This window comes from Canis lupus, chromosome 13 (assembly GCF_048164855.1).
Source record: "Canis lupus baileyi chromosome 13, mCanLup2.hap1, whole genome shotgun sequence".
Classification (NCBI taxonomy): Eukaryota; Metazoa; Chordata; class Mammalia; order Carnivora; family Canidae; genus Canis; species Canis lupus.
In genome coordinates, this window is record NC_132850.1 from 4,042,740 (window position 1) to 4,615,238 (window position 572,499).

Here is a 572,499-nt window from a genome sequence, read left to right on the forward strand (position 1 = left end):
AGTATTTCTTGGCACTGCATCTATGAAAAGAGAAAATTGAAACTGAACCCTGTTAATGTAGCAGCAAGAAATAGTCATTTAGATACATGCATTAATTAGTGGGGAAACCCCATCCATCTCACTGAGAGATGCATTTCCAGTAGAATTTTACCTTTTATATTTATGTATCATCAAAATTTATAATCGTGTCATTTTAAAGAGTGGCTGTATATTAAAGATAATTGTAATGATTACTCAACTTGGAAGAATTCTAATACATAGAGCTATGCAATTACAGGGGAAAAAATTTAATTCCCTTAACCTATATTTTATCTCGAGTAAGTGATCAACAAAAGGTTTTTGAAACATAAAAATTATTACCTTTGGATACCATTTTATGGGGGAGTAGAACACAAATATAATTTAGGGATGATAAAATATTCAATTCACCGAATATTGTTCACCGAAATTCATTCGGTGAATGTTAAAGAGCTCATTTGTGTAATTTTATTTTATTTTTTTTCACTTGTGTAATTTTAAATGGATGATGATGGTCAGTCATTGTTATGTAGAATCTGTTCGATATGTTATAAAAAGTGATTTAATAGTTTTATCTTACATTGTCCTTATTTACAGCTTGTCAGAGTTTACATTGATTGCAACTATTTAAATTTATGATGAAAACTTTTTATTTTTACAGAAAGAGCGCCCATACATACAAGAGTGTGCAGGAGTTGGACAGGGGGGCAGAGAAGAGGGAGAGGGAGAGAGAGAATCCCAAGCAGGTTCACACCCAGCAGGGCACTATCTCACAACCCTGAGGTCCTGACCTGAGCTGAAATGGAGAGTTGGAGGCTTAACAGACTCAGCTACTCTCAGATACCCCTATGATGAAGACTTTTAGGTATCAACTTTAAAATATGAGGAGATAAACACTTTTTCAAAATGCTTTCTCCCTTGGGCTGGGCTGTCATTGCCATACCCTCTTTGTTTTTTTTTTGTTTTTTTTTGTTTTTTTTGTTTTTGTCTTCATCTGTCTGGATTCATTCAGCTCCATCCTGCTGCAGTTTGTCCAAAAGCCTCAGAGAAACTCCTGCCAACCAAACTTTGTGGCTAAGAGCACAGATTTAGATTAAGCTGGTTGAGTGCCAGTCAAGGTTGCACCACATATTAGCAAGTTACCTAATCTCTCTGTGCATCAGTTTCTCATCAGCAAACTGAGAATAATAGTACTTACCACCTCCTATGGTGAGGAACAAACTACACAAAAATCGTGTAGTTTTTAGTTACGTATCTGGCTCTAAACAAGTACCCTATGAAGACTAGCTACTAGCTCCCCATACTTGGGAGAACCACATCATAGTGTTGATCTGTCACCATGTGTCTGAAGACATAGGAGAACAGGAAGCTGATAAAGGGTTTCTAAGTGTGAAGACTGGAATTCACTCATTCATTCGGTGAAGATGGAATATCTGCTAAGTGCCAGGCATTGTTCTGGATGCCTGGGATATAGCAGCGAATTAGACAAAACCTCTTTCTCCCCTAAAGCTTACATTCTTAGTAGGCAGAGGTAAAGGGAGGGGAAGATAGATAATAGGAAGATAGGTGCTGTGCAGAAAAAGCAGGGAGAGGGGGGATACAGCATGTTCCTTATATAGTCAAGGAAGGGGCGCCTGGATGGCTCAGTCTGTTGGGCATCCAACTCTTGATTTCAGCTTGGGTTGTGGTCTCAGGGTCGTGTATGGAGCCCTGTATTGGGCTCCAGGCTTAGCGGCGAGTTGGCTTGGGATTCTGTTTCCTTCTGCCTTTCCCTCTGCTCTTGCTCTCTTGCTCTCTCTCTCAAATAAATAAATAAATAAAACCTTTTTAAAAAGTTTAAAATAGTCAAGGAAGACCTCTCAGATTGATGTTTGAGCATAAACTCAAAGAAAGTAAGAGAAGAAGCTACATGGGTATCTGGGGAAAGTGTGAGGCAGTGAATGGCAAATGTAAAGGCCCTAAGGCCAGTCTATGGTTAGCATATTTGAGGAATAAGAAGGTGTGGGATGAAGAGTGTAAGAAGGAAGGAAGACAGATCATGTCATCATACACAGTCCTTTAGTTAATAACTTTTTTACTCAGAGTGAAATAAGAAGTCCTTGGAAATTTTGAGAAGTAACATCTCTGCTAACTGTGGGGAGAATAAATTGAATGGGGACACAGATGGGGGCAGGGAGTCCAGTTAGGATGCCATTTTGAGAATCAAGGTGAGAAATGATGGGGGCTAAGACTAGGGTGGGATCAGCAGAGGCAGAAGCAAAGTCTGGAAAGTTAATTATTTGTTCCCCTTGTACAGAAAGCTAGTGTTTATAAATAGAGGGGCTCATGTGTGTGAAGACCTAAATGAGAGCCTCAAAGGAGGCTATTGTTAGGGTTTTGCCAAAGGAGAGAAATTGTATTTGGAAGATAAGGATTCTCATCTCTAAAGCGGTGGACACTGGGGTAGCGTAGTTCATCTACCCCTTCTAACCTGAATGGTAAAGTAGCTCTCAAGCCCTTTTTCCATTTTGCCTTGAATCTCTGCTTGCTACACATCAGTTTTCTTAACTGATGCCCTGGACATAAGTGCTCTGGTCTCAAGAATGGCTTACTCTCCACACTGGGAATGTGACTGTCGTGTAAATTACACACCCTTCCTGGGGAGCTGAGAGCCAGAAACAAGGTGACTTCCTCAGTTTCTACCACACTGTACATCCTCATAGAAGTAACCAGCTGTTTTATCTTTAACATCTATCTCATTCTATTCTGTCTCCCAGATTACCTTATCTCTGTTACTCCCCTATCTAAAAACCTACAATGAGGGATGCCTGGGTGGCTCAGTGGTTGAGTGTCTGCCTTTGGCTCAGGGTGTGACCCCGGGGTCCTGGGATCGAGTCCCACGTCGGGTTCCCCGCAGGGAGCCTGCTTCTCCCTCTGCCTGTGTCTCTGCCTCTCTGTGTGTCTCTCATGAATAAATAAATAAAATCTTAAAAAAAAAAAAAAGTAATCTCTGTACCCAGTGTGGGACTCAAACTCATGACCCCAAAATCAAGAGTCCCATGAGCCAGGTGCTCTGAGACATTGACTATAAAAGATTGCATGGCACTCCTTCAGCAGCATAGTTAACAAACTTCTCACCTACACTATCAGATAATGCACATCATGAATTAAAGCTGATCTGAAGATGAGATTAGTGTGTCTTACCCTGAAGCCAAAATTCTTCATTGTAGCTTAGGAAATAGCCAGTGCTCCAGCCACCCTGAAATTGTCCTTGTTTTCCAGCCAAGCCACCCTCTTTTATTTGGCTCCATACTAATTCCACAGGCATGAATACCTTCCAATTCGTTGTCTGCCTATGTAACCCCTTATGGGACTACTCTGTGTCACTTCCTTGAGAAAGCCTTTCCTGGTCCTGCCTTGTATTCACTGACCTGTTTTTACGCTGAGGACACTACACTACACAGAGGTTGCATTTTAAAGCCAGTACACTGGAAAAAAAGTATGATCAAAATTGCCCTCGTTGATCCCTTAGGAAGATGCCACTAGGGAGATTATTTTTTCTTCCTGTTGAATAACACAGCCAGTTTTTGCTCCAGCATGGCAATAAATCACTGCTTCTTTGCAGAGTTTCATTTGGGTGTCAGATGGTTACGAAGTATTTCAATGACTGTTTAATCACCTTTATTGTGGCAAGAATGCACACACTAGGCTTGTGGGATCTGAGACCCATCCACTGAGGGGATCATCTGCTACCATGTGTCCTCCCCCTTCCCATCAGAGCACACACTCATCAGGTGAAATGACAGGTGGGTACCTCCTTCTCTCCCTGCCCACCTGGGATTCACATAGGAGAATTCAGCTAAGTTCAAGATGATGGGATCCCACTATATTTTATATTACTACTTGTTCTAAAATTACCTGCCCAACAGCCGAACTGGCTGCTCCTAAAGCACTCAGGACAGATTCCCAAGGATTGTCATAATGCTTTAGCCTGGAGTATCAATAAAAGTTGGATAAAATTCAAGTATCCTTGTCCATCTCTGAGTAATTAATGCAGACAAACTCATGGGCTACATATTTACCTTTAGATTGAAGACCAGCACAAGAGCCAGCCCACCTCTACGGGACAGTCCACAGCACTTTCTGGGATGTCTGGGTGGCTCAGTGGCTGAGTGTCTGCCTTTGGCTCAGGGCGTGATCCCGGGGTCCTGGGATCAAGTCCCGCACGGGGCTCCCTGCATGGAGCCTGCTTCTCCCTCTGCCTATGTCTCTGCTTCTCTCTCTGTCTCTCATGAATAAATAAAATCTTTATTAAAAAACCTCAGCACTTTCTTGCTGTTTTCATTACATCTAATCCAACCTGTTCAGCATGGAGCTCAAGGCCATATCACTGACTCACTTTCCCTTCTTTCCCATGGATTCCAGTTGGGCTCTCCTTTTCTATATGGCTGTTTAGGGTCTCCAGCCTACCAAGCGGCATCATTATCTCAGAAACATTTTTGACACTACTACACCCCACATAACCCCACCACATACATAAGTAGAAGCTGGGCCCCACCAAAGAGAGGGCCAGTCCTTACAGGGTCATTTCAATATAGTTCTCTATCTTTATTGTTACAGCATCACACACATGAGGGGAAAACAGTGCTTTTCTGGAAAAGATTGGAGTCCATCACATTTCAGATGTGGAAGTAAACCCTGATGTGGGTAAGGGACTCTGGCAGTCAGAGCAGCTGCAGTAGGGCTCAGAGGAGCACTCCCTCTTTGTGGCAGGTTTGTGGGAAATGATCATCCCCTCCAGGTCCTTCACTTTGTTTTCCACCGTCTGAAGTTTTTTCAAAATTCTCTCTTGCAGACCCAAGGACAGGAAGAGATTATTGTCTTGAATTGGGAGAAGATTCCCATCTGGGCTGACCAGCAAAGCCTGAAAAAAATCTGAGCCCTTCTTGTAAAGTTTGTAGAGTGTGATTATAAACAACAATATTTTCTAAAATAAAACAACAGAAGTTGAACGTTACTAGTTTATTCATGTGACTGCCTCAGATTCAAAACGAAACAAAAGCCTAATAGTAACAATAATCCCTCATTACTATGCCAAAGCTTCTGTTTAACAAAACATCTTCATATCTATTTTGTCTTTTGATCTTCATCACAAAACAGAGTGATACGCAGGTCAGGGATTATTATTTGTGTTTAATTAATAAAGATGATAATAATAGATACCATTTGCTAAAAATTTGCCACATGCAGGGGTCTGTGCTAGGAGGCTGTTTTCCCTATGAAGGACCTATTTGTGTAGAAAAACCTCAGAACTAGGTAGCATTTGAATAACTTCCAGTTTGGATCCTTACATTGTCCAAGGTCATATACTTGGAAATGATAGAGCCAAGACTGAAATCCAGGAATACTGACTTTCATGTAAGTTCCCTCAGGACACAGTGGTCTGAAAAATTAGATTTTCTGGTCATGGGGAAAAAAAATTTTTTTAATGATGTAGGACAGATTCCTGTCAGGATAAAAATTAGAAACCAATCATCTTTCTTCCTTATTATGATCATTGGCACTGTTTATTGAGTATTCATTGTGTGCTGAGCTTTATACACACAATATCTCCTTTACCCTCATGACCACCCTAAGGGAGATGCTGTTGGCAAACCCATCTTACAGATAAGGAAAGTGGGGTTTTGGAGGCTGGTTGCTCTCAGCTCACACAGCAAGTGATGGGACCAAGGTTTGAGCCCCAGCAGTCCAATTCCAGAGCCCAGGCTATTAACCACCTGTTCTACTACCTCTTTCTTGGCTGAGGTGTCTGGAGGTCTGCAAATTTATCTAATTGAGCCGAACATTAACCAAACAAGAGCAGAACCCAGAATTATAGATAATAGTTTGGGTTTTTTTTTCTTATATTCTTCTACTAGCTAATTGAAATGCATGTATGCCCACATATCCCTGTTGGGGATTTAGGTTAGTTGGATTATATTAAATTAAACTTTGGAGAAGATTTGATTTTGGAATTCTAAAAATTGGGTTCGAATCTCAGATTTGCAAGTTTTTACAATCTATGTCAACTTGACTCAGTGATAACCAAGTTACCTTGCCCACAAGATGGACATGATAATCCCTGCCATGACTACCATGCAGGGTTTTGAAAAGTTAAGAGAATGCATGTGACCATGATTCCTTGACAGTAGTGATATATGAAAAAAGTGAAAGCTACAAAATGATCTGGTTATAACTTCTCTCAGCATTTACCAAGTAAACCTTAAGAATGACCTTTTAGAACCCTACCCCCTTAGATTTCCACTGAACCTCAATGCACCTCAGTTTCCTTGTTTGTCATATGAAAATAACCTCTATCCATTTCATGGAACTGTTCGGATTCTAAAAGCATTTTGACTATATTGTAAATAGAACTATTTTTTGGTGATTAAACTATGAAGTTATAATCATTGGTAATTAGATGAAAAACCTTATGTTTCTTACAATCCCAGCCAATTATACTTCTATTCCCCCAAAAGAACCCTTGTATATTTATTGAGCGTGATATTTGTTAAAACAATAATGAGAATATTGTGATGCCTAAATGAATATATATGCGTTGGCATCAGTTACAGAACAATGTCATAGTAGGGACAGAAAGGCCAAACCCAAGATCCCAATTATATTTGCAATGCTTATACTTTTAAAAGGTATCCCTCACTGTGTCTGGCACATAGCAGGAAATCAAAGATGAATATGTGATCAAATAAATTTGGGGTTAGGCTGCCTTCTCAGTTTATGAACTCGTTTGATCTATTTTATTCTAAAACAAGCCAAAGACCACTGTGAGGAAGAGCATTTTATGCTCAAAACCTAATTGGCAAAAGTTTTTAAGGTTAATCTAGTTTCAACTGATGTCACAGACTAGGGTTCATCTTTGCTCATCTGCAGGGTCTTAAAACTGGGTAGCAGGAATACAGGAGAGGACTAACCAAATTTCAATTTAGAATTATTTAAATTCCTCTGTAACAAAAGAGTATAACCTGAATTGACTGAACACTTCGTTTCCACATGGCATACACTCCTATTCCCAACAAAAGCAAAAAGGAAATCCCCAGGATAACTTGCACAGTTGGACCAAGATTATCTAGTAGACCCAAATTTGTTTGCTGAGGTGGACTAGTCTCTCCCAGAAGAGTTGCTTGTAGCCAATTCCATATTGAGCTCAGAGAAAGGTAATCTACGACGTTGTCCCAGACAGATGAAGATGAAGAAAAATATGTTGACATTTTAATAAGACAGCAGCTCCAGGAACTACATGTACAGAGGCTTCAGGAACCTAGATATGCATTAGGAAGAGTGGCCTGGGAGCCCAGGTGTTCTGGAGCCACTGTGAACTGTGCATTGTGATGTCACTGTTCTAAAGGTCAGCTTGCTTCCCACTCACCCAGTGAACTTTCTCACTCAATCAGACACTCGCCTAGATTTTCAGTTCAGTAATATTGCTTTCTTCGATTTTTGGCAAGTTTTAGCTGTAGCACAGCACTGTCCAAATAGAACTTTCTGCAATGATGGGAATATGCTATATCTGCTCTGTCCAATATAGTAGCCAGTCGTCACTTGGAATGTGAATAGTGTGGCCAAGACATTGAATTTTACATTCTATTTAATTGTAATTACATTTAAGTTAGCCAATATGGCTTGGAGAGTGTAGATACAGAACATTTCCAATGATACATGGAAGGGACAGCAATTATTTTTACATGGCAAATGAGAAAACTGAGGTTAAGTGGAGACTTGAGAGGATTTAAAGAAAGCTTTCCTAAAGAGTGAATAGTTTACTTGGTAAATGTGGAAGGAGATTATTACTGGATTATTTTGCAGCATTCGTTTTTTTCACATGTCACTATTATGTAGAAATTGTGATCTTTGGGAAGACTATTTAAACATATTTGAGCCTCATTTTGCTCATCTGTTTACAGATGGGGATTCCACATCCTTTACAAAGTTTATATTAGAAACAGATGGTATAATTTTCTAAACACTTTGTAAACTGTAGCGTATTGTGCAGTAACTTATATGACATGTTATCAAATCAATTATTTGCTGACTGGTACCTATCTACATTCAGCGTGGAGGTATGAAAATATGTACCATCTGTATGCAAAAACCTTATGAGAAGAGTTCACACACATGTATATTCTAAACTGTGAGGTCAATTGTGAAGACAGCAAGAATCCAAAAGAGAGTTTGCACCAATAGGAGGGGAGAGGCACAAAAAGGAAGGGGCGAAAGGGTCAGTTATGACAATTTTTAGAAAAGTACTGCCTGATTGTATTTCAATTTGTTCATTCAGGTTGAAAGAACAGTAATAGGGAGGCTTGTAATAGGAGGAATAATTGTTTCGTTCTTGCAGGAAGGGGAGGTATGGCAGGTAGCTTCAGGTATCAGAGACACATCCAGAAAATGGAGTCTCAAGTGTTGTTGGAAATGTAGTACTGGGATGCCTGGGTGGCTCAGCAGTTGAGCGTCTGCCTTGGGCTCAGGGCATGGTCCCAGGCCCTGGGATCGAGTCCCACATCGGGCTCCCTGCATGGAGCCTACTTCTCCCTCTGCCTGTGTCTCTGCCTCTCTCTCTCTGTCTCTCATGAATAAATAAATAAATCTTAAAAAAAAAGAAAAAGGAAATGTAGTACTTATGTCAGGGTGAAATGACCTACCGATTTATGAGTGACTGCTATTGATGTTAAATCCACAGTCGGCTAGAGGCTGACAACACTGAGAATTCTTTCTAGCAAGGAATAAAAGTGACTCAGATAAGACTTTGGATTTGGCTATTATAGATTAGACATAGGTCAGAAACCATTAAAGAATGGTAACCAGAAACTTTTTGGAGAAAGATAGGGCTGTGACAACTAAATCATTACTTGAGACTCTCCTTACTACATTAGAGCCCCCTGTTACACGGCACCTTACCCCTTACTTTCAAAGCACTTGACATAATTATAGTTATTTGTGCAATTTATGGTTTAACATTGGCCTTCCCTGTTGTAAACTTTAAATTTTTTTTAAATTTACTTATTCATGAGAGACAGAGAGAGAGGCAGAGACACAGGCAGAGGGAGAAGCAGGCTCCATGTAGGAGCCTGAAGTGGACTCGATCCCCAGGCCCAGGATCACGCCCTGAGCCGAAGGCAGAGGATCAACCACTGAGCCACCCAGGTGTTCCCGTGACTGTTGTAAACTTAAGGAAGACAAGGACCATGCCCCTTTTATTGACTACTGTATCCCTAGGGCTTGGCACATAACAGGCATTAAACAAAATATTAGGTGAATGCAAAGTCCCCGGAAAGAATCCTAAATATCCTTATGGCCTAAACTGTTAATTCATCAAGTGCCTATTACCGTATTTGTGTACTTGTTTGGACAGAATCTTTATAGAGTAGCTGTTAGGAGGGTAGGCTTTTGGGAGTACAATGAATCTGGGTTAAAAGTTTTGGCTCTCCCATTCACTGACCTTGTTCCCTTGAGCAAATCACTAAACCTGAGCCCTAATATCTATCTTCATTTGTGAAGTGGGAGTAATTCCTTACCTTGTAGGCCTGTAATGGGAATTTGATAATTTGTATAAAAGAAGAAGCTAGGGTGCCTGGGTGGCTCAGTGATTGAGCATCTGCCTTTGGCTCAGGTCGTGATCCCAAGGTCCTAGGATTGAGTCACACATTGGGCTCCCTGCAGGGAGCCTGCTTCTCCCTCTGCCTATGTCTCTGCCTCTCTCTGTCTCTCATGAATAAATACAAATCTTAAAAAAAACAAAAACAAAAAACCCCAAGCTACCCATATAGGTAAGTGCAACTATTATTTGTAGTGACATTTATGACAAAATACACAGTATTGTAAATCTCAATAGTGTAAGGTGCCTTAAAAGAATCTAGTCCAAAAAAAAAAAACCCCATTTATAGTTTGACTCCCTTCTTAGACACCTGAAAACGCCCAACAACGAAGATTTATCAATATGCAAGGCATCTCAGCCTACCTTTAGATAGTCATCTATCCATCTATCCAGCCAGTCCACCCAGTAATCTTCCACATCGGACCCTATTAGGATGGAACTTCGGACTCATGCAATGCTTACTTTATGCCTTATATGTTCTTCATTGCCTTTCAAACAAAATAAAAAATCTAGAAGCTGGTTACATAGCCCTAAAATACCTGGTTGCTGTTTACCTATCCAGCTTTCTCTCATTTCCTTTTCCCATTTTTACTCTCAGCACCAGCTATACCAGACTCATCAATGTCATGAACACACCACAAAGCCTTTCCACACAATACGATTATACTCTCTGGCTAATTCCTACTGGTTCTTTGGGTTTCAATTCAAACATCCCTTCCTCAAAGCAGCTTTTCCTGGCCTTTTTGGGGGGTCCTGTCACAGCCACAGCTCTCATGTAGCACTTCATTTGTATTGTTTTGTTTATTGTGTATCTTCTTTACTAGACTCTCATCTCCACGATGCAGGAAACTGTGAAGTTCGACACCCAGGAGTTGGCAGATAGTGTTGCTTCGTGAATATTTGGCTGTAGCTTTCCTGTGCCTTCAGGCGCCTGGAATACAGGTGAAACCTGTCAAATACAGGTTGACAGGTTAAGTCTGAGTATCCTGGTTCCTGTTCTCAAAGTGGTTCCGACTTCCAAATGCAGTCTATCACAGAATCTATTCCTGCAGGTGTAGACCAAGGAAGTCAGATTAGAGCGAGTCCCTCTTTCCAGTCTCAGCTCTACATAACAGAAGGCTTTGCCCCTGAGTCAGCAGGATAAAGCGAGAGGCATCACAGTCTATCGTGAGGGTGAGAGGTGGGGAGAAGGGACTGAGAAACCTTTCTTTTATAAATTCCTCTCAGAAAGAGAAACAGACTCACAGAAACAGTATGAGCCAGTTTTCCTCTTTCCTCAAATGAGAAAACGTCAACAGATGTAGAATTAGAATTGGATCTGCATGACCTGGCTTATACTTACACTTCAAACTTTATATCCCATTATTCACTCCCACAAACAATATACTGTTTCATTACAGAACTATGTTTTTTTTGGCACTAATTTAAACACCACTTGCAACTTTTTGATGTACTTTCTTCACATGAAGTTTCCCTCCCTGATATCCTTCCAGTCAGAAGAAATTGGAAACGAGGCTCCACCTATCCCCAGCTTCTAACAGCTAGGGAAAACACTCCATCCTTAAGTCTGTATGTCAAATGAAGGGAAAAGTACCTACTTCCTGAAGTTATGAAAATTCAACAAGATAATTTTATGTAAAGTGCTTTTTTTTTTATGTAAAGTGCTTTTAAGAAAGTGTAGCTATCCTGAATTCTCACAGTACTTTCCACTATGTTCTAGGCCATTGCTTCAGGAATTTTTCTGTGCCTATGGATCATCTAGAGATCTTACTAAAATGTAGATTTTGGGCCAGAAGTTTTGGAGTGGGGCCTGGCCTGACATTCTACATTTCTAACAAGCTCCAAGGTGATGCCCATGCTGCAGGTCCACTGCCACACTATGATTAACAATGTTTAAGCTATCCTAGCCCTCACATGAAGGCTCCACACTGGCAGATGCCTTGACAAATTTATTTTGGGATTTTTATCTCCCTAAGCATCTGAAACTGCCTCTAAATACGTGTACACTTGAATATTTGGTTAATGACTAATTCCATCTTCCAATGACTATGTTCTTGGCAATGCAAGTCAGAAGTAGGCAACCCAGGACAAACAGAGGATAGATTTGGGATTAATAAAAGGTTTCTTCTCCATGATTCCCCACCCTCTCTTTCACACATGTTCATGAACAAGGGGAAACACTGAAACAAGTGAATTCTGGGTAAAAGGATAGAATGAAAGTGGCACTCTCAACTTCTGTCAGTTACAGAGCAGATCTTGAATTTAAAAAGACTCTGAGGGGCACCTGGGTGGCTCACGGAGATAAGCGTCCAACTCTTGGGTTTCAGTTCAGGTTGTGATCTCATGGTCATAGGATAGAACCCTTTGTGGGGCTCTGTGCTCAGTGTGTGGTCTGCTTGTTCCTTTCCCTCTGTTCCTCCACCCACTCTCTCTCAAATAAATAAAATCTTTAAAAGTAAAAATAAAAATAAATAAAAAATAAAAGGACTTTGAAAACAAAGTCATTGCTTCCAGGTTCATACCAGCATTGGGGATAAATCCTAAAGACACATCAAATAAAAACGATAGTACTAAAAGCTACAAAACTCTGACCTTCTATATTGTCATGTAACTTCACATGCTGGGTTTGACATAAAACATGGTCGTTAGTAAGTCCACAAAATGAAACAAGATCTCCAACTGGAATAGAAAGTGATTTAGGATAAATCATTTAGGCTTGTACTTGAAGCAAACTTTCAATAGGTTTCTGAAATTTAGGGTTTGGCTCCCCTACAAATGGACTAACTATATCCTTTCAGAGGGTATAAGTCAGGAGTGGATGAATGGATGTAGTTCAGTCTTAAGACAATTAGCAACTTTTTCTTGTTCTGGGCCAAAAAGTCTCTAGTATAAGGAGTCTTAAGAATGAATCCACCAGGTGTCTCATATCATACTAAAGTGACCTACAAATTGTTACTGACTTAACATTATTACAATGAACTTCATCATGTTATTTTGTTCAAATCCTTCAAAGGGTCTCAGCTGCCTGTGGCTTCAAGTCCAAACTCCTTAGCATTCATGGTTGGGTTCCTGCCACCTATCTCTACAATAATCTCATCCACCTCAGTGCTTCTCTTTCATTGCAGCCTACCAAATTACTTGTAGTTCCCTGGAAACATGACTGCACACAACTATGCCCTTCATGTTCTGCTTGGTATTTTCTCCTTCTACCCAGGCAACTCCTGGACATCCTTTTTTGGGAGCTATCTTGACTCTTGGGACTAATTATTCAATTTTAGATTTTTCTTTGCACAAAAATTTTAAGACAATATATTGTCATTCAGAAAGAAGCTGGATCGAAATGGTTTGGTTAACAAGAAAAACTATTGGGGCAAATACAAGTGCACATTCCAGAAAATATTAAGTGCAGTTTATGTATGGTATGAAAACTCATTATGAGTAAACAAGAAATGGGTGAAAAATTGTAATTTATTGAAACTCAACTCAAAAAATATAAGATGCTGTAGTGTACAATATATTACACAAAGCACCCTCAGGTGCACATTCAAGTCAAGTAAGAACTCCATATCCCTTTCCCTAGCCCTCCCACCCTGGGATCTTTGTATTTGTTCCATATACAATCATGCACACTTAATTTGAAAAAGGAAGCCCCAATATATTTTGATGTATTAATTAGCACCAAACAAGAGTACAGTTCCATTTTTTTAATAAACAAACAAACAAAAAAAACAAACCCAATCAATAAACCAACTGGAGAGCTAATGGACTCAGCCAATACTGCTGACATAGATATTATACATTCATGTAAATACACAGCCTATTCTACCCTAAACAACAGTGTGGCTGGTTCTCAGCCTTTGTTCAAGTTGGCAATTGTCCCCATGTTGCAGTGTTGGAGCCAGTCTGTTTCTAAAACAAAATTGCTATTTAGGAACTTCCTACACAAAGCTCATCGGTCTTTTTTGTTGGAAACAAGTCTAAAATTGGTGTGGAAAACTTAGATCTTTCAAGGACAACCACTGGCCGTAGATAATGAAGCTGTTTTAAGGCAAGCTCTCCACAGTCTGTTAATGCTTTGTCCAATACAACCCTCAGGTTCTCCAAGGAAGGAACTGCTGCTGTCTCAGCTACTATCAAAGGTGGGATTGCAGTCAGGTTCTCATGAATTGCAGAGTCACTGGAAGAATGAGGTATGTCAACTTCAGGGTCATTGTCATTCACCATATTATTTGCCATAACACTCCCTGTTAAGTCATTACTGGGTTGTGAAGAACTACTTAATGTTAAGTGCTCCGAAGGCTCCCAATCATCAAAATCGTCTTCTTTCTCTTCACTTTCCTGAATAAATTTCAGAAATGAAGATTCAAATCCCATAGGTTTGTAAGTCTTCAAATCAAATGACCTAGGCTGTGGATGCTTCCTAAAATTCTCTTTTGGGACATGGGTTGAATTTTTTACAGTGTTTTCTTGCCCTGAACTTTGCTGCCCAGTTTCTGAGTCTTTGATCCTTGGTAAAGGCAGCTGGAAACTTGTGAAGTAAGTCCCACTTTCAGTCCCACTAGGATTAGGTATGGAATTTTCTATTTTACAAGGAGGAGGCTGAACTATATTACATTGTTCCAAAGAAGTGGTTTCCGAACTATGGTTACATTTCAAAGTTCCTCTGTAGAGCAGAGTATCTGCATCAAACGCTGGTTTGCTTTCTGTACATCCTTTCTGACCTCCCTCCCTTTCGCCTGGATGAAGGGAATCAGTGCTCTGGGCAGGGACGCTACTGTCACCTGGGGAATGGCTGTGCTTCGTGCGCTCTGATTCACAGCTATTTTCTTCTTTCTTTATATAGGGGTCTGCTTCAGAAGGGGGCTCTTCCTTAATTTTGGTACCATACTTAACACAGACGACAAGATTTTCCATCTGTTGCTCTAAATAGGCACTACTCATCTGATGGGTGCGTTTATAATGCCTCACTATGCTGCTCTCCAACTTCACCACAGATAAGCATCCTTGAACCATGCAGGGATACTGTGTGTGCTCAGACTGCTCCACACACATATGGAGGGCTTCAGCTCTTGTTTTAAAACTAATCGGAGCCTTCTTTTCTTTGATTAAACTACATTTTTTAGCTTTAGCATTAAATGATCTCCTGGTAGTCTGATGTTCATGCCCCTGAGTAAGCGCTGTAGGACACACCTTTTCACTCCTTAGTAGCCTTTCATTTGCCACTTTCTGGCTTCTAAACAGATCATCGTAATAGTCTTTATGTCGGTAATATACATGTTGAGAATAATTACTGCGATGGGTGAAAATCTGGCCACAGCCATTAAGATCGCAATGAATTTCATAATCTGAATGTATTTCTCCTTCAATATTATGCTGTTCCATCAAGTGGTGCTTCAACTTGCTGAATGTATAAAAAACAGCAGGGCACTGAGGCTGGTTACAGGAAAACCTTGCTGCAGATTCAGCTTCAGAAAGCACTTTAGGCTCTTCAATATGGTCTAGGTTATGAGAGTCACTACAGTGCTTAGCAAGAGCTTTGGAACACAGGAAGCGTTTGTTACATTCCTTATATTTGCAAGCAAATATCTTTTTACATTTGACAAGTTCCCTTTTGGTTCTTGCTTTGTCTTTCTCTAAACATAATTGTTCTTTGTTGTACTGATGTACAGTTCTGTAATGACGAATCAAGCCTTTTAGATTGGTGAATGAGGAGTTGCAAGTTTTATGGATACAATGGAATGGTTTGTGGTATTTATTCAAAATATAGCAGAGATTTCCTTTAGCAACAGTTCTCCTGCTACCTCGTCCCTCTCTTCCTTCTCCTTCTTCTCTATGGCTACCTATTGGTGATGAAATATCAGATGTTTTACTTTCTGTTTCTTCGCAGGATGACTCCAAATCTGTTTCTGAACTGCATTCATCCTTTTTAGAGTGACAGTGTGGCTTCTCAGAGTTACTGCTGGGATCACGGCCAAGTTCTGTAGGGCAATCACCTTTCAATCTGTCTACTGAGCATGGGCCTTCATGATCACATTTTTCATTATCTAACAGTTTGTGAGTTACTCTGTCACTGCCAATCTGATGTTTATTTTTATAATGAATCCTAAGATGTGTTTTTCTTGTAAATGACCTTTGGCAAATATGACACTGGAATGGGGAATACCGATGTTGAAACATGGTTAACTGAAGGACTTTTTCTTTTGAATAATTATGTTTTTTAAGATAATGCATTAACAAAGCCTCTCTGGTCACAAATTCATATTTGCATCCTTGAAGCTCACAGAAAAAAGGCTTAGCTGCCAACTGTGCAAGGTACTGACTTGGCATATTCTCATCTTGATTCTGAAAATTAAGGTCTGATATAGGTGAAACCGATTGAAGAGACTTAGCACCACTGGATGGGTACCCCTGCAACGACCCTGAGAAAGATCCATGTGTCATTGAGTTTTTCAAGCTTAAATGTTTCAAGCGTAACAAAAGTTCCAACATGGTATCCTCTGTACACGGCCTTTTAGAAGCACAAATGGAAGCTTCTGTGGAATAACCTTGATATTCTCGTTTGCATTTAGTATGAATATTGTGATCTAGACCTTCATCGGGGGAGTCACTGTTTGTATCTGAGCTGGGTTTAGGTTCTGCATCAAACTTTTCAGTTGTTTGATTATGTTCATTACCCAAACAGGGAAAGAGATCTTTTGTCTTTATCTTTTTGGGTTTGAAATGGTATGGGTGAACCTTCCGTAAATGCTTTTGCATCCCTCTTGCATTTTTGTATGTGGAACCACAGCCATCAAAACCACAGGTAAACTTAGTCCCATCAAAACAAACTGCCACACTGGAACATTTTTCTTTTAAACTGGAGGGCACAAAGACCTTCTCATGAGATAATAATATATCCTGCATGGTTTCAGAGTGATCCAGTGTATCAATTAACTCTTCATTCAAGGAAGCTGAAGAGCTATGACTTAACTGATCACTAGAATTACTGTCACTGTTTTCTTTCAGATTTTCTGCAGTTTCTATTTGAGAATTAGCTGATCCTGCACAGAAAAGAAGATCCTCAGGTAAACGTGATTTATCAGTTTGGTCAAGTAGATGGGGCTGATTGATACTATCTTGCTTTTCACCTGGTGCAGCCTCCTCAAGTTTCACTGATTTTTTCACATCTCCATTTGAACTTTCAACATTATGCATTGAGAGGTGATCTTGGTATTCAATTTTGGAATAATAGAACTTTTTACAGCCAACAAAGTTGCATGTGTAAGATGCATCCCTAAAGTGTTGTGCTTCATGGTGGTAAAGCTGTCCCAAGTCACTGAAAACAATATTACAGCCATTTAATTCACATTTATAACGCAGATCATCATGTTTTTGTTTATGGTTAAGTAGTTCATTCACTGATCCAAACCTTGCATAGCAATCTATAGATACACACATATAAGGTTGAGGACCACAATGCACTTGTTCATGCTCCCGCAGGTGAAAAGCAGACATGAAATGTCGTCGACAATAAGTACACTTCTCTCTTCTGTTTTTCATATCCAAGTAGTGCTTGGCATTTTCATCATTATTTTGGTGTTCAGCTTTAAGATGCACACTTAAGTATTTAAATTGTTTAAATACACGGGAACAGTCTGTGCCAGGACATGGGTACAGATCTCTGTCTTGCAGGTGGCAATCTTCTAGTTTGCTGAATGTGACATATTCATGAGACTCTCCTTTGGCTTGTTCATCCAAGGACTGGTTTTGCTCCAGGGTTGCAGAGGGGCTCTTGGGACAAATTCCCTTTTGAGAGCCTTTCAACAGTAATTTCTTTCTAGAGCGGTCCCTTCTGCTTGGTGGCATTTTAACATGTTCCATCACATGAGGAACAAATATTTCTTTTCTCTTGAATTTTTTAATACAAACTGGACAGGTGTAAATTCCATCTTCCATATGCATCTTAGAATGATGAAGAATCCTGGCCTCTATACATTCCCGCTTACATAACAAACAGAAAAATTTATACTGAAGCCACCTCTGGTATCTTTCAGAAGAACCAATAGGTTTTTTGTCTCTTTTCTCTTTATGCTGATCTGTTAAATCTCTTCTTCTGTATTGTTTATCTTCTTTACCTTCCTCATAATCACTGAGAAATGATTCTAAAACATCTGTGTCATTAATAGACATTTCATAGCCACTTAGATCATCATCAGAATCGGAGGCTTCTTGTCCTAGCAGTTGGTGACAGTGTCGTTTTAAAGTTTTCCAGTCCCAAAATTCAGGATCAAAAGGCCAATGGGCCTTTAAAGCTAGTAAGAGCTCACATCGGAGAGAATTTGGAACTGGTGCATTTTCTTCATCAAATTTTTGATCTGGCTGCAAATACAGTTCTTCCAACATATTAAATCCATCCAAACTGGGTTCAATTAAGAATTCTGTAAGCTGACAGGCTCGTCTGACCTCTAAATCTTCTGGTAAAAGACAAGCAATTGTTTTACAAACTGATGCCTTCATTTCTTCATCTTCGCTTGATCTGAGTTGAAGAGCTCTGACACATAGTAAAATTGACACCCCAAGACCAGCATCTTGAGCCTATAAGAAAAATAGGGGGGAAAGTCATTATTCTTTTTCATATTAAATATTACATAACTTTCATTGGTAAGATATATACTTCTCAGAACTTTTAGAGTTCTTAAATTTATGTTTACTCTCTCTTCCTGCAACTGACATTTAGATCCTGCTTACATGTTACAACCATGAATAACAATGAACATTTATAGAGTGTCCAACTTTATAAGGCACTACATATTAAAGCAATCTCTAACCCTCAAAGAATTTGCTTATATGCCAAATGTATATAAACAATAAAGGTATATGAATTCAAAGGAATTCAGGATAAATAAGGTCATTGAAGTTGATTCAAAAAAGAATTGTCTTAAGCTGGTTAGAAGGACAGGGCTTAAATAAATGGGTATAAAAGGAAACACCTGTATAAAAGTGAGTCTAGGATTGAATTCAATTGAAGAAACACATGGGTCATGAGAAGCTGGGTGTTTTCAAAATCTTAAGGCTAAAATAAATGATGCTCCATTGCCCCCAAAGCCTTTTTTTAGAGGTGGGAGGGGCAGAAGGAGAGAATCTCAAGCAAGCCTGAACCAAAGCTGGATCTCACAACCCTGAAATCATAACCTGAGCTGAAATCAGGAGTCTGATACTTAACTGACTGAGCCACCCAAGTGCCCTGCCCTATTTTCTCATAAAATAATTAGTACTTTATGGGAAAGTACTTCCCATGGGAAAAACAACAGAGTCTTTAAATCTCTATATAGCAAGAGGTTCTCAGAAACTAGTCAAAAATCAGGAAAAAGATCTGGTCATTATGTGATAAAAGGCTAGTGCATACAAAATGATTTATGTGAGAGACTGAAATGGAATGTGAAAATATGAGCAAAGTAAAGTGGGATTGATTATATGGCAGAGTGGCCTAAAATTCGGTACTTAAGAGCATAAAGGTTTTTAAAAAGTTTTACCTCCGCCCAACATGGGGCTCTATTCATGACTCTGAGACAAGAGTCACATGGTCTACAAACTGAGCCAGCCAGGTCCCCAAGAGCATAGAATTTTGAATCAGATTTTGACTACCTTTGAATACCAGGCTTCACTACAGTGACAAGTTCTTAAATCCTAAGTTGTTGCTGCCTCATCTATAAAATGATAACAGTAGTGGTAATGTTAGATTTTCCTCCTAGTATTGTTATGAAAATGAAGATAATATAAAGTGATTACTATGTTGCTGGCACATCATAAGTATTCAACAGAATACCATGTAAAATAACTGAGGATAAATTCTGTTGTTCACACTGGTAATCAATTTGTTAAGCAATTCTTCTGTGTTGGGCACCATTCTAATTCTAGGAACACAAAGAAACAACTACCATCAATTTACAGAACCCTTACTACATTCTAGGCACTACTCCAAATACTCTTTTCATACATTATCCTCATTTTATAGATGAAGAAACCACAGCTCAGTAGGTTAACTGCCCAAAGTCACCAGCTAATAAGCAGAGGAACAAGGATTTAAACTTAAAGCGATCTTTGTACATAACCCGAGTTCTTAACCACTTTACACAGCCAATAAAAATTCCAAAGCTTATCTGACATGGCTATATCCCATGTGCCCTGGATATAATGTATCTCACCACTTTCATTCCTTCAGCTACCTGGTTTAAAATCAATTTAGTTTTATCTATCAATGTCTTCAAAATTTATTTCCATATTCCATATCCTAATTCTAATATATTCACCATCTTTTAACAAGTAACTTCTTGGTATACTTGTTTAGAATGTATAATGGTATTTTCAGTCTGTTTTTTGAAAAGTGCTTAGTAATTTCATCAGTTTTACCCTTTTAACCAGATTTGACTATTTAAGAAAGAATGGACATTCTCTGCTGTTTATCTCAGTCTTCCAAAATGGAGTTTAAGTAATCATAATTTGTTGAGAACAAATTATTTATGACTTATTTTAAAACTTATCAGATCCTCCAAGTTCTCTGTGCTCTAATTTATAAATGATAATCAATCACATTATGCAATTTGTCAAGATACCCATGGTCTAGTCCTGACTCTGCTGCAAAACAGGTTTATGATCCTTACAAGTCACATAACTTTATGTGACTTCTATGATGATGTACTCTGGCTTAAGCTATTTATATAAAATGGAAGCCCAGAAGATAAAAGGTACTGTTATAAGGCCCTCTCCATTATATACTCATTGTTGCCTTCTTTTTTTTTTAAAGATTTTATTTATTTATTCATTCATTCATTCATTCATTCATTCATTCATTCATTCATAAGAGACACAGAGAGAGAGGCAGAGACACAGGCAGAGGGAGAAGCAGGCTCCATGTAGGGAGCCCAATGTGGAACTTGATCCCGGAACTCCAGGATCACGCCCTGAGCCACAGGCAGACTCTCAACCAGTGAGCCACCCAGGCGTCCCCACTATTGCCGTAAGAGGCCTAAAGCCCACACAAGCTTTTCAGCATCATTAACCTGTTCCATCCCAAGGTTTATGTCACTTTTTACTAGTTGCCTCCCAATATCTTTTTCCCTCTTTTACTCTAAGAACAGAATACCTGATTTCTATTGGTTATAAAGTAACCTGAAATAATGAATATATCTCGTCTCCCTTGCAGCTAGATATGGATGGCCCTGTGTCTGTCTGTCTGTCTCTGTGTGTGTGTGTTTGTGTGTATATATACTGGAGGGAGTGAGGAAAAGGTGTATCATAGTGTGGTTCCTGTGGTTTTTCCACTCCCCTCGCCCCCGCCACCTTGCTATCTGGAATGGAGACATGATACCTAGGATTGGAATAGTTAGGTTTTAGAATATGAGATCAAACTATATATTGACTGTAGACAGACAAAAGGTACCTGGGTTTCCATTAAGTGGAGCCACTATAAGCCACCTTCGCCTGTCTGCCTGGATTATTTATCTATATGAGAGAGGGAGAAAACTTCCATCTTCTTTAGACCACTACTATTGCAGGATATCTACCATTCATAGAACTAGATCCTAACTGAAATAGGTCAGATCATCTCTCTTTAAAAACCTAGAAGTGAGTCTCTCAGTTTGAAAGGAATTCTACCTCACTTCCTTTCCACCCACCAGTCCACATCTTTTCTACCCTTCAGGCCAATTATCATGAATGATTATAGTAGAAAGTACCCTAGACTAGGCTTAAAGAGAAATGGGTCTGGTTATGCAAATGGACAGAAATTCCTTAGTCTGTGTCAGAAACCCATTTTCCCTAGTCCTCTAGCAGCTTTCTCATTTTCTGTGGTTTCTCATGGTAAGTAGAATTCTAAAGTGACCCCCCCCCCAGTGACTCTCACCTTTGTATAATCTCCTCCCCTCAAGTGTAAAGGGATCCTGTAAATACAGTATCATTCCTATGATTATGTCATATAGCAAAAAGTAATTTTTAAAAAATAAAGTAAGGTTTAACTAAATAAGTTAAATATAACTTTATTATATTTATAATAAGTTAAATAAATATAAATAAGTAATATAAATAAATATAAAAATAAATATAAGTTATATTTAACTTAGTTAGTTAGGTGACTAAATAATTATCACCTAAGTTATCTATCTGACCATGAATTTACATTTATTTATTTATTTATTTATTTATTTATTTATTTAATTTACTTTTAATAAAATGTTTTGCTTCTTCCTGTCTTTATTAGAAAAGACCAGAATAACATATTTCAAAAAAAAGTATAGGATATAGACGGTTACAACATTAGAAGAGACAGGATGTATCAAAGATACAACTGTGCCTTGACTTTGGTATAAACAATTCTTGGATGTTGTCAAAGAAGTAACCCATAAAACATACCCATTTGCCATTATAGATACGGGTATACTAAGAGCTCACTCATGAGCAGATACTAAAAACAACACAAAAATAGAGCAAAAATAGAGTTAAGATTCATCCTGAATCTCTAGGCTGGTAGGCTTAGCATATATATAGGGCTGAACTCAAAACACAAGGCTTTATATATGGTGCTTCCTCTCATTTTAGCAAATATTTATTTCCTGAAAATATCTAACTTGCTTCCGATTGGTTTTCACAGAGGTTTACAATTTATATACAGTTGATTCTGGAACTGTTCTACTCTTTCAACACTTAGAAAATGTATCATTCCATTCTTAAGGAAAATATAAAAACAGAAAATTATTCTAGTAAAAGTAGATATAGAGTAGTTGAAGTGACAGCTCAGAAACATAATTGTTCTTTACTCCAATGGCCTGTCCCTTCAAATTACTATTTTTCCATTAAGAAAAGCTATGGATTCCAGAAGGTCAATCCGTAGAAACTGCTAGATATGTCCAGTTCCATAATCTTATTAAAGCCCATTATTTCTCATTTTCCCTCATCTAAGAGGAGTTGCCTGAGAAGTTATCTCCCCACTCATTCCTCCATTTCAGGACAATTATCATAAAAAAGCAAAATTACTCACTTCAGTTTGTATAACTCTAATCAGGCAAAATAAATGCTGCTGTGTTTTAGCTATGACACCAAACTGACGACAGCGCTCCAAAAAAGTGTCTAAAGAAGGGTCAATTCTTCTTTGTAGTTTACTCCAAAAGAGAGTCAATTCCCTATAAAAAGAAAGATTAAGGTAAAACATTTAAAGCAACTGGTATTTGCTATCCACCTCCCCACCCCATTTTGGTGTTTTGTTTGATTGTATTTAATAGTAAGCAAAAACTAGAGGAAAAAAAAAGCTATCTATATTCCTTATTGTGTCCTTTCAAACTGGTAATATTGTTAAGAATCCTCTCTGAAAATTCCACCACTTTTCTTCTTTGTGGAGAAAAGTTAAAAACAACAGATTACTTCCTTTAATTATTTTTTAATTATTTTTTGACTACTTCCTTTATATTGACTTTTTTTTTTTAATGCTCGGATCTAATGAAGGACCCGAATTCACAACCCTGAGATCAAGACCTGAGCTGAGACCAAGAGTTAGACATTCAACACTCCCATCGTGTTCCAAAAGGTTTTATCCCTTACACTGGTAATTATATTGACTGAATTAAACCTGATCCAGTAGGCAGGGATCATCTGACATTCCTAAACTGCTAGCAAAATGTACACAACTAATAAATATTCTAACAGCATACTTCTCCACACTAAATCTGCTCTTTTCCAGCTCTATTAAATTTGATGATGCTACTTAGGCATGTATTTTGGAATGTTTAGATATTACTAATAAAACTAGTAAAATGGCATTCTTGGAAATGCCTAAAATATGAGAATCCTATAAATATTCATTATGGAAACAAAGAAAAGTTTGGAAATAAGTTAATTAAAAGCATTGAATGGGTTAAGAGAAAACTCTTAAGGAAAAGCACTAGAAAAGCACTAAAAAATACCTAGGATAAAAATGCTAATATGAACGTGAAATGTGAATGCAAGGTAAGTCACTGAGTAAAACTAAAGAGAGAATGTTATCACTTAAAAGTGACTTGGGGGATCCCTGGGTGGCGCAGCGGTTTGGCGCCTGCCTTTGGCCCAGGGCGCGATCCTGGAGACCCGGGATTGAATCCCACGTCGGGCTCCCGGTGCATGGAGCCTGCTTCTCCCTCTGCCTGTGTCTGTCTGTCTGTCTGTCTCTCTGTGACTATCATAAATTAAAAAAAAAAAAAAAAAAAAAGTGACTTTTTTCTGTACATTCCAACACTTGGGATCAAGTCCCGAGCTGGGCTGCCTGAGTGGAGGAGCCTGCTTCTCCCTCTGCCTGTGTCTGCCTCTTGCTCTCTCTGTGTCTCTCATGAATAAATAAATAAAATTAAAAAAAAAAAAAGTGACTTTCTTCTGTACATTCCAACACATATTGTAATATTTGTTAAATAACTTTCATAAAGAAGTACTATTTCACAAGCCAGTTTTAGAACACTAATATCTATTGCTGGGATCCCTGGGTGGCGCAGCAGTTTGGCGCCTGCATTTGGCCCAGGGCACCATCCCGGAGACCCGGGATCGAATCCCACATCGGGCTCCCGGTGCATGGAGCCTGCTTCTCCCTCTGCCTGTGTCTCTGCCTCTCTCTCTCTCTCTCTCTCTCTGTGACTATCATAAATAAATAAAAAAAATTAAAAAAAAATCTATTGCTATTAACAGACTGTTATAAGGAAGATATGCACAAATACAAGGCTTAATGAATGAACCTATCTTTTTTATAATAGAAAATAAACATATTTAACAGAACTTATTTTATTATACTTTTAAAAGCTTATAATCATTTTGTGATGGAACATTTGATCTATAATAAATAAAATGAACTTAAAATGCCTTTAAATATTTGTCTTGGTGACTAGGGTTGCTTTCCTAACCAGAAAAAGTAAAAATTGAGACAAGTCACCTTTCAGAATAGCTAGTGGCCAGGCAAGTAACTGGGACCACTGTTAGTTTTCAAACTCACAAGACTGCTTCTTATAGATGTTAAGATCTTAGCAATAAAAAATTTTGAGAATAATGCAAAATTCAGAATAACAAAGGAAGTGGAGACTTATATATGCTCAGAGATAAAAAGGAGTTCTACCAAAATATATGTGCGAAAAAAATCTATCCTATTTGAAAAGAACAAAATTATCCTATTTGAAAAGAAAACCAGTAAAACCTCATTATGAAGAGAAAAGGGTAAGGAATATCTACTATCTAAAATTATTATGAAGAGAAAAGGGTAAGGAATATCTACTATCTAAAATTCATCAACTAGAGGTGCCTGGGTGGCTCAGTCAGTTAAGTGTCTGCCTTTGGCTCATTGGGTTCTCTGCTGAATAGGGAGCCTGCTTCATCCACTCACTCTGCCTGCCGTTACCCTGCTTGTGCTCTCTGTCAAAAAAATAAAATAAAATAAAATTCATCAACTGGCTAGAAGTTCAAAGTCAGGCAAATCTGATAAAGTGATAAGTTGAGAATTAAAGTCTCTCAAATAATTTTTTTATAGATTTATTTATTTTAGAGGGAGAGGTGCAGAGAGAGACGGAGAGAGAGAATCTCAAGCAGAGTGAAGATTTCTGCTAAGCACCACCTCGGGGGGGGGGGGGGCCTCAACCTCATGGCCCCAATATCATAACCTGAGTCAAAATCACAAGTTAAGTGCTTAACCAACTGAGCCACTCGGGCACCCCTTAAGTAATTTTTAAAAAATAAACCAGAATGTTTAGGGCTTGATTTATTCCAAACTAAGTATTTCAAGCTATAGTTATTTTAAATCCAAATAATCATGACCAAAAAAGGGTCATTTTTATCATGTATTTTTTGTTTTTATACATACTTACACAATTACAATTCAATAATTTAAAACTGCCATTACCCACCCAAACATATAAACTTGACTAAATGAAACTAAAACAGTATATTACTTATGACAATGCCATGATGCCATCCATTCAAATCTGCACACTGGAAAACTGAAACCACCAATAAATAGTAACTCAGAGCCTGCTGGATCATATAAATAGTGCTAGGAAGGACAAATGCTTCTTCATTACTACAATGATGATTTTAAAAGATAAATAGCCATTAATTTTAAAAGATGAATAGCCATTAAAAGATATATTGAAAATGATTCTATTGTACAGATGCTTCCAGTATTCAGATAATTTATTGCACCCTCAAACTAGCCCGATCCATACCTCAAAAGTCAAAAAATTACATACAAATTCAAACAGTCTGGAAAGGACATTTAGTTCTATTAATAGTGGGAAACACAGGGCACCTGGATGGTTCAGTTGGTTAAGTATCTGCTATGGGCTCAGGTCATGATCCCAGGGTCCGGAGATAGAGCCCCCACACACCCCTCCCCCAGCCTCCCCTTGCCCCACATCTCAGCTCCCTGCTCAGTGGTGAGTCTCCTCCTCCCTCTTCCTCCTTGTGCTCCTTCTCTTGCTCATTCTCTCTCTCAAAGTCTTAAAAAAAAAAAGTGGGAAACATATTTTGGCAGAGAGCTAGCTACCAAGCAGGAACTTTAAATTACACTGTGTTATGGCATTGCAGAAAGCTTGTGGAATCTAGCTAGTATGTCACACTGATATCTGGAATTTAGGCATTTTGGAAATGAGGCAAAGAAAACTTCGTGCAATTAAGGAGTGACCATCCTTAAAGATGGCTCCTACAAATATAGTGGTTGATTCTCATGACTACTTTTTTTTTTTTTTTTAACTTTTTATTTCTGACAAAGTTGGGTTAAATAAAACACATATGGATATCTGGTCTTTGACAGGTACTGAGAATAACATTCACGTTGTCCCTGATATATCATAGTCTAGGCTGAGAAAGAACAAGCAAGAAATTACATCTGAGGAAACACAAATGTGCAATATATAAGATTTAAATTCAGATCCAAGAAAGCAACAATCATCTAGCAAATACTTGTTGAAAGCTCTGTGTGGAAGTTTAAGTTTCACCTGTATTAACTCTATTTTAAAAGTAGTAAAAAAAAAAAATAAATAAAAGTAGTAAAAATAAGATAAAAACAGAGATGGAGGCAAACCATAAGAGACTCTAACTACAGGGAATAAACTGAGGGTTGCTGGAAGGGAGGCGGGTGACAGGATGGAATAATTGATGATGGACATTAAGGAAGGCACAATGTGTTATATACAACTGATGAATCACTAAATTCTACCCCTAAAACTAATAATATACTATAAGTTAATTAACTTGAATTTAAGTAAAGCCATAATATATAAAAAATAAAAGTAGCAATACTAATTACACATCTATGTGTATACTGTCCCATTCAAAAATGGTTATCTTTCTCATTTGCCTGACTACTCTATTACCACTGCAGACATCTATAGGAAACTCATTCCTCCAGTACAACTTTGATTTTTGCAGAGAACCAAAACTCTTTTGGGGCCAGGATTAATGAATAAGTTAAGCGATATACCTTTCGTTGATAAAAAAAAAAGTGGCGACTGCTATAAAGTATTATGACATGTTTTATTGTGGTTTGTAAATATCTCTGAAGATTTCTAAGAAAATAAACTGTTTTGGGTGATAGTTACATAGTTTATATACTTCAAGTATTATCTTCTGTAGTGATCACATTCAAGAATGAGACTTCTGGGACACCTGGGTGGCTCCACAGTTGAGTGACTGCCTTTGGCCCAGGGCATGATCCTGGAGTCCTGGGATAGAGTCCCACGTTAGGCTCCCTGTAAGGAGCCTGCTTCTCCCTCTGTCTGTGTCTCTGCCTCTCTCTCTCTCTCTCTCTCTCTCTCTGTGTGTGTGTCTCTCATGAATAAATAAATAAAATCTTAAAAAAAAAAAAGTGACTGCTTTTTTTCAGATTCCAACTCTGTCACAGTTTTACAAACATGTTACAAAAACTACCACTTAAAATTTTTTTTCTCTTCTCCACAAATATTCCATATAGCCCACTATTTTCAACACAGGAAATTTCTACCACAACAAAAGAATCTATCCTACCTATTTGAAAAGAATTCCTGAGTTTCATTTTCCTTAAATTCACTGTTTTACATTATAGTTATTCTAAGCAAACACGTATGAAAACAACAAAAGGGTAAAAAAAAAAAAAAAAGTCTCCAAATTTGAAAATTGTAGATCCTGTTTCTCTATGAATTGCCTGGAAGTAGCTCACTTTTAACAAAGTGTGATGTGACTTAATATTTTCTTTCATCTACTCATTATAGCTCCTCAGGAGGCCAACAAGAGGGAAATCCCTCTTAATCCCTTCCTGTTGCAGGGGAGCAGCATTAATCCCAGAGCCACTAATATCCTTGGAAGGGCTATAATGTGGCTGAGTGAAGAAAGAAAGAAAAAAAAGTTATAGGTCATTCTAAAAGGGAAGCGTTATCAGGAATATTAAAAGAACTGTGTAACTATAGTTTTACAATTACTTTGTAATGAAGAAAAATCTCAAACAACCTAAACTTATAGCTAAAGGAGCTAGAAAAAGAAAAACAGAGCCCAAAGCCAGAAGACAGAAGAAAATAAAAACGATTAGAGAAGAAATAAATGAAATAGAAACTAAAGAAAACAGATCAATGAAACCAGGAGCCGGTTCTTTAAAAAGATAACAAAACTGATAAACCTTTAGCCAGACTAAGAAAAAAAAAAGTGCAAATAAATAAATCCGAATTTAAAGAGGAGAAATAACTGACATCACAGATATACAAAGGATTATAAAAGAGTATTATGAAAAATTATACGCCAGTAAATTTGACAACCTGGAAGAAATGGATAAATTCCTAGAAACATATAACCTTCTAAACTGAATCAGGAAGAAATAGAGAGTTTGAATAGACCAACATTAGTTGGTAGCAGTGAAACTGAATCAGTAATCAAAAAAGTCCCAAAAGTCCAAGACCAGATGATTTAACAAGTGAATTCTGAAAAACATTTAGAGAATAGTTAATATCTATTCTTCTCAAACTATTCCAAAAATAGAAGAGGATGGAAAGATTACAAATCCATTGTACAAGGCCAGCATCACCCCAATACCAAAACCAGGTAAAGACACTACACAAAAGGGAAAATTTAAGACAGTATCTCTTATGAACACGGATGCAAATATCCTCAATAAAATATTAGCAAACCAAATCTAACAATATATTAAAAAAAACTACTCATCATGATCAAGTGGTATTTATTCCAGGGATGCAGTCACAAATCGATCAACGTGGTATGTCACATAAACAAGTGGAAGGATAAACCATACAATCCTCTCAAAGCAGAAGCAGAAAAAGGATGTGACAAAGTACAACATCCATTCATGATAAACATTCTCAAGGAAGTAGGTTTTGTGGGAATATACCTCAACATAATAAAGACCATATATGAAAAACCCAGAGTGAACATCATACTTGATGGTGAAAAACAACTTTTCCTCTAAGATCAGGAGCAAGACAAGGATGTCCACTCTCACCACCTTTTTTTTTTTTTAAAGATTTATTTATTTATTTATGATAGACATAGAGAGGGAGAGAGGGGCAGAGACACAGGCAGAGGGAGAAGCAGGCTCCATGCCGGGAGCCTGACGCGGAACTCAATCCCGGGACTTCAGGATCGCACCCTGGGCCAAAGGCAGGCGCCAAACCGCTGAGCCACCCAGGGATCCCCCACTCTCACCACCTTTTTTTTTTTTTTTTTTTTTTTTTTTACTCTCACCACTTTTATTCAACACAGTACTGGGAGTTCTAGCCACAGCAATCAGACAACAAAAGAAATAAAAGGCGTCAAATCATTAAGGAAGAAGTAAAACTTTCACTATTTACAGATGACAGGATACTATATATAGAAAACCCTAAAGATGCCACTAAAAAACTAGAACTGAGCAATGAACTCAGTAAATTCACAGGACACAAAATTAATATACAGCAATCTGTTACATTTCTATGCATTAATAAAGCAGTGGAAGGGGGGTGCCCGGTTGGCTCAGTCAGTTAAGCGTCACAACTCTTGGTTTCAGCTCAGGTCATGATCTTGCAGTTAAGAGATCAATCCCCACATTGGGCTCTGTGCTCAGCACGGAGTCTGCTTCAGATTCTCTCTCCCTCTCTCCCCTACTTGTGCTCTCTCAAAAAAATAAATAAAATCCTAAAAAAAAAAAAAAATAGTGGAAAGAAAAATTAAGAAAACAATCCCATTTAACTCGTGCACCAAAAATAATAAAATAACTAGGAATAAACTTAACCAAGGAAGTAAAAGACCATTACTCTTGTTAAAATATCTACACTACCTGGGGCACGTTGGTGGCTCAGTCAATGCGTGACTCGATGTTGGCTCAGGTCAGGATCTCAGGGTTCTGAGACTGAGCTCTGTGTTGAGCTCCATGCTTGGCATGCAGCCTGTTTTGGATTCTCTGTCCTTCTCCCTCTGCACTCCCCATTCCCCTCCCACTCTCTTAAAAAAAAAAAAGTCCACCCTACCCAAAGCAATCCACACATTCAATGCAATCCCTATCAAAATACCGACAGCATTTTTCACAGAACTAGAACAAACAATCCTAAGATTTGCATGAAACCGCAAAAAGACCCCAGATAGCTAAAGCAGTCTTGAAAAAGAACAAAGCTAGAGGTATTACAATCTCAGATTTCAAGATCGTATTACAAAACTATAGTAATCAAATCAAAACTGTATAATACTGGCACAAAAACCGACACACAGATCAATTCAATGAACACAATAAAGAATCCAGAAATAATCCCATACTTTTATGGTCAATTAATCTACAGTGAAGGAGACAAGAATATATATACAATTGGAAAAAGACAATCTCTTCAACAAAGGGTGTTGAGAAAACCAGACAGGACCACTTTCTTGGACCATACACAAAAATAAACTCAGAATTATATTAAAAGACCTAAAAGTGAAACCTGAAACCATAAAATTCCTAGAAGCAAACAAAGGCAGTAATCTCTTTGATATCAGTCATAGAAACATTTTTCTAGATATGTCTCCTTTGGCAAGGAAAACAAAAGCAAAATTAAAACTATTCAAACTATACCAAAGTAAAAAGCTTTTGCACAGTAAAGGAAACCATCAACAAAATGAAAAGACAAGCTACTGATGGGAGAGATATTTGTAAATGATGTATCTCACAGGGGTTAATACCCAAAAACATATAAAAAAATTATACAATGGAATAGACACAAAAACAAACAATTCAATTTAAAAATGGGCAGAGGACACAAAAAGACATTTTTCCAAAGATATACAGATGACCAACAGACATATGAAAAGATGGTCAACATCAATAATCATTAGGGAAATGCAAATCAAAACTTCAATGAGGGGATCCTCATTGGCTCAGTTGAGCTTTGGACTCCTTTTTTTTTTTTTTTTTAAAGATTTTATTTATTTATTGATGAGAGACACACACAGAGAGGCAGAGACACAGGCAGAGGGAGGAGAAGCAGGCTCCATGCAAGGAGGATGTGGGACTCGATCCAGGGAATCCAGGATTAGGCCCTGAGCCAAAGGCAGATGCTCAACTGCTTGAGCCACTCAGGCATCTGGAGCTTTGGACTCTTGATTTTGGCTCAGGTCCTGAGATGGAGCCCTCTATCAGGCTATCACTGGGTGTGAGCCTGCTTAAGATTCTCTTCCCCCCCCCGCCCCTCCCCCAATTCATTCTCTCTAAAACAAACTTTCACGGATCTTATTTATTTATTTATTTATTTATTTATTTTTTTTTTTATTTGCAGGGGGGGGGCGGAGAGAGAGAGATAATGACAGGGCAGGGGCAGAGGGAGAGGAAGAAGCAGACTCCTTGCTAAGCAGAGAGCCTGACGCAGGGCTCGATCCCAGGATCCTGGGATCATGACCTGAGCCGAGGCAGATGCTTAACCAACTGAGCCAGCCAGGTGCCCCCCTTAAAAACAAAACAAAACCAGTAACAAAAACCCCAAAAAACCACAATAAGATACCACCTCACACTTGTCAGAATGGCCAATATAAAAAAATTAAAGAAATAACCAGCATGAGCCAGGATGTAGAGAAAAAGGAAACCTCATGCACTGTTGGTAGGAATGCAGGCTGGTGCAACCACTCTGGAAAACAATATGGAGGTTCCTCAAAAAATTAAAAATAGAATTACCATATGATCCAGTAGTTCCATTACTGGGAATTCACCCAAAAACCACAAAAACACTTCAAAAAGATATATGCACCCCTATGTTTATTACAGCATTATTTACAAGAGCCAAGATATGGAGGCAGCCCAAGTATCAACATAATCAACAGATGAATGGATAAAAAGATACTACACACACACACACCCCTTAGTCATAAAGAGATTTTGCCATTTGTAACAAACATGGATGGATCTAGAGGGTACCATATTAAGTGAAATAAGTCAGGCAGAGAAAGACAAATACCATATGATTTAATTCATTTGTGGAATTTAAGAAACAAAGCAAATAAAAAAAAGAGACAAATGAAAAAACTCTTAAAAACAGGACAAACGACAAACCGGTGGTTACTAGAGGGGAGGTGGGTGGGGAGATAAGTGAAATAGGTGAAAGGGATTAAAAGCACACTTATTGTGATGAGCACTAAGTAATGTACAGAAATGTTGAATCATATGTTGTACATCTGAAACAAAACAAAAAACTGTAATCTACAAACATCCCATATGTGATTTAATACATTTCTTAGTCCTGAAAATCTAGCTATCACTAGCAGATACTTTTTCATTATAAGCAAAGAAATTAACGGTCACAAGAAAAATTTAAATTGGGGTTTGCTTCTCAAGAAACACATCTGTTTTCTAAAGCTAAAATCTCTAATCTGTAATGTATGAAAAAAACCCTCAATTTAATGATCAAAACCCTCATTGCTACATAATTCTTTCTATTTATATCACCTATTTTTTATTTTCCTTACAAAATGTCCATAATGAGTATTACAAAATATATTTAACTCTCTATTCCACTATCTACTTTCTTATAGGAGATATAACTCTGGACTAGTGGACCCAGTGGTAGAAGGCTACAATCTGAATTCTGGTGCCTGTGCCAAGAAAACCACCATAGGAGAAGAAAAGTACTGGATTAGCAGTCCAAAACCCTGGATGTGAATCCAGTTCTATCACTTTAGCCTTAGGATCCTGGGCAATCACAAAACTTCCTCTGGACCTCCACTGCCTCATCTGCACAATGACAATTATGAGAGTTGGGTGAGATGATTGATAGTACATAAATAATATTTCTATATAAAATAATAAAAAGAAATATAGTGGTATATAATGCTAATAATAATAAAATTGTACTAATACACACAGATCCTCCAAAAAGAGATTGATGAAGGTTAAAGTAAACAAAGGGCTTTACTGGGTTTTAAAATGCTCATTTTCAACTTTAAACCATCCTAAGGTTCTAAAATGCTCAAGGTTCCTCTTATCAAGATCATGCAAATCCAACTTTTTCTTTGAATTAAAGCTCATCAGAGATTTACCTCCGCCTTGAAACTTTTCTTAAACATACAGTGAGAGCACCTTTCTTTAATATCCTATAGCATTATCCGTATTACTAATCTGATACTCATTTACAGTCTTACATTCTGGGTTTCCTGTGTACCAAGTCTGCCTCTTTGTACTAAATAGATTCCATACAGTTAGAATGAAAGAACAGTGGGTTACACTTATTGTTTCCTTTTTTAGCAACTAAGTACTCTGTAGGCAAACAAGATATAAACTGAATTAAAACCAAATTGTGTAATTCTGCTATATAGTACCAAAGTTGCAAGAGATTCTTATTCAAATGGATATCCTTCTCTAGGGCAAAGTTGACCTAGAAACCTATATTATTAGTGGGTTTCCAAACAAGAGGGGGAAAAAACTATCAGAGGATACATTAAGTGTAAAAGAAAACGACCTAACACCAATTTGTTTCATGTTGCTATAATTTTATCCTCAAAGATATATCTTAAATTTAACAGACAATCCTCTATAGGATGATCAAGAAGAGCTCAAACTTTTTACCTTCTCTTTATTTCTGGACTCTTCTGGAAAATATCAAACCAATAATATTTTTAATTAAATGGTTTAGCTTCTAAGCAAGATTTAATTCACATGTCATCAGGCTTTAAATTTGAAACAAACCAATGTTTACATAAACTCTAAATGCCATACTCTGTACTAAACAAATAAGGAGAATAAAAAGTAAATATACTTACCAAGAACAATATACACTTGCAGTTTGGAGTTGCTGGGTAAGGTAAGTCGTACAAAGAACAAATGCTGTGTTATCCTGACCCTCAGATTCCAGATTACATATGATGTCTAGTATTTCCTTGCAGTCGACCTTTGCAATCTATCAAAAATGAGAAGATGGAGTCAAAAAGAAAATGGTGACTTTCCTACATATTTTGTTATGTAATATGAAGCTTCTTTTAACTTTTTAGGTATTTATTTATTCATTCATGCATGCATTCATGAGAGAGAGAGAGAGAGAGAGACAGAGGGGCAGAGACATAGGCAGAGAAGGAGGCCTCCCACGGGGAGCCCAATGTGGGACTCAATCCTGGAACTCCAGGATCACACTCAACCGGTGAGCCACCCAGGTGTCCCTAACATTTTCTATTTTGATAACTGATGAAGCAATTAGAAGGATTTAATTTTTTTCTATTAACTCATGGCCAACTGTTCTGGAATATTTCATATAAGAAAATATTAAAGAGAGTAGACACTGTAAGGAAGTCCCCCTCTAGTCCCAAGGCAGATAAAAACATTTTTGTACAGTTAAAAAAAAATTATTCATGGGGCACCTGGCTGGCTCAGTCAGTACAGCATTCCAACTTGATCTCAGCGTTTTGAGTTCAAGCCCCACACTGGGCGTGGAATCTAATTTAAAAAAATTATTCATGAATACCGCCACCATATAAATGAAATAACTTCAGATTATTTTCACCTGAAGCACCATCTTTTTTTTTTTTTTTTTTTTTTTTTTAAGATTTTGTTTTTAAGTAATCTCCACATTCAACATAGGGCTCAAACTCATGATCCCAAAATCAAGAGTTGCATACTCCTCCAACTGAGCCAACAGGTACTCCTATTTCTTTTTCAATTTTATTCAAGTCACTCTAGTTACAGATAGAAAAACACAAAGTTTATCCTCACTGCCAGTAAAGCTAAAGGAGGCGGGATGAGAAACTGTTAAATTCAAATACTGTAGTAACTTATCACTTTTTCATAGAGTTAAGGAAAAAAAAAACTTTGGTATAAGGGAGTTTTCAAACAACTAAAACACTTAGATATATATCTTTTTCATTTATATTATTTATAGAAATCTTAAAACTACCTCTGGGCAAATCAAGAATTTTCTGGGGCTTAGTTATTTTACATACTAATAAAACGGGGAAAAGACCTCAAAAGATCCTTTCTCAACTGTGTTTTATCATTCCTTATCTTAATAAAGAAGATGAAGAATAATCTTTGTCATTTGTCTATGTGTTAGCATTATAAATCTTAATTATGCCAGACACTAAATGTATAAAACAATGTTAAATTTCAGGATAAATGAAGCATATGTCAGGGCAAATAAGGTATATAAGAGCTCATCTCTTCCAAAGTGCTATACAGTTCCAATAGGTGGTTTCTAAGTCTCTTAATTTTAGTCAGACCCTCAGAAAGGCTTCTTTCAAAGTTTAGATCAAATACCATTTTCTCACAGAATCATTTTACTTCTAAGATCATGTCAGAATATTCATCAAAAACTCTATTCCCATCAATTAAAAAACTAAAAAACAACTCCTCCAAAAGTCAACTATACTTCAATTTTAAAAAAGGACAAACCCACATACAAAAACTGTACTCTTAATTCTTCCTTTGTAACATCCATCACAATTGCTATTCAATCATTAGATGAAGAACTTACTAGGATCTGTCTTCTCTACTATAATGTAAAATGAATGAGGTCGGGCTATGTATATATATACCTTGTTCAAAACTCAGCACCTAACAGTGTCTGCAACACATAAAAAAAGTAAATGCTGATGAATGGAGTAAATGAATCAAATTTAATCAGGGTAAAATGTTCGTGTTTACAAAGTGAAACGCATACAATTGTGTTTTCTAATGTTTTCAAAGACAATGCAATGAAATAATAAGCAGTGTGGTACAGTGATTAAAAGTAAATATTTTATTTTTTAAAAGATTTTATTTATTTATTCATGAGAGATGGGGGGGGCGAGAGAGAGAGAGAGAGAGGCAGAGACACAACACAGGCAGAGGGAGAAGCAGACCCCATGCAGAGGGCCCGATGTGGGACTTGATCCGCATTCTGGGATCATGCCCTGAGCAGAAGGCAGACACCCAACCACTGAGCCACTCAGGAGTCCCTAAGAGTAATTATTTTATTTTTTAAGTAATTATTTTAAAACCAGATTGTATATTCTCTTCCCAGCTCTATAGCTGCTAGCTGTGTGACCCTGGATACATCACATAACTTCTCAGTAATTCAATGTATCAGTTTCCTATCTATAAAATGGAAATAATAGAACCCCCCTCATGGAGTTATTATAAGAAGTTACTATATTTTTTTTAAGTTTTTTTTTTAATTTTTATTTATTTATGATAGTCACAGAGAGAGAGAGAGAGAGAGAGGCAGAGACACAGGCAGAGGGAGAAGCAGGCTCCATGCACCAGGAGTCCGACGTGGGATTCGATCCCAGGTCTCCAGGACCACGCCCTGGGCCAAAGGCAGGAGCTAAACTGCTGCGCCACCCAGGGATCCCCAGAAGTTACTATATTTTAGTACATCATAGTGACTCTAGTTAGTAATCTGAAAGCTGTTACGAGAGTATATCATAAAAGTTCTCATGAAAAGAAAAAAAATTTGTGACCATGAATGATGACAGACATCAACTAAAATTATTTTCGTTACCATTAGACAACATATAAAACATCAAATTTTATGCTGTACACCTGAAATAATATAATGTTAATATGTCAATTATACATCAATAAAAAATGTGATATCTGTGCCTATTAGAGCTAAGTCTTAAAAAATAAGTTCTAACAGGGATTGGCTAATAGGGATCAAGTTAGAAGAGCTATTAAAAACTGTTTTCAGGGCAGCCCCGGTGGCGTGGTGGTTTAGCGCTGCCTACAACCCAGGGCGTGATCCTGGAGACCCTGGATCGAGTCCCACATCGGGCTCTCTGCACGGAGCCTGCTTCCCCCTCTGCCTATGTCTCTGCCTCTCATTCTCTCTCTGTGTCTCTATGAATAAATACATAAAAAATCTTTAAAAAAATAAATAAAAATAAAAATAAAAACTGTTTTCAGGACAGCCCATGTGTCTCAGCGGTTTACCACCGCCTTTGGCCCAGGGCCTGATCCGGGGGACCTGGGGTTGAGTCCCGCGTTGGGCTCCCTGTGTGAAGCCTGCTTCTCCCTCTGCCTATGTCTCTGCCTCTCTCTCTCTCTCTCTCTCTCCCTGTCTTTCATTAATAAATAAATAAATAAATAAATAAATAAATAAATAAATAAATAAATAAATAAAATCTTTAAAAAAGAAGAAAACTGTTTTCATGGGGACACCGGGGTGGCTCAGCAGTTGAGCATCTTCCTTTGGCTCAGGGCACGATCCTGGTGTGGGGATCAAGTCCCATATCAAGCTCCTCGCAGGGAGCCTCTTCTCCCTCTGCCTAGGTTTCTGCCTCTCTCTGCGTCCCTCGTGAATAAATAAATAAAATCTTTAAATAAAACTGTGTTTATGAAATATGTAAATTTTAAAAATAGGAAATAGGAAAAGTCATTCCAAAAGATCACTCTCAGATGCGAGACCACACTTGATGCAAATTTATATTTAAGGAGTACTGGGAGGTAAAGTTAAGTTGTTAAAACCTAAAACATAATTAAAATAAATTTTCAGCTAAGAGAAAAAAGACCTCATCATATTTAATGAAGATGGAATTTTACTGATGCCCTAAACAATCATGTCCTCATTCATAGCTCAATGAATCAGAAGGGTCATCCAGAGACAAAAGCCATAGGGCATTTAAAATCTAAGTGACTAAGGGACCAAAATGAGAATTCTACAGCAAGTGAAAACAGCTGTTCCAGAGCAGCTACTATCCAGGTGTGTTCAAGCTCCTGTCTAAAACCAAGAATTAAAAAAAAAAAAAAAAAAAAAAAAAAAAAAAAAAAAAAAAAAAAAAAAAAAAAAAAAAACAAACCAAGAATTATTCATGAGAGACACACAGAGACAGAAAGAGAGCGGCAGAGACACAGGCAGAGAAGCAGGCTCTACGCAGGAAGCCCGATGTGGGACTCGATCCTGGGACTCCAGGATCATGCCCTGAGCCGAAGGCAGGCGCTAAACAGCTGAGCCACCCAGGGTTCCCTGTCAACTTGCATTTCTAGAACATTTTTTATCTGTTTCAAGTAACTTGAATGAGATAATTGTATTATCTCATTTTATCAACATGATAAATAGTAAGATCGACAAGGCAGGCAATATTTCTATTCACAAGTAAAAGATGAGCCTAAGAAGAGACTGTTTCTCGTCTCCAGTCAACTGTGGCTAATAATCAGAAGTAACAGTAAACTAAATGAAAACTGAATCTCACTTCATTTTATTCCTACAGGGAAGCCCTTACATTTTAAAGGGGTATAATTCAGAGGTATAGGAGCTTTCACCTTGGAACCAGTGTCAAGAAAAACTGGACAAAAGTGAAGTAAACTAGAAATAGAGATTTCAAGTCAAAATTTCCTAACCTAAAATGATGGGGGGAGGAGGAAATGATATGAAAAATCCATATTAGTAGTTTATAAGGCATATATATATTATTTCCATTTATTACAAATATTCTACAGATGAACACTGCTAGTGTATTATAAACCTGTTTGTTTAGGTCTTTTTACAGCCCTCCTCCCCTTGCATGCTGAGCCGATCCTCCCCATCCTTCAACATTCAGTGGAAACTTCTTTCATCATGAAGTCTCCTTTATAGATTATTCTAATGTCCAAGATCTCCTGTCTTGCTGTGAATTCACAGCATCTTACCAACATTTTTTTTTTTTTAAGATTTAGTTATTTATTCAGAGAAAGAGAGAGAGGCAGAGACACAGGCAGAGGGAGAAGCAGGCTCCATGCAGAGAGCCCGACGTGGGACTCGATCCCGGGTCTCCAGGATCACACCCCGGGCTGCAAGCGGCGCTAAACCACTGCGCCACCGGGGCTGCCCTCTTATCAACATTTTTAATTGGGCTTTTATTTCACCTTGGGTCAACTTCTGAACTAGTAACTCATACTGGCCTTTTTATTTATTACTTTCCTGTTTTGAGGTTTTAACTTATGCTCTTCAACTAGACTATGAATTCTTTGAAGACAAGAGCACAGTCTTATAAATGATATCCAAAATCCTCTGTGCAAAAAAATCCACAGGAAAAAAAAAAGCCACGTTAAAATTAAAATGTACGTATCTTTCAAAATCAGTGATGGGGATACAAGCCAACCTGATTTTTGCCTTCATGGAACTCATAGTTGAGTTACAGATAATAAATGAGGAAGCAGGTAATTGCTGAGAATTACAATGTATGTTAACTGCTACAATGGGGATGTAAGGAGTATTTTAAAACTACCTTTGGGGGCACCCGGGTGGTTCAGTCAGTTAAGCATCTGCCTTTGGCTCAGGTCATGATCTCAGTGTCCTGGGATGGAGCTCTGCATCAGGCTCCCTGTTCAGTAGGGAGTCTGCTTGGCCCTCTCCCTCTGTCCCCACCCCCACCCTTGCTCATGCTCCCTCTCTCAAATAAATAAAATCCTAAAAATAAAACAAACTACCTTTGGCAAGAAAAATCTAACCCAAACCTGGGAGCTCAAAAACAACTTCCTCGATGAAGTCACAAATAAGATGAGAATTAAAGAATGAGTAGAAATAAGCTATGGGAAAGGGTAAAATGAAATAAAATTGTTCCAGGAAGGAAGAAAAACACATTGCAAGAGCCAAAGGGTAAAAATGAGCATGATATTGGAGAAATAGAAATAAATTATTTCTGTAGAGCTAAAGGTAATACAGCACTAGTGTTGGAACATCATATCTAGTGAGTTCTTAAAGAGTGGACACTTTCTGCTCTTCTGGTATCTCAGTGTCTTCTGACACTACCACAGTGAATGCTGGTAACCATGCATGCTCCTGCACCAACCTAACCTCTACCAACTTCTCCTATCCTCAACTCTCTCCAATGTTATACATTTTCTAACAAATTTCAAATACTAGCATCCTTTTAGTTCATGTCTAATATTACGGTTTACCTGACATTTTAGAACTCAATTATATGCCTGATCGTGAAGTTTCTGAGAGGTCCGTAACATCTAAGCATGGTAACATACATACATTTTTATTATCCATTACTTCTATCTAAGTTACTATTGAGAAAACAGGACTAGCATACAGTGGGGTTTTGGTACAACCTTCCAGTTCAAGAACTCATTTGCCTCACACATACTTACTGATGCTACTAATACAGGGGCATCCTTCAATACTTTTTCACTTTCCTTTAAATAATGAAAAAAATCTGATCATTCTTACAAATGAAGAAACTGGGGATGCCTGGGTGGCTCAGCGGTTGAGTGTCTGCCTTTGGCTCAGGGCTTAATCCTGGAGTTCTGGGATCAAGTCCCACATTGAGCTCCCTGCATGGAGCCTGCTTCTCCTTCTGCATGTGTCTCTGCCTCTCTGTGTGTCTCTCTTGAATAAATAAATAAAATCTTTAAAAATATAATAAAATAAAATTTATTAAAAAAAAAAAAACGAAGAAACAGAATTCTTCAATCTGTTACCTACTCTCCCTGATTCTAAATCCTTTAAAAGCTGATACCAATCTCATTTCATGCTTTTATCTCACTTAGTGCCTACTTTAGGATCTGTATGTGACAAGTAAGCATTTAGTTAACATTTTTAGTCAAAAAAATTATCAGTATTTTGCCCCAAACACCTGTATTTTCTTGAAACAGAGGAAAAAAGAATTATGATAAAGAAATAAAATAAGATGAAAAAAATAGAAAAATCCAGGTAAATTAAAATGATATACTTTTAAAATGCTTCATTAATAAGTATGGTATACTATTGGTCCCCAACCTTTTCTAAAAAATACCTTAAGACCACACACTAAAAACCATATATGCCATAAAATACTTTTCAGTTACCATAAATTAAAATGAGATTACTAACAAGTTTCTGAGGGCAGCCCCGGTGGCGCAGCGGTTTAGCGCCGCCTGCAGCCCAGGGCGTGATCCTGGAGACCCTGGATCGAGTCCCACGTCAGGCTCTCTGTATGATGCCTGCTTTTCCCTCTGCCTGTCTCTGCCTCTCCCTCTCTCTATGAATAAATAAATAAAAATCTTGAAAAAAAAAAAAGATAAAAAAAAAACAAGTTTCTGAGAATTTTTTTTTAAGATTTTATTTATTTGACAGAGAGTGAGTGAACCTGAGAGCACAAGCAGGGGGAACTACAGGCAGAGGGAGAGGGAGAAGCAGGCCCCTGCTCAGCAAGGAGCCTGATGTGGGGCTCAATCTGAGGACCCCAGGATCATGACCTGACTGAAGGCTGATGCTTAACCGACTAAGCTATGCAGGTGCCCCGCTTCTGAGAATTTCAATCAGTAACCAGGAAATACCTGCACTAGGTACTGAAAGAATTTTTTTGTTCTTATTTTTATTTATTTATTTTTTTAAATTTTTATTTATTTTTATTTATTTATGATAGTCACAGAGAGAGAGAGGCGCAGAGACACAGGCAGAGGGAGAAGCAGGCTCCATGCACCGGGAGCCCGATGTGGGATTCGATCCCGGGTCTCCAGGATCACGCCCTGGGCCAAAGGCAGGCGCCAAACCTCTGCGCCACCCAGGGATCCCTTGTTCTTAAATATGATTCATATCCCTGTGGTTTACATTCTATAATTAAGATGAGTCGGATAACATGCATCAAATGATTCTTTGTTTACTTTCCATCTTGCCTAGTAGAATATATGTTCCATCAGGGCACGAATTTCTTTTTATTCATCACTGTATCTTCAGTGCCTACAATGATATCAGGCACCTGGGGGAATATCAATAAATATTTGTTGGAATAAAAGATAACCACAAGATAAATAACATAGTGGCCACAGGATAAATAAGTGGAACAGACTTAAGACAAAAATAACATGGACTAGAGTAAGCAAAGGTGGCTTTAAGGAAAATAGGTCTTTTTTTTTTTATTTTTTTTTATTTTTTTATTTATTTATTTTTTTTATGATAGTCACAGAGAGAGAGAGAGAGGCGCAGAGACACAGGCAGAGGGAGAAGCAGGCTCCATGCACCGGGAGCCCGATGTGGGACTCGATCCCGGGTCTCCAGGATTGCGCCCTGGGCCAAAGGCAGGCGCCGAACCGCTGCGCCACCCAGGGATCCCAGGAAAATAGGTCTTGGGGGGAGTATCAGGGTCTAGATACATTTGGGTGGGGATGGCTTAAAAAAAAACAATGTTGAGTGAAGTAAGTCAATCAGAGAAGGACAAACATTATATGGTCTCATTCATTTGGGGAATATAAAAAATAGTGAAAGGGAATAAAGGGGAAAGGAGAAAAAATAAGTGGGAAATATCAGAAAGAGAGACAGAACATTAAAGACTCCTAACTCTGGGAAATGAACTAGGGGTGGTAGAAGGGGAGGTAGGCGAGGGGTGGGGGTGACTGGGTGACGGGCACTGAGGTGGGCACTTGACGGGATGAGCACTGGGTGTTATTCTATATGTTGGCAAATTGAACACCAATAAAAAATAAATTTATTTAAAAAATAATAAAAATATTATGCAAATTAAAAAAATGGAAAAAAAAAACGATGCTAGAATGAGGAAGCTGATAAATGTGAGAGTAACTATGGCTTAGGAGGAGGGAAAAGGTTACAAGATAGAACTGTAAAGAATGATATCTACCACTAAAGCTAGCATTCAGTGAATGAAAGGTTGGATTTAAAAAAGTTAGAGATTTTGGACAGAGCTCAATCTGACATCAGAAGACATCCTAAATAAGGCCATACCCTAGAGTTGTGTAGTTTCATACTACACAAAGCTAAGGAAGTTAACGGAGGCTGAAATTCAGTCAGCTTGCCAAACCCTAAGTTTTGGCATGAGGCTCTTCCTTACAGAAGGGAGACCTATGGAAGGCAACCATGTGAAAGAGAAGGTACTTTCTGCCAATTCCCATAAAGGTACCATATAGGCTAACAATAGCGGGAGACTGGAGGACATGTGATTGTTTTGTTTCTAAGGGTAGTCAATAAACATTTACTGAACTGAAAGGACAGTAAGCAGAGCCAGTCAAGAACTTAAAAGCACCTGAAAGACTAGTTAGGAACCTTCATTCTACACATTAAGCCTCCTCAAGATCGTAACTAGCTCCTCATATTCTTCTTATCAGAATCTACTCCCTAACAAAGTCTGATAAACTTAATGATACAAAAACATAAATCATGCTTAAGCATTGTTAATTGCATTTGTAATTGGAAGTATCAAAACGTTCAACATAAGGAATAAAGTGGCTAATGCTGGAAAACTCTGGGGGCAAAGATGAAAATGTATACCACCTTACCCCATGAATTTTATATCTAAAAAACCATATATATATATGTATATATAGGAATAAGGAGTGCTTTATCTCTGAGAATTCTAATAGGCCTTAGCATTGTGTCTCTATAAATTAGTTTTATGTTTGCTTCGGCCAGGGGATTCAGAGGTTACTAGCCAGGACCTTCTTTTTATTGCTTTTTTCTCAGTTTTATATGTATAAAAACCAAATATATATATTTACATACCTTCCTGCCAGTCCTGATGCTGAATAAGGAATAAAGAGTCAGACCTGACAAGAGTAAAGCCTGAAAGTTCTCTGATGGCAAAGCACTTAGAAATCCGGGTAAAATAGAAATGCTTTTTATTTTTTTTAAAATTTTTTAAAGATTTTATTTATTTATTCATGAGAATACACAGAGAGGAGAGAGAGAGAGGTAGAGACACAGGCAGAGGAAGAAGCAGGCTCCATGCAGGGAGCCTGATATGGGACTGATATGGGACTTGATCCCGGTCTCCAGGATCACGTCCCCGGCTGTAGGCGGTGCTAAACCGCTGAGCCACCGGGGCTGCCCTAGAAATGCTTTTTATAGAATGCACAGCCAAACATTCAAGAAATAAAATAAATCGCTAAAGGGAAAAAGTGTTTATTAAATGTGACTGGACAACTGCCCTAACTTGCTGGATCATTGTTAATTTCGCTAAGAAGCTTAAGTTTTACAACTCCTGGATGGGAGATGGTAAAGCTTGGACTGAGGCATAGGAAGGTGGCAGTGAGACCTTCTGCATAAAGTTATAACTCCTAAAGAACTAAAAACTGAGAGAAAGGGAGATGGCAATCTCAACCTGGATTCTGCTGGGATAAAAAAGTATTTGAGAATTTATAACCTGTCCTTGGCTATAACACTACTCTGTTGTCTAAAATCTTCAAACTGAGAAAAAAGAAAGAAAATAAAAATAAGGTCCTGGCTGGTAACCTCTGAATCACCTGGCAGAAGCAAACATAAAACAGATTTATAGAGACACATGCTAAGGCCTATTAGAATTCTTAGAAATAAAGCATTCCTTATTCCTACCCACGCACCCGAAACTGAGTTCACAATCCGAAACTATAAAAAGTATAAATACGCCAGTCATTCCAGAAAGTGCAACATACACAATAAGCAGCAGAACTAGACTCCCAAGAACTTGAGATAATAGAATTACAACACAACATGAAGACTGAACCCTAAACGTGGAATTAAAAAAAAAAAAAAAAAAGGCAGAGGGGCGCCTGGGTGGCTCTGTCGGTTAAACATCAGACAGCTTAATTTCAGCTCAGTTCAGGATTTCAGGGTCATGGGATCAAGCCTAGCTTCGAGCTCTGCATGAGCATAGAGCCTGCTTGGGATTCTCTCTCCCTCTCCTTCTGCCTGTCCCCTCAGTGCATACTCACTCTCTCTTTTTGAGAGAGAGAGAAAAAAGAAAAAAGAAAGGCAGAGAGCAACATGAGTAATGAAGGGAGGGAGGGAGGGAGGAAAGGGAGGAACGGAAGGAGGAAGGAGGCATAAAATCACAAAATGATGCACCTGAAGTGCATATTGCTAAATGAAAGAAGTCAATCTGGAAAGGCTACATACTACATAATTCCAACCCTACGACATTCTGGAAAAGGCAAAACTGTAGAGGCAGTAAAAAGATTAGAGAATGCCAGGGGCTTGAGGGGAGAGGGTAAACGATGAAGAGGTGGAGCACAAGACATTTTTAGGGCAGTAAAACTATTCGGTATGATACTGTGATGCTAGACACATGTCATTATACGTTTGTCAAAACCCACAGAATGTTTAACATAACCAAGACTGAACCTTAATGGAAACTATAGATTTTATAGTTCACCAATTATAACAAATATAACACACTAATAGCAAGATGTTAATAGATAAAACTGGGAACTCTGTACTTTGCACTCAATTTTTCTTAAACTGCTTCTGCTTTTTATTTATTTTTTATTTTTGGTTTACCTAATGCCATTTTTTAAAAATTTTTATTTATTTATGATAGTCACACAGAGAGAGAGATAGAGAGAGAGGCAGAGACATAGGCAGAGGGAGAAGCAGGCTCCATGCACCGGAAGCCCGACGTGGGATTCGATCCCGGGTCTCCAGGATCACGCCCTGAGCCAAAGGCAGGCGCTAAACCGCTGCACCACCCAGGGATCCCCCTAATGCCATTTTTTAATTGGAGTTTGATTTGCCAACATATAGCATAACACCCAGTGGTCATCCCGTCAAGTACCTCCCTCAGTGCCTATCACCCAGTCACCTCATCCCCTCGCCCCTCGCCCACCTCCCCTTCCACCACCCCTTGTTCATTTCCCAGAGTTAGGAGTCTCTGAGGTTCTGTCTCCCTCTCTGATATTTCCCACTCATTTTCTCTCCTTTCCCCTTTATTCTCTTTCACTATTTTTTATATTCCCCGAATGAATGAAACCATATGTTTGTCCTTCTCTGCTGTTTCTGCTTTTTAAAAAAAAAAAGTCTATTCATTTAACAAAAAAACCTTTAAACATTTTAAAAACTGGATTCTTTTTTTTAAGATTTTATTTATTTATTCATGAGAGACACAGAGAGAGAGGCAGAGACACAGGCAGAGGGAGAAGCAGGCGCCATGCAGGGAGCCCGACTCAGGACTTGATCCCAGGTCTCCAGGACCACACCCTGGGCAGCAGGCTGCGCTAAATCACTGCACCACCAGGGCTGCCCTAAAACTGGATTCTTTTTATTGTTGATTTCTAAGAGTTCTTCATATATTCTAGACGAAAGGCTTTATAAAAAGCCTTATAAGTTTACAAATATTTTCTCCCACTCTGTGCATTAATTTTTCAGTTTCTTGATGTTCTTTCACAAAGCTGGATGAAATTTTATTTTTGTCACTTGTGTTTCGGTGTCAAATATAAAAAAACAATTACTTAATCCAAGGCCTTAAATACTTGTTCCTGTATTTCCTCCTAAGATGTTACATTTTTAGCTATTATATTTATAAAGTCTATGATTCATTTAGAGTTAATTTTTATATATAGTATTAGTGGTCAAACTTTATTCTTTTGCAAGTGGATATCCAGTTGTCCAAGACTCCTTAATTGAAAAGATTATTCTTCCCACTAATGAATTATCTTGAAATTCATATAAATGTATCATTTGACCATAAGTGTAATGGCTTATTTCCAGATTCTAGTCCATTGATCTTTCTGCCTATATTTTGCCAGCACCACACTGACTTGATTACTGTTACCTTTTAATGAAGTGTGAGTCCTTCAACTAACTAACTTTCTTTCTTTCTTTCTTTCTTTCTTTCTTTCTTTCTTTCTTTCTTTCTTTCTTTCTTCTTTCTTTCTTTTTGAGAGAGAGAAAAGGGGCATGAGTGGGGTGGGTGTGGGGGGCAAAGGGAGAAGGAAAAAGAATCTTAAGCAGGATCCAGTGTGGAGCCCAATGTGGGGCTTGATCTCACTATCCTAAAATCATGACCTGAGCCAAAATCAAGAGTTGGATGCTTAACCAACTGAGCCATTCAAGTGCCCTTCCAACTCAGTTCTTTTACAAGATTGTTTTTGTTATCCTGGGTCCCTTAAATTTCCACAGGAATTTTAGGATCAGTCTCTCAATTATTCCAAAAGAGGAAGGTAGGATTTTGACAGAGATAGCATTGAATCTGTAGATCAATTTAGAGAATATTTCCATCTTAACAATACTAAGTCTTTTGATCCAAGAAAACAGGATGTTGATCCATTTATTTACTTTCTTTCAACAACATTTTATGTCTTCAGTGGATAAGTCTTACACATTCTAAAAACTTGTTCCTAAACATTTTATTCTTTATAATGTTATTGTCCATGAAATTGTTTCCTTAACTTCATTTTCGTGTTGTTTACTGTCATATGTATATAAATAAGTAACTTTTGTATACTGGTCTTACTAGGATTATTTATATACATGATAGTATGTTCATGAAAACAGAGACAGTTCCAATCTGGATGCTGGAACAGAGACAGTTCCAATCTGGATGCTTTCTCCCCTCCCTTTTCTTGCCTAATTGTCCTGGCTAAAACTTCCAGTACAATAGTGAATAGAAGCGGCAAAAGCACACATTCTTGTCTTGTCTCTCCTCTTAGGGGAAAACCACTGAATTTTTTATCATTAAATATGTCACCCATGGATTTTCAGATACCCTTTATCAGGCTGAGGAAGTTCCTTGCTATTCCTAATTTGTTTAGTGTTTTTAACGTGGTGTAGGACCTTGTTAAATGCTTTTTCTGCCTCTCTTTGATGAACATGTGGCTTTTGTCCTTTATTCTATTAACGTGGTGTATTACACTGACGGATTTAAGCCAACTTTGCATTCCTGTGATAAAACCTACTTGATCCGTGGCTTATTTGGGAAGATGTTTAATTTTTACGTTTGTGAATTTCCCAAAAAAATTTTTTTTAAGATTTTTTATTTTATTTATTCATGAGAGGCACAGAGAGAGAGAGACAGAGACACAGGCAGAGAGAGAAGCAGGCTCCATGCAGGGAGCCCGACGTGGGACTTGATCCCAGGTCTCCAGGATCACGCCCCAGGCTAAACCTAAACCGCTGGGCCACTGGGGCTGCCCTCCCAAATTTCCTTTTTTTGTTTTAATAATAAATTTATTTTTTATTGGTTTTCAATTTGCCAACATACAGAATAACACCCAGTGCTCATCCCGTCAAGTGCCCCCCTCAGTGCCCGTCACCCATTCACCCCCAGCCCTGCCCTTCTCCCTGATTTCTGATTTCATTCCACTGTGACTGAAGAACATAGTGTATTATTTCAGTTCTTTTAAAGTTTTCAAGATTTTATATGTGGTGTAATATATATTCTTTCCCAGAGAATCATCCCTGTGATTTGAGAAAAACGTATAATCTGCTGCTGTTGGGTACTCTATAGATGTCTGCTAGGCCTAGTTGGTTTAGTGTTGTTCAAGCCTCCATTTCTTTGTTGTCTAGTTGGTTTGTCCATTAATTAAAAGTAGGGTATTAAAGTCTCCAACTATTATATTTGAATTGTCTATTTCCCCTTTCAATTTTGTCAGCTCATATATATTTTTGGGCTTGGTTGTTCCTCAGATTGGATAATCTCAATTAACCTCTTTCACTCAAAGTTTGTGGATTCCTTCTTCTGCTAATTCAAATGTGATGTTGAACCTCTTTAACAATTTAATCTCTCTAGCAATTATTGTACTTTCCCACTCTAGATTTTTTTTGGTTTTTATAATTTGAATTTATTTCTTTATTCACTACTTGTTGAGACACTGTTCTCATATTCTCCCTTAATTTTCTATTTTTAAAAATATTTTATTTATTTGAGAGAGAGAGAGCAAGAACAAGGGCAGAGAGAGAAGCAGACTCTCTGCTGAGCAGGGAGCCCACTTTTGGGCTTGATCCCAGGACTCTGGAATCATGACCTGAGCTGAAGGCAGATGGTTAACTGACTGAGCCACTTGGGCACCCTTCTCTTAATTTTTTAGACATGGTTCCTTTGGTTTTTTGAATACATAGTTGATCTTCATTATTCACAGATTCTACAATCACAAATTTGACTATGTGCTTAAATTTATTTTTGACTCTCAAAGTCATGATGCTTTCATAGTCATTCATAAACATGCAAAGAGTGGTGAAAAATTTGAGTCCTCTGGTGTACACACTATATAGTGGCACTTTTTTACATTTTTGTGCTTTTCATTGGGATTTTGCTGTTTAAAATAGCCCACCAGTGTCGTGAAGTGCTGTTTAGTGCTAAGTGCAAGAGGCTTTGATGTGCCTCATGGAGAAAATACATGTGTTAGATAAGCTTCATTCAGGCTTGAGTTACCATGCTGCTGGTTGTGAGTTCAATGTTAAGAAATCAACAACATATCCTAAAATAAGGTGTCTAACAGAAGCACGCATAGAATAAAGTTATGTATTGTTCAGTTGACAAAAATGTCATGACCAGAGCCTTGCAGGAACCTAACCACATATTTCCCCTTATAGGAATGGTTTCAGTATTTGGTAATTTGGTGTTTGCAATCACTATATAGAACATAACTACCACAAGTGACAAAATTGACTATATTTGTAATAGCTGATTTATAATTTTTTGTCTAGTAAATCCAATACCTGGGTGTACTTAGGAAAAGTTTCTACTGGCTACTATTTTCCCTTTGTATGGCCTATCATGTTTCTTTACATGGTAAGTGGATATTTTAAGTAATATGTTGTGGCAACTATGGATATCAGATTCTTCCACCTTTTTAGGGTTTGTTATTAATACTATTTGGTTATTGACTTTCTGAGAATAATTCTGTAAATAAAATCTGTATTCTTTGTCATGTGTGGCCACTGGAGTCTCGGCTTGGTTAGCTTAATGGTCAGCTTACAAGTTCAACATATTCAAGAGATTTACTTAACTGAATAATTCTCTGCTTTTGCCAAGTGGCTCTGTGTGTTGGGGCATACTTTCACTATTTCAGGAAGCAGCTTAAAATTCTCTCTTGCTTTTCATTTCCTACTTGTGCAGAGCCTAAAGGTATATAAAAAGTGGGGATCCCTGGGTGGCGCAGCGGTTTGGCGCCTGCCTTTGGCCCAGGGCGTGATCCTGAAGACCCGGGATCGAATCCCACGTCGGGCTCCCGGTGCATGGAGCCTGCTTCTCCCTCTGCCTGTGTCTCTGCCTCTCTCTCTCTCTCTCTCTCTGTGACTATTATAAATAAATAAAAATTAAAAAAAAAAAAGGTATATAAAAAGTGAGGGATTAGGGCTATCCTGGGTCAATCCTCATCAGACACACAGCCCTGTACATGCATGTTACTTTACAGAATTCTAGGAATGTATCAGAGCTTTTCAAAATCCCCTATGGACATCCCATATCCCAGTTTTTCTCTTTTTTAATCTTTTTGGCCAATTTCTTATTAGCCTGACTGGTAATGCCTCCTCAATTGTCACGTTAAACAATTACCACTGATTGTTTCTGATAAATACACTGAGGATAGAGCTTTTGGCATTGTGAGCTGTGAGTCAAATAAAGAAGTCTTGAGGGGGACGCCTGGGCAGTTCAGCAGTTGAGTGTCTGCCTTTGGCTAGGGTGCAATCCCAGAGCCCCAGGATCGAGTCCCACATTGGGTCTCCTGCATGGAGCCTCCTTCACCCTCCGCCTGTGTCTGCCTGTCTCTCTCTGTGTCTCTCATGAATGAATAAATAAAATCTTAAAGAAGAAGAAGACGACAAATCTTGAGAATGGAGCTTTTCAGAAAAGTTGCCAGAAAAATCAAATAGTGACAATTCTCTGGGGATAGGCTTTTGCAGAATTCCAAAATCCATTCTGCTTCCTCAGTTGGCTGCTAGGCTGCTGGTTTTCACGACTGTAATTTTGTTTTGTTTTTTTAATTTTATTTATTTATTTATTTATGATAGTCACATATGGGGGGGGGGCGCAGAGACATAGGCAGAGGGAGAAGCAGGCTCCATGCACCGGGAGCCTGATGTGGGATTCGATCCCGGGTCTCCAGGATTGCGCCCTGGGCCAAAGGCAGGCGCCAAACTGCTGCGCCACCCAGGGATCCACGACTGTAGTTTTTAGGCTGTTTTCAAGGTTACTGTGAAGCCAGGGAGAAGCTGGGAAGTAGTGCAAGCTGAATGCCACCGACTTCACTGTTCTTAGTGAGACTCATCTGTTTTGCTTGAATAAAACCTTCTTGAGTTGTACTAAGCCTTTATTAACTTCTGGGGTTCTGAAAAATTTAATCTTATTCACTCTCTGGTTATAAATGCTGATAACTTGGATCTCTAAATTTCCAACTCAGATCTCTCTCCTTCAGTCTCACAGTGTGTGAATTCTGTTTGCTGTTCCTCTCCCTTGTGTCTTGTTCATCTTTGTATCCCTAGTGCCTAACAGAGTCTTCCAATGAAAACATGTTAAATGACTGGAAAATATGCCTATACTATTTCTTACAATAATATGCGAATCTAAAATGATCTTAAAACAAAATGTCAGGATGCCTGGGTAGCTCAGTGGTTGAGCATCTGCTTTCAGCTCAGGGCGTGATCCTGGGTCCTGGGATCGAGTGCTGCATTGGGCTCCCTGTGGGGAGTCAGCTTCTCCCTCTGCCTATGTCTCTGCCTGTGTGTGTCTCTCATGAATAAATAAATACAATCTTAAAAAAAAAAAGCCTACATTTTTTTTTTTTTTTTTTTTTTTAAGATTTACTTATTTGAGAGAGTGAGTGTGAGCATGCACAAGCATGGGTGGGGAGGGGCAGAGGGAAAAAGAATCTTAAACTCTGTGCTGAGCATGGACCCAGACTCAGGGCTCAATCTCATGACCCTGATATCACGACCTGAGCTGAAACCAAGAGTTGGATGTTTAATCAACTGTGCCACCCAGGTGCCCCAATATCTACTTGTATCTTAAAAAGAAAAGAAAAAAGATAACCTTGGATATTGTAGGAAATGAACTGTGGGGACAAGAGCAGATGCAATTAGAAGACTTTCATAATAAACAGCCAATTAAACACCAACGGTATATATAACCGGTAGCCAAATGGCATAAGAGAAGGTGAGCAGAGGCAGCGTATGTGGCTCATTTTCACAATTAGGCTACCAAGGTGAACTAGTATTCTGGTCAGTGCCATTGTTGAAATATTTTACCATTTTTTTCCTCTAGACTAGCAGTTTTCAATCTAGTATTTTCCTGATCAGTTCTGAGGCATAATGCAAATAATCTGTTCCTCATAACAGACTTTTAAAACTGGGGCACCTGGAAAGATATCTCTTCAAAGCTACTTACAAGAACTCTGCCTCAAGAGAGAAAATATTTATTAGGCAAATCCTCAATTCTTCATACAGCCTTTTGACCTTTAATCTATTTTTTGAGTGTACCATTCATTTCCCATATAATGCAGTAAAATTATTTAGATTTTAATTTTTAATTTAATCATGCACTCTGTTATTATTCCTTGTTCAGGATCCATCTTAATCTTGATTTTTATTTAAACTACACCTGGAATTTCTATGCTCCTGTTTACTTTTTCTTCTACTCCCAAACAGAATTCCCAATGGATCCTGTTTAAATGTATTTGCTCTGTTTATCATCTACACCTAGTGACTATGTCAATTCCCAACAGTGTTAGACTAGTGAGTAAATTAAGTCCTGTTTGTCTTTTCATTTCCCCATCAAGAGAAGAAACAAGCCTCTCCTGCTGTATCTATTAACATTGGACACCAAAGATATAGTTCATTCAGGGATTAAAACTGAAATGGACTCCTATCTTAACTGTGCCAAGAATTCTACTGACAGATTCCTTGCCTCTTCATAACAATAGAAATGTTTTGTGTTTAAAACATCATTATCCTCATATGTGTGGAAAACTTGATCTTTGCAAAGATTTCTTCTTTCAGTAATAAAAAAATAGAGGAGACATCCACTTGGGACACTAGGCCATGGCTGAATCTGTAACTTTCATTAAAAACCTTTCAAAAAAAAAAAAAAAAAAAAACCTTTCATATGCTTTGAGGGGGGCATTTGACGGGATGAGCACTAGGTGATATGCTATATGTTGGCAAATTGAACTCCAAAAAAAATTTTTTTTAAAAACCCTTCTTATTTAAAATTAATAGCAATATTATCTCATTCAATTGTAAATGAAACTAGAACTTAAGGATCCACTGAGTTCTGAATGTGGGGTTCTGAATTTTGACTTTCAAGATGATCCCCTCAATTAATCTTAATTGTATGTGTCTGGCTAAATCTTCCCCAGCAGAGGTATCCTGTTACACACATCCATTATGGTGATACCCACAGGAGCCAACATACAAGTAGTTTTATTCCCAGCTGTTGCTCAAGTTAATTTGATTCTTCTCCTGAATTCTGCTCAAGTAGATGGCAAATGTGTATAGAGCCCTGTTACCTTACAACATATGCTGATTTTAAACTCCAATTAATGAACATCTAGTGATTCATTAGTACTTTTCCAAAGTTAAATTCAAAGATTCTCTTTAATTCTGTTGTCAGTTGCAAAAGAAAGCATCACTGGAGAAGAGACTAATTATGATGGTTAGTAGTGTTCCTTTCAAAATAATTTTATGATGTGTGCTACATGTTTTTGCATAGATTTATTTAATTCCAATAATCATAAAACTGTTTTAAATCACACCTATACATAAGTATATAAATATGAACAAAATGAATTACCACTAAGATGTTTCCTATTTTAACATGGCTCATCATGTTTACCAACTGGAGATAAGTTATACTGCACTGCGAGGAAGCAAGATCTGTGTTCAAGCCTGAGCTTGAACTCTCTAATTTAATGCAGGCTGGACCTTGGAAACATTATGATCTTGGCCTTAGTTTCATCACTGGTAAACCATGGAGGGTTAGACTAAATGATATTTAATGTTTGCTATACACTGGAATATCTGATTCTTGTAAAGCAAAGGCTAGCCAACACTCTTTTATAAAGTGCCAGATATAAAATATTGTCAGCTTCTAACGCCAGGTAGTTTCTCTTACAGCTATTCAACTCTCCTATTGTAAAGTAAAAACAGCCATAAACATAAACAAATGAGTATGACTGTGTTCCAGTTAAACTTTACTTACAAAACATGCAGTTGGGTGGATTTGGTCCACAGGCCATGGTTTGATAACCGCTGTTGTAGAGAATCAAATCATATTTCCTCTAATTCCCTTCCTTACAAACTCAACAAATTTGTTGAAAGGAATTAATTATATACCTTTAGGAAAAAATTCTGTTTTGTTGCCTTGTTACTAATAAACCAGAGAAGGTCATGAATACAAACAAGGGCAATTATTCTTCCAATCTCTCTCTGTTGTCCATACCTTCTCCAACAGTCTAGTCAATTAGCAGAACGCCGCCATTCTTCTGGTCTCCCAGGCCTTAGGAGTCTCTTGACAGCATCTCTGCACATTATCCTCTATTTCTGTCCTGTCAGCAAGTCCTGTTCTTTCTCCTCTTGCTAACTCTAACCTCTTCTAAACCTAATACATTCTCCTTCTGTCTAAGCTTCCTAAAACAGTTTCAGTCATTTCCCTTTCTACCTTTAAAACCTTCCTAATTTCTACTGCATCTACTCTGCCACAGCAAGGTGTGCTCTAGTGGGCCCCTATAACATACACGTTCATTTTTCTGCCTTTACTATAATAGGCAGTTATCCCAAAACCATTTCTTTCTACCCATCCAAACACTACCATCGTTTCAAGGTCCAACTCAAGGATCAATTTTTTTTTCAAGGATGAATTTTTATAAAGCTTTATATTATAGTTTAGGGGCAGCAGTATACACCTTAGTACTTATCTCCGTATAATTGTTTCTAGCAACCAAACTAGGCAATATACACTCTTCTGTTTTTGCCAATGCTTCATACAATGCTACAAACAAAATAAGTTTTAAATAAACAAAGACTGAGACATTAAAGGAAAAACTGTTAACTTATAGAATGAAAAGGAATCAAATTCATAGTCTAGCTTTTCTGCTTCTTCTGAATGAATTCTTCTGGTATATATCAGGTGCTGAATATAACCATTACTATAATTTAAAAACTCTAATCAATTTTCCCAAACACAGTTCCCAGCTGTTACTAGAGGTAAGCACTCTCCTGTCTCCTTACCCTTCCCAATAATGCAAATAAATAAATTAGCATACAGGCTTAAAGTCAGTCCCTCATGAATGACTATTATGCTGCTAAGTATTCTAGAATGCAGAGATACACCTAAACAAACCTGTCCTCATCCTTCCAAAATTTTCAATCTAGTGGGTGGAAGGAGAAGCAGCAAATATGATGTCTAGTGGCAACAGTAATGTAAACATAAAGAAAAAACAGGTAGGTAAGGGAACGGGATATGAAGGGGGCCATTTTAGATGTATCTGTATTTGTTTATAATAATGACAACAGGTATTACTTGAAGAAAAATAGGGCAGAGTAGAGGGATGGGATTTTTTAAAAAATATTTTATTCATTTATTCACGAGAGACACAGAGAAAGAGGTAGTGACATAGGTAGAGGAAGAAGCAGGCTCCCTGCAGTGAGCCTGATGCAGAACTTGATCCCAGGACCCCAGGATCACGACATGAGCCGAAGGCAGATGCTCCATTGCTGAGCCACCCCGTTATTCCGGGATACTATTTTAGATGGGACAAGGAGGAAGGTCTCTCTGATATGGCAATATTGAGGAAGGTTGTGAATGATGTTAAGGGGAACAAGCCATCCAGAAGATCTTGCAGAAGGGCATTCCATGCAGAGGAAATGGCAATTACAAAGCTCTAAGTTAGGAATATAATTAGTTTGTTCAAACAACAGCAAAGACAAGGCAGCTAGAGAGCAGTGACCATTAAGTTGTATAAGATACTATCAGAGATATTTATAGAAATAGCCAGGGGCCATAACACACAGAATAAAGACTTCTGATTTATTCTGAAGAAGACAGAAAGCTATTGAATGGTTTTGATCGAAGGGATGTAATGGCTCCATTTAAGTTTTAAAGAGATTATTCTAGTTACTTTTGGGAAGAATGTAGAGGGCAAGAGTGAAAACAAGTAGGCCAGTTCAGAGGCTTATAGATTCATCTTTGCAACCCCAATGCCTAAGGCAGCATTTGTCATATAAACCCTATATATCCCATATATATCACCTAGGATATTTATTATCCTGTGTCTTTAATATAGTATTAGTGATAGTATACCAAACTCAGGTTTGTTTGTTTTTAAGGTATTTATTTATTTGTTTGTTTATGAGAGAGAGAGAGAGAGAGAGAGACGCACAGGCAGAGGGAGAAGCAGGCTCTATGCAGGGAGTCCAACGTGGGACTCGATCCTGGGTCTCCAAGATCAGGCCCTGGGACGAAGGCAGTGCTAAATCGTCGACCACCTGGGCTGCCCTCAAACTCAGGTTTGAATCTCAGCTTAACCACTTTCATGTAAGCATGAACATATTATTTGATCTGAGCCTCAGTTTCCTCACCAATAAAATGGAGCTACTCATGAGTCGTTGTGAGAAGTGAATGTGACAATCTGTATAAAGCATTTGGCATAGTGCTTAACATATAGTAAGGACTCAAACATTGAGTCTGGACAGCAACAGACTTCATTCAGAAGAAAGCTCATAAAAACAAAGCCCTAATGTCAGGAAGATCAGGAGCTTAGTTATGGACATGTGAAGTCTAAACTGCTATTAGCCATACCAGTAGAGACAGTGATCAAGCAGTTGGATCAAGCCCTACCAGGAGAGGTTTGGGCTGGAGATAAAATATTTTGGATTCAGATTACAGTTGGTATTTAAAGCCATGAATCAAAAAGAGGTCACTGAGGGGATATGTATAGGTAGAAAATAAAGGACACTCAAGGAAGGACAGAGTCCTAGGGTACTGAGGAGGAAGAGCTAGGTAGAACTAAGAAAGACTAATCAGTCAAGTGCATAGAAAACCAAGAGGGCGCGATACCTAGAATCCAAGTGGGAAAACTGTTAAAGTTTAAAAGACGTCAGATTGAGTTAGATGAAAACTGAGAAATCATCATTGGATTTAGTGATGTGGTGGACTGGCAGGGTGAATGCCATATTGCAATGGACAATGTGCTCAGGAAAAGGGGGGACACCTGGGTGGCTCAGTAGTTGAGTGTCTGCCTTCGGCTCAGGTCATGATCCTGGGGTCCTCGGATTGAGTCTTGAGTCAGGACTCCTGCAGGAAGCCTGCTTCTCCCTCTGCCTACATCTCTGCCTCTCTTTCTGTGTCTCTCATGAATAAATAAGATCTTTAAAAAGCAATCTTTAAAACAATGTGTTCAAAGAGAAAAATGTTAGAACAATAAATTCACACAATTCATTTAAGAAATTAGGCTGAAAGACCAGGAGAAAAATGCGGGGAGGGGGAGGAATCACTGGAAGGGAAGTGGAATCTAAAAATTTCCTTTTTAAAGATAAAAGAAATAACAGCATAAATGCTGACAGGATGGTTACAGCAGAGGGGCAACTTATGATGCAGTAGAGAAAAGAAGTACTGTAGCATTACCTCTGAGAGGGTGAGAGCAGATGGGATGTGATAGTGAAGTCAAGGGGATTGCTTAGGTGGGAGAACAGATACCATTATCCTTAGTAATGGAAGCAAAGGAGTGCATGCACTGATACAAATAGATGAACAGATGTCATGGAAGCAGCTTACAGAAATTCTCTCCTAACTGCCTGAATTTCCTCAGAGAAATAGGGAGAAAGTTCATCAGTAGATAGGGCGATAGGGCACAAGACATTGTAAGTTTGAAGAGAAAGGACAAACTATGAAATAGTAATCTACAAAAGTGGAAAGTGAAAGGCCTAAAAAAAAATTTAGTGTGACTGATTTCAAGTGAAATCGGTAGGCTGGTTTCCTCCACCCAAGTTTGACCCTACTGGTGCAGGTAAAGATATGGAGTAGGTAAAGATTCAGGGATAATCAGGATGCTGATTAGTCAAGTAAGTACAATTAAGGGAGAGACAGTAGAGAAACTAAAGAAGTGATAATATTGATTATGGAAAAGCAAAGTAAGGAGGGAAATGAATACATGAGAAGGATGAGGGAGAGTGAAAAGGTGATAGGATCAACAGATTCTTGGTCCTGCAGTGAGAGAGGTAGAAAGACAGAGTTGCATTTGGAGTAGGAAACTATAAATAAAACTGTAAATTGAAATTGTCATTAAAGTTTAAGAATTATTACAGCATAAAACCAAATCCTTGGGATTCTTACCTTCATAAGAAAAGGTCAGTGTAGAGGTAAAATGAAAATCCATGTACCAGATGGATTTTCTTAGAGATTACAATCTTAGAGATTACAGGTAGATGATGGAATATACTAGGAATTCCTCATCTTTCTCTGTATAATTTATCAAAAACTATTAGAGAAAGCAAGCTCCAACTTTTTTAAAGAAAAAACACATTTTTGACTCATAAAATAGTTTTTAAAAAAGACTCAACTGCTTTATTATTTTCCAGGGTGTCCAGCTTATCCATTTAATAAGAGTTCAAAATGTATTTCTGGGTTCTAAAGCTCTGTACTTCTCTGCTTACAGTATGTATGACAGTATGTATGAAGTAACTTAAGCTAAGTGCCATTCTCTTTAGTTTATCTCTTGATGTCAGTATTAATAATTCCTGCGTTTCCCAAATACAAGAAAGCATTACTTAAAAACAAAAGCTTTCACATTTGAAGATTTCAAAGCAAACCATTGCCCAAACACATAAATACCCATCTGTATATTTTTTAATTATCTACTTTTCAAATCCACCTACAGGACAACTTTATACTCAATCTGTTGAACAGCTATATGCAATTAAAATGGTACTTTTCAGTAGTCAGAAAAAAAAAGTCTTGGTTTTCATCCTGCCATATGACATTTATAAAAATCTATTAAATTCATAGTAATTTGCTTTACTCACCTCCTTAATAGCATCTTCATTAGGGAGAATGGAACATAAGCATGTGATATAGGCTTGCTGAAAAGACGACACATTTGAAATTTCTTTAGATTCTGCACATAGTTTTGATAAAGCAGTGGCCTGAGGAATGCAGTTAGATTTCAACAAATGTTTTATTCGCATTTGTAGAAAGGAAGGTCCTTCTTGTGCAATCAATTTATTGACTAGAAAAGAAGAAAAATAAAAATCTGGTAACATACCTCATAACATGTCAAGGTTAAAATGCAAGTTTGGTATCTTTTGTTGTTGGTTCGTTTTTAGTGAATAAACATTCAGTTGATATAACTTGGGAAGTTTATTCTGATCTCAATATTCATCTAATAGAGCAGAGAGCAAAATAAACTAAATTTGCTAATGATTCCCACATTACTTTAGTAGTTTTATTCTGAACACCAAACCTCTTCATAAAACTACTAACATTTTATCAAAATTAATTATTTGACTTTCTCTTCCCTCACTTTCTGATAAGGATATTAAGGAATACAGAAATGAACCATAAGCGTTAAGTGCAAGAAAAAGACGTAACCTATGTAATATTAACAACTACCACTTGAACACTTTTATGAGGTACCAAGCTTTAGGCTGAGTGTTTCTAATATACCTTTCATTTATTCTTCACACCACCACCAAGGCAAGTATTATTATCCCCACTTTAAGGTTAGGAAAATTAATATTCAGAGAAATTAGGTAACTTGCCAAGGATTCCAAAGCCAGTGGTGTTCTTTCCTCTAAACCAGGAATTTCTCAAAGTGTGTTCCACCGACCAAAAGACCTGAGAGATAGTCCTAGAAAAAAAAAGGATTCCTTGGTCAAATCTCTGAACAGTCCTGCAATAAAGAAAACTGTTCACTTTTATTTAACCCAATGTCTCCCAAACTGATTTGACCAGAGAACCCTTTTACACATATTATTAGTACAATGTAAAATATATGTTCCTGGTTCAGTACACACTTTGGAAAATGCTGCTCTGAGCACTACTAAATATTAAGCACCCAAGCACTGACTTTTACAGTGTTCCAGACAATCCCTAGATTTACGAATAACAGATACTCAATATGTGACGTCATTATATACCATTATTTAAAAAACAGAGGTGAGAATACTGTATGCTAAGACAAGTCATGAACAAACAAACTGCTTTAAGTGTTTCATCTAAAAGAGTGTTTCTCAAACTTGAAAGTGCCTTCTAAATAACCATGAGTATCCTTTTAAAATGCAGGTTCTAATTCAGTAGGTCTGAAATGGGACCTGAGATTTTGCTTTTCTAACAAGCCTCTCAGATGATGCCCACGCTGCTATGTCTACAGGCTATACATGGAGTAGAAATCATTAATATTAATAATAAATCACTGAACTCAGGGAGGATAAACCATTGGCTCAGTCTTAATTGCAGAACTGTACAGTTTTTCATTTTTTCAAAAAATTTAAATTCTAGCTAGTTAACATACAGTGCAATATTGATTTCAAGAGAATTCAGTGGTTCATCACTTATATACAACACCCAGTGCTCCTCATAAGTGCCCTCCTTAAAACTCATCACCCATTTAGCCCATCTTCCACCCACCTCCCTCCATCAATCCTCATTTTGTTCTCTATGGTTAAGTCTCTTATGGTTTGATAGCCCCCGTTACCCCCCACCCTCAGATTGATATGTTTTGTTTCTTAAATTTCACACATGAATGAATGGTATTTGTCTTCTCTGACTTATTTTGCTTAGCAGAGTACACTAGTTCCATCCACATTGTTGCAAATGGCAAGATTTCAATCTTTTTGATGGCTGAGTAATATTTCATTTTACACACACACACACAATCTTCTTTATCCATTCTTCAGTCGGTGGACAGCTGGGCTCATTCCACAGTTTGGCTATTGTTTATAAAGCTTTTAAAATTTTTTCAAAAACAGGTAATACTGCATATGCTCATGACACAAAATGCAAAAAGCCCAAAAAGGTGTACAATTACATTGTCTCCTTTCTGCCCTAACTCCATTCTTCCAGTCTTCCTCTTAAAAAACAGTAACTTTCCAATTTCTTATTTATCATTCCAGAAATATTTTGAGTACAGAGGACCTATTTTTTCCCCCACTAAATATAATTCATTCTATATAGGCAAGAAGGTGCTCATTTCCTGTGGTACTTCAAAGGGTCTAGATTCTAGAGCTTCAACTCTGCAGATTTTGGTTTAGCAGGTGAAGCCTGGAGCTGGAATGGGGGGAGGGAGTGAATGTGTGTGTTGGTTTTAAGTTCCATAGATACTCTAGGGGTGCCTGGGTAGCTCAGATGGTTAAGTGTCTGCCTTCGGCTTAGGTCGGATCTCCACGTCCTGGAATCGATCCCCATGTTGGGCTCCTGGCTCAGCAGGGAGTCTGCTTCTCTCTCTGCCACTCTTCCCTGCTAATGCTGTGTGTGTGCGCGCACGCATGTATCTCAAATGAATAAATAAAATCTTTTAAAAAATAAAATAAATTCCATAGGTACTCTAATAGCTAGTCAAGGTCAAAAAGTATGTACAGAAAACAGATCACTTTCACTTAGATTTTTCTATTTTAGTCCCACAGACCCTAAATTCCACAAAATGAACTCATAATCATATCTCCCACTCAAATATCTCCTTATTCCTTACTTCTATTTTCAGTAATGGTATTCTCTTAATCATACAGAAAAATTTTGGCATTATACTTCCTTGCCAACTCTGTCCCTCAATTATTATTATATCCTTATTGTATCCTAGCGATTCTTTAAACTCTCCAATCTAATTCTTCCATCCTACTTCCTGCCACATCTGTCACCCCAATATCCTATCCTACCCAACATCAGATTCTGCTGTTTATCTGTCCTACCAGGTTAAGCAGAGTCACAAATCCCACCATAAGTACAGGTATGTATCTATACAAGCCACTCTCTTCTAAATTTTCACAGCATTTTACTTCTTTCACCACACTTATTTTCTCTTTAACCATAGGAATAAAGGATTACAGTTTAAAGAGGTTAAGATCTCAGGTTTTGGAATCACTAATATGAGGCTGAATTATGACTGGCACATACTAGCTGTGAGACCCTTGGGCAAATTAACTGACCTCTCTGAGCCTCAAGTTTCTTTATCTATAAAAAAAAAAAAAGTTAGTAATATCCACCTCACAGAGCTGAAGGAATCATAAATGAAATACCAGTAATGCAGATAAGATACTTAGTACAGAGCCAGGCACAGAGTAAATGCTCAATACTAGCTGCTGCTATTTGTTTCTGTCATCTCCCTTACTACACCATCAACAATTTGTAAACAAATACCACATCTTGTTAACTTCTGTGTTCCCTACAGCAGTAAGCACGATGCCTTACATATTAGAAGGGTTTAATAAAACCATATATTTAGCAGCTGAGTGGTTATCACTCTTCAGTCAAAAATTTTTAGTATCTCAGGACACTTAGGTGGCTCAGCAGTTGAGCTCTGCCTTCAGCTCAGGGCATAATCCTGGAGTCCCAGGATTGGGTCCCACATCGGGCTCCCTGCATGGAGCCTGCTTCTCCCTCTGCCTCTTTCTCTGTGTCCCTCATGAATAAATAAATAAAAGCTTAAAAAAAAATTTTAAAACCTCTTCACCTGGGCTCAAATTCTGCCTCCCTATTTTAACTATGTGGCCTTGGGCATGTGTAATCTCTTCCTGGTTTATGGACTAAATGAGATATGAAAAGCATTAACATGGTGGTTACAACATAATGAACTCTAAATTGTAGCTATTATTTCTACTTTACCCAATATACTAGAACAAGTTACACAACTCTATCAACTTTTATTTTTTTAATTACTATTATTTTTTAAAATATTTATTTATTTATTCATGAGACACAGACTGAGAGAGATGCAGAGACACAGGCAGAGGGAGAAGCAGGCTCCTCGCAGGGAGCCCGATATGGGACTCGATCCTGGATCCCAGGATCACGACCTGTGCCGCAGGCAGGTGCCCAACCACTGAGCCACCCAGGTGTCCCTGTATCAATTAACACACAAACCAATCTTGCATTTCATTTATTTTTTAAGATTTATTTGAGAGAGGACGAGAAAGACTGCACATAGAGGGAGGGGCAGGGGAAGAAAGAGTCTCAAGCAGACTCCTCGCTGAGCACAGAGCCCAATGCAGGGCTCAATATCATGACCCTGAGGTCAAGACCTCAGCTGAAACAAGAGTTGGACACTTAACTAACTGTGCCACCAGGCGCCCCAATCTTGCATTTTATTTTATTTTTTTAAAGATTTTATTTATTTATTCATGAGAGACACAGAAGCAGAGAGAGAGAGGCCGAGACACAGGCAGAGGGAGAAGTAGGCTCCACTCAGGGAGCCTGACATGGGAATCGATTCTGGGTCTCCAGGATCACAACCTGGGCTGAAGGAGGCACTAAACCACTGAGCCACCCGGGCTGCCCCCAATCTTGAATTTTAAAATTCATTTCAAGTTATGTATCTTAACTTTGTTTTTTATTTATTCAATTTTTGAAAGATTTATTTTATTTATTTTAGAAATAAAGAAGCGCAAGCAGAAGGGGCAGAGGAAGAGGGAGAGAAAAATCTCAAGTAGACTCTGCAGTAAGCATGGAACTCAATGTGGGTTCATCTTACAACTCTGAGACCACAACCTGAGTTGAAACCAAGAGTGAGATGCTTAACTGACTGTGACACTCAGGTGCCCCTCAACTTTGTTTTTAAAAAGGAAATCCTGGGCAGGAAATCCTGTATCCTTTCTGTCATTTTAGTACTTTAAAATTTTTTTTCATTTATTTATTTTAGAGAGAAAGAGTATGTACAAGTGGGAGGGGCAAAGGGAGAGAGAGAGAGAGAAGCCCAAGCCCATGCTGCTAAGCATGGGGCCCTATGCAGGGCTCAATTCCATGACCCCAAGATCACCACCTGAGCCAAAACCAAGAGTCAGATGCTCAACTGACTGTGCCACCCAGGCACCCCACTACAAAATAATTTTTAATTATATATTCTTTCTTCCATCTAGATTCAACAATTGAACCGTTTTTGTCCTTTTACTTAGCTTTTCTTTTCCTGAGCTATTTAAAAATAAATTGCAAACATCACAACAGTTTACCTTGTGTATACTACATTGTATAAAAAATGGTAACATTTAAGGTCCAGTTAAAAACAGCCCTTTTGGGGATCCCTGGTGGCTCAGCAGTTTGGTGCCCACCTTTGGCCCGGGGCATGATCCTGGAGACCCGGGATCGAGTCCCACACTGGGCTCCCTCCATGAGGCCTGCTTCTCCCTCTGTCTGTGTCTCTGCCTCTCTCTCTCTCCATGTCTCCTGAATAAATAAAATCTTTTTTTTTTTTTAAAGCCCTTTTTCTTTCTTTTTTAATAGGAAAGCCCATTTTTGTTTTTACTAGAGGGTCAAGTGGCACATGACAAGCCACAAAATGGCTTCAGAGGTAGATGGTTTAAGGGACACAAAAAACAAACTGGAGTGGGAAATAAAAACAACTGGAAGGAGGTATAGGAGCTGGTTCCTTGTCAGCCTCATTTAGGGAAAGGAGTTAGTGACTCTAAACAAGGATGGAACTCTCTTACAACCATTGGTAGGGGAGAGAGGGAAAAGAAAAAAGCAAAAAAAAAAAAGGCTATGGCTTTGGCCCTCCTGAGTCTCAAGGAAAAGGGGGGAAAAGCCATTGTTTTGATGTCACAAGTTATGGCAAAGTAAGGGGAGAAGGGTGCTGGAAGGGGTAGAGGTCAATTGGAAAAACTAGCAGATACCAAATGGTAGCTCTGGGTGTTTTTGAGTTGGAGTTAGAATCACTCTATAATGGCATGTGGGGAGGGTCCCCACTGTTGTCAGTGGGCTGAAGTCTCCTGGTCTGTGAGCTGCCTGGATCCAGGTGGCTACTGCCATCACTACTGTGGGGAGGAGTGGTTCCGTGAGTCATGGGGGTCAGGATGGGAACCACCAGTGTAGCCTTAGCTGGGCTTGGTCTCACCATCCCCATCTTCTGTGATAGGATGCTGGGGTGGCCTGAGGTGGAAAGGCCTTCAGTATCTGGGCTAAAACCTGGGTGGGAGAACCTACTATTTCCTGCTGACTATGCCCAGCAGAAATGCCCCAAAACACTCATCAATAAGACGATGGTCACTGCTTTCTAGTTTCAAATATATGTTAAAACCTGGGCTATAAGGGCAGTGGAGCCATAAAGGAAGTTTCCTAATCTCCTGACCTGAAATTAGGGTAAGAATAACTGAGAAAATAGGCAGACTATATAGGCTACCCATCACTTATATGATAGTTCACAGAATAATCCCTTAGATATGTAGGTGTTCTGTACCCATTCAGAATCTTATAGATAGTGGGGCCTTAATTAATCTTTGAATAGACAGAATACCACAAGGTTATCAGGTGAAGGGTGCTTCTCCTCATCTCTTGATATTTTTCTATGTAAAAAGAAATTGCGGTTTACTCCTGAGGTAGGGTGATGTATTTGATTAGTACATCATGAGAAAATAAAGTGGGGACCTTTAATGCCACTCTATCCTTTTTTGTCTTGAGTTTATTTAGGCCTGCCTCTAGAAAGTATGAGAGTTAAGTGTTCTTCTTGGCCCTAGTCAAGCCCTATCTGGACTGGGATCTGCCTAATTCTGGGATTCTTCTGAAACTATTTGGCTCTATCCTCTAAGCAACTTTTATTAATAAGAAAGGTGGTTTTAGCCTCCATCTGCTTATATCTACAAAGGGATGACATTTACTGGAACCTCAACAGAAAACAATAAAATCAATCGTTTTCTATTAAATAGCTCTTTCTCTTATTCTTTTTTCCCCTTTGTCAGTGTGACTAATAAGCAGTAGATAGCAGAGAGAAGGAACCAAGAATAAGTACTCTTATTGCCAATCTTCTCACTATACAGAAAAACCAAACAGTGTGAATACAGTAGGCTGTCAAACCTGATGAATGAATAAGCTAACTGGGATATTTTAAGGCATCAATATTCAAATGGTCTGTTTAAGACCTAAATTAAAGACATACCAAAAGTATAAAAACTCTTCTCAATCTCATTTTTATTCCAGAAATATATATTTAACAGAATGTGATCCTTTTAATTTTCTACTACCTTAAAGCAAATGAAATCATAATTGGTGGTATCAAATGAGATAATTTTTTGTGTCTAAAATGCAAGTATCAATTCAAACCCACAAATCTTCTGGTCTTAAACTGACAATTTTGCAAATAAAAGTTTCCATTCTTTGCATTTCTTTACAAAATGCTAAATTCCAATATTTCATAAGTTTAAATCAAAAAGCAATTTTTTTCATGGTCCTTAGTTGTAGTAACCAGTGAACAACATATGGGCAATAAAGTTCTATCATATAAGGAAGACTAGAAACAGATTACTCATTTGTATCTCAGGAACTTTGAACATTGTTACTCAATGCAACATTTTAAAGTAAGTACAAGGGATATTTAAAACACTACCTAAAAATGCAAGAATCCTCAGGCAAAACATTAAATGCTTAAGGTTAGTGTTTACTATTTAAAGGAGAGGGGTATAGATACACAGGTGATATTCACAAATTTTTATTCCATTAATCAATTCTAACTCTCTAAGAGCTAAACCTTCCTTCAATATAGTCAGTCAAGTTTTGAGGCTTACCTTCTTCTGTTTCTACTGGCTGTTGAGACAGAATTTTAAGAAGAACTGGGTTTTTCCACACCCCTTCCTTGGTAACGTGAACCAATATTTGTAGGTTATTATTCCCAAATTCCAATAATGCATCATGTGACTCCTAAAACAAAAATAGCACATCCACAAACAGGCTAGTAAGCAATATATAAAATAGTTTTGCCTTTTCAATGTATCTGAACGTCCACAGAAAGGACCATTACCTTGGATTTTCTAAGAAGAAATAAGGGTTAAAAAAAAAACCTATCCTCAAAGCTTTGTGAATTGTTAGTTTTTTCTTAAAAAAATGAAACTAGAGTGATTCCACTAAATTAAAGGGCACCTTTAAAATGTTTTCCTAAATTCTCCTTAGGTAAAATTATCACAATTCAATTTACAATTTCACATTACTAGACTATTTTAAGCCCACCGTTCAACTTTCTTTTAAAGGATTCTGAAGTATTCACAAAGGCAAGCTATTCCTTCTAATAGGAATATTATGTAATGATGCCAATTGATATATTTTTTGTTTAAATTCTTCTAACAAAGGACTTTTTTTAAAAAAAGATATTATTTACTCGAGAGAGAGAGAGAGAGAAAGAGAGAGAGAGAGATGGGCAGAGGGAGAAGCAGGCTCCATGCAGGGAGCCCAATGTGAACTCCGGGATCATGCCCTGGGCCAAAGCCAGATACTCAAACCACTGGGCTACCCATGCGTCCCACAAATGACTTTTTAAATGAAAAGTGGCTATACATAAAATATCATGGAAAGTCTAGGTTAGTAGCTATCATTCTATCTCCTCAGAAACAAAATATATTGCCAATAATTTGTTCTTTAAAATATTTATGTACACAAAGGATCAGGAGAAAGGGGTCAGAAATACAAGTTGACATAAATGATTTAAGTATATGTCACTGTCCTCTATTACTAGTGAATGTTATTGGTTATTCCCATATTCTAAAATTTTAATGTTTTCTCTATTTTAGACTGCCGAAATTCTCAAAAAACATAAGCTTCCATTTATAGCAATATTCTTTGGAAATAAAAGTTAATGATGTTCACAGACCTAAGTATATAATCTTATATTCACATAAGTGAAATATAAGAAATAAAATTAATTTGTCTCCTAATGTCAAAATGATAGGTTTTTAACACATGCATTCCCAATATGCTGAGTTACTTTCTGTAGAGAAAGGGTTTAAAATTTAGAATTGACACAGAAAGTGATATTTCTAATTAACAGTTTACTAATAGCAATATTGAATCAATGCTGCAATTTTTCCTTTAAGGGCTTGAACTGTACTCAGGCTTCTTTCTCCTTAACTTAGGATAAGAGACATTTATCCTACAGTGAAGAATAAGATTCCATATACAAATTTCAGAATTTGCAAGGTCTGGTCACCTTATATACAATATCTAACAGACCTGTATCATCACACTTTGGCAGAAATAATACCATCTACAGCAACTAAAATAAACAGCCACAGTCTGGGTTAAAAAAATAAAAACAACTTTCTATTTTTCATCTGTTCAAACTACAGTGTATTCTGCATAAGAATGATGTGTATAATCCTCTACTATAGCAAAGTTACTTTTAAAAAGTAATATTAGGGGGCAGCCCAGGTGACTCAGCGGTTTAGCACCGCCTTCAGCCCAGGGCGTGATCCTGGAGACCCAGGATCGAGTCCCACACTGAGCTCCCTGCATGGAGCCTGCTTCTCCCTCTGCCTGTGTCTCTGCCTCTCTCTCTCTCTCTCCCTGCATGGAGCCTGCTTCTCCCTCTGCCTGTGTCTCTGCCTCTCTCTCTCTCTCTCTCTGTCTCTCATGACTAAATAAATAAAATCTTTTTTAAAAAAGTAATATTAAAGTCTTTAAAAACTATGGCAGAATTTAAAAATCATTTTAAAACTTAAATTTGTTAAGGTAAAAAATATACTAGTCCACAGTTTAAAATCTACAATACAGAAGTACTAGCACAAGAAGTTCACTCTAGCATGATTTATAATAACAGAGATGTGGCCAAATAATTTATGGTGTAATCACCTAACAGAATCACAGGCAATCATAAAATAAGGGAGACCTATATATACAAACCTAGACATACAACCATGATAAAATTAGGTTTAAAAAAGTTGCAAAAAATGAGATCTCATTTTTATTAGAAGACTTATTTCAGGGTATATTTTCATATCCGTAGGCAAAACATCTGGAAGGGTTCTACAAGCTGAAAACAGTGAAATGAGTGTGTTATGTTTGTGGCCTGCTCTGATAAAACTATTCTTTTACCAAAACTTTCTTCAAAACTATCTGCTGCTTTGTCCATTTAACACTGAAATAAGGAAACTTCAGGGTTTTACCTTTCAGATTTTAATAAGGACCACGTCTTATATCTATCTGTACCTCTACTGCATTGATTTTATTGAACATATATTCAAAAATATATCCTGTGGAAAAAGTTATGCAGGTAGAGGGAAAAGGCAACGATTTTATGCAGGCATACACTCTAAGAAAATAATAAAGAAATAGGACAGTATTCTCTCTACAAAGGATACTACTATAAATAACAGTAACAGCTCTAAGAAGAGTAATGAGATTTGCCCTTCTGGACTGTCATATGCCGGGACAAAACTACTAGCAAGCCTCAAAACATAGTATGACAAAATCAGTGTGTTATGTATGAAAGATGATTTTAGCAGCTGTATGAATATGTGAAATTAGGATTGCATTGCAGGGATTAAAATAGGCCAAGGACGTGACCCAAAAAATCCTCTTCTCCCCCAAAAGAGAAAGATTAACATTATCATCATCTCATTTTGGGTTATATATCCCAAAGGAAAGAAATTTCCAGATAATGAAGTATGTCTGTTAATATGCAGATCTTTACTTGTGCCTACATGAAACACATCCAGGCTACCACAGAGTTTGTGTTCTTGAGGAGCAGCTAGCAAAAAGCAAGCTGTGGTTATAAATCGAAGTATAACTTTGGGCAGCTAATTAACACTCTATGCCTGTCTCCCCATTTGTAGATGGAGATTCAAATGATCCCTACATTGTAAAGTTTGTAACTTGATTAAAAGACACAAAACATGGACGTCTGGGTGGCTCAGTGGTTGAGCGTCTGCCTTTGGCTCAGGGCGTGATCCTGGGATCGAGTCCTGCATTAGGATCCCTGCAGGGAGCCTGCTTCCCCCTCTGCCTTTCTCTCTGTGTCTCTCATGAATAAATAAATAAAATCTTAAAAAAAAAAAGATATAAAACAGTAGAGCAGTATTTAGTATACAGTGGTAACAAATGATGATAGTTATTACTATTGCGTCTATTTTTTGGAATAGTTTTACTGTCTCTATCAGTAACAAGCAAATTTTCCTCCTATCCTATTCTACCCTCCGTAACTTGCTACTTTCTGATGTGCTCACCTATAAGCAAGCTGATAATCAAGTCAATATGAGAGCCAATGTAGCTCTCCTGCAAGTAAAATGCATGAACAGAATCTATGATGACTATTCTGGTTGTCTGAGAGACTTAAAATGCTAGACATAATCCCTGAAATGTTAGGGGAAATTACTAGACAAGTATACTAAGAATGATCCAAATATTGCTACTTTGTAACCAAATATAATTTTACATTTTTTAATAGCTTTATTCTGTCTAAAACTTTGTTTTTGAATAATGAAAACATGCGCTGATTTCTAAGCTATATAAAGGCTAACAAAACCAAATGAAAGACAAAAACAATTTTTTAACACACCTCTTTCATTTGGAAGACCTCTTTCTCAAAATCTCATGAACTTAATACAAATATACAATACACTTGTTTTTCTTCCAAGCTTTCAATTTCAGTTTGCTAGGAGAAATTAACCAGGTATCTTGGGTATCTAAACAGAGATCTTTTTTGAGTCCAAATCAACTCACCTGTAGAGACTGTAGGAAGAGTACCCAGACTTCACATGGCAGTTCACTTTCAGACACTGAAAGCAGTAATTCAAAACAACTCCTATAATGTAAAATAATGAAGTCAGTATATAAATGTGGTTATAAGCATAATAAAATATAGTATGACAGGAATACTGAATACACATTTTACATTTGTTTAGATTATTTGAAATTTGTTTCTTATTCTTTACATTTTTCCTCAACATTGTTATATTGGCTTTTCAACTTTAAAAAAGAGAAAAAAGAAAAACCAGGAGGCTTTATAATTACATTGGGCTTTAAAACATCTGGTAATATATTCTTTTTAGAAATCACATTCCAAGCAGTTTTATTTAGTTTATTAGGATGTAGGAGGGTACCCAAATAGGAACCATTCTGAGTCCAGAAGACAAAATCAGGAGCTCATGCTATTGTTAATTCAGCTGATAAAGATAAATATATATAACTGTCATCTATGTAGGTTCTTGTCACTTGCAGAGGAAACAGAAAGACTAGCAAGGCCAAATCTTTACCTCTAACAAATCAAGACCACCTAGACTAGAAGTTACCCTCCCAAACAATCTGTAAGCTAACCCAATCTAAAAGCTGAATAGCTATTGTGCCTTTTCAGTTTACAGATGAAAATTAAATGAAAGCTATAATTTTATCTGCCACTAGGCCGTCAAATATTAAAACAGCAGCTAGATTATCATGGACTCAGGGTGGTAATCTTATATATATACCCTGTTATTTTCTGCTAGTAAAATTATTCTTAGTTCAAATAATATAGCTGAATGGCACAATGTCACAGTATTTCCCCCCCAAAATGATCCTCAAAGACCACTACAGTTTCCAGGCACTCTGTCACTCATATTGATCTATACCTAAGGACAGGAAGAAAATGTATCATTCTTGGATGCTAAGCCTGAGGAAGAGATTCTGGAGGCAATTAAAGATTATGTTGTTTGGCTGGAACTTCACTTGTACTTTATCTCCTGGGAACCAGAGTATGAAGGCTCAAAGCAAAGGAAATTTCATTCAAAGGTATGACTTTAATGGTGCTCTGAATAACGTGATATCACAGTAAAGAGAAGTCAGGCAAACATCGCAACCGAAAGTACTCAACTTTATCAGCGACTTAAGTACTTAAACTTACAGTACTAATCTGCCAAGCACTAACAGGACATCTTCACATTCAGTAGTTAAATATGGGCGTGCACTGGCAAAGCTTTGGATGGCAAGTCGATACACCTCCAGAAGATACACCATATGTTCTGAGGCATTCTTGTTGTTTGCATATTGCAATAATGTCTAAAAAAAAAATAAAATTAAAGTATCAATTAAAAAATAAAAATAATGAAGCAGATTTCTTTCTCAAATGCATGGTCCCTCTTCTTTTTTCGAATAAATGCATACACCTTTTATTTGCCTTTTTAGGCTCTGGTTTATTTAGAGGATTCTATTTTCATCACTTACTGAATTGTTTCTGCTGAGTTACAGAAAAGCCAGAACTGCTCTTTTGACATGAGAATAAATCTAAAGAGTAGAGCCATAAAATGTCTGTAGTTGTTCTCACAGACAGTTGGTCTGGAGTTTTGATCTCTGAATTTCAATAATGAGTTTCATTAATACATTAAACTAAGCACTAACCATGTGCCAAGCACTGGGTATCCAAGAATAAGACTATGATCCCCCGCCTTCTACAAAAAGAGACTTATTCCTGAGTATGGATCCTCAGCTCTATAGCTCCATCAAATTCACTTTTTCCTGCACCCATAGAACTGATTAGGCTTGATTTACACTCACTAACCAATTTGTGAAAGAATGATGTTATATATTTTTAACTAAGTTTTTAAAAATTAACATACAGACCAAATACTAATTTATGTTTATAATATAGTCATACTACCCTCCAGAGTACCCTGTTACCCATACTATGATTTTCTAAGAGAGTATCTGGTGAGTATGAAATCTAAAACAAAGGAAAATGAAATACAATCAAGCCTGATAAACTACATGTGTTCAACACAATAATTTGTTTAAATGATGGTGGAAAGCTGGCTTATGTTCTCTTTGGACAATTCTACAAAATGACTACTAAATTCTTGTTTGGGGACACTCCAGGTTCCTCAGAGTTGTACTCTCTTCTATTATATAGAGATACCTTCTTCTAACAATTGATTAGGTTTTGCTTATGGTCAATTGATATTATCAAGTTAGGTTACCACTTGAATTATGCATAGGCAGGATACAAGTTTTTTCCTCTAGAATACATATTCTGACTGAGCTAGTCCTAATTCCTTGGTTGGGGCTACTTCTATAGTAAAGTCTTATTTTTAGAGGGTAGCTTTATCCTGAGTGAATTACATATGATTTGAATTTATTACCCCTCCAATAATTTCTTCAAAAAGTTGTGACTTCCTGTCTTTTATTTTTCTGCTTGAAGAACCACAAGTAGCTGTGGTAGCACGGCAGGATTCCACTGGATTTTCTGCAGTTTTAGTTCCCAAAGTAACAGTCCCTATCTATATCTATTCTGATAATTAAGAACTGAATAATCTGGATTACTTAAAAAAAATACCTTAAAGGAACTACATGATAAACAATCATACCATATACAGTAAAAACTCTCTTAGCTAACACATTAGATTATCTGGTCTTTGCATATCTGAAGATCAAGCCATTTATTTTAGTATATCAATTCAAATAAGTGTCTTGCTGCTGTACCACACTTTAGAAATGTGAGTTCCTTCTGTATTTTTGGAAGAGTATTTTGTCCTTATTTAATCAAGTCCCAAATTTTAATAAAAGCAAAAACTTAGTAACAGAGGATCAAGGGCGCCTGGGTGGCTCAGTCCGTTGAGCACCTTGAGCTCAGTTCATGTTCCCAAAGTCCTGGGATAGAGCCCTGCATCTGGGCTCCCTGGTCAGCAGGGTGTCCACCTCTCCCTCCCCATCTGCCTCTCCCTCTGTTCATTCTCTCTCTTGCTCTCTCCCTCTCTCTCTCAAATAAATAAAATCTTAAAAAAGAAAAACCCAAAACCCAAAGGATCATAAAACCAACCCCATAACAATCCTTTTTCTGCAGCTGAATGAGTACGGAGAAGGAATGCAGAATATGTACTTATCTGTTATGTAAATAAGAGTTCACACAATCTCTCAAGAAATTTATTAAAATCTTTGTTACAAACAAAGTCTGTTTCAGGTCAGCAAATTAATTATTGTCTGTACTGGTTAATCTAAATCCAGAGAGCTTGACAAATTTATACTCAATACCAGATTTTATGCTCCCTGAGGTCAGATATTATGTTATCAATCTTTACAGGCCTAACAATTTACTCACTTCCACTGCCACAGGACATTCTCAAGTCTCACTAAATGTTTGCTGATTCATTCACCATTTTATCCACTGGACAAATATTTACGGATAGCTTACTCTAACCTAGACTGCAAGGTGCTGGGGAAAAAGACATGGGGGGCCTATCCTCATGGAGCTTTCAGAATGAGTCAACACAGTGTGACAGTTGAAACCACACATGCAAATTAACCAACTGCTGCCTGAAGTATATACAAAGAGAAGGGCAGAGTGCATATAGATGAGGTAGGTCTTTTCAGTCCACCTTCCCACTCAGAATGCTCCTGACACTAATCTAGTACTTTCTGACACTGACATTCCATTAAGACTTCCACAAGTAACACAATTTCAAATATTCAATGCCCCATGGGTATTTTTGTTTACAGCGTGCCCTATACTGATTTATACATTTTTATATTCCTGAATCTTCACCCTCATGTGTTAGTCCAATTAAATAGGTCTCTTTAGGACAGCCTGGGTGGCTCAGCAGTTTAGCGCCACCATCAGCTCAGGGCGTGATCCTGGAGACCCGGGATCGAGTCCCACGTCGGGCTCCCTGCATGAAGCCTGCTTCTCCCTCCGCCTGTGTCTCTGCACCACCACCCACCCCCGTCTCTCATGAATAAATAAAATTTTTAAAAATAAAAATTAAATTACATTAAATTAAAAAATAAATAGGTCTCTTTAACATATCCATTATGACATACCCTGAGCATTTGAACAATCACTGGAACAATCTTCCTCACTATCACCTGTTTTTAAAAAATCCAAGAATGGAGTGCTTAAGTGGCTCAGTCAGTTGAGCATCTGCCTTCAGCTCAGTTCATAATCCCGGGGTCCTGGGATTTAGCCCCACATCAGGCTCAGCAGGGAGCCTGCTTTTCCCTCTGCTCCTCCCCCCTGCTCATGCTTTCTCTAAATAAATAAAATCTTTTTAAAAATTCAAGATTAAGTTGAATGAATTATAGCCATCCAAATAACATTTTAAGTATCTCATGTAAACAAAATTCCATCAGAAGCAGTAAAGAAAAATAGAGTTCTTACTTTTCCTTAGAAATTTAAATTTTAGACACCAACAAAACTGAAAGAGAAAGGGAAGATAAATAATAAATATGACTCCCTCAAGTTCATTAGGATTCGACAGAGACCAAATTAATGGCCCCTCTCTTTGTTTCAGTTAACTCCTTTATTCCACAAACGCCTACTATGTGGGCAATACTATGGCTAACTACCTGCCCTTAAAAAGCAAGGTATACTGAAAGATCAAATACATCTGTATCTCTATAGGCGCTATCTTTGATAATTTTCAACATTTTAATGGCATTTTTATGGCATGCCTGGGTGCTCTCATTCGCATCCCAGGCAGATTACTTCTCAAGTCTTTGTTATATTAGACAACTGCCTATTAGACATTTCCATCTGAATGTCCTACTCAATTCTCAAACTCAACATGTCCAAAACATCTTCCCGAGCAAATATGCTCTTCCTCCTATGTTCCATCTGCCTCTTTTTTCAAGAGCTAGAGCTAAAAAAACCTATCTTTGACACCATTGCCCCAAAGTTTGTTGATTCAAATTGATCAACCTCAGAAATACCTGTTTCCTGCCCCTACACTTTACTTATTTCTATAGACCGTGACCCTAACCAGGCCTCCAACATAGTTTACTATGGACTCACCTGGATTTCTACAATAGTTTCTTCTCTAGGCTATATACTCTCCAGTTCTATATATGTGGTATAATCACAATGTATTTGTACATAAAAAAAGGTAATGTACAGAGAAAAAAAAAAACAGAAGGAACTCAACTAAAATGCTAATGTGGCTAGCACAGGGACAGTAGTAGCATTATGAACACGTTTGTGTTGTCTTTATATTTTTCTAAACTGGGGATCCCTGGGTGGCGCAGCGGTTTGGCGCCTGCCTTTGGCCCAGGGCACGATCCTGGAGACCCGGGATCAAATCCCACGTCGGGCTCCCAGTGCATGGAGCCTGCTTCTCCCTCTGCCTGTGTCTCTGCCTCATTCTCTCTCTCTCTCTGTGACTATCACAAATAAATAAAAAATTAAAAAAAAAATTTATAAAAAAAAATATTTTTCTAAACTTCTCCAATTTTTTTTTAAAGATTTTATTTATTCATGAGAGACAGAGACATAGGTAGAGGGAGAAGCAAGCTCCCTGGGGGAGCCCAATGCAGGACTCAATCCCATGACCAGAGCCAAAAGGCAGACGCTCAATCACTGAGCTACCCAGGTGCCCCTAAACTTCCCAAATTTTAATGAACATTACCATGTTTTTGATGAAGAAGAAAAAAAAAAAATCTACCCTCATCTGAATTCTACCTACACTCCTCACTACATGGTTCCAAAGAGATTGGAAGCATCCTATTTTCTGAAACTACCAAAGAGGGATTTTTTTTTCTTTTTTTTTTAAGTTTATTTATTTATTTAAAGTAACTTCTACACCCAACATGCTCGAACTCACGACCTCAAGATCAAGAGTTGTGTGTTCTTCCAATTGAGCCAGCCAGGTACCCCAAAAAGGGAGCATTTCTTACAGAATGGCCATATTTTATGCAGAGATGTATTACAATTTAAAACTCAAATGATGGGGTGCTTGGGTGGCTCAGTAGGTTAAGCAAAGTGTCCAACTCTTGATTTCAATTCAGATCATGATCTCGAGGTTGTGGGATTTTTCAGGCTCCATATTCAGCAGGGAATCTGTACGAGATTCTCTCTCCCTCTCTCTCTGCTCCTCCCCCTGCTCTCATGGCTGTGTGTGCATGCACTCTCTCTCAAATAAATAAATCTTTGGGGTGTCTAGGTGGCTCAGTCAGTAAGTGTCTGCCTTTGGTTCAGGTCCTGATCTCAGAGTCCTAAGATCAAGCCCTGCATTGGGCTCCCTGCTCTGAGGGGAGCCTGCTTCTTCCTTTCCTTCTGCCCACTGCTCCCTCTGTCAGATAAATAAATAAAATCTTAATCAATCAATTTCAAATGGTTCTAGACTAGGGGATCCCTGGGTGGCGCAGCGGTTTGGCGGCTGGCTTTGGCCCAGGGCGCGATCCTGGAGACCCGGGATCGAATCCCACATCGGGCTCCCAGTGCATGGAGCCTGCTTCTCCCTCTGCCTATGTCTCTGCCTCTCTCTCTCTCTCTGTGCGACTATCATAAATAAATAAAAAATAAAAAAAAAAAAACAAATGGTTCTAGACTAATATTCCCAAAGGAATACTCATAGTATTTTTGAACACATAGTATAAGCTAGGCATTCTCCTAGGAGTTTTACATGCTACTAACACAATTTACAACAACCCTGTGAAGTAGGTGATTTATCATGAGCCCATTTTAAAATAGAGGAAACAGAGGGGTGCCTGGCTGGCTCAGTTGGTAGAGCATGCAAGTCTTGATCTCGGGGTTGTAAATTCAAGCCCCACATTGAGTGTAGACAATACTTAATAAAATATTTTCTTTTTTTTTTTTTTTTAATGAGGAAACAGACACAGAGAGATTAAGTTATTCACCCTAAGTCATCCAGTAGGTAAGTGTTGGATTCAGGATTTAAATTTGAATTCAGGGTCATCAGGCTAAAGAGCCCACACTTCATTGCTTTGCTTCATGTCTTCTCAGAATGCACAATTCTACAACTATTTTAAGCATACTTTTAAATTCTGCTTTTTTCACCTATACACTATCTTTAACATTTTGTTGCAAGTAGTGTCATTAAAAGACTGCTTCTGGGAAGGTTTTTGAGGCAATGGTGCTGACAACCCACACTTTAGAATGCTGGTGGTTCACAAAGACATGATAAAAGGTATCTGGTAGTTATCATTAAATCTGCATGTCGTATGGCAAAAGGAAATTATGTCACTTTTTTATGTCACTTTTAATTATAGAAGGGGATTTGCATTATTTCAGATTTTGCACATAAAGTGAGAAACCTTATTGATTTGTATATCTCGACACATGGAATTCCCAGAATTAAATAAATCTGAGTAAAATGTGATTGCACTATGACAAAAAGGCTTCTAGCAAGCCTAAGTCTGATTTCTGAAGTACAGGTCAAGTTTGAAAAAGCAAAAGTGAGAGGAACAGGAGGACTCCAAATAGACAGCAACGTTGAACAAAGTCAGAAATGACTAAAACAAATGGGGGCAAATGGTGACAAGACTGAGTATCACTCAGTGAGAAATACTGGAGGTTTCCCATGAAGAGACTAAGCTGGGTGTGCAATGCAATAGAAGAGTAGGAAAACTGCTGGCTGCTCACATAGAGAAGGTGTTTGGTATCCACTAAAACCTTTAAGTTTTTTATATATGCTGCTATTAGGACCCACCTCACACTTTGCATACTTGTTATAGTTGGTTTTTTAAACTCAGAAATATGAGTTGCTTATTACTCTATCTCATCTAATTCACCCATCCTGATTAAATTTCACTGGATTCAGTCCATCATCCCAGCCTACCAAGATTATTTTTAGATACTGATTCTGCCATAAGATTTAACTACGCTTTCTTGCATCATTTCATTTTCAATTCTAATAGAATACCTTTTCCTATTTTATCATAAAAGTAGTATCATTTACTGTTTAAAAAACAGAGAGAGAAGTAGTAGAAATAAAAATGTCAAAAATCCACACTACCACTATCCAGAAAGAGACCACTGTTAACAGGTAATATTGAGAGGTTTTCATAATGCATCAATAGAAGTATATTAATGGGATTATACTACACAATGTTTTGTAAAATTTTCTCCAACATCAGTATGTTATAGCTGTACAGCTGTGTGTGTATACCACAATTTATTACTGAATTCTGTTTCTGGATATTATGGTTTTTAACTTTGCATTATTATAATGATGAAAGCACTGCTAACTTCTTTCATGTATCCATGACAATTTTCTCAGGATAATATACTATAAATGGAATTGCTGGGTCAAAGGATGCATTATTTTTAAGGCTTTACATAGACTCAAATTCTGCTCCAGAAAATGTGTTCCAATTTACATTCCTATTATTAGTGTTAAGACAGTGACAGATTGGGAGCTGTCAAAGTTATTGTATATTACAACCTAAATACAATTTTTTTTTTCCTAAATACAATTTTTGAGGGTCAACTGGATAGGGGAAATATAATTATCATGTTTATTCAATTTATAATCCTTTCATTACTGGTGAAGTTGAATAAAATCTTCATATATTTCTTTTATGAGATAATCTTAAAAATCACCATAGCATCTGTAAGGTATCTTCATCTGAGTTATCAATAACAGTAAGGCAGAGAGCTTGGATGAGGATAACTCCAACAGTTAACTTTAATCTTCCAAAAAATCAAAGAGGAGGAAATACACTCTAATTCATCCTATAATGCCAATATTATTGATATCAAAGCCAGACAAAGATTACAAGTAAACTATGTATTATCATTTATAAGCATTGATTTTTTAAAAATCAACAAATTACTAGTAAACTAGTATCAATGGCATAGTAAAATGGATCAGATACCACAACCAAGTGGGATTTATTCCTGGAATGCAAAGATGGTTCAGTGTATGAAAATCATATAACTTAAAAAAAGAAAAGAAAAGAAAATCATATAATGTAATAATTACAATAACAATAAAGGGAAAAAAAAAAAACAATAAAGGGAAACACCCTCACAAGAACGTATCAACTAATGCAGAAAGAGCATTTAAAAAACTTAACAACTTTTCATGATAAACAGTCAACAAACAAGGAATAGAAGAAAACTATCTTGGGGCACCTGGGTGGCTCAGTGGTTGATCATCTGCCTTTGGTTCAGGTCGTGATCCCAGGATCGAGTCCTGCATAGGGCTTCCTGCAGGGAAGCCTGCTTCCCCTCTGCCTAGGTCTCTGCCTCTCTGTGTGTCTCTCATGAATAAATAAATAAAAGCTATTAAAGAAGAAAACTATCTCAACATAATATAGATTCATGGATGAAAAACCCATAACTAATATTATACTCAATGGTAAGACTGAAAGCTTTTCCTTTACCATCAGAAAAAAGATGCCAACTTTCACCACTTCTATTCAACACAATACTGGAAGTCCTAGTGAGAGCAATTAGGCAAGAAAAAGAAATAGAAGCTATCCAAATTTGAGAGAAAATAAAAATATCACTGTTTGCAAATAATATGATTGTGTATGTAGAAAATGATAAAGACTCCACATTTAAAATAAACAAGCAGAATTAAATTCACTGAACTTGCAGGACACAAAATTAACACACAAAATCAGCTGATTTTATATACTAACAAATGAATAATCTGAAAAGGAAGTTAACTATTCCATTTGTAGTAACATCAGAAATATAGTTGGGAATAAACTTAATCAGAGGTGCCAGGTGGCTCAGTTAAGTGTCTGCCTTCAGCTCAGGTCAGGATTTCAGGGTCCTGGGATGGAGTCCCACACAGTGCTCCCTGCTCAGCAGAATCTGCTTCTTCTTCTCCCTGCCCCCGCCTGTGCTTTCTCTTCTCTCTTTCTCTCTCAAATAAATAAAATCTTAAAAAAAAAAAAAAAAAAGGAGTGAAAGACCAGACTTACACACTGAAAACTACCGACCTTTGCTGAAAGAAATGAAAGAAGACACAAATCAAAGACATGACATGGAAATGTTCACAGATTGGAAGACTTCTATTGTTAAGATGTCAATACTATCCAAAGCAGTCTAAAGATACAATGCAATCCCTAGCAAAATCCCAATTACTTATTTTGAAGAATTAGAAAAATTCACCCTAAAATTGTTAGGGAATCTCAAAGGACCCTGAATTGCCAAAAACAGTGTTGAAAAGGAGAACAAAGCTGTAGATCTCACATTTCCTGATTTCAAAATTTACTACAGAGGCACAATAATCAAACTGGCATGAAGGCAGACATACAGACCAATGGAATAGAGCCCGGAAATAAACCTTACATGTATGGTCATTGAATTTCCACAAGAGTGCAAAGATCATTCAGTGAGAGAAAGAGCAGTCTTCTCAATAAACAGTGCTGGGAAAACTAGGTATCCATATGCAAAAGAATTAGACTCTTACCCTATACAAATGAACTCAATACAGATATAAGTGTTAAAACTTCTTAGAAGAAAACACAGGGGAAAAGCTGGATTTGACAATGATATTCTTGAATAAGATCCAAAACCATGGGTGACAAAAGTAAAAATAGACAAACTGAACTATATCAAAATTTAAAACTTTTGCACACCAAAGGACACAATCAGCATGGTAAAAAGACATCCAAAGAACAGGAGAAAATATTTGTACATCATATATCTGTTAAGGAACTGACAGCCAGAATATATAAAGAAGTCTTGAAATTCATCAACAAAAAACGAAACCACCCAACTAAAAATTGGCAAAGGACTTAAATAGGCATTTCTCCAAAGAAGATACACAAACAGCAAAAAAGCACATTAAAAACATGCTTAACATCATTAATTAAGAAACGCCAATTGGGGAAGGAGGGCACCTGGGTGGCTCAGTTGGTTGAACACCTGACTCATGATTTTGATTCAGGTCATCATTTCATTTTTGAGACCAAGCCCCACATCGGGATTCATACTCAGTGGAAGAATCTGCTTGAGATTCTTTCCCTCTCCCTCTCTGCCCTTCTCTCAAATAAATAATTTTTTTTCCAAAAAAAGAAGAAATGCAAATCAGAGGCATCTGGGTGGCTCAGTTGGTTAGGCACCTGCTCTTGGTTTTGGCTCAGGTCATGATCTCAGGGTCATGAGATTGAGCTCTGCATCAGGAGCTCCATGTTCAATGCCAAGTCTCCTTGAGATGCTCTTTCTCCCTCTGCTCTTCCCCCTACTTGAGCTCTCTAAATAAAATCTTTAAAAAAATGCAAATCAAAATCACAATGAGATAATCACTTCATACCCATTAGGATGGCTATTCTCAAGCAACAAAACAAACCAAAATCAGAAAATAACAAGCACTGACAAGGATATGGAGATGTGGAACTCCTGTGTATAGGTGGTGGAAATGTAAAAATGGTGCAGCCACTGTGGAAAATGTCACGGTGGTTCCTCCAAAAATTAAACACTACCACTTCTGGACATACACCCAAAACAATCAAAAGCAGGACCTAATAAGGTATTTGTGCTTTGCACCCATGTTCATGGCAGCATTATTTACAATAGCCAAAAGGTTGAAGCAACCCAAGAACCCATCAATGTATGAATGAACAAACAAATTGTAATATGAACACACAATTGACTATTATTCCGCCTTAAAAGAGAACAGAAATTTCGGGGGCCTGGTTGGCTCAGTCAGTTAAGCGTCCAATTCTTGGTTTAGGCTCAGGTTATGATCTCACAGTTGTGAGATCTGAGCTCCGCATGTCAGGCTCTGTGCTCAGTGTGAAATCTGCTTAAGTTCCCCTCCCTCTGCCCCTCCCCCAACTTACATGTTCGCACACTCATGCTCTCTTGCTCTCTCTCTCAAATAAATAAATAAATCTTTAAGAAAAAGGATATTTGACACATGCTACATGGATGAATCTTGAAGCCATTATGCTAAGTAAAATTAGCAAATCACAAAGAGACAAATAATGTATGTTTCCACTCACATGTGGTACCATGGTCAAATTCTTAGGGACCAAAAGTAGAAGTGTAGTTGTCAGAGACTGGAGAGGGAGGAATGGGGAATTAGTGTCTAATGGGTTCAGAGTTTTGGCTTGAGATGAAAATGTTCTGAATATCAATAGTGGTGATGGTTTCATATCAATGGAATATACTTAACACTAGCAAATGTATACTTAAAAATGCTTGAAATGGGGCAGCCCCGGTGGCTCAGCGGTTTAGCGCTGCCTTCAGCCCAGGGCCTGATCCTGGAGACCTGGGATATCAAGTCCCACGTTGGGCTTCCTGCATGGAGCCTGCTTCTCCCTCTGCCTGTGTCTCTGCCCCTCTCTCTCTCTCTCTTCTCTCTCTCTGTATCTCTCATTAATAAATAATTTTCTTTAAATGCTTAAAATGGTAAATTTTATATTATGCATACTTCACTACAATTTTAGAAACACCTCAAAAAGAGAGTCAACCTTATGCCTTGAGATTTTAGATTACCAACTTTCAAGAAGCATAGGTGGGTGAGTGTGCAACAGGAAGATGGGGAGAAGATAAATTCAAATATCCCCCATTTCTGCTTTAGTGAGTCATTATTACTAAAAGGATTGATCTAGAATACTAAGTTTAGAGACTTTAAAATCCAAGCTTTATCACACTGGGGAAAAGTATTAAAATTCAAGTGTAGCTGTGTAATAGAGTGAAATAATATGCCTTGTGGCTGTGGATTCAAACGTCTTACCCTCATCATTTGTTAACCTCTCTGGGTTTTGTTTTTTGTGGGTTTGTTTTTTTTTTTAAACAATCAACTGAAACTGAGTACTCATTTTGCCCCAGACATTGTACAATATAACTCTTAATAAAAGAAAAAACCCACACAACAAAATTTATCATCTTAACCATTTTTAAAAGTACAGTTCCGTGGCATTAAGTATATTTATTAAGTTATCGTGCTACCATCACCAACATCCATCCATAGAATTCTCACCTTGCAAAACTGAAACTGAGCCTATTAAACAATAACTCCCTATTACTCCCTCATTTCAGTCCCCTGGCAACCACTATTCTACTTCCTGCCTCTATGTGCAATATTGCTTTCAAACTATATTTTGTTTGAAAAAGCAACACAAGAGTATGATAATGGCATCAGAGGAGACGAATAGCTCAATGAACAGAAAAGAGTCCAGAAATACACCTACATACATATGGCTAATTGATTTTCAACAAGGTGCAAAGGCAATTTCTTAATTCAATGAGAAAGCAGTCTTTTCAACAAATGATGTGGAACATTTAGCTATTCATTTTAAAAAACACAAAAAATTAAAAATTATAAACAAAAACCAAAAAATTTCCATCCACCCTTACTCATATAATACAAAAATTAACTCCAAATGGATCACAGATCTCAATGTAAAACCTCAAACAAATTTCTAGAAGGGAACCCTGCAGAAAATCTTTGTGGTCTTGAATTAGGCAGATTTCTTACATATGAAAACATAATCCATAAAAGAGAAAGTTGATAAACTGAACTTTATCAAAATTAAGAACTTCTGTTCTTCAGGAGATACTGTTAAGAGAATAAAAAGAAAAGCCACAGCCTAGGAGATCTTTGCAGAGAATATATTTGATTCAGTTTTTTTCCCCCTGACTCCATCAACTCTGTGGTTATAGAAGGGATCAATTTAATGAAATAAACCATGTGCTTGCTGCTCATGTGCCCATCTAGTTATGTAGGACTTTCTTTCCTGTCTTACCCAGTATTTTCTAGTAGTTCTTAATGGTATCTCACGAATTCACCAACAGTTCTTTCCAGAATGTGTGACGTTCACCATACTGTTCTGCCTAAGTTCATCCTTGTAATTTGCTCCCTATAAACAGCAGAAGCACCTCAGGCTTTCCCCATGGCCACATCACCACAATGGAATCTGTGTCATGACCAAGAGTGTTCCCTCCAGAGAGTCCCAAGTGAACCAGAGTCAGAACATGTATAACCTTAGAAGTGATACAAATCACCATTGCCATTCTGCCCATTCTTTGCCAACTAAGCCTCGAAAGAAAGAAAAAGAAAAAGAAAAAGAGAAAGAGAAAGAGAAAGAGAAAGAGAAAGAGAAAAAGAAAAAGAAAAAGAAAAAGAAAAAGAAAAAGAAAAAGAAAAAGAAAAAGAGGGGATCCCTGGGTGGCGCAGCGGTTTGGTGCCTGCCTTTGGCCCAGGGCGCGATCCTGGAGACCCGGGATCGAATCCCACGTCGGGCTCCCGGTGCATGGAGCCTGCTTCTCCCTCTGCCTGTGTCTCTGCCTCTCTCTCTCTCTCTCTCTGATAAGGCATTTCACCAAAAAGATGTAAGGATGGCAAACAAGCACATGAAAAGGTATTCAACATAGTTAAGTCATTAGTGGGGCATCTGGCTGGCTCAGCTGGTGAAGCATCCAACTCTTGATTTCAGTTCAGGTCACAATCTCGGGGTCGTGAGATCAAGCCGTATCAGGTTCCACATTCAGCAGGGAGTCTGATGAAAGATTCTCTCTCCCATTCCCTCTCCCTCTCTCCCCACTCACGCATGCACACATGCACATGCTCTCTCACTCTCTCATAAACAGATAAAACTTTTAAAAAAAAATAAAGGGCACCTAGGCGGCACACTTAGTTAAGCATCCAGCTTTGGTTCTGGCTCAAGTCAAAGTCTTGGGGTAATGAGATCAGCCTTGAGTTGGGCTTTGCCAAGCTCAGCAGGAATCTGCTTGAGATTCTCTCTCTCCCTCTGCCCTTCCTGCCACCCTACTCAGCCCCTCTCTCAAATGAATAAATAAATCTTTAAATAAAATAAACTGCAAATTAGAGCCACAAAGAACTACCACTAATTTTAAAATGGCTAAGATGAAAAAGAATAGCCATACCTAGTGTTGATCAGGAGGTGGAAAACTAGAACTCTCATACATTGTTAGTAGTAATGTAAAATGATACAACTATTGTGAAAAGCCTGTCATGTGACCCAGCCATTCTACCTAGGTATTTACCCGAGAGAGCATCTGTCCATACAAAGACTTATACACAAATGTTCAAATCAACTTTACTTGCAATAGTCAAAAACTAGAAATAAGCCAAATGTCTATCAATAGGTGAATGAGCAAATCATGATAGAACCATACAACGAATAACCAGCAACAAAGCATATTAACTAGTAATATATACAACATGAATTTCAAAATAATTATACTGAGTGAAAGAAGCCAAAGACACTGCAGAGTTTTATTTATATAAAATTCTTTAAAACGCAATCTAATCTATATAGACAACAAGTAAATCAATAGTTGAGTGAAGGTGGAAAGATGGCAGGGAAAGAGGAAACGCAATGAAGCGAGAAGGAACTTCTAGGAGTGATGGATATATTCATTATCTTGATTATGGTGATGATTTCATGGGTGTTTGGATATGCCAAAGCTTATCAAATCTCACATTTTAACTAGAAACAGTTTACTATAAGTCAATTATACTTCAATAAAGCTGTTTTAAAAAATATATCAGCCTTGGGGCACCCGGCTGGCTCAGTCAGTGGTATGTGTGACTTTTGATCTAGGGTTGTGAGTTCAAGCCCCACGTTGGGCGTGAAGCTTTCTTTTAAAGGAAGCTTAAGTGGGGCTTTGAACTCATAATCCTGGGATCCCTGGGTGGCGCAGCGGTTTGGCGCCTGCCTTTGGCCCAGGGCGCGATCCTGGGGACCCGGGATTGAATCCCACGTCAGGCTCTCGGTGCATGGAGCCTGCTTCTCCCTCTGTCTGTGTCTCTGCCTCTCTCTCTCTCTCTCTGTGTGTGACTGTCATAAATAAATAAATAAATAAATAAATAAATAAATAAATAAATAAAATATTGAACTCATAATCCTGAGATCAAGAGTGGGACACTCAATCAACTGAGGCAATCAGGCACACCAAAAAAAAAAAAAAAAAAAAAGACACATGGGTCAAAAGTACACATCATGTTTCAATTGCCAGATTTATAATTTACATTGCAAAAAATAAAACTGTGCAGAAAGATAACACAAAAAATGAAAGATAAGCTGGAGAGAAGAAAATTCTAAGATACATGACCTGCAAAGATTCATGTCTAGCATACATAATTTCATAAAAAACTGTAAAGAAAAAGTTGCAGAGCCTGGGTGGCTCAGTTGGTTAAGTGGCTGACTGATTTCAGCTTAGATCATGATCTCAGGGTTGTGAGATCAAGCCCTGCATTGGGCTGTGTGCTCAGCATGGAGTCTGCTTGACCCTCTCCTTCCGGTGCTCATGTGTGTTCTCTCTCAAATAAATAAATAAAATCTAAAAAAAAAAAAAAAAAAACCAAGAAAACAACAACAACAAAAAACTATAAAGAAAAAGACAGGGGATCCCTGGGTGGCTCAGCGGTTTAGTGCCTGCCTTTGGCCCAGGGCGCAATCCTGGGGTCCTGGGATCGAGTCCCATGTCAGGCTCCCGGGATGGAGCCTGCTTCTCCCTCTGCCTGTGTCTCTGCACCTCTCTCTCTGTGTCTATCACAAATAAATAAATAAAATCTTAGGAAAAAAAAGAAAAAGACAAATAAGGGGTGCCTGACCAGTTCAGTCAGTAGAGTATGCAAAACCTGATCGTAGAGTTGTGAGTTCAAGATCCATGTTGGGTGTTGAGATTACTTAAAAATAAAATCCAAAATAAAAATAAATAATAATCTAAATCTAAATTAAAAATAAAATGAAATGACAAATAACCCAACTAAAAAATGAGCAAAAAATAAGAAAAAGCAATTCACAGAAGAGGAAATATGAAAACAAAAACAAATTAAAACCAAAATGAGATACCACGTCCAATGAGAATAGCTAAAATTTAAGTACATGGAGTATTGGCAAGAATGTGCGACATTAACTTCCATACACTGAAAACTGAAATAAACTGCTATAGATACTTTGGAGAGTAACCCGGCAGTATTTATTATAGTTGAAGGCAGGCCTATATATGTACCTAGCAGCTCCACTTTAAGTATACATCCTCAAGAAATTCTTGTACCCATGTATCAAGATATACTGGAAAGATGTCTATTCCAACAGTTAATATATGCTTCTAAGCATATATATTAATAACTTAACTAAATAAACAAAATATACATCAACTATTAAACTTCTAAAGTTAATAAATGTTTCTAAATCCATTAACAATAACAAATGAATTATAACATATGCACATAAAACACTACGTCACTGAAAATGAATGTACCAAAGCTATTCATAGCAATATAGACAAATCTTAGAAATGTTATGTTGAATTTATTTTTCCATTACATTGAATTTAAAAAGCTTCAGAAGAATACATACAGTACACTATTTAAGTAAAGCTGAAAACACATAAAATAATACTATAGACTGTATTAAAATGCACAAATATTAAGTAAAGTGATGCAGGAGAATGATTAAATACCAAAATCAGGATGGTGGTGGGAGGTAAAAGAATTTGTGAAAGGGTACATTCAATCATCTTATTTGTTAGGTGATTTTTTTTTTTAAAGATTTATTTATTTATTTATTCCTGATAGAGAGAGAGAGAGAGAGGCAGAGACACAGGAGGAGGGAGAAGCAGGCTCCATGCCGGGAGCCCGACGTGGGACTCGATCCTGGGACTCCAGGATCGCGCCCTGGGCCAAAGGCAGGCGTTAAACCGCTGAGCCACCCAGGGATCCCCAGGTCATGTTTATTTTATACATTCTTTACTGCTTTGTATGTTGGAGATATCTGACTTGTAACATATGCTTCAAAGTTCTAAGCAAAACTGATTTTAAACCTAGATTCTTACACCCAGCCTAACACAAACAAGAGACAGGAAAGATCTCAGGAAGCTACCAGAGGGTATTCCTTCAGATCTCAAGTAAGGGAGTAAAAGGAAAAAAAGACACAAGGGGGCTAGGACACAGAGAGAATGGAGAGAAGCAAAGACAAGTACTGAAACAACAGCTGATAAAATGAAAACTAATTTAAAAGGGTAACAGGTGGAGCACCTGGCTGGCTCAGTTGGTGGAGAATGCAACTCTTGATCTTGGGTTCTTAAGTCTGCGCCCCATGGTGGATGTAGAGATTACTTAAAAATGAAATATTTTTAAAAATAAAATAAAAATAAAAGGGTAACAGATTAAGTACAAACCATATAAAAACACAAGAAACAAAGTGATGTCCCACTAATTCATGCAACACATAACATTTTAGTAATTCTTTCAAAACTTCTTCATACATCACTTCTTTATAAAAGAGGATAATATGATTTTTTTCTTAGGAAAAAAAAAAGACATCTTGGATATCGTTTCATACTAATACATATAGCCCTAACTTATCATCTGCTTAAGTTTTATTCCAAAAACTACTAAAACACAACAAAAAAGTAAAATTCACCTACAATCCCACCACTTTAAAATTTTGCATGCAATAAAGAAGGGAAAAATCATACTTGTATTCCATCTAATTCCAGTCCCATTCCCCACCTCCAAATAATTCCTATAAATAATTTCGTACAAGCTTTCTAATTCTTTGTAATAATCTCCAGGGCTCAAATGTCTTATGGTTTTGGGATGTTCAAAGGAGTACTTATTTTTGGCATTTCCGAACCTAAAATATAGATTTCTGCCAATCCTACTCTCCCTCATATTAGTAAGGTCTTCCCTTCTTAACCATACACTTTCCTCAATTTTTTAGTTTGACAACCAATATCAATGAAGCTGACTACAGATAAGTGGCATGGAAAATCATTTCTTGGGGCACCTGGTTGGCTCAATGGTTGAGTGTCTACCTTTGACTCAGGTCATGATCTCAGGGTCCTGGGATCGAGTCCCACATCAGGCTCCCCTGTGGGAGAATGATTCTCCCTCTGCCTGTGTCTCTGCCTATCTCTCATGAATAATTAAAAATCTCAATAATGAAAAGAAAATCATTCCTTATAATCTACACAAGTTGGAAAAAAACAATAATGTTTATTCAAAACCATTCATATTAGACCTAAAAATAATTATGTAATAATTAAGCATGGAATTGTTTCTCTTACACTTCTCTTACCAAAGGACAAACTAATTGGAAGGTGGATAAAAACAGAAGATCATCAAATACTGACTACTATTCTATTGTATCAATAAGCAAACTAACATAAAAATTGTTTAATATTTACCTTCTCCACTAGACAATAAACAAGGAGGGCAAGAATCAAATCTGTTTTTTTCATCACTATAGACCAGAACCCTGCATAATACATAGAATGTAGCAGGTATTCTGTAATTACTTATTTTTGATGCTTTGTACTATTATTAAAGGATTCACTAACTTATTTTTGAAGTTTAAGATAATTTTTCAGGGAGATCCCTAGGTGGCTCAGCGGTTAAGCGCCTGTCTTTGGCTCAGGGCGTGATTCTGGAGACCCAGGATCGAGTCCCATGTAGGGATCCCTGCATGGAGCCTGCTTCTCCCTCTGCCTGTGTCTCTGCCTCTCTCTCTCTCTCTCTCTCTCTCTCTCTGTCTCTCATGAATAAATAAAATCTTTAAAAAAAAAGATAATTTTTCAGATATGTATCTTTGATGAGAGTACAATATGACTGTATACTAAAATTCAGGGGCATCTCCATGGCTCAGTAGGTTAAGCTTCTGCCTTCAGGTCATATCCCAGGGTCCTGGCATTGAGCCCCGTGTCAGGCTCCCTGCTGAGCAGGAAGTCTGCTTCTCCCTCTCTCCCCTCTGTCCTTCCTCTGTTCATTCTCTCTCAAATACTTTTTAAAATTCCAAGCAAATAAAAATTAAAAAATTCAACCAAGTAGATTTGGTTCCAAATTCTCACTGCTTCTTTCAAATTCTGTAAAGGAGAGCAGCATAATGTTGACCAAACTGAACTTCTGGGAATTTTTTAAAGGAAATACTTAGATTCTATTTTTTAGATGGGTATTCACATCAGATTAATGATACACTAGTCATTAATTTTGTTTGATGGGTAAATAGATATGTCAATGTTCAGAATTTTATTTAATATTATTGCGTATTCTTGATCCTCAATCTACATCCCAGACTGAGGAGTTCCCCCCTTAAATTTTTTTTTTTTTTTTTTATGATAGTCACAGAGAGAGAGAGAGAGAGAGAAGCCAAGACACAGGCAGAGGGAGAAGCAGGCTCCATGCACCAGGAGCCTGATGTAGAATTCGATCCCGGGTCTCCAGGATCACGCCCTGGGCCAAAGGCAGGAGCTAAATCGCTGCGCCACCCAGGGATCAGGAGTTCCCCCCTTAAAAGTTGTAAGCTGTAGGGATGCCTGGGTAGCTCATTGGTTGATCAAGTCGTGATCCCGGACTCCTGGGATCAAGTCCCGCATCAGGCTCCCAGGAGGGAGCCTGCTTCTCTCTCCGCCTGTGTATCTGCCTCTCTCTGTGCCTCTCACAAATAAATAAAATCTTAAAAAAAAAAAAAAAAAAAAAAGTTGCAAGCTGAAAAGGGAGTGAATTAGATAACTTTCTAAGTTCCTCCCTCAAACATAGGATTATGAAAACACGGCCACATTTACCCAGGGACTCAAATCCAATGTATTACAAATTCAAATCACTTTTGATATGTTCAGATTTCAATAAAATGAAATACATAATTTAAGTGCCAAACAATAAACCAAGTTAAAACCAATGGTCAAATGAATTAAAAAAACTTTATAAGGCAGCCAGGGTGGGTGGCGGTTTAGTATTGCCTTTGGCCCAGGGCATGATCCTGAAGACCCAGGATCGAGTCCCACATCGGGCTCCCTGCATGGAGCCTGCTTCTCCCTCTGCATGTGTCTGTCTCTCTCTCTCTTTCTTTGGGTCTCTCATGAATTAAAAAAAAAAAAAAAAAAAAAAAAAAAAATCTAAAAAAAAATAAAACCTTTATATAGAATGATCAGTTAGTTGGGACAGGTCAAATTTAGGTATCTACCATATATGGATCCCAAAGAACATCTATATTGTTTCAATGTAAAAAAAAATTTACTGTAAATTACACTTCCAATCTACATAGTTCCATCACAGGCTCTCTGAATCTAAAACCATATTTGTAAATCCTCTATAAAGATCTAGGAAACTTTTTTCTCTTAATGGGCTGTACATACTGACAGGAAAATGGTGGAAAGCTGCTCTACATGACATACTTCTTTAAAACAGTATTCAGAATGGAGAGGAAATAAAGAAATGGACACACTGCATAGTATCTGATACCAAAAGCTATGCTAATGGCAATGTTATACTGTCCCACTTGATATTCACAACCACCTACTGGGGAGCTATTATCCCCAATTTTATAGACAAGAATAGAGATCCAAGGCAGAATGTAAGGTCCCAAGAATGCTAGAATGAAGATTTAGAGTAAAATCTCCTAACGTCAAATCTACTTCCTATTGGATATGTTATCCATTTCAAAAGACAATAAAACACAAGACTGACTGAATTTGATGGGGTATTCACATTTACTGCGAGAACTTTATGGGATAATTTGTTCTAGATTTAACATTTTCATTTAAATCCCTTAAACACTGAAATAAAGATTTCACTCTTAAGGAAAAAGTCAATTAAGGATAATAAACGTAACTAATGTAACAAATAACTTCAGTTCAAAATAGTAGAGTGGTTTCCACTGGGATGGGCATTTACCCTAGAGGGGTAAGTAATAACCCATTATAGGCAGAACTATAACATCAACACTTTTATTTAAATGATTTTCAAAAATTTCACTCACTTCTATATTTTTCTGTGATTGCTTATGACATAGGTACTGCATAAATAAAACATTTATTATTCATTTATTTCAATAAGGATACACAAGACAAATGTTTGGGGACTTAGAAAATAATCCTTAGCAAATGTTTTTCAATGTAATTATATAATTTTGAAGGAGAATCACACTTAAAGCCCCTAAAACAAACTGATCTGGCTCAAGGTCATACATCCATTCAGTAGCACCTTATTTGAAAACATATAAAAATAACAATATAAGAAGACGTTATCTAGGGTCTTTCCAGTTATGACTTAGTCTTCCTAAGGTCTAGTAGCCCTGATATGCAAAACATCATGAATGTTTGTTGGAATGGAGTACACTGACATTTCTCACAGCAACAATCAATCACGAATTTGTATCATATATTACAATGGCTTCAGGTTAGGCTGCAACTAACTATGCTTCTTGAGAACCTCAAAGCAGCATGCAGTCTTAGGATTAAATGATCATACTCCATGATCAGACACAATCGAGTTTTAATGACCTTCTAGTAATAACATTTTAAAATATAGGTATGTTAAAAATTAATTAATTAATAATAAAATATAGGTATGTTAAAGAAAAAGTAAAGACAAACCTCACAGGAAAAAAAAAATCAAATATCTAATATGCATGAAAAAAACATGCAGGGATCCCTGGGTGGTGCAGCGGTATGGCGCCTGCCTTTGGCCCAGGGCGCGATCCTGGAGATCCAGGATCGAATCCCACGTCAGGCTCCCGGTGCATGGAGCCTGCTTCTCCCTCTGCCTGTGTCTCTGCCTCTCTCTCTCTCCGTGACTATCATAAATAAATAAATAAAAATTAAAAAAAAAAAGAACTGCTAAAAAAAGAAAAGAAAAAAACATGCAGGGATCCCTGGGTGGCGCAGCGGTTTGGCGCCTGCCTTTGGCCCAGGGCGCGATCCTGGAGACCCGGGATCGAATCCCACGTCGGGCTCCCGGTGCATGGAGCCTGCTTCTCCCTCTGCCTGTGTCTCTGCCTCATTCTCTCTCTCTCTCTGTGACTATCACAAATAATAAATAAAAAAAAAAAAAAATTAAAAAAAAAAAAAAAAAAAAAAAAGAAAAAAACATGCAAATGCTGTTAAAATGAAAATTAGTAAAAATGGTATAAGAGTAATCATTTGCCACTATCAGACTGGCCAATATTAAAAAGTTTAATAACATCAAGGTTAGCAAAAATATAGTCAAACAGAAACTCCCAGGGATGCCTGGGTGGCTTAGCGGTTAATTGCCTGCCTTCAGCCCAGGACGTGATCCCGTGGTCCCCAGACCGAGTCCTACATCAGGCTCCCTGCATGGAACCTGCTTCTCTGCTTGTGTCTCTACCACTCTCTATGTGTCTTTCATGAATAAATAAATAAAATCTTTAAAAAACAACCCAACAAACAAACAGGAACTCCCAAACACTACTGAAGGAAGTACATATTAAACTTTTTATAGGGGATCCCTGGGTGGCTCAGCGGTTTAGCGCCTGCCTTTGGCCCAGGGCGTGATCCTGGAGTCCCAGGAGAGAGTCCCACCTCGGGCTCCCAGCACGGAGCCTGCTTCTCTCCCTCCTCCTGTGTCTCTGCCCCTCTCTCTCTCTCTCTCTCTCTCATAAATAAATAAATAAATAAATAAATAAATAAATAAATAAATAAATAAATAAAGATTTTTTGAAAACAAACAAACTTTTTATAGGCCAGTATCCAGCAAAATTTAAAATAAACATTCTCACGGGATCCCTGGGTGGCGCAGCGGTTTGGCGCCTGCCTTTGGCCCAGGGCGCGATCCTGGAGACCCGGGATCGAATCCCACATCGGGCTCCCGGTGCATGGAGCCTGCTTCTCCCTCTGCCTGTGTCTCTGCCTCTCTCTCTCTCTGTAACTATCATAAATAAAAAAAAAAAATAAATAAAATTAAATAAAATAAAATAAACATTCTCTTTAATACAGTAACTTCAATTCCAAGAATTTATGCTATAGGTATAAATAACCAGTTCTTAATGTTTAAGGACACTCACTACAACTTTACTTATGATAATGAAGACAACAGTAGTTTAATTATGGTACATGCTCAACATGTTTTCTTTTTTTTTTTTTTTTTTTTTTTTTTTTAAATTTTTATTTATTTATGATAGTCACAGAGAGAGAGAGGCAGAGACATAGGCAGAGGGAGAAGCAGGCTCCATGCACCGGGAGCCCGACGTGGGATTCGATCCCGGGTCTCCAGGATCGCGCCCTGGGCCAAAGGCAGGCGCTAAACCGCTGCGCCACCCAGGGATCCCAACATGTTTTCATATAGAAAACTGTTCTCAATAAATTAAAATCAAATTGCAGAATTGAGTTTTTACGAATATACAAAAGATTTACTTAACCCTTCTGGGGACTGACTGGAGGGACTGAGGGCAAAAGAGAGCTTTTACTTTTTTCGGTAAGCCTTCCTGTAACATTATACATATTGAGCACGGCTTTTACAACAAGTTAAAAATTTTCAGTTCAGTGTTGAAGGTTGTGCTACCTGCAGAATTTAAAATCAAACAACAAAAATAAAATAAAATAAAATAAAATAAATAAAATAAAATAAAATAAAATAAAATAAAATAAAATAAAATAAAACAATTTTCAATGAAATACTATGCAGTTATTTTTTCAAAGTAGTAAACATGTGTTTTCCACAAGAAAGATACCTTTGGTATATTAAGCTTTAATATATAAGTGACCCTATTTTTCTAAAAACATGTACATACATAGAAAAATTCTGTAAGTATACATTCCCAAACTGTTAACCTAAGAAAACCATTAACCTAAAAAAACACAGAACTGAAGTATAAGGGTATATGTGACAGTTTTCATCTTTTATTCTCTCTTCTTTTACATTGTTCTAATTTTTTAAATTAGAATGTATTCATGAATTGTTTGGACTATTAAAAATTCCAATATTTAAGCAATCGTGAGAAAGAAAAACAAAGCTGGAGATACTGTAATTCCAGATTTCAAGATATACTACAAAGCTGTAGTAATCAAAACAGTATGATGCTGGCACAATTATAGACATGTAGATGAATGGAACAGAATAAAGAGCCCAGAAATAAACCCACATTTACGTGGCCAAGTAATCTATGATGAAGGGGGGCAGGAATATGCAATAGGGAAAAGACAGTCTCTTTTTTTTTTTTTTTAAAGATTGATTGATTGATTGATTGATGATAGTAAGAGAGAGGCAGAGACACAGGAGGAGGGAGAAGCAGGCTCCATGCTGGGAGCCTGACGCGGGACTCGATCCCAGGACTCCAGGATCGCGCCCTGGGCCAAAGGCAGGTGCTAAACTGCTGAGCCACCCAGGGATCCCCAGACAGTCTCTTCAATAAACGGTGCTGGGAAAACTGGACAGCTGTATATAAAAGAATGAAAACGGATCACTCTTCAACATTATACACAAAAATAAACTCAAAATGGATTAAGGACCTAAATATGAGGCCTGAAACCATAACAATCCTAGAAAAAAAACACAGGCGTTAATTTCTCTAACACCTGCCATACCAACATTTTTCTACATATATCTCTTGCGGCAAGGGAAATGAAAGCAAAAATCAACTACTGGTACTACATCCTTTTACACTGCAAAGGAAACAACAAAATAAAAAGACAACCTACTGAATGGGAGAAGATATTTGCAAATGATGATCTGATACGGGGTTAATATTCCAAATATATAAAGAACTTATACAACTCAACATCAAAAATACAAACGATGTAATTAAAAAATGGGTAGAGGACCTGAAGAGACATTTCTCCAAAGAAAACATACAGATGGTCAGACACATGAAAAATTGCTCAACAGCTCTAATCAAGGAAAACAAATCAAAATCACAAGGAGGTATCACCTTACATCTATTAGAATGGCTAAAATAAAAAAGACAAGAAATAACAAGTGTTGGTGAGGATGTGGAAAAACAGAAACACTTGTACACAGTGATAATGTAAATTGGCACAACCAATTTTTTCCATACTGTGGAAAACAGTATGGGGGCTCCTCAAACAGTAAAAATAGGGGAAAAAAAAAGTAAAAAGAGAAATACGTAACACCCAATAATTCCACTTCTGGGTATCTACCCAAAGAGAACAAAAACACAAACTCAAAAAGATAAATATACCCCTATGCTTATTGCAGCATTATTTACAATAACCAATATGTGGAAGCAACTTAAGTGTCCATTAACAGGGACACCTGGGTGGCTCAGCAGTTGAGTGTCTGCCTTTGGCTCAGAGTGTGATCCTGGCGTTCCGGGATCCAGTCCCACATTGGGCTCCCTGCATGGAGCCTGCTTCTCCCTCTGCCTGTGTCTCTGCTTCTCTCTGTGTGTCTCTCATGAATAAATAAATAAAATCTTAAAGATTTTATATAAAGAAGTGTCCATTAACAGACAAATGCATATCTATCCATATAATGGAATATTACACAGCTATAAAAAGAGATAAGCTCTTGCTATCTGCAACAACATGGTTGGACCTAGAAGGTACTATGCTAATAAGTGAAATAGAGACTGAGAAACACAAATACCATAGGATTTCACTCATATGTGGATTCTAAAAAACAAAACAAATAAAAAGCAGAATCAGATCCATAAATACAGAGAACAAGCAGGTGGCTGCCAGAGGGAAGGGGGATAGCATGATGGAAAAAAAGGGTGAGGGTGAGTAGAAGATACAGGCTTCCAGTTACAGAACGGTAAGTCACAAGAATAAAAGGCACTACACAGGGAATATAGTCAGTGACACTGTTATAGCTTATATGGTGACAGATGGTAGCTACAATTGTGGTGAGCATAGCATAGCATACAGAGAAACTGAATCACTACTTGTACATCTGAAACTAACGTAACATTTTGTGTCAACTATACTCAAATTTTTAAATTTTAAAATTTATGTAATACTTATATTATACACACATACTGTATACATATTTTTCCAAAAAATCACAGTTATACACCAAGCTATTAACAATGGGAATACATGGTGGTTTCACTTTCTGCATCTATACATCTTGTTGTAAGCTTTTAGAATGAGTACATATTAGGTAAGAGTCACAAAAATTTTTAAATGTATATATTTAGTTTTATTATTTTAAGATACCTTATGTATTTCAAGTACATATATTAAAAAAAGCAATTAAAGAAAATGAAACCAAAATTAAAAATACGCCTATTTTATACAACCATATATCAAAAAAATGCAATTTCCAAGCTAGGCCATTTAATCTATCATATCTGGTAATAATTCCTACATGTGTCCATATTAAAGAGGCATTATTGGTTGGCTAATGTGACACAGTCTATTTCCTTGGGAGTAAAAATACTATGTAATCAAATGTCAGCACAATAAGCTAATAGAGTTCCCCAAAAAGGAGAAGGCATTAAAAAAATATTAAAGAATTCAGACAGCCCAAAAGTGAGAAGAAATAGACAAATATTCGTAGTTCCCAAGCTAGCTATATTGCAAAAATACAGGTAAAACTAAGTGAATAACCTTGAACTCAAGATATGTCTGAAATAGAATTCAATCTCAATTTCCAAAAAAATCACAATACATTGAAATATTTTTCATATGGGACAGTAAGTATAATTCAAAACCTGCAAAAACTTTGGAGGGGAATTCTTTTCATAAAAAGCTCACAGTCATGTTTTAGGCTGAAACTGGGGAATCAAAATTCAGTAGTATGCAGACACAAAGCAATCCACTCTTCCCCAGTGATTCGCTTTACTAGAATGAAAAAAATAAATAAATAAAACAACCATGTGATTTGGGGGTGATATCAGGTTTAGAACATGGGGAAACGTTCTGGACCTGCTGTTTGGCAAATGTTGCACAACACTTAATGTCTCTCTAGGAGACTCACAATGCATCTCAAAGTATACAAGAAGACACATTTAAAAAAAATTTATCCCAACATTATCCCAATTTACAGGAGCATAGAATCCTTAGTTCAAGAAGTACTTACTAATACATATAACTCATGGAACAAAACAGTTTAGGAATGCTGATATAGGAAAAAGAGCATGGACTTAGGAGTCTGAAGACCGCCAGAGCTTGCTAGTTGTGTGACCCTGGGAAAGTTATTTAATTTCCCTGAGCCTCAGTTTTCTAGCTGTTAAATGAAAATAACACCATCTACCTGAGTGCTTGGCACATAAAAAAGGATTGATAAGTAAATATATAGTCCCTCTAATTTTCATATAACAGTTTATGTTGGCTTTAGTGAACAAAGAAAATTTTAGGAATCTGTATATTTTACACCATCTTGCTCAATCCCTTATCTATGTTCAAGTTTTCCAGTTTGATGTCAATCATATCCAAAATAAATGTTTCAATCTGGCTAAGCAAACCCTGTTATAAAAAAGAAAAATCTTTACTTTAAATATTGTGGAATATGGACAACCAAAGAAATTCTTAAAAAGCATAAATAAAATTAAGTTCTACTCTTTAGTAATCAAGATACAAAGAACAATAAGACCGGATGGATCCCTGCTGGGAAGCAGCATAAACTCGCTGACCAAAAAATGTCCCTATTTCTTAAGAAACACAGGTAAGAATTGCTACTCTCAAGGTCTAGTCTGTGATTTAAGGAAGGGAGGAGATAAAAGATCAACAAATATTGACTGAGTACCCATTAAGTGACAGGGACATATTTCTAGGCACTGGGTAAACAAAATAGTCAACACTCTCATGATACTTACATTACAGATGCAGAGAGAGACAAATAGATATATTTCTCATAGACATCAGATAATAGTCGGTGACTTAAAGAAATGGAAAGCAGTGTTAAGGAGATGGAAGATGAAGAAGCGTTGTTTTAAATAAAGACAGTCAAGGGAAGGCCTCCTGGAGAGGTAACAGGTGTTTAGAACTAAGTGAAAACCAAAACACACTTTAGTTTACCAATGCCTTTGTAGGCTTGAAATAAATGTTTTCTATTAGACTTATTAACATTGTTGGGAAGAGTGTGATCCATAGGTAGACACAGAAACTACAAATATAGGGCAGCCCGGGTGGCTCAGCGGTTTAGCACCGCCTTCAGCTCAGGGCCTGATCCTGGAGACCTGGGATCGAGTCCCCCACGTCAGGCTCCCTGCATGGAGCCTGCTTCTCCCTCTGCCTTTGTCTCTGCCTCTCTCTCTCTCATGAATAAATAAATAATATCTTTAAAAAAAAAAAAAAAAAAGAAACTACTAATATAAAAGAGACTGGCTGGTACCAACTAAATGACAGCATCCAAAGTTCCCATTGCTTCACAAGTCACATTTATAATCACATTTTGGTCGTATGTAGTGCAATGCTAGCTTTTGCCACTATAACTGCCTGTCATCTAGTTTCTATTTAGATATCTCCCAAGAGAAGGAAGCACAAAAAAGAAAAAATAAAGTATTAAAAATCCTTTAAAATAAAGAATTCAAAAAAAAAATAAAATAAAATAAAGAATTCAAGAGCTCAAGAGGTTTCATGGCCACCAATCTCAAGGAGTCAGGAAGACCGATCCTCTCCATCTCAACATCTTCAAACTACTGTCTTGTTTTTTTTTTTTTTAAGATTTTATTTATTTATTCCTCAGAGACAAAGAGGCAGAGAAATAAGCAAAGGGAGAAGTTGGCTCTCCTCAGGGAGCCCGATGCAGGAGTCGATCCCCGGACCTGAGGATCACATCCTGAGCCGAAGGCAGATACTCAATCGCTGAGACATCCAGGCATCCCCAAACTGTTGTCTTATTAGGCTGCTAACTCTTCCTCAATAATATAATGCCTCCAATTTTCTCCCTTCAACAACCATTACTCCTCATTCCACACATGTAAATCTGTACAATATTATATTAATTTAGGCTAAGTTGACATGTTATGTCTTTAAAAAATTAGCAGTGTCCTATCCTATTCCTTTACAGTTATTTCTTATGATAAAGTTGCTTTTTAATATATCAGATTTTACAACAAGTGTTCCTTTTGAAGTACTCACCTCTTGAGTGTATCATGAAGTTCTACAATATAATTCATTCAACAAATTAGTTTTGTTTGCCAGGCATTATATTAATTGCTAGGTACCAAGCATACAAAAAAGACTAAACAAGACCCCTGCTCATGTTGGTTTACTAGTCAATACAAGAGACAAACATAGAAACAACTCTTCAAGTACCACACTTATGTAAAAGATGCTACTAGAGGACGTTAAGTGAAAGAATCACCTCATTCTGTCTGCTAAGATCAGAAAACACTTCTGAAAGACTTTAATATGTGAACCTGGTCTTAAAGGTCTTAAAGGCAGATGGAGAAGGAAGGACCCTGAGGTTAATCAGGCAAACTGAGATGGATACTGTAATGAAGGTAGACCCACACACACTCACCTATCAAAAAAGAAGCTGGAAAGCTGGGAGCTAGGAGCTGGGAAAAGGGGAGGCAGTATCCAGATTCTAAGAGGCTTTGTCTGCCAGGCTAGGCTAATAAGTCTGAATTTTATCTTGTCTTTGGGGTAAGAAATCATTTAAGAATTTTAAGAAATAAAATGACTAATGAGATTATATTTATAATTTAGAATACCAAAATGGACTGTAGATAAATCCAGTCAGAGAGCAAGAGATTAGTGAAGACATTGCTGCAATAGGACATTATGAAGCCTGAACTAAAACAGTGACAGCAAGAAAAACAAGAATTAAAAGCACAGGTATGTACAAAGTGTCAAAAGAATACAAACATTTAAGAGGAAATCTATCTAGTGAATTCAGAGAAGGCTTCACAGGGGAGGCGGTGTTTCCAGTGGGCCCTAGACAAGGAATTTGCCATAGAGAAATTGAGAGGGGAGCCTAGGTGACTCAGTCAGTTGAGTGTCTGCCTTCAGCTCAGGTCAGGTCGTGACCCCAAGATCCTGGGATTGAACCCTTGCATCAGGCTCTGCTCAGCAGGGAGTCTGCTTCTCCCTCTCACTCTGTGCTTGTGTGCACCGGCATGCTCCCTCGCTTGCTCTTTCTCACATATATACATGCATACATACGTACATACATAAATGAAAATGAGAGAAAAAGGGAAAAGAAAGGGAAGATAATGCTTAATGACCTGAGATCTTGTAAAAGTAGGAATTCTATCCTTCTGGAGATCAATCATTTGGTAAATATTTACTGATAGCTTAATATGCTTAATATTTACTGATAAGTAATATCAGTATTAATATTTACTTAATATTTAGTGATATTAATAGCTTAATATTTACTGATAGCTTAATATGTGTCTTGGATCTTGAAGAATTAAGTGAAAATTACGATCACCTTACCCAAAATAATGCGCTTGGAAATGTACAGGCAAAATTTTAATCACAGGGGTAACTGAGATCACATTTGGTTCAAGAACTCCAAGTATAGTACTCCTAAATAAGAGTAGGATTATGCGACAGAATTGGCTAAGGTAGGAGCTGATAAGTAAACTAGGGGTAAGGTGGTGAAGACTTTTTATTCTAAGGCTAAGAAATCTGAGTAACTCAGACAATTCTGGGAACACTTTTTTTTACAGATTATTTAGTCCATACAATAATACATTCACATGGAAATAGTAAGTACTATTAGTATTCCATTTGCCAATGAGAAAACTAAGGGTTAAAGGAAAGTACATTCCAAAGTTATATTTCTAGTTTAAATGATGAAGCCAGTATGCCCATCTGCTTAGATCCTTTGTATTCAATCACTAATCTAGGAGAAACTTAAATATATGCCATAATTACTTATTTTACCATTGAAAAATCTAAAGGCACTATTAGTCTAGAACCTAAAAGTGTTTCATATAAACAAGGTTTACTCATAAAACTACTTTGTCTGGTATTCTCAAAGTATAATCATTACCCAATAATTTAAAGTTTGTTAATGTTACTTTAAAAGCCTTCAAAAAAAATAAAAATAAAAATAAAATAAAAGCCTTCAAAATTTGTATTGCAAAGAAAACTTGAAGTTGTAAAACTTCAGAAATCATGATTCCCAAAATATAGCAAAAACTTGAGAGGATACCATCAATTTTTCAACAAAACAAAGAAGAAATGTCTTCTGGAGTTAATCTTATCCACACGGTTTGGAAGACAATGTTTTCAAAAGAGGAATTGAGGGAAAGGAGGGAAAAGCCACATCCCATAGTCACTGAATACTGAATACAAATGTTCACTGAATACAAGTTGATCTAAGTATCATTTTCTTAGTAACTATTACTTCTGAAGTTTCATTTTTATCATCTTCACAAACTTCTCAAAATTGAAAACATGCCCAGAATGAGACAAGCTTCTCTATCCTTTCATATGTTAGTTTATTTCTTGACTTGGTGCAATTCCAAAGATAGAGCCATACTGCAAGAGCTGGAGAGAATATGGTCCCAGCCTGTCTACTTGGTATAATCTAAGTCTCTAGAACAACACTTCTTAACTAAATACCTGATGGGGCGCCTGGGTGGCTCAGTTGGTTGAGCATCTGCCTTTGGCTCAGGGCATGATCCTTGGGTTCTGGGATGGAGCCCCAAGTCAGGCAACCTGCTCAGCAGGGAGTCTGTTTATCACTCTCTCTTTCCCCCTCCACCTTCTTGTGCTCACACTCCCTCTCTCTTTCAAATAAATAAACAAAATCTAAAAACAAAAAAACTAAATACCTGATAAAAACACTTCTGTGGCAGTTCAATATCCCAGAGAGCACAAGTCAGGTTACCTATCTTTACATATTAAGTGTTCCTAGAGGGCATGCTCCATCACCAGCGCTTAGTGCAATGTCAGACATACAGTGAGTGGATGAATAAATCTTATTCTGTCTTTCAAATGTGAAACCAAGAGCTATTCAACCAAATTTGAATGGCGAAATTGTTCCTCCTTCATCATAAAACTAGGAATTTTTTTCTGTATTTGGTGAACAGGATACCCTGATTTTATCTGGGCTACTGGAAAAAAAGTGACAAAAATACTGTGAAGAATTGTATATAAACTTTCTATTCTACTGTTTATATAAAGCATTATAAGGAAATAAAAGCCAGAAAACAAAATAAATTCTACAAGCACAATTTACCCAAGGGTATTAGCTAATAAGTAGTAGAGTCACAACTGGGGCAACTCGTTCCCAATCCAATGTGCTTCCTATTATAACATATTGTCATCACAGGAACATCTTATTTCATTTACTAGTCAAAAAAAATATTTTTGAAAAAAATTTAGGCTAAAAGAAAATCTCATAGAAAAGACAAATTACAAAAAGTACTTTCTTTTTTAAATTCTTCTTTGTCCTTACATTTCTAGGTGTCACCAAGACTCAAGACATTAAAACATTCAGTTAAAATGAGATGAGAAGTGCAAGCACTAGGCATAAAGAAAAAATATATATATGGTACCTTCTAAGAAGCTTCAATTTAACTAGTTACATCCATTCTTTTAGCTAAGATGAAAACACAAGCTTAGAAGGCTTCCACCAAACCCACATTTCTTCTCCTGTCCTCCTCCTCACTCCTCCTCCTTGTCCAATTAGCTCCCCATTCTCCCAAAGCTTGAATCCTTCTCATAATCTCTACCTTTGGCACTGAAATGCTCCCCTCCCCTCCCCCAACATTCCCATGACTCATTTTTAAGCTTTCAGCCATAGGGCCTTGCTAGACCACCCTATCTAAAGTAGCCTCTCCTAGTTACTTCTAGGTACAATCCACAGTTAAAGTTTTAATTTATTTTTACTAGTAATTGTTCCCATTAGGATGTCCCATGATGGCTTTCCCCTCCCCAATGTCTCTACAACACCTCCATCTCAGTCATTACCAAAACTGTTTTTGGAGATACTGTTATGTCTACCATGTCCTCCAAACTGTAAGCTCATCACAGGTAAGGGCTGTCTTATTTCCTCAGCACTTGGTAAAGTGCCTGGCACCATCCAATGCAGTCAATAGAAGTTTGTAGAATAAACGTGTGCATAAGTACAAATGTTCGTTAAGAGCCAAGAAGCAAAGGATAATTACACCTCAGCGCTTCCTAGTAGGGAAATGCTGCGGGGTGTACACACAAAAACTGTAATAATACAAGTGTAGAAAAGATTAGCACGGACAAAATTCCATTTGAAGAGATGAGGTGTCTTTGGCTCAGCAGGGAGAGGAAGAAAAGCAATCAAGCAGGTCTACTTTTTTATTTTCCACTGGACCAACAGAGCAAATTGTCCCCTAAAATTACAACTTTGGAACACTGCAATTTATTCGGCACACTCAACTACTCATCAAGAGTCCGAGTACCAACATACTACTATTATTTTGCATTCTCTAAGATACACCAGGTGAGGAGCAAAGGGTTGGCCCTGAAACCTGATAGAACGAACAGCCTAAGTATAAGCAATAATGGCATATCTTTAAATTCAGAGAGAGAGAAAAAAATCTCGAGGTAACCATGGAGACTAAACTAAACATACCAATAAATATGTAATCACAGGTTAGGACCCACCGTAGCATGGAAATGGTGACACCACTGCCAAGAGGGACCACTGAGACCACACTCCACATCTCCCTCAATCCTCTTCTACTCAAAGACCGTTAATAGCCACTACAAGGCTCGCTAGCCTCATTCCTGGTAGCACAATCCTCAGAGGAATACAGAAGAGGCGAAAAGAACAGCTTAACAGTCTCCCCCCCGCCCTCGAAAAAAAAAATAAAATAAGAAAAAAGACAAAACCAAACGACCAATGGGCTCCACAATCCCTAGTGAGAAGCCCTAGACGCCTTTCAAAGCCAACTGTCAGACCTTTTAGGGGCCCAGATGACGTTGACTCCAAAGAGAAGTCTCTGGCCCCAACGCATATCTCCGGATTTTTTCAGGAAAACCCAGGTTTTCCAGTTTGGAGATCTGCACTCAAAAAAAAAAAAGAAAGAAAGAAAAAAAAGAAAGAAAGAAAGAAAAGAAAAAGAAAAAAAAAAAAAAAAAGGCTCTCCCAGCAGGAACGAGCAATCAATCTCTCAGGAGGCAATGGCGATCCAGCCACCCGGCAGGGGGACAGGCAACGGCGACAGGGCACAGCCCTTCCCGGGAGCCGCCGGCGCCCTCCAGGCTCTCAGTCTGGCCCAGCGCAACCCGCCCAGGCGGTGGCCAAAGTCGGGCAGTGGAGAAGGGGGGCCAGCGGTCGAGCTTCCCGAGCTGGGCCTGCCCGGCCCCGGGGGCGCGGCGAGACACGGAGGTGGCGCCTTTCAGTCCGGCCCCGGCTGCGGCAACGGATCCGGGGCCTCTCCCCCTGGCCTCCCCGCCCCGCCGCCCTCAGCCCCCCAGTCAGCCCCTCACCTGGCAGAAGCTCCGGCAGTAGTTCAAAGATGAGACCTCCGACACCTCCTGCTCCCTCAGCTCTGTCTCCAGCTGCCACAGACACGGTCGCAGTCCCGGGGCTCCCGGCGCCGGAGAAGCAGGGCGATGACCCCGAGCCATGGACTCAGTCTCGGGTCCGTCTCCGGCTCCCGTTCCCGCCGGAGCCTCAGCCCCGGCCCCGGCGGCGACGGCGGCGTCTCCCTTTCCGTCCGCCATCTTCCCACGGCCCAGCAGCGCGTAGGCAACCAAGCCACGTGATTCAGCCCTGGCCCCGCCCCCGGCCGACCGCACGTGGTGACGCAGTCCTTGGCGACGCGGGCGCCGGCCCGATTGCGTCGCTGAGACTCAGGGCGCTCCTCCTCTCGGCGGCCTTCCCGACGGCCGCCCTGGCAACAGCCTGGAGGTTACCTGCCCCTGCGCTCCTACGTGCCTCAGCCTCCCGGACTCTGGAGTCGCGGAGGCACCGGGCCTGACGTACCTGTAGACAAAACCTAGGTATGAGGGGGCTGACGCTTGAGCTGCGGTCGGAAGCGCGACAGGAACGCATCCCCCAGTAGAAAGAACAGAAGCACAGGTTGGGAAGCGGAAATGAAGACCTGCTCCGTGGAAAGGTGCTTTATAACGGTGGGCATTACGAATCGGTAGGGCAAGGATGAACTCTTCAAGAAGTGGTGCTGAAATTTTTTTTCTCCCGATAGGAAACAAATAAAAATTAGATTTCTACTTTAAACCATATCCCAAGATAAATCCCAGATGGATGAAAGGCCTCGAAATATTTTTTTTTTTTCGGGGAAGATATCTTTCTGGTACTAGGATAAGGAAGAATTTCTTAAATAGGATCCAGAAAGCACAAACCATGTGGGAAAATACTGTTAGATTTGACTGCACCAAAATGTGTTGATTCTCTACCAAGATATATTTAAAAAGGTGCAACACAAAGACCAGCCAAAAACTAGATGGTATTCAGATAAACAAAACCATCAAAAGATATGTTTCCGAACACATTCCGAACCAAAATCGAAAGGATAAAAGCGTTCAATACAGTAGAAAAGTAAATAAAGGATATGCAGAGCTAGCTCACCAAAAAGAAACAAAATCACCAACAACAACCAACTCCACAAAAAAACACGAACGGCCAATAAACCCATGAAAAGATGTTTAGCTTCGCTGTAACTATCAAAGTACAAATTAAAACAATGGGGCACCTGGCTGGCTTAGTCAGAAAAGCATGTGGTGCTTGATCTAGGGGGTGGCCAGTTCCAGCCCCATGTTGGGTGTAGAAATTAAATAAGTAAACTTGAGATATATGTAGATATAATTTCATACTCATTCGATTGGCAGAAGTTTTAAATTAGTGCCATGTTTTAGGATTTAGGAATATGGAATTTATATATTGCCGGTGGAGGCGTTTATTGGTACATCACCTAGAAGAATGTATAATATTTAATAAAATTGAAGATACTCATGTCCTGTGACTCAGCAATTCCTAATAATAAGAGTTGATATTTGTTGAAATTTGATATGTGTCAGGCACTTTTTAAGGTTCCTTGCATATTTCAACTCATTTAACCCTACTAACAGTACTATGGAAAGCTACTGTTATTACTTACATTTTATAATTCAGGAAACAGACACAGAGAATTTAAATAACTTGACCAAAGTAACAGAACTAATAAATTATGGTGCCCAGAATTCAATCCCAACTAGTCTACTCCAAAATCTGACCTCTTTTTTTTTTTTTTTTTTTTTTTTTTTATAGATTGGGGCAGGGTCAGAGGAAGAGAGAGAATCTCTCTGGCGCTAAGCCAGACTAGATTGATCTCACAACCATGAGATCATGACCTGAACTGAAATCAAGAGTCTAACATTAAACCGACTAAGTCACCCAGACACCCCCAAAATCTGACCCCTTGGGTATCACTGGGTGGCTCAGTAGTTTAGCTCCTGACTTCGGCTAGGGTGTGATCCTGGAGTCCCGGAATCGAGTCCCGCATCGGACTCCCTGCATGCAGCCTGCTTCTCCCTCTACTTGTGTCTCTGCCTCTGTCTCCATGAATAAATAAATAAAATCTTAAAAAAAAAAGTATCTGACCTCTTAACCACTATGTTGCTGATGTTCATTGCAATACTATTATAAGGATAAAATATCAGAAACAGCCTAAATGTTCAAAAGTGGAGAGATGGATAAATAAATTATGGTATATTCACACACGGAAGTATATAGCCAGTAAATGAATGAATGAAAATTTCAGATATTAGCATAGTGAACATTGATAAGCATAGTGAACATCAACATTGATTGATTAGCACCTATTTTGTGCTGAGCATTTTCCCAGGTAATAGAGATTAAGAGAACAATGGTATTTTATTATTTTTAAGATGTATTTATTTATTTATTTATGATAGAGAGACAGAGATAGAGGCAGAGACACAGGGGGAGGGAGAAGCAGGCTCCATGCCGGGAGCCCGACGTGGGACTCGATCCCGGGACTCCAGGATCGGGGCCTGGGCCAAAGGCAGGCGCCAAACTGCTGAGCCACCAGGGATCCCCGAGAACTACGGTATTTTAATGGACAAATGTGACTAGATATTAATGTGTTAGATCTAAGTAGTGGACACATGATTTTCTATAATATTCTCTGTACTTTTTTTGTATCTTTAGAATATAAATAATTAGGTTTTTAAAAAGGCAGGATTGAGTAGGGTGGGGAGAAGGTCAATGTATCTGTAATGTAATGAGAGACAGGGAAGGTGGTAGAGATGAGGTTGGAGGAGAAAGGGACAAGATAATATAGGATTTTATAGTTCAAGGTAGGCAGTGGGGATTTTAGGGGTGATAGGATAGGTAGGGGTGCCTCAGTGGCTCAGTCAGTTAAGCATCTGACTCTAGATTTTGGTTCAGGTCATGATCTCAGGTTGTGAGATCTAGCGTCACCTCTGGCCCCACGCTCAGCAGGAAATCTACTGGAGGTTCTCTCCCTCGCCCTCTGCCCTACCCCCAACTCATGCTCTCTTTCTCTCAAATAAGTAAATCTTTTAAAATGTGACAGGTAACCCCTGGAAAGTGTTAAGTGGTCGTATGATATCATCTGATTTACACTCTTGCTACCACCACACGCAGAATTAGGTGGTAGGAGGCAAGAATGAAGCTATTGTAGCAGTCCCAATAGTAAATAGATTAAGGATATATTTTGGGGGCAGAACCAACAGGCTGGTGCACTGGTTATGAGGAGTGAGGGAAAGAGAGGAAGAAAGAGAGGAATCTGAAATCACTGCATGGCTTTTGGGCTGAATGGTTGGCAATGATGCTTACTGAGGAAAATGAAGACTTAGGAAAGAACAGATTGGGAAGAAGGGGAGAGAGAACCAAGAGTTCTGCTTGGGACAGGTTAATTTTAATTTTCCTATGAGACATCCAAATGGATGCACTTGGAAGTATGTCTTTGGAACTTCAGGGAGGGCAGGGCTCTAGATGCAGAGCCATCAGTTGTGATATCCCTGCTATAAGACAACAACAAGGGAGAAAAACCACAACACTTCTTTGACTCCCCACATCCTCCTCTAGTTTCCGCCCCGTTTCTCTGCTCTTTCTTATAGAAAAACTCCTATAAGAGCTGGCCAAACCCTCTGTTTGCACTTTCTTCTCATTCTGTCTTGAACACTTTTCAGCCAGGCATTCATCCTCGCTTCTAACTGAAACTGCTTTTTTTTTTTTTTTTAATGTTGCCAGTAATTTCCACTTTTGTTGTATCAAATGTCAAATTATCAGTCCTTTATCTAGTCCCTTGACAGTGTTCTAGCTTGTGGATCATTCCTCAACATTGGATATCACTTGGCTTCCAAGTCTCCATACTCTCCTGGTGTTTCTTCTTGGTTTCTTTTCTTGCTCTCCCTTCTTTTTCTGACCTCCAAACGTCTCAAGCACAGCCCTTCAACCTTTCTTTTTTTAAGATTTTATTTATTTATTTGTGAGAGAGAGAGAGAGAACATGAGCAGGGAGAAGAGCAGAGGGACAGGGACAAGCAGACTCCATGCTGAGCACAGAGCTCAACTCGGGGCTTGATCCCACAACCCTGAGATCATGATCTGAGCTGAAATTGAGTCGCACACTAACTGACTGAGCCCCCCAGGTGCCCCAACCTCTTTTCTATCTACACTTACTGCTATACTCACCCAGTTCTAATACCATTTATGTACTTATGCCCATTAATCCCATTAATACAATGCGAAGATACCCTGTCCTCGCAAAAATCTATCTCTGCACACACACACACACACACACACACACACTCTATAGCTATATTAAATAACACAAGTTTCTTTCAAGATCTAGCACTCACCACAAAGAACAACCCTAAATATTTGCTTTTGTAACTACCACTATTCAAGCTCAGGAACCTCTTTCCCATATCTTTTGCTCTATGTCCTCCTTCACTAAAAGGCACCAAAAGAATTGAAAGCAAGGACTTGAGCAGATATTTGTATACCCATGTTTACAACAGTATTATTTAGGGATCCCTGGGTGGCTCAGCAGTTGAGTGTCTGCCTTTGGCTCAGGGCCTGATCCTGGAGTCCTGGGATCGAGTCCCACATCGGGCTCCCTGCATGGTGCCTGCTTCTCCCTCTGCCTATGTCTTTGCCTCTCTCTTTCTGTGTCTTTCATGAATAAATAAATAAAATCTTTTTAAAAACAGTATTATTTATAATCACCAAAAGGTGGAAGCAACCCAAGCATTCGTTGAGAGATGAATGGATCAGCAAAATGTGGCATATACATATAATGGAAGATTGCCTTAAAAAGGAAAGAAATTAGGACACATGCTACACAATAGATGAATCTCGAATACATTATACTAAGTGAAATATGTAAATCACAGAGACAACTACACTGTGCTACTACCTGTGTGAGGTACCTAAAGGATTTAAAATCAGAGACAAAAAGAACAGTGGTTGCAAGGGGCTGGGGGAAATAACAATAGGGAGTTGGTATTTAATAGGTACTGAGTTTCAATTTAGGAAGATAAAAAAGCTCTGGAGATGGATGGTGGTGATGGTGGCACAACAATGTAAGTATACTTTTCTTTTTAAGATTTATTTATTTATTCATGAGAGACAGAGACATAGGCAGAGGGAGAAGCAGGCTCCCCATCAAGGAGCTCAATGTGGAACTCGATCCCAGGCCCCCAGAACCACACCTGAGCTGAAGACAGATGCTCAACCCCTGAGCCACCGAGGCATCCCCAATGTGAGTATACTTAATGCCACAGAACCATATATTTAAAATGATTGAATGGTGGGTGCCTGGGTGATATAGTCCATTAAGCATCTGACTCTTGGTTTCTCTCAGGTCCTGAGATCAGGGTCATGAGATCAAGCCCTGCATCCGGCTCAGTGCTCAGTGTGGAGTTGGGTTGGGTTTCTCTCTCCCTCTGCCCCTCCCCCCATCAAATAAAGAAATAGATCTTTAAAAAAAAAAAATGGTTAAATAGGGCAGCCCGGGGGCTCAGCGGCTTAGCGCTGACTTTGGCCCAGGGCCTGATCCTGGAGACCCAGGATCGAGTCCTATGTCGGGCTCCCTGCATGGAGCCTGCTTCTCCCTCTGCCTGTGTCTGCCTTTGTCTCTGTATGTCTCTCTAATGAATAAATAAATAAAATCTTAAAAAAAAAAGGTTAAATAGTGAATTTTATGTGTATTTTTTCATGATATAAAAAACTGAGGAGCTCCTCAGTGACTCAGTAGGTTAAGCGTTTGCCTTCGACTCAGGTCATAAGCCCAAGGTCCTAAGGTTGGGCTCCTTGCTCAGCAGTGAGTTGGCTTCTCCCTCTCCCTCTGCTCCTCCCTCCACTCGTGCTCTCTCCCTCTCTCCCTCTCAAATAAATACAATCTTAAAAATAAAAAAAAAAAACTGAAAGGCAACTGCATCCTAAGGCCTTTACAGTTTTAGGTGGAGCCACTTAAGAGAAACAGGCACTGCTTTGCAGTGCGAAGAGAATTTGAACAGCAGAAGTACTTAGATAAGAAAACACAGATTAACTTGTCATAGTCTTCCTCTTAGATAGCACAAATGCAACATATTCTTGCATAACCAAGTATTATTTCCCAGTAGTAGTGAATGTCCCTTTTTTAAAATTACCTTTCACATTCTAATTCATAGTTTGGAAACAATTAATGAATTAGCACAATTTCCCATAGTGACTGAAGAAAATTTTTGCAATACTAAACAATTCTTTTGACCCCTAAATTTTATGGTCATATGTATATTTGTCTACTCATAACATGGGTTGAGAGATTGATTCTTTACATCATCAATAGATATCAATAAATCTATTGACCCTACAAATAATAAGAATGAACCTAACTATCACCACTGTCCTGACATCCAGACTCTGCCTCCTGCCTCCTCTGCATATCTAGCAGGCATCTCACACAAAATATGCCCCCCAAACTTTTCCTTTCCCAGTAAACCACCATGTATTCATTCAGCTACTTAAGCCAAAGACTTTGGAGTCATGCTCATCTCCATTCTCTCACACTCCATGTCTAATCCAAGCTCTAAACTGAAAATATGGGCAGCCCAGGTGGCTCAGCAGTTCAACGCTGCCTTCAGCCTAGGGCCTGATCCTGGAGACCTGGGATCGAGTCCCACGTCGGGCTCCCTGCACGGAGCCTGCTTCTCCCTCTGCCTGTGTCTCTGCCTCTCTCTCTCTCTGTGTCTCTCATGAATAAATAAAATCTTTTAAAAAAATAAACTGAAAATATATTCTCAAATCTAATCCATTCTTACCTCCTCAGCAATACCCCCTAGGCCTCTTCACTAATATCGTGTCCCCCCGCCCCATCTAAATATAGGTAATAAACCTTCTGGTAAGCTAGCTGTTTCTATTCTTGTCCTTCTACAGTCAATTCTCTATATCATGGCCACATTAATACTTGTAAGACATAATTCATATTGCATCCCTGTGCTCAAAATATTCCAGGGGCTTCCCATTATCCTTACCAGAGTCCACAAAGTCCTACCTTATTGGGCCCTGCTACCTCTCCACATTCACTTCCCCATCACTTCATCTCATTTGCTCCATTGTGGCTCTAAACACAGTGGCCTTAGCATGCTTAAACAAGGCCCATGACTTTCATACCTACTGTTTCCTTTCTCTGATGTACTTTTACTTTTCTCATTTTCAATTAGCAATAATAGCGCCTTGGATAAACCTCATTGGCTACGATACTGCCACTGCGCAAAGCTTGCTTTTCTCATTTTATTCAAGTTCAAGTATCACCTCAGAGACGTTTTCTCATGACCCTATCTGAAATAGCTTTCTCTATCCCCTTGCTCTTCTGTAATATTTTCATATTAATTGGCTTTACCTTATTATTTTTCTTTTCTTTTTTCAAGATTATTATTTATTTATTTGATAGAGAGAGAGAGAGAGAGAGAGAACAAGCAGACAGAATGGCAGGCTGAGGGAGAGGGAGAAGCAGGCTCCCTGATGAGCAGAAAGCCCAAGATGGGGCTCTATCCCAGGACCCTGAGACCCTGACCTGAGCCAAAGGCAGATGCTCAAACACTGAGCCACCCAGATGCCCCAAGTTTTTTTTTTTTTTCTGATTGAAATAAAACTGATGTATAACAGTAGGTAGGGTCTTTGAAAGCAGGATGACTTGCTTTATCAATGCTGTAACCCTAGTGTCTCTGGTACAATAGGTCCTGGCATATTGTGGGCAATCAACTTGTTAAATGAAAGAAGAAACTTTAAAAGCTTATAGTGTTTAAATGGAATTGAAGGAGGGACACCTGGGTGGCTCAGTATTTGAGCACCTGCCTTTGGCTCAGGGCCTGATCCAAGGGTCCCAGGATCAAGTCCTGCGTTGGGATCCCTTCAGGGAGCCTGCTTTTCCCTCTGCCTATGTCTCTGCCTCTCTGTGTGTTTCTCTCATGAATAAATAAGTAAAATCTTAAAACAAATAAGTGGAATTGGAGGATCTCTTCTAGGGAAAGTGGGAATCAAGGGTCACAAAACTCATATTCCTATAAACCTTTGGCAAATAACCTAAATGAGTGAAACAGGCTGGATATCAGATGTTTGAAATAGCAAACTGATTAAGAAATGACCCAGGCAGGGCAGCCCGGGTGGCTCAGAGGTTTAGTGCCAGGGCATGATCCTGGAGACCTGGGATCGAGTCCCATGTCAGGCTCCCTGCATGGAGCCTGCTTCTCTCTCTGCCTGTGTCTCTGCCTCTCTCTCTCTCTCCTCTCTGTGTATTCTCATGAATAAATAAATAAAATCTTAAAAAAAAAAAAAAAAGAGAAATGACCCAGGCAGCAGGTACTCAGCTCCAGCCAATTATTGCTATGGGGGAATGTAGATCCTATTTTGTTAGATCTTCTAATCCTCAAACATAAAAAAGGAGGAGGGTCCAGGATCACCCAATATTGACACACAAGACTAGTATCTAACTAGTAAAAATGTTGAGAAGGAGCTACCAAAGAGGTGGAGGGTAAATCAGAAGGGTGGAATATTCCTGAAGACAAAAGAAGAAAGTGGCAGGAAGAGAGCAGTTAGTTATGCAGACTGCTAACAAGAGTTTGGGTAAGATGAGGACAGAAAAGTGACCATTTGATATGATGTCATAGATATTGTCAATAGCCTTGACTAGAGAAGTTTCTGTGGATCTCTGGTATGGAAGCCTGTTGGAGAGAGTTGAAGAATTAACTGGAGGTAAGGAAGTAAAAAAGGTAGGATGGGAAGGGGAGGAAGTTTATACTTTGGAGAAGTTTTTTCTTTGTTGTTTTTTTTTGGGGGGGTTGTGAAAGAAGAACATAAAAATGGGGCTGTGCTATAAGGGGATGTGAGATTTTGGAAGGAATTCTTGAAGATAAGGATATTCTTATCTTACTTCAAAGCAGAATGGTTGTATGCATATGGAAATGGTACAAGAAAACAGGAAAAAAGTGTGATGTAGAAAAGAGGACAAACTGCAAGAGAAAAGTCCTTGAGAAGGCAAGAAGATATGGCATCCAGATAACAGGGAAAGGTTTGGTCTAGGGTAGAAATTAGAGACACATTTCTACTTTGACAGGAGGGAAGCTGCTGAATATGGGTGTCGATGCGGGGAAGTGTGTAAATGTGGCAACGAGAGACTCTGGAGTCTCTTCCTGAGTGCTTCTTCCTCCATGAAGTATGAGATAAAGTGTTGAGCTGACATGACAGTAAGGAAGGAGGTGGGGAGAGACAGTGTTGAACATTGGAAGAGAGAAGAAACTTTAGAGATAGAGTTGTTTCAGAGTGAGAAAGAAAAGAATACTTATCATATGTGTGTGCGAAGACTGAAGGGCAGTGTTGAGTGGCATTCTTCATTTGTTTAACAAATACTCATGGCCGGTCTGCTATGTTTCAGGTACTGTTCTAAGTGCAGAAATAGGTCATTAAATGGGGGTGCCTGGCTGGCTCAGCCAGTAAAGCATGTGACTCCTGATCTCAGGGTCATGAGCTCAAGGCCCATATTGGGTGTGGAGCCTACTGAAAACAAAACAAAACAAAAAGTCATGAATAAAGGATGTCCCTGTGTTTTGTATTGTTTTCTTGCCAGAAGTTACACTACAGTTAACTTACCTGCAACTTTCAGGAGTCATATTCTAGTTCTACAGATACTCCCAGTTCTCCTTGATGAAGCTGGTATTTCTCTCTCTCTCTCTTTTTTTTTAAGATTTTATTAATTTATTCATGAGAGACACAGAGAAAGGCAGACACAGGCAGAAGGAGAAGCAGGTTCCCTGCGGGGAGCCTGATGTGGGACTCGATCCAATTCTGGAACTCCAGGATCACGCCCTGAGCCACCCAGGCATCCTTAATGCTTTTTTTTTTTTTTAAGATTTTGAAGCTGGGTATTTCTCAATACACCATCAGCAATACATTTACAAGTGATGATTTAGGGTAGTTTCATTTTGCAGATTCATCTTTTCAGATTCAAAAAACATGTGGACATCTACCACAGTAGTGGTAACTTCTTTTCCAAATAGGTGAAAAGCAGAGGGTTCTGGAGTTAAGTTTGCCGAGTTTGGATCCCAGCCCCACTGCATATTAGTTGTATGCCTTTAGATCATTTAATTTCTTTGAGCCTCAGGTTCTTTATCTTAGGATAGACATAATATTAGAATGTATCTAAAGAGTTACCATTAAAAAAAACGGGGGGGAGGATGCCTGAGTGGCTCAGTGGTCGAGCATCTGCCTTCAGCTCGGGTCATGATCCCAGGGTCCTGGGATCGAGTTCCACATCGGGCTCCTCATAGGGAGCCTGCTTCTCCTTCTGCCTGTGTCTCTGCCTCTCTCTGTGTCTCTCATGAATAAATAAATAAATTCTTAAAAAAAATAAATAAAGACCTATCATTAGGGGTACCTGAGTGGCTCAGGTGGTTAAGCATCCAACTCTTGATTTTGGCTCAGGTCATGATCTCAGGGTTGTGAGACTGACCCTGTGTTGGGCTCTGCACTGGGTGTGGAGCCTTCTTAAGATTCTCCTTCACCCTCCCCTCCCCACCTCTTAAAGGATAAAAATAAAACAAAATTTAAAAAGAGAGAGGGGGATTGTTAAAGTGTCCAGAAGAGGGCTGGGCACATACTAAGTGCTCAATAAATGTTATTACTGTTTCTATGAGGTTGAGTCTCAGAGAATAACTTTAGCTTCCCTTATTGTAGACTCCCACACGTAGTGACTATGGAAACAGTCTATTTTTATGACTATTGTGTGAGACACAAAATGATCAGAGGACAGACCTATATTGTGGATCATTAAAGGTGTTGATTAGGCTAGAATTTCCGATTTGCAAGTTCAAGAACTCAACTCTATCATTTCACCGAGGTGGTGATTAAGTCACAAGAGCCCAATTTATTAATTCACCCTGAGAAATATAATGGCATCCCTACAGAAAAGTCGACTTGGGAAACAAAATTAGCATCACAAGTTTGCTTAGGGCAGGTGGGATCAGTGTAAAGGGACCTAGAGGATCTTAAATCACTCCATTCCACACTCAGCCTTCTTTATAATTATCTTCTATTCTCTCTTTCATTTCCTCAAGATCTAATCAGGTTTGATTCCAAATCCTATCCATTTGTCCTCAGGAAACTTTCTTCCATCTGTCTTTTCTGTGGCCGATTCCCACTTATCCATGCCCTGGGATTGGGAACATGTATAGAACACAGCGTAATGTCCTCTAAAAGTCTGAGAAGAGCAGGGAGGGGAAGAGTAGCTGCAAGGTGAGGAAGCAAGGTCTATACTCCACAACCTCCTTTAAATGCTGAGCTCCCAGGACTGTCACCACGTCTTCCCAATCTCTCTCCTTTGGACTCATCACCGCCCTGGGCTCCCAGGAGCCTAGTGTTCCATTCTAGGATACTTTGTTGCTATGTTTTGATGAAGGGTCGGGGGTCCCAAAGGCAGAGAACCCTCAGAGGAGATGCAAACTAGAAAACCTCACAGATGCTGCTTCAGTCTTCCTGCCAGAAGTTCTCCCAGGGAGAGAACCTTTGCTCTTTGCAAGAGAATTCTTTGCTCTTCTTTTTGGAGGATTTTACATTAGATTTATGGAAGGATTGGTTCCTTTTCTGTACCACCACCATTAGACAAAGTCCTACTTTTCTCTTGCTTGGGCTATTGCAAGAGGGTCTGAACAGTAATCCCTGCTTCTAGGTCATCCCCCTTGCTCCCTGAAATTCATCTCCCTAAATTCACCAACATTGCTGAAACATGCTTAGCCCCTTCTTGCTTCAAGTAGAATAAAAATCCAACCACTTGGGCAGCCCCGGTGGCTCAGTGGTTTAGCGCCACCTTCAGCCCAGGGTGTGATCCTAGAGACCCGGGATTGAGTCCTTGTCGCGCTCCCCGAATGGAGCCTGTTTCTCCCTCTGCCTGTGTCTCTGCCTCTCTATGTGTCTTTCATGAATAAATAAATAAAAATCTTTTTAAAATTTTTTAAAAATAAAATAAATCCAACCACTTACCACCTGCAGTTCCTAAGAGCACGGAGTTCTTTGTCAGCTCCCCAAACATGTCACTACCACCACCCTCCCTTATACAGTTTTCCTACCTTTGTGTCTTTGCCCAATTTGTCACCTCTTCCTGGAATTCCCAGCCATTTATACTAAATGGCATGAAGAGGAATGTCTGGGTGGCTCAGTGGTTGAGCTTCTCTGCCTTTGGCCCAGGGCATGATCCTGGGGTCCTGGGATCAAGTCCCATATCGGGTTTCCTGCATGGAGCCTTCTCCCTCTGCTGTGTCTCTGCCTCTCTGTGTGTCTCTCATGAATAAATAAATAAAATCTTAAAAAAAAAACAAAAAACAAAAAAAACCCTAAATGGCATGAAGAGATAGTATTAACCATTCATGGTGGATTGGCCCTTCCTTCAGCCCTTCAAATCCTAATCTTTTTCTTACCTCAAGGGCTTTGTTTTCTACCTATCCAGCTCCTCAATCCTCAAGATTCTTCTCTTAAAGTAGGTCCCTTGCTTTTCTCTATTCTAGCAGCCTGTTCTTTATTCTTCCTAGTACTTAGCAAAATCTGTGATTATGTATGTAAGTATTAGCGTATTTGTTTAACATCCCCTACCACCACCTCACTAGATCATAAACACGCAGGCCTGTTTGTTCTCCACTCTATTTCAGTGCCTAACTCAGAGGCCACAGCAAGCATGAACATTTGCTGGATGCCTGAGTGACTGAATAGGTTACAATGCATGGAATTCATGGTCTATCATCAGCAAAACCACCTAGATTCTCAGTCTCTTCTCTGCTTTAACTTACACCTGGCTCTCCCCAAAGAACATTTCTTCCCTCACCTGCTGTCCTTCCTCTTTTGCTCACTTCATGGGTTGGGGCCTGGCACGGAGTGGTTGCCACACACATATTTGTTTAATTGCTTCTTGCTGTGTGCTTTTCTCTTCAGTCTGATGGATGGTCCGGAAAGATAGTCCAACAAGAGGGGAGAGCCTTTACTGTCTTGAAGTCAGAAGGGCTAAGATCGAATCCCAGTCTTGCTGCTGACTGATCAGGCAAGCTTGACCATTTTACTTCTCTGAGTCTCAAGCTTTGTCCTTCATATAGAACAGAATTTTAAGCGGTCAGAGGTTACCTTGGTTAGGTTGGGCCAAGGTGTTAATCTACACTGCCCCCTAGAGGGCTTTTGTTTCTGGACTACTGGACTCAAGCCCAGGAATGTTTGAAGATCTTTGCCAGCTACTCTGACCCCCTGGAGAGAAGGGCCGGCTGGCAACAGACAGTGAGCCACAGATGAAAAGTTCAGCAGCCTGGAAGAGGGCAGCAGTCCTTGGGCAGCAGAGTAAGAGTGGTCATTCTAGTTATTCTTGAGAACTGGGCAGGGGACCTGGTTGAAAGACCAGATTTACTGCCAGTTAAGCATTGGGTGGGTTGCTTAGAGCTTAGAAATTTGGGTTATTGCTAAATGTGTGGTACATTTGTTAACCACGATTGGGTGAGGTTAGGGATATTTCTGAGCTATACATTAAATTAGGATATTAATAAATACCCACCTTTCAGGGTTGTTGTGAGGATCAAATGAGAAGATGGATTTGTGTGAAGTGTGAATATGGTGCCTGGTACACAATAGATGCTCAATAATTGGCAACTGGTACTATTGTTTTTGAAAATTAGGCAGCCTTTCCACTTTTCTTTCTTATGCCAAATGACAAATTTATTCTCTAAAAATAAAGAGAAAATCAGAAAAAAATTAAAACAAGAATATGGTCAAACTAGGTACTTTTTTGTAGGTAGTACTTTGCTTTTTAGTTTAATAAGGAAACAGGCATTCTGTTAATTATGTGTAACTGAATATACTTAAAATCCATTAATAAATATAATTATTAAGTTGTCAGTGGCCAGGGATAGGGAATAGAAATTGATTGAAAGCGACAAACAGAACCTTTTGGGATAACAAAAATGTTTTATATCTTGATTGTGATCATTGTTACATGTGTATATACATTTGTCAAGGTTCATTGAACTATACATTTATGTGGGTATTTTACTGTATGTTATACCTCAATAGAGCTAATTTTTTTAAAGATTTTATTTATTTATTTGAGAGAGACAGAGATAGCAAGAGAAAGCATGAGCAGCGAGGAGAGGGAGAAGTAGGGAGGAGAGGGAGAATCAGACTCCTTGCTGAATAGGGAGCCCAATGCTGGACTTGATCCCAGGGCCCTGGGATCTTGACCTGAGCCTTAGGCAGATGCCTAACTGACTGAGCTACCAGGTGCCCCGAGCTAATTCTTTTTAAAAGGAATTTCTAGGGGATCCCTGGGTGGTGCAGCGGTTTGGCACCTGCCTTTGGCCCAGGGCGCGATCCTGGAGACCCGGGATCGAATCCCACATCGGGCTCCCGGTGCATGGAGCCTGCTTCTCCCTCTGCCTGTGTCTCTGCCTCTCTCTCTCTCTCTCTCTGTGACTATCCTAAATAAATAAATAAAAATATTTAAAAAAAATAAAAAATAAAAGGAATTTCTAAAAATCTAATCTTTTCATAGGTTTTATTATTTTAATACTTCTTTTATTTAAATTCAAGTAGCAATTGAATTTGAAATTATTTTTATTATTCACTAACCTACACTTGACATTAAATAATTTAATAAATATTAATTTATCTTAATATCACGATAATATGCTGTCAGTGATAGTAATGGAAATGAATCAGTGAGAAGAAATGCTGTTTTTATTATACATATGAACATCCCAGATAATGACCCTGCCCTGGAGACAATGTTGGGCTCTTGGCATTCAAATTGAAATAGACAGGATCCCTCACCTCAAGCAGCAGTTTACTGTGTAGTGAGGGACCCACACATAAACAGATCATTTCTCTTTTTAAAAAGTGAATAGTTTTTAAGAATTAAAATATGCTTTTGATTTTTTAAAAAATCTGCACAGAAGAATACATAGTAAAAGTAAGTCTCTCTGTGATCCCTATCTCCATCCCCCCTTTCAATATGGTATTTGTATACAGTAGCTTTGTATATAGTAGCTTTGCCCTTTCTTTATTCTGGTTCTTCTCCTTGCCTTTTTTTTCTTTCTTTCTTTCTTTTTTTTTAACTTAACACTTCTACTCTGGAGATAATTCCATAACAAAACATATCAAACAGATACTTTTTCCCCCCCTCTCCCACCCTCTGTAAACAGTTAGTTTTCAATATATAAGGAGGTAAAAATCACGGTAGAGGGATAAAAAGAATGCAGTGGATTGGGTGCCTGGGTGACTCAGTCGGCTAAGCCTCTGCCTTCAGCTCAGGTTATGATCCCAGGATCCTGGGACCCAGTCCCACAGGGAGTCTGCTTCTCTCTCTGCCCCTCCCCCACTCATTCTCTCTCTCATTTGTGCTCTCTCTCTCAAATAAATAGATAAAATCTTAAAAAAAAAAAAAAAGAATGCAGTGGGTTCTGTGGAATACTACAGACTTCTAGCTAGCTTAGGTAAAGCTTCCTGGAGATTAATGGGGCAGCCTCATCTCTTTTATGTGTATTCCAGGATAAAAAAACACTAATTAGTAAACAAAACCCTCTAGTTGTGTACTAAACTGTGTGATTCTGTCTGCAACTCTGATATTTGTTTGGCAGGGAGCAAAAGCAGTATGTGCAGACCAAGGATGGAGAAAAGATGCTGTTCAGAAAGTGAGACTGGGGAGGGGGGACTTACCTGTGCCCTTCAAGCAGGGGTATAAGTTGGATGGTACTTGGTACAGGACAAGCTAGAAGCCCAGTGTGTGCAGGAACACACTGGAGTTACAGATCATGTTCAGTTGACCCAGGGGCTGACTAGGATTAAAGGACGTTTATTTGTAGTTCTCTCTAACTAGGATTGCCAGATTCAGCAAATTAAAATGCAGTACATCTAGTTGAATTTCCAATTTAGATAAATAAAAAATACTTTTTTAGTATAAGTATGTCCCAGATTCAAACATAACTGGGCTTCCTGTATTTTATCTGGCAACCCTTACGAATGAATTAAATTAACTACTCAAAACCATGAGCTCAAAAACAATAGGGAAACAAGCATGTTTAATGGAAAGGGATACCCCAAAAAAAGAAAATGTGAAAAGCTAAAGTCAAGATTTAGCTGATGAGTTTAGGGCTGATGGGCCCAGGCTAAGAAAGCAACTCTGGTGGTCTGGGCTGGCAGGGCTAGGGCTGAAGTGCGGCTTGGAAACCTCAGGACTAGGAGGCCCTCAAGGCCAAGGATCCAGCTCTCTCAATCAGAATCAGTGGGAATGGAGCCAAGCAGATGGCTCCTGGGGTTAGGAGGTTGAGTAAAAAGTGAATATATCAAGAATAATGGGAGCCAAGTTTCTCACTGTTGAAGAAGACAGTTACAAATATGGAAATGGAAACAACTAGAACAAACTCTGATGTTAATATAGAATTAAAGATAGAAATGGAGAGAGTGTGTGTGTGTGTAGGTAGAGTTAATATTAACTATCATATATAAAGAAAGAGAAGAGAAGATGCATGTGTGTGATATATATGTAGTGGTGTGCTGGTAAAGTGGCTTTCTGATTTAAAAAAACCACACTGATATTTAGCATTTGCTGATTTCCATGGTATAAATACTCCTACTATGGCCAATTTCAAACCACCACCAGTGTAACAGCTGCTTGCAGAATTCCTGAATATTCAACATTGGGCTTTTGCAAGCCCATATGAGCTGACTGCAGCCCAACGCTTCAGAATCCACACAATATCTATGTTTGTGTGGATATGTGTCCATAAGTCTATTTCCTAGCTGATGTCCTATTTTCTAGTTCTACTGAAAGGACCTGCAAGAATATGTGACATCTAAAAACTAAAAGAAATGAACAAGCAAAATAAACAGAAACAGACCCATAAACACAAACTGGTGGTTGCCAGTTTGGGAGGGAAGGGGTTGTGGAGATGGGCAAAATAGGTGAAGGGGATTCAGAAGTACAGGCTTCCAGTTATCAAATAAATAAATCATAGGGATGAAAGCACAGCACAGGGACTATAGTCAATGATATTGTAACAACTTTGTATGGTGACAAATTGTAACTACACTTATTATTGGTAATGTATATAAACACTGGTACACCTGAAAGTAATATAAAATTTGTGTCAATTATATTTCAATTAAAACAAAGGTCAAAAAAATAATTTGATTGTATATGCAAGAGTTTTTTTTTTTTTCCAGGCTTTTAGGCTATGTCTGTGTTTGTGCCAGGACCAAACTGTTTTGACTTCTGCAGGGTAGGATTAAGTTTTGAAATTAGCTGGGATGCCTGGGTGGCTCAGCGGTTGAGTGTCCACCTTTGGCTTAGGTTGTGATCCTGGGATCTGGGATCAAGTCTTGCATCTGGCTCCCAGTGGGAGCCTGCTTCTCCCTCTGCTTATGTCTCTGCCTCTCTCTCTCTCTCTGTGTCTCATTAATAAATAAATAAATCTTGAAAAAAAAAGTTTTGAAATTAGGAATTGTGAGACATACAATATTGTTCTTTTTAAAATTGTTTTTGGCTATTTGGGGTCCCTTGCGATTCAATATGAATTTTAGGATGGATTTTTCTATAAAACCGAATAGGTTGAAAAATATTTTTCTTTTTTTTTTTGTTAAGATTTTATTTACTTATTCATGAGACACACACACAGGAGAGAGAGAGAGAGAAACACAGGCAGAGGGAGAAGCAGGCTCCACGCAGGGAGCCGGACAGGGGACTCAATCCCAGGTCTCCAGGATCATGCCCTGGGCTGAAGGGGGCGCTAAACCTCTGACCCACCCAGGCTGCCCGAAAAATATTTTTCTATGGAAGAAATGCTACACATTCTTTTTTTAATTATTATTATTTTTTATTTATTTTTATTTTTATTTTTTTAATTTAACTTTTTATTTATTTATGATAGTCACAGAGAGAGAGAGGCGCAGAGACACAGGCAGAGGGAGAAGCAGGCTCCATGCATCCGGAGCCCGACGTGGGATTCGATCCCGGATCTCCGGGATCGCGCCCTGGGCCAAAGGCAGGCGCCAAACTGCTGCGCCACCCAGGGTTCCCTATTTATTTTTTATTTTTTATTTTTACACATTCTTATAATTCAAAGTTTTCCCTAAAATGGTCATGACTGGCTGGCTCAGTCAGTAGAGCATGTGACTCTTGATCTAGGGGTGGTAAGTTTGAGCTCCACATCGGATGTAGAGATTACACAAAAATAAAATCTTTAAAAAAAAGTATTGTGAACTGACCACAGATGTGAAATTAGGGACCCTTTTGAGACATGTCATAATGGCACTGGATCCCTGTATAGGAAAAGTTGAAAAGCCCAAGCATTTTATGAGATCTCCCTTCCCTGGTTTCCACCCATAAGAAAGCAGGCTCAGTAACACTTTGGGTCTATTTTCCTAAGGCTATTAGAACAGAAAAGACAGCTTACCTCTCATTGGTTTATTTGTTTCAAAGGCCTTTTCAGAGCTATGAGGAATTTAGTGGTTCTTGATAGGATTGCTTTTATCTTGCCTCTGGAGAAAACTTTTTTTTTTTTTTTTGAGAAAACTTTTAACTCCTACTACAAAATCACATCTTTTGTGGCCTAGTATCACTTAGCAGTATAAAGTGATCTCAGATTAATTTGTGCAAACAATGCATTTGATATGCATTCGCCGTGACCTTTCTCTTTCTAAGACAAGAAAAATAATAAATAATGTATATTTTACAAATAGGCTTACACAGATTCTAGTTCTGCACCTACTTGATAAGGCTCTTAATCTCTTCATCTTAGGTCTTCAAAATGGAATATTAATAGAAACTACATCATCAGGTTGCCTAAGATCAAATGCATTCATAGATGCAAAATGTTTAGAACAATGTTCTATCAATGTCAGTAATTACTTTATCAGGTGTTGTGAGGATTAAGATGAATGAGATAACCCTTGTGAAGGTCTTGGTACGGATCTGGCACAAGGAAAGTGCTAAATAAGGGTTGATTATCATTATAAACAGATGTTTTTATGATTTTCTATGAAGCCTACCCTTTTATTAGGTACATTTTCACAGTTTGGACATATGAGGAATTTATTATCATAACAAGCATTGGGGATCCCTGGGTGGTGCAGCGGTTTGGTGCCTACCTTTGGCCCAGGGCACGATCCTGGAGACCTTGGATCAAATCCCATGTCAGGCTCCTGGTGCATGGAGCCTACTTCTCCCTCTGCCTATGTCTCTGCCCCCCTCTCTCTCTCTCTCTCTCTCTCTCTGTGACTATTATAAATAAATAAAAATTAAAATAATAAGCATTGTTTTTTTTTAAATAATTTAAAAAAAAGATTTTCTTTATTTATTCATGAGAGACACACAGAGAAAGAGAGAGAGAGGCAGAGACACAGGCAGAGGGAGAAGCAGGCTCCATGCAGGGAGCCCGATGTGGGACTCGATCCCGGGTCTCCAGGATCACACCCTGGGCCAAAGGTGGTACCAAACCACTGGGCCACTGGGACTGCCCAAATATAAACATTTTCCATCTTGGTCACATAAAAGTAGACATACAAATGATAGAAGTTGGGAGATAAATGTGGAGAAGAACACTGAAGGAAAGGGAAGATAGCTGATATTTGTGTTTCACAAAAATGTGGAGTCTAGAGATGTTTCTATTGTTGCCTATACATAAAACAAATATGTAAAATATTAATTAGAATTACTAATTAAGAAGATAGCAGGAGATGGGATGTGTTTAAGTAAGCTAAACCCCTATCTATCATAGCAGGAAGCCAAAAATAGATAATAAATCAAGAAATAGTGACACAGGGGTACCTGGGTGGTTTAGTGGTTGAGTGTTTGCCTTTAGCTCAGGTCGTGATCCTAGGGTCCTGGGATGGAGTCCCACATGGGGCTCCCCACAGAGAGCTTGCTTCTCCCTCTGCCTGTGTCTCTGCCTCTCTCTGTGTGTCTTTCATGAATAAATAAAATCTTTAAAACAAATCTCAGCCAGAGTCTGCAGAAATTGATGAACTCATCTTAAAATTCATATGAAAATGCAAGAGATCTCAGAGCGCCTGGGTGGCTCAGTCATTTGAGTGTCTGACTCTTGGTTTTGGCTCAGGTCATGATCTAAGCATTGTGAGATCAAGCCCCCATCAGGCTCTGCACTCAGTGAGGAATCTGCTTGAGATTCTCTCCGTCTCCTTCTGCCCCTCCCCCACTTGCACTCTTTCTCTCAAATAAATAAATAAATAAATAAATAAATAAATAAATATTTTTTTAAAATGCAAGCAATCTAGAATAGCCAAGACAATCTTGAAAAGGGAGAACAAAGTTGGAAGACTCACACTTTTTGATTTCAAAACTTTTTTTTTTTAATTTTTAAAATATTTTATTTATTTATTCATGAGGGACACACAGAGAGAGGCAGAGTGAGAAGCAGGCTCCATGCAGGGAGCCCGATGTGGGACTCAATCCTGGGACTCTGGGATCATGCTCTAAGCTGAAGGCAGAAGCTCAACCACTGAGCCACCAGGCCTCCCTCTGATTTCAAAACTTACTACAAAGCTACAGTAATGAAAACGCTGTGGTAGTGACATGAGGATGGACATGGAGATCAATGGAATTGAAGTGAGAGCTCAGAAATAAGCTCTTACATTTATAATCAATTGATTTCAACAAGGGTGTGAAAACAAATCAGAAAGAATGGTCTCTTCGAGAAGTAGTTTGACTATATAACTATATACTAAAGTGTTGAAATGTACATTTTAAATAGGTGAATTTTATGATACGTAACTATATGACAATAAAGCTATTTAAAAATATGTAAGACATCAACTCCTTTGCTTACAATCCTCCAGTGGCTTCCCATAGCATCTACAATAGTGGTTCTTGACCAGGGAGAGAAAGAAGGTTTTGTTCCAGGGGACATTTGACATTGTCTGAAGACCTTTTTGGTTGTCTCATTGTCAGGGTACTGCTGGCATCTAGTGGGGAGAAGCCAAGGGTGCTGCTTAATATCTTAGAATGCACAGGCTAGTCCTCCACAACAAAGAATTGTCCAGCCCAAAGTGTCAACAGTGCTAAGACTGAGCCACTTGGATCTAGAGCAAAAAAGGCGAAGTCCTTACAATGGCCTATGAAGCTCTCCTTGATCTGGTCCTGGATGCCCCTACTGTCAGCTCCCTGTTCCTTCAGACACACTGGCCTATTCACTGTTTCTCAAACTCTAGTGGGCACACTTCTGCTTTGCAGGTTTCACACAAATTAGTTCTTTTGCTTAAGAGACTGTTCCCCTGAGAATCATATGGCTAAATTCCCTCCTTATAAAGTCTTTGAAAAAATGTCCCTTCTTAACAAGACCTACCTTGACCATCCTATTTAAAATTATGACACTCAGGGAACCCGGGTGGCTCTGCGGTTTAGCATTGCCTTCAGCCCGGGGTGTGATCCTGGAGACCCGGGATCAGGTCCCATGTCGGGCTTCCTGCGTGGAGCCTGCTTCTGTCTCTGCCTCTCTCTCTCTCTCTCTCTCTCTCTCTCTCTGTCTCTTATGAATGAATAAATAAAATCTTACAAAAAAAAAGATAAAATTATGACACCCTTGCAGGGCCTAGCAATCTTTCCTGCCCTTTTCTATTTTATTTTTATTTATCTTAAAGATTTTATTTATTGATTTGAGAGAGAGAGCAAACAAGCAGGGTGAGCGGCAGAGGGAGAGGGTAAAGCAGACTCCCCACTGAGCAAGGGGCCCAATGAAGGGCTTGATCCAGGACCCTGAGACCATGATCTGAGCTGAAGATAGACGCTTACCCAACTGAGTCACCCAGGCGCCCCTCTCCCATTCTATTTTTTAAAATTCCATTTTACTTATCAGCCTCCAACATACTATTGAATTTGCTTATTTATTATATTGATTGCTGTTGTCCATTTCCCCTACTAGAAGCACCACAAGAATCTTTGTCCTGTGTGCTCACTGACCTATTCCAAGTGCCTGGAATAATGCCTGACATATAATAGCTGTCAATAAATATTAGTTGAATATTAGTGGAATGGATTACAAGGACAAACTGGATAATTTCCAAAGCCCACCCCTGCTTTTTTTTGAGAAAGAGAAAGAACAAGAGGAAGGGGGGCCGAAGGAGAGAAAGAAAGAGAATCTTTTTTTTTTAAAGATTTTGTTTGTTTATTTATTTATTTATTTATTTATTTATGAATGAGAGAAAGTGTGTGTCCATGTGCACACACAGAAGCAGCAGGAGAGGGGCAGAGGGAGAGAGAGGATCTCAAGCTGACTCCTGTGCTGATGGCAGAACCACCACTGGGCTGGATCTAATGACCCTGAGATCATGACTCGACTGGAAACCAAGAGTCCAATGCTTAACTGACTGAACCACCCAGGTACCCCAAGAGGGAACCTTAAGCAAGCTTCACACCCAGAGGGGAGCCCTTGGCAGGGCTTGATCTTACGACCCTGAGATCATGACCTGAGCCAAAATCAGAAGTTGGACATTTAACTGACTGAGCCACCCAGGTGCCCTGAAAGCCTTTTAAAACTGATACTTTATTTTTTTTAAATATTTTACTTATTTATTCGTGAAAGACACACACAGAGAGAGGCAGAGATACAGGTAGGGGGAGAAGCAGGCTCCATGCAGGGAGCCCGATGTGGGACTCAATCCCTGGACTCCAGGATCACGCCCTGGGCTGAAGGCAGGCATTCAACCACTGAGCCACCCAGGCATCCCTAAAACAGATATTTTCTACTCATTACCCATCCCCAATTTCCAAAAGACTTTTAAAACTCAAGAATTGTTCTAAAAATCCAGTTACATATCACAAATTATATGCAACAATACACTTTCACCTGCAGACAAAATTTTCTAAAAGTCCATAGACTATTCTCTTACTTCACTATGCTGGTCTGCAGGAAATAAAAACTACATAAATTAAACTTTTACTGTGTTCCCAGAATCTCATTGCCTCCATATTGAGGATTCAAGACAAAATTACATTCTGGGCCAGCCTATTTACTTGAGTTCTGTCCATTGCATTCTAACAACATGTTGCATTTAAGATATTAAGAAAATTAATTAAATCAATCTCTGTTCATTTTTTGTTTTGCCCCCAAATTTTCCAAATAACTGCAGACACAGAAAGCACTCCCCCCGTACAAACATACATACCCATGTGCACAAATTACAGCAATGATTTATCTAAAAACAATATTTTTGTTAAATGTTAAATGTTCATTTTGTAAAATGTCTGAAATTAGAATTTAGAAAAACTCCAAATTATTCCCGTGAGTCAGGCAGCTCTTACTTGGCAATCAACAACCCCGCCACATACAATCAGGCAATTCTTAATCTTTAACCATAGTAACTTAAAAATTGGTCAGGAAGTCAACTTTTATTTATTTTTCACTTTGTAATATTTTTGGTCCACAAACATAACATATCATTCTGAAATTTATGTTGAAAATTATGAATTTTTTTAACCACTTAAGTTGTCAAATTGGAAAAAGTCTAAATTTATCTTTCCATATTATAAATGTAATCAAGGATTGCATTAAAAATGAACTTTATGAAACATGGGATCCCTGGGTGGCGCAGCGGTTTGGCGCCTGCCTTTGGCCCAGGGCGCAATCCTGGAGACCTGGGATCGAATCCCACGTCGGGCTCCCGGTGCATGGAGCCTGCTTCTCCCTCTGCCTATGTCTCTGCCTCTCTCTCTGTGTGACTATCATAAATAAATAATTTTTTTAAAAAAAGAAATTATATAAAAATGAACTTTATAAAACAAAAAAAATGAACTTTATAATAGCATATTTAGAAATACCCTTAGCTGGGGTACCTAGCTGGCCAAGTTGGTACAGATCTCAGGGTTATAAATTTGAGCCCCACATCGGGTATAGAGATTACTTAAAAATAAAATCTTAGGGCAGCCCGGGTGGCTCAGTGGTTTAGCGCCACCTTCAGCCCAGGGTGTGATCCTGGAGACCCAGGATCAAGTCCCATGTCAGGCTCCCTGCATGGAGCCTGCCCCTCTCCCTCTGCCTGTGTCTCTGCCTCTCTGTGTGTGTGTCTCTCATGAATAAATAAATAAAAATTCTAAAAAAAAAAAAAAAAGAAAAAGAAATACTGAATAAATATTTTTTGAAAAAATAAAATCTTAAAAAAAATACTCTTACCTAAAATAAAATATGCTTTACTAAAACTCACTTTATTACTATATGTACAAAGTTGATGAATTGATTACTCAGGTGGTTCACAAGAGTACGGATTACATTGAAAGACATTAAAGAATTTTAAAAATGTGCTAAATATTGGGATCCCTGGGTGGCGCAGCGGTTTGGCGCCTGCCTTTGGCCCAGGGCGCGATCCTGGAGACCCAGGATCGAATCCCACGTCGGGCTCCCGGTGCATGGAGCCTGCTTCTCCCTCTGCCTGTGTCTCTGCCTCTCTCTCTCTCTCTCTGTGACTATCATAAATAAATAAAAAAAATTAAAAAAAAAATTAAAAAAAAAATGTGCTAAATATTGATCTCTAGCATGGGTATTTTAAAATATTTAAGATTATTTTATTCTACTGCTTTGCTTAGTACATGGCTTGTAACCTAGCTTAATACAGTTGTATTGTGTTGAACTTATATTTAAGAGTATTTTATTTTCAGTATCTAAATATGGAGCTGTTGCTTACAACAGAATTTGACTTCAATTCTTAGATGCAGTACAACTTTCTTTGCCTTCCTCTTTATCGGTTCTCCTTAAAAAAATGAAATAGGGAACTATTAAATTAAGCTTTACTGATAAATCTAACACCATAGAAGCACAGAATCTTGGGGTTGAAAGAATTAAAGATAATTTAGTCCAGTTTTATAATGAAAACAGTCTGATAATGGTCTGGCTCCTGCTCTTGCTCTCATGGTACCACGTCTATTTCTCATAAGTGATCAGAAGTTTCTGTATCAACAGTGAATGGCTTTTTAAACAGATTTGTGTCCAAACTCATAAAAAATAAAAATGTTTGAAGCAACTTACAGCAAGAACTCATGAAATAAACTAGAAATTGAAATGGAGCACCATATTCACCTTACCAAGCACCCAACTTTGGGTGTAGAGGCCTGCAGTTCTTGGACACCCTGAACCTGATTTCTCTTCCTTTTGTTTGTTTCTCTTTCAATAGTGTATTTTACAAATGTCTTTGTATGGAGAATAGTTAGAAAATGTTCTCAGAATTTACCTTTTCTTGGTGTATTGCTGGACACTGGGGAAGGAATAGACCTGTTGCAAAAGTATCAGACATTTTTTAAAAGATTTTATTTATTTATTTGAGAGAGAGAGAGAGAGAGAGAGAATGAGCAGGGGGCAGGGAGAAGGGAGAGGGAGAAGCAGACTCCCTGCTGAGCAGGAAGCCCAAGGCTGGACTTGATCTTAGCACCCTGGGATCATGACCTGACTCTAAGGCAGAGCCTAACCAACTGAGCCACCCAGGCGCCCAGTATCAGGCATTCTTAGGAGGTACATGTGAGAACTTTACTAAGGCTTATATGGGAAGGAGCTATATGTTACAATATTCCAAGATACCACAAGAAAAACCAGATATCTCCCCAGGAAAACATTTCTTAATCTGGGACAAATGGCTTCTTTTTTCTATCTCTCCTGGTCAAAAATATCTTCCACCCACCACTGTTTATATGCTACTGGTATATAGGGCTTGCTGGTGACAGAGGATGGGAGCTGGACTACAGAGAATGGTTTAGCATGTGTAGAGTTAGATCATACAACTCTTCGTAAAACTTGGTTCCTTAGAACAGACTACAGGATGCCACTGTGCCTTGAGAGTTCTTTTTTTTTTTTTTTTATTCATGAGAGACACAGAGAGAGAGAGAGAGAGAGAGACATACAGACAGACACAGAGGGAGAAGCAGGCTCCAAGCAGGGAGCCCGACGTGGGACTCAATCCGGGGTCTCCAGGATCACTCCCTGGGCTGAAGGTGGCGCTAAGCAACTGAGCCACCTGGGCTGCCCTTCGGGTTTGTTTTTTTTTTTTTTTTTAAGATTTTATTTATTCATGAGAGACACAGAGAGAGGCTCAGACATAGGCAGATGTAGGGCTCATCCCAGGATTCCAGGATCACGCCCTAAACTGAAGGTCGATGCTCAACCCCTGAGCCACCCGGGCGTCCCTGCCTTGTGAGTTCATAAATCTCCTGAGAACTTGCAAATTCTAGGTGGCAGTGAGGTTAAATATTAGGGCTCTGCAGTTAGAATTGCTAGCTTCAAATTCTATTTCTTACATGCTGTCTCACGTTGGCCCTAACTTCATGTCTCAGTTTCTTCATCTGCAAGTTGGGGTTGATTGAGCTCACTTCATTGGGTTGTTGTTGTTGGCTTAAATGAGGTCATTTTTTATTCTGGTCCCTAACACAGAGCTCCTAAATCTCTTAGAACTCCCCCAGGCAGAAGGAATGTCTTTTGTTCTAAGGAGGTGACTTTTGGTAGATTCCTAGACAGCTTCAGGATGGGGCTGGTCACCAGAAAAACCAAGCCATGATTAGGTACTTGGAAGTTCCAGCTCCATGCCACATCCTTTGGGAAGGCTAAAGGGGCTGGAAATTGAGCTAATGATTGATCATGTCTTGGGGGCACCTGAGTGGCTCAGTCAGTGAAGTAACTGCCTTCAGCTCACGTCATGATCTCAGGGTCCTGGGATTGAGCCCCAAGTAGGGCTCCCTGCTGAGTGAAGGGAGCCCTCTCTCTCTGCTGCTCCTCTTGCTTGTGCTTTCTCTCTCTCTGTCAAATAAATAAATAAATAAATAAAATATTTTTAAAAATTATGTCTCTGCAATGAAGCCTCCTAAAAATCCTAAAAGTATAGGGTTCAGAAAGCTTCTGGGTTAGTGAACACATTTATGAACCAGAATGGTGGTGCATCCCAACTCCATGGACCTTGCCCTATGTCTCTCTATCTGGCTGGTGATTCTTTATTATGTAATCAACCATTTATAATAAACCTTTATAAACCTTTATAATCAACCATTTAACATAAGTGTTTCCCTGAGGGCACCTGGGTGGCTCAGTGGTTAAGCATCTGCCTTTGGTTCAGGTCGAGATCCTGAGATCAGTCCCGAGTCAGTCTCACCACAGGGAGCCTGCTTCTCCCTCTGCCTGTGTCTCTGCCTCTCACTCTCTCTCTCTGCCTCTCATGAATAAATACATAAAATCTTTAAAAAAAGAGAAAAATATGCTTTACACTTATTACAATAGAGTTAATGTGTGTTGGCAGCCTAGAGTTGAAGCTTGGTAAAATCCTAGTACTCTGACCTTCTGATTTGTTGGTAGCACTGACCTTAAAAATAATGAGTCCCAAATAGAAATTATATTTGAGACAAGCTACATTCTCCACGCTTCCTGCCGGGATAACCCTGAGGGCAACCAGTAGGCAATCAGGGATTGCTGACCTCTGCATAGTCTGCGAAATTTTGGTAACTGCTTTTAAGATAAAATAATCTTGTGTGCATTTTCTATTTCAGTTAAAATAACAATTTTTTTTAAAGATTTTATTTATTTATTTATTTATTTATTTATTTGAGAAACACACACACACACACACAGAGAGAGAGAGAGAGAGAGAGGCAGGGATACAGGCAGAGGGAGAAGCAGGTCCCATGCAGGGAGCCTGACGTGGGAATCGATCCCAGGTCTCTAGGGTCACGACCTGGGCTGAAGGCGGCGCTAAACCGCCCAGCCACCCGGGCTGCCCAGAAATAACAATTTTAATTTGTTCTCAGGAAAGCGCTATGTCCACGCCAGTAGACTCGGTTTACTCTGATGGCCTAGCGCTCCTGGCTGATCTCCAATATAGCTGAGCCTGAAGCATCCCGGTGCTTTTCAGGACTAAGTGGCTAGTCTTTTATTTTGCTTCTCAGCAGACAAGATTATCTCATCAAAGAGAACATTTATTAATAAATTGGCATTTGTATTGTTCTAAACGGCTCCCGACTGAGCCAAGAGAATTAAAGATAGAAGAACTTCCGATTCTTTCTGATTCACCACAAGGGACAATAGAATGGATCCCTCCCAACATGAGGTTATTAATACGAGGGGGAAGGGTGCTTATTTACTGGGTACCAGTAGACAAAGGAATAAGGAAGAGCATCAATTCCTCATTCTCCCTAATTGCTTATGCTTCGCCCAACAGTGTTCTCCCTAGGGAGGGGAGAGGGGGTGGTGACTAGAAGTACTGACAGGAGTCCCTCCTGAACTACAGACTATTCCTGGCCTATTTTTAAAAGGAACAAAGCCACTGAGTTATCTATGGTTTCAGGATATCATCTAACAAGCAGGATGCACCAACAGGAGCCCACCCCCGGAGCACCCAGTCTCCTCTGCCACTGAGCCATCTCCCTTTTCCATATAAATAAGCTAACACCTGTCTTCCCCTTCTCATCTCTGAGGGCATGACTGTCACAACTTTCAGAATTCCTTTATGAAGGCTTAGACTCTTGTGAATTTGGTTATTTTGAGTCAACTCTCTGATCCTGATCCTCTTGGGTACACCGACCAAGCTCAGACTGTGGACTAGGAGGCCCCTGTTGGGGCATGTAACCAACTCCTCTGCATGTCACCCTCAGTTTATTTAGATGCAACCATGACAATTACAACAACATTCCATATATTTTAATAAACACTGTCCTGCTAGGAAGAGGTGGTAATGGTTTCTTTCCAGTTGGAGCTTTATTGTCTCTAAAGTGGAGGTCATGTCAACCCGAAGCTCTCCCGGGAGCATGCTGTTGGAACTGTTACCTGGAGTAGGCCCCTCAAAGATGGTTAAGAGCCTTGCTCTTAAAAACAAACAAACAAACAAACAAACAAGCAAACAAAAACAAAAACAAAAACAAAACCTTGCTCTTCCCTGAAAGGAGGAGATGTTTGCTTTTACATACAGAATTCCCAGGCCCAATCAGCAGTTGCAAAGATCAAGAAGAAAGGGTGTATTCAAAGAATTTTCTTGTTCTGTCTTTAGAGTACATGCCCCAGATAAAATGCTGTGGGCCATTCATGATAGTAGGACTATGCTGGGAGAAGCTCTAGTTAATAGGAAGATCCTTGTTTAATGAGGAAAATGGGTCCAGGGGAGCACTGAGGCGTCCTCTGCAGAGAAACAATGGGCCTCTTTGAAGCGCCCCTTGTTAGAGACCAACCCACTCCTGGGACTGAATTAGAGGTATTAAGGAATAGATTGTTAAAAAAAAGGATTCAGTTGCAGTAATTACATGGGCAAAGAGTTTGAAGAAGAAAAACAAATAGGAAACAATATGTACGACAATATTCCTCCTTGCTAGTAATCAGGGGGTAAAAATTCCAAAGAAAGTGCCTTCAGGATTCTGTTTGACCCTTCTCAAAAAAAGCAAGCAAAAAATAATATCCTCTATTACTGATGTGATTGTGATAAAATTGAGGTGAGAATACAGATGAAAACAAGAATACCATTTGGAGGAGCACCTGGGTAGTTTAGTCGGTTGAGTGTCTGACTCTTGATTTCAGTTCAGGTCATGATCTCTGGGTCGTGGGATTGAGCTCCACATTGGGTTCTGTGCTGAGCTTGAAGCCTGCTTGGGATTTTCTCTCTTGCTCTCCCTCTGCCCCTCCCCTCTCACTCTCCCCTCAAAATAAATAAATCTTTAAAAAAAAATACCATTTGGAAAAGCAGAATGGTCATAATTAGCCATAATCTTTCCTTTAGTATACAATTCAATGGCTTTTAATATATTTACTGTGTATTTAACATATTTATTTTGTATAACCATTGCAACAATCTTGAAAGTCTGGAAGATATTAATATCCTTGAAGTTATTCCTGTGTCAATAAGTAATAGTACTAGTAGTTATAACTCTTGAGTTCTAACTCAGGACCAAGCATTTTTCTTTTTTTAAAGATTTTATTTATTTATTCATTCGACAGAGAGAGAGAGAGAGACAGTGCACAAGCAGGGAGAGCAGCAGAGGGAAAGGGAGAAAAGCAGACTTCCTGCTCAGCAGGGAACCTGATGTGGGGCTGGATTCCAGGATTCCAGGACATGACCTGAGCCGAAGGCAGACACTCAGGCGCCCTGGACCAAGCATTTTTCAAGTGAAGTATCTCACAATTCTCTTAACAATCCTATGAGGAAGGTAGTATTAGTGACCTGATTTTATAAAGGAAATATTGAGACAGAAGAAATTTGCCCAACGTACACAGACAGTCATAAAACTAGTGTTAAAAAACGACATTCTCTTTCCAGAACCTGCACTTTTAACTACAACACTATAAGGCAATGGTACAATTAATGTAAAAAAGCTCCATGTAGGAAGAATCAACTGCAAAGTTCTGTAAGGTCCAAAAAGGAATACATAATAAGTTTAATAAATTGTGGTAGGTCTACTAGCCAGGCACAATAAGGAAAAAAAGTAGAGCCCGTAGAATCAAAGAAAATAGGAGATTCTTGTAGTGGCTATTGGATGAATGAATAAACCAGCCCCTGCCGTAGTCCATTTCTGGCCCCAAATGATCATCAGTTGTTGTATACCCAGGGCCAAGCCCCATGTCTCCACTCACAGGGCTTGCCCAATGCCTGTGGGAAGTGAAGGCTCCTCCTCCCTGGGTGAGCCATAGGCAAGTGACTCTGGAATCAGGCTCCATCTGAGCCGGGAGCCTTGGCCGTGGAGTTGGTCCCCACAACAAAATTTTGATGGTGTCTTCTGCGTATGCAAAAGATTGAAAAGACACCTGCATGTAGACAAAACTTGGCAGATGGGATGCAAAAATATAAATAGTTGCAATGTTTGTTGGGAGAATTATAGTTACTTGTTTAAAACAATTTTTTTTTCCATATTATTATACTGACTTTTCAGCAACATTTGTTTTTAAGAAAGGGGATCTTGACCTTCATCTTGATGTTCTTAAGACAAAAATCCAATCAGGGACGCTTGGTTTGAGCGTCTACCTTCAGCTCAGGGCCTGATCCCGGGGTCCAGATTCAAGTCCCACATCGGGCTCCCTGCGGGGAGCCTGCTTCTCCCTCTGCCTCTGTGTTTCTCATGGATAAATAAATAAAATATTTTTATTTTTTTTTAAGATTATTTATTTATTTATTTATTTATTTCTTCATTAGAGAGAGAGAGAGAGAGAGAGGCGGAGACACAGGCAGAGGGAGAAGCAGGCTCCAATGTGGGACTCAATCCTGGGACTCCAATACCACGTCCTGGGCCAAAGGCAGGTGCTAAACTGCTAAGCTACCCAGGGATCCCCAAATCTTTTTTTTAATTTTTTTTAAGAATTCAATGCTCGCTTTGGTAGCACATATACTAAAATTGAAACGATACAGAGAAGATTAGCATGCCCCTGCACAAGAATGACACGCAAATCCGTGAAGTATTCCATATTTAAAAAGAAAATAAAAAGTAAAAAGAATTCATTTTCTAAGGAATATCTTACTCAGGACTATTTAACTGTTCTAATTTCTGGGGTTATACCTGCTTAGTTCCACCTTACGGAAAAAGCCTTTTGGATGTTATAGGGTCTGAGCATGGTTCAGGTGAGCACAGAAGCTGGGAGTGGGGAAGGGAAGAGTCACATCCCCTCAACCTGGAGCATCCAAATGCAGGGCTATCTTCTACCCTTATCTGAGACCCGTTCATCCAATCATCTATTCTCTCAACAAATTACTTACACTACTTGTGCTATGAATTATTTTGGGTATTAGGGTTATAGCAGTAAACAAGACAAAGTTCTTGTTCTTACCTAGCTTACAAAGCAAGTAACTAATGGATATATAAAATAATAGGAAAATCAAACAGGAAGGGAGATAGACAGTGAAAGCAGCATTTGTTTTACATAAATTGTTTGAGGAAAGCTCTACCTAAGTTAATGACTGATTGGAGCTTGGAATGGAGAGTTTAAGCCAGGCAAATGCTTGGGGGGAAAGCATTCCAGGCAGAAGGAACAGTAGGTCTCTGGAGGTGAGAGTCTGCTTCTTGCGCTCATGAAACAGCAGGAGGCCAGTTCACTAGACTGTAGTAAAGACAGAGAGCCGGAGAGCCTCAACCCTGGACGTGAGTGAGGCTGGAGGCTGGAGGCTGGGTATATCAACAGAAAGGATGGTAACACGGAAGGTAGTGAATTGTCAGAAATTGAGTGTGTTTTGGCAATGGGATTGGATGTGGATTATAAGTGAAAGAGAGGAGGGAAGGATGACTCCAAAGTTTTTGGTCTGAACAATTGGGTAAATGTAATGTAATTTACAGAGACAGGAAACCCTGGGAGATGCAGTTTTTTTTGTTTTGTTTTGTTTTGTTTTGTTTTTTGTGGGGCAAGGAGGGTTTGGTAGGTGGTTCATTTTAGACATGTTAAATTTGCAATGACTGTTGAACAATCGAGTAGAAATGTTGAGGAGGCAGTTGCAAATACATGTTTGGAGTTTAGGAAAAAAAGGCTTGAAAGCCTTTTTAATAATATATATATATTTTATATAAATATAGAAGTGTTCAGTATACAGATTTTATTTATTATATTATGGAAAAATTTTAAGCATATACAAAAGTAGAGAGAATAATATGATGGATATCTGTGTACCCATCACTTAGCTTTATCAATAATTAATATTTTATTAGTCTTGTCCCATCTTTCCTCATTCCTCCCTAGGCTGGAGTATTTTATTTTATTTTATTTTATTTTATTTTATTTTTATTTTTATTTTTATTTATTTATTTAAGTAATCTCTAACCCCAGTGTTGGGCTCTAATTCATGACCCTGAGATCAAGAGTCACACACACCCTCCTAACAAGCCAGCCAGGTGCCCCCAAGCCTGGAATATTTTAAAGCAAATTCTGGATATTTACTGTTCTTCCCGTAAATACTTCAGTAGGTAATAGACCATTTTTGAAGTCATGGGGCCAGATGATATTACCCAGGGAACATGCATAGAAAAGAGTTATGAAGACCAACTCATGACACTCTGCCTTTAGAAGTGAGAAAGAACAAGCTAAGGGAACTGAGGAGCAGCAGGTGAGGTGCAGGGAAAGTGTTAGGAGTGTGAGGTCTTAGAAGCCTAGTGAAAAATGGGTTTTAATAAGGAGGGTCTGATCAATTGTGCCAAATGCTGTTGAAAAGCTGAGAGACATGAGGACTGAGAGGTAACCCTTGGATTTCAGCAAAGTGGCAATTATCAGTGACCTTGATGAGAGCACTCTAGGGAGTTCTAGGAATATGAGCTTGATTAAAATGTGTTCAAGAGCAAATGAGAGGAGAGGCAACAGAGACTTGAAGTAAATACAACTTTACAAGGGATCTTTTTTTCTGCAAAGAGGAGCTGGGAAATAGGGGAAGGTACAAAGTGCCAAGGAGGTATGTTTTTATGATAGGGGAAATTACAGCATTATTTATATGCTCATGGAAACACTCAAGTAGGGAGGGACATTCTGATGATAAGCAAGTGAGAGGGAATAAATTAATGAGCTAAGTCATGGAGTAGATAAGAGAAGTGGGATCTAGGGTTTTAGACCACTCAATTCAATAGCTAAAGGAAATTCTAAAGACCCCAGGCCTTGACTCTTGTGGCCGGGTCCTAGACAGAGGCATACCTTCTTTCTTATCAACACTGGTTCTGAGGAATGAACATCTTCACCCAGAAAATGTCTGGGGCTTATTGTTGAGATAGACAGGCTCTTCTCCCACTAACTGGAGTCATTTGGCTATGTCTTATCCACTGTAGAATCTACATCTATCTAGTGACTCCTTGTGTAAATAGTTCCTGTGCCCAGCTTCAGGTAGCCAGAGATGAAGGTCTCCCCAAGAATTGGCAATACAGGGATCCCTGGGTGGCACAGCAGTTTAGCGCCTGCCTTTGGCCCAGGGCACAATCCTGGAGACCCGGGATCGAATCCTACATCAGGCTCCCGGTGCATGGAGCCTGCTTCTCCCTCTGCCTATGTCTCTGCCTCTCTTTCTCTCTGTGTGTGACTATCATAAAAAAAAAAAGAAAAGAATTGGCAATACAGTAGATCACATATTAAGAACAGAAAGTATTTTTGTTTCCCTTTATAGCATTCATTTTGTCCAAGGAAGCTGACTGTAAATCACAGGTTATTTGGCCACAGTGATAGTCCAGGGGTGGGCATGCAATCTAATACAACCCCATCATATGATTTTTAGGAATGCTAGGATCAAACACTCCCTGTTTTCTGTAAGACGTGAAAGATAAAGTGTGTAACCCTGAAAGTATGGACATCAATCTTGGGATAACAAAAGAAATTGTGGGTTTTGTTGTTGTTGTTTTTAAAGATTCTTTTTTTTTTTAAGATTTTATTTATTCATGAGAGACAGAAAGAGAGAGAGAGAGTGAGGACAGACACAGGCAGAGGGAAAAGCAGGCTCCATGTAGGGAGCCTGATATGGGATTCGATCCCGGGTGTCCAGGATCACGCCTTGGGCTGAAGGCGACACTAAACCACTGAGCCACCCGGGCTGCCCAAAATTATTATTCTTCTCCTTCTTCTTCTTCTTCTTCTTCTTCTTCTTCTTCTTCTTCTTCTTCTTCTTCTTCTTCTTCTTCTTCTTCTTCTTCTTCCTTTCTTTCTTTCTTTCTTTCTTCTTTTTTTTTTAAAGTAATCTCTACACCCAACATGGGGCATGAACTCATGACCCTGAGATCAAGAATTGCATGCTCTGCTGAGGGAGCCAGCCAGGCGCCCCCAAAAGAAGGTAGTTTTAATGAAGTCGGCATTTTAGAAGGCAGGGACTAAGGGATTAAATGAAATTAGATCCTCGTTGAGTTGTTGCAAAAAGCTGTCAGCATATCTCTAAAAATCTAGATACGTGGAATAATAAATTTCCTTTACTGCTCAAGCCAATTCAAGTTGGATTTTTCATTACTTGCAACCAAAAGCATTCCAACTGAAGCACAAAGAAAGGCACAGTTCCTTACTGGGTTATTCACTTATTAAACATGTTCAGTTTTAGTATATGTGCTGGTGAAGCAAGCACAAACATGTTCATATTACAATTTTGTGTGCCATGCACTAGGGATACAGTAGTAAACAAAGAAAATTGTGTCCTCACAGTCTGAAAACCCTAACCGTCCCAGCTACCTTTTCCTTGAAGAGCTTTGGCCCTTAGTTCTTAGTGTGAGCTCTAGTGATCAGCTCTTGTCTCTTCCTACAGCTACCTGCCTTCACCGCATGGGACTTTTTCCAGCCAATTTTGTCTCAAAGTAGGCTTACGTTCCCAGCTTTCCTTGTTTTTGTCACTGTGTCAGTTGGGGATCAATCAGAGTAACAGAAACTACTCTAGATATTTTAAGCAGGAAGGAGTTTATTTCAGGAAAGTAGCTGTTTTACCAAACCATTAGAAGAGCTGGAGGATTGAAAGTCAGGAAAAGTCATCCTTTGCTCTCAGATTCCCCACTAGATTCCAGAGTCAGAATTGGGCAGTTTGTGGGAAAATACCTAGAAGCCACTGCAAAACCTCTTACCTTCTTGTTGCTGCCTGAGCAACAATAATGTATGGCTGCTGCTGCTGCTTCTTTTTTTTTTTTTTTTTTTGCTTCTATCCATATCTTCTGAATGATTGGCTGGCACTAACCTGAACTTCACTGGGAAGGGATTTTGGAAAATATAGATCCCAAATTTCCAGTCCTTGTGATATGGGATAGCACAGAGGAGGGTGAATTTCCAATAGATAATCTGGCAAAAGAAGACAATCCACAAAAGGAGGAACCTAACTGCTTCCTTTTAAAGGTCTATCTGCTAATCACAGCCTAGATGTTTTCTGAAGACATTGAGGATTTGCCTGGAGCAGGCTCCTGGAGGGAATATTTAGGCTCAAAAAAAAAGCAGATCAGATCTGCATAAAAGGTAGTGTGGGTGGGGGAACAACAGCTTTATTCTGGGGTGATTCATGTTGTGTACTCCACCTTCATGATGGAGTTAGTTATAGAGGTCCTTGGACGGCCTGCCTACTCCCCAGGAAACTTCTGAGGAAGCCTGCCTGATGATAATGATGCATACCTCCTGTTCACATAGAATTCAAGGTTAAGGGATAGGTCTATTGAAAAAACACACAGGCAGAGAAAACTCGGGCTAGCTCTCCCTATAGGAATATGAGTGGGCAACCAGGCATCCACAAAATAAAAAAAAGCAAGCAAACAAAGCAATTTCTCCATAAAGGAATGAGACTTGTCATCATTAGTAATGAATGTCTTCAAAGTTTTGAGGGAATAATTATTTGAACCCAGAATTGTTAAGGAGCAATAGAGCCAGACATTAGTTAAAATCAGTAAAGGCAGATTTCATTCAGTACTATTGCAATAGAGCAGAAAGGCTTCAGTAAAACTGAGCTGAACTCCAAATACAGGAAAGACAGCTGGTGATTTAAAAGCAATGTGCAAAGTGGGGGTGGGGGAAAGTGGGAACAGAGTCAATGGAGTGAAAATTATTAAGAGAACTCAGGAATAAGGAGATTCTTTATTCTTTTTATTTTCTTAAGATTTTATTTTTGAGGGATACTTAAGTGGCTCAGCAGTTGAGCACCTGCTTTTGGCTCAGGGTGTGAAGCCGGGGTCCTAGGATTGAGTCCCACGTTGGGCTTCCTGCATGGAGTCTACTTCTCCTTCTGCTGTATCTCTGCCTCTCTCTCTGTCTTTCATGAATAAGTAAATAAAATCTTTAAAAAAATTTTATTTTTGAGTAATCTCTATATCCAACATGGGGCTCAAACTTTATCCTGAGATCAAGAGTCTCTGACTGAGCCAGCCATGGCACCTGGGGCTCCTTTATAAACTTGTCTAACAGGATTCTAGCTAAAAGTAGGCCAAGAACTTAGACATCAAGGGTGTGGAATCAATGATCACCATTGATTAAGTATCAATGGTGATCAGATATCAATGGAATTTTTTTAAAGATATCAATGGAATTCTTGCCAAACTGATTTATCAGGATTCTTGCTAAAACGGGACTGTACAGGCTGAGGACAGATCCTAAGAATGCGGCAAATAATTGCATAGGTTGTATTTCCAAAGTTGTGTTAAAACACATGCATTTGGGCCCTAGTACTCGTCCTAGGTAGGATTGTCATGTTCAAAAACAGTGATAAAAATGGCCATTCAGAACTCAGTAGGATGTCAGAAACCCCTTAAAAATTACAGATAGGGGACTCCTGGGTGGCTCAGTGGTTGAGTGTCTGCCTTTGGCTCAGGTCATAATCCCAGGGCCCTGAGATTGAGTCCCGCATCGGGTTCCCCACAGGGAGCCTGCTTCTCCCTCTGCCTGTGTCTCTGCCTATCTCTGTGTCTCTAATGAATAAATAAATAAAATCTTAAAACAACAAACAAATTCCTTAGAGACTTAGGCTATCCCTAAGGCACTCCCAACTTAAAAGGACATAATCAGTCACTCTTCATAAATCCCAGTGCAACTCTCTTCTGCCCAGAGGTCCTGTCCCCATGCTTCAATAAAACCACCTTTTTTGCACTGAAGATGTCTCAAGAATTTTTTCTTAACCGTTTACTCCTGAACCCACCAACACTTCACATCAATAGATATACCCCTTTGTTAGATACCATCTAACAAAGAGGACCATGTAGGATTTAAGTAATAGAAGTGTAAGACAAGACCAGACAAAATTTAAAAAGCTTGGGAGAAAAAAAAAACTTGGAGAAAAAATAAAAGATCCATAAGGTCCTGATACATGGAAGGCTCCCTTGTGAGTTGCAAAGTTTTAATGACCTGGGAATATATTTTCATCATGAAAGGTCTAATCACACTACTTGGTTCTCCTGTTAATATTTGTAGAATTATAATATGGTAAGTGTTGGGTTTTGGTGTTTTATTTTTAGTCAATCTATATACAAATTAATTTAGTATTTAATTTAGTAACAAAAATAATATAAATGTTATATTTACAATAAGTAATAAAAATTTAGAGGTGGAGAGAAGTAAAAGAAGGGGAAATTTGTTAATTTCTTTATCTTTTACTGTGGAGAGATACAGTTTAAAATCAACAAACCAATAAATTAAACTGATTGAAGAAATCATGATAAATATCAGGAAAATGAAACAGCAGAAAATGCTAACAGAATTGCCTCTAGGGAGTAAAATCTAATAAATGGGGAGGAAGAAAGGCCTTATTTTCTTTTTCATGCCTTTCTTAGAATTTCAACATTGTGTGTGTGTCTGTATCTGATAAGAAATATCAAAAGCTTTAAAAGTTGTCTCAATGTTACAAAGAAAAAAAAAGGGATGATATTCCTTTCCATTGGGCAAGAAGAAAGCATTTTTCTCAAAAGTTTTCTAACGTAGACAGCATGTCTAATAAAACTTTTTCATTTTTATGAATCATTTTTGTAGCTCCCAATAGTTAATAGACCAATAAAATTTTTTTTAAGATTTCATTTATTCATCTGAGAGAGAAAACAAACACAAGGGGTGAGGAGGGGCAAAGGGCAAGGGAGAGCCAAACTCCCCACTGAGCAGGGAGCCTGAGCCAAAGGCAGATGCCCAACTGAGCCACCCAGGTGCCCTTTTTTTTTTTTTTTTTTTAAGTAATCTCTTCACCCGACATGGGGCTTGAACTCACAACCCCAAGATCCCTCAAGAGTTGCATGCTTTATGGGCTGAGCCAGGCAGGTGTCCCCAAACCAAGAAATCTCGGTATTACTTTTATCCATTGCTGCCATCAGGTAATGGTATCGTGATCTTTTTTCATGGCTCAAATAATGGAAATCGGTTATTTCTCAGTCTGAGAGAATTCACTGTAAGTGGCCACTTGGTAAATTCTCTGTTCATTTTATTGAAAAGCCAGTATGTTCTAAATCTGGATTATTAATACGTATGATGTGTTTTTAATAGCAGGCAACTTGGGGTGCCTTGAGTGGCTCATTCAGCTAAATGCTTTGAGTCCTTTGGCTCAAGTCATGACCCCAGGGGCCTGGGATCAAGCCCCGCATCGGGCTCCCTGATCTGTGGGGAGCCTGCTTCTCCTTATCCCTCTGCCTGCCGCTCCCCCTTCTTGTGCTCTTTCTCTTTCTGTGTCAGGTAAATAAGTAAAATCTTTAAGATAATAGCAAGCAACCTAATTAAAAAATTTTCATTTACATAAAGCAGTTTCATTTCTTGTGTGCAATAATAATAATAACAACACACAACTGAAACCTATGAGCAATTCAGGTTCTACTCCATGTTCCCACTGTTCCTTGTCTGTTCAGGGAATGGATATGTATCTTACTAACTTTCAGTACTCTTTGAGGTCACACTGAATTTCAGGCTCTGTAAGTTCTCACTTACTGTTACAATATTAATAAGCTTCAGAGGCTGTTTATTAAAATAACAATCTGGTGTTGACTTAAATTGGAAGAATTCTACTTGTCTCTTACTGAATGGTTCCTCCTAAAACCAAATCCAGAGGAAGTAAGAACTCTATTGGTGCCTTTCTACATGGATACTTTGAACTATTTGATTAAAAAGTGTTTGGGTCGGGGATGATCGTTTTAATCTCTTTGTGGTTTTCATTTGCCTTTATTGTGATTATTTCAAGCCATCTTTCCACATTAATAATTCCATTTACAGCCATGTCTACTCTACTCCTTGCTTTTTTGATGTATTTATTAGCTCTATAATGATATTGTTTCGGTCTTGGCTTTGTTGGATGTGCAATTTCTCTATTCATCTCTTTCAGTTGTTTATCTCATTTTTGAGTTTTTAAAATTATTTACTTATTATTATTTTCATTTTTGAGTTCTTTTTTATATATATTTTTTTAAGACTTTATTTATTTATTCATAGAGATGCAGAGAGAGAGAGAGGCAGAGGCACAGGCAGAGGGAGAAGCAGGCTCCACGCAGAGAGCCTGACGTGGGACTCGATCCCGCGACTCCAGGATCATGCCCTGGGCTGCAGGAGGCGCTAAACCGCTGCACCACTGGGGCTGCCCTATTTTTGAGTTCTTAATCGAGCTCATTTTCTTCGTAGGTTATCCTAGAATTCAAAGCACTTGGGGTGAACGCCTTTGATTTCTCTCCTTGCCTCCTAAATTCCTTGCCACTTTATCTGGTTTTTTTTTTTAATTTTTTATTTATATATAATAGTCACAGAGACAGAGAGAGAGAGAGAGAGAGAGAGAGGCAGAGACACAGGCAGAGGGAGAAGCAGGCTCCATGCACCGGAAGCCCGACGTGGGATTCGATCCCGGGTCTCCAGGATCGCGCCCTGGGCCAAAGGCAGGCGCCAAACCGCTGCGCCACCCAGGGGTCCCCTTGCCACTTTATCTGAAACCAACTTGGTTTTCCTAATGAACTGCAGCTTGAAGGCTGTTATTTTATGCCGTATGCACTTTTTCTTTCCTTTTTTTAAAATTTATTTATTCATAGAGATGGAGAGAGAGAGAGAGACAGAGAGAGAGAGAGAGAGGCAGAGGGAGAAGCAGGCTCCATGCAGAGAGCCTGACGTGGGACTCAATCCCGGGGCTTCAGGATCACGCCCTGGGCTGCAGGCGGCGCTAAACCGCTGCGCCACCGGGGCTGCCCTGCACTTTTTCTATGATTTATAAGCTTGTCTGAAAGAGAGGAGGGCAGAACTCAGGGGCAACGGTAGGCACCCTTTATTAGAATACCTACATTCCTCTATGTCTTCCATGTTTTCTGAAATTTTAGAAGTCTGTTTCAGAGTTCACTCTACTAGAGGTTGTTGTATCCCATTCCAACATGAAAGAGCCTCAGTCCTTGGAACCCTCTCTCTCAATTAAGTATTAGCTCTCCTGCACTCATCACAGCCACCTAAAACACCTAGCCTGCTCTCCACTTCTCATTGCACCTTCTCCTGGATAGTCATTTTCACTTCTCTGGAGAGAAGAGGTTGAAGATAAAGACACTACTTAATTCTCTTCTCTCTTGGAATAGACGTGCATATGTATGTATTGATTCCAAAGATTTTGTGAACCTAGCAATATGGATTTTGATGGAATGGAGGCAGGACTGGAAGCCTTAATTTACTCCAGACCAGAATATTCTATTTCTTTCTTTCACTGTTGACATTTAAGATACTGAGTTGTGGCCCTTTGTTCCCTGTGGATGAAATTTTAACTTTCTTAGGTATTGGCGGAAACAGAGCCTATGAGAAAGCTTTATTTCGTTATCTTAATCAAAAAGTATAATAATTTTTAAAGAGATTTTATTTATTTATTTATTCATGAGAGACACAGGGAGAGAGGCAGAGACATAGAGGGAGAAGCAGGCTCCATGCAGGGAGCTCAAGGTGGGACTCGATCCTGGGACCATGTCCTGGCCCAAAGGCAGACACTCAACCGCTGAGCCACCCAGGCGTCCCAAACAGTATAATAATTTTTGATGTATATATACATTATACACTTTTTAATTATATCTTTGATGTATGTACATCTTATTTTTTTTCTGACTATAAAAGTTAAGGTATCTCTATCAAACCATTATGATGTACACCTTAAGCTAATGCTGTGTCGTATGTCAATTATATCAATAAAACCGGGGGGGGGCGGGGAGAAAATAAAAGTTATGTATCTTTTGTTGTAAAAATTCAAGCCATACTTATGTATAAAAAGTCAAAAGTGGTGGGGCACCTGGATAGCTCAGTGAAGCGGCTGACTATTGGTTTCAGCTCAGGTCATGATCTCAATTGTGAGATCAAGTCCCGAGTCAGGTTCCATGCTCAGCACAGAGTCTGCTTCTCTCCTTCCTCTTCCCCTGCTAGCATGCACGTGTGTTCTCTCCCTCTCTCTCAAATAAATAAATAAATACACATTAAAAAAAAAAAAAGGTAAAACGTGGTGCTTACTTCTGTAGCACATATGCTAAAATTGGAACAATACGGAGATTAGCATGGCCCCTGCACAATGACTCACGAATTGGTGAAGCGTTCCTCCCCTCCCAAAAGTGAATAGTGAAAACTCTGTTGCCTTGCCAGCGCTTTAGCAATTCAGTGAAAATTAGAAATTCAGTGAAAAATCTAGACATACGTGAATAGATGTTTTTTTTTAATTTTTTTTTGTGAATAGATGTTTTAAGAACAGCTTTATTATGGTAGGTTTTACATACAATAAAATTCACCCATTTCATGTGTATGATCCAATGATTTAAAAAAAAATTTTTTAATTTATTTATGATAGTCACACAGAGAGAGAGAGAGAGAGAATGGCAGAGACATAGGCAGAGGGAGAAGCAGGCTCCATGCACCGGGAACCCGATGTGGGATTCGATCCCGGGTCTCCAGGATCGCACCCTGGGCCAAAGGCAGGCGCTAAACCGCTGTGCCACCCAGGGATCCCTGATCCAATGATTTTTAAAAAGATTTTATTTATTTATTCATGAGAGACACATAGAGAGAAGCAGAGACATAGGCAGAGGAAGAAGCAGGCACCTCGAAGGGAGCCCAATGTGGGACTCAATCCTCAGACCCGGGATCAGGACCTGAGTGGAAGGTAGAAGCTCAACCGCTGAGCTACTCAGGCGTCACTGATCCAATGATTTTAATAAACATAGAGTGGTACAAATGCAACCATCACTGTAACATATATACTTTTTGCAAAAATAAATAGTAACTTTCTTTGTTCCTAATCTATTCTCCCAATCTAATAAAGGGGCACCTGGTTGGCTCAGTTGGTGAAGCATTTGACTCTTGATCTCAGGGTCATGAGTTCAAGCCCCACATTGGGTGTAGATTACTTAAGAAAAAAAAAAAAAACTTTAAAACGTACTTACCAATGCCCCCAGGATGCTAAACAGGGTTAGGAGTCTACTTTTTTATGTTTTTATTTTTTATTTATTTTTTTTTAGGAGGCTACTTTTTTAATTTGTAGATTTTATTTATTTATTTGACAGAGAGAGAGAGAAAACACAAGCAGGGGGAGGTGCAGGCAGAGGGAGAAGCAGACTTTTTGCTTAAGCAGGGTGAGAGCCCAATGCAGGGCTTTGATCCCAGAACCCTGGGATCATGACCTGAGCTGAAGGCATATGCTTAACTGAATGAGCCACACAGGTGCTCAGGGAGGCTATTGTTGAGAGCTTTGGGGTAGATCTGTTCTTGCCAGTTGAGCTACCTGACTTCCAAATATCAGCTGGGTTTATTCCACTTTCTTATATCAGTGAAATTTGCTATTGTAATTTAATTAAATTTTTGAAAATGTAAGCATAAAAAGATGTTTCTATGAAAACTAAGTTGAATGCTTTGGAAAGACTAGTTAAAAGCAAAATGATGAGGGACTCCTGGGTGGCTCAGAGGTTTAGCACCTGCTTTTGGCCCAGGGCGTGATCCTGGAGTCTAGGGATCAAATCCCATGTTGGGCTCCCTGCATGGAGCCTGCTTCTCCCTCTGCCTGTGTGTGTGTGTGTGTCTCTCTCATGAATAAACAAAATCTTTTTAAAAAAAGAAAGCAAAGTGGTGAAAACTTCTAAGTTAGGTATTGATGAGAATTCTGTGATTGTAAGAACTACACACGTCTAGAAGAACTTTGCATTCAGATTGCTTTACCAGTGCCCTCCAGTTAATGCCCCATTTTAAAGAAGCATTGAAAAAAATGATGGGTGATTTGTTAAAGGCAAGAAGTACAAATCATCTAAGAAACACTTCAGCCAGTGGCCCCATAATCACAGAAAAAGCCTGAGGCTATTTCAAAAGATTGATGAAGCAATTTACATTCACAAGTCTTTCCACCCCCCCCCCCAAGTCTTAAATTTAAGGAAAACAGAGTGGCTTATATCTTAAAGTTACTTTTTTTTAAATTACATTAAAAAAAATAAACACAACTGTATACTGTATAATGCTTTACAATTCTGCATTTCTATGTATTTTTATCAAGTAACAACCAACCACCAGGCCCAACAGCATCAGATAAAAAGGGCTTCAGGTGGGTGTGCAACCACTTTTTCCTTTACCCTGTACAGAGGACTTTTTCATGTAGCTATATAAAAGTCTATCTTATCCTTTATAAAATTCACCTCACTGCATTCCATTGTATGGTGGTGGATACATCCTAATTTACTTGCCAAATTATGTATGACTATTCGGATAATTCTCGGAAAAAAATATTGTGAATGGGGAATTGAGAAGATGAAAATGGATTTAGATAACGAATTGGGCAATAGAACATGAAGTGGATTAAAGGGGGGGGGGTGATGCAAAAGGGAGAAACGGTGAAGGAGAGGCTCCTGCTCATTCAGCTCTGAGGTTAAGCCAGAAAGCAGCTGTGGTTTAAACATCCAACAGATGGGCACCTGGCGGGCTCAGCGGTTGAGCGTCTGTCTGCCTTTGGCCCAGGGCGTGATCCTGGGGTCCTGGGATCGAGTCCCACGTCGGGCTCCCTGCATGAAGCCTGCTTCTCTCTCTGCCTGTGTCTCTGCCCCTCTCTCTTTCTGTGTCTCATTAATAAATAAATAAAAACTTTAAAAAATAATAAAAATCCAACAGATATTCGTGTCAGTCTAGAAGCCCTGCCCTTTCTTGCAAAACATCCCATTCCTGTCCACCTCTCCGTCTTGGCTCATTCCAGTCCTCCTGCATTTCATCTCTGCCTGTTGAAATCCCACATTTCCTTCACATCCAAGACAAATACCCCACACCAGGTCATTCGTAGCGCTGGCTGGAAATGACCTCTCTCCTTCCATTTTCTTTTCTTTTTAAAGATTTTATTTATTCATTCATGATAGATACGGGTGGGGGGAGCAGAGACACAGGCAGAGAGAGAAGCGGCTCCAATCAGGGAGCCCGAAGTGGGACTCGATCCCAGGACCCTTGGGTCACGCCCTGAGCCAAAGACAGATGCTCACTTACTGAGCCACCCAGGTGCCCCACGTATGTCTAGGCATTTATTTATTTTTTGTCTTTTTAAAGATCTTATTTATTCATGAGACACACAGAGAGAGAGGCAGAGACACAGGCAGAGGGAGAAGCAGGCTCCATGCAGGGAGCCCGATGGGGGACTCAACCCCGGGTCCCCAGGATCACGCCCTGGGCCGGAAGCAGGCGCTAACCCGCTGCCCCACTCGGGCTACCCCCTTCATTTTCTAATAGGGAGCCGGATGCCCCCTTCCTACCTTCCTTGCACGGAGCATGTTTCTCTCCAAGGCGCTACAGCGCAGGGGCTGCGCAACACCTGCCAGCAACTTGCTAGCCCTGCCAACTTTGCACCTGTCTCACATTCTCGGCTGCCTCAGTGTCCAGACCTGTAAAGTGGGGAGAAGGGCGTCCAGCGCTGTCAGGAGGCCGGAGGCCGCGGCGAGGATGCGCCGACGCAACCCGCGCCTCGGTGGGGCAGGAGCGCGGCGGGAGGCGAGGCGCGGACGGGCGGCCCCCGCGGGCGCCGAGGCCAGGCCCGGCCGCTGGGGGGGGGGGGGGGGGGTGCCGCGGCGGCGGTCACGTGATCGGGCCAAGATGGCGTCGCCCAGCTGCCTGTGGCTCCTGGCCGTCGCCCTCCTGCCGGGGTCCGGCGCTGCCCGGGCGCCCTGGCGTCTGGACCCGGCCGCGCCGCTGCCGCTGGTGATCTGGCATGGGATGGGTGAGCGAGAGCGGCGGGGTCGGAGGGGCCTGGCGCCTGCCCCGCTCGCCCCGACCTGGGTTCGCGTCTGCAGGGCGCGGGCGTGCCGGGCGAGGGCCGTGGTCGCGCGGCCCCCAGCTGGCCCGGCGTCTGCAGGATTTGGGGGGGCTGCTCTGCGGTGGAAGGGGGAGACGGGAGCGGGGACTGGCTTTCGGGAGGGCTCGCCGGGAGCCGTGCGTCGCGCTGGGGGGTTCGGGCTGTTCGCGGGGAATCCTCAGGGCCGGGGCGTCCGGGTGCGGCGGCGGCGGAGGCTGCGGGACCCGGACGGACATCCTCCCTTGAACGGAGATTTGTTAGGCACCTAGGGTTCTTTTTTTTTTTTTTTTTTTTTTTACATTTAACGCGTCTTTATTGAGCACCTACGAGATGGTACGACAACCAACAGAGCAAATTTTTTGCTCTTTCGGAACTTACTCCCCCCGGGGGGTGGAGGCCGGGGTGGGGGAGACAGACTATTAAAAAATGGCGGGTCTCTGGTTTTTTTTTTTTTTAAGACTTTATTTATTTATTCTTGAAAGACACAGAGGGAGAAGCAGGCTCCATGCAGGGAGCCCGATGTGGGACTCGATCCCGGGACTCCAAGGATCACGCCCTGGGCCGAAGGCGGTGCTCAACCGCTGAGCCACCCAGGGATCCCCAAAATGACAGGTCTTAAAGTAAAATGGTGATAAGTGCAATGGAGAAAAATAAAGCAGGGAGGGGGCTACATATGGGAGGTGGGGGCTTGCAGTTTTATAAGCAAGGTCAGGAAAGGATTCATTGAGAAAGTGACATCTGTGCGGAGATGTGAAGTGGGTGAGGGAAGATGCCATGTGGATAGTTGGTAGAAGGAACAGTAAATGCAAAGGCCGGGAGGTGGAAATATGTCTGATATGTTGAAGAAACAACATTTAGGTCCGTGGGGCTGGAACTGAATGAGCAAGGAGAAAAAAATAGGGGTTTAGGTTAGGGGGGTGCCAACGTTGGGCCTGCCAACGGAGTTGGCTACAAAGAGATGGCTGGGTAGTCCTTGAGGCGTTTTGAGCACATGAGTGACCTGATATAACTTACATTTTTTTTTTTTTTTATAACTTACATTTTAAAAGCACCAGTCTGGTTGCTATATTTTTTTTTTAAAGATTTTATTTATTTATTCATGATAGACACAGAGAGAAAGAGAGGCAGAGGGAGAAGCAGGCTCCATGCCGGGAGCCCGATGCGGGACTAGATCCGGGGACTCCAGGATCATGCCCTGGACCAAAGGCAGGCCCAAACCACTGAGCCACCCAGGGAATCCCCGTCTGGTTGCTATATTAAGAATGGGGGATCCCTGGGTGGCGCAGTGGTTTAGCGCCTGCCTTTGGCCCAGGGCGCGATCCTGGAGACCCGGGATCGAATCCCACGTCAGGCTCCCTGTGCATGGAGCCTGCTTCTCCCTCTACCCGTGTCTCTGCCTCTCTCTCTCTCTCTCTCTCTCTCTCTCTCTCTCTGTGACTATCATAAATAAATGAAAAAAAAATGTTTAAAAAAAAAAAAAAAGAATGGATTGGGGAAACCTGGGTGGCTCAGTTCCTTAAGCATCTGACTCTTGATATCAGCTCTGGTCTTCATCTCAGGGTAGTGAGATCAAGCCCCGCGTTGGGCTCCAAGCCCAGTGTGGAGCCTACTTAAAAAAAAAAAAAAAAAAAAAAGACTACAGTGGGTTACAGACATTTGCAGGGAGACAAGTTAGGAAGCTATTCTAGCAATTTAAACAAGAGATGGTGGTGACATGAAATAGTATAGTAAAAGAGGAGATGCTGAGAAGTGGTCAAAGTGTGATTATCTTCTGAAGGCAGAACGAACGGAATTTGTTAATGCATTAGATTCAGGATGAGAGAGAGAGAAAGGAGCCAAGGATGATTCCCATGGGTTTAGGGCTGGACAAGTAGAAGGTTGAAGTTGTCATTATACCCAAATGGGGAAGTCTGCAGGGTCAGCAAATTTGGGGTGGGGAGATCAAGAGCCTGCTTTGGGACTTTCTAGATGTGAGATGCCTGTTAAGACATCCAGGAGACATTGGAGGGGCGTTTGGAGTTCAGAGTCCAGGACAGATACACAGGTTGGAGATTTAGGTTGGGGGCCTTCAACATATGGCTGACGTTTAAAGCCCCAAGACTGGGCAGGATCATGGGCTTGAGTGTACACAGGAGGGAAGAGATCTGAAGATTGAGCCCTCCAACATGTGGAGGTTGAGGAGATGAGGTGGAGCTAGCTGAGGAGACAGTGATGGTGGAGGGACATCTGGAGAGTGTAACGTCCAGGAAGGCCAGTCCATACAGAGGGAGTAATCAGTTATATAGAGTTTTATCAGTGGGTCAGCTGAGAACGGGTCATTGGGTTTAGCAATGTGAAGACCACTAATGACCCTAATAAAGGCAGTTTGCGGAGCATGAAGAGGATGACAGTTTTGTTAAAGAACACCGTTCAAAGAGAAATTAGAAAAAAAAAAAAAGAGAGAGAGAGAGAGAGAAATTTGAGTCCACAAATCTAGACAGAGCTCTGTGCTGGGCCCTGGGGCTATTGCAGCAGAGTTAAGTCACTACCGGAGAAATAAGAAGATGCTCTAAGCCTTAGCTTTTCTTTCAAAAATGAATTCTTCAGGTTCCCCTTAGGTTCGAAATGTGATGATTAAGCTCAGAATGGGAAATGACCTCAGCCTATTTCTCTTTGCTTCCCGTTTTTAAGTTTGGTTCCATGGAACAGGAAGCAGGGCTGGGAGTGGGATGAGGCAAGGAGGCCCCCATGGTGCAAAATTTAAGACGGCATTCTGTCTCCAGTTTGTAGAAGTTTAGGGTCAGCGCTTGCACGGACCTCAATTTTGGTGTCCCAGGTGCTTCACTTGCCTTTCTCTGGTCCTAGCCTTGAGTCTGACCCTTTTTTTTTTTTTTTTTTGAGTCTGACTCTTAAGTGCTTTTGAGTCTGTTAACCCCAAGTGTTCCAGATGATAAGGGAGCATAATGTGCACCTCTGCTTATTTTTCAATTGTGAATCTGGTGTCCCAATTATATTGTGTGGGCTTTTGAAGTTTGTTATTACTTGATAAACATGAGCCAAGCAAAAAATGTTCTTTTTTTAAATTGGGGTGGAACTCAACATATGATTGGTTAACCATATTAAAATATATAATTAGTGGGATTTAGTGTATTCACAGTGTTGTACAACCACCAATTCTCTCCAATTTCAGAACTTTTTCATTACCCCAGGAAACACCTGGGATACTCCTTAAGTAATCACTCTATTCCGCACTCCCAATACCCTGTAGAAATGTCCAATCTGCTTTCTGCCTCTATAGGTTTGCCTATTCTGGATGAAGGTAATCATACATTATGTGATTTTTTTTGTGTGTTTGGCATATTTCACTTACAATAATGTTTCTTAAGTTCATCCATATTGTAGCACCTGAGTGTTTCATTCTTTTTTTATGGCTGAATAATATTCCACTATGTATATACCACAGTTTATCCACTTACTCCTTGATGGACATTTGGGTCATTTCCACCCTTTAGCTCTTATGAATAATGCTGCCATAAACATTAATGTACAAGTTTCTGTTGGGCATGTTTTAATTTATGTGGGGTAGGTATCTAGAGGTGAAATTGCTGTGTCATATGGTAATTGTTAGGTTTACCTTTTTTTGAAGAACCACCAAACTTGTCACAGTGGTTGGTTGCATCATATTACATTCCCACCAGCAATGTACAAGGGTTCCTGTTTCTCTACATCCCTATTAATACATGTTACTTTCCATTTTTTAATTAAAAAAATTTTTTTTATTAAAGCCATCCTAGTAAGTATGAAATAGTCTCTCATTTAAGTTTTGATTTTCATTATCTTAATGACCAGTGATGTTGGGCATGTTTTCATGTGCTTGTTGGCCATCTGTATATCTTTTCTGGAGAGAGGTCTGTTGAAATTCTTTTTCCATTTTTTAATTAGATTAACTTCTTGTCGAGTTGTAAGAGTTCTTTGTATATCCTTGGTATAAATATGGGTTTACCCATATTGGATATGTATTTTGCAAATATTTTTTCCCATTATGTATGTTTCATGTTCTTAATAATGCCCTTTGGAACATAGAACTTTCACTTTATTTTTAAAGATTTTTTTTTTAAAGATTTTATTCATTTATTCATGATAGACATAGAGGGAGAAAGAGGCAGAGACACAGGCAGAGAGAGAAGCAGGCTCCATGCAGGAAGCCTGATGTGGGACCTGATCCCGGGACTCCAGGATCACGCCCTAGGCCAAAGGCAGGCGCCAAGCCGCTGAGCCACCCAGGGATCCCCTATTTTTAAAGATTTTATTTATTTATTCATGAGAGACACAGGGGGAGAGAGAGGCAGAAACATAGGCAGAGGGAGAAGCAGGCTCTCTGTGTGGAGTCTGGTGCGGGACTTGATTGATCCCAGGGCTCCGGGATCACGACCTGAGCCAAAGGCAGATACTCAACCATTGAGCCACCCAGGTGCCCCTGAAGCATAGAACTTTAAAAAAATGTGTAATATTTTGGTTCACGAGTATCCACTGTTGTCTTTGTTGTCTAGGAGACAGCTGTTGTAATCCCTTAAGCATGGGAGCTATTAAAAAAATGGTTGAGGAGAAAATACCTGGAATTTACGTCTTATCTTTAGAGATTGGGAAGACCCTGATGGAGGTAAGGCCTTTCACAGTTTTGACCCTTTGAAGGTTTGCTGACTGATTTCATACAATGTACTATTTTTTTAAAAGATTTTATTTATTTATTTAAGAGAGAGACAGAGAGCGTGTGCATGCATAAATAGTGGGAGGGGCAGAGGGAGAAGGAGAAGCAGACTGCCCACTGAGCAGGGAGCCCAGCACCTGAGATCATGGCCTGAGCTGAAGGCAGACACTTAACCACCCACGCGCCCCATAGAATGTACTATTCAAATACTTTGCCTTGCATTTTTAGCAGCGGATCATACAATGATACTTTAGCTCTTGAGTAGTGGGAGCTACTGGGAATTCCAACCTAACCAGGTTTGGCCTCTTAGGGAAGATGCATGGTTTTCATCCCGTCCTTTCTCTGTGGCTTCTCTTTTAGGATGTGGAGAACAGCTTCTTCTTGAATGTCAATTCCCAAGTAACAACTGTGTGTCAGATTCTTGCTAAGGATCCTAAATTGCATCAAGGCTACAATGCTATGGGATTCTCTCAGGGAGGCCAATTTCTGTAAGTCCCTTTCTTGTTGTATCACTTACATGGAATTCATTTTTTTCTTTTATTCAGATAGATCCATTCCTCGAATTCTTTTGAGCTCTTCATCTATCTTGGAAGGAAAGCTATTCTAAAATGTCTCCATGTGAAAAGCTTTATGGAACTTAATTTCTTTTTTTTTTTTTTTTTTTAAGATTTTATTTATTCATGAGAGACAGAGAGAGAGAGAGAGAGAGAGAGAGAGGCAGAGACACAGGCAGAGGGAGAAGCAGGCTCCATGCAGGGAGCCCAATGTGGGACTCGATCCTGGATCTCCAGGATCAGGCCCTGGCTGAAGGCAGCGCTAAACCACTGAGCCACCTCGGCTGCCCAGAACTTAATTTATTTTCTATGAAAGAAGAAGGATTTGTGTTTGGCCATATTGGGGGAAATCCTGACATCCCATGGCTTTGGGGAATCACAGAGGATGAAGTAGCTTAATCTGGGAAGTTGGTTGTTGATGATACATTTTTATCTGACAGTCAGCTGATAATTTTTTTTCCCACAGGAGGGCAGTGGCTCAGAGATGCCCATCACCTCCCATGATCAATCTAATCTCGATTGGGGGACAACATCAAGGTAACTTTGGCCTCCTTGCCTCCTTTTTTTCTCTGTTCTAATCCACGTAACTTGATTTAAAAACATTCCAGTAGCTCTATTTGTACAAAAAGCCAGTGATCCTTGGAAAATCCTGTTTTCCCAGCTTATAACAAAGTAGCCAGAATTAAAGAAATAGGAAGAGACTCCGGATTCTAGAGTCTCTAGACTAGAAGACTATCTAGTTCTTGGCTGCTGCCAAGAACACAGGTGAAATCAGTAGGTTGCTGTCTGCTTCTCTCCAGCTTGATGTGGAGGTGAGGTGAAATGGTTGCAGCTTCTTGGCAGGTAGGGGTTGAGTCAGGGAAGGCCAACAGCCTTTCCTGTTCTCTTTCTTTTCTTTTTTCTTTTAATATTTTTATTTATTTATTTGAAAGAGAGAGAAAGAAAGCGTGCATGAGTGGGGGCGGGGCAGAGGGAGAAGGAGAGGCATAGTCCCCGCTCAGCAGGGAGCCCCACACAGGGCTTGATCCCAGGACTCTGGGATCATGACCTGAGCTGAAGGCAGATGCTTAACTGAGTGAGCCACCCAGGTGCCCTGCCTTTCCTGTTTTCTGACATTGGTGATGTCCTATTGAATCTATGCTCAGGCAAATGATAGCATGTAAGCTTTTTTGTTTGTAAAGTAAAAGTGGAAATTAAATCCTTTGAAAAATAGTAAGTCTTCTTTTTAGGCAGAATAATACACTTTTGGGGAAGGATGTGTCTTTGGGATAGAACTTTATCTCTGTTTTCATGGATATAGCTATCAGCTGGCATGGGGTAGGGGCAGAAGGGTTCTCCTGATAATCAAGAAATTGATCCACTCAGCTAACTGTTGCTGATGGGCAAGTAATTTAGTACCTTAGGTCCTTTTTATTTTATTTTTATTTTTTAAAAAAGATTTTATTTATTCATGAGAGACACACAGAGAGAGAGGCAGAGACATAGCAGAGGGAGAAGCAGGCTCCATGCAGGGAGCCCAATGCAGGACTCGATCCCCCGACCCAGGATCACAACCTGAGCTGAAGGCAGACGCTCAACCACTGAGCCACCCAGGTGTCCCCCTTAGGTCCCTTTTGCAGCTAAGGGAAAGTGATAGAAGCCCCTGCCCATCTTTTGGGAATTTTTCAGAGGATGAAGTGAGATAATAAGTAGAAAAATACTTTTTTAAAAACACAAGTATTATTCAAATGCAAGTTGATAAAAAGAACTTTATCATTCACTCATTCAATCAACAAATATTTACTGAAAATCTATAAATAAGACAGACAAGATCCCTGTCTTCAGGAAACTTCCATTCTAGTGAGGGGATTTAGGAAATAGACGATGAAGCAAGTTAATAAATACAGATAGTGGGAACTATGATCAAGAAAAAAATAGGGTATGAGGCACCTGGGGGGCTCAGTTGGCTAAGCATCCGACTCTTGATCTCAGCTCAAGATGAACTCAGGGTGGTGAGTTTAAGCCCTGCATTGGGCTCTACGCTGGGCCTGGAGCATATTTAAAGAAAAAAACAGGATAATACTTGAAGGACAGAATAGATATGGACTCTGGGGGTGCCTTAGTGGCTCAGTTGGTTGAACATCTGACTCTTGTTCTCTCTCAGGGTCTTGATCTTAGGGTTGTGAGTTCAAGTCCCCTGTTGGGCTCCACACTGGGAGTGGAGCCTACTTTAAAAAAAAAAGAAAAAGAAAGATGTGGGCTCTGGAGCCAAGCTACCTATGTTTATATCTTGTCTCTATACTTACTGTTGAATCTTGGACAAAGTATTTAACCTCTCTGTTTTGAAGTTTCTTATCTGCAATATGGAGCAAATACTGATTTCTACTCCACTTGGTGGCTGTGAGGATTAAATGAATTACTGGCAATATATGCTTTGAACTATGCCTGGTACCCCTGAAAATATTGCTGAGGATGATGAGGATAGGATGGAAGGTGTAACTGAGGGAGGGGAGGGAAGGGGGGTGGATACCACTTGAATTAGGGTTGTCAGATGTGACCTCCCTAGGCTAAGACCTGAGAGCTGAAATGAGTGCAACCACTGAAGCAGAGAGAAGCACATCTCCCAGGGAAGAGCTGGTGCCAAGGCCTTGGGCAGAAAAGAGTGTAGGAGCACTAGGAGGAAACCGGGCATGGTGTGGCTTCTCAGCCCATTATTTTCTTGAAGAATAAATGAATGAGACCAGAGGCAGCTGTTCCTCACAGTGCCTTGTACATAGTAGGTATTTGATACACAACTATTGAAGGGATGAATGGATTTTGTCTTCTGCTGCTCTAGGTGTTTATGGACTCCCTCGGTGCCCAGGGGAGAGCTCTCACATCTGTGACTTGATCAGAAAAACACTGAATGCTGGGGCTTACAACAAAGCTATTCAAGAACGGTACGTATGGTTGGCTGAAAAGGATGCAGAACTGTCACTGTGTGAAAATATGCTGACTTTCTCTCCAGCAGTGATTCCAGGCCACGGATACTCACATGAGAGGCTTTTTGTAAATACCTCTGTGCTGTCTAGAGAAGCCTAATTTTAAAAAGACAGGGAGGGTTTTTTTTTTTAAGATTTTATTTATCTATGAGAGAGAGAGAATGTGAGAGAGAGAGAGAGAGAGAGAGAGAGAGAGTGCATGAGCAGGGGGAGGGGCTGAGGGAGAAGGAGAAGCAGGCTCCCCGCTGATCTGAGAACCTGATGTGGGGCTCCGCTGTCCCAGGACCATGAGATTATGACCTGAGCCAAAGGCAGATGCGTAACTGACTAAGCCACCCAGGCGCCCCTAGAAGGTTTTGTTTTGGTTTTGAGGGTACTTTAAAAAAAATACAGAATATAATTACAACAGAATAAGTTTCCATCTTTAAAAAAAAAAAACAAACAAAAGAGCCTTTAGAAAGTACCAAGCCTAAGGAATTACTGTGCATATTTGGAGGACAGATTCTTTGGGTTGTTACCAGTGAGAGGTTACCCTCCTACATCATTAGTCCCAACATTCAGATGTGTTCAGATATTTAAAAATATACAGAATCACAGGGCGCTTTGGTGGCTCAGTTGGTTAAAGCATCCGACTTTTGATTTTGGCTCAGGTCGTGAGATTGAGCCCCTCATTGGAATCTCTGGGTTTAAGATTCTCTCTCTCCCTTTGCTCCTCTTGACCTTCCTCTAAAAATATCCAAACACACACATGTACAGTATTACTTTTGGCGTGTGTTCTTTTCAGTTGTTTCCAAACTTAAATTCTACATCAGAACCTCTGGGAAATTCATTGGAAATGGATCCTGGTGCTCTATCCCTGGGCTCAGAGATTTGATTTGGATTCCATGGGTCTGGAGTAGATGATTACTGAGATTTGGGATCCACTAGTATGGCTACAGCAGCTAGCCTATGGGTTTTCCAAGCATATCGTTCCTGTCTAATAACAGTTCTTCATCACAGCACTTCCTTGAAGCCATCTTCCTAGGTTCAGTCTTGCCAGTGACTCATACATGGAAGCAACCTGCAGCTGGAACTTTCTTCCTTTCTTACCCATTGGCCATGCGCAGGGCCACAAAGCTGCCCACAAAGGAACCCCTTTGGAAGCCCCAGTAGAGCCACTTGATGGTCAGTGAAGGAAACTAAGAATTTTATTTTTTAAAGTAAGCTCTATACCTAGTGTGGGGTTTGAACTTAGGACCCCAAGATCAAAATTTGCATGCTCTACTGACTGAGACACCCAGGCGCCTCCATTTTTTTTTAATTCTTTACTCAGTATTCTTATCTTTCCAGATGCTTCAGAAAAATTCATCCTTTTCTTTCTTTGTGTTTCTTTTGTGAACCAAACACAGCCCCTGGCCCTCAGAATTATTAGTGACTATAAATGAGCAGTCGTGGGTGGGAGGGAGACGGTAACATCTAAGTACTGATTAAAAGTGGTAGGTTGACGTGTTTATCTTCACTTCCTCCTTAAACTGTAGCAATAACCTGGTAGCAAAATAATAAGAAGTGATAAACCCACAAGGGCCAAGAGAATAGTAGAGAGAGGAGACCATAAAAGACGTCAACATGTCTTTGAAAGATAGAAAGTGGATGAATAAATGATAACTTTCAGCAGAGCAGAAAAAGCTGAAACCTTTATGTCTGTAGAAGGATGCACTGACAAGAAGGAAGCAGATTCACTTTTTATAGCTCCAGAGAGGGCCAGGAATTAGATGCATAAGATCCTTTGGAAGGTAGAGATAAGTGCATGGAGCTAAAAACAGGACTTTTTGTTGGAAAAAAAAAAAAGAATCATTTCTATATAAGGAATGATCAAACTCCCAGTTCCCGTAAGTGCACATCCAAATGACTGTTCCTCACTGTGACAAGAGAAGCAAAATTTATTCTCCGGAGCAATTTAGCTAGAGAATTAGCAGACTGAGATACCAAGCACAGGATGGTGGTGAGACACCACTTTGAAACCCCGTTCCCTCCCACTCTGCTTTCCTCCCACTCAGCTCCCAGAATGAGAGCAATGAGGCCTAGTACCTGCTAGGCTGATATTTGGTGGACCCGTCTCTGGAAAACCTGACTGGCCCCAGAGAAAAGATCTACAGGTTGATGTTTCAGAGTCCTCCAAGAAATCAGGATTCCTGTGGACCACTGTGAGGTGACGCCCCCAGGAGGTAAGCTCTGTTGTCGCATGAGGAGCCTCCCGTCAGCTTTGTAGCACCTCGCTTCCATATGAACTATGGGCCAGGCATGCCCAGCCAGACGTCTGAGGGAAGCTTCTAGCATGAAAAACAGACTGAAACCAATAAAAAGTCAAAAGCCACTTGGAAGGAAAGGACGGCAATTCAAGGAGCCAAAGAAAACCTTAAAAAAAGAAAAAGCCTACATTTAAATTATCTTTAGAGATGAGCAATTGCATCTGTCACACCAGAAAAGAATGTGAATAAAACCAACAATCGGAGAGTAAGAGAGCTCCTGGCAATTAAAAATAAGATGACCAAAGTAAATAACAGGTGAGCGATATGGGAATATAAACTTGAGGAAATCTCCTACTAGAAATTAGAACAAAAACTCAAAGAGGTTTATAAAAGGGGAGAGAACTGATAAAATTAAAGGAACCCCTTTGGAAGCCCCAGATCTGCCGGAGAGGAGCTCCGAAAAGAGCCCGGAGGAGAAGGCTGGATTGGAGTTGGCTGAGAAGCCAACGCAAGGAAGTTTCTCAGAACGACAGGACAGGACGTGTTTCCAGATTGAAAGGGCTCATTGAGTGGTCAGGGCAGGGAATGAGAAAATCCTCACCCTGGGGCACACTCCTGGGAGCCTTCGGAACAGCACCCTAGAGAGTAGACCCCAGGGAGGCCGCCCACAGGTCTGTTCCTAACAGCCACGGAAGAAGGGAAAGTGATTTCCATCCTAGAGTTCTGCGCCAAACCTATAAGTAGCAGCCACACGTGAAGGCAAAATAAAGGCCTCTTCAGGTGCGTGCACACACACACACACACACACACACACACACAGAATGACCCTCTTTCTGGACGGGTGTGGGCTGTGGGCCCACCGTGTGGCCCGATGTGGCTTTGAACCTCGTCCTCACCCCTAGCATCCTCAGTTCCTACTAAGTAGGCAGGTTGGGCTGTCAGCCACTAGTGGTGCTGTGTTTAAAATATTTATTCAACTTGAGCTTCCTGTTTCCTTTGTTTATAAGCATTACAGGGGTTTTGTTTGCTATTTTTAGTTGCAGCTCTAAAGTATTTCATTCATAATTTTTTAAAAGATTTTATTTATTCATTCATGAGAGACGCACAGAGAGGCAGGCTCCCTGTGGGGAGCCCGACGTGGGACTCGATCCCGGGACCCCAGGATCAAGCCCTGAGCCCAAGGCAGGCACTTAACCACTGAGCCACCCAGGCACCCCTTCATTCATAATTTCATCATGTGTGTCAGATGCAGCGGAGAAGAAGACAGGCTCCCTGCGCTCCTGAAGGAACGTAGCAGTGGGAAAAGAGGAGTGCCAAGTAAACAGAGGCCCTGGGTCACCTCATGGTGCTAGACCGTGGTGGGAGTGAGCAGCACGCTGAGGAGAGGAGGAGGTGCCTCTTCTGGACAGAATGGCCTTCGGAGAAGTGGTCTTCACGCAGGGGTCTGAAGGATGAAGAGGTGGGAGGACTAAGGAGAGAGCCATCAGGCCAAGGGAACAGTAGGCCCCAAGGCCTGATCCTCAGACACGTTTGGCTTGTTCTAGGCTCTGATGACAGGTTGAGTGATAGATAGGAGTTGACGGGGCTCTACCAGCAAGGACGTGCAGGTCACATCGGTAGTTCGGGAGGTTTGAAGCCAGGGAATAATATGGCCTGATTTCTGTGTTTGGAAGGTCTCCACTGCCTTGTGGAGAGGGATTGGAAAGTGGGTCGAGGAAAAGCACAGGCTGCCGCAGTGTCTTGGTAAGAGGTGATGATGGCGTGGACACTGGGGCGGCCACAGTGAGGTGGAAGGAACTGGAAGGACCTGAGATACTTTTTTTTCCCTTTTTTAAAGATTTTATTTATTTGAGAGACAGAGATAGTGAGAACATGAGCAGGGAAGAGGGAGAGGGAGAGGCAGGCTCCCCGCAGAGCAGGGGGCCCGATGCGGGGCTCGATCCCAGGACCTCGGGATCATGACCTGAGCCGAAGGCAGATGCTTGGCACCCCGAGATACTTTTCAGAGCATCGTAGCTGAACGAGCCAGGATACAGCTCAGCATTTATACCACGGTTTCCCTGGGAAATGCTGTCTGAGTTCCCAGTGGCTCAATTACAGATTGATACTTTTCTAATTTCATGGAGTTCCTTTTTCTTTTTTGAAATTTCTTTGTATTTCTATGTATATCTCTTTTTAGCAGATGGCCAACATGAGACTTAAAGAAGCGGGTGGCCCCAGCAGAGGCGGGAAGTGGGTGGTGAGGGCAGAAAGGGACAGAAGGAGACCGCGTTCCAGCAGGATGGTCCTCGGCTGTCCTTTGTACCAGGGAGGGTTCTGGCTGCAGGACAATAACCAAAGCAAACCAAAGTAAAATTTTATTTTATTTTATTTTTCTAAAGATTTTATTTATTTATTCATGAGAGACACGGAGAGATATATATATAGAAAGAGAGGCAGAGACACAGGCAGAGGGAGAAGCAGGCTCCATGCAGGGAGCCCGACGTGGGACTCAATCCTGGGTCTCCAGGATCATGCCCTGGACTGAAGGCGGTGTTAAACTGCTCAGCCACCGGGGCTGTCCCCTGAGTAAAATTTTAAATAAATTCATAGTCTTTTGGTGCCCAAGGTTTCAGAGGGAATCAAGAAATGGGAGCCACCGAGAGCTGGGTCCATCTCTCCAGCTGGCTCTGCTGCTGCCTCTGTGTCTGTGCACACCAGCCTCTCCGGCCACCCACGTGGTAAAAGGTGGCCTTGCCCAGGTTCCAAATTTGTTTTTTTTGTTGTTGTTGTTCTGTTTTTAAAGATTTATTTATTTATTTTGAAGAGAAAGAGAGTGCACGCACCTGCAGGAGCAGAGGAGGGGCAGAGGGAGAGAGACTCCTCAAGCAGACTCCCTGCTGAGCATAGAGCCCACCTTGGGGTCCATCCCATAACCCCCGAGATCATGACCTGAACCGAAATCTAGAGTTTGACACTCAACCAACTGAGCCACCCAGGTACCCCCAGCTTCCAAGTTTTTCATGATCTCTGCTTAGGATATTATCTGGGGAGCGGGGTGCTGGAATCTCTAAGGCCCGATCCAGATTCCTGGGGGAGGGACCGTGTCCCAGCTCAGGTCAGATCTCCATCACTGGCTGCGGCCAGAAAAGTGAGACCACATGGTACAACTGTGCCTGCCCCTGTGACCAGAAGGGGGGCCCCGGAAGGGTGTGGTTTCCAGCCAGGGGAGAGTTAATTTTGATTTCAGCAGAGACCCCCGAAGTCTTCTGCCCTGTTCAGATCATTCAACCTTAACAAAGCAAGTTTGATCTAGTCCCTGGGAAGCCTGTGAGGAGGGTCTCCTCGAGCCCCCGCCCCTGGCTCGGTGGGGGCAGCAGTGAGGATGGTGAGTGGGACTGTTCTCTCTCGCTTCGTGGGTGTGAAATCCGCCCTCTGGTTCCGCTTTGAGCTGCTGGTGGCCCTTCCTGGGTTTCTCCTCCCTTCGGTTTCCTCCTTCATAACCCTGCCCATGGCACCCATGCCAGCCGCGGCGGGTGCTGCAGCGTCGCTCTGGCCTTGGCCTCTCCTCTTCCCCTGTGCCAGCCCTGTCCTCCCAGGTGGCCCTCAGCCCTGCGGCCCCGAGGCTCCCACCGTGTGCTTATCCACAGGTGTCCCACTCTCATCACACCTCCGCCCTCAACTTGCCACTTCCCTTTCTGGAAGTACTGAGGCATCCACTTAGGCACGTTTCAGCGGTTCAGAAAAGTCTAGAGAGTGACATCATCTAAGACCTGAAATTAATATTTTGCCATATTTGCCTCCAATATTTTAAGAACAGAAACATTTCAGATAATACTGAATTCTACATATCTCTGCCAGGTTCCATTCCCTGCCCTCCCTCCATAGTGACAACCACTGTCAAGAAATTAGAGTATTAGATCCTTTCTGCCCATTAAGAAAAAAAAAATTATATTTAAATACATATATATCCTTCATACATAGCCTTATTTTGTATATTTAAAATGTTATATAATAGGGGCATCTGGGTGGCTCAGTGGTTGAGCATCTGTCTTGGGCTCAGGACGTGACCCCGGGGCTCTAGGGTCGAGTCCCCCATCAGGGTCCCCGCAGGGAGCCTGCTTTTCCCTCTGCCTGTGTCTCTGCCTCTCTCTGTGTGTCTCTCATGAATAAACAAATAAATTTTTTTTTTAAATGTTATGTAACAGATATCGTGGGCACTTCATTCTGCACATGAGTTTTTCACTCAATAATATTTGTTTAATAACATGTTATATATACATCTAGTTCATTCCTCTTGACTGCTACGTGGCATTCTGTATTCTGACTTCATCACAGTGTATTGATTTCCATATTGCAAACATTTTGGCATTTCTAGTTTCTCATTGTAACAAACAACTTTGAGGGAACATCCTTTTCTTTTTAAGATTTTATTTATTTATTAGAGAGCGTGCAAGTGCATGAGCAGGGTGGAGGAGCAGAGGGAGAAGCCGGCTCCCTGCCAGGCAGGGAGCTCGATGTGGGGCTCCATCCCAGGACCCTGGGATCATGACCTGAGCCGAAGGCGGATGCCTAACTGACTGAGCCCCCCAGGTACCCCGAGGGAGCATCCTTGTGTTGGAAAGCCCAGTGTGTGTTCCCGCATGTCAGCTTTACTCTTACGCTGCTACCGTACTCACACAGGACACTCCAAATGTGTGGAGGTTTTCCCCACACCAAGGAATTCTCTGTGACACCAGCTGGGTGTCCTACAATTTCTCAGTCTGACACTGCGTACCTGGAGAGGGCATCAGATCCCACAGATTAAGTGCCCAGTCCTGCAAGCCTGCCCTCTCCCCACATGCCTGTCGCCAGTGGTATGTGTCCAGGTTACCCCACAACCTCTGATGACTGATTTGCTGGAGCATCTCACCGAACTCAAGGAAACATGTTTACCAGTTTGTTGAAGGGTGTGATAAAGGACACAGATGAAGGGCACCTCCTCCGTGGTTCAGCCCGTTAAGCATTGGCTCAGGTCATGATCTCAGAGTCCTGGGATACAGCCCCCCCCATCAGGCTCTGCTCAGCGGGGAACCTGCTTCTCCCTCTCCCTCTGCTCCTTCCCCTCTCACTGTTGCTGTTTCTCTCAAGTAAATAAATACATTTTTTTTTTTTTTAAAGACACAGAGGAACAGCCAGATTGAAGAGATACATTGGTGAGGTCTGGGAGGGTCCCGAGTGCAGGAGGTGGGGTGCACACCCTTCTAATGTGGGTGTGTCTGCCAACCTGGAAGCTCTCTGAACCCCTACTATTGGGATTTTATGGAGGCTTCTTCATGTAACCATGATCAGTCACTAACTCCACTTCTAACCCCCCTCCACTCTCTGGAGCATAGGAAGCAGGGCAGAAAATTCCGAGCTTCAGGTGGAGGCTTGGTCTTTCTGGTGAGCTGCTCCATTCAGGAGCCACCCAGGAGCCCACCCGCGGCCACCTCCACAGAACAAAAGATGTTCCTCGTATTCTTTTTTTTTTTTTTTTTAAGATTTTATTTATGTATTAGAGACACAGAAAGAGAGACACAGGCAGAGGGAGGAGCAGGCTCCACGCAGGGAGCCTGACGTGGGACTCAATCCAGGGTCTCCAGGATCAGGCCCTGGGCTGGAGGCAGCACTAAACCGCTGAGCCACCTGGGCTGCCCTGTTCCTCATATTCTTACCACTTAGGAAATTACAAGGGTTTTAGGAGCTCTCTGCCAGGAACCAGGGCTGGAGACCATTCATTATATGTATTTTCTTTTCTCTTTAAAAGATCTTATTTTATTCATGAGAGACACAGAAGCAGAGATACAGGCAGAGGGAGAAGCAGGCTCCCTGCAAGGAGCCTGATGCAGGACTCGATCCCGGAACCCCGGGATCACGCCCTGAGCCAAAGGCAGACACTCAACCGCTGAGACCCCCCAGGCACCCCTCATAATACGTATTTTCTATTACCTAACAATCCCAAGGAACAAGAATTTATCTACTAGTGGAATTCACGACTGTGGACTCGCAGTTATTTATGGGGTAATTTGGGGAATGCTCCTTAACCTCAGTGCCTTAGTTTCATCATCTGTAAAGTAGAACAAATTCTATGTCCTGGCTTGTAGAGAAGGTTAAATGAGTCAATAAGTGTAGAGCGCTGAGAACGGTACTTCGTAGACGGTGCATGTTAACTGCTGTGATTACAGTGATGAGTGTGTGCACTTTAGACTTGACTCCGGATTGCCAAGGTGGATGTGCTGGTTTCTGTTCCCACCAACAGAGTGCGAGCATTCCTGCTTTCCCCAGTCTTTTAATCCTGTGCCTGTTGCACGTCTGCCAGTCAGAGATGCATGTGGGAAGGTTCCACATTCCAACCCGCGCGTCCTCTTAGGCAGCTTGAACATCTGTTCCTGTTTGTTGGCTACTCAGGTCTCTCTTCTCTGTGAATTGCCTATTCTAGTCTTCGCCTGTTTTTCTGCTGGGTGCTGTCTTTTTCTTACTGATTTATTTTTTTTAAGATTTTATTTATTTATTCATGGGAGACAGAGAGACGCAGAGACACAGGCAGAGGGAGAAGCAGGCTCCATGCAGGGAGCCCGATGTGGGACTCGATCCCAGGACTCCAGGATCACACCCTGAGCCAAAGGCAGGCGCTAAACCACTGAGCCACCCACTGAGCAACCACTGAGCCACTGAGTCTCCCCCTTTCTTGCTGATTTTAAGTATTATATACACACACATGCATATATATTATTATTAAGCCTTTTCTTTGTTACATATATTACACTTCTCTTAGCCTGTGGCTTATCTTTTAGTCTTATTTATGGTGTCGTCTTTTTTTTTTTTTTCCTGAAGATTTTATTTATTCATGAGACACAGAGAGAGAAGCAGAGACACAGGCAGACAGAGAAGCAGGCTCCCTGTGGGGAGCCCGATGCAGGACTTGATCCTAGGACTCCGGGATCACACCCTGAGCCAAAGGCAGACCCTCAACCACTGAGCCACCAAGATGCCCTATAGTGTCTTCATTTGGTACAGCAGATTTTTTTTTTTAGATGGTTCTATTGAGATCTAATTCATATGCCATATAATTCTGTCACTTAGAGCATATAATTAATTGGTTTGGCCATTCTACATTATTAATTTTTTTATGTTGCGGTAAAACATATATATGTTATATATAAAACAAAATTTGCCATTTTGTTTTAAGTGTGCAGTTCAGGGGCCTTAAGTACATTCACAGTGTCTTACCACCAGCATCAGATGCAGCAGCTTCTAATTTGGATTCAGGCCACTTCATCATCCTTAGGACTGAAGCACAAAGCTATTCCTATCCCATATTTTCGTCTGATTTTTTTTTTTTTTTAAGGTTTTGTTTTGATTCTCATGTTTTCATCTACCTGGGGTTTTCTATGCTTGAGTCTCTTTCTGGGCTGCTGTTCTGTTCCACTCATTTATCTGTCTCTCTCCACCCTGCACGCACACTGCTTTAGTTACTATAGCAACTTGTACCCAGCTCTTCTTTAAGTCTTGGCTGGTCTTGGACTTTTATTGTTTCATCTGGAGTTTAAAATTAGTTTGTCAAATAAAATAAAATCAAATCAGGTTGTCAGATTCTACCAAAAATTGTCTTGTGATTTAGATTAGAATTCCTTAGGGCTTGGCCATCTCCTCAACACTTCTGCTTCTGCTTTCCTTTCCTCTGCTTCAGGCTCTTGTTCCTCTGGCGTCAGGACTTGGACCAGCATCTCCCTGTGCAGAGGGTCCTGGCTGCTGGACTTAGAGCGGTGGTGGGGGTGGGGGGACACCGAGCAGGTGGCAGGTCTGAGAGCACCACCTTTTGTGGAATTTGTGCCATGAGTGGACACCTTAGTGAGCTTTACAGTTCTGTGTTTTTTTTTTTTTTAAGATTTTATTTATTTGACAGCACGAGCAGGGGAGGCAGAGGGAGAGGCGGACTCCTCGCTGAGCAGGGAGCCCCACACGAGGCTCCATCCCAGGACCCTGGGACCATGACCTGAGCTGAAGGCAGACGCTTAACCAGCTGAGCCGCCCAGGCGCCCAAGCTTTACAGTTATTTAATTTTCATGACAACCCTGTAAAGAGTCCGGCTCCAAGAGGCGAAGACCGGTGATTGGAGGCCAGGTCTGTGCGGTTACCAAGTGGTGTTGTCCGCATCTCCAGGCTGCATGGGCGTGGGCTGCATGCAGGCCCTTCTGGCTCCGTTACCTCCCCACTGTAGACCCAGGGCAAGCTGCATAAGCACTCTGGGTATCGCTGCCTCGTTTGTAAACAGGAGGCTGGTAATAGTGCTGCCCCATGGAATTCTTGTCAGGATTAAATAGGCTACTGTATGTCAGTGCATAGGATAGGCCCAGGGTCTGGTAAGTGCCCCTCTCCACCCCACAGTGGCTAGAGCAGGCCTCGGGCAACAGCTCCGTGTCTGGGGGGTGACTGCCTCTTGAGTGGGCTGCGTTGGAAAGAGTGTGGACTTGGGCAGATTTAGGCTCCCATCCCACCTTGTCTATGACTATGTAGGTTTTTTTAAAAAAGATTGTTTTAAGTTATTTAGAGAACGCATGCGCACGTGAGCGAGCAGGGTGGGGGGGTCCGAGAGAGAATCCTCAGGCTGACTCTGCTGAGCCTGGAGCCCGACGCGGGGCTCGATCCCACGACCCTGAGATCACCGCCTGAGCCAAAGCCAAGAGCCTGCCGCTTAACCAGCTGAGCCCCCCAGGCCCCCCCGCAATACGCCTATGTGGTTTTGCGAGGGTCACTTGACCTCTGACCTTGGCCCTTCCCAGGGCGACAAGGAGAGAAGAACAGCCCAGGATTGCTCTCTGGGTCTCCCCGGCTCCTCCGCCTCGTGCAGCACGTGCGGCTACTGCTCATCCCCAGGTCCCTTGGCCGCCCTGTGCCCCGGGCTTCTGCCCGGTGCCCCTTCTCAGCTGGTTCCCTTTCACGCAGAAGAGTGACCGGTGACGACTGCCTGCCTTTGTCAGCCCCTGGGCTCCGGAACCCGGGCTGGCAACATCCAGAGACCTTTGTATTTATTCACTTAAATTTTTTTTTTTCTCCAGGTATTTTATTTACTCATGAGAGACACAGAGAGAGAGAGAGAGGCAGAGACACAGGCAGAGAGAGGGAGAAGCAGGCTCCATGCAGGGAGCCCAATGCGGGACTCGATCCCAGGACCCCAGGATCACGCCCTGGGCCGAAGGCAGGTGCTAAACCACTGAGCCACCCGGGCTGCCTACACTTAACATTTTTTGGAGGAACTTCGATGGGCCTCCCATGTGAGCGCGTGGGCGCCCTGAACTCCCCGCTTCTGAGCAGGTGACACTGTTGGCCACCCACTCCCGAAGTGTCTTCCTGCGGTCGCCTAACCGTGCTGCCCTCCCTTCTGCTCACAGCTGAAGTCCCGCCCCTCCCTCAGTGCCCGCCGACTTCCCAGCTTGCCCGGCATCCCCGGCTTGGCCCCTGGCACCCGGCGGAGGCCTCCCGCCACGCATCTGCCGTGTGCAGGCAGGTCCTGCGGGTTGCTGCTGAGGGAGACCGGGGAGCCGCAGCGCTACGATGCAAGGACCAGAGCAGGGCTGCTGTCAGTATTTTACAAATGGGCAGTTCAGGGGTGCCCGGCTGACTCAGCCGGTTAGCACCCGTGTTCTTCAGCTCAGGTCATGATCCTGGGGTCCTGGGATCGAGCCCCACATCAGGCCCCTGCCCCAGGGGGTGGGGGGTGGGGTGTGTGTGCTTCTGCCTCTGCCCCTCCCCCTGCCCCTGTGCACATGCCCTCTCTCTCTCAAATAGATAAAATCTTAAAAAAAAAAAAAAAAAAGGGTTCATCACATTTTAAAAAAATCAGTCCTTTTCCCAAACCGGTGGGCCCGGGTCCGGAGCTAAGTAGCACTTCCACGCCTCGGGTATGTGTTACTGAACCGTTTCATGAGTGGAAGTCCCCTCTGCTGTATTTCGGGGCAGGGCCTGTGCCCCGGTGGCCCTGCTCTCGGTCCTTCTGAAGTCACCGGGTACACAGTCGGCCGTGCACCCCCCACCCCTGTGTCCTGCCTGCCGCGGGCTGGGCTGCCTTCACTCGTTCCTCCTCCTCCCCGCAGCCTGGTGCAAGCAGAGTACTGGCACGACCCCATAAAGGAGGACACGTACCGCAACCACAGCATCTTCCTGGCCGATATTAATCAGGAGCGGGTAAGCACCCAGCCCCGGTGCCTCGGCGCTGCATTCGGTTCGCTTTGGGGGCATTAGACAGGTGGGCCGTGAGCGTTCGCCCAGAACGCCCTGGACAGACTGGGAGGCACAAGGTCTGCTCTCGGAGGCTGTGCTTCTGAGCGGCAGTTCTTTCAGGAAGGCTGCCATTCATCTGGCTCTCCCCCCGAGTCCTTTTCCTTTCCTTGTGAAGCAGCAGGGAAGCTCAGTCGGGTGCCGCTGGCCTCGGTGGACCAGCACTGCTGCTGTCCTCACTGAGGGAGGCCTTCCTAGTGGGTCCCTTGGGGGTCCGATTTTCTCAGAAGTGAGATTTACTTAGAAGAGAGACTGCAGAGGGCACCGAGTATGGCCCAGGCACAAGCTTGGTTTGGGAGATTCTGGTAAACTCCGTGGCTCAATTTGTACTGTGCCTGCCTAGAGGTTTTTGTTTTTTATTTTTTTAAATTAATTAATTTATTTTAAATTATTTATTAGAGACAGAGAGAGAGAGAGACAGGCAGAGGGAGAATCAGGCTCCATGCAGGGAGCCCGACGTGGGACTCGATCCCGGGTCTCCAGAATCACACCCTGGGCTGAAGGCAGCACTAAACCGCTAAGCCATTGGGGCTGCCCAGGTTTTTGTTTTTTAAAACAAAATTTGAGGGCTAGCGGGGAAGAAACAGAACAGCCTCGCAGAACCACCGAGAATGTGTAGTTTCTCCTTGTGCCTTGGCTTTCTCGGTGGCCTTTAACCTTTGTGACGGATGCCCAGGGAGTGTGGTGACGAACTCATGGTGGCATCTGAGTGCTGTGGTAGGTGGGGGCATTGCCAGTCAGCTAGGACGGTGAGAAAGGCCTGTACAAGGTATATTCTGGGCGGGAAGCTGGAGAGTGGCCCTTGATCACGGGGAGGAAATCCGGTGGCCCAGGGCTGGGGAGGCCGGAGCGCTGGGCAGGCTTTAGCATCCCTGCTGGAACCTGGCTTTTCCCCCAGGGCGTCAATGAGTCCTACAAGAGAAACCTGATGGCCTTGAAGAAGTTTGTGATGGTGAAATTTCTCAACGATTCCATTGTGGATCCTGTGGACTCTGAGGTGAGATGCTGTGTCGGCGGGCCACGCCCAGAGACCCAAGGAGTAGATGGCATTAAGATAGAGCCACCTGCTGGGGAAAATCCTTCAGTCCCTTCCACCACCTTTGTGTAGAGCAGGGCTTCTTCACCCGAGGTCTACAAATGAGACACTGGGGGGTATTATTCCCCCACCACCCGAAATTATTTGCAAGAGTATGTAGTTGCATTCTCTGAGGAAGGGTCTGTAACTTTTACATTTTCCAAGGGGACCTGGGACCCAGACCAGGAGCCCAAAGTCTAGAAATCCCTGAGGTTGGCATTCAAGGCCTGCCTTGACCTGTCTTTCCAACCTAAGCTTCCTTCATTAGCGACTCCATACACTGCGCCCAAAGCCATGTTGTACTTGTTGAAATGCCCTGGGCTTAGCACAAATTTTTTCTTACGTGTCTTTGTTCATGCTTCTCAGCCTCTGGAGTGCCCTTCCGTGGGCTCCACCTGACAAGCTCCTGCTCATCTCGCAAGGCCAAGCGCCACAGTCACTTCTTCCATCCAGGATGCTATCGCTGTTCCAAGCAGAGTTTGCTCCCTCTTTTATGTCTAGCCACCAGGGACTAGCAAACTGCAGCCTGCCGGCCAGATCCACCCTGCCATCCACCTTTGCATGGCCTGTGAACCATTTTTTTCATGGTTAGGAAAAAAAATCAGAAGAATATCTGATGACATAAAAATTATATAAATCCAAATTTCAATGTCCATAAACAGAATTTCTTGGCAAAACAGCCATATTCATTTTTACTTTTTTTTTTTTTAAGCCATGTCCATTTAAAAAATCTTGTTCCATGGCTGCTTTTGTTTGGAATGGCGGGCACTGGGTAATTGCACCCATGTGGCCCTTAAAGGCTAAAATATTTTGTATCTGGCCTTCACAGAAAAGTTGGTTGATCCCTGTGCCCAACGGTTGTTTCCGTGCCTCACTAGACCGGAGCTGTAGAAAACAGGGACCCATATATATATATTCACCTTCAAATGTCAAATTTAGCACAAGGGTTTTCACAGCGTAGGTGCTCGATAATTGTAGGAAACCGGAATTCCGGGGAATTGGAAAGCTCTTTGGAAAGATTAACTCATCCCATCAGGATCCACCCTTCAAAAGACATGACTCAAGACCTAACTCTATTTTTACTCTTTGCTGCAGCTTTTTGATACTTTGGGTGGTAGTCTTAGGTGCCGGCCAGTCCTAGCTTAACACTGCGTGTGTGCGGTGTGTGTGATCATCTTCCTTCTTGCTCCTTCTCCTGCAGTGGTTTGGATTCTACAGAAGTGGCCAAGCCAAGGAAACCATTCCCTTGCAGGAGACCGCTCTGTACACACAGGTAACCAGAGGGGAGCGAGGTGCTGTCTTACTCAGCTCCTGGTTCCTGCAGCTGCCCGTCCTGTGCACCCCTGAGCAGTAGGTGCACAGAGGCGTCTGGCTTGTGCCTGCTACGGGTGAGGCTGGTGAGGGTGCTGTTAGGCCAGCGCTGGTTTACAGAAACGTACACCCTGAAGGACGCAGGACCTGTACCTCATGGTTTCCAAGTATGTACAAAGGTCGCATCATCTCCAGTTTCCTCCTCCTGATAGAAAGGGTTCGAACTGGCTTCCTTTGCTGATGTGCACACTGCAAGTCCAAGCAGCCCCCGCGCATCGTGAGAACATGGGAGAGGTGTTAACTTTATTATTATTATTATTATTATTTATTTTATTCATTTATCCATGAGAGACAGAAGAGGCAGAGACACGGGCAGAGGGAGAAGTGGGCTCCATGCAGGGAGCCCGACGCTGGACTCAATCCCAAGTTTCCAGGATCACACCTTGGGCCGCAGGTGGTGCTAAACTGCTGCGCCACTGGGGCTGCCCAAGGTGTTAACTTTAAAACACGAGTGGATGTGAGGTTCTGTTTTTAAATTAGAGCACTGAGGAGGGGAGCTCCCCCTGCAGGAGCCTGAAGAGGAAACACAGCAGGCTCTGTTTCTCAAGCAGAGGGTGCACCATTCCCCTACCTCTAGTTCTGGGGCCTTCCACACTCTAAGGAATATATACTGGAGGTGGACCCTGGCCCCAAGGGCGCGAGTGCTCTCTGCACCACTTGCCTTCTACTGGAATTCCTCCGATTAACTTTGCAGGCCGAGTTGTCTCCTCTCTTGGTGCCCCAGCTTGGGTGTGATCAAAGGATAGGGAAGCTGGGGGTGGGGGGGGGTCTTTTGAGTTTGGGAAATTACAACTAAGAACGTCCCTATCGTGAAAGTCAAACCATCAGTAGCTGCAGCAGAAGCAGTGCTCCGGGGCCGTCACTGCACGTCCTCCCAGCCGTATTTGTCGTGTGGCACTGCCCGGAAGGCCTTTTTCAACTGCAGGATGCGAAAAGCGTCTGAGTTACCGAAGGGCTGGGTACATTTTAAGCTAACGCTTTCCTGTCTTTGGCTCAGTCTCACTTGACTGACATTTTGAGCCAGTTTTGTTGGTGGCTGGCCCACCCACATAAGTGGTCCTCCAGAAGCTTTAGGAAACTTTCCAGAAAGCAGAATATAGAACTCTGTAGACAACAATCTCAATTAAATATATGTTTTGAATGCTCAGGAAGCAAACTGGGAGGCATCCTTTTTGGTACTTTCAACAATACACCTCAATTTTACTACTGAGGGAAAGACTACACTTTTGAGCATGTATCCCAAATGAACATCCTGTTTCTTTACTTTTTTAACTGTGAAACTTTTCATTAAGGCTCTTGATTAATTATGGTCTTTGTCTCTGCAGGACCGCCTGGGGCTAAAGGAAATGGATAATGCAGGACAGCTAGTGTTCCTGGCTGTAGAAGGGGACCATCTTCAACTGTCTCAGGAATGGTTTTATGCCCACATCATACCCTTCCTTGAGTAAAACCCTTATAGTCTACACCAGAGCTCAGGGAGCCCCGAGCGCTTCTAAACCAGTAGGAGACCATTCCCCTCATGCCTAAGCCTGAGCTCCCATCCAGCTTGCAACTAATCCTTCCCTCTAGTTATCACCTAACATGCCCTGCTCAGAAAGATCTAAGATTCAGATCTTATCCTTTGCTTCATCCTATTAGCATATGGTGTTGAATGCAAGTTTAATTAGTTAATAACCATGCATGGAGATTATTTTACAACCCCTTGATGTGGTCAGGCTGTCTTAGGAAAACCGAGTCCGCTGCAGATCAGTGTCAGAACTGTGCCCAGATGAGGCTGAAACAGTTAGAGTCTAGGGGCAGACACCTTTTCCAGGAAAGCCTTGCCACATTTCAAACCCAAGAGGCGGCCAGTATCCAGGGTTGTGACCATAAATGCTTTCTCGGTTTTGCTGGTAGAGATAGAACCAGTGCTTGTGAAAGTATTGCTTAGAGAGTGTTTCTGCAGTATTTGACGTTGCCCTTTGCACAATATGTGGTCTTCTGTGGTGTGCAGCGTTTGGCCCGTCCTGCTGGGCCATCATCTTTGTCTCAGCAGCACTCTTTTGGTCTCTTCAGGTAGTGATGACTTAGTTGCTCTGTCACAAAAGAGGGGAAGTAGTGCCCAATTGGATTACTTAAAGTAGGGGCACAGGGGTGGGGGGTACATCTTGCTTAACTTAGGGGAGTGAAGAAAAATGTACAACTGTATGTCAGCTATACTTCAGTTGAGCAAGCAGAAATGGAAAGTGAGGACGCAGCTGGTCCCTTTCACTCCATCCTTGATTAACCTGTCCCCTTCTCAGTGTGGCCAGTGGTCTGCATTCTAGAATCACTCCGCTGCTGGTTTTAGCAGATGATGGGAAGAAATCAGGCTTTCTAACTCCCATCTCCAAAGACTGTATTTATAGTACACTCTAAACTACTTCTGATGTATTTAATGAAAAAAAAAAAGATTATTCAAAAAGCTTCGGAGTATTGCACATTCCTTTTCTCCTATTGGAGATCAGTTCACATTAGGATACTAAAGATTGAGAATTCCAGTTACAATAAAGAAAACTAACCTTTATCTACTGTTTGCTGACACTATTAGAGCATGGAAATCTTAGCCTCTACTCCCCCACCTGAGAAAACCTATCAGCACTTTCTGGAAGACTGTTCTGCGGAATGCCAGTGTGGGCCCACTGCTGTGCTGGAGGGAAGCATCTTGTTAGTGCTGCTAAGTTTACCCTTTATGATTTTCCCTCACCTCCTCAAGCTTTATTTCTCAACAAAAAGATGAGGATTAAGGCTAATAAGTGGGGGGATGTGAAAAAAATTTTATGATGTTGTCTAAAATAAAGAATAGTTTCTTATCCCTGGTGGCCTTTTTCTTTTCAATCAATACACCTCTCGGCACCGGACCGGCTCGGTCAGTAGAGCATGCGACTCTTGATCCCGGGGTTGGCTGTAAGTTCTGAGCCCCAAGTTAGAGGTAGAGTTTACTTTAAAAAGAAAAAATTCGGGATCCCTGGGTGGCGCAGCGGTTTGGCGCCTGCCTTTGGCCCAGGGCGCGATCCTGGAGACCCGGGATCGAATCCCACATCGGGCTCCCTGCATGGAGCCCGCTTCTCTCTCTGCCTGTGTCTCTGCCTCTCTCTCTCTCTCTCTGTGACTATCATGAATAAATAAATAAAAAATCTTTAAAAAAAAAAAAAAATAAAAAAATAAAAAGAAAAAGAAAAAATTCTTAACATCTCTATACAGTAAACATCATAGGTAAATACTAAGCAAGTTTGGTATTAATTTTATTCTATTTTCTGTATAACTTTAAGTACATAAAGGTTTATTTCCACAGGCCTCAGGAAATGGGTAGAAGTCAACAGGACAATCTCTCTTCCCACCAAAAGAGTTGCATATTTTGGTAAGTGTCCTAGAGAGAAAAACTGTAATTTACATCAGCAGTGCTGTGCGAGATTCTTATGTAAGACCTAAGACCAGGCTGCAGTGGAGACTTTAGTCCTTTGATCAGGTGCCCGGACAGAAACCAAAAGCAGTTGAGCATGACAGGGCAAAGGAGGCAATGAAGGTGGACAGGCACCTAGCACGGAAGGAGGAAGGAATTCCAGATTCCTCGGAATGGTGGGTTTTCCTCTTTTTTTTTTTTTTTTTTAAGTTGTCTCTATAGGAAGGTGCTGGGCAGGGACCCCAGTGAAAGGAAGGGGCCAAGACTCCTTTAACTGGCCTGGGTGCAGGGCACTGCCAGCAGCTGATACAGGAGAACCTGCACTCCCAGGTTCAGGCCCACCCAGGGTGGAATACAGAATAAAAGGAATGCTTAGAAGAAACCATGTTGCTTGGAATGCTAGATGGCCAAGCTTCAGCCTTTGGTCCAGTGCAACCCCTGCCTCACTGGTCAGCAGTGAAAAAATTAGTTTGGTTAGAAGAACAGCCTAGAATCACACCAGCCTCTGCTACCTTCATGCTCAGTGTTAGAAAAAGATGAAGTTGTGTGAACATTCTGATCTGTTAATCCCTGGGGACTGCTTTATTCTTCCGGAAAGACTGTTTGTTGGTCAAATAACCCCAAAGGCTGAAAGCTAAAACACACCAGTCCTGGTGTGCGGTTCCCTAAGAATGGACTGGCGGTGTGGTTGGGGTGATAGGGAAAAGCCGTACCTTCCTACAGAAGATCAGCTGACCTGCTCTCCCGCCCCAAATCTCAGCCTGAGGTATATTTCAGTGAAGGCAGGTAGCTGGGCTTCTCAGAGCAGAGAAGCAGTTTAAGAGCAGAAAGGTAAAGGAAATCTAGAAAAGAACCGTCCTGATAGATTTATCCCATGGTGTGAGGGGGAGGGCAAAGAACCCAGTGGCACTTCGCTTATCCAGCAATTTCTGTCACTGTGGTGACCAACTTCTGCCCATTCCATAGGGTCTTGAACTGCTCAGGGACTGGGAATTCATTCTGCAAATAAAAAAACACATTTAAATCGAAGCTACAAAAACAAGTCGGGGTTCAATCTTACACTTTCCTCCCAATGCCTGCTTCCACTAAACTCTTAGAGCAAGGAGGATGTAGTGAGAGCAAAACCCAACATCTCGTACTACCCACCTCCCCTGCCACTGACCTAACAAAGGAGCAGTGTGGTGTAGGAATGAGAACAAAGGCCCCAAAGCCAGAGGGACAGGTTTGAGTCTGTTTCCTATTGTTCCAGGATCAGTGATCTTGGACAAACCTGTGAGGCACAGATAAGTATGATATGGCTTCACGGCACCAGTCCAACAGGGGGCTATGACTCAACCCCAGTCTTTTTTACTACCCTGAGCATCTGCTCAACCTAAGAAAGGAAAAGCTTCCTTTGGAGCGCTCCTTCATGAGGTTGTCTCACATTCATGGGTGCGTGAGATGTGAGGCTGGACCGACTCAGTGCAGAATGGCCATAACGAGAAATCTTAGTCCCTCCTGTTTTTAGATCACACCACCAAAGAGATCAAGGGACTTACATAGTCACCGCCTTCAGTAGGAATGAGGACATTCATCTCAGAAGATTTGGCACTGACTATTTCGCAATCCAGGGAATTCTTGCTCAGGTAAACATGGCAGCCATCTGTTTTGTTGATGGAAATGGTTGGCACTTTACCCATTACCTGCAGAGAAAACAAGCACCTGAGTCCCAGCAGCAGAGGAGAGCAACAGTAAGCTTCAGGAACAAGCTTTCACTGTTTCATGTGATTCAGCAACTACATGAAAAGCTCACAGGTATACGGCAGATACTAGATACTAGAGTAGAGGTGAGCTGGGATGGGTGCTGGAAAGGCCTCAATGTAAGAGCCAACTCCTTTCATGCCACCAAAGCAGCTCAGCTTACAGACTCAGTAGAATCAGATTCCCACCATAGCAACATCTGTGGGTCAGCCGTGTCTTTCAATTAATTCCTCAGGGACCAAAGGAAGGAGCCAAGATATCAAGTTACCTGAACTTTGACATCCCTACTATTGATTATCTCCACAATGCCCACGACGTCATCGAACACCAGACCGAGTTTCTTACAGTTATCTAGGAGAAAGGGAGCAGATCAACAGTATAACTTTTTCACGAGGATTGAACTCGCCACCCCGAGATCAGGTCCTAGCTGAAATCAAGAGTCAGATGTTTAACTGAGCCACCCAGGTGCCCTATCAACAGTGTAACTTTAAAGGAAACTACTATAATAAATTTAAGAATCTTTAGGAATAGGTAGGTAAGTTCCAGCCCTCTCAGACTCTAGGACAAAGCCTGCCAAGACAGTGATTAAAACTCACCTACTGTAATGGAGTTTATTTTGCCCTTGATTTGCAATGTTGTGTTGACACATTTGTATATGTAAGCCACCTGCTTCAGCTCTGTGTCATCAATCACGAGGTTGGAAACATTTTCCTGATTTTCCTGTTAAAGAGATACCCCTTTTAAGGAATCTCATGCAATCTACACACTATCCCCCAACACAAATTGTCCCAATCTTTCGTTCCTATAATCTTAAGTCAGAACCCTGAACTCATTTGGCTGTGCTGTTTAAAGCCCCTGTCCCCACTTCTTGTTCCCTCAGTCCTGGTATTTTTAACTCACCACTCTCCACTTCTTGCCCTCTAGTTCAAGTACAGCTGGCTCCTTCTTTGCGGTTGGCTTGGGGGATGGGCTGACTCCTGGTTTAGGTGCAGAGAACGGTTTGGGGCCACTTCGTACTGGACCACTCTGAGCCTTCAGGGCGGGGTTCTTGTGAGTCTTCATGTCATCAGATACATGTTTCAGGGCTGTAGGAACAACAGCTACCTTGTGCCTCTCCTTCATACCACGGCTTTAGGCTGAAGCAGTAACTAACTTCTGCTCTCAGAAGTTAAACTGCCTTAAAACTTTCAAGCCAAAAGCTAAGGCCTTTTAAGGTGTTCTTTCATGAGCAGTTTTTGGAGAAAGTCTAAGAATTTCCCCTCCAACTCAAGGTTCATTTAAACAGTTCCATTTAAAAAAAAAAAAAAAAGGAATGTGTGTGTATGAAAGGAATGGTATGTGAATGCACAGAAAAAGATCTTGAAAAACACATACCAAATATATATTCATCAAATACAGTTTTTAAAGCAACAGAAGAAAAAGTAATACGTGATAGTAAAGAAAATTTGGTAAAAGGAAAGAAACCTCACCCACAGCTGACCTACCATGCCCCCTAGACAGTGTTTGCGTTTGAAATCGCATTCCATGAGTTTTCCTACTGATAGAGTTTTGTATTTGGTTTAACCATACACACTGTTAACAAGTTTGGTTTAAACCAGTTAATATTTTAAAATTTTCTCATGTTAATCTACAGTTTCTAAAAAGGTTTTTTTTTTCCTTTTTAAGGAAAAGATTCCATAATCACCTGCTGCAGGCTGATACACTTTTTGCTTTTGATTATGGCCCAATCTGTATAACCAATACTGACTGGCCCTTTCAGCTCCACCACTCCTTGTGGCTGTAGTATAAATACTAGATTTCTTCTTAAACACCGCATGATTCACTGTAGAAAGACTTCATGGCTGCATAGTATATCTCACTAGGAGGATATACCACAGTTAGCCATTTCTCTTACTGGGTATCTAGGCTGCTGGATATATATATGTTGTTATACCATTTTTTAGCTACCACAAGTAATACTATGTAACACTTGGTCTTTATTTTAGATGTGTTTACAGGTAGATTCCTAGAAGAGAGCTGTATCACTTAAATGTCCTACTTGCTGTGTACAAGGATGTCTACTTTCTATAAGCCAACATTGGTGAATCTTATGCAAAATGTCCACAACTAACAGACATCCTCTGAAGTAGTGAACCGTCCCCACCCCCCCCCAACCCTCCACACCAAAAAGACTTCCCAAAGAGACCATGTGGTAACAGAAAAGGCTCTAGGGTAAACTGCCAGCATCACGCCTTGGTTCAACAGGGTACTCTACATATGCCACTTAATACTAAATAACTTTCCTATGGGGCAGAGGGCTTCCCCCCAACTATAATCACCCATTTCAATTTCCATTTAAGCCAGCTTTGATGTCCCTTTGGGCAAACCTGAAGGACAGAGACACCCCAAATGAATTCTCCCATATACATACCAGGGTTCTGGTTCAGACCGTCAGGTCTCTAGTTGATAAGATCTGGCCCAAACAACTTTTTGTACCAACTCTTCTTGCTAAAGTATTCACTTACCATGTGTGATGCTCTCCCCCTGATTAATCTGCGCAAACAGTGCTGAGCGGGAAGCAGACTCATCTGAGCCTGAACTGGTGGGGACTGGTGGGGGAGGGGGGCCTGGTGGGGGAGGAGGAGGACCCGATCCAGCAGAGGGTCCAGATGGCAATCCACTCAATTCTTGTGCCACAGGCCCCTGGAACAATAAAACGCAGGTAACAGCCATCCTCTTCTCCCCTCTGTACCATTCCCAATAGAGCCCTACATGTATTCAGGGACATGGGGTACCCATCGTAGCCTTTGATGCTATGATTCATGCTCTCTATCCACATCCAACTTGGCTTTATTCCCTCTCTCATCCTTTCCCAAGGATCCTACCCAGTTCCATTTTGAGGCTTTTGTATCATTCCTATGGCCTCTACCCAACTCCAGCTCTAACCCACATTTCTGTAAATTGACTTAGTGTGCCATCAGTACCTCAGCCTCAACGAGTCCAAGACTGATGTCCTCTCCTGCCTGCTTGTCTACCTGTACAATCACGCCCTTCTTCCTATTTCAGTAAAAGATGTCACCATCCCAGCTTGACTGTTCAATCTTAAGTCTTCCAACCCCCTCAATTTCATCAAACTCCTTGCTTCTGCAAATTCTTTTGTACCAGCCCCCAGCACAAGAGCACTTCCATTGTCTGACCACGAGCCCTTATCCCTAACCTATAAACTGAGAACTCTCTTAAGGACAAGTCTGATCATTATCACTCTTGCTCAAATACCTATGACTGGTTTTTATCACTTATCATTGTCTAAAAGTCGCAATCAACCTTCCCTTCCAGCCTTTTCTCCAAAAAATCTGACTTTCTCCTTACTGAAGCCAGAGCTGACCAATCTGTAGCTGACCAATCTGTATTTATTCTACACATTACACGTACTCTGTTTAAGCTTTGCTGTTTGCTAGCATCCCTGTTTCTCTCACTTCTCACTGTTCTATTCTTGAAAAAAGTCTCAGAGCAGAGTACACCTGTTAAAAGTACAATCTCTTCCAGTGAGACTCACTCTCCCTTTTACTCTGTAATCTATATCTTAAGCATAGCATTTAGTTTGGTGATTTGTACTCAGGGGTCTTATATTCCTATTTTTAATCTTCCGGAGGGTTGGGATAATGTAACTCATTCTTCTGACTCCCCTCCAGCCCAATCATGGTCTTTGACCCATGTGTACTAAAACTGAGTATTTCTCTGACCCTTGCTTTCTATACTCTCTCCTCTTTCTACTCTTCACTGAAAAGACAAGCATTCTTTCTTGGACCTTGGTAGCAATGAAGTCTAAGAAACTTGTGGACCCTGTCTTGGAGGGACAGAAAGAGGGAGGAAAGACTTACTAACCGTTTTGCTCCAGGCCAGTCCGGTGGTATGGAACTCCTTAATGTAAGCCTGTAGCTCTGTCCATATACTCAAGTAAGCTTTGACCCAATCCACATGCTTCTTATCGCTGGGAGAATTAAAGAAGAACGCATCACAGACAGCCAGGGTATATTACAATAGGGATTTCAGAGCCCCTCCTATCTGTGAGCTTGTACCCTCCTGGCTGTGGTATGGCTCTGCTCAATGCTAGCTTTCCTATCATAATTGTGCTTTACTATTCTTTTTAACCTATTCTGTTAACCTAATTAGACTAAAATACATTAGGACAAGAACTGCAGATTTTATCTCTTTCTTAAAAAAAGACTTTATTTGACAGAGAGAGTACGCACAAGTAGGCAGACGAAGAGGGAGAAGCAGGCTCCCCACTGAGCAGAGAGCCCAATGCGAGGCTCGATCCCAGGACCTTGGGATCAGGACCTGAGCTGAAGGCAGATGCTTAAATGACTGAACCACCCAGGCACTCCTCTTTCTATTTCTTATAGCAGTATTCCTCAAACTTTTTGTAATATAGCAAAATCATTTTTTCTACGTAGACCTTAGGCAGAACATAATATACAAAACTAATAAAACTAAAACTAATAAAATTCTGTGCATGAAGCTATGCTGGAGAAGGTCCCTCGGACATCACTGTGGAACTCCAGGACTTTAAGAAACTCAACTGCCTTATAGCACAATGCCTTATGTCAAAATATGCCCCTCCCACCAAAAATTTAAAACTTCTGTGGAAGAAATAATCATTATTTGGTTATAGAGAGAGTACTGCACTATGGTTCAAGTCTCTCCTCTTACATATTTTTTTTAATTTATTCATGAGAATACACAGAGAGGAGAGAGAGAAGTAGAGACACAGGCAGAGGGAGAAGCAGGCTCCATGCAGGGGGCCTGATGTGGGACTCGATCCTGGGTCTCCAGGATCACACCCTGGGCTGCAGGCAGCGCTAAACCACTGAGCCACCAGGGCTGCCCTCCTCTTACATATTAGCTGGAAGACTTTATGGCTATTTAGGATAAGACCTCATTTGCTCAACTCTAAGGTGTGGAGTTTAATAGTGGTGTAAATCAAAACACTGCAATGCTTAACTTTAGGTTGCAGGAAGGATCAAGGAAATGCCTGGTGTTCTGAGACATATATCACAGACATGAAGGCTATTCCTTCAAAGTAGTTACTCAACAAATGTTGGTTGACTACTGATTGATGGAAGAAAGGAAGGGTGTGGGTAATTATGCAGCTGAGTGATAGCTGCCTACAGTCATTCCAGCTCAAAACTAACAATGGAGAAGTCAGTTAGGACTGGCCAACATATGTGGTTAGACATACAATGACCCACCCCCGCATCCTCCTGCTTACTTGATACCTGTGCTTTGCCAACATAGCCTTCCTCTCACTTTACCTGACTATATGAATAGTCAGGGTAATTTCCTAGTAAATATTACTGAACCTTTTGTCAAGGAGCCACTTAGAAATTCTCAACAAAGGAACAAAATCCATCGTGTTCAAACAGGCAAATTAAAGGGCATTTGTAAAACCTCCTCAACCAGCAAGGGTAAGGATTAGAAGACTAAAAGGGACTCTACAAACCCTGGAGAAAAAGCAGAAGTGAAAGCTGAAACACTTCCTGCTTACAAATGCAGCCTCTATGCACCAGTATCTATCAAACTTTCCAGAAAGCAGCCCTAGGGTACAGAACCAACGCAACAGCCTTAACCCCAAAGTGCTACTCCAGCAAGTAACCACCTGACTTGTCCTTTACCCCTTGAGAAAAAGCTGGACTTACACATCTTTGTACTCCTTGAGGACTCGGTTTGTGTAAAACATGGCAGCATCATTCATTTCTTTCACATAGGGACCGGGCTTGGGAGCCTAGAGAAAAGAGAAACCTTTAGTGACTCAGAGCCTCTCCAGCCTTATCTCCTGACCTCTTTCATTCCATCCCTTCCCTTCCATAGAAGCTGCATTGCTCACCATAGCTACCCAACCCAGGGCCTGGATACTTTCGCTGACAGCTGACAGGTGATTGAACAACTTGCTGCCTCGGTTCTTCTCCCGGTAGGTTATCACTTCTTGGATCTGCTCTGAGATGGGTGCCAACAAGTCAGAAAGTTTATTCTAGGGAAAGATGCAGGAAAAGATTCAGGTTAGTCTTTCTCCAAAAACTTTATGTGTTGGTCAATTCTGATCCTATGGGTAAGAATTCTTTATGGGCTATAATGAACACCCAAATAAACTCTGTATTCAATCCTGCACAGATTCCTATAGCTAAACTATTGTTCATCATCTCACTCTCCTCAGGGTAGATTTAGTGGCTCTTCAATGATCAGGACCCATGCTCCAGCTACACCATAAAATTCTACCATTTTAGCCACTTGTCTCTTTTCTGTCCCACTAATAAGAGATACTAGCTCATTTCTGAGCCTTAACTCAGGATGGTCTCTTCTCTTCCCATGAGGAACAGCCCTCCAGCTTCAGCCCCACTGGCCTCTTACAGTGTCTACTGTCTGCATAACCAATTCTGGCACCTTATCACACATTAGCACAAACTATTAATGGACCCATGTGAGTAGGTTTTTTTAAATTTCTCATTAATTTTTCAAAGACAAGAGCTTTGTCTCAGCCCTCTTTTATAATCCTTATAGCCCTCAATACATTGCTAGTATGTAGCAGCTGCTGAATAGAGATCTGCTGAATCAAATGCAATTAGGGGGCTTGGCATTTGAACAGGCAGCTCAGCAAAATGGACAAATCTTGTGTTTCCATGCTTTGTCCTTCCAGCTCAGTTTCCTGAACATCTCAATTCTCAGACCTTAGCATGAAAACAGTCTAAAGCAGGAGTCGGCAAATTTTCTCTAAAGAGCCACGCAGTAAATATTTCAGTCTGCTGCAATTTCTCAACTCTGCCATTATAGTTCATGAAGCAGCAGTAGACAATACTTGAAAGAATGGGCATGGCCGTATTCCAAAAATCTTTCATTTACAAAATAGATGGCAGACCAGATCTGGCCTGGAGACTGTAGTTTATCAACCCTTAGTCTAAAGCACAGGAAATATTAACAGTGTCTCAGCTGCCTGATTTTTATGGAAAGTGTGGGTTTGGAGAAAAGATTTAGACAAAATGCTCTAACCATTCAAGACCAATTAAGAATTAGAGTCTAATATATTTAACATTATATTATTTTTACATTATTTAGGCATGCTGAAGGTCCAGAGGTTTTAAAACAGCATTCACAGCATTTTATTAACTCTGCCTAGGAAAACCAAATGCAGAAAGAACAAACAGAACAAAACTAAAATCTCCAGGAGAAACCTGTTTTCTCTAATTGATTTCCATACCTATACAGCATAAAATTTTTAAGTAGAAGTAAACATAAGGGAGATCCCAACCACAGAAGGACAAGGGGAGAAGCAATACCTTAGGGGTTTTAGGATCTCCACAGCTGCACTACTAAAGCCCAGTCACAGTGAAGCAAGAGAACCATTCTCTATGACCTAAAGGGCCATGATGAATTTGGCCTCCGCCAAGAGGTTAAAAAAGGCTGTCTACTGAGAGAAGCACCAAGTCCAGGAGTAACCATGGTCCTAAGTAAAATGACAGAAGAAAAAAGCAAAAAAAAAAAAAAAAAAAAAAAAAAAAGGAACAAACAAAAAACCCCAAACCAGCAGAGTCCAATAAATACTCACTGGCACGTTCTCATGCATTTTATGTCTATTTCTGGGACTTGGTGTGAACGTACATGAGCCTGGAAGGTGTGTTTTAGTATGTTGTGATACTTAGCATAAACCTCTCAACTTGTCCTGAGCAGAAACCTCTCAATTCAAACCACAAGGAAACCGATTAGTGGTGAACTTACGCCTGCTGGCTGCTGACACTGAGACGCTGTAACCAAGAGAGCTCGCTCCAACTTCAGACCTGTGTGGACCATCTCCGCCTGCCAGAAAGGAGAAGAATTGCTTATCAGCAACACATAGTCGGAGAGGGTCCTGATAAGAATAACCTGAAACCTCCACTTCCACGTACTCTGGTAGCAACCCAGGCACTTCATGCTGCTTTCCTCAGGTACTCCAGATTCCAGGGAGTGACAGCAGAATGACATATACCACTGTTCCTGTTGCAACTAATCAGGGATATATATCCAGGAAATGAAGATAATCAGGGTTAGCCTTAGATGCAATCAGTTAGCAAATGTACATGCAGTGTCATACAAAGTGCACTAAAAAACCCCCCATCTCTCATTACCAAAAAAGCTCTTTTTTTCCTCCCAAAAAAACCTGAGGCAGAAGTAAAGGCAAAGGCCAAATTTATGCCTAAATTCTCAAGGTATTTACTCCTTTAGGTTAAAGCTATTTCTCAAAGTTTGGGTCATAACCCATTCACAGATTAAAAAAAAAAAAGAGTGCAGTGCAAGTAGGTTAAGCATTGCTTTGTGAAACTTATGACAGTTACAAATACATATTTCTTTTTTTTTTCAATTTCTTTTTTAATTTTTATTTATTTATGATAGTCACAGAGAGAGAGGCAGAGACACAGGCAGAGGGAGAAGCAGGCTCCATGCACCGGGAGCCCGACGTGGGATTCGATCCCGGGTCTCCAGGATCGCGCCCTGGGCCAAAGGCAGGCGCCAAACCGCTGCGCCACCCAGGGATCCCACAAATACATATTTCTTACTGACAGTCATAGTCAACAGAGTTTAAGAAACATAAGGCTATAAGTACTCTCTAATACAAAAATTCAAATAAGGTAACCTATTTTTTTTAGATTTGCATTTTGAGAACATACAAAGTGATACATGTTTTTAAATCTTTGCAAATGTTACACCCTGTATAAAATAAAAATGCAAGCCCTCACTCTTGTATCTAAGTTCCAGTCCCACTCACTAGAGCTAACACCACTGCCAACAGATGGCATATGAAAGCTCAAAATAGATCTTCCAAAGATCAAGCAACCAGTCTTACTGAAGGGTCAAGAAGATCCTAAACATGGTTACTGCTTACAGAGGACCACTCAGAGAACCAGCAGGAAGATTTTGGATCCTAAAGAGAGATTCAGAATATATATTTGAGTGTGGGGGTGGTGACAATGTAGGTGGTAGCACATGAAGCAAGGTGGGTGGAGAGGCACCTGTCACTGCCTACTTCACATTCTTGCTGTGAGCTAAGTGTGAAAATAACTCATATTAGCATAACTAATAACTATCATGCCTAGTTTTATAAATGCTAAGTCATGACTATGACTCCTTTGAATAAGCCACCCTAGGCTTGGTTATATAACATGTTGGGATCAGAACAGTAGAATGTTCTCACTATAAAGATGAACCAAGCCATCTTATATACATATATATATATATATATAATTTTTTTTAAGTTGATTATTTATTTAGAGTGTGCATACAGGGGGTGGGGGAGAGGAAGACTCTCCAACAGACTCCTTGCTAAACATGGAGCCTGATGCAGGGCTTGATCACGAGACCCTGAGATCATGACCTGAGCCGAAATCAAGAGTTGGATGCTTAGGGGGATCCCTGGGTGGCTCAGTGGTTTGGCGCCTGCCTTTGGCCCAGGGCATGATCCTGGAGTCCTGGAATAGAGTCCCACGTCAGGCTCCCGGCATGGAGCCTGCTTCTCCCTCCTCCTGTGTCTCTGCCTCTCTTTCTCTCTATGTCTATCATAAATAAATAGATAAATCTTAAAAAAAAAAAAAAAAAAAGAGTTGGATGCTTAACCGAACCTTCCAGATGACCTCCAAGCCATAGTTTATGCACCAAACAGTTATCAGTATAAAAGTCCACACAGAAAATATGATAAAAAGCAGAGGGCCTGGAAAAATTTGAGGAACTGCTCCAGTGCCTGGAGTGAGCCCCTCAGTTAAAGTAACAGAGAAGGAGCCAGGAGCCTCTCAAGGGGCTCTTAAATCAGAAGGAGTAGGATTTGAAGACAGCCACCAGTCCTTAAAAGAGGGGGAAAAAGGGCCAAAACATCCTTACATGTTTTTGCACATCTCCCCCAATCTCTTTACTGATCTTCAGGTACTCTGCCACAGGACCAGCAAGGAGTGAGTCAAATGCTTGCACATATGGAGCTGCTCCTGCTAAAGAAAGACATACCACAGAGAATCAGTCATGCACCAGTAAGATGATCTGTTAAAAAGCACTTCCACATGAAAGCAGAAAAGAAAGGTAATACAGTAAACAGAATACTGGAACATGAGTCCAGAAAGCTGAGTGCTAGTTCCAGTACCACCATTAACTGGTTGTGTGACCCTGACTAGGTTCCTTTTCCTCTCTGAGCTTAATTTCCTTTAATCTATAAAATGAAAATGAAAAAAAAAAAAAAATCCCCTGAGCTCCCTTTTAGCTCTAACATCCTACAATTCATTTAGTGCGTATGCAAAATGGCTAATTTGCCAATCATTTGGCCAGAGGAAATTTTAGTATCACTTGTCACTCAACTTATGCTAGAGTCGTTTTGCTAAAGAACAGGAAGTATCACACAAGCAGGAAGTTCTTATGTTAAAATAACCACAGGCCTCCCTGCATAAGTCACTTCCTCCCTGATCTGTTCACAGGCGATGAACTTAGCAGATTAAGCATTTTGGGAAGTTAACTCCAAAGGAGAGAATACACTGTGGTAGAACGATTTCAGGCCAAGACACTGAGTCTTCAAAGTATTCTGCTGTGCTAGATACTGCTTACCTTTTGGAGCGCTGTCTCCATACCCACAGTGCATGTCAGAAGCATGGGATACTGCCTCCAGGCGGCCCACTGCCCTCTCCAATCTTTCCACCAGCTTTTGCATGTCGGCCATAATGTACCACCTGCTGAAAGAGATCGTATGTCACTTGTTATTTTAATAGTACATAGCACTTAAGAAATAACAGAATACTCATGGGGCGAGGAGGATGCTAATTTTGAGGAACAGAATCAGTTAACAAATAAAACAAGATGAAAAACAGACTAACATATTTGCAAAATCATGAAGACCTCATTAAACAAGAGAGCTACCCAGAAAAAAGTGTTCACTGAAAGCAAACTTTTACTCATTCAAATTCTTACTGGATATCTACTATGACATCACCAAATATCTGTGCCAGAATTTAGAATTTACAAAGTACAGTCACATATATGATCTCAATTTGTGCCTCCCAACAACTATTCAGGAATGGGAGGTTAATTACTACAGTCTGCAGAGAGAGGAAACTTAATTACAGCGAAGTTAAATGACTTGCCTACAGTCACACAGCTAATTAATTAACAAGAAAGCCAGCACTCAAGTTTAATCTTCTGGCTCTAAGTTCAGTGTTTTTTCCTACAACATCCTGCTGCCTACATATGGAATGCTCCAAACCAAATTGAATAGGATATTCTTTTTTTTTTTTTTTTTAAGATTTTATTTATTTATTCATAAGAGACAAAGAGAGAGAGAGGCAGAGACACAGACAGACGGAGAAAAGCAGGCTCCCTGCGGGGAGAGCCCAACGTGGAACTCGATCCCAGGACCCCAGGGATCATGCCCTGGGCTGAAGGCAGACCCTCAACCTCTGAGCCACCCAGGCGTCCCTAGGATATTTATTCTGCCCTCAAAAACTTAGTCTAATAGTGGGTACTGGACATGTACACCAACAACTACAAACAGAAAAAAATGTTAAGGTAATAAAGTTGCAGACAGAGTAACAATTTCAGGAAGAAGAGTGTATCAGCTGAAAGAGTCAGGTAAGGATAGCATGGACATGCTGCCATTTGAACCAGGCTTCACAAATGAAGATGGGTATGATCTGGACTTGTAGTACGGAAGACAGATGCATCCAGAAGAGCTTTCTTTCAGATCTTTTACAAGTATTAATTTATCTCAAATTAGTCTCACTCACTGTCTAAATCCTAAAGAAAGCAAGCTCTACCAGAGAAAGGAACTTCTCTGGCTTGCTCCCTATTATACTCTACCATTTAGACCACTACTTGGCAAGAAGGTATTCAGTAAATATTTATGAAGTTAATGAACCTGAAGCACAGCATCCCAAAACTCCAAAGAAAAAGTGTTCTGAAAGTTGTCTATACTATACACGTAAATAATAATGTTTTCAATATACATCCACATGAAATGTTTGAGACCATAAATGATTAAAAAAAATCACTCAATGAGGGACGTCTGGGTGGCTCAGTGGTTGAGCGTCTGCCTTCGGCTCTGGGCATGATCCCGGATCGAGTCTGGGACCCCAGGATCATGCCCTGAGCTGAAGGCAGACGCTTAACCACTGAGCCACCCAGGTGTCCCTGAAAATATATATTTTAAAAAATATTTATTTATTTGAGAGAGAGAGCATGAGAGGGGATAGGGGGAGGGGCAGAGGGAGATTTTTAAGATTATTTATTTATTTGAGAGAGCACAGCAGGGGGAGTAGCAGAGGGAAAGGGAGAAGCAGACTCCTCGCTCAGCAGGGAGACCGATGTGGAACTTGATCCTAGGACCTTGAGATCATGACCCAAGCCTAAGGCAGTTGTTTAACTGACTAAGCCGCCCAGGTGCCCTCCCTGTTCATGCTTTTCTGTGTATAGGCTCTGGTCTCTCTGGGCCCAGTGACTTACAAGAGATTTCTTTTTAAAGTTATTTAAGTAATCTCTACACCTAATGTGGGGCTCAAACTCACAACCCTGAGGATCAAGAGTCGGATACTCTTCTGACTGAGTCAGCTAGGCACCCCAAGAATGTCATTTAAAAGAGAATCAGAGAAAAAGGTGAAAATGTGAACCAAATAAAACTTTTCATTGCCTGGCCTGGTGAAGTAGCAGAAGCCTCCAAGTCTCTGCTCTGCTCACAAATGGAGCAGACTAGAAGCAACCAATATATTCTCCCTTACATTATACCATCATCACCCAAGTACCCAAATTACTGACCATTCTGGAAACTGCCCAGGAAGATACTCATATACAATTCACCACAGTCTATAAATCCCAGGGGAAAAGACAAGAAATGCAATAAACTCCTAAACTATCTTCCATTAATAGATACCACCCATTCCAGGGTGTACAACTCTTAATTCAGGGTTGTGAGTTCAAGCTCCACACTGGGTATAGAGATTACTTAAAAATAAAATCTTTTTCCCCCTTCCTTTAAAGAGAGAGAGAGGGTAGCCCTGGTGGCGCAGCAGTTTAGCGCCGCCTGCAGCCCAGTGTGTGATCCTGGAGACCCTGGATCGAGTCCCACGTCAGGCTCTCTGTATGATGCCTGCTTCTCCCTCTGCCTGTGTCTCTGCCTCTCTCTCTCTGTCTCTCTGAATAAATAAATAAAATCTTAAAAAAAATAAAATAGAGAGAGAGAGAGAGAGAGAGAGAGAGAGAGAATGTTCCCAAGCAGCAGGGGGTGGGGTAGGAGCAGGAAGCAGAGGGACACAGAGAATCCTAAGTAGGCTCCATGCTCAGTGTAGAGCCTGATACAGGGTTTGATCTCATGACCCTGAGCCAAAATCAAGAGTCAGACATTTAAACAACTAAGGCACCTAGGTGCCCTGTTAAAAATAAAATCTTAAAAAAGAGAAAAGATACCACCCATTCTGTTAAAAAACACATTCCTTCATATGCAATGGATACTATAGGTTGGCCAGTGTTAACATGGAAAATATGAGTACAAGTGTCTCTAATGGCTGCCAGGGTTGGTGAATACTTACCTATCTTAAAAGCTTAGTAATAGAGGTTATGAGATTTTGCATCCTTCCCCCCTGTATTTCACTTGTACTTGTAAGCTTTAAATTGCTAAGCAAGCTACAGTTCTGCTGTCTAACTTAAACAGAATATAAAAGGATAATATGGCTATCATTTACAGTAATCTCAATCTACCATTAACCAAACAGGAGAACAGTACTTAGTTTTTTTGTTTTTAAGTAGAGGCAGGGTGACACTTGAGATGTTTTGGAAAAGAAAATCCGACTTGGGATCCCTGGGTGGCGCAGCAGTTTAGCGCCTGCCTTTGGCCCAGGGCGTGATCCTGGAGACCCGGGATCGAATCCCACGTCGGGCTCCCGGTGCATGGAGCCTGCTTCTCCCTCTGCCTATGTCTCTGCCTCTCTCTCTCTCTCTCACTGTGTGCCTATCATAAATAAAAAATAAAAAAAATTAAAAAAAAAAAAAAAAAAAAAGAAAATCCAGAACTGAAGGGACCAAAAGACACACCTTGTCTTATTCTCCATCCCTATACACATATTCCCGTTCTCCAGATGGTCGTGTCCACTCCCTAGCCTTCAGCTACCATTATCACCGTACCATCCTGCCTGCTTCTGGAGTGGCACGATCACCTAGAGACGAATGACTCCCAGAGTAGCATATCCAACTCAAGCCATGCTTCTGGAATTTATAATTTTAGAACCAGCTTCCTCCTAGACATCCCTAACTGGATATTCCAAAAGCATCTCAAACTAAAGTGTCCAAAACAGAACTCATCTTCCCACACCTCCCTTGGTGTCTCAGTAATCCAGCACTATCAATCACCTGGTAGACCAAGATAGTAACCCGGGAACTATTAGGCAGCAAAGGATAGTGGTTAAGGCCACCTGGGTGGCTCAGTGGTTGAGCATCTGCCTTTGGCTCAGGGCATGATCCTGGGGTCCCAGGATCGAGTCCCCTACCGAGCTCTCCAGGGGGAGCCTGCCTCTCCTTCTGCCTATAAAATAATAACATCTTTAAAAAAAAAGTATAGTGGTTAAGAGCATGGTCTTAAGAGAAGTCAGGGAGTTTAGGGGTTTGAATAACAGTACTCATTGGCACTGTGACTATGAGCGTTATCGAACTTTCTGAGCCTCAGCTTCCTTATCGGTATGATGGAAACAACAGTACAAAATCCAAAGGGCCTAAGTCAGAATAAAGGGGAAATACATTCGACCCTTGAACAACACAAGTTTGAACTGTGCAGATCCATTTACATATGAATTTTGTACAATACAATATTATAAATGTATTTTCTCTTTTGATTTTTTTAAAGATTTTATTCATTTCTTTGAGAGAGAGAGAGAGAGACAGAGAGAACAAGCAGGGGGAGTGGCAGGCAGAGGGAGAAGCAGGCTCCCCACTGAGCAAGGAGCCTGAAGTGGGACTTGAACCCAGGACCCTGAGATCATGACCCAAGCCAAGGGCAGACGCTTAAGCAACTGAGCAATGCAGGTGTCCCTTCCTTTGATTTTCTGAATAACATCTTCTTTTCTCTAGCTTATTTTAAGAATACAGTATATAATACATATACAAATATGTGTTAATCAACTGTTTGTTATCAGTAAGTTTTCAGTCAACAGTACATTATTAGTAAATTTGGGGGGAGTCAAAAGTAAAATGCAGATTTTCAACTGCATTGGAGGGCTTAGCACTCCTGACCCCCATGTTGTTCAAGGGTCAACTATACATATACTACCAGACTCGGTAGTGAAAAACAGCAAGGATTCCATAAGCGTTAACTAAACTATCTTCTTCCTTACTCCCCCCAAATCTAGCCAGTCATCAAAATATATAGGCTCTACCTGCTTATCTCATGAATAGATGCCCCCTTGCTTCATCCTGATTGTCAAAAATCAGGTCTTCAGGACTTTGCCTAGATTACTGCAATAACTTCCTTGCTAGTCTCCCCTAATTATAGTAATACACCTTGTTTATTCATTCTCCTATTACCACCACAATCTTTTTCAAATGCAAATGTAATTATGATAGTCTTTTATTAAATATCATTCAGTACTCCCCCACCCCAGGGTATTCAGGGTAAAGTCCAAAGGAGGGTTTCTATAATCTGGTGCTGCGTTATCTCCTATCACTCTGCTCCAGTTTTACCTCTTGCCACACCCTTCCTAAACACACTACAGCAACCCAGGACTACCTGCATTTTCCAGAAAGAATCACGTTTTCTCTCACTTCTGAGCCTTCATGCTATCTATTCCGCTTGGTGGTTGTTCTGTCTCATATCTCCTACTTTTTAAGACTCAGCTAAAGTGTTACCTTCTATAGGAAGCTTGTCCAGTTTGGTATGCGTTTCCTTCCCAATCTGCTCCCTCTCTAGAACTCTTACTGCCTTTTAAGGCTCAGCTAGGGTACCACCTCCCCAAGAAGCATTTCCAGTTTGTGCTCCCACAACACTGTGCACTTATCTCTACCACACATTTAATATAACGGCTTAAAATCATTTATTTAATAGTTAATAGGCAACCAGACATCCTAAGGGACAGACTCTTTCTTGTCTTTGAATTTCTAGTACTATAAATGTAGTAGGTACTATAAATACAGTAGGCTAGTAAGGGTCTATTGCCCTCTCTTTCCTCAAGTCTGGCTGTCTCCTCTCCCTGACAAATCTGGGGAGATTTTTTTTCCTTTCTTTCTTTTTTTCCTCTTTGCCTGTCTGCAGGATCTTACAAATATCCCCATCTGTCAAATGCATGCTACCTTCTTGGGCACAACACACACTGATATAGAGATCTTCAAACCAAGTACCATAAAGAAAATAGCCTTGGCTTACTAGATTATATAATATAATAATTCTATGGGATCTATGAAGATACCGATCCCCATGTTAAAATGAAGAAACTCACAGAAGTTAAAAAGCCTGCCAGATATGGAACAACCACTGAGTGGAGAACCTAGGCTACAGGCACAAATTTTCTGAATCCTGGACTGAGGCTCTTCCCACCACTCCACATGTCTTAGTTTTAAGCAATTAAGTGACTATGTGGTTCATCACAGCATCTAGCCCTGACTACTTGCTGAGCATAGTGCTGTGGGTTCAAGGCCTCTTCATGGTGTCTTTAGTTACATTTTTAGCAGCTTTTAATTTCCCTGCTTTCAATTTCCTCCTTGGAGGCCAATATTTTTCATAGGCTAAATGACACATATTTGGAAGGCAAATGTTTAAAGTAAGGCTTTTCCACAAGAATTTAGAATGCCGGAGTAGAAAACTGTAACTCTGCTTGAACTTGTTCTTTGTCATTTCTGATCGACAATAACCAAGAACCAAGGGTAAGCCTTCATAAATGTATGTACAGATTCCTAACTATTTAAGCATTCATCATAAACCTTTCAGAAAGAGAGGCAGTCCTAACTACAGAAGTCTAAGGAAAAAACAAGGATTTAGGAGGCCACACTTTGAGTCTCAACTCTGCCATGTATTCACTGTTATTAACTCAGGACCTTTAAAAAGCCTCTCCTTCTAGCACACAGAGGTGGAAGGATCAAAGGAGATGAGTTACTCTGGGTGCCTTAACATGCAGTTCAAATGTAAAATGTTATCACTGCCTGTGATGTGCTAGAAGACAGGCTCCAAGAGGATGGAAATTTATCCATTCTTCTCCCCACATCCAGCCCCACCAATTCACAGCACCTAGAACAAGCTGGCACACAGAAGATGCTCATAAAATCAAAGTGCTTACCATTATACTTAGCAGCTACTGAAGACATAGAAGACACATGGCCCCTGCCCTCCAAAAATTTTCATTCTTATTGGAAGGCCAACACAAATGAAAATGTCAATGGAGTAAAAACACCAATGACTACATTTTTTAAAAGTTCTGTTAGAGATTTGGAAGAGAACTTTTCCTAATTCCACTTAGATTAGGAAAAGTTATAGTATCAGCCTATATCCTGGAGTCTTTCCTTTGAAGAATGTTGTATGGTTCTGAATGATACAATATAAATGACTATATGCTCTGAGGGTTGAGAAGAAATCAGTTGAGACAGTCTGGTTTTAGGAGGAACGTGGGCATCTTGATGGGAAAGTAAAGAAAAAAGGGAAGATACTCCAGAGCAATCAGAAGCAAGGAGGAGAGAATAAGGAGGCTACGTACATAAACTGTAAATTAATCTGCAGAGAGCATCGAGTATCATGAAAATAAGGTTGGATAAGCAAGCCAGACTAGGTTATTAAAGGCACGGAAGGCCAGGCAGTATTAGAATCTGATGTTATGATAAATGTGAAGCCGTTTAAGCATTCTGAGTAAACGAATTATATGATGAAAGCAAAATTTTTACAGGTACTATCTGATAAACAGAACATGAAGTAGGAAGCTATTAGGGTCTAAGGTTGAAATGCTGCTGTTCAGCTGTAAAATAAGAGGGCTGCTGAAAAAATATTTTTTATATTTCAAAGGAAAAAAAATCCACAACATTTAGTGTCCAGCCAGATGAAGAAACCAAAGGAAAAGAATCAATTAACCTACAAATAATCAGTTTTAAGTAAGTGACCAGCACCTGAATTAAGTAGGAATATAAAAGAATGGTAAAATAATTTTCCTGTCCCAGGGGAATCTAGTAGGAAAAACAAAGCTACTTTTCATCGAATCACTGGCTCTCAGGATTAAGAGGATTCTAGAAATCACCTTGTAAAAACACCATCTGATGCCAGAACAATCTTTTCAACATTCTCAGCAATTAGTCAGGTAACCGCTGTTCAAACACCTTCAGTGTAGAGAATCAGAGACTTCTGGAGGCAGCCCATTCCATTCAGACAGCTCTAAGTATTTAAAAGTTCTTCCTTATATGGAGGCAAAATCTGCTTCCCTGCAACTTCCACCCACTGATCCTGGTACTGCCCTTGAAGGTCATACAAAACAAGTGTGCATTAAACACAGAACAAGTACTAACTGTGTGGTACTGACTATTGAGTACTGTGGCACTCAGAGAAGGGAGTCAAAGATGACTCGAAATGCAAACCCAGGGGCGTTACAGAATGATGACACTATAGGCAGAAACAGGTTTCTGGCACGTATTAAGACAAGAAGATGAGGTCAGTTTTGGATAAGCAGAGTCTGAAGAGGAGATGAAACTTCTAAGTGTAAGTATTCAGAAATAAAGCTTGGGGAAAGAGCAAGGCTGGAGCTCAATGTCTGCAAGTTATTGGCAAAGAAATATATCAAGTCATAAGAATGGATAGGCTTCTTGGAGGGATATCACACAGAGCAAAAAAAAAAAAAAAAACAAAAAACTATGAGGTTGATTCCCCAGCAATTTTTTTGTGGTCTGAAACCAAGAAAAATCAAGAAATGGTTAGTGATTCCTGCCAAAGTTGCATCAAAGTCTCATCATTCTAACAATTCATACAATCCAATTCCTTCTGCTTATTCAAGGAAGTTGTTCAGAAGTAAATGGAACCAGGTTACTCCTGCAGTTCTTGTCTCATCTCACCAGGCACTGAAGCCAGGAGTATGAGTGTCTACTTGAGTTGGAAGTTGCTATGCTTAAAATGTCTTCTACTTTGTCTGGTAGTTTTTCCTCTAAGTCATACACTTAACTAAAACTGAAAAGCAGCTATACAAGTCAGCTCATACACTATGATAGTGAAACTATGATAGCCCAACTGGTCTGCTTCAGAATACTTTATTTGGCCTTGACTTTGTAATTCAGTTCCTGAGATGTTATCCTAAGAAAATAATAAAATGTGGGAAAAGTTATAGGCAGAGGTTCACTGCAATGTTAACTTAGACTTCTTCTGGGGCTCCTGGGTGGCTCAGTTAAGCGTCCGACTCCTGATTTCAGCTGAGGTCTTGAGTTCAAGCCCTGTGTTGTTGGGCTCCATGCTGGGTGTGGAGCCTACTTTATTTATTTTTTAAAATATTTTATTTATTTACTTATTTGAGAACACACACTGGACGAGGGGCAGAGGGAAAGGGAGAGAGAATCTTAAGCAGACTCTGCTGAGCGTGGAACCCAACATAGGGCTCCATCTCATTAGCTAGAGATCATGACCTGAGCTGAAATCAAGAGTCAGATAGATGCCCAACTGACTGAGCCACGCAGGTGCCCAGTGGAGCCTACTTAACAAACAACAAAACAAACTTAGACATCTACGTATAGGGGAATAGCTAAATGCACCATGGAAAAAGACTCGAAGAGAACATAAAATTTACAGTATTTGTCACATGGGGTTTTGGACAATTGACCCATTTTCCAAATTTTCTTTCTTTTTTTTTTTTTCCCAAATTTTCTTTAACATAGATAGTTTCTTTCTAATGAAACAAAACAAAAAACAGCTTGACCTGGATCTCTCTCCTAAGGCACCACTAAGTTATAAGGCATTGGTTAGTTCTACTCCTAACAATATAGAATTAGAGCCAAGTTCTCATCACGAGGCTCTAATATGCCACAAAACAAAACCTAGGCATGCTAACAGGAGACACGAATTGGCTGTTTTAACCCAGAAACCAAAGAATAGATACCACTTTGCCTCAGTAAAGATGTCATCTAAATCTAACCCAAATCAGGAGCCACTGTTCTTCCCCACGCATTTGGTTTCACTGAGGGAACCAATGACATTTAGTGTCTGAGTCACTGCCATCTGAGGTTTAGATTAAAAGAGAAAGGCCTATCTTGTAGAGAGAATCCAATCCAGTATCAGCACTTGTCTCCAGTTCTGTCTCCTATCTGAAATTCCAGGAGTGAGTAAAGCTAGTTAGGGTTTGTAAACTGAAGTCAGACTCAGGAACTAGCTGTTTCGATGGTCAGGGCAAGTAAACAACTTTGCGTGACCATGAGTTCTCCTCTCATATTTAAGGAATGTTATGAAGATTAACTGGATAAAAGCAGGCACCTTTTACATTGTATAAGGAAAAAGTGCACTGGCTGATTTCAGCTGGGTAGCTGCATAAAGATAGATCCAAGGATGCTGGTTGTCCCTATCCATGATTCAGCTACAGCTAGAGATATGAAAAGATATGTGACTGTGGGTCTATAATTAAACTTAAGTATAGGAATTTTAAATGATCTCTGCAGGAAAAAACCAAAAAACAAAACAAAACAAAATAAACAAAATCCAAAAAAACCCAAGAACAAACAAAACAAAACAAAACAAAAAAAACAAGCTCACTCCTTCCATGAAACCTCTCAACTATATTTTCCAGTCAAATGGAAAAGTTTAACACTACAGGTCTGGTAATACAGGCAAACAAAGCTTTATAATAGCTAAGAAATATTTTGAGAGTTCGGATTCTCTTTATTAAGTTTACATAATGGTATATCAAAAAAAAATAATTCCATGGTGAATGTTGTAGTTGCATTAATTTGAAGACGATTCAACTCTAACAACTTGATAAAAATGAACACTGAGTACCAACATCATAAACTATAAGCAATTTGAAATAAATGGTAACTCCTATTCATTAAACCAAGCTGTCTAAATGCAGGCAACCTGAACATAATAGGAATTTCTATATCCCCAGTATAAGGGATATATATCTGCTGACTTGCACTGTTAACTAACCCAAAGCTTTCTTGTAGTGAGTGCCTATCAGAGGCATTTCTCTATCAAGATCACATCCTCTGAGGAAAACCAAAAAGGCAAGTCCTTCAAGTACCACCCAGAAGTTCCTTGAATAAACGATCATTCATGATGCCTCAATAAAAAATGATTCACTCACTACAGGATACCCAGTGCTTATCATGTGCATACCGTGTGCTAAGCATGTCCATGAAGCCTCCCCTAAAAAATTTCTTTGGAGAGAGAAGACACTGCACAATCATAGTTACAATACTTTCTAATGCAGTGGTTCTTAATCAGAGGCAATTCTGCCCTCCAGGAGACACACTGGGCAATGTCTGGAGACATTTTTGGTAGGTACAACTGAGCGAGTACTACTGACATCTGATGGGTAAGAGGCCAGAGATACTGCTATAATCCTACAATGTACAGGTAGGACAACGCTACAGTGAAGAATCATCCAGCCTAAATGTTAGTTGTGCCAAGGTTAAGAAACCGTGTTCTAGTATAATACGGAACAAAAGGGAAGTGCATGAGGTATAAATAAAATGCTAATGTAATAGTTTAAGACTGTCTAAATTAGAATGTCACTCTGCATCATCTAATGAAAATTAAGGTTAAGAGTCCGATTGTGGAGAGTTTTGTAAACTGGACAATGGAGTTTAGACTTGATTCTTTGGGAATACGAAGCCAGATTAGGATAAGAAGACAAAAATGGTTCTCTTTAAAAGATTAGCCTGGTTATGGTAGAGAAAGTGAAGTTTAAGTATGAAAGCCAGGTTAATAGAAAGTAAAAAAAAAAAAAAAAGGACTGGGTAAGATATGGCTTGAGGATCCTCCAATTTCATATCTCAGGATTAAATTTCCAACCTGAGGGTCCAACCTCCAATAACACTTTGCATTTGCTCACTTAAGTAAAATGCATCTTTGACTCACAATTCTTCAGAGAAAACTGAAAGGAGAAAGTCCCTTTTTGAAGGCTTAGTTCCTGGTTAAAAAAAATAATTGCAACTAAACATATGTATGTATAATGAAGAAAAGGGGGTGAGAAAAAAAATCACTCCTCAAATCGGAAACAAAGCATTTTACAAATTAACAGCTAACCTTCCGGACACCTGGGTGGCTCAGCCAGCGGTTGAGCATCTGCCTTTGGCTCAGGGCGTGATCCTGGAGTCCCGGGATCAAGTCCCACATTGAGCTTCCTGCATGGAGCCTGCTTCTCCCTCTGCCCCAGCCCTCTCATGAATAAATAAATACTTAAAACACACACACACACACACACACACACACACACAGCTAACCTTCTCAGAGCAAAAATACACTCACTGAAATTTAACAGTACCACCAGTTTTGGTTTGCATGACAGGCTGTACTTGACAAAGTACTTTCACCGCTACCGTTTTATTAAAACTATTCTCAGACATAAATTATGTCCACCTGATTGATGAAGTATCTCTTGAGAAGAAAAAAGGTGGGAAATTTCACAGAAATGTCTTTTTCTTTTTTTAAAGATTTTATTTATTTATTCATGAGAGAGACAGACAGAGAGAGAGAGAGAGAGGCAGAGACATAGGCAGAGGGAGAAGCAGGCTCCATGCAGGGAGCCCGAGGTGGGACTCGATCCAGGGACTCTGGGATCACGCCCTGAGCCAAAGGCAGATGCTCAACCGCTGAGCCACCCAGGCGTCCCCAGAAATTTCTTTGAGCTAGACCAACACAACTCAAACAATAAGCAAACTGCCAAACACAGAATAAAATCCAAACACATTCAAACAAGGTATCAAAAGCCCTTCCCAAGTTGGCAGCCATCTATCATTTTTTCTGGTCTTAACTTCTGCTGCAAACTCCAGGCAAACTCTAATAATACTCCAGGTACTTCACAGAATATAAGCCCTTTCTGGCCTCCACACCTTTGCTCGTGCTGTTTCCTCTAGCTGGGATACCTTACCAGACATCTTCACCTGGGTGTGCTGCAAACACCTCATATTAAATATGCCCCAAATTCATTTTCTTTCCATGCCACCTCCCCAACTTACCCCTCTCCTCTCACATTACCTACCTTAGTGAATGCTACCATCCAGTTCCCTAAGCCAGAAAACCAGGCATTCATCCTAGAGTATTCCTATTTCTTCATTTCCACAAATAATTAGCCTCCCAATTCTATGGATTCCATCTTTTTTTTTTTTTTTTATTCCATCTTTTAAATACTGTTCAAATCTGATCCCTCCTCTCCTCCCCACTATCATGGTCTTAGTTCAAGCCACGACTGCGGCAAAAGCTTCCCAACCCTGGTCCACTTCACCATCACATCGCTTCTCAATGGACAAACTGAAGGTTCTAACACATACATCTGACCACATCATGTTCCTACATAAAACCCTTCAAAGCACCCTCATAGCGTTCGGCATAAGAGCCGCATTACTCAGCATGATTTACAAGGGCCTTCATATTTGGCCCACCACTTGCCACTTCCTCCACTTCTCCACGCATTACTGGAATTTCAGTCACATGCTGAGCTAGCCATGGGCTTCCCCACCACCAGGTCCCCAGGCCCTTGCACTCTTTGCCTGTAAATACCTTTTCCAGATTCACCGTATGGTTAAGTCAGTCCTGCAAGACTTATCCTCCATTTCCTCCTCAAAGCTTAGACACCTGGCTCAGGTGCTCCTCCTCTCTTCTCACACAGCGCGGGGCTCATACAGGGCATTATGACAGGGTTAGCTGTCCCTGATTCACTTGTCTACCCGCAACACCCCCCCCCCCCACGGTAACAATTGTATTCCTTGCCACCAGGGCCAAGTGCCTCATTCAATATGTGCCTCAAACATATGAAGGGCGCTGGGAACGAGTGGGTGAATGAGAAAATAATGTGCTGAGCTGTCCCGTTTTTCACTTGAACAAGGAACCCTACAAAGAGCTTCCCTACTAAGTTCTAATACTAACCTCTGCCTTAAAAGCTTCTCCTCTTCTCATCAAGCTTATTGTTATTTATCCTTCAAAATCCATCTTAAATTCTGCTCCGCAGAAGGGATTTTCCTGAGGCTCCCCCCACCCCACCCCCGCCCCCCGTCATATATTTCCATAGTACCCTGTTCTTCCGAACACTCATCACATTTATCATTACTTCTCAAACGGCCCTGCAACAACTGTTAGCTCCATGGGGGCAGGGGCTGGCCTGTTTGGTTTCAAAACTGCATTCCCTGGGTATGGCGGCGCCTGACGGAATAAACAGAATTTGTTACACTGAATTTAATCCTGCGGGGGGTAAGCAGAGATCTCCGCTTAAAAGACGAGGAAAAAAATGAGGCTCAAGGAAGCTAAATAATGCATCTAGGGCTACAGGTACTTAGCAGTGGGGCCAGCCCAAACCTGAGCCAGCGGATTTCAGGTCTAGAAGCACGCAGCAACACCTTCCAAAAAGTTAACTAAGCCTTTCCGAACTGGAGCGACAGACCTGGAGGAAGGAGAGGCTACCTGGCTGCAAATACAAAGACCTGTCCCACTCTCTTTTGAAAAACTCCCCAGGGATCCCAAACAGGTTGCAGTAAACAGAAAACAAAACAAACACCACCACCACCACCCTCAAACCACGCAGCGGGAGGTCTTTAACCTGCAGCTGCCAGCGAGACGACACCGACCGGAAGACCACTCAGAGGTGGAGAGAGAGGTTTCTGGGAAATAGTCGTGGGGAGGATCTGGAACTAATGATCTAAGGAATTGAGGTCTGGATTCCAACTGTGTCCCTACTCGCTGTTAAGATCCCAGACCAGCTTCTACGCTCCGGGGGATCAATTTACCCCTCCGTGCAATGGGGATGAGATGGGGGGGGGGGGGGACAGGGAAGACTCTAAGGTATCGCGGGTTCCTCAGGAATGCCTACGTCTGGGCACGTTAGGAATCGGGCCCCGCCGAGGCTGACAGGATTTCACAGCGGAGGAGCCTCCCCAGAAGAGCCCGGCTCAGTTGGTCACCCTGGCCCCACCTCAAGAGACCGCGCCCAGGATCCCGGGTCGGCCCGAGGGCCTCCTCTCCGGCCCCTTCAGTAGGGCCCACCACACGCGCACAGGCCGGACGGGCCGTCAACAAAGCCACGGGCCGGTGGGCCGCGGAGCGGACCCCAGTCCCCACCCGGCCGCGTCCCCTCACCTCAGAGTTCCGCCTCACCTCCCGACTGCGAGCAGCCGCTCTCCACTTCCGGCAAGAACCGCCCAGCAATCTTCGCGCGACCCACTTCCGGGCCCTCACTGGGCGCGGCGCCCCCACCGGAAACGGCCGGCCGCCGAGACGCCGAGGTGGAGGAGAGACCCGGGAGGAAGTCTGGCCGCCCCGCTCGCGGCTCCGCCCCCTATTCTCCACGCCCGGAAGGGAGAATCCTCGCCCGCCCGGGGGCCCTTGGCGGAGAGCCCCGCCCCCAGGGCGCGAGCGGCCGGGGAGCGCGCTCCAGGATAGGCCACGCCTCTCCGCCGCCTGGCGGGGCCCAGTCGCCCGGGCCAATGAAGGGCCGGAGTCGCCGGCGAGGCTCCACCTCCGCGGAGGGAGGACAGGTGAGTGGCTAATTAGCGCTCCTATCGCTGTGGTCGCGGTGGCCGTGGCCGTGGCCGAGGCCGGTGCCTTCGCCCAGCCGACTGGAAGGGGTATTGGAGGGACGAGGAGGCCGATTCCCGGGGGGCGGGGATCCCGGGCAGTCGTCTACTCGCCGAGGAGATAGGGGCGCAGCTCCGCCTCGTTGGGCGTGCGTGCCTCAGTTTCCCGGTTGGGACCTGGGGCGGCCGTTGTTCCGGACCGTGTTCTGGCGGTACCTGCCGAGGCTGGCGTGGGGGCCCAGCCCTGGGTTTCCGGGCGTGGCCGCCTTCGCGCCGCGCGCCGGGCCCCCCGGGTCGGGAAGGTGGAGGCTCGCCCCACTTCCTGTTTGTTCCGTGCGCGCTGTGACCATAGATGGTCAGGTCTGGGGCCGCTCGGAAGCCTCCGCCCCGCGGTTTCGGAGCCCTTCCTCGCCGCGCGCTGGGTGTGGTCCCCGAGAATAAGATGAGCGGAATTAGAGAAGATCCCGCTCCACCTCCACTCCGCTAAAACCCAGTTTGTGGGGCCTCCTCGCCGAGGCGGGGGGCTGGGGTGGCGCGGGGAGGGGGGGGTGCCCTGCCGCCTGGCACTCAGTCCGGCCCGCGGGGGAGAGAGACTTCGCTTCCGTGCCGCCGGGGCCTCGGATCAGAGCTTTGTTCCCTCAAGGCTCACACTTTCCAACCGGCGATTAGCCTCCCACAAAGATTTATTTCCAGAAAAAAAATTGGCGAGTGCCAGTGTTCCCACTCCTTCAGCTGAGCTTCTATGACAGCTCCAAGCTTCGCGTTGAATGCAGGCGTTACGTGCCAAAGTCACTCGTTCAACAAATACGGTTCTTATAATGACAGCTACCATTTACTGCGTGTTGACAACGTGCCAGGCCTGTGCTGACGCTTCAAGAACATGTTCATGTGATCCTTAATAGGAACTCTCTGTGGTAGGTACCAGTGGGGCCTCCAGTTTTCAAACGAGGAAGCTGAATTACTTGCCAGAGTTACAGAGCAACTTGGGACTTTGAAGGGAACACACCTGCCTGATGAAACCCCATGAATTTAACCCCTGCCGTAGGCCATACCAAAATAACGTTTGCTACACTTTGCGCACAGTGATGCCTCTGGATGGGGAGACATCCTGGGTTCCATTCCTGCCTTGGGCACTTTACTGGGGGTTAGACTGGCCAGGTTACCTGACTTGGCTGAACCTGGGCCACTTTTTAATTTTATGGCTTTCGTGTTAAAAGAAAAATGACCGCAATAAAATATGGTACAAAAAAATGTATATTTTAAATATTTACATTTAACAAAAACTCTATGTCTCTCACACACATGTGCAGCACAAAAACTTTAACTTCGCTCACACATAACATCAAATGGTTATATTTGAGTGCTTCATGTATGTGAAGCCTATGGCAAAGTGTCCTTCTTGACCCTCACTGTAATCAGTTATACATTTAGTCCTAAGTATCTTTTTGAATTTAGAGACAAGGGGGAATCTCTGGGTGGCTCAGCGGTTGAACACCTGCCTTCAGCCCAGGGTGTGATCCTGGCGTTCTGGGATCGAGTCCCACATCAGACTCCCTGCATGGAGCCTGCTTCTCCCTCTGCCTGTGTCTCTGCTTCTCTCTCTCTCTCTGTGTGTCTCATGAATAAATAAATAAAATCTTTAAAAAAAAGAATTTAGAGACAGGAAGTGCCTAGACATGTATCCCAGAGAAAGGGGAAAGAGAGGAGGAAATAGGAAAGAGAAGAAAGAAAGGAAGAAAATAGGGATAAGACTTGTGGAGTTAGGGGATCCCTGGGTGGCTCAGCAGTTTAATGCCTGCCTTTGGCCCAGGGCGTGATCCTGGAGACCTGGGATCGAGTCCCACATCAGGCTCCCTGCAGGGAGCCTGCTTCTCCCTCTGCCTGTGTCTCTGCCCGTCTCTTTCTGTGTCTTTCATGAATAAATAAATAAAATCTTTAAAAAAAAATAACTTGTGGGGTTGGACTGAGAAACAGAAGCAGTAACCTATATGAAACCACATTGTAAAGTGCTTCTTTATAGAGTGCACATATGAGTAAGTCACAGTCCCCACCCCTAAGGAACTTCTGATCTCTTAAGGAATCTAACTCCAGTGGGAGGCAGTTTAAGAGCCTTTTACTTATTCATTTTTATTTTTCATTCATTTATTTATACACTGAGAAAAAAATACTGAGTTCTTCCTCTGTGCTAGGCCCCATTCTACTTTGTACAAATAGTATATGAGTGGACAAGTCAAACTCTGTCACTGTCCTCATGGAGCTTACAATCTGTCATGGAAACAGGTGTTGCCATCTGGGGCAGTCATTGGAACTCTGACTCTTGGCTTCCACCCTTTTCCTCTGATCTTGCCCAGTTTCTCATCCGTGGTGGGCTCTCATCAGACACATGCCCAATGAGTACCTTGAATTCAGAATAGTCATTTCCTGGGCTGTGATGGGTAGGGAGAACTTTGAAAGGCAAACATGAGTGAACAGTAGTGGAGGTACAATCTGACTAACTGCGGTGAGAGGATCCTATAGGAGAAGAATAGGAGATAAGGCTGAAGAGAAAGAGGTTGAGTAAGCAGTGCCAGACAAGAGACGTAAAACCTTAATGTGAAATCAAGGAGGAGCTGGTCAGATTACATTTTAGAAATATAACTCTAACTGCAGGGTAGAGCATGGGCTTGAGTGGGGTTGGGGGGAAAGAGGCAGGGGTTTCTCTTAGAAAACGGGTACAGAGGTAGCAAGGGTCTGAATCAAGTCTATAACATGAGGATGCAGCAGAGATGCCATTGTTATAAAGAGGAAGATGACAGGAGAAAGACAAATGGCAGAGGGATGATCTGAATATGATCTTTCAGATTAGATCTAGTTCCCCAATTATACACTCCCACTGAATACTACTTTTCCCTTTGTGGCAGGTATCACAGTCCTAATTAAATAATCATCTGTACACTTGTCTTAATGTTTTCTTTCCCTGTAAGTAACTTGAGGTTAGAGTCTTTGCCTCCCTGGCACAAAATTGATTCTCAGTAGATATTTAGGGGAAAATGTGACGAAATGAAAAGAGTAAGAGGGGCCAAGATGGCTCTGAGACTTGGAGCATGGGTCTGTGGAAGGTGGCAAGAAGACGGGGTCAGGGTTTGAGGATTTTGCACCTTGGACTTCAGAATCCAGCTCGGGAAGAGAAAGGAGTGCAGTGAATCATTTTGCAACCAGAATCGCCAACAGAGAGTTGATTGATTCTCACACAATTCCCTTCTTGTATTTTGCCACTTTTGTATTTTGCCTAGATTTCGGCACATTCTAAACCTGCAGAATCGCTTTGTCTCTGAGGGTGCCACCCAAAATTCTTCCTTATCTCTCTGAGTTTCAGACACAGAAGTCTGGCGATTCATCTGGAGCGTTTCCCAGCCTGGCTCAGAGGATCGCCTGTATCTGTGCAGCCTGGCTCAAAGCCTGTCTGCATTTGAGCAGATCCTGTATCCCCCTGCCAGAAGGGGCTGATGACACAACAATCTCTGTGAGCCCATATTTCTTCCTCTCCTACAGTAGGGCCGCAGGCTCCAGCCTGATCTAGGGTCTCAGTCCAAAAATTACAAGTCAGCAAAGGAAATATTGGCAATATAACATAGTGGTTCACATCTGGTTTTGATGTCACTTGGACCTGAACTTGAGTCCCATTCTGCCACTTACTGTGTGATCGGAGTCAAGTCAGTTAACCTCAAAGAAGGATATTAACACCCGTCTTGAAGATGCATATCCCATATGAAGGAGAGAATTTGTAAAACAGGTCATACAATTGAGTAGTGACAATTATTATTCAATACATAGAGTCTATTGTCTTTGTTACTGGTGAAGGCCACCAGAAAGCAAAATAAGGTCTGAAGTGTCATCATATTGGATGGTTCTACCAAGCCACTGCTGCTACTGCCCACAGTGTTTGCTTCTTTACGTTGTTACCTTTTGATTCAAAGTCTGGGTCTGTGCCCTTCGGTGCAAGTAAGACTAGATAGAGCATATTTTTCCCAAGAAGAATGGAGGTAGGCAGTTTTCCTGGCTCAGTAAAATCAGCTGATATCTCTGTGATTCAGTTAGACTTATCTTTAGAGTAGCAAGTTGGCTGTTGTAGTCCAAGCCATCACGTCATGTTTAAGGAAAGAGGAAGAGGAGGTACAGCATCTGAAATTGGAAAGCTGGTTTTCTGAGGATACCCAGCTTTCTGTTTCATAACCAGAACTAATGATCAACGAGTATTTCAGCCTCCTTATCCCTCAAAGGGACATTTTCAAGGTGCACATTTCACAGTATTTCTGAGGTTACCCAGAAGGGCCAAACCCCAGTTGCACACAGCAGTAACCCACTCATTAATGAACACTTTACTGGCTTTTCTCCCTACCCCAAGTCACCTATCTCAGGGAATCCAAACTAAAGAGAGTGGGATCGGCTGGATCTGCAACCCTAGGAAAATGATAGTGAGCATTGTCGGATTTGATGTAAGCTACTGTATGGTGCACTCTCTCTTTGTTTAGGATGTTACCCAAATATGTAAAGGGGTTGCAGATGCTGAGTGTCCAATAGGAATGATAGATAATAATCCATAATAATCCCTGGAATGGCTCAATATCAACATATACCCTTCTTTCTTTCTTTTTTTTTTTTTTTTAAGATTTATTTATTCATGAGAGACACAGAGAGAGGCAGGGACACAGGCAGAGGGAGAAGCAGGCTCCATGCAGGGAGCCTGATGCAGGACTCGATCCAGGGACTCTGGGATCACGCTCTGAGCCAAAGGCAGGCCCTCAACCGCTGAGCCACCCAGGCGTCCCTATACCCTTCTTTCTATGCTTACACTTCAAAAAATGAAACAAAACAAAACTCCTCACTAAAACAAAACTAAAACCCCTCTAATAACCTAAATTGTCATCACTGTACTCACCCCCCTACCCAGAAAAATAAATTGACAAAACTCTCATCAGTTACTTCATCCAAGTCCAAGATTTCCAAATAATGTCTCTACCAGTTCCATAATGATGCTTCCTCAGTATTCCTCAGCCTGGGCTGATCTTTAAAGCCAACCAACACAACATACCACATCCTGTATATGTTGCTGGTATATGTTGCTGGGGAAGGAGAAGAAAATTAGATACAGTATGTAACTATTGGTTTAGCACCTGCCTTTGGCCCAGGGCATGATCCTGGAGTCTCAGGATCGAGTCCCCGGATGGAGTCCCACATCGGGCTCCCTGCATGGATCCTGCTTCTCCCTCTGCCTGTGTCTCTGCCTCTCTCTCTGTGTGTGTCTCTCATGAATAAATAAATAAAATCTTTAAAAAACAAAAAAACAATGTGTAACTATTGAACTGACATGGCAAGGAATCTTCCTATACTAATCACAAGGCCTTAATTGATACTTTTGACTTCATGACTACATATCCATTACATATTATCTGTCTTCAACCAGCACCTCAGTTCATCAGGGTCACAGTGATTGGAAAAGAAAGAAGGCATGAAGGGAGCATGCTACTGTCTTAAAAGGATCTGATCAGGGATCCCTGGGTAGCTCAGCGGTTGAGTGACTGCCTTCGGCCCACATGCAGATGTGATGATAAAAAAAAAGGGGGGGGATCTGATCAAGAAGTGGTATGTATCACTTCCACTACATTGCATGAACTAGAATATAATTATATAGCTTGTAGTTGGGGCTGAATTTTTCTTTCTTTTTTTTTTTAAGATTTTATTTATTTGTGACACACACACACACACACACACACAGAAACAGAGACACAAGCAGAGGGAGAAGCAGGCTCCATGCAGGGAGCCAGATATGGGACTCAATCCCAGATCCCAGGATCATGCCCTGAGCCAAAGGGTAGATGGTCAACTGCTGAGGCACACAGGTGTCCCTTTCTTTCTTTTTTTTAAGTTAAACCCACTACAGGGGTTGAATTCATTACTCTGATATCAAGACCTGAGCTGCAATCAAGAGTCACATGCTTAACCAACTGAGCCACCCAAGTGCCCTAGGACTATGAGTTTTCTGTAAGTGACCAAAACTTTTCCCTTGAGGGATGGGAGATCTTACCTGTCCTGCTTGTAAAATATTACCATAACTTTCTGCGCTAAATATGGCAGGAGTAGGAGGACCTCTAAGTACTCCTTGGGTTATATCCATAATCCTGTCTTCCTATTGCATAGTGACAGTTCTCTTTTGCCTTGATAATAGGCTCATTCACCCCAGCCAACCATCATAATCCAAGATCTGCAAATAAAGTTTAACAATAGACTCTCCGAGCCCTGATTTGTAGCATTTGCCAATTTCTGTAGTGTAAATACTCCCACTGTGGCCAATTTTAAACTAACAATGTCACTGAATGTAGAGTTGAGAAAAAGGCACTGTGGTATATGGAATAATGGCTGTCCAAAGATGACCACATCCTAATCTCTGAAATCTGTGAATATACTATCTTATATGACAAAGGGATTTGCAGATGTGATGAAATTAAGGATATTCAGATAGGGAGATTATCCCGGTAGGCCCAATACAATCAACATGGAACCTTATAAGGAAAGAAGGAAGCAGGATGTCAGCATTAGAAAAAGAGATGTGAATGAAATGAATGAAAACAGTCTTAGTGATACAACCAAGGAATATAGGCAGCCTCTAGAAGCTGGAAAAGGTGTGCAATCAATTTTTCTCAGAGCTTCTGGTAGGAACACATCTGTGCTAATACCTTGATTTTAGCCTTATAAGACCCACTTCAGATTTTTGGTCTTCAGAACTATGATAAATTTGTGTTAAGCCACTAAACTTGTGGTAATTTGTTATAGCAACAGGAGGAAACTAACACATATACACGGTCAACTTCTGCAAACCTGTATGAACTGGCTCTAGAACACTATTGAATTAACATTTTGGGGGTAATCTCTTACCTAGCCAAGCCCAAATTGGCAAATGGCAGCCTTAGTTTACAATCCAGTGGAACTATTTTTATGTCCTCTGGTGGAAGCATTCCTCCCTTGGGTAATAGTACTTGTGAAGAGCCATGCTCAAAATTACAGAGACCTGAAGATCAACATTTAATAGTCAGGTAGAACAGAATTACCACTCCATGTTTACCCTTTCTTCTTGGGTTCCATCTATTTTGGTTCTAAGTAAAATGCTATTGCATGCTTGCTTACCAGTTTACAATTTACAATGCTTCCTATAGAGCTTCAATCTCACAAGGTATTGTCTCTCACTTATGGCCATGCCATGTATTGGGCACCTTTTGTGCCCAATGTTGTATCTCTACTCCAGCCACTACTGTGGCTGCCAAGTGCTTGCAGGTGTGACCTGACAATCCACAGCTTCCACTGCTTTCTCCAGGTATCTCACTTTCTGCCCCAGGGCTTCTTTCATGGAATTGACCTCATGGGATGTCCGTGGGAACTTGCACAGTTATTTAGATACATTCATCAACCTGAAAGTGCCAACTTGAGAGTGCAAAGGAGTTAACCAGCAATTGGGAGACCTTTGATCAATGAAGGACAGGAGCTGGTGAATAAATATTCCCTCTTCCCTCCCTGGTTGGACAATTATGAGACACGTTCTACAGTGCTTCAGAATATCTCTAGTAGAACCAAGCAACGACCTTCTGGATCAATCATCCTTGGCTTGGCTTTCCTGTTTTGCCTGTTTTACCCTTCCTAGTCTCTGACTTCTGTTCCTTGGGATCACCCCTGAAAATAAACTATCTGTTTGCAAGCCCTTGTCTCAGACTTCTCTTTTTTGGGGGAAATTAAATCTAAAAGATTTGGTAGTAGAAGTGACCCTAGAAGGCAGATTCTCAGCATAAGATTCTGGAACTGGATCAGGGCTCAAAGAGCACCACATTCCTGGTGATATGTGCAGTAGTGATAACCCCTAACAATGCAATAGCCTCATAATTTCTAAAAAGTTTTTAAAACTTTTATTAGTAGCATACTGTAATAAGGTGTATAAGAAAAGTGAAGCATTGACTTAAGAGACAGAGGTAACATTTGTATGGCCTGCGGTAATGGTATTATAAAAATTATGGTGTCAAAAAAAATTATGGTGTCAGCTGGCTTTAGTTAATGGCTTTTGGGATCCCTGGGTGGCGCAGCGGTTTGGCGCCTGCCTTTGGCCCAGGGCGCGATCCTGGAGACCCAGGATCGAGTCCCACGTCGGGCTCCCAGTGCATGGAGCCTGCTTCTCCCTCTGCCTGTGTCTCTGCCTCTCTCTCTCTCTCGCTCTCTCTGTGTGTGACTATCATAAAAAAAAAAAAAAAAAAAAAAGGCTTTTGAAGTTTGGGGGAAAAAAGATAACAGGTTAGATATCCACATAAATATCTATATCTATAGATATATATCTATGTCTTTCAACCCTAGCTTGAGTGTTACACGGAACTAAACTTACTTCTTTTCCTTCATCAGTCGTTTCTTTCTGTCCCTTTCTCTAACTTCTCTGCTGCGTGTGACAGTTCCTTAAAGTTCATTCTTAGGTTCTTATTTCTTGTTCTTTCCACTGACAAGTTACCCTTGTCTCATGTCTTTAATTATTATCTTCATTTCAGTGTTTCTCTGGTGTGTCTGCCATCCTTTTATTTAGCTTTAGGTTCTTGAACATTTTGCTTCAAATGTGCTAAATAACATTGGACAGTGTGTCAGCAAATCGCCACAAGATGGCAGCCTTGCTAATTTAGGCTGCATTGAATAGTTATCCACTCCTTCAAGCTGGACAGAGTAGGAGCGACTTCTAAAGACTTTAATCTTATTTATTTAACATTTGTTGAAAGTCTGCTCAACGAATGATCTTTTAATATATTAGTATTGGGTTTTAAAAACAATTTGCAAAAGTTAAGTATACTCCCCTTTGCAGATGATAAAACTGAATTGAATATAGCTAACTTGCTCAAGGTCAGGACCTAGATTTGAAATGTTTATGACTCCAAATCCAATTCTTTCCATTACATAAGTGAATCTCAAGCTGAAACAGTATTATTTAAGGGTTTTTATTTTTGTTTTTGTTTTAATTACAAGTAACTGAGAACCAACTTGAGCCAGCCTAACAACAACACAATAAAGCATTTGGGAGTGCCTCATGGAAGCCTAAAAGGAAACGATGTCCTGGCTTTAAAAGAGAATAGAACCAGGAATTGGAAAGCCTTCAAGACTTAGGGGAGGAAGAACAAAAATGGAGGGGAAGAGACAGGTAAAGCTAGGGTGGCCTAAGAGAGTAATTAAACTCTGCCCTGTTCCCCATTCAACTAGAATAGTCTCATTTTTTAATGCATTTTACATATTGGGACCCCCCCATGTCAGGTTCTATTTGAAAAATAAGGATTAGGTATATTAGACAATATTTTGAAAACACTGGTGTAATGTACGAAGCCATTCCCATATATTTTTTTAAAGATTTTATTTATTTATGCATGAGAGACACAGAGAGAGAGAGAGGCTCAGAGACAGGCATAGGGAGAAGCAGGCTCCATGCAGGGAGCCTGATTTGGGATTCAATCCCTGGACTCCAGGATCACACACACCCTGGGCTGAAGGTGGCGCTATACCGCTGAGCCCCCCGGGCTGCCCCATATTGTTGGATGTTTAGGGCTGTTGAATTTTTCCTAATTTTCCACTCTAGTAAGTAAAATTGTGATGCGTATCACAATTTCATATTTGTACTAGACAGTGCATGAAGCCACCTAGAACTTCATTTCTCCTAGCCCTTACAATTTCCTTTAAGAGAGGAAAGGGCTAGGGAGCGTAGCCTTAGGCAATATTAGCCTGTGCCCAAAGGCCAGTGCTACTTCGGCCTTCCTTGATGTCAGCCAGTCCAGAGATATTTAGTGCACATCTAACTACGTGCCAGGTGCTACTGAGCACTGTGGACACAATGGTGAATAAAACAGGTACAGTCTGTCATCATGGAGCCTAGTAGGGAAGACATGAAACAATCTACTAAATAATTACAAGAATCAGAAGCAAAGTGCTGCATAAGAGAAGTTCAGAAGGTTAAGGAAATGTACAAGACTGTGAGCTGACCTAATCTGGGCGTATTAGGGCAGGCTGCCCTGAGGAAATGTTGTTTAATCTGAGACTTGAAGGATGAGTAAGAGTTAGCAAGACAGAGAGAATAGAGAAGACCTGTTTGAGCAGAGAGAAAGTGTGAAGGCCCAAAGGTGGGATAATCTTGGCAGGTTCAAATAATGGAGAAAAGATCAGTGTGACTGACCACAGAAAATAAAGGGAAGTGATATGAGATTGAGGTGAAAGAGATAGCAGGGTCCAGATCATGCAAAGTCATACGAGCTAAATTAAGGGTTTTGTAATATCTTCCAAGAGCACAGGAGATCATTGAAAGCCTTTAAACTACGGACGTGTGTGGTCCTATTTGGTTTTGAACAGGAACATGCTGGCCATAGCATGGAGAGCCAAAGCAGATGCAAGGAGGCTAGTGAGATAGAGTTAGTTGGGGGACTGATACAGAAATCCAGGCAAGGGGATAATGATGACTTAGACCACAATGGCGGCAGTAGATGAAAAGAAATGGACAGGTGCACCTGGGTGGCTCAGTTGGTTAAGCGTCTGCCTTTGGCTCTGGTCATGATTGCAGTCCTGGGATTGAGCTCCACGTTGGGCTCCCTGCTCAGCGGGGAGACTGCTTCTCCCTCTCCTCCCTGCTCATGCTCTCTCTCTCTCTCTCTCAAATAAAATCTTTAAAAAGGAAAGAAATGAACATATTTGAAAGTAAGTGATCTAAAAGGTAGAAATTACAGAAGCTACTGATTGATTGTCTATGGGAGTGTGTGTAAGAGAGAATGAGTAGCCAAGTAGGCTGTTGGTTTTCAAGCTTGAGCAGTTGAGTAGATGGTATTTCCCAGTAGAGACTGGGAACACTGGTGAAGAGTAAATTTGATGGGGAAAAGTGATGAATTCTGTTTTGGACATGCTTAGTTTGAGGGATCTAGGATTTCCTGAATATGCAACTAGACACACAGAACTAGAGTTTAGAAGACCCAATTCTGGCCAGAAGGTATAGATTTAGGAATGTTAGGATTGAAGAAATATAGAATGAGACAAGAAAAGGGTTAGCCAGAGCTCCTGAGGAGCTACATTCTTAGTCAGTTGGAAGAGAAGCCAGGGGGCGCCTGGATAGCTCAGTTGGTTAAGCAGCCAACTCATAATTTTGGCTCTGGTCATGATCTCAGGGTTGTGAGATTCAGTTCCATGTCCAGCTTCACACTGAGGGTGGAAACTGCTTAAGATTCTCTCTTTCCTTCTCCTTCTTCCCCTCCTTGCTCATGTGTGAGCACACACACACACTCTCTCAAAAAAAAAAAAAAAGAGGGAAAATGGATTTCATCCAATAATCATATGTTGATATATGTTGATTAGAGCTTAGTAGTCCAATTGCCTGAGACACATTCTTGTTCACTGTGGTTTTTGGCTCCAGTATCTGGGCTCTTGGTTCCACCCTCTGAATCATCCTTCTTTTCTCATAAGAAAATTTAGTTAGCAACCGGGTAGCCTCAAGGCCCTTCTAGCCCTCTGCCATGCAGTTCCAAAGCTAATGCCAATGTTTTAGGCTTTTGTTATGGCAACACCCATACAAAGCTGTTTCATTATCTATTGCTACATAGTGAATCACCCCCAAATTTAGGAGCAGTATAAATTTGAGTCCTCTCACAAACCAAGGATGGAATCAGAAGTTCAAGGAGGCAATTCCTGTGAAAGATAAAGATGAGAGGAAGCAGGAATAAATAGGGAGAATCTTCAGACCATGATGGAGGACTGAGAAGTATAACAGAAAGATTGGGAAGAAAATGCTTCAGAGTGCAGGGCAGCTCTGACAAAGACTTGTCAGGCTAATTTCCCATTACAGCCCCACACGAGGGAGAAATAGACCAGCTTCAGTATGCTCTCTGGGCTTAGTCATCAGCTGGGACTGATCCAGGGAGAGTGTGCCTTGGCATGAATGCTGTAGCAAATCCCAACAGTATGACAGTTGGCAGATGTCCGCACCTATACTCTTCACAGCAATTCTTTTCTGAAGGTAAATCTAAGAGATCATGCATACAGTCCATCCCTTGGACTGCTCAGGACTTCCACACATCTTGGAAAGCAGCTCCTCTTCTATGGTTCTTCCAGGCCTCTCTTATTAAAGGAAAACTTAGAAGAGAAAGGTGAATGGGATGAACTATAGCCCCCATTGCTGCAGATAGTTGAATTGTCTTTTTAAAAGTTAGAGACTTGTTGTATATTACAGGTATTAATCCCTTTTCAATTCCATGCATTGCAAACATTTTTCCAATTCATTCTTTGAGTTCATTGTCTTTTTCCTTATAAAAAAATGGATTTCTATGAGGTCAAATAAACCTAACTTTTCCTTGATCTTCTGAGCTTTTCTCTTATTTAAAAGGTCTTTCTAAATCTTAAATTATATGTTTAGACTCCAAAATATTATTTTAAAATTTTAACTTTTTAACCTTTAAACTTTAATGCACCCAGAATTTATTTCTGACAGTAGTGAGTTTGGGAGTCCCATCTTATTTTCTTTCTGGTGGATAGTTAATTGTGTTAGTGCCATTTATTAAATTTATTTTTTTCCTTTTTTTAATGTGAAGGTTTTTGTTTGCCTTTTAATTTTTTCCAAAGTATTTGAGGTAGCTAGGTCAATTTCTCTTTTTTTTAATTTAAATTCAATTTGCTGACATATAGTGTAACACCCAGTGCTCATCCCATCATGTGCCCTCCTCAGTGCCCGTCACCCATTACTGCATCCCCTCACCCACCTCCCCTTCCGCAATCCTTTGTTTGTTTCCCAGAGTTAGGAGTATCTCATGGTTTGTCTCCATCTCCAATTTTTCCCACTCAGTTTCTCTCCTTTCCCTTATAATCCCTTACACTATTTATGTTCCACATATGCATTAAACCATATGATGATTGTCCTTCTCCAACTGACTTATTTCACTTAGCATAATACCCTCCAGCCCATCCACATTGAAGCAAATGGTGGGTATTCATCTTTTCTGATGGCTGAGTAATATTTCATTGTGTATATACATCACATCTTTCTTTTTTTAAGATTTTATTTATTTATTCATGAGAGACACAGAGAGAGAGGCAGAGACACAGGCAGAAGCAGGCTCCATGCAGGGAAACTGACGTGGGACTCGATCCAGGTCTCCAGGATCAGACCCTAGGCTGAAGGTGGCGCTAAACCGCTGAGCCACCCGGGCTGCCCACACCACATCTTCTTTATTCATTCATCTGTCAAAGGACATTGTAGCTTCTTCCATAGTTGGGCTATTGTGGACATTGCTGCTATGAACATAGGGGTGCAGGTGTCCCAGCATTTCAGTACATCAGTATCTTTTTTTTTTTTTTAAAGATTTTATTTATTTATTCATGAGAGACAGAGAGAGGCAGAGACACAGGCAGAGGGAGAAGCAGGCTCCATGCAGGGAGCCTGACGTGGGACTCGATCCCGGGTCTCCAGGTCACACCCTGCGCTGAAGGCGGCACTAAACCACTGAGCCTCCCGGGCTGCCCAGTACATGAGTATCTTTGGGGTAAATATCCAGTAGTGCAATTGCTGGGTCATAGGGTATCTCTATTTTTAACTTCTTTAAGAACTTCCACACTGTTTTTCAGAGTGGCTGTACCAGCTTGCATTCCTATCAACAGTGCAAGAGGGTTCCCCTTTCTCTACATCCTCTCTAACATTTTGTTGTTTCCTGTCTTGTTCATTTTAGCCATTCTCACTGGTGTGAGGTGGTATCTCATTGCGGTTTTGATTTGTATTTCCCCAATGCCAAGTGATGTGGAGAATTTTTTTCATGTGATTGTTGGCCATGTGTATGTCTTCTTTGGAGAAATGTCTGTTCATGTCTTCTGCCTATTTATTAAATTTATTAAATAAACCACACCTTCCCCACTGAATTAAAATACCAATTTGTGGGCAGCCCCGGTGGCTTAGCAGTTTAGCGCCACCTTCAGCCCAGGGCCTGATCTTGGAGACCCAGGATGGAGTCCCACATTGGGCTCCCTGCATGGAGCCTGCTTCTCCCTCTGCCTGTGTCTCTGCCTCTCTCTCTCTCTGTGTGTGTCTCTCATGAATAAATAAATAAAATCTTTTTAAAAATAAAATAAAATACCAATTTGTCATTCCCAAAATCTTCATGTACACATGTCTGAACTCAGTCTGTTTTTATGCTAACATTTACTTTTTCATAATTAGTATTTTATTATTTTTTGATAATCAGAACATAGATACTATGAACAATTTGTATATAATTCTAAGTTTTAAAAATCTCTAAAAGTTACATGGCTATAATAATTTTATGGCTGTAATAATTTTCTCAACAACTTTGCAATGACTTTCTAGCTTAAAAAATTGTAACCAATTTGTGCATATAAAGAGGATATAAAAAAAAAGAGGATATCAAATACCAGCATCTTAAAATACTGATGAACTATTAGGTGTAAAACTCCATAGATTTATAGTTAAAAATCAAGCATACTGTCTATTCCATAAAATTTGCAAATACTTCAAATCCTATTAACAAAGAATAAAAAAACTAGATTACACTGTGCAAGAGACATCACAGATGGCATATAATTATGACAGGGATCCCAGACTAAGAAACAGTAGTTTGGGTTTTTTTAAGGTTTTATTTAGTACATTTTTATTTAGGAATATTTACACAATATTAGAGAGTATATGTTTTCATCAAGCATTTCCATGGAGCTTTTACAAATATTGTCCATACCCTAGACCATGCTCTCTACCTTTGTTGAAGACAAATCTCAAATACCAAAGAATCAGTATTTTACTTACCATATTGTGTGTCTACCTCATAATTGGAGGACAATAATAGCAACACCTTAAAATATTCTGTATGTTTGGAAATATAAAACATACTACTAAACTAGTCGAATAAGGCAGTATGTAGGAAATCAGAAAATACTTAGAACTGACTTAAAAATATGATATATTAAAACTTGTGAGGTGTGCTTAATGCATAACCTTGAGTGCTCATATTAGAAGATAAATCAATTATTTAAAAAGCAGAGTGTTGGGGTGCTTGGCTGGCTCAGTCTATAGAACACACAACTGACTCTTGATCTTGGGGTTGTGAGCTCAAGCCCCATACGGGGTGTAGAGATTGCTTAAAAATAAAATCTCTTTAAAAAGTTTTTTTAGGTACACCTGGGTGGCTCAGCGATTGAGCATCTGCCTTTGGCTCAGGGCGTGACCCTGGAGTCCTGGGATCAAGTCCCACGTTGGGCTCCCTGCATGGAGCCTGCTTCTCCCTCTGCCTATGTCTCTGCCTCTCTCGGTGTCTCTCACGAATACATAAATAAACTCTTTAAAAAAAATAAAAAATAAAGTTTTTTTTAAAGGTTTTATTTATGTATTCGTGAGAGACACCGAGAAAAACAGAGACATAGGCTGAGGAAGAAGCAGGTTCCCTATGGGGAGCCCGATGCGGGACTTGATCTCTGGGCCCCGGGATCATGACCTGAGCCAAAGGCAGATGCGTTCAACCGCTGAGCCACCCAAGTGTCCCCCTAATTTTTTAAATAAATAAATAAAAAGCTAAGTGTTAAATTCAAGAAGTTAGACAAAGAACGACAGAACTTATCCAAAGAAGTAGAAATAATGGAATATAAAAATAAGAGGAGAAACTAAATGTAAAGCAGAAAAAAAATACGTGTGATTAAAAAAAGATTGGCATAGCCAAAAGTTGATTCTTTGAGAAAAGTAATAAAATAGAAAAAACTCTGGTAAAATGATGAAGAAAAGGCACAAATAATTTTGAAGTGAAAAAGAAGACATACTACAGATACAACAGAGACTGATGATGTAACATATGTAAAGACTATTTACCACAGCTCCTCCTCTAGCCAACATAATTCACATCCATCGAGTATGCAAAATATATCCAACCTCTTGCCAGGACTCCCACAGTCTCATCACATTATGAGTGTCAGCTTAAAGTACAGGACTTCGTCATCTAAATGAGGTCTAGTTATAGATGAGACTCTTTAGATGTGGCTCCTTGGATGTGGTTCCTTTTGATCTGGAGACCTGTGAAATGAATAATCTGGTTGCCTGCAATACAAACAGTATACATTAGTGTTATGGGGTTAGGATAATTGCAATAAACATTCCTGGTTAAAAGAGGTGAGGGGGTGGATAGTATACAGTCAGTGTTTCATAGCAATTCTAAAACCCCAGCCATGAGCATGTTTCTATGTCCTTGATTGTGACCCAGTCTTGCTCCCTGGAATGATTCTTTGTGGCTCTGAGCTCTGCTTTGTGGACTCGTGATTCTTTACTTTGAGTCATCCTTCCTTTCTTCTTCTTCTTCTTTTTTTTTTTTTTTTTAAGACTTTATTCATTTGAAAGAGAGAGGGAGTGTGAGCAGTGGGGAAGGGCAGAGGAAGAGGGAGAAACAGACTCCCAGCTAAACAGGGAGCTGACTCAAGGCTCAATCCCAGGATCCTAGGATCATGAACTGAACCAAAGGTAGATACTTAACTGACTGAGCCACTCAGGCACCTCTCATCTTACTTTCTCATAAGCAGTGGCTCATATTCTACTGGGTGATATATGGAATTGTTGAATCACTATATTGTATACCTGACATTAATATAACACTGTATGCTAATTATACTGGAATCAAAATTTTAAAAAGGAAGTGACTCATATTTGCTGCTGTGTAGCCTTCACAGACTGCTTGTTGCCCATAGAAAGTTGGGAGTTTCCAGGGCTCTCTTCAGTTGAATTGCCTTTTTCTCTTGAAGCTGATGGTGCTTCTACAGTGTAGTTGTCTTAATTTTTTATGTTTTCTGTGAATTTTATTTGGGTTCTCAAAAGCCACACTTAAGATTTCTTCAAGAAAGGCCCCTTTCTGGGGCTTCTGGGTGGCTCAGTCAGTTAGGTGTCTGCCTTTGGCTCCGGTCATGATCCTGTAGCCTGGGATGGAGACCTGCATTGGGCTCCCTGCTCAGTGGGGAGCCTGTGTCTCCTCTCCTGCTCCCCTTGCTTGTGCTCTCTCTCTCTTTCTTTCTCTCTCTGTCAAATAAATAAATAGAATTTTTAAAAGAAAGAAAGAAAGGCCCTTTTCTACCTTGGTCTGAGATTCAGTATACTAGAAGAAAAACACCCTTGAGTTTTTTTTAGGATTTATTTTATTTATTTTAGAGAGAGTGCGTGTGCACTCTGTAGGTGGGGTAGAGGGAGAGGATCTCAAGCAGACTGCAATGAGCTCAGAGACCATTGGGGGCCAGATCCCATGACCTGGAGATCATGACCTGAGATGAAATCAAGAGTCAGACTTTCAACCAATTGAACCATCCAGGTGCCTCAACAACCTTGAGATTCTTAAAAGTTCTCTTGTCTGGTAAGAAAAAGAGTAAGGGGCATTTGATTGATTGATTTTTTTAATTTAATATTTATTTATGTTATCTCTATGCCCAATGTGAGACTCAAACTCACAACTTCAAGACCAAGAATTGTGTGCTCCTGACTGAGCCAGCCAGGTGCCCCCAGTAAGAGGTATTTTACCATTCTTAGAAGCCACTTCATTTACTTGAGAGAATCTATGAAACATGCACTTAAAACTTTCTAAAGTCTTAACAAAAAGTCTTAAAACTACACTCTCAACTCCATCTTTATCTTTTTTTTTTAAGATTTTATTTATTTATTAATGAGAGACACAGAGAGAGAAGCAGAGAGAGAAGCAGAGAGAGAAGCAGGCTCCATACAGAGAGCCCAATGTGGGACTCGATACTGGGACTCCAGGATCACACCCTGGGCCAAAGGCAGGTGCTCAACCGCTGAGCCACCCAGGTGTCCCAACTCCATCTTTATCTTAAAAATATTCTTCCTTTGAGAAACTTTTGATGACTAGAAAGGCTGTCCTGAGATTTTCACATACCCTCTGAATTCTTCAAAGCTATAAACAGTCCCCTTTTTAGCTTCTCTCTTCCTGTACCTTATCTTAAACAGCTAAAAGAAAGCAGTTAGCACTTAGAACATTCTACCTAGAGATCTCCTTAGCCAAATTCACCCATACATTAAATGTGTTTTCTATTTTGTGTTTTATCACAGGTGACATTCTTATTTATTTATCTACTTATTTATTTTGAGAGTGAGAGAGTGAGCACGTCTGAGAGCAGGGTGGGGGATGAGCAGAGGGGGAGAGGGAGAGAGAGAATTTCAGGTAGGCTCCACGCTCAGTGCAGAACTGTATGTGGAGCTTGATCTCACAACCCTGATATAATGACTAGAGCTGAAACTGAGTCAGGTGCTTAACCTACTGAGCCACCCAGGAGCCCCCAAGTGACATTCTTCTGAATACTTTACTACTGCATAAGGGGAGTTGCCTTTCTCCAGCCTTCAGTGACAGTTTCCTTTCTTTCCTTCAAATTGTCACTAACAGCCTCCTTGAAGTCCTTCCACTTCTAGTTCCAAACCACTGCCACGTGGCTTAGGTTTTTGTCACAGTAGCTTAATACTTCTGGTATCAGTTTCTGTTCTAGTTATCTATTAATTAATAGAAAACCACACCAAAACTTATTAATTAAGACAGTAATTTATTATCTTTTATACTTTGGTGGGCTAACTGGGCTTAGCTGTGCAGTCCTCACTTGAGGGGTCTCATGTGATTACTATCAGACGGTAGCTGAGACCGGAGCCATATGAAGGCTTGACTGGGCTGGATATCCAAGCTGATTAATTCACCTTAACTGGAAATGATTGCTGGCTCTCTGCTGGGAGCTTAGTTGAGACTGTCAATCAGAGTGCCTACAGTTAGCCCATACACAGGGCTTGGGATTCTCACACTATGATGTCTGGGGTTCTGGGAGGGACTATCTTAGGAAAAAACATTCTAAGATTCCAAATGAAAGCTATAATGTTTCTTATGATAGGAGGAAGTCCCAGAACAATATTTCCTCTGCATTCTACTGATTAATCAAGTCAGCTTTATGTTGATTAAGTGAGTCATTAAATCCATTCTAGATTCAAGGGGAAGGATAACACTAGAGAGAGAAGGAATTAATCATGTTCATCCCTAGAGACTATCTACAAAATCAACTTAAAGATTATTTGTGCATTTAAAAAAAGTTACTGGGGCTCCTGATTGGCTCAATTGGTGGAGCGGGTGACTCTTGATCTCAGGGTTGTAAGTTTGAGCTCCATGTTGAGTGTAAAGATTATTTAAGAATAAAATCTTTTTAAAAAGTTATTAAGCTTATAATTAAAATTGTACTAAATGCATTTATCTTGGGATGCCTGGGTGGCTTAGTGTTGAGCATCTGCCTTTGGCTCAGGATATGATCTCGGGGTCTGGGATCAAGTCCCGTATCAGGCTTCTTGTGGGGAGCCTGCTTCCCCCTTTGCCTATGTCTGCCTCTCTCTGTGTCTCTCACGAATAAATAAATAAAATCTTTTAAAAAATGTATTTGTTTTGGGAGACTGGACATTTTAAGTATTCCCTTCCAAGAATAGGAGATGTTTTTCTGTTGTCTAGATTTTTTTATAACTCAGTTATATTTAATTGGTGAGAGAACCATCCCTTTTGAAACAAAAATATAAAAGAAACAAAGTACTGGGGTGCCTGAGCGGCTCAGTTGGTTAAACATCTGACTCTTGATCTCAGCTCAGGTCTTAATATCAGGGTTTTGAGTTCAAGCCCCACACTGGGCTGCAACTGGGCACGGAGCCTGTTTAAAAAAAAAAAAGTGATGTGTATACTTGGAACGTTTACTGGAATTCCTATATAAGGCTGCATTGTAGAGGTTTATGCTTATTAATTATGTCCATAAAAATTCAAAGATTTTATTTTATTTTTCAAAAATAAGTTTTCTTTCAAAAATAAGTTTATATGTAATATTTATATATGTACAATTTTTTTAAAGTTTATTTATTTATTTATTTATTTGAGAGAGAGAGAGAGTGAGTGAGCATGAGCAGGAGAGGCAGAGGAAGAAGCAGATACCCTACTGAGCAGGGCTCAATCCCAGGACCTGAACCAAAGGCAGATATTTAACTGACTGAGCCATCAGGTGCCCCTAATATTTTATTTTTAACTAATTTCTACACCCAACATGGGACTTGAACTTATAACCCAAACATCAAGAGTCATGTGCTCTGCAGACTGAGCCAGCCAGGTGACCCAATTATGTCCAAAATTGTTTTAAATTATAGGGTAAACCTAACCAAGAATGCATGCTTGTGTGAATGTAAGCTATGGATGGTGACTAAAGCAGTGGCTTAAAGTTAGAAAAATTCAGTGGTTTCTGGATTTTTATTCATTCATAAATTGATTGAACTAAGAAACAGGCTCTTCTCCCCTACTAGGGTTGCCTCCCTTATCGAGCCCATATAATTAAACTAACAGCAGATTATTGATCTTAAGCAGGTACTCTCTGAGAGCAAAGATGGACAGTCTCTACCATGATCAATAAAGCTACTATTTAATGAATACCTACTATGTGCTAGGTAATGGCCAGGTACTTTGCAACTATTATCTCATTTAAGATTAAGTTAGACCAATAAGCCAATATAACAAAAGAGAAAAAAAAAAGAGAGAAAAAAAAACAAAAGAGAGATCTCAGAGATAGACCCATGTATAAATATAGAAATTGAATATATGACAAAAATATAGCACAAATCAACGAGATGACTGTATCAGTCCAACCAAGGGACAGAAACCACATAATAATTTGAACTGGAAAAGTTTAGTATATGTGCTGCTGAAATGAGCACAAACAGGAAAAATTTAGTGTAAAGAACTATTAACTATAACAGGGGACGAAAGTAACAGGACATTGAATAATAAGAAATAAAGAGAGCTCTAAAGAATACAAGAATCTCAGATGCAAGGAGCAGCTATTACCTCTAGGGCAAGAGAGGATAACCAAAGAAGTCTTCCTTACCCTCCAGCCTGAGACCCAGAATAGGTTGAAGAGGGAGCCTCTTTACTGGATGCTAAGGTGCCACACCAGTGAAATTTGCTGGAAATGTACCCAAGAGGTTGCCAGAGGAAGCTGCTAGATATTGGATACTGCAGACCACTGCACACCATAGGAACCATGTCCTGCAAGCCCAGCACCACAGAGACTGCATACTGCAGGAGCCTGTCAAGAGGATGAATCAGAAAGAAGAAAAACCTCCATTTCCTCCAATGTCCCTCCAGCATCCTCTAATGACAAAGCTTAACATCATGCCAGGTGGCAAGGGAGAAATATTTAAAGGGATCATCTTAATTTTAGTTGAACAGGCAATAAAGGATATACTTGGAACCGTGAGGCAATACATCAAAATTGGCTCAAAGACTAATTGGATTGTTTAGTAGATAGTGTTTGATAAATTGGCTCCTTATGCAGAGAAAACACTACTACATAAAACAGTGAGCTCCCAATGGGTTAAAGACCTAAACGTAAGGGACGCCTGGGTGGCTCAGTGGTTTAGCTCGGCCTTTGGCCTAGGGTGTGATCCTGGAGTCCCAGGGAGCCAACTTCTCCCTCTGTCTGTCTCTGCCTCTCTCTCTCTGTGTCTCTCATGAATAAATAAATAAATAAAATCTTTTTTAAAAAGACCTAAACATAAAAGGTAAAATTATGAATTTAATAGGAAAAAAGTGGGAAGATATTTTGTAACCTAAGGGCAGGGAGAAAAAATTTTACTCCAAAAAGTATAACTTGAATGGATTACATTATATTAAAATTAAAACCTTTGGTTTACTGAAGGACTATGTGGGCAAGTGAAAAGACAGACGACAGAATGAGAAAAGGTACTATCAATGTCTAATGCCAATAAGATATTTTTATCTAGGGATCCCTGGTTGGTGCAACCGTTTGGCGCCTACCTTTGGCCCAGGGCGCGATCCTGGAGACCCGGGATCGAATCCCACGTCGGGCCCCCGGTGCATGGAGCCTGCTTCTCCCTCTGCCTGTGTCTCTGCCTCTCTCTCTCTCTCTCTCTCTGTCTCGTGAATAAATAAATAAAATCTTTAAAAAAAACCACTAAATTATAATCAGAGAAATATAAATTAATAATGAGATATTGCTTTACATTTAATCAGATAGCAAAAATTAGGGACATAATGGTGAGGTTTGTTGACGAAATAGGGACTCTTTATGATGAAAATAAAGAAAAATGCAACTATTCTAGAGTGTAATATGGTGGCACATAGTTCAATAGTGTATGTTGACCCAGCAAATCTGCTCCCAAGTCTGTATCTCAATGAGATTCCCACACAAGTCCATAAGGGATCATGAACTAGAATATTCATTGAAGCATTATTTGTGGTGCAGAGGAGTGGAGACAATCTGAATTTCTGTCATCTGAAAAGTAAATACATAAAATGTAGTGAATGTACACCAAAGAGTACTATATAGCAGTTGGGAGCAATGGATCAGATATACAGTTTTGGTTTTAGCAAGTCAGAATAAGTTATAAATACAAACCACTTATTCAAATGTAAAATATATGGGCACAAAACAGTATCTTTTTTGTGAGAACACAAACACGAAGATACGTATCAAACATATTATAGTGGTTGTCTATGGAGTAGGCAAGGAAGTGTGGATTGTGGAATGAAAGGGGATATTAATATATATGAGGAACATTGCATGGACCAATGATGATAATGTGCCATGAAATGAGGAAAATGATAAACTGCATCTGAGGTTAAAATAAAAATAACAGATAATATAAAAAACCAGCATGCTAGTTTTCTTTTAAAGCAGTAAATAAGGCAATTGCATAGGAAATGAACCTCAATAAAAACTGTGAACCCCTCATTCAAGTCTTACTTGGGATTAGCCATCCACACAGGCTAGCATGTTGAAAGAGTATGCCGGGTAGCATCTGAGACAACTTGAAAAACATCTGAATAATAGTGTGTGATGTTTGTTTGAGGTTACCAACATTTGAATCTGTGTATTCAAATTCTGAATGTATATGGATGGCAGTGAAGTAAGTGTAAGTTATATCTGAATGCACCTACCCATGCATAATATCCAATATGCATAGTATGATTCCATTTTCATTTAGAAGTACCATTATAGGGGCATCTGGTTGGCTCAGTCAGTAGAGCATGAGACTCTTTATCTCAGGGTTACAAGTCAAGCCCCGCATTGGGGGTAGAGATTATTTAAAAGAATAAAATCTTTAAAAAAAAAAAACTACTATTGTATATTAATACCTATATACATACATACAAAAGAAATTGGAGGACTTTGCTCTAAACTGTTGACAGAGGTATCCATGGGGGCATGTGTCAGAGATTGGTAAATAATTCAACAAATATCTTACCTCTTCCTCGTGGGCATTCATTAGCTTACATCATTCAGCCACCCTTGCAGAAAGGAATGGCCATATGCCTAAGATCTGGCCAATAGAATTGGCAATTCTCCATGCTCTTTCTCCTTCTATGGCAACTTTGAAAGGTCTGTGTTCAACATGGAGACTCAAGATGATAAGAGTTTAGGCCCCTGAATCATTGTTTAGAAGAGAGCAGTTTAGTGATCAGAAGGAAAAAATAACTTATTTTATTAGGCATCTGAGATGTCAGGGTTTGTCAAAAGGCTAGCATAGGGCAGCCCCGGTGGCGCAGCGGTTTAGCGCCGCCTACAGTCCAGGGCATGATCCTGGAGACCCGGGATCGGGTCCCGCGTTGGGCTCTCTGTATGATGCCTGCTTCTCCCTCTGCCTGTGTCTCTGCCCCTCTCTCTGTCTCTATGAATAAATAAGTAAAATCTTTAAAAAAAAAAGGCTAGCATACATTAACTCATACAGCAGGATATAGGAATCTTTAACTTTCTGTATTATATATTTAGGTATGGTTTGCATTTTGTAAAGCTTTCTCTTTTTTTTTTCTTTTCTTTTCTTTTTTTTTTTAACCAGTATCAATGAGGATTTATTTGGGAATAGAAGAGAATTGCAATCCAGGACAAGAAAGCTACAGCAAAAATCATAGGCAGCTTCATATATTGCATTTACAATTAGCCTTCTATCCAATATAGATTTTTTAAACTAATGTTTCAGGATCCCTGGGTGGCGCAGCGGTTTGGCGCCTGCCTTTGGCCCAGGGCGTGATCCTGGAGACCCAGGATCGAATCCCACGTCAGGCTCCCGGTGCACGGAGCCTGCTTCTCCCTCTGCCTATGTCTCTGCCTCTCTCTCTCTCTCCCTGTGTGACTATCATAAATAAATAAAAGTTTAAAAAAAATTAATGTTTCATAATTTATAATAAACTCTTTTTCCTTGTTCCCTGAGTAATTTCTTCTTAACATTTTTGTAGGAAATGCAAAGTTGAATGGTGTTACCAGATGGCTGATTGTCTAAGGTATACCATAGAAGTCAACTTGCTATCCCTTTTGGTTTTCTTTCATTCTTTTTTTTTAAGACTTATTTATTTGAGAGAGAGCAAGTGAGCACATAGGGGGAGGGGCAGAGAGCGAGGGAGAGAGAATCCCAAGCAGACTCCATGCTGAGCCTGGAGCCCAGCTCCGGTCAGGGCTGGATCCCACATCCCTGAGATCACAACCCAAGCCGAAACCAATAGTTGGATGCTCAATTGACTGTATCACCCATGTGCCCCTCTTTTTCATTTTCTTAATTAAGATATAATTCACATGCTATAAAATTCACTCTTCTAAATATACACAATTCAGTAGTTTTAAATATATTTATCAGGTCTTGCAACCTTCACCATTAATTCCAGAACATTTCCATCGCCTCAAAAAGAAGCTCCATACCTTTTAGCAGTTATTATTCCCCATGGCCCCCACTCAGCAGCTGACAGCCATTGATCTATTCTCTGTCTCTATAGATTTTTATGTTCTGTGTATTTCATATAAATGGAATCTACAATCTACAGTACATGGCCTTTTGTGTCTGGCTTCTTTCACTAAGCACAATGTTTTTAAGATTTATCCATGTTGCATCATATATCATTACTTCACTCATTTTATGCATGAATACTATTTCATTTATGGATATATTGTGTTTTATGTATTCATCAAGTGATGGACATTTGAGTTTCCACTTTCTGACTACTATGAATAGTGCTACTAAGAATATTTGTGTACAAGTTTTTGCATGAATGTACGTTCTCAATTTTCTGGGTATATACCTGTGAGTAAAATTTCTGGGTCATATGGCAACTCTATATTTAATGTTTTGAGCAACTGCTAAACTATTTTCAGCAGAAGCTGTATCATTTTGTAGTCCTACCAACAATGTATCAGGGTTCCAATTTCCAACATTCTCTCTAATGCTTGTTACTGTCTGTCTTTTTTATTATGGCAATCCTAGTAGGTATGAAGTGGTATTTCATTGTGGTTTCAATTTGTATTTCCCTAATCATTAATTTATTTCTATTTTAATGCACGCGCACGTGTGTGTGTATGTTGATGATGGTGATGAGAAATTACTTTTCTATAAGTGATAAGGCATTTATGGATATGTTAAAGAAAACATAAAACGTAGAAAGAGTTAGTTCTATTTATTCTCTCCCATGGTTTTCATTCATCTGTTCTCCCCCATAACAAAAAAGACAATTCATTTTAACTTCTTTATATAGCAAGGTGGCTAGGTGGGATACGGTTGTGAGTCAGTGCTTCTCATGAGTGAAGTTCATTAATGCTCTTCTCTCCACCTCCACATATCTACTTATTTATTTTTGTAAAGATTTTATTTATTTATTCATGAGAGACACACACACACACAGAGGCAGAGACACAGGCAGAGGGAGAAGCAGGCTCCCTACAGGGAGCCTGATGTGGGACTTGATCCCAGGACTCCGGGTCCATGACCAGAGCCTAAGGCAGACACTCAACCACTGAGCCACCCAGGTGCTCCTCCACATATCTATTTAAAGCTTAGTCAACTCAGGCTGCCTTAACAAAATACCATAGATCGGGTGGCTTGAAAAACAAATTAATTTTCTCACAGTTCTGGAGGCTGAAATGTCTAAGTTGAAGGTGCCAACTGATTCGGTTTCCGTTGAGACTCTCTTCTTGGCTTGCAGACAGCCACCTTTTTGCTACGTCCTCACATGGCCTTTCCTCAGTGCACGCTCTTAGAGAGGAAGAGAGAGAGAGAGAGAGAGAGAATGCTAGTACTCTTCTGATAAGGACACTAATCCTAACAGGTCAGAAACCCATCCTCCTGACCTCATTTAACCTTAATTACTTTCTTAAAGGCTCTATGTCCAAATATAGCCATGGGGGGGGGGGCGGGCGGGGTGGAGTGAGGAGGGTTAGGGCTTCAATATATGAGTGAGAGGGAGGGGGCTCGAATATTCAGTATATCCATTGATTTCTTAGGAACCTTCTGAGAAACAAAGTATTGATTTCTGTCCACTATTTGATTCAGACACATCTGAATGCCATCCGATGGATTGGTAGGGCCCGACTGATTGCAAGGAAGCTCAGTTGTGCACTTGAGGGAAAATTCGAGAAGGGGCCAGCATGAAGCTGGCACAAAAGCCAAGTCCAACAACAAGGACCATGAGAGGGGAGTACCAGGTCACTGCACCAAGGGCACCATTCATTTCATAGTCTATGTGAATGGCACTCCCTGCAGATTTTTGTAGTGCAAAACCTATAAGGCTGTTCCCTAGGTAGTGGTTCTGAATACAATGTATCAGTAATTACTGGTACTCTTCCTGGAGCCATTCCTATCCAGATATTATGGAGGTAGTCTGGGGAGAAAATTGCTCTTTGTATGTGTTGAAAAAGATCACTAAATATCTCAGTTGGGGGTTCTCTTTCAATCTATACGATTCTTTTAGAGTTTAGTGTCCTTTTGCTATGGGTCCCTCCTAATTGAACTTAATGCTAAGGCATCAACTTCTAATTAAAGTTTTTGTCTACAAACAACAGAGACTAACTCTGGTTAACTTAAGGGGGAACATAAAGGAACTTATTGAAAGAAGATATGAAAATTCACAAAATCAAAAGACAATCTGGGGAACCGAGTATCAAGATATTCAGGAATCAGGTCAGTTCTGGATATGTAGGTAATAGCCTATTGAAGGTGCTGCCCCAGAAGGAATCAGCTCTAAGAGTTTTCTGTCCTCCTGCCTCTCACTAAAATATTCTTCCAGAGAAAGACTTCCCAGTGGCCTAGTTGGGATTTGATGCCATCCTCTGTCTAGGGAAGGGTAGAGAACCATGACTGACAGCCCACCAACCGATCAAGTAGTGGGGGAGGAGACACTCTCCAAAAGAAGGAGCTAGAATGCTGATAGAGAAAAACAACAGATGTCCTTGCATTCCAACCATGGGTTGCCAAGCAACGTCCTCCCACTTTTTTTCATACCGTACACAATTTTTTAAATGCTTCTGCCTAACATAATATAATTATCTCACATGTAAGCAAAAAAACACACTCAACTCCTTCCAAAAGGATACAACCCATGTCCAGTTATGGCATCCATTCCTTCCCTGGTTCCATCAAGAGCCCCCTCTGTACTTTGAAACTTGTGGACAAAATGACAGATTTAAACATTGCCAACCAACACCATACATAATTCTAGAGGAAGGGAATAGGGAAGAGAAGGATAACTACTTTTAAATATATCCAACGTTCTGTATATTACTGTATGTAAGTTAAAGAAGGAAAAACCCGGGATCCCTGGGTGCGCAGTGGTTTAGCGCCTGCCTTTGGCTCAGGGCATGATTCTGGAGACCCTGGATCGAATCCCACATCGGGCTCCCGGTGCATGGAGCCTGCTTCTCCCTCTGCCTGTGTCTCTGCCTGCCTCTCTCTCTCTCTCTCTCTATGTGTGTGTGTGACTATCATAAATAAATAAAAATTAAAAAAAAAAAAAAAGAAGGAAAAACCCCATCTTCCTCCTGTGTTTCCCCTTTACTCTCACATGATTAGCACACTCATAGCACTTCTGACATCAGATGGGTATTTGTTGTTGTTGTTTTAGTTGTTGTTGTTGTTATTGTTGTTTGTAACACTAGCTGAGCATCCTACAATTTAACTCCATTTTGATGCTCTCTACCTGAAAATAGTGTCAGGTCCCACAGATAAAGGGCTCAGTCCTATAGCACGACCTCTTACACCCTTATTTCAGATGCCAATTGCAAAACCCAGGCTGTCACTTGTGCTTCTAATCAACTGGCTGTAAATCAAAGGTTCCCATGACCCTATCCTCAGGTCCGATTAATTTTTTAGAGCAGTTCAGGAACCTGTGGAGCTCAGCTGTTGAGCGTCTGCCTTTGGCTGGAGTCATGATCCCAGGATCCTGGGATGGAGTCCTCCATCAGGCTCCCTGTAGGGAGCTTGCTTCTCCCTCTATGTCTCTGCTTCTTTCTCTCTCTGTGTCTCTCAGAATATATAAATAAAATCTTTAAAATTTTTTCCTAGAGCAGCTCACAGGCCTCAGGGAAAAGTATTTCTTAGTGTGCAATAGTTTATTATAAAATGCATGGTAAAGGACACAGATGAACATCCAGATGGAAGAGATGTGTGGGGTAAGTTATATGGGAAGGAGTATGGAGCTTCCATGCCCTCTCTGGGCACACCATTCTTCCCACACCTCCACAAGTTCACCATCCTGGAAGCTCTCTGAACCCTAAACTATTGGGATTTTTATGGAGGCTTTCTGGCATAGGCATGATCAATTAGAAACTCCATTCCTAGTCCCTCTCTCCTTACTGGTGAAAATTCCAAGCTTCTAATCATGACTTGGTTTTTCTGATGACCAGCTGCCAGCCAGGAGCCCATCAGAGTTACCTCACTGGAACAAAATACACTGCTATTACCCAGGAAATTCCAGGGGATTTGGGAACTTTGTGTCAGGACTTGGGTTAAAGACAAAATGCTAGAACAAAAGATGTTCCTAGTGTTCTTATCACTGAGGAAATTAGGAGGGTTTTAAGAGCTCTGTGCCAGGAACCAGGGGTATATGAATATATATAAATATGAATAAATATATATACATATATTCTGTTATCTCACAAAGTTATACCTCAATAAAGAGAAAAAATATACATGACACAGCAAGGAAGGAAATACAAATAGAGACAACAGTCCTCACTTATGGAGCCGATTATGACATTTATGACTTCTCTCCTCCCCTACCCATCCACATTCTTTTGTCATTGGACAGCAGTCAGTTGATCTAGTGCTTTGCTAGGTGGGTTGTGGTAGGCAGCCTTCAAGGTATCACCCAGTGATTCTCAACTCCAGGTGTTCATGCCCTTGTATAGTGCCCTGCCACACTGAATAGATCCTAGACTACTTTTTTTTTTAATTTTTATTATTTATGATAGTCACACAGAGAGAGAGAGGCAGAGACATAGGCAGAGGGAGAAGCAGGCTCCATGCACCGGGAGCCCGACGTGGGACTCGATCCCAGGTCTCCAGGATCACGCCCTGGGCCAAAGGCAGGCGCTAAACCTCTGCGCCACCCAGGGATCCCGATCCTAGACTACTTTTGATTATTGGGATTAACTCCTCCCTAGGGTAGCTACATCATCTGCTCTTCTTACCACTCTGGTTTTCAGCTCTCTTTCTACTTTGGACCCTGGAGATTTCTCTTTCATCTTACCAATTCAGTTATGAGTTTCCTTAAATTTTAGTCAGGTTTCTAGGTGTTTATTACACGAATGCTTTCAGTTTTTGTAATGTTTCAGATAGCTGAAGTTGGGAGTCCCTGTGTGTTTACTTTTCCATCTCCTTCACTAGACTAGACTGCAAACTCCATAGGGACAGGGAGGATGTTTTGTTCATAATTATGTTCCCACAACCTAGCACTGTACCTGGTATATAATAGACATTTATTATATGTTTGTTAAATGCATGAATGCAAGCAGGGAAGGAATGAATGCCATAACTGGACATGGGTTTCTCCTTTTGGAAGAAGTTGTGTGCATTTTTTATTTGCACGTGAGATTATTACATTCATTAACTAGTTAATTAATTAATGAGAAGGCACATAGAAGACTTTCCTCCTTTAACAAGATTCTCTTTCAGAAGTATTTGTTGCTGATAATTAGACCTTGAGACTTGCCTTTTAGATTACCAGTGTTTGCCCTGCAAACATGGTTGTCATTTGAGTTTTACTTCTTATATTTATTTTTTTTTTAATCTTGAAAGTCCCTAGAGGAAGTGGAATTTGGTTATGCTGACCTGGCGATAATACTGACTTCTCCATGTCAGGCTAAAAGAAACAACAATTATTTATATAAATATAAATTTTGCATTGGTATTTGTAGAGTTGTGTTTTAATGGATGGATATTTCAGTGATTGAAAATTTGCATTGGGGATCCCTGGGTGGCGCAGCGGTTTAGCGCCTGCCTTTGGCCCAGGGCGCGATCCTGGAGACCTGGGATCGAATCCCACGTCGGGCTCCCGGTGCATGGAGCCTGCTTCTCCCTCTGCCTATGTCTCTGCCTCTCTCTCTCTCTCTCTCTCTGTGTGTGTGTGTGTGTGTGACTATCATAAATAAATAAAAATTAAAAAATTAAAAAAAGAAAAGAAACTTTGCATTGTTTAGAATATGTATCCCCTGGTCTATGGAGTTTGATTTGGTCAATTTCATGATCAAAAGAGAATTGATTCTTTTTTTTCGAAACCTGCACTTACCCCATCTTTCCCTTTTCTGAAATTTTATCTAGTATTCAGGCCAAAACCTTAAGAAACAACTGTAAATCCTCTTTTTCTTCCCATCCCCCAGCCCTCATCCCACTCCAATTCATTAGCAGTCTTGTTGACTCTCCTTTCAAAAGATTTCAAGGGGAGCCCAGGTAGCTTAGTCAGTTAAGTATCCAACTCTTGATCTCACCGCAGGTCTTCATCTCAGGGTTGTGAGTTCAAGCCCCTCGTTGAGCTACATGCCTGTGGAGCCTACTTAAAAAAAAATTTTTTTTTCAAGAATCCAACCTCTTCACTGAAGCCCTACCAAGTCTAAACTTCCCATCATCTGTTGCCTAGCCTACTGTAATATCCCCCTAACTCATCTGCCTGTTTTCACTCTTGCCCCCATTATCAGTTCTCCACTCAATAGCCAGAGGGAAATTTTCCAAAATATAAATCGGATCCCATTAGATATATAGTTATGGGCTAATGTAAAAGACATCTGGAAAACTTAGCCTCTTGTGTCATCCCTGGCCACACTGTAGAAAGCCAGGGCCCATTTCATAAAAATGATGTGATGTTCCATTCCTAACAAATTAAAAAAAAAAAAAGAAGAAGAAGAAGGGAGGTGTTGCTGCTACAGGAAGTTATAAATAGCAAAGTTTGGCCTAATCATCTTGGCTCTTGCCCATACTTCATTGAGCAGCCAGTAAAAACAACCTCTGAGCAATCAGCATGATAATGTTGGAAAAATAGTCATAATAACCTGATGTTTTCCAGATAGATTCCTGCTGTTCTACTTGCTTCTCTCATTACAAACCTGACCTTTGATGAGCTAGTGAAAGGCTGATACCTGTGATGACCCAGGGTTGCTGCCCTGATGCTACACCATCACGCAGCAGGAATGAATATGGTGGATTTTGATCCTTTTCCATGATGCCTTTCAGACAGACCAATGGCCAGAAATAGAGTGAGCAGAAAAAGATTTTCTAAATCTCAGGTAGAGAGGCACACTTACCATGAAGCTAATAAAGCTTAAGATTTAGGACCCCCTTCCTTTCATGAGACCCTTCCAAGGGTCTAATTTTGTATTCATACTTACATACTCTTTTTCTTAAAAGGAACCACCCCTTTTGCAAACAAGGTTATGACCCCTTTTCCCAAGCTTTGTGACAGCTCCCAAAAAAAGGAGATGTAGGAGATGTAACATGAGGAGCTGGGAGAAAAGAGCAATAAATGCTGTGTCCTTGGGACCTCTTTTGCTTACCCCCTGAGAAACCTTCTCCTACTCATTCTAAGTCACTCAACAGCCACACCTTTAACTTAGCTTTAACTGCTTTTTGCCCTACTGAAGAATCCTGGGAAATTGCCATCTGTGTGGACCTCCATGAGATCCCACCCAAAAAGGTAATCCTAAAATATCTTAACTATGAAACTATTATATATCAGCCTAATCATCTCTTCTCCACAGAACAGCAACAGACCAGTTTGTAGAAGTTAGCTCTACTTGGCCAGCCTCTTTACCATCTAACATAAGAACTGAGATTCACAAAAGTCCTGGCAGGATGTATTTGAACTTCTTGGAACATAGTACACTCTCTGACTCTAGTAAGAGAGAGACTCACTCTCTGACTCTAGTAAGAGAGAGATTCTCTCTCTTACTAAATAAACTGAACTAAAAGTGAGACCCTTTGCTTTGCTCTCTGCCTGCAAGTCATGGATGATCAAAACACTCTGGATATGCATTGACTTAGGTAGCTGTATCTTGAGACAAAATTGCAGAAAGTAAAAGAGTGTTAGTACTTCTCATGTGTTGCACCTTTCTGCTTCATCATCTCCAAAGCAGGACAGTGAAGTCTTACTGAGTTACATCTTTAATAATAATAATTTTTAAGTGTTTAAGAACCACCATTTAAAAAGTACCCCATAGGGATCCCTAGGTGGCGCAGCGGTTTAGCGCCTGCCTTTGGCCCAGGGCGCGATCCTGGAGACCCAGGATCGAATCCCACGTCGGGCTCCCGGTGCATGGAGCCTGCTTCTCCCTCTGCCTGTGTCTCTGCCTCTCTCTCTCTCTCTGTGACTATCATAAATAAATAAAAATTAAGGAAAAAAAAGCAACAAATCAAGTCCTGTGAAATTACCATGTATATTTAAAAAAAATAAAAAAAATAAAAAGCACCCCATAAAAAAAGCCCCCATAAAACTATATGATCCTCAGACCCTACAAATCCCAACTGTCTCTCTTCCATACTTCAGGGAGTGGCAAATAAAAAAAATTTCATTACTTTCTATTTATTTATTTATTTTTAAAGATTTTATTTATTTATTTGAGAGAGAGAGAATGTGTGTGTGTGTGTGTGTGTGTGTGAGAGAGAGAGAGAGAGAGAGAGAGAGAGAGAGCATGAAGGGGAAGGGAGGGGCAGACTCCTGCTGAGCAGGGAACTCCTTCACTCCGGGCTTGATCTCAGAGCCCTGGGATCACGACCTGAGCTGAAGGCAGACACTTAACTGACTGAGCCCCCCAGGCATCCCTCATTACTTTCTATTTAAAGATCAAGCTAGGGATGCTCAGCGGTTTAGCACCTCTGTTGGCCCAGGATGTGATCCTGGAGTCCAGGGATCGAGTTCCACATCGGGCTCCCTGCATGGAGCTGGCTTCTCCCTCTGCCTGTGTCTCTGTCTCTGTCTCTCTCTCTCTCTGTTTTCATGAATAAATTAAAAAAAATTAAAAAAAAATAAAGATCAAGTTAATTTAAGATCAATATATTCCTGACTACTAGATATGAGAATATTCCACACTTCCCAGCAATGTGGTTGTCAAGGTAACAACTCAAGTTTTCAATCTGACTAAAAAATCACTTTCCTTCTAACTTTACTTAAAATTCTATGCTTCTGGACAGCCCGGGTGGCTCAGCGGTTTAGCACTGCCTTCAGCCCAGGCTGTGACCCTGGAGACCTAGAATCGAGTCCCACGTTGGGCTCCCTGCATGGAGCCTGCTTCTCCCTGTGCTTGTGTCTCTCATGAATAAATAAATAAAATCTTAAAAAAAAAAAAAAAAAAGATGTCAGTGAGAATGGCAGATTAACTGAAAATAATTTTTTTCATGAGTTTATTTTTTTTCCACTTTGCAATCTTTATATTTATCCAGTAGTATAATTTACTAATCAACCAATTAATTTTTAACTTCTTAATGTAGCTGCAAACATATATTTGGTCAAAGATTAAAAGCAAAGCAAACAAACAAACAATTAAAACTCCTTAGTCCTGGGCACCTGAGTGGCTCAATTAATTTTCCCTTGTCTGAGAACTGCACCCTTCCTGGGCCCCCCTTCTGATTACAGAAGGGCTGGTATGGTTGGTACCGTGTGATCTCACTTTTCTGGCTGCAGCCAATGATGGAGATCTGACCTGAGCTGGGACACGGTCCCTCCCTCAGGAATCTGGATTGGGTCTCAGAGATTCCAGTGTTGTGTGAGATAATATCTTAAACAGAAACAATGAAAAACTTGGAAGCTGGGGGTGCCTGGGTGGCTCAGTTAGTGAGCATTGGTCTCTTGGTTTTGGCTCAGTTCATGATCTCATCTCAGAGTCAAGTTCCTGAGATGGAGCCTTGAGTCTGGCTCTTCACTCAGAGAGGAGTCAGCTTCAGATTCTCTCTCCTTCTCCCTCTGCCCCTCCCCTGCTCTCTCTCTCTCTCTTTCTTAATAAATAAATAAATAAATAAATAAATAAATAAATAAATCTGTAAAAGAAAGAAACCTCTTTAGTCATTAAATTGATTTCTTTTTAACACTAAGTAAAGAAATGACTGAAAAGAAAATCAACATTGGAATTTTCCTTATGCAAAGTTAAGTGTATGTCACTTCAGTGTAAACACTTCCTTCATCTTCTCGCTCCCCAGCACCCTAATCTTCTGTAACACCTACTACTCAAACAAATGCTTGGTATGAGTAGTTTTGGTGAAGCTTGGAACACAGAGGGATAACATGAGAACATAATCCCTGGGAATTCACAGGAGTAAATCAAGGAGTCTGTGGATTTCGTCCAGAGGGTTTGGAATTGGAGGTTAGAGGCAATTCTAAGTAATTTCAGAAGGTAGGGATCTGGGCTACATATAAAACCTGTGTGCTTGGCCTTTCCTCCTCTCATCCTATATCAGGTGTGACTCACCTTTGTTCTGTCTCTGTTTGGGTCTATTCCTCTCAGTAGCTATTCCTCACAGCCAGGTCTACAATGAGGGCTGGCACTCAGGGCCACTGAGCGTACGTAGACTTAGAGATCATTTAGGACATAAGGGACCCAGCCCGTGCCCCACTCACCAAACGCTGCACACTGGCGCAGGGCTACATCCGCTCAGAGAGGCACACCATTTCTTAACTTCCCCTAAGAGGCCCTGTGGGATAGAGACAACCCTGCTGCCACTAGCTGTGTCAGAACAGGAAGGAGAAACCCACCCTTCTTGTACCTGCCCTATATAACATTTCCTCACCTACCTTCCCCTGGAGGTTTATACAATTCTCCACTCTTGGGTTTCACTAATCGTTCCTGCCTTGGCTACCTCACTCCCTCTACTCCCATAATTTGTGAAACTGCCTCTCTCACAATGAAGTGAGGACTTCTATTTGCAATGCAGAACAGTTTTGTTTCTTTCTTTGATCCTTGCCTTCCAAACTATGTTCTCTTAAGCCTGCTGGGAATAATGAGCAGGCCTATTGAAGAATCAGGTACCTCTTAATAGCTTCTCCCTTTTCTACACAAAAACACAAAGGCCCTGCCAAAGCTTTGAAACTAAACCCTTAGACTTCTCCAGTCTGTGCTTGTGCCCGTTACATAAAAAGGAGTCTGGTGAAAGAAAGAAGGGACAAAGAGTGTGGTTTTCTTTTTCTAGTTAACAATTGTTTGCATTTTCTGATTTTTCTGAAATGAATACACAGAGGCTTAGGGAGGTTATATAACTTGCCTGAAGTCACACAGCTAGTAATGGTGGCCTGGAAGTCAATCCTGTCCCAGGACTTCCGATTGCATATAGGGCTCTTTCCACCACAGCCAAGCTGTCCCTGGAAGGTTGAGGCTGGCTGCCAAGCCTGGAGTAGGAAGAGGTTTTCTCATAGGAGAGAGACACATTACTGTCTCTCAGCCAGTGAAAAATATGATATAGGATGTAAATATCTCTGTGGTCAAGAGAGCTGAAGTACCACCCCCTGCGGTGCTGCCACCTGCCCCTGAGTGGGCAGCCCGATATAACCAAGTTTGTGCTCAGTCACATCCTGATTGTAGCTGGGCTAGTAGGATCTCTCTCTCTCTCTCTCTCTTTCTCTCTCTCTCTCTCTCCCCTCTTTCTCAGGGAAATCTGTAATTAGAATCAGGAGGTATTGTATTCAGTCTGGGAAGATCTCTTGAACAGAGGAGAAGTGTGCTTGAGCTGCGTCCTGGCCTTCTTCTGCCTGCTATGTGGAATAGAAAGCTGAGCAATGATGTTGAGAGAGAGGACGAATGACATATGTGAAGAAGAAATAGAGATTGCTGAAGTCTTTAGTTCCTGGATCCAGCAAATTCATACTTTATTTAAGGCGTCCAGAGAACTTTGGAGAGAGGGCCCCACATCCCAAACCAGGCATTTTCAAACAACAAAAACTATAAATCAATTATGATTTATCACATATTTCCATGTAACAAGAGGCCAATAGTTTAATGGCCAAAACCCCAACAAGGACACAGACTTCCTGGGTGACCGGGGCAAGTTTATTCATATCCTTTTTCCCAATTGTAAGATAGAAATAGTACCTTTCTCGTATGATTTTTGTGATGATTAAACAAGTGATTATAAGAAAAATCCTCAGCAATAATGACCGGAACACAGAAAGCAGTATGCAAATATTACCTATTATTCATCTTTGTTTTCTTCTTCTCCTTTCTCCTATTTTATATGTGGGGAAACTAAGATCCAAGAAGTCAAGGGTATTGCCCAAGGCCGTGTTGCAATTACACAGTAAGGCTGGGCCTAGAGCTAATGTCTTCTGATCCTAAGTTCAATGTTTGGTCCATCACCCTAAACGTCGCGCAACCAACCACCTATTACAGAGTTTCCTTGGAGAATGTGTTAGAACCAAAGCCCTGAGGATATTATGAAATTTTTTTTTTTTTTGATATTATGAAATCTAATGAGGAAGGAGCTCCCTGCCTCTGCTCCTGGTTGGGGAACAAGTCTACTCCAACTTGGCCTGCCCAGGTGGGCCTCCGTGCCTGAGGGAGAGAAGGAGAGTTTAGTTATGATAATGTAAGACTTTGAGACATATTTTCCAAAGAATCCTGGAGCCGAAAATGTCTGCTAATATTTAGGAAATCAGGAAATGTAGAATCACAAGGAAGCAACATCAATGATCTCAACTACCAGAGACACCAAAGTGGTTGATTCCTAAAGCTGCACCCCAAACCTGTCTTCTGTCTGCCAAAGCCTGGGACTGTTCACCACTGATAGGATAATAATGGCTTCTCCTTTCCTTTTGCCTTCCAAACTCACATGAGCACTTTTTATTTTCAGGACATAACCTAGAACCCTGCCATCAAGGGAAACTGGGAAATGTAGTTTTGAGGCTTCTAGCTCCCAAAATATAGAGGAAATCATAGAAGGTAGTGAGAATGGTGCTGAGCTGACAATCTGGTAGCGGCCACCTTTTTGCAATTCATATATGTTCTTCTACACATATTTAACTTTCGAATAACATTACTGTTCCCCTTAACATGATACAAATATCTCTCATATAAATAAAGATGTTGTTATGAGCTGAATTGTGTTCCTCCAAAATTTATATATTGAAGCCCAACTCCCAGTACCACAGAATGTGACTGTATTTGGAGAAAAAAAGAGATGATTAAGTTAAAATGAGTGGAAAGTGTGGGCCTTCATCCAATGTGACTGGTGTCCTTATAAAAGGAAATTTGGACACACAGAGACACTGGATATCCCAATTTCCCTAACAATCTTGCAGGGTTTTGAGTAGAGGCAAGAGACAATCTAATTCATATTTTTAAAACGATCCCACTGGCTGCCGTGTTACAGATAGAAAATAGTAGGGTGGAAGCAGGGAGACCATTTTGGAGGCTGTTGTAATGGTTCAGAGAGATGATGATGGCTTGGACCAAGGTGGTGTTGATGGTGCTGGTAGCAGTGGTAAAAAGTGATCAGATTGGAATATAATTTGAGGGCAGAGCCAACTGACTTGACTGGTGGATGGAGCATGAGAAAAAAAGAAGTGTCAGGGATGATTTGAATATTTTGGGTCCGAACAACTAGGAGAATTAAATTGTCACTTACAAAACTGAAGTAAATCTGGGAGAGGAAGAAGGTGGGGGTACCTGTGTTGGGGAGTAGATTCAAGATTTTGGTTTCAACATGTAAATTTTGAGATATCAGTTACTGATGTAAATAGAGACATCAAAGAGAAATTGAATTTACAAGTGTGCATTCAGGCGAGAGGATGAGGCTGAATGAATAGTTTGGAAGGTATCAGTATATTTAAATCTGAGAGACCAGAGCAGATTACATAAGCCAATGATTTTCCACTGGGATGATCCACCCAGTAGAGGATAATTTGGAAAATTGCTGGTGGCATGATGGTTAGGGTGGGAACCACTACAAGGCTTTAGTGTATGGGACCAGGGCCCCTAGGCATCCTGCAATGCACAAGACAATCCCGCACATCAGAAATTGTCCCACATTCAACACAGTTATCAAATGTCCTATCAGACACTCATTTGATGGAAAATATATTTATTATTTATCTCAACCTAGAGCCTAACTCTATTGTCCATGTAAACCCAGAGTATTTTTTGTATGGTTTTATTTTTTTATTTTTTTTATTTTTTTGTATGGTTTTAATATATACTGAGTTCCCCAGGAACACCACTTCCATGTAATTAATTGATGGAAGAGGGTGCTTTGTCTTGTTCAAAAAAATCAACCACACAGCTGCTCTCTGTATTCGAGATTCCAGTCCAGTTCTCTTGGATCCGTCTGCATTTGCAGCTTTGGCAGGCATAGTGATTCTAGGAATGGCTGCAAGCATCTGATGATTACATTAGGGCTTCTGGTGAAGTTGTGCATAATTTGTACATGTTCAAATATATAATACTTTTTTGCACCAGTTTCCTATTATTTCTCCCTATAATACAGGGAATTAAATTCATTATTTTGAAATGATGTGTGTAGATTGGTGTGAAGGATATTCTCCATTTGCCACTCCAGACCTGATCCACTCTCTGCTCTTCTGGAAGCAAGCAATCCTGCCCCAGGAGGCAGACTTTAATGAATGGTATCAATCAGCTCTGTTGCCCAGTGGCTTCCTGTTGAGTTCAGCCAAAGGGAAATACTACTCCCTCGTCTTAGCCCTTCAGACCTATGGATAACAGACAGATCTCTCCTCATTCCTTGTTGGTTCCCTTAACTTTGTCCACATCTTTTCCAATAATCCCTTCATTAAACTGGCTTCAATTGGACTCAGCTTGAGTGTGCCATCTGTTTCCTGCCAGGCCCTAACTAATACACTAGTTACATTATTTCTGAATTTGATTTCAGGACAGTAAAGGGCAAATTACAAAAGATTTGTTATAAAAGAGAGTAAATCCAGAATGTGAAACATTTTTGAGGACAATTGAGCTGGTTTCTGGAATAAGTCAGCAGAATGAAAAATAAAGGGAGGGGGAGGATTGCTAGAGATTAAAAAGATTGAAAGGGCACAACAACAAAATGTAATGTGTGGACCTTGTGTGGATCCAAATTTGGACCAACCCAGTGTAATAAGGCATATTGGAGACATGAGAGAAAGTTTAATTATGGACTGGATTTTAAATGACACCAAACAATGATTTTAAATTTTGTTAAGTATGGTCATGGCATCATGATTATGTGAGAAAATGGCCCATGTCTTTAAGAGATGCACTGAAGTATGTAGGAGTGAAATGACACGGTATCTGTGATTTGTTTTATTTATTTATTTTTAAACAGTTGATTATTCTTTTTAAATATATATATATATTTATTTTTACTTATTATTTTTTTTAGAGACACAGAGATTGAGAATGAGAGAGAGAGAGTGGCAGAGGGGAGTGGCAGAGGTAGAAGCAGGCTCCATGCAGGGAGCCCGATGTGGGATTCTATCCTAGGTGTCCAGCATCACACCCCGGGCTGAAGGCGGCGCTAAACCGCTAAGCCACCGGGGTTGCCCCTGTGATTTGTTTTAAAATACTTTTGAGGGCAGCCCCAGTGGCTTAGCGGTTTAGCGCCGCCTTCAGCCCGGGGTGTGATCCTGGACACCGAGGATCGAGTCCCACATCGGGCTCCCTGCATGGAGCCTGCTTCTCTCTCTACCTATGTCTCTGTCTCTCTCTCTCTCTCTCTCTCTCTGTCTTTCATTAATAAATAAACAAGATCTTTAAAAAAGATAAATAAAATACTCCTGCAAGGAAAGATGAAAAAGAGAAAGAGGGATAAAGCACTTGGGGGAAAGGGGATAGATAAACCAAATTCAATATTATTAAATGCTGCATCCAGGTAATAGATATATGGGGATGCATTGTACTGTTCTCTCTATTTGTTTGTATATTTGACATTCTTAAATTTTTTTTTAAGGTATTTATTTATTTATTTGTGATAGTCACAGAGAGAGAGAGAGGCAGAGACACAGGCAGAGGGAGAAGCAGGCTCCATGCACCGGGAGCCCGACGTGGGATTCGATCCCGGGTCTCCAGGATCGCGCCCTGGGCCAAAGGCAGGCGCCAAACCGCTGCGCCATCCAGGGATCCCTATATTTGACATTCTTTACGGTAAACCATTTCAAAACTAAATTAGATTAAATTGAAAAGGGACATTTTGGGACACCTGGGTGGTTCAGTCAGTTAAACGCCTGCCTTCAGCTCAGGTCATGATTGGGCCCAACCTCAGGCTCCCTGCTCAGCTGGGAGTCTGCTTCTCTTTCTGCTCCTCACTCCTCTTGTGCTCTCTCTTTCTCTCAAATAAATAAATAAAATCTTTAAAAATTAATTTTAAAAAAAGGGACATTTTGTCTAATAGGGGGCATCAACCAAAGCAGGAAGTAAAGACAAGAAGAGATTTGGATTGAAATAGGCAAGTTCTATACAGTAGAAAGGGGGCAGGAAAATGATAATAATGAGACCATGGACCCTAAGGTAGATAAATAGACAAGGTAAAGGGTAACAAAAAGGTAGTAGGGTCAATGGGCTGGATCCTGAAGAAGTTGAAAAGTTACTAGATTCTGAATACCAAATAGAGTGAGCCACAAAGAAAAGTGGTAATGGTCAAAGAATGGAATACTTAAAAATAATAAAAATACTGGGGCTCCTGGGTGGCTCAGTCAGTTAAGCATCTGACTTTTGATTTTGGCTCAGATTATGATCTCAGGATTGTGCACTCAAGCCTCATGTCTGGCTCTGTGCTGGGTGTGGAGCCTGTTTAACATTCTCTCTCTCCCTCTCCCCCACTTAAAAAAATAAATAAAAATAAAACCTCACTTCCCCATTCCTGTCTACAAAAAAAAATTACTAATAATCAAAATACTAGCTTTAACTTTTTTTTGAGAGAGAGAGAGAGAGAGATCTTGAGGGTGGGAGGGTAGGGGATAGGAGAGCTTATTAACTGATTGAGCCACCCAGGTGCCCCAAAATACTAGCTTTAACTTTAAGATCAATGAAAATGTTTTTAAGTTAAATATGTAGAAATCTCAGGGTGCCTGGGTGGCTCAGTCATTTGAGCATCTGCCTTCTGCTCAGGTCATGATCTCAGAGCCCTGGGATCAAACCCCAAATCAGGCTCTCTGCTCGGCAGGAGTCTTCTCCCTCTGCCCCTCCTCCTTTATTTTATTTTATTTTATTTTATTTTATTTTATTTTATTTTATTTTATTTATTTATTTATTTATTTATTTATTTATTTATTTATTTATTTATTTATTTTTTCTGTCCCTCCTCCTGCTCGTGCTCTCTCTCTCTTTCAAATAAATTAGTAAAATCTTTCTTTAAAAAGGTTTTAAAAAAATACATATGTAGAAGTTTCATAGAATTAATGAATTTGATGAGACTACTGGATACAAGGTCAACATACAAACAAATGTATTTCTAGGGACGCCTGGGTGGCTTAGTTGGTTAAGTGTCAGGGTCCTGGGATCCAGCTGCTAGTCAGGCTCCCCACTCAGCAGGGAGTCTGCTTCTCCTCCCTCTGCCCCTCCCCCTACTCATGCTCATGTATGCAGTCTCTCTGTCTCTCTCTCAAATGAATAAATAAAATGTTTTTAAAAATGTATTTCTAGGGATCCCTGAGTGGCTCAGCGGTTTAGTGCCTACCTTCGGCCCAGGGTGTGGTCCCGGAGTCCCAGGATCGAGTCCCGAATCAGGCTCCCTGAGTGGAGCCTGCTTCTCCCACTGCCTGTGCCTCTGCCTCTCTCTGTGTGTGTCTCTTATGAATAAATAAATAAAATATTTTAAAAAATGTATTTCTATATACTGGCAAGATACAATTGGACAATTGTTACAAAATGATACCATGTATAACTGCATGGAAAATATCAAATACCTAGGGATAAATCTATTGAAAGATGCTTAAGACCTAGACACTGAAAACTACAAAATATTCTTTTTTTAAAAGATTTTATTTATTTATTCATGACAGACACACACACAGAGAGGCAGAGACACAGGCAGAAGAAGCAGGCTCCATGCAGGGAGCCCAATGCAGGACTGGATCCTGGGTCCCCAGGATCAGGCCCTGGACTGAAGGCAGCGTTAAACCCTGGGCCACCAGGGCTGCCCACTACAAAACATTCTTGAGAAATTAAAGGTGACCTCAGTAAATAGATATTCCGTGTTCATGAATTGAAAGACTCAGTACTGTTAAGATGTCAATTTTTTCAAAATTGGACTATGGGTTCAATGCAATCCAATCAAAATTCCAACAAGCTGTGTGTGTGCATGTGTGTGTGTGTGCATGTAAGCTAATTCTAAGATTTACATGATAATCAAAGGATCTAGAGTATCCACAGTTCTTGATGAAGAAAGTTGGAGAACTTACATTATCAGATTTCAAGATTTACTATAAAGCTATAGTAATTAATTAATATAAGGCATTTTGGGATCAACCATAGACAAAGAGAGTATATATACTCTCTTTGATATATATCAGAAGTGTCACTCTAATTAAATAGGGGAAGAATGATCTTTTATTTTTTATTTTTTATTTTTTTATTTTTTTTCTTTTTTTTTTGATCTTTTATTTTTTAGAATGATCTTTTAATAAACAATGCTGGAACAATTAGATTTTGTGGAGAGAAAAGAACTTGGGCCCTTGACTTAAAACTTAACAAAAATTGGGCAGCCCTGGTGGTGCAGCGGTTTAGCGCCGCCTGCAGCCCGGGGTGTGATCCTGGAGACCCAGGATCGAGTCCCACATCCGGCTTCCTGCATGGAGCCTGCTTCTCCCTCTGCCTGTGTCTCTGCCTCTCTCTTCGCTCTCTCTGAATAAATAAATAAATAAATCTTATAAAAAAAAACAATTGGGGAATCCCTGGGTGGCTCAGCGGTTTGGCGCCTGCCTTTGGCCCAGGGCGCGATCCTGGAGTCCCGGGATCGAGTCCCGCATCAGGCTCCAGACATGGAGCCTGCTTCTCCCTCTGCTTGTGTCTCTGCCTCTCTCTCTCTCTCTCTCTCTCTCTCTCTCTGTGTCTATCATAAATAAATAAATAAATCTTTAAAAAAAACTATAACAAAAATTAATTTTAGGTGGATCATAGACTGAAACATTAAAATTTCAACAAACTTCGAAATAAAAACATAGGAGAATTTCTTTTAAATTAAGGTAGATAAGGGGATCCCTGGGTGGCTCAGCGGTTTAGCCCCTGCCTTCGGCCCAGGGCGTGATCCTGCAGACCCGGGATCGAGTCCTGCATCAGGCTCCCTGAGTGGAGCCTGATTCTCCCTCTGCCTGTGTCTCTGCCTCTCTCTCTGTGTCTCTCATGAATAAATAAATAAAATCTTTAAAATAAATAAGTAAATAAATAAATAAATTAGGGTAGATAAGATTTCTTAATCGGACCACAAAATGCATGAAACCATTAAAAAACTCATAAATTTTTCTTAATTAAAATTTTAAAATATCTGATCATCAAAAGCTTTCACTAAGAAAGCACTAGGAGGGGGATCCCTGTGTGGCTGCCTTTGGCTTGGGTTGTTATCCCGGGGTCCTGGGATCAAGTCCCACATCAGGCTCCTTGTGGGGAGCCTGCTTCTCCCTCTGCCTGTGTCTCTGCCTCTCTCTGTGTGTCTCTCATGAATAGATAAAATGTTAAGAAAAAAAAGAAAACAACTAGGAAAGGTATAGACTGACAAAGTATCCAGAACATACAAAGATCTCCCACAAACCAATACAAAAAAACCCCATTCAATTAAAAAATGAACAAAAGATATAAACAAGTATTTCACAAAAGAACACATTCAAGTGGCCAATAAATATATGAAAGAGTGCCTAAAATAGTATCTCATCTAAAATATGCAAACTAAAACCAGAATATAGTTAATATATTCAGCAGAATGACTTTTTAAAGTACTGTCATTATCAAGGATTGCTGAAGATGTGGAGTAATTGGAACTCTCACATGTTGCTATTTGGCAGTTTCAAATATAAACCTATACTGTGATCTACCAATTCTACATCCAGAATCCAGACATGTACCCGAGAAAGATTAGTTCAAATGGTGGTCAGAATACTTGTACAAGCAACTTTATTCATAACAGCCAACAATTGGGCAAAATCCAAATATACAAAAGGAGAATACAACAATTTGTGAGATATTCATAAAATGGAATTTTACCAGCAATAGTCAAAATGAAAAAAAAAAGGTAATACACAGAACAACCTAGATGAATCTCAAAAACATTGTGCTAAGACAAAGAATCCAGAAACAAAAGAATACATACTATATGATTCCCTTCATAAGAAGTTTAAGAATAAGCAAAACTAATCTATGATGATAGAAATAAAAATAGCAGTTACTTCTGAGGGATTGGATTTTGATTGAACAGGGCAGAGGGAACCTTCCAGGGAGATAGAAATGTTTTATATCTTGAACTGGGTAGAGGTTATATGAGTGTATGGGAAAATTGAGCAATACAATTAGAATTTGTCCATTTTCCTATATGAAATTATACTTTAATACAAAGCTTTAATTTAAGGAGTTTCTTTTTTAATTAGAAAAGCAAAATAGAAAAAAAAAGAAAAGCAAAATAGATACACACTTTTTACAGGAAATTAAATCAAATATAACTAGAATGAAACCAAGACTTGAATCCATTTCTGGGGACACGAGTCTATCTTCAACTCCCTGCAGGTCTAAGTTGGAATAGAGGGAGGGCATGTTTTGTGCAAATGACAAAGGGCAGATCCAGAATCTGTGGGGGCAAGCCACAGGGACATAGTTTCCATTGGAGATGAAGATCTTTTTTACAACTTACTCCAGAAATGAAACAGGCAGATTTGAAACAGTAAGCCAATGGTAATGTGTGAAAACAGAAGGCTGCCAGCGGGCCACAAGGCAGGGATATTGTAGAGGGCATCCAACAGGTGGGGGTTGGATTAGACAACCTAGGTCTCTTGTGGCCTCTGTTGCTGGGCCCCTTTAAGAAATAGCAGTGAGTGGAACAGCTCCTCCCACACACTGAATTGCCCCTACTGTTATTAGAGATGACCTAGCCTGTCTGCTGGCAGCCCTAGACCGCTGGGGAACTAGCTCTGGAGTCTGGGCCCTGTTGGAAATGGAAGGGCAGGCAAGGACACAGAGCAAGAATATTGGTTGTTAGGGCGCCTTGGTGGTGCAGTCAGTTAAGTGCCCAGCTCTTAGTTTCAGCTCAGGTCATGGTCTCAGGGTTGTGAGATTGAACACAACTGAGGATTCCATGCTCAGTGGGGTCTGTTCGAGATTCTTTTCTTTTCCCTCTCCCTTTGCCCTTCCTTCCACTTGCAAGCACGCTTTCTCTCTCTCTCTCAAATAAATTAAATCTTTTTTTTTTTTTTTTTTTTTTAAGTGTTGGTCCTCAAGAAACTGACAATTTGGTGGGAAAACAAAAATAACTCTGAGCAGGCCTGCCCCAAAATATGCTACTTTGGCATACTGATTATTTTGAATTAAATTTATTTAAGAAACAGTCAGTGCAAAAAGGACACTCTGACCCTCCTTTGTACTCATAAGGGCAGGAAATAAATCTCTTATGTGAAAGATTACCAGGAAGTAAAGAGACATTCTTATCACCAGAGATGGGAATTCAGGGCCACAGCCTATATAAACACACCTTGTTACTTTTACTATTTTACTACCCAGCCCAAATTCTGTTTAGAATTCCTTACTAACTGAAGCTCCCAAACATAAGTTTTCTTTGTCCTGCCAATTCTTCACAGGTTTATGTTTCTTTGTCTAAAAAGTATAAAAGCTGCCTGCTTTGGTCAATTCTCTGAGATTCATATTTCTATGAGATCCCATAAGTATGAATTATATTTGTTTTTCTCCTGTTAATCTCTCATGTCAATTTAATTCTTAGACCAGCCAGAAGAACCCCAAAGGATAGAGTAAAATTCCCACCCCTTCTAATAAGTCCATCTTGCTTCTGCTTCTGGCTGGCTATGTGACCTTATGCAACTTCTTTGCCATCTCTGAGCCTGGGGGCCAGGCTAGGCGATTCCCCTGCCATCCCCAGTATAGACCTCATTTGAGGCTACATGGGAGTCCTAAAGGGGAAGGTACTGGTGAGAGACTGCTGTGACTATAGTGGGAAACAAGAATCAGAGAGATTCTAGGTCTCATTCCCCATCTCTTAAACTACTGTTAAAGCAGATAGTCCTGCCCCCTCCCTGCTTCATTGGCCCTAGGTCACCTGCAGGACATTCCAGCCTCCCCCACAAGCCATCCAGCCCACTGTTAGATCACCCAGAAGTGGGTGCCCAGTCTACCCCCTCTAGGCCAGTTTCAGCAGGATCTCTGCCAGACAGAAGGCAATTTCATGGATGATGAGCAATCAGAGTTCATTCTGGGCTTGGCCTCTTTAGGGCTTGGGCCTCACCCCGGAAAGGGCCTTAGGCCACAGCAATCAGGGACTTCCTTGATTGCCCTGGAGATGTGAGGCACACTCAGCTCTGCCCAGCTGCCCTGAAGGAAAGGGGAAGGTCTGAATCTAATTCAAAACACCCAGACCTAAGCTTTCCCTCGCTCTCTGCCTCCTCTGGCATACTACTTCTTTCTTCCCCCCTCCCTGTCCTGCCTCCCTCCCTGGAGTTAAAAATAAATTTTAGCAAGTAGGAAAATTTGCAGATACAGAACCTTCAAATAGTGAAGATCAACTATATTTTTCCCCGGGGGAGACTGGAGGAAACTCTGACTCAGAAGAGTCGGGGAAGATTTGCAAAGAGATGTTACTTTGGCTATTCCTGTAATACAGAGAGGTCCAGACAGGGGGCTCATGACCACAAACTAATTCATGTGGTTTGACAAAGAATTATTTCTTTCCTATTCATTCATAGGTATTTTGTTGCTCTCGTAAATGTGGTCTTCTCTTTCACCATACCTTCTAACTCAGTACTGAACAATAGAACTTTCTGTAATGATCTACTTGTTCTATAACAACACTAATACAGTAGCCACTAATCAGATGTAGCTATTAAGGACTTAAAGTGTGACTAGTATGATTAAGAAAGAGAATTTTAAATTTTACATACTTTTAGCTATTTTATTTTTATTATTTTTAAAAGGTTTTATTTTTTTATTCATGAGAGACACAGAAAGAGAGAGAGGGGCAGAGACACAGGCAGAGGGAGAAGCAGGCTCCACACAGGGAGCCCGATGTGGGACTCAATCCTGGGTCTCCAGGATCACGCCCTGGGCCAAAGGCAGGAGCTAAACCGCTGAGCCACCTGGGCTGCCCCTTATTTCTTTTTCTTATCTAATTCCATCAGCTAATACCTCCAAATAAAGGTTATATAATGATATTGGAGAAAGTGTGTATTCTTGTTCTTGACTTAATGGAATTTCTAAGTGCTTTATATATGTAAAAATGATACCAACAGGTAACAAATGAATTGTTCTGTCCCTCTAGCTTGCTCCTCCTCCCCTGCTCCCTGTGCTACTGAGTTGAGGTACCAGTTTTCTAAGTTAGAAATCTCGGCATCATTTTCATTTCCGTCTCCTCCTCTCCCTTCCTTTTTTCTCTCCTTCTCCCTCCTTCCTTCTCTCTATTATCCAGGCCAGCCAGCTGTCAAATCCATATTCTTTCCATTTGCACTGCCACTTACCCATCTGGTACTTTTCATTGCCTAGAAACATTAGAAGAGAGGTGCCTGGGTGGCTCAGTCAGTTGAGTGTTAGACTCTTGATTTCAGCTCAGATCGTGATCTCAGGGTCACTGGATCAGGCTCCGTGGTCGGCAGGAAGTCTGCTTCTCTTCTCCCTCTCCCTCTCCCTCTGTCCCTCCCCTGCGTGCACACATGCACACACATGCACACACATGCATGTGTTCTCTTTCTCTCAAGAGAAAGAAAGAAAGGAAGAAAGGAAAAAAGGAAAAAAGAAAGAAAGAGAAAGAAAAAGAAAATGAAGGGAGGGAGGGAGGGTAGGAAGGTAGTAAGGAAGGAGAAAGAAAGAAATGTTTTGAGAGCACCCACTATGTTGGTCACCCTGTTTCCACTTTCACTTTCTTCAGTATTTTCTCCACAAAGCAGATGATATGGTCTTTCTAAACTCTTGATCTATCATATGGCTTCCCTACTTAAAACTTGTCAATTGGCTTTTTGGCTTTTCTCAAAATAAAACTCAAACTTTTACTGTGGGCTACTACAGGGCCCTGGATGGTTTAGTTCCTGTAGACCTCTCCAAACTCACCTCATACCACCTGCCCGCTCATTCGCTACACTTTGTTCCTTTCAATATTCCAAATACATGAAGCTCTTTCCTATCCTGGAGTCTTTGCACTAGCTGATTCCTCTATCTACAGTATTTCCCCCCAAGCTCTTTGAATCTGCTAATTCTCCTCCTTTGTGATTCAAGTCAAAAGACATTTTTTTCAGAATATTATTTCCTGAGCACTCAATTTAAAATAGTTTCCACAGGGGTGCCTGGCTTAGTTGGTAGAGCATGTGACTCTGGATCTTGGGATTATAAATTCAAGCCCTATGTTGGGTACAGAGTTTATTTATTTATTTTAAAGATTTTATTTATTTATTCATGACAGACAGAGAGAGAGAGAGAGAGGCAGAGACACAGGCAGAGGGAGAAGCAGGCTCCACACAAGGAGTGGTTGAACGTCCCTGGGTGGCTCAGCGGTTGAGTGTGATCCCGGAGTCCTGGGATGGAGTCCCACATCGGGCTCCCTGCATGGAACCTGCTTCTCCCTCTGCTTGTGTCTCTGCCTCTCTCTCTGTGCCTCTCCTGAATAAATAAATACAATCTTTAAAAATAAATAAACGAAATAAAAATAAAATCTTTAGGGGCATCTGGGTAGCTCAGTCAGTTGAGTGTCTGCCTTCAACTCAGGTCATGATCCTGGAGTTCCAGGATGGAGCCCTTCTTCTCCCTCTGAGACTCCTCCCTTTCGTGCTCTCCCTCTCTCATTCTTCTCTCTCAAATAAATAAATAAATACAATCTTTAAAAAATGATAAATTAAAATCTTTTTAAAAAAATAGTCTCCACACCAATTCTCCACATTATCACCCTGCTTCTTTCATGGTGCTTATTACAATCCCAAACTATCTTATTTATTTGCCCATATATTTGTCGTTGGTCCTCACTGAGCATGTAAGTTCTGTTTTATCCACCCCTCTATCCTCAGAGCCTAGCTAATACATGACATAGAGAAGGCCCAATACATGGGATCCCTGGGTGGCTCAGCGGTTTAGCACCTGCCTTTGGCCCAGGGCGCGATCCTGGAGACCTGGGATTGAATCCCACGTCGGGCTCCCGGTGCATGGAGCCTGCCTGCTTCTCCATCTGCCTGTGTCTCTGCCTCTGTCTCTCTCTCTCTGATGTGACTATCATAGATAAATAAAAATTAAAAAAAAAAAAGGCCCAATACAAATAAATATTTGTTTCCCAAGTGGATAGCCAACCTCCTAGAGTCAATGTCAATGACAGGTCGGGAGTTCCTTCTTTGCAACGTTGAAAGGTATTGCTCCCTTCTTCCAGCAGGTGGAGCCAAAGCCACACCTGTTCTTTAGCAGGAGTCCCGGTGGAGGGTGCGATTGGCGGCTGGGGACAGCAGGTCAGATTCAAGAGGGAGGCGGGGTTTTTGTAGTAATGCTGGATTCAAGCATAGAGGAGGTCAGGATGGCACTTCTCCCAAAGGAGGAATAGGTATGAGCTGCCCAGAAGGCACATGGAGTCACCAGCAACCCAAGGAGTTTCTGGGATCCCAGGTTGTATTCCTACCCATCCCACCCCCTACCATATCTTCCCCCCAGAAATAGGCAGGGGATCTTTGAGGAGAACAATTTTCTGTGAGTATGAAACTGAAGAGAGGGTGTTCCATTACAAATCCCCATTGTACAGTTGGGGGAAACTGAGGAGAGAGAAGCTTCATGGTGGGTCAGTGCCAGTTGGGAGTGGCTCACAAAGCCTTCTTGTTCTAGCTCATGTTTAAAAACTCTGCAGCATGAGCCCCACCCTATCCCAGCCCACTGTGCCTGGCCCTGGGCTCAGTATAGGAAACTACAGTGGAGGAAGCATGGCCTCTCAAGAGCTATCCCCAAAGAACACAGGGGCAGGAATGGCTTTAGAGAGGCATTCTGGAAACAAGGCACATTGGAGCAGTGTCTGCCAGATGGACCAGGGGCCAGAGGTATATTCCAGGGCTGGGCAGGTGACCTGTGGGAATAGGGAGATTGGCAGGGGTCTGAGACTTCCTCCTGAAGGTAATGGGGACTCATCGAAGGGTTTCTAAATAGGGCTACTTTGGTTATCTTGGAGAGTTTGCAGAGGAATGTCAGGAGATCAAATCAGAGATAGAGACCAGCAAGGATGCTGGTATGATCATCCGGTGAGAGACCTAGTAAGTGACTATAGGGATGGGAAAGAAGCAAGACTGAGTGGCTTAGGAAATTTAAAATTTTTATTTTTTAAAGACAGGATTGCATGGTTATTGGAGTAGAGGGAGGGGGAGGTAGGAGTGGGCCTCTGCAAACATTATCTGAGCTCCTGAGTATTCCAGCTACAAAGGCCAGCCCAGAGCCCAGGGCTCCTGCCCAGCCCAGGCAGCCTGACCCTGAGATGGCAGCTGTAAAGGCAACAGAACCTGGCTTGGTGGTGACAGACTACTGGTTCACATAATGGCCTAAAGTAGTGAGTAAGACCACCGGTCCTGTAGCCAGACAGCTCAGGTTCAAACATCAGCTCCTCCACTTACTGCCTGATGACCTTGGACAAGTTCCTTTTCTGTGCCTCAGTTTCTTTATCTGTGAAACAGGGATGATGATGTACTTACCTCATAGGGGAATTATGCCTAAACCGTGCCTGTTGGTGACACTTGATAAATTTATGAAAATACTTTGGTAGAACTTTAGAGCGAAAATGGAGCCCTATACCCAGAGTAAAAACCACGGCTGAATAGTCTATGCACTTCTCTTCTCTGCCCTCCATTTATCCAGCTGTAAAATAGGGAAGTTGGACCCATAGCCCCTGATCCTGCCAGCTTCGCTTTCCCAATATTTGGAGCTTGGCCTAAGTGTGTGAGACCCAGTAATGTGCCGGGGCAAGCTCCTACCAGCTTGTGAGAGCCAACTGTCAAATTTTCAGGAATTTGGCCCGAGTACAACCACTGGTAACTTGAAATTGGCTATAGTGGAAGCAATTACACCATGCAGATGGACAAGTGCTATACACAAAGGTCTTCCCCAGCAACCTCCTCCCCGCCAGCGCTGGGTTTTCACCAGCACACCAGTGGCAAGACTCCCTCCTCAGCCCACACCCACCCACCCAGCCAGGTACATTCTCAGCTTCCAACACCATCATTAACAGCTGTGGGCAAAGAATCACAGGTCTCTAGGACCTCACCCAGCCCCAGTCACATAGAGGATGTGCCAGCTCCACACGCTTGAGCATGCATGGGCCAGGAAACAGCACGCAGGCCTGGGCAGAGCGGCCGTCTGCCAGTCAGTGGGTCACTCAGATTCAGGGGAGCAGAAGGGTGGAGTGTCACAGACCTGGGGTGGGGATTCCAGTTCGGCAGCTCTTAGCCGTGCGACCTTAGCCAGGTCCCCCTCTACACTGGAGCTCGGTTTCCTCAACTTTAAAGTGGAATAGTCCTGGGGCGCCTGGGGTGGAGGGGAGGGGCTCAGTGGGTTGATCACCCAACTCATGATCTCAGCTCAGGTCTTGATCTCAGGGTCATGAGTTCAAGCCCTGTGCTAGGTGTGGAGCCTCCTTAAAAAAATAAGAAGAATTAAAAAAAAAAAAAAAAAAGTGGAGTAGTCCTGACAGACCAAGACGGTTTCAATGATTAAATTTGAACACTAGCAGAGGGAACTATAAAGCCTCCGCACTGTGCCTGATACAGATAGGTGTTTAGTAAATGTTAGCTGATGCTCTTATCACACCTCCAGACACACTCTTGCTCCCCAGGGCACCTGCCGCTTACTTTCCTGTCTTGGCACACAGGGTTCTCAGGGCAAAGACAGAAGCAAGCACCTCTGGTTTTCAGCTTTTATGAAAATTAATAACATTAATAGCTCACAGACACATACATACACACACATTGCTATGTACATGGTCATTAAGTTATTAATTAGTCTCTGTATAAAACGTTTCTACATTAGTGTTCTGGGCTAGGCCCCATCAGTCCTTGGCATATTCACAGTAGCAGCCCCTGGGCTTGGCCCCGTGGGCAGGCAGACATGAGGCAGGTGGCTGTATGAACAGCCCTCCCCATGGTAGGCACAGGAGGTATCCTGGGCCACTTACTCTCGAGTCTTTTGGCTCCCTTTCTGGCACCTGGAGACCAGCTAATCAGCAAACAGGCAAGCAGGCCCTGATTTCTCCTGTGGTCTGGTACCCAGGCCCTGTGGGTAGTGGCTTCGGGCAACACAGCGGGCCCTAGAGGATGCTGGCCAGCTCTGTAGAGTCTGTGTCAGAGCAGCCGGAGCTGCTGGCCTCTTCCCTGCAAGAACCAGAGGAGATGGGTTGGAAAAAGCATCCTTACCCCTCCCCTGTCCCCTGCTGCCTTGTTCCTCACAGGCCCCTGGCCCAACAGTCTTAGCCGGCTGTCAGGGGAGTCTAACCTATAGGATGTATTCAGTTTGCTCACTCCCTCTCTCACTCAGAAACTGCCAGTTGGTTTGTCTGCACCACAAGCCCCAAGACTATGCTTTGACCTGGGCTGGCTGATGGTCTGGCATGATTCACTTCACCATGCCTCCCGGTCTCCAGAAAGGCAGACTCAGGCCACACCTGAGGTCCTGCATGCCAAGAGAGCTGTGAAGAATACAAGCTCTGGAGTGACAATGCCAGGGCTCAAAGCCCAGTTCTCCTCCCTATCAGCTGGGCCAGTCACTCTTCTGGGCTAAGGCTCGATTTCTTTATCTGCAGAGTGGGAATCGTAGGACCCTCCTGACACCTCGGGTTGTGGAAGGACTGTAAGAGAACGTGAGTGCACATTCCCCAAAATGTAAATTCCATGAGGGCAGGGATTCTGTTGGTCTCACTGGAGCAGTGCCTGGCACATAGTAGGTTTCCAGTAAGTGTTTGTTGAATGAATAAATGTAAGACCACCCAGCACACTGCCTGGCATGCAGCTGAGTATCCGAGAGAGGTCAGCTGCCATTACCATGGATCAGCAGTGGGCAGGGGAGTGAGGAGGGGCCCTCGAGGGAAGGTGTGCAGGAGGTAAGCCAGGACTTGGCCCCAAGAGGCAGTAGTGGAGGGCTTAGGCTGGACGAAGCCCCCTCCTCTGTCTCCCCGCTCTCACCTCAGAGCCTGCAGGGCCTTCTTGTTCTGCCGCCGCTTCTCCTCGTCAATGGGGTACAGCTTGAAGAGCAGCAGGCCTAGCAGGATGAGGACTATGGGAGCTATGGTCACCAGCAACTTCAGGGTGAACTTGACACGTGCCGGCTGTGAGCAGCCACGGGTCTGGTACCCGGCGAAGCTGTGGGACCCAGTGGTCAGGGGAGTGGTGAGGGCAGGACACCCAGGGCTCGCCCCGCCCCGCGCTGCCCCAGGACCCCCCCCCCCCACTCACTCAAGACTCAGGGTGGAGATGCCCAGTGAGACTCCGGAAGCAAACTTGGTGAAAAAGACATAGAAGGAGAAGAAGATGGGCTCAGTGCCGTGAGACTGGGGCTGCTTCAAGTGGAAGTCGTCAATGACATCAGGCAGCATGGACCTGCAGAGTGGTGGCAGCCATGAGGACCCCCCACCCCCACCCCGGGGCCCCCACTAGCCCGTGTGGCATCTCTGTGTCAGTTAGAAGAGGTAGCCCTCTGGGACTCTGTAGCCCCAGGGTGCACAGCTCTGTGAAGACACGGCAACTTCATGGTAATAAGAAGGCCGCTTCCTCCAAGGTAGAGCCCCACTCTAGGTTTGCAGCTTGGTGAACAGAGCACAGACCAGACTTAAGCCCCCCATGTCACACCTTGATTAATCAGGTCTTTTTGCACAGTTCACAACCTGTAGAACTGTATAGGAAAGACCTATCCTGCCCCCTACACGGACCCACAGAATGGTCTGCAGGAGAAGCCTGTGAATTCTGCTCCTTGCAGAATTCCCTGCAAGGAGCTTCAGAAGTAGGGAGGAGGCAGGGGGCTGGGGAACATAGCCAGGTGGGCCTGTATACTCACCAGGGTAGTAAGAAGGCCGCTGCTACACTGATGCCAGCTGCCACAGCTACCACATAGGTGACAATCAGGTTACTCTCCATGAAGGCCACCAAGATGAGAAATGGCACTGCTGACTAGTGGAAGGGGTGGGTACGGGAGATGAGTCAGCCTGGAGACGCCCACCAGCGACACGCAACCCAGCCGGGGCCGTACCCCTTCAGCCCCACTCACTGAGATCCCAACGTATACAGCCGTCTTCTTGCCAAATCGGGTTAGAAACCACTGCCAGATGGGAATGGTGAATGTGGCCGAGAGCTGTGGATACACAGTGGGGTGAGGGAACGGGATTAGTCATGAACCCCTGCTGCCCTTCCCAGGCACTCAAAGATACCCCTAGCCTTGCCTGAGAGCCGCCAGATGACACCATCTAGGCAGTGTCACCTTTGATGGCTCCCCAGGGGAGCTGAGAGCTAGTTCCAGTCGCTTCTCCTACTTTCTCTGAGCACGACCGAGCACAAAATCTCTAAGTTCCTGGCCTCCATGCCTTAGCTTTTGCTATGTTTCCTACTGGAATATCTTTCAGTCTTGCCTAAGCAATTGGAGGTCAGATCCAACCAGTGATTCTGAGACTCCTCCCTCCTCACCGTAGCCAGTCTGGGAAACATCCTCTGACTATCCAAAGAACCATCTGGAAGCCCAGGCTGCCTACCCACCCTCAGGGTCCCACACACACCATGATGGCCAGGAGCAGATTCTGGAATTCATTTCGGAAGCCCAAGGTGTAGGTGCAAAACAAGGCGAAGTTCCCCTCCACCAGCTGGGAGACGGGCAGGGTAGGGGGGAAGGAAATGCAAGGAAAGAGGTGATGTCAGTGCCCATGTTTCCCCATGCTCCTGGGACCTCTGCTCACCCCAACCCCGTTCCATCTGTCCCTCAGGCGTTGTCACATCCCGAGTCCATGTTTTAGCCCACCCCTCTTGTACCCGCCCTACTCTCAGGCTGAGCATGTCGGAGCCCCCCCCCCCCCCACTCACCATAAAAGCCAGGGAGGTGAAGAGGAAGCCAGCAATAAGCTTGACGTATGGGCCATGGCTCATGACCAGCCGCAGGCCCCGAAAAAAGGACATCGGCTCAGCCTGCTGAGTCTCATAGGGTTCTAGAGGCCAGAGGGGACAGTGAGGAAGGAGCAGAGGCCCCTCTCAAAGCCTGAGGCCCAGGCAGAGGGAAAAGGCATGCGGTGCTAGGGCCTACACCGCTCCCCAGGGGCCCCTCACCTCTCTGCTCCCGCACACCCAGGGTTAGGATGACAGCACAGATGACATAGATGGAGGCAATGACCCCTGCTGCCAGCAGGTATGCGTTTTGCTACAAAGAGGATAAAGGTGACAGACAGTCAGCGTGATCTCATCCCAGCTCTCGGCAGTTCCACAGGCCAGTCCCTTCTCTGGAGCCTCACTGTCTCCACCCATGAAACGGGAGAATCATCCTGGGCCGGCTGCTGTTCCGACAGCAAAGTCCAGAGGAACAGAATGTTAAGAAGCCAGGCTGTGGAGTGTGAGAGGCCACCACTCAAATTCCCCCAAATCTGGGTTCTGTAAATAACTAGTTTTATGACCCTGGCCAAATTATTTAGACTTTCTATGCTACAGGTTCCTCATCTGGAAAGTGGGCGTATTAATAGTTTGTAGATCAACGGCCCAACATTAAATAAACATTTACAAGGTTGAGGATGATGACAAACCACCCCTCTGTGCGTCATCTCCCCAAATCCCCGCACAACCAAGGGCCTCACCGTTTCTTTGAGTGATGTGGTGCTCTGTGTGTGATTGGCACCTTCCATGGCCAGTGCAGAGTCACTGGGGTCCTGGAGGCAAGGCGTGTCTGCTTGGCCCACGATTTGCCCCTGGATCGCTGTGCCCAACACTGTGCCCAGCACCTCCACAGTCATCCCTGAACAGTAAAGAGGTCCTTTGGAGGGGCTTCGTGGCTTGTAGGCCTCCAGGGAGGAAGGTCAGGTGGACAGATACCCAGGTGTGGCCCCCGGTGATGGGAGCCACTCCAGGAGGGTAGGTACATGGTGGTGGTACATGGTGGGGCACCCAGCACCTTGGCCTAGACTTGGCCTGACCTCTGGCATCCCTGCGCCTCCCTGTTCTCACCAGAGTGATAAAGGGATCAAGTTATATTTGAGATGGCTTCAAACCCACTCCCAGCAAGGGAAGAAATGTGGCACGAAGGTCAGGGTCCCTGGCGGAGGGGCCAGCGGGACTGGAGGGAGACTTACGATATGCAGTAGCGGAATCCCGCTCACTCTGCTCTGTGCTGATGAACATCGTGAGAGCTGAGTAGGGAACGTGGAAACACTGGCATGGAAGAGAGGCCGTCAGCCAGTCAGATGATGGACAAGCCCATGTGGCTTCCTGCACCAACCCTACAGGCCCTGGGACCACCCTCATGCCTCCCCACTGGCACCCAGGGGAGGGGCCCACACTCACCGTGACCAGCGTTTCAAACAGGCAGTAGAAAAGCAGGTACCACAGGGCCTGGCCCCGTGGGAAATCAGGCACGAACCAGATGAGGAAGTAAGCAATGATGGCCAGGGGTGTGGAGAAGATGATCCTGGGGAAAGGGAGGGTCTGAGTGGGGGCTGGAGGCCAAACCCCAGGATCTGGGGTTAGCCTGGACTGCTCTGTATTCCCACAGGGTGCCTGCCGAGGAAGGCGATTCCTCCCCCCACCCTCCACTCCAATACACCCACCCCAGGGTCTCTGGGTGGAGGCTGATGGCCAAGCCTGGAGCCCAGACAGCAACAGGGCCCCTGGACCGAAATCCTGAGCATGGAGCATGAGGTCAGACACTGAGTCTTGCCTACGTCTGCCTCCATGGAGAGGGCTCCATGGGCGGGAGCTTCCTATGGGCTGGGGGACTGGAGGATGACAGCTAAACCTCAGGTGGCAGGGCAGGGAGGCAGGAAGCAGGAGCAACCCCAACACTGGTATTCTTATATGTGTGTGCGCGCGCACGCGTGCGCACACACACACACACACACACACATACCGTGGCACACACATGGGTAGCAGAGGCCAACTCCAGGTGAAGGACCAGGCCTAATGAAATCACATAAGGGAGGGGGAATGTCTGCCTTCCCACTGGTGCATCTCACACCATTGCAAATGTGGTTAGACATCAGGATGGACTGACTTCAGGTCATCAGCATAGAAAGGCAGCAGAGAGCAGTCGCTAAAAGAAAGGCCTTCGGAGCCATAGTTCAGGAATCCAATTCTGGCTCTACCAATAACTATAGATAACTTGGTCTTGAGCAAGTTATTTAACTTCTCTGAGGCTCATTTTCTCATCTGTAAATAGAGAATAGTAGGGGGACACCTGGGTGGCTCCGTGGTTGAGCGTCTGCCTTTGGCTCAGGGCTTGGTCCCAGTGTCCTGGGATCAAGTCCTGCATCAGGCTTCCCTCAGGGAGCCTGTTTCTCCTTCTGCCCTTGTCTCTGCCTCTCTCTGTGTGTCTCTCATGAATAAATAAATACAACTTAAAAAGGGGGGGGGTAATAGTAGGGGTGCCTGGGTGGCTCAGTCGCCTAGGTATCTGTCTTCAGCTCAGGTCATGATCGGTCCTGGGATCAAGCCCTACATTGGGCTCCCTGCTCAATGGGGAGCCGGCTTCTCCCTCTGTGCTCTCCCTCTCCCTTTCTCTTTCTCCCAAATAAATAAATAAGATTCTTAAAACAGAGTGAGAGAATAGTAATAGCACCTAATTATATTCAATATGTACTCAAGAAATATTCAAGTGCTGGCTATGTGCTAAGCACTATTCTTAACGATATTCTTATGACTCAGGATGGATCAGTGAATGAAACAGAAGTTATCGCTCCAGTGGAACTCATATTCTAGTTGGCAAATGAAAAATAGACATAACTAAAAAGTTATCTATAAATGGTTCAGCCTTAAAAAGGAATGAAAGGCTGACACATTTTACAACACAGATGAACCTTGAGGCATTACGCTAAGTGAAATAAGCCAGTCATGGAGGGACCAGTATTACATGATCCCACCTACAGGATACCTACATCAGTTGAATTCAGAAACCGAGAGTAGAATGGTGGTTTCCAGGCACTGTGCGGAAGGAGGTGTGGGGAGGTATTTTTTCCGGGTACAGAGTTTCAGTTTGGGAAGATGAAGAAGGTGTGGAGATGGATGGTGGTGATGGCTGCACAACAATGAGAATATACTCAATGACTCTAAATAGTAAGTTAAAAATGATCGGGGCGCCTGGGTGGCTCAGTCGGTTAAGTGTCTGCCTTTGGCTCAGGTCACGATCTCTGTCCATACTGGGATGAAGCCCTGCGTTGGTCTCCCTCTCTCTCTACCTCTCACTTGCCTCACTCGTACTCTCTCTCACACACACACATAAATAAAAATAAAATCTTAAAAAAAAAATGGTTACAAAAAATGGCAGGGTGCCTGGGTGGCTCAGTTGGTTAAGTGGCCGATTCTTGATTTCGGTTCAGGTGATGATCTTAGGATCCTGGGATGGAGCCCCTGCAACAGGCTCTGTGCTCAGCCTCTCCCTCTGTCCCTCCCCCGCACTCTCTCTCAAATAAACAAATGCATCTTTTAAAAAAAAAATGGTTGAAATGGCAAAATTTATGTTATGTATATTTTACCACAATTTTTTTTAAAGTTCTTTAACACATTAGAAGGTGATTAAGGGCTACAAAGAAAAGAAAGCAGGCTCAAGGGGATTAGGAGTATGAGGCTACAATTGATAACAGGGTAGACGGGGGAGCTCTGAGGAGCCGACATCTGTGCCAAGACTTGACTGAGAGGAGACAGTTGGCCTTGCAGTTGTCTGAGGCCGAAGTGTGCCGTGCAAGAAGAGTCAGCACAGAGGTGCTCAGGCAGGTCTGAGGAGTAGCAGGGAGGCCACTGGGGCTGGAGTGGAGTGAGCATAGGAGATGGGATTAGGGCCCGGGGTTGGAGGACACAGGGTACCCGGTCATGGAAGGCCTTACCAGCCGCTGGAAGGACTCTGGTTCTATTTCCTAGAGTGGAAGTACTTTTGAGTTGATATTAAAGTGTAGAACAGTGCTTGGGACACAGTAAGTACTTGCTGTGATGATCGCGCCAGGAAAGCTCAGCAGGAGAGCACAGGTCCACAGCCAGGGAATCAGACCTCAGGCCCAGCCCTGCGCCATCCCCACTTGCCTGCCCACGGGAGCCTGGGGACACCCTGCCTCTCGCCAGGTGGCTTTGGGAACTCCAGGGAAAGTGTCTGTCAAAGTCTTCCTGGTCTGAAGCGTAGATTTAAATGCTCGCTGGGGGCAGAGGCTGCTCTGAGGCCTGGAAGGAAAGCGGGCCATGGGGGCTGATAAACCCTGAGAGGCCCAGCCTCTTCCTATGCTCAAAGAAGGTGCCGGGTCCCAGGCCTGAGGGACCTAGGCCCTTATTGTGGCATGCGCAGGCAGAGGCCCCACACCCTACACGGCAGCCCCTCCATCCACGGGAGACCCAGCGTGCACTCAGACACCGGGGTGGAGGTACCAGTCAGGAGGTACCAGTGGGACTTACCACCCAGACAGGTGAAGACATGCACACAGACATTGTTGCAAAGTCCAAAACTAGCCTGGAGGGCCCCCAGCAGCTGCACCAAGCTGGCTGCCACACCTGCCTAGCGTGAGGCCCTCAGACCCTACTTTCCACAGCGAGGGCCTCCTCCGCTCTCCCTCCCCGCCCTCCTCCTCCCTCTTGACTCCACGTGTCTCCTCAGAGAACAAGGGCTCCTTCCGTCAGCCTTCGTCACTCCTTCTCTCCTCTGGGCTGAGAAACTGAATGTGACTGGAAGTAACCCAGCGGCTGCCGCCACCGCAAGGGGCTGTCTAGGGTAGCCGCCTCCCATTGGCTGGGCCTCATGAGGAGATGTGGCAGCCTGGCCCCACCTCCCACCGGCTGCCAGGGCCTCAGGCCCTGGCCAGAGACTTGCCGCTGGCTCCTACCTGGGCAGCCTGGCCAGGTAAGGCAGGCTTCCCTGCCTTCCTGTCACCGCACCCCCCATGCCCCGCCTGCCACCTTCCCACTGCCCCCCCCTGCAGTGAAGCCTGGATCAAAGGCCCCACTTTGGGCCTTAGCCAGAAGCTGGCGGGATTGTGGTGGGAGGGGGGCCTCGTGGGAAAGGAAGTTGTGGGGGTAGAGGGGGGCTGTGGGAAGAGCTTTGAAGGCCGGAGACCAGGTATGGGCACCCCTGGGGCAGGAAGGCGCCCACTTGAGCCTGGATGGGCTGGAGATGAAAGGGGCATGTCCACCCCCTCCCCCCAGCAGGCAGGATGTCCTGGAGGGAACCAGAGCTCCAGCCTGTCAGCCTGCCCCTGTGTCTCCCTCGGCTGTCTCTTCTGTGGTGCGACCTCCCCCCACCTTGCCCTATAGCCTGAGGCTGCAGAGGGAGCGTAGGCTCCGCATCAAGGGAAAGGGTAGTTTACATCATCCGATGGGCCAGAGGTTATGGTCTGCTGTCCCATTCTGGGCATTGCCCTCCGCCCCTGCCCTACCGGGAGCCACTCTGAAACAGCGTCCGATTACATACTACTTACTACATGCCAAGCACTGTTCTAAGTCCTTTACGTGTCAAAAAAAAAAATGTAATCCTCACCTTAAACCCATGTGATAGGCATAATTATTAGCTCCATTTCGCAGATGAAGAAACTTGAGGCTCAGAGATGTTAAGTGACTTGCCCAAGGTTGCACAGCTGCGGCTGGTGAGACTGAGGCAGGCTGGCTGCAGAGGGCAACCCCTCCACCACTATGCAGCACTGTCTCTGCCACCATGGGAAATGACTGAATGGGAGAAGTTAGAATGCCAGCTTCACCGAAGGGAACGGACCTCGGGGAGCAATGGGGCCTGGTGGAGGGGAGGCTGCTCGGGTGAGTGGTTTGGCCAGCCTGGGAATGAATTGGCAGGGCATCCCAGTGCCCGGGCCTGGGGCAACTGAGGCCTCAGCCAGGGTTTCAACACTGGTTTTTGCATCATTTCTTCTCCTCACCCCCCAGTCTGTGACAAGCCAGATGGAAGAATCGAGAATTAGTAGACGTGCTGGAAGCCCTGCCTTCTGCCACCTGGAAGGCGTCTCTTCTACTCACCAGGGCATGAGGCGGCCCAGGCGGGTCCAGGAAGATTTGCTAATGCAGAAGCCCACCAGGGGGTCTGTGAAGGCATCCCACGCTCGGCCCACAAATAGGATGATGGAGGCAAAGAAAGGTTCCACCTGGAATGGGGAACAGGTACAAGATGACCCCTTCATCCTTCTACTCATCTCAACCCTCAAAGGTAGGCAAAAGCAGGGGGGCCCCCTCCCCGTCTCAGCCAGGCCCTTGGGCCTCTGTGCTGCTCTCACCCAGGCCTTAAGCATCCTCACTTGCCTGTTAATAGCGATAATAACAGTTCTCTGATAGCAGTCAGTAGCACTGTGTGCCTCAGAAGTTTTCCCAGATCTGCTCCCATATGTCCTCCCTTCCACTGCCCTTGAAAACACTCCCACCCATTCGAATGAATCCAGAATCCTTTCCATGCTTCGCTCTCACAGCCCCAAGCTCCAGCCACCTGCTGTCAGAATGGGCATATGCTGGGTGACCACAGTGGGCCTCAATTTCCCCATCTGTACAATGGGAGTTAGGATCTCTAGCTTATAGGACTGGAGTTCAAATCCCTGTCTTACGGGTTAAGGTCTGTCTTGGCTGTGCAAAGAGGAATCTTTAGATGCTTTTAAAAAGTGGCCGGTCACTATCCACTCAAACTTTTAGGCCCAAAGAGACAGCTTCTCCAAAGGAGAACACTCTTCCTTATATCCATCACAGCTCTTACTGCTTTTGCCCCAGGAAGTCAGGAAGCTAGCGGCCTCCCCACACCGTAGCTTCCCCATCTGACTTTCCCTACCCTCCCACTCCTGACAACAGCTCTACACTTTGCAGCTTCCTCGTGTTTGTACCCCACTTAGGACCCCAGCCCGTGGGATCTGCTCAAAAACAAGCTGCTTGAATGAGGCTACTTGCCCTTGCTGCGGCTCAGCGGTCCCCACCTGGAAATGGATAAAACTAAGGTGCTTTGCTTGCAGAGTCAGATGCTACACAGAAAAGCCAGCCAGTGCGGCGTGCGGCCCTAAGATCCACCGCTGGGGAGCTTCCCTCTCTCCCATCCAAGCAAGATGAATTCTCAGGATGCTATACTCCTGGCCAAAGCTTCTCAAAACACAGAGGAGCCCTGCTTCACCCTAAGTACCTCTCCCAGTCAAAGACCCTGTGTACTGTGCACCTTGCCTGAGCCCAGCCCTGGGGGGCCCCTCTGCCCCCTGCTATGCTTCTGCTTCTTAGGTGAAGGTGAGTTAAGCCTGGTGACATCTAGCAACCCCTGAGTTGGGCCATCTGACTGTTGTCCAAATGGAGACATGGTGTACCATGGTGTACCAGTCTCTTCTTAGAACAGTGTCACCAGCAGGCTCCATTCTCCCTCACGCCACCACCTACCCCTCCAGGCTCTGTTGCTCCTGCCAGGCAAGGAGAAGTTGCCTGACCTCACCACCTAAGATTCCTGGGGCAGACAGATTTCTCTGCTGGATACTTTCCAAAGCCTTCTTATTTCTCACCCACTGCTGACTCTGAGAGGCAGCAAAGTAAGGGTTCCAGTCCCATTTCACAGATGAGGAAAACTGAATGAACCTACCCCAAGTCCCTAGTCCTTCCCACCTCAGGATGGTGGAGGAGCCCTGGCAGGCTCAGCCAACTTACCTGAGCCACATCCAACAGGTAGATCTGCAGGAAGAACCCCAGGGCACAGCCCGTCACCTGGTAGGGGGCTCCTCCAACTGCATAGCAAAGCTTGTTACAAATGGACAACTGTTGTTTCTTCTTCGGTTCCTTCTGGGAAGAAGAGGAAAGGATGAAAAAAGACCCAAGATCCTGGCTTCCAACCTAGAATGTTCTAAAGGCGGGACCATCCCTCCAGCCAACTCTGCCAGGAGGAACAAGACTGCCTTGCCCTGTTCCCACCCAGAGATCTCACTTCCCACAAGAAAAGAAAGGTATTCTCTGTCTTAGGAAACTTCCATACTGAGGAAGTTGCCCCTAAGCCACCCCACTCCCAGATTCTGAGTTAATTTAGCAGCCCGCCATCCCTAAAAGACTCCCCCAGGGTCTCAGCCATGCTCCTGTCAAGTTGCAGGGGGGAGCATGCGCCAGCAGTGGACTCGTCCCCACCCAGCACCAACCGCCACAACCTGAAAATCCTCTTGCCAAGAGCCGCCTAAGCCCAGCCCTTGCTCCCGCCCTAGTTCAGAGGCCGAGACCCACCTGCCTACTGGGTGAGGACTCTAGAGAGCTGTAGGGGCCCAGCCCAGCTGGCTGCGGGCACAGCTGTTCCTTCATCTGTCCCTGAGCCACCGTGGCCCCTGTAGACAGCCAGAGCTTCAGGCAAACCCAGGAGCTGTCCTACCCTCCCTCTTGCTGTCTGTCCCCCATCTCCAGCTCCTAGGGAACCTTGGAGAGGGGAGGAGCGGCCTCTGGGTGCCGGTCCCTATCTGGGTGGGGCACTAGGAAGACTGAGGTTGCCCAGGGAAAGTGGAGATTACTCAGATGAGGTAGGAGCCTAACTGCTCACCCTGGCTCTTTGCAAGGATCAGTTAATAAAACCAAAAGGAAAAGGCAGTTCTCTCCTGCCTGAGACCCACACCCCCTGGAGCCGCCAGGCTTCGTGTGGTCCTTCATGAGTTCCAAGGGAGCTGGGGACGGGGTCTAAGGTCAGGAGGCACAAAGTACCCGCGCAAGCGCCAACACCCACACTCCCACCTCGGAATGCCTCGGAAGTGGCTCCGGTTCTTATGAATGAACTTGAGCGGCGCTCACGGCTCACCGCAGAGCCGAGCCGCGAGCGTGGGCCTGTGGGGGTGGGGAGCAGGGGCTGCGAGTTGGGGAACTAACGGGATTTCCCCGGGGCTCGGAGGTCTTTCTGGCTTCCAGGGCAGCAAACCTAAGCCACTCATCACGGAAGAACGCAAAAACGATTCAAAGAGCCAGACACCACGTGAAGCTTCTGGCTGGGCCGCCCGGCGGAGGGGCGGGGTAGGGGGTGCGCAAAAGGGGGCGCGGGGCCCCCAAACCTCCATCAGCATCAGCCCCCGTCCCCAGGACACCGCCCCCCACCCCGCCCGCCCCGGGCGTCCCGGAACCGAGCCTGTACCCCAGACGTCCCCGCCTCGGCTCGCCCTCACCCCCAGCCCTCCGCCCGGGGCCGGGGGGGCCGGGGGGGCCGGGGGGGCTCACCTTGACCTGCGCCGGCCGTTCGGCGGCTGGGAGGATGCCGGTGGGCAGCAGCCCCGCCGCGGAGCCGCTCTCGGCGCCCTCTCCCTTGGCCATGACCCGCGGGCCCCGCCGCCCGGGACCGGGACCGGGACCGGGACGCCGGGTCGCTCCTCCGCTCCGCCGGCCTCCGCGCCGCCCGGGCTCCCGTCGTGGCCGCCGCTCGGCCGCGCGCTGCTACCCCGGCGGGCGGGCGAGGCGCACGCTCCCCGGCGCGCCCCTCGCGCCTCTTAAAGGCTCGCCCGGGCCTCCCAGGCCAATCCCGCGCCGCCCCGCCCGCAGCCAATCTCTGAGCCCCGCGCCGCCCTCCGCCCGCCGAGCTCCCGGCAGCTCCGCCGCTACGGCCACGTTCTCAAAAGCCGCATCCGGCTGAGCTTGCTCCCCGCGGCCCCGGGAGGAGACCCGGACGCTCATCTGACGCGCGCGAGGAAACTGAGGCCTAAGGCTGGAGGGGAGCTGCCCGAGGTCCCCCGGAGTGAGTTCTCCCCGAGGCTGGCCTGCAGCCCAGGCCCTGACCGCCCCCTCCACCCCTCCACACGCCCCCTTGGGGAGCGGGAGCCCCCCTGGCCTCCAGGCCTGCAGGGAGGATGCAGGCCGGCACTCCCAGTGCCCCTGGCCCTCTGTCGTCCCCCGAGACCCCCGTCCCCCTTTCCAACACTGGCTCCTCTGGGCGATGGGGGGACCGACGAGGCAGGCTGCCCCTGCTGGCAGGGGTGCTCCCAGGTGTGGGGAGGAGACGGGGCCACAGCCACTGTACACCGTGGTAATCACAGTGGCCTGTTATGGGGGGGCTTTATGCTTTCCTCCATGCTTGACGTGATCTCATTCGGTCCTCCCGGCAACGACCTGAGTGTGGGACCATCATCCCCATTTTATAGCTGAGGAAATGCAAACTTAAGAGAAGTGAACCAGCTGTTATGCAGCAGAGCCAGGCCTGGCAGGTTTTGCCCGTTTCCAGAGCCTTCTTTCTCTTAACAGCCCTGCTCTGTCCCTCTCAGAAAAAAAAAAAAGACCAGAAGGCTAAATGGGGTTATATGTATCTCCCCAACTAAAAGCCCAGGGAGACCCAGAGCTGCGGGGGCCCTCTGGTTTGCAACAATCAAGGAAAGATTTGAAAAAGAGAGGACTGAGCAATCTAACCCTTGAAAGAAGGTGGGCATTAGTCTGGAACAGACGCCAGACCCAGATCCTTAAAATATGCTTTTCTACCACCCCGGGGGTCCCTCATGCCAGCATCATCCCGGGCTTCCCAGACACTCAAGAGGCCAGGTGGGGGCCCTTTTGTTCTAATTAGCGAAGGGGCTGCTGGGATTCTCAAAGGCCACTCAGCCCTGTTCCTGTGATTGCTCAGCTTCCGGCTCCTTTTTTCTTTCTTAAGATTTCCGATCTCAGGGAGGAGAGATGAGATCTGGCTACCCCAGGATGGCCACACCAAGCCTCCTCACGTGCCCTAGCTGCTCCCATTTTGGCACACAGCTCTTGGTCACTGCTGAGCAGAGAAGGCCAGGGTGCAGCAGCTGCATACTGGCCCCCATGGCTCCACGCAAGCGGTGTGTTGCCCTTCTGTCTCTTCCCTTCTCTGGGCTTGAGTCGGCTGTATTAGTCTGTGATCCCTCCAGCCCTAAATCCTTTACTCCCATATCACCACGCCAGTGATTTCCATCCCCCCCCCCCTCCCCTACCACCATGAACTCCAGGAAGACAGGACCACATCTATTTCACTGCTGTCCCCACAGACTAGCTGGGACCTGACTCCTAGTAGGAACCTAATAAATATGTGTTCAGTGATGCATGCTCTGTCTTCCTCCGGTACAAGCACAAGAGGAGCCCATTTGGAAAAGCCCCAGGCTCCTTCATTTACTAGTTGTGTGGCGGGTCCTGAGCAGCTCAGTTACCCTCCCCATATGTAAAGTGGAGATATTAATGGTGACTACCTAGTAGGGTTGCTTGGGGTATGAAACCAAAAAAATGCACAGGAAGTGCTTAGGACAAGTACCTGGGAGCCGAAGCTGGGCTGGTCCCCCTCCTGGCCTGATTCCAGCCTGTCAGTGTAGCAATGCAAGATTCCAGATATGGCCTGACCACGCCAGCACAATAGGCCTATTATTTCCCCCAGTCTGGACGTGACACACTGTTAATGCAGCCTAAGACTGCAGGGCTCCAGAGCCTTTCTCTCCCATGATTAGTTCCCATCAGGTTGTGATCAACTAAATCATTCAGACCCTTTCACCAGAGCTGGGGTCAAGTCAGGTCTCTCCCATCCTCGGCTTTGTGTGAATGTCTTGAAGCTCCCAGAAGGACAATGTCATCTTGCTCATTCCAGCCTGTAGAAATTATTTTGAATGCTGTTTCTGTTGCTCGCTGCTTTCTCTCCCTAAGTTTAGATGCAGGCTGCTCCTTGCAACTTCAACTCCACCATCCATACTGTCGATGGGAACAGAGCCCCACAACATTCCTCCAGAGACATTCACCAGCAATAGAAGCAGAGCACCCTTAATACAAAAGCTCCCAATTATTGAGCACCCACTGTATGCCAGGCAAGCACCATGCTAAGTGCTTTGTGTAACACCATCTCATTTACTCCTCACAACACCACTGGGCGGGGGGGTAGTTGAGGTAGTTTTTATCCCTCCCCATTTTATAGATGATGAACCTGAGGCCAAGAGAGGGGAAGGACTAGTTTTATAAACCCAGAGTGAGGCCCCTTCTGATGGTGAGGAGTGTGGTTATAGACTTGTCACTTAGAGATGTCCTCCAATCTTGACCACGTGTCTCCATTGGCCCTCTTGGCCACTCTCCTTTCCCCTCTGCCCCCACACCACCAGGCCTGGAGTCCAAGGGGCTGTGCTGAGGCTCTTGTCCATGATGAGCAGAGGGCTTTACTAGCCTCAGGAGCCTGGAGCAGAGGCCTGGGCCCATTGATCATAGCAACATTCTTTCCATCTAGGACAGCAGTGAGGACAAGCGCTTCTCCCTAAAGGGCAGACAGACAGCTCCCCATTCTGGTAGGACTACCCTCCCAGCTGTCCTTGACCACTTTTGAGTCTAGCCCGACCTCACAGGCTAGGGCAACTGAATTTCAGAGCATCCCCCTCCTTGTGGCTCTCCACCTGTCTGTGCCCTCATGGGCATCATGTCCAGCCCAATCGGCTTCTTGTATGCCCTCGCATAATCCCCTGAGAATGTTTGGGGGAGGCCAGCAGGTCCCCAGAGTTTCTTGGAAGGCAGAGCAGCAGAGTTAAGTGCAGAGATCCCAGGGACAGGTTACCTGGCTTCGTATCTCTACCATGACAGTTTACTCTTAGGCAAATTACCAAATCTCTAGACCTCACCTTCCCCAACTGTCAAATAGGAATAATAATCGTACCTATCTTATAGGGTTGGAATGAGGATTAAGTGGGGTGTTTAAAATAGTGCTTGGCACAGAGCGAGCACTTTTAAAAGGATGGTGATGGTGGTGGTGATTACCCTTATTAGTACCCTTGGCAAAACCTCACTAAGCAAGACCACTTCAGTCAGAGGGGAGAGATTTTGCCGTTTGTAGCTAGAGGCTAGGTTTCTGTCTGGTTATACAAGGTGGTGTTTCTACCACTACTGGATGCTATCAGGCCATGATTGCCAGGTGGAGCTGTTGAGGTTGTGGTGCCAAGGGAAGGAGTTGTCAAGTATGATAGCTTCTACTTCTACAATGGAAGATCTCTTCAGTGGCTACTCAGCAGACTCACCACCCTGACTTCTGGAAAAAAGAGATCAGCCCGGACTTTAAAATATACTTAGCTCAAGAGCCACTAGTAAGTTTACATTCTGGGGGGTGGTGCTCTGAGGCCAGGGAATAGCTAGAGGTAAGGACTGAGCGGGCCCTGGAGCAAGTGTTCCCTAAAACAGCAGCTGATGGGGATGTCCCAGGCCGCTCTCCATGTAGCCCCTATTGTTTGTCTTGTGGGGAGGAGGCAGGGCAGAGAGTAGGAAGGAGGGACTCTTGATAGTCCCAGGAGAGTCCTTTGGGTAGGAAGTGTCTGAGGGCCCTTGAAGGCACCAGGGAGGCTGCTAGTTCCTGCCTGGATGTTGTTTGGGCAATTGTAGGAGAAGAGAGGCCTCAAGACCGATCCATCTGACCACAAGAGGCTCCAGACTACTCCATGGGGAGGCCCCCTATCCTGCACTTTCAGACCAGGCTAGGTGATGGGTCTGACTTCTGAGCCTCAGGTGTCAGAAGGTGAGGGGCACTGGAGAGGGCCCAGAGATTCCCTGGGACCCCCAGTGCCTCTCCCAACCAACCAGCCAGCATCCCTGGATCTTCTCATCCTGGACTCCCGTCACTTGAAGATTCTTCCCAGAAGAGACATCCCTACTCTTCAAGAGGACTCTGGCAAGGAGAGGTATGAAGGAGTAGAAGAAGTTGAGTAGGCCAGAGAGCCTTTCTGAGCTGAGAGCTATACCATCTGAGGGCATGGCATAGTGCTGAGATGGCCCCAGTGGTTGGACCCACCTACCAGGTAACCTCAGGATTTGCAAATCAAGCAAAGTGCTCTCTGAGCAGAAGCTTAGAGTCTGGCCTCCAAAGATGGGGTAGGGGCTGAAGACAGAGCAATACCTTGCCCTTCCTGGCTGGTTAGGACTCTGCTCTGGCTCTCCTTATGCTCACACCACGTTCCTACGTGGAGGCCCTGCTTTGGTTTGCTGGCTTTGACTCTCTCAGTAAGATTCTCAGAGTAAGTAACTTGCCGGACTAAGGCCAGCACGGCAGAAGCAGAGCCTGCCTTGGGAAGCCCTAGGTCCTGCCCCACCTCTAGGCCTTCTTTTACCATCTGCACAAAAAAGCAGATTGGACAACCTAACACCAAGTAATGGCTGTTTCTGCTTTCACTATGGCATATGGAGAACTGGCTTTTGGTGGCTACCTTCAGACTCATGGTAACCTGTCTGACTGACTTCGGCTCGAGTAGTGATCCCGGGGTCCTGGGATCGAGACCTCGGTCAGGTAGGACTCCCCACTCATTGGAGAGAGTCTGTTTATCACTCTCCCTCTGCTCCTTCCCTCAATCATGAATAATTAATAAATAAATAAATAAATAAATAAATAAATAAATAAATAAATAAATATAAATACTTAAAGCATGAGGGCCTTAATTTTTTTAAAAGACTTTATTTATTTGAGAGAGAGAGAGAAAGCACAGGGAGAGGAGCAGAGGGAGAGGGAGAGAAAGAGAATCTCCAGAAGACTCCATGCTGAGCATGGAGCCCAACACAGGGCTCAATCCCACAACCCTGAGATCATGGTCCAAGCCAAAATCAAGAGTGGTCACTCAACCAGTTGAGCCACCCAGGCACCCCAGGGCCTTAAATTTTAAAAATTATTTAGGGGTGCCTGGCTGGGTTAGTTGGTAGAATGGCAACTCTTGGTCTCAGGGTCATGAGTTAAAGCCCCATGTGTAGTGTAGAGTTTACTTAAAATTTTTAAAAAGTTTTTTGTTTTTTTTTAAATGAAAGCTACTTGGAGGTAGTATTAGAGTAGGCTTGTCAGTGGTTCACTGAGCCTATTCTGGGCCCCCCACCCCCGGCAACACAGAGGTGGATGAGGCATGGATGATCTTGTCATTTGAGGGAGTCACATCTAGTCATGGGGACAAACATAAGCAGACTAAGTTACAAAATGGGCCAAGGGCCTAATGGACATCTGTCAGAAGGCACAGACTTGAAAATACCAGATTGAGGGATGAAAGTCCGGGAAGGCTTCACAGAGGAGGTGATGATGGAGCCAAATCCTGAAGGATAAATAAGAGTTCCTGAGATAGGAAAGGGCATGCCAGGCAAAGGGAACACCACAGATGGAAGAGTGATGGAGGATGGTGGTTGTAGAAGAAATGAGCCGGGGCTGGGCATTTGCTGGATGGGAAATTGATAAGGCCTGAAACTGAAAAGATGGGAAGAGGCCTTGGATCCTCATCCTGAAGACAGTGGGGAACCATTACAAGGATTCTGAGCAGAGGAGTAAAACGACCAGGTCTGTACTTTATAAGGATGGCATTGCCACTTGCCAACTCCTGGACTGTCGCAACAATGCCCTAATGGGCCCTCTCTAATCCAATCTTCAATGACAGATAAAAACAAATCTGACCATTTCATCCCCCTGTTTAACATCAACTTTTTATACGTGTTCAATAAATATTTGATGAATGAAAGATGAAATGAATGAAAGGGGTATCTGTAATGGCCCTTCTTCTATGTTTCTGGGTCTGTGGGTCTAAGTTAAACACTTCCTGACTTCCTTTCTGGGACAGTAAGATCAGAGGAGGGAAGGGACTTGCTCAAAGTCACACAGCAAGTCAGCAGCAGTGGCTCTGCTTCCTATCCCATTGGGATTCTGAAGGGTTATCCTTGCCGAGAAAGCCCCGGGCCCTGTTTTGCCTGGTGTCTGAGTCCCCAGGATGGACCTCCCAGCGCAGGGCCTCTTAGCCCACAGAACACTCCACCTGTCACCACGCAACAGCATCTCCTCGTCCTCTCCTGCCAGGAGTAGGGTTGGAATCCGGAATTCCTCCTTCTCACCTTGCAATCTTGATCTCTCCCTTTGGTGCTGCCACTAGGAAGAACATCAGGGTCTGCTAGGATCTGGGCTGGGTGTGGGGTTCTAAGCCCCCCGTTAGGCTGGGGTCTGTGTCCTGGAGCTAAGATGGGTCTGTGTTGGGTTCTAGGCTTTTGGGTAGCTGCTGCTGCTTCCTTTTTTTTTTTTTTTTTTTTAAGATTTTGTTTATTTATTCATGAGAGACACAGAGAGAGAGAGAGAGAGAGAGAGAGAGGCAGAGACAAAGGCAGAGGGAGAAGCAGGCTCCATGCAGGGAGCCCAATGAGGGACTCGATCCTGGATCCTGGGATCACACCCTGACCCAAGGCAGACACTCAACCGCTGAGCCACCAGATGTCCTACTTCTTTAAAAAAAAAAATATTTTTTTAAATTTATTTGACAGAGTATAAGCAGGGGGAGCAGCCTAGGGAGAGGGAGAAGAAGGCCCCCACTGAGCAGGGAGCTCAATGCAGGGCTCGATCCCAGGATCCTGGGATCATGATCTGAGTCAAAGGCAGACACTCAACCGACTGAGCCACCCAGGTGCCCCTTTTGGGTAGCTTCTCACTGGACTCCGGGCTGCTCTGTGCTCCAGACTTTGGACCTAGCTTTACTCTGAATTCTAGTTTCTGGGCTTCCAGCCCTCTGGCTCTGGGTTCTAGGCTGTGAACTGGGTTCCTGGTCCAAGACTTGGTTCTAAGTTCTGAGCTCTGGTCTTTATAGCTCTGGCTAGATTTTGGGCCTGAACTGAGTGAGTTCTGATCTCTGTGGTCTGAGTTCTGGGTTCTGGGCTTTAGTGTGGGACTTTGGAACTGGGCTGGGCTTGTTTGGGCTCTGGGTTCTAGGCTTTGAGCTGGACTTTGGGGCTGGGCTGGACTGTAATCTTTTTTTTTTTTTTTTTTTTCAGATTTTATTTATTTATTCATGAGAGATACAGAGAGAAGCAGAGACACAGGAAGAGGGAGAAGCAGGCTCCCTGCGGGGAGCCCAATGCAGAACTCAATCCCAGGACTTCAGGATCACGCCCTGAGCCAAAGGCAGATGCTCAACCACTGACCCACCCAGGTGCCCCTAGACTGTATTCTAAACCCCAGGCAGGAAACTGATTTCTCCTCTGAACTCCAGGCGCTGGGGTTTATGTTGGGTGGGAGCAAGAGACCTTAGAAGGGAAAGTAGCAAGTTCTTAAGCCTCTCTCCTCACCCCACTCCTTTCTGGAGACTTTCAGCTTTGCTCCCTCCTTCTAATAGGGCCAAAGTGAAGGTGGTAGTGGCTTTCCCTGAGCTTTCTAAGGACTTCTCTCCCCATCAGTAAGAAATGAGAGGTGAAGGATGGGGATGGGAGCATGTGGAAGTGTCCTCACCTGGCCACAAACCATCCTGCTCACTCTCAAGGACGTTCCCAAGGAGCAGAGAGCAGTGACAACACACAGGCGCAGCTCATAGCCCAGCACCTTGTGGGAAAACCGGCCACAACGGGCTGGGACTGACTGAGGGGCTTCCACCCTCACCTTTCCCCACCTCACTCCCGAGACTTCACCCCACCCTCTGCCCTGGCCAGGAGTTGGGCTTGAAGCTCCCTCAGTCCCCAGAAGTCATTCCAAGGGTTCACCCTAAGCCTTTACTCAAAGCCCTGACCTGTACCCTGACTGCATTGTCCTTTATGATGGGCTGCTCTATACTTTATTCCCCTTCAGGGAAGGTCCTCTTCCTCCCATGACTGCTCCGGAGCCTCCCACCCTGCAGGACTCCTCCCTAGCCCCCTGCTGGATATGCTCACTCCAAGGGCTGCCATGAAGGCAAGGTCCACATACATGTGACAGACTTCACTGAAGGGGCAGGAATTCCTGTGGGGAAATACAACTAGAAGAGATCATTTTAAATTCTGCATGTCACATGACTGCCCAAGGGAAAAACAACCAAAACCTGTTAACAGGATGTCCCCTCGTGAGTACACTGAGTTCCTAACTTTATTCTCTTGTCTCAGATCTTCCTTCCCTTACACCCACTGAAAGAGACCACCTTTTCAATTCTCTCCTGGACAAAAATCTCCATTAGGCTCTGTTCAGGAAACCTCACCCCCTAAGCCACATGGGACAGGATCAACAGGATAAGAAACACTTAGCAGAACACTTCCCAAAGTCTGAGTTATTCAGTCTAAAAGAATATTACAGGGGCACCTGGGTGGCTCAGTTGGTTAAGCATCTGCCTTTGGCTCAGGTCATGATCCCAGGGCTAGGGAGGAGTCCTGCAGGGTGGGAGGCTCCGGAGCAGTCATGGGAGGAAGAGGACCTTCCCTGAAGGGGAATAAAGTATAGAGCTTGCCCGACTGGGAGCCTGCTTCTGCCTCTGCCCGCAAGCTCCCCCTGCTTGTGCTCTCTTTCTCTCTCTCGCTCTCTCTCTCTGTCAAATAAATAAAATCTTTAAAAAAAATAAAAATATTTCAGCAGAAACATGGAAGGGCTCAGGCAAATAGCCTTCACCAAACAGCCCAGGATGGGCTTGGAAATTTTGACCCTCAGTCTCCCGTCTCTTTAAAATCTTGCCACCGGTGAGAAGTGACGAGCTATGCCTCTTCCTCATTGTTCAGATTTGGCCTTTTGAGGTGAGTGGGAACGGCAGGAGAGTGGTTAAATGCAGATCAAACACCTACACACTCCTACAAAACACAAGTGTTTCTTCTCAGCAGCAACTTAGTCTAAATCCATGTTGAGGAGGAGAAACACTTTCCTAAAAGCCCCATAATCTGGTCCCTGTGCATGGTGGAGGTAGCTCATATTGTGTTTTGGGGCAATGTCAGACCCTCTGGGTACCTCATCTTGCTTCGGGCTGTGACCCAGCATAACAAAGGGCCTGGCCAAGAGCATCAGCCTATCCTAGTCCCTCTTGGATATGTAATGTCCTTGTAAGACATTACATTTGTCCTCCCAAATCGTGGGAGGGGGAGCCCTAGAATTCTTCCCATGCCCGAGAAGAACAATCCAGAAATGTAGGGCATTTGGTTTCCCAGTATATACTCATGCTTTCCATCTGAGCTCCTGTCCCCTGCTCTGACCACTGCATTCTCAGGGCTCTGTTCGCCCACCCCGGGAAAGCCCCTATCTGAAACGCACAGGGGCATGCTCAGTTCTTGACACGTTTCATGTTTGTTCATTCTGTCTCCCCAGCCAGATTGGGAACCCCAGGATACAGGATGACCATTCTCTGAGCCCTGACTCGGTGTCGGGCAGTCCTCGAGGAGTTCAGAGTCTAGAGGGAGAGATCAACAGGTAAATAAATCATTACAGTAGAAGTCTGATAAAGAAAAAAATTATGCTAAAGGTAAACAGAGGAGTGATATGGGCACAGCTGCCACGTTGCACAACGCCAGGGGCCTGCCAGTCATAACTGGTCGCTCGCTAGAGATAATGCAACGAGATGGCCCTGGTCATGTGCAAGCCCAGAGGAGGCATCTAACCCGGCGTTGGCGGTCTCAACAAGTCCCTTAAGGATATGAGCTATTAGCAGAGGCCCGAAGGGCAAGTTTACCAGGCAGATGAGGAGTGAAGGGCACTTGAGGCAGAGCAAACAGCATGTGTGAAGCCAAAGGGGGTGAGGGAACATGCGAAGTGTTAGGAAATAGCAGGAAATACATTTTGGCTGAAGCCCTGGGCACATGTGGAGGAATGCCTAAAGCTTGTTTGTTAAAGTGAGTTAATGAATGCAAGAAAGACTATAATAACAAAAATCATAATCACCCACATTTGTTAGCTACTCACTCTACGCCAAGCACTGTGCAGGGTGGTTTATGTGAATTCTCTAATTTTAACTTTACAACAGCCCCATGAGGGAAGTTCTTTATTATCCTGCTGTCTACAGATAAGGAAACTGAGGCCCAGGAAAAGTTAGTTGACTTGCTCAAGGGCAGAGAGAATGGCAGAGCCAGGGCGGAACCCTGTCCTGGACTCTGGAACCCTGAGCCCTTGATCACTGCTTTTCCTACAACACCGGCGCCCTTAACTTTGGGCAGAGGTGACCCAGGTCATCTGGTACCGACCCAGGTCAGCTCTTCTCAGCCTCGTCCCAGGGCTTCTCCTCCTTGGTATGACCTTAGATGTCAGAGCTCTGAGGACCTCTTCCCTTGACCTTCTGTTCTCCTTACCCCATCTTCTCCCACCCCATCAGTGACTCTGTACCAACAACTTCCCGGTCTGCAGCTTCACCCAGTCTGAATGCCTGCCTGTGTATTTCACACCGTCCTTAACACAACCGATATTTTCTAGTTTGTTCGGCACCGGGCTTGATAGATGATGTGGACCCTGCCCTCGTGAGCTCAGAGTCAGGCGAGCAGATAGAGCTAGGCGAGTGGAATGGAGTGTGTTGGCAGAGAGAGCTGATACCAGGAAAGTGGATCAGTTAGGTCTGGGTTTGGCTGTTGGTACAAAAGCCACAAATCACGACCACGTCACCTGGAAATACTCAGTCCAGAGCTGGTGTGGTAGCTCCGTGATCATCAGAGCAGAGCCCGGTGCTTTCCGTTCCACTGTCCTGTCATCCTGAACATGGTGCTTGCTTCTCATTGGCCGGCATAGCTGCTGAAGCTCTGGTCATCGCATTTGCGTTCCAGTCAGTTGGAAGAAGGAAGATGTGAAAAAGAGCACACTCTCCCTTTATAAATAGTTCCTGGAAATTGTACAAAATACTTCTGCCCAGAAGCTATTGACCAAGCACTTCGTCACAGAGTCACACCTAGCCATAAAGAATTCTGACAAATACCGTTTTTGCTCTGAGCCAGCCCATGGGCCCAGCTGAAAATCAGGGTTGTATGACTGAGGGCAAGCAGAATAATGGATATTAGGGGTCCACTAGTCGTTTCAACCTCAGAAAGTACCCAAAGGACCCAACACTTCACTTGAATTTTGGGGGATGAATCAGTTAGCCAGGCTGCAGAGCGTATTCTTGGAAATGCAAGCGGTTCAAGGTGTCTCCAGCATGGAGTGCACCTTGGGGAGTAATGGAAAAATACAGACAAGATCACAACATCTAAGTCATTTTTGGGGGGTGGGGGGAGTTGTGGCTCATTCTGAGGAAAGAGACACACCTGGAGGTGTGGTGGGGAGGAGCCAACCTGTGTTAAAATTAGTTTTCTCCAGAGATTAACAGCCTAGGTGTGGCTTGGCTTTAGAAGTCCTTTGACTTTCCTTCCCAGGCCTGGAGTTCCAAGAGATGCCAATTTGCAACTGTGGCACACCATGCCACAGATACTCACGGTCACTCACTTATACATCACACCCAGGTTGTGTGGTTCCTGTGTTTGGAGGGCAGGGTTGTTTTAGCCTTAGGAACCTGTGCCTTGTAAGCTTCGATGGACAGAGATTTGGCAGGAAGACTCTGGAAGTTCTGGAGTGGGGCTGCAGTACTGAAGTAATCATTGAGGAGCCAGCAGTGGCCACAAGGCCATTGGCCTCACGAGCCTCCACTGCTGGTCAAAGGCAGGATATTGCCACATGAACTACCAGCTGTAGCATCCTCCCCAGACACATCACCAGGACTTCCAAAGGTTGTGTTTATTTCTCTGGCTTTTTTTTTTTTTTTTTTTTTTTTTTTTCAGACATCAGGGCAAGATAATCAGCTGGGAGAGGAGCGTCTGGCTCTCTAGAGAATAGACCCAACCCCCTTGACGCTGACCTTGTTGCCCTTCTCTGCTCTTGCAGCAAGTAGACAAGTGACCTTGGCCGGGCCACCTCAGAGAGTTCAGCAGGGAATCCTAAATGCACCAGCACCCCCCCACTCCCTAACAGAGCTCTCCAGTTCACACTCCCCCTATTCTATTCTATTTGACACACACGTCAAATAGACCCACCAACACACGTTGCTCACACCAGGTACCCAGATCTATATCTATTGCCCCGCATACAGGAATTCACACACAAAAGTCACATGTACACACGACACACATGCTACGTGTAGATACAGCCCTCCAACTACCCACATCACTTACAGACCTGCACATATCACACACAGACATATACATGTTACACATGATACGCTAACACACCTATTCTTACCATACAGCATGCCACAAATACATCCATCCCTACACATTCACTTACCTATTTACACATCATACCCAGACCCCCTTTGATGTTGGTTCCTGTGTTTGAGGTATAGGACCCCCCAGGTTCCTTCATCCATAGGAACCCTTGCCTTCTGAGCTTTGATGGACAGAGCTCAGGAGGCAATCAGAGAGGAGAAGGGAGTGCCCCTACCTCCCCAACCCAAATACATATATTCAGTCCACAGCAAAGAAGGAAGACTAGCCTTTCCCCCAGTACCCTATGGACCCATGTTTGCCCCTGACGTCAGGGACATGGAGTTCTGGGCAGGGGATCCAGTATGGTGCCCTGGCTCTGCCCCCACTGTCCAAGATGCCCTAGGGACAACAGCCCTAGCCAGAAGCCTGGAAGCAAGGCTGTGCCAGGCCCACAAATGTCATAGTGGCAGGATAGCCCTTATGCAATGGGCACTGTGGAATGTGCAGGGTGCCTGTGGGAGCTGATCCAGTGGACCTGGGGAACCAGTGGAGAGGAAAGGCCCTGGCGGTTATTGACATCTACTCGGTGCCAGGTGCCATGTCTAGACCTCCACAGCATTGTCTCCTATCATCTGCACATCATCTGTCATCCCAGTTTATAGATAAAGAGAATTGGGGCCCACGTTGGTGCTCAAAGCCTCACAGCCAGTAAGTGGTAAGGTCTTACATTGAACCTGGGACTCTGTCCCTACAGCGCCAGGGCCCCCAGCTTAGGTTGGGGTGCCACAGCGAGGCAGCTCCAGGGCAGGAGTGATCCCAGCAGCAGATAGGCCACGTGGGGCTCTATTCTGGTCTTTTTGCCATCTCTCTCCCTTCTCACTGGAGGTACAGATACCCCCTGCTTTTCAAAAGTTTGCATTAAACACGATTTTTGCTTTTACAAAAGACCTATATTAGTACCTTTTTTTGCTAACTGAAGAAATCTGAAGAGGATTTTCGCTTTTTTAAAAAAGATAGCGAATGGCAAAAAGAGCACCCAGTGCTTGTTTTGCGTCAAGCTGTCATAGAAGGAGTACGCACCCCTGACAGTGAGAGTGGCATTGCCAGACTCCTTCCCCGGGAACCACGCTCAGCATCCCAGCATCAAGCCACCAGAGATCTGAACTGTGTCTGTAGGCATCTGTGCTTTCTCTCGATTTATCTTGCACACCCATTAGCAAGACGTGTCATAACGTATCGAAAAGCATATCAGAAAAGCCTAACAGAGGCTACTTTCGGGGTCTGGGAATGTTGAAGATTTTTTTCCATATAAATTAATGGCACTTGCTTCTTTATGCCATTTCAGCTTATGAGAGGTTTCATAGGAATGCAGGGCAAACCTGTAACTGAGGTAGGAGACCTCAGCCCAGAAAAGTGGAGCTGGGGATTGGGAAGGTAGGAAACATGGGGCACCTGCCTGGCTCAGTTGGTAGAGCATGCAGCTCTTGATCTCAGGGTCATGAGTTTGAGCCCCACATTGGGGATAGAGTTTACTTAAAAAAATTTTTAAAAATAATAGTTTTTTTTTAAAAAAAGAAAGAAAAAATTTTAAAGGGGGTGGGGTAGGAAACAGATGAATGGGTTGTGAGTTTGGACCCAATGCCATAGACTAAGCCCATATTAGTCCTGGATATTGAGCCAAAGCTGGTGTTAGACATGAGCCGGAGCTACAGCTTGAAGCAGGTCAGAACGAGAATCAGATATGAGTCTGAGCCAGGAGGCTAGACCTGGAGCTGCTACTGTCACTGGAGTGGATCCAGGTCAGCCCTGAGCCAGAACAGAGGGACGGGAGATGGAGGCTAAGGTGCTCCCACCTCATGCTTACAGAATCTCCCCCACTGGCTCAGGTAATTGCTGGGCCCTGAGATGGGATGCACAGAAGCTCACATCGCTCAGGAAAGAGAGACAGGGACACAAAGAACTTTAATCCAAGGCACACTAGACTTTGCTAACAGACTCTCCATGCATCTAGGCCTTCAAGGGTGGCCAGGACTTCAAGCACCAGGATCCAGAGATAGATGAGGGAGATTGGGGTAGGCCAGGTTGGCACTGGGAACAGAGGCCCGGAGGCAAGTGAGCTAGCATCTTATTTCACTGGAACAGACCAGGGAACAGTAAGCATCAGGCTGGCAAGGTTGGTGACCAGAGCCCACAGGACTTGATGTCCTGCTTGGGAATTTGGACTTTATCTAGAGGGCAACAGGACATCATTGGCAAGTTTTAAGAAGGACGATGACAAAAGCCCTTGGGCTGCTGGTGTGGGTGAGGAGCTCAGGGTGGGAAGGGGAGCTGGAAGTCAGGGGGACCTAGGAGGAGGCTGATGTCATAGGGTGGGAGATTGTGAGGCTGATGCTGGGCAGTCACCCAGGACCGGAGGGAAGGGGACGGATGCCAGATCTATAGAGGGGGTATGATCGACAGGATTTGGTGATCACTTTTTGTTTGAGTGTGAGGGCAAGGGTAAAGCCTAAGAGGACACCCAGGGCAGAGCTCGAACACCAGGGAGGTTGAGAGGCCATTGCAGAGGTGGGGTCACCCCCGGAGAAACTACAGGGACAGAGCCCGTGCTCCAGCCTGTCCTCCCAACTTGGCCTCTCACGAGCAGCGTGTCCCTGGCATGTTATTTATGAGGCCTTCTGAGCCTCGGGTTTTTTCCTTCTGCAGAATGGGGAAATGTTTATTTCCTTCATGGAGTTTTTATGAAGACTAGACAAAACGTGTATGATGGTATCTGGCACATGTTAAGAGTCTGTTCATTGTTCCAAGTTCAGCCATGTGCCCCAGCCCAGACCTCAGGCTTCCAAGAAAGATTGCTGGCCTCTATCAGTGACCATCATAATACCTGCTGGTCACAAGGGGTGACCTAGCGTGACCTGCAAGTATCCTACCATGTGGCAGGCAGCTCCAGGTACCTCCTGTCTTCCAATGGCCCTGTAGCTGAGGAGAATGTTCTGGGTGCCCTGTTTGCTTATTCTCTGGCCAGTGAGGCCCAGGTGCCCTCCTCCTCTGAGCAAATCTTCCCAATAGTGCCCCAGAGGCCCATCAAGTGACCCTGGGGGAAGGAGGGAACTTATGAGGGATGCTTAGATGTCCTGAACCAGACTGGAGTCTGGCCCCCCCCCCTTGCCCACTATGGGGGCCTATCGCAGGCTCCAGTCAGAAACCCCCTCCCCACCTATTCCTCAGTCTACCTGTGCAAGGAGGTCTTGAGGAGGGGGCCAGTCCTGCAGGACAGAGGCCAAGGCCACCTGGGGAGGCATTTGCAGAGTCTTCCAGGCTCCTCTCCTTTTCCTTTAACATCCTTCTAGTCCCTTAAGCATCCTGAATCCCTTATGTTAACAGGTCCTCAGGGGCCATCCTGGGCCTCTCACTCTCTCCACATACAGGCCTCTTGTGTCACCAACTGTGCCTCCGAAGGCAACTCTTTCTCCTGAGCACCAGACCCCCTATATCCCACTCTCATCACTGACCCAGACTCTCAGACCCCACATGGCTAAACGGAGCTCATTCTTCTCCTCTGGACCCTCAGGTCAATGAATGGGTCTTCCTCCTACCCATTCGCCCAGGCTTTGTCTCCTTTTCCTCCTCTGCACCCCACATCCCATCATTTCTGCACCTCCTCTCCATCTATACCCTACTTCCTGCTGAGGTCTCCACATCTTGCACCCCATCACTTCTGGCCTCTAGCCCAGCTGGGGAAAGTCAGATCTTTTCCTTGCTTCAGGGGACTCCAAAGGCATAAACTGCCTCATTCCGATATGTTTGAGAATTTTTTTTTAAGATTGATTTATTTATTTACTCATGAGACACACACACACACACAGAGAGAGAGAGAGAGAGAGAGAGAGAGGCAGAGACATAGGCAGAGGGAGAAGCAGGCTCTCCACAAGGAGCCCGATGTGGGACTCAATCCCAGACCCCCAGATCACACCCTAAGCCAAAGGCAGACGCTCAACCGATGAGCCACCCAGGTGTCCCTGAGAACTCTTTTAGAAGAACATGTTCCGGGAGGCAGCATTTTAAAATCTGACAATCAATAATCACAGCTTAAATACAATATCTGCCTTTCAAAATAAACTTGTCTTGCAGACCTTTGCAACAGGGGGATTGCCCAAGAGGTTTTTTTTCCCCCTTCTGGTGCAATAATTAACACCACTTTGCAAAAGGAATACAAAAATACACTATAAAAAAAACGAGACTGCCTCTAGCATAATACAATAACAGCTTATGAAACACAAGTTTCAAAAAAAAAAAAAAAGAAAAGAAAAGAAAGAAGGAAACACACAAGCTCTCCAGACCTTCAGTCTTTTTTAAAGAAGCCAAAAATCTGAGTTTCAGTAAAAATCTCACAAGTTTAAATGTTAGCAATCAGTTTTTAAAAAATTTTGAAACCAGCGTTCAGCCTCCAGCATGCAACTCTGGGCCCCTCCAAGTGTGTCCTCCACACTGCTCTTGAAATGATCTTTTGCAATAATAAAAATTATCTTTAAAAAAAAAATCCTACACTTGGGGGCACCTGGCTGGCTTCATAGGAAGATGATGCGACTCTTGAGCTCAGTTCAAACCCCACACTGGGCAGAGAGATTACTTAAAAGTAAAATCTTAAAAAAAAAAAAAAAATTCCTACACTTAATACACCAAATGCATCACATGCAACTCACTTAATGCCACCGTCTGCATGCTGAGGCCCGTGCTGGGTCGAGTAATTTGCCCCAGTTACACAGCTAGGGAGGGAAGGAGCCAGGATTCCAGCCCAGTCCTCCGGCTGCTTGGGACCCTGGCCTGTTTTTGCGCCCCAGCTCCTGCCCCAGCTTAATAACCGAGGATGCATAGAGACATGAAGGCAGGCGCAGCTCTCGTGTGTGCCCGGTTACCCCCTGGCCCTGCGCCCACGCCGGGACCGCGCGCCGGGGGGCCGGGCGGGCCAGCGGGGAGCGGGGCTCGCACAATGCAGGTGCCGCCGCCCCCTCCCTTCCGCCGCTTTGAGGCTCCGGGACAGCCGGGCCGCCGCTTCCTGCGCACAGCCCGGGCCTTCGACGTCCGGCTGCCGGCCCTCCCGCCCCCGAAGTCCCAGCCCGGGAGCCGGGGGGATGGGGGCACGGAGGAGGCGCCCTTGCCCCCCTTGCCCCGCAGCCAGGGCTTGGCGTCCAGGCCGCAGGGCCGGTTTGCAGGCCCCCAGTCCACCCCCCGCGCCACCACGGGTTTGGTGCCTCCTGGTCCGGCCTTGGCCCGCCCTCCCTCCTTGACACGCTCGGAGCCAATTTAAATCCTGCCCCCCACGCCGTCCCTCTGCAAGTCCGGTGGGAACAATAGCTCCTGCGCCGCGGAGCACCTTCCAGGTGACTGAGTCAGGGGCGGAGGCCTTTGCATGGATAGTCTCATGCGATCTTCACGGGAGCCCAGCGGGATGATTGCTCTCATCCCTATTTCACAGGTGAGGAGCCTGCAGACCAGGTTGGTCAAAGGCCTCTGTCCTCAGGCCGCCTGGCGACGGGGTAGCGGAGCCCGGATCTATTGGACTCCAGCGGGTCTAGACTTGGTGCTGCTGCGGGGCTGCGCGAAACCGCTCCAAGGTTCCGGCCCAGGGACCTGCACCTGTCCTGGGGACACCAACCAGGGTGGGTGTTTCCCTGGCCCTCAGGCAGCTCCCCATCTGATGGGGAATGCTTTCTAGTGCTGGATGATCTAGAAACTCACTTCGTCGGGATCCCTGGGTGGCTCAGCCGTTGAGCCCCTGCCTTCAGGCCCAGGGCATGATCTTGGAGACCCAGGATCGAGGTGACATCGGGCTCCCTGCATGGAGCCTGCTTCTCCCTCTACCTGTGTCTCTGCCTCTCTCTCTATCATGAATAAATAAATAAAATCTTAAAAAAAAATAAAAAGAAGAAAGAAACTCACTTTGTTTCTCTGCAGACAGAAAGGCCAGCCTGAGCACTAAAGCATAAACAGGTTTTAGGTGGAGGGGGAACCCTGCACAAAGACTGGGCTGAGACTGGGTGAGGAGCTCCGGGCCCAGCAGCCACCACAACACAACTTTCTGCCACTGTACCCCTTCTCTGCCTGCTGAAATCAGGTGTTTCATTCATGGGGACACCTCTGAGTGTATCTGTGTTGGCAAGCCCACCGGAAAAGCCCATCTCCTCCCCACAAGGCCTGATGTGGGAGAGGCTGGGCAGTGATGTCCTGGCAAATATTTAGCAACTGGCACACGATGGGGGGTGGGTACCCCGATTTGTAGCATTTGCGAGTTTCCATGGAGCAAATATTCCACCATGGTCAATATCAAGCTACTGCAGTTGAAACTGGACAGTAACACACCATAACAGATCTGATAGATGATAGGAAAACCAGTAAGCAATGATGAGTTTGGAGTCTTTACTACTTTTGTTTTTAATATAAGTGTCAATTTATAGACTTTAATTCTTTTTTTTTTTTTTAAGATTTTATTTATTCCTGAGAGACACAGATTGAGACAGAGAGGCAGAGACACAGGGAGAGGGAGAAGCAGGCTCCACACAGGAAGCCCCACATGGGACTCGATCCCTGGACTCCAGGGTCACGCCCTGGGCTGAAGGTGGCGCCAAACCGCTGAGCCACCCAGGCTGCCCAGAATTTAATTTAATGACCGTGTTTAACAACCAGCTCACAGGATTCCCGTAAGTGCAACAATTGGATCTCAAGAGCGGATACTTGCTGACTCCAGTGCAACATTGAGCCAAGGTCACCCAGGTCCCCATGCCAGCAGCTCCAGGCCTTCCTCCAGCCTCAGGGCTCCTACACACAGGATTCCCCATCTCTAGCCTGGGTTTCCCTCTAGTGGACAGAAGAGTCATTCTAGGTGATTCTCTCCTACCTGTATCCAGAGTTCATGGCCCAGAGGGTGTGGATGAGGCTGATCGTCCCTCATGGGAAAAGTTTCCTAATGGGGGTCCATATGGTTTCAAAATTGTCCTCAAGCACTAGACACTTGGCATCCCTCTTCTCTGAGAGGTAGCACCAGGGAGGCCCTTTGGGCTTCAGCCATTATCACAGTCTCTAGAGTTTTTCCCAAGTCCCAGCTCATCCCCCAGGTGGCAGCTAGTACACTAGCGCTTCATTCAAGTTTGGAGAACACCCTCCATCAGGTCTATCTCTAAGGAGGCGAACTGCTTTTTCTGTTTGCATGAGGAAGTAAGCTTTCACATAACTCATAGCCGACAGGGAAACATATGTGTTGGGCACATGAGAAAATAGAGTCACTTAGATATAGAGCTGGGGCTCAGGACTCCCTCTCTTGCATTATGCTTGGTCTCTCTTCTTCCCGAAGTGATCTTTCCAAAGCATAGCTGTATCTGTCACTTTTCCACTCACAAATCTCCTATAATTTTCATTGCTCATATCTTCAGCCCAAGCTCAGGCACTCAAGCCCTTGGTTGAGAACTCATCTGTGTTGTTTACCTTAAATTGCCAAAGAAGGAAAGAGAAGAAAGCTGATCTTTTAAAAATTCTCCTCTGGGCCATGCACTTTGCTAAACACTGTAAATACAGGTTTCTCCTGCTATCTGAAAGTTGAGGGTAGCTATGAAATCCTTCATAAGCCCAACTAGCATAAAGTGAAAATAATCCCCATGTTCTGAAAGTTCACATTATACTCTTTGCTTTTATCAAAAATTTATATTAGTACAGTAGAGACTTAAAAAAAAACTAAATCCTCTTCTGATTTCTTTCTGTTAGCAAAAACAAATACAAATATACTTTCAAAAAGTGAGGGATACCTTGTAGTATCTTATTTCTCCAGTAATGCTGCTAGATAGGGCATCTTATGGATGAGAAAACTGAGTGTCAGTACCAGCTGACTTGGTGTGACACAGCTTGCAAACAGAGAAATTTTATATTCAGCCTACTTCTCTTTCTACTTGAAAGCTGCTCTTGTCATTTTAGGCCTGGCCCGCTCCCCAGGATGGCTTGCAGAGTGAGGTCCCAAATCTCCAGAACCATTTTCTCACCACACTCAAAATAAGGCCACATTCCTTAGGGTTCTAAGAAAAGGACTGCTTTTCATTGAAACTCAAGCAGAGGTAATAGAGCCACAGACAAGGGATAAGAAACCAGATTTTTATCTGATTAAATTCTTCTGGTGCTGGTGCCAAGGTCTTTCCTCTCCTTCCTTCCCCTACCTTCTCCCCAACTCTCCCTTCTCAACCTCTCTCACCTTTATCTCCTTAACTTCACCTGGAATTCTAGACATCTCTAAGGTTCAGATCCAATTTCCTTTCTCCAGAAAACTCTCTCAGAGCATCTGGCTCAGGAATCTGCCTAATGAAAGTGAGAGTTGTTGCAGCTTGTAAGGAAGAGGAGATTTCTGGCTAAACATGAGGATTGATCACACGTGTTTATCTTGACTCAGTCCTGAAACTTCATTAAAATAGTAGTAAGTGGATTGGGGGGAAAAAGTATAAACTCACCAAGGAAGGGAATGACTGTATTTTAATGATCACAGGGTTTCCTTTGGGGATGATGAAAATGTTCTACAATTAGTGGTGATGGTTGCATATAAAAGAAAAGAAATAAAGAAATGGGAGAATCTGGACCCCTGCCTCACACCATAAACAAAATGAACTCAAATGGATCACAGACCTAAATGTAAGAGCTAAAACTATAAAACTCTTGGGAGAAAACAGGAGTAAATCTACATAACCTTGGATTTAGCAATGGATTCTTAGGTATGATGCCAAAAAGTACAGCAGCAAAAGAGAAAATAGATTAATTTCATCAAATTAAAAACTTGTGCTTTAAAGGACATTGTGAAGACAGTGAAAACACAATTCACAGAATGGGAGAAAATATTTGCAAATCATGTATCTGATAATGGTCTAGAATCCAAGACACTCTAAGGACCTCTTACACTCAATGACAAAAAAGATAACCTGATTTTAAAAATGGGCCAAGGGTGGGGGGCTCCTGGGTGGCTTAATTGATTAAGTATCTAGCTCTTGATTTCAGTTCAGGTCATGATCTCAGGGTCATGAGATGAAGCCCTTTGTTGGGCTCTGTGCTTGGGTGTGGAACCTGCTTGAAATTCTCTCTGTCCCCCATCCCTCATTCTCTCTCTCTCTTTAAAAGAAAAAAATGGGGGCAGCCCGGGTGGCTCAGCGGTTTAGTGCTGCCTTCAGCCCAGGGTGTGATCCTAGACACCTGGGGTCAAGTCCCACGTCGGGCTCCCTGCATGAAGCCTGCTTCTCCCTCTGCCTGTGTCTCTGCCTCTCTCTCTCTCTCTCTTTCTCTCTCTGTGTATCTCTCATGAATAAATAAATAAAATCTTAAAGAAAAAAGAAAAGAAAAAATAGGTAAAGGATTTGAATAGACATTCTGGAAAGAAGATATACTAATGGCCAATAAACACATGAAAAAGATGCTCAATATTATTAGTTGTTAGAGGAATGTAAATCAAAACCACAATGAAATACTACTTCACACCCATGAAGATGGCTATAATAATAATAACTGAAAATAACAAGTGTTGGTAAGAATGAGGAAAAATTGTCACCTTATGCTTTACCAGATAAGAAGGTAAAATGGTGCAGCCACCGTGGAAAACAGTTTGGCAGTTCCTCAAAAAGTTAAACATAAAGTTGCCATATGACCCAGCAATTCTGCTACTGGAATATGCCCAAGAGGGGCACCTGGGTGGCTCAGTTGGTTGTGTCCAACTCTTGATTTTGGCTCAGATCATGATCTCAGGGTCATGGGATGGAGCCCTGCATTGGGCTCTATGCTCAGGGGAGTCTGCTTGGGATTCTCACCCTCTGCCCCTCTAAATAAATAAATAAATAAATAAATAAATAAATAAATCTTTAACAAAAAAATTTAAAAATATGTAATAGTCAAATTTTTTAGATTTTTAAAAAGATTTTATTTATTTATTTAAGTTTTTATTTATTTATTCATGAGAGGCAGAGAGAAAGAGAGAGAGGCAGAAACACAGGCAGAGGGAGAAGCAGGCTCCATGCAGGGAGCCCGACGTGGGACTAGATCCTGGGACTCTAGGATCACACCCTGATCTAAAAGCAGACGCTCAACCACTGAGCCACCCAGGCATGACATCAAGGTTTTTTTTTTTTTTTTTTTTTTTAAATCAATAGAAGGATTGGAAGTTTAGGAAATCTCCCAAAAGGTGAAATGAAACACACAGAGATAGAAATGAGAGACAAGATAAGAAAACGGTAGCAGGAGTTTCAGAAAGAGAAGGAAAAAGTGGAAGGGGGAAATTTTTCAAAAATATAATTAAAGAGGTGCCTGGGTGGCTCAGTCGGTTGAGCATCTGCCTTTGGCTCAGTTCTTAATCCTGGCGCCCTGGGATCAAGCCCTGCATAGGGCTTCCTGCTCCTCAGGGAGCCTGCTTCTTCCTCTCCCTCTGTCTGCTGCTCACCCTGCTTGTGGTCTCTATCTTTCTGTCAAATAAATAAATGAAATCTAAATATATATATAATTAAATATATATTATATGTAATAAAATATATAAATATATACTATAAATTATATATAATTATATATGTTATATATATAATTATAGAAAAAATATATGTAATTACAGAGCAAATGGGTTTTCAGATTAAAAAGCTTATGGCAAAAAATGCAAAAAGATCCTGCAATGCAATTCTGACACTAACTTTCAGAGTTAGGCCAAACTTCACAGGCACGGTTCTCCATAAGACTGCCCTCATTTGAGACAGCAGCTGCAAGCTCAGGGTTTCCCAGGCCACCAACACTCGTGAGCAACTGGCTACAAATTTATGGGTTCCCACTACCGTTTCAGGTTTGATAACTCACTAGAACAACTCATAGATCTTAGGAAAATGGTATACTAATGGTTATAGATTTATTGTAGCAACAGGATACAAATCAGGACTAGCAAAAAGAAGAGACAAGGTCTTGGAGGGTCCCAAACGTGAAACTTCCAATGTCTTCTTCCTGTGGAGTCAGAATGAGTCACCCTCCCAATGCATGTGTGTGTAATAACATATACAAAGCATTGTTAACCAGGAAAGTTCACCTGAACTTCAGTGTCTAGTTTTTATTGGGCTTCCATTAGGTAAATAAGACTGGTTGAATGTGATTGAACTTGGTCTCCAGCCCCCTTTCCCCTTCCCAGAGGTCAGACTGATATCACTTGACCCAAAGCCCCAACCCTTTAATTACATGGTTGGCCTTTCTTGCTTGTCAATTACTATCTTGGGTCTCTTTTTTTTTTTTTTTTTTTTTTTAAAGATCTTATTTATTTATTCATGATAGTCACAGAGAGAGAGAGAGAGGCAGAGACACAGGCAGAGGGAGAAGCAGGCTCCATGCACCGGGAGCCCGAGGTGGGATTCGATCCCGGGTCTCCAGGATCGCGCCCTGGGCCAAAGGCAGGCGCCAAACCGCTGCGCCACCCAGGGATCCCTATCTTGGGTCTCTTAACTATCTGGCTATCCAACTTATCTAATTTAACATATCTTAAACTATCTGGAGGCCCACCATGAGTAATCCATTAGCAAAAACTATCAGGGCCCATTATGAATAATAAACAAAGTCCTATTGCTTGGCAAATTCCAAGGATTTAGAGGCTACTTTCCAGGGACTGGAGACAAGGGCCAATCAACCGGTTTATTATACGACAGACCCACACCAAGGCATATCAGTGAAAAAATTTAGACTGTCAGAGACGAAGAGTGTACCCTAAAAGCCTCCAGAGAGAGAAACAAGCCATCTGTAAAGGTTTACATTTCAAATGATATCAACCTTGGGTGCCTAGTGGCTCAGTCAGAAGAGCATGTATGTGATTCTTGATCTTGGGTTTGTGAGTTCAAGCCCCACATTGCGTGTAGAAATTACGTAAAAATAAATTTCGAATGATCTCAACCTCGATGGCAACACTGGTTGCTAAGAAACAGGAAAGCAGTACATTTAAATTTTTGAGGGAAAATTATTTCTAGTTTGGTATTCTATACCCAACCATACTATCAAAACCAAAGACGAAGGTATAGTGAAGACAATTTCAGAAATGCAAAGTCTCAAAAATTTTACTTCCCAAGGACCTTTTCTCAGGCAGCTGCAGTAGGGTGTGTTCCAACAACGTGAGGAAGTAAATCAAGAAAGAAAAAGCAGGGATCCCTGGGTGGCACAGCGGTTTAGCGCCTGCCTTTGGCCCAGGGCGCGATCCTGGAGACCCGGGATCGAATCCCACGTCGGGCTCCCGGTGCATGGAGCCTGCTTCTCCCTCTGCCTATGTCTCTGCATCTCTCTCTCTCTCTCTCTCTCTCTCTCTCTCTCTCTCTGTGACTATCATAAATAAATAAAAATTAAAAATTAAAAAAAAAAAAAAGAGAGAGAGAAAGCAATGAGTACCAGAAAACAGGGAAGCCAACACAGGAGAGAAGCAAAGGGGATTTCCAGGATAATGGTGAAGGGAAGTTGCTGAATAAAAATTGTGAAGTAGGCCTAGACTCAACCAGTAAATTCAGATTAGAACAGGAAGCTAAAGGGTTCTAAGAGGTAAGTTTCCAAGAAAAAAATGGAACTGATAGATTGATTACTGGATGGGTTTGACCACATGAAGTGATCTTTGTAGCTCAAGTAAAAAATGTGTAGGGTCGAATTCATAATATGTAAAGAGAAATCTGCACAAAAGAAAAAAATGAAACAATTTAACTCTGAAAAAAAATGTGCAAGAAAGGAAATGTAGTCATAGGTGCTCCATAGTCACATAGTCAAAATACTGTAAATATTTAATATTTAAAAATCTAACTGGAGAATAAGGGAAGGCCAAGTATGTGGAGGTGGGAGGGGAAATACAAGAGCTACATCTTCTATTGTAGAATGTCAATAGGAATTTAAAAATCAGGAAAAAATAGATCATATTGGTCAAAATATGGAAGTAAATATTAGGAATAAAAAACAGCTAAAAGAGTAGTTGCCTTTGGAGACTGCGAATCAGGGGTGGTGAGGGCAGGGCAGAAGACTGCCTTTTTTTTTTTTAACCTTATCACCCACCTATTTGATTTTTTTAAGACCGTGTACACGTACTAGTTTGATTTAAAATGTTTTAAGAAAAATAAAGTAAAAAATTGAATGTCCCTAGGGTAGCATTTGTTATCTTGGAGAATTCATATCACCAGCCTGGGTCCGGATATCACCTCAGAAAACAAAGCTGTTAGCCCTAAAAGCAGGAGCATCTCTATGGAACAGACACACATTAACCAGGCTCATGAGACCAATATTTCAAATCAGATGCCAATTCATTAATTTATAAGGGGAAGCAGGGCTTCGAAGCCAACTAGATAGATCTTCTTGTTCACTGGTGAGTGCATTCTCTCCCAGTGGGCGGATCTACATAGGGAATAGAGTGATTTTTAGCAGGTTGCTTGGTGATCCAAAGCACAAGTGAGGTGGGGCGGGGCGGGGGGGGGGGGGTGAACTGGGTAAGATTTCAAAGAATGAGGCCTCCATCTCCCTTGTTCCTGGACCAGCATCTTTGTCCCCAGATAGACACTCTGGTGCTTGCCTTGACAACTCATTGCTCTCTGCTTCATTGGCTATCCACACTGCTCCTCACTGGCACCTTCTTTCTTCAGCTGCTTTAATACCTTTACTCAGGAGGTGCCTGGGTGGCTCAATCGATTAAGAGTCTGCCTTCAGCCCACGTCATGATCTTGGGGTTCTGGATGGAAACCCCCCGTATCAAGCCCCATATTGGGCTCTATGCTCAGCGGAGAGTCTGTTTCTCCCTCTCCCTCTGTCAATGCCCCCACTCCGGCTTGCTCGCTCTCTCTCTCTTTCAAATAAATAAAATATTTTTAAAAACACCTTTGAGGTGCCTGGGTGGCTCAGTCGGTTAAGTGTCTGCCTTTGGCTCAGGTCAATGATCCCAGGGTCCTGGGATCAAGCCCCATGTCGGGCTCCCTGCTCAGCGGGGAGTCTGCTTCTCCCTCTCCATCTGCCACTCCATCTGCTTGTGCTTGCTCTCCCTCTCCCTGTCAAATAAATAAATAAAATCTTTAAAAAACAGTACCTTTTATTCAGGTTACAGTCTAGACTGGGCCTGACAGTTACTCTCTCTCCATCAGGTAGGTTGGCACATCTCTACCTCACAGCATTAGAAGCTTATATCCAGTCAAACAGGCAACACCTTTATAAAGCACCCATGATGTGCTAGGCTCTAAGCCCTGGAGTTACAGTGGCCAATAAGACTGACATTTGTCCCTGCCCTCATTAAGCTTAAAGTCTAGTAAGGAAGACAGACATTAACCAAAGTGTACATCTTTCAGCCACCATGAAGCTGGAAAGGTAAGATCTCAGCTGGGCTGGGGACATCGGATCTCCTTGCCCTCCTTCCCTTTGACCTTTCCCCAAAGCCCCTCAATAAAATGGTTTGATTCCTCCCCCCACAAAAGAAGTGTGCAAAGTGAAGGAGCAACCCAACTCTCAGAGACAATTTCCTTTATCTTAGTTCTTGAGGTGGGGTCACCTCATGGGTGCCCCTAGATATCACCAACTACAGTGAATCATGGAGGGACGCTCAGTGGGTGAGCATCTGCCTTTGGCTCAGGGCATGATCCCGGGATCCAGGATCGAGTCCCATATCAGGCTCCTTGCATGGAGCCTGCTTCTCCCTCTGCCTGTGTCTGCTTCTCTCTCTCTCTCTCTCTCTCTCTCTCTTTTGTGTCTCTCATGAATAAATAGATAACATCTTAGAAAAAAATAAAAGTCTTAAAGTTAAAAAAAAAATGAATCATGGGGAAGGGCTGTTGAGTAAGAACTTTCATCTAAAAAGAGAAAAAAGATCCATTTTCCAAGCATAGAATCCCAGCCCCTTGTGGTTTCTATATCCCAAATCCTTCCAATAATGTTATTTCATGCTTAAATTTATCTAGGTTTGGTTTCTGTCATGTATAACCAAGCATCCTGACTGGTACTGCAACCATCTCAGACATCTGTGGACCAGAGAGGAAGTTACCAAAAGGCAGTTCCAAGCCTTCTGCTTTAGGACTGCAACCAAACCTAGAACCTTTCTGACCTGCACCTTCATTCAGCACAAAGCAGAGCACACAGCCTGTCTCAGTAAACTCTGGTTGGCTGAATCACTCACTGAGTCCACAAATATCTGCCAGAAGCTGTTCTAGGCACTGAGGTTCCCAAGCTAGTGAGAACGACTTGCTGCCTTCAAAGATGTCCCACATGCATTTTAGACCCAATATATTCAAGACTGATGGTGTCATCCTCCCTGCCTTTTCTCCCAACTCACACTTTTGGATGCTCCAACCACAATGAACCGCTTGCACTTCTCATTTCCCTATGCCTGGATGCCAACAGTGAGTACTTGGGTGTTCTTAGACCACAGGAGTGGGAGGAAAAGAGAGCAGGCAATCTGGTTGCTGACTGTAGACAGCGACCAGACTTTGAATGCCATGTAGAACATTCTATATGTATTGGCTGCTATCCCAAATTACTTGGCCTAAACAGAATGACCATATAGTTTGGCTTTTCTTCTCCCACTGAAGACATAGAAGATGGATGACGCAAAGGGCTTCTATGTCTATTATCTTGGCCACACATGCAACTGCAAGCAATGGTCCCATTTTACAGATAAGCAAACAGAAGCTTCGGGCGACTTGGCCCTATAGCTAGCAAATAGCAAAACGAAGGCTGCAATGAAGTTTCTTGACTCCAAACCCCATTTTCTTTCCTCTAGTACTACAGTTCCTACAGAGCTATTTTGTGTGTGTGTGGTGTGAGGGGAGAGTAGCCCACACGTAGATTCCGGGGAAAAATTCTCCTTACCACCAGCACACCAGGGGCTAAGTTAGTTTTACTTGCCTCTCTTCTTGGCCTAGTACCTTCGCTATCTTGTTAAAGAAACGCTCGCAGCAACCCTATAAGGTAAGTATTACCATCCCTTTATTTTATAGATGAAACTGAAGTTCAGGAAGGTTAAATCTGACGCTCCGAAGTCCAGCATCTTCCTACCTCGCTTCTCCGAGGTCCGGGTTTGCACCAACCGCAGTGAATTAACGGGCCAACAGGTGATAAAGAGGATGGATACCCGGGACCAGCGCCAGTTCAGGGCGGCGGGCCGCCAGGTGGCGCGGTGAAGGTGCACCGGGCCCCCCACCTTCACGCCGACCGCCCTGCAGGAGCACCTGAAATAAGCCCGCCCACGGGCTCGAGGGGCGGGGCAGGGAGTAGCCCCATTCCCCAGCCCGGGGTGGGCAAAGGGTGAGGTTTTAGGTTGCGTGCTGGGACCGTCCCGGCCCAGCTAAGAGTCACGCCTTCGCTAGACGACCCTGAACTGTGTCAGCTCGCGGCCTGCCCCGCGCCACCCAGCGTGCACCCCCTCCGGGCTGGGGGTCCAGGGAACCGAGCAGCCGGCGGGACCGACCCTCGACCGCCCCCACCTGTCGGGCGCGGGTCTGGCGGGGGGCGTGGCGGGGGCGGGTCGGGGGCGTGGCCTGTCCTGTAGGCCCCGCCCCCGCTCCCGAGCCCGCGGCGCACGACCAGATATAAGGCGGCCGGAAACAATGCGCCTGCATCTCGCGCTCCCGCGCCGATCCCGGGAGCGTCCGGGCCGCGGTGCGCGGGCGAGGGCGGGGGCGCGCGCGGGGGGGCGCGCTCTAGGGTGCGGGCCGCGCGCTCGGGGGCGCGCATGTGCCTGTGTGCGGGCTGCCGGGCTGCCCCGAGCCGGCGGGGAGCCGGTCCGCTCCAGGTGGCGGGCGGCGGGAGCGAGGTGAGGCGACGGGCGGCCCCGGGGCGGGCTGCGGGCTGCGTCCCGGGCTCCGAGCGCCCCCGCCCGGCCCGGCCGGGCCCTGGGAGCTGCGCTCCGGGCGGCGCTGGCAAAGTTTGCTTTGAACTCGCTCCCCGCAGCCCCGTCCGCGCGCCGCGAGCCGCTGCCCCGGGCACGCCGCCCCGGACGCGAGGGAAGGGCGCGGGCTGCCCGCCGGGAGGTCGGGGAGGGACGAGAGCGCGGCCGGCCGTGCCGGGGGACCCGGGGGCGCCTCCCGGGCCGGCCCGCACCCCCGTCAGCCGGTCCCCCTTCCCTCCCGCAGGGAGCGGACATGGACTTCGACTCGTACCAGCACTATTTCTACGACTATGACTGCGGGGAGGATTTCTACCGCTCCACGGCGCCCAGTGAGGACATCTGGAAGAAATTCGAGCTGGTGCCGTCGCCCCCCACGTCGCCGCCCTGGGGCTCGGGTCCAGGCGCCGGGGACGCAGCCCCTGGCGTTGGTCCCCCGGAGCCGTGGCCCGGAGGGGGCGCCGGGGAAGAGGCGGAGTCCCGGGGCCATTCGAAAGCTTGGGGCAGGAACTACGCCTCCATCATCCGTCGTGACTGCATGTGGAGCGGCTTCTCCGCCCGGGAGCGGCTGGAGAGAGCGGTGAGCGACCGGCTCGCCGCCGGCGCCCCCCGGGGGAACCCGCCCAAGGCGCCCGCCGCCCCGGACTGCGCTCCCAGCCTCGAAGCCGGCAACCCGGCTCCCGCTGCCCCCTGCCCGCTGGGCGAGCCCAAGACCCAGGCCTGCTCGGGGTCCGAGAGCCCAAGCGACTCGGGTAAGGACCGCCCCGGGCCATCCAAGAGGGGGGCACCCCAAGGGTGGCCAAAACTCTGCCGCTGTCTGAGGTCTGGCATTGGGTCTTCGCAAGCCCTTCGGCCACCTCCCCTTTTCTCTGGCTGAAGCTGCCGGTGTAGCCCCCAGCGGTGTCTGTCTGGCACGTGGGTGTGTTAGTAAACAGTTTGAAGAAGTGGCGTGGGAGCCAGCGTCCTTTGGATGATGATCGGAGCCCCAGGGGACAAGGGAGACGGGGTGAGGCTTAGCGCTTAGAGAGGACGATCCTAGGATTGGACTGTAGGGGATTTCTGGCCTTCGGAGGCTGGAAGGGGTCCCTTAAGGGTCATTCCAAGCTTGAAGTTTTTTGTTGCTGCCACTTTCCGGGGGGAAGCTCACACTCCCCCAGGGAGAGAGGAAGCTGAGGAGCCTTTTGTGCAAAACCAGAGCCTTCGCCCTCTGAAAAATCTAGTTTCCTGTCTGCTTTGCTTTAAAATTACAATAATGCCCCCCCACACACACACACTTGCACCTCCCACCCTTTACCACCAGTGCCCCACACAATCACCCACCAGACAGGCAGCAGAGCAACGAACGCTCCCCATTAACAGCTGGAAAAACTGAGGCTTAGAAACGGGAAATCACCAGAAGTGAGCCCCATCTTCTTTGGCCCAAGGGTCCATTTGCAACCAGGCATTTCCTCCATGTTTCCAGGGTCTTCATGGTAGCTTATCCGAAAAGGGCTACATCTTGCTTTGTTGCTTTGGCCCGAGTAGGAAGAGCAACCTCTAGTACCTTCCTAATTTGACCTGTGGTTCTGTGTAGCGGCTTCCTTGCATTCAACAAATGTTCACTGGTCCCTACTTGGTACCAAGCTCTGAGCCAGATGCTGGGGTCCCAGATCTGAAACTCCAGCCTCCTCCTCCACCCTTGGATGCAAATTTAAACCTAAGGGCCGACTTTGAGCATCCTGTGCCACCAAACTATGTCGTTCTTAGCCTAGCCTCTTAAATCTCTACCCATGAGAGAGACCGGAGAGGGTGCTTTAATAGCGTGCCACTGACTAGCATCAGGTAAATCAGGACCTAGAAAACTCACCGTAGCTTTTAAGAATCACTTTTACGTGACTGTTTGAGAGGGAACTGGGGAGTGGGTATGGAAGTTGTCATACACTTGAGGGGAAAAATAAGGATAACAAGAAATTAAAAGTCAATTTTTTCGGTCCACTGTGTTAAGGTCATTTTTAACCTGCCTGCTTTCAACACCAAGAGCTTGTGTTTGTTTAATGGCTGCAACGGGAGTTTTGAGATCAAGAAACCAATAAAGATGTATCTCTACAAAAGCTTGGTGGAGTGGTAGAGTGCAAAGAGCATTGTTTGGGGGAGTTTGGAGATCTTTAGTTTGAGATCCAGAACATTACAAAGGTGATATGCGGACATGGCTGATCTGGATCTCAGTTTCCCCTTCTGCACACGAGAGGGTTGAACTTGATTATCCAGCTGAGGCCATTTCCTTGTCTGGGTAGAGTTAGACCATCTCTGAAAAGAATGGTATCTTCCGTTATTGCTTCCTTAGGCAGAACCTTACGGGCTATGAGGTTTTAACACTGAACTATTAAAAGGTTTGGGATGTGGGGAAGCCTCCTGAATCATTTTCTGACTTGCCCTTTAACCTGAACCTGTTCGCAAGCTCCTGGTTCACTCACAGGCCACATGGCCCAGAACAAAATGCAACAGATTGCAAACAATGAGGGGGGGGGCGGGGAGAGTGACTGACGGCGGGGCTCAGCCAATGGGGGCCAGGGGCCGGGTGAGACGGCATTCCAAACACAGCTCAGCCAGCCAATCCCGGGCCTCGTGGTCAGGAGGGCTGAATGGTCAGGTTTTATTAATGGAGAAATAATGCGATTGTCCACACAATGGAAGCCTTCCTGACAAAGGGGCTCAACCATCCTGATATGCAAAAGAGGCCCAGAACTGGGCGCTTCTGTGGTCAGGCCGCGATGCATTCGGGTGGCCTCCTTCTATGTGGGGGCTGCAATATGTGCGAATCAGGAAGGCTTTCCCCTAACCGCCCCTCTCCGGGGTTGAGTAGCCTGAGACACCTTTGAGCCAAGGGATGACGGGGGGCATTTCCAGGCGTCCCCAGGCCTCTGGTGTCTTGGCCCTCCCACCAGGACGTTCTGTTGCTGCTCAGTTCCCTGCCCCTCCCCCTCCCCCGGCACAGGTCGCTAGGAAATGGTCGCTTGTATCTTTGTGAAGTTCCAGCAGCTTTTGCAGACAGGCGATTGCAAAATCCAACCCCCTTCTGGTCCAGGGAAGGGGGTGGGGCAGGCGACCTATAAATGATGGATGACTAGAAACCCATTGAAACCAGGAGCAAAATGCTCCTGAGGGAGACCCGTCCCCCACCCCCGTGGGTGAGGAGGGATGGCTTGTTGCCCTCCCTTCTCGGAGTCCTCAGCTGAAAGGATAGCAGAATAGAGAGGTAGGGGAATAATAGGATTTATAACTTGTGAAAAGTAACAATTCCCCAAGTGCAGACTGTGCTGGGCCGGAACAAAGGGCAGCTCTGCCCACAGACCCCTCATTTACAATTCTGATGGGGCATGAAAGAGCCCGACGGGGGAAGATCTTTACAGCTAAACTTTGTCCCAGGCCGGTAGCTCTTTCTCTCCATCCCCTCCGTGGGGGAGGGGAGCTCCTGGGCGGACTGGGGGCTGTTGGCTTGGGTCTGCCTTTTGTTCTTATCTAAGCCTTGCTGTGCAAAAGGAAATTGGAGAATATTTTCCTTCTTGCTTCTTCCCCCTTCTTTCCTTCCCGCTGCCCTTACCCCGTTACAAATGAATCCGTTGTCTTGCTCCTCACTTGGATCCGTTTATAACTAAGTGAGCGAAATGTCATCTCCTTTCCCAAGCCCCAGCATAGGGTGTGTGTGTGTGCGTGTGCGGGTGTGTGTTTCTCATGGGGTGTGTTTCTTCTCTGGATCTCTCTTCTTGGACAGAGGGTGAAGAAATAGACGTCGTGACAGTGGAGAAGAGACAGTCCCTGGGTGTACGGAAGCCGGTCACCATCACGGTGCGGGCGGACCCTTTGGACCCCTGCATGAAGCACTTCCACATCTCCATCCACCAGCAACAGCACAACTACGCCGCCCGCTTTCCTCCAGAAAGCTGTTCCCAAGGGGGGGCTCCAGAGAGAGGTCCCCAAGAAGAGGCTCTGGAGAGAGACGCCCCAGAGGAAAAGGAAGAAGTGGATGAAGAGACTGTGAGTCGCCCCCCCGTAGAAAGCGAGGCTCCCCAGTCCTGCCACCCCAAACCTGGCAGTTCTGACACCGAGGATGTGACCAAGAGGAAGAACCACAACTTCCTGGAGCGCAAAAGGCGGAACGACCTCCGTTCTAGGTTCCTGGCCTTGAGGGACCAGGTCCCCACCCTGGCCAGCTGCTCCAAGGCCCCCAAGGTGGTGATCCTGAGCAAGGCCTTGGAGTACTTGCAAGCCCTGGTGGGGGCCGAGAAGAGGATGGCCACGGAAAAAAGGCAGCTCCGATGCCGGCAGCAGCAACTGCAGAAGAGAATTGCCTACCTCAGTGGCTACTAGGTGACCAAAAAGCCTGACTGCTCTGTCTTACAGAGACCTGAGTTTATTTTCTAACCTTCCTTCTCCCCCTTAGTAATTTGCACATTTGGATTATGGAGGGACAGTCGGAACTGTACATTCCAGAAGGTGGTGCGGCCTTAGGGGAGGCAGGGCATGCCCTCCAAGGCAGGGCTCGCGTTCTTGGGAACCCTGAAACCCAGCTCTCCCTCCTCCCTGACTCCCAGGAGCACTGGGTCTTCTCTGGCGCCTTTGGCTTCTCAGGCAGGCAGCTGACCGAGGAGACTTGGGGTCGGCCTAGCTCACTAGCTCGGAAGAAAAGCCTGACAGATGCTATGCAACAGGTGGTGGACGTTGTCGGGGGGCTCCAGCCTGCATGAAATCTCACACTCCGGATGAGCTTGAGGCTGGGAAAGGATGCTCCCGCTGGTGTCTCTGGGGTGACGCTAGGACAGCTGGGCCCGGACGTCCTCCCTGAGGCTCTTCTTTCCAGGAGACACACGAGCTATCTGGGGTGAAGACAAGCTCACAGACTTGATCAACATGGACCGTTACCTCACTGACAGACACTTTACAGTAGCTGAGGAGTTGGAAACCTTTAATATATATATAATGATGTTAGCCAACACCCCTCCTCCCACTCTCAATGCTGCGACCTTGAGAACATTTAAAAGAGCTTGACCTCTAAATTCTTTGTCTCCTGAAGCCCTCTGGGCCCTTTCCTCTGAGGGAGAAAGCATTCTGTCCTCACAAGGGACTTTTTTGTTTCCTTCTGCCTTTGTTATGCAATGGGCTCTCCAGCACCCCTTTCCCAAGGTCAGAAATATTTCCCCAAGACACTGGGAAATGGGTCCTACTAGACTGTGGCCTGGGGAAGGCTTGGAGTCCTGGCTGTGAACTTGTTATCTGCCCAGGTGTTTTCCAGTTTGGAATCTTTCCTCCAGGCAGATGTCAGGCACCTCAGAGGGAGAACTATACCACTTCCTCTTTCCCACTTCCCTCTCATCTCAGAACCTGACTGGTAAGTTTGAAGTTCTACTAGAACCATGCAGGCTGTCCTTCTAGGGCAACTCCAAGGAGCTTGCTTGCTGGCTTTGCAGCTACCCTCTGGCCCCTTGCCAGCCTGACATGAGTCAGATCTCTTTCCCAGAGTCTGGGCCTTACTGGAGTTCTTGCTAGGAGAGTTGCTGGGACTCATCCAGGGCTCCAGAAGGTGGACTGGTTTCCTGGTGGGTTTTAAAGGAGCTTCCAGAAGCTCTGCTTAGCTGACCATGGATTTTGCCCCAGGTGAACCTGGTACCTCCAAGTGGATTCCAGGTGCCGCCTCCAGTCTGGAAAGGCATCCAACCCAACAGGTGTCCTATGGGCCAAGCTCAGCAGCCCCTAAGCCTGGCCTGGAAGAAAGATCAGCCCCTCCAGAACTCTGCCCAGGGCAGCAGGTGCCTACTGGCTGTGGTTTTATAAGTGGAGGAGGGGAGGATGGTGGAGCACTCTTGGGGGGTCTGGAGAGCCAGCTGCTACTTCCAAACTTAGGCACAATGGTCTGTTTCTGAGGTTGCTTCCTCGCCTCGGAGAACCCCAGCGGAAGTTTGGAAAAAACCTCTCTACCTTCTGGAGTATGGTTTTCGGGAGCCAACTGACTTCTGGAACTGTCTTTGGAGAACAGGTGGGATGTAGGTTACTGATGTATCACCCGAATAGCTTGTGTTTTATAAGCTGCTGTTGGGTCTTAGATTGGGAGCAATGGTTTGTTTTATTTGTGGGTTTTTTTTTTTTTTAATACTGTATTTTTGTATGCCTTTTGCAAAGTGGTGTTGTTTTTGTACAAGAAAAAAACTCTTGGGCAATTCTCATGTTGCAAGAGTCTGATTTATTTTGAAAGGCAAGTTTACCTGAAATTTTGAATTTGTTGTGATTATCAATTGCCTGATTTTAAAATGTTGCCTTCTGGGACTTCTAATAAAAGATTCCTCAAACATGTCAGAGTGGGGGCACCTTATGCCAAGTCCCCCTAAGCCAAGGAAAACTATTTCAGGGTAACCACCAGTGATCCGGAGGGTTGCATTTTTCTAACCATGTTGCCAACCAGGTCATTCCACTTTGGGTTCCTGAAATGCCATTTCAGACATGTCTAAACAATGTAGGTTGTGTACTTGGTGAACATGAAATTCTTTTGTGAATTGCACAGAGTGCTGAATTTGTACTTCAGAAGGTTTGAAATCCCAGTTCCACTACTTAACTTCTTCTGTGCCTTTTAGCTTTACCTCTCTGACCCCTAGTTTCCTTGTCATAAAATGGGGATAAACACTACTACACAGGAGGTTGGCAGGTATTAATGAAGTAGTAGACCTCTTTTTTTTTTTTTAGATATTTATTTATTTGAGAGAGAGAAAGAGAGAGTGCGAGCATAGCAGTGAGGAGGGGCAAGGGGAAAGGGAGAAGCAGACTCCCTACTGAGCAGGGACCTTGACATGGGGCTTCATCATAGGACCCCAGGATCATGCCCTGAGCCGAAGGCAGATGCTGAACCATCCAGGTTCCCCGAGACTGAGGTTCTAAGAGTGAAAACAAAACAGCCCAAAGTTACTCCACTAGTAAATGAGTTAGGATTGAAACCCCCTTTTGCCTATCTCCACAGCCACAGGTCTTCATCACGGCCTAGTAATGCCAGCCTTTGTTAGCATGGGGTGTGTGGAGGAGGTAAGCATGAAATTCCAGCACTTAACTGCCTGTTGCAATCGTCCCTCCTCGGGACCATGGTGCCGGCCACTTATTGGGATGAAGTGGAGCCAATGTTCCATGACCAGTCACTGGGCCACGTCTGTGGGCTGGGTGGGTCAGTCCTGGTTAGGCCAGAGAGGCCCCTCTGGGACTGGGACAGGCCAACAGTTGCTGTTGGGAAAGGCCATGAGCATCATGGCGGAGGGAGGCCACTTTGCCTCAGCCAATTCTTCCTTACAGCTCAGACTTGGTTGGTAACGCCTGCCTGTTCTCCCTCTGTCATCGGGGAGCCTGAGTAGAGTCCAAAAGCTACCCTAAAGCCCTCACGTTGGCAGAGGGAGCCTCATCACACTGTGTAAGTACACCACCTCTGCCACAGGGACCAGAGCGGATTTTTGCTCAAGGTCCCAGAACAAAATCAGAGTCCCAAACCCATTCTCCCGGCAGGTAAGCTTTCCACTCCATCCCCACTACCTCTCTCAGTCACCAAACCTAGTGTAGAGATGTGCATTGCTGGGAATCTGAAAACTCCCAATTCCCTCTTCTAGTGCTAGTCACTCTGTGCCCAGGATACTCCTCCTTCTTCTTTCTCACTCCCTCCTATCACCTTCCAGAGCAATAAAGTCATCCCCATCCCCAGCCATTTATCAAGAGATGAACACGTAGGACTTCTCTCCCTTTCCTAGTCTGGGATGAATCCCTAGGCCCTCGGTAAAATAGTAGGGACTCCTAGGTAGGGGTACTGGTGTTAATTGTTTTACGTATCTTAATTCTCATGATAACCTAGAGAACCGGGTGGCATCGGCCCCATTTCACAGATGAGCAAACTGAAGCTCAGAGACATTGAAATCATTTGTCTAAGCCCACACCTGCTAGTGCCAGCCGGCTGTCTCCAAGCTTCAGCTCCTCCTCGTCCAACTCTGCTGAGAAAGGAGTGGGAATAAAGCCATCTCCTGGGGGGAAGGGAGGGTGTTTCTGGAATGTGAAGTATTTTAAGCTCCTTCCTAGCTCATTTCTTACAGACTCCTACCTCTATCTTTGTCTGAAAATAGTCAGGGAGTTTATTCCTGGATTTCGGAGAACAATTCCTACAAATTAGATTTGACTCGGAAGAGTACACCTAAGGAACCACGAACCCGACTCCAGGACACACGTATGGACAATAAGGGTCAGCTGCAAAGCCACCCTTAGTGTAGGAAAGAAAGGTTAAACAATAAAAGACCAATGCGTGTGCTAATTCCCACCCCTGTGGGAAGCTATTTTGGGGGCACTGAGACAGGTTGAACTATTTTAGATGTGCTGAATTTGTCTAAAGTGCTCCCGGGATGAGGATATTCCAGAATACTCACTTTTGGAAGGAGGAGGAGAGGATGGGGATGACTTTATTGCTCTGGAAGGTGATAGGAGGGAGTGAGAAAGAAGTTCCTTTCTGAGGATAAGCTAGCAAGTTGGAAGATGATTGATGAGTGGGTGACTGGGGAGGAGAGGCGAGGTGTCTAAATGTGTCAGCGAAGCTCCAGCGGGGTGTGAGCATTTCTACTTTAAGCCTGGTGGGCAGCTCTTATTAATGTCTTTATTTGGAACTACTGCCAAAGGGATCAACTGTATTCACGTTTCCATTCTTTGGACCGGGAAATGTAAATATGTTCTTAAAGTCACTAATCAGATGAGTTATTATTAAATAATTAGCCCCAGTGCCAGGGGCCCGGTAGGTGCCCAGGAAGTGTTGGATTGCCTTTAAACTTGTGAGAGGTGGTATGGATAACTGGTCTCCCACACCCAGCAGATCTGAGTTCCAAATCGGGCTCCACATTTCCCAGCTGCACCTTTGCCACCACCTTGGGCAAATTATTACCTTCTCTGTAAAACAGCTCTAAATAATAGCTGGGGTGTTGTGGGGTTGTTATGAGCAATAGTAAGTGCTCAGTAAATGATTAGTGTAATTCAAACCATGTAGCAAGCCACACCTTGCTAATACAGATTAGTCATATTTGAAAAGTGATAGAAGTGGTTGGTGAAATAAGGAATCTTCTGAGCATGAGTACTTAGTCATCTGGGGAGCCCGAGCTAGGGCACAGGGGGAATGGTGGGCACGACCTGAGCTTCTGGCTGGCCCACAGCATCCCATGACCCACAGCAGGCAGGAGCCATGAGTCTGTGATGGTGTTGCATGGATGGGCCTTCCATGTGTCCTTACTGGGCAGTGTGGTAACGTCAAACTGAGCCAGAGTCAACTGATCCCATTTAGCCAGTTAAACCCTCAAATGCCTGGTTTTTTTTTGTTTGTTTGTTTTTGTTTTTTTTTTCAAATGCCTGTTTTGTTCAGGCAGTGACTCTTAAACATGAGTGTGCATTGAGAATCTACCCGCCCCAACCTGATACAGTAGGTCAGAGCCAGGAATCTACAAGCAAGCAGGGAGGGGAATCCTGAGGTCACACTTAGAAGAACTTTGGAATGAGAAGTTGGGGCCAGGTCCTTTGGAGATTAAAGAAGAATAGCCACAGAAGGTGGTTTGATGGCATAGTATAATGGTTAAGAACGGGGATTTTGGGGATCCTTGGGTGGCTCAGCAGTTGAGTGTCTACCTTTGGCCCAGGGTGTGATCCTGGAGTCCTGGGATCGAGTCCCAAGTCGGGCTCCCTGCATGGAGCCTGCTTCTCCCTCTGCCTGTGTCTCTGCCTCTCTCTGTGTGTCTCTCATTAATTAAAAAAAAAAAAAAGAATGGGGACTTGGAGTTACTACCTGTGTGACGTTGGGCAAATCACTCAACCTCCCTGAGTCCTAGTAGTTTCCTTCCCTGAAATGGGTATAATATTAATACCTACCACATAGCACTGTTGTAAAGATTAAGCAGGTAATTATATGTAAAACACTTAGCATGGTGCCCGCCACAGCGTGAGAGCAGTGATATATGAAGCTAGGTTCCTCGTGGAAGTTTATAAGCGTGTGAACACAATCACGAGATAAGACACTATATGTCTCAGGCAAGAGCTACAAGCCTCAAAGGGGAAGAGAGCACTTTGTTTGGAGTCATTAAGAAAGTTCTTGTTGGGGATAGTGTGACTGTAACTGGAACTAGAAGTCCCTGCAGCATCTAGCTAAGTGGAGAAGAGGAAGGTATTCTAGGCTGAGGGAATAGTTTGGGTGCGGGATGGGGGAACTGGGAAGGTTTGTATGGAATCTGGGAATGGGGAAGAATCCAGTTTGATGTGCTGTCTTCTGGGTGTCTCATTTTTTGCAAAACAGGAGTTGAGCTGGATTTCTAAGAGGACCCTTGGGTTGGCAAACATCCTCAGAGATCCTTTGAAATAGGGAAGTCAGGGGAGGAAACTGGCTGTGGTTTGGGACACCGTGAGGTTTGAGGTGATGGGGTCATACAAAACAGAGCACCCAACAGGAAGTTGAGGATGTGATACTAAAGCTTTAGGAAGGGGTTTGCAGTGAAGGTACAGATTTGAGACTCATGAGGATATAAAGATGATGAAGGCCCAACCGGCCATGCCATGCCATGAGAAAGGGAAGGGACAGGGACACAGAGGACCCCCACTCTGACCTTATAGCCTTCAGGGCTTCGCTGTGGGTGTGCAGGCCCTCTTAGACAGCTGAGAAGACGGGAAGTGAGCTCCCTCTGAGAACATTCTGATGGACTCTGGAGAAAACCCTATAACTTTACTTTGGGCGTAACACAAACCATATAACATGATGAGCTCCACTCCCTTGAGAGGGGAGCTTCACTTGTTTTGAGCAATTCTGAGCTCCCAAATTTGAATCGACAAATCGCCAATGGAAACAGCAACCAATGAAAAAGTATTCTGATTACTCCCAGGCACTCTGCTGGGTCATATTTTGTCCCTCACCCAACTCATGTCTATCCAGAACCCATGAATGTGACCTTATTTGGAAATAGGATATTTGCAGATGTCATCAAGATGATGTCATACTGGATTAAGGTGGATTCTAATCCAGTGACTGGTGTCCCAGGGAGGGAAAAATTTGGACAGAGGCACACACAGAGAAGACGGCCATTTGAAGACAGAGACAGAACTGGAGTCATGCTGCCACAAACCAAGGGATGCCAGCAACCACTCGAAGCCAGAAGAGGCACTCGAAGCATCCTTCCATAGAGGGAAGCTTGGGACTGGGGCCCTGCCAAGCCCTGGATTTGGGGCTTCTGAGGTCCAGAACTGTGGGAGAATAAACTTCTGTTGTTTTAAGCCCCACAGTTTGTGGTAATGTGTTATGGCAGCCCTAGGAGATCGATGCAGGCTCCGAGTTTACCATGAGATAATCCCACAGGATATATTCTATTTGGAATATGTAATTAGTATGGGGGTCAGGCTGCAAAGGCACCTAGGGTTGCATAAAAAGCTAGTGTTTGTCTTCAATTCAACTTTCTTCTCTTGCCTGGGAAACATGCTTCAGACCTCCCGTGGCATGTTCCTCCTCCTGTCCTATCAAAACATCCTCTAGATTTCCATGTTGAACATTTGAGCTTTCTGGATGCTTCACTGTGGATGGCCCTTCCACTCTAATGGCTTCACCTTTAGCCTTCTCCCTATACTCCTTTTTTCTAAAAATATTTTAAACATTTTAAAAAAGATTTTATTTACTGGGGCACCTGGGTGGCTCAGTGGTTGAGCATCTGCTTTTGGCTCAGGTCATGATCCTGGGATCCTGGGATCGAGTCCCGGATCGGGCTCCCCACAGGGGCCCTGCTTCTCCCTCTGTCTGTCTCTGCCTCTCTCTGTGTGTCTCTCATGAATAAATAAAATCTAAAAAAAAAAAGATTTTATTTATTTATTTGACAGAGATTTATTTATTTGATAGAGAGAGCACAAGTTGGGGGAGCAGGAGAGGAAGAAGCAGACTCCCTGCAGGGAATCCTGCGGGACTCGATTCCAGGACCCCGGAATCACAACTTGAGCCAAAGGCAGACGTTCAACCACTGAGCCACCCAGGCGCCCCTAAAATTTTTAAATATAAATTATTTAAAATAGAGGACAGGAAATAATAGAATGAACACTGGGTTATCACCCAGATATCACCTTTGCCTCTCTGCACTTCCCTCTTTCTCTTTTTTTGACGTGCTCCCATGCCTATTTCACCCCCTGTATTGCTCTCAATTTTTTTTTAAGATTTTATTTATTTATTCATGTGAGACACAGAGAGGCAAAGACACAGGCAGAGGGAGAAGCAGGCTCCATGCAGAGAGCCTGATGCAGGACTCGATCCCAGGATTCCAGGATCATGCCCTGGGCTGAAGGCAGATGCTTAACTGCTGAGCCCCCCAGGTGTCCCATGCTCTCAATTTTCTTTTCTTTTTCTTTTTCTTTTTTTGCTCTCAATTTTCTAAAGAAGGTGAGGCAGGTGCAGAGGTTGTCCAGCCTGACTATACATCCGTCCTACAGACAGACACCGTACAACACATGCACACACGGGGGATAATGATGAGGTGGCTGGCTGGGGACTTTAGTAGGGGAGACCAAGGATTATTACCCTCCAAGTAATTTGAATATCCCTAGTTCCTTATTCTTACATTTTAGATATGTTCTTCTGAAACTGAAGTTGTCTCAGCATTTTTGCCTTTTCAATTAGAATTTCTTTACCCCGAATAATCTATAAGCAGTGGAGTATGGGAAATGGGCTTCTTCATCTTCCACCTCTAGATATACAATTTAAGTAAAAGACTCCCTTTCTTCTTGAGTTATCTTTCAGAATAACTGAAAGCTGTTTGCTATTTGGCTTCACAAAAGGGGAAGTGGGGGGATCCCTGGGTGGCTCAGCGGTTTGGCGCCTGCCTTTGGCTCAGGGCATGATCCCGAAGACCCGGGATCAAGTCTCACATCGGGCTCCCTGCATGGAGCCTGCTTCTGCCTCTGCCTGTGTCTCTGCCTCTGTGTGTGTGTGTGTGTGTGTGTGTGTGTGTGTGTTTGTTTCACGAATGAATAAATAAATAAAATCTTAAAAAGCGGGCGGGAAGTGAGGTCAGGGCTAATATCTGGGCATGACTACAAATAGCTTTCTTTTCTTTTTTTTCTTATGATTTATTTATTTATTTGAGAGAGAGAGAGAGGGAGGGAAGGTGGGAGGGTCACGGAGAATCTCCAGCAGACTCCCTGCTGAACAAGGAACCTGATCTGGGGCTTGAACCCACAACCCTGAGATCATCACATAAGCTGAAATCAAGAGTGGGACACTCAACCAACTGAGCCACCCAGGTGCCTCCAAATATCTTTCTCAACAATTTTTTTCAACTTTTGTCTCCTTATTGCCCTGAAAAGCTTCCCATCTGAGAGTTTTATATTGTTTTAAAATAAATTCTTATTAATTCTTGATCATAGTCTTCCATTTCCCAATTTTCCCTTGAATTTAAACTCACCAATTAGGATTTCAAGTTACAAATTATCTTGAATGGAACTATTAGTATAATTTAGAGTTCAGAAGACCATTAGGAGACAAACAGGTACAAATGAAATAGCCTAAAGGTATTTAAAAAATATGGTCCCATTCTCTTTTGGCAGGATTGGTAGAATTAAAACAAATGGAAATGGTACGATGTTTTTCTCACTTCTCCGACTTGTTTTGGACCATGGGCTCCATTCTGATTTAGGAGTCTTTCCTGCTCAGCATTTCAGTGATAATTCTCCCCATGGTCTATAGGATCCCTGTTCTCTTTGTTTCTATAGCAACAGTCCCGTGTTGCTTGGCTAGAAGCAATTTTCTGCTGCTGTGGTGAAGCCCCATTTTTTCATTCCTTTCTCCCCAGTTGCCTTGGTAACCAGCTTCTCCCTCTTTGGGTCTCTCAGTGGTAAATTCCACTCCCCTCTTTTTTGCTCTCTCTAGTAACAGTCACCTGGTCATGACTTGGACAGTGCTTTCCTATCTGTGAGTGAGCATACTCTGTCATGGTCAGATTGTCATCATGAAATTAGCTCCCTTTTGCTTTATTTGCATCATTTCTCCTGCCTGCCATCTTTCTAGTGGTTGTCATGGTAACCGTACCCTCTGAAAGTCTCCAGGCAAAGGCTCTACAGTTAACAACCATCATGTGAGAGTGTCTGCCAATATATGGCCACACATCTTGATTTTAAAACCAGCCCCAGGCGGGTACCACAAATTGGCGAGAACAGGCTTTTGATCAAAGCAGACTGGATTGAGAAAAGGAGGTACAGGGTACTCTGGGTTCTGATGTACTCCAAACAATACATGTGGCTACAAGGTTCAGGCTGCAGAAGTGGCCATTATGCCAGCAGTGATCCAAGCGATTGAGAAATGTATTGGCAGTTATTCCAGGCAGGCCTACATATGCTCTAAACTTCCAGCGGTAATTCCTCTGGCCCAAGGGATCCTGGTGATATGACCTGAGAGCTGGGCACAGCCAAGTAATCTCAGGGAGAAATAAATTAACCCTTAAATTGGCTAACAAGGGGTTACTAGAATAGATGTTTGGGTACTTTTACACAGTACTGAAGATTTCTCTGCCCTTAGGCTGCTGTTCTTACCTCTTTAGGGAGGCAGATGGGGTGTTACCATTATAATAATACGTGTTCAACAAATGGTAGTCGTTCTGTGCTAGTGTATTGTAGCAGGTACTATTTTTTTTTTTTTTAAGATTTTATTTATTCATGAGAGACACAGAGAAAGGCAGAGACATAGGCAGAGGGAGAAGCAGGCTCCATGCAGGGAACCTGATGTGGGATCCCGGGATCACGCCCTGAGCCAAAGGCAGATGCTCAACCACTGAGCCACCCAGGTGCCCTACAGGTACTTTTTTTGAATTTTATCCTTATGACGATCCTGAGAGGTATTAATGATAAAAGTGAGGCTAAGAGGTAAAGTTAATTATGTGAGGTCATGCAGCAGCTGATAAGTAGCAGATCTAGGATTTGAACCCAGGTCTCTGATTTCAAAGCCCTTTCTTAAAGGTTGTGGGGTTTCCTGAATTTCAGGCCTCTGATCTGTACTTTAATCTGAGGGTTACCACTCCTTTATCCTTTCTGCCTTCCTTATTTTCCCTCTTATTTTGAGGGTTGTTTACTTTTCTCTGTTCTCAACCCATCTCTTGCATCCTTTCACTAAAGAGATGGAAGATTTTGTCCTGCCTTCTGATTATGTCTGGGTTTGCGTTTTGGGATAAAAACATTAGAGCGGCTGCCCTTGCCTGAGAACTGGGCAGATCTGATCCTGGAAAACACCACGCCTCTAGCTCACTGGCTCCAGCGCTAGGTAGGGAAACCATTCTCCTCTCCGTTTAACAATTATTGGGTGTCTTTTCCCCATCGGACGCTCTGCTAGGCACTGGAGATTCAGCAATGGCTGGGTAGAACCTGTTCCTTGCCTTTATGGAACTACCAGCCTGGGGCGGAAGTCAGACAATGCACAAGAAATCAGTATATAATTTTATATTGTAATTAATGGCATGAAGAAAAGAACTGAGAGTGATTTGAGATAGAATTGCCGTTCCGCATTTAAGAGGACATAGCTTAAAAATCTTTTCGGGCAGCCCAGGTGGCTCAGCGGTGTAGCCCCTGCCTTCAGCCCAGGGCGTGATCCTGGAGACCTGGGATCGAGTCCCGCATCGGGCTCCCTGCATGGAGCCTGCTTCTCCCTCTGCCTGGGTCTCTACCTCTCTCTCTCTCTCTGTCTCTCATGAATAAATAAATAAAATCTTAAGAAAAAAATCAATCTTTTGAATACATTGATTATTAGTTGCTTCACAGAGAGAGAGAGAGAGAGAGAGGTGACAGCTGAGGCTCTGACACCAGCTAGTCGGGAATCTCTCAAGTTTGGAAACCTAGGTCTCGCTCCCCCCACCTCGCCTCTCCTCCCCTCCCCCACAGAGCCTTAGGGATGCGCCGGCGCACTATCGGTTGCCATGGGGACAGCTGCTCCGCGCAAGCGCAGATGTCTTCAAGATGGCGGCGGCGGCGGCTGCACGAGCGGTTTCTGTGGGCTCTGGGCTCCGGGGCTTGCCGCGGACGCTGCCTCTCGTAGTGATTCTCGGGGCCACCGGCACCGGCAAATCCACCCTGGCGTTGCAGCTAGGCCAGCGGCTCGGCGGCGAAATCGTCAGCGCCGACTCCATGCAGGTATGACGGTGCGGCGAGCGCCGGGCCTGAGGAACCCGGAGGCCATTTGCGGGCGCCTCAGGTCGAGCGGATGCCCTGTCGCCTGGTGGGAGTGGGTGAACCCCGAGGCTTGTGGGGCGGAGTGGGTAAGTGAAGGGAACCCGTCATGACTGGAGATGCCCACCATGTGCCAGACGTAGTGCCCGGCGATCGAGTCAGCCCTCCTCCCCCTCACGCCTCACGACGTTGCTGTTGGAAGGTAACTGTCTCCGTTGACGGCTTGAGGGAATTCGCCTAGGGAGAGGGACCGGCGTTCCCCGTGGCGCAGAGCGAGTACGCGAGGAGGTGGCGCTTGAACCTACAAGGCTGACGGGCGTCCAGGAAGTAACCTGTTGAATGAAAATCATTGCAGAGCTTTTTTTTTTTTTTTTTTTTTTTTTAAATTTTTATTTATTTATGATAGTCACAGAGAGAGAGGGAGGCAGAGACACAGGCAGAGGGAGAAGCAGGCTCCATGCACCGGGAGCCTGACGTGGGATTCGATCCTGGGCCTCCAGGATTGCGCCCTGGGCCAAAGGCAGGCGCCAAACCGCTGCGCCACCCAGGGATCCCTCATTGCAGAGCTTTTGCTGTTTAGGGTACTCGGCGACGCGGGTGTCAGTCGGGGCCCATCTGTGAGTGACTCGTGCGGGAAATGGAACAGGGTGCATGGATGTTCAGGAGACCTGCGTTCTAGTTCCGAATCTGCCGCCGGCCACGTGAGCTTAAGCGCCTCTGTAAAGTGGGAAGGGGAATGCCACCTCCTTCACAGGGCTTGGGGCTCGATAGGTGAGAGCAGGAGTTTTCAAATGAAGAGCAGGGTCCTGAGGAAGGCCAGGGCCAGGCACTTGGTAAATGGTTTATTGAGATGTTTAACCTGTTGGCCGCTGGGAGTCAGGCCGCTTTGTCCTCTTCCTTGAGTTAGAGGGAAGCCGAGAAGGGAGTGTAGTACCCGCAGCACCTGGGTGCATTTGTGCTCGCGGTGAGAGTGGGTGACATTTTGGGTAACTCGTTGATGGAGGAACCCTATTTGTTAAAGATAGTTTTCAGTTAATGGGTTTTTACAGAGTATATAGGTGCTTGATATGAAATGCCTGACCCTGAGTCCGGCACCTACCTGATGGGTATTAAAGCGAGGAGGGGCATTCCTTCCCCTCACGCTATACACCCTGTAAACCTCCGCGGCATGGTTTCTACCTTTATTAGTTTTTTTTTTTTTTTTTTTTTAATTTTTAAAATTTTTAAAAGATTTTATTTATTCATGAGAGACAGAGAGTGAGAGATTGAGAGGCAGAGACAAAGACAGAGGGAGAAGCAGGCTCCATGCAGGAAGCCCGATGTGGGATTTGATCCCAGGACTCCAGGATCATGCCCAGGCCCAAAGGCGGGTGCTAAACCACTGAGCCACCCAGGGATCCCTCTTTTTTTTTTTTTTTTTTAAGATTTTACTTACTTATTAATGAGACACACAGAGAGAGAGAGAGAGAGAGGCAGAGACACAGGCAGAGGGAGAAGCAGGCTCCATGCAGGGAGCCCGACGTGGGACTCGATCCTGGGACTCCAGGATTATGCCCTGGGCCGAAGGCAGGCACTAAACCGCTGAGCCACCCAGGCTGCCCTACAAGTCAGATTTTATAGCAAGCCATACAATTTCTGAGATGGGAGAAATCAGTGAAGACTGGTGTAGTCAGTCATGGAAAGCTCTCTGAAAAGGGACTTGAAAGATGGGTGAGAAGTTTGGACGGATAAGAGAGAAGGAAAAGGCGTTATGTGAAAGGAACACAAATGAAGATTTAGAAGGTGAAGTGGGCATAGTGTGTATGTAGGGTAGTGAAAGAAGGGTGTTCATTAGGTATTGTAGATACTGTGGATGGAATCGGGGATGAGTAATGTGATGAAGACTGTAAGAAGCATTCCTTTGTGAACAGTATGCATAATGAATTGGATTTGGGAGTGGGTGTTAGGAATGCAGGGGAAGGGAAAGATGTAACTTTTTTTTTTTAAGATTTTTATTTATTTATGAGAGAGAGAGAGAGAGAGGCAGAGGGAGAAGCAGGCTCCATGCAGGGAGCCTGATGTGGGACTCGATCCCGGGTCTCCAGGATCCCGCCTGGACTGAAGGCGGCGCTAAACCGCTGAGCTACCTGGGCTGTCCCCGTAACTTTTTTTTTTTTTTTTAAAGACTTATTTATTTGAGAAAGAGAGCACACACTCTTGAGTGGGGGTGGGAGGGAGAGAGAGAATCTCAAGTAGACTGCTCACTGAGTGCGGAGCCCACTGTGGTGCTTGATCCCAGGACCCTGAGATCATGACCTGAGGTGAAATCAAGAGTCAGACACTTAAGTGACTGAGCCACCCAGGCGCCCCAAGATGTAATATTTTCGAAGGTATTATTATGTTAAAGTGAGTTGGTCACTGATTCCTGAAAGAATACACACAATGTGACTTGGGATTCAGGTTTACATGCCTGGGAGAGTATAGTGAGCCTGGACATCAGGAAGATTTTGTAGAGCACAGTGGGAGTGGCAGCAGGACATTCAAGGGGAAAGTCTACTGGGTGGGTGGAGAGTGCCACAGATGTGACCCTGCTTCAGGATTCTTGCACTTACTACCTTTGCCTGGTGGAACTTGTTTAACCATGTGGCTCACTTTCTTTATTCACATGTCACCTTACTGAGGCCTTCTCCGATCATCCTATTTAAAATAACACACCACTATTCCCTGTTCCCCATTTTCCTCATATACCAAATATCGTCCATGTCAGGAGAGTGTTCTCAGTAAATCATCTTAGTTTTACATTTATTTTTAAGTAAGTTAGTGGGTTCTGATCATGAGTGTTGTATACAGTGTTGTAATAGCTATTATTCATTTCTCAGAAGTGTTTCTTTACTTGTAGTTTGTGTACTATAAGGTTGAGGTTGCTAGAGGTTTTGTTGGCTGTAAAATAGGTCATGGCAGTGGGACACTGTGCCATACTGGTGATATGGTGGACCTTACTTAACATTTGATGAAAGATTTGTTGACTTGCCTTATTGAAATCTTGATCCAGGGTAGCCTGGGTGCCTCAGCGGTTTAGCGCCGCCTTCAGCCCAGGGCATGATCCCAGTCCTGGGATCGAGTCCCACATTGGGCTCCCTGCATGGAGCCTGCTTCTCTCTCTGCTTTAAAATCTAAAAAAAAAAAAAAGAAAGAAAGAAAGAAAGAAAGAAAGAAAGAAAGAAAGAAAGAGAGAGAGAGAGAGAGAGAGAGAGAGAGAGAGAAAGAAAGAAAGAAAGAAAGAAAGAAGGAAAGAAAGAAGGGAAGGAAGGAAAGGAAGGAAGGAAAGAAAGGAAGGAAGGAAGGAAGGAAGGAAGGAAGGAAGGAAGGAAGGAAGGAAGGAAAGGAAAGGAAAGGAAGGAAGGAAGGAAAGGAAGGAAGGAAAGGAAGGAAGAAAGATCTTGATCCATTCAGATTTTTCCTGTGGTTATGTAAGTAACTGGAATATGAGACTTAAATTTTTTTTTTTAAGTTTTTATTTATTTATTCATGAGAGACAGAGAGAGAGAGGCAGACACACAGGCAGAGGGAGAAGCAGGGGAGCCTGACTTGGGACTCGATCCCAGGACTCCAGGATCACACCCTGGGCCCAAGGCAGAGGCTCAACCAGTGAGCTACCCAGGCACTCAGAGACTTAAATTTCTTTCATCTTAGGGATGCCTTGAGAATTAATGTAGGAAAACACTTTGAAGATCATTGAGCTTTCTGAACTGGCTATGGATTGTGTTTAGTTTTGATTATACCATGGCTATTTGACCTCTTGGTCTCCATTGGAAAACTTTGACCTTTGATTTTAGTTTTCAGTCCAAATAATGATATAAAGTACTTATGCCCCATTTATGTGGTTGTACACAGTTCTTCATTTCTACCTTTGCTTACATGCCTGTTAACCTGCTTTGCTTGTTTTTTATCCGAAGGAGCGAGATGGTGCTTTTCATTGACTTGAGGTTAACTCAAAATTTTTGGTAACCATGTGAACAAAATGACATTTAAAAAAAGAATTGAAGTATAGTGGATGACACGCGTTATATTAGTTTCACGTGTACAAAATGACATTCTTAATGTTGTATTACCAGCTCCTTGAAACCATTTCGAATAAATACAGAGGCAGAATGATAATAATAAATTTGTAGAGCAAATTTGTTTATAAAATAGTTACAGATGCTTTTTATTTTCACAACAACCTTGTAAGGTAGATATTGTCATTTCACAGGTAAGGAAACAGGCTTTGCAGTAAGGTCTTCCAGTAAGTAGCAAACCTGGAGTTGAATATATGTGTTTACTTTCCATGCTTGCTGCCTTATCCCCACAAAGCCTTGCCCTTTAGATGGGGCAGGAGCAGTAGTGTTCAGGCATTAGAGAGTATTTCTTAATTTAATATGTATGACTCTTCTTTCACAGGAGTGCTACATTTTGAGTAGGATATAAAATGTATTTTAGGATTCATATTGTGAATCATAGTGTGAATATTCATAGTGTGAATGTGGCTACATGATGCATTGCTTAGGAGAATAAAACTTGCTGCAGCTAAGAGAAATATTTAATGTCAGTAATTTAATGATACCTGGAGAGAATGTGTACTGAAACAAAGGGGAAACTTGGCCTTGTGGAGAGCCTACTTGGAGCAGTAAACTTTGTTGTACAGCCACACAAGGAGTGACCAAATGCAAAGTGTGATAATTAGTTCTTTCAAGGTTCCAGGTCGATCTTTTAAAAAAAGTATTTGCATTTTAATAATCCCTTTTGGGTGATGTCCAGAATTTTGTATTTCATAAGTGTATTAGTAACTCAAAAGGGATTCTAAAACACTGTTTTATTATTATTTTTTAAATAAATTTATTTTTTATTGGTGTTCAGTTTACCAACATACAGAATAACACCCAGTGCTCATCCCATCAAGTGCCCCCCTCAGTGCCTGTCACCCATTCACCCCCACCCCCTGCCCTCCTCCCCTTCCACCACCCCTAGTTCATAAAACACTGTTTTAAATCTTAAATTGTCTTGCACTTTGTACTTGTTTTGTTATATCTTTGTCTTACCTTGACTGTAGGGTGATTTCAAGGCAAGCCCTGTTGAGGCAGTTCCCATCCAGGGAAAGTGATTATTTTTGTAAACATTGAATAAGTAAGTGCTTTAAATATTGAGGTAGCTTCTTTGAGGGAAAATCACAGTGGAGTATTAAGGGTAGGATGTCTAGGGTGAATACATTGTCATGGAGCCTGATAGATAATGACTTGCTCTTGTAGCCATGTGGCATCCGAAGGTCCTGCCTGGCTTCTTGCTTCCCATTCTCAAGCACTTAATTTGTTGAGTGGGATATCAGAAACACTTTCTGAGGAATTACTTGTTTAGGGACTCTTGCTGGATTCTGCTTTGAATTTCTGCATGGCAGTTGTGACAAATGTGAGAAATTAAATACAAATATTTAATTTGAGTTTGGGGCACCTGGGTGGCTCAGTGGTTGAGCGTCTGCCTTCAGCTGAGGTCATGATCCCGGGGTCCTGGAATTGAGTCCCACATGGGCTCCCCAGAGGAAGCCTACTTCTCCCTCTGCCTATGTCTCTGCCTCTGTGTGTGTGTCTCATGAATAAATAAATACAATCTTTAAAAAAATAATAATTTTCTGAGTTTTTCCAAACCCCAATTTCACAAATTATAGAAACTATTGTTAGCAGTAAGAGTCTAAATTTAAGGAGGGACAGGTAATGCAATCCCTGTTTTCCAGGATGGAAAAACTGAGGCCCAGAAGATTAAAGAGCAAGCTAGAGATCGCAATGCAAGACACTGGTACACCTGGGAATTGGATCTGGGTCTTGTGACTCCTGTGTAGTGTCTGATATATTGCAGGAAGATGATACTGAAGGTCTTCTTTTCAGTCTGAGTCTTTTTCTTGGCATGTAAATTCAAGGTACAATGCATTGCCTTCAGTCATTGGATGAAACATTGTACTGAGAAACATGAAGGCACTTGCCAAAAGATGTACAATGACTGCCTGGAAATACAGACTGCCAACTATATGCCAAGAGAAAAATAAACAAAGTGTTCTATTTGGGTTTATAGAGAGGAAGTATCTCTAATGCCTTAGTTCTTCAAGTCCTGTGGAGAAGCAGTAGTCATACATAGGAGCACAGTTCCCTTTGTGTTTGTCTAAACCTACAAGAGGAGAAGCAAATGATTTTTGGCAGTCTGGCTATGAGCAGGCTATGTGTCATCTAATAGATGTGGAGTTCTGGGTTCTTTTTGTCTGCTTTGGGATATAATTTAGCAGCAGTATCTAATTAATTAATTAATATATAAACCAAAGGACTGTTTGTTTGTCTGATAGTGCTCAAGGGAGATCTGGGATGCTTGGGGGAGGGATATGAAAGGAGAGATGGGAGAGTGGATCACAGTGGCTTACTAGGACATGAAATAAAAGTCATAAAAACCTTGTTAACCAGGAGAGATGGGAGCTATCTGGAGGCTATTTGCCATGACTGACAGAGGAGATCTTAAAAAAAAAAAAAAAAAAAAAGACTGAGGCCGACAAGAGGCTAAGAAGGAAATCTCAAAATTTTTGACTCATCTAAAAAATCTATGGGTTTCGGGACGCCTGGGTGGCTCAGTGGTTGAGCATCTGCCTTTGGCTCAGCGTGTGATTCTGGAGTCCGGGGATTGAGTCCTACATCAGGCTTCCTCCATGGAGCCTGCTTCTCCCTCTGCCTGTGTCTCTGCCTTGCCTCTCTCTCTGTGTTTCTCATGAATAAATAAAATATTTAAAAAAACTATGAATTTCTAGATCTCTTAGTTCACCTCCATTGTCACTGAGTTTAGTTTTCCTTAGGCTATGGTAATAAGCCTGGGTGGGTTATTCATATATGTGTATATTCACTTTCTCGCAGCTGTGGAAAGAACTGTGGAATCAAACATCCTATGTTATGTGAGGAAAGAGAAGTCACTACTGGCCAAATGAGAAACCATAGGAGAGCACAGATGGGACTTGTAGGTTCACATGTGTGAGGAGAAGATGGTGCTCTGATGCTTCAGTGCCTGGGGCAGGGTGTTGAAACAGCTCTTCTTTATTTTTTATTTTATTATTTTTTTTAAATTTTTTATTTTATTTTATTTATTTATGATAGCCACACAGTGAGAGAGAGAGAGAGGCAGAGACACAGGCAGAGGGAGAAGCAGGCTCCATGCACCGGGAGCCCGACGTGGGATTCGATCCCGGGTCTCCAGGATCATGCCCTGGGCCAAAGGCAGGCACTAAACCGCTGCGCCACCCAGGGATCCCACAGCTCTTCTTTAAAAGGAATATATTTGGGGGAGCCCAGGTGGCTCAGTGGTTTAGCACTGCCTTCAGCCCAGGGCGTGATCCTGGAGTTCCGGGATCGAGTCCCACACCAGGCTCCCTGCATGGAGCCTGCTTCTCTCTCTGCCTCTCTCTCTCTCTCTCTGTGTCTCATGAATAAATAAATAAATAATCTTTAAAAAATAAAGGGAATATACGTTCAAGGGGTAAATGTTATTTGGGATATACAGGAATTGCCCTATGTGATTTGTATGTACTTGTATGTGGCTTAACCAAATTGGTTTTGTTTTCTTGTGTAGTTTGAATTTTTTAGATAAATTTGAATCAAACTGGAGTCCTGTTTGCCTCATTACTTACCTTTGGGGCACTGGTTCTGCCCCTTCCTCATTGTGGCATCCAGAGTTCAAGCTGTTAACCATTATACCATGAATAATCCTCGTCATCATAATAACAGCATAGAAAACAATAATAGTATATATGCCAGGTACTGTTCTAAAAGTTTGACACGTATTATCTCATTTAATCCCTTCACCACCGCCTTGTGAGGTAGGCACTATTATCTCAGCCCTACAGAAAATTACTTTCTTGAACCCTCACCTCTGTACTATTCTATGCTTTTTTCCTCCACCTCCTCTTACTTATTTGTCCATTCATTCTGCATCCCAGTTTTTCCTCTGTACCACTGTATACATTTTATTTGGCAGAGGAGGAAGACTATTCCTGCCTGACAAAAGAATAGCATGAACAAAGTAATGGAAAAATAAAAGTGTATGGTGTGTTTTCAAGGAGTGACCAGCAATTATCTGGTATAGAGGATACTTGAGGGACAGTAGTAGGAGGTGAAACTAAAAATAAAGGACCCTGTGAACAAACTGTAGAGGCCTTTGAAAGGAATGCGGGTGTGTGTGTGTGTGTGTTAACTATGGGAGTGTTAGTAAATGTGTTTCATTGGGTAACTCTGGTTAGAGAATGGGTTAGAGAGGGATAAACAGCTTAGGATTCAGTTACATTGGCCTGGGTGAGAGGGGCTGGAGTTGAACTGTGGCTGAGAAGAAGAGGAACCATTTTGACATTTTGGAGACAGAATCAATAGGATTTTGGTTATTGAAATGGAAGTTTTTTTATTTTTTTAACATTTTTATTTTTTTAATTTTTATTTATTTATTTATTTATTTTTATTTATGATAGTCACACACACACACAGAGAGAGAGAGAGAGAGAGGCAGAGACACAGGCAGAGGGAGAAGCAGGCTCCATGCACCGGGAGCCCGACGTGGGACTCGATCCCGGGTCTCCAGGATCGCGCCCTGGGCCAAAGGCAGGCGCTAAACCGCTGTGCCACCCAGGGATCCCGAAATGGAAGTTTTTATGAGAAAAAATGATAGAGAACAAAGCCTTTTGATGTTTAGAAAGAAAGACATGCTTCCTGAAAAAAATGCAAATTAACACAGAAAAGTACAAAGGAAATATCACCATAGTCTTAGCATCCAGAGATAAACATTTTAACATGTTGGTGTACATTCTTTCACACATTTGTCTGTGTATTTATGAACATCTGTTTACGTGTTTTTTTTCCTCCGATTTTATTTTGGTAAAATACACATAAAATTTACCACCTTAACCATTTTTTAAAGTGAACTCTACAGCTGATGTTAGGCTCAAATTCAGACCCTGAAATCAAGAGTTACATGCTGTACTGACTGAGCCAGCCAGGCACTTCTATCTTAACCATTTTTAAGTGTACAGTTCAGTGGTATTAAATACATTTGTAATGCCGTTGTAACCATCATCACCATCTACGTCCATAATTCTTTTTTTTTTATGTCCGTAATTCTTTTCGTCTTGTAAAATTGAAACTCTATACTCATTAAACAATACCTCCCCATTCCTCCTTTTTCCCAGCCCTTGGTAACCACCATTCTACTTTCTATGTCTATGATTTTGACTGTTCTTAAGTACCGCACATAAGTAGAATCATACAATATCTGTCTCTTTTGTGACTGGCTTATTTTACTTAGCATAATGTCCTCAAGGTTCATCCATGTGTGTATGTTTTTACATAAATTGACTCATATTTCATATTATTATTATTTGTTTACATTTCATATTATTCTGTATCCGCTCCCCCCCCAACAATATGTTATGGATATCTTTATGTGTTAATGTATGTACATCAGTGGTCTCAATCTGGGGTCATTTTGCCCCCCCCCAGGGCACATTTGCAATTTCTGGAGACATTTTTGGTTGTAAAAACTGGGGAGGAGGTAATTGTAATAGTAATTGTTGAAGTATTATAGATTTATACAAGAGTTTCAAAGATAGTACAGAAAGTTCTTGTATATCCTTCACCTAGCTTCTAAAATTAGCATCTTAGGGATGCCTGGGTGGCTCAGCGGTTGAGTGTTTGCCTTTGTTTGCCTCAGGGCATGATCCCGGAGTCTCGGGATTGAGTCCCACATTGGGTTCATTGTGTGGAGTCTGCTTCTCCCTCTGCTTCTCTCTTTATCTCTCATGAATAAATAATAAATAAATAAATAAATAAGATCTTTAAAAAAAATAAAATTAGGGATCCCTGGGTGGCACAGTGGTTTGGCGCCTGCCTTTGGCCCAGGGCGCGATCCTGGAGACCCGGGATCGAATCCCACGTCGGGCTCCCGGTGCATGGAGCCTGCTTCTCCCTCTGCCTGTGTCTCTCTCTCTCTGTGTGACTATCATAAATAAATAAAAATTAAAAAAAATAAAATAAAATTAGCAGCTTCTATCATCTTGGTACGTTTGTCAAAATTAATAAATTGACATAGGTATAGTATTGTTAACTGTAGATTTGTTTGGATTTCATCAGTTTTTCTACTAATATCTTCTGTTTCAGGATCCCATCTAGGGTCCCACATTGCCTTTAGTCATCTTGTATCCTTGGGCTTCTCCAATCTGTAAGTTTCTCAGGCTTTTCCAGTATATGACTTTGATACTTTTGAAGGGTACTGGTCAGATATTCTGTAGAATGTTACTTAATTTGAGTTTGTCTAATGGTTTCTCATTATTACACTGGCATTACAGATTTTAGGAAAGCACAGCACAGAGGTGAAGTACCCTTTTCATTACATTGTATCAGGGTATGATGTCAACATGACTTAATTCTGGTGATGTTAATCTTGATCATTTGATTTGGGTTGTGTCTGCCAGATTTTGCCACTGTAAAGTCCTTTTCTATACTCTGTTTGTTAGAAATGAGTTGTTAGGGGCCCTGGGTGGCTCAGTCAGTTAAATGTCTGCCTTTGGCTCAGGTCAGGCAGGATCCCAGGATCCCAGAATTGAGCTTCACATCGGGCTCCCTGCTCTGAGGGGAGCCGGCTTCTCCCTCTGCCTGCAGCTCCCCCTGCTTGTGCTCTCTTTGTCTCTGTCAAATGAATAAACAAAATCTTTGAGAGGAAAAAAAAAAATGAGTTGCTAAGTCCAGCCAATTTTGAAGGGGAGGGGATTTAACCTTTATATCCTGGAGGGAGGGATATCAAAGAATGTGTGGACAAACATTAAAAGCATCTCCAATGATTAATAAGTATTTTAGGGGAGATACTTTGAGACAGTGTAGATATCCAGTGTCTTAAAGTTTCACTCACTAATTTTAGCATTTATCAGTGCATTATTCCTGCTGCAATTACTATGATAATTTCCTTTATTCCTTCTACATTTATGAATTATAATTATTCTGGAATAATTTGTCCTTTCTTCACTATTTACATCATTTACTTATATCCATATGGATATTCTTTGGGTTATAGTTCAATACTATGTTATTTATTTTATTGCTCAAATTATTTCAAACTTTGATTATTGGGTGCTCTTTCACATTAACTCTTGTGTCCTTTTGGCATGCTCCCATCTTTGTTTTTTAGCACTTTCTTTCTGGAACTACAAGACGCTCTCAGCTTGTATTTGTCCTGCCCCACCCCAGAATCAGCCATTTCTCCAAGGAGCCCTGGTTTTTGTTTTGTTTTGTTTTTAATTGGTGAATGTCTTTTTGTTTGTTTATTTTGCTTTATTTTGGGTTTTGGTGAATGGTATTTAGGAACCAAAATCTGGATGCTGGGTATGCTTGTTGCAACTGGGATATCATTGCTTCTTGTCCCTTCAGTGGAAAAAGCTAGGACATGAATATGCACACTTATTCCATGTATACATAGTATCTATGTTTATATCTGTATCTGCATATATGTGAAAATAAACATGGGCTTATATGGATATCTCTGACTCTATTCTGGCATTTCTGGCATCCATGGGCTTATAATATCTCTGACTCTATTCTGGCATTTCAGAAAATTATTCTCATTTTAGTGTTCCCTTCCTTGCCTATTTGTGACTTCTTTCTCAGAGAGTAAGAAGTTTGGCTCTCATTGTGTATAATATATTTACTTATATGTGCAACCTGTATTGTAGTTTCATTAGTTACTTGTGTGAGAAACAGATTTACCAACTAGGTATAATTGTGTGCAGTCATTTTGTTCATATTAGCCTTAGAGTATCCAGTCATAACAATGTAACAATTACAGTTACTTAGGTAAGCTTTTTTCCCCTCCACTGACCTTTGGTGAGGTTATGCCATATACATTTGTAATACAGGTAGATTCATTTGTTGCAGTCTGCATTCTATCCTGGGTTCCCCAGACATTCTGGTTATTTTTTTAAGAATTGCATACAGTAAAGTGCATTCTTTGTTGAGTATGTTTTTATGGGTTTTGACAAATACAGAGTCAGGTGTCTACCAGTACAGTACCAAAGTGAACAGCTCCATCACTCTAAAAATTGCCTTGTGTGGCCTCTGTAGTCAGCTCTTTTCTACCTGCCTCAACTTTCAGCAACCACTGTTTTCCATCCCCATGGTTTTGCCTTTTCCAGAATGTAATGTACATGGAGTCATACAATATGCACCCGTTGGGAACTGACTTTTTCACTAGCAAAGTACATTTTAAATTCTCCCATGTTGTTGCATGAGTCCATTAATCTTTATTGCTGAGTGTCCTGCCATTGTTTGGATGTACTGTAGTATGCCCATTCACCAATGAGAGGACAATCGGGGTTTCCAGTGTTGTTTTTTTTTTTTTTTTTTTAATTTTTTTTGGGGGGGTTTCCAGTTTTTAGCACTTTTTGCTGCTGTAGACATTCATGTGCTGATGATTTAACTTTAAAAACTATAAAGTTTTTCCAAAATGGCTATTCAGTGAATGAGAATTTCTGTTCCTCTGCATTCTCTCCAGGATTTGGTACTCTTTTTTTTTTTTTTTTTTTTTTTTTAAAGCAATTCTGATAGGTGTGTACTGGTATCTCATGGTGGTCAATTTACATTTCTCTAAAGGCTAATGATGTTGAGCATCTTTTCATATGCTTATTTGCCATCTGTGTATCTTTGAAGTGTCTGTTGGATCTTTTGGGGGTGTGTTTGTCTCATTCTTGACTTTTAAGAGTTCTTTATATATCCTCGATACAAATCCTTTACCAGTTACGTTATTATTATTATTTTTTTAAGATTTTATTTATTCATGAGAGACACATAGAGAGAGGCGGAGAAGCAGGCTCCATGCAGGGAGCCCAACATGGGACTCGATCCCAGGTCTCCAGGATCATGCCCTGGGCCAAAGGCAGGCGCTAAACTGCTGAGCCACCCGGGCTGCCCTCAGATATGTTATTTGCAAATATCTTCTTCTTTTTTTTTATTTTTTTTTTATTTTTATTTATTTATGATGGTCACACAGAGAGAGAGAGAGAGAGAGAGGCAGAGACACAGGCAGAGGGAGAAACAGGCTCCATGCACCGGGAGCCCGACGTGGGATTCAATCCCGGGTCTCCAGGATCGCGCCCTGGGCCAAAGGCAGGCGCTAAACCTCTGCGCCACCCAGGGATCCCCTGCAAATATCTTCTGCTCTGTGTTTTTTTTTTTTTTTTTTTCTTCATTTCCTTCACAGTGTCTTTCACGGAACAAAAGTTTTAAATTTTCATAAAGTCCAATTTATCGGTTTTTTTCTTTTATGGATTGTGTCTTTGGTTTCCTATCCTAAATTTGCCAAACCCAAGGTCATGCAGATTTTTTCACCATTTTTTTAAAAGAAGTTTTATTTTTAAAAAGTTTTTTTTTCTGTTTTTTTTTTTTTTTTTTAAGATTTTTTATTTATTAGGATCAGAGAGAAAGAGAGAGAGAAACAGGCAGAGGGAGAAGCAAGCTCCATGCAGGGAGCCTGATGTGAGACTCGATCCCAGGTCTCTAGGATCATGCCGTGGACTGAAGGTGGCACTAAACCGCTGAGCCACGGGGGCTGCCCCAAAAAAGAAAAGTTTTATACTGCAGTTTACATTTATGTTGCATTTTACATTTAGGTCTGTGAGCTGGTTTGAATTAATTTTTGTATAAGGTATGAGATATAGATGTCCAGTTATGCCAACACTGTTTTAGAGAGGCTATCCTTTCTCCATTAAATTGCATTCGTACTTTTGTCAAAAGCTAGTTTATGTTTGTGCAGGTCTATTTCTGGGCTACATTTTGTTCCATTGATCTGTGTCTAGTCTTTTGCCAATATTGCATTGTCTTGATTACTGTGGCTTTATAATAAGTCTTAGAATTGGATAGTGTAAGCTCTCCAACTTTCTGCTTTGTTGTTTTTAATCCCTGTGTAGTCTATTTTATAGGCATATCGTAATTAGCTAGGTTTCTACTGAAGGACATTTAGAGGGTTGTTTTTTGCTATAATAAATGATGCTGAGATGAACATCTTCACACATACATCTATTTGAACTGTGTGATTCTCTCTCCAGGATAAATGCCTAGGGGGACACCTGGGTTGCTCAGTGGTTGAGCCTCTGCCTTTGGCTCAGAGCGTGATCCTGGAGTCCCAGGATTGAGTCCCATGTTGTGCTCCCTGCATGGAGCCTGTTTCTCCCTTTGCCTGTGTCTCTGCCTCTCTTTGTGTGTGTCTCATGAATAAATAAAATCTTTAAAAAAAAAAAAAGAAAGAAAGAAAAGAAATCTCCCTGCCTTAAAAAAAAAAAAAAAGTTAAATTCGTAGGATGGAAACACTGGATAAAAAAGATGCACATAGCACCTTTTTTTCTCCCTTCTTCCAATTTTCTAAGATTATTAGAGGTTATACTTATTTTATATTGTTTTTCCTACTGAGATGAAATTCACATAACATCAGCCACTTTATTTTTATAAAGATTCATTTATTTATTTGAGAGAGAGCGAGGGAGAGGGAGAAGCAGACTCCAAGCTGAGCAGGGAGCCTGATGAGGGGCTCAATTCCAGGATGCTAGGATCATGACCTGAGTTGAAGGCAGATGCTTAACTGAGTGAGCCCCCAGGTGCTCCAGCATCGGCCATTTTAAGGTGAAGGATTCAGGAGTATCTGGTTGGCTTGATCAGTAGTGCATGCGACTGCTGATTTCAAGGTTATTAGTTTGAGCCCCATGTTGGGTGTAGAGATTACTTAAAATCTTTAAAGTAGAACAATCCAGGAGCACCTGAATGGCTCAGTTGGTTAAGTGTCTGCCTTCAGCTCAGGTCATGATCCCGGGGTCGTGTGGAGCCCTGCATTGGGGCCCTGCTCAGGGGGTAGCCTGCTTCCCCTCCACCCACCCACCCTGCGGCACCCCCTGCTTATACTCTGTCTCGCTCTCAAATGAATAAATACAATCTTTAAAAAAAAAAAAAAAAGGCGAAGTGATTCAGTGGCATTTAGTATGTTCATGGTGGTACAACCACTACCTCTTTCTAGTTCCAAAATATTTCCACTACCCCAAAAGAAAACCCTATCCCCATTAAGCATTTATTCTGCATTTCTCTAAGCATTTACTCCCTCATTCCCCTCATTCCCCCCATTCTCCGCCCCCCCCCCCCCCCATCCCAAGCCCCTGGCAACCACTAGTTTGCTTTCTGTCTCTAGGGATTGTACCTATTCTGGATATTTCATATAAATGGAATCATATAATTTGTGACCTTTGTGTCTGGCTTCTCTCACATTTATTGTAGGCATGTATTGGTACTTTATTTCTTTTTATGGTTGAGTAATTTTCCATTGTATGTATAGATCACAATTTGTCCCATCTGTTGATGGGCATTAGAACCTTAGGCTGTTATAAATAGTGTTGCTCTGAACATGTACATCTACTTGTTTATCTGTTTTCATTTATTTTGGGCATATATAGGAGTAGAATTGTTGGGTCATATGATAATTCTGTGTCTAACTTTTTAGGGAATTGCCAAACTGTTTTTACACAATGGCTATACTATTTTACATTCTTTCTTTTTTAAAAGATTTTATTTATTTATTCATGAGAGACAGAGAGAGAGGGGCAGAGACACAAGCAGAGGGAGAAGCAGGCTCCCTGTGGGGAGCCTAATGTGGGACTCTATCCTAGGACCTCAGAATCCCGACCTTAGCCGAAGGCAGACATTCAACTACTGAGCCACCCAGGTGCCCCCTATTTTACATTCTTACCAGTGATATATAAGGGTACCAATTTCTTTACCTCTTCTCCAATGTTTATCATTTTCCTTTTTTTTTGTTTTTGTTTCCTTAATATAGCCATCCTAGTAGGTGTAAAAATGGTATGGTATGGTTTTAGAGTTTTGATTTACGTTTTCCTAGTGGCCATTTGTATATCTTTGGAGAAATACCTATTTAAGTCCTGTGCTCATTTTTATTTTTTTAAAGATTTTATTTGAGGAAGAGTGCAAGAGAGCACACAAACAGGGGGAGGGGCAAAAGAGACAAGTAGACTCCCCACTGAGCAGGGAGCCCCACAAGGGCTCTATCCCAGGACCAGAGCCAAAGTCAGATGCTTAACCAACTGAGCTACCCAAGGTGCCCCTGCACATTACATTTTGATATGTATTGCCAGACTGCTTTCAAGAAAGTTTGTACCAGTGGTAAGTCTGTTTTCCTTCACTCTTGCAATTCTATGTATTACCTATCTTTTTGTTGTTGTCAGTTTGGTAAATGAGAAGTGAATTTCATCTTAATTTCATTTCTTAGGTTGTCTTTTCAAGGGTGCATTAGCTATTTGTGTTTTTCTTTTTTGAATGTCCTGTGTTGTGTCTACTTCTATATAATCCTTTTCTTTTTTTTTTTTTTTTTAAGATTTTATTTATTTATTCATGAGAGAGGCAGACACCTAGGCAGGGAGAGAAGCAGGCTCCATGCAGGGAGCCCGATGTGGGACTTGATCCTGGGACTCCAGGATCATGCCCTGGGCCAAAGGCAGGCACTAAACCGCTGAGCCACCCAGGTGTCCCCTATATACTCCTTTTAATTTTTCATTTTGTGTTTATTGATTTCTAAGAGGTTTTATGTATTGTAAGTTTTTTTTTTTTTTTTTTTTTTTTATGATAGTCACAGAGAGAGAGAGGCAGAGACACAGGCAGAGGGAGAAGCAGGCTCCATGCACCAGGAGCCCGAGGTGGGATTCTTTCCCGGGTCTCCAGGATCGCGCCCTGGGCCAACGGCAGGTGCTAAACCGCTGCGCCACCCAGGGATCCCTGTATTGTAAGTTTTAATCCTTGGTGCAGTCTCATGTGTTGGAAGTATTTTTTCAGTTGGTCATCTGTCTTTTGATTTATATGACTTTTTTTGTCATATAAATGTTATATTTTTTTTGAAGATTTTTATTTATTTATTCATGATAGGAACACAGAAAGAGGCAGAGTCACAGAATGAGGGAGAAACAGGCTCCCCACAGGGAGCGAGATGGACTAGATTCCCTCACCGGGATCACACTCTGAGTCAGAGGGATCACACTCTGAGACACTAAACCACCAAGCCATCCAGGTGTCCCAATATAAATGTTTTAAATTTGTATATTCTTATATACGTTTTAGGAGTATAAAAATTTAATATTCTTTTAGAGAATGCTATAGCGGTGTCTGGCTGTCTCAGTTGGTAAAGCCTGTGACTCTTGATCTTGGGTTGTGACTTTGAGCCTCACGTTGGGTGTAGAACTTGCTTTAAAAGATGAGAATGTAAAAAAAAAAATGATGAGAATGATATAATAGATTTATAATTTATTGAACTATTGGAACTTACAGATGTGTGTAAAAAATGTTGATGCTCTAGCGTAAATGAAGGTATACCCAAGGCCTCTTTGCCTTTGCTGTGTCTGTTGCTCTTCCCTTGCAGTCCCCTATACATAATGTAACTGCAGCTGAAGTATGGGATTCTGCATTGTCCAGGCTGGTAGCTACCCAGCTACCCAATCAGCAACTTTACTCTCCTTTTCTGGGGTTTACATCTTGCTAGTGCCTCACACAATACTTACAACATTGGTTCTCACTCTCAAGTGCACATTCCAGTCACCTGGAGAGCATGAAAAAAACAGATTTATAGTATTTGGTAAGTGTCTATTGATTAGAATTAGATGATTTGCCTAACTTTTCAGGTGCTGATATTCTTCATAATTTACAGTCTTATTCCGAGGTCTTCATTTAGCCTCTTGAGCCTGGTAGACAGTTTTATTTACTGGGAAAACTGGGTTTTAGTCCTAGCTTTGCCACTAACTCACTGTATCTATAACCTGGGACAAGGTACTGTCCTCTCTGGGCTTTAGTTTCCTCTTTGGGTATATTAGGGAGGGGAACTGATTAGATTAGATCAGGGATGGGCAGCTTTTTTCTATTAAGGTCCAGATAGGCTCTGTGGGTCATATGGTGTCTGTCTGTCACAGTGTCTAAAGCTCCTTTTAGTTCTGGCATTTTGTGGTTCTCTTCTTTCAAACCCTAGCAAGGGGTCTCACCTAGAAGAACCAAGGAAAGTCTTGTTTAACTACCACCAGTTAAATATAGGTAATACCAAGCCTTATATAGTGCTTACAGTTTGCCTGCTACTCTTCTAAATATTTCACCTATATTAACTCTAATCTTCAGAATAACCCAGTGAGGAGTGTAGGTGCTATTATCATCCCCATTTTATAGATTAGAAAACGAGACACAACGAAAAATTAAATACTTAATTAACTGCAAAATGAAGTTGGATAGTAAAGCCAGAATTTGAACCCAGGCATAGCTCCATTATACTTTATTGCCTCTCCCTAACTTAGACATAGACCTCCAAATAATATATACTCTATCATAAGGATCTTTTTTTTCTATTTTTTTTATTTTTATTTATTTATGATAGTCACAGAGAGAGAGAGAGAGAGAGAGAGGCAGAGACATAGGCAGAGGGAGAAGCAGGCTCCATGCACCGGGAGCCCGATGTGGGATTCGATCCCGGGTCTCCAAGATCGCGCCCTGGGCCAAAGGCAGGCGCCAAACCGCTGCGCCACCCAGGGATCCCCTATCATAAGGATCTTAAGTAAAATGTTATTGAAACCCTCAAAAGTGGGCCAATATTGAGGCTATAAAAGTGGCCATGAGAGGAACTTTATTAATAATTTTATTTTCTTAAAAGAGCCCTTGTTTCTGTCCCAGCATTATAGTCACATGGCATTGTCTTTTTAGTTATTTTTAGTATTCTTATCATTTACTTTTCAGAACCATGAGGGGGTTCACTGAATGGAAGCAGTCTTCTCCTCGGTTTCTGGAATTTAATTTCACCTTAATAAGAGTTTATTACTTCAAGCAAGCAAACAGATCAGAGTCAAATGGGGATAAAAATTCTACTGGTAAGAGACAGCAGAAACAGCTTGTGCTATAAGCAGAGTATCCAGGCTTTAGTTGTATCTCTACTGCCAGTCAGTTATATGTCTAGGGAAGCTTTCTGAGCCTCCATATTCTCAAGTATAAAATTTCAGGTGATTGGACTAGGTGGATGATCTCTGAATTTCCTTAAATCCATGCTTCCCCAGAGTTTACAGGTGGACCTCTAAGCAGCCACTGCAGAGGCTCTCCATTGCAGAGTTTCTCAGGCTTTAACTTAAAAGTTATGTGCCATTTTTTAAAAAGATTTTATTCATTTATTAATAAGAGACACAGAGAGGGAGAGAGAAAGAGAGAGGCAGAGACACAGGCAGAGGCAGAAGCAAGCTCCATGAAGGGAGCCGGACATGGGCCTCGATCCCGGGTCTCCAGGATCAGGCCCTGGGATGAAGGCAGTGCTAAACCGCTGAGCCACCCTGGCTGCCCCATTATGTGCCAGTTTTGCATTCTCTACCCTGATCTGTCTGTCTGTATTTATTTATTTATTTATTTTAATTTATTTTTATTTATTTATGATAGACATAGAGAAAGAGAGAGAGAGGCAGAGACACAGGCAGAGGAGAGGGAGAAGCAGGCTCCATGCTGGGAGTCCGACTCAGGACTCGATCCCGGGACTCCAGGATCGCGCCCTGGGCCAAAGGCAGGCGGGAAACCGCTGAGCCACCCAGGGATCCCCTGTCTGTATTTATTTAGATATAAAAATGTTTCAAATTCTTTTTACCATTTAGTTAGATTGATGCTCTCCAGGAATGCATACTTACTATGTATGCGCCTCTTAGTTTGAGAAGCATGGCTTTATATTAAGATTCTAGTCCCTTTCCCTTTTTTTTTTTTTTTTTTTTAAGATTTAATTTTTAAGTAATCTCTACACCCTACATGGGACTCGAACTTACAACCTTGGGATCAAGAGTCCCATGCTCCATTGACTAAGCCAGCCAGGTGTTCCCCCCACCCACCTTTTTTTCTTATATACAGATAGCCATTGGAAGAAGAAAAGTCATGATCTGCACTGCAAATTCCAAAGCACTCCTCTCACCAGACCGACTTTCTCCCACTTTCTGAGCATCTTAGTCTATCTGATTTAGTCAGTATGCCTGCAGTTGAACGTCTGCCAAACAAAGCTAAAAGGAGTAGTTGCCTGATACAATGTTCCTGTAGCTTGCTCATTCTTTCTTAATAAAGTGTAAAATTTTTAAAAAGTCATCTTTTTATTAAGAAAGAAAAGTTAGGCAAGAGGTTGACCTTTTCCCTACTCTGTCCTTTCTCTTCAGTTGAATAATCAAATCCAAACTCCTTTAATCAGAAAGGAAAATCAACTTTCTGGTGTGTGTCAACATCCTTTAAAATTTTTTTTTCCTTTTAGCTTCCATGCCAAAAGTCTTTTTTTCTGAAGTTTGGACTGTTAGAATTAAAGAGGATGTTGGGAATGAGGAACTTGAGGTTCCAGGAAAGAAAGCTCACTTCCCCAAAGTCACAGAGCTAATGTGTATAGAACAGAGATTAGCAACATGGTGGGAAGAGAACAATACGAAGTCAGAAGATGTGGATTCAAAGTTTGCCTCTGCTGCTAACTTGCTGTGTGACTTTGGTCAGGTTACCTAACATGTCTAAGTTTTCATTCCCTCATTGTTAAAGTGGAAGCCAACATAATTTCATAGGGTGTGAAATTTTTTAAGATTTTATTTATTCATGAGAGAGAGAGAGAGAGAGAGAGGCAGAGACAGAGGCAGAGGGAGAAGCAGCCTCCATGCAGGGAGCCTGCTGAGCTGCCTGGGTGTGGACATAAATTGGAGGACTTATACTGTGAGGATAGAAAGATCAGTGAGGAACCCGATGGAATGAGCAGTCTGGTTGGGAAGTCATAAAGCCTTCAATTGGTGTGATGATAGTGAGCATTTTAGGAACTAGTTTGGATAAAAGTGAGAGATTGGAAATGTGGGGAGAGAGATGGATACAGAGGTACTAGGATCACTTCGAGGGTTTTGGTTTGATTATCTCATGGTTCACTCAAGTATGACTGGGACAATAAGGAGTTCAGTTTTGGATATATCAGGTTACAGGTGTCTGGGGTGATGTTGCTGCTGCTGCTAAGGATGATAGCTAACATTTATTGACTGCTTCCAAAAGGCAGGCCCTATTCCATATGCTTTGCTCATATTAATTATTTAATTCTAACCATAACCTTTTGAGGTTAGCTTTAAGATTATCCTCACTTTATAAGTAAGAAATCTGAGGCACAGAGAGGTTAAATAACTTGTCCAAGGTTACATAGCCAGTAATAGTGGAGCCAGGACTTAAATCCAGGCAACCTGGCTCCAGAGTCCTTACTGTTAACAACTTCACTATATTATATGCCTCTCATTGATGATGAAAATGTCCACTAGGCAGTTAAATATACAGGTCTGGCATCAAGAGAGAACTAGATTGCAGATATGGATTTTAGGAGTTAGCACAAAAATGGTTATAGAAGCCATGAGTGTCAGACAGTTCATAGTATAGGAATGACAGGTAGATGCCCTAAAGACAGCCATTTCTCAATATTGTTACCATGAAAGATATTGCTAACAGATCAGGGGTTGGCTTCAGTAAGGAAACTGAGGAAGGGCCAGTGAGATTGGAAGAAAAGTGGGAGAGATTGCTGCCATTGAAACTCCAAAGGAGAATGGATTATGGAGAGAGACTAGTAGTATCAGATTGTTGCTTTTTCCATCATGTGTTTTGAAAGTTTAGTAGAAAAGTGTTGATTTGGCAGCCAGGGTTCATTAGTGATCTCAGAGAGTGGTATCCATGGAGCAGTACAGGGGCAGCCAGCAGAGAAGGTAGGGTGATTGTACTGATTCATAATCCATGATTGTGGTTTTCAAAGCATATGCAATCCATAGAGGCAAGAAAGTGATTGAAGGACTTCAGGATCTAATTTGGATTAGGAAGGAAATGAAGTCCAAAGAAAGAAGGAAAGAAAAACAAACAAGGGAGGGGGGGCAGCTTTTCCTCATGCTTGTAGACAGCACTGTTGGGGAATCAATCTGCACTCAGAGCTCCATGATCTGCCTAGTGCTCAGGATCTTGCTGATGAACATACTCAGTAGGACTACCCTACAGAATAACAGACTAAAGGGATGGAGACTTAAATGAGTAGGATCTTTAGCAGTACACTTAAAGATTTTGGGGAGTTTCTCCAAGGTAAAATTTCTTTGGATCAGGGTTTATCCTCAGGATTATTGACATTTTTGAGCTGGATAATTTTTTTGTTGTGTGTGTGTATGGGGAGAGGGGGGAGTTGTCCTTGCATTGTAGTATGTTTAGCAGCATCCCTGACCTACCCACTAGATAACAGCAGCACGTCCACTCCCGCAGTTGTGACAGCCAAAAATATTTCTAGACATTGCCAAATGTCCCCTAGGGGACAATTTACTTTCAGTTGATAACACACCTCTCGATTCTGCTGGTTTTCCTCTAGGTCTCTGCTGTAAATTTTACTCACCTTCATTAGCGCCTCTGGGCACTTTAGCTTTGTTGGTTTGGAGAGTTCGGGTTATTTTAGTTTTGTGGCCTTTTCCCAAGACATTTTCAATCTGGAAATAAACTCTGATTAGAAGTGAGACAGAAGCATATTTCCTTCTAGTACAGATAAATACCTAGAACATTCATTAAATGGTTAGTGCTTATGAGATTTATAGAAGATGGTTACAGTCAAACTTTAATGTCTCAGAAAGTTTTATACTGTTTATCTCTTTGTAGTATAGTTATTTGTATCTGTATCTCTTGCTAGCCTGGACTCCTTGAGGACAGGGACCCTTTTTAAATCTTTGCATGCCCTAACATCTTGCAGAATACCTGGCACATAGTAGACTCTCAATAAATGTTTGCTAAGATCAGTCAATTATGTTGATAATTGGCTAAGTAGGTTAAACTTGTAATTTTTCAGAGTATTTCAGTTATCAGACCTCACAAAGAGACCAGAACTCCCTTAATATTGACAAAATCTGAATTGTACAGAGAGAAGCATTTTATCCAGTCATTTCTATGTCCACAGATCATAGGTGTCCTCTAGGAGAATAGGAAATGGAACAGAGTGACCTGCTGCCTTTGGAAGGTAACAGATCCTTTAAGTTCTTCCTAGCACCCAGGGCTGTCTATTCTATAGGTAGAGTCTCACTGCAACTATAATTGAAGCTGGAAAATAGGTGAAATATAAGGCAATCAGCTACAAACCTAACTTACTCTGGTAGGATGATGTTTTCTGGGCAGGTAATAAAATAAGCACAGTTGTGGGATTTATAATATAAATATCTGTATGGGCCAAATGTGACATTTACAAAATTGATTGGTTTCTAAATTTGATTAGATATTTATCCTTAGTACAAATGTGTAAAATGTGTTGTGTTTTTGCTTTTTGGCTGGGTGGTATGATTTTAATTGGTAAATAATATATGTCTTAAAATGCATAATTATTGGGGCTTCTTGCTGGTTCAGTTGGTGGAGGGTACAGCTCTCGATCTTGGAAATATAGGTTCAAGCCCCATGTTGGGTGTAGAGATTACTTAAAAATAAAATCTTTAAAAATGCATAATTCATAACTGTACAATTCAGTAAGTTATCAAAAAAGTGAAAATCCCTGTGTAACCAAAACTCAGTTCAAGAAATAGAACATTACCAGTCTTCTCAATAATTTTAAAAGTTATGGTATGATCTAGCAATTCCACTTCTAGGTACATATTTAAAAGAATTGAAAATTTCAAATTTTTGAAAATTTCACTTCATTGCTAATATTCACTGGTTTGTCATTCTACCAAAAAATCTGTCATCCAAGTTTTTTGTTATTGTAAAATATACATGACATAAAATTTACTGTTTTGCCATATGTTAAGCATATTCATATTGTTCTGCAAACTTCATCACCCTCCATCTTCAGAACTTTTTCAGCCCAAACTGAAATTCTGTACCCATTTTTTTATTATTATTTATTATTACTATTGTTATTATTTTTTAAAGATTTTATTCATTTATTTGACAGAGCACAGCAGGAGGGACAGCAGACAAAGGGAGAGGGCTCAGATTGTGACCTGATCAGGTGCCTGCATCCACATTTTTTAAAAGAAACTTTTTGTTAGGGAAATTTTCCAACATATAAAAAAGTAGAGTGAATACCAGTTGAACTGCTGTGTGTCTCACCTCCCTTCAGCAGTTAAGAACACTTGGCCAATCTTGTTTCAGTTATTAGTCTGCCCCTCCTACCCTGTTACTGGAACCCAGATCCCAGTCATGATATACTTTTTTTTTTCCTGTTGTTAAAAGCAGCAAATAAACTTAAAATTTTTTTTAAATTTATTTATTTATTTATGTGAGAGCGAGAGAGAGTATGTGCAAGCAGGGGAGGGGCAAAGGAAGAGGGAAGGATAGAATCCTCAAGCAGAGGGGCACTGGGGTGGCTCAGTTGGCTAAGTGTCTGCCTTTAGCTCAGGTCATCATCCCAGGGTCCTTGGATTGAGCCACATTGGGTTCCTTGCTCAGTGGTGAGCCTGCTTCTCCCTCTGCCCCTCCCCCTGCTCGTGCTTTCTCTCAAATAATAAGTAAAATCTTTTAAAAAATGTAAAAAATAAAATTTTAAAAAACCCTCAAGCAGAATCCCTACAGAGTCCAGAACCCAAAGCAGGGCTCGATCCCAGGACCCTGAGATCATGATGACCTGAGCCAAAATTCAGAGTCGGTCACTCAATTAGCTGAACCAGCCAGGTGCCCCAGTGATCATAATTCTCATGTCATTATTAACAAATATCTTTTCAGCATCATTCTTTCTCTCATGCAATGCACATATAGATGTACTTTACATATGCCCTTCATCTACCCTTGCCTTCTTGCTTGTTAAAAATTTATTCATGGGTAAAATGAAAAAATACACAGTAGCTGTGGTCACAAGTTACACAGTTATTTGTAAGCTCAACTGTAATTGTTGAAAGAAGTCATATTAGAATGGAAGACTGAAGCAACGTTGTTATAGATGTAACTTTGGATCAGCTCTAATTTCTTTTTTTAAAAAAAGGTATACTTTCATTCATTTGTACCTCAATATGTTGTATACCTCAAAGTTAAGGACTCCTTTTTTTTAAAAAAACATAACCATAAAACTGATACCTAAAAATAATCCTTTTATCATCAGATATCCAGTTAGTATCACCTATGTCTTTATGCCCAGTTTCTTTTAATCTAGTGGTACAGGAAATGAAAAGTTGACAAATCACTCAAAGATGACAATTTACACTGGTAACCAAGATGTACTTTTGTGTGATTTACAGTTTTTAGTTTGTTAACTCTATAAGCAAGACATCTACTTTCCTTAAATCACTAGTACTCGTTTCTTTCTGATATTTGTTGACATTTATATATACCATAAACAGTACAACAGACCACTTCCTTTAATAAATAAGGTGAGCCTCGTTCTGGGGTTGCCTTTAGTATTTGTTGATGTTTTTGTTTAAACAAAAAATAAAAATAAAAAATAAATAAAATAAACTTACCATTTTAAGGAGTTCTAGAACAGGGACGCCTGGGTGGCTCAGCAGTTGAATGCCTGCCTTTGGACCAGTTCGTGACCCTGGAGTCCCAGGATCGAGTCCCACATCAGGCTCCCTGCATGGAGCCTGCTTCTACCTCTGCCTGTGTCTCTGCCTCTCTCTCTGTGTGTCTCATGAATAAATAAATAAAATCTTTAAATAAATAAATAAATAAATAAATAAATAAATAAATAAAAGCTTAAAATTTTTTTTTAAAAAAGGAGTTCTAGAACATACACATAAAGGCAGGACTCAGGATGAAAATTTATCTATATATGTTTACATTTTGGCTTTTTTGGAGGTGGGGGTGATAATTGTGCATGTACAACTATGCCTTTCCTTAACATTAATCTCAGTGTTAAAAATGAGAATCCATTTACAGGGTTGTGGGGAAGAGGGAGAAGAACACAGAACACAGAGTTATTAACTCCTGTCCCTCCTATAGTTTTCTAAAGTTTGTGGGGAAGAGGGAGAAGAACACAGAACACAGAGTTATTAACTCCTGTCCCTCCTATAGTTTTCTTAATTCATGCAGAAGACTGCTGTGTATAGTATATGCTGTGGCACCTTCTGATGTCAGAAGGCCATCTTGTTCAAGATACACAGAAAAGCACACCCGATGATTTAAGATTCCATCAGTATTCAGGTGTAAGAATGGATGTCTGTTGTGAATTAAAGACAGAGCTGGTTCTTTCCTATGGCTCTTTATATTTCTTCTGTGCGGGGGGGGGGGGGGGTTTACTAATTAACATTTTTTTTGTTCCTTGAAGATAGCGTATATCCTTGTTGGGTAAACAACCTCAGTAGTTAAGAGCACAGAAGCTTCAGAGTGCTAGTGACACTAAACTTACTTCCCATTTCTCTTGCATTGTGATAGTAGTAGTAGTGGTTGTAATATAGGTAGTAATATAATGACCCTGTATATCATATACAAAGTGTTAGGGAAAAACGAAGTGCTTTTACGTGTATTAACTCACTTAATCCACACAACAACCCCATGAGATAGATACTGTTATCCTCATTTTACTGATGAGGGATTGAGGCAGAGAGAGGTTAGTAACTGACTACTCCACAAGTACAAATAACTGGTAAGTGGCAGAGCTAGGAATTGATCTGAGGCAGCCTGGCGCCAGCGTCCTTCCTCCTAAACCATTATACTGTACTGTACTTAATCGACACCCATGTAAGTAAAGGGAAATGTGAGATAAAAAATGCTTTTAACATCTTTGTGGGCTCTATGGAACTTATTATTTGTTCATTCAATGCTCCCTGTAGAATCAGTGATTACAGAGAGAACATTTAATCTCAAAGCATTCATCCCTATTTTCAAACTAGTATTTTCAGATCTGTTCTCCATCTGAGACCTTGCATTTAGAAAAAGTACATTTGAACTTTTTAGTTGAATTGGCAGATCAAGAGCTTACAGACAGGATATTGCCTTTGAGTATTTAGACTGTATGTGCTGACCCCCTGAAGCAGTAATTTGGTTAGATCACAATGTTTCCATTAGAGTACAGCAGTATTAGGGGTTCTGACTTCAAAGTGTGTCTGTGTGTGTTTTATATGTATCTTTGTAAATAGGCCACTTCTCTACAAATGGAGCCAAGATTCTAAAAATCTTTCAGAGCCATTTAAATCCAAGAAATATCTAAGCATTTGAAGTAGAACTATGAGCAATGCAAATGTTACCTTTCTGGAGACTTGTGATAAGTAAAATAAATAAAACAACCTGCCCATTTTTAAATGCTTACAGAACCTAAAGAACGTCCAGTTAATCCTGCGGAATTAGTTCTTACTTGACCATTGATTTACATACACTTTTTATCTTTAAGTCTAAGCTAATAGCCACTGTTTGATAAGAAAGCCAGTGTTCTGTTTTCTTTTGCTTCCTTTATCTTGGGTGTTTGTAGGTCTGCTATTCTCTCAACACATGTGCTTAGAAACACATCTATTCTGGTGCTTTGGGTCAGTCCCGTGTTTGGCTAGAGGGAGGAACAGATCACCATTGCTACTTATGAAGTTTGCGTTTTATGGAGGCAGGTGACTTACTTTCTCATGCTAATTTTCTTTCCCCTCCCTAGGTTTATGAAGGCCTGGACATCATCACGAACAAGGTTACTGCCCAAGAGCAGAGAATGTGCCAGCACCACATGATCAGCTTTGTGGATCCTCTCGTGACAAATTACACAGTTGTGGACTTCAGGAACAAAGCAACAGCTCTAATATCCTTATGAAAGAGCAACTAGATTTGGTGGGTACAAGGCAGCCCAAGCCAAGAGAAGTTTTCTTTTCAGTGAGTTTCTTAAAACCAGGGGCACCCAAGACATAACAACCAATAGATAGCACCCCCATCAGAACTATATGGATCAAAAATAGAATGCTCTTGCTTCTCAGAGTCATCAGACTGCAGCATCAGCCATCCCTTAGGTGCTTATTAGAAATGCTGAATTTGGGCCTCACTCCAAAACTACTGAATCAGAATCTACATTTCACAAGAGTCCCAGGTGATTCATATACATATTACAATTTCAGAAGCAGTTTTAGTGAAGACAGCACTGATTTAGGAATTAGAAAATCTGTTCTCTAGTTCCAGAACCTTTGGACCAAGTGAATTTTATTGAGTAGAGCATTTACCCCACTCAGTTCCAGTTTCTCATCCTTTAAATGGGGATGCAAAATCAATTTATAGATATAATGGAGTTACTTACATTTAGAATTGAATAGGGATTGTTGGGTGAGGACTGCAAAACAATAAAAAAAAATTTTTTTTCCTATGATCAGTGATCTTTGATTGATTGATTAGGCTCTATACCCAGCATGGAGCCCAACATGAGACTTGAACTTACAACCCTGTATTGAAGACCTGAGCTAAGATCAAGAGTCGGATGCTTAACCAGCTGAGCCACCCAAGGTGCCCCTTGTTTATTTTAAAATTAATTCCAGTACAGTTAACATATAGTGTTAGTTTCAACACCAATAAATTTTGAAAAAAGAATACTATAAGGGAGACTGTCCTTATATTTTAATTGTCCAGACTTCCAGGTGGGGTGCCTGGCTGGCTCTGTTGGTAGAGCATGCAACTCTTAATTTCCAGGTTGTGAGTCCAAGCCCCACATTGGGTTAGAGATTACTTAAAAAAAAAAAAAAAAAATTGGACTGCCAGATATTAAAATATAAGGAAAATTCATAATAGTTATAATAACATGGAACTTATACTAGATAAATATATGACACAGAATAGAAAACTCAGGTACAAATTCAAATGGATATATATATTTACCTAATGATCAAGGTGGCATTTGAGGAACGCCGGGGTGGCTCAGCGGTTGAGCATCTGCGTTTGGCTCAGGGCGTGATCCTGAAGTCCTGGGATCGAATCTCACATTGGGCTTCCTGCTTGGAGCCTGCTTCTTCCTCTGCCTGTGTCTCTGCCTCTCTCTCTCTATGTGTCTCTCATGAATAAATAAATAAAATATTTTTTAAAAAGATGGCATTTGAAACAGTAGAGAAATAATATAGTAGTTAATAATTATTCCTGGAATAGCTAATTTTTTGGGAAAAAATAAAATCACAATCTCATATATGACATTGCAGATGGATCTCAGAGTTAAATACGTGTATTTTTAATGAAACTTTGAAACAAATGGGATAATATAGAATTGAGTAGTTCTATGATTTAGAGTAGGGAAAAGTTTTTTTTTTTTTGGTAAAGGGTTTTTAAATGGATTTTTAAACTCAGTTTTTCTTTATTTTACTATGTTAAAATACAGAATTTACCACTTAACTATTTTATTTTATATTATTTTATTTTTTCAAGATTTTCTTTTTTTTTTTAAGATTAATTTATTTAATTTATTTATTCATGATAGACAGAGAGAGAGAGAGAGAGAGGCAGAGACACAGGCAGAGGGAGAAGCAGGCTCTCCGCCGGGAGCCTGACGCGGGACTCAATCCTAGGACTCCAGGATCACGCCCTGGGCCAAAGGCAGGTGCTAAACCGCTGAATCACCCAGGGATCCCCTATTTTTCCAAGATTTTATTTATTTATTCATGAGAGACAGCGAGAGAGAGAGGCAGAGACACAGGCAGAGGGAGAAGCAGGTTCCATGCAGGAAGCCCGACGTGGGACTCGATCCTGGGTCTCCAGGATCAGGCCCTGGGCCGAAGGCAGCGCTAAACCGCTGAGCCACCCAGGCTGCCTACCACTTAACCATTTTAAAATGTACATTTCAGTTGTGTTGAATACATTCACATTATAGTGCAACCATCACCACCATCCTTCCATATAACCTTTTTTTTTTTTTTTTTAAGATTTATTTATTAGAGCACAAGTGGGAGGGGCAAAGGGAGAGATAGCAAGAATCTCAAGCAGACTCCCTGCCTGATGTGGGGCTCCATCCTAGGACCCTGAGATCATGACCTGAGTCAAAACCAAGTGTCAGGTGCTCAACCAACTATACCACCCAGGTACCACCTTCTCCTTTTTTAAAGGAAGGGATCCCTGGGTGGTGCAGCGGTTTGGCTCCTGCCTTTGGCCCAGGGCATGATCCTGGAGACCCGGGATCGAATCCCACGTCGGGCTCCCGGTGCATGGAGCCTGCTTTTCCCTCTGCTTGTGTCTTTGCCTCTCTATCTCTGTGTGTGACTATCATAAATAAATTAAAAAAAAAAAAAAAAAAAGAGGATTCTTTAAAGGAAAGTAGCTAGCTTTGAGTATGTACGAATTAAGAATTTGTATTGGCAAGAATGTGTGTCCACCCTAGAGTAACCTTGCCACGAGTATAACTGGAGATAGATGGTAGATCTCATTCATAGCAGCATTGCTCTTAATGGCAAAAACAAACACCTAGATTCTTACTTACAGAAGAATGTGTAAAATTTGCTTTGTTCATAAAAGTGCTTTTTCAGCAGTGAAAGTGAATACATTGTAGCTGCGTGCAGCAATTAATGTGGGAGAATTTCAGAAACATTATAAAATATGAGAAATTCTAGAAGGATGCATATACACTCATACCATTTATTATAAAAGTTAAAAAGCAAGCAAAACTAACCAATGTATTTTTTAGGGGGTTATATATACATAAGGAATAACATAAAGAAAAGCAATGGAATGATAACAAGAAAACCAAACAATTCAGGATAGCGAATCTCAGGTTTCCCTGCAGAGAGGGGAAGTGTAGGGGGTTGGAGTGGGAATGAATACACAAGAAGCTTCAAAAGAGGGATCCCTGGGTGGCACAGCGGTTTGGTGCCTGCCTTTGGCCCAGGGCGTGATCCTGGAGACCTGGGATTGAATCCCACATCAGGCTCCTGGTGCATGGAGCCTGCTACTCCCTCTGCCTATGTCTCTGCCTCTCTCTCTCTCTCTCTGTGACTATCATAAATAAATAAAAAAAAAATTAAAAAAAAAAGAAGCTTCAAAAGAATTAATAATATTCCTTTTCTTACCTTGAGTTCATGAGTGTTTATTATTAGGCTTCATAATGTATGGATGTTCTTTTGTGTATATTAAATATTTTATAATTTTTAAAAAATTAGCCTGCTATAAACAAAATTAAAAAACAGACTATAAGCCAGAGGAAAAATACTTGTAACCTAGGAAAAGTGAATAGTTCATATCCTTAATATATGAAGAACTCATATGAATCAATATGAAAAATTCTTTTTTTTTTTTTTAATTTTTTTTTTTATTTATTTATGATAGTCACAGAGAGAGAGAGAGAGAGAGGCAGAGACACAGACAGAGGGAGAAGCAGGCTCCATGCACTGGGAGCCTGATGTGGGATTCGATCCCGGGTCTCCAGGATCGCGCCCTGGGCCAAAGGCAGGCGCCAAACCGCTGCGCCACCCAGGGATCCCCAATATGAAAAATTCTTAAAGGGCTTGAGTAATAATAATTCACAAAGGAAGAAATAGAAATGATGGTAAATGGAGAAAAGGGTTTTATCCTTGCTGTTAAGGCCATGCAGATCAAAATAGTGAGATCATATTTTTTTTGCCTATCAAATAGGCAGATATTAAAATGTAGATAATTCTTGCCCTACCTGCTATACGAGACAGTTGTATCAGATGAAATAATATATATGAATGCCCTTGACAAATTAAAACATAACACTGAATGTATGTTGTTGCTTTAAGACAGTTTGGTTATTCAGAAAGAACTTAGAGAAAGTGGAGTTTTCAGAGGGCAGCAGGGGATGACTTAATCATCACTTACAGGATCGGATATTTTTGAGCTTAGGTAAGAATCTAAAATCAGAATGTCAAAACTGAAAGTACCTTAAGAAATATCCAATTAACCTTGTTTTGACAGGCTAGGTAAGGTATTAGATACTGAGGCCCAGAGAGAAGGATTTTGTCCAGTTGTTTCATGGCTTGGGCAAACAAGTTAAACCTTTTCCCACCAAATATCTCCTATCCCATTCTCCTTCTCTCTTTTCCACTCTCTCTCTTTGGCATCTCACCATTTACCCCTTCCCTTTTTACTTTCTTTGGTCCTTCTCCCTTTGTCACTCATAGTATATACTTGAATGTTTATTATAATTACTGTAATTGTGTATGCTCCTTATACTTAATAGGGGGAATATAGTATTTCCTCTCTCTCTCTCTCTTATTTTTTTATTTTTATTTTTTTTAAAGATTTTATTTATTTATTTATTCATGAGAGAGAGAGAGAGGCAGAGACACAGGCAGAGGGAGAAGCAGGCTCCATGCAGGGAGCCTGATGTGGGACTTGATCCCAGATCCTGGGATCATGCCCTGAGCCAAAGGCAGACGCTCAACCGCTGAGCCACCCAGGCGTCCCTCTCTCTCTTTTTTAAAGATTTTATTTATTTGAGAGAGACAGAGAGAGCACAAGTGTGGGGGAGAGAGAGAGAAGCAGGCTCCCCAGTGAGCAGGGAGCCTGACAAGGGGCCAATCCCAGGACCCAGGGATCACGACCTGAGCTGAAGGCAGATGCTCAACCAACTGAGCCACCCAGACACCCCAGTATTTCTTTTTTAAAAAAACAAATAGAAAGGGATACTTGGGTGGCTCAGCAGTTGAGTCCAGGTTGAGCCTTTGGTCCAGGGCATGATACTGGAGTTCCGGGATGGAGTCCCACATTGGGCTCCTTGCATGGAGCCTGCTTCTTCCTCTGCCTATGTCTCTGTCTTCTCTGTCTCTCATGAATAAATAAATAAAATTTTTAAAACAAAACAAAACAAAAGAAACAATGTTTCTTCTTTAAGATCCTTGATTTGTAACAGCTTTCTTCCCACCCCACCCAGCCTCTCTGGGGTTAGTGGGCTTCTGATAGAAAAGAGGTCATCTATCTCTGGGTGCACAGACAGGCTGGCAAGGGGAAGAAAGGTATAAATGAGTCAGTCTTTGTCTAGGTCGAAAGTCTCTTTTTATCAATTATCCTCAGAAGCAAAGCCCTCCATAAAGCAGATAATTATCTGTTCAACAGAGATTCTAAAGAGAAGAATTTAAAGTAGTGGGGATATAAAAACAATAGTGGCTCAAGTAAATTCAGTGCTTACTCAATTGAAAGCAAATATTTCGGGCATCATGGTAGGGGATTTATATGCCTCATCACATTTAATGCTCCTTAGACTTCAAGAGAATTTTACAGGTGAGAAAACTGAAGCTCAGGCTGAATAACTTGTCAGAGTTGGAGCTGGTAGTTGAGATCTATTTGTCTTCAGAACCTGTGCTTCCCAGTTTACTGGTGGAGTCTCAAGTGGGGCTGAAATGTGCAGTATTACTATGTAATGGTGGGGACTGACTGAGTCTAGGAACCGTGGTGTAGGGAAACCAGCTTGTATTTTATTGTAGAAGGCAGTCACAGAATGGATGTCACCTTGGTGGCTTCCTGAGCAGCTGACACTTGTTTCTCTGAGAGCCCTTGGGCTTGTGCTCATTAAACTGATTTGGAATACCAAGCAAGCTTTGAATTGTAGCAGCGAGGCCTAGAAACTTCTAGAACTGAAAGGAATTACCATCATGTGTTTGTATCTGGTTTATGCAAGTCCCTCCAGAACTAATGGGAAATGCTTCTGGGAACTCATGGGAGAGGGTGAAGACTGGTATCAGTTCATCTTGGTTTCCACCCTTTCTTCTCTGTTCTCCAGACGAATAAATGAGTGTGGTTTCTTGCTAATATCCTCCTTCCCAAGTGAGTCAGGATGCTCTTCTTGATATTAAATATTGTGATGTCTTTCTTAACATTCACATTGAAGATATATTTGCCCGAGACAAAATTCCTATTGTCGTGGGAGGAACCAATTACTACATTGAGTCTCTGCTCTGGAAAGTTCTTGTCAATACTAAGGTATGTTTAGTTCCTTTATAAGTCACTGAGGAAATGGGTCCTCTTTCTTGCCAGCTAATTTTAGTGGGAGGAAAGTTGACTCTTGTCTATTTCTTAAACTCAGCAAGTGTAATTTTCTTACTTAATATTCTGAAGCAAATGCCACCTCCATATGTGAAGTGTGCTCCTGCAGGGTGGCCTGAGGGCAGGGGCTGTGTGTGGGAAAAATGCTCCTCTGTGAATTAATTAGCATCTCCATGTAAGTTAACAGTACATCAGTCTGACTCAGCATTTCCTGGCTGTAACAATCTGTACATCAGTGAGATGCCCAACACTAACCTTTCGTATGGAGATGCTATTGCCTAGGGGGAGGCTTTGCAAACTGTATTGTGCAGGCAATCCTGATCCACTCTGGTCACTTACTGAGAAGACTGGGCTCCTAGATATGTTCATACAGATGTGTTAGCCCTGGTTCCTGTTTGTACTTCTGACAAGGAAGCAGGTACCTGAGTACTTCGCTCAGCAGTAAGTCCTTTGTGTGCTGTGGTCTCACAACACTACCACGGTGTATTGGAATTTTCTATGATCTGTCTCTCACTATATGGCAAGACCTTCTGATTTCTCTCTGTTCTGTATTTCTAACTCCCAGCAAAGCACCTGGCATATATACTGTTGCAATGCTTGTTGAACCGTTGAATTAAATTTACTTCTAAACCTTCTTTTAATAGCCCCAGGAGATGGGCACTGAGAAAGTGATTGACCGGAAGGTAGAGCTTGAAAAGGAGGATGGCCATGCACTCCACAAACGCCTAAGCCAAGTGGACCCAGAAATGGCTGCCAAGCTGCACCCGCATGACAAGCGCAAAGTAGCCAGGTAAGAAAGCCTGGGCCTACTGAGCCGAGTCCCTCTGGAGTTGGGGAGCCAGTTCTTCAGTGCACCTGGGTAATGAGAGGGGTTTGGTAATAGCAGGAAGTGGAGATTGGTGTGTTCCCAGCCCACAGGTCATGAGGCCCTGAGGTACTGCCTCAGTCCAACTCCCTCAATAAATAATTGCATCCAACTTTGTTGTTAATTTAAAATGTATAATACAATAGAGTTTTCCCTAGGGCCTAGGTAATTGTGCTTCATTTTCTATTTGATCTTTGCTTGTATAACAGTTTTCATATAAATTTTTTCTGGCATGCAGTTGGTTTACATTGTGATTTGAGTTTCATAATTGATGGTGTAATGCTGAGTTCTGCCCCAGCAGCTTTCCCAGTGGGAGGTAGATTTTATGAACCTGTCTCGTAGACCTGCTCATCTTCACATATGGAGGTTTTCTTGAAGAGGTGGTGAATGAACTCATAAGGTCATGTTTTCTTAGTGTTTTTTTTTTAAGATTTTATTTATTTATTCATGAGAGACACAGAGACACAGGCAGAGGGAGAAGCAGGCTTCCTGCGGGGAGCCTGATGCAGGACTCAATCCCGGGACTCGGGGATTATGCCTTGAGCCAAAGGCAGACACTCAACCACTGAGCCAATCCCTCTTAGGTTGCTTTGAAATCGCAGTCTTGTGTGTTAGGTTTATTTTTCTGCAGTGTTGGGAGTGATACCATATCTAGCAAAGTAGAGGGTCTAATGAAGGATGGTTGATTATGCAGATTAAATATTATAGAACCACCTGGTATTGATAGGGATTGTGAAATAGTCCACTTAAATGAATGTTTTAGATCAGTGTTTCTTAATCCTTTTTCATTATCCCCCACCACCCTACATGTACCCAGTGCCTTTTTAGAAATTTTTTCCTAATTGTACTTCCCTCCCTCCCTGTTCTCCATGAAGTTTAGTACTAAAGAATAATATTTCTTTGGGTATGATTGCCCTCAGAGGGTCATACCACTGTAATATCTAAGTTTTTTTGCCCCCTTGAGAGCAGTATCACCCCGGGTGATAATGCATGTTCTAGATAAATGAAGTTTATACCTTCAGTATCTAAACATTTATTTTAAAACATTTTAATAGAGATCTTTCAAAAGTTTTTAGAAAACAGAAACTTAATGATGAACATTCATTTTTATATTGTTTTATGATGTGATTCTAGAGCTTGGTCTTTATTATCTTCTCCTTTTATTAATGAGTTCTTTTTTATCACCTCTCCTCATTTTGCTATTTCTAAACTAGAGCCAAGAATTGTGTCCTAGTAAGAGTCAATAGGTTCTTTTTTTTTTTTTTTTTTTTAAGATTCTGTTTATTCATGAGAGACACAGAGGCAGAGGGAGAAGCAGGCTCGATGCAAGGAACCCAATGTGGGACATGATCCTGGGATCCAGGATCTGGATCACGCCCTCAACCAAAGGCATATGATCAACCGCTGAGCCACCCAGGAACCCCAAGTCAATAGGTTCTAAGCAAGAGCTCTAGTCTCTTCTTTAGAGAGGACTGGAGGACTTTGTTCATCTTTCTTTTAGTTTGAGACTATATTCTAACCTCCAGATAAATGAGATTATCTATTACAATTTTTCCTCACAGGTCCTCTTTGAGTGAGCATTGGTACAGAAACAGGGGGTCTCTACTCTCGTGTTAGGGATTCAGGAAGTAGAATTGGGTCAGGGAGGGAAAGATCACTTTCAAGCTGATAAGTTGCCACCACTCAGAGTGGTGTAGTGTAGGTATGAGAGTTATATTACCTGCATAATCTAATAGAGGCAGACAGAGTGGATGGTGGCTGAAGAATAAGTATCTGAGTTCTTTCTTCAGTGGTCTTTGTGCTAGTAGAGTACCAAATCAGTCAGAAGTGCTCTTCATTAATTCTAGACCTATGTTAAAAAAAAAAAAAAAAGGTTGATGAGCTGGATATACAACATACTTTTGTACTGTGGGAAAGACATTCCAGCAAGACTGGACTTGCTGGCTTGTAACAGTCTTCCAAATAAGCTCTTTTATTGCTTACCTGAAGGTGAGTGTGTCCCATTCTATTTGTGTAGAAGAAGCCTGTTGTTTCTGAACCTGAGTTCAGAAAAATTAATATATGTTTACAAGAATAGTATTAGTCTTACTTTATCTAAAATTTTCTTTGGAACTATTTTCTGGGTAGCTATAGGATTGGAGTGACTCCAGGCCTTCATGGCTTTGGGGGCTTATCAGTGAAAATGAGAAAGAGGTGTTTGTAATAAATAACCTTTCTCCTTGTCTCATTTGAGAATGAATATTTTCTAATGGTTTTTATGGGTATTCCCCCCCGCTGTCCCCTTAAATGGCTTAGGAGCTTGCAGGTGTTTGAAGAAACAGGAATCTCTCATAGTGAATTTCTTCATCGTCAACATGCGGAGGAAGGTGGTGGTCCTCTCGGAGGCCCTCTGAAGTTCCCTAATCTTTGCATCCTCTGGCTTCATGCTGACCAGACAGGTAAAAGCCCTTTGATGCCTTAGAGTCCATCTGAGATAGAGCTTGTTATAATATGTGATTATATGTATATATACACGCATAAGATGCCCAGAACCACAAGTGGCTCATAATAAGCACTAAACAAGTGTTAGCTATTAATTTTATAATTATTGTTCTTCATTAACTTAGTAAGGCACAGTGCCCTTCCCCTAGGTATCTGTCTGGAAAGGGAAGAAGGGTAGCCCTGGCACTAGGATAAAATACCAAGGGTGGGATAACATGAAATGGGTAGGGTGGGTAAGAGACTGCCATCCAGGGAAGGTCTGAAGAGAAAGAGAAGGAAGGCTTTGTGAAAGGAGGTCTGCCTCCCTGGATTGATGAGATGGAGGCTGTATCACTGATTATTCTAGAAGCAGCAGGCCTCAGAAATGGATATGATGGTTAATTAGCTAGCCTGATGATATTTTTTGGGTTTTTTTTTGTAAAGTATGGTAATGCCCTGTGATAGTACTAACTTTTTCATCCAGCTAACATTTAGTAAGCATCTCTAATAAAGTGCTAGATATGCTGCATAGTCCTTGGATTTCAGAGATGAATATGAGACAGTGCCTGCTTTTTAGGAGCTCCCAGTCTAGTGGGGCAGCAAAGATAGATACTACTTTGTGATAAATTCTGGGCCAAAAAGTGCTGTAAGGCCACAGAGAAAGGATGATGAGCATTCTCTTGAGGGCAATCAGAGACCCACTTAAGACAAATTAGTTAACCTTCCTGTGCCCCAATTTTCTCTTCTATAAAATGGAATTAATGATAATAATAGTAATATATATATATATGGATTGAGGATTAGATTAATTAGAACATACAAAGTGCTCAGTTGTGCGTTACACGTGGTGAGTCCTTAATAAATACAAACTTTCTAGGAAGATAGGAAAAAAGGTTACTGTTACTGCAGGCTGAGAAGTAGCAATGGCAGATAATGTAGAATATGGTTGAAATGGTGAAAAATTACTGTTAAATTAATCTCAGGTACAAGTTTATAGAAAAAGTTAATTTTTTAAATGAAATTTCTGTAAATAAAAACATGTATTGCAATTTAGCATAAAATAATGGAATCTGATTCATAATAAAGCTGACCACTACCTTTGATCATAGTAAAGTTTTTGACCACCACATCTGAATGATTATGACCCCTGACTCTGCTTTTCTCCTTTGTTTGGCTCAGTAGTTCAAGAGATACCTAGGGTGGCTTTGTATTAATGTTTCTTATTCCTGTCCAAGGTGTCATCTGTCAGTTCTTAAATGTAAAAGAACACAAAGTTAAAGTAACAAATATGATGGGAATAAATAAAGGTAAAGCAGGGGTCTCAGCTGCCTCTAAAGTAAACAATGAATATATGTTCCATAATAAAATATTTGTCCTTCTTAGTTGCTATAATTGTAGTTGCTTTCTCTTTATGTAATAAGACATGTGCTTCATTTTGGCTGTTTTGTATTGAAGTTTGGTCTTAAGTATGACAAATATAATATGAATTATTCTATAATCCTTGGACTTTAAATGCCTTCTTCCATTTGAATAAATGCTCCTCTTTGTGGCAGCCTGTCCATTCACTCACTGTGTAAGTGTCTAGTGGGCACCTATGACAGACTAGATGGTTGATGGGCTAATGTGATTGAAGTTCTAGATGAGCGCTTGGATAAGAGGGTGGATGACATGCTAGCTGCTGGGCTCTTGGATGAACTAAGAGATTTTCACCGACGCTATAATCAGAAGAAAGTTGCAGAAAACAGGTGAGGATTTGGCCGTTTCTTCAACCTACTCTCCCTCCCTTGCATATGGCCCAAAGGCCATAAATAGAGTACTGGCTTTGGACCTACTTGTTTATTAGCCTTTGTCCTTGGCGTTGGCAAGGCTTGTTGCAAGGAGGTCTGGTGTACTTGTTACAGTTGCACTTTTCTAATATGTCAGACATTCCCAGGAGTTCATTTTCAAGGGAACTAACCAGGGAACTGTTGGGGTGGGGGGTGGAGGAAGAATTTAGAGAGACAGTAGTTGCTCTGGATCTCAGTTTCTCATCTATGAGATGAAATGGCTTAGCTAGATCCTCTCTAAAGCCCCTGCTAGCTCTCAGATGCAGTGGCTCATCGCTGATGCTCTCCTATTCCCAGCCAGGACTATCAACATGGTATCTTCCAATCCATTGGCTTCAAGGAATTTCACGAGTACCTGGTCACTGAGGGAAAATGCACACCAGAGACTAGTAACCAGCTCCTAAAGAAAGGTGTGAATTCCTCCATCTTACCTAGACTTGGACATCCTTGGGTGGCAGAGTACCTACTGGTATGATCTGAGAAAGAGCTGAGGCCAAAGAGTCCCAAGTGGCCTTCAGCTCAGAATTGAGATTTTTGTCTACCAAGTGTACTCCAGGGTGCTGCTATGGCTGATTTTCTCTTTTCCTGGGCTGGGAGGGCTTGCATTTTGCCTGGGTCAGAACTTAGAGGTTACTAGACCTACTATGTCTTTCAGGTATCGAGTCTTTGAAACAAGTGACTAAGAGATATGCCCGGAAGCAAAACCGATGGGTTAAAAATCGGTTTTTGAGCAGTAAGTCTCATGTTTTTCCTTACCCCTGGGTTTGTTTCCAGTAGAGTATAGATTGTCCTCAACTCACCGCGAAAAGGAACTTTAGTTTCTGGACCTGTCCTGAGCTTTGAGGACCTGATCTGGGAGAGGGTCTACTGCATAAATGACCATGCTTTTTTGTAATGTGTCAGAAAACAAATGAAATCTTTCCAATGAGAAGTTGAACACATGGGTGTTGGCTACAAACACATAAGAACATAACAGCAACATCGTCGTAGGGTCGGTGTTCAAGGTTGATTTTAGCTTCAAATTTTGTACCTTGAGTGCAGTCAGATTTCTGTAGGTAGGCTTTCCTAATTAAAGTGGTTCTGGGGTACCCGACTGGCTCAGTTAGAAGAGCATGTGACTCTTGATCTCAGTGTTGTGAGTTTGGGCCCCATGTTGGGTGTAGAGATTTCTAACAACAAAAGAAAGCTTAAAGAAAGAAAATCGTTCTTAGGATACATGAGCAGTATAAAAAGCCAAACCTTCACCAGTTCTCTCAGTGTTGCCTTCACATTTAGGTATGTGGTGCTTTAGAGTTGCTGCAGGTTTGCCTTCAATTGAACAGCACTTTTTTTTTTTTTTTTTTTTTTTTTTTTTTTTTTTAATTTTTATTTATTTATGATAGTCATACAGAGAGAGAGAGAGAGGCAGAGACATAGGCAGAGGGAGAAGCAGGCTCCATGCACCGGGAGCCCGACGTGGGATTCGATCCCGGGTATCCAGGATCGCGCCCTGGGCCAAAGGCAGGCGCTAAACCGCTGCGCCACCCAGGGATCCCTGAACAGCACTTTTAAGCAACAGGGAAAGAAATTCTCCTTCACTTGACCCTGTTCTGTGTCCTTGACAGTAAATTTGGTGCCATACATATATTACTAAGCCTGTGAGATAGGTGCTATTCTTTCATTTTTGCAGATAAGGCAACGGAGGCTTCAAGACGTTAAAAATCTTGCCAAATATCTGCCAGCTGAATAAGCAGTATTGAAAGCAGGCCTGTCCCCCTACCCACTCCCCCCGCCCCCCGCAATGTATTCTATAGCATGCTTCTTGTTTCCTGTAGCTATAATTTCAGCTAGACAGCATTGGTATTGGGCCTTGGGTAAGAAATTTTCTGGTTATGAGCTAAAAGGAGATTAATTTAAAGGAGATTAAATGAAACACCAACTTTATCTTATAGGCACTCTTTAAATATGTTTCTGAATCTTCCTGTTTGCCTTTTGCTGTTAGACTTCTGCTTTCAGTTATAGATCAGGACAGCTGAGGCCTCCACTGTCTGCTCTTCAGGGTCTCTGAACAGAAACACCTCAATCCATGTTGTGACCACGGATTGTTGCATTTCTCTCTCCTGCTCTCACTCTCTGCCAGACCTCTCCAGGGTAGTTCTGGCACCAAGAGGCTCTTTATACTTCTTTCTACTCACCCTGGTTTCTCTGCATGTCCTGTCAAATAGGAGAATTCTCTACTTCAGCTAAAATCAAAATTGAATTGCATCAACTGAAATTCACTATAGATTTCTAATGCAGCTTCTCTTCTCTCCAGGGCTAACAATTAGTCTGCAACAAAAGCTGTTTTTTGTAATGATTTGAAACTTCCTCCTGTGGTAAAGCCACAATAACTCCCCCATCTCTGAGTCAGGAGGGATTGATGGCACAGTGCATCATCTGCCCATTCCTCATTCATGTGTATGCCGGCACAGTCCTGGTGCTAGAGTGAAAGGCACAGCTGCCTTGTAAACCAGGAGCCGTGTGTGATTGGCCAGGGCTAGTCTGCTGGGACATGGTTCTGGCAAGAAGCCAGGGGGACTTCCCCGCCCCAACTTGGCCTTGGACCCAAGCCAGAAATAGCAGCTGGGAGCCGAGAACTTGTTGAAAGGTGCTTAGACAGGGCACAGAAGCCCAACAAAGGACTCAGAGGGGAAAGGAAAATATAGAGTGGCCTGGAAACAGGTGCAGAGCTTAGCCAAGGCCAGGTGTGCTGTGGATGCTGCCTGCACCCTCCCGGTCTCACCTTTCCGTGTGGTGGCAGGTGCGGCCCAGTCCATTTTATGAAAAATCTTACTTGTGGTTGGCACAATCAAAAGGCCAGCACCTGCCAGCCGTTGGCATCCTAAGGACTTTGATGTTTTTGTCCATGGGGAGATGCTTTTTGCCTTTAGGCAACTGACTTGACCTAGCTGTGGAAGGCAATTTAGTGTGTCCATAGACAGGGGAGGCTACCAACAGAGACAAAACAGGGTTGGATCCAGGGGACAGAATGCCTGTAGCTGTATTCTAGGCTGTCTCTAGTCGTCTCTCCACTCAGAAGTATTTACCAAAAGATGTTTCTTGAATACTCCTCTAGATCTTGTTCCTAAAAGAAGGGGCTCAACTAGTTTAATTTCATGGCTTCTTTCTAAAAGTTCTCAGATTTAGTGGCTCATTGACTGATACTCTTCTGTTCCCAGTCCCTGATCATGGGTATGGTATCAACAAGTTTCATGAGGGCCGTGCTGCTGAAGGGATATATACAAACCTGAGACTAGTGTCTGCTCCTAAAGAAAGCTGCGAACTCTCTTGCCAGAAGAGCAGTATCACTGTTAAGATCATAGGCAACTTAGAATAGGCATTTACTTAGAGCTGTTAGTTTATTTACTCCTATGGTATGCTGTCTTCATATGGTTGCGCACGCAGTAGTCACTAGAGCTGTTACTCTGTTCTGTTTTTTTGACTGATCTGGAAGATCCTGTCTCTGGAGGTCTCTGGATTATACAGCTAGACTTGTTTGCTACAGATCAGTGAACCTTCTAGATCATTCTTGGATTGTATGTAGTTGTTTGGTTCATGTTTCTGGTTAGAATGAATGGCATGATCAGAATGTTTATTCTTTGGCCCCATATATTTCCGTTGAGGATTTTGGACTCCTGGGAGCAGAATGGATTGGGTCTTTGAGGCTGACCTCTCACAACTTCTCTTTGTCATCATTAGGACCTGGTCCCAGAGTCCCCCCAGTATATGGCTTAGAAGTGTCTGATGTCTCGAAGTGGGAAGAGTGTGTTCTTGAACCTGCTCTTGAAATCGTGCAAAGTTTCATCCAGGTGATTATTAATCACAGTGCTGTGTGTTGTCTGGCTTTCAGAGAGTTTTCCTTAGCTGGCACCTTTGTTGGCATGTCAGGGAACCAAGCTTTCTTTTCCATGGAATAGAGCAGAAGAGCTGGCTGCCCTTAGATCCCTGGAGGCTGTGTTTCTGCTTTCACATTTAGAAAGGTTGTTGCTAAAATCTGTCCGTAGTCCACCAGAACAGGGATGAGAAAAAGGAATCTTGGGAAAATCCCACTCCCCTTAATATCAGAGAATGAGATCCAAATCTCTTTTGAGTTGATTGCTTCTCTCCCCTCCCCCTCCTTGTTCTTTCAGGGCCACCAGCCTGCAGCTGCTCCAGTAAAGATGCCATGCAATGAAACAGAGAACAGGAGAAGTCATCACATGTGTGACCTCTGTGATCGAATCATCATTGGGGACCGTGAATGGGCAGGTAGGATCTGGGGAGGGGCACGGAGACATTTGTGAGGGTGACTCACAGTGACTTTGTGAAATTTAAGGTCTTCGGTAGGTTAAATGCTGGAGTCTGCTTACTTGTAAAGGGATGGCCAGATTCCTCCAAGAGCCCCTAAGTACTCACATTTCATGGCAACGTTCCCATTTTGAAGAGTTATCTTTATATTCTGAATCTCAAAGGAAGATCATCTGCCCTCCAATTTCAGCTAGAGTAGATATTTTATACTGACAGGTCTGTAGTTAAGTTTCCAGAGCCCCTTTGACTTTCCTGATCCTACCTTATAGGAGTTTCTTGGCCCCTCATGTTTAGAACTCAGTGCAGGTGAGGTGGGATTGTAAGGGAAACTAGCCAACTCACCCAAGAGACCAGAGAAGCAGAAACAGCTGAGAGGGGAGGAGGAAGTGCAATTACTCCTCCTGAGTACATTCTTTGAAAGTGGGGTCTCTGGTAATCTTTAATGTAATATATTGAAATGGTGGTGATTGCTAAAGTTGTGATAAAAAGCATTAAGAGAACCTGTGAGAGCAGGAGCATCTGGGTGGCTCAGTTGGTTAAGCATCCGACTCTTGGTTTCAGTTCAGGTTATGATCTCAGGGTCTTGGGATCCAGCAAGCAAAACCCCACACCACCTCCACCCCCTTGTATTGAGCTCAGCACTCAGAGGAAAGTCTGCTTGGGAATTCTCTCCCTCTGCCTGCTCTACCCCCCACATACGTACACACACTCCCTCTTTCAAGTAAATAAATAAATCTTTAAAAAGAGAGAGAGAAGCTGTGAAAGCAAGACTTATATAGAGAAAGTGGTCAGAGGGTGATGTCTTTAAAGGTACTCCTGACCAACCAGCATGGGCACTGACCTAAGGCTCTCTGTCTTTTAGAGCCTGGGTCTGCTCTGCCATAGTCACACTGCACTCCCCTGTCAGCTTTTTTCTTTCTTTCTTTCTTTCTTTCTTTCTTTCTTTCTTTCTTTCTTTCTTTCTTTCTTTCTTTCTTCCTTCCTTCCTTCCTTCCTTCCTTCCTTCCTTCCTTCCTTCCTTCCTTCCTTCCTTCTTTCTTTTCTTTTCTTTTCTTTTCTTTTCTTTTCTTTTTTCTTTTCTTTTCTTTTCTTTTCTTTTCTTTTCTTTTCTTTCTTTTTTCCCTTCCCTTCCCTTCCCTTCCCTTCCCTTCCCTTTTCTTTTCTTTTCTTTTCTTTTCTTTTCTTTTCTTTTCTTTTCTTTTCTTTTCTTTTCTTTTCTTTTCTTTTCTTTTCTTTTCTTTTCTTTTCTTTCTTTCGATTTTATTTATTTATCCATGAGAGACACACAAAGAGAGAGAGGCGCAGGCAGAGGGAGAAGCAGGCTCCATGCAGGGAGCCCGATGTGGGGCTCGATCCTGGACCACTCTAGGACCACACCCTGGGCCGAAGGCAGGCGTCAAACCACTGAAGCATCCCCCAGGGATCCCCCCTGTCAGATTCTTGTAGTCCTCTGGTCAAAGCCCAGAAAGGGCCAGGGCCTACAAGTCTTGAGTTTACGCTGTATTTGGAGACTTCTTAAAAGGTTACTCCTTTTGAGCACAGTAGGGCTTGTAGGATACCCAGTAGCTGGAATCGTTCTGTTCAGAGTACTGCCTTTCATGAGATTCTCCTAGAAATAGAATTTTCTCCCCATACCAACCAATAGAATGATTAGTTCTATTAACTGGTAACACTGGCAAAATGAACTCCATTGTCAGAGGCTGGGAATGGCTGTGATTTGCCTTAACGGCAGAAGAAGCCTCGATTGTCACTGGTTTATAATGATGAAAGGGGAAGAGAAAGAGAGTGTCTGATTGTTTTTTCTAAAGGAAACTTAGTGGTTCGATTTGTCGAATGTCCTTCAGGGATAGCCTTAAAGAAACAACATTTGTGAGCCTTTGTGAGCTTAGCTTGTGTGAGCCCTTCTATAGTGCCATCTGTCAGGTCCCTGCTCCCATCTCCTGCTGCCGTGGAGAGCCAGGCCAGAAGCCCTTTTTTTTTTTTTGCCTTAGGCTCTAGCTGGAGAATAAAGCTGACTTTTTCCCCCCAAGTAAACTTTTCTTCTAACCTCTTCCTTTTTTAAAAATTATTTTTGCTGTGAAACCCTTAAAATGATGTTTGTTTTTTTTAAATATATATCAAAGATCATTTAATCTAGTCATCTCTCTCTTTAGAGGCTTCCAAAGAAAATTTCCTTGAAAAAGAATAAGTAAAAAGAGGCTAATATGAGTTGGTCAGAGGGTGGGAACACTCTTTGGGGTGAGAGGTCAGAAATCGTTATTAGGCAACAGTGGCCTTTCAGCTTTACTGATTCTGTGGACCCTCAAAAAGGATCAACAGAGAAGAATGCTTCCTGTTATCTGCCTGGAGCATTGTGTGCTTGAAGAATGTGAACCTTGTGGGTTAGTCATTCAAATGGCTTATCTAGCCTAGGCATAGGGGATGTTGGATCAGGAGGGGCCACCTGTGTGAGCGGGGAAGAAGAGGAAAGGACAGCTCTGGGTTTGATGTGGGACAGAGCATCTGTCTGGCAATATAGACAAGGATTTGGGTTTGTAACTTTTTAGCTGACTGAGTTGAAAGGTAATCTCTCTGAAACAGCTCTGTTCTGTTACAAAAATGGAGTCTGGAGCTCTGATTCTGGAAAATTTGGTCTCTTTTGAGCTATAGATGAGCCAAAGTACTTACCTACTGTGTGTACTTGGACAGAATCTAAGTCCTCAGTGAACTTCAGTTTCCTTCTGTATAAAATGAGCTGAAGAAAAAAAAAAATGAGCTGAATAATACTGTCCTGCAAGATTGCTGTGAGGATTAGTGATGTAAAGCACCCAGCAGGGTACACTTAATGCATGGTAGCTTGCTGGCCATGTAACTTATCCTTCTTTTAAAAATGCTAAGCAGCTATACCAGTGAATGTGTTGATCCTGTTATTATTTTTTTAAAAAAAGGATTATATAGTTAATTTTTATGCTTCTAGGATTGATTCTAGAAAGTTCTAATGAGTTGTTTTTGTTTTGTTTTGTCTTAGCACACATAAAATCCAAATCCCACTTGCACCGACTAAAGAAGAGAAGAAGATTGGACTCGGATGCTGTCACTACCATAGAAAGTCCGAGTATTTCTTCAGACCATGAGAAAGAGCTTAAAGAGAAAGGATCCCTAGGGCAGAATGAGAAAGAGCTGGAATCTAGTGTTTAAAGAGACATGTCCAGTAGCCTTTGCACAGGTAGAGACCCAGTTTAGGAGGGAGGGTTATGTCTTTGTCCCTGTCTGGACTTGGGAGTGCTCTGCAGAAAGCGCCCACCATTTTCTGCCTTCAGTGGTGTAGTTTTAATGTTCTCTGTCATGGAAACAGCAGGGCTTGTTAGCTCCTTGTTTGGCTGATGTGCCTGTTAATGATAATTTGGGGAAGGAATTTTTTTTCTTTTAACCTTAAAGTTCTATTTTTGAAAGAAGCACAGATTTTACTTTTTAATACTTGTGAAGATCTTTTTGGTAATGAATACCTGAATTCCCTATAGCCTTTAAAAAAGAAGTTTTATGTCCCTGACTCTGGCTAAAATTATCTCATTTCCAGATACTTTTATAGATGACTGAAGTATTATGGGCCACAAATCGGGAGTTCTGGATTTGGGTGAATGGCAGGAAAGGACCAGCCCCAGCGAGATTAAGTGAACTCAACCACCAGTTCTTGGAATTCCACTGAGAAGGAGAGAAGAACGTGGTCATGACATGGCACTTGAAAACTAAAGACTTTGACATTTTGTTGAGTTCTTCCTGTGTGATAATTACTCTCACTGCTGTCTTTACATTAAGTTAGGAGCCTATATTTTTATTGAAAGTTAAATTAAAAAAAAAGAAAGTTTCCAAGAGTCTCTTTATTTTTTTAATTTTTTATTTTATTTTTATTTTTTAAGATTTTTTTATTTACAACAGACAGAGAGGCAGAAACACAGACAGATGGAGCAGCAGGCTCTGTGCAGGGAGCCTGATGTGGGACTCGATCCCGGGTCTCCAGGATCAGGCCCTGGGCCAAAAGCGGCGCTAAATCACTAGGCCACCAGGGCTGCCCCTAAGAGTCTCTTTAGTCCTTAAAGCAATGTATATTCCATGTCTAGTTTATACACTGTAGGCTCTGTTGTCAACATACAGCCTTGGGGCACTTGGGTGGCTCATTCGTTTAAGCATCCTACTCTTGATCTCAGCTTAGGTCTTTTTTTTTTTTTTAAGATTTTATTTATTTATTAATGAGAGACAGTGAGAGAGAGAGGCAGATACACAGGCAGAGAGAGAAGCAGGCTCCATATAGACAGCCTGATGTGGGACTTGATCCCGGGACTCCAGGATCACACCCTGGGCCAAAGGCGGGCACTAAACCACTGAACCACCCAGGGATCCCCTCAGCTTAGGTCTTAATCTTAGGGTCGTGAGTTCAAGCTGTGCATTGGGCTCCATGCTGGGTGTGGAGCCTACTTAACACACACACACACACACACAAAACAAAAATATCATAGCTTTTTCTGAAACTCCACATTCTTCATATGATCATGCTGTCCGTTCATTATTTAGAAAATGTTTACTAAGCACTTCTTATATTCCTGGAAGACAGGTTATTGGAGATGTGTGATTTCCAGCAATATTGAGTATATGTAGGTATGCATTTAGCATAAAATTAAGTATTTTTATGTTTACAGTTCAGCATCAATTACATCCATAGTGCTTTGTGACCATCACCTCTATTTCCAACACTTTTTCATCACCCCAAACACGGTGTATCCATTAAGCCATAACCCCACTCAAGTAGTATTTTATTTGTTCAGAATCTACTAGGTAAGAGGCTAGAGGGAATACAGAGATAAAATGAGATGCTGTTCTTGTTTTCAGGGAGCTTTGTTCATACTCTACAAATAGCCAGTCTAGGGAAGAATATCTAAAGGTCATAAGAGGTGCGTAGCATGGTACTTTAGAGGGGAGGGCCGGGGAGGGAGAGGATCATAGAAGAAGGAGCATTTCTCCTGGACCTTTAAATATTTTATTTATTCATTCATGAGAGACTCAGAGAGAAAGGCAGGGACATAGGCAGAGGGAGAAGCAGGCTCCCTGCAGTAAGCCCCATGTGAGACTCGATCCCAGGACCCCGGGATCACGACCTGAGCTGAAGGCAGATGCTCAACCGCTGAGCCACCAGGAGCCCCCTCTCCTGGACCTTTAAAAGCAATTCTTGGTTAGCTCTCTGTAGGAGGAGAGGGTAAAGAACTATCAAACTTGGTTGTCCTTTTTTAAACAGTGTGAATTCCATAGCTTTACCTTTTTTTTTCTTCTAACATTTTTTTAAAGTTTAATTTAAAAAAAGTTTAATTTGGGATCCCTGGGTGGCGCAGCGGTTTGGCGCCTGCCTTTGGCCCAGGGCGCGATCCTGGAGACCCGGGATCGAATCCCACGTCGGGCTCCCGGTGCATGGAGCCTGCTTCTCCCTCTGCCTGTGTCTCTGCCTCATTCTCTCTCTCTCTCTGTGACTATCACAAATAAATAAAAATCTTTTAAAAAATAAAAAAATAAAAATAAAAAAAGTTTAATTTTTTCCACTAGTTTACATACTTCAAAAATCAAAATAATACAAAAAGACATTCACTGAGGGGCATCTAGGTGGCTCTCTCGCTCCCAAAAATCTTTCTTTCTTCCAATGATTTTATTTATTTGAGAGAAAGATCATGAGTGGGAGACGGGGGCAGAGGCAGAAGGTGAAGCACACTCCCCACCCAGCAAGGAGCCTGGCACGGGCTCCATCCCAGGACCCTAAGATCATGACCTGAGTGGAGGGCCAAAGCCCAATCAACTGAGCCACCCAGGCACCTCTAAATAAAATATTTTTAAAAAAGGGCAGCCCGGGTGGCTCAGCGGTTTAGCGCCGCCTTCAGCCTAGGGCCTGGAGACCCGAGATCGAGCCCCGCGTCAGGCTCCCTGCATGGAGCCTGCTTCTCCCTCTGCTTGTGTCTTTGCCTCTCTTTCTGTTTGTGTGTCTCTCATGAATGAATAAATCTTGGAAAAAAAAAAAAAAAAGATGTTCATTGAGAAATCTCACTCCCATCCCTATCCCCTCCTCTCGAAATAATTATTTACTAGTTTTTTAGAACTCTCTAATTGTTTTTAATGCAAAAATGAACAAATTTTCCATTACCCAAAATATAGCATTTAGCACATACAGTCTTTAATATGTCCCCTTACCTTGTGACAGGTAAACCTGGTTAGCAATATCTGGATGTGCATGATTTCTCCTGTCACATCTGTCAGGTCTCTTGTTTTGGGCCTTAACCATCTACCCTAGACTTCCCCAGTTAACCTCAACAGGGTTCATTTATCTTATATACTGAACTTCATTCAGATGCCGGGGTTGAGGCCAAAACCAGTCTCTGACAAATTCAGCCAGCAGATACCTTAGAACTTAACACGTTCTTGGTGCATTGCTAGACTCAGTGGATACAGTGGTGATCCAGAAAGTTCACACTGATTAAATAATTACAGAATTTAAAAAAAAATTAATTACAGAATTATAGCTGTGATAATGGCTGCAAATAAAGGACATTGCTGTAAGAGCAAGTAACCCGAGGACCTGCCCCCCATGTTGGTGTGTGGGAGTGTGTGCATGAGTTGGGGGAGGGCATTTGTGGCATGGCACAGCATGACGCCAGGGCGGGAGTTAGGAGCCAAATCTGCAGATAAGGGACCACGTGACCTGGAAAACTCGGTTTCTCAATATGACTGCAGTGGCTTCTCCTCCCTCCTTCCCCACTCGTATGTCCTGGACCCCTTGAGTTTTATTGACCTTTACCCATTTTTAACGACTTTGGATTTCAAGAATAAATTTTTCTAAAGTCAAGTCTCTATCCACCCCAAGCTGTTCCTAGTATTAAACATAACACATTTCCCAATCAGGGTTTGTCTGTTTGTTTGTTTGTTTATTATTATTATTAACTACTTCAGGAGCTAACAGAGCAGAAAGTCACATCTTCCCACTGGAAGTGGGGATGAATACTTAACTGTGAGTCAAACAAGCGCTTTGTACTGTTCTTTCCCTTCCCACATACTCCTGGGAGGGAGATGCTGTTCCTCTTCCCGCTAACCGGCGGGGAAAGGGCTCCACACAGGACCACAGCTAGTGAGCAGCCGCCTGGAGTTGAGGCACTATGAAGCTGGCTGTAATTTTAGGAGGAGCCTTAGTCTGAAACGCTCTTCACTCCAGCCACTAAATATATTTTAAAGCAATAAAGTTTTGGTGGATAAGCAGGAAAAACTAGTTTTAATAATCCTACCTCAAAAAGCCTTTAATCCTTTCATCTGAAATACCTGGAGCAGCACCTTCTCTTTGAACCCACTGCTATCTCTATGGCAATTGGAAATCAGGAATTTCCTGAAAGAGACAAGCCAAGCGCCTAATATTCATGAAGTACCTACGAAGTATAAGGCCCTGTGGTTGTGCCCACTGCCCCTATTCTTAGAAACTGTAAGTTCAGCAAGATGGAATTCCTTCACCGTCAGCAGAGAGCCTAGGGAAGAGGAACACTCACCAGAAATCAGCTTGGTACCCCGGTCTGAGGCATTGCACTGAGGTAGATTTCCCCTTCTCTGCCTGCTGCCTGCTGCCTGCTGAATGACCTTGCTCTTGAGTGTAAGTTCTTCCCAGTAATTGTCATAATGTAGACCTGGAAGGATCCTCAGCACCTTTTTGTGCAGTTGGGGAAATTGAGACCCAAAACATGGCTGTTCCATAACCATAGAGCAAGTTGTGGCAAAGTCAGGACAAATCTCAGCTTCCCTCTGTTAACTACTACTAAATACCTCATTCCAAATCTCATTTGAGAACTGGGAAGGACCATGGAGACCAGCTCTGGGCTATTTGTTCAGCCTGGAGGGAGGATGAGGAGTGCCATTTTGTACCATCTGGCCTCAGCTAATCCCCAGACAAGCAGAGCCCTTTGGTCCAGGTGCTCAGAGTCTCCAGGCCACAGCAGTGCTATCTAAATGGCTCTGGTAATTAATTCCAACACTCAGCAAGCTATTTAGGTCCGTCTACCTCTGTCAGTAAAAAATTTTTGCCCCAGTTTTATTGAGATAAAGTTGACATATAAAGTAAAAATCCTGACTAGGCTTTACACTTCTTGTAGCTCAGGCAATGCTGTTTTCAAGACGGTAGGAAATACTTTGAAAATCAGAGAGCTGGATTCTTCGTCTTTAAAATATTTTGCTTGGGGCATCTGGGTGGCTCAGTCGGTTACATGTCTGCCTTAGGCTCGGGTCATGATCCCAGGGTCCTGGGATTGAGCCCTGAGTTGGGCTCCCTGCTCAGTGGGGAGTCTACTTGTCCCTCTCCCACTGCTATGCTCCCCCTACCCCCTGCCCATACCCTCGCTCTTTTTTTTTTTTCGCTCTCTTGCTCTCTCTCTCAAATAAATAAAACATTCTTAAAAGCCCACAAAATATATTGCTTGATTTTTAGAGCTAAGTAGGGAAACAGTTCATTTATAGTCTAGGTCCATGGTTTGTTCCTTTGTAACTGTCAGTAACTGTATTCTTAGCCTCAGTTCCTACAAAGTGTTTTTTCTGCTTAAGATACTACATTAAAAACGACAGAAAACACTAGAAGGCAAGCTTGTAACCTGTCTATATATCCCCAACATCTAGAAAGTCAAATACTTGTTGAAATAATTACACAAAAGCATAGAAGCTAAGTGGGTCTCTACATAAAGATGTTTTAAAATCATCAAATAAGGGGCAGCCCGGGTGGCTCAGTGGTTTAGCGCCGCCTTCAGCCCAGGGCCTGATCCTGGAGACCCGGGATCGAGTCCCACATCGGGCTCCCTGCGTGGAGCCTGATTCTCCCTCTGCCTGTGTCTCTCTGCCTCTCCTTCTCTCTGTGTCCCTCATGAATAAATAAATAAAATCTTTTTTAAAATATCATTAAATAACCAGGATGACGAAATCTTGAGATAGTAGCCACAGGAAGGAATTTCATTATTTGATCATCACCTGCTTGGGCAGTTAGGGCCATTTTCTAAAAAGATAGCTAACTGGTCATTTGTCAAGCTATTCTGAATATGTACAAAGGAAGCTGCATGGTTGTATCAGTTAGGATAAAAGGCTAAGCTGCTATAACAAAGAGGCTCAACAATAAAGTGGCTTAAGGGACAAAGAACTTTGTTTCTTTTCTCACATAGCAACTTTGAGGGGGAGTTAACATTTCTGAAGCCAGTGGTCCAGGTCTGCGGGACAGCTGTGCTCCAAGCAGCCACTCAGAGACATGGGTTCCTAATATCATGTTGCTTTTCCACAATCCAGGGGACACTGTCATTTTATCACCTGCATGAACGAGGCTGGATCACCGCTGGTTCCAGCCAAGGGGAAGGGGAACCGGCACCCAGAAGGCAGCCCGCAGTGGCGTCCCTACTTCATGCTTCTCATTGGCAAGAACTTAGTCCTGTGGCCGTCCACACCTACCTGCAAAGGAGGCTGAGAAATGTAGGCAAGTCACAGACCAAGATAAAATGGGAGAACGGATTTTGGTGGGCACTTTGCCGCCTCCACTAAACACTTGTGTCATGGAAAGGAGCACTGGACTCCAGGCTGCTGTAACTAATTAGCTCTGATATCTCGCTGGGGGCAAATCTATATCCCCATCTGTGAAATCAGTGAGCTGTATGAGCTGACTGCTGAAATATTTCAAAAAGTAAAGCTGGACAAGATCTTGGCTGGAAAGATTTTTATTTTTTTTTAAGATTTTGTTTATTCATGAGGACACAGAGAGAAGCAGAGACACAGGCAGAGGGAGAAAGCAGGTTCCCTGTGGGGAGCCTGATGTGGGACTCGATCCCAGACCCTGGGATCATGGCCTGAGGCAAAGGCAGATGCTCAACCACTGAGCCACCCAGGCATCCCAGGCTGGCAAGGTTTTTAAAGATAGGTTAAAAAGAATATTAGAAGGCATAGAGACTGAAGGAGGCTTGGGGCCAGGGGCTAACCCCCTAAAGATGGTGGGGAGGGATGATGGGTATTTTGGTGGCCTTGTGGAATAACTGGGCTAGGGGCTGGGACCACTTACCTGCACACTTTTTTGTGTGGAAAAAAACAACATCTGCTCTTTGTACTTGCAGCTGAACACTTTCCTATCTAGCACACTTCCTTGGTGACCTTGAGAAAATTGCTCAAGCGTCCTGAGTTTCCTCATATATAAAATGGAGTTATTGCCTCCATTCTGGGGAACATTGTAAGGATTAAATGAGGTCCTTTGGAAAACAGCATAGTTGTTGCCATTTACTGGCAAGGCAGTGCCCCGTAAATGATAGGTATAAATTGGATTTATTTGCTTCATTGTGGAAAAACTGTTAATGCCACCGAAGTGTTGGTTTATGGTGTAGTGTCAGTTCCCAGAAGTTATCAGGTCAAGCTCTGACTTAAAACTGATTAGTTTGGTTGTCCACAGTGCTAATGGCTAAAAAGAATGCCTCCTGCATTATCTACCACCTATTAGATGTTATTGTTTTTTTTTTAATTTAAAAACATTGTTTTAAAGATTTTATTTATTTATTCATGAGAGACAGAGAGAGAGAGAGAGGCAGAGACACAGGCAGAGGGAGAAGCAGGCTCCATGCAGGGATCCCGATGTGGGACTGGATCCCGGGACTCTAGGATCACGCCCTGGGCCGAAGGCAGGTGCTCAACCACTGAGCCACCCAGGTGTCTCCCCCCCAAAAATTTTAAAGTAAACTTTACACCCAATGTGGGGCTCAAATTCATGACCCTGAGATCAAGAGTCTAATGCTCCATCAAATGAACCAGCCAGGACCCCTATTGTTTTTTAATGCATATGATTTCTTCATGGTTTAGTTCATTTCCTTAAACTGTGTTTGTTCTTCACCTGAAATGTTTTCTGCTACTTTTTACCCAGTGAAGCCCTATACATCCTTAAAGGCCCAAATTTTATGTCCTCTCCTTAAACAAAGGCTCACTGGCACCTCTTAGAGGCTTGGTGTCTCCTCCTGTGTGTTCCTGTAGCAGTTTTGTTGTTTTGTTTTTTTAAGTAATCTCTGGCCAACATGGGGCTTGAACTCGCAACCCCAAGATGAAGTCTCACATTGAGCCAGCTACGTGCCCCTCCACAGTGGTTTTATATGAAACATTAGGATATACTTATTATATAGCAGTATGTGCCAGAGTGGTCTTAAGTACTTTACATGTAATAACTGATTTAGTTCTCACAACAGCTCTGTGAGGTAATATCATCATTATCCCTATTTTTCAACTGAGGAAACTGAATAGAATGAAGTGATTTTCCTTAGGCAAGCTGGGGTTTGAAACTAAGCAGGTGCCTCCAAAGTCTGTGTGTGTGTTTAATGTTTTTGTTTTTTGTTTTTAAGATTATATTTATTTATTTGACAGAGAGAGAGAGAGAGAGAGAGAGAGAGAGAACAAGCAGGGAGGATTGGGAAAGGGAAAAACAAACTCTGCTGAACAGGGAGCTCTATACAGGGTTCTATCCCAGGACCCTGGGATCATGACCTGAGCCAAAGGCAGATGCTTAACTAACTGAGCCACCCAGGCACCCACAGGTTTTTTAAATGTACAAATTATTTACATCCCAACTACTTATAAGAAGGAATCAAGAAAAAGAAAAAGAAAAAAAGATTCCCGAAGATCTAACCCTTCTAAGATATTTATTTTAGTTAAGACTAATGGTTACCAATAAGCTAAACTCTGGGGCACTTGGGTGGCTCAGTTTGTTAAGCAACCAACTCTTGATTTCAGCTCAGGTCTTGATCTCAGGGTCATGAGATTGAGCCCCACCTTGGGGCATGCAGCATGGAGCCTACTTTAAAAAAATGAAATAAGCCAAACTAATGGATGCGAAAAGGTGAATTTATGATAGGATTACTTGGGTGTCTCACCAGTATCAAGGACAGAAAAGCCCCAGGTGTAACCAATACTACCTAATCTGATGCTGTGGTGACTCCTGTCTCTTCTCTCCTTGCAAGCAGACTTTTTCTACATGGTGGGAGATAAGGCTGCTTTATCTCTTAGAGCTCTTACATCGGAGAGGTTATGCTGATTCTTTCTCTAAGTTCAAAAGTGCTGGGACATATTACACCCATCAGGATGACTCCTATCAAAAATCAGGAAATAACACATTGGTGAGGATGTGGAGAAATTGAAACCCTTGTGCATTGTTGATGGGAATGCAAAATGGTATAGCTGCTATTGAAAACAGTATGGTGGCAGTTCCTCAAGAAATTTAAAAAATGGAATCACCTAATGATCCAAGAATTCCACTTCTGGGTATGTATCCAAAAGAACTGAAAGCAGGGTCTTGAAGAGATTTTCGTACACCCATGTTCATAGCAGCCTTATTCACAGTCACCAAAAAAAATGGAAATAACCCTCAAATGTCCCTGGACAGATGAATGGATAAAACAAATGTGGTATATACATACAATGGAATATTATTCAGCCTTAAAAAGGAAGGAAATTCTTTTTTTTAATGTTTTATTTAAATTCAATTGGCCAACATATAGTATAACACCCAGTGGGAAGGACATTCTGACACATGGTCCAACATGGATGAACCTTGAGGATATTAAGCTAAATAAAATAAGCCAGTCACCGAAGGACAAATAGCGTGTGATTCCACTTATATGAGGGATCTAAAGTAGTCAAATTAATAGAGATAGAAAGTAGAATGGATTGCCAAAGCCTGGAGATCAGAGGAAATGGGGAGTTGTTTAATGAGTATAGAGTTGCAAGTTTGCAAGAGGAAAAGGTTCTGGAGATTGGGTTGTGCAACAGTGTGAAATATCCAACTTCAATTTCAATATATACTTGAAAATGATTGAAGATCATAGATTTTAGGGGTGCCTAGGTGGCTCAGTCAGTTAAGCGCCCTACTCTTGGTTTTGGCTCAGGTCATGATCTCTGAGTCTTGGGGTCAAGCCCCACATAGGGTTCTATGCTCATTGGGGAATCTGCTTGAGATTCTGTCTCTCCCTCTGCCCCTCCCCCTGCTCTCTCTCCCTAATAAAGTGTTTTTAAAAAATTATAGATTTTATGTTATGTATATTTTACCACAATTTTAAAAAAGAGTCCCAGGAAAGGGATTCATTAGCTTAGATTGGATCTGGTGCTTATCCTGAGGCCCATTGATCAACCAGGCTAGGGACAGAGTTTTGAAAGAGTAGGGCAGTTCCCATGGAAACCAAATGGATGGAGCAGAGGTGAAGCAATTCCCAGAAGTAGGGTGTGTGAGTTGGAAGGGCAGGGCAAGTGGACAGACAAGCAGTGGGTATCCACTGCGGAGTTCCTGCCTTCTAGTCAGCAGGACAGTTGTTTTTGTAGAGCAAGGGTGATAAGTGCTAACTCCACTGGGGAGCACTTGCCATCATATTTATCATTGGACATGCCATAGTCACTCCTGACATATTTATAGCTTAGTACAGTTTTTTTTTTTAAGATTTTATTTATTATTCATGAGAGACACACAGAGAGAAGCAAAGACACAGGCAGAGGGAGAAGCAGGCTCCTTGCTGGGAACCCGATTCAGGACTCGATCTCAGGACCCCGGGATCATGACCTGAGCCAAAGGCAGACGTGCAGCCACTGAGCCACCCGGGTGCCTCAACTTAGTACAGTTTTAACAAAGTTACATATCTCCTTAGTCCTTGCCAAAAATCTCTCAAGAAGGTTCTACAAACGAGGCAACAGACTCACACTATTTAAGTGACTTAACGTAGAGTTGAGGTCAGTTCATTTGTGAGCAACTAAAGGCAATCTGAATTAATTTAGATATAAAGAAAGATTTATTGGCTCATGGAACCCAAGGACAAGTTGAACAGCTGAGTCCCTCTGAAGTAGGGTAAGCAGCGGGGTAAGCAGGTAAGATATAGTTGGGCATCGGGAGCATCTGCCATCAGGGACCCCACATGACCAGCACCGTCTCTGCCCCTTTCTCTTCTGTGCATACTGACTTCACTTTTTTCTCCATGCAAACAACTTTTCTTCAAATGGTCACTGGAAGCTTCACATCTCCCATCTTCTAGCTTTGTCCCCTTGCAACGAAGTACACCTGACTCGCAAGCTTAAAAATCCCAAGGAAGGACTCCTGGTAGCACTGGATCCTGTTGTTCCCACAGCATGAAGCAGGAGAACCAGTCACCTAGGAACACGGCAACCCCCTGTGGAACTACGTGACTAGTGGGGTGCCTCATGGGCTCAGTCGGTGGAGGACGGGACTCTTGATCTTGGGGTTGTAAGTTTGAGCCCCATGTTGGGTGTAGAGGTTATTAAAAATAAACTCTTTAAAAAAAGAACAATGTGATTAGAAAGAATGGGACAATGGGGAAAACACTTTTTAAGAGGGTGGCTGTGGGATTGATGCTGATAGACCAAACAATGGGTGTCCCCCACTGAGCCTCAGAGCAAGCAAGTGCATATTAGGGGACCCCAGGCCTGAATGGGCAATAGCCTCAGTGGCACTCGCTAACTACTCAGTACTTCCCCCACACAAGGAAGGGCCTATCTTTGCAGGTCCTGGGGCCAATGCATTCTCAGGTGTGAGGCTGCATCAGCCTCTGAGTCACCAGACTTGGGGTGATGGGCCACCTGATGTAAGATTTAAAGGAAACCATTTAGGCCGATGCCTCCCACCTGAGCTTCCTCGTTAGTACCAGGGGATTGAGGGAGAAAAGACCTTCATATAACTTATTTTTGTGGATTCAGAAACACCTCTGAGTCCTCCTAGAAGCACACGATGAAGTAGAGTTGCATGAAAACCAGTATTTCTTAGCAGCTGGAAGGGCCAGCCCACCCTCTCCAACCTTTCACAGAATCTTCACATGCTTTTAGAATCTACCTTTTCTTTCTTTTCTTTTTTTTTTTTTTAAGATTTTGTTTATTTATTCATGAGAGACACAAAGAGAGAGAGGAAGAGACAGAGGGAGAAGCATGCTCCCCATGGGGAGCCCAATGTGGGACTTGATCGCAGGACCCCGGGATCACGCCCTGAGCCTGAGCCACCCAGGCGTCCCTAGAAACTACCTTCTTGCTACTGACACTCATAACTTTCGATGGTTTTAAATGTCAGCATGTAAAGGATGCACAGAATTCAACAATCATCTGGTTCGGTTGTTTTCAAACTAGCTGTGGCTATGGATCCTTCCTCCCACCGCCCAAGTAAAACCTTACCCAAACTCCTAATACACAATCTAGATATAAGCAGAGTGGCTTGGAGTCTTGGCGGCTCACAGGGACCTCTGGACCCTCTGATTCTGGTCTCTCCCCCTGCAGAACACACTCTGAAAATCACTGATCTAGATTAGCCATCTTATTTTGCAGATGGAGAAATTAAGGCCCAGAAAGGTTAAGTGGGTCACCCACAAGAGCACCAACAGTTAGCAGAGCTGACTGGCATCCACAGGGGAGAGCTCTGTTCTTGTCTCATTGAGTCAAAGAATGAAGAATGAATCTCCTGGACGACAGAGAGTGAGCAAAGCAATAGAAGTTTATCAAGCAGAGATACAGAGAAAGCTCTCAAAAGTGAGAGGGGTCCCTATGGGTTTGCCACTGGGCATTTTATGGTCTTTTATAGGAAACTGACCAGGGAACTTGGTAAATTTCTTGTCAATATCAAAGTAGATTTATAAATATCATATCTCTATTTAGAACAAACCTGGTGGACTCCTAAGAAACAATATGTGTCTCTTTTTTTTTAAAGATTTTATTTATTTATTCATGAGAGAGAGAGAGAGAGAAAGAGAGAGAGGCAGAGACACAGGCAGAGGGAAAAGCAGGCTCCACGCAGGGAGCTGGATGTGGGACTCGATCCTGGGTCTCCAGGATCAGGCCCTGGGCTGAAGGCAGCGCTAAATCGCTGAGCCAGCCGGACTGCCCAAGATGTGTCTTTATAAATATCCTGAGCACAAACAAGGCCTTCCCTTCTCCCAGGTTAGTATCTCCTCCATAACGTTTCTTTATATCTGGGATTTCTGTGATTACTTAGTAGCCATTAAAGGGGGATACTCCCTAACATTTTGGAGCTAGTGAGCCAGGTTTATTTTTCTGATTTTACTGTCTTATCTCTGTTTTCTTGGGATGGGTAGGAGCCTGACTCTGGGACTTCCCCTTACCTCTTTCTGCCTACCCCGTCGGCCCCTAACTCGTTCCTACATCAGCATCCCAGTCTCCTTGCTTAGGAGTCGGACTCTTTCCACTGAATCATGCTGCTTCTAGCTATTTCATGACAGCTCTCCAATGGAAGTACTTGTATTTTTCTTCAGGTGCACAATACTTTCTTCAGGGGCAGGAACTGGTCTGACACGAAGGCAAGTAGAGGACTTTGGGACCCTAATCTAACAAATAGATAAGAGCTTTATAATTAGGAACTTTTGTTTGTTAGTTGGTTCAACAGACTTACTGAGTGCTTACTAATTACTGTTCCAGGTGCTAGAGATGTATCAGTGGATGAGATAATTCCTATCTTCAGAGAGTTCGAGTCTCCCGTGCTGTTTCCAAGGATGCGCTAAATACTATTCTAGAGAGGTTCAGGAAACACACACGATTGTACCTGACCTGGTTCAGGGGCATCTGGGAAGGCTTTCTGAGGAAATGGCATCTAAGAAAACACCAGGAAAGTCATGGGAGTGAGCCAGGTGGGGGAGAAGGGCCTGTAAACCTTTCACCCCAAGATAACAACATCATGTGTGTTCACTGGAGAGATGATGCTGGTGCAATTCAGAGAATGAATTGGTTGGAGACAGCCAAGAGGCAGGGGGATGGTAAAGTGGGTTGAATTCATAGGACTTGATGGCTGCTTAAGCATCAATAGTGAAGGATGGGAAGGGGCCAGGGAGGAGGCTTTCTCACCCAAGCAATTGATTGATGGTGGTTCCTTTGGCTGAGATGGAGTGTTCTGGTGGTGCTTGGTGGCTCAGTCGGTTAGGCATCTGCCTTGGGCTCAGGTCATGATCTGGGGGTCTTGGGATTGAGCTGCTTGGCAGAGAGACTGCTTCTCCCTCCCCCTCTGTTGCCCCACCCCCCTTGTGATCTCTCTCTCAAACAAAATCTTAAAAAAAAAAAAAAATGGAGTGCACTGGTGCACTGGAGGACGAGCAGGATTGGGCCCTGGGCAGAGTTCACTTTGGGACTTGAGATTGAAGTGTCTACGGAGAAGCCTAATGGAAAGTAGTAAGGAACTGGATATTCAGGTTGAGCCCAGTGAGAATTCTGGGCTGGAGATAGAGATCTCTAAGTCATCAGTGTGGATAGTATTTGAAGCTGTGGAACATGAAGCCACTGGGTGCGTAGTGAGAAGGGAAAGGTCTAGAACAGAGCTTGTGGGACACGGACAATTGGGAGAGGGGAGCTTGTATCAGGAAGGGAGGCATCGCAAGAGCAAGGAGAAACCAGGAGGCTGGGATCCCAGAGGCCGAGTAGAAAGAGCCGAGAGAGGGGAGCAGTCAGCAGGCAAGAATGTGTAGAGAAGCCGTGTCTGATAAGGAATAAGAAGTATTCAGCGGTTTTTAAGTGATGAGGACATCGTGGTAACCTTGGTAAGAGAAGACTCAGCCGATGGTTAGAACGTGGAAGCCACATCTCAGTGCTTTGAAGAGTGAGTGGGAGGAGAGTGGCCGTCGTGAGGGTGGTCTGCTGCTTAAGTAGTGAATGGAAGGAGAGAGGGTGGCTGCTGGAGGTTGAAGGGTTGAAGGAAATTGTTTTCCTTTATTGCTGAGAGACTTTTGCATGCTTAAATGCTACTTGAAAGGGATTAGCAGTTCCAAGTACTAGAAAAGGTTTCCTCCCTTTTTGAAAGATTGGGGACAGGGGTTGGGGTGGGGACACCTGGCTGGCTCATTCCATAGAGTGTGCAATTCTTGATCTCAGGATCACGAGTTTGAACCCCACCCTGGGTGTAGAGATTACTTCAAAAAATAAAATCTCAAAATAAGTAAGTAAATAAATAAATAAGTAAAATAGATTTGGAGGAATGTCGGTACCGATACAACAGAGCTCCTTCTTGATGCTCTCTACAGCTGCAGGTAGGGTAACCTACTGGGCCGGTGTGTCTGGGACTTTCCTGGTGTTACCACTGAAGGCCCCGTGTCCTGGAAAAATGCCTCAATCTAGGCAAACCAGGATGCTTCATAAGGATAAATAAGAAATATTCTGGGGCACCTGGGTGGCTCAGCTGATTAAGCATCTGCCTTCTGCTCAGGTGGTGATCCTGGGGTCCTGGGAACAAGCCCCACGTCTGACTCCTTGCTCAGTGGAGAGCCTGTTTCTTCCTCTCCCACTGCCTCTCCCCCTACTGGTACTTGCTCATTCTCTCTCTCTCTCTCTCCAATAAATAATGTATTTTTAAAAAAGAAATATCCTGCAGTTGCAGAGAGAGTGATCTATCATTTCTCTGAAGATTTAGAAGAGCTACCTACCTTAGAAAAAGACCTGTTGCAAGGAACAGAAGGTCAGAAGGTAGGTAGGTAGTACCTGACTGGTATTTCAGTCAGAAAGTCCACCATGAACTTAGAAATAGTGATCCTGCAAGTGGAATAATCTGAGATAAGGAAGGAGGAGATTAACACTGGCTCTTGAACTAAAAATCTCACAGAAGCAACACACACCAGGTTGAGCACAGTAGGTCTACTAAATCCCAGAAACAGACTTCAGATGATCTCCGAGAACACGGACAAAACTGATGAAGATAGGAAAATAAAAGATGAGATCCGGAGGGCAGAACAATTAAAGATGAATTTTAAGAATTCAAATGATTGGACTAATGATTAATAATGAATAAAATAAATGAGGACGTGCCGAGTGCTAATTTCTGTGACAAGCACTTTGTAAGCCTTTCACGCATGTGAACAAATTCACTCTTCAACACCATGGGGACTATCATCCTCCTCATTATGCATATGGGGACCCTGGTGCCCCGGTAGGTTCAACCGCTGGTGCAAGTTTACACGGGGAGGAAGTGAGGCCGTCCAGCTTCAGAGCCTTCACTCCGAAGTGCTGAGCTACAAGCCCACAAGGCAGATCACTGAAACCAAATAATTCAGGATTTTTTTTGCTGCTGGGAAAAATATCAAAGAGCAAGACAGAGCAGATCCCTGCTCAACTAGAGCTTATGTTCTGAAGAGAGAAGAAAATATGCTAGTAAACAATTAGGAGAATGTCAACAAGTATTAACTCCTATGAAGAAAAAACTGAAACACTAGGTAGAGAGTCACCAGTTACATGTGCATTGAGGTAGGTGTTACTACTTTAGGTGAGGTGACCAGGGAAGACCCTCTGAAGAGAGGACATCACTTGAGTCCAGTATGATGTGGAGTCAGCAATGGAGCAAGAGGGAGCAGCAAGTGCAAAGGTCCTGAGGTAGAACTGGATTTGGCATATTCTAAGACTAGCAAAAAGGCCAGTGTATCGTACCTATAGCACAGTGGATGAGTGGGACATGTGTAGAAGAGAGAGAGATGGCCAAGGGCTAGATCAGGGAAGGCCACGGTACAGATTTGGGATTTTATTTTAATTGCAACTGTAGGAATCAAAGAGGGTTTTTGCTATGGTGGTGGTGTTTCCGGTTTGGGGGTTTTGTATGTGGGGTTTTTGGCCTATTTTTAGCAGAGGAAGAATATAGCCTGATGCACATGATAAAAGATTAGTTTGGCTGCTCTGTGGAGGACGGGCTGTAAGGTGATAAGAATGTGGAATGAGGAAGCAGGAAAAAGTTTAACCGGATGTTCTGGCTGGAAGCAGGGCCTGGAGGTCAGAAGTTTTGGGTATGTTAATGGTTAATGCTAGCTGTCTCTCTGCCCTGGGGTATCCCCTCCCCAATTTATCTAATCACATTCACTAACTTAGAGATGAAGGATCCTCCTGTGGAAAAAAAGATCAGAAACCTCCAAACCCCCTTAACCAGCAGCAACAGCCCAGTGGAGGTCCCTAAGCTGGGCCAATCAGACTCCTGAGAATTTCAAACCGCAACTCGGTCTCTGCCGGGTACCCTTGGACACGGAAATGTAATGTTTGGGCACATACACAAAATCAATATTTGTTGTGTGAACGGGTACATGGCCAAAAAGATCTGCAGAGAAGGAGAGAAGATGCAGGTGTAGGAGGGAAGCCCAGCGAGGAGAGGGAAGTCCCTTCTGCCTCCCAGGTTCCAGTTCAGTTCCTGGTTTCTGATCCTCCTGAGGCCTAACATGCTTCCTTGGGCTCCTGAGGGATCACTGTTCCCTTAGCAAGATGAGAGTTTTATTTTTGCTTCCGTGGGTTTCTTTTATGTGCAACTCAATGACCCCCCCAGTCCGGGATGAGCATGTCATTAAAGTGCCTGTCCTCCACGGTGGCATTGGTCTCATTTGTGCCCAGTGCTTGCCCCAGGTCTCACAGCCTCACCCACTCAGTGCTTGGAAGCCTAGTTCTGCTTTTTCTAGTTTTATGGGCCCATCAGGTTACCTTAAGGTAACTGAATTTGCTTCTCTTTTATTCACTGGTAAGACCCAACGTTTTCCTGGGATAACTTCATAGTCATATTGTTTCCATAGTAAGGTCTTTCTGACTGGAAACAAGTGGTGTTTTTGTTTTTTAAGATTTTATTTATTTACTTGACAGAGAGAGCACAGGCAGGGGGAGAGGGAGAAGGAGACTCTGGGCTGAGCAAGGAGCCCACGCAGGGCTCCATCCCAGGACTCTGGGATCATGACCTGAGATGAAGGCACTCAACTGACTGAGCCCCCCCAGGTGCCCCGGAAACAAGTTTTACAGTTAATTTAGTTACTCAGTTATTCAGATACTAAATGTGTGTTTGTGTGCTTGGTTTGGGCATACATATTTTCCCTTTCCCTTTTATAGCCTATGGAGGTGAAAATACAAATTAATCCATTCTTCAAGCATCCGCTGAATTCCCACTATATAGGTATATAAATGTCAGGCTGTCCCCTGCCCTTCCTTTGCCTACCTGCTAGAACTTGGGTTCCCTGGCCCTCCTCTCTCAGGCCACCAGCCCTCCCTGAATGATCTCATCTGCTCTCAGGCCTTAGCTCACACCTGTTCTGCAAGATGAGCAGGCTTTTTTTTTTTTTCTTTTTTAACTGATATGTGATTTCTACCCCTTGCACTTTGTACTCAGTGTTTGCATGTTTAGTTTGACCCATGGGAAACTCCACTGAGATATATCTGTCACTGCCAGAAACATGTTGGTGCTGTCCACAGGTATACCTTGAGTTAAACTGGTTTGTACACTAAACGGCATCTCCGTTTTTTAAAATATATTTTTTAAAGATTTTATTTATTTGAAAGAGAGGAAGAGAGCACAAGCAGAGGGAGTGGCAGAGGGAGATGGAGAAGCAGGCTCCCTGCTGAGCAGGGAGCCCAATGTGGGGCTCGAACCCAAGACCCCAGATCATGACCTGAGCCTAAGGCAGACCCTTAGGTGACTAAGCCTCCCAGGCGCCCCTAAACTGCATCTTCAAATGGACAGTGGGACAGGAGGGCCCTTCAGGAGCCAACAGAGCTCCCCCAGAAGCACCCCCTCAGGCTGACCTGCTTGGACCTTGGCCCCGTGGCTGCCTTGAAAGGCCCTGCTGCCTGTGAAGCCACACTGGGCACTTCCTTGGAAGAGGCTGTTTGGCTTCTCCCATCTGGAGTCAGTCTGCCACCCAGTCCAAACCAGGATGTGAGGACAGGTGCGTCGGGGCTTAACAGCTGCATTTAGGAGTGACTTTCAACTCCACAGCACAGCGTATGAGCTGGAAAAGGAAACCCAGGTCTGTGGCTTGCAAGGGTCTCCCTAAAAGTGTCAGACCAGAGCCTGTGCACGCTGACTGCTCTCAGCTCTATCCGAGGCTCCAGACCTTCCTCTGGCCGTCTTGCCAGGGTGTCCCAAGGGCACTTAAAAAATACTTGCAAGACCGAACATGCCACCCTTCTTCCACTGTCCCCAAACTGCCCTTTCCTTGCTAAGTCTCAATTCTGATTGTAGTGCTCCCACCACCAACCCTGTTACCCAAGCCAAGAGCCTGGCTGTCATCCCCCACCCTTTCTGCAACCCTTCCCTTCTTTTGTGACTGTAGAGCAAGCCCACAGCGGCCCCGGAGCTCAACGCCGACAGGCAATGCAAACAGGCTCATGAAGCGACCCATCTCTAAATAGCCATAGGCCCTAACTGACCATTTACAACCAGGCACAGTTCCAGGGCGCCTGGGTGGCTCAGTGGTTGAGCGTCTGCCTTTGGCTCAGGGCGTGACCCCGGGGTCCTGGGATCGAGTCCCACATTGGGCTCCCCACAGGGAGCCTGCTTCTCCCTCTGCCTGTGTCTCTGCCTCTCACTCTGTGTGTCTCATGAATAAATAAAAACTGGGCACAGTTCCTAAGGTTACCAAAAAAGGGAAAATACTTCCTCACTCTGTCCTGTCTCTGAGGCCCCTCACCGCTGCCTTGTGGCAGACAGTCTTTCCTTTGCTGGCCTGCCCACTGCTTCTTTGCAGTGTATTGATAAACTTCTCCTTTGTTCTGTGTTGGGTAAATTCTATCACCACCTCCACTGCCAGTCTCCACTCAATCAGGACACCCCACATTTAGTGGCCCCCCACCATCTGATTGGGACATCCCACAGTAACTACCTGGTCACCAGGTTTTATCATCTGTATTTATTTCCTATTGTTGATATAATAAGTAACTACAAACTTAGTGGCTTAAAACAACACAAATTTATCATCTGACAGTTTGAAAGTTGTCAGCAGGGCTGATTCCTTCTGGAGCTCTTTTTTTTTTTAAGATTTTATTTATTTATTCATGATAGACATAGGGAGAGAGAGAGAGACAGAGAGAGAGAGAGAGAGGCAAAGACACAGGCAGAGGGAGAAGCAGGCTCCATGCAGGGAGCCCGACATGGGACTCAATCCCGAGACTCCAGGATCACGCCCTGGGCCAAAGGCAGGCGCTGAACTGCTGAGCCACCCAGGGATCCCCCTGGAGCTTTTTATTTATTTTTATTTATTTTTATTTTTTTCTATATTTTCTTATTGGAGCTCAATTTGCCAACATATAGTATAACACACAGTGCTCATCCTGTCAAGTGCCCGCCTCAGTGCCCGTCACCCAGTCTGGAGCTTCTAAAGGAAACTCCATTCCTTGTCTCAGCCTCTAGAGGCCACCCAGATTCTTTGGCTTAGAGCTGCCCACTTGCATCTCTGCCTTCTTGCCCCTCCTCTGATCTATCCTTCTCTCAGAAGGACCCTCGCAATCTACCTGGAGCCCACCCAGATAACCAAGATAATCCAAATAAGGTGACATTCATAGGTTCCAGGCATTAGGATGTGGATGTCTTACACACCATCCTACCCACCCAACATTCCGGGAACTCATCTGTTCCAACTGTCGCTCTTCGGATCACATGGTCTCTCATCCAGGCAGTTAAAACAGTCTCTGAGTTGGTGAGCCTTTGATGCATGACCCAAATTGGGCAGTGGGCCTCTGTTTCTGGTTCTGACCCCCTCCATAAACCATTATGCTTATTCTTCTTCTTCTTTTTTTTCCTAAGAGTTTTATTTACTTATTTTAGAGAGACAGGGTGTGTGAGCTGGGGGCAGGGAGGTGGGGGTAGAGGGAGCACAGGGAGAGGGACAATCAGGCTGTACACTGGGCAGAAGGCCCACTGTGGGGCTCAGTTTCACGACTCTGAGATCAAGACCTGAGCCGAAATCAAGAGTCAGATGCTCAACTGACTAAGCCACCCAGGCGCCGTTATGGTATTCCAGGCCTTCTGTGGTCTTTTCTTTGGTCACTCTTTTTTTTCTTTTTTAAGATTTTTTATTTATTTATTCACGAGAGACACACAGAGAGAGAGGCAGAGACACAGGCAGAGGGAGAAGCAGGCTCCATGCAGGGAGCCCGATGCAGGACTCAATCCCGGGACTCCCAGGATCACGCCCTGAGCCAAAGGCAGACACTAAACCGCCGAGCCCCCCAGGCGCCCCTCTTTGCTCACCCTTTTAGCCAAATCTACGAGCCATAACAGAGCTACTTGTAATTTCTCAAAACATGGGTTATAGAGCTTCTGAAGCCATACTACTCAGCCTTGAATGCCAGCTCTACCACTTGCCAAAAAGGAATTCTGAGGCCAATAACTTAACTGCTCTGTGCTTTAGTTTCATCTTTTTAAAACTTTGGCCCTCTGAGATTGTTGTGATGATTAAATTGATTACATTAATTAAATTACTTAAAGTATTCATGAGAGGGGCACCTGGTTGGCTCTCTTGGAAGAATTTGTGACTCTTGATCTTGGAGTTGAGTTCAACCCTCATGTTGGGTGTAGAGATTATTTTATTTTTATTTTTAAAGATTTTATTTTATTTATTCATGAGAGACATACAGAGAGAGGCAGAGACACAGTCAGAGGGAGAAGAAGGCTCCATACAGGGAGCCTGATGTGGGACTCGATCTCAGGACTCCAGGATTACACCCTGGGCTGAAGGTAGGTGCTAAACTCCTGAGCCACCCAGGCGTCCCAAGATTATTTTAAAATAAATAAATTTTTTTTGGGGGGGGAGATATCTATCTATCTATCTATCTGGCATGAGTCCGGGGAGGAGCAGAGGGGGGCAGAGAGAGAGAGAGAGAGAATCTGCAAGCAGACTCCCCTACTGAGCACACAGCCTGATGTGGGGCTTGATTCCACAACCCTGTGATCATGACCTGAGTCAAAATCAAGAGTTGGACATTCAACCAACTGAGTCACCCAGGTGCTCCTAAAATAAAATCTTTTTTAATTTCTTAGAACAGTGCTTGGCACACAGGTTTTCCCATATCATTCCATGTTCTCAGTCCTGTTGATGTGGTTCAGAATGCTCTCCTCATGACCTCGCTTCCCTGGAACTCTTTGCCATCCCTTCAAGGCAAGAGTGGAGAGACCGCAGTATCACCGCAGTATCACCTCACGGGCACAGGACTCCCTGCTGTCTCCTCCCACCACTGCTGGAACTCTGGAAGCTCTGTGACCTGAATCAGAGGCCCTATCATGTATATACAATCATTTCATGATGTGTGTAAGAGAGAACATCCTGAAATACTAACATTTGTGTTTTTCTTGTCCACACTTCCTTGTATGTGACCCTCCCACAGTCAGTCAGAGGCATTCACATCATCTTCAAGAATTAGTCCGTATAATAAGAATGCAAAGAGAAAGGAAAAGAGGTTTAGTTTTTCAACTTCTAGAGTACATTTCCATGTGGACACCCACACAAATAGTTTGTGAGCCAAGCAGTGAGCTTTACGGAGAGAAGAGACTTTGAGAACCCAAGGAAGTGGTCCTAAAGCAGGCAGAGTATAAAGTGTATGCCTTCATAGTGGACTAAAAGAGTGAAGTGCCTGGCCCATCCTGCTCATGGGAAGGCTGGCCAGGGGTCACCTCGGCAGGGAGTGAGGACAGGAGTTGAACCTGGAGATCAGACAGGAGCAGAGTCAGTGTCAACAGATTGCCCAGCAGCAGAGCTGGGTGGCGCTGTGGCGGCTGAGCCAACAAGGTCATGATATCCACTCTGCCATCATCTGTGCCGAGGCCACAGTCACTGTTCTGCTCCTCACTCTCCTCACTCCTGGTGAAGTCGTTTTCTTGTCAGCTGTTCTCTTGCCTGCTGTTGGCCTTGGATCACTCAGGAGAAATGGTGCCCACCCACTCCATGCCCCACATGAGCCATTTCCTGTGGACACCCGCTTTTCATGACAGCTCGGGAACTTTATAAGCTTCATAAAACAATAAGTGGGGTCTCTCTCTCACTCTCTCCCTGTTTTTAGTAAGCTCTATACCCAGTGTGGGGCCTGAACTCATGACCACAAGATCTAGAGTTGTATGCTCTACTGAGTGAGTCAGCTAGGTGCCCAGAAGGTAGGATCTTGACACTGAGTATCAATGGTGTGGGGAAAAAAGTCCCTAGCACCTGAACTTGGGAGGAGCTGGATAGGGAGGCTGACCTGTTTCATATGACTTTATGCCCCCGGACATAGACTGAGCCCTCAGGAGGGCAGAGAGGAATTGTTGGATTCCTCTCTGTGCTCTAACACATGGCTGGTGTTTGGTAGGTATTTATTACACTGAAAAAAATGAATGAAAATCCCAGTCTATTAAGGGAGAGAGATACATAAACAAATAATGATAATACCACCTACGTACTGTGATAAAGGGCTGCAGAAAGCTCTGAGTGAACAGAGGGAAAGGGCTCAGAGATGTAGGTGATTCTCTGAGGCAACAGCAGGACTGGTGCACAAGTCTGTGACCCTCACTCCAGAGCAGCACTGGAGTGGAGAGGGGCCCTTAGGAATATCTGCCTGGCCCATGCTGCTGTCTCTAGGCCCTAGACTGCTCCCAGGATTGGCTCCTTGGTGTTCCCCTTGGTCATGGTTGATGGACTTTTGGTACATGACCCAAATAGGGCAATGGGTTCTCCCTCCCATGATGTTGCTGTTGGGATTCAGAGATGCCAGTCCATGTCTGCTGGGCTCCTGACCTAGAGACTCAGAGCTGGCCACGTCTGGCCATATGTTCAGTGAAGTGGGTGATGGTGAGGCTCAGAGATGGAGAGAAGCTTCCTGGCTCCTCAATGACTTTTAAGATCCTGGTTCTTATCGCTGGTGAGGCCTGGTTGCGCCCTACCCTTTGGCTCCATGTGACACCTCTGAAGACTTGTGTCAAATCCTTCTCGTGCTTAAGCTTGCCTGAGTGGTTTCTGTTCTGTGCAGCCAAGAGTCTTGACTAACATCATCCTCATTGATGTCATCACCATGATCACAGCAAATACCGGTACAGCGCTACATCCGGACTCTTCTGACAGCTTTACGTGTGACAACTTGTTAAATCCTCACCACGCTCCTATGAGGTGGGTACAACGATCACCCGTAGTTTCCAGAAAAAGAAACTGAGGCACAGAGCGGGTCAGTCACTTGCCATGGTCATACAGCTAGTAAGTGGCGGGGCTGGGATTCAAACCCAGACAGAGCCTCTATCCAACAATGCAGTTTTATCATAGTTTGTTGAGCAAAAGTTTGTATTTTTCTGTTTCTAACCTATTGTCCTAGAAGAATGTAGTTCTAAATGGCAAACACATGAGAAGCCCTAGGTGAGTCCCCTTTCCTGAAATGAGGCTGGGTGGGTGGGGAGGTGGCCCATGCCGTCTGCCCTCCAGGGCCTGCCTCTCCCTTGGGGCCCAGAAGCGCGGGAAGGAGTCCTGAGCCAGGTACGGGCCTTGGCGGCAAAGCTGCCCGTGGGGCGGGAGGCCAGAGCGCGCCCTGGCACCTGGCAGGTGGCCCAGCCTCACCGTTGAGAAAATACCTGGAACAAAGGCGTCCTCCTGCCACAACCGGCCGCCTCTCCAGGTGCCTGCAGGTCCTCAGCCGGGGCACCTGACCTCCAGGCCATCGGGTCCTTACACGGCCTCAGGGGGCTGCACAGAGGTGTCAGGGCCCAGCCTGGAGCACCTCCCGGCTGTCCCCTCACCCCGGGGTGAGGGGTGCACGTCCCAGAAACCCCCAGGCTGGCGTCCCCCTGGGGCTCGGCCAGGCTGCCTGAACCTCCCTTCCTGCCATGCTCCCCCATGGTGTCCAGGGTGGTGGCTTCACAGCCCCGGGCCTGGCCTCCCTCAGCCCAGAGGTTGGTGTCACCACAATGGTTTGTCAGGTGCAGAGTGCACAGGGTTGTGAGGGAATTGGGGCATTAGCAGCAGCAGGCACTGGGGGAGCATATCGGGACTGGAGGCCTGGAGGAATGAAAAGTGAAGACTGAGACCCCAAGGTAGTGATGTGGTTCTCCTTGGATGCTTCTACTTTTTTTTTTATAAGTAATCTCTATACCCACCCCCACCCTGTGGGGCTCGAACTCACAGCCCCGAGATCAAGAGTTGAGAGCTCCGCGGACTGAGCCAGCTGGGCCCCCCTAGTCCCTGGACACCTCTTGAGCGAAGTGCTAGCAGCTCATCAGAGGTGGGGGTTGGCCTCCCAAGTTGGTGCCCAGCCCATGACCTTCCTTGAGTTCCTTCTCCTTCCTTCTCCCCTTCTTGTGAGCAAGACGAGAGGGGCATGGATCTGGACAAGAGACTACCTCACCTCAGCTCTTTTGTTCAAAGAGGGATGGGCCGTGGACCCCCAGGCCCAGCTCCCAGCCCCAGGCCACCCCAAGCCTCCCCCTCCAACCCTCGGCTGTAGTGACTGCTGTCGTCAGGGCCGCTGCCAGCCCACGTGGCGCTGTATGGTGATTCAGAAAAAGAGACTCCTGCAGGTGGACAGCACGCTCCTCCAGGGCCCCCAGCCGTGCTGAGTGGGGCTGGACCTCAGCCTGCACTTGCTCTGCATCTCTCTGAGCTGGTACAGACCCCACCTATGCTGTCATTTGCAGGGGCAGTGCTGGTAGGGTAATCCCCAAACTGTGACCCTGGACCCCTGATTCCCAGGCTAAATCCCCTTCCCCTGGCCTGGATCCTCCCTGGGCTGGGCAAAAGGGGGCCTTCACTGGCACACACCCACTTCAGGCAACAGGGCAGGGACTCAGGAGGGGTTCCCTAGAAGCAGCTCCCAATAACCAGTGGCAGGAGGCTTCTTCCCAAGCCCTCTCGCCTTGGAGTGGTCCCTAGATGAGGGTGTAATCCTGAGGCTATCTTGAGGGCAGAAGGCTGTCCAGTGCATGCTCTGCCCCCCCAGTGTGTGCTTCTGGGCGGAAGATACACAAGCCCTGGCCAGAGGTGGCACTGAGCCTGCGCCCTCAGGCCTGGCTTTCTGTTCCCCTGGCCCCATACTCAGTGCCCAGACCCAGGGAGCCTGAAGGCTCAGGGCCCAGCACATGGCACATGTGCCCACTACAGAACCAGGCTCAGAGAGCATCCTACACAAACAGTTAGATGAATGAGTCAAAGAATAGACCAAAGGAAGAGGCCCTCCTAGGCAAGTGTGGGTGCCAGGGCCTGGAGTCCCAGGACCCCAGCTCTGGACTCTCCGAGCCTCACTTCCTCTTCTGAGGAACAGGCATCAGAGACACCTGCTTCCCTGGGTTGCCCGGCAACTCGCTATTAATAATAAAATAGGAACAAGAGCAATAGAGCCTCCACTGCCTGAGAACTTCCTCTGCGGTCAGCCCTTTGCATGAATCCTCACAACAGTCCTGGGAGGGAGACCCCCCGCCCCCTGTTACAGGGACTTAGGAACCTCTTGGTGATGGGGAGCCTGGCTCAGGAAACGGCAGCTGTATCCTGGCCGCGGGCAGGGCCGTGTGGCTCCCCTGGAGCAACGGATGTCTGTGCAGCTCACAGCTGGGGTGGGAGCCCCCGCCACAGTCCAGAAGCTGGGTCCAGGGTGTCGCCCCCCAGGCGCTGGGGGTCACCTGAGTCCAGGGCTGGGGTCTGGGGCTCTGGTGCCACTCCTGCTCCTGATGGGCTCTGCCCCCTGGGTGGCTCCCTCTCCTTCCCCGGCTTCCGTTTACCCCACGGTAAAGTGAGGGAGAGGGGTTAGGTCCCTTGATCCCCCAGGTCTCTGACCACAAAGGCAGGCAGGCAGGCAGGCAGAGGGAAGTTCAGGAAAGCTTGGAAACTGTGTCTGAATTCCTGGCTTCTCTCTGCCCCCTGGTGGACACCAGCAGCCTAGCACCGGGGGGAGAAACCTGGCTTTGTCACCTCTTCCAGGGAGCCCTCCCCTGGGAGCCCGGGTGCCAATCTGCTAAGTGGGGATCATAAGAGCACCCACCTCATGAGGCTTGTTGTGATGACTAAGTGACAGCGAGTGTGGCGTACTTGCTACTGAGCCGCACGCCCAGAATGGGCCCAGGCCGTGGTAATCATCGTTGTCTCCCTCTTTCTCTTCCACTGCCGGCCAATCAGTCCCCAAGCCCCACCTCCGATTCTGCTCCTCTGGCTCCCCGCTGCCCCCTAACCCGGCCTCACGATCCCTCTCCTAGAGCCCCCCCACCCACTCCCCCAGCCCTGCGGCACCTCACCTGGGTGCACCCCCCTCCCCAGGCCAGACCTGTGCATGCCCATCTCAGGCTGCCGTCCAGGCCCCTCAGCCCAGCCCTCGGGGATCCTGGCCACCTGGACAGCCCAGTCACCCTGTGCCTTTCTACTCCCTGTGTTCTCACCACCCAGCTCCTTGGGTCCCTCCGCTCAGGCCCACTGGTCCTGCCTCCAGGTGAGTTCGTGAAAGCTCACGGCAGCTGTCTTTGCCCCCCTCTCCCACCTTTGCTGTAGGACCCCCCCGCCCCACCTGCGCCCTCTCTGGGTCTCAGCTTCCTTATCTGCCAAGCTGGACCGTTATGAGGATGAAAGAGAGAAAACAGGGCAGGATGCAGCCCGCAGGAGCCATGGTACTTACGGTTGGGAGGGAGGCTTCTGTCCCAGTACCAGGGCAGCCACATCTGTCACTTGGGAAGCAGGTACCTATGGGGGGTGATGAACCTCCAAGGTCCCACCACAGCTCCAAACCTCAGTGGGGGCACACTCCGAGCCCAGAGTGCAGAACGGCCCCTGGGCAGAGCGGAGCCTGGTTGGCCCCTCACTGGGCTGGGCCTGCTCCCCCATCCCGCTGCTGGACCAGGTGGAGAAGGAGCCCTCTGGCTGGGGGGGTGGGGGTGGTGGTGGCACCTGGACTGATCCTAGGGGAGGGAGGCGGACCCTCTCTGGCAGGGCTGGGTCGGGAGCATTGCACCAGGGTCCTGGAGCCTGTATGGAAAGCTGTCCTACAGGCCACTAAGGAAAATACATTTCTTTTTTCAAAGATTTTATTTATTTGAGAGAGAGAGGGAGAGTCAGAGAGAGAGACAGAGAGACAGAGAGAAGGAGCAGGGGGAGAGGCAGAGGAAGACGCAGACTCCCAGCAGACCAGAGAGCCCCAGGCAGGGCTCGATCCCGGGACTCCAGGAGCATGACCTCAGCTGAAGGCAGACACTTAACCCACTGAGCCAGCCAGGCCCACGAAAAATAAATTCCTTAGGCTCGTACTGAGCATTCGGTAAATCAACACGTTTTTATTCGATTCACTGTTAGGGCTAAGTAATGTACTCACAACCTCCAAGAAACCACACAGGGAACGGTAAGTATTTGATCTTATTAGTTTCTTATGTATCCTTGTCATGTGAACAAATATAACCGAATATAAACATGCATTCTTATTTATTCACACCCTTTTTACCCAAAGGAGGGCACAGAGAGTTGTGCATCGAACCTGTTTTACTTAACAATGTGTTTTGTAGCTTAATCAGTCCGTAGACGGCTTCCTTGTTCTTTTCTTTCTTCAGCAGCAGCCTGGTCTTGCGCCGTGAGGCTGTGCCACCGGTGATTTATCCAGCCCGTTCCTTCCTTCCTAAGGGGCACTTGGGTTTTGCTATCACAAACGACACCGTAATGAATGACTTTACCCTTTCACGGCTGGTGTGTAGACAGTGGCATCAAAGGCATGGCTGACTCGGTTGCTAAAATATTGAAATACTTTCCTAGTGCTTGGTAAATAATACAATTGCAACTGTGACGATCGATGAACTTAACGATATGAATTCTGTAATAAACGCTGCCGTTCAAGCAGTGGCTGTGGGACGTCAGGACTTGTTCAGGGGACCACCCGCCCTACCTGCACCTGGCCGGTTAGGAACACGAGGGCCCGCTGGGCTTCAGCCTAGGCCAGAGCCCATGTGACTGTGCCGTACTGAGCCTTCTTTACAGAGCACTCTGTATCTTAGACGAGTCGCTCGTTTATCATTGTCCTCTAGGGATCTAGTTGCTACTGTTCGTAAATATTTGTTTCCACTGGGCTTTTTGTTGGTTCGTTTTCATTCTTGTCAAGAAGGAGAATGCTGTGCTTTGATGTTTGAAAATTTAAGATGTATCTCAAACTAGTAGAAAGAAACAGAGACGAGAAAATTTGATTGTTCTTAAGGTTTCTTTTAGCTACCTGAAACATCAATCTTCCTTTCCTGGGAGGAAGAAGGAAGAAAAGAATAACAATAATAATCAATCACAGTCTAGAATATTCTTTTACTACGGTGCGAAAATCTGAAGCCAGAAGATTTACTAGCATGCAGGACTCAGTACAGGGGTGCCTGGGTGGTTCGCTCAGTCAGTGAAGTGTCTGCCTTCAGCTCAGGTCATGATCCCAGGGTCCTGGGATCGAGCCCCGCATCAGGCTTCCTGCTTGGTGGGGACCCTGTTTCTCCCTCTTCCACTGTCCCTCCTCCTTGCTCCTGTTCTCTCTCTCTCTCCAATAAATAAAATCATTTTTTAAAAGAATAAGTACAAAATAAGTAATTTGTATTTTTAGAATAAAAACCAAATTTATAGGCTTGTACCTCAGGTTATGATGCACTACGTAATTTTATTTATTTATTTTTATTTTATTTAAGGTCAATTAATTAACATATATTATTGGTTTCAGAGGTAGAAGTCAATGATTCATCAGGCTTATATAACACCCAGTGCTCATCACATCTCCTTCTTTTTTAAAAAATAAATTTATTTTTTATTGGTGTTCAATTTACCAACATACAGAATAACACCCAGTGCTCATCCCGTCAAGTGCCCCCCTCAGTGCCCGTCACCCATTCACCCCCACCCTCACATCTCCTTCTTAATGCCTGTCACCCAGTTACCCCATCTCCCATACCACTCCCCTCCAGCCACCCTCAGTTTGTTTGCTATGATTAAGAATCTCTAGTGCTTTTACTTCCTCTCTGATTTTGTCTTTATTTTTTCCTCTCTTCTCCTATGATCCTCTGTTTTGTTTAATTTCCACATATGAGTGAGCTTATATGATAATGGTCTTTCTCTGATGGACTTATTTTGCTTAGCACAATATCCTCTAGTTCTAACCACATCATGCGTGTCATTGCAAATGGCAAGATTTCTTTTTTTTTTTTTGAAAGAAAAACTACTGAGTAGTAGTCCATTGTGTGTGTGTGATATATATATATATATCATATATATATATATATGATATATATATATATATCATATATATATATATGATATATATATATATATATATCACATCTTCTTTATCCACTCATTTGTCCATGGACATCTGGGCTCTTTCCATAGTTTGGCTATTGTAGACATTGCTGCCATAAACACTGGGGTGCGGGTGCCCCTTCGGATCACTACATTTGTATCTTTGGGGTAAATACCCAGTAGGGCAATTGCTGGGTCTTAGGGTAGCTCTATTTTCAACTTTTTGAGGAACCTGCATACTGTTTTTCAGAGTGGCTGCACCAGCTTGCATTCCCATCAACAGTGCAACCTCTGCATCCTCACCAACATCTGTTGTTTCCTGACTTGTTAATTTTAGCCATTATGACTGGTGTGTGGTGGTATCTCTTTGTGGTTTTAGGTTGTATTTCCCTGATGATGGGTGATGTTGAGCATTTTTTCATATGTCTATTGGCCATTTGTGTGTCTTCTTTGGAGAAATGTTTATTCACATCTTCTACCCATTTCTTGATTGGATTATTTGTTCCTTGGGTATTGAGTTTGACAAATTCTTTATAGATTTTGAATACTAGTCCTTTATCTGATATGTCATTTGTAAATATATTCTCCCAGCCCGTAGATTGCCTTTTGGTTTTGTTGATGGTTTCTCTTGCTGTGAAAATCTTTTTATCTTTATGAGGTCCCAATAGTTCATTTTTGCCTTTGTTTCCCTTGCCTTTGGAGATGTGTCTAGCAAGAAGTTGCTGTGGCCATGGTCAAAGAAGTTGCTGCCTGTGTTTTCCTCTAGAATTTTGATGGATTCCTGTCTCATATTTAGGTCTTTCAACGACTTTATGTCTATTTTTGTATATGGTGTGAGGAAATGGTCCAGTTTCGTTCTTCTGCATGTGGCTGTCCACGTGTCCCCAACACCATTTGTTGAAGAGACTGTCTTTTTTTCAATTGGATATTCTTTATGGCTTTGTTGAAGATCAGTTAGCCATTGGGTTGAGGGTCCATTTCTGGATTCTCTATTCTGTTCCATTGATCTATGTGTTCGTTTTTCTGCCAGTACCATACTGTCTTGATGATGACAGCTTTGTAGTACAGCTTGAAGTCTGGAATTGTGATACCTCCAGTTTTGGTTTTCTTTTTCAACATTCCTTTGGCTATTTGGGGTCTTCTCTGGTTCCATATAAATTTTAGGATTATTTGTTCCAACTCTGTCAAGTAAGTTGATGGCATTTTGATAGGGATTGCTTTGAACATATAGATTGCTCCAGGTAGCATAGACATTTTAACAATATTTGTTCTTCCATCTATGAGCATGGAAATTTTTCCATTTCTGTATGTCTTCCTCAGTTTCTTTCATGAATGTTCTATAGTTTTCTGAGTACAGATCTTTTGCCTCTTTGATTACATTTATTCCTAAGTATCCTGTGGTTTTTGGTACAATTGTAAATGGGATTGATTCCTTAATTTTTCTTCTGTCTCATTGTTAGTGTATAGAAATGCAACTGATTTCTGTGCATTGATTTTATATCCTGCCACTTTGCTGAATTCCTTTATGAGTTCTAGCAATTTTGGGGTTGAGTCTTTTGGGTTTTCCATATAGAGTATTATGTCATCTGCAAAGAGTGAGAGTTTCACTTCTCAATTTGGATGCCTCTTATTTCTTTTTGTTGTCTGATTGCTTAGGCTAGGACTTCTATTACTATGTTGAACAACAGTGGTGAGAGTGGACATCCTTGTTGTGTTTCTGACTTTAAGGGAAAAGCTCTCAGTTTTTCCCCACTGAGGATGATATTTGCTGTGGGCTTTTCATATATGGGTTTCATCATATTGAGGTTCCTTCTATCCCAACACTGTGAAGAGTTTTAATCAAGAAAGAATGCTGTACTTTGTCAAACGCTTTTTCTGTATCTATTGAGAGGATCATATGGTTCTTGTCCTTTCCTTTATTAATTTAGTGTTTCACGTTGATTGATTTATGGATGTTGAACCACCCTTGCAGCCCAGGAATAAATCCTACTTGGTCATGGTGAATAATCCTTTTAATATACTGTTGGATCCTATTGCGTAGTATGATGGTGAGAGTTTTGGCATCCATGTTCATCAGGGATATTGGTCTGTAATTCTCCTTTTTGGTGGAGTATTTGTCTGGTTTGGGGACCAAGGTAATGCTGGTCTCATAGAAAGAATTTGCAAGTTTCCCTTCCATTTCTATTTTTTGGAACAGCTTCAGAAAAATAGGTGTTAATTCTTTAAATGTTTGGTATAACTCCACTGGGAAGCTATCCAGCTCTGGACTTTTGTTCGTTGGGAGGTTTTTGATTACTGTTTCAATTTCCTTGCTGGTTATGGATCTGTTCAGATTTTCTATTTCTTCCTGTTTTAGTTTTGGTAGTTTATATGTCTCTAGGATGGACTGAGTAATTTTAATCAATCATATTCCCAAGGACATCTAGAAAAGCAGAACACAATCACTTAAAAATCCTACAATCCGAGGGGGGGGGGCGAAAAAAAAATCCTACAATCCTACTTGCCAGCTGTGACGGGTCTTAAATGTGTCCATTTAGTCATCATCAGTCCTCTTTTCAAGAGGTAGAGCCCAATTTCCCTTCCTTTGCATGTGAATTGGACCTCATGACTCGTTTCTCATGAATAGAATAAAGTGGAAGTGACAATGAGCAACAGGATCATTTAAAGAGACTGTGGTTTCCTCCTTGCTCTCTGTCCTGGATTACTCACTCTAGGAGAAGCCAACTGCCTTGTCATGAGGACATCTAAGCATCCATAAAGAGAGGTCTACAAGATGAAGAAGCTGAGGCCTCCCACCAAAAAACAGCATTATCTTGCCAGGTGAAGTGGGTCCTCCAGCTCCAGTCAAGCTTTCAGATGAACACAGTCTCAGCTGACAGCTTTACTGCAACCTTGTGAGAAACCCTGAAGTCAGAACCAGCCAAAGCCACTCCTGGATCCTGACTCTCAGAATCTGTGTAAGATAATAAATGCTTATTATTTTCAGATGCTAAGTTTAGTAGTAATTTGTTATTCAGCAATAGACAACTAACATAAAGGAAATAGAGTGCTCACAAGTTAGTGAAGAATTACCAACTGGTCTCAGACCCTTGGGAGTCAGGGAGGTGAGCCTTATGTTTGGGGCTGACAGAAGGCAGCCAGGAAACTTGGTAGTACTTCCACAAACTAGCAGAGCAAGTGGGATGGGATTTAGAGTTGAGGACCATCAAGGAAAGTTCCTTAGTGAACTCCCCTGGCTATGAGTTAGGACCCTGAGAGGCTATACTCTAGGAGTAAGTAAGGATGAATGGGGAGTAGATATCTCTTCACAAAGAATGCACTGTGGCTCTGTACCACCACAGTCCTTGAAATTGTATTGAGATGATCCCAGATTGCAAGTCATTCAGGTGCTGGGCAGAAGGAAAAGTAAGTCATCTCTGGACTTACTTTCTGGAGGAAGATAACACCATGCTCAGCCTGAAATTGTTTCTACATGGAATTTTGCAAATCAATACCTGGCATATTCATGTAAGAAGCACATGAAGAGTCAACATGAACAAAATAGGTAGAATCAATAGACAAGAAAAATGAACCCTCAGAGGCTTTAGATACTGGAATAGTAGACACAGGCCTTTAGGTAACATTCTACATTAAAAATTTTAAAAGATGGGGCACCTGGATGGCCTAGTTGGTTAAGCGACTGACTCTTGGTTTCAGCTCAGGTTGTAATCTTGGGGTCATGGGATCAAGCCCATGTAGGGTCCATTTGGAGCATGGATTCTGCTTGAAACTCTCACTCCCTCTCTCTCTCTACCCAGGCCCCATGCTCTCTCTAAAACAAATAAATAAATAAATCTTAAAAAAAAAAAAGCTTGAATTTCAGTAGAGAACTGAAAACTATAAAAAGAACCAAAAGGGAAATACCTGGGTGGTTAAGTTGGTTGAGCATCTGACTCTTGATTTCCACTCAGGGTCGGGGGACTAAGTCCCCTGTCGGGCTCTGAGCTTGGTGTGGAGGCTGCTTGGGATTCTTTCTCCCTCTCCCTCTGCACCCCTCCCCCCACTCATGCACATGCTCACTCTCTTTCTTTAAATAAACAAACAAACAAATAAAATCTTAAAAACAAAAAAAGAGAGCCAAAAGGAAAGTGGTATGGGTTGAGTTGTGCCCTCCAAAAGGATATGTCAAAGTCCTAACCCCTGAGCACCTCAGAATGGGACCTTATTTGGAAATAGGGCCATTATGGATATAATTAGTTAAGTTCAGATGAGGTCATACTGGAGTAGTGTGGGCCCCTAATCTAGTATGACTGGCAGCCTTAAAAAAGATGATGTGAAAACACACCAGAAGAGAAGGCCATGTGATGATGGAGGCAGATCAGAGTGACACGTCTATAAGCTAAGGCACCCCCAGGATTTCCAGCAGCAACCAGAATAGACTCTCTGAGCCTCCAGGAGGAGCCCACCCTCTTGACACCTAGACTTCAGATTTTAGCTCCAGAACTGTGAGTGAATCAATGTCTGTTGCTTTAAACCACCCAGTTCATGACACCCTGTTCTTGCAGCCCTAAGAAATGAATCCTGAGAGCATAGAGTTGAAAGATAAACAATAACGAGAAGCAAAAATTCAGTGGATGAGAATTAGTGAACTAGAAGACTGGTCAGAAAAAAGTACCCAGAGTGAAACACAGGGAGACAAATGGATGGAGAACACAAAGCAGGGAGTTAAAACTATTGGGGAAGAACTAACCTACTAGAGGACAGCGGGTAGTCAACCTGCCACAAGTCCACAGATGCCGAACATAGACAACAGGCCCTCATGGGAGCAAGACAAGGTTTTCTTTCTTTCTTTCTTTCTTTCTTTCTTTCTTTCTTTCTTTCTTTCTTTCTTTCTTTCTTTCTTTCTTTTCTTTCTTTCTTTCTTTCTTTCTTTCTTTCTTTCTTTCTTTCTTTCTTTCTTATTTCTTTCTCTTTCTTTTTGATTTTATTTATTTGACAGAGAGAGTGAGAGAGCACAAGTAAGCAGAGCAGGAGAGGGAGAAGCAGGCTCCCCACTGAGCAGGGAGCCCGATTCAGGGCTCAATCCTGGGACCTTGGAATCATGACCTGAGCCAAAGGCAGATGCTTAACTGACTGAGCCACTCAGAAGCCCCAAGACAGGTTATTTCTCACAGCACAGCCAGTGGCAGGAACACCAGAACAGTGGTGTCTGGCTGGTCCTTGCCTCCAAGTCCCGTGGGTGTGACATGATAGAAACGCCACATGAAAGGGTTGTGTCCCAGCCACAGCTGAGGAACCCAGAGCCAAGGGCCTAGCACTTTTTATTTAAGTTTTTATTTAAGTAGGCTTCATGCCCAGCATGGAGCCCAATGTAGGGCTTGAACTCACACCCTGGAGATCAAGATGTGAGCTGAGATTAAGAGTTGGCCGCTTAACTGACCAGGCCACCCAGGTGCCCCAAGGATCTAGCATTTTTGCAGTAAGTGACAAACCAGTCCCCTCCTCTGGAGAGTGAACAGGTGCATGCAGTCACCTGTGGGCTCCTTGACCTGCCTTGTCACCTTGTGATAAGCTACAGAGACTGCTCAGTATCAGGTAGTTTGGTTTACCTCAGCAAGGATATAAGGGGCTCTTGAGGCCCATGGCAGCCTGCCTTTCCAATAACCCATCCTGCACCCCACATGTTTTTAAGTGAATTCGCATTTTCTCATGAACATGCCATCCTATCAGAGACTCAGATTGGACATACTGACTGGGCCTGGCACAAGTCCATTTAGTTTGTCTCATATAACACTTGGTTAGGCTATTATGACGAGAATCCCAATCAGCAGCATGGTGCAGTATTGACATCATTCATGCATCTCAGGGGTCTCTGACTCAGCCATGTGAGGAGTCCCAGGGGAGGATTATTTCAGATAACCTTTTAGCTTCCTCTCTTGTGGTGTGGATGGACTACTCTGCTTGAACTGTGCTCTTAGTCCAAATAGAACAGGAGGTGTGGGCAACCATACATGCTCTTCCCTGTTCATTCAGAATGTAGGATAAAGCCAGACCCTTACCTATTACAACTGCGCGAGAGAGTTTAGCCTGCCCTGCTAACCTGGGACTCGTGCCATCCCTTTGGCTGTGGTAGCTAAAGTAAGGGGTAGGTTTTTGATCGTTGTGTCTGGAGCATGGTCTCTGTTGGGAGCTACCAAGACTCACACAGATGTATGGAACCAGAAGTCAGTGTCTGCTGCAGGCAGGACTACCCTCTTTTTGGGGGACCCGACAAAGGAAACCTGACCCAAGGGGCAGTGCAGTTGTCAAAAATTACAGAAGATGATAGGTAAGCCAGAAAGCAACCCCCATCTCTAATGGAAACTATGGCCCACCCTCCTCTCCCCAAACGTATGTCCCCTGGGGTGACGTAGTGGGCCCACATAGATGCCATTACAGGCCGTGGTTACACTGTAGCTGATCCACATGACCGGCTACAGTAACTGCTCAGTGTCAGGGAATACTGAGCCTTGAAGTTTGACACCCTCACAAGGATGTGCAGATGCTGAGGGCCCGTGCCTTGCCACCACACTGAGAGATTCTGTGAAAAGGTTTAGCCCACACATGCTTGTATTCCCAGGGGGAGAGTGGGAATGGGGCAGGAGCTCAATTTTGGAGAGAACGGTCAACAATTTTTCAAAACTGATTAAAAAAAAAAATCAAGACACAGTTAAACATCCAGCCACATTCAAGAAGCCTTACAAATTCTGTATAACTTTGCTGGCGTAACACCAGTGCCACACACAGGGAGACTTAAATGACAGGAACTTATTTTCTCACGGCTCCGAAGACTGGAAGTTCAAGACCAAGGTGTCAGCAGGCTCGCTCTCTCCTGAGGCTTCTTCCCTTGGCTCGCAGGTGGCTGCCTTCTGGTCGTGTCCTCACATGGCCTTTTCTGTCTGCGTGTGACCATCCCTGGTGGCCCTCTTCTTACGGGGTCATCAGTCACATTGGAGGAGAGCCCTGTCTTATCACCTCCTTTGACTTCAGTTGCTTCCTTAAAAGCCCTGTCTTCAAACAGAGTCACCTAAGGGGTTAGGGCTTTCACAGAGGAATTTGTTGGAGGGACACAATTCGTTCTATAACAAACCCCAAATACTATAAAGATTTTATTTATTTATTTGACAGAGAGAGAGAGAGAAAGAGAGAGAGAGAACAAGCAGGGGGAACTGCAGAAGGAGTGGGAGAAGCAGGCTCCCCCCTGAGCAGGGAGCCCGACATGGGGCTCAATCCCAAGACCCCAGGATCATGACCTGAGCTTCACCAAGGCAGATGCTTCACCAACTGAGCCACCCAGGCAGCCCTGCAAACACTATGAAAAGAAAAACACGGGGATGTCTGGGTGGATTTTGGGATTGTTAGTTCCAGCTCCACACTGGGCATAGAGATTACTTAAAAATAAAATCTTTTGGGACGCCTGGTGGGGCTCAGCGGATGAGTGTCTGCCTTCAGCGTGGGGCGTGACCCCGGGGTCCCGGGATCGAGTCCCCCATCAGGCTTCTCCCTCTGCCTATGTCTCTGCCTCTCTCTCTGTGTCTCTCATGAATGAAAAAATAAAATCTTAAAAAATATACTTACAGCAAAAATCAACAGAACATGAACAAGAATAGACAAATTTAATATTACAGTGGAAAATTTTGACATACTTCTCAGTAACGGATAGAGTAAAGCTGGCAAAAAATAAGAAAAAACTTTCGAGAGTACAAGTCACACTAGGATGATCTGTTTGGAAAACTAAAGTCAAATCATGGCTCATTTAGCTAGTGACCACTGCATTATACAGACGATATGCCAACAGTTTCTAAAAACTAACATAATACAGGATTTGGAAATCATTAGAATAATTTGGTGAGCACCTACAATTTGCATCACTTGTTGGACCATCATATAAGATATAGTTTAGATAAATTAGAGAATAAAAGGGAATATTTAAAAATTGTTGATATGCATATATACACATACCTATACATTTTAATGATCATATCCACTTGTTCAGTATTTTTTTAAAGATTTTATTTATTTATTCATAGACACGGAGAGAAAGAGGCAGAGACACAGGCAGAGGGAGAAGCAGGCTCCACGCAGGGAGCCTGACGTGGGACTCGATCCCATGTCTCCAGGATCACACCCCAGGCTGCAGGTGGCGCCAAACCACTGCGCCACTGGGGCTGCCCTTGTTCAGTATTTTTTAAAAATATTTTATTTATTTATTTGAGAAAGAGAGAGAACATGAATGGGAGAGGGTCAGGGAGAAGGAAAAGCAGACTCTCCACTGCGCAGGGAGCCTGACACAGGACCCTGGGATCATGACCTGAGCCAAAGGCAGACGCTTAATCAACTGAGCCACCCAGGCGCCTCAGCCACTTTTGAATTTTTGAATTTTATCTTTGTGCATATGTCGTTTCTTAGTATGGAGATTACATCTATACAATAAGTTCTCAGAAGAGGGATTGCTGGGTCAGAGTGTAAATGCATTTGAAATTTTGGTCAATGTGATCAAATTGCTCTCCATAAAGACTGTACTGTATTTACACTCCCATCAGGAGGTTGAGTGCCTGTTTCCCCACAGCCTCACCATCAATCAGTCTGTGTTGTCAAACTTTTAAATTTTTTTTGCTCTTTTGATGGTGAGAAATTTTAGCTCCGTGTAATTTAAATTTGTACTTTTATTATAATGAGTGAAGTTGGTATATTTCAATATGTGTTATGGTTGTTTTCATCTTTTGTGAACTATGTATTGATGAGGACCGTGTTAGTTTTTACTCTTCAGAGCTGTGTGCAGGTGTGGAAGAGAGGTTGTTGCGAACAAATATATCCAGATTTGCATTTTATTTATTTTTATTTACTTTTATTTTTTTTAAAGTAATCTCTATAGCCAACATGGGGCATGAACCTAAAACCCCCAGGATCAAGAGTGGCATGCTCCACCAGCTAAGCCAGCTGGGGCCCCGCAGATTTGTGTTTTAAAACAAGCACCTCTGCCACTTACCTCCTGATTTTTTTCCCTTCACAATGTCTCAGTTCCCTCCAATGAATAGTGTGAAGTCCCTGAGAAGCCAGCAGGGTTGGAATTCTGAGCATAGAAGGAGTATCCTTGGACTGGAGGGGGGGCAGGGAGGAGTACCTGTGTGATAGGCAGGTGTGATGTTACCAGGGAAGACAAATGGAGCATTAAAAAAAAAATAGAGCACGTATTTTTGTATATGTGCTGCCAAAGCGAGCACCAGAGCACGTATTTTAAGGTCATAAAGGAAGTCTCAACAAATTCTAAAGGATTAATACCATACAGTCTATGTTTCTCAATCATGATTCAGTGAAATTGCAAATTATAATAGGTTGATATGTTTGGAAACTATTGTATTGACAATTTTGGTAGGAAAGGATATCATAAAGAAATCTCAGAAATATTTAGCTCTGAATAATAATGACAGAAGCACACGGCAAAGTTTGTGAGATACAGCTAAAGCATCACTTAGAGGAAAATTTATATCTTTAAATACATGTATTAGGAACCAGTACATATATAAAAATAAACAAGCCCCCAAGAGACATGAAAACATACATCCACACAAATACTTGCAAGCACGTTCATAGCAGCAACTATTTAAAATAGCTCCCAAAGGAAGCAATATAAATGTTTATCAACCGGTGAATGGATAAACAAAATGTGGTATGTCCATACAAGGGAATATTATTTGGTGATAAAAAAAGAACAAAGCGCCGCTACATGCTATGATACAGATGAATCTCAAAAACATTATGTTAAGTGAGTGAAAGAAGCCAGACACAAAAGAGTTTGTATTGTATGATTGCATTATTGTGAAGTGTCCAGAAAAGGCAACTCTATAAGGAAAGAAGATAGATTATTGGTTGCCTAGGGGGAAGTGGAATTAGGGATAAGTTCATCCAAATGGGTATGACATTTCTTTTTTTGGCAATGATGGAAATATTCTAAAATTATACTGTGGTGATAGTTGTGCAAATCTGTAACTACACTAAAGATCATTCAATTGTACACTTAAAACAGGCAAATTTTATGGTGTGGAAATTATACCTCAACCAAACGTTAAAAATAAATAAGGAAAGCATTCAATTTAAGATGGTGAGAAAAGAGCAATGAAACAAACCTCTAAAAAACAGAAAGTAAAGGAGCCCCTGGCTGGCTCAGTCGGAGGAGCATGCAACTCTTGATCTCAGGGTCATGAGTTTGAGCCCCACATTGGGTGTAGAGATTACTTACATAAATAAATATTTAAAAAATAAATAAAAATGGGATGCCTGGGTGGCTCAGTGGTTGAGCATCTGCCTTCGGCTCAGGTCATGATCCCGGGGTCCTGGGATCGACTCCGCATCAGGCTCCCCACAGGGAGCCTGCTTCTCCCTCTGCCTGTGTCTCTGCCTCTCTCTCTGTCTCTCATGAATAAATAAATAAAGATATTTAAAAATAAAAATAAAAATAGGAAGGAAGGAAACCATAAAAAAAATCAGAAACCGGGATCCCTGGGTGGCGCAGCGGTTTGGCGCCTGCCTTTGGCCCAGGGCGCGATCCTGGAGACCTGGGATCGAGTCCCACATCGGGCTCCCAGTGCATGGAGCCTGTTTCTCCCTCTGCCTGTTTCTCTGCCTCTCTCTCTCTGTGTGACTATCATAAATAAATAAAAATTTTTTTAAAAAATCAGAAACCAAGGAAAGAAAACAAACAAAAGTAGAAAAATAAATTTGGTGTTTTGAAAGAAATCAAATATATCTGTAAAAAATGTAAAAATTTACAAATGTATATAATTAAATATATAAAAAATAATATCCAGAGGTGGATTAATGATCACAGTGAATTCATTTACAGCTTAAGTAAATAACATCAGTTTCCAATAACAAGCAAGTCTTAGGAGCTTGTAGTGTCATTGCGTTCTTCACTGAAGACAGGACTGGCCATCTCAATCATAGGATTTGGCTTCTGTTGATTGACTAGGATCAAGCACTTCTCACGTATTATTTTTTCACATCCTCACAGCAGTCCAAAGAGGTGGATGCTCTTATGATCCCCACTTAGCAGATTGGCACCCGGGCTCCCAGGGGAGGGCTCCCTGGAAAAGGTGACAAAGCCAGGTTTCTCCCCCGGTGCTAGGCTGCTGGTGTCCACCAGGGGGCAGAGAGAAGCCAGGAATTCAGACACAGTTTCCAAGCTTTCCTGAACTTCCCTCTGCCTGCCTGCCTGCCTGCCTGCCTGCCTGCCTGCCTTTGTGGTCCGAGACCTGGGGGATCAAAGGACCTAACCCCTCTCCATCCCTTTACCGTGGGGTAAATGGAGGCCGGAGAAGGAGAGGGAGCCACCCAGGGGGCAGAGCCCATCAGGAGCAGGAGTGGCACCAGAGCCCCAGACCCCAGCCCTGGACTCAGGTGACCCCCAGCGCCTGGGGGGCGACACCCTGGACCCAGCTTCTGGACTGTGGCGGGGGCTCCCACCCCAGCTGTGAGCTGCACAGACATCCGTTGCTCCAGGGGAGCCACACGGCCCTGCCCGCGGCCAGGATACAGCTGCCGTTTCCTGAGCCAGGCTCCCCATCACCAAGAGGTTCCTAAGTCCCTGTAACAGGGGGCGGGGGGTCTCCCTCCCAGGACTGTTGTGAGGATTCATGCAAAGGGCTGACCGCAGAGGAAGTTCTCAGGCAGTGGAGGCTCTATTGCTCTTGTTGTTCCTATTTTATTATTAATAGCGAGTTGCCGGGCAACCCAGGGAAGCAGGTGTCTCTGATGCCTGTTCCTCAGAAGAGGAAGTGATGCTCGGAGAGTCCAGAGCTGGGGTCCTGGGTCTCCAGGCCCTGGGCCTTGTGGAGAATGAGGGGCAGCTGTCGGGCTATTACCACAGCTCTGCTGGTAGGGACACTAATGACCGCATCTTGCCCACAAGAATCAGAGGTTGAGAGAGGCTAAGCGTCACAGGGCTGGTGTGGAGCTTCGATGGGAACCCCTGTCTGTCTGATTCCAGAGCCTGTGTTCTAAACTGCTACCTTGCCCTCAACCATTGCCCTCTAATGTGCCAGGGCATAATGTGATCAGTACAGGCACTCCATCATCGGGGTGAGTCTGTGCACCCAGTCCTTGGACGGTAAGACGCCAGGGGTACTCCATCCCTGCTCCCTGCACTCCACTCACTCCATCCTACAGTGTGGTTTGGGTAAAAAATGTCTATTATTATTACTTTTGGTCACTTTTCAAATTGTGGTAAAATATATATAACATCAAAATTACCACTTTAAGGGACGCCCGGATGGCTCAGTGGTTTGGGGCCTGCCTTAGGCCCAGGGCGTGATCCTGGGGTCCCGGGATTGAGTCCCACATCGGGCTTCCTACATGGAGCCTGCTTCTCCGTCTGCCTGTGTCTTTGCCCCTCTCTCTGAATAAATACATATTTTTTTAATTACCATTTTAATTATTTTTAGGTGTACAGTTCACTGACATTAAGTACATTCACACTGTTGTGCAACCATCACCACCGCCCATTTCCTGAACTTTCTCATGATCCCAAAATGAAACCCTGTGCCCCATTAAAAAAGAACTCTTCATCTCCCCCTCCTCCAGCCCCTCACAACCACCCTTCTACTTTTGTGTCTCTGAATTTAACTACACTAGGTAGCTCATTTAAGTGGAATCATACAGCCTTTGTCCTTTTGTGTCTTGGCTTCTTCAACTTGGCATAATGTCCTCAAGGTTCATCCGTGGTGTAGCATGTGTCAGAGTTTCCTTCCTTTTTAAAGCTGAATGATACTCCATTGTATGTATGTTCTATCTTTTGCTTATCCATTCATCTGTTGATGGACATTTGTTATTTTATTTTATTTTATTTTATTTTATTTTATTTTATTTTATTTTATTTTATTTTATTTTATTTTATTTTATTTTATTTATTCATGAAAGACACACAGAGAGGCAGAGACACAGGCAGAGGGAGAAGCAGGCTCCCTGTAGGGAGCCTTATGTGGGACTCGGTCCCGGGACCCCAGGATCACACTCCGGGCCAAAGGCAGACTCTAAACCACTGAGCCACCCAGGCGTCCCTGTTGATGGGTATTTGGATTGTTTCCATCTTTCGGCAATTGTGAAGAACGCTGCTATGAACATCGGTGTACAAGTAACTAACTCCCTGCCTTCGTTGGATATTATGGTAATTCTGTGTGGTTTCTTTTTTAAGATTTTATTTATTTATTTATTTATTTATTTATTTATTTATTTATGAGAGAGAGAGAGAGAAAGGAAGAACACAAGCAGAAGGAGAAACAGGTTCCTGGTTGAGCAGGAAGCCTGATGCGGGGCTCCATCCCAGGACGGTGGGACCATGACCCGAGAGCCTCAACCGACTGAGCCACCTGGGTGTCCCCGGTAATTCTGTGTTTCACTCTTTGAGGAACTGCTATACTTTGCCGCAGCAGCTGCACTATTTTACATTCTCACTGGTTGTGCACCTGGGATCCAATTTCTCCACATCCCCACCAACACTGGTGATTTTCTGTTTTATTTTATAATAGTTATCTTTTGTTTTTAGCTTTTGTGTTTTTGATAATAAAAAACCTAATGGATGTAGAGTATCTCATTGTGGCTTTGATTTGCATTTTCCTAATGATTATTAATACTGAATATTTTTTTTGAAGATCCATTATATTTATTTATTTTTAAAAGATTTTATTTATTTATTCATGAGAAACAGAGAGAGAGAGAGAGAGAGAGAGAGAGACAGGGAGAGGGAGAGAAGTAGGCTCCATGCAGGGAGCCCGATGTGGGACTCGATCCTGGGTCTCCAGGATCATGTCCTGGACTGAAGGCAGCGCTAAACTGCTGAGCCATCCAGGGATCCCTATATTTATTTTTTAAAGTAAGTTCTACAACCAACAGGAGGCTTGAACTAATGACCCCGAGATCAATAGTTGCACACTCCGCTGACTGAGCCAGCCAGGTGCCCCTGAACATCTTTTCATGTGCCTGTTGGCTATCTCTACATCTTCTTTGGATAAATATTTATTTAAGTCCTTTGCCCATTTCTAAATTGGTTGTCCATTTTATTTGTTGTTGAGTTGTAAGTGTTCTTTATATATTCTGGATATTATTGGATATATGATTTACAAACATTTTCTCCCATTCTGTAGTTTGCCTTTTTGTTCTATCGATAGTGTCCTTTGATGCACAGGAGTTTTAAATTTTGATGAAGTACAAAAGTCCAACTGATCTATTTTTTCTTTTGTTGCCTGTACTTTTGATGTCATCTTGATAACTTTTTTTTTTAAAGATTTTATTTTATTTACTCATGAGAGACACAGAGCGAGCGAGAGAGAGGCAGAGACACAGGCAGCGGGAGAAGCAGGCTCCACGCAGGGATCCCGACGTGGGACTCGATCCCAGGTCTCCAGGACCAGGCCCTGGGCTGCAGGTGGCACCAAACTGCTGCGCCACTGGGGCTGCCCTCATCTTGATAACTTTTAACTGTATTTCAAACCAGTCCAGAGGGAGGGCCCTCTTTTTTATAGAGTTCAAGCACTATTCCCTTTAGCAATCAGAATTGTGAGCCAAAGAAAAGGGATCCCTCAAAACAATGACATTTGTGTGCTTTTCTCAGGTAGTACTAGTTGGAGTACATTTCCACTGACTTCCAAAATAAATGTGAGAATTTCTGAACCACTTTTGAACCATTCACTATTCCCTTAGTATAGTCCGAGCCTGTCATCGTGAGCTGTATGATGTCCTGTTTCAGCATGATGGATTCTGAGGGGGCACTTATCGCTATCTCTGTTCATAATCTTGATCTTTTTTTTTTAAGATTTTATATTTCTTTAAATAATCTCGACACCCAACATGGGGCTTGAACTCACAACCCCAGGATCAAGAGTCACATGTACTACCAACTGAGCCAGCCAGACACCCCAGTAGTCTTTATCTTGAGACTAGTTTTCCTGATATTGATAAGCCACTCCAGCCTTCTCTTTTGTTTGCATGACATACTGTTTTTCCATCCATTTGTTTTGAAAACCTGTATGGTTATATTTACAGTGCGTCTCTTAGAGACAACTTGTCCTTTGCTCTTTTGCTTTTATTTTTTACCTCCCTTAAGTCATCTGACAATCTCTGATTTATAATTGGAGCATTTAGTCCATTAATAGGAGGTGACCTGACCCATGATGACGGGACCTGTGTCATTTGTTTGTTCTTGGCAGGTACGCACACTTTGGGAACGTGATGAGTTGGCTTTTCCCAGCCTCCTAGATGCAGCCAGCCAGAAAGGTAAGAGAGGCACACTTTGGGCCCCTTCACAGTCATTTAATGAGGCAGGATAGTGCACTTTGCCCCCGGCGGCCTCTGGGTCAGACACAATCATGACATAGGAGCTCTGGGTAGGATTCTGTGATAGGATTAAACAGGTCCTCAGATCACAAAATGCAAAGGTTAAATGTGTTGGTGAGAACATCGGATAATCTCCATTCCTGTAGTATCTTTCTTATGGGAAGCTGTACTCTCTGCTCTTTTAAATTGCTGTTTCTTGTTCATATTCTAAATGGAACAGGTCAAAAAAAAAATAAACAGAACAGGTCTTGCTACCATGAATTTAACCTTGTGGTTTCAGTAATGAAGATTCATGGATTTGCGGGGCACCTGGATGGCTCAGTCCATTAAGCATCCAACTCTTGATTTCTGCTGGGGTCATGATCTCAGGGTTGTGAGATCCAGCCCTGTGTCAGGCTCTGTGCTCAGTGGGGAGTCTGCTTGAGATGTTCTCTCTCCCTCTCTCTCTACCTCACCCTGCTGTGTACACTCTCCCTCCAAAATAAATAAATAAATCTTTAAAAAAAAAACCACACCAGGTTATGCACTATTAAAAAAAATTCATGGGTTTGCATTTGTGGCTGGTGTGCAAGAGAACCAATCACATAGCTAGAGAGAGAGCTTTGCTGGTCACTGACCCCCTCACTCCAACACACCTTTGTGCTTCTGTTCATTGCCTCCCATGCAATTAGGGACAATTCTGAGTGGGGCTGGAGGCTACTCCTTTCTCAGAGACTAGTGAATGCAGCAGATATCTATTGAAATCCTAAGGATGAGGGCAGCCCCGGTGGCTCAGTGGTATAGCATCGCCTTCAGCCCACGGCGTGATCCTGGAGACCCGGGATCGAGTCCCACTTGGGCTCCCTGCATGAAGCCTGCTTCTCCCTCTGCCTGTGTCTCTGCCTCTCTCTCTCTGTGTGTGTCTCTCATGAATAAATGAATAAAATCTTTAAAAAAAAAAAGAAATGAATGGCCATAGAAGGATTTTGAGCCATTTACAGATATCAGATTTTCATTTAAAAATTCTTTCTGGGGAATGAAGAGTGTGGGAGGGATAGGGAATGAGAAACACGGAGGCCAGTTGAAAGGAAGCCTGTTACAGCCACACAGGGTGGAGAAGATGCTTCATGAACTACCTAGGAGGAGGGCATGGCAAGGCTCAGGGGATTCAAGAAGCATCGGAGGGTAGAATCAATAGGCTGAGGTGCCTTTGGAGGGAGGAATACACATTGGCTCCTAGGTTTCTGGCTTCAACCAAGACTGATCCCTCGTTCGATAGAACTCCTGGGGTTCAGGAGAGGGTCTGTGCATTGGGAGTCAGGCATGACCGTGTGATGATGGGCCATGTTCAACTGTTATCACTCATTTGGGGGTGATGAGCCACTGCGGGGCAGGGACTGGTTGGCTTCATCTCTGGCTCAGGGCAGAGCACGGAACAGCCCATGGTGGTTGCTATTGAACTCAGTTGTGGGGTAACACCCTTCGGAATGGCTCAAACCTGATGTTTAGGTTTATGGGAATGTGAGGCCCATTATTTATTTATTTGTTCATTTATTATTTTTAAAAAGAGTTTTATTTATTTATTCATGAGAGACGAGAGAGAGAGAGAGAGAGAGACAGAGATAGAGACAGACACCTAGGCAGAGGGAGAAGCAGGCTCCCTGCAGGGAGCCCTTTACAGAACTCCATCCCAGGACCCCGGGGGATCACGACCTGAGCCAAAGGCAGATGCTCAACCACTGAGCCACCCAGGTGCCCCAAGATCCATTATTTAAAGAATACCACTGTCTCCGCTAACCCTATATTGAAATAAATGATTTCTGTTCTAAGTATGAGCCCTGCACTGGGCTGCTGACAGTCTAGCTGGGAGCCCAGTGTTGCACCATACACAACCGGAGGGTTACAGGCTAGACCTGAGGCCCCCGATGATGTGGTGTGGACTCCACGGGGAGCGCCGAGGGATGCCCAGAGGACAGTGAAGAGGACCTGAGATTGAGACCCTGAACGAGCCTGACACGGGGATGCCCCCTTGACTCTGCCCCTGCCTCTGTCCGCAGTCACCAAGCCCTGGGGATGCAGCCTCCTCAGCCGCTTTCTCCTCTGCCCTCCACCCTGTCACCAAAACGGATCATTGTCCCCCCCCCCCCACGCCCCATTGTACCTGCCTCCGCTGTGGGCGCTGGCTCTAATCTTGTCCCTCCAATCCACACTCGCCCCTGCAGCAGACTCTGCCTTGGGCACTTTCGGTGGCTAAGCTGCAACATCCTTAAGAGGCTTGTAAGCAGCATGGGAATGCGCCCGTTGGATAAAAGGCAGACTGAGCCCGAGCCTAAGGCACCAACAAATGATTGTTTATGTACAGTAGCCTTTAGCTTCCACGCCCACTGTGGGGCTTGAACTCAGAGTCCCATGCTCCACTGAGCGAGCCAGCCAAGCAGCCCAGTTTCAGTATTTTTTAAAAGTTCGAAGCGATCATGGGGAAATCTTAATTTTGGTGGACTTCTTAATGTATTTTGAAGTTTAATACTGAATCCACACTGGGGCCCCATAACCCTCTGTCGTCCAGGGCCCTCCTCTAGTCTCCCTGCGAGGCCCTTGGACCCATCCTTGGCCAGCCCCTCGGCCTCAGCCTCAGCCTCAGCCTCGCCGTTTGCTGGCTCTCTGGGCTCCACTGAACAGCTCACCTGCGAGCGCCCACCTGCCCAAGCCCAGCTCCGCTGTCGTGTGACAGGGAGAGTCCCTTAACCTCTGCGTGCCTCAGCGTCCTCGTCTGTTAAAAAGGGGGTGAAATGGCATCAAGGCGGTGTGCGCTAGCATTAAAGAAGCGAGGCAGAGCACTGCCGGCACATGCCAAGTGCCAAGTGGTGCCTGCACTATGCTCCCCGGAGTCGCTGTTCCCTCTGCCTGGAGCACTCTTCTCCCCCTGCCTGCCCTTTGCTGTCACCCCGGGCCCAGTCCTTCAGCCTTCCCAGCGCAGTCGAGGGGTCACTTCCTCCCACGTGAGTTAGCGCAGCGAGGGAGCGCCCCGGAAGAGCAGAGCGTGCAGAGGGGGCTGAGGCGACGGGGGCTTCCGTGCAGAGCTGCTCTCGCGAGCCGCCAGGGCCCTGACCACGGGGCGAGCAAAGCCCGTCCCAGGCGCTCTGCAGGGCGCGTCTCCCACGCCCGCTGGATCGGCCCTGGGGCCCGCAGGGCGCGGGCACAGCGCGGGGTGTGGGGCGCCCGCCTGGGGCACCGGCCGGGAGCACGGGGAGCCAGGAGGGGGCGCGCGGGGAGCAGAGGCTGAGCAGGGGTCGCGCAAGGAGAAGCGCCCACCGCGCGTGCAAGGCGACGGCGGGGAGGGCCCGGGTGCCAGCGAGGAGGTGCGGAGGCGGCCGCGGGCAGAGGAAGCGCCGCACCTCCGGGCGCGGCGGGCACCTGCGGGGCCCTGTACCTCCGCACCCGCCCGAGGCGTTTCGGGTCCCCAGCGACGGTCTGCGCACCGGGCGGGGCTGCGGGTCCCTGCGCGGGCGGGGCGGGGCGGGGCGGGGCGGAGACTCCGGGTCCCCGGGGGGCCCCGGGCCGGGACCTCGCGCTCGCCCGACGGCGCCACCAGCGGCCGGAGAGGAGCCCAGCGCGGCGCAGACGCCCCGACGGCGGGCAGGGGCCCCTCGCCCCCTCGGCCCTCGGCCCCTCGCCCCGCTCGGCCCCTCGGCCCCTCGCCCCCTCGCCCCCTCGGCCCCTCGGCCCCTCGGCCCCTCGCCCCCTCGCCCCCTCGCCCCCTCGCCCGGGCGGAGCAGCAGCCTCCCGGCGTCGCGGCCTCGGCCCCGCCCCCGCCCCCGCCCCGCGCCCCCATTGGTCGGGGCCGGAGGGGGCGGGGCCGGGGCGGGGCCGAGGCGGCGCGCGGGCCCCACGGGCGGCGGGGGCGGGGCGCGCGGCGCAGACGGCGGGTCCCGCTGCGGAGGCGCCGCTCGGTCCGCGCCGCTCGGCCCCGACGGGCGCTCGCCGCCGCCTCCGCCGCCGCCCCCGCCCCCGCCGCCCCGCGGGCCTCGGCGGAGCCTTTGCCGGCGCGGCGGCCGCACGCGCGTGGGCCCCGGGGGAGCGCTCGCCTGCCGCGGGGCGGCGGCCCCGGCAGGTGCGGCGCGGGGGGCGCGCGGGGACAGCGCCGCGGCCGCCCGCCAGCCCCCCCCGCGGCGCCGGCCCCGCGCTCGCCCGCCGCCCGCCGTCGGGGCGGCCCCGGCTCGGCTCCCGCCCGGCCGCGGGGCGGATGCGCGCCCGCTGAGGCCCGCCCGGCCCGCCCGGCCCGCCATGGCCGCGCGCCCCGGGCCGCTGTGGCTCGTGGGCCTGGCGCTGTGCGCGCTGAGCGGCGGCGGCCCCGGCCCGCGCCCCCCGGCCGGCTGCCCGGCCCGCCGCCTGGGCCCGCGCGAGCGCCGCGACATGCAGCGCGAGATCCTGGCGGTGCTCGGGCTGCCCGGGCGGCCCCGGCCCCGCGCCCCGCCCGCCGCCGCCCGGCTGCCGGCGTCGGCGCCGCTCTTCATGCTGGGCCTGTACCGCGCCATGGCCCGCGACGACCACGAGGACGGCGGCCCCCCCGCGCGGCGCCCGGGCCGCGCCGACCTGGTCATGAGCTTCGTCAACGTGGGTGAGTGCGGCGGCCGGGCCCGGGCGGCGGGGCCGGGGCGGTGCAGGGCTGTGGCCTCGGGCGTGGGCCCCGCGGCGGCGGCGCGACCCGGAGCGCTGGGGCGCGCGTCCATCCGCCCGCAGCCGCGCAGCCGCCCGGGGTCGGAGTCCTCTCCTGCGGGCGGGCGGCGGGGCCCGCGGGGATGCGGCGCGGCGCGGCGCTAAGGGCGGGGCCGGGCCGGGGCCGGGCCGGGGCCGAAGGTGAGCGCGGGAGGGAGCTGCCCGGGAGCCCGGGAGCCCAGACGCCGAGCCGCCCCGGGGCCGGCCGGAGCCCCCGCTCCAGCTCCTGGGGAGGGCGTGGCTGGCGGGCAGCGGGCGGGAAGGGCGACTCGGAGCTCGGCCGTGCGGTCGCCTGGGCCCAGCCCGCAGCCGGCTCGGCGCGCTGCCGTCCAGACCAGTGAGGACCGGCCGGCGGGCCCTCCCGGCTGCCCGCTCGGAGCCCAGCCTGTGCTCCGCACTAGTTCTCTTCAAGCCCCGGGGCCGTTTGTGGGGAGAGGACGCCGACGTCTTGGGTGACTGCACACACGCTCTTGAACCTGCAGCCGCCACCGTCCCCTCTCCGCTCTGCACCTGTCCGCGGCCAGAGAGGGCCGGGGGTCTGGGGGTTCAGGGGTTCAGGGACCCCAGCGCGGCCTGAGGTGGGGACGGACCCTCGCCAAGGCCACCAGCATCCCTTCACCGGCAGCGTCACCCTTAACCCTCCGCACAGCCTGGGAGCAGACGTGCCATCGTGCCCGTCTCCCCGATGAGGACACAGGCTGAGCGAGGCGCGTCACGCCCAGGATAGCGCAGCCTGGCGGTGGCCCAGCCAGGACAGGCGGGCGTGTTGGCCCTACACCCAGCCCTCCAGGCGGTGACATTTCTCCTGTCAGGAGGGCAGACTTGCAGGGTGGAGAGAGCTTCCAGGGAGGCTGAGGCAGAGAAACCCAGGGGATGGAGCAGCAGCACGTTTTGTGGGGTCTTCAGCCATTTGCTTCCTCTACTAGGGCAGGCAGAGGGCTCGGCCAAGGGGACCTCTGTCCCCACAGCCCAGAGGGTGGCCGAGGGGGGAGTGAGCAGCAGGAAGTGGCTGCTAACCTCTGCTGAGAGCCGGGTGCCAGGCACAGGACTTGGGTCGGGGGTTCTGAACGCCGCCTTCCTGGTGAAGGGCAGGGTGGGGGCTCAGGACAAAAGAGACCATGTGTGGAACTGAGGCTAGAGCCCTGTCCTCTGGACTAGCTGACCTGCGGCTCAGAACCAAGAGGGTTGTGGGTACTGTCACCCTGACACCGTCCCTAAGGGAAACGTCCACTAGAGTGAGTCACCGCCCGGCCAGTGTCCTGCTTCCTTCCCAGCATCCCCTGGTGAAGGCGTGCACAGCCTCGGTGGGAGCTGTCGTCCGAATCAAGCAGCACCCGGAGCTCACGCAGATCGGCCTCCTCTCCTGCCTCTGCTGGGTGGCCTCCAGCAAGTCCCTTGCCCTCTTGGAGCCCCAGATCCCTCCTTGTGAAATGGGGCTGCTTGAGATCAGTGCGTCCACAGGTTACCGTGTGATTGGTTGATGGATGGGAGGAGCAGAACATCAGCCCTGTCATAGGTGCACCTGCGCCTGGTCCCTGCTGCCCCCCGTCCCTCCCCACTGCTGCCCAGCCTTGGGGGGATGTGCTGGGAATGTCCGAGGCTTCTTATGTGCAACCGAGATGGGTTTTAAAAGCCAACCCAAAGGTGTCTCTACCTATTTTTAGAATACAAACTAGCGCTTGAAGTTCTGTAGCCGGAAAAGTCCACGTTCCATCCATGTGGTAACATGTAAGCTGATGTGCCAGCCCCCTTTTCATGGGCTCCGAGAGGTAAAGTGGCCAGCCCAGGGCCACACAGTACGTCCATGACATCATCCGGGGCTGTGGATTCCAGATGCCGGCTTCTTCCCACGCCGTCTGTGCGTGTTTCATTAAGATCTAGGGCCTCTGACGCTGTGGGACTAACAAGCAGATCTTTGTTCCGTGGAGGCCCAGGCTGTGGGCGGGCCCAGCAGCTGTCAGAAGGGCCTTCTTTATTCTGATGTACTAATTGCACTAGTAGAACTCTTGCAGTTTGAGTGGTTTTACCTGGTAATTACCTAGGCTGTTGGGCTGGGATGGGGGGAGGGGTTAGACACCTGGCAGGATTCTTTCCTTGTTTGGAGGCCCAGGCCCCAGGCCCTTGAACCACCGAGCCTGATGGCAGAGTCACCGTGGTATCGGCGCCCACGCCCGGGCTCCCATACCTGGGCCTCCAGCTCCACCTCTCCTGTGGGCCTCATGTGGCTCCTGAGAAGCCAGACCTGGTGTCTGCCGGGCCCCTGAGCATCCACGGCAGCCTGTGGGACCCAGAGGCCAGGGACCTGTCACAAGCAGATGCTCTAGGAAGCCGCGTCGTGGCTGATGGTGTCTCTCTAGGGAGGCCGGGGCTATGGTCAGAGCTGGGGCCCCTGGCGGCCTGTAAGTCAGTCTCAGACTGTACACCCTTGGCTCCCCTTGGTCAGGACACGGTCATGGGGGCGGATACCCACGTGGAGCAGTCCGGGTCTGTCCTGGGTGTCCTGGGTGCTCAGGGAGAGGAGAGCTCCGAGCTGGGAGGCAGCGCCCAGGTTCTGGTATCACCTGGGCCCATCACTGATTCCTTCCTGTCCCGAGTCACCTCCCTTCCCTCCCTGAGCCTCTGTTTTCTCGTCCAGTCCAGCGATGGTGCCGGAAAACCAGGGGCCTCCCATCGCTGACCCCGTGGCCCTGTTTCGGAGGCAGCTCCTCATGCCACCACCCTGTCCCCTGGGCGGGAGCGTGGGTCTGACTGGAGCATGGCCCAGCCCGCGGGGAGGGAGGAATGAGGCAGGAAGGACCGACTCTGCAAGTCTCTCCTGGTCCTTCTCCACCTGAGGCAGAGGAGCAGCAGCTGCCGTGTTCTAGGTAGAGAAACTGAGGCACAGACAGCCCTCCAGGCAGAGGTCCAGCCAGAGATGCATGGAGCCGTCTTCACTGTTGTCCCGACCCTTCTCTGACCAGACTTATTCCCGAGCCTCAGGCGGCGAGGACGGGGGAGTTGACCTGAGGTGTTGGATTTGGGGGCGGCAGGGCTGGGTGGGAGCGAGGGACCTGGCCCACGTCCTCCTCAGTCCTGTGACCTTGAAGGGGCAATGCTTGGTGTCCACGAGCCCCAGGGTCACTTTCTTTGGTTCTTTACCAACGAATTCTTTCATTTTTATGAATTCACTCAGCAGATAGTCCTGTGGCACCTGCTCCGTGCCAGGCACAGTTTTAGTTCCTGGGATGTGTCGGTGCACCTAACAAAGTCCCTGCCCTGGGGGAGCTGGCCTTCTGGGGGGCCACAAAGATGGTCATCAAGTGGTCTAGACGGTGACACTCCCCATCTGGAAACCAGGAGCAGATGGACAATGGTGGGGGGGAGGGCAGACGGACCTGGGAGGGGGGTTCTGACCTGGATCAGAATCTGCATCTTGGTGCCACCACCTGCTGCGCGTGTGATCTGGGCTTTCCAGTCCACCTGTGGGAGCCTCAGTTCCTTCCTCTGTAACATGCAGGCCCTCGTCATACCCACCCTGCAGGGCTGTTCAGGGACCATGTGAGACGGCGCCTGTGAGGACCACATGCCCAGGGCCCTCAGGTCTGTCCCTTCATTTGCATCACAGTTTTGGTCACAACTTTGTTTTGAAAAGAGGAGAGTGAGAGGAGTTGGGTGATTTTCCCAAGGCCACCCAGCAGGTGATCGCTGTGTTCTCTGCTCTTCTCCTCTAGAGAAGCTGCCTCTCCACCCAGGGGGAGGCCTGGCCCACCACTAGGTGTGTTAGTGTCGCCCAATTGGACTGTCTTGAATGTATGTTGTAAACTGAGTAGCTCATTTCAAAAATACCTTTATTTTGGGATTTTATAGAATTAATGGATATTCATTATAAAAAATTTATACCATTAGGCTCATTATAGAATTTCATTATAGAAAATCAGACCATATGTTCAGAAACATGATATGAAAGCCCCTTGTAATCCTCTCTCCACTTCAGAGAAAACCAGCATTTCATTCCTTTGTTGTAGTCTCCTCAACCACCCCTGACATTTTATCAATACAGAAACTAATATTTTATTTTATTTTTTAATAAAATGGGGCACAAATACATACCATCTTGCTACACTATCTTTCATTTAACAGTAAATCCTTTGTCCATCTTAAAAGCTATTAATGCGACCGTATGCCCAAAGTGGCATCCCGTATTAAAAACTAATTTAGCTTTATTGGTATGTAATTGACATATAAAATTATAAGATATCTAAAGCGTGCCGTGTGGTGACTTGATACACATGTGCATTGTTACAGGATTCTTCCCAGGTATTATTTACCACATCCATCACCTCACACATTTAATCATGCGCTATTGTGTTACCAGCTTTAGTCCTCATATTTTACATTAGGTCCTCAGACCTTATTTATCTCATAGCTGAAAGTTTGTACCCTTTTATCAGTCTCTTCCTATATCCCCCACCCCTCCTCCAGCCCCTGGCATCTACTTTTCTACTGTTTCTATGATTTTGACTTTTTTTAAAAAAAATTTTTAAAGATTTCACTTAGTATGCAGTGTTTGTCTTTGTCTGGCTTATTTTCACTTCGCATAATGCCCTCAAAGTGCAGCCTGTTGTCACAAATGACAGGACCTCCTTTTTTGCATGACTGAATATTCCATGATATGTGCATACTACATCTTTTTTGTCTATCTGTTGATGAACACTTAGGTTGTTTCCATGTCCCGGCTGTTGTGAATAATGTGCAGTGAATATGGGAGTGCAGAGATCTCTTTGGGATCCTGTTTCCATTTCCTTTGCATATATTCTCAGAAGTACCCTTGCTGGGTCAGTTTTTTAAGGAACCTCCATAATGATTTCCACAGTGGCTGTAACCAAATTACATCCCGCCAGCAGTGCACGAGGGCTCCCTTTTCTCCACATCCTCACCAACACTTGTTATTGCTTGTCTTCTTGATGACAGCTATTCATTCTAACAGGTGTGAGGTATACCTTATTGTGGTTTTGATTTTCATTTCTCTGATGATGAGTGATGGTGAGCACCTTTTCATGTGTCTGTTGGCCATTTGTATGTCGTCTTTGGAAAATGTTTAGTTCCTCTGCCCATTAAAAATAATTTTTTTTTGCTGTTGTATGAATTTTTTAAAGATTTTATTTATTTATTCATGATAGACAGAGAGAGAGAGAGGCAGAGACACAGGCAGAGGGAGAAGCAGGCCCCACGCTGGGAGCCCAACGCGGGACTCGATCCCGGGACCCCAGGATCATGCTCTGGTCCAAAGGCAGGCGCTAAACCGCTGAGCCACCCAGGGATCCCCATGTATGAATTAAAAAAAAAAAAAAGATTTTACTTATTTATTCATGAGAGAAAAAGAGAGGCAAAGGGAGAAGCAGGCTCCCTGTGGGGGTCCCAATGTGAAACTCGGACCTGGGACCCCAGGATCACACCCTGAGTCAAAGGCAGATGCTCAACTGCTGAGCCACCCAGGCACCCCTAGGGCCATGTCTTATCCCTCTTTAATCCCTGGGGAATCATGAACGACCTGAGAACAGGGACCAGATCTTCTGACTCCTCATGGCACTCACCCCAGCCCCTGCGTGGCAGGTGCGCAGGGCAGACCGCAGAGTGACCACATCACTCGCAGGATGAGCCAGACGGACCAGGCAAGGTTAAGGGAGGAGGAACACGGCAGGAGGCAGGGGCTGAGAGCAGGGGCAGGAGCCTGGGCCTGGTTGGGTGGGCCAGAGCAGGGCTGCCCTCCCTGTCTTTGTGGAGGCCGACCATGGGTGCAGCATCTCCCTGGGCACTTCCCCGGGACCTCCAGTCCTCCCAGGGTCCTGCCTGGAGGAAGGTGGCTTCAGCAGGCATTCTGGGAGGGGGTGGGGATTGACAGGAGAACCTCATTGACAGGTGACCCCCCCATCCCAATATCGACCCCTAGAGGGAATCTAGGGCCACTCGTTTTATATCATCTTTAAATCTGAGAGAATGTGCCCGCCCCTGCCCACTGAGGGGGGCCCCTCCAGCGGTGAGGCCCGGGGCAAGGAGGTACACCCAGTCCACCTCCTCATGGGAACCCATTCCCCAAGGGAGAGAGGGCTGTGTCACTGTGACCACATCTTTCTGGAAAACTCCCACAGTTCGGTCCTCTCCCCGGGTTTGCACCAGGGAATAGTATCCTTGCTCAGTCTCCTTGGATCTATTTCTGGCCTTGAGAGACTTGATGTGGCCGAGTGTGCGGGTGTTCCCTTTTAATTTGGGGTCTAAAGCCATCTGAGGCCTGGACGGCGATCACGCGTGCGGAGCCATTTATGGAACGGTTTTTGAGAAAGTCAGTAATGAAAAGTGACTAAAAATACGTTAGAAATGCAGCCCTGGCCTCTGGGCAGCACTGAGATTTGTGGGTGGGAGGAAGCGGACCTGGTTCAGATGCAGACCTGGTGGGTGATCAGTTCTGCAGCTCGTCCATGGGCCTGCACCGGCCACGGAGGCCTGGGGGTTGATCCAGGTTGAAGGGGGCCCCTCAGCCCTGTCACTCGCAGGATGAGCCAGACGGACCCACGCCTCTGCTTCTGGGAGCCTGGGGAGCCTGCCCTCTGCCTCGGCAGCCCAGCCAGGCCGGGAACGGGGGCCAGTCCCACAGCAAAGTGGAAACACGGGTGGCCTCTGATGGAGACACACTGTGGCATGGAAGCCATTCCCAGGCCAGCAGGCTGCCCCGTGTCCTGGGGAGCGCGGCAGACACGTCCCCCTCTGGGCCCCCAGGGCACAAGGAGCTCGGGAAGGTCCACTGAGAGCCTCCTGTCTCCGGCCCACGTTGTGCGGTCCTACCCTCAGTTGCTCACCATCCAGAGGGGAACATGAACCAGAGATGGGGACCCCCGGGCCAGGAGAAAGGGAGAGGCCATTGATCGGTGTGGGTTCAGAGGAGGACAAGGGGCCTTGAGAGTGGCCTCAGAGGAGGGGAGCCTTCAGACCCAGCAGGATGGGGGCACTCAGGAGACGGGGCTTTTGGGGAGGGCCTAGAGGTGAGGGGGGGCAGCATTTGCATCCAGGAGGCCTAGGAGGCCATGAGGTTGGGCCAGGCCAGCTCAGGGGGAGCCTGGAGCCAGAGCTTGGGCTACTCCTGGGGGGCCCTATGGGGCTGGGGAAGGGTTTGAGGGCAGACAGGTCAGAAGATTCTGTTCTCTGAACAGCCACTTGGGGTGGCTTACTTTTGGTCAGAAACAAGACAGATTTAGGTCTTCTGAGTGACTCTGAATTTTGTCCAGGGCACAAATATAGCCACAGCTTTTGTTGGTATAAGACTGGTGGACTCAGGGTGTGGCATCTGGAGATGCAGCCTCAGACGCGGTAGGTCGGATGTGGATGGCGGTCACGGAGGGTGGAGGCCACCACCTCCCCACAGCAGGCCCTTCCCGAACGTGGGATCTGGAGGTTGGTTTATCAGAGACCAAGGAGAAGGCCGAGAGGTCCTATTAGTACACGTTGGTGATTCATAATTGTTTCTGGTTCCGGAAGCTGCATTACAGTGATTCAGAAAGTAAATTCATTTGCTGCTTCTCCAGACAGAAGCTGGTTCAGTGTTTGATCATTCTGGGCAGCTTTTATAATTATGTAGAAAATAAACATTTAGCAGTGCCTGTTGTCTGGCCTGATGAATACTTTGTGTGTGGCCCTTCATATTCTGCCCATTTATCTTTGGGAATGGACATTCATAGGTAATTTTGCCGGGGTCCTTACTGCAAAAGGATATTGCCAAATTCCTCTCCAACTCATTCCTCCCAGCAATGTGGTAGGATATTTATGTCCGCTCTCACCTATTTCTCAAAGGCCATGCTGAGCATCCTCCGCAGTACCCTCTCCCCTTCCTCATTATTTTTGAGCCCATAACCCTCTATATTCCACTCACAATGTAAACAGCATCATCTGTCTTCCTTGTTTTTTTGCTGGTGGTGTTTCTGTTGTGTCTCCCCCCATTAAGACCATAAACCCCATCGGTGCAGAGACCTGACTTACTGTATTTCCAGTGCTCAGAACAGTCTCAGATGGAGGCGCCTGTGGGGCTCAGTCAGTTAAGCCTTTGCCTTAGGCTCGGGTCTAGATCCCAGGGCGTGGGATCGAGTCCTGCACCCGGCTCCTTGCTCAGCAGGGAACTTGCTTCTCCCTCTGCCTGCTGCTCCCTCTGCTTCTGCTCTTTTTCTCTGTCAAAAAAATAAAATCTTTAAAATAAAAAAGAACAGTCTCACATAGAGTAAGAACTTAATAAATTTGTTTATAAATTGAACCTGAAAAACTAATGAAAATTAAATGAGCAGATTAGGACATTTATTTAGAAAAAAATCATTCCAGATCTCCCCTTCCTCTCCTCCCCATGGCTTTGAAATTTCTGGCATGGCCTTCTGAGGGTGTCCTATCTTGGCACAAAGTAGGGAGATTGCAGTCAGGCTCCCCCAGAACTCCTGTTGAATGGCTGCTCCTCCCAGTGCGTTGCGTGGCTGTTCACCAAGCCCTTCCACGGCCTTGTGAGGAAAGCTGGGCAGTGCCCTTATTCCAAGTTCATGGAGGAGATGAGGCCATGAGGGGACATAGTACCTGGTTGGTGCAGGGTCTGGCCTGACCACTGCCAGAGTCCCCGGTAGTGCCCTGAGCTGCCCCTTTGGCTAAAACAGGCTTGGCCTGCACAGATAACAAGGGGGCATAGAGGTGCCCGGAAACACTTTCCCAGAAAACTAGCTTTTGGAAAACCTGTCTCCTAACTCAGAGCAACAGCCACTGAAAAGGGGGCGAATCTGTAGGTTACCTCTTCCCATCCTCCCAACTGACTGTCAGATAAAGGAGCTTTCTTTACCTGGTTCCACACTGCAGTAAATATCACTAATTTCTGATGAAAAACATGACTTTCCTGAGACTGTCCCTCCTCCCAGTGCTCGTCTGGGACAGCCAGGGTGGCAGTCTCCTGGCTGAACTGCTGGCCGGTTCATCAGTTTCACAAACCCACAGGGTGGAAGCTTGGAACTGGGTACCCCAGGCTCCCTTGACCCAGCGCATGTGGGCCCCCGGGTCAGCCAGGGAGGGAGGCCGCAGAGCGCGGTCCCCCTGTGGAGCTGGCAGGCTCAGGGTCGTTCTCTCAGTCCCCAGATCCAGCAGGATGTCAGCGTCGGGCCTGCAGACCGAGCTTGCCCGGGGTTCGGGGACCCGCCTGTCAGCCCCCAGCCCAGGGAGCAGATCCCTGCTGGCTGCTCTGGGAGGAGTCGGGAGGCCGCCCCCCAGCCACCCTCCTTCACTCTCTGTGCCACACCCTGTCACGGCCTATGGCCTCCACCTGTGTCGTCCTACACATCTGGGAGCCTCACAGCCAGGTGACAGAGGTGCTCCGTGTGGACCCTGAGTCCACAAAATGTCACCAAAGCTCTGCAAGTGTGGGTGTGAGCGTGTCTGTAGGGCGGAGGGGACACGTGTGTCCATATTCGTGGCACACGTCCTCGGTGAGGGTCCAGAGCCCTGCCCTCCACACTCTCTGGGCAGGCCCGCGTGGGAGGACCCGGATCCCACCCTGGGTCACACTGCCCCCTGGGCAGCCTGGCTCCCGGGTGGGCACGTGCTGCGCGCCCCCACCCTGTCAGAGGCTGGACGTCCCGTTCCTTCTGCTCCCGGGGCCGGGAGCCCATCTCCTCCTGTCATCGTGTGTGTCACGGTGACACTGGCCCGCCCTGCCCAGCTGCCTGCCTGTCCATCCCTGGACCCGGTCCCCACCGCGAGGCCAGGAAGTGCTCCCACATCCGCCTCCACCACCAGCCTGGTGACTTGTGGTCACTGAGCCCAGTAGCCAGAGAGCGTTTCTAAAAAGACTCACAGACATGTAATTAAAATCTCAGCGTCGGGGCTGGGGAAGGTGCTGGGCGGCTCCCGCCCCTGCCTTCCGGAAACACAGATTTGTGGCCTTTGAAAGTGACAGGAGGCTAAAGTAAGACGCTGCTAAATATACTGTCCTGGGCATTTCCGGGCAGCGGGGACATGTGGGCTTCAGTCGCCCCCCAGCCTCCTGTCCAGACACGCCAGCCCGGCCACCGGGCCCGCCTCGGCCCCCTCCAGCCTGTGCCTCACCTTCCCCTCCTCATCTGTCTTCCGCTCCCCTGCCTCCCAACCCACGTCGTGCCCCTGCTGCCCAGAACCCTGAACCCCACTGGCCAGAGGCACAGCCCGGGCCCCTAGGCCGGAATGCCAGCCCTCGGAGCCAGAGCACAGCCAGGCTCACCGCCCAGCCCCACCGCTGATCTGCGGGCGCCCCCACACCCACACCTGCGCCCACCAGGTCCCCTCTGCCTGGAATACCATCCCGCCACCTGCTCCACCCGACACGACTCTGTCCCGTCCTTCAAGGCCAGGGCAGGTGGCAGCTCCCCTGGGAAGCCTGCTCAGATCCCACCACGTCAGGGGACCGTCCAGCCTCCCCAGGACCTGACCAGGTGTCCCCAGGGGCGGTCGCTCATCCCTTGCTCGTCCTTGCTCCTGCCAAGTCTCCCCCTGGCCCTCCTTCCTCCTCTGCATTCTCCCCAGGCAGGACCTCCATCCTTTGGCCCTTTGCTGTGTCTCAAGGCTGTTGTTTGCCCTGCCTGTGCCGTCTGTGCCTCAGCCCTGTGTTCAGGCTGGCCCTTCCTTCTGCGGTGTCCTCCTCCCGGGACGCTGTGGCCCATGTGCCGTCACCCCACGGGGCCCAGCCCCAGTGTCAGCTGCAAACGCTCCCCTCCCCAGGCTCCCATGCACACACACTGGCCTCAGAAATGCACTCGGTTCTGTGCCTGCTCCTCTTCCCTGAAGAGGGATGTGGCCTCTGTTCATCCTGGGGTCCCAGAGCCAGCGGGGATGGGGCGGGGCCGGCTGGGTTTGGGGTTGGGGTCCAGAGGCGGAGGCTGCTCTTGCGGCACCACTGTGTGTGGGGCCCTGTGCAGAGCCGTCTCAGCCCCAGGAGGCAGGGCCTGGGAGCAGGCCCCCCTGCAGAGGAGGAGGGAGCCGTCCCCACCCAGGCCGCCAGGCCCCCGGTGCCCTCCCGGCTCTGCCCAGAACACAGGTGACCCGCAGCCCTGCTCTGTCTTACAGTGGAGCGTGACCGCACCCTGGGCCACCAGGAGCCCCACTGGAAGGAGTTCCACTTTGACCTGACCCAGATCCCGGAGGGGGAGGCAGTCACGGCCGCTGAGTTCCGGATTTACAAGCTGGCCAGCACCCACCTGCTCAACAGGACTCTGCACGTCAGCACGTTCGAGGTGGTCAGGGAGCAGTCCAACAGGTGCCTACCCTGCACCCGCCTCCCGATGAGCCTCTGTGGGTGTGTCTGGCCTGGCCGTGGAGGGGACGTTCCCCAGAGGACGGAGGGGAGCTTCCCGGGGGACACACCCTCAGAGACAGAAGGACACGTGGCCGGAGGCCTCGCGTCACCACGGGGAGAGGCCCAGCATTGGTCCTGCTGCAAATCCCTCCACTGCTGTCCTGGCTGTGGGACCGTGGGCTGGTCACTCAGCTCCTGAGCCTCAGTTTCCACGTCCCTACTGGGCACAGCAACACCTTCCCACAGTAGATACGGTGAGATGAGGCAGGCGAGGGGCCCAGCCCGAGCCAGGCAGGGTCGGTGCCCCACGAGTGGGCCCCAGGGTGGGGGCTGGAAACAAAAGCAGCTGTGCCGGCCCTCAGTTAATTGTTTTTTCGTGTCCACAGGGAGTCTGACTTGTTCTTTTTGGATCTTCAGACGCTCCGAGCTGGGGACGAGGGCTGGCTGGTGTTGGACGTGACAGCAGCCAGTGGCCGCTGGTTGTTGGGCCGGAACAAGGACCTGGGGCTCCGCCTCTATGTGGAAACGGAAGATGGTAAGGCTCAGGCCCGGGCAGCAGACCTCCTCCTGGGGGCTCCTCCGACGCTGCTGGCGGGAGGCGGCTGCGGCCCCTACCCCCCGCATCTGGCCCCAGAGGCCTGGCCCTTCTCAGCCCGGTGGCTGGGTGATAATCCCCTACCCCCTCTGGGGCCTCAGCGGGGCACAGAGGGTGAGGTTCCCACAGCGGAGGCCCCCACCACCACGGTCTCCCTCCTCTCCTTTTGCAGAACCATTTGAGTTGCTAAGAGAGAGTCCATGTTGTCCCTACCACGAGCGGCGTGAGCAGTGGGGAGTGTCCGTAGCGGCAGGGCCTCAGGGAAGGGATCACACCCTCAGACTCGGATCAGAGGGGCCTGGCTTTAAGTCCCAGCGCTGCAGCGCTCTCCCCCGGTGACCTCGGCAGGATGCTTCCCTGCCCAGTCTGTTTCCTCCTCTGTAGAACGAGGTTTCACGCCTGCGCTCATTCCCCAGCTAGCCAGGGAGAGCCTCCTTCGTGGGCAGCCGTGCAGAGGGAGAGGCCGAAGGCGGGCGCAGGATGGGCGTTTCTGGGCCACACACGGGGCTGCCGTGGCTGGAGCGGGCGGTCAGGGCGAGGTGGGGCAGGAGACTGACCGCTGGCGGGGCACACTGAGTGCGGGTGACGCGGGGCCCGGTGTTGGAGCCTTGACAGCTCGCTGTATTCCATAGCAGCGGAGGATGACAGGATCTGATTCCGGTTTTTAGAAAAGAGGCCTCTGAGACAGCCCCTCGAGGAGGGGTCCCTCCACCCCCATAGGACTCCGCTTAGTGACTCGCTTCCCCGAAGTCCAGGAGGGCCGGGGTGGGGAAGTAGGTCCCAGAGGAGAAAGCTGACTGCAGGACCGCAGCAGGTGATCAACGCTCACAGGAATGTCACGTCCATCCTGTGTCCCCTTGACATGATGGCATGAGAAGGGCCCTCATCTCCTGGTCTTCCTCCCAAACCCAGAACCCCCTCTCACTGTGAGAGAGACGTCAGACAAACCAAGTTGCGGGACACACTACAGAACGTCTGACAAGTATTTCGCAACGTGTCGAGGTCATCACATACAGAGACGATCTGAGATACTGTAACAACCCACGGGGCCTGAGCAGTGGTAACAAGTGGATGGGACCCTGGAGGAGAAGAGGACATTGAGGAAGACGGATGAGGTCCGAACCCGTTGTGTTTAGCACAGCATCAGACAGCAACATCGGTTCATTAGTCGTGACAAATGCACCACGCAGACAAATGCCAACATTTCCCGGGGAAACTGGCTCTGGGCACCTGGGACTCTGCAGGGTCTTCGAAGTTTCTCTGTAAACGTCAGCTGTTGTAGACCACATGTATGCGACAGGCCCCGCCCCCGACATCAGCAGGGGGAGTAATCTGTGCGGGACAAGAGCCAAGTCAGACGCCCTGAGCCACACGTGTGCGGCGGGAGCAGACGGGCTTGTGGGCAGCAGCAGAAATGGAGAAAAGCGGGTGGAGGAGGAATCGGGGAAGGCGTGGATCCAGCCAGGGGCCATTTTAATCGAATCTTTTTTCTCCTGCCTGAGTAACAGTAGAGGAAGGGCAGGCTTGAGGGAGCAAACCAAGAGTGCTCTTTGGGTGATGTTATTGAGAGCCCTGGGGGACGTCAGATGGACCGTCATCCAGGACGGGTGAGTGCTGGAGGCACCCGTGTGGGAAGCGCTGACGTCTACGTGGGTTGAGAGCCATGGGCCTGGAGCAGGGCCTGGGAAGGGGATGGCCATGGAGAAGGAAGGGGACCGCCCAGAGCCCTGGGGCCTCTCACATGGAGAGAGCTGCCGAGGAGGGACCACATGATGCGTCTCCCATCCCACAGGGAGGTGGGCTGAAGAGGGCGGTCTTCCCACCAACCCCCAGACCCAGGGTCTGTCTCCCCTCAGTGACCTGTCGGGGCCTCCACAGGCACCACTCCCTCCCTGTGGGGCTGCAGGGTCCAGGGTCTGGGTCCCGCGTGCCTGGAAGCACGTGGCTTCCGGATCCCTCTGAGCATGAGGGGCTGGGACATGGGGGGAACCTGGTCCCGTGTCACTGCCCTGCCTGCCCTCCCTGCTCCTTGATGGGTGGTGGCGGTCTGTCCCTGACCTGGACCCGAGCCCGGAGGTGGAGCCCACAATGGCAGCCTTCTGGAGGCCCGTGGTGGCCCTGGGGTGCTGTGTCCCCGCCGGCCGCTTGGGGCCTGCGCTGGCCAAGACCAAGGGCGCCGTGTGCAGCCTGGTCACCAGCGATGATTCTCCTACACGGATCCCGCGGAGCTGGTGAGAGACACGAACCACAGGGCCAGGACCATGGTCGGCGGCTTAGGGCTCTGCAGGATTCCAGAACCTGTCAAGGCGCTGCTCAAGACGCGGGTCAGGGACTTGTGCATGGTCAGCAGCGACGTGGGGTGGACGACTTCGGGCCGGGCCTCTTACTGGGACCGAGCGGATCACCCGCAGCATCTGCTGCTACGTGGGGGAGAACTCGCTGTGCCAGAGCCAGTCCCTGTCGGGCGAGCGGGAGCTGGAGCTGCCAGCCCAGGGCTCCCTGGCCGAGCGCATCCGTGCGGGGGTGGCGGGTGCTGGGGTGCCCGCGTTCCACACGGCCTCCGGGACTGTGGTGCAGGAGGAGGCCCCCCACATCAGGTACGCGCCCTTCGGCAGCATCTCGATCACGGGCCAGCCCCGAGAGGTGAGGGAGTGTCACGGGAGCCACTGTCCTCTGCAGCGAGCCATCGCGGCCGGTTCTGCGGGCAGAAGGGTGGAAGGTCAACCCTGCAGGAAGCATCATGTTGGGAAGAAGCGCCAGGAATTCCACCGTGTCCATGTGCAAAGCTGCAGAAACCTCAGTGGTGGAGGTGGAAGAAATCGTGGGTATGGGGACATTTGCCCCGGAAGCCATCCACGTTCCTAACGTTTATGTGGACCCAGAACACGGGGGGGAATATGAGAAAGGCAGTGAGCGGTGAAGCTGCAGACGGAGGAGGGTGAAGAGGCCGAGTCTGTCGGTGACCCCCAGGCCTGAATCCAACACGGGCAGCTCCGGAATTTGAGGAGGCGCGCACGCCGGTTTGGGCGTAGGAATCCCCCTCTGGCCAGCAGCTGCGTCAGCCTGGCTTGGACTGTCCTCTGCACGGGGACGGTCCTGGGCTTGGGTCCGTCTCCATTCAAAGATGAGGTGGGTGCAGATCCCGTCGCTGTGGGCAAGCGGACAGTCCGTGTTTTCCCTGGGGGCTGTTTTTCTCCAGCGATGACTGGTTTGCCATGATTCGAGGGGACACGTCCACCTCAGTGTCCCAGGAGCCACGTGGGATTCCTGGCGACTGGACGATACCTGGAAAGAAGGTGAGAGCATGGGGGTGCCGTGGATTTGGTGTCCACTCTCAGGACCGGAGTGGTGGCCCCGTGGACCACTGCACCAAGGACAGCGAACCCCAAGTCTGGGACAGGTGCACCTGCCACCGCCCGGGATGCGCCGTGTGGACCTGCTCACCGCCGGGAGGGCCGGGTGCGACGTGCACCGGACGTCCTGATGCTGATCGAGCTCTGGGACGACCTGACGGTGGACGAGGCAGCGGGCGGCCCCCCGCGTGTCACCACCTCGGACCCTCGCAGCACTGGCAGCCTCGCCCGGGAAGGAAGCCCTGCTCACAGAGGGCGCGTCTCGTCTGAGCCCGTTGGGGTTTCACCCAGAGGAGGTGAGCACAGCTGTGGGGCCAGGCGGCCCGAGCGGTGCTCCGGCGTCTCAGACTTGCTACCGCCGCACAGACTCTTCTCTCACGAGGGCTGTGGCTTCAGTTAAAAGCAAGGGGAGAGCGCAGCCGTTTGTCCTGTATGTTCTGTGGCTCCTGAGGAGGACTTGCTGGTCCCGGGGCCCCCGCGGCCTTCCTCCCTGTGATACTCCATGAAGTTCCCCGCAGCTCGGAGGAGCCCGCAGCAAGGCTTTCTGGGAAGGGCCTTCCCTGGCGACTGGGCCCCGAGATGTGGGGGGTGATGAGGAAGGAGCCCTCCCCCCCCATGCCCAGGGCCCCACTTTGCCAGCGCCGTGAAAAATGCACAAGCGTCAACGTGCATCGTGAGCAGGGGGTGCTGTCGGCGTGAGCTCGTCTTCCCGCGGCCCCTCTGACTTTTCCTCTGGGGCCTTTCATCTCGCTACCAAATTCTGTTTCCCGGTAGCCTCCCCTCTTCCTCCCTGCTCGTTCTCCTCACGGCTAAATAGATGTCTCTGGAAGGACAGCGAGGCTGTGGAGCTGGGCCGGAGCCCGGGGGGTGCAGGGACAGGGCGGGGAGCGAGGTGCCTCCGTGGATGAACAGTCCAGCCTGTGCTGTCAGAGGCGGCGGCCTGTGGTAGGAGGGCTTCTAGAAGCAACCCTAGGCCCCTTCCGGGAGTTCTCATGTCCAGTCACGGGCGTCCTGTGTCACCCCGGGCACTCAGACCCCTGTGTCTGTCCTGGAGCGCTACACCTGCTGCTGTGCTGCTCCCCTAGAACCAGGAGAGGCTGTGGTGGCTTCATCCCGAACCCGCAGACTCACAGACCTAAGGGAACAGTGAGTTCATCTGCAGGCGTGTGTGCGTGCAAATGTGTGTGTGTGTGATGATGAGACCACAGCCTGGCGTGGAGCGCGGCACCCTCCCTCACGTCGCTGTGAGGCGCACACAGCCCTCAGGAGCATGTGGGCCAGGCCTGGGGAGTCTCGCGGGTGAAGGAAGGCCTGTGAGCGGCCTCCCTGGGGCCTCACCCTGAGGGGAGGCAGCCCCTGGAATGGAGGGGGGCCCTGCGCCCTGATGGGGCCGCCTGGGGGCGGGATGGATGGTGGGGCACCGTCTGGGGCGTCCGGGGAGGGGACCTGACGGTTGTCCAGCCGCCCCGTGGGGCAGGCCGGGCTTCCCGGGCGGCGCCGGCTAGAGGAGAGTAGGGCGCTGGAAGGGAGGAGGAGGGATGAGCCCCTTGTCCCCCCCGTGACGGAGAATCCTAAGCAGAGGGACAGAAGCGGACCTGGGCCAGGGCTGGGACCATCCAGCTTTCAGCCCGGCACCCTGAGGGTCCCTCAGCGAGGCCCCCGGGTCACCCCCCCCCGCCCCCCGCAGGCTGAGGTGGGCCGGAGAGTGCGGAAGGGCCTGCGCCCAGAGCAGGGGCCGCGATCCGGCAGGATTCATCCCGAGTGGAGCCTCTAACGGGTCCAGCGCACCTGTTTGTGGCGGTGAGGTCAGAGGTCAGTGTCCGGGTTGACTGGTTGTTGGAGCATCTTGGCCCGAGGACTCGGCCCGAAGCTCGGCCGTCTAGGGGCTCCCGTCGCCAGCAGAGCAGGACCGCGGTGGGGCGGGCGATGCCTTGACCTGCGCTGTGTCACGGCGAGTCGCGGGAGGGCCGCCGATGGCACAACGTGTGTGCTTGTGCGTGTGCACGTCTGCGTACTGTGTGCTCAACGCGTGTGTTTCTCTGCATACGTGGGGGGGGGTCAGGGTGGCCACCCGGAGGTGACGTGTCCCCGGAATGGAGCCGTTGGCTCTGCGTTACACGAAACATAAAATGGACTTAGTGTTCAGCTCCTGTCGTTTAACAAAATTCCTCAGGAAGAGAAAATGAAGGGGCCTGTGGCCACTCGTCTTTATCGCGAAAGCCAGCACGTACCCCACGTGCCTGGAGTGGAGCTAATATCCAAATATTATGTATATTTTCTCAAAGGAGTTTTATAGGCTTGAAATGCTCAGAGTGGAGACATCTTAACTGCAGTGACCATGTTTGGGTGAAAAAGTTGGAAAAAATGGAGACTATTACGGTGACTGTTGTGTAAAGCTTTGATTGACATGGAAACATTCCAGAAAAATGAAAATGCCGAAAAAAAAAATGAAAATGCCGAGTTGGAGTGGGGAGAGATTTCCGAGTGGTATTTTTCCTCCGAGGCCACTTTGCATTGCTGTTGTGTCACTTTGACAATTAAGAACCCAGGAGGCGAGTGGCCCAGTCGGTGGAGCGGCCAACTCTTGGGTTTGGCTCAGCTCGTGGTCTCAGGGTCCTGGGCCCGCGCCCCGCACAGCCCTGCGCTAGCGGGGAGTCTGCTTGAGGGGCTCCGTCCCTCTCCGCCTGCCCTTCCCCCCGCAAATAAATAAAAGATCTTTAAAAAGTCAGGAGGACATTTGGAAAGACAAGGGGCCCAGGGAGTCTTACTGGTGGAGGGGACGTTCCCAGGGTCGTGAGTGTTTCTCACGGCATCCTCGTCTCTAAGCAGCTATGGGATCAAATCCCATTTTCCCGGGTGTCCCTCTTCCTAGCCCGAGGCCCCCGTGTCCCTGCCCACAGCCTTTCCTCTCTTGTGACCCACAGACCTGGGGTTAACCCTGTAAGTGAGTAAGGACTGGGGTCAGACCGACGTGGGCTGGACCCCGGCCCTGGGCCTCTGGCCAGATGTCTGTGCCCCGCTGCCCTGTGTCCCGCCTGTGGGCCTCAGGGGACACTCAGCGCCCTGCTCTTGGCCGTGCCAGGCAGAGCAAGCCGTGGCTCCCACCTGGCGGCCGCCCCAGTCCCCTGGGTCACAGATCCATCGATCCCCCGAAAGCCTCGGGGCCCTCAGACGGAGGTGGGACCCGGGGTGCTGTGCGCCCCTGGCAGCCTGGCTCTGAGGCTTCCTGGGAAGCACGTGGTCCAGGGACGGTGGAGAGGCCTGAGGTCACCAGTGGGAGGAGCTCGAACGTGTAGAGGGTTCACCGGTGTCACAAACAGGGACCCTGTGGTGGCGAGGCCCCTCCGCCCCGTGCCCCTGGGACCGTGTCCTCCGGGTGGGGACACCGTGGAGGCCGTGGTGGAGGGTCCCCGCCGTCCCCGTGCGCCCCCCGCCCGCGAGTGACCGCCTCTCTCCTCTCTCCGTCCCAGGGCGCAGCGTGGATCCTGGCCTGGCCGGTCTGCTGGGGCGACGGGCGCCGCGCTCCAAGCAGCCTTTCCTGGTCACTTTTTTCAGGGCGAGCCCCGGTCCCGTCCGCGCCCCTCGGGCAGCGAGGCCCCTGAAGAGGAGGCCGCCGAAGAAAAGCAACGAGCTGCCGCACCCGAACCGCCTCCCAGGGATCTTCGGTGAGGTCCGGGGCGGGCCTGGGCCGGGCCGAGGACGAGGACGGCGGCGGGGACCGAACCCTCGGGGCCTCAGTGGCGTCAAGCCTGTGGTCACCCTCCAATGCTTGTCTGACACCTGCTTACCTCGTGGGCCCTGAGGACCGGCCACCGGCCTCCGTCCCCGCCTCCCAGGGGCGCCTTCTCTGCCCTCCCCTGGCACCAGGGCTTTTTCCAGAAGTCTCCCTTAGCTTCAGGTGCCCCTTCCTCCAGGCACTGGTGGCTCTCAGGTCCCCCCTGGGTCCCCCGAGGATCCACAGTTGTGTGTCCCACCAGGCTGAGCCGCTCAGGATCAGGGATGGGCCTGCCCTGCCCCTGCCCTCCTGCCCCCTTCCCTCCACGGGGGGTCACCCTTTGGCCTCCAGGAGCCCCTCCATCGGGTGGAATGGGTGTGGCGGGAGAGGTGGGGTGAGGTCAGGAGGGGTCTCTGCAGAAAAGCAGGAGCCACCTGTGGCCCAGGGTCCCCTGGCTGTTTACGGGAGCATCGCGGGGCCGCAGTCGGAAGTCAGGGGAGGCTCTGAGCAAGTGCAGGGTTGCCCTGCAGCGATCGGGAGCCACCTGGAGCCGGCGAAGGCTCTCGAGCTGGGTCATGGCACCAGCACCGCTGCAGGATGGGCTTCAGGACACCAGGGCATTGGTTTCACTTCATTCATTTATTCAACAAATGTGCCCGGTAGGGTGTCCCCGCCCTGGGAGCTCCCTGTGGTGGCTGCCCGGAGCAGGAACCCCAGGAAAGCCCCTGCTTCTGTCCCTGCAGATGACGTTCATGGCACCGATGGCCGGCAGGTGTGCCGGCGGCACGAGCTCTACGTCAGCTTCCAGGACCTGGGCTGGCTGGTTAGTTCCGATTCGCCTCCTTTGCTTAAATGACCGTCCCCACCCGAAGATCCTAAGTGTGCCCCCGGGGGGAGGTCCCATTACGGTGACTTTAATTTTCTTGTGCGTTAGGTTCTGATGTGTTTTCTGAAGGGAGAATGTCTTAGTGTGAGGAGGTGCTTTGGGGTAAACCCGGGAAACGGGGACAGTCTGAATCCTCAGCCATGACACGTCAGCTCTGCAACAGGGAAACAGAGGCTGGGGCTGCAGCTGCAGGAGGCGTGGGCACCGGGGGACAGGGCTGTGCCCGCCCCCTGCCGGGCCTGCTGGTGGTGCCTCCTGGGGGAGCCTGCCTGGAGGGAGCCGAGGGTCGGCAGCCTGGCCTGGGGCTGCGGGAGGGGAAGGGGCGGCCCCGAGTCATGCCGCGCCGGGTGCTAGATTCGGGGCTCAGGAGGGGGCATCCGCTGGGACTCACCTCTCCCATTACCCCCCAGGATTGGGTCATCGCCCCCCAGGGCTACTCAGCCTATTACTGTGAGGGCGAGTGCTCCTTCCCGCTGGACTCGTGCATGAACGCCACCAACCACGCCATCCTGCAGTCCCTGGTCAGTACCGCGTCCGTCCTGCCCGGACCCACGGGGCGGGGGCTCGCAGCGCCGGGTGGGTGGCAGCCCCGGGTGTCGGGGAGGCTCTGTGCACAGGAGCTTCCCTGCGTGCACGAGCAGTTCCGGGCTCACGCCTGTTCAGGAGCCGGTGCCTGGGTGGCCGAGCTGTGTGTGCACCTGCACCCGCACACACCCGACTTACCCTGACTGCTGGCGCGCCCCCACCTCTGTGCGCTACACACGCGACTTACACGACCTGCTCTCTTGTGGTCAGACGCACGGCACACACAGCAGACGTGCGTCCCGCCTGGGTCCCTGTGTGCTCTGAGCACACGCACCACCGTGTCGCCGGCGTGCTCAGCCTCCTGTGGCACAGACGTACGCGGGGTGAGCGACGGGCGTGTGCATTGGGCCTCCCGCCGCATGTGTACGGGGCCGGGTGACGGGTGCCCCGCTGAGCTGCTGGGCCTCGGCCCCTTCTGTTACCTCCCCGTCGGCTCTTTGTCCTGCTCCTTTGGCGCTTGGTGTTTCCCACAGGTGCTGTGGCTCCCGTGCTGGGGGCTGGGGGCGGGGGGCGGGGGGCGGGGGGCAGCCTCAGAGCTGGAAGATCGCCCCTGGGAGGGGCGTTGTCGCTGCCGCTTGTCGCTCCGGGTTTTCCCACCGCTTTGCAGCGTAGCTTGAAATCTGGGATCGTCAGACTTCCAGTTTCGTTTTTCTCTTTCATGATGCTTTGGCTCCTAGGGCGGTTTTGTGGTTCCATATAAATTCTGGGATTGTTCTCGTTCTGTCACAAGTGCTCCGGGTGTAATGATAGGGATTGCGTTAGGCCGCGTCTACCCTGGGAGGCGGGGCGGCTCTAACAGTACCGCTTCTCTCAGCCACTGAGCCTGGGGATCTGCCCGTTTGTGTCATCTCCACTTTCTTTCACGATTGTTTTATAGTTTTCGGAGTATTGGTCTTTCACCTCCTTGGTTAAGTTTAGTCTTTGGTGTTTTATTATTTTTGCTGCAACTGTAAATGGGTGTAAACTGGTGTAAACTGTAAAAGAAACTCTTTGTTTTCTTATTTCCTCTTTCCGCTGCTTCTATTTAGTGTATACAAATCCCACATTTCTGTATTTTGATTTTGTAGCCTGTGACATTACTGGATTCATTTATCAATTCTAGCAGGTTTTTTGGTGGCGTCTCTAACGTTTTCTACATATAGTATCATGTTATCTGCAAACAGTGAAAATTTTTCTTCTTTCTTACTGATCTGGTTGCCTTTGTTTCCCTTTTTCTTGTCTGATTGCTGTGGTTATGACTTCCGGTGTTAGGTCGAATAAAAGTAGCGCAGGGGCATCCTTCCCTTGTTCCTGACCTTACGAAAATCTCTGGTTTTCAGCATTGAGTATGATGTTCACTCTGGGTTTTTCATATAAGGCTTTTATTTTTGAGGTTATGTTCCCTCTAAACCTACTTTCCTGAGTTGTTTTTTTTTTTTTTTTTTTTTCATGAATGGATGTTGTACTTTGTCAAATGTGTTTTCTGCAACTTTTGAAACGGTTATATGGTTTTGGTTCTTTCTCTTATTCATGTATCAGATTGACTTATTTGTAATTATTGAACAACCATTGCATCCCAGAAATAAATCCCACTTGATCATCGTGAATAATTTTTTAATGTATTGTTGGATTCAGTTTGCTAGTATTTCGTTGAGGACTTTGCATGTGTATTCATCAGCAATGTTGGCCTCAGTTCTCTTTACTTGCAGTGTCTTTAGCTATGGTATCGGTGCGATGCTGGCCTTGTAGAATGAATTGGGAAGTTTTCCTTCCACTCTTGTTTTAGGAACAGTTTGAGAATAGGTGTAACTCCTTTTTTTAATGTTTGGTAGAATTCGCCTGTGAAGCCACCCGGTCCTGGACTTTGTTTCTTGGGAGCTTTTGATACTGATTCCATTTCTTTGCTGGTAATTGATCTGTTCAAATTTTCTTTCTTCCCTCTTCTAGTTTTGGTAGATTATGTTTCTAGGAATGTATTCATTTCTTGTTGCCCAGTTTGCTGCCGTATAATTTTCATAATACTCTTCTATTATAATCTTTTATATATTTTTTTTATTTTTATTTATTTATGATAGTCACACACAGAAAGAGAGAGAGAGAGGCAGAGACACAGGCAGAGGGAGAAGCAGGCCCCATGCACCGGGAGCCCGACGTGGGATTCGATCCCGGGTCTCCAGGATCGCGCCCTGGGCCAAAGGCAGGCCCAAACCGCTGCGCCACCCAGGGATCCCGATCTTTTATATTTCTGCAGTGCTATTTCTCCTCTTCACTTCTGATTTTGAGTCCTCTCTCTCTCGCTCTTTTTTTTTTTTTTTTTTTTTTGAGCCTGACTAAATGTTCACCAATTTTATTGATCTTTTCAAAGAACTAGTTCCTGGTTTCCTGATTTCATCGATGCTCTATTATTGGTTTTGTTTTTTAAGTAATCTCTGCACCCAAAATGGAGTTCAAACTCATGACCCCAGGATCAAGAGTCCCATGTTCCACCAACTGAGCCATCCAGGTGCCTTGGTCTCTTTTTTTATTTTTTGTTTCTGTTTCATTTATTTCTGTTCTCATCTTTATTATTTCTGTCCTCCTGCTGATTTTGTTCTTTTTCTAACTCCTTTAGCTGTGAGATAAGGTTATTTGAGATTTTTTTGCTTTTTGAGGTAGGCCTGTGTTGCTATAAAATTCCTTCTTTGGACAGCTTTTGCTGCATCCCAAGGATTTGGGACAATTGTGCTTTCATTTTCATTAGTTTTTTTTCCATATATTTTTAAATTTTACTCTTTGATTTCTTGGTTGACCTATTCATTTTTTGATAGCATGTTATTTAACCTCCATGTATTCGTGCTCTTTCCAGACTCTTTCTTGTGTTGGGTTTCTAGTTCTGTAATATTATGGTTAGAAAAGATGCATGGTATGACTTTAATCTTTTGTAATTTATTGAAACTAGTTTTGTGGACTCATATGTGATCTGTTCTGGAAGGTGTTCCATATGCACTTGTAAAGTGTATATTCTTTTTTTTTTTTTAATGATTTTATTCATTTATTCATGAGAGATACACAGAGAGAGGCAGAGACACAGGCAGAGGGAGAAGCAGGCTCCATGCAGGGAGCCCGATGTGGGCCTCAATCCTGGGACTCCAGGATCATGCTCTGGGCCCAAGTCAGGTGCCAAACCACCGAGCCACCCAGGGATCCCATAAAGTGTATATTCTTACGATGGAATGTTCTGAATATATGTTAAAATCATCTGGTCAGATGTGTCATTCAAAGACACTGTTTTCTTGTTGATTTTGTTTGGACGATCTATCTGTTGATGTAACTAGGGTGTTAAAGTCCCCTGTTATTACTGTATTACTGTCAGTTTACTACGTGTTTGTTATTACTGTTTTATGTATATGAGTGCTCCCATGTTGGGTGTATAAATATTTACAATTGTTAGAGCTTCTTGTTGGATTGTTCCCTTTATGATTATATAGTGTCATTCTCTGTCTCTTGTGGTCTTTAAAGTCTGTTTTGTCCCATGTCCTGGCTTCATTATCGTGTCTGTCTGCACGGTAAATGTTTCTCCACCCTTTCACCTTCAGTCTGCAGGTGTCTCACCATCTGAAATGGGTGTGTTACGTGGGCAGCGTATAGATGGGTCTTTTTTTGTTTTGTATCCGTTCTATTACCCAGTGTTTTTGATTGGGGCATTTAGTCCGTTTACATTCAAAGTAATTATTGATAGGGACGTACATGTTGCCATTTTGTTTTATTTGCCATTCCATTGTGGTTGTTTTTGTATGTCTTCTGTTCCTTTCCTCCCTTGCTCTCTACTCTCATGTCTAGTGCAGACTTTTTTTAGTAATATATGTGGCTACCTTGCCCTTTCATTTTTGCACACCTATTCCTGGCTTTTGATTTGTGGTTACCGTTGGGTTTGTACCTAACATTTTCTGCTTAGAGCAGTCTATATTAAGTTGATGGTTGTTTAAGATGAACCCATTCTTTACTCTTCTCCCCCCACCTCATCATTTAGGTATATGGTGTCATGCTTTACATCCTTTTATTTTGTGAGTCCTTTGGCTGATTTTTATAAACATACTTATTTTTACTGCTGTTGTGCTTCCTACTAGTCTTAATCTTACTTATGATCTTTTCTTTCCACTAGAAAAATCTCCTTTAACACTTCTTGTAGGGCTGATTAGTGGTTATGAATTCCTTTAACTTTTGTTTTCTGGGAAGTACTTTATCTGTCCTTCTATTCTGAGTGGTAGCCTTGTTGGACAGAGTTGTCCTGGCTACAGCTTTTTTCCTTTCAGCACTTTGAATATATCATGCCACTCCCTTCTGGCCTGCAGTGTTTCTGCTGAAAACTCAGCTGATTGCCTTCTAGGGTTCCCCTGTATGTGCTGTTGGGTGTTTTTTTGTTTTGTTTTGTTTTGTTTTGTAAATCCCCTCTTGGTGCTTTAAACATTCTCTGTAGCACTCCTTTTTGCCATTTTGATTACTGTGTGTCTTGGAGCAGATCTCCTTGGGTTGATCTGGTTCCAGGATCTACCTCTTGAATCTGGATTTCTGTTTCCTTCCTCCTATTTCTTCAGCTGTTATTTCCTCAAATAAATATTCTGCCCCTTTTCTCTCTCTTCTCATTCTGGGATCCCTGTGATGAGGATGTTAAATGCTTGATGGTGTTGCTGAGTTCCTTAAATCTATTCTCATTCTGCGTAATTTTCCCCTCTCTCATCTGGTGATCTTGATTACTTTCCTTTTTTTTTTTTTAAGATATTTATTTATTTATTTATTTATTTATTTATTTATTTATTTATTTATTTATTTATTTATGAGAGACACAGAGAGAACAGCAGAGACATAGGCAGAAGGAGAAGCAGGCTCCCTACAGGGAGCCTGATGTGGGATTTGATCCTGGACCCCGGGATAATGACCTGAGCCAAAGGCAGATGCTCAATCACTGAGCCACCCAGGTGCCCCCCTGATTACTTTCCATTACTCTGATTCCTCCAGCCTACTCTTTATTCTATCGTGTGTGTGTGTTAAGATTTATTTATTTGACAGAGAGATGAAGAGCATGAGGGGGACAGAGGGAGAGAATCTCCAGCAGACTGCACACCAAGCAGGAGTCCGATGCAGGACTCGATCCCATGACTCACCTGAGCCAAAACTAGAATCAGACACTTAAGCCCCTGAGCTACCCAGGCGCCCCTCCAGTGTGTTTTAAATCGCATTTATGGTGTTCCTCATCTCTGACTGGTCGTTTTTTTTCTCTTTAAGGGTCTCACTGACATCCTCCACTCTTTTCACATACGGTATCATTGTGGTCATTCCTTTAAAATCTCGAGCAGGTATATTGCTGACGTTTCTCTTAGGTGTCTTGCTGTGATTGTGTCTTGTTCTTTCATCTGGAATGTACTGTCTCCTGATTCTAACTCTCCATGTCTGTCTCTGTGTGTGAGGAAGGTCAGCTACGTCTCCGGCTCTTAAAGGCAGCAGCCTCCTGAAGCCGAGGTCCTGTAGTGCCCTGCAGCGGTGCCCCCGTTCACCGGAACCAGTCTTCAGGGGCGTCTCCTCTGTGTGTGTATAGTCGTCCTTCCCTCTCCCCAGGGCAGGAGTCCCAAGGAGCCCTGGTGGGGCTGCTTGCTGCTGCTGGGCTAGCGTGCCACCTCGAAGGGGCTCAGCCCACCGTGTAGTGGGGGGGGTGGGCACGCAGTGTTTGCAGGTGTGTGCGCTGGTCCCCTGCTGGAGGGCAGCCGCTGCTGCAGGGCCCGAGCCGGGGGCGTGGCCGGAGCAGCTTGGGCCGTGGGGAGCTGCTCGGGGAGCTGCTGGCAGGAAGGCCTGCGGGAGGGGCCCCTGGAGGGGGGCAGGGCTGCAGGGAGGGGTGGAGAGGTGGGCGGGGCCTCGGGGGTGCTGGTTCCCACGGGGTGCTGGGGGGCTGGGGGGGAAGGCTCCTCGGCCCCTGGGTGCCCTGGGGTCTCTGGGCTGTGCTCTGGGAGGGTGAGCAGCTCCCGACTCAGGTGGGGCCCCAGGCGGGGTGGCTACTCCCGCCACCCCCCTCCCCTGCCCAGCCAGGCTGCTGCTGGCCCACGGGCCGCTGGAAGTGCTCAGGTCCTAAGGACCCCGAAATCCAGCCCCTCTGGGTTTCAACACTGGCCGCCAGGGGCTGTGCCTTCCCAGGGCTCCTGGTGAGGGTCCGCCCCCTCCGCCCCCTTCTGGGCCCTTCTCTCTGCCTTGGGCCGTGGAGTCGTCTCTGGGTCAGTCTGTGCGTCCCTCACCCTCGGGGGTGCCCGGCTGTGTGCGGGGACCAGGAGCTCTGGGGGGCGTCTGCTACCAACGCGGCACCCCAAGGCTTACGTGGTACTGACTCGGGGTGGACACCTCCTAGAAGGTGGACCTGGACTCCTAACTCCTGTGTCCCCAAGCCTGTCTGGGAGCTCCAGGGGCGAGGAGACGCAGCACCGCGGGGGCTTTGGCTCGGTGGTAACCACCTTCCCACGTCAGGCGGGGCCTGCCCCCTCCCGCCCCCCAGGAGCCGCCTTCTGCCCGGAGCTCAGTGGGATGAGGAGCTCAGTGGGATGAGGCACGTGAGCCCCAGCTGCCCTTTACGCACCTGCTTCCTGCTCCTCCAGGGGCTCAAGGGCGTGCGGCCCGAGGGGCCCCTGCAGCTCCCAAGTCCGGCTGGCTGGCTGGGTGGGCTCGGGCGGCAGGTGACGTCGGGGGTCAGGGGCCGCTCACGGGGCCCTGGGGTCCCGCCTGAAGGGCCAGGTGGGTGGACTTAATCCCTTGTCCAGGGACAAGCAGGTGCAAAGTGCCACCGCCTGCCTTGCTCTCTGGAAGTGCTGCTCTGGCTGCAGCGCAGAAGGACGGGGCGGGGCGGGGCAGGCAGGGTGCCAGCGGGGGGCTGCGGTGGCCACCGCCAGGGTGTGGGGTACAGGGCAGAGGCAGGGCGGCCCTCGGGAGGGGCAGGGAGTGGGGCACCTGGGGTCTGCAGGTGAGCCCGTTGGGCTGGAGGGCTGTACTGACCCCGAGGTCCTGGGTGCCGACTGGAATATTCCCCGTGTCCCCTTCCCTCCCCACGGAGTCCGTGAGAGCAGGGACCAGGTTGGGACATCCTCTGTGCCCCGATCCCGGTGGGGCTGGCGCGAGGCCTGTGTCCTGGATACGCTGGTGTGGGGAACGAGCAGAGAGCCGTTGTACCCCCTTGGCAGGGGCGTGACTTGTACCCAGAGCGGCCCAGCCAGTGACAGACCCTGTGACCTGCTCCCCCAGGGCCCACACCAAGCTAAGTGGGCTGGCACCACGGCCTCCACAGCCCCTGGTCTGGGCCCAGATGGGACAAAGGCCTGTCTTTCTGTCCGTCATCTGCGGGGAGTCTCAGGCCGCGCCCGGCGGTGCCCGACGTCCCCCCAGCCCCAGCTCAGGAGCGGCCCTCGCAGGTTTCCTGCCCACAGAGCCCCGCGGCTGCTGCAGGGGGGCCGTGTCCCCTGGTTTCTGTCCCGTGGGCCTACGGACACCAAGCCCAGCCATGGCGCGTGGAGGTGGGGACGTTGGGGGCAGTGGCAGCCGCGTCCCCGCCAGGCTGGGCCTTCGCGAGGCTGCTGGGCCCCGAGCAACCAGCGTCCTTCCGCAGGCGGCTCCGCGCTGGGCCTACGGGGCCAAGACCGGGCCCGGGGGGGGGCGGGGGGGGGCGGGGGCCAGGCTGCCGGTGGGCCCCCCACCAGACGGCTTCGTCCGGTCCCGCTCGGCGCCCCTGCCAGGGCTGGAGGCCGGGGCTGCGGGGAGGCCGCCTCACCCGTGCAGCCTCCCCCCCAGGCCCCCTGCATGTGGCCCCTGCCCGGCCGCTGGCGCTGCAGCCCGTCCTCTCGGTGCAGCGCGTTATTTTTTTCGGAGGCTGAAAGGCCACTGCCCTGGGCTCGTTCCTGGCAGCAGGGCCGGGGCGGGGGGGGGCAAGAGGTCAGTGCGCTGGGCCCAGGTCCCACCGCCCCGCGCGGAGCCTTGTGCCACCCCCGGGTCCCGGGCCTCAGTCCTGGTCTGTCCAGGACAGTCGTGGCCTTAGAGGTGGGCTCCAGGGTGGGAAGCGCTTTGCGGGAGAAGCGCGTTGCACACCCCAGGGGCGGGCCTAGGCTGCTGGGCCGTCTCCAGGCCTGTGACCATCACCAGCTCGCACGTGGGAGGGAGACAGACCACGAACGGCTAAGGGGGGGGCACATCACAGAGGCACAGAGGGGGGCATGGAGGGCACCTGGAGGGGCACCGTGTGCTGGGCTGTCCCGTCTGAGGGGAGCCGGCCGGGGCCCAGGGGGTGCCCTGAGGGCAGTGGGGCGGGGAAGGGGCGACAGGGACAGGGTGGGGCACGTCTCCACATCAGCACCCACCTCGGCTGCAGGTGGGGAGGGCGCAGGGGGTGGGCGCTCGGGGAAGCCCCGTGTTCATGCCTCTGCCTGCCGCCCCGTCTGGCCAGGTGCACCTGATGAAGCCGGATGCGGTCCCCAAGGCGTGCTGTGCCCCCACCAAGCTGAGCGCCACCTCCGTGCTCTACTACGACAGCAGCAACAACGTCATCCTGCGCAAGCACCGCAACATGGTGGTCAGGGCGTGCGGCTGCCACTGAGGCGCTGCCCACCCCCTGTGCCTCCTGCCTGCGTCCCCCCACTCCGGAGGCAGGGAACCCTGTAACCCAGCCTGGTCCTCAGATCAACATATGTATGCTCCCCTCGCCTTCCTGCCCGGGCTGGATCTTCTCCAGGCCTCTGCATCCTTCCCTGCCTGCGGTTTGTGACAGTCCTTTGGCCTCCAGGCCTGGTGGTCTGAGTCATCAAGTAGGTTCTCTCCCAGCCTCCTCCACAAGCACATCCTGACCAGCATTTTGGGTTGAAACCGAAGTCCTGTCTGAGGACCTACCCATGCAGGGTGGTCTGCGGTAAATAGGCACCTAGGGCTCAGGGTGGCTACCTCCGGGTCTTCACTGTCCATTTCAGGGCTTGGTATGTGTAGACAGGGTCTGGTCCACCTCCGGTTGCCTGCCCCTCCCTGGCGCTTTCTTTTTTTTTTTTTTTTTTTTGTTAGAATGTGGACTTGCCCTCGTTGTGTAGTTGTGGGTCTGAATTACAGCCCACTGGCCACAGGCATGTGGGTCAACTCGAGGAAGAGTTGAATGAACAACATGGTGTAGGACAAAGGCCGATGGCACTTGTCTCCCCCTCCCGTCTTCCTGTCTTGATCTGCCTCTGCCATCTGGGGAAGGGGTACAGGGCATGGACGTTTGGCCTTTGTAGGAACAAAACATTTGGACGGTTTTGTTCGCCTGCCTGTCCCCATGCTGAGCCACGAGCAGCTCAGCCCCATGGGAAGCTCCGTATTGAGCCTATCCGGTGATACGTCAGGTGGCCTGAGATGACAGTGCTCAGCACACGTGATGTGATTTCCCTTTGGCGTGGCAAACACCAATCATCAATCCTGATATTTTTTTCTTCCAAATCTGTATAGAATTCTAAAATGACGCATACTGGAGTCCCCTGCAGCCACTGCCAGCAGATCAAAGTTGACATGTTAAGTGGAAACTGTTTGCCATCTTGTGCAGGCCAGGGGGCAATCCGCTTCACCCAGAGCAGTGCACCTGGGACCCCGGGCAGCCTGCGGCCAGGGCACGGCCTCCCAGCCCCCGCTATGGCCAGAAGTTGTCACCATAATCTGCACCACCCTGTGTGCCCAGGAGTGCTGTCCTCTACCTTGGGACCTGTGAGCCAGGGCGCGACAGGCAGTAATTAGGGGCCCGGGCGGGGCGCTCCCGGAAACCGCTCCTCTGCCCGGAGCCGCTGCCAAGCCTGTAATTTCCCTGCTCAGCCCAGTCCAGCTGCCTGGGCCTGTCCCCCCCACCCCCCCCAGGCCCAGCGGGGCGGAGGCAGAAGCACCATGTACCCCTGGGGCACATCCCCAGTCACCCCGCCCCCAGAGGAGGGGCCCCAGGACCACAGGTGTGGAGGCCAGGCCCTGCTGGGGGACAAAAGCCCCTCCACAGGGACCTGGGGGTACAGGAGCAGACGCAGATTGTGCCTGGACTGTGTGCTAGGGGGTGAGCTCCCTGTCAGTATAAGGACCTAAACTCTGGTCCAGATGTGAGGCAACCAGACTTGGAGCCTCCTTTGGGCTTCACTTTCCCACCTGTACCTGTGGGCACTGGGCCTTCCGCCAGGAACGTGTCTAACCCTTTCTCACCCTGCACGCGGAGACAGCCTCATGACCCTGGACTCGGGGCTCAGGTGGCGGTCACAGATCGGCTGGTAGGACAGGAACCTGTTTGCCATTCGAGTCCTCAGCTGACACTTGTCTTCCTAACATCAAGGATTGTCTTTCAGGCAAATGTAAATTTGAAATCAGCCAATTATTTCAACAGTTTTTTACTTCCCCTGGTAGCCAGCACCCAGTGGCGGCCTGGCACAGCCAGCGGTGTGCCAGGGGTGTCTGTCAAAACCTCCTGTTCGGCAGCACAGCACGAGCGCCTGGAGCTAAGTCTCCCTGCGCATGCACAACTGAAAAGCTTTCGCCTGGCTCCCTGGGTGCCGCTCGCAGAACCTCTGCAGCCCGCGCAGTCTCTAAATGAGATCCAACAGGAACTGCCCCGAGCAGGACGCAATCGTGAGTGGACACAAAGCCTGTGCGTCTCCCTCTGTTTATTGCACGGTGTGGCACGCGCTCGCTGCGTGCGTTCTGTTCCCAGTTGTCAGTTTGCTGAGCCTAGGACGGCAGCCGAGGGAGCGGCCCAGATGCCGCCCTTTCCCTTCCTCTTGCTCAGGCCGTGGCTTGTGTACCTGGTTGCACGGGACTGAAGGCTACGCACAGGGGGACAGTCAGGCCCGTGGACAGCCACGAGGAGTCCGTGACTGCTGCCAGGAAAAGGCTGAGGAGAAAGGTACAGCAGCCTCGGTTTGGGGAGCACGAGGCTGGCCTCGAGGCCTTGTCGGCACATTTCTGCTCTAAGGTTTTCTAAATTGGGGAAGTAACTTGTTCTGGAAAAATCCAGAAACAGGAAAAGAGGCCACATAGCAAGAGGACAGAGGTGTGGAGTCAGATGGGTCTGAATCTTGGTTTTTCTTCTGCGGAGCAGGATCTTGGTTCCTTCCTTCCAAGCGAGTGTGAAGATCACATTTAGGACAAGGTGTCCCACGTAAACACTTAGCAACTGGAACTTGCTGGCATTACCACAAGGAATTTGCTGACTGCTTAGCCCTTTCTGTGCTTGTCCACTAAACCTCCTCTCAGAAAATGTTCTGCAGATGCTTTTTCCTACAAAATCTACACCCTGCGATCCACGGAGGGAGGACTTTGTGTTCTCACCGCTCTCAAGGCCTCAGGAAAGTGTCTGGTTATGGCCAGGCTGGGAATCGCCCCCAGTGCTCCCAGAGGCAGGGGGAGCCCACCAGCCTGCTGAAGGCACAAGCCTTGCCCCATCTGTTGAAAAACGGATTTTTAACTTATCACAAAAATAATGCAGTTTTGGAGGAAAAATTAGGAAAAAATACAACTGAAGTCACCACAGTTGTATGACTCAGATAAACGCAGTATCTGGATGAATTTATTTCTAGGCTTTTCTCTTAAGATACACGCATAGAGATGTTTACATATTATAGATGTTTTTACAAAATTGGGATCATACTGTATTATATGGATTGCTTTCAAATATGCCTTTCCCACTTTATTATGCCGTAAAAATTCTCCTGTTGATAAATATTTTTTGAAAACATGGCTTTCTAGGTCGTTTATACCCGAAGCTGACAAGACTGTCCACAACTCCAACACAGGTCCCTAATCCCTTGGGGGGTTGCTGAGGCTGTCATGACTGTGACATAGAGCCCGCAGCCCCTGGAGGTAGATGTGCGGTCAGAGCGGGAGCTCGCGTAGCCACGGGCCCGACCTCAGGGCCACAGCCCGAGGAGTTAGCGCACCGGCAACCCCCGGCCCTGTCTGCCGCAGTGGAGCAGTGTGCGCAGACTGGAGGCCACCTCGGACGGGGGCAGGCCGACCCAGGGAGGCACTCTGTCCTTTGGACCACACAAGGCCGCGTGGCACCCTTAGGTCCACTTCTGATGGGCCGGAGCCTTTCCAAGCAACAGAGGTTTGGGTGTGCCGTGGTGGCTGAACTGGGCAGCCAGGCCACTGCACCCCAGGGTGCAGAGCCAAACAGTCTCTGTTCCTTCCAGGCTCATTATAGGGACCATGACCCAGGTATCCCCCCGGGGCCTTGGGCCCCCTGCCATAGACTGAGGCTAGAGCCCAGTAAACCGAGCAGGCCGAGCTTCCTCTCCCGGTGCTGCCATGTTTTGGGTGACCTTTGCAGCCTGTCACCTGGGCCATGGTTTCCCCTCTGTATAGGGTTCTGCTCTGGATAGAGTAATAACGCCTGTGGACACTCCAGAGCGAACCAGGGGGCACGCTGGTGCCCAGTGGGTGTTACCAGGGAAGAACAGAAAGCAGCAAGGTCATTGTCACAGAAGCCAGCGCCCTCTTGGGAGGTGGGCCATGCTGTGCCCTGCATACACATGCCTTCCTGGGGACTGACCTGTGATGGCCATAGTTAGCCCTCAGAGTGGGGGCCTGTGCTTTAAGGGAAGGTCTCTTTTGGGAGCTCCATGGGGTCAAGGGTCACCATGTACATCCTAGCAAGATACAAGGATACAAACCCCAAGCAGGAGCTCAACCAAGGGCTGGGAGTCCACTGGGCACACGGAAGCCAGAGGTAGGGCCAGAATGCCATCCTCCCTCACAGCAGCTATGCTGGGGTCACCAGGGCCGGGAGGCACCAGGCCTCTCCTGCACCTGGCTTGTCCAGAGCTCAAGATGAAAAACCCAACCCACTGGATTTGGATGGTCCTAGCAATCCAGCCACAGAGTGTCTAGTGGCCACAGGGCTCAGCAGGTGGGGGATCCTTGAAAGCCCCTGGTTGGCCAGTATGTGGCAAGCGATGGGAGAGAAGCCAGCCTGACAAGCTCCAGGCAGTGGCTGCATCAGGATCAGAGCTCAGCATCGGGTGGGACCAGTGGTTTTAGCTACTAGCAAACTTCTCCAAAGATTCAAGTAAATACTTTAGGCTTTGACGCTGTGTTGGTTAACTGGATTCACAAAAAAGGCAGCAGCTGGGTTAGGCCCCCAGTTAGGAGACCTCCTATCTCCAGGCAAGCACAGGCCCTGGCACAGAGAAGGCACTTTGAGTTATAAAATATCATTTAAAAAATTCTTTAGAGGGGCACCCGGGTGGCTCAGTGGTGGAGCGTCTGCCTTCGGCTCAGCCCATGATCCTGGGGTCCCGGGATCGAGTCCCACGTCGGGCTCCCCACATAGAGCCTGCTTCTCCCTCTGCTTGTGTCTCTGCCTCTGTCTCTCATGAATAAATAAAATCTTAAAAAAAAAAATTCTGTAGAATGGGGATGCCTGGCTGGCTCAGTCGAGCATGTGACCCTTGATCTCAGGGTCATGAATTCAAGCCCCACATCGGGCATAAAGCCTACTTAAAAAAATTCTGTAGAATAAATGTGAAGGAGCAAACAAATGAATTGTCGAGACTGGTAAGTACACTTGCTGCCTCTAAGGCTGGCCAGTGTGAGCTTAGGAGTAGAGGCAGAAGACAGGAACTTCTCCGGTATTTTTGATTTCCACTGTCCTGACAATGGTCTGACAAGGGTACCTGGCATCTCCGGGAATCCACCCAGGGGAGGAATGAATGGCTGTGCCCTAACCCTCTGCCAGAAGAAGTCAGCAGGATAGCTTCGCCACGGAGGCAATCTCTGACAACTAGGAACTGGCTGGACTCAGCAGGACAAGAACTAGGATTTATTTTAGCAGAAGCGACGTCCGGGAGCTACACGGGTGGGCCCAGGAGCAGCCGTGGCAGCAGAGGCCTGGAAGACGCAGCGCCTCTGCCCTCCCGGCCCCCGGCCGCCCCAGGGAGAGAGCCAGAGGAAGCCCGGGCCACCTCGGCACAAGAGCTGCTCCAAGCAGACCCCAGGAGCCGGGACACAAAGCCCTGCTTGCCCAGAGGGGACCGATGCCCCGAGACGGGGTGACCGCTCCAGGACGCAGGGCGGTGCAGACACGGGGCGTGCAGACTCACACGTACTCCCCGCAGTCGGCGATGATCACCTTCTGCTTCGGTTTCCCGTCCTTGCTGCCCTGGGCCTTCGCGGGGACAGACAGGGGCAGAAACCGGGGAGGGTAGAGGGTGATGGGCGGCTCAGGGCCCCTCCCCACGTGTCCCCCCACTCCCACCGAGCGGAGCAGCGCCCCCCAGCTCCCCCATGGGGCCACGCACCCAGGACCCAGCAGCCCCCCACCTCGATCTGCCGCAGGACATCCAGGCCTTCCGTGACCTCCCCAAACACCACGTGCTTGCCATCCAGCCAATCCGTCTTGTCACACGTCAGGAAGAACTGGGAGCCATTGGTGTTGGGGCCAGAGTTGGCCATGGAGAGCAGGCCTGGGGGCGAGAAGGGGTGGCTCAGCCCATACCCCAGGCCCAGCACTCGGAGGGACGTCTGTGCGGATGGAGCAGTGTAAATGCTGCCTGAGGCCGGCCCAGGATGCAGGCCAAAAACTGGCTCCCGGCAAGGTGGCTCCTGCTGGCATCTGTGGTAAGAGTGGCTGCACTGAAAGGGTGGGGCTACCAGTCTGGCCGAAGGGGGCAGACAACAAAGGACAGGGAGTCTACACAACTTTCTTCTAAGAAGTATGCCTCAAAAGGGGGTTAGAAGCCTGGATGATAGTTCACACAAGTCAAAGGATGATCTTTTTTTTTTTTTTTTTTTTTTTAAAGATTGTGACTGCAGCTTTATGCTGCTGGCCGGCCTAGCCGAGGACGCGGGCCTAAGGCAGCAGGGGGACACCTAAGGGCAGGACGGCGGGGGCAGGGGGCAGGTCAGAACAGAGGGGCTGGCCCAGAGGAAAAGCAGGCGGGTGCAGGCGGGGGGACGTGGGAGGCCACACGGCGGCTTGGAGGGCGATGTGGAGGCTTTGGGAGTGGAGGGAGGAGGGCGTCTGACGGGGACTGAGCGTGATTAACCACGGGGCTGCAGTAACGCCGCCCAGGCCCCGAGGAGGTGTAGTCGTGAGTTTCAAGATGACCATTCAGCATCGTAGCTACTTCGGCCAAGGTGCGGGGGAACCAACACTCACGGGGAGGTGCGTGGGACAGAGCAGGGCAGCAGGGCCGCGGGCCCCAGAACCCAAGCCTGACTGCGCAGCGTGGGCCGCAGTGTGGCCGGGAGGCCCGTGTGGAGAGAAGCCACTTCCCCGACCCCAGCCAGGCCGCCCGCCACGGTACCCAACCGGCTCCCACCTGGTCCCGTGTGTTTGAGGATAAAGTTCTCATCATCGAACTTCTTCCCGTAGATGGACTTGCCCCCGGTGCCGTTGTGGTTCGTGAAATCGCCGCCCTGGCACATGAACTGGGGGATGATGCGGTGGAAGCTACTTCCTTTAAAGCCAAAGCCCTTCTCGTGGGTGCACAGGCATCGGAAATTCTCTGGCGCAGAGAAAGGAAAAGGTGCTGAGGTCAAAAAACAAAACAGCGCAGTTCCTTGGGCCGTGGGTGCCCTCCGCCTCGCCTTCCGCGTGAGACAGAGAAGGCAGCAACCAAAGCCGCCAGCGAGGTGCCGGTGGCCGTGGGGCCCTACGGACGGTCCTAGCCCAGCTGCTTCGGTCACCTGAGGATGAGCCCTGTGACGGGCTGCACAGTGGGCATGGTGGCCAGGGCCAGGACTGGAATGCAGGTCGGGAGCTGGAGGGCGGCATCGGGAAAACCATGATGTCACAACGCAGGTGGCGGCGCAGCACCTCTGGCACATTGGTGGCCGTTGAGGGGGCATCCGGTATTACCGCAGTGGCCGCCCACGACAGCTTCCCCTTCCCATCACGCCTAGCCCATGTACCCTAATAAAACAAGTCTTTGGGCAGCCCAGGTGGCGCAGCAGTTTGGCGCCGCCTGCAGCCTGGGGTGTGATCCTGGAGTCCCAGGATCGGGTCCCACGTCGGGCTCCCTGCATGGAGCCTGCTTCTCCCTCTCCCTCTGCCTGTGTCTCTGCCTCTCTCTGTGTGTCTATGAATAAATAAACAAAATCTTTAAAAAAAAAATAAAAATAAAAATAAAAAACAAGTCTTTGAGGAAAACAGCAAAACGAAAACAAAACCCCCCAAACAAAAAAGCAAAACCTAGGCAGCTAGATTCTGATACGCTGTATTTGCTTAGTGTTTGTATTTTCATTAAAAAGTCTGCCATGTATTATAAGCCTTTGTGATCCTCACACTGTAAAGAATAGGAGGGACTGTGGATAAGAAGGAGACCGAATACCTGAATTCCAGCTCAGCTCCACTGAATGGTGGGCAACCAATTTTTTTTTAAATTTTTATTTATTTATGATAGTTACAGAGAGAGAGAGAGGCAGAGACACAGGCAGAGAGAGGGAGAAGCAGGCTCCATGCACCAGGAGCCCGACGTGGGACTCGATCCCGGGTCTCCGGGATCACGCCCTGGGCCAAAGGCAGGCGCCAAACCGCTGCGCCACCCAGGGATCCCCCGATTTTTTTTTAAAAAAGAAAAACTAGGGGGATCCCTGGGTAGCTCAGCGGTTTGGCGCCTGCCTTTGGCCCAGGGCACGATCCTGGAGTCCTGGGATCAAGTTGCACATCAGGCTCCCGGCATGGAGCCTGCTTCTCCCTCCTCCTGAGTCTCTGCCTCTCTCTCTCTCTATCATAAATAAATAAATAAATCTTTAAAAAAAAAAAAAAAGAAAAGAAAAACTAAACAGGGTCAACAAACAACCCAGTTGATAAATGGGCAAACAACACAGACTTTTCTCCAAAGATCTACAAATGGCCAAAAAAAAAAAAAAGATCTACAAATGGCCTATCAGCTCACAAAAGGATGCTCAATACCATTAGCTAACAGGGAAACGCATATCTAAACCACCATGAGATACCGCTTCACACCCAGTAGGATGGCCGCAATCAACAGAAGAAATAGTGTTGGCAGGAATACAGAGAAACCGAGACCCTCATACATTGGAGGTGGGAACGTAAAATGAAGCAGCCACTGTAGAAAAGTTTGGCAATTTCTCAAAAAAGGTAAACACAGAACTGCCACGTGAGCACATTTCCACCCGTAGGTATGTACCCAAAAGAGTGGACAACAGGGATCCCTGGGTGGCGCAGCGGTTTGACGCCTGCTTTTGGCCCAGGGCGCGATCCTGGAGACCCGGGATCGAATCCCACGTTGGGCTCCCGGTGCATGGAGCCTGCTTCTCCCTCTGCCTGTGTCTCTGCCTCTCTCTCTCTCTCTGTGTGTGACTATCATAAATAATAAATAAAATTGAAAAAAAAAAAAAAGAGTGGACAACAGGCGTTAAAACGTAAACTTGTACACAAATGTTTATGGCGGCATTATTCACAATAGCCAGAAAGTAGAAACAATGCTCGTACCCATCAACAAATGAATGAACAACAAGGACATAACCAGACAATGGGATATATTCAGCCATAGAAAAGGGATGGAACTCCCAACACATACGAGAATATGGATGAGCCTTGAAAAAATGCTAAGGGAAAAAAGCCAGTTAAAAAGAAAGGACCACAGAGTATATGATTCTATTTATAGAACATGTTTAGAACAGGCAAATCCACAGAGTAGATTAGAGGCCATGAGGGGCAAGAGGGGGAGAATGAGGAGTGGTTTAATAGGCTTAGTTCTATTAAATGAACAACTTTTGAAGACAGTGGTGATGGTTACACAACATTGTGAACGCAATCAATGCCACTGAACTGTACACTTAAAAATAGTTTTAAAAGCCAAAAAAAAAAAAGGGGGGGGGGGGAGACAACAGCAACATAAAAGTTTTGAAAGCTAGAAAACAAACCGATGAATCATACCTGATGTAGCAGACTTAAGAAAGCTGCATCTTGGTACATGCACCCCAATGTTTACAGCAGCATGATCAACAAGAGCCAAATTACAGAAGAGCCAAGAGTCAGTGGAGTATTAGCCACAGAAAGGAATGAAATCTTGCCATTTGCAGTGGCGTAGATGGAGCTAGAAAGTCCTAGGCTAAGCAGAATAAGTCAGTCAGAGAAAGACAAGTACCATATGATTTCACTCATATGTGGAATTTAAGAAACAAAACATATGAGCAATGGGGGAAAGAAAAAAAAAAAGAGTGGGAGGCAAACCATAAGTGATGAATCACTAAATTCTACTCCTGAAACTATTATTATACTATATGTTAACTAGAATATAAATAAAAACTTGGAACATTAAAAAAAGAAAGCAAGCAAGCTGACTCTGAAGTTGGTAGAGCTGAGAAGCAACTCACTTTGTGTTGTGGAAATGCCAGAAGCTCAGGTACAAGGGTGAAGGTGGTTCTAAAAACAGTAAAGCTTGGCTGAAAGCCTGTTTAAGAAAGGAGCCAACCCCCAGATCCTCTGCCACCCCTGGAGGCAGCCGGGTGAAGGTCTGCTCCCTGGTAGGTTAAAGCAGAGGTCTCTGGCCCGGGATACACTATACGTAGCTGGGGAATGAGGTGCTGTAGTGACAAACAGAGTAAGTGAAAGTTTATGTACTGTCCCCATCTCGCACCACCAAGATGGCAAATAGCTGGATGGAGAGCCTCCAGCAGGAGACTAGACTCTTCTTGGGAGACTCCAAGCTGTCCTATATAAGTCAGGGAAATGGACATCCGGGGTCTGACAGAGAAGTACCCCCAAATGAATCACCCACAGTGGAAGCTGCCACCAGCAAGGCTTACCAACGTTTAGGAGGTTTCCAAGCAGATTGTTAGGGCCCCATTCTTACATATAAGGAAGGCATCTAATGTGAAAAGCAAAGACCAAAACAAACAGACCAAAACCAAAGCAAGACATAACAACTCAGGAAAAAGTGACCTTAGACAAAAACTATAGGGAGAAAAAACTTTAGTAATGTCCCCAGAAAGATGAAATGATCCTATGTCTGTGAAATCAGCACAGTGTTATAGAAAAAGAACACTTAGGAAGGTTCCAGAAAGAAAGAAGAGAGAAATCAGAGGAGACAAAAGCAAAGAAATAATTGAAAGAAATTTCCCAGCCAGACAAACACTGCCCATGGGTGTGGTACACAGAGTAATGGCTCCCTGGAGACGTCCATGCCAGTCCCTGGAACCTGAGAATGTCTTATGGCAAAAGAGCCTCTGCATGTGTGATTAGGGTTATGGATGGACCTCGAGATGGGGAAAGCAGTCCCCGTTATCCGGATGGGCCTAATATAATCAAGAGCCTATAACAGAACTTGTCCCAGCTGAGGTTAGAGAGATTTAAAATGTGAGAGGGACTGGATCCACCACTGTTGGCTCCAAAGATGGAGGAATGGGGGGCTGCGAGCCTCCAGAAGCTGGGAATAGCAGCAAGGAAATGGGGATACTCAGTCCTACAGATGTGGGAAACTGAATTCTGCCAGCAACCTGCATATCCCCAGAAACATCCTCCCCTAGAGCTTCCAGTAGGGAAGGCAGTGACCCAGCTACCATCTTCATTTTAGTCTACAAGCCTTCTGGCCTCCAGAATGCGAGATAATAAATAAATTTGTGTTGTTGTAAGCCACTAAGTTTGTGGTAATCTGTGACAAAAGCAAGAGAAAACTAATAGTGGGGGGCCCACTGAAGAGCCAGCAGACAGATGCAAGATCTATCCAAAGGCACATGGTTTCAGAACACAGAACAGACCCCCTCTGAGTCTCTAGGCCAGGGCTATCTAATGGCTCTTAAGCACTTGGCTAATGTAACCGAGTAAATGGATTTTAATTTTATTTAATTTAAATGTAAATTTACACTTGGCTAGTGGCTACTATATTGCACAGCTCTGGACTAGACAGCAAAATAAAGCTTTTATAAAGGATCAAGAATCAGAAGGACAGGGGCGCCTGGGTGGCTCAGTGGTTGAGCATCTGCCTTTGGCTCAGGTTGGGATCCTAGGATCCTGGGATCGAGTCCTGCATCAGGCTCCCCACAGGGAGCCTGCTTCTCCCTCTCCCTATGTCTCTGCCTCTCTGTCTCGAATGAATGAATGAATGAATGAATGAATGAATAAATAAATAAATAGAAGAAGAAGAAGAAGAAGAAGAAGAAGAAGAAGAAGAAGAAGAAGAAGAAGAAGAAGAAGAAGAATCAGGATGACTAGACTTCTCTAGAATTCTATACCCTAACTACCAATCAAGTGGGAAGGTACATATATTTAGACTTCACTCTTAAAAAAACTTACCTCCCAAGCTCTTTGCTGCAGAAGCTACAGAAGGATGTCTTCTACTAAAATAAGGAACCACACCAAAAAAGAAGACAATAGACAGTCCAACCTAAGAGGTGAACACCACTGTGCTGTGGGCCTGGAAAGCAATGGTCCAGGCTGGAGAGTCAGAGGCTCCAAGAAGGAACTTCTACAGCAGAGAGAAGCTGACAATATCTGGTGTGTGTGAACATGATGACAGATTTACAGAGGCAGCAGAATTGGGGACAGCATCAGGAATAAATGCACAGAAGATGAAGTGTGTGTGAAAACAAGACAACTACAAATCCCAGGAAAACAAAATGCTGTGCATGAAAGGAGGTTACCATAGTATGATGCTTACAGAGTCAGGATAATTTACAGCCTAACCAAACCTATGCTAACTATATAAGGAAGGTAAAAGGCAGGGAAAGGGATTTAAAAAGCTGATTCCTTATCTCCTGAAGCGGGAAGCCAACAGATGTCTAAAGCAAAACAAAACAAAAAAACACAAAGTAGACACATAAATCTCTTATGTACCAATACAGACGTAAAAAAACAAAAGAACCAGCTATGAGTTGAATGTGGCTGCCTCTGGGCAGCCCTGGTGGCCCAGCGGTTTGGTGCTGCCTTCAGCCTGGGGTATGATCCTGGAGACCCGGGATCGAGTCCCACATCAGGCTCCCTGCATGGAGCCTGCTTCTCTCTCTCCCCCTCTGCCTATGTCTGCCTCTCTCTCTCTCTCTCTCTCTCTCTCTCTCTGTGTCTGTCATGAATAAATAAATAAAATCAAGAAAAAAGAAAAGAAAAGAAAAGAAAAGAAAAGAAAAGAAAAGAAAAGAAAAGAAAAGAAAAGAAAGAGGCTGCCTCTGAGGAGCGGCAGATGGGGGTGGTGGGGCCCCAGGGTTGGGGGCCAGGACCAAGGGACTGCTGTTTTTCAAAAGAAGTTTTGTGAAATTGGCTTTTTAAACTGTATGTCTGCATAATAAAATTTAGATTAAAAAAAAAAGAAAGAGTAGAATTCAATATTTATACTAGAAAGACTCAAGAAACTGTTAGTTAACAGTACCTTCTGGAGAATAAAATCGGAGGTGGAGGGGGGAAAAGACTGAAGTTTCCAACTTACTGCCTTTAGTATTGTTGGAATATGTACGGGTTTTTGGTGTTTTTGTTTTCTACCATGAATACATGTTTATTTGTATCAAAAAAAAACCCCCACAAACCCCTATTATTAAAAAAATAGTAAAGCTACCTATAAAGCTTCAAAAGTGTCTGCTCAAAAAAAATAAAAAAATAAAAATAAAAAAAAAAGTGTCTGCTCAGACTCACTTGTTACTAGATCCCAGAATCTGAGATGCCTCAAAACAACTGAGGTCAGCAACAGTGTTGGGGCACAAGAACCGAGGCAGTGGGAACTGTGGGAAGGCCCACTGCTCAGCCACCAGCCTCGGGCCGGAGTCCTGCTCACCTGCTGTCATGGGAACAACGTCTGAACGCAGCAGCATCTGGATGCGGCCGGCTGGCTTGTTCCCGATCTTGATGTCCATGTACACCTGAGGATTTGACCGGGCCTTTTTGGCAGCGGGCTCTCCCTGGGCGCAGAAGAAATCATTAGGTTGGAAACTTTTAAGTTTTATTTTTAAGTAATCTCTACACCCAACATGGGCCTTGAACTCCCAACGCGGAGATCGAGAGTCGCGTGCCCTACTAACGGAGCCTGCCAGGCGGCCCAGGAGACTGAGTTCTCTGAACACACACCAAGGACCCAAATGCAGTGAGCGGGCTGCGGCAGGTGCCGATGGGGAAGGCCCTGGGCCGTGGAAGGGCAGGCGGAAGGCAGAGGCCAGGGCCATGGTCCCCAGCCCGACCCCCAGTGACGGGGACCTCAAGCACTGGCTACCTGAGCCCTGCCCCACAGGCTCGGGACCTCATCACACTCACCCTGAGACGCACCAGCACGCTGCACCCCGGCCTGCGGCCACACAACCACACCCTGGCCTGCAGTGCGCAGCTCTCCACATCTGCGGACCCCCCACTCCAGTTAGGTGGATGGCACCTCCCCTCTATGCGCAGCCCCGCGGCACCACGGGCTGGCTACAATGGAAGCCAGGAGGGCAGCCCTCTGGTGGCCCAGAAGGCCTTGGGGGAGGTAAAGGCCCTGTTTCCTACCACAAGGAGACAAGGCCAAGAGGGTAAGGAGACCTTTACAGACATCACAAGTGTTCCAAAGAGAAAAAAGTCAAATGTTCATGACCGGTTTGGGGTTTGGTTTAGCTGACGCATGCTAAGGTCTGGTGCTGGCACTGGGGACGCGGTGACTATTACCTGCCGCCAGCAACAGTAGCAGAGAACACGCACAGAGCACTTGGCAACGGACAGGGGGCTCTTCTCAACGTTTATATATGTTAGCTCCTCAACTCTGCAACCATCCTGAAGATGAAGCTGTACCACTATTTGTCCCCATTTTATAGGTGGGGAAACTGAGGTACAATGAAGTGCAGTCATTTGCCCAAGCCGAGAGGGTGGTAAGTGGTGAAGCTGGAATTCAAACCTGAATCATACCACCCCATCCTGAGCCCATGCTCTTACCCACAATCCTCCACCTCACACTTCGATACGATGCTGAGTACAAGGCCCCTAACCTCACAGAATTACTGCCTAGAAAGGGACAGGCAAGAAACCCTTGAGCGGCCTGCACAAAAGCAGAGACGCACAAGGAAACAGACTGGTGTTCCTGAGGGTGGAAGTGAGATGGCCAGGTGGGAGGACAGGAGCTGGGGAGCACCCCCAACTTTATCCCTCTGGACAGGCAATAAGGAGCTACTGAAAGTTCTAGTAGGAGTCAGGGATCAGTGTGTGCTTTAAACAGATTGTTCTGGAGATCCTGATGAAGGACAAGAGAGCACACTGCAGCCAGAGACTAGTTAGGGAGCTTCTGCAATTATGTACAGAAGAGGCTGGGTGGGGGGGTGGGGCACACGTGGGACAAATGGGGGAAGGAGACTCAGGAAGGTCTGAGAGGAAAACCTGACAGCATTCGATGTGTTGTGTGCAGGCTGTTTTAAGGAGGAGATCTCTGACTGCAAAGGCCATGGGTGTGCTCTGCTCTGCAACCTAATTTCCGGCTTGGGTAATATGTGGCAGATACACGGTGGCGAATCAACAAGATGGGGAACAAGATTAGAGAGAAGAGGGCACCCATTCTGGGCAACTCTAAGCTGCCTGTGACATTTGTGGCTGAAAGGTCTGCAGCTTGACACTAGGAACAGAGGCCAGGAAACGCAATGGCACAGCAGAGGCTGCAAAAAAATCAGCGACTGCTACTGTTTTGGCAGGAAGAGGGGGAGTGATGCCCTGAGCCAAGAAAGAAATCCAGAGAACAACACTCCCAGGGAGGGGTGGGAAGGCCCAAGGAGCCAGCCAGGGAGGGAGGCCAGAGTCAGGAGAGTGTGCTGGCAGGCTGCTCCTGGGAACGGAGAGCCCCAAATCTGTGTGCAGACGGAGGGAGGGTGCTGCCACTGGAGGGAGGGTGCCATGACCCTCACCTGCCTCGCATGCCTCGCCTGCCTCGCCTGCCTCCCCTGCACGGGGCAGGGCCAGGGGGACCAGGAGCCTGTGCAAGGCGCTTCAGTGAAGGAGGAACTGGGCTAGAGGGGCACAGAGGAGCACTCACTCGCCTTCCTCACCTCGGGCTTCCTCGACCTCAATCCCAAGGGGACTGGTCTGAGTGGGGCAGCTCCTCACACAGGGCACAAAGGTGAGAGACCTAGAGCTTGTCTCTCACTCACTCAATACCACCTTGTTTTTCATTCTCTCTGCTTTTGCATACCTATTTGCAAATTTCCACAAAAGCTTTAAAAAAAAAAGTCTCCTGTGGAAAGTGCCAGCCCCTCCCGGGGAAGCGCAGGCCTTCGATCTTACCTCCTGGGTTTCCACTTTGGGAGGCTCCGACCCTTCCTCCTCTTTATTCTCTTCAAGAGTCTTCCCAGAAAACTTCTTCAGCCAGTCATCATCTGACCACACTGAAAGGAAGAGAATCGAACAAACAAAAAGAAATTCAAGCTACCGGCCACCTGCTCACTAGCTGCTTTGGTCAGCAAAGTACATATTCAGCGGAAGTCTCAAGTGTAATTAATGCTTCCCCTGGGAACGTTAGCCCTGAAGTCCAGCTCTCATGAAGCTAAGTGAAAAAACGTGGGCACCTTGGGTGGCTCAGCAGTTGAGCGCCACCTTCGGCCCAGGGAGTGACCCTGGAGATCCAGGATCAAGCCGAGCCCCTCATCGGGCTCCCTGCACGGAGCCTGCTTCTCCCTCTGCCTGTGTCTCTGCCTCTCTCTCTGTGTCTCTCTCATGAATAAATAAATAAAATCTTAAAACCAAACAAAACAAAACATGTCGCCAAGAGGGAAGGTGTAGCCTTGCCAGTTCCAGCCCCTGATGGAACATCTCAGGAACGAAGTGCCGAGGAAACTGGGAAAGATGAGAGATCAGGCAAGGTTTCTCTCATAATGGGAACAATTACTCTGCTGGGACTCTATTCCCCACAAGCTGGCTCACGCCGACTCTGCCAACACGAACCACCCTCTACTCCGATCCATCCAGAGTGGCCTTCAGCACCTACTTCTAAACATGGATAAAAACACAACGAAGGCCACGCTGGAGGACGTGATGGGGAACCCGTGGTTGCCCCCCCTCACCTGGTCTGGAAGAGCCCTCCTTAATCCTCATTGGTTTTGCCAAATTGACACGAATTGTCCGTCCGAAGAGCTCAGATTCATTCTGAAAAGATTGGAAGCCCAGCTGCTTAAACTGTCAGGTTGAGAGAGTCAGACAGCTTTGCATTTGCTTCTGATACATCCGAGACACACACCCGTGACCGGTTCTCCCTTAATCCGTGAGCCCCGAACAGCAAGCTCTGTGCCCACCCCCCCCCCGGCAGCCCAGGGCTTGCAGGCAATCTCCCCCCATCACACATCTCCTTTCTTTCCTACTAGCAGAGACCTGTGCTCCTGAAAATGACTCCAGGTCCAGAGTGCCCTGGATACACATAGTTTCCAACTACTTGAGTTCACCTTCCAAAGTCAAGATCTGCTTTGAGGGGATCCCTGGGTAGCTCAGCAGTTTAGAGCCTGCCTTCAGCTCAGGGTATGATCCTGGACACCCGGGATCGAGTCCCACGTCGGGCTTCCTGCATGGAGCCTGCTCATCCCTCTGCCTGTGTCTCTGCCTCTCTATGTCTCTCATAAATAAATAAAATCTTAAAAAAAAAAAAAAAAAAAAAAAAAGATCTACTTTGAAATGGTGAGAAATGATCTCTGGGGGCTGAGGAATATGTTCGGCGAATGGGTGACCGAACAGGAATAAAGAACTTTATCATCCAAAGATAACTGGTATCAGGAAGAGTCACTTCACGTAAACCCATTTAGAACAGTTAAAAAAATTCCATGGCAAAAAGTGAAGGAAAAAGGGGGGGAAAAAAAAAAGGACTGGGACTTTATTGGGATGAAACTAAAAACAAGGGAAATAAATTTCTTATAAATTTCAGGTTTAACTTCGTACTAATTTGTAGAACAAAGATGTAATGGGTGGTTAATTTGCAGTGTTTTTTCCAACAAAGCTCTATCAACAGTGCGACATGACATCATTGCGCTTCCTATCGGATGTGAAAATCACAAAGATCTCAAAGAGTGCACAGATACTCCAGCGTTTTGTCACTACTCCCAAAGACCTCTCCAGGATATCCAAACCATCGGCATCAGTAGCACACCCTGCCGTTACCCTTACTGGGAGCTCTTCACTTGTAATTGGTCTGAAACTTCATGAAATTCTGCTTCTACAAAATAGGCGACTTCACTGTGCAATCAATTTCCCGAGAGCTTACAATTTATTATCCTAGACATGGGGCGGCCAGTGAGAGACTAGCCAACGATGAGGATTTGGATTTCTATTACTGTTAAACAGGGAAGGACGTCTGAGTAAGGACCAATCTTATTCAATTCACAGTGAATCTTTTCACATGACAACGACACTTTTTACTTCCCCGTGCGACCTTGTAACTTTGGCAGTTCGGCAAAGCAACAGATGCACGGGGGCCCCTCTGTACCACCAAAAAGGAACTTCAGTAAGAATGAAGATTCTCAGCCATACCATGTTGTCAATAGCTGCTGCAGCATCCTGCCGAGAAAATACAAGGTCAAGTTTAGCTTCTTGTGGGTCTACATGCTGACTCAGCAGAAGAAAAACAGAGTAAAGCAAAACATAATGGGGGGGGGGGTTACACCTACATCGCCTGCCTAGGTTCGATGTGTGTCTATCAAAGCACTCCCTGGCTGAGTTTAGAGCGGGTGGTGCAGCAATTTGCCATGGAGCAGAAGGCCTGAGAAATAATCAGCAGCGCTGCCAGGCAGGAGGCTCACTGGGCAGAGCTGCAGGAGCTGGGCAAGACAAGAGGGGCAGGCCTGGGCTGTTAACAGTCTACAATCTGATTAACTGAGGGAAGCTTTCTACCAAGCAGCACTTCTTGTCTCTACGGAAACATCAGCAAGAGGCCCAGAAGTGGACCGAACGGAGACCAGCTGCCTTTGTAATCAGTACCAACACTAAAACTAGCCAAAGACTAAACACAGGTGACACAGAATTTTCTCACCTCCGCCAACTCAAATTCAACAAAAGCAAATCCTCGGTGTTTTTCTGAGGTGGGGGGAGAAAGGGAGGAAAACAAAAACAACTTATTACCATGTGGGGCAAGGAAGGTGAAGTCACTCACAGGCCATATCCAGACACTAGAAATTCTATCCAATCACTGTCTTGGAAGAAGGAATCTCCTCCTTCGATTCTTCCCAGTTTAAACATTTCAGCAATATTAAACTTTGTCTTTCAGAAAACATGGCTAGATAATGTACTATACTTTCAATCTTTCAGGCAGTCAATTATTCTACCAAAGCCAAATTAAAACCTTAACCTCTGCATACGAGGCAAGTAGAAAAATGAAGTTATTTAACTTCTCAATTATTGATCCCACATTTTGAGCATCGACTGTGCATAAAGTATGAATCCTCAAACCTGGATGAGGATGCTCACTCCTTTTTCCTCAGAAAAATGCTGATCTAAGGCCAAGCACAACCGTGTTAATTTAATTAAACCTACTACTAACTTTAGAGAGCCAATATAACCTTACAGGCACACCTCATTTTATTGCATTTTGCTTTGTTCCATGTCATAGATAGCAGTTTTTCACAAACTGAAGGGAACCCGGCAGCAAACAATTTTATTGGTACCAGTTTTCCAACAGCACTTCCTCTCTTTGTCTTTTGTGTCACATGTTGGAAATTCTCACACTATCTCAAACTTTTCATTATTATTATATTTGCTATGGTGATCTGTGATTACAGGATTTACAATTCGCTGAAAGCTCATATAATGGTTAGCCTTTTTTAGTAATGACGTATTTTTTTTTTAAAAAAGACTTTATTTATTTGAGAGAGTGCAAGCACGAGCGAGGGGAGGGGCAGAGGAAGAGGGAGAAGCAGGCTCTCCATTGAGCCAGGAGCCGGACTCGGGGCTCCATCCCAGGACCCTGAGACCATGACCTGAGCCAGAGTCAGATGCTTAACTGACTGAGGCACCCAGGCACCTCAGCAATAAAGTATTTTTAAGTTAAGGCAGTACATTACTTTTTTAGACATAATGCTACTGCACATCTGATAAACCACAATATAGTTACCGTAACTTGAGTGCACTGGGAAACCAAAAATTTCATTTCACTCGTTTCATGGTGATATTGGTTTGGTTGTGGTGGCCTAGAACCCAATCTGCAGTATCTCCAAAGTATGCTTGTATTGTTTTTTTACAGATAAAGATCCCAGACCCAGAGAGTTTAAAGACCTTGCTAATAATCAGGCAGGGTGATGACAGATTTAGGCCTAGAACTCCAATCTTAAAAATGACAACTAAGTGGGTGAGCAGGGTGCCCGGGTGGCTTAGATCATTAAGCACCCAACTCATGATTTCAGCTCAGGTCATGATCTCATGAGCTGCTGAGCTGCTGTCTGGCTCAGCGTTCAGCAGGGAATCTGCCTGAGATTCTCTCCTTCTTCCCATCTCCCCACTCCTGTGCTCATGTGCTATCTCTAAAATAAATAAATAAGGGGGATCCCTGGGTGGCTCAGCGGTTTGGTGACTGCCTTTGGCCCAGGGCGCGATCCTGGAGTCCCAGGATCGAGTTCCGCGTCAGGCTCCTGGCATGGAACCTGCTTCTCCCTCTGCCTATGTCTCTCCTTCTGTCTTTCTATGTCTATCACAAATAAATAAATAAAACCTTTAAAAATAATAATAATAAAATAAATCTTAAAAAAGAAAAGAAAGCAAAGGCAAGACAGAAAATCTGCAATGAACCTGTGATGCCAATTGAAGGAAATATCACCCAGGAAAGCAGAGGCCAAAGCCCTTCAGCTGGGGCTGAGCTTCCCTGCTGCCCTGATCAACAGTACTGCTGCCAAGAAAGCAGCAGGGGGTGGTGGGGTACCCAGCAGGTAGTTTGAAACAACAGTCAGATCTCCATGTAGTTCAAAACCTATCTTCCTATTGGGCTATTGAAAAAAAATTTTTAAGATTTTATTTATTTATTCATGAGAGACACACAGAGAGGCAGAAACACAGGGAGAGGGAGAAGCAGGCTCCATGCAGGGAGCCCCATGAGGGACTCGATCTTGGGACCCCAGGATTACGCCTTGGGCCGAAGGCAGGTGCTAAACCGCTGAGCCACCCAGGCATCCCGGCTATTGAAAATCTTCTCTCACACTCGACAGATGGGACTCTCTGCAAAGTTATGTCATAGCTTATAACCTTATAACCACAAGCCTCCGAACATTCCTTCTGCATCAAGATCCCTGTCATGCTGCCCTAATGAGGCACCCTCTTGAGCTTTCCTACATATCAACCATATTTAGAATGCAGTTAGAATTTTTTTCCCCTCTTAGGATTGTGAACATGACATGAAAAGGCCTCACCTGTTTCATAATCCAGAGGAATCTGAATATCTGTGATGTCTCCAAAAGGAATAAAAGCAGCATGAAGAACTTTGTCGTCCACCTCCTCTGCCAGCCCACCTGCGAAGATGCCAAGCGCCTTCTGAGCCACTGTCCTCCACTCTCTGGAGAAGTCCCTGCAGCCCAGTTAGCACGTGACAGCCACGGAGAGGGGGCTGCTCCGTCCAGTCCTCGGGGCTCAGAAGCACGTTTCTCATTTGCTCCTTCACCCAACACTCATGAAACACACCTCCTCACCCTTCCTGCGGACGCGCATCTTAGCGCCAGGATTACTGCAACAGCTTCCTAGCTGGCCTCCCTCTCCTCCACGCAGCCAACTAGAGCAAACCTGGGAACGTGCAGATTTTCACCCATCACTTCCCTGCTTCAACTCCTTCGGAGATTTCCCACCGTCCTCAAGATACAGTACAAACTCCCCGCCCCGCCCATCTCTTCGCCTTCTTTCCCTTTGCTTCCTCAGTTCTCTGGGTTTCCCGCAAGATGACCCCTTTGCCCCATGGGTGCAGGGCTATTTCACACCTCGGGGGTTTTTGCTCTTGCTGCTCCCCTTTCAGTAAACGTAACGACCCTACTTGGGCCATAGAGCGTTCATCAAACTTCGCTATTGAGGTCATTCTCACTTCCACCGGGTGAGTCCCGGGACTCCCTCCTTCCGGGCCGGGGCCCGGGCCGAGCCCCCGCTGCAGCGAGGATCTGGAGCCTCGTCAGACGCCTCTCCCAATCCTCCGGGCCCAGCAGGCGAAGCGGTCCCCATCAGAGCTCAGCGGGCTTGGAAGGGAGCCGGCGAGACTGCTACGGCGGCCGAGCTCCCTGCAGCCAAGCAGTACCGCCACGGACCCGGCCGAGACCCAGGCTCGCCACCCTCCGCGTCCCTAGACGCCTTCCAGCCCCACGCGGAGACCCCTGGGCGAGCGAGCCCCGATTCCGCCGGCTCCGCGCCTGCTCACCCACGTACAGCACGCGCTTGGTGGTGGCCATCTTGCTCCCGCGCGCACCCGCCGGAAACCGGAGTTCGGCCCGCCCCCTTCACAGGCCCCGCCCATCCACAGGCCCCGCCCGCCCCTAGGCGCTCGCAGGCCCCGCCCCCTCCGGCCCCGCCCCGCCCCTAGGGACTCGCAGGCTCCGCCCCTAGGCGCTCGCAGGCCCCGCCCCCGGCTGTCCGCCTCGGGGCGGTGGGTCCTCGCCGTGAGCCCCGCGGCCCCACGCGGTGGGTGCTCGGCCGAACCGCCTGCTCCGCGGGTAGTAAACCATCTGCAAACTACGGGCCACCCCGCCCCACCCGCGGGCCCTTGGACACCCTGGCAGCTGCAGGTGGTTTTTACTTATTTTATTTAAAAAATCTAGTTTTTAAGATTTTATTTATTTATTCATGAGAGACCCACAGAGAGAGACAGAGGCAGAGACACAGGCAGAGGGAGGAGCAGGCTCCACGCAGGGAGCCTGATGCAGGACTCATCCTGGCACCCCAGGATCACGCCCTGGGCTGAAGGCCGGCACTAAACAGCTGAGCCATCCAGGGATCCCCTTACGTTTTTAAGTAGACGGGGAGAACTTTTTAAATAATCTTAGCAGGGATGCCTGGGTGGCTCAGCGGTTAAGCGTCTGCCTTGGGCTCAGGGCTTGATCCTGGAGTCCCAGGATCAAATCCCACATCGGGCTCCCCGCATGGAGCTTGCTCCTCCCTCTGCCTGTGTCTCTGCCTCTCTTTCTCTCATGAATAAATAAAATTTTAAGGAAAATAAAGTCCAAATTTAAAAAAATTAAAAAAAATAAAATAAATAATCTTAGCAGATATGAAAATTTATGAAATCCAATTTTCAGTGTTTATAAAGTTTTATTGGAACACAGCCATGCTCATCGCTTGCCTGTGGCTGCTTTCACACTACAGGGTCAGAAGACCTATGGTCCATCCACAAGGCCTGAAATACCTGCCCCCTGACTCTTGGACTAAGCCAATTCAGAAATCGCAGATTGCCATTTGTGGCAGAAACTAATGGGGCCACCTGTTTTCCATAGACCTGTGGGTTAAGACCTCTTTGAGGTCACATTTAAGCTGAAGCCTAGGGGCACGTGGGTGGCTCAGTCGGTTAAGGGGGGATATGATTTAGGCTCAGGTCACGATCTCAGTGTGGGCAGGTCAAGCTCTGCTCTCCCTCCCGCTCCCAGCTGGGTGAGGCCTGCTTAAGATTCTTTCTCTGCCCCCCACCCCAGGTGTGCTTGCTCTCTTTCTCTCAAAATAAATAAATAAATAAAATAAAGTCTCCTCGAAGCTAAAGCCTAAAGGAAGAAGAAGCTGGGAGAGGAGGAAGCAGGGAGATTTTAAGGAGATCCGCTTGTGCACACTCGAGGGATGGAAAGGTTAGAGTGTGCAGGGGGTGGTCATGGGATCAGGCAGGAAAGGTAGGCAAGGGTGACGCTACCCCATAAGCCATGTGCAGGATGGCAGCTTGGAGCAGTTACAGGAGGTTGTAACAGGGAATTCATGATCACATTTTATGTTCTAAAATAGTGCTGTGGGGACGCCCGGGTGGCTCAGGGGGTGAGCGTCTGCCTTCGGCTCAGGGCGTGATCCCTGGGGTCCTGGGATGGAGTACCCCCTCCGACTCCCCTCAGGGAGCCTGCTTCTCTCTCTGCCTCTGTGTATCTCTCATGAATAAATAAATAAATAAGGTCTTTGAAATTAAATTAAATTAAATTAAATTAATAATAAAATAGTGCTCTGACCACTGTGGCCAAAAAGGATTGTTAGGAATCCTGGAGACCAGAAGGTCAATGCAGTTGACTAGGAAAGTGTCCCTTCAATCTACCCTCCAGCCTTTTCCTAGGGTGATCTTTTTTCAAAATAAACCTAAACTCTCCAGAGCTCCCTTCTTTTTTTTTAATTTTTATTTATTATTTATGATAGTCACACAGAGAGAGAGAGGCAGAGACACAGGCAGAGGGAGAAGCAGGCTCCATGCACCGGGAGCCCGACGTGGGATTCGATCCCGGGTCTCCAGGATCGCGCCCTGGGCCAAAGGCAGGCGCCAAACTGCTGCGCCACCAAGGGATCCCAAGAGCTCCCTTCTTAAACACTTGTGGATGCTGTGGCTCCTAGGGTCCTGGCAAGGGGCCACAGCTGTCAAGTCAACCCCAACCTGTGTACTAATTCTGGCCCTTACCACAGGCCCCTTTCCCCTTGCCTCTGCCTCTGGTTCATCTGGGTCTCTCCTCCCCGCAACAGGAGGCACCCGCCAGTCCTTGTCAGAGGTCCTCGTTAAGCTTCCCTCACATCCCCCCCACAGGCGGGGGCCTCAGCCCTCCAGGGTCAGAAGTCGACTAGAACACATGCTGTCACTGCAGTCAGGTGCGTTGGCCTGTCCCACTCTGACACCAAGGCCTGCGCCTGTTGTGTTTCCAGAGCCACGCAGTAGCTGACCGCACCACCCTCAGGCCAAACCAAAGAGATGCTCCTTAGAAATCAGGCTCTGAGATCTATTTGTCAGCTCCCTGGGTCCCTGGCAGTAGTGCAGATCAACCAGGTCACTCTCCAGAAGAATCTGACCAGGTATCCTTTAAGTACGAGTCCTATAATTTAAAAAAATAAATATTTATTTATTTATTTATTTATTTATTTGACTTTTGTCTCCAATACCTAACACAATTGCTCCTGTGCCCCTGTGCCTCAGCCACATAACAAATTGAGAAGTGTTTTTTTCATGAAAAACTGGTGTACTTCAGGTAAGAACAGCAGGAGTCTGTGGTGTTTTGCCTGGGGCTGCTCTCATGTCTTCCTTCTTTCCCTCCAGGTAAGGAACCTCGAGGCCATTGTGGCTTAAGTGGGGTGAGCCGTGGGGAAGCAGTAGGGGGTGAGGCCAGAAAGGCTGCTGGGAGATCAGCTCATGGAAAGCTTTGCAGGGGATTGTAAGACCTTTGGCTTTTATTCTGAATTAAATGGGAAGACACCACAGGTTTGCTCAACTCTAATGTGTTTTAGTGGAACCATGCTGGCTTCTGTGGAGAGAGGTCAGTTAGCAAGCTATTGCAAAAATTCAGTAGAGAGATGATGAGGTGGTGCAGAGGGAATAGTGGTGGAGGTGGTGAAAATTTATACGCTGTTTGTTTGCTTTATACGCTGCAGGATGCTATTTGCTAGCATTTTACTTTTAGGAGTTTTGCAAATATTTTCACAAGTTTGGGCTAAATTTTCTTTTCTCATACTAGCATCCCAGATGTGTTTGGCATCTGTTAAGAGGCCCACAATCTTTATCTGCAATTCTAAAATGCAAAAGTTCTGAGAACAATAGGTGGTTTTGTTTGTTTGTTTTAGGGAGAGTACTTTTTCAGCAAACTCATTTGGCAGCAAAACCTGATCTGAATTGGGGCGCCTGGGTGGCTCAGTCTGTTGAGTGTCTGCCTTTGGCTCGGCTAAAGGTCTTAGGATACAGTCCTGGGTTGGGCTCCCTGCTCAGCGAGGAGTCTGCTTCCTCCTCTGCCTCTGCTTGCCACTTCCTGCTCCCTCTCTCTGTCAATAAATAAAAATCTTAAAAAAAAAAAAAAAAAAACTGATGTGAGCCTATTTATAGTTTTTATTTATCCTACTCGGTATGTGATGCTGCAAAGATATTAACATATTTGGTTGTGGGAGCTGGTCTAGACTTGCTGGAGGTGTTGTACACAACGTATACACTGCATTATCTTTCTAAACTCCCAAACCCAAAGAATTTAAGATAAAAGATTGCAGGCTTAGTTTAGCCTAATATAATGAATTGGTCAGTTTTCTTTCCTTCCTTCCTTCCTTCCTTCCTTCCTTCCTTCCTTCCTTCCTTCCTTCCTGTTGTTATTTGAAATACTTTGTATAAGGGATAATTTATTTCTTTGAAATGGGGGACACTCGTTTGTAAAGCTCTCTGGGTTTCATGTGCTGTTGTTATTGTTGGTAGCAGGTGACTTACTTCTCATGGGACTCACTTCTCTGTGCCCCGGGTGCCCTGCAGCACCAGCTGGGTCAAGCCTTGCCGATTCCATTTGAAGAAGCCTAATCTTGCAATTCGAAGACATCAGAGACGCTACAGGCCAGCGGTTATTGCAGAAACTACTGGCTTTTTGCCGGACAGTTTGGGGAGAAAAGGGCTTTTCAGGAATTGTATCCGGTAGAATTATAGCGTGCAAATTTTAATCTTACCTTTAGGGGGCAGTCATGGACCACAAATTGGATGCTCTAAAAAAATGATCTAAAATAGATTAAACTGAGTGCCCTTTTAGGTATGTGTTAGTTTTTTCGCTTTACAGATGAGGAAACTAAGCCTTAGAGAAGCTAAGTAACTTAACTAGGTCATGGAAACTCTAAGTGGCATAAGGTAAAGCCGGTAAAGATCTACTTAGCACTAGAGTCCATGGTTTGTTTTTTTAAGATTTTATTTATTTATTTGGGAGAGAGAGCATGAGTGAGAGGGAGGGGCTTGGAGGGGGTGGACAAACAGACTCCCTGCTGAGTAGGGAGCCCATTCCAGGGCTTGATAGTCCAGGGACTTGATCACAGGACACTGGGATTGTGACCTGAGTCGAAGGTAGCCACTTAACCAACTGAGCCACCCAGGCACCCCTAGAGTCCATGTTCTTAACAACACTATATTCTTGGTCTCTCTCCCTCTCCCTCTCCCCTCCTCTCTCCCTTAGAAATAGTATAATGAAGAGGTTAAATATACCAACTCTGAGGTCAACCTGCCTGACTAGGAAGGCTTGGCCCATATGAGTACCTGTAGGGAAACATGGCATCATGAAATCGATTCCCACCAATGTGTGGCTCTCTCACTGGCCAGCTGTGGGGCCAAGGGAGAGGCTACTTAACTGCCCTGTGGCTTGGGTTCCTCATGGTAAAAACGAGATGATAAGGAGATTTTTGCTGAGTCTTGAGCATCCACAGTTAGGCTTATCTACTGCGTGACTCTGAGCCTGTACTGCTACTAAAATGCAAGAAAGCATTGGTCAAGCCCAAAGCAACTGCTTCTTGGAGAACTACTCAGAATCAGCAAAAAGAAAAGCCTGCTGATGAACTCGTACTTGTGATCTTTGCCTCAACTGCACTATTTGGACTCAACCTCATGACTTTTTGGGTCAGTGAAGTTCCAAAAAGTCACAGGTGGGATTGGGGCTCAGATCCATTACAAACCGCACAGTCCTGTGTTGACAAGTTAAAGACTTGTTTACACCCACCAGTCACCCCTCCTGCTGAAACTGGGGCTGTCACCCTTAGAAGCTCACCGTTGCCTTTGGATGGAGTCAGTTTTCACAGGCCCTGTTCAGCCCTTGTACCTTACTTGCCCCGAAGGAAACCTTTCCTTCATCCTGAGTTGTTTGCTAACACTTAATCTGAAGATGCAATCTCACATGGCCTAACTTCTGTACTGGATCGAGTGTCCCTCCTTTACCTGGCAGTACGTTCAGTTTAATACTCCCTACGTAGCAGTATTTATTTTTCCTCTTATTAGGGTTCACAATTCCTAACTCATAAGATTACTTGGATGATGAAATGAGATAATGCTTGTAGGGCACTTAGAACAAAGCCTGAGTGGTAAGACTCAATAACTGGTATTGCCACTAGTTTGACAAATATTTGTTTCAGTGCTGTGATGTCACCCACTAAGGTATATATATCAGGAAGGGTCTGATCAGGAGATAGAAACCACACTATTTATTTGAGCAGAGAGAATTTAATCTCAACAACTGTCACCTAGATATAAAGTTATTGACTGGTTAGCTGACAAGAAAAGAATAATGAGGTATCCTGGCGGTGGCAATTACTGGAAGCAATGCCACGATCTAGGCTGGGAGAACAGAGGGAAGGTATTTATTTATTTTTTTTAAGATTTTATTTATTTATTCATGATAGACATAGAGAGAAAGAGAGGCAGAGACAGAAGCAGGCTCCATGCTGGAGCCCAACACAGGACTCAATCCTGGGACTCCAGGACAGCGCCCTGGGCCAAAGGCAGGCGCTAAACTGCTGAGCCACCCAGAGATCCCCAAGGGAAGGTATTTAAATTTTTACAACTCAAGCTTAGTGGAGAGGCGGTGCAGAGCTGAAACTGAGATCTCTGAGGAGGGGTGGGTACTGCTCAGCTGTGGTTGGGGTTTCTGAGCAAAGCACAATAAGCCTGGTGTCCAAATGTTGGAAAGATCAAACACTGGATTCAGCAAGTCCCACAGGAAGGATCTGCTATGGCCATGCTGAAGAAGGATGATACAGTTTTGGGAAGTCCGGGGGAAGAAGCCAGTTCCTACTTCCTTCAATCTTGCTGTCCCTGTACCACGTATTGATGGAGCCTATAGGGAGCCTGCTGTTGGCGAAGCAGAGATGTGGTTGGCAGGGTCCCTGCCCCAGCATCACCCGCAGAGTATGGAAGGGTGAGTTGGAGCTAACAGACAACAGCTTAATGCATGGCACCCTCCGTCCCTCTGACTATTCAGCATCCCTAACCACGCATCTTTACATATTTGAACTTCTGTAAGACCATAAAACCAGCTTTATCTGTCTACCTAACAAAATAAAACCATCCTTCATACAAACGGAGACATCTAAACTTCTCCCCCAAATGAGAAGGTGCAAAGTGACAGCAATGGTTGTATCCATTTTTGAGACATTCATACTTCATTTCTAAGATACATTCATTACTTCTCAAATTTGGTCATGATCCCAACTGAATAGTCACACCCTTTCTTTCCATAAGGACTGCGGTGCATTCAAAAGAATTCACCCCACACCATGGCCCTTGAGGTCATCATCACTGCCACAATGACCAGGAGAAACAGCCACTTGGTCCCCTGGCACTTTCAATAGGCACTTCATTATGGTCAACCACGGGTGATTGATTAATTGTGAAGTCTCTGCATGCCACAGTTGCTCTTATCTCATCGTCCACAGGCAAGGAGGTCAGTGCTGAGTTCAACTCCAAGAACACAACCAAAGCAATGCCAAAAAAAAATTAAAAAATAAAAAGTCCCCTCCTGGCACATTTTCTCTGTCAGCCAGAGTCCAACCAGAAGACAGAACCCCAGCAGTTATTTGAACAGAGAGAACTGAATATAAGTAATTGCTAACTAGGTATAAAGGTGTTAATGAGGTCACTAAAGGGGCAATTAGCAAACCACCAGGGTACCGTAGAGGTAGCAACTGCAGGAAGCAGCTACCACTCCTGGGGCTGAAGGAGCTCAGAGAAGAGGTGTGAGTTCAAAACTCATGTGAGTTTGCAGGAGGGAACACAGGCCACTAAGGGTGGGGACTGCTTGGAGGACGCTGGTGTCTCTGAGTCAGTCCATGGGGCCGCGGCCCAGACCTTTTGTTGACAGGACACTGGCTGGCTGGAGCTGGTATCTCTGAGATGGGCACAATGGGGCTGGCTTTGCAAGTGGTAGGATATTGTACCCTGGACTCAGCTGCTGGGGCAGGAAGGCACCGCTGTTTGCACTGCAATAAAGCAAATATCATAATAATGCAGGTCAGGTGAAGTTTTTGGTTTCCCAGGGTATATGAAAGTTAGTCTGTGCTATACTGTAGTCTAAAAAAAATGTACATACCTTAGTTCAAAAATGCTTCATTGCTCAAAAGCGCTAGCCATCATTTAGCTCTGGGCAAGTCGCAATCATTGATCATACATAGATCACCACAACAAATATAATCATAATGAAAAAGTTTGAAATATTGTCAGAATTAGCAGAATGTGACACAGAGACATGAAGTGAGCAAATGCTTGGAAAAATGGTGTCGATAGATTTTGATGATGCAGAGTAGCCACATTTGTGTAAAAAAAAAAAAACACTATATCTATGAAGCACAATAAAGCGAAGTGCAATAAAATGAGGTATGCCTATATTAATCATGCCTTTTAAATTCCTTTTATTTGATGCTTTGCTTCCTTGGGCCCTTACTGACTCTGGAGGGACTGCTCCCCACCAGGGTTAGCTTCCACCATCACCTTTAGAGATAGGGAGCTCCCGGGTGGCTCAGTCGGTTGGGCATCCAGACTCTTGATTTTGGCTCAGATCATGATCTCAGAGTCGTAAGATCAAGCCTCATGATGGGCTCCAAGCCCAGCTGGGAGTCTGCTTGAGCCTCTCTGCTTCTCCCTCTGCCCCTCCCCCTGCTCTCTCTTTCTCAAATAAATAACATCCTTAAAAAAAAATATAGAGATGGCACATAATTTGCCCTAGAGCATGCCTTTTAAAAAAAAGATTTTATTTATTTATTCATGAGAGGCAGAGAGAGAGAGAGAGGCAGAGACACAGACAGAGGGAGAAGCAGGCTCCATGCAGGGAGCCCAACGTGGGACTTGATCCCAGGTCTCCAGGATCAGGCCCTGGGCCGAAGGCCGCCCTAAACCACTGAACCACCTGGGCTGCCCATAGAGCATGCCTTTTATATGCAAACCCACCACCTCCTCTAGTGGGCTCTCACATTCAGGTCACTCACTATTCACCTGCTCTAATCACTCCAGGGCCAGATACCAGATGACTAAGGACAGCCCCTGTACCCCGGAACCCACTGAAATTATTCAAACTGGGCAGTTCTACACCTGCCTACCCCCCTTGCCTGTTCCTTCCAGGGAAAGCTGCAATCAAGCAATACCCTTCCCACATTTCCCCCTTACTCCCTCTGCCCCCTGACCCGCCCTGGTGCTTCCCCACCTAGCCCTGCATGGCATGTCCTATTTCCTAAGCATCCTCCTTCATGACAGTCATTTCTGTGTTTGCATGTCCCACCGAATCTGATTAAACAAACCCCAGGTTCCCTTAGAGCCTTCTGTGGCGGCACCGTGGCAACCCCGACAGGGAGACGATGAGCAAAGCACAATGTGAGCTCCAGAGTCCCAGCTCTAGCCTCACAAAGCCCAGTAGACAAGGGGGTGGAGTTGGACACATAGAAGATTCCAGCCAAAGCACCGGCCACTGGCCGAGTTAGATAAGGTCCTTTGGTTAAGGAGTTCCTAGTCCGGAGGGAAACTCTTCACATGAGACTGTCCTAGTAGAAAGCTGTGCCTTTGAGACACACCTCACCTGAGACCACCTGGCAGGGAAGCCAAGCGGAGGGGACTGGGAGTGCTGGGCCTGCTAGGGAAGGCGTCACCAAGTGACATCCAGCCAAGCCCACGGGGGGTGAGGGGGAACTTCTGGCTGTCCAGGTGGACACCCGGAAGCAGAACCTTGGCAGAGGGAGGAGGAGGGGTGAAGGCCCTGAGGCAGGACGAGGCCTGCCTCCTAGGAACCCCAAGAGAGGCCGCCTGGTGTTAGCTTTACCGTCAACGTGGCTAGGCCATGGTGCCCAGGGCTCTGGTCCCCGTCGCTGTGGCTCTGAAGGCACTTCTTGGAGGGGACGGATGTTTCCATCGCAGACTCTGAGCGACGCGGGCCGCCCTCCAGGCCCCGGGGCCGGGCCACAGCTGAAGGCCTTGGGAGCAGAGACTGAAGTCCCCGAGGAGGAAGGAAATCCTGCCCCCGGGGCAGCCCAGAGCCGCCGCTTGACCTCTCCGCTCCCAGCCCCAAGGCCCAGCAGCACCTGCCGGATTCCCAGGCCGCCCACAGGTTGGGACTTCGGGGTTTTTTTGTTTGTATTTTTTTTGTTTGTATTTTTTTAAAGATTCATTCATTCATTCATTCATTCATTATTTTTATGAGAGAGAGAGAGAGAGCCAGAGACTGCGAGTAGGAGGGTGAGGGGTGGGAGGGAAACTGAAAAGAATCTGAAGTCCGCTCTGCACCGCGGGGTGGAGCCCGATGCGGGTCCATCTCATGGCCCTGAGATCCCAACGTGAATCAAAACCAAGAGTCAGAAGCTTAACCGACTGAGCTACCCACACACCCCATCAGGCCTTATTTTCTCACCAGAACTGCTTACAGGTGGTCCAGGGAAGGCAAACAGGTTTCATGTCCTGGGCAGATCTCGATTAGTCAAGTTCTAGGTAAAGTGTCTTAACCTGCGGGAAGCGGTGGGAGCATCTGCCAGTAATGTTTCCACTTACCCGCAAAGGGGCAGGAGGAAGGAAAAGCTGCTCTTTAAATTCGTGTGAGATGGGCCTACCGTCTAGGGAATTTGGGGATTTGGTAGATGTAGAGCTGAAGCAGTGGTACCAGTAGCTTGTGTGGAGTCCATTCATGATTCAACACGTAATTTTTGCATGTCTACCATGTTCCAGGCACTGTGCTGAGTGCAAGGAGTGAAAAAGTGGAGACGAGCAAACTCTGTAAACCTGCTGTCTCAGCTTGGGCAGCTATAACAAAATACCACAGGCTCAGTGGCTTTTGCAGAAATGTGTTTTCTCCCAGTTCTAGAAGCTGGGAAAGGTAGGATTAAGGTACCAGCCAGTCCAGTTCCTAGTGAGGGTGCTCTTCAAGCCAGCCCCCTACTCACTATGCCCTTCCATGGCCTTTCTTAAGAGGGAGGGAGGGAAGGAGAGATCTTCCTCTTCTAAGCTCACCAGTCCTATTAGATTTGCACCTTACGACTTCATTTAATCTTTTTTTTTTTTTTTTGAGAGAGAGAGAGAGAGAGGTTGGGGGAGGGACAGAAGGAGAAGGAGAGAGAGAATTCTAAGCAAGTTTTACACTCAGCATGGAGCCCAATACAGGGCTCGATCTCACAACCCTGAGATCATGACCTGAGCTGAAACCAAGAGTTGGACGTTTAACCTACTGAGCCACCCAGGTGCCCTATGACTTCATTTAATGTTAATTGCCTCCTAAAGACCATATCTCTAAATACATTGGAGGTTAGAGCAATTTATGGATTTTGGTGGGGGGGGCATGATTCAGTCCACAGGGCACGCCCTTATGGAGATTGTTATGAGGATCGACATTTCAACAGTATAAACAGGTAAACAAAAATATAATTATAAGTCCTACTGAAAATTAAATCAGGTGCTGTGACAGAGAACAGCAAGGGAGAACCAGATTCATATAGGATGATAAGTGCTCTCTGAGACTGTGACATGTAGGTTTGGATCTGAAGCATAAGACATAGCAATTCATATGAAAAGGATGTTCAAGGAAAAGAGAGCCACAGGTGCAAAGGCCCTGAGGTAGGAAGAATTTGGTATATTTGGGGAGCTGAAAGGACAAAGGACAGTTTTTACTTTTAAAGGATCATTCTGGTTTCTTTGTGGAGAATACACAACATAGGAACAAGTGTGGAGGAGGGTAAACCAATTCTAAGGCTATTCCATCATCCAGGCACAAGATGATGGTGGTTGGAAATAGAGCAGTAAAAACAGAGATGGCGAGAAATGGATTGATCCTGGTGTATATCATTTGAAGCTCGACTTCGCAGGATTTGTTGATTGATTAGAGTTTAGGGGTGTGAGAAGGAGGCGAAAAGCATGATTCCTGGGTGACTGGCCTGAGCCAGTAGGTAAAGAGTGGGGCCATGGGTTGATGTGCAGATGCGTTCAGGTGGCCTGGATTTGGAGGGGTTGAGCATGAGTTTCTAATTTGGGTTTGTTTGATCTGAGCTATTAGATATCCAACCGAAGAGCCTGTGGAAGGGACCATGGTGAAGTCAGCACGTTATAGGAAAGGTGTGTTGTAGGAGTCAAATGAAGTGTCTGGAGAAGGAGTTTGCTCAACTACATTGTTGAGGGCATCAAGAGGGACAGTAACACGGAATTACTATCGGATTTGGTTAGGGGGAAGACATTTGTACCCTGGACTGCCTTTGGGTGGGAGATGAACCTCCTCCAAGTTCACAGGGGGCAGAAGAAATGGATCCAGATAGGAGTTCTTTTATAAACTTGGTGATAGAAAGACAATGGAGTTTGCCCTTTGCCTTAACAAAATGCCAACCAAACGAACCCCTGAGTTGTGACCTTTAGTCAGAAAAAGACATATGAGATCATCAAAATTCCATCAAACGCACGTTAGCTGATAGGAGCCGCAAGAGCAACCCTTGACACGGTGACTACACAAAGGGCTCTTATCACGGAGGGATGCTGAGCACAACCACCAGGGCTGTTTGCAGCTCGCCGGACCCCACCAGATGAAAGCCTCTGGTCATCTGTCACTTCAGTAAATGAGCAGAGATGGTCATTAGGGTGATGAGCGTTAGCTGCAGCAACACGCAGCTCCTGGCTGTAGTTGGCTTGGTAGCGAGGTGTTGGTTTCTCATTCATGTTATTAATATCAGTTATTAATATCTCTTTAAATGCTTCTCCCTCAGATCCAGAAGATTTTTCTTTTTGATATTTATTTTTTTTAATATTTTATTTATTTATTTACGAGAGACACAGAGAGAGGCAGAGATACAGGCAGAGGGAGAAGCAGGCTCCATGCAGGGAGCCCGATGTGAGACTCGATCCCGGGTCTCCAGGATCACGCCCTGGGCCGAAGGCAGGCGCTAAACCCCTGAGCCACCCAGGGATCCCCTCTTTCTGATATTTAAAAGACACATCAGGGTGCCGGGGTGGTTCTGTCAGTCGAGTGTCTGCCATCGGCTCAGGTCATGATCTCAGGGTCCTGGGATCAAGTCCCACATCAGGGTCCCTGCTTATTAGGGAACCTGCAGATTTTCCCTCTCCCTCTTCAGCTCCCTTTACTTGCGCTCTCTCTCTCTTTCTCTCTCTCTCTTAAATAAATAATAAATATCTTTAAAAAAATAAATGAAAGAAACATTTTCCCAAGCATCACTGTCTCCTGCTCCTGGATCTTCATCTTTAAAGGATGAACTAAGTCCTGAATCTTCTAAGAAAATGTTGAAACCCTGCCCACCTACTACTCAGACAAGTATAATGCACCACCAGGAGAGCAGATGGAAAGGGTAAACTATTTAGAGCCACTAACATGTGGGTAATTTGAGGGTAAAGATAAACTGATGATTCCCCCCTAGAGCCCAGAGCGCTTTATAAAGAATGAGCAAGGCAGCGTGTGCTGGGTGCAGAGACATGGGCGGAGTAGCAGAGAGCACCCATGGGTGTTTCTCAGAAGTGGTTATTTTAGGAGGACCACTTATCAATGTTCGTGATGGTATCCGATGAACTAATAAATACTTATACTTGTACTTATAAATAATTAACTTTCCTGGTTAGTGAGGTTCCTGGGTACCTTTTGCCAACTAGTATGTTAGTTGGCAATATTTCCTCAGCCTCCGTGGGGGGTGTAGGTGGGGCAAAATCAGGTTACTTACTTAGAAATCTCTCCCCACTTGCAAATTCTCCTTTCAGAATTCACATTACAGAAGTGTTGTGCTTGTTCTTTTTAAACAGGGGGAACATCCTGCTAATGCAGTCCAACTCTGTGAGCTCACCCTTGGCACATGTCATTTATTCCGGGGGTCCTTTCTTTCCTGTCCGGTGCTCCTCACCCAAGCACACCCACTACCCTGCTCTTACTTCCCCTCCTTTGGCCTCGAGTCTTCCTGAACCCCAAACAAGTAAGATAGACAAGCCAGCTCTTAAATTTTAGTGTACAGAGAATGTAGATTCCCAGGAGTCACCCCAGAGTTTCCAATTTTGAGATGATATGATGATAGTCTCTGGGTCACTTTGAGCTCTGCCCCTTTCTGCCCCTGGCAACCCCCCCACCTTCCAGATCTGGAGACAGATTCTCCAGCCCCATGTAACCAGGCTCCATCTGCAGATAGGGGGTGAGTGAGGCTGCAGAGCCAGCCGAGATCATATGACCTGGCCCCAGATGGCCCTCTAGTCTCAGCCAGAAACTAAAGCTTTCTCTAGGCATAAGGAAGCAGCTTCCATTTGTTGAATCCCTGCTATGTGCCTGACACTGTGCTGTGTATTTTTTCATGCATCGTCTCACTTGATGCTGACAACAAATCCTGTGAGCCCAGGATTTTAATCCTACTTACAGGAGCACCTGGGTGGCTCAGTCAGTTAAACATCTGCCTTCAGCTCAGGTCATGATCCCAGGTCATGATCCCACATGTGGCTCCTGGCTCAAGGGGGAGCTGCTTCTCCTTCTCCACCCTGCTCATGTTTGCTCTCTCTCTCTCTCTCTCAAATAAATAAAAATTTAAAAATCTTAAAAAAAAAAAAAAAAAACCAATCCTGCTTATGCCACGTAAGTAGTGAAGTCCCAGCAGGAGTTTAGGGCAGAGCTGGGATTGAATCCAACTTGTCCTGAGCCCGGCTCTTTCCCTTCCTCCGTGCTCACCCATGAGCAGGAGCTAGAACTCAGGTCTGGAATGGAGCCCTGAATTCAGTCTAGCTAGCCATTGTCTACAAGGAAGAGGGAATAAGTTTAGTGCGTCCCTCTCCATGGGTTGGCTACTGTCAGGGTTCCCCTTGCCCAGCACCCTGAAGCACAGGCACCTTCCCACTGAGCACCCAGATGTCCCCAATATCCAGAACGGGGAGTCAGGCTCCCAGTCACCTTCATGTTACTGGTGTCAGAGGCCATGGAAGCAGGTGTGCAAAGCCTCTTCTGAAGTTTTGCCTGTCACCCCTCTCCCTGTGCTGCTGGCTGGCGCTCTAGCCCAGACCCCAGCCCTCAACCACTCCAGCACTGCCGCCTCCACCTGCAGCCCTCTCCAATCTGGTCTCTACCTCGAAGCCCGAGTTACCCTGAACAATGTGGTTCAGGCGCTCACATTACCCACCTCCAGCTACAAAACAGTCTAGTGGCCCTTAGGATAAAATCAAAACTCCTGGCTACAGACTTCTCTTAGCAGACTCCCTTCTCTTTCTGCTACAAAGGTCTTCTCTGAGCTCATGCAATGAGCCACACTTCCTCTCCAGAACATTCTTCCCCTTTTTTCCCTTGGCTGCCCACTGCCAATCCTTTACATGTCATCTTCTTGGAGATGCTCCCCTAGATCTCCACTCTGCATTCAATTCGGTGCCCCCTTATTTGATGACAGACCCTTGTTCATTTCTCTCCCAGTATGTTGTGACAAGGTGGGATTACAAAGTCATTGTTTTACTTTTTGTGTCTGTTGCTCCTGTTGGACCATAAACTGCATGCGAGGAGTTGCCATATTGGTCTTTGTAATGGTTAATATCACACATCAACTTGACTGGGCCACGGTGCCCAGATATTATTCTGGGGGTGCCTCTGAGGGTGTTTCTGGATGAGACGAACATTTGGACTCGGTAAAGCAGACCGCCCTCCCCAATGTGGCTGAGCAGCATCCAACCCATTCAGTCCCAAATAGAATAAAAGGTGGAGGAGAATTTGCTCTCTCTGCCTGACTATCTCCAAGTTAGGGCACTGGTCTCCTGCCTTCGGATGGATGAAGACTCGAACTTAAGGCATCAACTCTCTGGAGTCCCCAGGTGACTGATGGCAGGTCTTGGGATTTCTTAATTTCCATGATTGCATGAGCCATTCCTTTTTATCTATCTATCTACCTATCTATCATCTATCATCTCCTTTCTGTTTCTCTTGAGAACCTAGACTAATATAGACTCCTTAATATTTATATCTCCAGAGCTTAATACTTAATAGGTACCCAGTAAATATGTATTCAGCAGATGAATGATGAAAACTAAAAGAAGACAGATGTAGGACTTACATGACACACAAGGTCTAGGGGGTTATTCACTGGCTCTATCTCTGGCCGTTTGATAATGTGTTCAGTGAAATGAGAGTAATAATAATAACTAAAATGTATTAAGAGTGTATTTGCCAGAAATTTTTTTTAAATTAAAAAAAATTTTTTTTAATTTTTAGAGAGAGAGTATAAGCCAGGGTGGGGGGAAGTGCAGAGAGAGAGAGGGAGAGAGAAAGAATCTTAAGCAGTCTCCACATCTAGCGTGGAGCCCAGCCTGGGGCTCGATGTCACAGCCCTGAGAGTATGACCTGAGCCAAAACCAAGAGTCTGATGCTTAACCCAGCCACCTAGGTGTCCTTTGCCAGACAATGTTCTAAGCACTTAAGAGGCATTATTGTATTTAATCCTCACAATAACCTTGTAAAGTAGGTTCTAGTCCTTTTTTCAAAAAATATTATATCATTTTTAAAAAATATTTAATTTATTTATTCATGAAAGACACAGAGAGAAAGGCAGAGACACAGGTAGAGGGAGAAGCAGACTTCCTGCTGAGCAGGGAGCCCAATGTGGGACTCAATCCTGGGGCCCCAGGATCATGACCTGAGCTGAAGGTAGACAACCGACTGAGTCACCCAGGCACCCCAAGTAGGTTCTAGTCTTATCCCAGTTTTACAAATGAGGAAACCAAAGAAATTATATGACTTGCCCAAGGCCACACAGTGAGTGAAATGATAGATACAATTGCAACAAAGATTCCAACTTTCCCTCTCACCATCTCCTTGTGTGCCCTTCCTACACTTGCTACCATAAAATACTGCATGGAAAAGCCTTGTTCCCACTCCCAGGCTCCTCCACCCATCTTCCCTTCAAAGGCGTCCAGAACCTTTGGGCCACTCAAAAGCCCCTTCAAAATGAGCCCACAATGCCCTCTGCTGGCCTCTGCCTCTCACTGCACCTCCTGTCTTTGACCTTAAATGGCCTTTATTAGTTGAATCATCTGACTGAAAGTCCTAGAAACCAGCTCTGGCTAACCTAAGGGGGGGGAAGGTGTGCGCAGGGGTGAGTGCAGAGAGCAGAGGATGAGCATTAGAAGAGTCATGGAGTAGCTCATGAATTATAAGACAAGGTTGAACTACCAAGACAATTCTCAGAAGGCCAGGCTAGAGCCTCCACCCTATAACAGGGGACCAGAGAACTTTCTCCCTAGAGCACCGCCATCAATGTGCTTCTGCTCTAATGACGCTGAGGCTTCTGTGCCTCTCCGTCCCAAATTCCAAATTCCCAATTCCCAGGAAATAACATCTGACTGGCCTAGCATGAGCCAGGTGTTTTCTGACAGGTGCAGACTGAGGTTATGGGGCCTCCATGGTGGATTCTTGCTCCTCCTTAGGAGGGCCAGGCCGGTCCCTGAATGCCTTGATCTGCTCCTGTATTCCCAAAGGCCCTTGGAGCTGGACAGGTGTTCTGGGGTGTGTGTGTATGTAGGTGGCCAAAGGACCAGGCATTCCCTGGGCTCAGTGGCTGAGCATCCCAGGGCCAGGGTAAGGGAAGAGCTGTGCCAGGGATTGGCAATGGCAGAAGGAGGTCACTAAGGAGATTGGCACTTGGATCAAGGGAGTTGATTCCTTTTCCCGGGCCACTCATCCCTACCCCAATTCTGAGCCCATTATCTCAATCACTTTTGATTCTTGAAATTCAATTAAAGTCTCCATTGAAGCTCTTTCCCAGCCCCGCCTCATGAAGGGCAGACTTAAGGCTCCAGCAGCTGGAGGCCGTGCGAGGAGCGGGGAGCTCTTAGACACTCACTCCCATCCCTGTGATTGCTTCTCTAGTGTGGGTTTTGGGGTGGAGGAAGAAAGGAAAAAACAGGTTCTCATGTGACTGCCTGTAGTGAGTCGGGGCAGGCCTCTTCCTGTGGGTCATAACCGCTACTCTCCTGCACAAGTAACCACATGTTGGTTGCTGGGCTTTTAGTGTCCAACAACAGCAGCAAGTGACTTCAGACTTCCAGACTGTAGCATCAGCAAGAGTGTGAGCTCCTGGCTTCCTGCAGGGCAGCAGCAGTGTTGGTTCTGGTGGTGGTGGCGACAGGTGCTCTGCTCAACTTCCCCCTGCAGTGAGCCTGGGCTCGGGCTTGTATCATTTTCCCTTTTGCGCCTCCAGCCTAGGAGTGGTAGTTGCTTCCTCCAATTAGAAACCTCTGGGTCACCTCACTGTCTACCTTCTCCACTCTCTCCTTCCCTTTCCATTGGCTGAAGACCCCAGGGAATGGTGGAACCACACAGTAGATGGAAAATCAGTCCCAAATCCCTGTAAGGAGGAGAGCCATCCACCCACCTGACAGCAGCCCTAGACTATATGTAAACCAGACATAAATTTCTATTGCATTTGACTTATTGTATGTTGGGGTTTATTTGTTATAGCAGCTTAGCCTTTGCCTCAACTAATACGGCACTTTCACAGCCATGGTTTATATATTTATGTGAATGTCAGGCACTTCACTAAGCACTCTTCACTATTGGAGCCTCACACAATAAGTACCTCTTTTTGTTATTCCCATTTACAGACTGGGAAACTGAATTGCAGAGCGATTAAGACACTTGTTCAAGAGCTATCTAACTTGAAAGCCTATGCACTTGGATTGATATATAGATATTTTACATACAAATATGTAGCATGTATATACAGATAGGTATAGATACAGATATTATCTAGTCCTATTAGGTTTGTGTTCTGCTTTTCTCCACTCTCTACCCTCTGGGTGCCACTCTAGGAGGTTGCTGGGGACTGCATCAGTTGGGCTTCTTTGCCCTCTGACTTCCAGTTGGGTTTGGCCAATGGGAGACATAAGTAGGAGACCTATGAGACATGGGAATAGAAGGAGGTCAAGGCATTTATTCCACTCACCCTTAGTCTCTCTGTACTAGGCCATGTGTTGGCAATGCTGTGTTTCCTTACCAGAGGCCACAACTCTCCCTAGAAGACTCCCTCCTACAGCAACAGATTTTTGCTTCCTCCCCTCGCCCTTTGAGGCCTGGAGGTGGTAATGGCTCTCCACTGGTGCTGGTCCCAGTGCTTGATAATATCTCACGGATTTCTCTCAACCGGGCCCAAAACTGTGCAAACAGTTCCCCTACTGACCGATCTTTGGTCATCTCTTTGAGTGCCATCTGTTTCCTGATGGCATCCTGATAGTATAGCTTGTGTGTTTTTATAATTTAGGAACTTCTGCTGTCCTTGGTAAGAACATCCACCTTCCCTGGGTATACACGCTTTGGGAGGAGCTGACCTTATCTAGGCGTGGGTAAGTGACTCAGCCCTGGCCAATCAGAGCACCAGATCCCCTGTTTTCAGTGACTGGTTCTGAGCCAGGTCAATGAGAACCAGCCCAGGGTACTGGCTGCCAGCACTGGGGAAGAGAAGCTCTCTTTTTTTTTCTGTGGCACTCCAGCTTGAGAGTGTGTTGGCCAAGCTGGCAGATAGCTTGCCTTTATGTGGGTCTCAAGAATGAAGTCAACACAGAAGAGCAAAGCCACACCTTGGAAAGAGGTCAGATATTAATTATACTGTTTAAGCCCCTGAATCAAGCCATCCCCAAAGTCCAGTCCACTCCTGAGTTTTCTCTTACTGCATTCTTTTTTTTTGCTTAACCCACTGTGGGCTGGATTCTCTGTTACTTGCAACCAAGAGTCATAACTGATAGAGAACAATGCCAAACTCATATATGTTTTCTGCAAGCAAGCAGAAATCACCTCTAGATAACTTAAGTTGTAAAAGGAAGGAAGATAAGATAGATAGATGATACGTAGATTGATTGATTTGGGAGAAGGATGTAGGAGGAAAAGAAGAAGAATTAGGTCTTGGAAAAGATGTGTATCAGAGTCACCCCTGGGGAGTCAGGTAGGAGGAATGAGTGGACAGTCTCCAGAACACTGCCCTGGAATAAACCAGTGGTAACCATCTAGCATGCTTGGGTTGCTTTACTCAAGATTCAGATTAGCTTGGGCAGGGGACAGAGTGCCTATTTAGCCCCCTACCTGAGTCACATGCTGAGCCCTTGTCACAGGAAGGCAGGACACCCAGACTGATAATTCCAATCAAGACTGCACACAGTCAGGCCTGTGTAATTCCCCAAAGCAAAAATCTGTTCTAAGCCCTTTGCGCAAACCAACTCATTTTAGTCCTCAGAGTAGCCCTTTGATGTGGGGACTGTTATTATTATCCTTATTGACACACAGAGAGGTTAAGTAACTTGCCCATGGTCACATAGCTGGTAAGTGATAGAGCTGGGATGAAAACCCGGGCAGCCTGGCTCCACAGTCTGCATGTTTAACCCACTACACCTATAGGGCTTCTCCAGAGGAAGGTGAATGAAGGGTGGACAAAACACAAAGTCCCCTGCAGGTAACACTCAAGAGAGGAACTGCAGAGGGAACTTCCTCTCTCTTAGTATCTTTTTTTTTTTTTTTTTTTTTTTTTAGCTACCATGCATTAACAGGAAAAGAAAGAAGATAACAGATTTCTATTTTGGAAATTAAAAAAAAAAAAAAAAGTCCTGCTTAGCCAATAAGGGAGAGGGAAGGAGTCCAAAGCTGGTGATCTCACTGTCTCCCAGCCACAAAAGCTGTGAAATATCTAGGACCCAGGGGAATCCTAGCTGTCACCAGGCTGCACTGGCCAAGGCTGAGGAAACCCAGGGAGTTAGGGAGGTGTTATCCATCACAAAGGCCTTGGCGGTACCCGGTGTGAGGAAGGCTAGCACTTCAGGAAGCAAAATGAAGTGGCCATAGCCTGCAGACCTCTGACCTAATGGAAACCCTGCTGGGATTTCCCTCTGTGCCCCCTTTTGGGTCCTCCCACACATGCACACCGTTCCAGGCAGTCTGCTCTGCACTCCTCGCTCGTTCTGCAGGGGCAGGGTCCACACCCTCAGCAGCACGGAACAGGTATTGTCAAGGCTCCAAGCCTGAGAATAGCCAAGGCCACAACAAAAGTCAGAACTTAAACACATTCTTCTGGCTCAGCCTTTAGTCGTAGAAAGTGGAAATCCCAACAACCTCTCCTAGAAACACAGGTCAGTCAGTGATAAGAGTGTGGGTTCTGGAATCAGACCTGGATCGGAATCCAGCTCTGTCGCTAACAAGCTGTATGACAGTGGGCCAGTTGCTGAACCTCTCTGAGCTTCCATCCACTGCCATGAAATAAAGTAATGATACCACAGCTGATATTCAGTCCCCGGTACAGCTGAATTGGTCGTTAAAACACCACAATACTTCCAAATTGATTGTAAACGAAGAATCATGGGCCTTGGGCTCCCCCACCACATCCCTAGCTTTTCTCCTGCCTATTCCCCTTGATCCAGTAACTGAGGGGTTAACTCTTGGCAGGACAGAGACCTACTAAGTCTTTGGTCTAGCACCAAGGCCAGCATCCACTTTGATTGGCAATGCTCACGTCTGAATGGATTGTTAGATATTTTTAATGGCAGTGGTCATCTGTGGGATTAAGTAAGATGATACAGACAAAGGACTTGGCAGAGAGTTTAGTACATAGTGAAGCAACTCAGTCAATGTCAACTGTTTTTGCTTTACACATCAAACCTAAAGGCTAAGGCAGGATCAAGATCAGGGTCTCAAGTTTTATAAGCAGGTGAAGATGGGTTATGCTTGGCAGCTCAGGAACAGTCAAGACACCTGAGATGATTCATGGGCGAGGCTGCATGGGTGGTCGTACCTGGTTTAAAGAGCTAGAGCAAGACCAACATGTCCTGCTTCACCAACTGCCGCTTGCCTGCCTTCTCTGGTCACCTGGGATTCCTGGATCCCATGCTGATTCCAGGGTGGGGGACCAGGAAGTCAGGGGCAGCCACACTCTGGCCCTCTTGCAGTTCAGAGGAGCTTCTTTTTGCTTTCATGATTACCAGCTCTACTATGTCTTGACCACCTCAGAGTCAGAGAAGCTGTTCCCAACAGGCTGGGCTTTGCCTTTCTCATGGCTTGGAGGATCAGCAAAGAATATTCCAAACCAAGGTTTCTACACTTAAGGATTTGAAAAATCTTAAGGAGAGGCACTATTGTTTTCTGGCTAGGAGTGTGGGTTCTGGAGCAGATTGCTTGGGTTCAAATCCCAGCTCTGCCGCTTTACTAGCTTTGTGACCTTGGGCTAGTCGCTTAAATGCTCTGAGCCTCAATTTCCTCATCTGGTATATGGGGATCATAATAGTATCCATGTCACTGTGAACAGGGGTGAGTTTTTGCCTATCCCTAGGTCTCCGGGGCCCACAGCAGAGAAGGTGCTCAGGAAGTGACAGTGTCAGGGCTTTCGAAACACCTGTTCCTGTGAATCATCAGCCAAGGGGCCAAGGAGGTGCCAGCTAACTGGAGGCCCAGGTACTGCTGTCATCCTGTGAGGGCTCCAGAGAGAAGACAGCCTGCAGCCGGGAGAACGCCACCGCAAAACAGGTTCCAGAGGGAATGGGACAGTTCCTTTAAAAAAAAAAAAAAAAGACGTCGGCTGGTTCCTCCCCAGGGAGCCTGGCCCCGGGGGTTTTGTCCACCCTTGGCTGGCCTGTCCTCATCCCCCATCGTCAGGACCATCTCAACTTTTGCTCTTTGGCCAGTTGCCGGGCTTCTTCCCGCCGCGGCGCTTCAGCATCCCAGCTCCCATTGGACCAATCCCCAGACGCCCCGCCCCACTTTTGACAGCGGCCTAGGAGTCCCTCCCCCGCACGTGGCTCAGTCGGGGAGCGACCTGCTCTCCTCCCCCTACCCCCCCAAGCCCAACCCCCCCAAGTCGGAATCAAAGGGTTCCTTCCCGCCTCCTTGGGTCAGGAGTTCCCAGCTGCCAGAGCAGCCAGGGCAGCCCGGCCGGGCTTTGGGGAGACCCCCAAGTGCAGGGAAGAGGTGTTCCCGGGGCCCTGAAACCTTCCAGACCCACTCAGTGTAAACCGCCTCGGGCTTGTGTCAACATCCGAGGCCGGAGACTGGAGACTGGCGGCGGCTGGGGACCGGCTCCGTCTGCGGGACGGGAAGGTGGGAGGGTGGGGAAAGGAGGGTCCGCGGGGCAGGCAGCGGGACCCTCTGGAGGAGATCCCGAGCGGCCCCCCTGGGGTGGGGGGTCCGTGAGCAACAAGCAAGGCCTGTCTGGAGAGGACGGGCGTTAGGGGCTGTCGGGGGCCCACGACGAGCGTGGGGCCAGGTAGGGCTGCGCTCGGGCGCCCCCCACCTCCGCCCGGTCCCGCGGTGCAGCGGGTGTGCTGCGGGGGCGATGAAGGCGTGGGCCGCCCCCCCCCGCCCCCCCAGCTCTCCCCAACCCCGCTCCGCTACTCGGCAGCTCCTCCTCGCCCTCCTCCCGTTTCGGGTGGGACACGGAGGGGGTCCCATCTTGTGACTCATCCCCTCTTCCATCCCCACCCCCGGCTGGGGCCCTGGAAGGGAAGGGCTTAGAGACTCGGCTGTGGCTCTCCCGTTTCCACAGCAACCGTGCGGTTGTTTTCGCGAATCCACTTCAATCATCACTTTTGGCCCCAGACGGCGGCCCGGGCCCTGAACCCCAGGGCGGGGCACCGCTGGGGGCACAGCACCCCTCCGGCCCCCGCCGCCACTTCCTCGCGACTCGGAGAAGGTCAGCGCGGGCGGGCGGGGCGCGCTCGGGCAGCCGGGCCTCACTGGCCATCCCGTCCCCACCTGAAACCCCGCCTGCCACTCCGCCCCAGCGGAGCCAATCAGCGCCCGACCTGCCCGGGGTGAGGCGGGGCTTATGCAAATCGTGTCGCCTCCGAGAGACATAGTGATACAAGAGCTGGGAGGCGGCTCCGGAGCGGACCTCGGAGAGCCTGGCCGCCAGCCCGCGAGCCAGTCTCGGTCCTCGCGGCCCGCCGAGGCTCACGGCCATCCAGCGACCCGGCGAGCGGCCTCAGGTAACGCGGGCGGGCCGGGCAGAGGCTCTTGTCCCCTCCCCCTCCACTCCCCGTTCCCGCTCCCCTCTCCTGCCCCCCTTGACTCCCGGTTCCCCCACGGCGTCTGGGGGGCCGCCCCTGGGCAGGGGATTCCCACCCCGTCCAGGTCCCTCGGGTGCCAGGGCGGGAGGCACAGCCGCCTCCTTACCCCCAGCTCAGGTAAGAACACCCCCTGCTCTGACCCCCAGCACACACACCCACACCCACACGCACACACACACCTAGGGGTGTGCTCGAGGAGGCACCGAGCACCCTTCCTCTCTGGAGATGGGTAGTGGCCCAGCATCACGGCAACCTCCCACCTCCACGGATAGCCCCCACCCACACCATCCGGTCCCACCAGCAGCTAGCTGTGCACTTCACATCACCAGGCCCCTGCCCCCCAAGACGGCCCCACCTCCACAGAGGGCCTATTCCCACCTCCCGTTGTCCCTCTCACTGTCCCCACCTCCCACCCCTCAGGCGGACAGAGCTCGCAGCATATTTGGGGGAGGAAAGAAGCTCCCCCCCCTCCCAGTTCTCCTCCTCACGCTCTCTCAACAGCAACACCCCCGCCCCATGGTCCCAGGGCTAAGCAGAGGCCCCCTGTTCGGATGAGCCAGGGGCACCACCCCCCAGCACACCAGTCTGTCCCTGCTGCCAAGGTCCCCACTGTCCCCTCTCCCTTCACCCCTCACAGGCGCCAAGTCCTCTTATTCTACCTCAAACATCTCTAATTTGGATCCTCCCTGGCCCTCTTGTGCCCAGCCGCTCCCTCTCTGTGTTCCTGCTGTTCCACAAGGACCTGCCAAAGCTCCATGTGGACTGTGTCACTCTATTCCCTAAGGTGGCCTGAATCTGGAAGGCAGAAGAGCTGGGTTAAAGCTTGCTTTTGCCTCAGCTGCTGTTTGCCTTTGGCCAAGTCACTTCCCTCTCTGATCCTTCATGAAATGGGGAAGGGGCAGGACAGAGGGTGGATCGGAGGAGCTGATCTCGAACGGCCTTCCAACGCTGACACGCTCTGGCTCTGTGGCTGAGTACGAGCAAATGGGACCATTGCACTATTACCCTGAGCCATGAGGACATTTCATAGAAGGGGCCCAAGGGCGTTAGTCCTCACCAAGGGGACATGGCTCCTTACCCGGGCCTCCCCCTCGCACATGCTCTCCAGGCCTAGGCCCCTTCTCAGCTGCTTTTAAGTCCCTCCCAGGCCACCAGCCCATGTGGCATGGACACGCTTTGTTTATCATGCCCTGCCCCTCGGTGAGAAGGAGAGGGAGAAGACCTGGCTGCTGCCGCTATGGCTGCTGCTTGGAGGAGAGCAAAGGGAGGAGAGGAAAGAGAAAATCTCCTGACCAGGGAGCTGTTGTCGCCATGGCAACCGTCTCAGCACCAGCTCCTCTGAAGCTGGGTGAGGGTGTGGGATTATCGCCTCCCTCAATCCCTCCTACCCTCACTGTCACTTCCTCATTCGAAGCCCACGAAGCCCACGACCCTGAGCTCTGCCCTCTGGAAGGAGCCTCTGAGCACAAAGGGGTGGTGGCTTTGGGGGGGGGGGCAGTGCCAGCCTCCCTCAGAGCTGGAGGGCAGCCCTCCAGAGGTGGGCAAAGAGGCCTGTCCATGTCCTGCAGGGCAACAGCCCCAACAGAACATGCCATGCCCCCAAGGCCTGGGCCTTGTACTGATGGGCTGTGGTTGACCTTGGGCGACCCCATCCTTTCCCCGGGTCTGGGTTCCATTGTCTCTGAGCTGGGCGCAGTGGCAGGAGACTGCCGCCATCCCAAGGAGGAGGAAGGGGCTTCTGTCCCCTGGAATCCACCAGGGGACATTCACTGAACGTCTCTGTGTTCCAGACACGGCCTCTGGGGCTCTGCAGGCAGTTTCATGCAGGTACCGAGGGGAGAGCGGGACCGGTGTGGGGCAGCTACGAGAGGGCACACCTTGGGACCATGGGAAGAGGGCTTTTCTCACTCTCCCAGTGCACTTGGTTGTACGGGGAGGCCATGAGCCCTTTGCCATTGAGCAAAAGACTTGAAGAACTTTTTTTTTTTTTTTTTGGCTTGGGCCGGGATTTCATACAAAGATCTCTCCCAAATCAGGTTCCATTCTGGAATTCTAGGGCACCAGGTGAGGGTCAGAGAGTTCTGGAGTCTACGCACTTGTGGGGCTCAGGTCCACAGCCCTCAAATACTGGATCCGTGCTGCTGACTGTCCACTGTCCAGGCGGGGGGAGGCTGATCATAAGGAAGGCCCTTCAGGCCTAAGGAGAGAGCCGCACCAGCCCAGATGGAAAGAAAGGGTATTAGGGGAGGGGAAGGCAGCTATGCGAGAGGGAGCCAGGTCCTGGCCTGTGAGGACTAACTGGGAAGCATGTAGTTGTGAGGGGAGCAACAGGAGGTAAGGTGGGCACCTGTCCAGATTTTACAGGGTTCTAGAGTGTGAGGGGCCTCATGGGCATGTGCACCTCTAGCCTATGTCATACTTCTGGCCAAAACCAGAAATGGCCTTGCTTCAAAACAGGGAAATCAGAAGAAAGGCACTCCCTCTGAGGCAGCTGAGCCCAGGGGCATGGCTTAGCCTGCAGCATTGCAGCAGGAGGCTCTCAGTCCCTAGGCTGTGCCCCCGGCCCTGACGATGGGGAGACAGAGGACACGGTGGAGGTTCCAGGAGTGCTTCAAAGGAAAGAACAACAGAACTTGGTGCCAGTTGGCCCTAGGGAAAAGCAAGAGGGGAAACTAAAGGTAACAAAGATCACATTTCCCCCTTGGGATGAGGGAGGGGAGGAAGGAAAGGTTGATGCAGTGGGACAATGGCCGCAGGTTGAGGGTGTCTGCTTGTAGATGAGTGGAGTCAGGGGAGCTGTTGGGTCACCCCCAGGGATGGATATTTCCTAGATGTCAGATACGGTGGCCTGGAGTTCAGTAAGAGGCCAAGAGGGAGAACAGAGCTAGGGTTTTCCCGGAAGGCAGGCAGGAGTAGGGAAGGTCTATTCTGGATGAGAGGAGCCATAATTTGGAGAGGGTGGCAGGGATTCAGCTTGGGTGTTCATCTGGACTCTTCCACTGACCTGCTACGTAACTCCGAGCCAGCTTTCTCCTTTCTCCAGGTTCCAGTTTTCACTAAAATAAGGAAATAGCTTAAAGGGACTGCCAGCATCCTTGTGCCCAGTGTAGCTGTCCTGGACTCCACCTCCAGGTTCCTGAAGATGGTATGCCTCCCCCTCCCTGGCTTCTCCTGGGAGCATGGAGGATTCCACATCCTCTGGGGGTGGTAGGTAGAGGAGAATGTTGCTACTCCTGCTGCTACTTGATCTTCCTCAAGGCCCCGTGGAGGAATCTGAGGCCCAGAGATATCCTATAACTAACTGGAAGCCACCTAGCAAGGGAGGGGGCATGGAAGAGACCAATCTCAGATCTGGTTGTTCAGGGCACTCCTAGCAGTAGGGATGAGAAGCCACCATGCTGGCATGCAGCGGGCTAAGGAAGTGGAATCCTTCTGCTGGCCCGACAACTTCCTTTTCCAGAGTATCTTCATGATTGGTTACCCCGGGGTCAGAGTCTGGTGCCCTTCCAGAGAGACCCCAGACAGGTCAAAGTTACCTCTTGGGCCATGTCCTAGGAATCTCAGGCTTCCTAGGAAACTCAGGATATTCCTCCCATGGAGGTCAGACGAGAATGTCCACCTTCAGGGCCTGGTAGGGCCTCGCTCCCGATATATCCTGGGGAGGTCCTATGCCTCCTGCAGAAACTGCCTCCATCACAGGCTACACAAGCGGCTTCTGTTCCAGTGGGGAACAGAACCTGCTTCTCAGCAACACCACCTCCAAATCTTTTTTTTTTTTTAAGATTTTATTTATTTATTCATAAGAGACACAGAGAGGGAGAAGCAGGTTCCCTGTGCCTGATGTGGGACTCATTCCCAGGACCTCGGGATCATGACCTGAGCCAAAGGCAGATGAGCCACCCAGGTGCCCCCATTCAGCCCCAAATCTAAGCATCTGCCTCAACTTCTCTGTACACCCCCCACATTCAGTCACCAACCCAAGCCTTGCCACCACCTCTCCTAACATGTCTCAATCCATCCACGTCATCCCACGGCCTCTGCCCTAGTGTCACCATCTCTCACCTGAACTATGCAGCAGGCCCATCTCTGCTCTCCATCTTCCCACCACTCGGCCGTCTTGCATACTGTAGCCAAAGGAAAAATTTCTAAACACATTCCTTCTCTCTCATCCCTGCACCTAGTTCAGGACCTGCTGCTGAAAGCGTCTGTTTGTGCACTGAATGCTATCTTCCTAGCCCTTGCTTTAAAATCCCTATGGGTAATGGCCAAGCCCCTTAGCATGGATGGAAGGCCCTTGACAATCAGCCAGCCACCTCTTTGACCCAAGTATGAGTTACTGAAGGTTGGCCCGTATCTACTTTATCCCCATCATGGAACAGGACTAGCACCCACAGTCAGCCTCAATAATTGCTCAGGGACTGAATGACTAATGAAAAGCAGGATGAGTCAAGGCCTTCAATGCGACTAGGACTTCTATTTGTACAGAGGAAGGAGGGAGAGAAGCTTCCTGCTGGGGTGGCTCCGAAAGCCTCGAGGGAGAACTTGGGAGATAATGCCGGGGGGGACACATGAGGAACTTTCCTCAGGTCCCTGGGTGGAGAAGAGCCTGCAGAGGCGGCTAGGGGCTGAGGGGAAAGCTCTAAGTTGCAAGGAGACGATTAAGACTCTGTTCTAGGGGTGTGGGGAGCTCTGGCAGGTGTACGCGAGAGAGGGAAGGTATGCAGGAAGACTGTGCATCAATCAGCACCATCAGGGAGAAGGTGGGGCGCTGAGACCTGGGGGCGGAGATCCTAGGTGCTGGGAGAGGAAACCAGCTGTGAGGAGGGGGGTGCTGCTGTGGAGAAAGGAGCCCTTGCCATTGTGGGGTGCCCGTTGATAGGGGGAGAGATTCCCGTCTGTGTTGGGGCCGGGAGGCAGGACCTCCTACGGAAGGCGTGTAAACCATAGGGCCTAGCTCTAGGAAGGTGGGCTTGTTGAGGGCGGTGGTGACACACCCTGCTGTGGAAGGATGGATCCTGGCTGTGGAAACGTAGGGTTTGTTATGGGAGGGGTTGTTGTGGAGAAAGGGAACCCTGTCCTATGGGGTCCTGGGGGATCGCTGCTGAGGTGAGGGCCTTGCCCTAGATGGAACTGAAGGAGGTCCTGCCCCCCAGGCCCTGCCATGGGGAAGACCAACAGCAAGCTGGCCCCAGAGGTGCTGGAGGACCTGGTTCAGAACACCGAGTTCAGCGAGCAGGAGCTGAAGCAGTGGTACAAGGGCTTCCTGAAGGACTGCCCCAGCGGCATCCTTAACCTGGAGGAGTTCCAGCAGCTCTACATCAAGGTGGGCGGGCCGGCGGCGGGGGCGGGGCCAGGGAACTCCAGGGGGCGGGCCGGGGGGGGGCGGGGGCGGGGCCAGGCAATCGAGGAGGCGGGCAGGGACAGCAAGGCTGGGGCTTCTCCCCAACGTTCCCTCCACGTCTTAGTTCTTTCCCTACGGCGACGCCTCCAAGTTTGCGCAGCACGCTTTCCGCACCTTCGACAAGAACGGCGACGGCACCATCGACTTCCGGGAGTTCATCTGTGCCCTTTCGGTCACCTCCCGCGGCAGCTTCGAGCAGAAACTCAACTGGGCCTTTGAGATGTACGACCTGGATGGCGACGGGCGCATCACGCGCCTCGAGATGCTGGAGATCATCGAGGTGCGCTGGGGCTGATCCGGGGAGGCCAGGTTGTGCTGGGGTGATGCCCCTCCTTGTCTTCGAGGCAGGTCCTCTCCAGTCCTCTCCAGGCACCCTCCTGTCGGCCCTCAGGAGCATCCTGGATGCACTCCACCTGTCCCCACACCCCGCCTCCCAGGACCCAGTGGCTAACTAGCGTTGGTTGGGTGCACAGTGTAGGACAGACCTTGTACTAAGTGCTTTGCCCAGCAATCCTATGGGGTAGGTACTAACAGAAACCCCATTTTACAGAGGAGGAAACATAGCAAGTGATGGTTCCTGATTCAAATCCAAGGAGTCTGACTCCAGAGCCTAAGTTTCAAACTCATTATTTTTTCACCGAATATGTATTGAGTGGCTACCTTGCGCCAGGCACTGTTCAAAGTTCCTGCTTAATTATTTGGACACTCTTTTAGTGAGAAGATTTAAAAGCAACAAGAAAAAAACCTGTGCTATGTCAAACAGAAAGTGTTATGAAGAAGAGAAGCAAAGTAAGGGGAGGGAGAAGGATGGAGGAGCAGTATATGGGGTGAAATGTGAGCAGCAACCTGAATAAGGTGAGGGAGCAATTATGTAAATGTCTGTGGGAAGAGTGTTCTATGCAGAGGGAACAGTAAATGCAAAGTCACTGAGGTGAGACTGTTTCTGCAAGTGTTCAAGGAGTAGCCAAGAGGCCAGGATTCAAGAGAAGTGAATGAGGGGAGAGTGGTAGGAATTAGTCAGACAGGAGCCCAATCACTTAGCTTCTCACAGTCTGGGATTGAGACTTGACTAAATGGGAAACCATTTTCCCATTTCCCACCAAGAATAGCTCTCTATTCTTGGTGTGGAGAACAGACTAAGGGTGCAGGAAGGCAATAGAAGCAGGGAGACCAGTTAGGATGCTTCCACTGCAGGCCAATCAGGAGCTGATGGGAACAGCAACTCTGGAGGAGCCATGGAAGTGGTTGGATATTGGATATGGGACCTATTGCAAAATTTGGGCCAACAAGTTTTGCTGAAGGATTGGACATGAGGGAGAGTTAAGAAAGGTGTCGAGGTTTTTTTTTCCTGAACAACTAGAAAGATGAATTTGCTACTTACCAGGACAGGGAATGCTACTGGAAGAGCGGGTTAGAGGTGAAAAGCTGGGTTTTAGACATGTATGGGAAATACCCATTAAATATTCAGTCTTAATGACCATACATCACCTTCTAGTAGCTTCACCTTCTCCCAGTGTTCGCCTTGCCCATCCCCGGCCCCTTCATTCATCACTGATCATCCCTGCCAGCTGTCAGTGTTCACAGTTCCCCCTGTGCCCCCCACCCTTACCAGGCTATCTACAAGATGGTGGGCACTGTGATCATGATGCGCATGAACCAAGATGGGCTCACACCCCAACAGCGTGTGGACAAGATCTTCAAGAAGATGGACCAGGATAAGGACGACCAGATCACTCTGGAGGAATTCAAGGAGGCGGCCAAGAGTGACCCATCCATTGTACTGCTGCTGCAATGTGACATGCAGAAGTAGAGGCTGGTGAGGGGCAGGGCCCCTGGCCAGGAGGGGCGTGGCCACCTCCCAACCCGCTGATCTCTCAGGGGGAGGGGTACTCTAGCCTCACTCTCTGGCCCACCCACCCCTCTGCCCAAGCCCTTGCTCCCCTCAGTCAAGATCCTTGAGGGACCACCTCACCCTGGAAAAGAGACAGATCCTCAGGTATTCTGTGGTCTAGCCCCACCCCCACTCTTGGCCCAGAACCAATATCCACTGGGCATAGGGAGTTGGCTTTTGCCCCAAGAGGCAGGATTGAGGAAGGGGGGCTGAGGGTCTGCTTTGGAATTCTGTTCTTCCTGGGATTATGCTTTACAGGATGTGGTCTCACAGATCCCAGTTAAAGGGCCAAAGTGGGTCTGTCCTTTGCTGAGGACCTAAATTCCTTGAAGGTGGTCTCTGCCCTGCCCCCTCGACTCTACCTGGCCCCTCCGGCCCCAGCCTTTGGAGCATTCATTCAGTTCTTTCTTCACTTAACATTTATTGAGCACCTGTTTGATGCCAGGCACCTCTAGGTGCTAGGGTTATGGTAGTTTACAAGACACATTCTGTGCCCTCTGGAAGCTCCTAAGGGAAATGAGGCAATCTTCCAGTGGTCAGAGTCTCAGATGGGAACGTCCCACACAGCTGAGCAGAGGGTGTGCTAAGGCCAGTTAGTTTGAAAGGAACTATTAAATCTTTCAGCTCAGCTCCACCCAGAGCGGCAGAGGGATGAAATGAAAAGTATTTGGGTGTCTAGGAGTGGAAGGTTTGTGAAAGAAACACTGATATTTATGTAATACTTATTTTTTTAGCACCCTTTAAAAGAGCTAAAGTCATTTTATTAGTTTAGGATATTAAAGCATACTTTATATTACTGGGTTTCTTGTAAAATGGTGAAATGAATGTAGAGAATGCTAACTTGGGGGGGCGGTGAGGGAGAGCTGAGAAAAAAAAAAAGAGGGAAAATACCAGCAAACTTACCAACTAACACTTTTTTCTTATCAGACTAAGTCCCGAGGTGTCACCATCAGCAGCTTCTGCTGCTTCCTTTTTAATGACCTTTTTCAATTCACTGAGTAACTATCCTGCACTTGCCCTGGTTGGATGCTGACTTCAGAAACAGAAAACAAAAAACAAAAAACAAAAGCAAGGTTTGCTGAGCCTGAGACAAGGGTAGCTTCCACATCTTGGTAGTTCCTTTCTGGATTTGGTCTAGTTTCAAGGGTGGGCTTGTTCTTTCTGCTATAGAAACAGAAGGAGCTAGGAGAAGAGGACTGTTTAGGTTGCCAGACTGCGTTTATGGGACCAAATGCCTAAAAATGTGCTGGGGACATGCTCTTTCTAACCCCAAATCCTCAGCCTGCCAGGTAAATTCATCATCTTCCAGGTGCACTCACTGGCTTTGCTTTCTGCTTTCTGCTTTTGGTCAATGAGCTATACAGCTGCATGCTTTGACTGCCAGAAAATTAATCTTGCTTCTTCAAGCCTTTCACTTTGTTTCCTCCTGTACTTGTGATCAGAAATTAGCTTCGATGTACAGTGACAGATTTCCTCTTGAACTGCTGATGAAAACAGTCTAGCACACAGGTGCTGTCAGCCCAGGGTAGGAGCAGGGAGTGATCACTGAGTCAGCGGTGAGGGATTGCATCTCCGGGAAAGAGACGTGACGTCTCTTCTGAGTGCTCATCTGTCCTCCCTCTCTGCAGGTGGAAACTCTTGGGGACTCTGATCTTTGGTCCCAAACTCCCTTGGACCTTCCTTCTTGCTGCCCTTGGAGTTAGCAAGGCCACTTTGTTGCCACTCTCTTTCTATCTTCTGCCTATGACTGGCCATGTGGTAAGGCCGGGAATTCATATCATCAGGCCGTAACCAGCAGATTTTTATCCAGTAATGCCTCAAGGAATGTTCCATTGCTCTAAAGAGCTGGTCATTAGATGTTCTTGTGCTACCAGTCAGCACCGCAGACACACAGATACTCTACAGTCTGGCTCAACTGAGACTTCTGGTAAAGGCTTTTTACAAAATGGGATTCCTGCCCCCCCCCCCCCAAATGTTGAATCTAACCTAACTCACAATCACACAGAACTTCAAAGCTTTCAAAGGCCTGCCAACTACTCCATCTCATCCTATCCCCCAGCCTGGGGAAATAGAGATTTTCATTCCCTCTCTCCAGACTTGGGAAGTGAGGTACAGAAAGTGGGAATCTCTTGTGAGATCAAACGGTCGGGGATGGCACGGTGCCAAGACTTGAACCCAAGGCTCGAGGAGGGTTTCTTCCTTTAGAGTCTCTCCCTCCTCATCTCTCTGACTCAGAGTCATACAAAGTTGACTGTGGGGCCAGCTAAGTTTGTTTTGGTCTTTGACAAGCTTCCTGCTAAGAAGTTTCTGAGGCGGTGGTCTTCCAAAAAGAAACAGGAGCTTGATTGAACTCCCAACATTTTCAAGCACTTTCCGTCTGCTTCTGGGCAGCTCTGCTAACAGGTCAGTGCTGTCCTGGGAAGCCTCTGCCTCAGAACCACAGAAGCATCTTGCACTGTCTTTACCACCATATTCCTCCCCAGGAGAACTATTCTTGTTTTTCTTCAGCTGGTGGGCAAGTCCTACTCATGAGAGCATGTTTGATAATTCCAAGCTTTTAGACATATGCCGTGGGCGATATTTGCCAGTTAGGCCAAAGAGTCTCAGACAGCCCAGTGGTGTGAACACATAAAGCCAGGCTGGGAACCAGGACCACCATCTTCTTGATGGGAGGAGGCCACAGGCAGGCCAGGCCTTGCTCCCACATGCTTCTGGATGTCCCAGGCACTGTGTGCTCGGGGGCTCCTGTGGTAGAGCACCAGCCCTGCTTTGAGAAGAGAGGCAGGCCTCTGATCCCTGTGCCACCTATGAGTGACTTGCCATAGAGCACAAGGTTAGGAGTCATGGAAGCATGACTCGCAGACACACAAAAATACATAGACCTTGAAAACGATGATATATTCAAACTCTCCTTTTGAAGTTTTGTATCTTCTTGCACCAAGTCCGAATTGAAAGGTTCCAGAATCTACCTCCTAACTGCATTCTATCCTCCCTCAATCTTTTGGGCTAATTGATAAGCCCCCTATTTTTTATCTCTAAAAATCATCAACAAGGTCTACGTCCGATGGCTGCTCCAGTCCTTTGAGCTGTAGTCAGGATAATATAACTTGCCTCTGAATCCAAACTTAAGAAAAAGGAAGCCCATAAGCAAAGGTACTGAATCTTTTCCTGCCAATTTCTAGAGGTAGAAATTCATCCTGCTACAGAGAGAGAGAGAGAGAGAGAGAGAAGAGAAAGCAAAGATAGAGAGTGAGAGAGCACGCTGGCATTTCTACAGGGGGTAGTAAGCTGACGCTGTAAATATTTTTACACAAAAATTTACTAAAGCCACAAATTTTCCTGAAGATCCACCCTGGGTGAGGTTTTGTTCTGACATTAGAGATCACTGTGGAAGAAAGAATACATTTCCTACATATTTTATTTATCATTTTTGAAAAAAAAATTCTTTAAATCCTACAGTTGCAAAGTTTCAGAAAAATATGGAATTTTCTTCCTGAAATTTTCAAGGGTTTCTTTTACTTTTGCCAGAAGGCGGGGCAGGACTGGGCCTCCCAGGGTGTAGGACCCTTCCTGCTTGGTGGAGGGGAAAAGCGGAGCTGGGTGGCAGAGGAGGGCATCCCAACTCGTTTTCTAGTGCGGCCCCCTGTCCCCTCCACATGTGCTACTCCTGGCTGTGGCCACAGTGACTGTTCTCACTGTTCAACCTTGTGCTGTATGGTGTGTTTTTCACTGACCGTGAATAAAAGGTGTGACCATGCTGAGGGCTCTTACTCTTCCCTAAGCTGAGATAGGGCTGGGGTGTGGGACGGGGGGAGAAGAGGCCTGCGGGCAGCTCAACAGTGGGGCTACCTCAGTCACCTCCTTGGGACTGAAGGCCTTGTTCCAGCAAGGACTCTGGTTGCGTGGAACAGAGACCCGCTCGAGCTAATTCAAAGAAGGGGGTGGGCAGATTACAAGGGACCCTGAAGAGGAAAAAATCAAGAATGACTGAGCCTCGAAAGAACTGGAAATGGCAGCGGGGCCTCTCCCTTCTTCACTCTGGGCCTCTCTCTTCCCTTTGGCAATATTTGCATCTGGCATTTGTTCTTTCCTCAGTTTCTCTTCAGACTTCCTTGATTTCCCTTCAAAAAGTGGCTGCGTCCCCAACTCTTATCAAGACTTTCCAACAGCTGACAACTCCCGTCTGCATCAATTAGTTCAGTTCTCAAGTGCGCGAATCTGATTGGTTGAGCTTGGCTTATGGGGGGGCCCTTGGTCCATTCATCCATCAATGACCTGATGCTGATATGTGGGCCTGTGGGCAGAGCTAATTTAGGGCAGACAACATTGGACTTAGTTTCTCCCCCTGTCCAGTGGAAGGCGTCATTGAGCCCAAACGAGTGGACGGCAGGGAGTGGGGAGAAAAGCCAAGAGCCAGGATTACAATTAGGCCATATGATGTCTGTTGTGCAAATTAGGAAAAGTCACCCTTCTGAGTGTAAACAGCCTTGTAAGTATGCAGCTGGGCCAGTGGATAGCACCTTTGGCCTAATGAGAAAAGTATACCCCTTCTTCTGAATAAATACAGCCTGCCGTGGTGCACAGGTTGGCAAGTGGAACAGATCTTGGATTTCAGTCCCACCCGCCTTGCTGGTCAAGGGGGTTGTGTAGTGCGTGACCTGGTCCACCATCCACAAGGAGACCAGCCCAGGCCCTGTGACCTCCCGGAATGGCATTAGTGTTGACGTGTTTTTCTTAGAATGCCACCCCCCACCTGCCGTGGCCAGCGAGGCACTGTTTGTTGCAGGGAGTTGGGGGCAGTGGCAGCTGGAGGTGACTGCTTCCTCCTGAAACACTCAATTGCATTAACAAGGATTTTCTCAAGGACGCTTGGAGGGGGCCAGTTTCCTTGGCAGGAAGCAATTAGGACAGAGGAAGGAGGCTGACCTGGCCTCAGGGCAGCCATAAACCTCAGGAGGTGACTCTGGAGCCCAAGAACTTAGGGCTGCTGTTCCCAGCCAAAGCCTCACTGAGGGGGGGGGGAGTCTTGCTCCCTGCCTACCTTGGGGAGCACAGGTCCTGGGTTACCATCTCCTGAAAACTACCCTCCTGGCCTTCATCACCTCTAACTCAGGTTGGTCTACCTCCTGCTTCCAGGCTTGCCCTGGGTGCCATCCGGCTGTCCCTAAGGAGCCAGAGTGATGTTCCCAAAGTGCAAGTCTGACCATGTCAACTCTCCAGAATCTCCACCCCGTTCCCTCCATGTGATGAGCTCCTTAAAAGTCCTTCAAGGTCCTTCATGATCTGCCTGACACCGGCTGACCTCTGCAGCCTGTTCTCCCTCCCCACCACCATCCTTCACCCTACATCTGAGCCACCCTGTGTTGCCCTCCATTTCCCTAAGGCATCTCTCACGCTTCCGTGCTTATCCACAAGTCATTGCCTCTCCCTGGGCCACCCATTCCCTGTCTCAATGATGTCCTTCTCTGCGAAACCCTCCCAAGCCTCAAACAGTTGACCCTTCATGTGGACAAAGTCCATCATAGCTACCAAACAGCTTTCCATGTGATTCCCTGTCAGCTCTGCCAAGCACATGTTTAAAGTCTTTTTTTTTTTTTTTTTAAGACACGGAAATGAAGGCTCAGGGAATGGCAAGTCTTCAACTTGAACTCGACTCTTCTCACATCAAGGCTATTGCTTATTGTGTTTTCTGTGTGGGGAGAGGGGGTCTGGAGAAGGGTAAAGAGAGGCTTCATGGAACAAGTGGCTTCTGCTAAAGACCAGCCAACAGGACCAGGCTTGCTGGGTCAGACAGCCCCGGATAAGCAGTTCAGGGGCTGGGATCCTGGAGTCATGTGCGGAGGGCTGTGTTCCCAGCTCATCCACCTGCAGAGGAGCTGAATGAACCCTGAGGGGAAGTGTTGGCGGAAGTGCAGCATGCAGAGAGCCAGGGAACCCCTGCACCAAGCCAGTGGTCAGGGTGTGACAGAGAAGACAGAGACAGTGGCCAGAAGCCTAAGAGGGTGGAAAGGACAGTCTAGGATGGAGTTCTGACCCTTCCAAACAGGGATCTAGGGAAAGTTCTTAAAGGAACTGAACCCAGAGTCAGACAGGATCCTTAGACAGAGGCCTACTCATGTCAGTGTGAGTAAGAGGACTAGATTAATCGAGACTTGTTTGGTTTCAAAGGAACAAAACCCAATTCAAATAAGCTCAAGCAAAAAGGGAGGCTTATTGGCTCCCATAATTGGGAATTTGGGTACTGCTGGATCCAGAGGCTCAGTGTTACATCCTCTCCCCCTCTCTGCTTCTGCTTCTCTGTCTTGGTGACCTCACTGTCTGTTCCAGAGGGCTTCTCCCATGTTCTTTCACCTGCTACAAGGAAAGATGGGTTTCCAGCTCACGTTGCCCCAAATTAATAACCCTGGAGCAGAAAGAGCCAAATCTCCCCGCAACCCTATATAGCAGTGCAGGAGAGTGGCTCAGCTGGGGTCCCAGGCTCATTCCTGGTTCAACTGCTGTTCAGGTCTAGTTCACGGGCCCACTCCTGCGACCAGAGAGGTAGGGATATAGGGCCTGTTACTACAATTGACCCTTGAACAATGCGGGGTTTAGAGGCACTGAGCACCCCTCTACTACCACGCATTCAAAAATACACGTATAACTTTTGACTCCCCCAAAACTTAATTACTAATTGCCTACTGTTGACTGGAAGCCTTACTGGTAAGATAGTCTGGTTAACACATATTTTGTATATGTATTATACACTATTCTTACACTGAAGTAAGCTAGAGAAAAGAAAATGTTTTAAGAAAATCATAAAGAAAAAAGTCATAAAGAAGAGAAAATACATTTACAGTACTGTACATATATCTATTGAAAAAATCTGCATTTAAGTGGGCTCATGAGCTTCAAACCCATGCTTCACAAGAGTCAACTGTAGAAGAAGAGGGTGGGACAGGTTGCCAGTCAGACAAAACCAACAGCCACCAGCTTTTGGGGGAGCAGTTGTTAAAGTGACATGGAGAATCTCATGGGGCTTTAGACACCGACAGCCTCACCTGGGGCTTGGGAAGCTGTCTGAACCGGAGGCGGCCCCCTGTCAAGGCAGCACGGTCTCTCTTGCAGGGCGTCTCTGCTGCCCTCTGCACATCTTTTCCCATCTTTTTCTGCTGATCAGCTCATTCTGCTCACAGAGTGTCTCCCCAATCTTAGCCATATGGTGCCCATCGCTGCAGCCTGCGAAGGCTCATCCAGGTCTGTGTGACCAACTCACATCGCCAAGGGGCAGGCACACTAGAGAGAGTTGGGGGCCATCCATGGAAACAATCTATCGAATCTGGAGAAGGACAAGTCTAAACACACTTACCCCAATCCTAAAAGTTTTTATTGTTTCCCCCTTCCTCCCACACGAGGTTTGGTTGGTTTCCCCCACCCCAGGACATGGTGGAGGCTGGGCCTATGCCTCCATTCTGTACCCCCTTCCAGCCACATGCCCTCCAGTATGTTCTGCTGCTCCCGTACACCTGTGCCGACCTCGAGGCTCCCGCAGAGATGCCCCTTCTGCTTCCTGATCTATGCCTCGGTGGCATTAGTGGCTGCACCCCGGGCTCCGCACCAGGAGGGCACAGGGATGGTGGTCCAACAGGCTTTGCTTCCCAAGCCCCTTTCCTACCCTCCCTCTCTAAGCCGCTTCAGCTTCAGAACCGCCCGAGCTCTGCAGGTGGAACCTGTGAGCGCGAGCCCCCTACTGGCCGTCAAGGGGCCAGCAAGAACGTGGGTTCAGAGTCCCCGGGTGTCTCCCCGGTAAGGGTCCCCCGCCAGGCCGAGGGGCCCCGGTGTCGCCACTGACTTCAAACGTCCTTCCGCCTTGGTGGGGAGTAGCTGCCAGCTGGGCCCGCTGTGGTGCGGCGGGCTGGGCGCCGGGTCCTGCTCGAGGACGGAGCTGTCCACCCGCCACCCTCTCCCTCCGCAGGATGGACTAGGGTCGGCCATCGGATTCCCAGGGACTTAGCTTTGGGCGGGTGGGGGGAGGCTAAGGTTTCCATTTTCCCCTTGGAGGATCACCATCCTGGGAAGAAAAGTTGTCAGGCCTCTCCTCTGTCGGTGCCCCTGATCCCCGAAATCCCGAATCCGCCGCAGCCCACAAGCCTGCTCCGGGGCCCCTCCTCCTGGGAGCCCGACACGCCAAAGCCTCCCTAGTGCCCGCCCCCCGCCCCGCATTCACTTGGGGACTCAGCTGCCCCGCAGGGCACATCCAGCGGCAGCAGCACGCCCGCAGCGGGGAGGGCGAGTTTGGCGAGCCCCGGCCCCCGCCCCCCCGCGGCCCGCGCGCGCACCCTCCCCGCCGCGGCCCGCCCCCTTCCCACGCCCGGGACGCGCCTCCTGCAGCAGCGCAGCCCCGCCAGCGCCGCGTCCCCGCCGCCGCTCCCGCCCGCCCGGTGGCCTCCGGAGCATGGAACCCGGGGAGCCCCGGGCGCCCCGCGAGCCCGGCCGGGGGGCAGAGACCGCGGCGGCCCCGGGCTGGGAGGAGAGCAAGACTTTCTACGACAACCTCGCGCCCAAGAAGAAACCCAAATCGGTAACAGCAGGGCCTGGGGACGGAGGAGGGCAGGGGAGGGGGCTCCGCGGGAGGGGCGGCAGTCCCCGGAGGGGCCCGAGGCAGCGCCCGGGGGGGACGCGGCTCCTCCGCCCCAGAATGTGCCGGGCCTTTGGCGCCGGCTCGCGTTTATTTTGGGAGCTGCGCGCCGGTGTCTTCTTGTCCCCGGGGCTCGGGTTCCCCGCCAGGGCCCCCTCCCCCACGCCGTCCTCGGCCCGGCTCCTGCGCGAGCGGGCGGCCGGGGCGCGCCCACTGCACTTGGCGGCGGAGCGGGTGCGCGGCCCGGGCTCGGGTAACCGACTCTGGAAACCCGGCCCCTCGCGGGGCGCTCAGGTGCCCCCACTGGGCTTCGGGCTCCGGACCCGGCGCCTGCGTTCGGGCTTCTGGCTCAAGGCCCTGCGCTCCGGCTCCGGCTGCTGCGCCGCCTGCGTCCTCAGGGAAGGAGCGGCGCTGGGCTCTGCGCCACAGCCCGGGCCTCCGCGCCCATCGCAGGGCGCATCAGCGCCCCCGGGCCCCCCGGCCGTCTCAGCCCTGGGAGACCCACACAGAGGCGAGAGCTCCTCTTGCCATCGGTCAGATCCCTGATGTCCCGGCTGTCCCTGGGCCTTGCGCATTCCGAGCTCTCCGAGCTTGGGAAGGGGACTGAGCAGGAGGTTGGCCCAGAGGCATCCTCTAGACGGTTCCCGCCTGACCTTAAAGCATCCTGCTGCTTCCCTCCAAGGGCCCTTCCCCAGGAAGGGGGCAACAGTCACTCCACAGTCATTCCCTGCAGCATCTCTAGGCTCTGCTCAGCAGTGGGAACTGGGAGATGAATTTGGTTGAGTCCCTGCCTCAGGAGCTCACGGGGGCTGGGGGAGACCGGGACATGGTGAGCGCTCAAAGCAAACACCCTACATGCAGCGGAGGGAGCAAACAAGAGTGAGTGACTGCCACTGAGGAAGGCTCTGCAGACCTAGCCTTTGAGCTCCTAGCCTTTGAGCTCACCGTGAAGCCTGGGTATGCAGCATTTCCCAGGCAGACAGGGAAACAAGCCCCTAAAGCCTTGGGGCTGACTTTGAACCTGAGTAGGAGAATGCAGGATCTTTGGAAGACACATGGGAGGGATGCCAGAGATCCCACACAAGGCCTTGAATGCCATACTAAGGAGCCTAGGTGTTCAATGAGGTTAGGGGTTTTAAAACGAGTTTCCACTAGGGCCCCATGTTTCTGGAGGTCTGAACACTTATGGATCCAATTTATTTTCCTTTTTCTTTAAACTACCCCCTAAACAATTAAAAACGTGTAATAAAACTCAATTCACTCTAATGCATTAGATGGACATCTTAGCACCTTCGATTGATTACACCAGTATACTAATTTATACTGCAGGTTGATTAGGTGTTTTTGTTGTTTTTAGTAAACTTCAGATTAAAGCTTTTCCTATAAACTGTTTACTAGAAGTTTATCTTGAGATTGCTGGCAATTATTGTTGCTGAGTACCTTGAGGCCCGTAGTTTAAAACAAAGCAAAAATTTTTTTACCACTTGCAACCACTTATTGGTGTGACTCAGGACTTTCTCAATACTGTGTGCACACACCAACCAACACCGGAACAGATTGACTAGACAATGAAGTTTAAGTCTGCACGGGCAGCCTAACCCCCAAGTTTCAAATTTATTACTTATACAACCGTGCTGTTTCCATTGGTTGACAAAATAAACATAAGTAAATAACAAATAAGTAAATAAAATTTTTTGTATGAATGTATGAATGAACTAGTAACATACATTTATGCTAAGAAACTATAGCAATATCTAATTTACATATTGGGGTTCTCCCAGGAGTCCATTGAAAGAAAAAGTCAACCTGCTTTTTAAAAAGGAAGAAAACCATTAGTCCCATTTCATTCGAGCAAGATCGCTCTGGGGCCCCGTAAGGGAGGGATGGGAGAGTGAGTCTGGCAGCAGGCAGACCAATGAGGAGGCTGGTCTCTGCCTGAGGAGGAAGTTTGACTAGTGTCCTGGCCGTGGCCCAGGAGATGGACCCTGGGGCTGGGGTGGTGAGTGGAGCTCACCAATGCATCTCCATCCCAAGTAGGGTGGAACCAGGGAGCTCAGGCCTAGTTGTCAGCCATGACCCCTGAGGCCTCATGGTCCTCCCAGCCCCCACCCCTTCCTGCGGTAACCCCTCCTCCCATAGGCTATTTTGGGGCCTTAGACCTCTTGGGCCCCATTAGAGCTTATTCTCATTCCCAGGAGCCTGAGTGGAATATTTCAGCCCTGAAGGCCTGTAGGAGCCTCTCACCTCAAGGGGTCAGACATCTCCTCCGTTCAGACCTATCTTGTCCCTCTCTCCTCCAGCAGCTCTTCTCCCATAAGACTTTTTAGAAATAACAGCTTTTGGCTGCCTTCCTCTCTTGGACCTGACAGGAGGAGAATCATGTTGGCCTACATGAGAGCTGGCTCTCCTCCATTACCGCCCCCCCCCCACCGGACCCCCAGCCCTGGGGAAAGGCGGAGAATTGCCAGGACCCTAGCTCCCTGGAGCCCACTGTTCCCAGGCTGAGTCCCTGCTCTAGGAGAAGGGTCCCCCGACCCAATTCCCACTCTGGAATCCAGATTCTTTCTGTGTTCTGGAGAAGGTGTTTCTCGGTGAATGCCTGACAACCCAATGAGGGGGTGGTCTCCCTCTGCGTGTAGGTCTAGGGGCATCTCCAAGGGGTCCAGGGGCATCTCCAAGGGCTTGGCTTTCCCCCATCTCTGGCCAGCCCTTTACCTGTCCCTTCAGCTCTTCCCTGGAGCCTGGAAAGGCCGCTCTTTCTGTATCTGTCACAGCAGTTCATGCCTTCTGGACCCTACTTGTCCAGGGTCACAGCAGGCAGAGCTGAAAGAAGGGTCCTGCCCTGGGGGCCTCCACTCTGAGGAGAGAGCCCTGCCCTTAGAGACCTCAGACTGAAGGCATGGTGTTCCCTCACCATTTCTCCCAACTCTGGAGGGGGAGGGGTGCATGGGGCCAGGGTCCCAAGAAGTGTCTGAAATGGAAGAAGGGGTTGGAGTCATCTGGGAGCTATCAAGGAGGGGCCTAAGCGGGGTGGGGTGCTGCTGTGTGGACAGAGGCCAGAGATTTGGGATCTTAACCTAACTGGATCGGCCTTGACTTTGCTGTGTGATGTAGAGCCAATACTCTGTCCCTCTCTGAGCTTACGTCCCCATTTGTAAAAGAGGGAAATGGAGACTCCTGGGGCCAAGGCAACTGGGATATTTTTCTTGGGATGGCCAGCAGTGGGATGGGATGGGGTCTAGGTAGGTCAGCCAGAGGGGAACCAGAACACAGCAGCCTGGCAGGGACTGTGGTTCAGCAAGTGAGGAGTGAGACCTTGGCTGGCTGCCTGGGCTGGAGCAGCTGGCTTGGGCACCTGCCTGAAGGGGCTGGGAGGGCAGCTGGCTTTCTGTCCTTGAGGGGTGATGGGCCTGTCCCTGGGGCAGTAAGCCCAGCGGGTGGAAGGCCAGCAGGCTTCCTGTGTTTATGAGAAGGGTCTCCCCACTCCCCCGACCCCACCCTTACCATCCCTGGCCAGCCCTCTGTCGCCCCTTTTCTTTTATTTTCCCTTCTTTCCTTGAAAGCTCACAGTTGCTGAGGGGTTGGGAGGTACCCAGCCTGTGATCCCACAAACTGGGGTGGTTGGCAACTGGGAGAGTACTTGGGTTGAGCCCAGAGCAGAGGCACCTGTCCTTCCACTGCCCTTCTCTGACTCTGCTGGCCAAATACACCCTCTTGATCGGAGTAAAAGTCATATGTAAACTGAGGCTTACCACATCTGCTTGGGGAACTCTCTGGTCTTCCATTTACTACTTTGAGGTCTAAAGCTTCATTAGCCACTAGCCACTCATAGCTACTTAAATCTAAATGGATTAAAATGAAATACAATTAAAATTCCAGTTCCTCAGACTCACTAGTCACATTTCAAGTGACTGAACGTGTCTATTATCACAGAAAGTTCTGGATAATGCTCTTCTAAAAGAGGGCACAAATCTCGGTCTTAGAGATAGATCACAAGCTCCATGGGGACGAGGATCATGCCTATATTGTTTCCTGCCATGTCCCTGGCACAGTGCCTGTCACATGGTAATCACTCAGTGTTGTCAACTGATTGGGTCCCGGCTTGATTCCAGAGAGAAGCAGTGGGGTGGAGTATGTGGCCAGCAGCGCTGTCAGGAGCAGGCCAGCATCGGAGGTCCAACTTGAGCCTCTGTTTCCTCACCTGCAATGTGGGAATCGCCGTTCCAGGGATGCACAAGTCACAGAGGTGTATTGGGACCCTGGGTGCCTGTGTACCCACAGGCAAGCCCCACGTTCTGATCCTCCCCAGGGATTATAAAGGGTCCAGCTGCTGTGGTGGCATATGGCCTCTCCCTATTCCACTGCAGGTGCTGAAGGAGTTCTGAGGCCCTCCTGGGCCCTGGGGAAGGCCTCCTAGCACCTGCCCACTCATCTGGGCTCGCATATACCCACTCCCTCTGCCCTGTGCTCTGCTCACCTTTGTGAATGCACCAGGGCATGCTCACCTCCTTAGGCCTTCCTGCACCTGACTCCTCCTTCCCAGCTCCATGAAAATGCCCCCCACAACCTACTGTGAACCCCTGTCATCAAGACTCTTCTTTCACCTGTGTCCTAAGTACTGATTCCGGCCCCTTTTGTGTGTGTTTTCACTGCCCCTTCTTCCCCATCAGCTTGTGACTCTGAGGGCAGGTGCCAAGTCACTTAACCAGGACCACTCCCAGGCAGAGTCCAGGGACCTGGCACAGAGAACCAGTAAATGTTCGTAAACTTTGCATCAACCAAAGAAGTGTTCCAGGAGCACCTACTATATGTCAAGCAAGCTAAACAGATTAGGGGACCGCCCTGAGGCTTCCAGTTCATGTTTGCTTTGTCATGGCAAGTACTGTTTTTCTTTGAACTAGATTACTTAGAGTTCGGAGGCATTACAAATTTACTGAGCACCTACTGTGTGCTCGGCACAGCTTTAAGAACTGTCGATACAATAAATGAACAAGACAGTCCCGGTTCATGCTTCCTCCGAGCTTAAGCATGGTTCCTGCTTCCTACCCAGAACTCTGTCTGGAAATAGTTAAATAAGCAATCAGGCCTGTGCTAAACTTTTTTTTTTAAGATTTTATTTATTTATTTATTCATTTATGAGAGATACAGAGAGGGAGAGAGAGACAGAGACACAGGCAGAGGGAGAAGCAGACTCCATGCAGGGAGCCTGATGTGGGATTTGATCCTGGGACTCAAGGATCACGCCCTGGGCCAAAGGCAGGCACCAAACCTCTGAGCCACCCAGGGATCCCAAGGCCTGTGCTAAACTTAACTAAAACGGGAAATGTATGGGAGAGGTAGCAAGCCCATGACTAGGAGCGAGGGAGGACTTCCTGTAGGTGACGTGTAGTTTGAGATCTGTAGGTGGGGGTAGCTGGATGAGGAGCTAGATGAAGAGCTAAGGGAAGAGGGCACATGGAGTGCAAAGGCTCAGGGACAGACAGGAAGGTATGGTCCCACATGAGAAGGGTCAGATTGAGCAAAGTGGGGTAACAGGAAGGTGACTGCGCAGAGAGGTAGGGCATCAGTCTCGAAGGGCTTCTTACCCCATATGCAGGCCCGTGGAACAGAGTTTGTGAGGATTGAGTACCAATGAAAGGGGGTCATCAGATTTGAACTTGAGAAACATCCCCTGACAACAATATGGATGACCTGGGGCGGGAGATGGTGACAGACTGGACCTTGACAGAGAAACCACAAAGAGGTGGATGGATTCTATAGTGTTGACAGGTTTTTGTGACGGATGGATGGAAGGGTGGATGGATGGATGGATGGATGGATGGATGGATTGGTGTAGGGAGGGAAGTTGAGGAGGGGGAAGGAGTTGAGGTGGACTTCTGGGCTCTAACCTCAGGGTTGAGTCCATGGAGATGAGGAAGGGGGTGGAGGACCAGGTTTGGAGGTGCAGGGGGTGGTGGGACCTCAGCCTCGAGCATGTTGAGTCTGAGTGTCTGTTAGTCAACTGGGGCAGTTAGATATAGGAGTCTGGATCTTAGAAGAAAGATCTGGGCTGGAAATAAAACTTCCTTACATAAATGCCATGTTTCTGGGCACCATGTCTTCCTAAGGGGCATGTAGCTCTCATTTTATAATGGAAACCATCTGGAGACCATCTGGAGCATCAGTCATACTCTGGCTACACACCCTGTGTTCATTTTTCCACTGTCCAGATGGCCAACTAGATTGCAAACTCCCTGAAGGCACGTCTTCCCACCAGATCGTGCTCCTTGGCAAGGAGCCACCATCTCCCTGAGCTCCTGGTGGGGTCCTGCCTGGAGGGGCTTCTGATCCAGGGCCACCTCTGCCCAAGGCTGAGCCATCTGAGGGCAGGGGCTGGGCCTGGGTCCTCTCCCTGTCCCCAGCACCCAGACAGGCTGGCACCAGAGACCTGCATCGGGGAGGGTGAGTAACAGCCTTCCTCTGGCACCTCCACAGCCCAAGCCCCAGAATGCTGTCACCATTGCTGTGTCCTCCCGAGCCTTGTTCCGCATGGATGAGGAGCAGCGCATCTACACGGAGCAGGGCGTGGAAGAGTATGTGCGCTACCAGCTGGAACACGAGAACGAGCCCTTCAGCCCCGGGCCAGCCTTCCCCTTTGTGAAGGTGGGTGCCCTAGGGTGCCTTCGTCGGGGGAGCAAGAGCATTCCTGGGGGTCTGAGTAAGGAAAGGGGCAGATGCACGGGCTTGGCGTGGGGACAGAGCCACTGTGGGAAGAAGCCTCCCTGTCCTCTGCGCCAGTGCAGCCCCGCTCCAGGCAACTAGCTCGGTGAGTGGAGCTGGTGGATGGGGCCCCCACTCACCCTTCAGTGAGGCGCCCCTGTGCAGCAGTCAACCAGCACGACGGCTGACGTTAGGTCCACGCATCTTGCCCCTGGCCAACCCCTGACCATCCCTCTCTGCCCCCGTTAGACTCCAGCTCACTCCTCCTCCACGCTGGTTACCAACTCCAGACATCAGGTCCTGGGGGCCTGAGTAGAGGTGGGGGTCCTCTCTCCCATCCAGGCTCTGGAGGCTGTGAACAGAAGGCTGCGGGAGCTGTACCCCGAGAGTGAGGACATCTTCGACATCGTCCTCGTCACCAACAACCACGCTCAAGTGGGTGTCCGTCTCATCAACAGTATCAACCACTACGGTGAGCATCAGGGGCCTGGCCCTGGGACGCCCCTATGAGACACCTGGGGATGGGGCCACACGTCTGCAGGGGGGTAGGCAATGCCAACTAGAGCCTGCAGCCCAGAGGTACGCTGGTAAACTGGGTTTTTTTAAGAAAACCAAACCAAAACAAAACCAGAAAAAACAACCCTGATCGGAGTATGGCCATCTTAGGGTGTAAATACCTGGCCGTGGCTGATTTCAAGTTATCAACAGTTGAGCAATCTTGCTTGGAAAAAAATCCCTGAATGTTTAGCATCTGACTCTTACAAGCCGGTACAAGTTGGCTCCAGTATGCTGCCCAGGCCCCACTGCCTATGTATTGGGCAGGGCACTTGTTGCCTTTGTACCTCAGTTTCCCCATCTGCAGTGAGGCTCACAGGCCTCACAAGGCTGCTAGGAGAAGCGGGTGGAGTTGTCAGAATGAAGGGACTTTGTATCTTCGTCCAAACTCTTGACTGAAAGCAATAGACCCTCCAGAGCTAGCTTATGCTGACAAGAATATGGTAATTTCGGGATCCTTGGGTGGCGCAGCGGTTTGGCGCCTGCCTTTGGCCCAGGGCGCGGTCCTGGAGACCTGGGATCGAATCCCACGTCGGGCTCCCGGTGCATGGAGCCTGCTTCTCCCTCTGCCTGTGTCTCTGCCTCTCTCTCTCTCACTGTGTGCCTATCATAAATAAATAAAAGTTTAAAAAAAAAAAAAGAATATGGTAATTTCTTATTTTTTAAAATATTTTATTTATTTTTTCATGAGAATACACAGAGATATGAGAGAGAGAGAGAGGTACAGGGAGAAGCAGGCTCCACGCAGGAAGCCCCACATGGGACTCCATCCCGGGTCCCCAGGATCATGCCCTGGGCTGAAGGCAGCGCTAAACCACTGAGCCACCTGGGCTGCCCAATTTCTTATTTTAGGTTAAAAAAGTGTCTCCTAGAACCACAGGGCAGGAAGTACAATTGGGCCCACCACAGCCTGAATCCAAGTACTGGGGACCTCTCCTGGGCTTTTTCTCTTGGGCCACGTGAGCCCTTATTTCGGCTCCTCTCAGCACGTCTGTTTCCATCCGCCCCATCCACATGTCTCTCCCCAGACTAGGTTTCTCTGCTTTTCCTGAACGTGGCCAAAATTTGTAAGTTACAAACCCTTGTTTTAAGCAACCAACGGAGTTCAGTGGCATTTTTTCATCCTAATTTCAGATTGCTGGGAGCAGAGATGATATTCGAAATATTTAACTCCTTTAGGATGTAGGTAGGGAGAAATCAAGAGACACCACCCACAGGACTGGAGCAGGGCCCTCCAGGGCCCCTGGTGCACCAGGGATTACCCCTTGCATGTGGATTGTCCCACTGGTGGGGCAGGGGGAGCGATGGAGTAACTGGGGGGTCAGAGCAGCAGCCACTGAGCAACCAGCAAAGCTTTTCCAACCTGTGCACGCAGGGCTTCCAGGTGACCATCAGCCGAGGCCTGGAGACGATCTGATTGGCCCAGCTTGGGTCACGTGTCTGCCTCTCTCTAATCAGCTATGTATGGTCGGAGGGTCAGATCTTGGCTGGAGACCCCCCTTTTATAGTACCGTGATTACCTGACAAGAGCTATTCCAGGCAGTCAGTCCTGCTTGATCATCCATATTTCGTGGGTGAAGGATGGAGGGGCTCAGAGAGGGGAAGGGGGGCCTAAAATCACTCGGAGAATCCCTCTGCTGCCCCGTCACCACTCAGAACCCAGAGGGCTCCCGCTGGACATGGAGGGACCACTCTGAGGCCCTGAGGGTTGCCTCGGTGTCACCTGGGTGCTCTCTACCTCCTCCCCAGACCTGTTCATCGAGCGGTTCTGCATGACAGGTGGGAATAGCCCCATCTGCTACCTCAAGGCCTATCACACCAACCTCTACTTGTCAGCTGATGCAGAAAAAGTGCGGGAAGCTATCGATGAAGGTGAGTCATCCTGGGGAAAGAGAATCTGGGGAGTCCGACGAAGGGGTTCCCGAGGCGGGGGGCCTGGTCCTAAATCTCTGAGCAGGTGCTCAGGGCAACTGTGGTCATCGGAGAGGGAGTGCCTTCCTTAATTCCTACGGCCTGTCCTGTGAGCTCTGAGAATAAGGCCCACCTACTCCACCCACTGGCCTTCTAGTCCACTCTCCCACCTCCGACCCTACCGTGTGAAGGATGCTTTTTACTCATTGGCATTGCACAGCCTTCTCTTTCTGTAGAAACCCTCCTCACAGCCCAGAAAGCTACTCCCTTCTAAGAATCCTCCAGGTTCTGAGGCCTGTGTGACCATAAGCAGCCTCTGCCTGTCTGGGCTGGTGGGGAGGAAGGTGGGTGTCTAGCTCATCCTGAGCATTGGGGTCTGGGAAATGGCTAGCATTCCAGCAGCTGGTGGCCCAGTGCTGAGGTCGGGTTAGGAGACCCAGCCGCAGGTACTGACCAAGAGAATTTCCCTCCAAGTGTCTCTTTCAAGGGGCGGCTTGGGGAGGTATCCACAGTGTTGGTGCTCCTGACGGGGTATGTATCTGTCTTGCTCATGGAAGAAAAGAGGCCCACAGGGGAGGAAGGGCTGCCCCACTGCATGTGTGCCTTTGTATGTCTGAAATCTGAGCTCAGGCCAGCGAGCAGGGAGGGTCAGGAGGGAGGTCTTGCCCAGAGCTGGGTGGTCCTGGTTCACCTCAGCCCCAGTGTTACAGGCGCTGAGAAGGTGCCTGGCCTGCTGCCCAGGGCCCGGCCCTACTTAGAGCAGCTTCAGGCTGCTGAGACTGCCTGGCACTGCTCTCTCTCCTCCCAGAGTTCCGCTCTAGTCCAGCCCTTGTGAGCCTAGAGTCCCAAGAGCAGGGCAGAAGCAGGTTTGGAGCGATGACCACTAGAGAAGAGAGCCCCAGGCCTCCAGCCTCCTCGGGCTGGCTCTGCTGTCCAGTGCAGCTCCAGTCTGGGGCATCCTGACTCCTGGAGAAGCCCAGGATTGCAGAGTCTGGGTACATAGTCAGATGGCACTGGTACTGCCCTTGATGGTCATCCTCAAGGTTGCCCCAAGGAACCCTGAGTGGGGCATGCGTGGTGTCATTGTGGCAGTAAAGCAGGGGTGCCTTCAGCCTGGGATCTCAGCTCCAGACACACTTAATCTTACCTTGGTTCAGAGAAGGTGATGGACTTGCCGGAATCAACAGTAGAGAGTAACTGAGGCCAAGCCAGGATTGGGGCTACTTCCCAGCTGCCCCCCATAGGTCCACATCACGTGCCTATGAGGATCTCCTAGAAGGATAGCAGTGGCCTGGGGGACCCTTCCTCCCAGTCAGGACTGACATTCAGCTGGTCCACACCAGGATGACCTTGCTAGATATCAAAGAATTGAAATTCCTCCATACTGTTTGATAAACAGCTGCTTTCCTGAGTCCTCTGAGGGACCCCTGTTTCCTGGGGGCTCTCCTAGAGCTTCCTGCAAAGCCACAACAAAAGGGGGACCCTGACATGGGCCAGGACCCTCAGAGCCCTACTCAGAGCAAAGCCACCGTCCATCTGACTGACCAGTTTTTCAATATTCTGAATATGAGCCCTCATGAGCCTCTCGCTGAGTCCTGGGTGAGGCCCGTAGGGCTAGGACAGCTTGAGGTAGCCTCCTATTGGCCCCAGGCAGCTGAGACAGGTGTCGGGGGGGGGACCCCTATTGCCAGGATGAAGGCAGACAACACTTGCCTCTCTCTGCCCAGGGATCGCCGCTGCCACCATCTTCAGCCCCAGCAGGGACGTGGCTGTGTCCCAGAGCCAGCTGCGCGTGGCCTTCGACGGGGATGCTGTGCTCTTCTCCGATGAGTCGGAGCGCATCGTCAAAGCCCACGGGCTGGACAGATTCTTTGAGCATGAGAAGGCCCACGAGAATAAACCTTTGGCTCAGGTACTCCACACACTCCCCAGGACCCCTGAGAGAGGCGAGGCGGGTCCCCAGAACTTGCCCTAGGCTGGAACTTCAAGCCGAGAACCAAACCCCAAGCTCAGCCCAGAATCCAGCCCCTCACCAGGGGTCAGCTCTCACCTGACCCCCCGCCTCCCTCAAAGAGCTTCTTTTCCTTCACTGAACTGCATCCCCTTACTATCTCCCACCTTTGAAGTGCCCCCCCCTCTCTAGGCTCCCCGGGCCTCCCTGAAGCTTCCCTCCCCTCTCCGAAGGCCTCACCCTGTCTCCAAAGCTGCCACCTTCTCTCTGGACTGCTCATCCCCTCTCTGAGACTCCCCCAGCCCTTTGAGTCATCTCCCAGGTCCTCAAGAACCCCCTCGTTTCCCTCCCCGGAGGAAAGGAAAAGCCTGGCAGCTCCTTAGGGAGCAGGGAGCCCCAGCTGGGGGTGGGGTCTGGAGCAACCCACCTGCTTTGGGCCACCCCTTCATCCATCCCTTGGCTGGGAGGCTCGGGGACCCTCACACTGCTTGGGGTCTCCCTGAGAGTAGAATATGCCCTGGGCCTGGAGAAAAAAAACCAGTTGGGATTGGAGGTGTTGGGATTTGCAGGCCTCCTGGGAGCTCCTATTTGTGCTTCTCACAAAAATCTGGGTGCTCAATTCTCTTTCTCCAAGAGCTCAGCGGGCTCCAGCTGTGGCTCCTGGATATATTCATCTGATATCAGAGGGTTCCTGTGGAGTCCCTCTGAAATCCCTAGGAGTGCAGGGCAGGACAGTTTGATCACTAAGTGGTCAGTAGAGGCCCAGGAGACCACTCCGTGCTCCGGGTCACCCCCCACTAATGAGGGGTCTCTAAGATTAGAAGCCCTGATTTCCAGCTACTGATGCAGTTTGCTTCTTTATTCATGCATCCCCATTAAGCTTTGTCGTTCCAGGCATGGTAGAGAGTAGATCTTTCCCCTGACCCTAGAGAACTGGAACATGACACCCCGAGCCACCCATGTCCAGTGGGCAGGGTCGATATCTGGCAGGTGCATGTTGGTCTGTCTGTCCCAGTTGTTTGCAGCTGGCGTCCATTGTGATTGGAGGGTTGCCCATTCCACAGGTACCAAATATTTTTAATATCCTCCCTGCTGAAGAACACAGAAGGCCACAATCACACAGCCTCACAACAGACACCTGTGTACCTGGTGGGCACATGGATGGACATACGTGGTAACCGCTGCCCTGCTACGGTTACTCTGACCCAGGCATCCCCACTCACCGCAGTAGGGACACCCAGACCGACATAGGTACCTACAGTCCCATTGATACACACAGTGGCCCTAGCAGGTGTAACAGACCTGGGAGATTTAGGGCTCTCGAGAGCTTTCCCACCCCAAACAGCAAGACACTAGGGCTTTTGGAAGGAGCCCATCTGGAGAGGGGGGTAAATGTTTGGGAGACAGAGGAACTCATGGTGTTCTCTTGCCTTCTCACAGGGCCCCTTGAAGGGCTTTCTGGAGGCACTGGGTAGGCTGCAGAAGAAGTTTTACTCCAAGGGCCTGCGGCTGGAGTGTCCAATCCGCACCTACTTGGTGACAGCGCGCAGCGCAGCCAGTTCTGGGGCCCGAGCTCTCAAGACGCTGCGCAGCTGGGGGCTGGAGACGGATGAGGCTTTATTCCTGGCAGGAGCACCCAAGGGCCCCCTCCTGGAGAAGATCCGCCCACACATCTTCTTTGATGACCAGATGTTCCATGTGGCCGGGGCTCAGGAGATGGGCACTGTGGCCGCCCATGTGCCTTATGGTGTGGCACAGACACCCAAGCAGACGGCGGCTATGAAGCAGGCCGCATCTGCACCGTAGCTGAGCCACCAGCTTCACTGGCCCACGTTGCTCCAGCTCCCTGTCGTACTTCACATGTCATCCCCTGGACCCTTCTAGCTCCTCACCACTCTGTCCCTCTCCACGTCTGCCCTCATCCCCATGAGTGAGGTACTTGCAGGGACTTAGGCAGACTGAGCCCGCATCCTCACCAGCCCTCCTTGTGGGCAACACTGTGCCATGATCCCACCTAGGAGAGTAAGACTGCAGAGTAGCCGGGTTGCAGGGAGCAGTTGACGAAGGAGGGTGGCAGTGTCGGAGGAGCCGTGGTGTCTCACAAGGGGCTGGGGATGAAAACTAGCTCCGTGTGGTGCAAAGAACATGGCTTCGAGAGAGAAGCCTGGCTCCAAGCCCTGTCCTGACATTAGCCCATGACTTTGGGTAAGTCCCTCCCTTTCAGGGGCCTCAATTCCCGGATCTTGGGGGTGGTTTTCAAACTCGCCACCGAAGCAGCTTGGTTTTAATAGGATTGCCCTGTGCCGCGCTGCTGCTGGACCATATGGTACCTCAGTGCAGTTAGAGAGGTATGCTGTCCCGAGAATGAATTTCAAAAAGTCAGCCCGGTCCTGGGCCTGCTCAGCAGCACAGAGCCTGGATGTCAGCCCATTGCTCGGGATCCCCCAGCTCCTCAGCTCAGAGGCCTGTGTCAAATTGGCAAATCGTCCACAGCAACCCTACCTCTAATTCTGCATGTTTGGAAAGCACTGGACAAGATGACCTATCTGCTTCCTGTGGTCCCCTACCCGGAGTCACCCATCGGGTCAGCAGCAGCCAGGGGCCGGGCTCCTGGAAGGAGAGAGAAGTGAATTTAACCTGCTGCAAACTCTGCTTCCGCCAGCAGGGGACACTGCAGGCTCTTCCCCAGGAGGCGCTTTCACCACAGGGGCCTCCATGCTTCTTTGCTTTTGCTTTTAGCCCAATTTCAGTAGTTCCTGCCTGCCAACCCCCTCACTCCAGGCTTCAGCCGAGCAGCTTTGCCAGTGGGGAAGAGGGGAGTGTTGGGCTTCACTATGGTGGGCCCAAATGCAGGGGAAGAAGCTCAGTGGGTGCAGTGGGAGGTTGTCCGGCCTGTCCTGCCTGCACCCGAGGGAAGGCCTGCCCAGGGTGACGGGGGAAGGTCTGGTCGGAGGCAGTGAACAGTTGGACGGGAAGGAGTGCAAAGGTGCACTGGCAAGATTCTCCAGCTCTGGGACTGTGAGTGGAAGTACTGAGCTCCCTGTCACCGGGTTGCTGTGCAGGGGGCTCCAGGATGAGGTCACCTCCCCCTGCAGCGCACCAGCGAAGCCTCCCCCTTGCAGGAGCTTCTGCAGCCCCGTTGTCACTGCTTCTAGGGGAGAACTCTCTTTGATGAATCAGCTTCCTCTTTTGCTAACAAGCCAGGCTCTCTCTATAAAGGAGGGTGGGAACACTGATGGCTGGTCCCTCAGGAAGACCCAGAAAGGGGAGCCGCCGTCTGTGTGGGCCACAGATTGCCCAGGCCCCGGGGAGTCCCGCTGTGAGCAAGCACCTTGTAAGGAAAGCCCAAGGTACTGTCATAGGGAGCAGGAGCCTGGAGGTGTGTGCAGGAGAGCTGGACTGCTGGTGAGGGCGGAAGAAGGGGGTGAAGGGCCACCTGGGGTCTGACTTTTGTCATTTTGAGGACTCAGCACAGGGTCTGACTAAGTACATGGTCTGGACAGTGTGGGGCAAGATAGTAGTTGCAGAAAGATAATCCAGGGTGGAGGAAAAAGTGAGGAGACAGAGGTGGCTCTCAAAATGAGCAATAGTTTAGGCTGGAAGAGGAGAGCTGGGCCGGGTTTTCACTCTCTGTGTGGGACACTGGGCCTGGGAGGAAGGTCAAGCCCGTACTGAGTGTCTGGGGCAGACCCCACCACTGACTGCCTTATCATGGGGGGGGAGGGGGGCACGTGATGAAGATGTCTTCGTACGGGTCTTTCCACCCACAGCCGGGATCCTTCTGGCCAACAGAGGAGGCCTCAGGGCAGGGGGCCTGGTTTTGAGTTCCTTCCTCTGTTCGGTACCCGGCCAGAGATACTGGGAGACCCAAGAACAGCCTCTACCAAAGAAAGTGAGAGAGTCATCTTTGATCTTGGCTAAACCCCAGAAGGCCCTCTGTCCTTCCCCAGTCTCAGAATCACCCCATTGGACGAGCCTCTAGGGCTCACAGAGCCAGCCACAGCCACCAGCAGCCTGCACGCTGGCACAGCCGAGGTTCATGGTATGAGGCTGCATGGCCAGAATGGACATGTGCGTTGGGCACCAGATGGTGCCTAATTAAGATAAACCCCAGGGATTCTGAAACCAGGAGGTCCTGCCTCCAGGACCTAGTGATAAAACAGCCCTGATTCTTCTGGGTCTCTCAGGAGGCAGAAAAATATGATGCTGGAAGCAGAGAGATAAGGTGCAGTAAAAGCCGTGCCTTTCACTGGAGCCGCGAGTAATAGACGTAGACAGCCCTGGGCGTGAGGGGCACTAGGGTCTGGCTCTATTATCGAGACTGTAAATGAGCATCTCAGGCCTGGAAAAAAGCTTTCAGTGGCTGAAGTAAATGGCCAGGATCCCGGGGGCAGGCGAGGCAGCGCCAGACGCACGTTCTGATTCTATCCAGGGGCAAGGAGGAGCCCCGGGTGAGGAGCACTGCTTCTGGATCACTGGGCAGATTGGAAGGCCAGGTGAGCATCACGGACCGCACTGGACTGCAGGGCTGGGCCAGAGGAGCTGCAGCTCCCGAAATGCTGGGCCCCTGGAGCCCAAAGCACAACTCCCTGACAAGTCCTGCAGGGCACTTCCCAGGAAATGCTTGCCGACCAAGTCCCCGACCCAATGGAAACTGCCAGTTGGCGGAAAAACAAGCCCTGCCACTCTGCCCTGAGCCTGCTAAGACCATTGCAGAACCACTCTCTCCTCGTCCCCATCAGAATGGTGGGGATGGAGCAAGAGATGCCAGGAGAAATCAAAACCAGTGAGAAGCTCAAATCCCAGATGGATCCAGCATCATAATGATATTCAACTGGTGTAACTGGTGTGCGCCAGTGCACCCAGCTGGTGATTAAAACATTGAAATACCTCTGTAACAGCTGGTAAACAGCACTGCCCTGAGCCCCTGAGTGCCCCTTCGTGGCCTCAACCTCCCTGGCCCCTCCACTGTGACAATTCCGTCTTCCCACAATTCAGCCAAAGGGGCATCCTGGAGGCTGCACCAGCACGTTGGCCATCGCCCACTCTGGTTGCTCGTTTAGAGAGAGCAACTTGCCCAAAGTCATGCAGCTAGCGAGTGGCAGCGCTGGCACTGAAGTTCCCGTTGGGACCCAGGCTCTTAGCCATTCTCCGGACAGCCTGGACAGCAGAGAGGAGATGGCAAGAGAACCTTTGTGACGAATGAGCTTGCTCAACGGTGGACATGTTGACGTCCTTCACGTCAAAATGCTATAAAACACGTGAGCGGGTGCGGTTTTGTTGTAGTGTCTTACATAGCTAAGAAGAAGTGAGAGCCAAACATTGCAGAGCTCCTGAGGCACCACCCAAGTTCTCCGGAACCCCATTTGAAGACCCTTGTATGGGGCTGATGCAGGGTTTTGCAGTTTATGGGCCAAATCTAGTCCACCACCCGTTTTTGTAGAGACACTTTTGTCGGAACACAGCTATGCCCGTTGGTTTGCATATGTCTGTGGCTGCTTTTGCACCCAGCAGCAGGTTGAGTTGTTTCAACGGAGACCAAGGAGCTGAAAATATTAATCTGACCCTGGGCAGAGGCAAATATCCCCGGGTCTACCCACCGGGGGGGAAAGACCAGCTCATATCCACCTAAGCACTGGAGGCAGAGTCTGGTTTCACTGCCAAGGGAGCGGCCTGCTCTGGCTTCTGCGGCCATCTGTGGGCATCTTTAGGGCTGCAGAAAATTGCAGGCGCTAGCTACGTGCCTTGATGTCACACACGACAGATCCTTGGCATCTGAGGAGTTTAGATTTCAAGTTTTAGCTATTTCCACATGCCCCGCGGCCTGTTGTAATTTGAAATGCTGTTGACTCTTAAAGTTGAGTTGAGTGTGCCCTCCTAAGCGGATGGGTGAGGGGCAGGGAGCAGGACCCCTGGCTAGGCCTGAGCCCAGCTGGCTGTTCGGCACCTGCTCAGCGTGGCTTTGTTGTTCTTGACTCCTCATTGCCCTCATGGGGCCTCTTGGGAAGTGACAAGTGCTGGTAGATGGATGGGCTTTGGCTAAATCTTAGTTTTGGGTAAAATGGAGTGCCCAGTATTGACTTCAGCATTCTGATCTAACAACAAGTCATCCATATGCTCTCTGTGGAAGGAAGAACCAGTTCTTCATGAAGACAGCTCCAGCGAGGGCTTCAGCTGGCCCAGAAATTACCGAGCGAGCAAGAGAGAAAACTCCAGTGAAAGTCAGAACGGCCATTTTCTGGTCCTAGACGGGTGTGAGCAGCACATGTACCCTCATGGTGAAATTGTGGATTAGGAGAAATCTAGGACCCTGCAGATCTAGTTTACCAAGGTTCCAGGATCCACTGCGAGAAAGGCAAAGTGAAGACATGGTCCTACCTATAGACAGCACTTCCACCAGGATACTCTTGTCCCATGAGCCCAGACTGGGCCTCAGAATTCTTCTCAACCCAGCCTTCCGGGCAGCCCCTACCAGCGAGTTGGAGTTGGAAGATGAAACCCTGTTTTGACATCCCTATTGGTGTTGGGTACTGCTTTCCAGAGGGCAGGCCAGGCCCTGATTGTTCATTCTCTAAATTCAAGATGGGGGGGGCGCATCTCACTCTACTCCGACAGGACACAGAGAGGAGGGAGGATGGCAGCTTCCCCGAACTAGAGGCGCCTGGGAACTGGTGTTCTCTGGGTTTCACCGTTGCAAGGCCTTTAAAGCCTGAAAATCGCTCGCATCGGTAGGTGGCGCTGGAGGCCAGGACGCTGCCGCTGGCCCAAGTCCGGGGACTTGGTTCCTTTTCTGTCCCATGGAGCTCTGTGCTGTGCTGGGCCCCCGCAGGTAGCTCAGCCTAAAAGCGCCAGAGGGGCCCCGAAAACCTCCGGTGAGAAAAGCTGACTGCTCTCACCCGCAACCACTGTGATTGTGTGTGTGGACACCTTCATATGAGTGTGCACAATGGGATATAGCTGCATGTATGCATGTTTACATGGGGGGGGGGTAATGGGTCAGATATCTCTGCTGACAACGTGTGTGTGTGTGTGTGTGTGTGTGTGTGTGTCTGTGTGTGTGTACAGATGGTTATATCTGTTAACCTGGGGATCCTGGGCCCCCCTACTTATTCTGGCCAGCCCTGTTTCCTGGGACTGCTTCTGGCCATTCCCGTCATCTCAAGGGCATTTGCACATGTGCAGCATGGGGGCCGCTGAAGCCAAGCTCCTTATCTTTCTTTTCAGTGTCTGACTTTGGCCAACAAGGTCTTGGCTCCTAACCCTCTGCCTCCCAGCCCTACCTCCCGCAGCTTGGAAAGGAAGTGGCACATCTGTGCTAGGATACCCCATTTGGTTGCACCTGCCTCATCATCTCCACTTGTTTCTTTGCTCTCGCTGTTAGTCCCAGGGCCAACATGTGCAGTTGGGCAGATTTTATGCTGCACAGATCCAGATGGAGTCGTTCACACTGTGACTTGAGTGGAGCTTTCTAAACACCCGCAAAACCTGCCAACCTCACCCGGCTGCCCTGGCCATGTCGCGGTCATGGCGAGAAAAGCTGCCTTCTTTCCGGCCCTCCTTGGCCCAGCCCAGCCTCAGCTGGGATTCCTTCCTCTGCTTGGGTGTTCTAGTCTGGCCCAGAAGTGACTCACCCTTGACCTCGATCTCCTCGATGCCTGTGGAATTGAGTCTGTGCAAGTGGAGGATGGCTGGCAACTTTTCAGTGACTGGCCTTTGCAGAGTTAGAGGTCTCTGTAAGACACGTGGGAGTTCTACAGGCGAGGGTTATGCCTCCCACACCCCTGGCCTTGGGTGAATATGCCTTCCTGGGTCCACTGCTAAGATGGGTCTGCCATGGATATGAGGGTAAAGGGCTCAAGACTAAGGCCTGAAGGCTTGGAGCTGCCACCAAGCAGAAAGTCACGAGGTCACTGCAGACTGGATGCCTGGCCCTGGTCACAGACCCTGATGCCTCCCTGAACCAGGCAGGAGCCGTAAGTGAGCAGAGAGATGAGGCCGGGTCTTCAGGGTAATGGAGCACAACACATGCTGTTGTCTGACTCGGTGGCTGCCATGTGGGAATGTGTGGTGGCCTTGCCAGATATTCCACCCCATTTTTCAAGGGAAGCTAAAAATCTGGACTTTCAAATTTGGCAACTATTTTGAATTCGGAGAGCATCGTGCAGGCCAAACAAAACACATCTTGCAGGCCAAAGCCAGTGCTGGAGTCTCCCGTCTGCACCCTCTGGCCCGGGCCCAGTGAATTGAGTCATTCAGAACCCACCAGCTGAGTGTGCAAGGATGTGATCCTTAGGCTCACGGGGCCTGGGGTCTGTGAGAGGCTTCAGAGATAACCTGGTTTGTCCTTGGGTATTTTAAACTGTGTCCATACAAAGTTCTTGATTAGCACACGTATCTTTAGCTTCTGGTTTCTACTTAAAAGCATCTCAGTCCCGTCTCGTACAGAACAAGATTTAAAGTGAAGCCTTACCCGTCGTGTGCTTGTATTTACCTGTCAGAAGCCCTATTTATATCTTTATAGGTCTATTTATATCTTTTGCAAACATAGGCTGCCCTGGTCTTCCTTACAACCTAACCTCCTCGAGTTGCTTTTTATGGTAAATCTCCTAAGTGCCTCCTTAAATGGTTGGAGCATGTGCTTCTTCATCTACGTGAGTTCCCTCGTCTGAGGAGGGGTAAGAGAGCCCCTACCTTCTCAGCTCTGCCCCCCCCTTGGTCTGCGATCTGCCCTCCCCACGGCCCAGCTGCGTCTGGCTCATGGCATTTACCCCATCATGTGACGAAGGGTGCTGTGTGCTCGTCCGCCTGGGTGCCTCTCATCCCTCATGCTTGTTCTGTAACTGAATTTCACCATTTCTGGGCTTCTGCCTCTTGAAAGCCATTCAGAGAAATAGAAGATGTTTAAAAATAAACTTGTATTGCCTGGTTTTCCCTCCTCACAATCGTATTCCCTAACTGACTTACAGACGCCTCGGGAAATGGCGATGCATGCAGTGAACGGGCCTGAGATCACTCCCACCCTTGGGTGCCAGGGTGTCTCTGTAGACATTCCTCCGCAGGAGGACCACCCTGGGGGCAGATTCCTCAGCCTGCATCCATCAGGAAGCAAGCTTCTCCCAGCAGGGCTCTCAGGGACTCAATGTTCCCATCTGGAACTAGCAAAGGAGGATGGGATGGAGTGGGAGGAAGAAGAGGAGATAAGGGAGGGTGTGAGGTGGAGGAGGAAGGGGGTGACTCAGACTCCAGCCTCAGCCCTCCCGTTATGCCTCCTCTTGCACCTCGGCCCCCTCCACAGCCTGCCCGACGTGGGGCCCATATCTCAGCACCATGTGTCCATCCCCTCGTGTCTCCCGCCACTCACCTTCCCCTCTGTCTGCTGAGGCCCTGTTAAGACTCATCTTAAAACAATTTCCTCAACTAGGCTCCCTCAGAACCTGGTACAGCGTGAGGGACGGGTCACTTTCTCCCATGCATGATCTTTAGGTCCATGGCTCTTTCTCCCATAGCCCAAAGGAGAATCTCCTGGTTTATTTTGGTGTCTCCCTGTCCCCTGCCCCCAGTGGGTATTGATAAATGTGCCTGTAATTGGGGGCGCCTGAGTGGCTCAGTCAGTTAAGCCTCCAAACCAGGACTAGACCGTGGTTTCGGTTCAGATCATAACCTCGGTGTTGTGAGATCGAGCCCCATGCTGGGCTCTGTGCTCAGCACTGAGTCTGCTTGGGATTTTCTCTCTCTCCTTCCCCCTCTGCCCCTCCCCTCACTCTCTCTCTCTCTCTCTCTCTTTCTCACTCTTTCAAATAGAATAAGTCAATAAATAAATAAATAAATAAATAAATAAATAAATAAATAAAATCTTTTTAAAAATTTAAGAATTAGGCCTATCATTGAACAATCAAATTCAGAGCTGCTAGGACTGGGCCAATTGTTTGCAGCTCATGTCATTGCTGAACTAGTCGCAAAATATTTTGGATATGTCACCTAAAAGGATCACCAAAGGATCACCCCTCTGGGTAGGAAACCAAAGGCATGGGAGTCCTATGGCACATTAGCTATCTGTTGCCGTGTAACAAATTGCCCCAACTAACTTAGCAGCTTACAGCAACAAACATTTATAATCTCATAGGTTCTGCGGGGCTGGAATCCAGCAGCAGCTTGGCTGGGTGGTTTTTGCTCAGAGCATCTCATGAGGTTGTCCCCCCTCAAGCCCAAGCTGTCAGCTTGGGCAGAAGTCACCTGAAGGCTTGGCCGGAGCTGGAGGATGTGCTTCCAAGGTGGCTCACGCACATGGCTGTTGGCAATTAGCCACGGGGTTGCTCAAGTGTCCTCACGACATAGCTATGGCTTCTCCCAGAGGAATCGAAGAGAAAGCAAGGCAAGCTTACTTTAAAACTCTCTTTGGGGGGGCAGCCCCAGTGGCTCAGCGGTTTAACGCCGCCTTCATCCCAGGGCGGGATCCTGGAGACCCCAGATGGAGTCCCCACATCGGGCTTCCTGCATGGAGCCTGCTTCTGCCTCTGCCTATGTCTCTGCCTCTCTCTTTCTCTCACATGAATAAATGAATAAATAAATAAATAAATAAATAAATAAATAAATAAATAAAATCTTAAGAAAAAAAAAACCTCTCTTTAGGGGCACCTTGGGTGGCTCAGTGGTTGAACGTCTGCCTTCAGCTCAGGTCGTGATGCTGGGGCCCTGGGATCGAGTCCCACATTGGGCTCCCCGCAAGGAGCCTGCTTCTCCTCTCCCTCTGCTGCTCCCCACTGCTCGTGTTCTCTCTCAAATAAATAAACTCTTTAAAAAAAACAAACAACAACAACAAAAACTATCTTTGAAGACCCGGCCTCAGAAGTGACACATCATCATCTCTACCATGCGCTGTGGATCACGCACACCAGCCTGATCCAGTGTGGGCGGGAACTACGCAGGGTGTAGACACCAGCAGGTGGAGACAGACCGGGGTGTCTTGGAGGTTGACTCCCACGTATCATTATAGTCCCGTCCTCCTGGCCTCACGAGAGGCCTCCAAGGGTAGCTTGGCCGTTCCCCGGCCTCCAGGCAGGACTAGACCCAAATGTGCCTCCTTGGTTCTCCTACCTGAAGCTCCCCACCTTCCCAGCCAGTCACCAGGGAGAAGGAGAAATGTGGCTTCTCATCCACATCCATCCTCATGCCTCCGGTCCAGCAGATTCTTTCAGGGGCCCTGCAGTCACCTACTTGGGAACACCATGGAAACTTGGTGTTCTGAGATGTCTCGATCTCACTGTGAAGCTCTTGGGATGTCCGTAAGGCCGGCGGTACCAGAGCTGCTCACACCGGGTGTAGCCCATGGGCCAGGTCTCAGGCGAGGGAAAGGGCAGGGGTGCGACAGGTGGTGGGACAGGGGGTGACCCCACACCTTCCTGCCCGGGCCTCGAGCGATTGGACTCAACCTTCTGATGCCATAACCGAATCCTCCACTTTCTGGCAGGATCTCGGACTGGATTTGGGAGAAAAGAAAAAAAAAAAAAAACCAACAACATGGAAGAGACATGGCTGTGCCTCAAAACAAGGGGATGGAGGAAACACAGACCTAATCCTCTTTCCTCTGTTCTGCCCTCACTTGTCAACATGCAAAGCTGAAAGAACGGAGAGCTGAGGCCCGCGGACTGAGCATTCTCTTTCTTTGCCTTTTTTTCCTCTTCCTTACTGGTAGTCAGCTTTATTTGCCAGTAAGCCAGTAAAAAAAAAAAAAAAAAAAAAAAAAAATTTTAATAAACAGGTTATTCATGGACCAAATGACCAATTTATATCGTAACAGTAAACAGAATAGATTGTTCTACACACTTTCTATAAATCAATGTATTTGATCCTCACAGTAACCCTATGAAGTGGGCACTATTATTATCCCACTTTACGGAGGAGGAAACTGAGGCTCAGGGAGGTAAAGTAACTCACCCACGGCCTATAGCAGAGTTTGATTTAGACTCAAGTTGTCTATATATCTTCAGTGCTACACTAGAACTGACTCTCTCTCGTGTATAGTTTTTGGATAAAACACGCATAAAATTTGAGCTTTCTTTGTTAGTTAGATGTCCCCCCAAGCCCCCGAAACCTCAAAGGCAGTAAGAATGACATTCTGCTCCTGGGGTTACACCAGGGGGAAAGTTCCGGGGTGGCCTTTGATGGGCTCCTCTGTAGGAAGCAGAGCCGGGTTTGCAGAGACAAAACCACTGGTCCCCACTTGCCCCTGTGGTTTTTGGATCTGGGCAGGGAGGCGTGAGCGAGGCCGGCTCGTCCCCACCTTGCAAGGGTGAAAGCCACGTGTTGGGAGCAGCCGCTCATCTGAGGACACACGGTGGCGGATGCGGAAAGGACCTGTAATGCCAGGCTGCTGCTTTACACTCAGTTTGGAACATCACGTGTGCACCTCACTGCCTCTGAATCTTCATTCTTTCATTCCTCTGGCAGCCCCCCACCTCCCCGCACCGAAGCCCTGTGACGATCCAAGTGGTTTATTTATTTTTAAAAAAAAAGATTTTATTTATTTATTCATGAGAGGCACAGAGAGAGAGAGAGAGAGAGAGAGAGACAGGCAGAGGGAGAAGCAGGCTCCCTGTGGGGAGCCCAATGCAGAACTCGAACCCAGGACCCGGGGATCACGGCCTGGGCCGAAGGCAGACGCTCAACTCCTGAGCCACCTGGGTGCCCTTAAGTGGTTTAAAGGTTAGGATAGGACGGCCACACCCCAGGAGTGTGGCCTTGTCACCTGCCCGCTGGCTGGGTGACTTTGCAAAGCACAGAGTCTCTGCGGCTGCTGGGGGGGGTGTGGGGGGTCCATCACTTCGTCATGTCCTCAGGAGAAGCTGCTGCACGGCATGTCATCAGCCAACAGCCCCCAGCTGCTGTCACTTGGCTCCATTGTGACTTTTGGGAAGCAGATGGATGGCAGGGTCTCCATGGGCTGCTCCCGGTTGATGACTGGGCACCATGGAGAGACCAGAGCTGTCTCTACTCGCACAGGGACTCCCCTGATGGGTAACCTGTACTCCGGGCTTGACCAAGACCTTGTCAGAGCTGCAGGGCAGTCTGAGCTCTTCTGGCGTAATCTCCCCTCCTGCCCGGTCTCCTTCACAGGTGTCGGGCCTCCATGGAGCTCAGAGGCTCTTCCCACTTACTCCTGCTCCCTCCCCTGATCCCTCCCCAGTAAATCTGTACCTCTACATTACCTCAGCACCTGCCTCCTGGAAGACCTGAGACAACATACCCTCTGTGGGCCACAGGGCCACTCAACCCAGTGGGGCCCTGCAGGCCTGAGCCCATTATTACTTCCCAGCTCAGAACTCCAAGAGGGAGTTAGGGGTAGCAGGCAAAAGGGACTTGGGGCCTTAGCCTGGGGTGGGAGCCCTGAGTTCTAAATGCAGTCTTTACTGCTAATTTCTTTTCCCTGGACTTTAGTTTTCCCCATCTGTACAGTGTGGCTTTGGCTTGGCTGCCCTGGGTGGGGGGAAGGGACACAGTGGCTGTTTCCTGGGTGTAAGAAATGCTTTGGCAGCTGGGAAGGACTAAGCTGCTTTCTCCTCCTGTTAAGACCAGACCAGTAGAGATGGGTAGGAAGCTCCACCTGGTAGCATCAGGGTGAGGGCCAGGCCGAGAGCCACGTCCTGATTATACTCCGACACCCGCAAGTTGTGGACGCCCTGCCTGGGCTCCTGAGCATGGCCATCAGCCCCAGGAAGGCAGCTTCCTAAGAGCCTCATCGGGGAGGTAAATAGACAGTAGCTGTTTGGGAAGATCAACCTGCCGTAGAGGGAATCATAGGACCACAGAGAGGCAGTGCCAGTGCCCAAGGGAGGCTGGACAGGCTTCTTGGACAGGGACTCATCTGCTGGGTTCTGAAGGCTCAGTAGGAGTTTTCTGGATAGAGAAAGGAAAGGGCTTTCAAGCTGGACAGGATATGGACTCAGAATTATGAACCTATGTTATGTGTTGTAAAACATATGAGAAAGGGCAGGACCAGGGTGGAGGTCAGGGGAGTGGTGAGAGAGGGAGCTGTGCCTGGACCATGAAGGCTCTCCACCAAGGGTCAAGATGTTATAGCCTCCATATTACACTTAGGAGATAGCTGCTAGTCTTATTTCCCTTTTACAGATGAGGAAACTGAGGCTCTGGAGATGGCAAGGGGCTCTGATGGGAATGCACTGGGCTTGGGAGTGAGAGGCCAAGTCATCCTCCCCTTACTGGGTGGGCTCTCCCCCAGCCCCACTCCCCACGGCCATGAGACTTCAGGGAGCATAGCCTCCTCGGCTCCTCTCCACCCCCAGTGTCCTTGTCCTGCTGACATCATGCGCACATGGAAGAGAAATTTGTGGAGATTCCAGAGGCCGGAGTGTGGGAACCAGGACAGATGCCGCTGGCGCCGCCCCAGGGCTGAGACTCCTCTGGAGCCTCAGGCGCTGCCCAGGGGGCTCTGGAATGTGTCTGAGGCCTCTGGCTTCCTCCCTGCAGGCCACCCCCCAGGGGCTGGGAAAGAAAGGGAGGTTCTGATCACCCAGGCCGCCATCCTGGACCTCTGCAGCCTGGGGCGGGGGGGGGGGGGGGGGGGGGTTGGCCTTGGGCTGACTGCACACAGGGGCTCTGGACCAGTCTAGCCAGTGTGCCCTCAGGGACCCCAAGCTGGGACCACTGGACCCCCATAGAGGGAGCATGAATGCTTCAGCCCAGGAACAGAGAAAGGGACCAAATGGATACTGTCCACCACCATCCTTCGAGAAGAAGGTCAGGCATGTGTGTGTGTGTGTGTGTGTGTGTGTGTGTGTGTGTGTAGTGGATGGACCAACAGACACAGACAGATGGTCCCACCCCCCACCCCCGCGCGGCCCCAGGGGTAGCCGCGCACTGCCTGTTCCGCACATGTGGCTCTCAGCAGCTGCACATTCCGTCAGGGACCAGCTGTGGTGGCAGCTGTGGAGGTGGAGAGTGAGCGCTGATAGGTCCCAGGGGAGCAGGGGAGGAGGGCAAGGGGAGGACAGGAAGGGCCTGGGACTAGCAGGGGTCAGGGAGGGGGTGAGGCGAGGAGGCTCAGATGGTTCTCAGGACCAAGCAGCAGGCAGGAAAGTGGTGATGGGGACGCTTGACATCTGGGCTGAGAGCCCTGTGCGTGGGGACCTCGGCACAGAGAGCCCGGGGAGGCCCGGGCAGGCCCAGCACACCCCGCTGGATCTTGGAACATCAGTACACCAATAGGAATAGAAGGAGAAAGCCTCTGGGCCATTGGATATATGGGTCCAAAGCTCAGGAAAAAAGGTCTCTGTTAGAGATACGAATTTGGGGACCATTGGCTTATAGGAGGTAAAACCCCAGAAGCAGGTGACTCTCCCTGGGAGGAAATGCATGGAGATAGAGGCGTAGCCCCAGTGCTGACATTGCCAAGCGAACACCAGGCTCTGTTCTATGCATCTTACCTCATTTAACCCTCACAACCAGCCTAGGCAGTGAGTAGCTTCGTTATCATCCTATTTCACAGATAAGCAAACCGAGGTACAGAAAGGCCTCACCTCCTGCCTCACTGCGAGACTCGAGGGAAGTTTCTGCCCCTCTCTGGGTCTCGGAGTCCCCAGACACAAAGCAGGGGGGCAAGGCCCTACAGAGGGGAGACTGAGTGGCACCTGGGTGCTCCAGCCCTCCCTCATTACCATCTCCCCGCCAGGCCCTGGCTCAGGATCACGCCCACTGGGACTCTGCTGTTTGCCAAGGAGCCAGTCATCACCTCCTCTACAAAGAAGGTAGAGGACCTCAGGAGCCCCCCAGCTCCCCTCTCCATCACTAGACACCCCGCCAATATTTACCAAACACCCACTAAGTGCCATACATTGCTAGGCACTGGAGAGGTGACGGTGAGCAAACCTGACCCGGGTCCTGCCTTTATGTCCCAGAGCCTGACAAAAATTACCATCCAACTAGCAATTCCCAACTGCCACCCTCTCCTTTGGGAGCCCCCTCCCGAGATACCATCACCCCCCAATAGTCAGGGGCTCGGTGCCTGGCCCAGCAGAGGTCTCATGCAACCCAACTAATTGGAGGCCGGGCCATGTCCACTCAGGAATCTGCATACCAGCCCCGAGAGGAGATGGGGGGACTGCTGCTGGAGACCAGACATTGAGCTGGAGCTGAAACCTGCTTCTGGAAATCTCCCTGCTTGCTCCGCTCTGGGGTAAGGGGACTGGGGGTGTGGGGAGAGTAGAGGTGCCCTCTCTGCCTTGTTGCCTTTGGACTGAGGCTACTCCTGGGCTCCCCAGGGCTCACCCTTCTGCCTACTACTGACCCCCCTGAGTCACAAGCAAATTCTCCTGAGGCCTTGTGGGGGGCTCTCTTACTTCTTCTTCAAAACTGCCTCTATACCCCTCTGGCACTTGCCGATCCTGGCCCCTGCCTTGCCTCCTCCATTCATGCCAAGGCCTCTGTGACTTTGTGATTGCGTATCTTCCTCCGAGTCCCAGGACTGGTGACCGAGGGCTCATTCTTGGCCTTCTCTGGCCTTGGCCCCTGGGCCTGATTTTCCTCCTTCTTCCCAGAGTTTCTCTGGCTGTTGTTCCCCAGGGCTCTATCCTGGGTCTCTTCCTCTCGCTTTGCTTCAGTCTCTACTCCAGTCCAGACCTCTCTCCGACTTCTCCTCCTGGGTTTCCATGGGTCTCTCGAACAGAATGGCCACACTAGTGCCTGGCACCTTCACCCCCTCAAGTTACCCAGATGGGAATCCAGCATCCCTTGGGTTTGTTCCTTCCTCTTCCCCCTCAAAGCCAGTCCCTACTGCCTGGCCTAACGCAGGAGCCTACCTCACACTAATGCAGGATGCAGTGGCTACCAGTGTGGATTCGGGCACCAGCCTCCCTGTGTAGAATCCCAGCTCTACCCCTTACTGGCTGTGTGACCTTGGGGAAGTTACTTAACTTCCCTGTGCCTCAATAAGATGGGACTGTAACAGAAAGTCATAATAACCTCGATTATTGGGATTGGGGTGAGGTTTATTAAATGAGTTAATAGATGTCAAAATAGAACGTATGGTGCCTGGACTATGGTGAGTGTAATAAAATTTTGTTATCATCATCATCATTATTTATTTTATAAATATTGTAGGATGCGTACCATGTGCTGGGCACTTTCCTAGGTATGAAGGGACATGGTCCTGAACAACAAAAATGATTCCTACCTCCGGGAACTTCACAGTCAAGATGGAAGCCTTTTCATAAAAGTTCTTGCTGCTGGATCCATACCCCACTCTTTCCCATCTTGAAGTAAAATGAAAACAAAAGCAAGCAAACCCTGGATGCTACATCTCCCTCCAGCTATTGCCCAAGCTTAATCTTCCGCCAACCAGTATTTATTTGTTGCAACCTACTACATGCCAGGCACTGTGCTGGGCCCTGGAGAGTCAGCCTTAAACCAAAGGGACCCATCTCTGCCCTCAATGGGTTTATCGTCTGGTTGGGGACACGGACAATAAACAAAAACATCAACATACATAATATATACATAATATAATGTCCATGATATTAATAGATGCTGTAAAGTAAGAGAGAAAGACCACAGAGCTACTGTGGGGATTGGTGGCTATTTTGTTTTATTGTATTTTTAAAGATTTTATTTATTTATGGGACATCTGGGTAGCTCAGCAGTTAAGTGCCTACCTTCAGCCCAGGGTGTGATCCTGGAGTCCCGGGATCGAGTCCCATATCAGGCCCCCTGCATGGAGCCTGCTTCTCCCTCTGCCTGTGTCTCTGCCTCTCTCTCTGTGTCTCTCATGAATAAATAAATAAAATACATTTTTTAAGATTTTAAAGATTTTTAAAATAGCCCCTTGGTGGCTATTTTAGACGGGAGGTTAGGAGGGGCGTCTCTGAGGATGGCATATTTGAGCAAAGTCCAGAATGGAGTGAGGTATCTAAGAAGGTGTGGAGGAAGAGGGGTCCAGGAAGGGGGAACAACAAATGTAAAGCCCCGTGGTAGCAACAAACATGAATCCTGATGGAATGGCAGGAAGGCTCTAGTGGCTGAGTGACCAAGGCAGGGCCAGGGGCCAGCACTTAGGGTGACCATGCACATCCCAGTGTCTTTCGGCTGTCCCAGCATAGTCATTACTATTGCCTCCTTTCGCTCTCAGGGGTGCCCCAGGTTTAGATGACAAGTTATGTAGTCACCCTACATAGAGACTGCGGCTGGCAGTTGGCATTTTATTCCAAATGTGATGGCAAACCTATGGATGGTTTGGAGCAGGAAGTGACATGAGTTGACTGGTATTTTAAATGATCATGACCAAGTACTTGAAACACTCTTCTGGCTGCTGTAATGCCCCCCTTGGGCCTCCTTCACCTCCCTGGCTGTTCCTTCTCAGTCTCCTCTGACACCTCTTTCTCTCCCACTCAACACCTAATGTTGGGGTTTCCCTAGACCAGGGGTTTTCAGCCAGCAGTGGTTTCTCCTCTAGGGGGACATATAATCTAAGGACATTTTTAAGTGGGGCAAGTACTACTGGCATTCAGTGAGTAGAGAGGCCAAGGATGCTGCTGAATATCCTACAATGCACAGAACAGCTCCCACAGTAAAGAATCTTCCAGCCCCACATGTGCTGAGGTTAAGAAACTGAACTAGATTAGCACTATTCAAAAGAAATACGAGAGTTGCATATACAAAAATTTTTCTAGTAGCCACATCAAAAAAAAAGAAGTTAATTTTAACAATATTTTATTTAATCCAATATGTACAAAGTATTATCATCTTAACATGTTAATCAATATTAAGAATATCAATGAAGGGTGACTGGGTGGTTCAGTCAGCTAAGTGTCTGCCTTCAGCTCAGGTCATGATCACAGGGTTCTGGGATCGAGCCCCTCATCAGCCCCTCATTCTCCCTTTCTTTCTCTCTCTGCCTGTCCCTTCCTCTGCTTGTGTTCCCTCTGTCAAAATAATAAAATAAAATAAAATATATCAGTAAGATTTCTTTCCTTCCTACCTTCCTTTTCTCTCTCTCTTTTTTTTTAAATTTATTTATTTATGATAGTCACAGAGAGAGAGAGAGAGAGAGAGAGAGAGGCAGAGACACAGGCAGAGGGAGAAGCAGGCTCCATGTACCAGGAGCCCGATGTGGGGCTCGATCCCGGGTCTCCAGGATCGCGCCCTGGGCCAAAGGCAGGCGCCAAACTGCTGCACCACCCAGGGATCCCTCTCTCTCTCTCTCTTTCAATTCTGGTGTGACTTCACACTCTCTACACTCAGCAGTTTAGACCAGCCACATTTCAAGTGCTTAGTAGCTGTGTGTATCTCATGGCTCTGGTATTGATGGCATACCTCTAGGCTCAGTACTGGGTAAGAGAACCTAATGTTCAAGAGCTATACAAGTACACCTAATGGTTTGGTTCTGGAACCCAATTGTCTTGTGGAATTCCAGGCCTTCCATTTAACTTCCTGTCCATTTTTTTAAAAAAAAGATTTATTTATTTATTTTAGAGAGAGAGAGAATACAAGCAGGGGTAGAGGCAGAGAGAGAGAGAGAGAGAGAATCTCAAGCAGACTCCCCACTGAGCATAGAGCCTGATGCAGGGGCTCTATCCCAGGACCCTGAGATCACAACCTGAGCCAAAATTAAGAATCAGAGATGCTCAGCAGCTGAGCCACCCAGGAGCCCCTATTCCTTGTCCATTTTGGGTAGAGTTACTCCACCTCTCAGTGTCTTCATTTCTCATTTGTAAGATGGGAATGATATAATATTACTACTTTATAGAGCTGTCCCAAATTAAATGAGTTAATACTTACAAAACATTTTCAGGGGTAATAAGCACCCAGCTGTTAACTGTTTAGCTAGACCCCTCCTCTGTCTCCATCCACACTTACTCTCTGGGTAATCCGTCTACCCCCGTAGTTTTAAGTGCAACCTATTACCTAATGACTTCCAGATTTAAATATCCAGCTTACACCTTTTCTGTGCTCCAGTTCCCCTGTTTAACTGTGCATCCCATTTTGATGATCTGGGGCATTTCACATGAACATGCCCCTCACCTTCCCCTGCAAATCTGCTCCACTGCCAGGCCTTGCCATCTGAGTCATTACACAGGGCAGGTATCTGGTGGCATCTTTGATTTTTGTCTTTCCAGGGAGCGCATGCATTGTGCAACTTCTGTGTTGGTTGAGATTGCCACTCCACTGGTCTGTGCCCACAGTAGGTGTGTGAGTGCTACGGGCATCTGGGATGAGTGCACAGGTGCAGCTGGGGTGACCACCAGGGCCTCCCGAGAAAGCTCAGGCTGCATGCAGGTGCTGACTGCTCCTGCTACCCACGTATCAGAGCGTGTATGTGTGAGTTTTACTTGGCCTTGTCTGTGGACATGTGGGGGAAAGGGGCAGAAGAATGTTATTTCACACTACTGTAAGCGAATGTCCCCAAGCAGGTCTTGAAACTGCAGTTATTCTCAGATGACCAACCGTATTCTCCCAAGCGAAGGGGTGGCTTCCTCTGTGTCCTGGTGGGCAGATGAAGGGGACAGACTTCTTTGGGGTCTGACCCACCACATCAAGACCTTCCCCTGTCCTCCCGGCCCTTATGGTCCATCTTCCAGGCTGCTCCCATTGTGCTTCCTTCTGAGCCCTAGATGCCTCCCTGAGGTACTGGGCCAGGAGGATGGCTGGTGAATCCCTGAGAATCTTCCTTGAGTCTCCCTTCCCAGCGGGAGTCCCCCCATCCAGTGAACAGCTTGGTCTGTTGTGTGAGGGGACCCAGGAAGGGAGTCTTGCCCCTTCCCCACCCCCTTTTTTGAGGCTTTGCTACAGCTTTGGGAATGGAGCCCTCTCCTGTGTCCTTGCCCACCCAGGTCAGCACCGCCTCTGGTAACTGGGAACTGATTCCCAGGGACACCCGCCACCCCCATCACCCAGTCTGGTTCTCTTGGCCAGAGCGGCGGTGCTGCGGCTACTCCAGCCGTCCCCTGGGAGGGATGATAGCCGCCTCTCTCATGTCGGAGTCTTTCCTGCCCCCTCCAACACACACGCAATTCCACCCCTTCGGACCCCCCTATGCTGGGGGACTCTTGTCAAGGATCAGGCCACGGCCACCCCCACCAACCTCACCAAACCCGATGTGTCTGCCTCCCCCAGAACCCCAGGAGGCAGGAGCTGGCCGCCTCGACCCTTGCAGAAATTGGGGCATCGCGGGGCCCGGGCGGCGCCCCCACAGACCCGGGCGAACCGGGGACAGACGGGGACCCCTGGCTTCCCCAGCGGTGGGGGGGGCATCCAAGGGCACCTGCCCAAGGCCACCCAGAGCGCGGCGGCCAGGGCGGCGGAGCGGAGCCGGACCTCCCAGCCGTCGGAGGGGGCGGTGACCGCCCGGGGCCTTCCCACGGCTCGGCCTGCGCGTCACCGCGGGGGCGAGGGGGCGCCGGGGCGCCGGGGGCTGCGGCGCAGGAGAGGGCCCTGGGAAAGGGCGGCGGGGCCGGGGCGGGGCCGGGGCGGGGCCGGGGCGGGGCCGGGGCGGGGCCGGGGCGGGGCCGGGGCGGGGCCGGGGCGGGGCCGGGGCGGGGCCCAGCTTCCCGGCCGGGAGCCCGCACAGTCCCGCGGAGACCCAGAGCCTGCGCTCGCCATGAAGCGGCCCAGGGAGCCCAGCGGCTCTGACAGCGAGTCCGACGGACCCATCGACGTGGGCCGCGAGGGCGAGCTGAGGTGAGGGCGGGGACGGGGCACCGGGAGTGCCCGGACGGGTTCAGGGGGGCCGGGGACTAGTCCTCCCCAGGGCCTCAGGAGATGCAGGTGTGGGCGACGGCCCGCAGATGTGTGTGGGCGGGGGGGGGGGGGAGTGGGGGGCGCGTGGGCAGCGTGGGCCACCACTCGCACGAGAGCCTGGATCCTCTGCACCCTGGGCCACTTAGGCTCAGGGGCCCGGGATGGAAGTGGAGTTCAGCTCTGGGGTCTCACTCCCAGTTGGTGACCGTCTTTCTATAGATGAGCCAGGTGGAGGCTATTGGGGAGGAGTTTTCCCTGAAGATCTTAGGAAACCCCCTGTCCAGAATCCGCTGAGAAAGCGGAATAGCCATACTTTCTCTGTTCTACCCTGGCTTGGGTGCACTGTCCATGGAGTACACAAAAGGGGGAAGAAAAACCTCCCCTCCCTTGAGCCAACTGGACTTTGGAATTAAGGTTTTGGTACCAAAAAAAATAATAGCTGACTTGTCAGTGCAGGGGCCTAGACTCCAATTCCAACACTCTTTCTAACGCACACCCTGCTGCCAGCGTCTTTCAGCTCTTGGTAAATAATTCGACTTGCTTCAAGCCTGTACAACAAACTCTGCTGGTACAGTTCTGCTACTTCACCCAGTTCTGTGAGCAATCTAAGCGTCACTTTCCTCATCGGTGAAATGGGTATAAATAACAGAACTGATCTCATAGGTTTATTGGGAAAATCTAATAAGATGATGTATGTCACGGGGTTAGCACATAGCAAATGTTTAATTCATGTCAGGCACCCAACATGTGATACCCAGAGCCCTGAAAGAGCAGCAAGGACTGAGTGGGAGTCTGCAGGGCTGAGTCCCAGCCCCAAATCTGCCGGCAACTCACCATGTAAGCATTGGGACATTGCTTTCTCTTTCAGAGCCCGTTTCCTCACCAATAAAATAAAAGGAGGACATGGAGTGGGAAAGACAGGGGGCTATCTGATCTCCCTGGTTCATCCAAACCTGAATCTCCAGAACAGATTTGAAAGGGGGATTCGGCTCATTCTTAGGGATGTTTTTGAGGAGATTTCATAATTTCAATGACTCCAGTTTTCTGAGACCAGGAGGAGATCCTACCTCAATCACAAATCCTAGTAAAATGCCACCAGCTTCCAAGTATTTATAGCTTATAACAGGAGATGAGGCAATAGGTATCCCCCCTGCATCTTGTACATTAATTAGTTTTGGGGGTATATAATACAATTCCCCATGCAACTTATTAGCATTCTTAAATGGTTTAGCAGAAACTACTATTTAGAGAGGCAATTCTCTGAGTCTGAGCCTGCTAGGGAGAGCGCCTAGCACCACGTGCTGGTGGTGGAGAGGGGTTCTCAAATTCAATGTCATTGGGTCTTCATGAATCAGAGGCACAAAACTGATCCCAGAGAGCTGGCTCTGTCTTCCAAGAATTTGCAGTTCAGCCAGTGACCCGCCAGGTCAAAGACCATGGCAAAGGATGGAAGATGGAAGGGGAGACAGATCGTGGGCTGTGAGGGCACCAAAGCAGGGAGAGGTCACTTACAACCAAAGGCATCAGGGAGGGCTTCTTGAAGGTGGTGGCATTTGGGCAATGGCATAAAGGATCAGTGGGCAGATTTTTCCCATACGGCATTTTGTCCTTTTAGCCGAGCCCATTTTTAGAGACTGTCTAGATTCTTAGAGGAGCAGACCCTCTCAGAGCAGAGAAAGCCGTTGGACATCTGGCAGAAGCTGACTTATAGACCCCTCTTTGTAGCACTCACCAAAGGGCCCTCCCCCCCAGCAGACATCAATGCTTCAATTCAGGGCGTGCTGAACGATGCCTGCTGTGGCCCAGACCCTGGGCTGGGTGTGGGGGGCCCAGATGTATCCTGCTAAGCCTCTGCCCTCAGGGAACTCTCAGAGAAGAAGAGCTTCATGTACAAAGAAAGCCAGATAAACAGTGGCAAGGGCCACGGGACTGGGGCAGCCGGCCTCCCTGGGGTCAGAGGCAGGGCGCAAATCCCCCACACTCAGAGATGTGAGAATAAGGAGCAGGGCATGTTCCATTGTCACTGCGGGCATCTGCCCGATGGTGGCATCTTGGCCCATATGAGAAAATCACCCACAGATCTCCTATCTGAACCCAGCCCCCCTCTGACACATGCTGGGTCCCAACCGAGAGTACAGCCTCTCTCTCCCCTCCCCTTCTGTGAACATTCAGTGAACACCTGTCATGTGTCAGGCACTGGGTGGAGATCTGTGGGTCTTTCCTACAGGATTTAAGGCACATGGTGGCCTTTGAAGTCAGATAGACCTGAGTTTGAGTCTCACTACCATTAACTTGGGCATTTCTGAACTTGAATTTTCTCCCTTATAAAACAAGGATGCTAATACCTACCTCACAGAGTGAGCCTTCCATGAGGAAATAAATGTACCTAAAGTGCACAGCTCCCTGATGTAGCCCAAGGTAACTTCCAACAAGTGCTGCTCTTGAAGGGGTCACCATTCAGTGGGAGGGTGTCATGGTCACAAGGCAGCATGATCTAATGAAAAGACTAGAAGCCCAAAGACTTGACTTGCTGGGCACGATTCTTAACTCTTTGTGTCTCTGTCACTCCATCTATCACATGGTTATTTTTTTCCTAATGTGAAATAGCCTCAATAATACTTAATTCACAGGGCCGTTGTGCAATAAAGGAGACAAGTAAATGTGGAAGTACTGTCTAGAACAAGGAGTACTGGCTATGTGACGATTTGGGGTGCACTGGGAAGAGCACTGGATTAAAAGTCAGTAGACTTGGCTCCAGTTCTAGAATTTCCTCTAATTTGCTGTGTGGCCTGGAACAGACCCTTCCCCTCTCAGTTTCTTTATTTTACAAATGGGCTCAGCACTCCTGAAAACCCTTCATTGGGAATACCATGATTTTGTCTTCGGTTCATGCAAAATGAGAGGGGTCATCTGCAAGGGTTCCATGGGGGGAGTCCCTAAGGGGGAGCCTGAGGATGAGTGCTGAGAGCAGTCAGGACTGGCAGCCAGACCACCTAGAAAGCTGCCTCCCCCCAAAGAGACCTCCCCAGAAATCTGGCTAGGGACCACTCGAAGCCCATGGGGCAGATCTTGGTGGTCGGCATATCTTCTCTGGGTCCGTGAAGATGTGCCTTATTTTCAGACTCTCAGACAAGAAGCTCTCACACCTCCCCCCAGTGTCAGGGCCAGATCACAGCCTGGAAGTGAGCTCTGGTTGAGCTCTTGGGAGCTTTAAGGATAAGGGGACTGGAGGGCTATTCAGACAGACAGGAAATAGGAATTAGGAGGGAAAACAATGCTGAATTTGGAGCCAGAAGACATGGATTCCCATGCCGGCTTTGCTCCTCAGCAGCTGCGTAGGCTGGGCAAGCTGCCTTGAGTCTCCAAGCCTCAGCATCCTCATCTGTAAAATGGGGTTTTTGTTAGGCTCCGAGGAAGGAAATATACGCAGCAATGCCAAGACAACTGTGGAATGAGGTTTGCCTGTGAGATATGGGAGTCAGAAAAGAGGGATAATAGTGCAGAAAACAAGTGACCAGAAGAATGGAAAAAGGGATAGCAAAGCCACCATGCCCTACAAGGGGTGCGTCAGCCTCCAACAGATAGTCCCCGAGGAGGGATCAGGCTGAGGGGCAGTGACGTGCGCAGTGCTAACCCAATACCCCTAGAGACTCCTTATCCAGCCCAGGGGGGACAAAGGCCATGTTTTAGTATCCCTTGGCTCTTGGGGCTTGTCCTGAGTGTAGCTTTGTAAACAAGCTGCCCTACAGATCTCAGGATCTGGCCATCTGAGCCCTGGGCCTAGCTCGCTGCACCATCCCTCTCAGGAGCTTCATAGGCCTCTTACCAGTCCTTCTCATCCAGATGTTTGGAAGGAGGCCCCCATTCCACAAAGGCCTAGGAGGTAGGAGGTAGCTTTTGTGGTGTCACTTCTCTGTTCCTCAGTGACGCCAAAGATGGGGCAGGAGGAGGGAGCTCAACATGGGCAAGTACTTGCTGGGTGCTGGGGCTACAGTGGTAAATGAGACAGACATGGTTCGTGACCTCAGGGAACTTACACACTTGGTGGAGAGAGAGACATTAGTCAAATAATCATATAAATAAAAAACAAAAATATAAAGATAAAACAACAAACGGGTATACATGCTATGAACGCAGGATGCTAGGAGAGGGTAGAGCAGGGGCTATCTAGTGGGAGGGGGAATGTCAGAAAAGGCCCCCCTAGGAAGGTGACAGTTGAGTTGAGATCTATACGGTGGTAGAAAGTACTAGGCAAAGAGGCTGGGACTAGGTGGGTAGACAGGCTGCACCAGAGAATTCTAGGCGAGGGAAATAGTATGTGCAACCACACGAAGAACTTAGTGCATTCATAGGCTGGAGCACAAAGAGCAAAGGTGATTGGAGTCTAGGAGGTGACAGGAGCCAGCTGAAAGATGGCGGCCTTGATCCTTAAAGCATGGGGAAGGCCCTAGGGAGTTTTAAGAGATGGACAAAATCAGATGTGCGCGTTTAAATGATCACTGCCTGTTTGTAGGGGTTTGGGAAAGGGGTGCAAAGGGACCCATCAATAGACTCTTGCTGCTGTCCAGGTGAGAGATGATAGAGGTTTAGTCCTCTGGGCAGCAGTGGAAATAAGCAGGACAGAGGTGAGATGTATCTTAGACATGGAATGGGCGCGTCTGGATGAGGTGGGTGAGGACAGAAGAGGACCCAAAAGTAGTGGTAGCCAGGTGGCCCCGCGGAACTGAGAGAAGGAATGCTTTGGCTGAGATGGGGGCCCAGGGGAGAGACCAGGGGTGGCAGTGGAGGCGGAGGCAAGCTCAGGTCCCTGTTCAGATGTGTGGCATCTTGCATTCTGAAGCAGCAGGGGAGTCTTGTCTAAAGTTATTTGTTGGTAGGGCATGGCCCCCTGGGAGCTGTGTGGACGGCTGGGGCCTGGCTGCCGCCTGCAGTCCAGCCCTGGAGCGGGGTGGGGGCCTCCGGGGTGCTGGCCGGGTGAATGGCCCTCAGTGCCATCCCGCGAATCCCCTCCACTCCGGGAGAACCTCTGAAGCAGGAACCGTTAGCGGGGCGAGGGCTGGGCTGGAGCACCCCCCCCCCCGCCCCCGCCCCGGGGCTGCGCCTGGGTGATGGGGACTCGGGGTGCGAGCAAACCCGGGCCAGGCCTGCGGGGGGGGGGGGGGGGGGAGGGCGCGGTGCGGGGCTGGGGCCTGGGGGGCCGGGGCGGCGGCCCGAGGGTCCGAGGGGGCCTGTGACCCAGATGCGCCCCCCCCCGCCGGGCCGCGCTGCGTGGGAGGAGGCGGCAGCTGCCGGCGGGGCGGAGGGCGGCGGCGGGCGCGCCCGGCCCGTGGGAAGCGGCGGCATCTGCTCTTTCCACGCTCTTCCCAGCGGCTCCCTCTGAAACCCAACCCGCCGGCCCGGCCCCGCCGCCGCCGCCCGTGCCCTCGCCCGCCCCGCCCGGGATCGGGTTGCAGGAGCGCGGCGGCCGGCTGCGGTTCCCCGACGCCCGCGGCGAGGGACGGGGCGGGGTGGGGGGGCGAGGGGCAAGGGGCAGGGGTGAGGGCCGGCAGGCCAAGAGCCCAGCCCACCCCACCCTGCTGCCCCAGCCGCTGCACGATCCTGGGGTGGGACACTGAGTGCAGGGGAGACTTAGAGGGGGGAGCGATGGGCCCCCACCCACGCCTGCCCTGCGCTGCTTCCCTGCCTGGGAGCCTGGGAGTCCTCTGCAGCCCCATGGCCCTGGGCGTGGTGGGGGGGAGAGCACGGCCTGCCCAAGAGGGGACTGTGCCCGCCCACATCCCAGTGTCCTCCAAGGTCAGCCCAGGCCAAGGAGATGGTCCCTGAGCTCTGAAAAATCAGCCTTTCTCTTCTTCTGCAGCCAGATGGCCAGGCCGCTATCCACCCCCAGCCCTTCACAGATGCAAGCCAGGAAGAAACGCAGAGGGGTGAGTGATTGTTCCAGCAGAGCTGCCCAACGGATCTTTGCCCTGAGTCCCCAGAGGCCTGGCCCGGAGAACCCTGGTCAGAAACATCACCCCCATCTAGACTGCCCGAGTGCAAATCCTGACTTCGCCAGTGGCCAGCAGAGAGACTTTGTACAAGTCCCTTAACCTTTCTGTGCCTCATTTCTTCAACTGTATACCTGAACCAATGAACATGCCTACCTTACAGGGCTGTTTTGAAGATTAAATGAATTAATGTAATACACTCAGGACAACACCTGACACACAGCCCTTTCCCTTCATCTCTCCCAGTGAGCCCAGAACTTACATTTCCTCTGGGGTGTGCTGCGGGATAGAGGAAGGGGTCAGAAGAAAGTGGTTTCCCAGCTGGGTCTTGGCCACCTCATCCCAGTACCACCTCTTCCCCCAGGATGCCGCTGTGCTTCTGCCCTGGGCGTCCAAAGACCTGGAATGTGGCAGACACCAGCCCTGCCCCTCACTTAGACAAACCACTTCCTTCCAGCTCCCGTCTTTATCTGTAAAAATGGAGGGGGAGGGGGTCATAACGTCTGCCCTGCTATCAGCATTCTGCTCCTAGTAGGTGAGGTGAGAATGAGGTCGTGTGAATGAGACGCCTTCCCAGCTGGAAGCAATGCCTCTTCCCGACCCAGCCACTGAAGGGGTCATCTTGGCCTGCAGGCGTCTCCAGGGCCTGCTGCAGGGCTGTGGCCAGTGTCCCTGTTCTTTTTTTTTTTTTTTAATAATTTTTTAAAAGATTTTATTTATTTATTCATGAGAGACACACACACAGAGAAAGAGGCAGAGACACAGGCAGAGGGAGAAGCGGGCTCCATGCAGGGAGCCTGACATGGGACTCGATCCCGGGTCTCCAGGGTCACACCCTGGGCTGAAGGCTGCGCTAAACCGCTGAGCCACCCGGGCTGCCCCAGTGTCCCTATTCTCATTGCTCAGTCCCCTGCTTGTACCTGTGGCTAATCATTTGGAATGTCACTCCTACAGACCAAGACAAGAGATCCGAATTCCACCCCCAGCTTTGTGCCTCCCTGCTGTGTGTGACCCTAATTGAGCAAGTCACCACCCCTCTCTGAACCTCGGTGTCCTCCTCCATAAAGTCAGAACAGATTTCTCTCCCTCACAAAAATATGATGAGGGAAGGTATGAGTCAGTGTCCATCAAAGCCCATTGGAAGCTGGCGAAGAGCCCGTGAGTAAATTCCTGTCGTTGTGTTGCAGATCATAGAGAAGCGGCGCCGAGACCGCATCAACAGCAGCCTTTCTGAGTTGCGGCGCTTGGTCCCCACCGCCTTTGAGAAACAGGTATGTGACATTCCTGACTGCGCTGGAGGAAACTCCGTGCAGGTGGCAGATAAGGTCCATTCTGCGTGGCGGGGCGTATTAATTGGGAGCAGCTGCCTGAAGTGCTGGTGCCCCGTTTGCTAATACCGGTCACTGGCTAGGGAGAAAGGGAATGGAAAGTGGTGTTTACCCTGGTGTCTCACATGTGGTGGCTTTAGGTCCATCATCCCACGGAAGGGAACTCTCAAAATGATCCCAAAGGTAGGGATGATCATGCCCGTTGCCCAAGTAAGGAAACTGAGCATGGCCCAGCCATGGCCTAGGCCTGGTACCTGCCCTCAGGAGCTCGTGTGGAGAATCTGACTCTCAGGTTTCACCTGCAAGACCAGGGTACTAGAGGCATAGCAGACATTGCTTGAGAGAGAGAACAGAGGAAGAGCAAGTGCTTTGGGGCTAAGACGATGAGCTAGATCTTGGGTGTGGTGAGTGTGAGGTCGGATTCCCAGGAAAGCTGGTCTAGGAGGCGGTGGGTACGCAGAGCGGCATTCTGGTGATGGTGCACGGAAGCCACGGAGGTAGCTGAGACCTCCCGGGGAGAATGTGCCGAGCGAGGAAAGGGAGCCAGCACCCACTGGGGAGCAGCCCCATTTTAAGGGACAGGCAAAGCAAGGTGAATGAAGAAGCCAGAAAAAGCGCTGTCGTGGAAGTCCAGGGAAGGAGGGGTTTCGGGGAAGGATGCTCAGCAGTGCGGTGGGCATGCAGACTAAAATGGGAGCGAAGAGAATCTGTTCGTTTGGGAGATGTTGGCCGAAGCAGAAGCCCAACTGCAGGCAGTGGTGGGGTGGGAGGAAGACAGGGACATTGAGGCGATAAGGGCTGATGACACCACAGGGAGGTGAGTGAGAGGCCCGCTGGAGGCCTTCACTCTCTGTCTTCTATACACACAGGGCTCCTCCAAGCTGGAGAAGGCCGAGGTCCTGCAGATGACAGTGGATCACTTGAAAATGCTCCACGCCACCGGTGGGACAGGTACCAATGCTCTTCTCTCCCGGGAGTCATTCATGAAACAAATATTTGGGGGCGAGGCCCTGCGGGGCCACTAGTGAGCAAAGTAGCCGTGGTCCCTGCTCTCCCGGAGCCCATGGTCTGTGGTGGGGCTGGAGCAGGGCCCAGGTGCAGCAGTCACATAGCTTGTCTCCTCTCTCAGCATCGCCCTCTCCACTGGCAGTGTCCCCATTGGTCCCAACCGTGTCCTCAACTCCGCTCCTTCTAGCTTTAGCCCTTGGAGGAGCTCTGCCCCTGTGTGGGGTCCCCCACCTTAGTCCCCACCCTCCTCAAGCATTGGCCTGAATGAACTCATTCTCACTGGGATCCCCGTTGAAACCCTGGGAGGGGCCTGCCTGAGTTGTTTAGCCACAGCTGTCCAGTGGTGTGCCTTCTGAGCTGGTGCTGGGGTCATACTGTGTCCTGAGCAGCGCTGGGATCACGTGTCATGCTCACGGTTGAAGATCTGTGGTGGGATCGTAGTAGAACACAAATGTTAACTCGTGCCGTTATTTTGAGCTGGTCTGTTATAACGAAGTCATGAAACTATGGCTTTAAAAAGACTTCGGGACAGATGGAAATTCTGTGTACGTGGAGCCTCTCTGTATATTTTGGTGATTTCACAATTGAGAAATCTTGAAAGCGCCACAGACCTAGGCCACAAAGACCAAAGTCCTGAAACCTTAACTTGGCCACCTTTGGAGGGGACAGGTGCATTTCAAGTGACCCAGCCTGGTGCCTCTCAGGCTTCAGTGAGCCGCAGTATCTTCCGGGGACAGACAGCCCTGGGGCACACCCCAGAGATTCTGAGCCAGGAGGCCTGGCCTGGAGGTTAGGAATTTGCAAGTTTAGCAAGCACGCCTGATGACCCTGATGCAGGTGGTCACTTTGAGAACTTCTGCCAAAGGAATGCATGGCCAACAGTGAAAACTTCTGATTCTAATCAACCAGCGGGAGAGATCTTTCCAACTACATATACGGTTATCCGGTTCAAAGAAAAATAGTGACTAATGTTTTGGCCAGCATTTTATAGTTTCAAAGTGCTTCCACCAATGTTATCTCATCTGATTCTGACAAGAATCTCGAGGCTGGGGGTTGTTGGCATCACCCTTCTCTTGCCAAGAGCTAACGGGAGGACAGGCCTGTGGCTTAGAGCACCGGCTTTGGGTTAGAATCCTGAATTGAATTGATTCGAATCCCATGAGTTGTGGATTTGGTTCTATTACTTGCTAGCTTTGTGGCCTTTGACAAATGATTTAACTTCTCTATGCCTCAGGGTTCTCATCTCTGAAATGGGAATAATGATAGGATTATTTTCCTGAGAATTATCAGATCATGCAAATTGAGTACTTCCTAGGAACTCAGAAAACGTTTATTGGAAAAGAATAGCAAACGCAAAAACTGAAGGGATTTATTCCAAGTCGCATAGCTAAGTATTCAGCAGAGTGAGGCCTTGCCTGTCCCTCTGTGGGAGCTTCAGCCATGAACCAGGGACCAGATATTTGCTGCCAGAGTCATGAGGCCAGTGCTCATGGAGGCTGTTCTGTCTTTTTTATTTTTTTAAGATTTTATTTATTTATTCATGCGAGACACACAGAGAGAGGCAGAGACACCGGCAGAGGGAGAAGTGGGCTCCCTGTGGGGAGCCCAATTTGGGACTCAATCCCAGGACCCCAGGATCAGGACCTGAGCCAAAGGCAGACACTCAACCACTGAGCCACCCAGGTGCCCCCTATTCTGTCTTTGCACAAAAGGTGGTTTTGGAGAGGGGCAGGTGGAAAGGCAGCAAGAACGAAATACCTCGGTGGACAATCCATCAGGTCAGACCTCACTGACACCAAACTGAGGAGCCCAGCCTGATGGCGGCAGCTGGGGACCAAAGTGGGGTCCTGCTTTCCTGACTGCCCTCAGGCTAACAGACAAACTCAGATGCCAACAGGAGCCACACCAGTGGTATGCGGTTGACCCTTGAACAACACAGATTTGAATAGTGCCAGTCTGCTTACACGCAGTTTTTGACCTAAGTGGAAACATTTTTGGAGATTTGCAACTGTTTGAAAAAAAAATTGCTGGGATGCCTGGGTGGCTCAGCAGTTGGGTATCTGCCTTCGGCTCAGGGTGTGATCCCAGGATCCGGGATCAAGTCCCACATCGATATCACTGTATCAAAACTTCCTCACACAAACACTTACAGAACACACGTGGTGCCATTTGCAGTGGAGAGAAGTGTAAATGGAGAGATGCAGTCTAATCCTAACGGCCTAAAGTTAACCATAGTCTATACCTACTGTACTACAGTGATAATTTCCTAGCCCCCTCCTGATGCTATTGGGGTGAGCTCGGGTGCTGCGAGTATCTGCTTAAGACGCCGTGTGGCCCTCCTCGTCTCCCCCTGAGCCCTTTGTCTCCCCAGTAAATTGCTATCACAGTAAAAAGTGATCTCTGGTGGTTCTAACTACTAGTTTTTTGGGGAGGAGTCAAAAATTTCCTCGGTTTTCAATTGCGCTGGGGGAGGATCGGTGCCCCCAGCCCCCATGTTGTTCAAGGGTCAGGTGTAAATGATGGCTAACCTTGAGTTCATGGACTATTTCTGGGCACCGTTGCCTTCAATCTCACTCTCACCGCCCTGGTGCAACCATCATTACCATATGCCCATCTGACAGTCAAGGAAATTGAGGCTTCGAGATGTGTCCACGGTTGGGCAGCTGGTTAGGTGGCAGGGCTGGGATTTGAACTCAGCTCTCCTGGCCTCCAGAGACCTCAGGCTTCAATGTGACACTGTGTCACCTTCTCTGAGGAGAGCCCCGGCTCTGATGATTCTGATGGCTGAAGCCGCCACCTCCCAGCATCCACCCCCGCCAGCAGGCAGGGTTGCTCTACACTTCCGCAGGCACAGGCCTTTCACACCTGGCAAGCGTCCGCTTAAATGACATCTTGGTCGCCAAGTTTTTCTCTGCGTTGATCATGAATTTCGATGAAAACGGTACTCTAGATTTGATCATGCCTCGGAGTTCAGGGAATTCATTTGATCCTCACTACACACCCCCTCTAGCCCAGGTAGGGGTCACTATTCCCAGTTTACAGATGTGGAGACTGGGGCTCAGAAAGGTGAGGTGGGTGGCATGCCCAAGGCCACATGGGTGTGACCCCAGGATCAGCACTTGCCCCCCACCTGGCAGGCCCTCATCACGCCTCGCTTTGCAGGATTCTTTGATGCCCGGGCCCTGGCGGTGGACTTCCGGAGCATCGGTTTTCGGGAGTGCCTCACCGAGGTCATCAGGTACCTGGGGGTCCTGGAAGGGCCGAGCAGCCGTGCAGACCCCGTCCGGATTCGTCTTCTCTCACACCTCAACAGCTACGCAGCCGAGATGGAGCCTGCTCCCACACCCACTGGCCCCCTGGCCTTCCCTGCCTGGCCCTGGTCCTTCTTCCATAGCTGTCCTGGGCTGTCAGCCCCGAGCAACCAGCTCACCATCCTGGGAAGAGTGCCCGGTCCCATCCTCCCCAGCGCCTCCTCTCTGGCTTACCCCATCCCAGCGCTCCGAACCCCTCCTGTGCGCAGAGCCGCGGGCGCTGTCCTGCCAGCCCGGAGGAATTTGCTGCCCAGTCGAGGGGCATCTTCCACGCGGAGGGCCCGCCCCCTGGAGAGGCCAGCTGCCCCCCTGCCCGTGGCACCCAGCATCAGGGCTGCCAGGAGCAGCCACGTGGCACCCCTCCTACGATCTTCTTCCCCCGTGCCCCCTGGCATCGTGGGGTCCCCCACTTATGTGGCCGTTCCTGCCGCCAGGCCCTCTTCCCCAGGGGCAGCTGGGAGGCCAGGAGTGCTCTGCCCCTCCTGGGTCTCCGAAATCACTGAAATCGGGGCTTTCTGAGCTGGTTTCTCCCCAGGCGTGAGGAGGGTTCTTCATCCAGGAGCTCTAAAAACAAGTGCTGTCTCCTGCCCTGCTCCCTGGCCTGGCTCACCTATCTGTGAAGGCATCTTCCTCACCCATCAGAGGCCCCTTCCGCCTCGGCCCATCTCCCCTCCTGGTTGCCCGGCCCGGCTTGTCGACCCAGCTCTCCTGGAGCTCTTCCGATCTCTGAGGCCTGGTCTCATTCCTTACCTGGGACAAACAAGTCCTAGGAGAGCCCCCACAAGCTTTGCCCAGACTCTCTCCTGCCCCTGCACATGGGGGGCAGCAGGCATGAACCTAAGGTCTGGGAACAGGGCTTCAGGCAGGCTGCTTGCCTCGAGAGCTCAGAACCCAGCCTGGGCAGTGATTGACTGGTGCAGCCTTCCCAGGCCCCCAGGGCCTGAACCTAGTGTCTGCCTCACTTCCGGAGACAGCAACCGAGCAGGGGCCTCAGAGCAGTCTCTGGGGAACCCCGTCTGCCCCTGCCCACCCCATGGCAGTGAACCACAGGACAGGCCCCCGCTGTGCACCACACCCAAGGCCCGGGGTTAGGGGCCCAGGAGGGCCTGCTCGGGCCATCTTCCTCACTGCAGACACCTACCCTCCAGCTGACCCACAGTTCCCTGCATAGAGACGGGAGGTTTCCGGGCAGCAATTAGGCTCTAACACAGGGCGTCCTTAACCACTGGGCCTGGGACGGTGCTCCCAGACAAGAGCCAGGATTGAGCAGAGAACCCAGCTCCCTGCCTCTCGCACCATCACCATCCTCCAGATGCACGGTCCCTGTTTGGGTGCACGGCGCGGAGGGTCAGGTTCCCATGTGATGGCGCCCCGAGAGGAGCCCCCTTGGGACTCAGCCCCAGACGTCTGTGCTGCCTGGTTTCCATCCGGCTTACAGAGCCTAGACTGTGGGACAGCCAAGGGCTGTCCGGCTGGACAAAAATAACCACGAGGAGGGGCGAGAGGAAGGACAGTCAGAGGCGGCTCTCGGCCCTTCAAGGTCACATGGTGGGTCAAGGGCCTGAGATCCTGTTCCCCCAGGATGCCACGCAGCCGGCTCCACTCGGAGGCCGTTTCGTGACCCGGGCCCTGGCCGCTTCTCCTCTAGCGGAGGGAACAAATGGTGGCCTGGCAACCATTCCCAGTGGGACAGAGGAGACTGGACGAGATTGGGGCAGACCCGGGACTGACGTTCAGCTGGGCCAGTGTTGCCAGACCAGTTGTTAAAATGTAGAACCACTTTTGTGCTTGTTGGCAAATATCTGCTTCCCTTGAGCACCTCTAAGGGCCCCCCCACCCTGTGTGGCTTCCCCCGGGACCCCGTGCTGATTGATGACCACCGGGCCCACCCGAGGCCGTGGCATCCTCCAGCTGGCAATTCCTTGGTGCTTATTCGCGCTGGTTATTAAATACTTCTTTCGAATGTCACCCCTGGGAAGGTGCTTTCAGCCCCGCCCTTTGATGAAACTATGCTCCCCGGAGACTAAATTGAGGAGGAGGTCCTTGGGCTCAGAAATAGAGTTTGTGAAAACCCTAGGGGGAAAGGGCCCTTTTTGGAGAAATGGGGCAGAAGGCAGAGATCACTTAAATGACCCAGAAATCTCTTTTGAAAAGGCAAATTCCTCCAGGAGGCATGAAGAGCTAGCGTATCCTTTGCACAGTGTTTGTTCGATCAGATTTCTGTCCTCCCGGAGGCATCTGAGATGTGCAGCAGGGGGGAGAGAGGGCATCATTTCAGGGAGTGGGTCCCCGGCCACGAGTGCTCCTGGGGGAGGCGGACAGGGAGGGCAGGGCAAGTCAGCAGGCTCCCAGGGGTTGGCAGAGGAGGTGGCACGAAGCAGAGCCTGACCAGTTTGGCAACTTCACAGGCTGAGAATATGGGAAACCCATATCCATGTTTCTAGGACCCAATTCCAGAAGAATCTGTTGACCCCCACTGAACGAGGTGGAAATGGACCAGCATCTGAGTTGATCTTGGGTTCACTCTCCCCAAGAGATGGTGGTGGGGGTTGGGGGTGGGGGGTGATGATGTATTTGTTTTCGTGGTTGAGGACTTATGTATCCTTTGTTTCTATTCCCAAGCCTTTCTGGTGTCCCTGACTCCTACCCCCTTTCTGGGGCTGTAGCAGGCATCCAATAAAATTGTTTTAGTTCTTCTAAAAACCTCTGGAAGATTCTACTTCTTAATATCTCTGGAGTCCATCCACTTCTCTCTGAACCCACGCCTATCACCGTGGTCTGGCCACTGCCCCTGCCCCCAGATCACTGCCCTCCACAAAGTCACCTTGCTTCCCTCTTGCTTCGTCACTCAGTTCTCAAGACAACCAGGGAGCACTTTAGACAGACCCATCATATCACATCAACTCTGTTATGAGAACCCTTTTTCATTACCCTTCCTCTGCATTACCCTATTATTCCAAATAAACCCTTCCTCTATTACCCTATTATGCCAAGATTTAAAAAATCCAAGCTCTTCCTCTTCTGGTCCCAACCTGACTTCCAGCCAATTCCAATCTTGTCCTCTGTGCTTCTGCCACCCTGGCTTTCCTTCACTTCCTCAACATTCCAACCTGTTCCCACCCCCAGGACTTGGCATACACTGTTCCCTTGCCCAGATGCCCTTCTTCTACCTTTTGCATGGTTGAGCTCTTTACCCTCAAGTCTCGGCTTAAACTCGCCTCCTCAGAGAAGGCTTCCTTGACTACTGTGCTTGAATAGTTAGTTCATCTGTTCCCAAAGTCCCTTATTCTTTCCCCCCATAAGGCACTTGCCATTGCACATCCCGTTTGTTTACTTCTTGGCCAACTGTCTCCCACACCAGCATATAAGCCCTGTGAGGCCAGAGACCATGTGTGGTTTACTTTCCACCTGTGCCCGGTGCCAAGCACAGTACCTGGCTCTAAGTCGGTGTTCAATAAATATTTGTTGAATAAATGAACTGGGGAGGTGAGGAATCTTCCAGACTCAAGCTGCTGGGTGGTGCAGGCCTTCTAGAGGTGAACCCCCCCACTGGCTGACTTTGGGGGCGAGGCTGGAGAGCAAAGTGTGAGACAGGGCCAAGGGACTGGAAGTTCTGGCAAATGGTGAGGAGTTCTGGCCAAAGCATACACTGGCAGCTGAGAGCAAGCAGGCGTCCCTGCCAGCAGGTATTGTTCACTCTTGCCCTGATGGATTTGGCTTGCAGTAAATCTAACAAACATTTGCAGAGGTCTGCTCTGTGCCACGCATGGTGGGGCAGAGGTGATGAGGACACTGGCGCCCTGAGGCCCTGTGCCCTTTGTCTAGTGACAGTTTGGTGAGGTGAGAATGGAGTGGGGCCTGTTGAGGAGGCTGAGGGGACACAGAGGGGATGTCTGCTTCTGCCCAGCGTGGCCACAGGGGTAGGGACAGCTGGGAGGAAGTCTTCCTGAAGGAAGACCAGAGGAGGCAATCTACCGGCACAGGGAACATCTGTGCAAAGGCCTGGAGATGTCACAGGGCATGAGTTGGTTCTGGGTTGAGCAGAGGCCTCCAGCGACAAAGGGGAGGTGGGCTAGCCTGAGCACTGAAGCCAGACTTCCTGGGTTCAGCCTGCACCTCTGTCACTTATCAGGGTTGTGGTCTGGGGCAAGTTATCTAACACCCCTAAACCTAAACTTCTTCATCCACAACCTAGGGATGGCACAGTAATGCTATTAACTGAGGGGTAACTATGTATCAGGCACAGTGGTAATGCTTTTCCTGGAATGTTATCATTTTACAGATGAGACAACTAAGCTAAGACCCTGTACCCTAAAGAACTCAAATGGGACAGCCCACGTAAAGCCCTCACTCAGCCCAGGGCTTGGGTCATGTGAAACACTCGGTCAATGATAGCCATTAGCGTTGTTAATGGAAAGAGACCAGATCCCAAATGGGGAAAACCTGTGGGTGCCATGCGGAGATTGGGCTTTATTGAGCTTACAGGCAATGGAAGCCATGGAAGGTTTTGCCAGGTGAATGCCAAGGTAAATACCAAGGTCAGACCCATTTAAGAAAGTCAAGTCTTGCTTGGGGTAGTGACTAGGAAAAGGAGTTTCCAGACTCAAGTCTACCTATTCATTGGAAACACTTAGATGCTTTTTACAAACATCAGCACCCAGGTCCCAGAGATGATGATCCAACCTGTGTGCACCAGGGCCCAGACATCCCATAAGGAGGTGTGAAGAAGACTTGGGATTTCTTTCCTAGTCGACATAAATTTCCATTCAGTAGGTGAATTGGACTCCAGTTTGTGAGCCTGAAAAGGACTTCTACTTTCTGAGAAGCAAAGCAAAAATTAATTTCCACAAGGGTGTCTCTGTCCTCCAGCCCCCTCCTAGTCTCTGGCCCATGGTAGATGCATAAGAAACATTTGTGCAGAAAGCTTTAGGTTTTGCAATGCATTCAAGAGCCATTGAGTATTTTTTAACTTTGTGGAAAGTTATTAATTGTTTTTTTTTTTTCAAGATATTAGTTTTCTCCCCTTCTTCCTGGGGAAAGAAGGTAGGAAAAATCACACTTGGTTATCAGCTGATTCCATTAATAACAGTAAACATGTCTGAGCTCTTGACTTACATTACCTCATAGAATCTCCCCCTGGAGCCCTGGGAGTAAGTACTCTTATTATCCTCATTTTGCAGAAGAGGAAATTGAGACTCAATTTGTTAGTGAAAGTCCCCAAAATTTATAATACGAATCAATGTTCTAGTCAAAATGAAAAGGAAGAGCTATCTAGTTCAGCCTTCACCGGTATAGCACACTGCTCCCTTCCCAAGCTGCCTCCTGTTACAGAGCCAAACATTCAGTGATCGGCCTTAAGGGCTGGGGGGTGGACTATTATGTTAGCCTGGGAAGCCTTCACCCCACCAGGCTTTTCTCCCCTGTGCTAGTGAGAGTAAGGATTGGAGGCTGTAACAAAGAGGCCCAGCAATAACTCAGTGGATGAAAGACGATAGAAGCTTATTTATTTCTTGTGTAACTGCCTGGTGAATATTCCAAGAGAACCAGAAGCTCTGCTCAATGCAGACATTCTAGAACCCAGATTCCTTCCATCTTGATTCCCCACCATTCCCTAGGGCACTATGCCTACACAGTTGAAGCTAGGTCTCCATGGGTTCAAGCCAGGAGGAAGGGAACAAGAGCCTGGTATAGGCATGACCAGTCTCAAAACCTAGACCCAGGAGTAGTAGCCTGTGTATGTCCATCTACTTTCTGTTGGTGAGAACTTTGACGGTTGGCCACATCAAACTGCAAAGGAGGCTGGGAAATGCATTTTAGCCCTGTTTTCTGCAATAGGGCTGATTGGATGCTGACAGACAGTCTCTATCACCTGGACCTTACCTCCCAGGCTGGAGAATAAGGGGCATGGGGGGGCGGGGTGGGCACCTGAGTGGCTGAGTTGGTTTAGCATCTGCCTTCCATTCAGGTCATGAACTCAGGGTCCTAAGATTGAGCCCCACTTTGGGATCCCTGCTTAGTGCGGAGCCTACTTCTTCCTCTCCCTCTGCCACTCTCCCTGCTTATGTTCTCTCTCTCTTTCAAATAAATAAATAAAACCTTTGGAAAAACAAAAAAGAATCAGGGCCATTGGAAGCTACTGACTGCCATGCGCATGATCTGGAGGTCAATTTACTCTGAGTTTAAAGAACCAGGTATAGATACTCCATCCACCATTCTCTGATTCCACAAGGTAGGTTAGATACCCTCAAATGGAATTGTGTGTGTGCTGGGCCCAGGGCTCCGGAGAACTCCCCTAGAAAACAGTGGAAGAGTAGAAGGGCTTGTTACCAGTGGGCCCCGGCTGACCAGTGATCAGCATCACCTGGAGGGACTGTGTGCCACACAGGAGCCACCAACCTGGCTCCTCACTGGGGAGGAGGCACTGACTGATGTTGGCAGCTTCCCTGATCCGGACTGGCTGTCCTGCTTGCTTCTCTTCCCACTGTCTGGAGCTCTGGTGAAAGGCCAGGCCTCCCAGAGCTGTGGATCCTGTTTGTGGAAATTGAGTCTCATGAGTAGGGCTGCTGAGATGGCCTCATGAATTGCTTGACAGCCAACTCTCAGGACTTTTCTTTTTTTTTTTTTACTTGATGTCTGAGTAGAAAGAAGCAAGAGTGTCATTCAGCCCACGAATCCCAGGAAGCTGGCTGGCCAACCCATGCTGCCCTGAGCCCAAGGGCTATTTTATTTATTTTATTTTATTTTATTTTATTTTATTTTATTATTTTATTTTTTATTTTTTCCAAGGGCCATTTTAAAGTCAGGGTTGGCTCAGTCCTTGGGGCAAGACCTGGATTGCCAGCTCTGCTCAAAGAAATCCAGCATGTAGCACTCTAGCCCAGGCACCCAGATGCTCTGTTGGAGCCCCTGCAAAATAATGAACAACTCCAGCAACCCTAAAAGGAATCCATCAACGAGAAGGAAAAGTAAGAATGTTCCATACGGAGCACATTGCATTTCAAGCGCCTTCAAAGGCATTACCTCACTCATGCCTCTCGACAGTTTGGTCAGGGGAGCCAGGACAGGAGTTATTATCTCTGTCATACAGATGAGAAACCTAGTCATGTTTCAGGTAAAATAATTTGCCCCCAATCAGAAAAACAGTAAATGGCAAAGCTTGTTTGGACAGTAGTAGAGAGTCATGGATCATAAGCAGGCGCACAGAAGTCCCCTAACATAATCCAACCATGATGAGTGCTTGCACATGCAAGCCTGATACCCAGTGCTTTACATGTGGGGGCTGAGTTCACCTGCACAACTCCCCAGTTTAGGTTTTGTTTCTATTATCTCCATTCCACAGGTGAAGAAACAGAAGCTCAGAGAGATTGAGTAACTGGCCCAGCGTAACACAGCTGGAAGTATTGGTGGCAGGGCTCTTAACTGCCAAGTGCTACATCTTCCGTGTTCCCCCCTTCTACACATCAGAGGCGGGGGTGGGGGGAGGTACCCAGGCCTCCACAATGACTCCTGGCTTACACTCCAAGGCTTTGGCCTCAGACCCATCAGTGTCAACTCAGCCACCCCTCAGGACATAAAAAGCAGCTCTACCTTCTTAACAGCACGTAGAGAGTGCTGGCCACGTGCCGGGTGCTCATCTCGGTGCTGGGATACAGCAGTAAATAAAACAAAGCCCCAGATTCACAGAGGGAGACAGATGACCAACGCCTAGACAAACACATAAATACACAGGATGCTTGATGGGGAAGGAGGATAAGGTGGATAAAGGAACAGAGAGTGAGGTGGAAAGGTGCTCTTTTACACAGGGTAGACAGGCCTGAGGTAGCAGTCTGAACTGACACTAGAGGGAGGAAGGAGGGAAGGGGAGAGGGGAGGGTGGGGAGCCATGCAACTATCAGGGCGGAGGGTGTTCTAGGCAGGGAGGGCCAAGGGCTAGTCCCACAGCCCAGTGTAGCAGGGGTGTAGACAGCAGGGGGAGAGTGGCAGGAGAGAAAGTCTGAGAGGGGTGGGGGACAGGCCATGAGAGGATGCTGGATTTTACTCTGAGTGAGGCAGGAAGGCATGGGAGGGTTAAGTGTCCAGGAGACTCATGATCTGGCATATATATGAGGAAGCCCGGTGTGGAGAGTAGACAGAGAGGGGACAAGGGTGGGAGCAGGGAGCCCATGTAGACCTCCCCAGTTCCAGTGATCACCTTCACACCACCTCAACTGCCCTCTCCCACAGAACCTACCATCCACCAAAACCGGCTCCTCTAGAGAATCCTGAGGGGCCTCAGGGGCAGGCTTCCACTGGCAGCTGGCAAAAAGCCATGGTCCCACGAGGGGGTGAATTCCACCAATGACCCACATGAGTCTGAGTGAATGTTCCCCCAGCCAAGCCTCCAGATGAGCCTGGCCAGCACCAGGATCACTATCTTGTGAGACCATGAGCAGAGGACCCATCCAAGCCGTGCGAGGCCTCCTGACCCACAGAAATTGTCAGGTAACGAATGTGTGTTAACACACTCGGCTTGTGGTAATTGTTACACAACAGTAGATAATATACCAGGCAAAACCTGAATCTTGGTTACAACCTGCTTCTAGCCTGTTCTAACCTGGCTGGAAAAGTGTCATTCAATTGACTAGAAAAGTCATGGGTCTGATTTATTCATAATGAGAAATTTCAAACGGGAGCCCATTCTGCTTCTCCACCAATAACCACATGACTACTTGGCTCTCTCCTCCCCACCCACTCCCTTTCCCGGTCCATTCTCAGAAGGTGATCCTGCTTTATTTCTCATGTTGAACATGGAGGTTTTGGTGACCTTGAGAATATATGCTTTTCTTTTCTTTTTTTTTTTTAAGATTTTATTTATTTTTTCAGGAGAGACACAGAGAGAAAGAGAGGCAGAGATACAGGCAGAGGGAGAAGCCCAATGCGGGACTCGAGCCCAGGACCCCAAGATCATCATGACCTCAGCCCAAGGCAGACGCACAACCACTGAGCCACTCAGGTGCCCCGAGAACAGTATTATTTTCTAAAAAGCAACAATATCAAGGTCTCATTTACATGCAATGAAGTTCATCAATTTTAAATGTACAATGTGATGCGTCCTGACAATGTACACACTCAGTCATCATAATTGTGATATAGAATACACCTGTCTGTCACCTAATAAGTTCCCTCCCATTCCTTGGCAATCAATCGCCTTGTGCTACCCCAACCCCTGGCAAACATTGATCTGCTCTCTGTTGGAATCTGGCTTCCTTCACTTTGCATAATGGTTTAGAGATCTTTCGAGTTCTGGGAATAAGTTGCGCCTCCCCTTTTCACTGCTGAGTAGTATTCCACTGCATGGCCATATGCAGTTTGTTGATCCATCCATCTGTTGATGGTCATTTGGGTGGTTTCTTGAGGGTGAGGTTTTTTTTTTTTAAGATTTATTTATTGGAACCCTGGGTGGCGCAGTGGTTTAGCGCCTGCCTTTGGCCCAGGGCACGATCCTGGAGACCCGTGATCGAATCCCACGTCGGGCTCCCGGTGCATGGAGCCTGCTTCTCCCTCTGCCTATGTCTCTGCCTCTCTCTCTCTGTGTGTGACTATCATAAAAAAAAAAAAAAAAGATTTATTTATTTATTTGAGAGTGAGTGTGGGGGAGGGGCAGAGAGAAAGGTAGAGAATCTGCTGAGTGCAGAGCCCGATATGGGGCTCGATCTCACAACCCTGAGATCATGATTCGAGCTGAAACCAAGAGTCAGAAGTTCAACCAACCGAGCCACCCGGGCGCCCTGAGAGTGGTTTTGGAACACAGAAAGGCTATTCCGAAGTTTTAGTGCCCGCAATTCGTTTCTATCGTTAAAATGATTAAATCAAAACACTAGTTCTCTCTTAATCTTTAAAACTCAGCTAAGAGGGATCCCTGGGTGGCGCAGCGGTTTGGCGCCTGCCTTTGGCCCAGGGCGCGATCCTGGAGACCCGGGATCAAATCCCACGTCGGGCTCCCTGTGCATGGAGCCTGCTTCTCCCTCTGCCTCTGTCTCTGCCTCTCTCTCTCTCTCTCTGTATGACTATCATAAATAAATAAAAAAAAATAAAACTCAGCTAAGAAATCTTGAGGATCTAACGGGTTTTAGCAAATGTTCCAAATGGGCCTCTAACAAAGCTGTGTCTTCAAATATTTTAAAACGCGTTTATAGATGAATAGAATTTGTTTCCTTTTCGGTACCTCACTTATCTGATACAAACAAAACTTTCCTGAGGATGTGGATCATTCTTATAAATCTAATAAACCCAACCTGTAAATATAGGAAAGCCCAGGTTCTTTGATAAGTATATATATATATATATATATAAACTTAATGTACATAGATTTCTTCTTTAAACAGAGTAATGCTAAAGTTTTAGTTCTTGGGTTAGTGTTCTCTACACTTCACTCTAAATCTGCCTTGGGTTACCGTGTGTGCTCACATCAGGGGCCATCTAGGGAAGAAAGTTTCAATCAGGTAGCAGAGGTTCATTAATTATTGCCTTCCTGAGATTGAAAGATATGTTCCAGCTAAAAAACCAATCAAACAAACAAACCAAAAAACCCCCCACAGACTTCCCAGTGGGTGGAGGTCAGCCGCCCACTCAGGAAGACAACAGTGGGCTGTGGTTGCCCATCAGGGCCTCACCAGGGCTTCAAATTCTGTGTAGTTGAACCTCTGATCCAAAGGGCTGCTGAGAGGCCCTCTTTATCTAGCTGGTGCAGTGCGTGAAACGCTGACAGGTGTTGGCTTTGGGGGCTCTCCCGTTGGGCTCAGGCAGGAGTGAAAGCATCCCACAAGTCCAGAGAGTCTTGGGAAGCTGGCTGGGTGACCCGTGCTGCTGCCACAGGCACTTTTAAGTAAAGACCCATGAGCATGTATGTGCAGGTGGATGAGGAATGACAAATATTTGGCACACGGTGGCCACTGTCGGATCCTGTCCCCAGAGTGGACACGGCTCATCAATTGCTGCATCCCTTCCCTCTTGTTAAGACAGCAGCCGCCCACACCCCCCCCCCCCAAACCTAACAGGGTCTGGCACAGGAGCTAAAACCCGTGGCCTTTCCCCGGACTAACTAGAGCCAGCTCTGGAGAGAAAACCAGGCCTGTGCACGTGGCCCTCGACCCTCCTGGTCTCAGCAAAGGCCGGCTCTGTCCTTCTGTCCGGCTCTGCGCCCCGAGGGCGCCCCGCACCCCTCCGCCCTCGCAGCGGCACCCAGTCCGTCAGCAGACCCCGTGGGCGCGGCCGCGTCGTCACCCCACTCCCAGAATCCGCGCACCTGTCCCCTCGCCCGTGCCCCGTCCCGGCCGGCAGGTGGATGCGCCCGGCCCGGCCCGCCGTGGCCTCCTCTGCGCCCCCTGCTCCGCCCTGGTCCTCGCGGCAGCCAGAGCGGCCTCGCACACGCAGGTCACGTGAGCGCCCCCAGCCCCCCCCCCCCCCCAGCACCCGCTCCGACTCCCCTGCCTCCCCGGGCTGCGAGGCCCCGCACCCTCGGCTCCCGCCCACGCCCACCGGGGCCCGGGCCCCTCCCTCCTGCACCCCCCCCCCCCCCGCCCCCAGCCCGCGGTCCGGACTGTTGCAGAGAAGCAGGACCAAGCCGCTGCTGCCGTCGCGCGGAGGCAGGTTTCCTGGCGGCCGCGGCTCAGGTGCGGAGGCAGCGAGTCCCAACCTGCGGGCGGCCTGGGAATCCGGCAGGTGCTGCTGGGCCTTGGGGCTGGGAGCGGAGAGGTCAAGCGGCGGCTCCGGGCTGCCCCGGGGGCAGGATTTCCTTCCTCCTCGGGGACTTCAGTCTCTGCTCCCAAGGCCTTCAGCTGTGGCCCGGCCCCGGGGCCTGGAGGGCGGCCCGCGTCGCTCAGAGTCTGCGATGGAAACATCCGTCCCCTCCAAGAAGTGCCTTCAGAGCCACAGCGACGGGGACCAGAGCCCTGGGCACCATGGCCTAGCCACGTTGACGGTAAAGCTAACACCAGGCGGCCTCTCTTGGGGTTCCTAGGAGGCAGGCCTCGTCCTGCCTCAGGGCCTTCACCCCTCCTCCTCCCTCTGCCAAGGTTCTGCTTCCGGGTGTCCACCTGGACAGCCAGAAGTTCCCCCTCACCCCCCGTGGGCTTGGCTGGATGTCACTTGGTGACGCCTTCCCTGACATCCCATTTTCAATTTTAAGGCCCCTCTAGGCCTGGTGCTTCTTACCCTCACCCCTTCCACAGTCTATTTTTGACCACCTTCATGGCTCATGCTGAAAAAAATAGAAAAGTTTTAAAGTTTTGCTAATTGTGGATTTCCCTCCCTAGAATGTAAGCTGCAGGAAGGAGGGGTGCCAGTTGCTCCATCCTGAGTACCTCCACTGGTGGCATCAGAACAGGAGTCATTTAATAAATATTGGTTCAGGGACACCTGGGTGGCTCAGTGGCTGAGCATCTGCTTTGGGCTCAGGTTGTGATCCCGGGGTCCTGGTTCGAGTTCTGCATCGGGTTCCCTGCATGGAGCCTGCTTCTCCCTCTGCTTGTGTTTCTGCCTCTCTCTGTGTGTCTCTCATGAGTAAATAAATAAGATCTAAAAAATAAATAAATAAATATTGGTTAAGTTATTAATAACAGTAGCTCAAATTCATTAAGTACTTACTAAGTGCCAGGCACTGTTTTAAACACTTCTTGTGTTCATCTCATTTCATTTTTGCAAGTTTTATGACTTCAATCCTAATATCCCCACAGACATGAGGAAGCACCCTCACAGTGCTAATATGTGATGGAACACACAGAATTTTAATCCAGAGCATCTGACTCCTAAGACTGAACTCTTAGCCACTCTACTATCTTGCTCTGAAAGGAATGAAAATATGAAGGACGTAAGAGTCATTATTTACTGTGCCCATCCCAGAAACAATGAATTTTGGAGTCAGAGCTAAGTTAAAATTCCAGATTTTCTATATATATCGGAATATATGATTCAGACAAGTTTCTTAGTTTCCTGAAGTCTCAGGTCCTTGCAAACAGAAAAGGAAACATGGATCTTTTTATCTACCTAATGTCAGTGGTTTTATTATCATGTACCCGTTCTCGATCCATTACTGCCCTCTCGTGGTTAGTTAAAAAGAACACTTTCATTAAAAAAAACAAAACAAAACAAAACAAAAAAACACCTTAGTAACTGCTATGCTAAATACAAAATGCCTAAATAGGAATAGCCCCAAAACCAGTAGTTTCTAAAAAAATAAATAGCCATTGTTCTTGGTTTCTTTTGTCTCTTGGATCCTATTAGTCTTTTGGGGACCAAGTGACAAATCAGGCTTCGTCAAGGGACACAGTAAAGACTAGCCCACATAGGGCAGAATGGTTCCAAAGAAATGATCCTCATGAAAAGTAAGTTACCCAACCTCCCGACCCAAACAAACACAGTAAAAAGGTTAACAGGCTCAGGAGGTTAGAGTTGTGTTTTCCACACCTTCAAAGAACACATTCTCTCCATATGATGGTTGATTTCATGTGTCAACTGGATTGGGCCATGGGGTGCCCAGATATTCGGTCAGATGTTATACTGGGTATGTCTCTCAGAGTATTTTTTGGATGATTTTAACATTGGAATTTGTTGACCAGTGAGATGACATGTATGATACCTGATTGCCTGCCACACATGGAATGGTAAATAAATAAGAGTAGCAATTATTTCTGATCTGGTGAAGGGTCTTCGTGCAAACGTTGTTCTGATGGCAACATCAATCTTGGATTGATATACAGCTATAAGGTAAAAAATAAAAAAGGAATTGGTTGACCAGATAAACAAATTGCCCTGTATGTTGTGGGTGAGCCTCATCCGATTAGTTGAAGACCTGAACCCAAAAAAAGACTGAGTAAGAAAGAATTGGCCTGCTGCTCTGTGGGCTGGCACACTAATCTTTTCTGGCTTTCTGACTCAAACAGAAGCATCACATCTTTCTGGGTCTCAAGCCTGCTGTCTTTGGGACTAATACTTACACCATCAGTTCTTCTGGCTCCCAGGTCTTCAGACCTTCAGACTCAGGGTGGAACCACACACACATCAGCTCTCCGGGGTCTTGAGCTTGCTGACACAGATCTTGGGACTTTTCAGTCTATGTAAGTGTGAGCCAATTCTTTCTAATAAGTTTCTCCCTCTCTCTGCCTATGTGTCTGTGTGTGTTTAAATATGCACATACATTCTATTCTATTTCTCTTCGGAATCCTGGATCATACACCCTGTTTTATGCACATTGTTTTAGACGGTGGAAAAAAGGGAAAGCCACCTAACTCATTTTTCTAATACTAGTATAGTCTTGACATCAAGCTCAGGCAAAGACAATCCAAAGTGAGAACATTATAGAGCAAGCTTAGTTATTATTATAGATGCAATATCCTAAAAAATAAAATGGAATCCATATTTTATAGAAGTATAGAACAGAGTTTAGCCAAAAATGCAAGGATTGTTTAACACCAAGAAAACAATTCCCATATTCGGAACCTTAATACATTAAAAGAATAGAAGTGTATGATCCCTTTAATAAGTGTGCAAAAATCATTTGATGAAATTAAACACATTTTTTCTTAATCTTAGAAAATTAAGATGAGTAGGGTAATACATCAACTTGATAAGGGTATTTGCCAAATGTCTAGGCATCATAGTTTAGGGTGAAATTCTAGCATTCCCATAAAAAAATTAGAATGCTCTCTATTCACAAGTTTACTGGCATTTCTAGCTAATAGTAAAAAAAATTAAAGCTTAAGAAATAGGAAGAGTTAACCTCATCCTTACCTGAATACGATTTATTTTATATTTAGAAAATAAATTAATCTACATTCAAAGTATTTAGTTTAATACTAAATTATAAGAATATTTCCTAGAATTGCTGAATACTAGCTGATCCTACATAAATCAGTAGCATTCTTATTGAATGCTTATTGGATTTAGCAACAGGAAACAAAACATAATCAGAAGGATGCCAATAGCAACAAAAATTTTAAAAGACCTAGGAATATATATAACAAAAAATTGCTAGATGTTTTCTCAGAAAATTATACGACTTTTTTTATGTAAAGGAATCCAAACCTAAACATATTCTTACCATACAATTCAGCGATCATGCTTCTTCTTCTTCTTTTTTTTTTTTTTTTAGATTTTATTTATTTATTTGACAGAGAGAACCAGAGAGCACAAGTGTGGGGGGTGGGCAGCATAGGGAGCAAGAGAAGCAGACTCCTCACTGAGCAGGGAGCCCAATACAGGGCTCAATTCCAGAACCTGGCATCATGACCTGAGCTCAAGGAAGCCGCTTAACAACTGAAGCACCCAGGCGCCCCAGCAATCATGCTTCTTGACACTTACCCCAATGAGCTGAAATTTTATGTCTGTGCCAAAACCTGCACACAGATATTTATAGTAGCTTTGTTTATAATTGCCCAAACTGGAAACAAACCAGGATCTCCTTTGGTAGATGAATGGAAAATTGTGGCACATCCAGACAATGGGATACTATTGAGTTCTTTTTTTTTTTTTTTTTTTATGATAGTCACAGAGAGAGAGAGAGAGGCAGAGACATAGGCAGAGGGAGAAGCAGGCTCCATGCACCGGGAGCCCGATGTGGGATTCGATCCCGGGTCTCCAGGACCACGCCCTGGGCCAAAGGCAGGCGCTAAACCGCTACGCCACCCAGGGATCCCCGATACTATTGAGTTCTTAAAAAAATTAAGCTCTCAAGCCACAAAAAGACATGGAGGAAACTTCAATGCATATCACTAAGTGAAAGAAGGCAATGTGAAAAGGCTACATGCTGTATGATTCCCAACTATAGGACATTCTGGAAAAGACAAAACTATGATAGAAGATCAGTGGTCGCAGGGGTTGTGGGAGAAGAGAGGACAGGGATACACAGAGCATAGACATTTTAACTGCAGTGAAATTATTCCTCATGATACTATAATGGTGGATATATGCCATCGTAACATTTGTCAAAATCCAGAAGATTGGGAATCCCTGGATCGTACATTTGTCAAAATCCAGAAGATTGGGAATCCCTGGGTGGCTCAGCGGTTTCGCGCCTGCCTTTGGCCCAGGGCGCGATCCTGGAGACCCGGAATCGAGTCCCGCATCGGGCTCCCGGCATGGAGCCTGCTTCTCCCTCTGCCTGTGTCTCTGCCTCTCTCTCTCTATCATAAATAAATAAAAATAAATATCTCTCTCTCTCTCTATCATAAATAAATAAAAATAAATCTTAAAAAAAAAAAAAACAGAAGATTGGGATGCCTGGATGGTTCAGTGGTTGAGCATCTGTCTTTGGCTCAGGTCTTGATCCTGGGGTCCTGGGATTGAGTCCCACATTCGGCTCCCTGCAGGGAGCTTCTCCCTCTGCCTGTGTCTCTGCCTCTCTGTGTCTCCCATGAATAAATAAATAAAATCTTTAAAAAAATACAGAAGATTTACAACACCAAGAGTGAACCCTAATGTAAATTATGGACTTCGGGTGACAATGATGTGTCAATATAGGATCATCAGGTATAACAAATGTAGTGCCCTGGTGTGGGATGTGCAGATGCGGGTGACATGGACAGTGGAGAAGCTATGGGTGTGGGAAGCAAGAAGTATATGGGAGTTCTGTACTTTCTGCTCAATTTTGCCATGAGCCTAAAACTGCTTTAGAAAATAAAGTCTAGGGCAGCCCCGGTGGCGCAGCGGTTTGGCGCCACCTGCAGCCTGGGGTATGATCCTGGAGTCCCGGGATCGAGTCCCGCGTCGGGCTCCCTGCCTGGAGCCTGCTTCTCCCTCTGTCTGTGTCTCTGCCTCTCTCTCTCTCTCTCTCTCTGTGCCTATGAGTAAATAAATAAAATCTTTAAAAAAAATAAAGTCTAGGGGATCCCTGGCTGGTTCAGTGGTTTAGCACCTGCCTTTGGCCCAGGGCGCGATCCTGGAGTCCCAGGATCCAGTCCCACAACAGGCTCCTGGCATGCAGCCTGCTTCTCCCTCCTCCTTCCTCTGCCTCTCTCTCTCTCTCTCTCTCTCTCTCTCTCTGTCTATCATAAATAAGTAAATAAATAAATCTTAAAAAAAAAAAAAAAAAAAAAAAGAAAGTCTAGGGACGCCTGGGTGGCTCCGCGGTTGAGCGTCTACGTTCTGCTCAGGGCATGATCCAGGATTGAGTCTCACATAGGGCTCCTTGTGGGGAACCTCTTCTCCCTCTGCCTCTCTCTCTCTCTCTCTCTCTCTCTCTCTGTGTGTCTCTCATGAATAAGTAAATAAAATCTTTTTTAAAAAGTCTATTTTAAGAAGTAAAGGAAGACCTAAATAAATGGAAATGTATAATCTGCTCATGGATGGGTTCAATAAGGTAATGATGCAAGGTAACTTACAAATAAATCAATGATTTCAAAACTATTCAAAACAGTTTTTTATGGTCTGGACAAACTCATTCTAGACCCATATGGAAGTGTAAAGGTCCAAAGAGCCTGGAAAATACCATGAAAGGAAGAGAAGGAAGGAAGGAAGGGGGAAGTGGACGGAAGGAAAAAAAGGAGGAAAAAGGAAAAAGAAATGAAAAAATATAACTGGAAATAAAAGGAGTACCACTGTAAATTGAGACAGCACAGCCTTCAGGTAGGTAAAATCAAAGTCTGATAATAATAGGCTTCAGGCGTAGGGACTCCCAGAAAGTCACAGGCTGCTGATGGGAGTGTAATCGACACCACCACTTAGAGAACAATTTGACAATATTTTGAAAATTTGTATTCCCCATAGTCCAGCAATTATATATCCCTAGAGAAATTCTCCCAAATGTGCCCCAGGAGACATTGTTAAGTCTGTTCACTGCAGCACTTCTAGGAGAGAAAAATTGTATCAACTGTAATGTCCACTGGTAGGAAAAAATAAGAAATAAAAAACAACTGAGCAGCAAAATAAATGAACCAGACAGACCTACATGTATCAGTATAATGTTGAGTGAGTCAACAAGGTGTGGAAATAATCCACAGTATGGGAGAATTTAGGAAAATATTTAAAAATCACATTCTGGTTTTTATTATTGAGATAAAGTTCACATAACAAAATTTGTATTTTAGCCATTTTGAAATGCACATTTCAGTGTGGCTTTTTTTTTTTTAAGTTTTATTTATTTTGAAATAATCTCTACACCTACTGTGGGGCTTGACCCATGACCCTGAGATCAAGAGGCGTATGCTTTTCTGGCTGAGCCAACCAGGCACCCCCTTTTCCAGTGGTTTTTATTATATTTACAGAGCATCCATCGCCACCATCTAATTCCAGAACATGTTTATCACCCAAAAACGGAGCGTCATGCCTACTGGGCAGCCACGTATTACTTCTCCTTCTTCCCCACCTAGCGACAACTTTGGCACCTACAAATCTCATTTCTGTCTCTGTGGATTTACCTACTCTGTGGATATGGAATCCTATAACATATAGCCTTTTGTGTCTGATATATTTCTTTATAATGTTTTTTTTTTCTTTATAATGTTTTTTAAGGCTGATCCAAGTTAGCATGTAGTGGCCATCCAAAATTTCTTTTAGGATTTTATTTATTTATTCACGAGAGACACAGAGAGAGAGGGAGAGGCAGAGACACAGGCAGAGGGAGAATCAGGCTCCATGCAGGGACCCTGATGTGGGACTCAATCCCAGGACCCCAGGATCCCTCAACCACTAAGCCACCCAGGTGCCCGTCCAAATTTCTTTTTATTGCTTAGTAATATTCCATTATGTGGATACATCACATTTTGTTGATCTGTTCATCGGCTGATGAGCCGATTGTTGTTTCCACATTTTGTTGTTGTTTCCACATTTTGGCCATTACAAATAATGCTACTAGGAACACACTGTTTTGTTCATAGAACTAGATTAGAAGAATACAAATCAGATTAATAATAACAGCAGTTCCTGGGAATCAAGGGAGGGGGAGGAATTGAACCCAGGAGCGGTACAAAGAGGCCTTCAGCTTTATCTGTGGTGTCCTCTTTATTTTACATAAAAAATGTATCTGGTACAAGAATGTTAACAGTTGATTATTCTGGGTGATGAGCACATGGGTGCTTGCTACATTATTCTCCAGGCTCAAAAAAAAAAAAAAAAAAATTTAAGAATTAAAAAACTATGGGATCCCTGGGTGGCTCAGCGGTTTAGCGCTGCCTTCAGCCCAGGGCATGATCCTGGAGACCCAGGATCAAGTCCCATGTCGGGCTTTCTGCATGGAGCCTGCTTCTCCCTCTGCCTGTGTCTCTGCCTCTCCCTCTCTCTCTGTGTCTCTCATGAATAAATAAATAAATAAATAAATAAATAAATAAATAAATAAATAAAATCTTAAAAAATAATAAAATACTATTTAAAAAAAGAATTAAAAAACAAACAATATGTATATATATTGGACTTAAACCTTTCTGTAGCAGAGGTCTGGCATCAGAGATCTGAGGTGTCTGAGAAAAGCAAACAATGAGGGGTGGGGGGAGGCTGGAGCAAAAAGCCAAGCTCAAGGTCAGAGAACAGTGGCTGGAAGCACTTGGAAACTTGGGGTAGAAGCCCCTGACCCCACCTGCACATCAATCCTGCGGCTGCTCTGGAAGAGGGCCCAGATCTGGTCTCCCTGATTCCAGGGCAGAGCCTGGACCAGATCGAGAAAGAGCGAGAGGCTACAACCCCATCCATCCTTCTTTCACAGCCATGTTCTGGAAGAAGTCAATGCCCCCTGCCATATCTCACCCCCATTATCCACACTTCCTAATTTCCTGAATTCCTCTGCTCAGGACCAACTGTATAATTTGTGAAGCCTGGTGCAAAATAAAAAGGTGGGACGTTCAAAGGCTTGTGCCAGTGCGATTCCTAATTCCACCGAGGCAGCCACACAGTGGGTAGTGTCAACAATCAGGAGCCTTGGGGATCCCTGGGTGGCTCAGCAGTTTGGAGCCTGCCTTCAGCCCAGGGTGCAATCCTGGAGTCCCGGGATCGAGTTCCGCATCAGGCTCCCTGTGTGAAGCCTGCTTCTCCCTCTACCTGTGTCTCTGCCTCTCTCTCTGTTTCTCTCTGCATCTCTCATGAATAAATAAAGAATTAAATAAATTAAAAAAAAAAAAAAACAATCAGGAGTCTCTAGATCAAGTCCCTGGCTCATTCATTTGCTCATTCATTTATTCATTCATTCAAATGAGTGCTTCATACGTGGCTGTTGCTATGGTAGGTGCCGGGCACACCATGGCGAGCACGACACAGCCCAGCTTCAAGAAGTTTGCATTTTCGTGGGAGCTGTGGATTTAATCCAGACACAAAATAGACCTTCACAAACTGCAGAAGTGCTGTGAAGGGCAAGTAGCAGGGCCTGTGAGATATGCCCCCGACCGCAAGAAAACCCCCACCAGTGAGTGATGTTGCAGTAGATCCCAAGGACGAGGGATGAGGGGGCGTGGAGTGGGTGGGGGGAGGATTGGGCCTGGGGAGAACATCCAGAACATTCCTAGTGGACTAGTGGGTGACATCTTCAAGGACTTGCAGGCCATACAGCAAGAGCCAGGGAGGCCCAGATGAGACCAAGAAGGGGCCTCTATCATTCAAGTACCTTGTTCATGAGCCTCCATTTGTACTATTTCCTTCAACATTGTTTTTCAATTGGCTCCCTTTGTATCCTTACCCTGAGCAAGAATCCTCATCAAATCAAAGGTTCGACATACCACTTACATTTTTTCTAATCCACAGCTGAAGCTTAAAAAAAAATTGGTTACATTCCTCCACGTCCCACCTAAAATCATCTCCCTTACCCGTGCAGTTTGGAAAATACCATGACCAGTTCCTGTCTCAAGAGTCCCGGGGAGCCTGTAACAGGATTTCAGCTGTGTGAAGCCAGTGACACGGTCTCATTTACATTTTTGAAAAATGATTCTAGCTGCTGCGTGCAGAAGAGATGTCAGGGAGCCGGGGAGAGAGACAGATGCGGAGGCTGTTGCCAGCATTCGGGGCGAGCTGGGGGATCTGTGGGGAGGGGTGACTTGGCCTTCCCGACAGCGCCCACACAAGCCCTGCCCTCCACCCAAACCCAAATCTCCTTTCTTTTATATCCCAGTGCTGATTCAAGGCCTCCCCAGATAAGTGGATTCTTCTGTGATCCTCCTACCTCAGTATCAGCGCCAGCACTGCTGGGAATTTGGACAGTGTGTCCAAAGCACCCGTGAGAGCCCAGCTTCACCAGCCAGTTCAGGCTGACCGCAGTTGGGACTTCTGGGTCACATCCAATCAGGCCCTGCGGTCTCCAATCTGACAATAAGGTCTCCCACGACTCACTACTCTGCCTGGGGTTCAGGAACTAAGTGGGTTATATGGTTTCTATCACCTGTATGTTGATGGCTTGTAAACCTATAGGACCCAAAGTCTGCACCCTTCACCCCTGGACCCACCTCCAGGGCCTGGCTCACTCCCAAACCTTGTACATCCTGGAGAACTTGACTTCCTCTGGCATTGCTTCCCTGAGGACCTGTCTGCCCACACTCCCACCTCCTCCCAGAAGTGGCCTTCTCTGTTGCTGCTTCCAAACCATTACTCCCCCATTCTGCAAAACAACAAAACCTCTCCACTTTTACAACTCCTGCAAAACTGCCTTCTGCTCCTCCAGTTCCATCAACTTTTGGTTAAGGGAGCTGGGGAGGAGGGCTGCTCCAGGTGCTATCCTGGGCTAAACAGCTGGGATGGCATGGTGAGCAAGACCACCCCCACCAGCATCCCGGCGCGGTCAGAAGGAGCACCCATGTGTAAGGAGGGCAGGAGGAGCAGAGGCCAGACAGTTTGGGAGGCCCTTGTCAAGACATTGGAAATTGGTTCTGAAAGCAATGACCAGATGCTGAAGGGATGAATGGAGCAGGGGAGTGGCGGGTCGGGATTGGCACTTTAGCAAGATAACTCTGGCTGCTATACAGAGCAGAAGGGGGTGGAGAGGAGACCCAAGCTGAGACCAGCTGGCATGGAAGGTAGAGCTGGGTCAGTCTGGGATCGGGATCTAGGATTTCCCAATTGGCTGGACGTGGTGGGGGAATGGGGTGAGAGGAGCAACGCACTATGTCTGGGTCTTTCTGGTTCCGGCAGCTGGGTGAGTAGGAAGGGTGGTGAGCACCTATTGGGGGCTAGGAACTGAAGTCATAAGCATGAATAAGACCTACCAGGCCCCTGTCCCCATAGATGCAAATACATTCTAGCCTTTCATGCATTCTGGGAAGGTATTAAGCAGAGTGCAATGAAAGGGGATCAAAGAGGCACCACTGAGGAAGGGGGAGACGATTGAGCTGAGACCTGGTGAATGAGAAAGGTGCCAGCCAGGGAAAGTGAGTCCTCTAGAGGCCCCAGCTAATGCAAAGGTCCTACAGGGTGAAAGGGCCAGTGTGGCTGGAGTATATGGAAGAAGCCGGGGAGGAGTAATTCAGGATGAGCCTGGAGACACTGCCTTGGAACCCTGAGGAGTCCTGAGGAGGGACAATGGAGGGAACCACAGTCCTCTAGCCCAGCCTAAGTCCTCCACCCCTTCCTCATTCCTTGGGGACCCTGTCTCCTGATTCTTCACCCCCTCTGGGATCTTGTCTCTCCTATGGGCTCATCTCCTTCAGGAGTGAACGCCTCTAGTCATCCTTGTCTTACAAAGCCTGTCTGGATGGATTTACAGATGCCAGCCAGCCAGCATCGCTGTCACTGTTTCCACCTGTCCAGGTACTGCTCAGTCTTCCTCACTGTCCCTACCATGTGGGCCTTCCCTGGGGTTTTGATGTTCTCTCTTCCCCCCTCCACCAACTCCTTCTGTCATACGCATGTTGATGGCTCACAAACATATGGCCATTTGTTCATTCAAACTAAATGTACGGCACACCTACTCTGACTGAGGCAGACGTTGTGCCAGGCGATGGTGAGCAGGACACACGTGGGCCCTTGACTTGGCGCAGTTTACGGTCTGGTAAGATGGGCAGGCTAGAATTGTTACAGGGTTTCTTCCTCCTTTGGGACCTGCTATTCTTGGTCACACCACGTCGAAGAACGAGGGGGGTAGACCAGACGAAGAGTGGTGGGCAGCAAAGCAAAGCTTATTGAGCGACAGTAAAGTAATAGTTACAAAGCTCCTGATGGGGGTTGCCCAAGGAGGTTGCCATCGGAATTTCTAAATCTAGGGGGTTCTTATGGGCTTGTTGGAGGGCTGTTAATCTGATGAACCCTCCCTGCACCTGTCATTCAATCAGCTTTCTGTCATCTATCTATCACAAGGGAAAGGAAGGGGGGCTCCTTCCAGGGTGGTGTAAAATCCTTTTTAAGGGTGGTTTCCTCTTAGGACCGGTGCCCCTTGTCCCTGCCTGCCTTTCTTCCAACTGTCCTTCATCAGAAGGACAGCCAATGTGATGACTCTGACGGGAGTGGGCAAAGTTGCCGCAGTGCTGCCTTAGGTAGGATGGTCATGAAAGGCCTTAGGTGGGAGGTGATACTTCAGGGGGCACCGAAACAGTGAGAATGAGCCAGGCAGTGGGGCACTGGGGGAAGAGCCTGCCCAGTGGAGCAGAGCTGAGGGCAAGTGCAAAGGCCCTGATATGAGAAGAGTTCAAGGACTAGAAAGAAGGGCAGTGGGGCTGGAACAGGGGAGGCAGGGCATAAAGTGGCACGGGATTGGAGAGAAAGGCGTTAGTGAGCTTGTACGGGGCCTTGAAGCCACAGTAAAGAGGCTAAAAAATTTATTTTTGAAAATTATTTGTTTATTCTTTTTAAGTAGGCTCCATGCGCTACGTGGGACTCAAACTCACAACCCCAAGATCAAGAGTCACACACTCTCCTGACTGAGCCAGCCAGGTGCCCTCTGTCTAGATGTTATTTTAACAGCAGTGAGAAACCTTAAAGGGTTTTTACACAGGGGAAAGGATTTTCAAAGGTCTATTCCTGCTGCTGTGTGAAAAGTGGACTGGAAGTCACCGAGAGCTAAAGCAGGTAGGCACGAAAGAGCTATTGCATTGGTCCAGGTGACAAATATCGGCCTGCCACCTCTCTTCTGAGGGCCACCTGGGCTTGTACTCCCAGCTCATCCCAGGACGTTCCCCTCTCTGTCCCCATCTTTCACAGGGCCATTGCCATCTATCCAGTAGCCTGCACTAGAAACCTGGAAGTGTCTTTTATTTCCCCTCACCCTCCACCGCTTTTGGGGGAGAGGCAAAATAATTTTCTCCCTACTCTTCTGAGTTCTTGTCCGAGACCCCTGCTATAAACAGGCAGATTAACAAGGGGAAAGTTTGGGTTTGTTACCGTGTATACCTTGGGCATACAGGGCAGATACTCAGGAAAACACAAGTGACTCTCTGAGTTTGCTTGGAATTCAGGTTTAAATACCCATTTTGATAGGGGAAAGGAAAGGAGGATATAGGTCTCTTAGGGGAGAACAAATGAGTTTTAGGAAAGATGAAGAATGGATGAGAGATACAATCCCTTATGACAAAGTTTGTCTGGGTGTGGTGTTGACTTATAGTCTCTTCTTCGGTGATAAGAGTCAGTCCTCCTTGGGTGACAAAATTCCACGGGAGAGGACTGCTTACCATGAGTCCTTTTGGAGAGTCTGTCTTTTGACAGATAAGGGGAGTTCACAGAAAACCTCTCCCTGCATTTGCTGCTTTTCAAGAGTTCAAAATAGCAATTTTCTGTTATTTCTGAATAAGCCCCTCCCCCCCTTTTTTTTGCTGGTAAAATAACTGACAGTTTTCTTTTTAAGGGTAGCAATCTTTCTTCTCTTAGAGTTTGGCTTGTTTCAGTCGGCAAGGATTGCCTTTTAGCTTGAAAGAGAAAATGAGTTATATTAGGAAAAAGAGAAGGACCCGGATATCTACTTTTGGAGAGACCCTTTCTGGCCTTTGCAGTTAATTTACCATCCCTTCCCTTGGACTCAGGCTGCATCCCCTCCAAGGCATTTGTCATGCTGCAATGGAACCTATTTGTTTGCATGCCTGTCTCCCATGCAATTCATCTCAGCTCCCCGTATCCAGCATATAATAGGTGTCAAGTAATTATTGGGTGGACAGAGGGATGGCTGGCTGTTTGGCTGGCTGGTGGATGAATGGACAGGTGGATGGACGGGTGGATGGATGGATGGGTGGGTGGATGACCTACCTATGATAGGTGCCAGGTAATTATTGCGTGCATCAACAGAAGGATAAATGGATGGGTGGATGGATGGATGGATGGATGGATGGATGGATGGATGGATGGATTGGGAGGCAAGTTACTTCTCTCTCTTACGGTCTGCCAAATAGGTTATCTGTTGCCTCATTCAGAAATCACTGTTCATTCATTTTTGGATGTATTGTTTCTTATGCCTTTGTCATTTCTTTCAATAAACTGTGAGCTACTGAAGGGCAGGGTCTGTGTCTGCTCCACGGTGGCTACTCTAGCTTTACACACGTGGTTTTATTGAGTCTTCACAACAATTCTGTGAGCCAGACCCTCTCTTACACATATACTAGCTTCGCGGAGATGTAATTCACAAACCATACAACCTACCCATCTCCAGCACATGATTCAATTGTTCATAGTATGTTCACAGAGTCATACAGCTATCATCACAACCAATTTCAGAACGTTTTGATCTTCCCCAGATGAAACCCCCTACCCATCATCAGTCACTCCCCATTTCCCTCCACCTTTCCCCACCCCCACTCCTAGGAACCATCATCCTATTTTCCATCCCTATGGATTTGCCCCTCCTGCACATTTTATGTAAATGGAATCCTACAGTGTGCTTGCTATCTTTTGTAACTAACTTCTTTCACTTAGCATGATGTTTTCAAGGTTGATTTATTTTGCAGCATGTGCTAGTCCTTTTTTTTTTTTTTTTTTTAAATTGCTGAATAATATTGCCTTGCATGGATATCACAATCACCAAGGAGCAGGGAAGGGCAGAGCACAATAGAACGGAGCTTCTCAAATGTTATTGGGATCCTAATTCAGCAGGTGAGGGTGGGACCTGAAATACTGCTTTCCTAAGAAGCTCCCAAACAATATTGAGCAACATAGAAGGTTCCCACCTAAAGGTCAGGGAATTTGGGACTTTTTCTCATAGAAGGTATCCATGTGGCTTTGACTCTACTGGCTGCCAAAGTCACCTTCTCCTGGTGAGTGAGTTCTTTCCAGACAACAAATCTCAAGTGAGAAGTCAGCATAGGAAGTATGAATTAGAGCAAGGTGGGTGGCTATTTT

General features: G+C 45.7%; 13 protein-coding genes, 5 long non-coding RNA genes, 1 other non-coding gene and 2 pseudogenes across 75 annotated transcripts; 13 read left to right on the plus strand and 8 right to left on the minus strand.

The window, feature by feature from the left end:
* Window positions 1–4,581: 4,581 nt before the first annotated feature.
* On the minus strand, window positions 4,582–7,376 carry TMCO2 (transmembrane and coiled-coil domains 2). Its single transcript, XM_072771742.1, has 2 exons — window positions 7,020–7,376; window positions 4,582–4,984 (listed from the first exon to the last, which is right to left on the minus strand). Exons 1-2 carry the CDS (start codon window positions 7,263–7,265, stop codon window positions 4,670–4,672), a joined length of 561 nt encoding a protein of 186 aa, XP_072627843.1. The 5' UTR covers window positions 7,266–7,376; the 3' UTR covers window positions 4,582–4,669.
* A 5,962-nt stretch (window positions 7,377–13,338) lies between these two features.
* RLF (RLF zinc finger) lies at window positions 13,339–105,549 on the minus strand. Its single transcript, XM_072771743.1, has 8 exons — window positions 105,273–105,549; window positions 71,442–71,596; window positions 70,286–70,367; window positions 66,364–66,496; window positions 58,687–58,889; window positions 33,857–33,993; window positions 22,662–22,803; window positions 13,339–18,223 (listed from the first exon to the last, which is right to left on the minus strand). Exons 1-8 carry the CDS (start codon window positions 105,507–105,509, stop codon window positions 13,577–13,579), a joined length of 5,736 nt encoding a protein of 1,911 aa, XP_072627844.1. The 5' UTR covers window positions 105,510–105,549; the 3' UTR covers window positions 13,339–13,576.
* Window positions 105,550–105,655: 106 nt separating this feature from the next.
* PPT1 (palmitoyl-protein thioesterase 1) lies at window positions 105,656–176,880 on the plus strand. Of its 3 annotated transcripts, none has more exons than XM_072771805.1 (9): window positions 105,656–105,917; window positions 155,426–155,535; window positions 155,944–156,071; window positions 156,604–156,674; window positions 158,953–159,055; window positions 171,420–171,510; window positions 172,502–172,600; window positions 173,880–173,951; window positions 175,375–176,880. In XM_072771805.1, the coding sequence occupies exons 2-9, from the start codon at window positions 155,452–155,454 to the stop codon at window positions 175,495–175,497; spliced, it is 771 nt and encodes a 256-aa protein (XP_072627906.1). In that variant the 5' UTR covers window positions 105,656–105,917; window positions 155,426–155,451; the 3' UTR covers window positions 175,498–176,880. The 3 variants fall into 3 exon arrangements, with proteins under 3 accessions (XP_072627906.1, XP_072627905.1, XP_072627904.1); XM_072771804.1 differs by having other exon boundaries at window positions 105,656–105,904; XM_072771803.1 differs by lacking the exon at window positions 105,656–105,917 and adding an exon at window positions 150,665–150,821.
* On the minus strand, window positions 112,465–112,537 carry LOC140603286 (U4 spliceosomal RNA; annotated as a pseudogene).
* Window positions 136,591–136,696, plus strand: LOC140603300 (U6 spliceosomal RNA). The gene has a single exon (XR_012006298.1). It is a non-coding gene; the product is annotated as a U6 spliceosomal RNA (small nuclear RNA).
* On the plus strand, window positions 147,099–147,199 carry LOC140603320 (U6 spliceosomal RNA; annotated as a pseudogene).
* Window positions 176,881–177,295: 415 nt separating the features above from the next.
* On the minus strand, window positions 177,296–204,673 carry CAP1 (cyclase associated actin cytoskeleton regulatory protein 1). 12 transcript variants are annotated; one of them, XM_072771761.1, is made up of 13 exons: window positions 204,472–204,673; window positions 189,798–189,919; window positions 189,090–189,190; window positions 186,960–187,037; window positions 185,077–185,220; window positions 184,889–184,974; window positions 183,075–183,180; window positions 181,715–181,892; window positions 180,111–180,295; window positions 179,807–179,930; window positions 179,479–179,561; window positions 179,009–179,152; window positions 177,296–178,469 (listed from the first exon to the last, which is right to left on the minus strand). In XM_072771761.1, exons 2-13 carry the CDS (start codon window positions 189,907–189,909, stop codon window positions 178,386–178,388), a joined length of 1,425 nt encoding a protein of 474 aa, XP_072627862.1. In that variant the 5' UTR covers window positions 189,910–189,919; window positions 204,472–204,673; the 3' UTR covers window positions 177,296–178,385. The 12 variants fall into 12 exon arrangements, with proteins under 12 accessions (XP_072627862.1, XP_072627857.1, XP_072627860.1 ...); XM_072771756.1 differs by having other exon boundaries at window positions 189,798–189,922; XM_072771759.1 differs by having other exon boundaries at window positions 204,454–204,673.
* Window positions 178,366–180,261, plus strand: LOC140602372 (uncharacterized). The gene is made up of 2 exons (XR_012005311.1): window positions 178,366–179,264; window positions 179,446–180,261. It is a non-coding gene; the product is annotated as an uncharacterized lncRNA (long non-coding RNA).
* Window positions 189,911–212,616, plus strand: LOC140603230 (uncharacterized). Its single transcript, XM_072773864.1, has 4 exons — window positions 189,911–189,934; window positions 204,203–205,804; window positions 210,796–210,911; window positions 212,239–212,616. The coding sequence occupies exons 1-2, from the start codon at window positions 189,911–189,913 to the stop codon at window positions 205,013–205,015; spliced, it is 837 nt and encodes a 278-aa protein (XP_072629965.1). The 3' UTR covers window positions 205,016–205,804; window positions 210,796–210,911; window positions 212,239–212,616.
* MYCL (MYCL proto-oncogene, bHLH transcription factor) lies at window positions 204,712–305,439 on the plus strand. Of its 32 annotated transcripts, none has more exons than XM_072771770.1 (11): window positions 204,712–204,851; window positions 266,393–266,669; window positions 267,337–268,416; window positions 277,163–277,320; window positions 277,950–278,199; window positions 278,700–278,857; window positions 279,420–279,521; window positions 297,196–297,633; window positions 298,231–298,344; window positions 299,365–299,869; window positions 302,869–305,439. In XM_072771770.1, the coding sequence occupies exons 8-11, from the start codon at window positions 297,589–297,591 to the stop codon at window positions 303,462–303,464; spliced, it is 1,260 nt and encodes a 419-aa protein (XP_072627871.1). In that variant the 5' UTR covers window positions 204,712–204,851; window positions 266,393–266,669; window positions 267,337–268,416; window positions 277,163–277,320; window positions 277,950–278,199; window positions 278,700–278,857; window positions 279,420–279,521; window positions 297,196–297,588; the 3' UTR covers window positions 303,465–305,439. The 32 variants fall into 32 exon arrangements, with proteins under 32 accessions (XP_072627871.1, XP_072627876.1, XP_072627872.1 ...); XM_072771775.1 differs by having other exon boundaries at window positions 279,424–279,521; XM_072771771.1 differs by lacking the exon at window positions 277,950–278,199.
* Window positions 220,305–230,972, minus strand: LOC140602365 (uncharacterized). Its single transcript, XR_012005309.1, has 3 exons — window positions 230,849–230,972; window positions 226,757–228,386; window positions 220,305–220,989 (listed from the first exon to the last, which is right to left on the minus strand). It is a non-coding gene; the product is annotated as an uncharacterized lncRNA (long non-coding RNA).
* MFSD2A (MFSD2 lysolipid transporter A, lysophospholipid) lies at window positions 257,216–269,822 on the minus strand. 4 transcript variants are annotated; one of them, XM_072771745.1, is made up of 14 exons: window positions 269,654–269,822; window positions 268,124–268,252; window positions 266,483–266,607; window positions 261,833–261,956; window positions 261,622–261,700; window positions 261,130–261,287; window positions 260,612–260,702; window positions 260,372–260,493; window positions 260,071–260,154; window positions 259,569–259,652; window positions 259,359–259,471; window positions 258,761–258,904; window positions 258,491–258,667; window positions 257,216–257,683 (listed from the first exon to the last, which is right to left on the minus strand). In XM_072771745.1, exons 1-14 carry the CDS (start codon window positions 269,744–269,746, stop codon window positions 257,620–257,622), a joined length of 1,587 nt encoding a protein of 528 aa, XP_072627846.1. In that variant the 5' UTR covers window positions 269,747–269,822; the 3' UTR covers window positions 257,216–257,619. The 4 variants fall into 4 exon arrangements, with proteins under 4 accessions (XP_072627846.1, XP_072627845.1, XP_072627847.1 ...); XM_072771744.1 differs by having other exon boundaries at window positions 268,124–268,255; XM_072771746.1 differs by lacking the exon at window positions 269,654–269,822 and adding an exon at window positions 268,685–268,701 and having other exon boundaries at window positions 268,124–268,255.
* TRIT1 (tRNA isopentenyltransferase 1) lies at window positions 305,001–362,533 on the plus strand. Of its 5 annotated transcripts, XM_072771766.1 has the most exons (13): window positions 315,144–315,272; window positions 334,130–334,260; window positions 342,930–343,070; window positions 349,067–349,165; window positions 349,873–350,018; window positions 352,389–352,531; window positions 354,187–354,298; window positions 354,677–354,789; window positions 355,035–355,112; window positions 358,097–358,206; window positions 358,528–358,645; window positions 361,692–361,889; window positions 362,241–362,533. In XM_072771766.1, exons 2-12 carry the CDS (start codon window positions 334,240–334,242, stop codon window positions 361,859–361,861), a joined length of 1,251 nt encoding a protein of 416 aa, XP_072627867.1. In that variant the 5' UTR covers window positions 315,144–315,272; window positions 334,130–334,239; the 3' UTR covers window positions 361,862–361,889; window positions 362,241–362,533. The 5 variants fall into 5 exon arrangements, 4 of the variants coding, with proteins under 4 accessions (XP_072627866.1, XP_072627864.1, XP_072627867.1 ...); XM_072771765.1 differs by lacking the exons at window positions 315,144–315,272; window positions 334,130–334,260 and adding an exon at window positions 305,001–305,127; XM_072771763.1 differs by lacking the exon at window positions 334,130–334,260 and having other exon boundaries at window positions 315,076–315,272.
* A 19,421-nt stretch (window positions 362,534–381,954) lies between these two features.
* On the plus strand, window positions 381,955–407,480 carry LOC140602377 (uncharacterized). Of its 4 annotated transcripts, none has more exons than XR_012005313.1 (6): window positions 381,955–382,128; window positions 383,036–383,168; window positions 385,430–385,566; window positions 394,377–394,619; window positions 406,881–406,947; window positions 407,288–407,480. It is a non-coding gene; the product is annotated as an uncharacterized lncRNA (long non-coding RNA). The 4 variants fall into 4 exon arrangements; XR_012005315.1 differs by having other exon boundaries at window positions 381,959–382,128; window positions 383,069–383,168; XR_012005312.1 differs by having other exon boundaries at window positions 381,963–382,128; window positions 383,061–383,168.
* A 3,790-nt stretch (window positions 407,481–411,270) lies between these two features.
* BMP8B (bone morphogenetic protein 8b) lies at window positions 411,271–443,857 on the plus strand. Its single transcript, XM_072771810.1, has 7 exons — window positions 411,271–411,604; window positions 422,791–422,980; window positions 423,406–423,554; window positions 430,438–430,632; window positions 431,426–431,505; window positions 431,979–432,089; window positions 440,579–443,857. The coding sequence occupies exons 1-7, from the start codon at window positions 411,271–411,273 to the stop codon at window positions 440,726–440,728; spliced, it is 1,209 nt and encodes a 402-aa protein (XP_072627911.1). The 3' UTR covers window positions 440,729–443,857.
* On the minus strand, window positions 431,303–439,778 carry LOC140602378 (uncharacterized). Its single transcript, XR_012005316.1, has 2 exons — window positions 438,728–439,778; window positions 431,303–437,986 (listed from the first exon to the last, which is right to left on the minus strand). It is a non-coding gene; the product is annotated as an uncharacterized lncRNA (long non-coding RNA).
* A 2,070-nt stretch (window positions 443,858–445,927) lies between the features above and the next one.
* Window positions 445,928–462,472, minus strand: PPIE (peptidylprolyl isomerase E). Of its 2 annotated transcripts, XM_072771811.1 has the most exons (10): window positions 462,381–462,472; window positions 461,395–461,493; window positions 459,033–459,076; window positions 458,534–458,560; window positions 457,084–457,165; window positions 456,308–456,408; window positions 453,855–453,978; window positions 447,444–447,629; window positions 446,443–446,585; window positions 445,928–446,287 (listed from the first exon to the last, which is right to left on the minus strand). In XM_072771811.1, exons 1-10 carry the CDS (start codon window positions 462,409–462,411, stop codon window positions 446,219–446,221), a joined length of 906 nt encoding a protein of 301 aa, XP_072627912.1. In that variant the 5' UTR covers window positions 462,412–462,472; the 3' UTR covers window positions 445,928–446,218. The 2 variants fall into 2 exon arrangements, with proteins under 2 accessions (XP_072627912.1, XP_072627913.1); XM_072771812.1 differs by lacking the exons at window positions 458,534–458,560; window positions 459,033–459,076; window positions 462,381–462,472 and adding an exon at window positions 461,663–461,704.
* A 23,188-nt stretch (window positions 462,473–485,660) lies between these two features.
* Window positions 485,661–496,949, plus strand: HPCAL4 (hippocalcin like 4). Of its 2 annotated transcripts, none has more exons than XM_072771806.1 (4): window positions 485,661–485,819; window positions 491,054–491,223; window positions 491,366–491,581; window positions 492,914–496,949. In XM_072771806.1, the coding sequence occupies exons 2-4, from the start codon at window positions 491,062–491,064 to the stop codon at window positions 493,109–493,111; spliced, it is 576 nt and encodes a 191-aa protein (XP_072627907.1). In that variant the 5' UTR covers window positions 485,661–485,819; window positions 491,054–491,061; the 3' UTR covers window positions 493,112–496,949. The 2 variants fall into 2 exon arrangements, with proteins under 2 accessions (XP_072627907.1, XP_072627908.1); XM_072771807.1 differs by having other exon boundaries at window positions 485,691–485,819; window positions 491,025–491,223.
* A 4,631-nt stretch (window positions 496,950–501,580) lies between these two features.
* Window positions 501,581–521,837, plus strand: NT5C1A (5'-nucleotidase, cytosolic IA). The gene is made up of 6 exons (XM_072771808.1): window positions 501,581–501,752; window positions 508,284–508,451; window positions 508,851–508,980; window positions 510,813–510,935; window positions 512,702–512,886; window positions 514,366–521,837. Exons 1-6 carry the CDS (start codon window positions 501,627–501,629, stop codon window positions 514,729–514,731), a joined length of 1,098 nt encoding a protein of 365 aa, XP_072627909.1. The 5' UTR covers window positions 501,581–501,626; the 3' UTR covers window positions 514,732–521,837.
* A 12,622-nt stretch (window positions 521,838–534,459) lies between these two features.
* On the plus strand, window positions 534,460–549,006 carry HEYL (hes related family bHLH transcription factor with YRPW motif like). The gene is made up of 5 exons (XM_072771813.1): window positions 534,460–534,609; window positions 540,527–540,593; window positions 541,844–541,927; window positions 542,854–542,935; window positions 546,155–549,006. Exons 1-5 carry the CDS (start codon window positions 534,530–534,532, stop codon window positions 546,820–546,822), a joined length of 981 nt encoding a protein of 326 aa, XP_072627914.1. The 5' UTR covers window positions 534,460–534,529; the 3' UTR covers window positions 546,823–549,006.
* A 5,646-nt stretch (window positions 549,007–554,652) lies between these two features.
* LOC140602380 (uncharacterized) lies at window positions 554,653–555,381 on the plus strand. Its single transcript, XR_012005317.1, has 2 exons — window positions 554,653–554,784; window positions 555,166–555,381. It is a non-coding gene; the product is annotated as an uncharacterized lncRNA (long non-coding RNA).
* The last annotated feature ends 17,118 nt before the right edge of the window (window positions 555,382–572,499 follow it).

Excerpts from the sequence above, each read along its gene's own strand:
- TMCO2 (XM_072771742.1), bottom strand. The coding sequence starts at position 7,265 with ATGTCAACATATTTTTCTTCATCTTCATCTGTCTGGGACAACGTCGTA. Across the intron at positions 4,985-7,019 it reads GAAGTGTTCAGTCAATTCAG|AAAATATTGTTGTTTATAAT; the intron begins GTTATACTCTTT and ends GTTTTATTTTAG.
- RLF (XM_072771743.1), bottom strand. The coding sequence starts at position 105,509 with ATGGCGGACGGAAAGGGAGACGCCGCCGTCGCCGCCGGGGCCGGGGCT. Across the intron at positions 66,497-70,285 it reads TCTTCCTACAGTCTCTACAG|GAGTCACATGATGCATTATT; the intron begins GTGAGTTGATTT and ends TTTTTGTTTTAG. Across the intron at positions 22,804-33,856 it reads GCAAGTGTATATTGTTCTTG|GGAATTGACTCTCTTTTGGA; the intron begins GTAAGTATATTT and ends TTCTTTTTATAG.
- PPT1 (XM_072771803.1), top strand. The coding sequence starts at position 150,698 with ATGGCGTCGCCCAGCTGCCTGTGGCTCCTGGCCGTCGCCCTCCTGCCG. Across the intron at positions 155,536-155,943 it reads TTGGGAAGACCCTGATGGAG|GATGTGGAGAACAGCTTCTT; the intron begins GTAAGGCCTTTC and ends CTTCTCTTTTAG. Across the intron at positions 171,511-172,501 it reads CCGATATTAATCAGGAGCGG|GGCGTCAATGAGTCCTACAA; the intron begins GTAAGCACCCAG and ends CTTTTCCCCCAG.
- CAP1 (XM_072771753.1), bottom strand. The coding sequence starts at position 189,909 with ATGGCCGACATGCAAAAGCTGGTGGAAAGATTGGAGAGGGCAGTGGGC. Across the intron at positions 183,181-184,888 it reads CTCAAGGAGTACAAAGATGT|CGATAAGAAGCATGTGGATT; the intron begins GTAAGTCCAGCT and ends TAATTCTCCCAG. Across the intron at positions 180,296-181,714 it reads GGGGGAGAGCATCACACATG|CCCTGAAACATGTATCTGAT; the intron begins GTAAGTGAATAC and ends TTGTTCCTACAG.
- LOC140603230 (XM_072773864.1), top strand. The coding sequence starts at position 189,911 with ATGTACCACCTGCTGAAAGAGATC. Across the intron at positions 189,935-204,202 it reads ACCACCTGCTGAAAGAGATC|GAATCGGGCCCCGCCGAGGC; the intron begins GTATGTCACTTG and ends TGGGCACGTTAG.
- MFSD2A (XM_072771744.1), bottom strand. The coding sequence starts at position 269,746 with ATGGCCAAGGGAGAGGGCGCCGAGAGCGGCTCCGCGGCGGGGCTGCTG. Across the intron at positions 261,288-261,621 it reads GGATTCCGCTACTGCATATC|GGATGACTGTGGAGGTGCTG; the intron begins GTAAGTCTCCCT and ends TTTACTGTTCAG. Across the intron at positions 260,494-260,611 it reads GGGTGTGCGGGAGCAGAGAG|AACCCTATGAGACTCAGCAG; the intron begins GTGAGGGGCCCC and ends TCTGGCCTCTAG.
- MYCL (XM_072771767.1), top strand. The coding sequence starts at position 287,673 with ATGGATAGTCTCATGCGATCTTCACGGGAGCCCAGCGGGATGATTGCT. Across the intron at positions 298,345-299,364 it reads GTGAATTAACGGGCCAACAG|GGAGCGGACATGGACTTCGA; the intron begins GTGATAAAGAGG and ends TCCCTCCCGCAG. Across the intron at positions 299,870-302,868 it reads CGAGAGCCCAAGCGACTCGG|AGGGTGAAGAAATAGACGTC; the intron begins GTAAGGACCGCC and ends CTTCTTGGACAG.
- TRIT1 (XM_072771763.1), top strand. The coding sequence starts at position 315,099 with ATGGCGGCGGCGGCGGCTGCACGAGCGGTTTCTGTGGGCTCTGGGCTC. Across the intron at positions 350,019-352,388 it reads GACAAGCGCAAAGTAGCCAG|GAGCTTGCAGGTGTTTGAAG; the intron begins GTAAGAAAGCCT and ends TAAATGGCTTAG. Across the intron at positions 354,299-354,676 it reads AAGAAAGTTGCAGAAAACAG|CCAGGACTATCAACATGGTA; the intron begins GTGAGGATTTGG and ends TCCTATTCCCAG.
- BMP8B (XM_072771810.1), top strand. The coding sequence starts at position 411,271 with ATGGCCGCGCGCCCCGGGCCGCTGTGGCTCGTGGGCCTGGCGCTGTGC. Across the intron at positions 422,981-423,405 it reads GTCAGGGAGCAGTCCAACAG|GGAGTCTGACTTGTTCTTTT; the intron begins GTGCCTACCCTG and ends TCGTGTCCACAG. Across the intron at positions 423,555-430,437 it reads CTATGTGGAAACGGAAGATG|GGCGCAGCGTGGATCCTGGC; the intron begins GTAAGGCTCAGG and ends TCTCCGTCCCAG.
- PPIE (XM_072771811.1), bottom strand. The coding sequence starts at position 462,411 with ATGGCCACCACCAAGCGCGTGCTGTACGTGG. Across the intron at positions 453,979-456,307 it reads CCAAAGTGGAAACCCAGGAG|GGAGAGCCCGCTGCCAAAAA; the intron begins GTAAGATCGAAG and ends TTCTGCGCCCAG. Across the intron at positions 447,630-453,854 it reads CGTTGTTCCCATGACAGCAG|AGAATTTCCGATGCCTGTGC; the intron begins GTGAGCAGGACT and ends TCTCTGCGCCAG.
- HPCAL4 (XM_072771806.1), top strand. The coding sequence starts at position 491,062 with ATGGGGAAGACCAACAGCAAGCTGGCCCCAGAGGTGCTGGAGGACCTG. Across the intron at positions 491,224-491,365 it reads TCCAGCAGCTCTACATCAAG|TTCTTTCCCTACGGCGACGC; the intron begins GTGGGCGGGCCG and ends TCCACGTCTTAG. Across the intron at positions 491,582-492,913 it reads AGATGCTGGAGATCATCGAG|GCTATCTACAAGATGGTGGG; the intron begins GTGCGCTGGGGC and ends CACCCTTACCAG.
- NT5C1A (XM_072771808.1), top strand. The coding sequence starts at position 501,627 with ATGGAACCCGGGGAGCCCCGGGCGCCCCGCGAGCCCGGCCGGGGGGCA. Across the intron at positions 508,981-510,812 it reads CAACAGTATCAACCACTACG|ACCTGTTCATCGAGCGGTTC; the intron begins GTGAGCATCAGG and ends CCTCCTCCCCAG. Across the intron at positions 512,887-514,365 it reads AGAATAAACCTTTGGCTCAG|GGCCCCTTGAAGGGCTTTCT; the intron begins GTACTCCACACA and ends GCCTTCTCACAG.
- HEYL (XM_072771813.1), top strand. The coding sequence starts at position 534,530 with ATGAAGCGGCCCAGGGAGCCCAGCGGCTCTGACAGCGAGTCCGACGGA. Across the intron at positions 540,594-541,843 it reads CCAGGAAGAAACGCAGAGGG|ATCATAGAGAAGCGGCGCCG; the intron begins GTGAGTGATTGT and ends GTTGTGTTGCAG. Across the intron at positions 541,928-542,853 it reads CCACCGCCTTTGAGAAACAG|GGCTCCTCCAAGCTGGAGAA; the intron begins GTATGTGACATT and ends CTATACACACAG.